Raw genomic sequence first — 509,263 nt, 5'->3', positions numbered from 1 at the left:
CAGTGATGAACCTACACTGACAGGTTAAATAACCCGGTGTAAGTGTAGGCTTATCTGTGTGTGTGTGTCCTGGGATGGAAACGCTTTCCGTCCAAGCTATCTCCCGCTGGGATAGATTCTGGCTTCCCCGCAATGCTGAACTGGATGAAATGGTTAGAAAATGGATGGACGGAACATAGTTAAGGAAAAATCCAGATAGTTTGAAATGACAGCAAAGATAAGGGAGTGGATTGGTAGTTAATGTGACTGTAGGAATTCAGATCACTTAACATCAGAACATGTACTACTAGATATGTATGCATTCGTTTGCCTCGCAAATGTATTCACCTCCTTCCAATTATGTCCCCCTTAACTAAATTATAAATAATGTACGTATAGTATAGACATCAAGTGAATAGGTTAATAAAAACTTGAATACTTATACTGAACCCCTTTATGGGTGGAAGAAGTTAAATGTCAGCGAAAACTATGAAGAAAAATCAAAAACTAAAATATGCTGATTGCATTAGCATTCACACCCTTGCTTTGAAAAACCTAAATTAGGTCAGGTGCTTTGACAAGTCATACACTTATTTCAATGGCCTCCGTGTGTGTGAAATAATACTGGCACCCGTCATTTCAGAAGAAAGACACCTGTCTCAGTTTTTTATTCTGCTCCAAGAAAGAATAGCAGCGACTCAACCATGAAGACCAGTGTGCTTTCAAACAACTCGGGGATAAAGTTGTCACACAGATCAGGAGGCGGCTAGAACTGTTCCTAGGGTTATTAAAAAGTTGGAAAACACAATATCTCTTCGAGCATAGTGATGATTATCATTAAAATAGCTACAGTATTACACCACCCAGACACTACCCAGGGACTGAGAAGCAGGGCAAGGTGGAAGCTGGCTAGGATTGCCCCAATCAGGCCTGGTGACTTGGAAAGAGCTACAGAAGTCAATGACTAAGAAGGAAGAACATGTCCATGGGTCAAAACTGACCTATACAGGAAAGTAGCCAGAAGAAAATCCTGATTAAAAAAGTCTTGTGGTCTACAGCATGGTTCAAAACTGTGTATCAACCAGAGCAAACAAAAACAGGAGTGTGAAGGAAAACGGCACATTTTTTGTGCACAGTTCTGGAAACCTTAATCAGGAAGAGCTTATTAGAATTCCAGATGATCATAGCTGAACAAGGGAGTTGTGTAGTTCGTAAGAAAAAGAAGTTGTCTCTTTCGGCCAGGTCCTGCTTATGGTAATACTGGTTTGGAACTGCGTGACTGAGAAATCAGGTAGATAATATAACTGAAAATCCCAAATATTCCCATTGCACAGCTCTTGTCAATTTATTTGTTGCCAGATATATCTGCACAGAGAGCAGTGACTGAACAACCTATTACTTAAGCTTGATTTACCAAACTGCAACTGGAAAGTTAGTGGAGAGCTAGGAGTTATTGAGATGATTCATGCAGACCGCTGTAATTCAGCAAGATTAAAGCTAAACCCACCATACCAACCCATAAATTGGAAAGACTGAAATCTTTATTTGATTAAAACACCACATAAGAGATTGATGAGGTTTTGGTGTGAGCCTCATGCTTCCTGATATTAAACATTCCCCTACAACTGAAGGAAAAGGGTTCCTTATGTTAAAATACGCTCCTACAACATATAGCACGTGCACATGAAATATTAAGCTTCTGTTTCCAGAGATCATAAAGATAAAAGAATTATTCCTTCTATGTATCTATAAGGAGACCAAACTTAGCTTCTCACAAAAGTTATTCAAGAGAAAATTCTTTTATCTTTTAACAAAGTTTTTTTCATGCGAGGCATTTACATACAGTAGAGACCCAGGGGCCAAGAGCATGCAAGAGTTTTCCCTCTGTAAATGCGCCACATTTTGTGACTCAATCATATCCTTATGTTTTAAATATCACAAAAACTTTGTGATTAGTGTGTCCTAAGAAGTGAAAAACATGCCATTTAGTATTATGCATATAATAATATTCTCTCAAGTCTTGTTTACAAGTCAGCTATGAGCAATAATGACATTATGTGCCAATGCTCCCCTTTCTGGGCTCTTGTTCCCTTGAGTTGTTTTTATTAAATGTCTATTTTTGCCTTTTCCAATTTGAACAATCTTTTCAAAGAAGAAAAGGCCTTCCAATGCATGCCTGAAAGGCTGGCCCTAAACCATAGAAAACACACATTTTAGTACTTGCATTTTTCATATTCATATCCTGACCAATTCCTATGCCACGTTTATATACAGGACTACTCCTCGAAGTACCAAATAATTGTGTTATCTTTTCAGACCTTTATGTATAACCCTGTAGGTTATATCCAAGGCCTGATCTGCAGTTTTTGGCTGTACTCCGTCATTTCTTAGTACACTAAACATTCAAGTAAAGGCAGCTGGTGTTTTATTTTGTGTTTTGTCGCAAAATACACAAATGCCAATTACTGCAATATGCAATGCCCCTTCTCCGTTTCCACGCACATTAATGTTTGTGTTGCTACCGAACCAGCAGGATAAAAAAAGAACACGCTGGAAAGAAAACCAGCCCACCCCCAACCCTCACTGAAAAAAAAACAAACTTACACCAGTCTCTTTGAAATCAATCTCAAGGACATCTTTGAGAAAACTCAAATGTATTGTTACCTTGTTCAAGGTTTCAGAGATGACAATTGGAAAGGCTTGAAAGAAGCACATAAAGAATTTTGAAATACACTGCTAGACAAGACAGCTCAGGAAGACAGTTTCTTCAGCATTGCTGACAGCAGCTCTTTATGAAATGTGCCACATACATTTAAACAAGTCAATATGAACTTTATCAAAAACAAACTCTAATTGTCTATTTAACTACTTTATCAAATCCAGAGAGCCTAGCAAGTACAAACTGAAATTCCTTATACAGCCCCTTGTAATGTGACAGCTGGGACATTTCTGTGTCTTCTTTTGTTTTTTGTTTTGTTTGTGCTTCACACACTCGGTAAGAATAACAATCTTCAGTGACTCCGTAAGAGTTTGTTAAAGCAAAGGGGCTGAAAAACACTGACAGTGTATATGAGTTCAGTTTCCTTCAAAATTTGTTTTAACCACTTCTTTACCCATTTTTTGATTCATTCAACAAGTGAATGAAGAACAATACAAGGAAAGAACATTTCTGATATTCATTAACAACAGTAACTACAGTCCTATTAATCAACAATCATACACAAACATAAATCTAGTTACAGCTCTGTTCAAGATTAAGAAGTTTCAAATCCTTTAGCTTGTCAGTGCAGGACATTGCCTTAAGTCCCAGAATGCATCTGGTTGCATTTCTCTGTATTCATTCCAGAACAGCAACATCTTTCATAACATTGTAATAAACTAGTACTCAGGGGGAGTGCTGATGATTTCCAGGCAGACTTTTGAATCCAGGTGCAGGCTGGTGCCCGGCGAGCTTCAGAGTACAAGGGGTGTCCAAACAACATGGGTTCAGACAGCCAGGGTTCGTTGCTCGGGGAATCTGAGAGGAGACATAGCCAGGGAGGATCTAGGATCGAGGTCGGGAGACAAGCAGGAGGTTGGTACACAGCAAAGCAGGCAAAGCAGGCAAAGCAAGCAAAGCTGTTAGGATTCTTCAGGGAGAAAACCCACAACGAGAGAGCACTAGAGCAGGAGTAGTCAGGACTACAGATATTAATAATGTAATGGCCCTTTAATTAGAGGCAGGGGGCACTGACAACTGCCCATGCCATGTGTGCACAGCTCCATTGGCTGTATCAGACCGCATGAAGACACAGGGTGAGAGCTGCCATTTGCACATATATTACAAACATCCTTTGATTTAAAGTATGTTTTTAAATATTTCACAATATTTTGTCTTCTAATTGTTTCCTCACATTGGCTAGAGCAGTGGTTCTCAAACTGTGGTACGGGTACCGGCAGTGGTACATGCAGTGCCGCCCGGTGGTACGCCAAATGACCCTGGAACTGTGTCGTGTGCGCTGAAAAATTGGGACAGGTTTTCATATTTTGTATTTTAATACGTGTCGAATACGCAGCCTACGTACTACGATACAGTGCGCGCTAATACTTCAGTGGACACAAGAGATACTCTGTAATTCTATACCACTCTATAGGAATGCATGCTACGGACACAAGTGACCAATTGTATTTAAAAAAAGCTACTGTAGGGAGGAAGGAGAATGTGCGTGATTTTGGAACAATGCCAACGTTGTAAACACAGGAATGCATAGAAATACGTGCTACGAACGCAGGTAATCTTGTGAGCACAGGAAAGCGTGATAGATAACAGAAAAAATATTCAAGAACTGTTCTAAGTTAATTTGAGAAAAATACACCGAGCGTCTCTGTGTTTCGCTCCCATGCGCATGAAATAAAAACGGAAACGCGGAAAAATGCAAGCTTGTGGATTGCTAAAGCAGGTAAGCCACACTGTTTTTGAAGAACCTTATTTACCGTTGGCAAAAGAGCTGACACGTATTATGTGTGGAGAAAAAGCTGCTAAACAGCTCGACCTGCTGCCCCCCGCCCTGAAAGACACAGTTACTCATAGAATTATTGAAATGAAGGATTATATCAAAAGTACACTGATAGAGCGCGTTAAGATAAGCAGATGTTTTTCACTGCAATTGGATGAGTCTGTAGTCGATTTGGCCAATTTGCTCGTTTACGTTAGATACGAGTTTGAGGGTACGTCCCATGAGGACTTTCTGTTCTGTAAACCGCTACCAACAGGAACTACAGGAGAGCACGTATTCCATCTTCTGAATGAAGTTATCGAAGAGAATGGCATCGACTGGATAAAATGTGTCGGAGTTTGTACAGACGGTGCTAGAGCAATGACAAGTCGGTGTAGTTGCACGAATTAGAGAGGTTGCTCCAGAAATTAATGGATGCATTGCAACATCCACCGCGAGACCTTTGCCATGAAGAAAATGCCTGACGATTTAAAATCTGTTAGACTCTGTCGTGAATTGTATCAAGGCTCGAAAAATGAATTCACATCTGCTTTGCTCGACTAAACAGGCTCACCCCTCTCACTGAAATGGTGCTTTTTTATTAGTTGTTGTTACTGTTTTTTTTTTTCTGTAAAACACTTTGAGAAGCCACCTTTAAAGGCGCTATATGAAATAAAGTTTATTAATATAATATTTATTATATGTATGTGTGAGTGTGTGTGCACGCGCGCTCATGTTGGTCATTGAGAATTTCTGGGGTTCCTATGAGATGATGACTTGTAGGTGGTACTTTGATGCTTTGGTTGGATTAGGGGTGGTACTTGGTCCAAAAAGTTTGAGAACCACTGGGCTAGAGGTTATAGATAGATACTTTATTGGACCCGTGAGGGAATTTGCAGAAAAACATAACTTCTTGAGTCTGGTGCCTTAGACCACTCAGCCACCCTGATGAACTACGTAGGTTGGTAAATGATGAATCAACATGAACATTGAAGTCTTTTTCATAAGTAGCTTATTCTAGCTCAGTGTAGTTTTTAACACCTGCAAAACCCTGCACTTGGAAACATTAAACACTATTAGCCAAGTGTAAATCCAATCTTGATTTTGATCTTTTTTATTTCATTTGCTGCTTCTATAGTGTGTGCTAAGCCTCCTAATTTGGTATCATCTATAACAGTGGCAAGTTTACCAACTATATCAGATTCTAGATCATTTCTATAACGTTTGAAGAGCAGGGTTGCTACTACAGACCCCTGTGGTACTCCACTAATTTTCTCACCCCATTATGCCATGACTTTGAAAAGCTGTTTCCATGAGGCTGGAATCCATGGAAAGCTTCCCACAATACAGTGTGTGACAGCCACCCGGAAGTTTTGTAACATGATCTTTATCAGGGGCCTCCAGGACAACACGCGCACATGTACACATCTGTAAGGATCAAAACAGCAGTGCAATTTTATTTACACTAGTGGGGGGGGGGGGGGAAGACAGCCTGAACCAAAATAAAAGCTTAAGCTCCGTTTTGAGATCCTGGCTGATCTTCTTCACAAGGTCTGTAACTATCATAGCCAGGCAGTTAAGCTACTTACCGGTTTCAAAACGACTCCTAATACTCAGTCTTCCCCGAAACTCTTTGAAACTTCCAAACTTTCTCAACTAACAGAATTAGCTTCACAAAACTTATAGATCTCTTGAATCCATGGTCACCCCTTCTTTGGGGAAAGGAGCACACAGGGGTCCTGCTTTCTGAAAGCAGCAGCTCATTCCCCCAAAGCTTTCTAAAGAATGTAGTTCAGAAAAGGCTGACATCTTGTCTGCTGTGCTGCTACACACACTTGATCACACCTCAAAGCAATTACGCATTTTTAACCAGTCAACAATTTGAATTGTTTTTCTCTACACGCAGTACAAAAAGATCAATGTTTTCTGATGCGATTCAAATGGAGTCAATAGAAATACTGAATATTACATTTTTTCCAGACTACAGATGTTCTCACCTTTATAACATTTTAGTTAAAAAAGCAGGGTCTATTACAGTGACATATAGCAACTTGGATTCTACGATATTACACACCATTTCAAAATATTGCGTGACCTTTAAAATGGGACCTATCAAATAGAAAAATACATAAATGGCTTTAGAAGTAGAACCATCTCATCTCACGTTCACCAACAGAGAGAAGCTACCGGGGCAAAGTGGGTGGAATTGAAAGCATTCAAGGCATTTATTTTCCATCTTAAAACAAGGCGCAATATCGTAAAATAGGAGAAATACTGCAGCATCGCTGACAGGATTCCAGGAGTGAAAATGATTTGGAAACAGATGGCCTTGGTCATGGTCACTGAAACTTTAAAATGTGGTTACGGACATTGTGAAGATGAACAAGTGAAGATATGCACTTCTCCTCCGCTGTGCGTCATCACTATTGCTTTGTTTCTGGATTATTTCTTCAGTCATAAGCAGCCCGGTCTCAACCCTGAGACCGCGAAGTCATTTGCATTCTGAGATGTGCACGTGCTGCAGCTCCAGCCACCAGCCCTGCCTGCAGCTCTGCAGAGAGCGAGGCTGGAGGGGTGAGTCACTGCGGAGGCTCCAGCCGAGCTGACAGAGATTGATAGCGCGGCCTGCGATAGTTCATTTCGCAATGACTTCTTCACGCCTAGATTACAGCAGGAAGGCGGGGGGCCACATTTAAACATTCTCAGGGTTTAAAAACAAACCCTGCTGTCCTCATAAAATTACAAGCTGTCGGGCACAGAATTCAGCATGTTATGAAGGACAGCTCTGTTCTGCTCCTCTCTGGACTCTGAACTTCTCGGGTGCACAGTGTCCATATTTTGACATTCACCCACTTTTCCCCAAAACCCCTATATGATCCCCCTTCTCTAAATTACAACCCTTCCTCTTCCAGAAGACAAACACACCACAAGTCCCTATGACTTAGAATCACATTGTTGATTTTTGGTTGTAAAGACAGTTCAACTTGTATCCAGTGACAATGTAGAACAGGGGGAGACTTTTGCAATTGCATAATTTCCTCAGCAGCAGATGTAGCAGCCAGAAATCAATAATGTTATTCAAACTGACCAGGGTTTAGAGAAGGAAGGAGGGAGTTTTGCAGGATGGGGAAGCAGGCAACATGAAGTCTTAGAAATGTAAGAAAGATGTCCTATATAGACACCATACTGGCGAAACGTCTCTCTCACACCAGCAAACATCTCCAGTAGTGGCACTGGAACCAAACAGAAAATGACACCTGCCTAACATGGATATATGATTATTTGTCCAAATAATTTAGTTATAATGCACCATGTTAAGTTGCGATGAGATCAAAAACAGGATAACATGCTATAAACTTTGAATCCTAACTGTACAAATTTAGAAAGTCGACTTGACATGCCTCCCATAACCTCCTTAAACGTGCTCCCAATAAAATGATTAATTAAATGAAAAATAAATAAAACCAATTGCGTTGACTTCTGTTTTGTTCTAAGCATCCTGAGAATGGTATTTGACTAAAATGTCCCCACCAGGAGTGTATTACAGAACAGATGAGTCTTGAATGAGGCTTGTGATAAACAAAATGACTCCTCAAAGTTTTTGTATTGCAAAGATGTCACAAGAACCCTTTGGCAAAGGGGGAAATGGATTGTTCAGTTTGATTCATATATGGAAGGTCAAACAGCCTGACCCTTACACCATTTTTATGCAGCTCAGAGTTTTATTCCTAGGGACCATGTATCCTGACACCTTCTGTATACCGTATGGTTTTTATACCAAGAACTCCCTCAATTTATTTCTCAGGCAGATATTCTGCTAAGATCAATACAGAAAACCTTTAGTGTTCATTGAAGTCATGCACTTCATGAAATGCACTTGTAAATGAATTTTCTAATAGTAAATTTGACATGAACATAATTCAATTTATCGTGAACAATTCCCTGTAGAAAGTTAAGAATGATTAAATGTGTAGTAGAGAAAACATATTTCTTATTAACAAGAAAATAATGTAGGAAAAATATTCATTCTTATCTTAGACTAGGTTCTAAGGATAGTAGAAATGTTGTACATAAAGTATAGCTGTTCTTTCTCTAAGCAACACAACTCCACAATTAAACTGACATAAATGTTGACAGGGATGTGTTTTCTGTCACATCAGACAGTTAACCATCAGGGCTAATTATATAGCTTTGCAAATTTATTTAAATAAGTTTAGAAGGCCATGGTGAAGCTCGAGTTGCCCTAATTCAAAAAACAGTTTTAATTAGCTCTTTTTTCTCTGCTTTGTTAATGGACAGACAATATTCATTTTCAAGGCAGTGACAAAACCTTGTATTTACCAGAGACAAAATAAAATCTGTTTCCCGGGAAAACAGAAAAGAGTGACTGAACTTGCCATGGGCCATTTAAAGTCGTTTGCCAAGGACAAAGACATTGAAGCACTTTTAAAATGATTTCCTCTTAAAATCCGTCACTGCCCGTATTTTTATTTGCTGCGCACTTGTGGTTGAGATATAAGTAAACAATTTGAATAACAATAATTCAAAACAGTGCTTATGTTTAAATACTTATGAAAATGGTTCTATACTCAGAATTAGAATAATTACAACTGTGGCAGATTGATTTTTAGGGGATGGATGAAGTGAAAAAGTATAAGGGAAAAGGTAGTATGAAATTTGACTTTTATGAATAAGGTCGTGTTTAAAGTATAAATTGGAACTTCAGAATCTTTCTTCTCTACACATGTTACTGATACAATATTGTTTACTCATTTATTTTTTCCCTACAATTTGAACAAAGGAAACAATAGCACCAGTAAAATAGAACCTTGGAATTATCTCTTGAGTTTATATGGATGGCTGGATGATTATGTTATGAGCAACATGGACTATGATGCATTATAAACCAGACCATCCTAGAACAACCAACCAACTCCCAGACTATATTATCACTTTACCCCATATTACACTGCACATAATGCTGGTCCATTTTACAGAACTCTGTGTTTGCCAGATGCCTCTGAAAGAGACTTAACTGTAAATCCAGACAATAATAATTGCAGAAGTTCCAGGATCACTTTGTGTAAGCTAAACCCATTTCTTCTTAAAGCACCATGCAATACATATTTAGGCAAATGCACAGCGAAAATCCTTATCTCCTGAAATACCTTAGAGCGAGCTGTGTATCATCTAGCTGATGCAACAGTCAGTTGGAGTTTTGTTTGGACTGCAGAGTTGATGTTTTTCTTTACAAGGACTTTGAGTAGAAACCAGACATTGTCTACATGATGCCAAAGCTGTCATATGAAAAAAAAACCCAATAAGAACAACACACAAAGTAAATTTGGCTATGCGCTACATGAATTGTCAGATTATTTTTCATTCACAAAGTATGATGGTCCCACTGTACTGGGCAAGTAAGTGAAAGTTAATGAGTTTCATGCTAATGAGAATATCCTATAGTAAGGTTATCAGAAGTCACAATTAATCATTCGGCTTTGTTGCAGTCGATGGGAAGTGTTGTTTACAAAGTATTTTGTATTCAATATCTTACACAAGCATGGGCATCTGCTCCCAATTCTATTTGCATTTTTGTGTTGATGTATTTGCACAAGCTACTGTTCTTACATACTGTACTTACCTACTGTATCATGACATAAAAAATAGAAAATATTAAGGCCAAACATATCCTTTTTATGAACACCATTCCGTCTTCGGAGCAAATCATAATAGTGTACAATGTACAGTATGTTATCATCTTACATTTCACCTTTCATTATCTATTTTTTCAGTGCTTTTATATAATACACACAAAACATAGGAATCTGGTCTTTTATTATCCTAAATAAATATATTTTAAACAAAGATATGAATGCATATGAATATGAATACATGAATCGCACATTTTAAAACTGAGGGAGTACTGAAAGAAAAAAAAAGGTATTTTTAATGGTAATGGTTATCAGTTTAATGGCAATTTTACTTCAGAAAATCATTGGTCTGCTTTTGTCTTACTCTATCTGGATTATTCTGTTGCGAAACACATTTTTTAGCAAATAAGCATGGCCTTAATTAATGTTAATGAGGATTTCACCTTTGCAGTACTGCTGAAAACTGGTACAACAGTAACAATGAATACAGGAGCAACTATTTCAGACCACAATAGGATGCAAATTAAAACATCCCAAAACAATTAAGAGCCAACTGGTCTTTGTTTCATTGATATAACCTAGAATTCTCTCGAAAACCTGATCAAGTTTGGGCTTTATTATTCAGCACTTACTGATATAAAAATTTACATGCAATCTGTGTTCTAAATCAGAGAGCTAATCACGACCTTTACAGAATTTTCCAGATGTCACGAAAGGTGCAACACGACATATGATCAAATAAGAAACACAGTAGGAGAACAACATAAAAGGTCTTTGAGAGTTCAATATCCTACACGTGGCACAAAATTTTCATTTTCTGAATGTAACAGCCGGAGGAGTTCTTTGAGAGCAATGCCAGCTTGCGAGCACCTTTAGAGCCAAACGTTTGATTTTGAGGAAATATCTGCTGGCCTGTGCAGCAGTAGAAATTTAAAAAGAATAGATATTAAGTTAATCAGTCCTTTTAAAGAAGTGGTGCTCATGTCAAGAGCAGAGGGAGGCTGCTATGTTCTTGCAGCTAGTAACTGTAAGAGAGAGCGCTCATACACAATCACTGCTCAAACCACGGGCATGTCCAGTTGATACCAGTACCTGATGGATACTGGTATCAACTGGATACCATAATTTATTCTGACGGATTGCAGAAAAAAAACAATCACATCGTACAACTTTCATGGCATTTTCTGACGCGTATGCATGTGTGTTTTGTATAGGACAATAACTACAGAAGATGTACTCTGAAAAAAATAACAATATTGCTGAAGTAGAAAAAGCTTGGCGAAATTAAAGGTGTCCAGAAAGAGACATAGCCTGAAAACATCTTTGATTATTTATAACATCACAATGAACTGGTGGCAGAGGGACAGAAATGCATTACAAAAAGGAAATACATTTTTAAGCCCATTTCAGATAAGACTGCTGAAGCAGTGAATGCCAGGGGCACTTTTTACACAGCAGTAGATAAAGAAGTAAAGCATATTAACTAAAGAATTAAATACAATACTGTACATATTATTTATACCTGCAGTACTGATACACTACTAAAACTGTTTAGTATTATCCATTAATTAAGCTTGGCGTTTTAGCCTGCACTGTTGCTGTGCTGCTGTGTTGTGGAACAGTGAAAGTAAAATGTATTGAACTGCACATAATAAAATGACTATTGCATTTCCAGCACATGACAGAAACAGTATCTCCACTTTGAGATTTGATCTCGTCAGATCTCAGAAGCTGATGGGAAACTGATGTGAATCTTTGATTGAGCCTAGACAGTTCCAGATGGAAGATCGCTAAGGGAAACCAGCTTGGTGGACCAGTTGGTGGTAGTCTTCCCTCTTGACCAGAATTTCCACAGCAACACACCAGAATAGGGATGTTTTCCCCGTTGTCCTGGCTAAATTCAACCTTGGACTTATTCAATGTGGTGTGCCTTAATTGTTCCCTTAATTCAAATGGTGAATCGATTTCTCACTTTTCCACCTGATATGCTGTGTTCCAGGGCTTCAGACAGGTGGGAGACTTCCTATAGTTTTGAATAAAGTGCAGCATGGTGGTGTAGAGGTTACCTTTGCTGCCTAGAGGCACTGGTTGCCAAGGTTTGATTCCTGGAGTTTGTATGTTGCCCTTGCGTTCACATGGGTTTTCTCTGGTTTCTCCAGTTATCTCGCACAGTCCAAAGACATACTCGTATTGTATGGGAAAACTGACCCTGGTGTGAGTGTGTGCATGTCTGTGTCTGTGCCTATGTGTGCCCTGCGATGGACTGGCGTCCCATCCAGGGTGTATCCTGCCTTGCACACATTGTTTGCTGGAGGAGAATCCATCATTGGATCAAGGGGATAGAAAATGAATGGGTGGTTAATGTGTGTACCCTCCTACATGTCAAGCTTTTTGTAATCCTTTTCGGCTGAACAGCAGTGTAGGAATTGTGATATTATGAACACTAGAGATGTCAGGGAGGAGCTGGAAGAGCTGGAGGAAAAGTACAACTCCCACAACTGTTTTCTTCCATGAGGGGCAAAGGTTAGTTAGGCATTATGGAAGAGCTATAACCCCTGTCTGAACCTTTGCCACTTTGTCATTAGGTTTGATGTCTTTTTAATTTACATATCTGCCAAGTGTCAAAGTGACAAGAGACCAATAACTTCACAGCTACAGCTTCTTAGAACAAACTACTGTGGCTAAAATTCCTGAGTACATTTGTTAAGCTTCCTTTTGAAAATAAAAACAGTACACTGCACTTTCCTTTCCAGCACCATCAAGCATTCTTAGGAAATCAAATCTTAATTGGCTCTTATGTGTAATATGGACAAACAACCTTTGAAAAGCATGAAGAGTTAATTTAATGTATTCATGTTTTGCACTGTGCAAGGACAGATAGAGCTATGCATGATGCAGTGTTCTGTTAAGGTTTTTTTTAAAAACTTCTTTACCTAATTATTTCGGTCTGACAAAACGTCTAAAGATAAAGTATACATACAACATTTACAAGGGTGGTATTCACCAGAGCAATTCCAGTGCCATCTCAAATCTTCCAAAGGCCTACTGCAAAACTGAACTCACAGCTAAGGCCAGTAAAGTTAAAAAGCAAAAAAATGTACAGTATAAAACCCCAATCTTTTATCAACCCCAAGCAGACATTCATTGATTTCAAGTCTATCAACAATGAAACTGCAGATTCAGCACAGAAAGCAAAGGGCAGACTTTCACTGTTGACTGCAGAACATTGTTCTGTTCTGATGTGGTTATCTGATGGATGTGTGAAAAAAGCATTCGTAGACTCTTCCGTCAATATGCAAAATACACATACTGTAGATCATAGGAAGTAATGGCTGCTCTCATCCTTACACCTTTATCTGAGGTGAATCCACCAATATGAAAGCATATAAATAATTTTACAATACCTCCATGAGAAAACACGTAGTGTTGCTAGAATAAGCCCCAGCTGAATTTGGGGATGCTAGAGCAATCGGACTCAGTGAAGTACATGAAAAATCAAGACAGTCTAAAAAACGAGCAAAAGCAGGTGTTCTGAATCTACTTCAGATCTTTTCTTACTGAGGTGAAACACACAGTAAAGAAATTTGATGGAGAGAATATAGGCCACGTAAAGCTCCTCAACATATTGATAGCCCTGCCAAAGTCTGCATGCAGGGGAGTTATGATCCCAACGGTGATGATCGACATCCTTACCATCTCCTGATCGGAAATCACATGGATCTCTGTCCTTGGTTGGGTTTACATTTTAATTCTGTGTCAGGTAGTTGAAGCTGTCGCTGGAGAGCATGAGTGTGCTGAAGGAGAGAAGCACTGACTTTATGGTACAACAAAGAGCTCCAGCTGTGCCTGTCAGTGCATGTCAAAACTTTGCAAATGATGGCAGCACTGTGTGCCGAAAAAGTGCTGAAAGCAAACAAAGGCATGCAGGAAATAATGGAATTAGCCCAACTGTTTGGATTTATTTCTTACATTACAGACAGAACTGTAAAGAGCACACTTAACTAAATGGGGTGAAACCTCTTAAACTACTGCTTTCTGGGCTGCCGTCAGTGCATCCTACGATGCAGGAAACACAAATCCATTTGCAGAACTTTGCTCCCTAGAAATAATAATGCCTTCACTTTTAGCCTTCCTGACTCTGTAGCAAAACACATAAGGAAAAATGCGCCACTTCTTCAGGGAGAAGAAACATTTCAGAGCAAAGAACAAAAGGAGCCCCGCAGCAGCAACCAAGATCCAGGCAGTGAGTGTGAAGAGCATGAGTGGCAGATAGACATGATGGGGACAGAGGTGTGTCAACATTGACTTGTTTACCTCACTCACAGCTTTGAGTTGTTTTGTAAAGCCGTGTGTTACGATATGTACTGTGCCTCTCGGTCAAATTATAAATGGATTGTATTTGGTCTATCGTTAGGGATCATTTTTAAATACTTTGACCATTGTCAAAACCTTGATGCATCACTCAAAAGAAGACTTAAATGCTGGCCAGTCCACCTGAGGTGTTGCTCCAGCGTACAGTACCAGTGGCTTGAAGGCATTGGTTCTTTGACAAGCCATTTTACCATTGACTGTTCCTTTCTGCGTTTTTATCAAGTTTAACATTCAACAGGTAAAATCACCTCATCACCAGTGCGGATTAAGTTCTTATTAATTGAATGATTATGCAGCATTCAGAGTTACTTGAGTGTATCATACCCAGTCATGTGCCTTCCAAATTCCATTACAAATATCCAAAATCCATCGCCACAAAAAACAGAAATGTACATTGAGTGCTTTCATTTGATGATCAGTATATACAGTACATTATAGATAGACTGCATATACTGTATTCATATTAATACTCTATATTAAATAGAAATTGTATAGATATTACATATTTTTTCTTATAAAGTACATGGATAGTAAGGAAATTTTAGAGGAATTTAGTTGACACAAATTTAGTAAAGGAATTGAGATGGAAACAAAACAAAATGGTGTTTGGCTTTAGGTTTTGTGGCACTTAAGTTTGGTTTGCATGCATTGGAATTTAAATGAACCCCCGCATTTTAAAGGCTTGTGTTTCTAAGTACCAGAATATGAAGGGGCAAGGGTCCGTGTTATGTTATGATAGCCTGACTCTCACCAGCACACCAAGGTGCCACAAAATCTAAGAAATGATCATTAGTTTCACCACCACAAAATATTTCACCTCTACCCTCCAACATGTTAAGATTGTGTGCGGCCAATACTACTCAGGATACTGTAGTTACTTTTCACCGAAGGCTCTCCGCCACTTCTGCCAGGGCACGTTTGAATCAAGCGGATCTATATAATAATCCCTTTCCTAAACAGTGACAAAATTAAATTCATGAATTATCGGAAGGCTCCATAGGCTTTGAGTTTACCAGAAAGTAATTTTGCCAACCTTATGGGTATTCTGTTTAGTTTCTAGCACACACATTTTATTTTATTATTGCCATAGGCTTTTTTTTCCATGAGCTGAGAGCTCTTGGTTTGGGATGTTTTTGTTTAAAAGAGAAACACTGGCTGGAAATGTGCTTTATAATTACAATGGAAGCCAGAGAGAAATCAACAAGTAAGCCTGGTAATTTAGCTTGTGGGATTATGTTTTCCTGTTGAGGAGCTGTAAATTTTTGAACAACTTTTCAAGAGTGTTTTCTTATTCTTTGTAAGCAAAGAACATTATTCAAAGGGTGAAAGTCAGTGAATTAAATTGACTGTCTGGAGAATATATTGGGGAAAAGCCTGTCGGCAATAATATACGCTGGAAGTAATAGCATAAACACAAGAGAATGATTCTGTTATATAATGAAGAAAGCATCCTATCCAATATTCTATTATTGACTGTTGAATCTGTGACAATGTACTTTTATAAGAAACCTGTGGGAGAGTTTCCTCAAATGGTTATAAATAACTGTTTAGACTGTTGCCGCCAATGTGACTGTCTGGGGATCAGTTCTGCTCTACGAGAGAAATTTAAGGTGGTAAGTAGGAAATGCACCTTGTTGCTTCTATTAATACTGTATGAGCTTCCCCTGAGGCTTGGATCTTCCCTTGTATCCTGTGCAACATGTGAGGCGTCCTGTAACATTTCAAACAGCCAAACTGTTTGATGTAAGATCAAATCGCAGGAACTGATGAGGTATCATGAAATCGAGGAACGGGCAGATCGCAAGTCTGCAGAGGTGTGCACTCCAAATGGTCAGAGCCACACCATGGAGAGGCGACAGTGTGTTGGAGTGGAGATGGTCTCATGCTGTCATCCTTTTCCAAAACCTTGTATGTAATAAAAGTAGGACTTGCATAAAGGCAAAGTCTATGCCAGATGCACACTAGCTCATCTTATCTAGGTTTCTTTAGCAATGAGTGGACATGAGATTAAATGACTCCCAGATCTCTGAATGGAATACCAGAAGTAGGACTTACTGCTTTATAATTACTTGGTTCAGTCTCCCGTCTTAATGGCTGGACACTACTATAGTGATTTACAATCAATGGGTATTACTGCTGAGAGACTGCTGGAAGAGTTTTGTTAATGCCTTATTAATATAATCTCTTGTTTCCTTTAACTATTAGTTTAATCCCATCAGGCCTAGGAGACTTGTTTATCTGTGGTCTCGAGTACTTGTAACACATCTGCCTCTTCTGTGTTGACATAATCTAATACAGAAGTTTATCTTTCCTCAGCCTGAAGCATGTTTATTCTTTCAAAAAAACAGACTACGGAGCAATGAGACATGGTTTAAGAAAAGTAGAATGGGATCAGATAGATATGGAGTCTGTAGAAAATGAATGGCAACAGTTTAAATACATTCTGCTTGCAGCATAGAACAGATTTATTCCAAACGTAAGCAAAACAGATCCAAGCTGCAGGTCTTCTTTAATCCTTGTCTGTTCTAGCCATATCTGCAGCCAATATCTATACCATTTCTGAGGTTGCCAAGCAGCAACTTCACTGGTTCTACTGTGCAAAGCTCATCCCCACTTTGTTTGCTACTGCCACTCTTTCCCAGTCCAGTCTGGCCCACATGCTCCTAAATCACGACTGGTTTATCTCTCCACCCCAACTGGTTTTCCTGAACTTGTTTCCGAATTACTCTGCCGCACTGATCCTATCTGCTGTCGCTTTCGACTGGATGGACCTTGGTTTGTTTTTCCAGCTGCTTTACTCACTCCTTCTTCAGATATTTAACCTGCCCCTTCAGACTTTGATGTCATAACAGTGGCATCAGAATTGGCCATTCTTCTCTTTTCTCTGCAGATCACATTAGCCCTGTTAGGATCGCATCTTCCAAATATTCTTTAAAGAAGAATTAATCTTCTGCTCTGAATATTAATGACCTGATTTCGTTTTGCTCTGCCTCCATGACCACCACCAGGGAATGTATCTTTTTTTTTCCCTGTAAACAGCTTTTTATCTTTTTAATTATAAAATGAGTACATAATGAGTGAATCCACTCTTATTTTAGGAAATCACAACAGTTGATCTCAGCAGACCAGAACACATCTCCACTCCCTCTTGGATGCCAAAGGACTATATCTGAAAAGTATATACAGTAGCTAATAGTAGAAGCGACTTTCCACAGGAGATACTTGCTTACTTGCCAACTTCATCCTTGAGACCTTCTTTAAATCCCACCACCTGTTTTAACCATTTTCTCAACAGGCAGAATTGCCTGTCAATGAGCAATAGGAGCAAAATCTCAGGCACTTTCCTTCCTGCTTGTCTGCAAGTATGTTTTTGACCAAAGCAGGATTGAATCTGACAGGATTTCTCTTATACATGAAAGTCCTAATGGCTTGCGTTCAGGTACTGTGGGTTGGACGCTCAACCAGAAGTGGACTGAAAAGGGGGAAAAGGAGGGAGAGGGTCGAGTGGGAATAGGAAAAGAGAGACCAGATTGCCGCAGATGGTTCCTGTAGGATTGATGACATCAGGGGAACTGAAAGAGAAGCACAGGCAGTATGGCAGAGCCCCTTGTTTTCGGCTGAGCATGGAGGTTGAAGAGGCAGGAAAGAGATTCCCGTCCTGGCTTGTGACAAACACTTGACAAACATGACAAAGCGAAGTTCTTTGTAACGCTGAATGTGACATGTCTGCCTCCAATGAAACCGAAACGCTGAGTGCTAGAAAAAATGCATGCAGCGCTGTGTGGACCTAGAGAAGACTTCTACACAGGGGGCTAGGAGTGTGACATTCGAATGTGAGCTCCTCCTGAACGTTTGTTAAATAAACACCATCAGCATAAGAAATAATCCCTATGAGCCAGGATTTTCTGTGACCAGGACTCCCCACATACTTCTAGGCGCCACCAGGGGAGTGTGGAAGGTCACTTGGCCAGAGATCCCTGTGACGTCTCAGGCCCCTCAGTCTTAAAGTAATTCCAACTGGGAGATGCAGCAACTCATCTGGTCAGCATGACTTCTCCCAAATGCTCTGTTGCCTATATGTTTTCTGTTCATGTTACGTTTCAACATGGAACTAACTTCTATTTGTTTGCAGCTCACACAATGAAGCAGCTCCCTACATTAACAACTTTACACAGGCCACACCTGTACGTGAATAAAGAAAGTAAAAAAACACCAACAGCTTATTTTTGTTTATCTTGTTCATATTCCATTATTATTCAGAGATGTTGGTCCCTTATGCTCCATCTTATCCTCTCAGATCCTCTGGGCAGTGTTTAACTGTACCATAAACTAAAGAAATTGTTCAAATAGTGTCTGGAATCTCAGGAAGTCACTGTCTTTTGACATCAGATGTGCTATTTCCCTCTTTAGATTACCTTACACTTCAAACACAAATACGTCCTATTGTATTTTACATTTTTTATTTTGTTACTGTGATGAAATAGCCGAAAACGTTTAAATGTATTTTCTGACTGCATTGTATGCTTCATTTTTAATGTGTTTCCCTTCTCACTTAAATGTTTAAGAATGTTAATGAACTTAACGTAATGAAATGTTTAATCTTGTATTTTGATAGAAATTGCTCCCTCAATATAAATAGATATTGGTGACACTAACAGACAATGAGTAAAAGTAAAAGAAGAAAATGAGTGAAAGGAAATATTTAATGTGAAATATGACTTCAAACCTTAAAATGTTAAAATGAAAACATTAAATACTTTCATTAAAATAGTATTGTATGATACTTACAGTATATGCGAGTACCTTATGTGTAAAAGAACAGATGCTCTATTAAAGTAAGGCGTTTTTTTTCTTGTTTTCACATTTTCTAACAAAGCAAGCAAATAAGCAAACAAACAATTAAAAATGAAATAAAAAAAATAAAAAAATCAATGTCTCCCTAATTAAGACAGTGCTTCTAGCAATCAAGGCTAGGTAACAGATGGAGCACGTTGAAGCTATGCCAGGTTGGACTTTAAAAAGCTGACATTCAACATCTTCCAGGATCCCAAACCAGCGCAGCATCAATCCTACAACTGAAATAAACCTTGAGGGACAAAATGCTTGAGGGAAACATTTCAATCCATCCTTCCATCTGAACATTAGTTCCATTAAAAATACCAGAAGCCCTAACCTACATAATATATTTTTCTTTTGTGCATTGCATATTATAAACAAATCAAATACCTGACTAGTTAGGAAGGACATGTTTGAACTGAGTTCCAAAGTCTTATAGTTAGCAAAATTCACTTTGAGTGTAAATCTTAACTCTAAACCTAGTGATGACTGCAGCCAGCAGGCAGACTAATGTTGGCTATTTTTAGAACATGTCCAGAGAAGAAATTCTTTCACTTCTTAGACTCAAAACCCTTATTTGAAGTGAACAAAGCTTTAGTATCTTTTTTAAAATAATGGAACTGAATGATGGAGCGGAATACAGATTTGAAATGTGTGAGGACATTCCTTCATCTCCTTAGAACAGAATAGATAAGAAAGTTAGAATATCCAACTTCTACTAATCTTTTCCAAACAAAAAATGGCAACCCTGTAAGTATTTCTTCCATTAAATGTAAGACATCGCTAAGCCATGGAGGGTTTAACATGATTATTCTGCTAACACTGTGCTTTAAAAACATTTCTATAGCTTTTGCCTGCATGATACAAAATTGAAAACATACAAAGTGCAAGTATCCTTAATCCATCCAACTGGTGTGTAGAATGGACACTATGAGATTATGACCCAGGGTTGATGAAATGTGAACTCAGTTAAAGTACAATTTCATTTTTTTTTTTGCTTTTTGATTTGAGTGTTTTTTCTGGGTTGCATTATGGACTATTTATCTGATGATCTGGAGACTGAGGTCCACTCAGCACAGAAAACAGCAATAACATTTTAAGAGTTGTTCTATATTAACCCACAGACAACACTGCTATTGTCCTGACAAGTATTACTGTATCTACCAAGGCCAAGTTACTTTTCTATTGTCTGGTTCTCAATAGGAGCAAGTTTCGCTGGAGAAATCTACAGGCTACCCTGCTCTACAGGATGCTCTAGTGAGAGCAGTCAGTTCCTAAGGCAGCTGACAAAGCAGTCTCACAGAGTCTCCTCAAAGCTTGCCTCTCTCTGCTGCTGATGATATACCGTATGACTAAAAGGCAACTAATTTCAAAGCCATAGATAAAAGAGCCACTCTAGACAATGTGAACCTCTGCCACCGCAGAAAACCTGATTTCACGATGTCTTTAGGATGAACAGCGAAAGATGAACCAGGGGACACGACTGAAAACCACTTGGAAGGGCCTTTAAAATTGAGAACAGGAGGAACGTTGTCCCATTGCATTTATGGGAGTATGGAGCAAGCTACCCTGGCATGGTGTTAAAGGTGATACCCTGACTTCTTCCAAAAAAGCTCTGGATGAGAACCTTGGAGCATTTACAGCATCTACTAACTACCTAACAGGCTAGAGGAACCCAACGGCCTCATCTCAAATCTAGCTTTTTTTAAATATTTTTTGATATTCTTATGTAAATCAATGTTGGAAGCCACTTCTTCCTGGCTTTTAAATGCCACCCAACCAATTGTAGCAGGTCATTCCACATTGTTCTGTGGGAAATTGTTACCGACAAGAACCTACTTCTTGATTACACCCACCTCCTTCTTACATCTTGCATCTATAAAGCAATCACAGAGCCTAAATATTCCATCTTAAGTGGTTTATAAATGGCAGTGCCTTTCAAAAAAGAAAGTCTTCTATTAGCGTGTTTTCCAAACTACACAGAATGTAGGGCCAATACCTGGGCTGCCCCTGTACTGAAACACCAGTGTATCATCAATCCATAAGGAGGGGAACTATTATCTTTAATGAGGTGGTAGGCAGGGTTAGTCTCTTGCAGAACAGAGTTCAACTTTGCCAATAGAAATGCTGCTTATTTGTTTACCTGCAGGAAGAATAAGGTACTTGGCGATGGTGTAAGGTTTCTCAATCCTGGTGATTAAAAGTGAAACGGCATAAGATGGCCTTAGAGTTTTTGTTGCCACAGGTACTGGTTTACACATATATTCAGGTTAATTTTCATTCAAAAAATGCCAGGCACGTGCTTAACATGTTTTGTTGTAAACTTACAGGGGGCCATTGTGTTTAAAGCTGTTATTGTCTCATCCTTAAGCACTGTTCGCTTCTGAGCTAGTGTAAAGAAAACCAAATGCTCAATTAGAACCGCAAAAAATTTAGTTTTTTTACTGTACTAACGGCTCCCAATTCTTGTTCTTCACCCTCTGTGTCAGTTTCAGCTCTTCCTCCTCTTGCCACAGCCACCTAGAACAAAATTATCAGAAAATAAATTGCTGTATTTATTTTTGTATTTTATTAGCCAATAAAACACTGCAGGAGAACGCAGGTCTTGAATGGGAGTGAATCAATGAAGTGTGGCAGGCATCATTTTCTAACTGTAAAGCGCTGCAATGAAATGCAAATTATTTAAATAATGTTTTTGTTATGATTTATGACCTTATTTAAGACCTTATACTACATCCTTGCAAACAAAGTGTGGGTATGGAGTCCCGATTTTGGAAAAAGCACCCTATCTGACCACTAGGTATAAAAGAAAAATAAGTGAATGTTCTGAATTTACCAAGGTTTGCCATGACATACAGTGACCAGTAGCAATTCACTGGGCCAAAATGTAATTTGCACTGTGTAAAGGAAATATCAGAGTAAATTAGGTCTTGTAGTCTATAAAGGGAAATCGTGCCATAAATCAGAACAATCAGAATCAAACCAAATCATCAAACAAAACTAGGCGCAACACAAATGACCAAAAATAAAACGTGAAGCCAAGACTTCCCATGGTGAAAAATCTGGGACTTGATAAGGCCCGTTTCCAAAGAAACATGTTGATAACAGAGTGCAATTTAGAACAGCACAAAGATGAAGGAAGGAGTGGAAGTACAGTAGTGAACTAAGAAATTTGAAATGAAGGAGCAGATTCATCCAAATGCCTGCAGGGAAGCAGGAAACTGCACCCATGTATTTAGATCGGTCTCAAGATGTCTAAATATTGTGTTAGAATTGGTTGACACCATCTTGTGTAGGATGACAAAATTTCAACACCAGGATATTTAAAATCATTGATTTAACCCATGTTAATATCAGAAAAGACTGCTTAAACTATTGAAAACATGAACAAGGAAAGTGACAGTAGTGTTACCTTAAAAAAATAGGAACTGTATCATCTGTATACAGTGAGATGCAGTTCACTTTGTTCATGGTAATGGGAACAAAGGTGTCATTCTGACTGTTGTTTGTCTGTGGGGCTCGAACTATATAGCAAATAGTATCAGGATAAGAAGGCAGCCCTGATGTGTACACCTAGGTACAGAAAGCCTTGGTGGCTCAACAACATAAATTATGGGTTTTATCGTCTTGGTCACTTCTGCCCCTAGACCCATAATGTCTAACACCCTTTTTGGAATCCAGAGAAGGGATTGCAGATAAAGATTTGGTATCAGAAGCACCATGAAGGGTATGAAGAGATGGAAATCATTATCTGTAGCCAGCTAGGTCTATCAAACCTCTTTTAATCAGGATGGATCATTTTGGTTGGGTTAATCTCAGCACTACATGTGAGCACTTTGGCATTAAGCTTAATGTCTGAGTTTATCAGGGACAGGGGACAATAGCTGGCACATTGAGATATGTCCTTTTCTATTTATCAGTAATAACAAAATAATAACTGCAATACGCTCACCAATAGAAGATCCTAACTGACCCCAAAGTCCAACATTGTATCTATCAAAGCCCAGAAAACTTGTCTTTATACGACAACACATCTCTTCAGATCAGAACAGTTGATTCGCATCCAGAAAGGCATGGCAGCTGAAGGCTTTTGAGAAAATATCTCCAGTTTCCAATATCATGTGAAATGTCCCAAAATAATAAATAAAGTATCACAATTCAGCACATATTAAAGTTGTGCTACAGACTATATAACCTATCGAAGGCATGATAAATGGGATTCTAGCAAAACCATAATTGTTGCAGAGCCACAGATCTAGAAACTTGGTTACTGCAGTGATAATAGTAATTCTGTGTATAAGGTTGTCTGAGCAAAAGATTAAGTTCTTTTCTTGTGATATCCAGTTCAAGATCAATTGTTTTGAAGAAAGAACTTCTCAACATATGCATGACGATAGCTAATCTATCTTCCAATTCTTTGCCTTAGTACAAACAGGATTTACGGAGATTAGAGGAAAATAATGTGGCGGAGCTCCTAATGAAGCTCTTAATAGTATCCCAAAGGATGTGAGATCACTGAGCTGCAGTTGAAAAAAAGAAATTTCTAAAGTATGGATTGAAAACTTAATCGGAATGACTCATTCTGCAGCGATGTTGAAATGCCTGTTTAGTGGCTTTATTACAAATGCAGGTCTGAGTTCATTGCTTTGTGATTTGAAATCTGAGATAGATAAATTAGATAAATTGAGAAAAAGGGGATTTCAATGTGAAAATGAAATTGGTCCTAGAGTATAGTTTGTGTTTGGTTGATGAAAACAGAATATCTTCATTGGATTGTTTAAAAAATTATTTTGACATCAAAACGGGCAAAGTTTGAGCACAGAGCAGCAAGTGAAGCATTTTGTAAGAGGTGTGCTTTCCACACAACTTAAAGTTCAAGTTAACTGTCATTATACTCATACACGGGTATATTGTATAGTGAAATGCTATTTATGGATGGAATATTGCATGCATGTCTGCAGCAATATTGGTAATGGTGAGGTGGAGCAGGAGCTAGGGTCATAAGAGGGTAACATTGAAGTTATGACCTACTACAAAAAGATTAAAGGGGTACTGGAAGACAAAAAGCAGGACTATGCCTGTGAGGGCATCTAAACACTGGCTTGAGAATGTCAGCGGTCAGGTCAAAGCAGCTACAAGACTACCAGATATAAACCCTTTCTCTACCTTAAGGAATATAGATTTAACACACATTTGAGTTAAACAAGCACCGAATATAAGTCACAGAAGGCTTGTATTCTGTAGTAATTGCACTGCTGAAGCTCCAATGTTTTATAAAACTGTCATGTTCAGAGGCAGTTTCTTGTGCAGTAATCTCATCAAGTAAATCCAGCTGAAAACCAAGCTGCAGTAAAAAAAAAAAAGGCTCCCACATTTTTGAGCCCTGATACTCATTTTCACCAATACACCAATTTTTGCTTCCGACGTTTTTCTGGAATAAGAATCCCGAAATCCATGTCAAAGGATGCAGACAGAAAGGTCAGTACAATCCTGACCAGAAGAAGCGAAATGAGAAACTATTGGCTTAGAGAGATCTATAATCTTCAATGCTCTGATGTGTTCAGTCAGCAGGTTTTTTTCCTATCATACCAGAGTAACGGCTGCGCATTTCCTTTATGAATTCAAGCACGGGATAAATCTTTTGTTTTTGGCTTGCATTATTGGAGGAACTGCAGATCACAACTACACTGTTCCCAAAAGTGCTGGAAAAATGTGTTTTCATACAATACATCATTAGAACGTTGACATTTGCACCTCAGGCTCAGGCAGAGCTAGGACATTTTCACAAGTTTGTTATAGCAGATTCAGTATAATTGTACTCGGGAGCCTTCAGTGATTGGTAGTTTGCTGTAACCGTACTACTTCAACTGAGTTTTCATTTTAGTAAGGTTGGGGCCTCCACATACGGTATGTATGCTGTATCTTAGTAACTGAGTATGTGGTTTAAGTATTTTTTTAAAGTCAATGTGAAAGCTGTAGAGAAGACATGGTACTTTCAGGAATTTCACAACTAACAACAATATTAAAGGTTTTCGTTGAGAGATCCTAACTGTTGGTGCATATATCTTATTGTGCATGGGGAAAAAGTAGTCAGATTTCAAATAGGTTCTGAATAGCATAATTTCATGTCAAAACATCTCCTTCGTGTTCTTCATGGTCTCTGCAAATCTATCTGGAACTTCCTTTAAGGAATAGCTAGTTACTGATTTATTATGGTGACTTCAGTAGGCTATCAGGGAGTCATTTTGATAGATTTTAGGAAATATTCAGAGGACCTTCAATTGTTTTTGAAAAGGCATAATAAAAGCAAATTGGTTCAATGTTTATATGTTGGAGTAGCTTCCTTGAACAAAATATTGCCCAAGTATTTGCTGTTTGCCTGTGAGGATACTGGATTCAGGGTTGATTTAATGAGACCACAGCTTTCCACTCTCTTTTCCTGTGATGGTTGCATTAAAAAAAAACTAGACTAATTTAACTAAGCTGTTACTTAGGTTCCAATAACAGCTAATGCAAACTTCACTTTTTTTAGTCAACAATTCAAGATAGTGAACCCTTTCTTTAAAAATAATTTGCATGTATTATATGCTCAAGCATGTCACCCGTTTAATAAACCTGTAATGTACTATGACATTGTTTTCTAATGCATATCCATTTATGTGAAGCCTGCTTTCTGTTTTGAATGAACAAAAACAGATAAAAAAGGGGAATGTTTCCCATATAGACAGGGATTGAAAAATAAGTGATAGGATATTATTCACATCTGTTGTGCCCAGACAGGTTATTTCTTAGCGTGATCGTCTGCTCTGACTTTTCAAAGTAATCATTTCCTCCCTGAGGCTGAAATATCTAAGACGAAATGAAAGCTAACTTGTGTTTTTTTTGTTTTCTAAATATGAATCCACTTTTTATTCACTGTAGGCAAAAGCAAAAATATTAAAACAACAATCTAAGTAAAAAAGAAGGCTTTTCTGTCAAATGGCATGAATACTGCAATTTATTTTACTTACGATCGAGGAAGGGTCGTGTTTATCAGGCTCAATAGTAAGCTTGCATGCCACTGAAATGAAGCTGCTTTTAGTTTGATAAACGTGAAGCTCATCTCATTTTACCTTTGTCTTACTTAATGTTTACTCCACAGAAGGCAGACAAGTTGACAAATGGTCTGTCGGTTTGGTAAATCACCGCCAGTGGAATGTAGAACTAATATCTTATCTAAGCATTAATATCTAAAAATCTTGCATCTAAACTCTGGAATCAACAGCCTTATCATTCTCTTTTTTATTCCAGGACACAGAGAGCATGTTAACAGAAACAAGGTGAGCCCCTTTACAGAAACACATGAATTAAATTAAATATTTTTGCTCTGTCTTGAATTAATTGTTCAGCTATTAGAATACTGTATATACAGTACAGTACTATCCTATACTGCATTTAAATATCATGGACCAAGCAATCACCAGCTACAGTATGAAGTAATCCCAGAAAGAACTGTACAAGTGGTTATATAATCTATATTTTTGTCAAGAGATACAGGATGCAAACGATCGTCTCGCCCAACTAGACACTTATTTGAAAATTCACAGGCAGAAATAAGAGGACATTCTTCAGAAGTCCACATCAGTTTGGTCACCTGTATATATGTCTGAAGTGTAAGGAGTGTCAATGTGGATGCCATTCAAAGGGAAATAAAGGGAAATAAAATCATTGATCACTATTGTGCAAGTAGCTGGAGACACTGCGGAGGTGTCGAGTATTCAGATATAGTAACTATCTCTAGCTGAGCTGCCCTTGCATTTTTTAACAAGTTGTGTTAATGCAAAAAAAAACAGAAATAAAAAGAAACAACCGAATTGGTCAATAACGCTGTAGACAGATTGCACTACAGGTTCCATATCTTTCATCAAAATCAGCCCCTTGGCTGGTTAAACTGACAGACAAAAGGGGACCATAAAAAGGATTAATGATTCTTTTTGTAATGCTCTCTTTGTACAATTTTAATATTAATAACTTTAAGAAATTATGCGACTGAAACCATGTTCTAGCTGTAGGCGTAGTTGATGAAGAGATTTTTTTTAGTTGTTCATTACCAGTACTGTTGCCTAGATGTCAGATGGAATACTGTCACAGTCTGAATTGCCTCGCTTTTGCCTCTAAAGAACAAATACATTGCAAAACAAAAGGCATTGGAAACAGAAATTTAGATGATCAATGTTATAATGAGTTCAGTTGCACGCCGAGGGCTGAAACTTTGCTTAAATGGCAAATAATGTATAAATGCTGAGCGAAATACAGGATGTCAGAATTTGTGGGATGAAAAGGCCTAGAAAATACTGTGATAAATATCCTGCTGCTTCATAGTAATAAAATGGACTGTGATGTCCAACAGGTGCTGTCAATTCTAAAATTTCACTTAATGATATTAGTATGTCAAGAGACACAAATGAAACAGTATGTTCAGGTATAGTAATTGAGAGGAAGATTTATTATAGAGTAAGCTATCTGTTTCTCCCACTGTATATTGAAAATATGGTTTGTGGGACATTATCTGGTCAAGAGGGATTTAGGGAACAACAAGTTATCTTGAAGAAATTCGTGGAAAAATCGAAGAAGCCCGAAGTAGAACCACTTGTTTGAAAAGCATTTTGCCGTTTGTTACAAGTTTATCCACACAATCATCTGTACCAAAAGTGACGTGGCAAAGACAACCATGTTCACTATGAATACATCACAACCACTGTATATACTGTATGTTTTTTCTTTGATTAAAATGGTGGATCAGGATATTATCCGTACTCCAAAGCTAGTATGAAGAGAATGTTTGGTATCTGAGATCATTGGTTGAGTCTATCATTTCTTGCCAGTCCAGTAATGTTAAATCAGGTTATGTCAGGTGATTATTGTGGGTTAGTAATCCCTCATACTAGAGCTGTGAATATCCCACTGAATAAACCTGTCTCGCTTTGACTTCCACAGTGTTTGGCGTCCACAGTTCAGATATGAAAGTCAAAATGAAACCCTGAAAAAGAAGCTGGCAATATGAAGAGCATGAAATTATGTATTTCAGATAATGTGGTACATAATGAAGAGAGAAAACCACAGGTGTCTTCGATATTCTTTGATCTTTCGGATATAACCAAGTCTGGGTTAGCCAAAGCATCTGCAGGCTGATGACAGAAAAATTATCTGAGCTGTCCAGGAAACCTTTAAACAATTGTCAGTGAAATAATCTTCAACCACCAGAGTGCAAGGGTGAAGTTTTCAAACTGTACAGTCCCCAGAAAACTCTGCCAGTGGAATTACAAAGCTTGTACTGCAGATTGTAAACCTTGAATAGGAACGTTTTATGGATAACTGAGACTAAGATACGCCTTAACCTTTCCTTCCCTTTGGTGAAAATGTGAACAAGGAAAGGATCTGTGGAGGCTCCATAGAACATCACCTCATCTGCGGAGCATTGTGCAGGTAATGCCATGGCCTGCAAGGCCACCTTCAGAACTGGCTCCTTCATCTTTACTGATGATTTAACTGTTGATGACATCCACTTAACAATTTCTGATGCTCACAGATACATTCTGGCTGATCTTGTAGAAGGAAATGCTCCCCCACGTTTTGCAACACACTAGGTACTTGGTCCTCCTCTCTTTAAAGGCTTTGTAAAGAACAATTTCTTAGCATGATGCTATCAGTGCAAATAAGGCTGGTGTCTGACATTTCTTAGGCAATGGTGTAAGCCATTTTATCTGAATTGGCAGAGACCGCCAAGGTGCCATGGCTCTTTGAGTCAGGATCAGCCTATATATGAGTAAAATGCAGTCTGTTAAGCTAAGGATTAGGACAGTGAAGCATTATGCACCTTTGTTACAGGGTATACTGCTTATACCAATATGGATTATGACATACTGTACCCATTTTAATGTTCTTCATGATTTAGCGAATACAGGGCAGTAAACAATAAAGACGCACTGATAATTTGCTCAGACCAGCTACTTAGTGGCTCCATTTTGTCTGGAAGGATGGTGGTGCAGTTTGCAGACCCTAAAGCTGGAAGAGATCTGAAGCAAATTTAGGGGGAGAGCGGCTGTTTTTTTATATTGGAGGGAAGATTTACATTTAGTAAAGCTCATGCAAGCAAATATCATATGGAGCAGTTATGGAGTGCACATATACTTTTTTATTTACAAAAACGATTCTGGCTGGGCACAGGAAAGGTGTGCAGGCAGCCGTGTGTGCACAGCCTCGGACTAACCTACAGTAGTGAATCAAATTTTACCTTCTGTATGAAGAGGTGAAATGTTTTTGAAGTGCTTATGATTTGTTGGGTTCTGCTCTTTTGGTATGAAGCACATGTGTTGTCATATGGGGTGTGTTTGGCAGGGAGGCGGAGCTCTCAACAGAGAACTACACATTACTATGTGACCACAGCTGAAGAGCATCTGGAAGCTCAGGAGATTCAGCTGGAGGCGTGATTATTAGATCAGGCTGAAAACGTCCCTGGGAGAGTTGAAGCAGGATGTCAGTCCTGAGTTAGTGGCAGTCCAGAGGAGAACAGGTCTCCTGTTAACATGCAGGCTGAGGCACAGCAGTGAGAGTCACCAGGTCAGAGCTGTGTCTAATAATAAGAGCTGGAAAGAACAGGTCTGCCGGATGTGAGAGCAGAGTAGTGGCTGCAGTTGAAGAAACCCTGATGAGGGGAGAGACATGAGAGCAACAGTGTCAGAGGAGACTGTGGAGAAGAACATCGAAGGGATGGAGTGAGAGCAGCTATCCTGGAGGGAATTGTCTGGTGTGAAAGATGAGATTATTTAGAGACAGAGCAGCCTGTTGAGTGTGAGAACAGGGCTGTGCAGTAAGTCCATGGTGAGTAACAGTGAGAGTAAAACCACAAATGAAGGGCTTGGCGACACGAGGAACTGAAGGCATGATCTCAGAGGAGATCAGAGAGCCCAGGAGCTGGGGGTCCAGACAGCCTGGCACAGCCGTGTGTGCTCCACATGTCCTGGTGATCGGGGGATCAGAGGAGAGTGCGTGGAAAGAATGAAAAAGAGGAAGAAAAGTTCCCCAGCAGGCTGTGAGGGGTGTCTGGAGAGTCAGTTCTGCCTGTTGGTGTCCATAGTGGCAGCTACTACCCCCATGGCTTCACACACCTCTTTGCAATCAGCCAGCTTTCCTTGACTGAATTCTTCCTCCCTGCTGCTTTCACCAGCTCCCAGAGTCTGCGCCTGAGCTCTCGCAGTACTTGGGAGTCTTTTACTGGACACCATTTGGCTCTGGTGCTGATCCTGCTCTAGACCTTCTTAGGAAATGGTTCATCTCCCACCAGGTAGGTTCTGACTCTTCAAAAGCACTGGTGGGGTTACTCTGAGGCTGAGAATTTTGAGTTTATTGGAATAAAACATGTACCTCAGTATAGTGCACTAGTGTTATGCTAATGAGTTAAGTAGTTGCTGCAGATAACCAGTTAAAACAATTGCAAGTAAAGCAGTATTTACAACTTTGACATGACCCAAGGGAAACGTGAAAGAACTTTACACAAAGAGTTGTGGGAGAATGGCACAGGCGATCCAACCATTTTTCTAAATCAACAGCCTGTTTTCTTTCGAGCAATGGCTGCATGAGATTATCCAATCAAACTGATATCAGTAACCGAAAGGGCTACATGGATCAAATACTGTCCTCTCTTTTGACCTTTCTCATGTTCTTGTAACTTATTACATGAACACATCAGCTGCATGACTAGTTAGAAGTAGAAAGGTGGTAAATTGAGTGCATGATAAACGTTCACACGTGAAAAATCTGACTTCTTGATGCAGAGTTAAGATGGATCAGGTTATAGAACAGTAAGTGTCCTGCAGAGAACTTTAGAGCCCACAGCTCGCCTGCATGTTTCTAAATCCTTTCATTCACATTCCTGTGGCTCTCAAACACTCATAAGGATTAAATGCACTAACTGTGATTACTCAGATGGCCATGGGAAAGGGGATTTTGAAACTTGTAACTCATGGGGGCTTCTGTAAACATGCTCGATATCTTTAACACGTTTTCACGTGGAGCCAAGAAAAAAAGCGACCTGCACCGTCAGACTGTGGCCACGCCCACTCGAGTGACATCTCTCGCAGGCCACGCCCCGCGCACCTGTGCGCCAGGTTCTGCTGGAGAGAGCGGAGCTGAGTGCGTTTGTTCCGCGTCTTTTATGGTTATTTTTTATTTTTCCTTTATTTGAATATAGATAAAATTTAACTCAAGTACTTATGTAGTCTAAACTTTATATGACAAAAGGGTTAAACACGTAATTTTGTTGGGAGCTAAGTAGCACTTTTAATGCGTCTTTGTTCGCAAAACTAAGCGTGTGCATTCATCCAAACCTACGTTTGGAAAGTACTTTAAAAAGTAGCTTTGTCACGTTTTTCGTTATTTTCCAGAGTTTGTTGTGTGATTATGCTCTTCTATTCGCTTGCAACTAATACATTTTAATGGGCTTTCAAAGGACAATATTCGCACTAAATAATGGGAGTTTAAAAGTAAGTACAAACATTTTTTTCATGTCTTTGCAAGTATCTCATTAAGAGATATTTTGCGCTGTCTGCCCTGGTGAAAACGCCGTTTGCTACTAAGAAACCTTGGTTTCAATTATCTTTAAATACTCGTCTAAAAACTTGTGTTCTTGTGTTTCCAGTTTGGTGTCTTCGGGCAGGACGGGCTTGGCTCAGCTGCTGAAATTATCTATGTAAGTATAAACCTTTTTATTCGTTCACACGTATCGCATTGAAGTACACTACAGTTTTTGGAAGAAGACTCAAACTAGGAGATACTAGATTTCTCCAGGGCACAAATGGTTTTGACCCGACAAAGCTGTTATGTATAGCAATCATTTTCTGCTAAAACTGCGATCAATGTCGCTTTTTTAATGCGCATAATACGGATTCATTAAAAGCCGTTTTAGCTTCCAAATTGCATCACAACAATTAAGACAACGGAACCTATAAAACTATGGATTGATTATTTGTGTGTTAAATAAGTTTGTGCTAGTCTCTAATCGATACACTCTAGATGTATTGTATCTTCGGTATTCACACTTGTAACCTTTAAATGTAACCGCTTCAATACCCTGTTAAGCAGGAACGTTTTCCGTTACACCAGGCTGAGCGCTTTGATCCAACTGGAAATCTTTTTCAACTGTATCGGTCAATACAGAAGCTCGATCTAACTGGGATCATTTCGAGATCCTGTTTGTAACCGAAAGTTAATACTGATTTCTGTTGTTTTACAGGAATTGCAACGAAGTTCCAGTCTTCATTCCGGTCGCTGCCTCGACAGAAGCCTCGGAGAAACAGTAACGTGCTGTGTGTTTCTGTTTTGACATGTAGTTGCTTGCAAATGTTTTCTTACTCTGTTGACTTGTAACAGTATTTAGCGTTAATGTAGCCGTGCTTTGACTCTTTGTAATTGAAATGCATGTTCATTTTCTCTTTGAAGCTTGTGCATCCGACGTATTGTAATGCTTTGTTTTGTATGCCATTTTCGCTCAATAAATTGTTGATTGAAACTTGATGTTGTTCTTTCATTTCTTGTGCAGAGTTCTGTACCCCCTTGGCCCTGAAAACCCCCGGTGTTGGTGAGTTTTTTGGCGGAGAGATTTTGCTTACAGTTTGTGGCCGCAAGGGGACCCCCTATCGCTTTTTGACTTGAAAAGGTCAAAGGCTACCCCCTTTTTAAGCGTGTCCAGATTTTCCCGCCAAAAAACTTAGTATCTGGGGTTTCTCTCGGGGTCTGGTAGCAATCAAGCCGAGCCTCGCCCACCCCCCCTCATTGGAGAGGGGTAGGCGGGGGCTGGCTGATTGACCGCAGCTCTAGCCAGGCCCACTCGCTCCCGGCAGGAGAGGATGGCAGGTTGGTGGTGGCTTTGGTCCCTGCAGAGAGGCAGGTCTCCTGGGGTGTGGACTTAGAAAGCTGTCAGTTGCAAGCTGTGACTGATGGGCTGAGTCCACCCTGGGTGCCTCCTCTCTCCCGGGCCGAGGCCATCTCCAGCCTGCCTTCCCCTCCTGCTGGGAGTGAGGGGGCTTGGCTAGAGCTATCCTCCCTTCTCCTCCCCCCAGGGCTAGACCCACGCTCCCTCCTAGGGACCCTATTCCCCCCCAGACTATCTAAAAAGGCGGGCGTCCTCGCACTTTTCCAGGTCAGTGCGATGGGTTGTCGCCTTGCGGTGCGTGGCGCACACTGCAAGACAACACTTCACACCTTCGAAAACACAGGACAATGCAGACAATGAAACGAGTTTTTATTGCAGAATTCACAGCAAATACAATAGCAGCAGTCAACAGAAAACATGCAGGTCAAGAAAAAAATACAGCACTGAATCGGGACATTACAGATCAAGCCACTGGTAACAAAAATCAAATGCAAGATAAAGCACACATTGTCGAGAAGAACCGTCGTGGAGCTGGAAAGGAGATCGTCGGAGCGCAGAGAACCAGGAGCCGCAGAACTGAAGGCAAAAGAAAAAGGAGCAAGTTAACGGGATATCGGACTTGTACAATCGATTCACTTGAAGTTCTGAAGTCTATTAACTTTTTTTAAAAACACTGCCCCAATAAAGAAACGTACAAACACGCTCAAATTCAACAAGCAAACAATAGGTAACATCATGAGAATTCCCAGATACACCCCGGTCCCAGTACTCCAATATTTAGAAAATAGGTTCAGCCTATTATGAATAAAAGAATCCATAAAAAACAACCACCGCTTTTGTGTTTCCTATTTGTATTCAACAAAAGCACAACTAAACGAAAAGAAGCGATAACGTTGGTAGAAAACCGTTCTGGTGTTCAAATGCTGTGAAATACGAGTCGTCTTTAATACACCAATTTTGCACAAATAAATAGTTTAGCGTAAGGTAGGAATAAAACTTACCGCGGAAAAAAACACTTTCATAACTGGAGGCCCGGTTTTGAAATCCCTTTGTCACCTGGAGAAACAAGAAAACATACGAATTAGTACATTTAATCTTTGCTAAAGTGTATCATTCGGGAACAGAAAGCGATATTATAGCCGATTCCGGAAGGCGGAGATACTAACAATTAGATACACAGTTATTAATTTTATACAGCAAATTATTTAAGATAAATTACAGCTTTTTTCGTTAGAGGAAACAGAGCTAGACATACCATGTCTTTAAAAACATACTTACATGAAAGGTAGTATAAGAACGCTGAAGGTAGACTTTTGAAACTTTGAGAGCACGCTCAAACAGACAGGACACTCATTTCGGCGTCCTAAAACACAAATTCAACAGAAACAAATGCAATTAACAAAAGTTGCAACAACAATACATTTTTGTCTAACTTTCCTCAAAGTAAAATTTTAGTTTTTGCATTTAAAAGAAGAAAATTAGAAATAAAACGCAAACGCACCTCACGCCGCAGAAACTCACCCCGCCGCCATCTTGCCGGGCGCACCTGTGGAACAGGTGGACGGGGCGTGTCCGCTGAGGAAGGTCACTCTGGGGGCGGGCTCGGCTCCTGAACGACAGCTGTGCGCTCGGTTACAAGGGCTCAGCACTGACGGTACTGAAGATAAATAAGTCAATTTGAACAAAGCATTTAATGGCTAAGGATTTTCCGACAACCTAATAGAACAAAATTCCCCTACGAAGCCATTCGCTGGATTGGTTTAGCTTGCGGCCAGCTGGTCGAATCAAGAGAAATGTGCTGGAGAGAGACCCCTGTCGCTCCTAGTTAGGACTGCACCTCTCTTTCACTGCTAGTGCCACACCTATCCTGCAGGTGTCACATTGGTAAAAGGGGCTGCTTTTTAGAATTGAATTCCGAACTACGCATTTATAAAGGACTTAAACCCCCCATTTGCCCTGTTTTGGAGGGCCCCGAAAATGGAGCCCCCCAAAACGGCCGGCGTGGTAGAGAACAGCCCCTTCTACAAACTCACCCCGACAGCATGAGAGCTATACCCGGGGTTTAGATCTCAAACTGACGGGAAGGCTCGGGGCTCAACTTCAACTCACAAGACTCTCCGGGAGTCGATCTGCTTTCTAAACTTTAGAAGTGTCCGATGGTTTAGCCCGCGGAGCCACCAGGCCGGCCATGCAGAATACTGGTCATGTACATCTCTTATTCAGACTTTATGTCATGTCAGTTTGAGTGGTTAACGTTGATTTTTTTTCTTTTAGACAAAATGTCTGAGATGATTCTAAAGACAACTTAAAAAATACACGAACGATTAAAATTACTCTAAATGTTTTATACCCCAGCTGGTGTCTGGGCAGAGTGTCCCTTTAGTTCCTTTATACTAGCAGGTGTCACGACATGATATGTTTCCAAGTTCCAGATATAAACATAATCCTTCTAATTAAAGATGTAAAAATTAAAAGCAATGCCTGTAAATATATGAATTGTTTATGCATAGAAAACAGAACAGTGATAAGGATGTTAACTACAAGTTTCTCAATCAATGGGGCATCACATCGCTCCTAATTATATTAGAGATGCTACTATTTAATATGCTATAAAATGTGAAAGTTACTATAGTCAAAACTAGTCAACTTACTAGTGGAAGCAGTGTGCCACAGGTATTCAGGAGTTTTGTATTACCTCATGTCATCTCTACGAGAGAGGTGCAAATTCATTTTGATTACTTTAAAAAGTTATCAAAATTCAATACGGTTTTATAGACTGTACACATAGGTTATACAGTAAAACGTCTTGGGGATCCACTGTTCGTGAGTGATGTACAGTACAGTAATCACAGGTGAGATTGCCCATCAAACACTAACAGTATAATTCTTATTACTTGATCCAAACTTAAAATATAGGAATTCTGAAACACTTTCTGGGGCAAGATTGACGCTAATATCTAATATTTTACAACTGATGATCTGTACCCCTAGGGATGAATCTAGTATGTTGAATTGAACTGAAGCAAATCGTAAATATTAAATTAAAGGTTCAATAAGGATATTTAATCAGAGGCTCGGTTAGAAGTATGAAGTGGAATTGTACTCCAAATTACTTGTGCCTGACCGACTGTTTTCAAAGCGGAGCCGGCCAACTCTAGGATCCAGTCCATGTTTTACACATTTCTAAGTAATTAAAAGTCCGAAGCCAGGTGTGATTAATCTTGTATCAGTTGGTCTCCTTGAAAAATCGTTCTGGCAGTCTTAGTGCATCTTTGCCTTTAAATAGCGGCTTTGCACCTACAGGAAACGAATACGCAACGTTTCGTTTAAGTTGGGTAGGAGAATGTTGACTAAAGTTTGTTCTTCTTTGGATGGGAACAGTTTAAAACGAAGGCATTAGAGCTTAAGAGTAATAAAGAAAGCGGCCACTAACTGGATCTTAGAAAATACTTTTTAACTTCATCAGAAGGCTTGAATCGAAACTAAACCACAACTTTCATACTTTTAAAAGGGGTTGAAATGGAACGTTTTAGTTGCTATTTGATGTTGCTACCTCTGTTAATGCTTGCTCAGGTCTGTTAGAGGTGTTCCAGCAGGTGTCTTATTCACTAATTTCTCCTCTCCAGCTCCCCGGCCTTCCTGTCCTCTACAACAGCCTGGATGCCGAAGCGCAGAGCTCCCGTGTGGCGTGAAACTGGACAGATGAGCGGTCAGTTCGAAGGTGAGAATCCAACCGGTCTGCACTTTGCTTGTAGAGCCTCTTGCTTTCGGGTTTAAATAACTTTGTGCTTTTGTTTGTAAAGCAAAATTATATTAAGAGCGCGTCCGCAGCTGCGTTCACTTAATCTGAGTTCGTGGAAACATTCCCACGGGGAAATTGAGCAAAGCCGTGTTTTACCCACTGCTGACCGCTTAACACGTCTTTATGAATAAACGTCTTGTTTGCCTTCCAAAAGTGGTGCTACTTTTGTAAAGGCTGAGGCGAGAGGCCAGAACTTGCGGCTAGATGTATTGGAAACGCTTTTTCTCCCCTGCTCAAGCAGCAGCCGGACTCACCTCGCGGTCCCAGGTGCCCACCGTCTCTCCGGCCGGCTTTCCCGACTGAAGCGTTTCCTCTTCCGGGGCTCCAGACGGCGAGCCGCCGGAGCTTTTGGATAGTGACGGCCGGCGGGTTTACGCCTGTACCTCTTCTTGTTAAATTTTTTGCAATAAACTAGTTTCCTCGGATTGTTTCTTACCGCAGTTTGGTTGGGGATGTTGGCGGGGTCACTTCATGCAGTAAGAGCAAGCCTCCACATACTTGTAAGATCATCCTCATGTTTCTTTAATAAGCCTACATGTACTCCTGCAGGCTGCTCAGAGTGTCGGTCATGAATTTAGGGTGCTTCATCTTCACCTACAGTAGTTGCTGCATGAGCTTCTTTCCTGGACTATAAAACTCCAGTTGTTGCTTTTATGGACACAAAGACATGCACGCAGTGGACAAGTAACTGCTTACTAACCCAATAAACTTACACAATTACCACGGGTAAAAGCACCCCTTTACACATGCTTGCAATTACTTAATATCACAGTCCCCTCTAAGCGAATATTGCTCTTGTCCAGACTAGGTCTGGCACTAATAAGGATCTGGAGGAGCAGCTCCAGTCTTGGCAGGTTCAGCGCAGGGTCTAGTTCTGCTTGCGGCTTGACTCCTGAGTCAATCAGAAAAAAAGTCACTATTTTATATTTGTTATATAGCTCTATGTAAATTATCTCACATAACTGATAAAACAAATTGCTAAACAAACCTAACCAAATTAAAGCTATCTAAACTAACAGTACAAGTGTCAGTGATGGGTTTCTGCTAGGACAAAGTGGCCCTAAAATCATATTTTTATTCATAAGTTTTTATCTCATCTATAGCTGCATTAGGTCAGGCTGGACTTGACATGCTTAGTATACTAGTAAGTCCAGGAGCATGTACAATTACCTGTTAGCAATACTGAGTCCCAGATTAAACAGTTTGAAATGCATTGCTCTTAGGTAATCGGTATTCCATGTAAACTAAATGAAAGTGTGATGCCGTGGGCGTTACAGTCATCTGTCGGGTCGATCAGTAGATGGAACCCAAGACTAGAACACACCTTAGGCAAATGACGGTTAAAAAAAAACAGGTTTACCCTGATAAAACAAAAAGAGAAACTGCTCTTGAAAACAAATGTTCTCATATGAAAAATATATTTCTTCTCAAAGTAAGATAAATCTTCCCATTTTCTCCCTCAAACTAGATCCAATCAGGTATAAAATAAAAAAAACTTCCTTGAATTGAAAAGTAAATGTGTGCTTCTTAAGTCCATTTTAACTTTAATACTTTTTTTCTCATTCATTTCAGATTTGAATGAATGAATTAACCTTTATTGCCTGTAAGGGAATATGTCTTGCACAGCAAGAGCTCATAAACATAAAATATATGACAATAATACAACACAGCAACAAAAGTTCAATACCATGACACAAAACATTTAACAACATTGCTCTGTCAAAACTCAATCCAGTACTGTAAGACTAAAAACAGACAATTAGTTAGTAAAGTCTAAAACAACAATAACAGTAATAAGATCCCTACCGCCAAACAATCTTTTTGTTGTTCAACAACTGAATGCCTCTAGGCGTAAATGAAGTAAATGCTCTCATAGGCTTTATTCAGAGGATCTGGTACCTCTCCCCAGAGTGGATGAGGAGGGTCATTGAAGATTTAATAATATGTTGTTCTATCAGACATGTTATTGAGTCCAAGGATGTCCTGGTAATCTTGCCATCAGTCCTGATCACTTTATTCAACTTGTTTTTGTTCTGCAAGGACAAGACACCTCCCCACCTCTGAATACAAAAGGGTAGCATGCTCTGAACAAAATTAATTAAAAAAGTGTCAACATTGTGCTTTCGACATTAAAACTCGACATTAACTTCCTTAAAAAAGACAACCTTTGGTGTACCTTCAAATACCTTGCCTCTGTATCGATGGTCCAAGTGAATTTACACTCAATATTAGTGCCAAGGCATTTATATTCGTTTACTCTTTCAATATCTTTTCCTTTCACCGTTAAAAAGTTGAAAAGAATAGAACATTTCTTTCTGAAATCAATCATTTCCTTTGTTTATAGTTTTAAAAACACTGAATTATCCTGACACCAATTATACCAAGGATTTATCTCTTGTCTGATATTCTATTCATCATCATTCAAATGTCCAATCATCCACAAAGTTGATAACCGAACAGTTGGAATAGTGGCCTTCTGTACATTTCTATTCATTAGTTTCTCCACCTTGGATTTATCATCTCTTTTAGCCTGTTTCAATTCTTCCTATATCTTCCTCTGAATCACTTTCCCCTCTCAATCTGTCATAGCTTTGAATTCCTGCTCTTTCTTTTTGGATTAGATCAGATCACCATGTTGGTGGTTCGATATGAACTTTACAGGCATTCTTAATGTTACCATAACAGGGATCTAACGTTCTAGAACCTCTTGTGTAGCCTTTTACATACTGATGATCATTAGGGAGAACTGACTTAAGCAAACAGCCATTGAAATCTCCCTAAATTAAGTTCTGAGGCAGTTTTGTAATTGGCATCAGCAGAAATATACAGAAGAGTTGGAAACGCCTGCCCAAACTCCCATGGCAGGTAGCGAGGTCATAAAGAAACAGACAGGAGTCCTCGATCTGGTGAGTTAAAGGATTGTAGATCTGTCTTAGTTCAATACAAAGTCTTTGTTTTTCTGTTGTCTTCCAACATGTTCCCTATGTCCTTTTCCAAATGGGAAATCATGTACTCACCATATCCAGTCAGCTGTAGTTTGTGTGCAGCTTGGCTTAGTTTCTACTCTGTCATCTCTTGGTTTGATTTATATGGCCTGTGGGTACGAGTGCTCCTCTGTTTCGTTCCACTTCTATCATCATTGCAGTACTTCAGTTCCACCATCTTAACGAGATTAAAAGTCTCAGTTTAGTCTTCTTAAAGTACCTCCCATTCAGTGCAGTGCCCGTGGTGGCATCACAAAAGTTATACAAACAGAAATTCATAGTTCAGAACAAAGTGATGTGAAATCAAACACCAAAAGTTTACTTTCCAAGAATAAACATTTGACAAAACCTGTTTTACAAGCTGGATTACATAAAGTGCTTTACATTTGACAGGGTGCTTTGTGCAAAAGAACCAGGACTGTAAAACACGGGATGTGTGCCAGCAGAGCAGAGATACTCCTACCTGCATCCTGGCAACTGTGCCCTCCAACGAACTCAGTGTGCAGGATCTCTCCTTCCCAGAAGAAGAAGCCCTCAGGTCTGAAATAATCCACAATGCACACACTCTCGACTAAAACTGGAGAGAGTCCTCTCATTAGCAAGTAAACACTAATGAGTTTCAGTTTCTCTCATTAGAAAGTGAACACTGTCACAGATATAGCTAATCTCATATGCATGCTCTTGGTGCAAATCGTGGAATTCTGCATGCATGTCCAGGTCAAGCTATGCTCAGACTTCCTGATATGGGGGAGTCTGGGTTTTCTTCATTTTGTGTCTTGTGTTTGAATGGTGGCTGTATCATCTGTACAGGACGTCTACTGGACTGTTCCAATTTTAACAATTCTGCATGAATGTCAAGGCCTCCTTCAAGTGTAGGTGTAATAGCTGACATTTATTTTTGTTGTAAATTACTAAGGGCACCAGGGTAAAATGCAATCAAATTAAAATCCTTTTAAACATTTCATAGCTTTTTAATGTACTTTTTACTTTGTTTTCACTGCATTTACTTCATGTATAATTATTAAAATCATCTCCTGTTTCAGTGACAGTAACAGACTAATTCCTACACCGTTAAAATGATACACTATGGTAGCTGCATCTCTGGGTCAACATATCACACTGCTTAACGAGCTCATGGCTCTTTAAGCAGTTAAACTGAAATCGATGAGTTGCACTAAAACCAACGTCCACAGCGGTCAGAATAAACATTATACAAGATACATACGAGAAACATATATACATCTACATGCCTACACACAATATTTGTTAAAAATAGATTCTGCTGTCAAACATGATAATTATAAGAACTCTGCTCCAACTCGTTTGTGGTCATTATAATGCTAAGAGTATTTATAAAGATGTAAAAATTATTCAGAAGTCAGAAGGTTGTCTTCTATTTAATTGAAACAAAATGCGTCTTTCTATATTCCTACCAGTTCTGTTCTTTTAGGAAATTCGCGTGTATGAAGATTGTCATCTAGCATTTTCACGGGCTACATAGAAAACGATATGATTGGCTGCTCAGCTCCTTACGTCTGGACAATAGGAATAAAAAAATTGAAAAGACACCTCCTGTTATTCACCACTTCGAACAGCTCCTCAGTATATGAACAACTGATCAATAGAAAATACAGGTACTCCAGCCCCCAGCTGAGAATAGAGCTTGTCTCTGGTTTCCGAGCTTGGTCCAATAAAAACACCTTACCTATTCAGCCAGGAAGCAAATCTGGAAAAAACAAGCAACAGTATTACTACCTTGTAGCACGATCTCATATTATGCACATTTGAGCCTACTCAGAACTGGTACTGAACCTGGAAATCCAGACTATGGTAAGTAGTTGGGTGGGAGAGAGCTGTAGGTGCTCTTCTACCTTGCCTCTTGCTGTAAGAGGTTCAGTCATTTGGATATGTATAAGCAAGGTCTAAAAAGATTAAAGTAGAGGGGTGCCAAACCCAGAGTCCCAGCTAAATTCCAGTCTAAACTAACAACCTGGACTTCTTTACGTTTCCCATTAATTTGTTTAATTTCTCTGTTGGTGCTTCTCACTAGGTTTTGTTGCATTTCCATGAGAAACTGAATCCCTGCCAATACATCAAGCATTATGTACATGAAAGGACAGCCTTGTGTTTCCATTTCGTGCAGTAATGAAATGCCTACAGTGGGATACAAGCCTCCTGCCATAAAGATATTAGGTCCTGTAATGTTAAGGTACAGCTCAGGTGTCACAGTCCAAGCATTTCCAAGAAAGGCCTGCAGATATGACAATGCAAGCTGTGTGAAATACACTGCATTCATGTTAAATTACATGCCTGCCCCCAACTTCCCACCACAATCCCAGATGTGAAGTAGTTATACAAAATAGCTAAAGGAAGACCAGCAACTGTGCCATGTCCCACACAGCAATTAAATATGAATAACTAAAATGTACTCCATCCCTGCACTTTAGCAAAACTGTATGTGCTCTAGATTAAGTCTTGGAGAGTCCGAGCTCAGCAGGTTCTAGATTTACTAGATGACCATTAAGGACCTGGACTAACCATCCAGGTGACATTTTGAAGGAGTTGCAACAAAACCCAGGAGCCCCTGCAACAATCTCCCCATCAGGAAGCAATTCCTCCAGTGCTCCTAGTTAGTGGTTGATTTGTATAACTGAGCTCTATTAGCAGTTCTCCAGATAAGGCCTGGAGATCCTGCTCTAGTACAGCCTGTTACAGAAAAGGCATCTTCAAGGGTTGGAGGTTCTTGGGCAGGCTTATAGCAGGGCACTTCCTGAATTCATGCCAGTTAAGTGACTCTGCCCCTTTGAAGGAAACCAGCCTGTAGAAGCTGCCACACCCGAGGTGGAACAGGCCCATTCCAGCCAGGAGACCCTGTCATCTCCCAGCTTGGCACCTTGGTCGCTGTGCTGTAGCAGCACTGACAAGCCTGTGCTCCCTTGGTCCTGTCAATACTAGTGTTCTTCTCCAGCTATTCAATCTGTGCACTAGATGTGTGACAACTGCAGAACTGAAGCTCATTTGTTAGTGCAAAGTGTGGTTTGTCTCAGAACAGTGCATCCCCACATTTGACATGTTAAGATCTAGCAATTGTTCTCCAGGTAATGCTGTTGGCCAAGGAAGAACTACCCCTGAAGGTACCATTACCAATAACTGCCCTCCCACTGATCTTCAGATCAATAAGTCATTAGAGATTATCAAGTAACAGCAGCAGACAGTGTTCAGTTAATAGCTGTACACAAGAGACTTCCAGCGACACCTTCACTTTATTGCACAGACAGGATAGAGATGTTACAAGAGCAGGCTCAAAGACATGACAGAAGATTAGAGGAGCCCCATACACACCACATCACAGGTGCAGTGCCGAGAATCTTCCCTTCCTGGTGGAGAGCTTCAGCTGCCAATCTCCATTCCTCCCATGCGATCAAGAGGGCTCCAGACATAACACCTCTCCTTTGTCTTTAGAAAGGAAAAGAGTTACACATCCTGCCGTGACACAAAACACTCCCACACTTGGGAGAATGCAAGCTCCTCAACCTTGCCCCCACCCCCAGACTTGACCAGGTAAGGCAGTGCCGTGAAGAAGCTCCCTTTAGCACAGAAGGACTGGGGTGTTGGACTGATGCCTGTATCCACAGTACCTTCAATCTCCACCCATTTCAACAGCCGAGTACAGCCGTGTCCTACCTGGTATCTCAGTGTAGGGATGTCTCCTCACTGGCTGTGCAGCAGGGTCAAGCTGGGTTTCTGTATCCCACAGACAGGAACACACTGGGCTCCAGCTGGTATACAGCTTTCCTCAGGAGCCTCCAAACCTAGAGCCACAGGGGCACCAAGACGTACTGGTGGCGTCGATGCAGAAGTATTGTAGATCCCCATGAAGCCTCTCATTTGCCGACTGTACTGTAGTCCTGTGCTTAAGGACAAACAGCATCCAGAGGCTCTACACAAGTCTTTAAAAATAGAGACATTAAGCAATGTAGAGGTTTATGGAGTCACAAAACACATTCACCATCACCGATTAGATGTGCAATGCCAATTTACTTCACAGCTTCAGCTCCTCAGCACGAGATACCAATGACCTAGTACACACATCTCCCCCTGCTGGACGGCATCACTTACTGCATCTCCAAGTCATAGCACAGCTTGTGAAGTCCCACAGACGATCAACCCACTTCAGTAATAGTGTCCTGGTTGCATTTTCCAAGCCACTGCCATCTTGCTCTTCTCACCAAACAGATCCCAGTATTCTAGAACCACAGGAACATTAGAAAACCCACACTGAATAATTCTCCTGTTCCTCTCCAATACAAAGCACAATATAAATTATTTCCTCCCAGACTTCACTTTTATAAGCCTCTTCATTAATTACAGGGGCTGGGCTAATTCCATGGGAACCTATCTCAAAGCTCTAAAATCCTCATGTGGAATGCCTAGGTGTGTCCAGCTCAATAACGCACACCTGCTTCCAGATCCCTGCCTGCTCAGAAGCCATCTTGGCTCAGAGAAACACCACAGCCTGGGCTTGAGCCAAAATGGAAGGATCCTACAGAAGCCTTCCAGGGACAATATGACTTTGCTTTAATAAATTTTCCTTCAACATTATTAGAAGTGTGTTCTTTCTAAACATATTCAGCATACCATACCTCAATCTATTTCGGAAATAGATTAAGAGAGAAAGATAATTATTTGATTATGGTTTATATTTATTCCTTATACAGATTTGTGACTTTAACTCTTAAATCACTTCAGCATCCAGAATTATTTTTCTTCATATATCAGAACACTTGTCAATGCCTGCTATGATTGGAATAGTGTTCTCAACTGATGTATCGCAAAGGAGAAACTCAGTGCTGCAGACTCATTATAAAAACATGCTTTGCTAATAGAGTCCTCTGTATTTAAAAAAATAATAGTGATTGATGAGAGTGTTGTCATTTTACTTAACTAAGGGGTTTGAGACAATACTTTGAGACAGAGAATTTGCTTTCCAGTATTTTTGATGCCCTGTATTGGGTGATGATGTTTTTAACTGTTTTTTTCCTATTGAACAGCTTCCTTCCATTTTCACTGAGAATTGGTCTAATGGTGTGATTCGTTTAAACTAGCAGGGTGACTTTTTTAAATAATCAGTAGAGTCTGAAATAATTCTTTATTTGTTTCTCTGTGTGGTTTTAGTTTTTCCTCATGTACTCAAACAACCCCATCACCTCTGAGTTTTCATTTTCATCCCTTGATTTCTGTAAATCCTTTCTCCCCTAAAAAACTGGCATCATCGTTTCCTCCTGGTCTCCCCTTCGTAGACACAACCCATTATTAATGAGTTGGTGTTACTGCTTTTACCATTTTGAAAAATCCAGGGATGTGAAGGACCATGGACATCTTCCTCCACAGTGGTCACATATCCCCTCTCAGAAAGACCAGAAACTTGCATGAGATGTATTGTTAATCTAATCCCTGCCAGAGGAGCATTTACAATAAACTAACACAGGGGTGTGCAGACATATAGCCCTATTTTTCTCTGAGATTCACTGGATTGTTTCTGGCATACAAGTTGTAACTCAGATCTGCTCACATCAGTTCAGGTCCATCTCCCAGCAGGTTGCTTTAGTTTGCCAAAGCTCATTCCTTGTAATCCAGATCCATTGGATCCTTTATTTACTTTCTTTCTAAGCTTGACCACTAACCTCTTTGATGCTTGTTTGACAACAAGCAGCCCCAGGCCTCTCCAAAGTTACTCTCCCACAAAAGCTCTACAGCCAGCCTCAGCCGGGAGACTCTATATTCTCCATTTCTCTGAAACTCAGGGATGAGGGACTGGCATTTCCTGAGCTTTCGATCATGTGCCTCTGTTCTCTTCCCCAGGGCACTGTCAATTCAATGAGGTCTCCCAAAAGGCAATGTCATGCTGACTATTGATGATGGTTAGACTTTGGTGTGCCCTGAGATGTTGCATTAAAAAAAGCAGTTTAAAAATAGATGTATGGCTGTCAATCATTGTCATATAAATGTAATTGTGAGTTAATTTTAATAGTTTTAACCACAGCCGTGACCATTTCTTCTGGATTTTGGATATGGATGTATTAAAGGTCACATTTTGGGTTCTGAAATTCAAAATTATTGATGCTACCGGGCTGTGGATTTCTCAGGGAGATCACCTCCATAACCATAGCCATATCTAACAGTGTTTCAGTCTTCATACCCATGACCCACAAATGATGTGAAAACATTACTGAAGTGTCTCAAGGAAAACAATGCCCATGTTATTTTTCCAATTCTGTTTGAGTTACTCAAAATCTATGCATCTCAGCCAGTGACAACTGGCACTGTGGGAAGGTCCTTTTCCAAACTGGTGTGTGTGAAGTCCAAGCAAAGACAGGCTGTCTGACCTCTTGCTGCTAGCCACAGAGAAAGATATCAGGACAGACAGTAATGAGGTCATTAATATATTTAAGAACATGGCTCACAGAAGGGTACTCTTTTAAAAATAAAAGTAGTTATGTGGTACAGTATGTACAGAATGTGTAAACACTATACAAATAATGAAATATAGGAAAACTTTATTTTATACTGCTAAATTGCTTTTCGTTGTGCTTATTGTTTATGTCTAGGTTTTTAATTGCATGTGTCCTTTTAAAATTGTGTGCTCATTTTCCATTTTTCCCTGGTAGAGGGTTCTGTGCATGACACTGAAGGCTGTTTCTGAGTCCTCTCTGGTACTGTGTATCTAGCAAGCAGGTTACATATTTGTCTGTTCTTATTTGGAATGACTGTAACCTACACAAAATGTGTGATTGTGCTTTTTGCATTTTCAGCTCCATGAATTATTTGTACTGGCTCCATGCATTTCTAAAAGCTAAGTTAGGCACAGTTGAATTTGTGTGCTTTCAGATGAATGCCTTTAAACCAGGTTTCATGAACTAGCAACCCAGAAGTGGTAACTGAAATGAGCACTGGTCTTAACTACGTATTTAAAATATACTCTCAAATTTCTTACTGATAAGGACAAGGGTCGGCGGAAAGAAAACTTGGTACTTGACATACTTCATTTTTACATTAGTCATTTCTGTTATCTGTATTTAGTAAAGCTGCGGGCAAATGTTATTCTTTTTCTGAATTATTTTACCATGTTCTTCTGTTTTTGCACTCCTGACTTTGTTCGTAAGTCATGGAAAATAATTTGTAATGCTTTTTATTTTACTTTGTGACAAATGTTAGCATTTTGGATGACACGTTTATGGTACATCATATTTACGTTATTTCTACACTTGCTATTTCGTTCAGGTGTTGTTCAAAATGTCCTGCACTGAGAAATGCCTAGGTGTTGGCCCTTTCATTTTTGTTACTAGCAAACCATTCCTGTTTTTCCACCATTATGGACTCTAGATTGTCATATTTACTGTATCGAAGAGCTCCAAACAAGCTTACCTCTTAAAGTAAAGGAACCTCAATCTCCAAGAATGACTGTCACCCGAGTCTTTGCAAATTGGTTCTGTATATCTAACAGAAATCCTTGCACAGCCTTCTAACATCTCAAAGATTGAAATATGCTTTTACCCTATCCTCTCTGGCATGTGCAATAAGTTTTATACAGATATCCCAGAGAGACAAGATGAAATAACATGACCCCGTGCAGCTCACATCACATCAACTACAGAGAGTCCACATGCGCCAGAAACTCCACCTGTTTCCGCCAGTCTCTTTTTAATCTTTTTCTTCTTTTATCAGATACAATGAAATCATTCACGGATATTTCTCTTTGTTTGCAATTCATCTGTTATGAATAAGATTGGACTAAGGGAAATGGGAGAATAGCTCTGTTCTTACAACAAAAATGCTCATGGTCATGAAGAGCATGAAAAGGTTCTAGGTTCAGGGTCATGTAGTCTAAAAAAAGGTTTTCAAAATGAGCTTGACAATGCAGTAGTATGTCTTTCTAATATACAGTAAGACACTAGGTGATTATGAAATTATGCTTAAAGTAACAGAGGGGTTTGACATTTTTATTTTTGGAGGGACTTTCTACCAAAATCAAGGAGACCTTGCAGTCCTATGGTTAGATCTAGATAATTCCAAAATGTAATCCTTACATTTTGGCTCAAGCCCAGGCTGTGGTGTTTCTCTGAGCCAAGATGGCTTCTGAGCAGGCAGGGATCTGGAAGCAGGTGTGCGTTATTGAGCTGGACACACCTGGCCGTTCAACATGAGGATTGTCGGGCTTTTGGGATAGGTTCCCATGGAATTAGCCAAGCCCCTGTAATTAACGAAGAGGCATATAAAAGTGAAGTTTGGGAGGAAAGCATTCATATTGTGCTTTGAATTGGAGAGGAACATGAGAAGTATTCAGTGTGGGTTTTCTAATGTTCCTGTGGCCCTGGAATAGTGGGATCTATTTGGTGAGAAGAGCAAGATGTCAATAGCTTTAAAAATTCAACCAGAACACTATTACTGAAGCCAGCTGATCTGTGGAATTTGACAAGCTGAGCTGTGGCTGGGAGATGCATTAAGCGATGCTGCCAGTACGGGGAGCTGGCTGTTCTTCTGTACAGCCTCTGGAGGTACTATGTTCCCTCTGCATAAAGGGGGGGGGCTTCATGGGCATGTATAATACCTTGCATTTATCCACAGTGTATGTCTTATCATGACATGGGAATCTAATCTTTGTCACAAGAACCTTATTTCAAGGGACTAGGTTTGGAGGCTCTTGAGTGAAGCTGTATACCAGGAAGAGCCCAGTGTGTTCCTGTCTGTGGGATACAGAAATCCAGCTTGACCCTGCTGCACAGCCAGTGAGGAGAGATCCCTACACTGAAATCCCAGGTAGGACACTGCTGTACTTGGCTCAGCTGTTGAAAGGGTTAGCAGCTTAAGGTACTCTGGATAAAAGCAACAGTCCAACACCCCAGTCCTTTTGTGCTAAAAGGAGCTTCCTCACAGCATCTCCACTGAAGAGGGTGTGGTGTGGAGATCCTTCAATGATGTGGGTAAGGTAGAGGAGCTCTCTATGCCTGAGAGTCCAGAGTGTGACTGGCCTGGGTAGGAATGTTGCTGGTATTGAACTGTCATTCTGAGACCATGCTACAAAGTCAGAACTTGGTCATGTAACCTCTCTCCTTGCCCCCTGCAAGAAAGTGCCCAGTAGATCACATTGGAAGAATGGAGACTGGCAACTGAAACTCCCCAACAGGAATGGGACATCCTCCACACTGCATCTGTGATGTGGTTTGTATGCTGATCCTCTGACCTTCTGTCAGATCCTTGACCCAGATCTTGTAGCAACTGTATTGTCTGTGCAATAAAGTGAAGGTGTCACTGGAAGTCTCTTGTGTACAGCCATTAACTTCTATGAACTGTCCTCTGGTGTTGTGGTAGCACTGTATATTCTCCAGTGCTTTATTGATCTGAAGATCAGTGGAAGGATAGTAAATTATAGTACCTTCAAGGGTAGCTTTTCTTAGGCAACAGTGTTACCTGGAGGAAAATGGCTATATCTTAATCTGTATATGGAGAAAGTTGGAGATGTCTCCTGTTTGGTCTTGGAGACAAATCTTGTACTAACAATTGAGCTTCAGTTATGCAGATGTCACACCTGTAATGCACAAATTTAACTAGCCTGAGCCTTGCAACTGCAGACGTCCACTAGTGTGGACAGGACATATTGAATAGCTTGAGAGGTGCAACTACAGAAGAACCCTGGTATGGACAGGACCAAGGGAGCACAGGCTTGTCAGTGCTGCTACAGCACAGCAACCAAGGTGCCAAGCTGGGAGATGACAGGGTCTCCTGGCTGGAATGGGCCTGTTCCACCTCAGGTCTGGCAGCTTCTGCAGGTTGGTTTCCTTCTTCAAAGGTGTGGAGTAGCTTAACTGCCATTAATTCTGAAAATGCCCTGCAATCCTACTATAAGCCTGCCCAGGCACCAAGGAGTTGGAGGTGCCTTTTCTGTAACAGGCTGTACTAGAGCAGGGATCTCCAGTCCTCATCCTGAAAACTGCTAATGGAGCTCAGTTATACAAATCAACCACTATCTAACTATGAGCACTGGAGGAAGATCTTATGCTGCTTTGTAAGTGCATCACTCACTGACGGGAGATCCTTGTAGGGTCTTCTGGGTTTTGTTGCAACTCTTTCAAATTTTTACACCACCTGGGTGGTTAGTCCAGGTCCTTAATGATCATTTAATAAATCTAGAACCTGCTGAGCTCAGACTCCCCAAAAGCAGGGGTGAGAGCGTTTCAGCTTCATCTAGAGCACATACAGTTTTGCTAAAGTGCAGGGATGGAGTACATTTATTTTAGTAATTTATATTTAATTCGAAATACTTAGACTGTGAGACCAGAGCTATACCCTAACATTTCAGGATCTAACAGTCTTATCTTCATGCTCAGAAGGGTTTTGACATATTGACATTTATCCTACTGCAGTCATTTCGCTACTGCACAAATCTGAAGTAGGCTGTGCTTTGCATATTCCAGCAGTATCTGGGGATATGAGAAATTATTTGAATGGGTTCCAGTTAGTCTAGACTGGAATTTAAAAGTAACAAGGTTAACATCCCTACACTTTAGGCTTCATGGACATCCCTTAAACATATCATCCAAATGACTGAACCTCTTACAGAGAGAGGTAAGATAGAAGAGCACCTACAGCTCTCTCCCACCCCACACACTACTTACCAGAACAGTCTTGTTTTTCAGGATCTGTACCAGTCCTGAGTAGACTCAAATGTGCATAATATGAGATCAAGCTACAAGGTTTTAATACTGTTGCTTGTTTTTTTTTCCAGATATGATTCCTGGCTGAAGAGGTGAGGAGGTTTTATTGGAGAAAGCTCAGAAACCAGAGACAAGCTCTGTCAGCTGGGGAGGCTGGAGTATTCCTATTGGTCAGTTGCTCATATACTGAGGAGCTGTTTGCATTGGTTAATAAGAGGCATATATTCAATTTCTATTGACCAGACGTAAAGATCTGAGCAGCCAATCAGATTGTTTTCTAGGTAGCTAGTGACTAGATGCTAGATGACAATCTTCATACACTCCAGGCAGGTGTGGCCGCCATAGTGCGTTCGTATAGTAGAGAGTTTTAAAAGTGTGGGACTCACAAGTCAGTGTTCTTGTGGTCAGTGAAGCAGAAGATTTTAATGACTAACTATAAATCAAGTAAATGCTGTAAAAACCAAGTCAAAAGTACATCATTGTCTAAAAGGAATTAAATTGCATGTTATCCTAGTGCCCTTACTAAATTACAAAAAATAGTTGTCAGCTGTTGCCTACACCTGAAGTGCTTTGACATTAATGCAGAATTGTTACAATTGCAACAGTCCAGTAGACGTCCTGTACAGATTATACAGCCACCATTCAAACACAAGACACAAAATGAAGAAAACCCAGACTTCCCCATATCAGGAAGTCTGAGCATAGCTTGACCTGGACATGCATGCAGAATTCCACGATTTGCACCAAGAGCGTGCATATGAGATTAGCTATATCTGTGAGTGTGTTCACTTTCTAATGAGAGAAACTAAAACTCATTAGTGTTCACTTGCTAATGAGAGGACTCTCCCCAGTTATAATCGAGAGTGTGTGCTTTGTGGATTATTTCAGACCTGAAGGCTTCTTCTTCTGGAAAGGAGAGATCCTGCACACTGAGCTCATTGGAGGACACAGCTGCTACAATGCAGGTAGGAGTATCTCTGCTCTGCCGGCACACAGCCTGTGTTTTACAGTCCAGGCTCTTTTGCATAAAGCACCCTGTCAAATGTAAAGTGCTTTGTAAAATACCAGCTCTTCCCTTATGTTTTCTTGTGTCTGTCAGTATCATATGTGCCACTGTTCTTCTCCAGCAGTGTCTGGACGTGAACTGGATTCTCTAGCTATCACTCTGTCCACCTGCCTCTCTGTGTGAATGTTCCTGGAAAAAGGTTTATTCGTAGGAGGTATATTTGGTGTTGGATTTCACATCACTTTGTTCTGAACTATAAATTTCTGTTTGTATAACTTTTGTGATGCCACCACGGGCACTGCACTGAATGGGAGGTACTTTAAGAAGACTAAACTGAGACTTTTAATCTCGTTAAGATGGTGGAACTGAAGTACTGCAACATAAAACACCGAAATGATAGAAGTGGAACGAAACAGAGGAGCACTCGTACCCACAGGCCATATAAATCAAACCCAGAGATGACAGAGAGTAGAAACTGAAGCCAAGCTGCACACAAACTACAGCTGACTGGATATGGTGAGTACATGATTTCCCATTTGGAAAAGGACATAGAGAACGTGTTGGAAGACAACAGGAAAACAAAAAGTTTGTATTAAATAAACCATAGCAAAACAAAGAAAGGGCAATGGAAGCAGAGTGAAGAAGAAAAAAGAAAAGGGTAAAGAAATAATCAAGAGCAGATAGTACAAGATAAAAGAAGTAAAAAACAGACAGATCTACAATCCTTTAACTCACCAGATCTGGAACTCCTGTCTGTTTCTTTATGACCTCGCTACCTGCCATGGGAGTTTGGGCAGGCGTTTGCAACTCCTCTGTATATTTCTCCTGATGCCGATTATAAAACTGCCTCAGAACTTAATTTTGGGAGATTTCAATGGCTGTTTGCTTAAGTCAGTTCTCCCTAATGATGATCAGTCTGTAAAAGGCTACACAAGAGGTTCTAGAACGTTAGATCCCTGTTATGGTTACATTAAGAATGTCTGTAAAGTTCATATCAAACCACCAACATGATGATTTGACTTAGTCCAAAAAGAAAGAGCAGGAATTCAAAGCTGTGATAGTTTGAGGGAGAAAGCGATTCAGAGGAAGATATAGGAAGAATTGAAACAGGCTGAAAGAGATGATAAATCCAAGGTGGAGAAACGAATGAATAGAAATAATGTACAGGAGGCGTGGCGTAGGATCTAAACCATGATTGGCCAGGTACCCCTTAGTAATGGGTGCTGGCTTGAGCACACACCCCACTATGTAAATGAACTGAAATGTACAAAGTGGGACATGTGGTTTTGCAAATAAATACTCTAAAATGTTTGGGCCTCAAAAATCAGGAAGGCAGAAATGTCATGAACAACTTAGTCCTGTTTTATGTAAACTTTTCCAGACATCAGTGGACATATTTAAAGTTCTGAGTTTGTAGAAGACATCTGCAATTATATCTAAACTATTATAAAAGATTGTATCTACCAATTATATCTTAAAAAAAACAAAAGCTGTTGAATTAAAAGATTTCCTTCCAGTAGCATTAGCTTCAGTCACAATTACATGTTTTGATCAAATAGTTTTGTTCCATCTTTATTCCGCAACCAGTGCACTCAGGGACCCCTGTCAGTTTGTGTTACAGAGCGAAACGAGGAGTGGAAGAAGAGTTTGTTGCTTTGTTAAATCAAGAGTACAAGCATTTAGATACTCTATCATCCTATGTGTGTGTACTTCTTGCTGACTTTTCATCTGCATTTAACAGTATTCAGGCAAATAGGTTGGTAGGGTAGATTTTGGATATAGGAGAACATCATACAATTACTCAGTGGATATACAATTTTCTTCCTGGTTTGTGACAGTATTCGCGAGTGAGCTTGGGGAAGTCTCCCACCATCAGCTCCAGCACAGTGGTACCCTAAGAACCAGTTAATTTTATACTGGTAAGAAGACATGATAGGACCTATTTTTGAGGGATAAAATGGAAAGGTTTAGTTTTCAAACTTTGAGAACTTTCTTATTTTGACAGCAAGTCTGGCCTCCCGGAGTCTCCTGTTGAATTCGCTCTCTGCCTGTTCTCACTCCTCCAGCTGGTCTGTGGAGAGCGAGCAGCTGCGACAGGTCACCCCTGAGGCTGGAGGAAGGGCTCTCCTGTGGGTGAAGTGTCCTGGGCTCCTGTGGGGTGAACAGTACTTCATCAGCACAGCTGATCTTAAGGTCTTCTGTAACTGAAGGGATTGATTTGTGTTTATTTTACTTTAGCGACTTCCTCAGATTTCAGGAAAAGGTGTGTTTTGTTGTTCACATGTTTTTAAACAGTGTACGAGTAGGTGCCACTGTTCCCTGTTGCCCATAATTTCCATACCAAAGCCCCAGTACAGAGACTTTAAATATCTTGGGTCCTACAGGGCTCAGAGAGGTCATTTAATCTCAGACTGGGACTCAGTATTGCTAACAGGTAATTTAACGTGCTCCTGGACTTACTACTGTACTAAGCATGTCATGTCCAGCCCTACCTGATGCAGCTATAGATGAGATAAAAACTTATGACTATAAATGGTATGATTTTAGGGTCACTTTGTCCTAGCAGAAACCCATCACTGATACTTATACTATTTTAGACAGCTTTAATTGGGTTAGGCTTGTCTGGCAATTTTTTATCCCAGTTATTTGAGATAATTTACATACAACTACATACTTTATCATATATAATGATTAAACAATAGACTTTGTAGTGATTGTATTCTTCTCTGGTCTTGAGCAACTGTCCCTCCAATTCTACAGAAAACCTGTCATGAGTTGTTTTGAACTGTAGGAATTATATTTGTATCTGCAGTTAAATGTGGGTGTCTGTATATATATACAGTATATATTAGTGCCCTGTATTGATTGATGGAATGATTGTATTTCTCAACTCTCAACAGTGCTGACAATCAGGCCTTTCCCCTGAGTCCCTGAGCTGGGGGGGATCATGAGGACCACCTGGACACTCAACACGGTCTGCAGCCTCACCAGCATGAGAGGTCATTCTGAACATCAGGTTCTTGTCATTAAGAGGAAGTTATGATGCAGGGTTTTCTCTTTCAGCAGAATAAAAAATATTTACATTCCTAATTTCTTAAATGTTTATATGAAAAGATTTGTTAGAAAAACAATTTTGATGTTTAACTCTCAGTAACATAGCTCTGCACCTGGAGAAACTTTGTATCTGTCTCTTGCATTTCAAAGAATCAGTTTGTTTTATTTAATAAAAAAAGGAAATGTAAACTAGTTTTGTAAGCAAATGAAGAATGGTTTTCCTTATGAAATGTTTTTTTCCCTCTGAGTAAACCTCCAGTTTCTTTGTCCATGCTGTAGGTACTATCCAGATATCTTGGAAAACTGGATAGACATGAAGGTTGATTTACAATTGATCTCTATTTGCCCCTGAAGTAGTGTTAAATGAATATTGTTGTGAAGACCTTTCGAGTTGGATTCTGCTGCATGCACGTTAAGTTTTTTAGCGTTAATGCTGTTCTACCAGATCCTTATTATTGCCAGAACCGCTCTGGGCAAGAGCAATATTCACTTAGAGGGGGCTGTGATATTAAGCAATTCAAGCACGGTTAAATGGGAGATTTTACCAAAGGTAATAGTGCAAGTTCATTGTGTTATCAAGCAATTGCGTGTCCACAGGCTGCATAGCTTTGAGTCTATTCAAGCAACAGGTGGAGTTTTACAGGCAAGGTTGAGAAAAAAAAGCCTTGTGCAACAACTACAGTGGATAAAGATGAAGCACCCTAAATTCATGACTGACAGGCACTCTGAGCAGCCTGCATGGGCAAAGGAAACGTTGACTCGTTCTTTCTACATGAAGCGACACCACTAAAATACCCGAACCCAACCCCGAAATTCGCAAATTGATTTAAGAAACAATCCAAGGACACTAGTTTATTGTAAAACGTGAACAAATACAAAACAGTACAGTCGTAACCCGGGCGGCTGTTATCCAGACGCTCCGGCGGCCCGCAGTCTGGAGCCCCGGGAGAGGAAACGCTCCAGTCAGGACAGCCGGCCGGAGAGACGGTGGGCACCTGGGATCGCGAGGTGAGACCGGCTGCTCTCCGGGAGCAACTGCTTCTTGAACAGGGGAGAAAATGCGTTTCTAATACATATACTGTAGTTGCAAGTTCTGGCCTCTTACCTTAGCCTATACAAAGGTAGCACCACTTTTGGAAAGCAAAAATAAGACGTTTATTCGTAGGGAGGTGTTGAGCGGTCAGCAGGAGGTAAAACACTGCTTCGCTCCATTTCCCCGTGGTCATTTTCCCCAAACTCGGATTAAGTGAACGCAGCTGTGGGAGCGCGCTCATTTATGATGCTGCTTTTCCATATTGAGAAAAGTACAAACAAAGCATATTCTTTAAACCCAAAAGCAAGAGGCTCTGCAAGCAGAGTGCAGACCGGCTGGATTCTCACCTTCGAACTGACCGCTCATCTGTCCAGTTTCACGCCACAAGGGAGCTCTGCGCTTCGGCGTCCAGGCTGTTGTAGAGGACAGGAAGGCCGGGGAGCTGGAGAGGAGGAACTAGGGAATAAGACACCTGCTGAAACACCACTAACAGACCTGAGCAAGCATTAAAAATACAGGTAGCCATTTATCGTAATAACAACGTTCCGTTCCATTTAGCCCCTTTTAAAAGGGGGCGAAAGTTGTTGGTTTAGTTTTAATTCGACGTCTCTTTAAAAACTAAAAAAAGGCTTCTCTAAAATCAAGTTACTGGCCACGACAAAGTTGCTTTCTTGATTACTCTGAAGCCTTCTGTAGATCCGTTTTGATCTGTTTCTATCCTAATATAAAGACATTTTGTCCGTAATTCTGCTAAGACGCAACACAGCTGCCAGAGGAATTTTTAAAGGAGGCCAATTGATGGCTCATACAAGATTAATCACACCTGGCATCGGACTTTTAATTACTTAGAAATGTGTAATTGATACATTTAATTGGAGACACAAGTAATATGAGTACAATCCCATTCCATACTTTTAACTGAGCCGGTGATTAAATAACCTTATGAAACTTCAGTTGAACATTTACGATTTGTTTTCAGTTCAACTCAAAATATGTTATTCATCCCTAGGGGTACAGATCATTAATTGCAAAAGGTTAGAAATTAGCGTCAATCTTGCGCCATAAACAGTGTTTCATAATTCCTGTATTTTAGCTTTGGGTCAAGCGGTAAGAATTATACTGTTAGTGTTTGACAGTCAGTCTCACCTGTGATTACTGTACTGTACGTCACTCATTGACCGTGGTTCCCTTTTCACTGTAGAACCTGTGTATACAGTGTATAATACGATATAGACTTTTAATGCCTTTTTATATGAATCAAAATGAATCTTAGAGATGACAATTATGAGTTAATATAAAACGCCTAAATACCTGTCGTAAGCTGCTTCCACTGACTACATTTTGACTAGAATAACTTCCATATTTATAGTATATTAAATAATAGCGTTGCTAATATTAATAATAAGCAGTGGTGTGATGCTGCATTGATTGCAAAACTAGTTATTAATCCTTGTCACTGTTCTGTTTTCTACCCGTACATCAGTTAACGTTCTATTTACAGGCATTGCTTTTAATTTTTAAATCCTTAATATGAAGGATTACATTTATATATGTTACCTTGTCAAACGCCCATGGTATATCATCATCATAAGTATATCATGTCGTGAAACCTACTAGTATAAAGGGGCTAAAGGTACAGCACACTCTGCCCAGACACCAGCTGGGGTATAAAACATTTAGAGGAATTTAACCATTCATGTAGTTTGTAGAGGTGTCATTAGAATCATTTCAGACATTTTGTTTAAAAATATAAAAAAGCATCAACATTTTAACCTCTCAGACTGATACATGGCATACAGGCTCCCATAACTGTACTGCAAATTTTAATACTTTATTTTTCTCTGTCATGGGAAAAAATAACAAGTCGTGCCCAGTTGCAAAGAGGCTAGAAAAGCGCATTACAAAGGCAGCTCCGTAGCCTTAACATTTGAAAAGAGAGCAAAGAGGAGGAACCGCCTGGTCTCGGAACTATGACTTTATTTTAGTCTGAATAAGAGATGTACATGGCTTGTATTCTGCATGGCCGGCCTGGTGGCTCCGCGGGCTAAACCATCGGACACGTCTAAAGTTCAGAGAGCAGCTCGACTCCCGGAGAGTCGTGTGAGTTGAAGTCGAGCCCCGAGCCTCCCCGTCAGTCTGAGACCTAATCCCCGGTCTGAGACCTAATCCCCGGGTGAAGCTCTCATGCTGTCGGGGTGAGTTTGTAGAAGGGGGTGTTCTCTACCACGCCGGCCGTTTTGGGGGGCTCCATTTTCGGGGCCTTCCAAAACAGGGCAAATGGGGGGTTTATAAATGCGTAGTTCGGAATTCAATTCTAAAAAGCAGCCCCTTATACCACTGTGACACCTGCAGGACAGGTGTGGCACTAGCAGTGAAAGAGAGGTGCAGTCCTAACTAGGAACGACAGGGGTCTCTCTCCAGCACATTTCTCTTGATTCGATCAACCAGCCGCAAGCTAAACCAGTCCAGCGAACGGCTGCCTTCTATTAGGTTGTCGGAAAATCCTTAGCCGTTAAATGCTTTGTTCAAATTGACTTATTTATCTTCAGTACCGTCAGTGCTGAGCCCATGTAACCGAGCGCACAGCTGTCATTCAGGAGCCGAGCCCGCCCCCAGAGTGACCTTCCTCAGCGGACACGCCCCGTCCACCTGTTCCACAGGTGCGCCCGGCAAGATGGCGGCGGGGTGAGTTTCTGCGGCGTGAGGTGCGTTTGCGTTTTATTTCTAATTTTCTTCTTTTAAATGCAAAAACTAAAATTTTACTTTGAGGAAAGTTAGACAAAAATGTATTGTTGTTGCAACTTTTGTTAATTGCATTTGTTTCTGTTGAATTTGTGTTTTAGGACGCCGAAATGAGTGTCCTGTCTGTTTGAGCGTGCTCTCAAAGTTTCAAAAGTCTGCCTTCAGCGTTCTTATACTACCTTTCATGTAAGTATGTTTTTAAAGATATGGTATGTCTAGCTCTGTTTCCTTTAACGAAAAAAGCTGTAATTTATCTTAAATAATTTGCTGTATAAAATTAATAACTGTGTATCTAATTGTTAGTATCTCCGCCTTCCGGAATCGGGCTATAATATCGCTTTCTGTTCCCGAATGATACACTTTAGCAAAGATTAAATGTACTAATTCGTATGTTTTCTTGTTTCTCCAGGTGACAAAGGGATTTCAAAAACGGGCCTCCAGTTATGAAAGTTTTTTTCCGCGGTAAGTTTTATTCCTACCTTACGCTCAACTATTTATTTGTGCAAAATTGGTGTATTAAAGACGACTCGTATTTCACAGCATTTGAACACCAGAACGGTTTTCTACAAACGTTATCGCTTCTTTTCGTTTAGTTGTGCTTTTGCTGAATACAAATAGGAAACACAAAAGCGGTGGTTGTTTTTTATGGATTCTTTTATTCAAAATAGGCTGAACCTATTTTCTAAATATTGGAGTACTGGGACCGGGGTGTATCTGGGAATTCTCATGATGTTACCTATTGTTTGCTTGTTGAATTTGAGCGTGTTTGTACGTTTCTTTATTGGGGCAGTGTTTTTAAAAAAAGTTAATAGACTTCAGAACTTCAAGTGAATCGATTGTACAAGTCCGATATCCCGTTAACTTGCTCCTTTTTCTTTTGCCTTCAGTTCTGCGGCTCCTGGTTCTCTGCGCTCCGACGATCTCCTTTCCAGCTCCACGACGGTTCTTCTCGACAATGTGTGCTTTATCTTGCATTTGATTTTTGTTACCAGTGGTTTGATCTGTAATGTCCCGATTCAGTGCTGTATTTTATTCTTGACCTGCATGTTTTCTGTTGACTGCTGCTATTGTATTTGCTGTGAATTCTGCAATAAAAACTCTCGTTTCATTGTCTGCATTGTCCTGTATTTTCGAAGGTGTGAAGTGTTGTCTTGCAGCGTGCGCCACGCACCGCAAGGCGACACCCCATCGCACTGACCTGGAAAAGTGCGAGGACGCCCGCCTTTTTAGATAGTCTGGGGGGAATAGGGTCCCTAGGAGGGAGCGTGGGTCTAGCCCTGGGGGGAGGAGAAGGGAGGATAGCTCTAGCCAAGCCCCCTCACTCCCAGCAGGAGGGGAAGGCAGGCTGGAGATGGCCTCGGCCCGAGAGAGAGGAGGCACCCAGGGCGGACTCAGCCCATCAGTCACAGCTTGCAACTGACAGCTTTCTAAGTCCACACCCCAGGAGACCTGCCTCTCTGCAGGGACCAAAGCCACCACCAACCTGCCATCCTCTCCTGCCGGGAGCGAGTGGGCCTGGCTAGAGCTGCGGTCAATCAGCCAGCCCCCGCCTACCCCTCTCCAATGAGGGGGGGTGGGCGAGGCTCGGCTTGATTGCTACCAGACCCCGAGAGAAACCCCAGATACTAAGTTTTTTGGCGGGAAAATCTGGACACGCTTAAAAAGGGGGTAGCCTTTGACCTTTTCAAGTCAAAAAGCGATAGGGGGTCCCCTTGCGGCCACAAACTGTAAGCAAAATCTCTCCGCCAAAAAACTCACCACCATCGGGATTTTTCAGGGCCAAGGGGGAACAAAACTCTGCACAAGAAATCAAAGAACAAAATCAAGGTTCAATCAACAATTTATTGAGCGAAAATGGCATACAAAACAAAGCATTACAATACGTCGGATGCACAAGCTTCAAAGTGTCAAAGCACGGCAACATTAACGCTAAATACTGTTACAAGTCAACAGAGTAAGAAAACATTTGCAAGCAACTACATGTCAAAACAGAAACACACAGCACGTTACTGTTTCTCCGAGGCTTCTGTCGAGGCAGCGACCGGAATGAAGACTGGAACTTCGTTGCAATTCCTGTAAAACAACAGAAATCAGTATTAACTTTCGGTTACAAACAGGATCTCGAAATGGTCCCAGTTAGATCGAGCTTCTGTATTGACCGAAACAGTTGAAAAATATTTCCAGTTGGAACAAAGCGCTCAGCCTGGTGTAACGGAAAACGTTCCTGCTTAACAGGGTATTGAAGCTGTCACATTTAAAGGTTACAAGTGTGAATACCGAAGACACAATACAACTAGAGTGTATCGATTAGAGACTAGCACAAACTTATTTAACACACAAATAGTCAATCCATAGTTTTATAGGTTCCGTTGTCTTTATTGTTGTGATGCAGTTTGGAAGCTAAAACGGCTTCTAATGAATCCGTATTATGCGCATTAAAAAAGCGACATTGATCGCAGTTTTAGCAGAAAATGATTGCTATAAATAACAGCGTTGTCGGTCAAAACCATTTGTGCCCTGGAGAAATCTAGTATCTCCTAGTTTGAGTCTTCTTCCAAAAACTGTAGTGTACTTCAATGCGATACGTGTGAACGAATAAAAAGGTTTATACTTACATAGATAATTTCAGCAGCTGAGCCAAGTCCGTCCTGCCCGAAGACACCAAACTGGAAACACAAGAACACAAGTTTTTAGACGAGAATTTAAAGATAATTGAAACCAAGGTTTCTTAGTGGCAAACGGCGTTTTCACCAGGGCAGACAGCGCAAAGTATCTCTTAATGAGATACTTGCAAAGACATGAAAAAAATGTTTGTACTTACGTTTAAACTCCCATTATTTAGTGCGAATCTTGTCCTTCCCGAAGACACTAAACTGAAAACACCAAAAAGTCGAATTTACAGTTGAAAGCCCCTTAAAATGTATTAGTTGCAAGCGAATAGAAGAGCATAATCACACAACAAACTCTGGAAAATAACGAAAAACTTGTCAAAGGTACTTTTTAAAGTACTTTCCAAACGTAGGTTTGGATGAATGCACACGCTTAGTTTTGCGAACAAAGACGCATTAAAAGTGCTACTTAGCTCCCAACAAAATTACGTGTTTAACCCTTTTGTCATATAAAGTTTAGACTACATAAGTACTTGAGTTAAATTTTATCTATATTCAAATAAAGGAAAAATAAAAAATAACCATAAAAGACGCGGAACAAACGCACTCAGCTCCGCTCTCTCCAGCAGAACCTGGCGCACAGGTGCGCGGGGCGTGGCCTGCGAGAGATGTCACTCGAGTGGGCGTGGCCACAGTCTGACGGTGCAGGACGCTTTTTTTCTTGGCTCCACGTGAAAACGTGTTAAAGATATCGAGCATGTTTACAGAAGCCCCCATGAGTTACAAGTTTCAAAATCCCCTTTCCCATGGCCATCTGAGTAATCACAGTTAGTGCATTTAATCCTTATGAGTGTTTGAGAGCCACAGGAATGTGAATGAAAGGATTTAGAAACATGCAGGCGAGCTGTGGGCTCTAAAGTTCTCTGCAGGACACTTACTGTTCTATAACCTGATCCATCTTAACTCTGCATCAAGAAGTCAGATTTTTCACGTGTGAACGTTTATCATGCACTCAATTTACCACCTTTCTACTTCTAACTAGTCATGCAGCTGATGTGTTCATGTAATAAGTTACAAGAACATGAGAAAGGTCAAAAGAGAGGACAGTATTTGATCCATGTAGCCCTTTCGGTTACTGATATCAGTTTGATTGGATAATCTCATGCAGCCATTGCTCGAAAGAAAACAGGCTGTTGATTTAGAAAAATGGTTGGATCGCCTGTGCCATTCTCCCACAACTCTTTGTGTAAAGTTCTTTCACGTTTCCCTTGGGTCATGTCAAAGTTGTAAATACTGCTTTACTTGCAATTGTTTTAACTGGTTATCTGCAGCAACTACTTAACTCATTAGCATATCACTAGTGCACTATACTGAGGTACATGTTTTATTCCAATAAACTCAAAATTCTCAGCCTCAGAGTAACCCCACCAGTGCTTTTGAAGAGTCGGAGCCTACCTGGTGGGAGATGAACCATTTCCTAAGCAGGTCTAGAGCAGGATCAGCGCCAGAGCCAAATGGTGTCCAGTAAAAGACTCCCAAGTACTGCGAGAGCTCAGGCGCAGACTCTGGGAGCTGGTGAAAGCAGCAGGGAGGAAGAATTCAGTCAAGGAAAGCTGGCTGATTGCAAAGAGGTGTGTGAGGCCATGAGGGTAGTGGCTGCCACTATGGACACCAACAGGGAGAACTGACTCTCCAGACACCCCTCACAGCCTGCTGGGGAACTTTTCTTCCTCTTTTTCATTCTTTCCACGCACTCTCCTCTGATCCCCCGATCACCAGGACATGTGGGGCACACACGGCTGTGCCAAGCTGTCAGGACCCCCAGCTCCTGGGCTCTCTGATCTCCTCTGAGATCATGCCTTCAGTTCCTCGTGTCGCCAAGCCCTTCATTTGTGGTTTTACTCTCACTGTTACTCACCATGGACTTACTGCACAGCCCTGTTCTCACACTCAACAGGCTGCTCTGTCTCTAAATAATCTCATCTTTCACACCAGACAATTCCCTCCAGGATAGCTGCTCTCATTCCATCCCTTCGATGTTCTTCTCCACAGTCTCCTCTGACACTGTTGCTCTCATATCTCTCCCCTCATCAGGGTTTCTTCAACTGCAGCCACTACTCTGCTCTCACATCCGGCAGACCTGTTCTTTCCAGCTCTTATTATTAGACACAGCTCTGACCTGGTGACTCTCACTGTTGTGCCTCAGCCTGCATGTTAACAGGAGACCTGTTCTCCTCTGGACTGCCACTAACTCAGGACTGACATCCTGTTTCAACTCTCCCAGGGACGTTTTCAGCCTGATCTAATAATCACGCCTCCAGCTGAATCTCCTGAGCTTCCAGATGCTCTTCAGCTGTGGTCACATAGTAATGTGTAGTTCTCTGTTGAGAGCTCCACCTGCCTGCCAAACACACCCCATATGACAACACATGTGCTTCATACCAAAAGAGCAGAACCCAACAAATCATAAGCACTTCAAAAACATTTCACCTCTTCATACAGAAGGTAAAATTTGATTCACTCGGTTAGTTGAACAACAATTCTATTGATAGATGTGTTCAAATGGGTGACGTTTCAGGAGTGTCTGACTGCCTGGAACATGCTAGCATCGTTTATAAAAGCAAGGAAGTGCAAAGCCAAGTCATGGAGACCTTGCATTCCTATGGTTAGATCTGGTCAGTGGTAGAAGAGTTCAAACTATCAACTAGTGATTAGAACTGGTTTCAAGAGTACAGCCAGTGTGCTACTGAAGGAGGTGGAGTAAAGGCTGCATCACAGTGATATAGTGGGGTCAGTGTGCCAGGGTAGGCTGGGCCAGCGGTGTATAACCCCTGACCCAAAAAACGACAGGTCATGGAGCAGAGGAAGGCGAGGAAGGATGAGGAGGGCCAGCAAGTTAGAGCAGTGAAAATGAAGAAGCAGGGCAACTGGATATGCAGGTAAGATATAAGGAAGCTATCACTGACCAGGCTCGACATCGGGAACATGGAAAAACAATGTTTTTTCTTCAAAGAAGAAATTTGATCAATTCATGAAGTTCTGCCCACAGTAACCAGCCTCCATACATAGGGGCTGGTAGAAAGTCCAAATTTCACACAGTGTGTAAGGCCAGCAAGTCTAGAGAATGAGCTCTCCTTCTGTCAAGCAGGTCTGTCAGATGGGAGATTTTGGTGGCAACATGAACAGATACTGACACAGCCGGGAGCTGAACTAGAGATGGCAAAGAGGAGATCAGATCAGCTTACCCAGGGCCCTTATTGTACCCACTGTCAGGTCAGGAGAGGGTGTGGTAAAGGCGGCAAAGGACAAAGGGATTTTCGCAATAACAAGCAACTGGGAAAAGCAAGCAGATCTAAAGAGGCAGCTCAAGTTTCCAGAAGAAATAATCAGCATGCGTCTTAGGCATGACAACATTTTTTGGGAGCTCTCATTGAATTGACAGTGCCCTGGGGAAGAGGTCAGAGGCACATGAGCGAAAAGAAATAACAGTCCCTCATCCTAGAGTGTCATCAAAATGGATGGAGAATAGGGAGTCTCCCAGTTGAAGCTGGCTGTAGGGGTTTTGTGAGACAGTCACTCTGGAGAGGCCTGGGGCTGCGTGGTGTCAAACGAACAGTAAAGAGAAAGTTAGTGGGCAAGGAAAGGCAGTATCTAGATGGACCTGGATCACAAGGAATGAGCTTTGGCAAACTAAAGCAAGCTGTAGGGACATGGAACTGAGCTGATGTGAGCAGATCTGAGTAACAACATGTGTGCCAGAAACAATCAAGTGAGGCTATACAGTATGTTTTCACACCCCTGTGCTGTTTAGTGTAAATGCTCCTCTGGCAGGGATTACAGTAAGATCACGTCTCCTTTTGAAAGGGGATACGCAAACATTCTGGTTCATGGTTCATTTCCCATCCCTGGATTTTTCAAAGTGGTAGAAGCAGCAAGAGCAGCTCATTAATAATGACTTGTGTTTAAGAAGAGAAGGCCAGGAGGAAACAATGATGACACCACATTTTAGGAGAAATGACTTACAGAAATCAAGGGATGAAAATAAAAACTCATAGCTGAAGTGTTTGTTTAAGTATATGAAGAAAAACCAAAACCATAAGCAAAAACAAATAAAATGTTATTTTGGACTGTAATGATGATAAACCGTCACCCTGCTAGTTTATTTATATGCCAGTTTACTAAACCACCAGACCAATTATTGGTGAAAACAGTTCAACAGGAAAACAAACTGATGAAAAATCATCAGCCAATACAGGGCATCAAAATGTTGGAAAGCAAATTCTGTGTCTCAATCTCCTTAGTTAACTAAAATACAACACTTTTAATCACTATTATTTTTTAAATAGAGGACTCTATTAGCAAAAAAAAAATTAATTGGTCTGCAGCACTGACTTTCTCCTTTGAAAACGTCAACATCATTCCAATCATAGCAGGCATTGACAAAAGTACTGGAAGAGAAATAATATCAGGTGCTGAAGCGATTTATGAGTCAAAATTACAAATCTGCATTTGTATGATGGAGTATATACTGTATAAAACATAATCAAATCATTATCTTTCTCTCTTAATCTATTTCTGAAATAGATCGCAGTATGCTGAAAAGTTTAGAAAGAACACATGGTAAAAACCTCACATTTTGGCTCAAGCCCAGGCTGTGGTGTTTCTCTGAGCCAAGATGGCTTCTGAGCAGGCAGGGATCTGGAAGCAGGTGTGCATTATTGAGCTGGACACACCTGGGAATTCCACATGAGGATTTTAGAGCTTTGGGATAGGTTCCCATGGAATTAGCCCAGCCCCCGTAATTAATGAAGAGGCTTATAAAAACTTCGGAGGAGAGCAGTTACATTTTGCTTTGAGTTGGAGGAGAATATGAAACTTTTTCCATTGTGAGCTGTATTTTTTTTTTGATGTTCCTGTGTTTCTAGAATAGTGGGACCTATTTGGAGAGAAGAGCATGATGTTAATGGGTTGTAAAATTCAACTGGAACACTGTTCCTGAAGCCAGTTGACCCTCTGTGGGACTAGACTAGCTGTTCTGTGGCCTGAAAATGCAGTAGGTGATCCTGTCCATGTGCTGAGATGTGTACACCAGCTCATGGGTAAGCTATGATGGTGAGTTGAGTAAATTGCCATTCCAAAGTTCCTAGTCAGTGATGCTGAATGTAGATGTTCAGGGAGCTGCATGCACATTACTAAGTGTCAGTATTTCAAAGAGCCCCTTTAGAGGGCTAGTTCTTCTGTATGGCCTCTTGAGGCAGTATGTCCTTAAGCACAGGTCTATGGAACAGTCTGCAAAATAGAGGCTTCATGGGGCTCCACAATACTTTGAATTAAGCCCTCCAGTATGTCTTGGCAGCAATCTATTCAAAGGGACTAGATTTGTAGGTGTTTGAGGAAAGCTGTTTACGATGAAAAGCCTAGTTTCTGTCTGTGGGATACAGAAACCCAGCTTGACCCTGCTGCACAGCCAGTGAGGAGACATCCCTACACTGAGATCCCAGGTGGGGCACTGCTGTGCTTAGCTGTTGAAATGGGTGGGAATTGAAGATACTATGGATAAAAACATCGGTGTAATACCCCAGTTTTTCTTTAAGTGTGCTTCCTTACAGCGGTACCTCCACTGGATAAGTCAGTGGCAAGGTGTGGAAGTCTTTCCAATACGGCTCATGATCTGGGTAAGGTTGAGCAGGTTGTGGTCTCCAAGCTTGGTGAATGTGACTGGTCTGGGTAGGAATGTTGAGACATGCTACAATGCTCAGTGTCAGGACTTGTAACCTCTTCTCTCCCTTCCCCCCCTGCTGCAGGAAAAAATCCCTATTGATTATTTGGGATGGATGGAGATGGGCAGAAAGCTCTCCAACAGGAATGGGACATCCTCAACATCTGACATCTGTAATAAGGAACCAAGATGTGGTTTGCATGGTGATCCTCTGACCTGCCATGATCTTGTAACTGTTGTCAATGCAATAAAATGAAAGTGGTGTTGGATGTTTCAGTACAGCCAGTAACTTCTATGAACTTGCTTCAGGTGTTGTGGTACCCCTAGATAATCCCTGATGCTGTATTGATCTGAAGATCAGTGGGAGGACAGTAACTGATTACATTAGTCCCATCAGGGGTAGGTTTTCTTAAGCAACTTATCTGGAGGAAAAGCACTGTATCATAACATGGATTATGAGCCAAAGGTAGGAATGTGTACTGTTAGGTCTATAATATAATGAGACTAAACTAAGAAGTACCGAAGTATTGAGAGAACCAAGGCTTGTTAGAGCTGCACAGCAACCAAGCTGGAAATTAACAAGGTTTCCTGGGTGGAACTGGCCTGTTCCACCTCAGCTGGGGCAGCTTGCTGCAGCTGCTGCAAGCCAGTTTTCTTCAGAGGTGCAGATTAGCTTAACTGGTATTTCTAAACTGGCCCCTTCAATCCTTTGAAGATGCCCTTTCTCCAAAAGGTCCCACTCGAGTCGGGTATTTCCACCTCTCATCCTGGAAACTGCCAGTTGAGTTCAGTTATTGGTTTTAAGGGCACTGGTGAATGGTCTTGTTCTGGTACCTGATTTGATCACTCACGGATAGGAGCTCCTTATGTTGAAGTATCTTCTGAGTTCTGTTACAAATCCTTAGAATTACACATCACCTGGATGGTTAGTCCAGGTCCCTAATGATCATTCAATAGTTTAGTATAGAACCTGCTGAGCTCAGGCCCCACAACGGCAGGGGGTGAGAGTCTTGGCTTCATCTGGAGTCTGCACCTTTTGCTACTAAAGTGCAGTAATAGAGTGCATTAATTTTAGCTATTTAGATTTTAATAGCTGTCTGGGACATGGCAGTTACCATTCTTGTTTTTATTTGCTCGTAACTAGTAGGGGCAGGCATGTAATCATATACAGGCTTTTCTAGGAAATGGGCTGCGAGACCCAAGCTGTACCTTAACATTTCAGGACCGAATAGTTTCATCTTCATGGTTGGAAGGGTTTAATGTCCACTATAATCATTTTGCTACTGCACAAAACTGAGGAACAAGGCTAAGTCCTATTTCTAGACATTGCTTGACATTGGCAGGGTTACCATTTTGAATGGAAATGCAGCAGTACCTGGTGAGAAAAAGGAAATGAATGGGGAAATGGTAAGGATCCCAGGTGTTAGTTTAGATGGAAACTTAGTAAGGACTGTAGGGGTCAACACTCCTACACTTTTAATCATTATGGACCATCCATACACTAAATGTAGTCAATCATATGAATGATTGAACACCTTACAGCACTGGTCTATGAAGTAGGATTTATCCATAGTTCCTGAAATGGAAGAACTGGTAGGATTATAGAGAAATTGTTTAATTTAAATAGAATGTAATCTAACAGCTGAATATTTTTATTTGACAGTCTTGGCATTATAATGACCCCAAATGAATTTATGCACTTTTTGTAGACAAAGTTCCAGTTCTGACCACTAACTTTTCACATGTTTGCAGTGCCACTAAATGCTTTGAAATTCTTTTTTTCAGATCCATATAGGCCAGCTTTGAGTGACTGGGATATAGCTGACTCATGGACTTTCTTTCCCATCTTGGTTATTAAACTCTGTAACCAGTTTCTTCATTTTTGGTTTGGAGGGATAGATGGATCTAGGCAGTGTCTGGATAGATTAATAATTTCTGTCTTTGAATTGAATAACCTTGTTGTGATCTGTGCCTTCCTATACCTTCTTAGCCGTGAGTTTTTCAGAAAGCTGCTTGTAATTGTTTTAAAATCCAAGATTACTGTGCAAACCCATGACATTCAAATATGTACAACTAGGCAAAGTACTTTTGTACACTTAAACAACTTTAGGTTTAATTTGTGCCGATAGCTTTTTTCACCCACTAAGGTGTTCAGTTCAAGCATTCAAACATTTTCAATAAAAATACTCATAATAAACATGTACACTTGTGACAGCACTAGAATGGGCAAATACTTTTGAAAGGCACTGGGCTTCATGGAGCACTGTCAAAACAAATGAGTCAGAGAATTCCCTCGTGAGGTTCTTATTGCTTTGGTTAAACATTTTGCTTTTTAATTTTTTAATGCATTTTCATGAGCCTTTCCCAGAAAAATGAAAGCAAAGGAAATGTAAACTCCATCTCTGGCTGATAGTTCATAGGAATGATGCATAGCCACTTAGAATAAGAGGTACATATAACTGCACTATAGATCATACATCCTCATTTTCATGATATTCAAGGATCTATTAAGACTTTATTGATATAAAGAAGTACACCATCTCTCCCTGCAGTCCTTGGCCCTTTCTGGAACCCCACGAACAAAACCGAGTTCTGCACTCGGGTCTCAGCCCCAGTGTAACACCGGTGTCGTAGATAAGTCATTTAAACTGAAATGAAATGTTGTGAGAACATAATAAATGTTGAAAGCACAACCAAACCCATAACCTAAAGATTTTAAACCTCCGTTTGCAGGGTGAATTCACTGGTTCAATTACCTGTGTTTTTCATTTTCCTTGATGGAAAACACATTAAATACAATGTGTTTCTTATTTATTAAAACACTGGGTGTATATACAGTATACTCCTCCTAGGTTTAGCGAGCACTGCTGCTCTAAAATGGCTCCAAAAAGGTCAAAAGATGCTATTTTCTTGTACCAGGTAATACTTCTGGTAATGGTACTTATAACTATTCCAAAACACTGCAAACAGCAAATTACCTGCTTATTTAAAACAACAGTGTTTGCAACTTAGTGCAAAGCACGTATAAAAATGAACAGCTTGAGTAACTTTAAGTAGTGACAATACACACCTGCAGCCTGCAGTATGTTGAAATAATGACCTTATTTTGTGCCTGTTCGAGATGTCAGCAGACTTGCTACAAAAATACATTGTGGATTCATTTCCAAGAAATAACTTGATATCTTCGTAGTAAGATTAAGATATTAGTTATAAGTGTTTCGTGTTATGCTCTGTATATTAAGCTATTACTCTGTGCATGATCCGCAATCTTTACGAAATATGTTAAAAGAGCAGTGTCTAATCTCTGAATTGTACATTATCCAATAGACAAATTATTATGCTAAGTCAGAAAAAATGAAAAATGTTTTGAAGTAGATAAAGAACATAACTTTAATAAAGTACAGTATTTCTTTGTGCTCTCTGAGCATTTAGAGTTTAAGCACATTAGAACCTAGTGTGTCCTAAATTAGGGAGTCTGCTGAGAGTGTACTGTGTGTGGGCTTTTGTTACAAGCACTACTTAACCATCCTGTCTTTATTAAAGAGGTCCGAGTAGGGAGCTCCATCACCTTTATACCTGAAGAAGGCTCAGCAGCAGAAACATTATTTTTCTTTCTACTTTACAGCACATAATGAACCTTTACTTCTTCCATGATGCCCTTAAGCTTGGTTAAGGCAATGAGATTTAATCAAATTTAATTGGAGACAAAAATATTAATTTTTAATATTAACATACTACAACTTAATAATTGGAGATTGATAACTACAATTAGTGAGATTGGAATGCAACACAATATCTAAATACTATACAGAACACCCCGAGAAAACAATGGAAAAGAGAGATATATTGTGTATCTGCATTATTTTCTAATATTTTTTGTAAACTTTTTTACCATTTTTTCTAAAAAACAAAACAAGGTAATAACACAACGTTTCACTATAGCAGAAGCCCCATACAGTAAAGAGTTGGCTGCATCAGCAAATGCACTCAAAGTCTTGCCTCACAGCATCGTATATCACAGTTTCATATTAATGATACAACAGGACGCCTGTAGTTAATGAAGCAAAGGGACAGAATGGAAATTCTCCCATGTAAAGCCAGCAAGGTTTTAACTGCAGTCGGACCAGTCAACCACATCTGTTTCTGTTGCTGCAAAAGATCCACATTCGTTATCATCCAAGAGAGAACTGGTAATATCACTACGTAGAATAATTACACTCTTTAATTGGAAAAAGAAGTGGAAAAAGAAGATGAGACCTGTTTCCAAGCCTAAACAACCACTAGGCACAGTGTGTTAAAGACATTGGGAGCTAATATCATACAGAAATGTGCAGGAGGAGTCTAATACAATCAGGGAATACAACTGAGATAGATAATTTGACAATTTAGATTTTTGGAGGCCGAATTTAATCAGGAAAATGCTTAATTTGTGATATTTAAGTCCCTGTTCCAAATGGTAATTAGTCATTTTATATACAATATAAAAGCTACAGTATATGAATATACATGATATACTGTATATATAGATTGTATATATACAGAAACAGAAAGTGTGTAAAGAATAACAAATTCATGTTAATTAAGACTAATGTTAATGAAACCCGAACCCAAACCTATATACCGTTAGCTAACAACAGGTGATCTAAAACTGTCCTGGCATATAATGGAAGAACAATATGAGGAGAGACAAAGTCTGTAGCAAAGTGTACAATGTGGAAGGAACAGTCGACTTTATCATATGCCTGACACCTTCTAATAAGGTCATATAGACCTCTGGCTGGCGTGAAAGCACCTTAGCATGCAGCTTGGAAGCCGAGCAAATCTGTAAAATGGGATGGTAGCTTTTTCAAAGTGTGAAATACACTTCCAATACATCTACAGCTGCAGGAGAAGGTTGAATGAGATCAGTAAAACCTCATACACTGATCACAATGAATATTTAGAATAAAATATGTGGAACATTGAATTTCTAGGTTTAATTTATCTGCAAAGTATTCATGACTATGAAGTCTCAAAGACAGTGAAGGTGTTGGTTGACTGCCATTAAAGTAGCAAATTTCTCTCGGCCTGTGTCATTCCACAGAATGTCTAAGTCTCACAGACCAGACAATCTTAAAGGTGCTATGACCTTTCTCCCTGCACAAGCTGTCACAATACAACACTAGAAGCAACAACACCAGACAGATAGATACAACCATTATGGTTCTTATTCTAATATGCTACTTGCAACCACAATAAGGTTATCGCTGTTAAAGAGAAACAAACAAATTCACAACCTAGTTCTAGTCAATCAGCAGAAAAACAACCCCAAGAAATACTCCAGAGGGGAAGTACAGTCCCATCCTCTCTCTCACATTCTGAACAAAAAAAGAAACTTCCAGCAACACCTTTTCTTGAATCAGCTCATCCAAACACCCAGACTCCCTCTGTCACACTGAAAAAGTAAAAAAAAAAATCAACGCAGCACTTCAGTTGTCTCTCTGATAAGTTCCTCCATCCTCACTGTCCAAATAATATGTTTTTGTTGCAGACAGCCCGGCAGGGGAGGTATAATGGAACATGTTGAAGAGGGCGCCCCAGGCCTCTGACCTCCAGTGGCTGAGGCTCATACATGCTCTAGTTGGCCAATCAATCCCTCTCCAGGTACTCCTGTAACAAGCTACAACTCCAGAGCTCAGAGGAGGGGCAAGAATGTCTAAGTGGTCACAGGAGGTAGGAAGACATAAACAACTGGGGGCCATTTGTGGAACTGAATGCATGCAGATGGCTAGGTGTCACGGCGTATTTTTCCTCCATCCTCTCCCTCCTGTCCTCCATCTCTGTACCCCCGGTCCAGCACCTCCACACTTCTGATATGTCGCCTCCAACTGTGTAGTAATTGACAGGTGTCTAGACAAACACTGTGCCACTCAATCTGGGATGATTATCGTCAGCTGTGCAGTTTGTGCGAGGGCTGCAGGAAGACCTTAAAAGGAGGGGGAAGGTGACCCAGGAGAGGGAAATAAATGCACCATACCCAGCGAAAAACACCAGCCATTAAACGCAGAACTCCCATAAACACAGCCCCCAAGCCACTGCCATGCTCTCAGACGTGTCACTCTGTGACACAAGAGTAACTGAAATTATTTTCAAATGGAACTGTTTTCCAATGCAGTAGCCTCCGAAAAGATGGTTTGCTAAAGCATGCTCCAGAAAAAGCAACTTGGTTCACAGAAGTCAGGATGATGAGATTTCTGGAGTTATGAGGCAAATGCAGTATAGTTTTACGGTAATTAAGCGTACACTCCTCCACTTTAGCTTAAAACTGTGACCACAATGTTACATTTTGAACTGTTGTGCTGCACCTAAGGGAGTACAAGAAGATTCAATATTGAGAAGAAATCTGTAGAAATGTGATGATGATCTGATGGCGATCTAGCCAATGAGACTTGCATAACATGTGAAAATGGATGGAAACTAAAACAAAAGCAATCATTTCACCTGAAAAAATCTTGGAAGATTTGAGAAGGAGACATGCCAGTCTCCCAAGTTCATTAACACCTAACCCCAACATAGATATTCCAAAACTAATCGAAACCTCCCTTGATCTGATCACTGCAGAAGAGCAGGCTACCACACAGTGACACTAGTAAATGTGTGAACATCTTGTTTCAAATGCAACTCTTTTCACGCTGAAGTTTCATGGTTAGGTACAGAGGAAATGTTTTTTCATTCATCAGACAGGATTATCACAGTTTGCTTCCCCTTATATGAACATTGTTCTGTCTTGAGCAACCTTCCAGTTCAAACTCCTTGCAATCTAGAAATTCCAGCTTTGTTGCATGAGTATTCAGTACCTCTTTTATATCTGCTGCTCAGGGTTAAGGGTAGGTTATTTCCAGTGTAACTGAACCTCTAAATTCTCAGCCATTGCAGCCATTGGATCTGTCTCAGTTCTCAAAAGACACGCATGCAGTGTGACCATCATAGAAGACTCTGCCAGACAGAAGGCATTTTCATCTCAATTTAGGACAATTGATAGATGAGTCGATATTCTCAAGTCCCCAATTCTTAGACACGAAGAGGCTCAAGCCATACAATCAGAAAAAAAGGGAGATGGTAGCTCCACATCTTACCTTAGTTACCACCCTGGCAAATTAGTCACATGATCTCTATCAGTAGGAAAATTGTGATGACGAGTGGTTTGGAATTGTTTATACTCACACTTGTTCATTTTCACGTACAAATAGACAAAACTCCTTAAAAATGACCCTACTGTGCAGTTGAATACAGTAGTGTTCTCCCAATATTAAGTCATCTCTAGCTATCTGAAGTCTAGTCATCTCTAGCTATCCATTCACTGTCAGAAAGCCTCCGAAAGCCTGTTGTTGAAAGAACCTGCAAAAGACAATCCTCTGCAAGGCAGGACTGAGAGCACATGACTGGACTGCTCTTTCCCGGAATGAGAAGCCAGTCCATCACAGGGCCAACGCAAAGCGAAAAATCAAAAAGAAGGGACCCCCAGCCAGAATCTCACTCAGCAACCAAGACATACGGCAAGAGCGCTGACTGCCATGTCTCTATGCTGTTCTGTGTGTTACCTCTACCAAAAGGTCTCTTTAAATAACCATTTTAAAGTTTTTAGACGTGAAAATACTAAACAAGTAACAGACAGGAAACCCCGACTTCTAATTAATTACAGTAAAGAACACTTAGCAATGCCTATGACGCCATTACTGGGGAACAGCCGGCAAAGACACCAAACGCTTCTTTCTCACTAGAACAATTCTGATCTAACGGGATTGTTGAACGACATTCAGATGCTGTTAAATGCAGAAAGTTCCTTTGATAGAGATGAGACCATTGAGATGAAAGCAGAACAGGGCCACTCCACGCTTGGCTGAAGGTTTGTTCTGAACACAGAAACTCTTTAACTCCATAACTGTCTGTAATCATTGAGTGAGGAATCTCTAATTAGGAGTTTGTGTCATCCACATTATTGAAGCAAAACATGAAAGCTTAGTGATTTAGAAAGGACTTGGATTCATCTCCATTCACTGTTGCTGCTTTTGGTTGCGGTGGTCTTTCATCACAAGCCCACAAACATCTGGATCAGCTTTGCAGGAAGTTGAAGGTATTTTATCCTTTTCTTCCCCAAGTATGCTTGCTGTGTTCATCTAAAACTTAAGAGGCTATATTGCTTCGATTCCGTCATTTTTGAGTTATCCTACCAACCGAACCAATTGTTTCTTACTCTGTGTATTTTGGGACATTTCTCAGCAACCATTAATGTTCATGAGCTCGTACTTCAAATGCCATCCAGATCAAAGACTGGTTTCCCCTTTGTTCCTGGAAATTATTAAAAGGTTAGATTGTGTAAACCGCTTCATCTGTGTGTGCTTTTAAGGAATTCTTTTCAGGGGGAAGAATGTGTTCATTAATTAAGAATTGCCGTCATTTTCACTAGTTGATATTCATTTGCCAAAATTACCGTATAATTGACAATATTTTCAATACAAAGAAACTTTAGGTCCTTATTTTATATACTGTAGCCCCGCTCTTTGCTATCTCAGTAAAATAAACTATCATTGTGAAGCTTAAGCTTTTAAATATCAAATGTTGCTCCAGAGAATGTCACTAGGACGAACAGCACTTTTGGATCCTTCTCCAAATAGTGTGATCTCGTGATAAAATACTTTTGAAGTCTATTTTAAGTTTAAAAAGATTAATAAATAACTTAAATTCTTTAAACCAAAGATGCATCGCCTAGTCTTAATAGGAAAGTTCAGAAGAGAGAAATGATGAGCAAAAGCTGTTCAGAAGTTAAATTGCAATTTAACAGTTTTTAAAGACAATAATTAGATTTTGCTTAAAAGCTGTTACAGGGAACTGAGTTTCATCATCTGCTGTTGTCTCTGAATGCATCACTACTCAGGTAAACAGAAGACTCAATTAAGAAAATAAATTAAGAAACCCTGCAGAAGAAGATTTTACAGAAGTAAACATGGACAAATCTTTGATAAATACACAGACAGACATTCATAGGTTGTCACAGCACTGAAAAAAGTGATGGCGAAAAAGACAAAAAAACAAGGAGAGGAGACCGTTTTCCATCAATTAAATTCAAGAACCATGTTTACTGCCTTTGTGAAAGGGAAGATGTAACCAATGCTCCACTCTCAAAGTTCAAAGGATTCAATTAAACTGATTTCTATAGAGACACGTAAATTTTATGCCAAAAGAAATATCCCTGTGAATGTAGTTTTATTTAAATGGCCATGAATTTGGAATACTGCTAACATATACTGGTGCAATTTTAATTAATTGATTATTCATGATTTTTCACAGCACACTGAACTATATGGTACCCAATTATCCTATAAGTGGAAAAAGGGAAAGGTCAGAGGAGATGAGGTAATATAACTTCTTGAATGTCAGGCTAGGTGATAATTCAAAAGAAAAAAAACAAGCAGAATAACAGCACCAGCTAATGAAGAGGACAATGTTTTTGCATCACTGGTATGGTATGGAAATCACACTTTGGGCAAATATGAGCAGTGGAGCCAAGTTCATTTTCAATTATTGTGTCAGACAGACAAATCAATGAAGAGGTTCAAGTGTGAATGTCTGGAATGGAGTGTCTATTTGCTGCAGAACTCCACTTGTAGTAAATGATGGCAACCTGATTGCATAGTGCTACCTTAATCAAGTCCTGGGGCTTCATTGGCTGCCCTTAATGTGGACTCATGCTGACATGACAACATTTCAGGAGGACAACATACATCTACAGTAGTAACTATGGCTTTCTTGCAAGATTACAAAAGTTATGCCATTGATGGTGAAGTCCCATTAAATGTAGATTCTAGAGATCAGAGACCATTGCACCTGTCTGTGTGACAGAATTTCACAAGACAGCACCTACATTCTAGTGCAAAGCACAGGCACCAATGTACTGTATATTTTAAGGAATTAAGGAATAGCAACTTTTAAAAGTAAGCTGTAATAGGAGAAAAGTTAATTGGAGGTATAGTGGCTGGATTATTTCTAAATGAGTGACAATTAAATTCGTCTTAAGAATTCTATAGGTACAGTAAAAATATTTTCTTGAATATATAGTCAAACTCATAAACAAATAAAAAGTGTGTCAGGGATAAACTGAAAACCTAGGAACAATAAAGCAACAATAAACCAAACCATTTTTGACAGGATTATTTTTTGTGATCCGGTTTCCGGGATAGGAAATCATTTAAAAAGCGACATAACACAGAAAAGCAATTCAACTTTGGCCCACATCCACGTGCTCAATGGATGCTCAAATGGCAGCTACCTGTACAAAGAAGACGCCAGGAGTCCAGGTCACACATCAGTATTTCGAGTTGCCCTCAAGAAGGCTTAATGTCCGTGACTTCTCTCCAGCCCCTTGAACTGTGGAGTAGAGCACCATATCTATGTACTGGGAGGATGGAACACGAAGTGGTGTTACTCTAAAATGACTAGATACAGTATACCCAGAAATAAAAGGTGGCATATTCCGTGCCTTTTCTTTATATTCATCCTTTCAGCTCAAAACTAAATTGCCCTTTTGACTTCACTGTATTTAAGGGTGTAGATAGGGTTATCCCAGATGACAATTTAACATTCAATAGTGCCACCAAATGGTACCTAAGGGAAGAAGGAAGAAAGCAACACTTCCGTTTCTGGGTATATGAATCAGGCTTCCCATCGAATAGGAATGGGCTCACTTGGACCAGGGCAAAATGCAAATGGCACCAGCACTAACTGACCATAATCTTCACAGTTACACCAACGAGAAACACTGGAGAACAAGAAATATTCTCTCCCAAAATAGTACAGACATTGAGGAGACTCTCTCTCAGAACACAGCCACATCCAAACACTTACAAATCACGTTAAACAAAAGAGCCCTTGGGCCCTGAAGAGCACAGAGCAAACTTGGGCGTGTTAGCGAGGCCCATTAGGAATCAATTTAGAGTCATCAAGTAAGTTCTTTGGATCAAATTGAAGTGATTTGACAAGAGTTGTGAAGTCCTTTCTGAGAGAGAGAAAGACTGTGCCTGTTTCTCAATCATTGTCACATTGATTGGGTCAGCCTTTGCTGTACTGTTCTGTACCCTCTTCCTAGTTATCCTACTGAGCCAGGAGCTGCAAAGACAAAGCAAATTACACGGGACAGCAAGTTTAAAAGTGGAACGGGGTGCAAGCTAGTCAGAAAAAGTGTGTCAAGTCTCTTGACTGACCAACAGTCTTCTTCTAAACATGCTTTTTAAGTAACTTTATTTCTCATGTTTTAGAAAATTCCAGCAAAGAGAAAGACATTCCTGATGTTAGGAGAATCAATGAAACTATTAAAAACAAACATCAATGCAGGAAAACATCACTTTACATACCACTTTAGAAAACTAGTATTCCTGTGTTTCATCTTAACTGCTGAGACATGATGTTCTTCACCAGCGGCCACATTAAAAGAATGTCTGAAGAAATAAATGATTTAATGGCAAAATCATAAGCAGATTAGAACAAACACATACTCAGTTGTAAAAAAACTTTTTTTGCTATACTATAAAATCCACCTATAACTTTGAAACAGACTGGCTCGAGGAAAAAAAACTCTATTGTACGGAAGTGCCAAATTATTAAAACACATTTACATCTTTTGCTGAATCAGGTGAATGAAGTCAGGCTACACAAAAAGCATCTTTATCCATGCCAGTCCTATGACACATTGTTTTCCACTAAGCTTTAATTCTTAAGTGTGACAGTTTGAAAAAAGGGATACATACTCTCTGGTACAGACCAAACCGATAAACCAGTTTGCCTGTCAGAAAAGATTTAAGGAAATGCTAAGGAACAGGATAATCCCTTGTTAGCCGACTCAGGGTAGAAATTATTTCGTGGTTTCAGATATTCAAGGGTATACTAATATACTAATTGCAAGACGAAATTCATCTGCATTCACTTGAACAGCCTGCTGACATCGCACATGGTTAACAAACAGTGATGCCTAGCCCTTCCTGTCGTTGATATCAGTTTATTTAATGACTGTTCAGATTGTATGTCAGAATGTGACCTAGGTAATCTGACTGTGTGGTCCTGCACTTATTCCTGATGGGAACAAGAGACTCCTGCACAGTTATTATCTATCATTATCAACACGCAATGTAGGTCAGACGATGCCTCAGTCTTGTTTTTTCTTTCATGCTTTGGCTCATCTTCTTTTTGAACTCTTCTAAATTCTCAAGGTCAGCCTACTGTTACTTGAAATAGACAAATCGAAATATTTCCAGACGTCAAATTATAATTAGACTGTTAGTTCATTTTTAAATAAACAGTGAAGAAAAAAGTCTTGCTTAAACCACATGCAGCTTTGAGAACTATATAAAAGAAAGATGAGCAGTACTAAATCCTTCTCTTTACCATAGTTAATGAGAGCATGTCTGATTTGCTTTAGAAATATATTTTAACACAAAAATCATTTAACTGAAATGCTTTGCAGCCACAGTGGACATAGTAACATAAAATGTGGGAGCGTGCTATGCACAGATGGTCAACCAGCAGTTACTTTTACAAGTTATTCCCAAATGTGAATTCGGAAGGAAGTGTCGTGTCTGCTGAAAGCTATGCCTTCTGACCGTGGGAAACAGATTTGATGGTTTATGATTCCCTTTTCCGCACAATTGCTGCCACAACATTATGTTTGAATAATTAATTGCATTTAACAAAACTGAAGATGTATTACTTGGAATTTAGAACATGTATATGAAAAAATAAAAGTAACACCTGGGAAGTATCACATTTTGCAGCAAAGTGAGAAAAATCACAGCTTTTCTAGAGTTTTTGCAACACAAAAATCCACACAAATTTCAAACTAATTTTCTATATAGTGCACACTGTATTTGCCTAACACCAACAGACTACACTCTAATCAGCAAAAGTGAGGTGCAATTCTGATGCAGTTATATGCACACAGATTTCACAGGCTCTCAGATATCACTGTGGAGAAGGCACAGGTGGCGAGGTCAGATGATAGTCTGGCGGCTGAAGAGTTCAAGGGTCACAGCACTGAGGAATGCTGGGATGCTCTTTTGATGAAAGAGGTGAAGCTCCACAAGGTCATGGAGAGTGCGGGAGAAATCTGTTTCCAGCAGTTGCATGTTCCCTCCTGTTGGCCCACTTGCCTATGAAAACATGAAAACAGTATTAATATTTTCGCATTTGTCACTATGAAAGCATTCTGCAATTTCCCTGGGTATATCTGAAGGGCACGAAAATGCTCAAACAGTGACAAAAGATTTCCATTTTATCTTCCTTGTCCTGGAGGACGTTTCAGCTGAAAGATGTGATGGATTTTTACAAAGTGTGATTGTGCAGTACATATCTCCTGTGGAACTACTAAAGAGAAGACCATAGGTACACAAAAATAATACTTCTGCCTTCATTATTAATGTATTTTCAACAAGGAAAAAAAATAATGGTAGTCTTTTGCATCACCGTCTAAAAATATAAGTATATATTCTTGGTTGGGAGGACAACTACAGAGATGATGTTTTTGCATTCTTGCTAAGGTAAAACTGATGATACATAAGAACCAAAGAAGGTTATATCAGAAAACTACAAGTGAAATCTATTACAGTTTACAGCAGTTGAACACAGCAGGTTTTCAACGCAATGTACCTAACTTTGCAACTGAAATTCTACTATATACGAAAAAGGCGAAAGCAGCTTCATGAAAAACAAGACAACAAAGAACAAAACTCACATGGTCTTTTAGCATGGATACATTGATATTGAAGCTGCCAGCCAAGAAAAACAATATTCTCAGGAACTATCATACTGCTTCTCAGGTAGAGTGATGACTTAACATCTTAACATCTAACATCAGCTGTGATACCTGCTCATCCCAGTCATGGGCTGGTTTCTTGCTCTCATTCTAGACTGTGTACCATGTTTCATTGGTTTTATATTGTAAAATGTTAGAAGTGCCTTTAAATTAGATAATTATAGCAATAGATGGTGGTATTTGAATTTCAGATGGAATTAGCTTGTCTCCCCTTCCAAGCTCGATTGACTTATTCTGAACACTTGAAACAACGGGCATTATCTGACTCTGGGTCTTTACTACCTCTTCCTGAGATCTTTGAGCCATGAGGCAAGTAAACAGGGAAGAAAAGAGGGATGACAAGCATGACTGAAGGGCATCCCTAATAAATTCAGGTTGAACTAAGTCACTATCAGATCATTAAATCAGCCACCTTAAAACAAAGATAATTAACAGTGATCAGAATGTTCCCTGAGGTGTTTAAGATATCCCCCAAGCTGGAATGGAGCAACACTGTAAATACAGGTACAAAGAAAGAAAAAAAGGTTAGGAAGCAAAAATGGATCATCACCATCACCATCACCTTCACCAGAAGAAGAGCCGTTGAAAGAGATTCATCTCCTTCCCAATCATTTCTGTCTGGGTAATCTTGAACTCTGAAAAAGTGTCAGTCTCTGAGCCTTGTTATATAAGACAGCCTGCAGTCTTATTTATTCATTCAGATTTGCTTTAATGTGGAACCTACAGGCTAAAACCATATCTCCAATGTTTTGTGAAATTGGTTCCCATTCATTTATCAGCATCTATTTAGAGCAGACAATTTAGTTCTGTTAGGGATCCATTTTGTATTTTAGGCTGCAGGTTCTCTTTCTTTGGCTTGCTAAGGAGGTTTGTGTATTGGGATTAAAGGGACAGAATTCTGAGATTTTATATAACTGAAGGGACTGGATCTCACAGACCAAACAGTGTATGTAAAACCAAACAGTAAAGAAACGTCATAACGTTTATTTACTACTAATAAATACTGACCTGTTTAAGTCTGATTACGACTGATTACACATGTAATACTTGGTAATCCCTGACTTTAGAGAGTGGAATAATTCATCTTTATTATTTGCTTGCTATACATGCTGACTTTTATATTGATTTCATAACAACACTAATTTTTGCAATGGAAACAGCCTCCCACAGGTTTGTTAAATTATATACACATATATACAAATATATTATATATATATACTATTAAAAAAAAGCAGAACCACTCATTTCCAAAAGTGTGCATTAAAAGTTCAGTCATCTAAATATCAAGATCTTGTACTGAATTATTGTCAAGGAATTCGAAGGAGTCCATCTCATGGGACTAATTAATAGGAAACCATGGATTTAGGCTATAGAGAATTTCTGCACCATTATTAAAACATTTCTAAGAGCACATCAAAGCTGTCAGATGCAAACGTGGCTTTTAAGTCTGTGTTGTAGATTTAGACATCAGGGGGTTATGTGGATCCTGACAACTCAGAACTGATGGCAGCTCTGGTGGAGAGCTTGAATGTGACAGTCAGTACCTGGCATCCTGAGTCCACAGCACTGTCATGAAAAGCTGACAGACAGTGTCAGACGGTTACTGTTGCATCATTGACGGGTTGCAATGTTTTTGTTTTGTTTTTTTAAAAACCATTCAACGCAAGTGGCCACTTCATTTTACACGATTCTGTTTTTGAAGTATATCATTAAAGCACAATGTTGAAATGAGAGAATTCCTTTTTCCTTTGATTGACAACTTTGATAGCTCATGCTGTATCTTATTGATCCAATAAAACTGACGATCTGTTTCTCGGAGGATTCCAGGGAATCTGCTGCAAGAGGATGGATATGTTCCATTCCTTTGCAATTCTGTCAATGAAGAAGTGCCTCCTGAATGAAGTCCTAGATTCACTGCCGCTGAATGACACGAGTCCTTTCAAAAGAAATGTTTTTAAAATAACGCTTTCTGCTCCACGTTTTATGTTTGTGTCTGCCACTAGTCATTTTGTATCTGAGAAAGATAAAGGAGTTGAATCTCTAGTCCTTCAGGTATTAGAATAATATACTGTATGTCAAATTAAAAAAAATGCTGATTAAAAGTATGAACATGCTGCTGTCCTGAGGGCATTCTTTCATGAACATATTTATTCCATCACTGATAATTAAATAAGGCCATTTGGTAAGTGCTCCATCAGTGTGCTTCCTAGAAGGAATCTTAGTTGCTGAAATTAAATTTTCAGGGGTATTATAATAAAGTGTATTTCAGATAGCATTTTGTTTTTTTTTAAAAAAAAACAATTTAACAAGAAGGAACAAAAACTGTTGTGGGCTTTGTAGGTATGACCTATTATTACAATATTTAAAGGATGAAGGAAACCCAACTTGCATTTTTTAAACGATGACATGAAAATGTGGCGAAGATTAATGGCCTATTAAAGGAAAACAGACATTTGGCATGAGGTAATTGAATTCCTGTTGTTATCAACTATTCAAGCAGGTTCAAAAGAATGTGCTCCAGTCCTGGTCAGCTGTCTATAAAGAAACACTCATACGGAAGTGCTGCCCAAAGAAGACCGATGAATGAAGAATATTCTTTGATGTCACACTCTATCACATCAAGGTGAGAATCTGAAAAGGATGACAGAAAGCACTTAGCCTGAGATCAAATTTAAATAAAACAATATTTTAGACCTTTCAAGTCCCAGTTTAAACTCATTTGTGTCTTACCAATTATAGGGAAGCATAATTCCCCATTATATCTCCTTGTAAACCACTTTGGAATAGTACATTAGATAAAAGTAAAGGTGTACAATTGTGTGTATGTTGGGGAGTGTTAATACTACTTCAAATGATACAGGTAACTGAAAATGTTGAGAGCTGATCAGTCCCACCTATCCCAATTAATTGGAATCTTTCTCCTTTATTAAAATGATTAAGATGAAAGTACTACAGTACTACCCCTGTGCTATGTAAATGTATGAAAAAAAGACTTGCAAGACTGAGACAAACAACACAGGGAAGTTCTCTGTGAACACGTCGACAGAGGAATGGAGAGAAGGTTTGCAGGGTGCAGAAATGGCAGCTCATTGTAAGAAAGTGGGTCGATAAGCGCAGAGTATAGACTAAGAGCATAATGGTATTCAATTTATCTTTCCTTTCAGGTGATCTACAATAAACACACTGTTTCCTTCTTGAACCCAAAATTGTGGTCAACATTTTCTGTACCACATTATTTGTAATCTATGTGACATCTTTTTGTCTATGAAGGTATATTTACTTAGAAAGCAAATAAAAAGCAAAACCAAAGATATCACCCTACTGGAGGACTGCGATAAGACTTCAAACTGAGAATGCTGTAGGGCTTAAGGAGAAAGAAGATAAACCAAGCCTCTTTTAAAATAGAGTGTTCAACAGCTACTGTACGTGCTGCCAAAGTCCTAGCTTGCCTTTGGTTTTCTAAAAAAAAAAATTAAAGCTGAAATGACAAAAATCATCCTGGGACCTCAGGGGGCTACTCTGTGTTTTCACTCATCCTTGGATGGTTTCTGCACAAAGATATCGCATAAAAGGAAGAAACACGACCAGTTTCCGTATACCATAATCCCAAATAAAAAACAAAACAAACCTGAAAGATGTTCATGAAAAAAGTCAACCCGGAGTTGTGATGTTGCCTTAGAAGTGCTGTAGCCTGAGCAGCTTGATGTGTGACTCATTTAGAAGAAACATTACTCAAACTTCCTAAACCTGACTCTAGCCACAGGCCAGTCTACAGCTGTGAATGTAATTCAGCAGTCAGGATCCCCTATCAGCCTGGAAGTTATCGGTGGCGCATTGTTAGAACAAAAAAGGCACTTAACACAAAAATATTTATATTCTGTGATTACTTTAACCCCTTCATTTCTAGCTAGAGAAAGTCTGCTTCTATTTTACTCACTTTGTCTTACCATTTGTCACCAAAGTCCTTGAAGATGGAATTTGGCTTGTGTTATATTGTCAGTTTACAGGGCTCTTAAAGCCATATGGGAGGACATGAATGATCTCTGGCTGGCTGTAGGCTTGCTTTGCTTCCTGAACTAGGTGGTGCCACAGTCAACAACCTAAATAATGTTTTGCCTTGTTCAGTCTGTACAAACAAATTGACTATTAAAAATAAATATTTATAGGGATTACAAATATACCAGGTATACTTGCCATGAGCCTTGCAAAAGTTTTTAGCCCTTAGCAGTAATGTCACATTTTGACTTACAAATTATGAGCACAGATGTTTTCAAACTGAAAGGTGGTGAAGGATGATTTATTTGACCGTGTCACATTTCTCCAGCACATGGTGGTCCACTGCACCACCGGACTTGGACACGTGCATCGCCAGATGTGATGAGAGGCTATTGCTCTGCGGCCCAACTATGGCAGCCTGCTCGGTGAAGTCCTTGGGGGATTGTTTCTGATGAAACTGGATGCTCATGCCCCAGTCTGGCATTTGCAGTCACTGGATCTGCAGGTTTTCACCTGTTCTGACTTACACTGTAAAATCATGCAGGACTATGTGATGACACCCACTGTTGCCCTGTGCTGATGATGTCTTTCCCTCGATGTTCCATCACCTGTGACACCACCGCTCACGACAAATCGGTAACTTGAGCCATTTATGTTACTGAGGCTCCTGCCAGAATCACAAAGGACTCCAAAGTTACAGGCAAATGGATATATCCAGCGTTCTGCACAAGAACTTAGGACTCTCTCTCAAATCGCAACAGGATCACTTTGCTTGTATCACACACACTTCACAAGGCACTTGTGTCACGCACACTTCACCCTGGACTTGTGTCACACACACTTCACAAGACACTGGTGTCACGCACACTTCACAAGGCACTTGTGTCACGCACACTTCACACTGGACTTGTGTCACGCACACCTCACAATGGACTTGTGTCACGCACACTTCACACTGCACTTCCCTTTATGTTTTCTCACTTTACCTCACCATCACATCCCCCAAACACTTCACTCTTGCTCACCATTCTTTGTAAAAGCATCACTCCCACGTGGCAGCTTCTTGCACTTCTCTCTCATGTCTGGTGTTGTTTGGATTGCATACTGTGTTGTTTTTGTTCCAGGCATTAGGCTTTGCATTTTGGACCAACATTTATTTTTGCCCTGGTCTGACACAAAAGCTTCCGCCACACGTCTTCAGTGTCATTTACATAATTTGTTACAAACTCTTCACGAGTGATGGCTTCATCATTCCTAATCCAACACAAACGCCAGCTTTGTTTAGGGTCTGGGACATTGTCAGTGTATGAACATGGCCTCCCACTGTTAGCATCACAGTGGTGTCTCTAACCAGCTTCCTGCTTGCCCAGCTGCTCAGTTTGGAAAGGGAGCCTGACGTGGTTTAGTACCACTTTATTCAGGTTTATTTAGTTGTGGCTTGAAATTCGGTATCTTACAGAGAGAAGTGAAACCATTTTGATTACACACTGACCATTCCACTAATTTATTAACCTTTTACATCAAATATCTTGCACAAGTAATTAATTTGTGTTTTCATAGCAAAAAGATTGACTATCTTTGCAAATCTTCTAATGGCCTTTGATCATATAACTTGTTTAGATGTTATCACCATTTTTGAACTTTTTTATTAGGTTGGAATGGATTCCCTGGATTTTAAATATAAAGTCCTGTGTGTCATGTTTGCAAACCTAGACAGGAACAAGATGTTGAAACCTTGCAGTGAGTTTCAGTTGTTGTATTAGTAGAATACTTCTTTAAGTCACTTTAGAAAAACATAAAAATTCACATATGCATGTACTGTACTACCACTATTAAGGAAATGTGTTATATATTGAAAACACTTTAGTTTTTTAGACTTTCTAAAAGAATATTCTACCTGGTATCGCAGGATGTGGGTGTCTTGGCAAGACGTTTTTGCAGTAGAAACTGTATGCAGATTATTTTGTAACACACAGTATTAACATTAAGACACAAAAGAGAATAGGTGCATATTACAGTAGGTAATTTAAGAAATGTCGCCCTTAACTGTTATTTGTTTGCATATTTATTCTGTAAAAAATGAATAGTGGGTTCTTTCCTTATTTATGTAAACTACATTATAATATAGTGCATGTAATGACAGAGGGTATTAGGATGCCATATTCTTTAAGGTCTTTTTGCTAGCGAATATAATGAATTAAGATACAGTATGTGGTACAGATTTGCACTTCTGATGTCCCTGGAATACATTTATAGTCCTAGTGGTTGATTAGCTTTCAAACACCAAGTCCAATTTACAACAGTTTCAGCACTGACACTTCTCTATCAATTTTCTTTTCCCCTTCAGAACACACACTGACAAGCACTGGAGCTTTCATACTGCAAATTGACATTCTAGAAATTGTAATTAGGTTTAAGTATAATAACTCTGTTTAATTTATTTATTTCTGGGTTTGAACATGTGCAAAAAGTGAAGCAGCCAAGGACAAAAAAAGAATATTTTCAAGGGATCTCAAGAAGCCTAGTCTTCTTTTATCTGTCTGCAAATAGTATAGTCCTTAATTTGAGTTGATCTGCATCAGTCTCTAATATTCAAAAGCATGATAAAAAAGACATCCAGCAGCTTGTATAATGTATTAAGCAAGCAAATGTCAATGAAAAAATATATTTTACATTAGTATAGTACTTACCTATTTAAAAACATGTATTTGCATTACAGAAGACGAGTCAATTACTTGTACAATTTGTAAAAATAGAAACTAAAAGATACATACATCACGTGCAAATCCTTGCAGTGCTCACTCAGAAATATAGAACATAAAAAGAGGTAAAGATATTTCAAATTTCAAACCTCATTGGTCAATTTTTGCAGACTGAGGTCCAAAACCAAATTGCTAGAATCAGCTTGATGAGGAAATAAGAATTCTAGCTAGGTGAACCATGCCTTTATTTAGCTGATCCCTGTCCACTGCATTATAAAGCCCAGTTAGGAGAGGCTCAGACTGAGAGATTCGGCAGTAAGGTTTGGTTTCATCACACTCAGAAGGTCCAGCTGAATGTTGTCAAGGTGTTGCCTTACAGTGTGGTGGCAGTGTCAGGGGCACTTTAGTTTTAATTAGGGTAAAGCTTATTGCAGGATGTAGGTGGTAATATTTCTCTAAAACCAATACTTGTTAGAAAATAATACAGTACCTTGCTAACGTTAATGTGTACTTAATTTTGTTCAAATTGCCGAACCCACAATAAACAATGACTGTACGTGACTTTTTTTCTTCCTATAACATTATTACAGGCAACCCAAAGGGCAGAACATGCCAATTCTCACAGGCCCATCGTTAAATGCTGAAGCAATCCAGCTCCCCTACAAATCCATTAGAGAACTAATCACACATCCTCACAGCAGGATTTCGGGAAAAAAAATACTACTCTACTCTGTTCTTGGACTTATACAACCTTGTACTTTACCAAAAGAAATGGCAAAACGTAAAATCATATTTTAATGGAAAACAAAGAAGAAAAGATGCAGACCTTATCTGATGCAACCTGGCAAAAAGGGGGATTTTCCCTACTGTGGTGCAAAAAGAAACGCCAGTTACGCAACAATATACACAAACCATTAAAGGGCAACTGCAGTCCCAATTTCTCAGACCAGTTATTAAATCTCGGTAGCCAAATAAATTCATTGACATTATTACAGTACTGTAAGTTGCCATTGCTATCACAAACTCCTGGTCTCGCCATGACGCAGCCCTTCCTGCTCACTAGTCCCACTGTAATGACTGATGTACTGTGATGTACTGTAGGAGCAAAAAAGTACAGGTTATGCAGCAGACATTTCACTGCACAAATGTTCCAGCATGATCTACAGGCAGAGTTAACAAGCAAGTTCCATTTATCAGCAAAACCATCTTGCAAAACCATCCAATATTTCTATTGGATTAAAAGCGATGTATTCACAAGCCTGTTTTTTACAATCTTATCGGGCTGCACACATCACCAGAAGTTTTTTGGCCTCATTCTGAATTGCAGAATATGAAGCCGCACATACCTGTAAATTTAATCTATTGTATGAGTTAAATTGGAGGTTTTATATGTTACTGTGTACATTTTACTTTTATCGTGATTTGAAATGCACTCATCGCTGATGATTCCTTCAAGCCCCGGGATATAAAAATAGCGTTGCAGTTCCCCTCTGTGCTTGTCTTTGTGCATAAAAACCTAAATATCTTGTGCAGACAAAAGGTTTAATACTCATGGCTGTGAAATTTAGGATTAAGTTAAAGTTGCATTAAATTTATAAGAAAAATACCTATTTAATTCTTAAACTTGTGTAATCAATATATGCCCGGAGATTGTTACTCTCAATGCCTGCCTCAAACTGCCTTTTTTAGCGAATCCATCCATTCATTTTCTATCCACTTTATCTAATACAGGGTCATGGCGAGTTGGAGCCTATCTCGGCACGCAATGGGCACAAGGCAGGATACATCCTGGATGGGATGCCAGCCCATCACAGAGCCCACACGGATACAAACACAGTCATGCACACACTCACACTAGGGCCCATCTTCAAAGAACTGTACATAGATTAAAATAGCAACAGAGATCTGGGCTCTAAGCACTGTTTAGGTACTGTCCTCAAAGGGTTCATTAAATCTCAGCAGTTTGCCAAGGGATGCCTAATTACCCTGCTGTGGTCATTACCTAAAAACAATGTCCTCACCTAAGGCTACAACGGCTTAATTAAAGTACTCAATATCCTTTAATTGAGATTTTGTTTCGTATTTATTTTACAAAGATTTTTCGAAGGGGTTACAATTAAATTCTTTTCTGTGGGGAGTGATAAAACTGTTTGTGGCATAATTAAAAAAAACAGTTTCGGTTTTAACTATCCTGCAGCAGTGATGGGTGGGATAACCTTGAAGGCCTTGTTGTGATCAGACTCCCAGTTTTAGAGGGCATAAAAGAGACTGTGTATTTAAGTGACTTTATAAGTTTATATTTGGCATATTTTGCCCTCAGATTTTTAAAAATAAAATCATAATGAAGTAACTCCCAAAATCTTAAATAATGTTTTACTGATCCAAGCTTTCAAAGTATGTATACTCAGATTCACCATTACGCTTTGCCCAAAGGATCAAACAGACTAACTACAGGTACTCCGAATAAGGAATATGACCGAACAAGGAATCTACATTCTTAGTTTTCTCTTGCAGCTCATGCTTTACTGTAAAAGCATAGAAGCAAACAGAACCGTGGTTGATCTTACATATCATCAAATTAATTTACTTCTTTCTTTAAGAAGTGTTTTCCCCATGTCCATAATGGTACAGACAATTCTTCTAAAACACATTTAGATAGTTAAGAATTGTATGAGCTTCCAGGAAGGCTATACTGGCTGCTTTTGATCCACCTTTGATTTTCTAATAAATAGACATACAATAATATTTGAAAAGGTCAAAAGCATTCTGTAAGAAAACATATTCAGAATATGACCTTATCAATATTTATGTGCACATTTCAGACCAAAAATGCATTATTAAAAATGCTTGACCTTTAGGAGATGACCTGTCACCTAAAAGTAAAACTCCTAACAACTCTGTAAGGTTGTGTCAACACCTCCAGCCAAGACAAAAAAGAGAAGAACATTCGGAGAGAGTAAACAATTTTCACCAAAGGCTGAGCATGGAGTGGAAAAAAAGTGATCAGTTTTCTTCTTGTCACTGAGCTGTCGTGTTTTATCAAAGCTGTTAAATTTAAGGCACAAAAGCACTCAAAAGTCATCTCGAACCTTTTAAGGGTGCCTGACAGGAACTTAAAGAAGTTCATTAAAGTGCCCTTCTCTGGCTGCTGACATCATTAGGGAAAGAAAATCTTCAGTTTAGCTCGGATGGCATACTGAGCATCAAAAGAAAAATAGCCTGATTAACTGATTTGACTTGTTGAGTGTAAAAGCTGGTGAAAATCAAGAAAAAAAATTCAATTTAAGCAATAGGCCACATGTATCAAGAGAGCAGTGTGCTTGTGCAATCGGTATGCTGTAGCCTGGACTAAGTCAATGCGCTGCCGTTTGCCAACTGGGTGTTCACCTGCAGCAGTTTCGAAACTGGAATGACACGCCCCAGTAATAATCCGCAGCCGATGGAGAGGTCCAGGTGTGACAGTTTGAAAAGAGTGGTTAGTTACTGCACAACTCCACTGGTAGTGATCGAAGGCAGCCTGACTCCACTGAGTTGCAGCAGCCTTCGATCAGGATAATGCACAGCATCTATATCACAGGATTAGACACTTGTTGTATATAAAGCACTGCATGATTTTCACACCACTAGCACGACCAGCAACCATGGAAAGCATTTTGACCACCCGGATATTAAAAGGCTATTGCCGCTCTAGAATCAGTCCAGAGAAGAGCGAAAGTAATGTCCTACTCTGAAGGGCTAAAAGAAGTCAATATTTTCAGATAGAAAATACACTCTCCAATAGAGAAGAGCATGAGGAGACGTGGTTAAAGTATTCAAAATCTTTTCGATGGCATTAAGAAATCCAACCCACTGGAAAGAATGAAAATACATGAAACTGCTTTAAAAACAGAGAACAGCAGGCGTGTTCTGCATAAAGGACTGTGGGCTAATGAGGCAAGCTTCTCAGCCGTGCTGCTGCTGAAGCTGGTACCCTGGCCTCTTCCAAGACCCTGCTGGACGAGATCCTCAGATCAATTAGCTCATATTACTCATACGTAAGAGAGTGGCGAGTAAAGACAGGAAATTCTCCAGAGAATGGGGAATGACCTCATATCCATTGACCAACTGGTGGAAACAACACTTAAAAACAAGGTTTCAAGCTGTCAAGCCTCCGTCAAGTGCCACAGCTGAGGAAGAAGGGAGCGAGGAAGTGACCCCAAGACAAGCTGGTGGAGCGTGAGCCGTTCTGGAATTTCTCTGAATTTTTAGAAGAGTTTGTAAGAAACTTGTGTTTAGATGCCAGCAAGCAGTCTAGCTGTCGGGCTTATGGCAGTGAAGGATTTAAAAAAAAAAAAAACGTTTAGCTACAGTTTAGAGTGTGAGAGGCCTTTGTTTTGTTTTTGTTTTTTTACATTTTCACCTTACAGCTGTGTTTTGTGTGTCTCCTAACCTGTGGGTAAGGAACAGTATAACTACAGCTGAATGACAATTTCTCTCAGCACTGGAGAATGCTGAAAAGTATGTTGGAAAGTATTGATTAAAGTATGAGTAGTATGTTGGAAAATATTTTACATTTCTAACAATGTTTTCACATATTTAACTCAGAGAAAGAGTTATATGCTTAAAATCTTCAGAGTTACAGGAATTCCTTGAATGACGTCAACAGAGTTATCTTACATGTGATATTTTTTACTCATTTTCAAAATACACAGATCACAGTTCACATATTATAGAACATGAGTCATATTCAATAATTTCTCATTGATATTCCTTGTTGCATTAAAAGATGATTTGCAAAGCTTGTATTGCAGAAATACTCTGCATGCTTACTGTATAAGCAATATACTAGTTTAGATTCCACAGGTTTTATTTTAAGGTCAATCCTTTGATTAAAAAACTGTACAAAATGTTATTTCCATGCAATACATTAATGAAAATGGCCTTTAATGTACCTGATGGAAAACAGTTCAACCTCTAATCACCAATGTAAACCTGACATTGCAAGGTCTAAACAGCAATTATTTTTTTGTCCTACAACATATGCATGTCCAAAGCTTGTTTATGTTTGACATTTAGGGACATAATGAAAAGGTAGGAAGGTAGTTATGTTCTGTACAGTAAAATAACTATTAAGATAACAGTTTTATACATGAATATAAGAAAAACATAGCTAATGTATGCATTCAATAAACCAATACATACAATTATATCTGTAATATATTGACATTTCGTGGAAATCACAAGGAACAATGACTTTAAAAACATACACATTATTGCCACAAGAAGTCAGTTGTGTTCCAGATTTTATACAAACCCAGACTCACTCAAAACAAGATGATAATAATAATAATAACAACAAAAACTTATTTCAACATTCTAGAAGACTGTTCACAAAAAGTATTATATTGCTAGGTGAGAGAGATGCGAGTCAAGCTGTAACACAGGATTAAAAAATGCAGAATGCCTTCATCCCACGCTAAGGAGATCCAATTAATGAAAATCAATTCTACCATGTCTGTATTACAGAGGTCCAGGTCACCTTAGAAGACATGCAAGTCTGAATGAAGTTTTACTTTTTGTATAGAGTCAGGATGATACTTAAAAAAATTAAAACACAAATACAAACAATGAAATAAAAGCTTTACAGCGGCTATTATTTGTGTTTTGTGCAGTCACACATCATTTTAACTCCAGGACTAGAATGGATTGTATTTTTATTAATCAACAATAAAAATATACTGTACTATGTATTACTGTAGAAGAGCATGAAAAACTGCAAGTGTAGATTCTTTGAGGCCTCATCAGATCATTCTAGTTTCAAGGAGCTATTGGCAAACTGCTTTCAATCATGCTATTCAGCTTTGAAGGCTTGCAAACCTGGATGTCCTTTGAAGAAACTCAATTGCTTTCTAAATTTGGTTTAATTAAGAGTTTAGCTCATATGGTAATTTAAATCAATCTAGACAACTTTTATGCTTTTATCAATGATCTTCAAAACCTCAAAAAGGCCAAATACAGCTCCTCACTTTCTCATGAACTTGAAATAGAAGTACAATATTTATGAACTTGCTATAAATCCACTGTACAGATTTGTTATTAAAGGCAGCAGATTGAATCACTACATAAAATTTCATGTAACATTTTGATTAACCGTACAGGTCAAAAAGCCTATTTTCATTTGAAGCACAATCTTTTTTTTAAAAAAAAGCAAATAAATAATATATACAACTATCATATTCAGCATTGTCTATATGCCTAAACAGTTCATTAGGCAAACATTAGTATTATGAAATACGTTTTAAAAAAGAATAGCACTTTTTTACAGTGAGATTAATCCCATAATGCATTAAAGCTAAGAACACATTTGTTAACAGATTCTAAATGTGTATTTTTGAGAAACAAATACAACAAAGGATATAAATTATATCACCTTCTAGGGTCTAGAATAGCTCACCATCCTAATCCCCAGCTTTTTATTAGCTCACATTGACAGGAATGCCAATACAACACTTTTACTTATAACAAATGTATTATATAGATTTATATAGATTTGCATTTCTATACGTTGCTCATGCTTGCTTTTTTCAACTTGGTTCCAGACAAAATGGACATGTGAAGTTGCAACTGAATATGAAACAAGCAGTAACAACCAGTGAGACCTCAACATCTTAATCTTTAACTGGTACTGCAAACTGTATTAAACATTTCCTCCATACTTGGTGCCTAAATATCAGTCACCAAATGCCAAGCTGTGAGACATACAACCATGCCAAATGTGCTATGAACTGCAACAAACAGGATCTATAAGGTTCATTTTCAAGATTAAGATTCTAATTCTTTAATTAAACAAAATGAGAATCTCCTTCTTATTGTAAGTTGGGAGACTTTAATGTCTGTGGAAGTATAGTACAGATAAATATAGTTCAGCTAAGGACCCTCTACAGTTATCTCCTAGAGCTTGCCAAAAAGATTAATTAACATTGAAAGTCTACCTGGACCAGGGAATAGGTTACAAATATTAGTAAGAAGGTAAAAAATATACAGCCCTTTCAAAGGACAGATTCAATACTATCCAGCCCTTACTTCTATGGAAGTAAGACTTCTTCTGTGAGACTTCAGAACTGTGTGTCTGAAAAGGTAGTGAGTAACACAGGGGCTCCTCAGGGGACAGTTCTTTCTCTGTTCCTCTTCACCCTCTATACTTCGGACTTTAAATACAACTCAAAGTCATGCCACCTGCAGAAGTTCTCAGACGACTCTGTTATTGTGGGATGTATCAAGGGTGGGCAGGAGGAGGAGTACAGAAGACTGGTCAGCAGCTTTGTGGAGTGGTGTGGGGAGAACCACCTGCAATTGAATGTAGCAAAGACGAAGGAACTGGTGATAGATTTCAGGAGGAAAAGGGTCAAACCTACTCCTGTCTACATCCATATGGAGTGGGGTAGAGATAGTGGACTCATACAAGTACCTGGGTGTGCACATCGACAATAGACTGGAATGGTCTAAGAACATCGAGGCCAATTACAAGAAGGGTCAGAGCCGACTTTACTTCTTGAGGAGGCTCAGGTCCTTCAATGTATGTAGTAAGATGCTACATTATGTTCTATCAGTCGGTTGTGGCGAGCGCCATTTTCTATGTGGTGGTATGCTGGGGACCTGGGATTGGAGCAGGGGATTCTAAAAGGCTGAACAAGCTCATCAGAAGAGCAAGCTCTGTCATTGGGTCTGACCTGGACCCCTTGGAGGTAGTGGCTGAGAGGAGAATGGTGTCCAAACTAGAGGCCATCATGGACAACGTCTCCCATCCCCTCTATGACATGCTTGTGAGAATGAAGAGCAGGTTCAGCAATAGGCTGATCCATCATTCTTGACTTCTGCCATAGGACTGTACAACACATCCACTTTGCGTCTGGGCAGAGACAACATTGACAGTGACCTGTTTCTGGACTGAACAGTAAACTGATGCATCTGTTCTTTTTCTTTTTCCCGTTTACAACCGTTTTTGTGCAATATATGCCAGGGACCTGTGCAATACATTTATATTTATATTGTGCAATACAACTTTTTGTGTACTGTTCTGTTCTGGTTTGTTCTTTGTGTGTTCTGGACTGTGAGTAACTCTTCTTAGTGCACTTCTCACTGTACTGATTGTATTGTATGTATTGTATTATTATTATATCATTCGTTACACTGTGCTGTGTTGTCTGTGTTAAGCTGCTGTTGCACTGCAATTTCCCTCACGGGATCAATAAAGTATCTATCTATTCTCCTCGATTAGATTCAATTCAAAACAGTGACAACAATAAATCAAACGTGTTCATGCCAAATCCTAAATGCATCCTAAATAAATAACACATGAATCCTACAGTACCTAACCTAACTTTGAATTTGGCAAATTGCTTACTGTTCAGACATCAGTGGCTCAACCCGAGGATAAAACATTAATTAATCAAGATTCTAACAGTTTCCTTTGGGACTGGATGGGCTTGGGATGACCAGGGTATCCTCAGTTTGCTGCACAGCACCATTGGAGTTGTCATTTGTCTGTGAGTTTGCAGTGTAGTTAGTGAAGGTCTCTCTGCTCTCCGGTGTTAACTCAGTTGCAAGGGCACAGCGGAGCTCACATTGTGTAAAATGACAAATGACTCTGACAGATCCTCATTCCCCCTTCAGCTTGCAGGGGTTGTATGTAAGCTTATTGTTGTTCACCATCATTGTGTCTGAATTTCAAGTAGATTCTACTGTATATGAATTAAAAGTTATGTTATCCTGTTATTGCATTATGGACCTAGACTAAATAAGACTTCATGAAACTGCACTTACATAATTAACCAAAAACAAAAGGCAATTCACATCAGTTAATACAGGATTTGCAATTGCATTCGGCATGAACACAACAAAAAAACTGTGTTTTCCCCATCTCACCACAAAACATTTACGCCTGGGGTAAATAGCTATCACATCAGCTAATTCTCATAAAACTGTCGAAACCGAGGCAAAGCTAAGTGAAATAAACTGAACCAATCTGGTTATACAAAGAAGACAATGAAAAGGTCACCACGCAGCAAAGGTAATTTTATAAACTCCCACTCTTTCAATGAATCTGCCGGCTTGTGTGATCAATTAGGCTCACATACCTTTTTGTAATATTTCTAAAGATCTCATTTTTTTGCCAATGAAGTGAAAAGCACACCGGGCTTGGCTAATGACTGTGGCTGTCACAGCGCAACACATCTGAGAGAGCACTGGATCACCACCGACTGTGAAATGGGCCTGGGCAGAGGTAAGGTCTGCCGCTCATTAAGAATCGGCTGTGATGAACGCAAACCACAGAAAAATTGGCCAAAAACGAAGTCAAGAGCAGGAAGGTCACCTTGCTGACCAGAAGACAGGAGGGAAAAAAAACAGCAGATAAATGCAAGCGGTTGCAGCTGGGTTAAACCCCACAGCTCATTAAGGAATAAAAGCTGAAGTATTTCAAAGCAGCGTGTTCAACAGATAGAAGAAAATAAGAGACTGTAGCCTACGCAGGTCACATGACTTTTGCTCCAGGAATGTTTGCCTCCGGCTATAATAAGAACCCTGTCCCCCTACTTTTCTTATTTTTTTTAGATTTTAAACAAAAAAGCTTTTGATCATAGATGAGCACAAAGGAATGATGGCTAAAATCAATAGGTGTATTCTCCAGAAAGATAAAAAGCTGTTATACTTCAATTATTTACTCCTTTGGCTTTATGAATTTGATTAGATCTCAACACAGAATACAGAAGAGAGAACTCCTATGCAAAGGAATAGACAGGAAACTTTGGTGAAGAATTTAAAAAAAACTCATCACGCTTATATGGATTAATGAATACCGACAATTGAGCTCATACAAGGGACGATGCTATTCATGAATATTTTGTATTGTCATCTTAACAATTCATCAAAAGCTAGCTATGCATCGGATAGATATAGTATATGCATTTTTAAAGTGTCCTTCAGATTATTTTAAGAAACTTTAGGATTGAACACTGTCTTGTTGCATGAGTCACCTTTGGCACAGCTTCAGCTGATGAAAGCGTGGTGTGACAATCTCCTCTAGAATTGGCAAATTCATTATTGTGTCAATAATGCAAACCTTGTAGGTCCACAGGCAGCAAAACAACCCCAAAACATCATACTCCCACTGTCAAACTCTACGGTCTGATGAGATAGGTGGATTTGGTAGGTAGTTTGATTCTCTCCACACAAAACCTTTCTTATTGTGGTAAAAAAAAAATCAATACTTGACTTGTCTGCCCAGAGAACATTCTTCCAGTAGTCTTGTCCAGGTCCTCTTTAGCAAATTAAGACGGACGGCAATGTTCTTTTTAGAGAGCTTCCTTCTGGCTAATTTTCCATTAAAACCATTCCTATTCAGTCTTTTCCTACGTTTTGAAGATTTTCTACTGTTCTATCTTCACAGTGGATAAACGGAGCTCTAAATGTTTAGAAATGGTTTTGTAAGCCTCTCCAAACTAATCTTTCTTGAGGACTTCTGAAATCTCTTCGGATTTTACCATGATATGTTTCCACTAACTTGTATACTAAAGGTCAAACTCACAAAGCTCCTGACCATTAGGAGGACAGGGCTGCCCAATCTTAGTTCTTCTTTATTATTTCACTCAGTTATTTAACCACTTGATTCTACCCCATCAACAGTCCTAGCAAACTAGGTGTTCACTTATTATTTCATATACACTGATTCTTATTCATTCTTTTTCTAATTCATACCCTACTGCATTTCAGGAGCACTGAATTGATGCATATAAACCCTTTTGGTATTAGAGAGAACAGTGCAGTATATTGGAGTTTCATATACAGTTCTCAGAAAAAAAGTTTAACAAAACTGTCCCAGCATTTCTTCCACTCAGAGAAATATAGAAGTACTTTCTTAATGCAGATATAAGCAAACAAAATGTTCCTGTAAGCTTCACAATTCATTCTGCTGCTGCCGTCATTAGTTACTTCAATAAAGATGAGTGATCTAGTTCTAGAGGCGGAAATGCATTTCCAAACCATGACATTATCTCCATCATGCTTCACAGATGACGTGGTTTTCTCTGCAGCACCCACAGTTCCTTTCTTTCTCCACACTTTAACCTCTCCATCACTACAGTAAAGATTTATCTTAGTCTCATCTGTCTATGAAGCATTGTTCCAAAACTCTCCCAGCTCATCTTTATAGCTCTGAGCAAATTCTAATCTGGCTTTTCTCTTCTTGGTATTGGTAAAGTTTTTTTTTTTTCATCTTGCTGTGCAGCCTCTATAATTCGGCTTTCTGACTTCTGTGAATTGTGGATTTTAATACTCTCATCTCTGTGCTGTGGAGGTGGTTGGTGATTCCACTGACGGTTGTTTTAGGCTTATTTTGTTAGTTCTAATCTTTCTGTTATGAACTGCAGATGTTTTGCTGGCTGATTGGTACCTGTGGTTCATTATGTCTGCAATATATTCCAAAATGTTGATTTTGGTACTGTATGCCTGATTTCTGTGCTATGGTTCAATTAGAATTTTTCCTTTAAAAGTGTTTTTTTTTTTCCTTTACAGAAAGTTCTTTGGTTTTCAATTTAGTTTTTGCCTACAGACTCCAAACACTAAAGTCAAAGTTGGACAGGTTGATATGATGTTCATGTCTTTCACAAGTTCTTAATTTCCCAATAACACACACACCAAACTAAAAAGAGATACTGTACCTGTCAGTCAACAGCTGTCGTAAAATGTTTACTTCTTCAGAATAAAGAGGTCCAAATCTCAATTTGTTCAAATGACCTAAAGGTGTAGAGCTGAAAAGACGTCCTTGGAAAGTATTTTTTCAATGACAAATCTAGTTTAGACTGCATTGTCCCAATACCTTTGCTGGGTAGTTCATATTGTCGCCAACGTACTCCCAAAGAACAGAATGTTGTTATTGATGTCTTTTTTTTAAAAAAAAGAATACGTAAGACATGGGAATAAATGAGATCTACATGATTTCTGGAATTCAATTATGACCAATGTAACTTTGCACTGCACAGTGTTACAACTCCCCACAACGTTTAAAAAAAAACAAAAACAAATTCCATTATGTGATCTGTTACACATTTTATGCCATGATTTATGATTCTTTTTTCATTGTGGTGTATAAACAAATGAAACAAGTGTATAAAGAGCACTGTTTATATACAGTAGATATTGACAGTCACTAAAAACAAATAATGTTTAATCTGATATTCCTTTTTTGCGTTATAAATAATTTACTATAAATACACAAGATAATACACAGCTTACAGTACATCTTATCTGAAATACCTAATGTGCAGGTAAGTGCACGTCTTTATATATATTTATGACTATCCAAACACAGTGTACACATATTTACAATACTTCTAATTATCTTAATTACATGCTTAATTAATTCTAGAACAAAGATAAACATTGTAAAGTGCAGTAGCTCTCTTAACAAGTGCTGTAATTTATAAAGGTTATAACAGGGAGTGGAGCGTCTATCAGGCTCGTCATTTACAGAAACACTTCCTTAGAGGCTGAAATAAACACAGTGGAGTTGTGTATTCCACATCATAAGCCATAGATCCACATACTGTAACTGATGCTTTAAAGATGTTGTCATAACTATTTTTCTTGGGTATATTAAGAAACATAAGAGTATTATTAGAGAAAGACCTGGACCACAAATTAAACTCAGATTAAAGAAAAATGACAGGGCAACTTGAAGCAGTGAGAGAGACACTGGACAGTGGTGACATTGACAACACCTCTTTTTCTGGGCTGAAATCCGCAGACGGAAGATGGACATAAACTTTAAAGTTTTAAAGAGACTGTGCATTTCCCTTATGTCATTCTGACTCTTGCTCTTTTCCCTGGTCGAGATAGCTTTAATAGTCATTTAATATGTGTTTGACTAAATTCATTTTATTGTATTAACAATTCTGGATGATTTCAAGTTCTGTACATCAGTGAACAGCTACATGGAAAACAGAAAACACAGTTATAGCTCGAAAAAGATCTATACCAGGCCCTCTAACTTGGAAGCCTGCAACTAACTGAAGCTTCAGTGAAACTCCAGGCATCAACGTAAAATCTTAACAGCTACCAGATCTTCTGGTCTACCGCCAAAGATAGAAGATAAATAAATCCATCAGAGACCAGAACAAAATAGGAGACAAGTCATCTGACCTTTAGAAGATCTTATGAACCCAGCCAAAGAGCTTGACTCTCACTTAACTGTTCCTAGAACAGTTGCAAATTCATTCTACAAGGGATAAATGTATTATTTTACCTAAAGAATGTTCTTTGGTATTTTGGTATTTTGCTATTAATGCAGTGCTTTGCAAAACTATTCTGTCCCTTGCACAGTTTTCATATTTTGCAGCAAAGCTTGCATATAAATGCTATATAGAAAACTTACTCCACACTATTAAACCCGCAACCAAAAAGACACAAGTACTGTAGATATTTTTTATAAAATAAAATGGAAATGTCATGATTATGTTAGTCTTCAAACCCTTGCCGTGGCAAACCTAAATGAATTTAGCAGCACAAACGTACCTTAATTGCGCCGCAATTTTCGTGTGGCCTCTGTCTGTGTGCAATAATAGTGGTTCTCATGATTTATGAATAAAAATACCTGTCACTGAGGTTCCTACAATTTACAATGACATGCAAATCAAAGAATCTAATTGAAAAGAAAATGGGTTTAAGTGCATGGCTTGTGGTCACTAATAATGTTTTACAAACAATAACAATCTTTAAAAGTAATGCACTTTATCCCACTATATGATCTGACTATCTCATTAAGACTGAAATCGACTATCTTAGAAATAAGCAGACAACACAGGAATTGTGAGGGATATGGAAATGTTCAATGTGTAGTTGTGGTCAAATATCAGATATTTTGATCCCACCTCTGATTTTTCCCAGAAGAATAGTGCTTCTGATTACTGGGGTGTTTTAATTCAGCCATTGTCTGTGATCTGCAAGCATGAAGCTTAGAGTCTGTTCTTCTGATCTTTCCCAAACAAAGCCTATGTTTCCTGCGCCCATTGAATGCCCCCTGGGGAGCAGCTTTGCGGTAGTGAAGAAAATGTTTCAAAAATCATACACAGACAGACCTAGCATTGCTCTCTTCATAAAAAAAACATAACCTCTTAATGTTACAAGATATTTGAAATCCACAAAAATTAATCAAAAATCACTTCAGCAAACACTGGTAATCAGTGCAATACAAACTTGAAACACTATTAGAAAAGATTTCATAAACCTACAGCTCACTTATACACTACAACAGATAAGCAGAAACGTGCATTTTTATATATGCTTCAGCAACTGCAATTTATTGTTTGAACAATCTGATGCAGGCTATCAAGAAAGCAGATCTAAACAATAAAAGAGAAGCAATTCCTTGAGTAGAACCAAGCTTTGCTCGAAGCTTACATTAGCTAGTGTCTTAGATATGAGATGTATTTCTTAATTCCCCTGGAAAACAATGTTTTTGTGGAGCGATTCCCATGCATTAAAGGAGAGAAAAGGGGAATCATGCAATTCCACTTCTGTACAGTAGAACAAAAAATGTACGCGTAACAGATCCATGAAAACAACTCTACTTCCACTACTGCAGTGCAGGTTTGATTCTTGTTCTCATGTAAACCATCTACCACATGCTTTCATACATGTGACAACAGTCTCTCAAAAAGCACAGGTCTTTGTGGCACAATGTAGAGTATATAAGGGGTTAGAAATAAGGGCTCATGACATGGGTTGTCCAAAACACTGGCTGGAAAGGAAGGACCAATTCACATTAAAAGAGAAAAGGAAAGAAAACTGCACCCCGATACTTTCCAGCTATCATACAGCAGTAGCCCTGAGTCGCCTTGCAATTCACACCGAGTCACAGCGCTCGGATTATACCTGTTACAGTCAACATATTCGTGGTCAGACAAAAGGTAAATGCACGAATGGTGAACCGCCAGAGACAAAATTCATTTTTGTACGAGTTTTAGTCAAATAATTATTTCGTCTCGGCTTCATTTACTCATGCCTTCGTCATCATCGTTGTTTCGTGAGCATCTCGGCGTTGTTGATTGAAATGGGAAAGCAGTTCACTGACTGTCATTTTCAGTAACAACATTAACACTGGGGAAAAGCTGTTGCAGAAATGTGCAGAGGGAGGGGAGCTTAACGAGTTGCAGAGAAAGTTTGTGGCAGAGTAGGTAATTTCCTAAGATTGTTTCAAAATGAGAGCACTTTAACAAAATGTTGCCCTGAACAAGAAAACATTTTCACACAGATGAGTGAGAAACCTTAAACTCAAGCAATCAATGTTTTCTCTGTAAATCTTAGATGAAGTTCTAGGTTATCAACAAGATCTGCACTCTATCTGCCAGCCTAACCAAACCTTTAAAACAAGAGCACCAATTTGAGAAAATGGCCCATTTTTCTTAACTAAAGAAACACTGGCCTCCTGTCAACTGCCTAGACAGTTTAAAAGTTAATCAAGAAACTATCTAGATTAGGCAGGGCAAAAATTGAAGTCAGATAGGAAAAGAGATTCAGTTTGAATATATTTTTTCTAAACCTAGTGTGTGCCATGCTGTTCCCTGGAATAAAAATGTGTAGTGTAACAGGAAAAGTGGAGCATTAAGCATTTTATCTTGGTTTATAGCTAAACAAAGCTTTATTTTTAATAAAACTTTACATTGTATTTATGATTGCAATACATTCTTGGTACTACAAAAATATATATATATATTTTTATGAAAAAGACTGTTCCTTAGAGTTATTGCCATTAAATCTAGTCTGTAACATTTCACATTATTTACTACGTTAATCTAAATGTCTGTATACTGATTGATGTGTGTGCATTTAATAAAAATATCATGTCAGGCTGAACTTTTGTCACTCAGTCGTAATCAATTTTAAGCAAAGCTATCAATTAGCATACTTGTGTGAAAACAGTGCTTGGTTTCACAAATTAAAGCATAATGATTAAGCACTGCAATGTTGGTATTTCACCACTGTAATCTTTCATAACCGTTTTAGAAAAGGAAAATATACTTCTAAATCTCTCTTTATTTTTAATAAAGATACCATTTATATATTTTATTTTGTACAATGTATAGATGATTAAAACATGAATCTAAGAATGAAGATACACATTTGACTACATTTATTCTTGGCTAAATTGAATGCATATTTAATAAGACATGCATCATTTATAACCTCAGATTTTATTCTTAAATAAGTACAAATAGAATGCTTTAAACCAACAGGAGCATAACCAAATCGGAATGAGCTAAAAATAAGCAGATTCATAATCTCCAGCAGCTTGCAAAAGTAAAAGTTAATGAAGATCCTGGAGTTTTGTTAGACAAGGCAAATTTAGCTTTAAAAGTCAACCCAAAATTTAAAAGCTAATAAAACACGACTTCAGTGGCCATTCTGCTAATCTCACTCTCCATCCACCACTGATACCAACATGGCCAGCAGCACTTTATTTTTCTCATCAGTCTATGATGCAACAGTGAAATAACCTACCGCGTCTGTGCACATTTAAAAAACCAGCAACAGGGTTTTGGGAAGAGCAAAATGCTTCCCTAGTGGCGTCTTATCAAGGTAAAAACAGTACACGAGGCTTCTAGTATTCTCTTTTTTTCTATTTAAGCAGTATATCTAAACAAAATTTGAAGTGAGTACAATAAATTAAGAATGCATAATCAGTGCTTCTTTTTTTTGTATTCTGTCACTATTGAAATTCCTGCTCATTCGATTCCAATTTCTACCGCCAAGTTTTCTGAGTGTTCTGATATATTCCTTCATAGGATGAGAGAGGACCCTGAATAAATATGCATCTCTAACTGTTCTTGAAACTGCCACACCATTCTGGTTTTGAACTGCATGGTGGTACTGTGATATTTTAATGTGAATCACAAAAAGGGTGCTCGTCTTAAAACAGGACAGAGAGCTTTTTCATGTCAACTGTTAAAGGCTTCAGAATAAAAGTTTGATGGATAAATTAAGATTTTAATTCAAAAGACAATACAAAAAATGGTGATAAAACAACTGAGCGCAGTTACTGGGACAAAAGCCAGTTTGGCCAAAAGGTGCTTCATAGGATAAATGCTTTAATGAAGTAATACTGATACCATATTAACTAGTTTCACTGCTGATATCCGATTTTAAATTGCCATGTTCTAGTGAACTACTGTAACTGAAACAGGCTTCCAGATTGAAGATTAAGACTATGCCCACAGTGAATTAAGTTTTTAATTCACTATCATCTTGCATATTAATACCGTAATTTTAAACCCCTCATTTTGTAATGCACTACTACTGCAAGTTGCTTTTGACATACAGTAGATGAATTCTGATTATCATGGTAGCAAACAGGACAATACTACCTATTTCAAGAAAATAAAACCTCAAGGAAAAGTAGTATGTTCTACAGAAAACTCATATATTGGCCATAAATTTGAAACGACTGTGACTTGAGGTGTCTGTGGAACATAATCTAGCAAACATTAAACATATTACTTTATTTGTCAGCCTATTTAACATTAGAAAATGCTCTCCTCAATGTTAAGTGATAGCTTGATATGATGCTTGAGTGACAGTTGTTTTTTTTAATAGGTCTGACGTGAAAACAACCTTCTTAAATTTAAGAGAAACATATGGTATAAGTAAAATAGCACATGAATATTTCTATGAAACTCATATACAAAAATGTGAAGTTTTCTACTTCTTGAGGATACAGCTGTTGTTCATCAGAGTAAGTCTGTAATGCATAAACATTTATGTATAAACGCAATGCAATATATAAAAAGCAATGCCTAAGGATGTGCATGTATATTCCCTTTCTTAGGTGTGAATCATCTTAACCAATTATTCAAGAAATAATATTAGTCATACACAGACACAGTAAAAAAAAGTGGGGTCATACAATCAAAATTTCCTGCTCAGAATCCGAAAAGGTCTTAATCACAAGGATTCGTTATAAAATTCTTTTATACAATATTATTGGTATAACCATGAAACAGTAAGGGGAAAAAAAATGTTTTTTTGAGCCAGGAAAAGGAAAAGTTTTAGTAATCAAAAAACATCAATCAGTTTGCTCCTTTTTCTCCAATGCAAATCCTTTTTCACAGGCACCATCTACCTGCAGTGATTACAAGCCTGTATATTTAAACCAATTTCACTCTCCTTTTCTATTGAAATGTCTCAAAGTCAAATTTCAGATATGCTATGAAAAAGCTATCTGACACAAGGAGCATACTGTGAGAATCGGGTACGATGTCCAGGATAAGAATAAACACACTCAGCCTGAGCTATGCAATCAAAGTGATTCTCACACATCCTCCAACATATTCTCAAAGGATTTTTGCGTACTGGACTCAACAACACAGCTTTGTCAATTGTTCCAAGTAGTGTGAAGAGGCAATCCTTTAAAAAAACAACTAAATCTGCTCCTCTCGAGCTTCTTTCTGAATCTGCCCATTCTTCTGGACAACGTGAGATATTAGCTAGGGCCCTGAAACAACACCGAAACAAAGTGTGGACACCACTACTGTAAACACGCAAACTATTTTATATGCCTTAGTCTACCTTGATATATATATATAAGTAAAAAAAAAGAATAACAGGTTTTCTTTTTGGATTCCTGAACTGCACTCTCAGCTTAATACCATAAAAAACTCAAGCCATGTGAATCTCTTAGGTTCATGAATATCTTTAATTTATCTAACCTCTGTTACATGAATGGCTGCTGGACTCAACGATTATTTGTTTTAATATAATGAAAACTTCAACCAACCACCACTAAGGGTGTAATCATTTAGCTCTTTATTATTTTACTATATTTTATATTGATAAAAAGTAAGAAAGTAAAATTCATCCCAGATCTTCATCTGAAAGAGCAGAATAGGCAAGAAAAACTGTGGTCAGTGAAAATGTACTGACTTCAGCAACACAAATAGTAAATCATTATTTCTCAGTAAAGGTTTAATTTGCAAACTGCATTCCAGTGCAAAATGCAATGCGGATTATTCATTTTTTTATTCACTCTTAACTACGCTTGTAGTTTGAAAACATTTTTTTTCTCCTAGTACAATTGGGACCACTAATTTTTGCAAATGTCTTAGACAGCTTCCCAAAACTCAGTAATAAACCACTAATGACTGCACGATGAAAACAAAAACAACACTTTAAATATTCAGAAACATATTAACCTTCATGTGCTGTATGGCCTAGGAAGGTACATATGGCAGCAAATTTCAGCAGAAAAAAAATAGTCCCAAGTACTTAACTCTTAATGATGACAATCCTCAATTCACTAAGCTACGATAATCAAAGTATTTTAACCTTTAGAGTAAATGAAAAACTGTTTTACACACGGAGTCCAGCCCTTTATTAAACTCTTGGGCTAAAGTTCCCCTGAGTAATCTCAGAACATGAATGCCATTTAAAGCTTGGGAGAGTCACAGAAATCAAAGATCTTTTCCAATCTTTTCAGAAAATGAGTTATTTATTGATACATTAGGGCAGGTACAGTAGATCTATTCAAACCACAACGGTTCAGTGAGCTAGAGCTAACTTAGTTAGCAAGGCATTAAGAGAACTTAGAGCACAAGACCCCCTGACTAGATGGAAAGCAGGTCCATTGCAGTGTCCATCCCCCAGCAATACTCGTCTCCAATCATACAGCTGGGTAGACTGGGGTAACTGGGATAAAGCCCCTGGCTCAAGATACAACAGCAGTGGCTACAGCAGAAACCAGAACCTACCAGTTATAAGTACAGTTATAAGACTCATCCACTATGATACACTGCCCCCACTGATGGACTAGGAAGAAAAATAAACCAACGATGAAACCTTTTCCAGATTCTAAATAACCAGAAAAGGTCTGATGTTTTTCACTAAATGTATAACTCGGAAAACAAATCCAGTTTTGAGGCAATCTAAAACGTGTTTCCTTGCTTTGCCCACAGAAACGATAATTGCATATTCAATTCTCCGTTGGGCTGCGTTGCAAAAAATAGAGCACGTCTAAACAAATATTGTATAAAATGCACAATCAGCATTCGCTGCATTCAGCCTGGCAATACAGATAAAATAATGGCACAGTGATGCAAGGTATTGTTTCAAACAAATCCTAACCTTAATATCCTGCTACATAAATTATTCTTCCAACAGCAACCCTTTTATTAGACTTAAACTTTCTATTGCAGAACGTCTCCCGAAGCACTAAGCTGTATCAAATAAAAGCTGTTAGCACTCTAAAATGAAAGAATAAATCGGATCCAACTTTAAGAAGCCTTACAAGAAAAGGGATTATTTCTCTGTAGATCTAACTTTCATTTTTTTGGTGTGTTTTCCTTTCTTTCTCGTCAGTGGAAAGATGCTGGAGTAATCAACTGGGTAGGAAACTCGTTTTCTTCCTCTGCACCCAAACGGAAATTTCTGGTCTCCTGCCAAGCTGTTACACAGCCTATAATAGTGATCAAACCCCGAAACAAACAGGTGAAGAATCTGGAAGGGAAAAACTTTTACATCCACGTTTCCTTAGTTTTAGTCAGGATTTAGTTTTACTTTTCGTTATTCAAAATATAGATCATGCGAAGCATGGCTCATTTGAGCTCAGCATTAAATTTTAAATGTTTGTTATACAGTAGATACACATAGAGATAAGCTTGACTCAAGTCAAGTCCTATATCATGGCACTCTGTCAGGCAAACAAACAAAAAGAAACAGTTGAACTGTCTGGACTTGAAAGAAGACTGTCGAGATGCTGATTAGATCAACTTTGCCACACTTTGTCACGGTCCAAGTTCTGTCTAAACACCTTTTCTACACGTTTTATATTTAAATAACACTCAAAATACTCGCCAGAACAAATAGAACAAGGAGGGAACAAGCGTGCTTTTTTTTCTGCAACAGCAGCGGCGACAATATCTAACATTTCACGTTTGTTTCAGTGGAGAATAGGAGCCCATCAATTCAAATGCCAATTTAAAAAAAAATACACTGCATTGTTCCAACTCATTTAGGACACATACAGCAATATTTGTAGGTAAATATGATCACAGTAGAATCCAAAATAAGCTAGCTCAAGGACTGGGGTTGTTTGTGGAGTTTTTTATGTGTATTTGAATCTGAATTGACTCAACATACAGTATATGTATAAAGGTCAAATGGACTGAATGACTAGGGCTACTCATGCCTCAGGACTGTAAGCACAAGCCCCCCAAGGAAGGGCAAAGTCTCTGGCTGGCACTGGTACACAGAGCACCCCTTGAAACACCAGGCTTACTCAACTGACAGGATGGCAAATTCCTCTGAAAAGAAGGAAGCGTTATTGACCAGGAGACGAGCCTGAAAAATAATTGGATAATCTGAAAAAATGTAAATTAAAACATTTCAATTTAAATGCAGATTTTGACATTTTGCTTAGGAATAAACCTTGGATGCACCAGGGGTAAAGTAAATCTTAATAATGTTGTTTGAAAAAACAAGACCTACCCACTGGAATTTCATTTAACTTTTCAGTTTGTTTTATTTATGTTTAGCTCCTTTCAGAGACTTATGATGTGTGAAATGCAGTCTCTCCCACGCACCAGGAATAATAAAAAAAAAATGACAAAAACACAAACTATGAAAAACAAACAAAAAAACAGAGATGAAAAAATCTTTTGAAATCTTATCAAAACAGATGGTATTATTTATTATCCCATACACCAATAAACAAAAATAAGAGACGTGACTGTAATGAAAGAAAGAAAAAGTGAAATATTCCGTTTTTCCGCAAATCCACTTCTGCATCATCACACACGTTAGTATTGACGCTTTCTCCTCTGTATTAAGCCTCAGGTGACCTCCTGTCCTGGAGGACCAGGGGAGTAAGAAATTATCAATGCTCCCAAAGGCTTCGTCCAGCTGATGATTAATATTTACAAACACCTCTTTTCCTCCACAAGCTTCTAAAACAGCGACTCTGATGTAGTCCAGTTGGGAGATTTCTTTAGGAATGCAATGCAATTCTGCCGGCTTCCATTATATGGATACAAATCCTATCTGTGCAACTGGCCTCATCTATTAAGATGTCAGAAGCTGCCCAAGGCTGGACCTGGTCAGTACTGGCACAGAAGACCCCCAAGGGGGAGGCCGGTGGACCAGGTGGATCTCTCCACTCTGGATCAGCAAACCGATCCCTAAGGATTAGGATTTGGGACACCGTAGTGCAGGAGGTGCTGTCTGTTGGATGAAACATCAGAGCAGGGTCTTCACTGCTTGGCCATTAACGATGAATGATCCCGCGCCCGTTTTTTGAAAGAGTAAGGGCGCTAAACCCAGTGTCCTCGCCAACGTCCACAGCGGGGCTTGTACAATACGACCTTCCTACTGTAATGCTCTCCCTTCATCCCGCTGGGGAAGCAATGCATCTCTTCTCCAGCGGATCTGCTGTGTATGGGGGTGGCTGGAGGACGATGTCCGCTACAGTAGGTATCAACCAGCTGGGTGCCACACTTCAGTGGGGTTCCTCTCCCCGATGTAAATGTCATTACAAGTGAAATGGATTAATATCTGCGACCTTATTAAAAAAATAATGTCTCCCTGACTCAGTGTAGCTCTATTTTGTTTTCTTATTTTGCTGTAAAAATGCGACATTGCTTTTATTTGAACAAAGCGGCAATCTCCTTGATCTTCATCCCTCAGACTTGGAAATAAAGACATTCAATACCTTGGGCACAGAAACATGTACAGATAAGCTGGGTGACAATGAAACACAATCTATAGTACACAGCCAGATGCCACCTATTGTAAAAGGCTGCTTTTCACACATATTTGGATTTAGAATTTGGATATTCAACATAACAGCTGCTCAGGCTTCAACACCCTGATTTGAAACTAAAAGCACTCAACCCTTTAGCTGAGGAGCTATGGTAATTATGAATAATGTAACAAGCATAACATTGCTTTGACCTCAGTAGGATATGAATCAGAATTTATTGTATCTCTTATGTGTTACTGTTCTTTCAGTATGAAGGTGAGCATTCCATTAAAACAACATGACATATGCTGCTTTGTAATCATATTAGAGCAAAATGATCATTTTATTTCTGTAACAGCACCAAGTAGTGGCTGTATAATGTTCTATAAAATCAGAAGGAGTGAACTTTAATAAATATCATTAAATTTAACACAAATCGAAATAAAAAACAAACAACCCACAATACATCATCTCGTGATTCATTTGTAAATTCATCTGCTGCTAGAGAAAATCAAATTACTTGCTAATCTCCAAATCACTACAAGCATTTTGATTCCTCAGATATTTCCTATGCACAAATAACACAACAGGACATATCTGTAGGTTCACGTATTAACAGATTCCATGAAAGTTGTAAATATCAACAATCTTTACTGATACATGTATCTTTTGGACAACATCCAAAAATTAAACTTCAACTGAAATCTACATCTGAGACACCAGTTCAGTAAATAGCTTATAGATATACAGTACAAAACATACCAGATTGTTTATAAAATCCTTGTTTTGTAATGGATTTGCAAGGAATTAAACACTATTTCCTCAAGATTTGCATTTTAGTGCTGCCTGCCAGACTGTCGAAAACATTATTCATACAATTGTATTATCTTTACAACTTAAATGTTTTACAGTGTTCCTGGATAATATTAGGTACTGAAGCGATGAAACAGCAACACATTCCTTGTCATAAACTTCAAACCTGCTTTGAAGTTAACTAGGAAGCCATATACTGGTCCCACTGTTTCTCTCCTTCAGACGCAGACTGACGCTAACTAACCCATCTGGCAGGAGTCCAGCTACCTATTGTTGACGTCTTGTCTCTCCTGGGTGCCTCTGGAGAGTTTCTCTTTTTAAAGGAAACTGCAAGGTCTTGTACACATACATTAACATGCTGGAACGTGCAATCCTGTCAAGGCTCATTAGCTGAAATAAAAGAGATTGAGATTGAGACGGCGCCACATTCCACACTGCTAACAAGGAAAAATAAAGATTCATTAATAAAAAAACTGTAGACAAGGCACTGCAGTTCTGGATTCTGATCTGTTTGGTTGCCAAACAGTCACTTGCATTTCTAATCAAACACTACAGAAAAGGATACAATTTTTAACAAGACTCAAATCATATATTTTTCCTGTGACACTGGCAATGTGGAGCTCACTGTTTGTTTGTGTTGAGCAATATAAATTGTGTTCATAGATTTGGTTCTGAATTGTTTATGCAGTGTCAAAAAACACCCATTCCTTTTGCACTAGCACAAATTCTTGCCTACTCTAGAGGACAAACCAGAAAAAGCCAAGCAGTGGTCACCAGCACCCAGTGTACAACGATATAGGTAAAAACATATTAAAGGACAAGAGATAAAAGGAAAAGGATATCCACATGGAGACTACAACAAGTCATACATTTCTTTGAGGACTACAGCAGCTAACAAACTGTTAAGCATGGAGTAAAACAGTAGATCCAGGACAATAATGGGAAACTTGCAAACAATGAAAGCAAAATGGCTGATGCACTAAATGAGTGTTTCACTCGGGAGTTCATTAAGGAAGAAGTCAACAACATGCCTCAGGCAGCATAAGGACAAAACTGTTTTAAATAGTATTAGCATATAAGAGGCAGAGGTGCTTTGGGTACTAGAAGCACTCAAAATAAATTCCCAGGGCTCAATTGTATCTTACAAATTGCTTTCAGGGAAACACGCAACATTATTCTGAAGCCATGGAGGCAACTCTTTCAGTAGCCAAGAAAGGGTCTACACAGGGACCGGAGGACTCCTAATGTAGTTAGAACTCCTCACTCGCATCCATGAGAAATGACACAACTGAACCAAGTAATTATAGACCAATCCGTTTTACTTCCATGACATGTAAGTTAATTGAACTTGTATGTGAAATGTTAGTCATTACAACTAAACTAGAGGATCACGTATATGGAAATCGGGAGTAGTCCACATGGATTTACGTACTAAAGGAAGATCTTGCACAAGCAACTTGTTAAAATAATTACAGGCAGTCTGCATTTAGGGGAATATGTATTTTTCAATTGTTAACTGGTTAACAGAAAAAAAAAATATGACAGATAAGGTAAGGACTGAATGCACAATCTGGCAAAATGTAATAATTGGAGTACCACAGGGAATTTTATACGAACAATCCAGATTCTTGTATAGTAAACTAGTCACGTTTGCAGATGATACCAAAATAACAAGATCAGCAAACATGGTAGAATCAACAAAGGGAATTAAAAAGATTTAGATAAAGCTTGGGCAAACACCTGGCAGATGATGTTTAATTTAGACAAGTGCAGAGCTTTGCAGGTGGTAAAAACATAAGCTATAAAAACTAAAAATGGGAAACACTGAGATAGAAGATGCTACTTATGACACAAATATTTATGTTGATATAATTTAAATCATAATATAAGGATATACAGTATAGTGAAAAATGCAGAATATAACTATCCAATAATGTAGTAGCCACAGGCGCAGATCCTTAGCCACAGTGCCACCACTCCGCTCCAGTGGACATGAGTCTCCACCTTCCATTATTCAAGACACAGCAACACACAGAGAAGTAACTTGCATCAGAAACACTAACCTACAAGACCTCCCAGCTTACTTCAGGGCACTGCAAAATCTCCTAAGGACATAAACTGAGCACCTCCAACCCCATAACACGAACAAATCCTGGAGGACTGCTCAGGCAGAAAACACTTTCCCAAGCAAACACACTGCTTCAAGCCCAACATCTCAACAACCTGGACATGACGTTCCTCAGAGCCTGTGGACTGGACACGACCAACGTGGCCAACTTACAGCATAATCAAACGGCACCTCACAAACCTCTCTTATCCCACCAAACCATGGAACACAATCACATTTCAACCCCAGAGTAAGTTTGAGGGTAGTATCCAGTAGTTACGCTTGCTCTCCAACAAAGCATTGAAATGACTGGAAAATTGAACACTAAAAGTACAGTATGATAATAGTTCCTGGCTCCAACACCATACATAAGAAGAGTCAATTAGGCTAAGGGATGACAATGTTTAAGGTTTATTCTAAATAGGCAACCTTGTTTCATTGATCAATATTAAACTGGTTTACTGTTCTTTTTAATATTGTTTTTCATGTCATTTTTTCTTTTTAGGACACTATTTAATGTGGCCAAATGTCAAATGTGATAAGAAGAAAATACAGGAAGGACAATGTAGCTTCAAAATTAATATAAAGGGGTCCCCCCCCCTCCCCTTATTTGTACAGGTTATGAAAATGATGTTTTCAAAAAATGCTACGGAACATTTTTAATCTAATTGCGTACTACATCGGTTTATAAAATACATATTTTTTAAATAATACAAAAGACATTTATATTGCTTTTGGAAAGCGCTTAGCTTGCACCGTGTCACCTCCAACTGTTAAGGAATAATACGTACCTCAAATGGAAAGATTTTAAGTGACACCCAGATAGAATGGAAAATAAACCTGGTGCCCTTTGAGGCCAAAACACAAAGACTGTCAGAACAGCTGCCAGTTGGAGGATAAGCTCTGACTCATATTGCATGCTTTACTCTTTCTGAGCTCAAATTAAAGTCAAGAACAATGTGCTGTAAATATTTAAAACAGTGCAGATAAAAACAACAACATTCATTGAATTCATTGCATAATGAGGATGTTTTTTTAAGTAACTACCTTACAAATAAAGTGTATGAAAGTGACTCTTGGCCTTATTTATTCACATACCTCATTTAAGAAAACTGAGAAGAGTCACGTGCTGACAGCTGTTTAAGAGGATCTTCTTTGCTGCTAACTCTCAGCTCTGTCAGTATTTATTTTCTCTTTAATGGTTCAAATTATTTTCTTTTTCCCCACTTTAAACTCGCTAAACGTCTGAACGAACCAGGCTCTACTTTTTCTTTACAAATGAAACAGAAGCAAAAATGAAAACAATTGCCGCGGTTACAGAAGTAGAACCCAACCCCAAGACGGTGCTGGAGAGAGTGAGTGTGACACAAAACATCAGAGCAACGAGGCATCGGGGCTTCCTCTGCATCGGGTAACAACTAAAACTAAAACATCCATATCTGACAAACGTAAAGATGAGGTTCGACTGCAGCGGACCCCTTCTTCTTTGAAAATAAAATCGTCCATGCTGAAAAGATAAGATAATAATCATGGTGGAGGACCTGTAAGTCCAGCGTTTAAGAGTGGAAGTGTTCTGGGCCTGAAAGAGGGATTGATAGTGTAGTAACTAATTCAGTTTTTGTGTATATGGGCTCTCAAATTTGATCGGATGGGAGAACAAACATAAGTCTATGAAAAAGACCAAACACACAGATTGCTGGCCCCACCACTGTGAGACGAGAGAACCCCATGCAGCAATTACAAACCTGCATAATGCTGTGGGTCTCGGATCCAAGATCCTCTTGGGGTCTCTGAAGGGAAAGTTTCATAACTTTCCCCACTATGGTACAACAGAAAGGGCGGAATGTCCTAGTGAGTCTACAGAGAGCTGAAAACCTTGAACGCTAGCTTCAAGTGGTTCTACGCTAAAGGCTGTCCATGAGAATAGCACTTGAACCCATCAAGTAGCTACCATTGCTGCTTCATAACGCTGGGGTTCTGGGTCCCGTTCTGGACCTGGGGTGCTATTCGTGTGGTCTCCTCTGGGTGCCTCCTACAGTCTAAAAGACATGGGGTACTAGTGAACTAATTGGTTTCTAGGAAGATGGTGTGAGTGTGTGCGTGTCTGTGTCTGCCCTGCGCTAGACTGGTGTCCGATCCAGGGTGTGTCCTGCCTTGAACCTGTTGCTTGCTGGGATAGGCTCCGGCTCTCCCTGCAACCTGCAGCCCTGAATTGGACGAAGTGGTTAGAAAATAGAAATTCATATTATCCATGCAGTGTTACTGCACTCCTTTGTTGGGGTGTCACAAACCCTATATTCCAAACTCAACTTTTCATTCAATATAGTGTTCAATGTGACTATCCTTAAATGAATGTTTGGAGAAGGTAAAGGAGAGAATGTGAGATTTGTGATACGAACATTATATTTAATTCAAAAATGCTGTGTGATTTTCCTTCATCAAGTACACTTTTTAAAGCACTATGTACTCTAATGCTGACTTTATTATGTATTTATTGCATGCTTTTTTATGAGTAAACCAGTTGCTTGGGGACAGAGAGTGTTCATGACATTTTGATCTGCAAACAATTTCATTATCATTGTATTATCAGATCAAATTGGTAAGAGAGCCACCATTTTTCTATTGGGAATTGTAGCACATTTCTTAAAACTTGTTAATGCTGCATTATGCCTTCTTATTATACCGTTTAATGCATATTGTCTGTGTGGATGTGTGTATGTACTTTTGTCTACAGTACATTTCACCTTGGATACTGCTGCAAGATGTGAGATAACCTCTAAAGTCTTTTGATGGAATATTAAGGGATCATGCTACCCAATCAAGCATTAAAAAATTCTTCCCATAATGAAAACTAAAAATGTTCAGATTGCATTTGCTTTTGCAAGAGACCCATTTAACTGATAAAGAATATGAGAAGCTGAAGAGGTGTATTACTCCTCTTATAACACTCATGGCAGAACAGAGGTGACTTCACTTCATAAAAGGTTGCCACTTACAGTTGAAAATATTATACCAAATTCTGATGACATTATATGCTCATCACGGGTTTCGTTCTTGGAGAACACATCCAACGTGGAAGTATCAGTGCAGACAATGCGTTTCCAGCCACCCCTCTGGAAGGATTCTCCATGTCTGCTGCCTGTGATGTTCTTTAAAGAGATTTAAAGTGACCACCAGCCCAACTACAAGCTTTAAGGAAAGCTAATCTTACCAAAGAGCTACTCAGGAATCTGAATGTGTCTGATACACGGAGAGTGACAAATCTTACTGATTACTCTTTTTTCCTTGTCCTCTCCATTCATCTTTTTAAAGATTTGACAACTAGAATGGTAATAGCAGGATAAATAATCTGCAATCGGTTTTTCTACTTTCTTGAAAAAACACCCCAGCAAGCATCGGTGATTCAGCCCCTGGCTGTGATCCTCCCTCTCAGCATTGGCTTTTAAGTACATCTTTGCTGAGCAGCTTTTCATTTATTGGATACCTAGAACACCAGTGGGGCCTTCAAACACATTTCAATAACAAGTCTGATGCTGACCCATATTCTGTATGTGAGGGAGGTTGCTGAGGCTTATATGAGGGGAGCTACTGTTTCTTTTTCCCTCCCAGACAGGGAAAAAAAACAACTGCAATTGAGCTGGAGCACAAGGATGCAAGGATTTAGAGATTAACTATTTGCTGCCTGTGTAATGTTAGGTAAACTTTTAAAAGGGAAAACCACAGTCACAGTTTTTTTAACAGAACACAGATTTGTGAGCTTGTAATGCACACTGCAGATTCAAATGCGATATCTTCCCTCAGTGATAATACATAAAATAATTACTGTGAGAAATTATACACCTCTGTATTAATTCAAGAGAGAAGCCATCTAATCTGTGACATTCCTATGGACCAGACTTTCCCATCCATGTTGACAAAACTACTCTCAAAGATTCTTGATTGAACGTGATTCAATCTTGCATTCCAAACACACCCTATGTCTCTCACCTATATGCCAAAAAAGACTTTCATGAATAAACATGCACCTACTCATTTGAGATTCTCAAGATATTTGGTTCGGGAGTGGGGTTTGTTAGAAGGGTTCAAGTATTGCACCACTCCCGTGGCTTGTGAACTTGTTAACAGAATATGATGCCCTATATTTCCTCATGGTAGAGAAGCAAGACAAAGGCATCCTTTGTCTCCTCACTTGGTTGCTCTGGCACTTGAACCTCTTGCTGAAGTTGTCAGGAATCATCCTGATATATGGGGTTCTGCAGCAGGAGGGTCGATACATAAAATTGCCTTGTATGCACACAATATTTTATCTCTAAAAGTGAGACTTCTTTTCCAGCAGTTCTCATTTGGCTCATTCTCAAGTTATAAAATTAATTATGATAAATCAGAGCCTATGTCACTGGGTGCTTTAGGTGTTCCTGTAGCTCTTGGTAATTTCTCATTTGAATGGTCTATTTCTGGATTTTCATACCAAGGTCGTGCCTAATTTAAAACATTTAAGTTGAAATTTGCTCCTGTTCTAAAGACTATGAAAGATGATCATGATAAATAGACTGCCTTGCAAAAGTATTCACCCCCTTCAAATGACAATCCATTTTGCCGAACCAAAAGTGAAGCATTTTTTATATACAGTATATATATTTCAAAATTTGAATGATTGAACTGAACACTCTTATGGTTAAAGAAGTTACATATCCACAATAACTCTAAAGAAAATCCCAAAGGATGGCAAACATCTATTAGTTCAGAGATATGAGAAGTCAGACAATTAACTGGATGACCTCTGTCTACTGTACAGTATGTGAACTAATAGTGGCTCATATGATTTCAGAATAACTACTGTACATCTGTCTCTGTAAGGACCATCAACTATATCTGGCCCTGTAAGGGGGTGGAGCTCGCCTGTGGCTGGAAGGTTGCCGGTTCAAATCCTGCAGTAGGCACAGGAATACTACTCCGTTGGACCCCTGAGCAAGGAAGGCCCTTAACCCCAAGTGCTCCATGGGCAATGTACAATGGCTGACCCTGCGCTCTGACCCCAAGGGTCTGTGTGTCTCATGGAGAGCAAACTGGGGTATGTGAAAAGACAAATTCCTAATGCAAGAGATTATGTATGGCTAATAAAGTGATCTCTATTTCTATCAGTCAGGTAGTGATTTTTAACAAAGATTCAACTGTAAAATCCAAGAGGACTTCTAAACAACGCAAGGAAAAGGTTGCAGAAAGTCACAGATCAGAAGAAGGGCATACAAAACCATTTCAAAGACACTGAATATGACTTTGAGCACAGTGACGTCTATCATTATTTGGAAGGTGCAGTATATTGAACCACCAAGACACTGTCTTGATCAGGTGCTCACTCCTATCTGAGCAGAAACTGGTTAGAGATGTCATGTGCAGCTGGATCTTCCAGTCTGGACAAGCAGAACAAATTAAAAATAAATACCATTAAATAAATTAAAAATAGCATTTTCCCAAGACTGGTATATGCTTTTTTATGATCCCACACCCAAAAGTATTTGAATTAAATAAATCACTTATCAGAAATAAAAAGGAATCCTTATGTTTTAAAGACAACTAGAGTTAAACCTTTGACCATGAGTCCTGATCATCAGATGCCACATCTGTTCCTGGTTTTCATTCCAGCTCAGACCTAAGTGAGCCAATTAAGTGAAATTCAGATCACCTTTCCCAGGCCTTAATGAGGTCCAACCAGAACATCGCCTGGAAAACCTGCTGAAACCTATCACCCCAACACCAGGTTATCCTACCTCCGCCTCACAGAAGCCCATATAGACAAGTATGATTACAATTCCACCCAAGGGAACTAGAACATAAACGTGCTGGACTGCAAGACACATCAGTTAGAACCTGTCCCTCAAGATCACTAAAGCCTGCGAGTCAAAAAAATAACAGGCAAAGTAGAAGTCCAATGTGTAATGTACCAGCATAAGGTCCCACGTTTTAATTTTATAAGTATTTTATATTTCGTGATCAGGGTAACCCATGGAATGGACCAACATGGTATTTTCACTATTCATATTTATCGGGACAAATGGATGATGAGCTCTCGTGAGGCTTTCTTCCCAGCACCCTAATGGGACAGCTGACATATGCTCAGCAGAAAGGCAACTGAAGAGCTGCATGAAAAACTGTCAGGAGACATTAGACTCAAAGCTGGTCTTGTTCCCCCAGACACGTACATATGACAGATTGGTAGGCATCATGTACGATACTGATGTAATGGCACTGCTATATTTTATGCAGAAAAAGCTTTATTGTTTTAAAGTGCCTACTTGCATGTATTAACCGGTCAAAAAAGATACACAACACTGTTTACAGGACAATGGAACAATTACTTATGTTACACATCCACATACCCATACTTAAGCTTCACAAGATTTCCTCCCTCAAACAAAATCTGTCAATGCTACCACACTCTCTATGTACAGAGTCAGTCCCTGACTAGGTGACTAGCACATATGGTATGGAAAGATGCAATACACAAAACAAAATTAGAGTCACTTATGTTGTAAGATACAGTTCTAAGATACACATCACAATCTGTGTGAGCCACACATTCACTTATAACTAAGTACTATCCTTCAAGTGGTCTTTTCAATAAACATTTGAGAACCTGCAAAAAAGATTAAAGCAGAGAGCTGTTTAAAAATGCTTTTTCGGTCAAAGAGCAAATTAGCGTCACATCTGAATGAGATGGGTGCCAATCTGCTCAGGGCGAGTATTTGCAGAGAACTGTAGAGCACCAGGTAACTTCATGCTAGGCACATTAGCAACGAAAAATACAAAGAACAGAGGCAAATATCTTTGCAGGCAATCAGGCAACAGGAATGAGTGGAATATGGCAAACAGATACTTCATGGTAATGAATACTTCATGGGTGTCTACATAGTGTTCCAAACAGACAGTATAGACAGAAGCAGTTCTGGTCTAGCAATATTCATCAAAAGAGCTTTCAGGCTCCTAATCTAAGAACCTGACCTGGGTGAATGTAGGGACTCAGAAACTATAAAGACATTCAAAGTCCATCAAAAAACAGATATTAATTACAGTGCATTCATATCTAATTAAATCAGGGATACTATATGTTTAAATGAAGAATAATTGATCATTTTACCACACAGACTTGGTAAAATCAGAAGATGAAATTACTTCCTTACTCAGTTTATTAGAACACCTACCCGAGGGGATCTCTTATTGAATGATAACATAAGATTTAGCAAACGTTAAGACATAATTCATAACATAAGACATAATTGTGATGCAGATACAGTAGGTCCTGAATTTGAACCAAACTTTAAATATATGCATTGGCAGAAAAAGCTGCAAACACGTATGTATGACAATATTAAAATTCGAACATTATCCCTGTAAGGTGCAGCTCCCTTCCAGCTAATGGAGGAATTGATGGCTAATTTGATTTAAAAAAAAGTGAATTAAAGACTCCTAGCAAAGGAGACAGGGAATCAATAACACAATTGGCAGGGAAATATGACTGTAATGATGTAAGATCTTTTGAATCAGTTGGTGGAGACACATTTTGTAAGTTGGCACAAGGCATTGTGACACTGGTGGTCGCTTGGGGACTGCTGATGCCACAGAACTGCTGACTGATCACAAACCTGCTGCTCTGATCCAACTACTGTTTCCATAAACCTGAAAACAATACAGGCATAGTGCAATTCCTGAACTCAAAGAAAGGGTGGGTTAAACAGGCCACAGAGCCATCACATTGGATATGTAGTCAAATGATCATCACAAAACCGGTTACCTTTGGGTGTTTTATTAGTGCCAAGTGAATTTTATAGAAAAGAGGTCTGTGTAGACCTGAATGGGACAGTTTGATAGGAAAGACTGCAGAGAGCATTAATTCCAGCTGCCACATACAGTAGCTAAGCTAGTTTATGTGACAGATTGTGGTGCTTAGACCACAGCTCTGCGGTTGGACTGCACTGCACACCTGATTAATACTGCAATACTGCAAAACACCTGGCTGAAACATGCCTGAGGAAAACATCTTCAGCCAGGAAAACTGCCAGCCTTCTTCACAGAAGGTGACTTTTTCAAACAATCCTACATACCAGAATCAGCTACAAGGGACACATTTGGAGCATTTGTTGAAGCTTGTTGGAACAGCCATTATGCTGCTGCTGGAGTCAAACTACTCCTCATGTGTTGATAGAGAGGGGAAAAGCAGCCCCTTTGTGATCTGAGTTTAGAGAGCTTTGTAAGTCTTGAGAGCTTTCTTTTCTCCAGTATTTCGCAGCAACAACAACAGTCAATATAGTTTTTGTGAGGGAAATAGGGTAGAAGCCCTGAGAGCTATAGTCTACAATGGAAGTAATGTTTCTTTTGCTGTATATGAAGGTTAATGCAACAGCAAAGCTGGGACGCACCCTGGAGCTTCTGTCTGACCGCCTGTAAGAAGAGTACTTCCATGCACTCATGTCCCTCACCTGGTCATCTTGGAGCACAAATCTCCCACACCACTTATTAGAAAGGTCTTAATGCAAGAAATTATGTATGGCTAATAAAGTGATCTCTATTTCTATCAGTCAGGTAGTGATTTTTAGCAAAGATTCAAAATCCAAGAGGACTTCTAAACAATGCAAGGAAAAGGTTGCAGAAAGTCACAGATCAGAAGAAGGGCATACAAAACCATTTCCCATGCAGAAAAAAAGCATAAAAAGACTCACCACGGTATATAACACCAGTAAAATTGCAGATAAATAAGTTTAACTTAGTTTAATTTAGAAATGCTACTGTATATCTTGTTTTAATATATCTTGTTTTCCCATAGGTCCTTAAATGGCAGCAATGGATATAATAAGAGTATATGACATGGTATATTTAGATTTTCAGAAGGCCTTTGATAATGTTACTCATAAAATAGTAAGTTTAAGTGTAAAGACCATTTGATATAATTAGTGGATTACCACAGGATTCTGTGTTATGATGTGAGGAAGAAATAAAAATGCCAAACAATACATAACATTACAACTCTAAAAACAATTTCAAATATGCAAGATGCCATACGTATTTATATAAAGGATAAAAAAGTACACCACTTTGCATATGTCTAAACTTCATTTGTTGTATATAAACATTTTGTGTGAGATGGTAGAGATATAGGAGTATATTCTGAATTGAAGGGTAAAGATCAGTTTATTCTCTTTACTGTATACTTTTTACTTCTACTAATTGCACTGTGCTGGACTTCAAGGCTGAGCTGAATTTTGTAATGAAATAACACTGGCTTCACTGGTTGGTTCTGCTGGCTCGCAAGAAAAACTGAGAAAACTCAGTGTACTTGTGTAACTGTTGAGGTAATCTACACATGTTGAATGTAAGCAATGGTAAAGGTACAGTACTGTATGTACAAGGCAGAGAGGATTAACTCGTTGTTTTGCACTGGAACACTGAGGAGATTGTCCAGCCTGGTTCTAGAGTGACGTTTACAAAGCTCCCGTTAAAGGATGTAAGCAGATTGAGAGAAAGCACCTTTGAAAACTGCTTTGGATGCATCCCAATACCATATCCTGTATGCAATTTCTAAAACAATGATTGGTGTTTGCTGTAGTCCATTACTATCCTCAGTTTTGGCAACGCCAGCATGATTCCTCACGAGCAGGAGGTTGGTGTTAGTAATGGGGTGGGGGGGATTCTGTGAGTTCTGTTAGAGTAAGAAATTTGCTCTTTTGTCTTTTTGCTAAAATCAGAATGGAATCTGGGTCTGGACCGCCCAGTGGTGGTGGGGTGTAGTCCTACAACAAAAGTCAGCCAAATGATAAGGTTAATGCTGCACAGAACACTCGAGAGAAAGAGATGGAGAACAAATCCAAGCAAACAGTCATGAAATTAAGAAACATAATTAGAAAAACAAGGACGAGGATTTAAAAAGACAAATATTCGACCCACTAGATAAGGGAATACACCAGGAAAGAACATACCCTAGAGAAAAACTGGAAACAGATAGGCATACTGTACCTATTTCTGCTAACCAGAGGACCAGAAGGCAGTCTTAGTCCTGACAGAAGGGGGGGGTGAGACTGGCAGCTGAAACTGTCCATGGCCTGTCAGAAGTCCACATTTACATGGTTATAAGAAAGCAGGAGAATCAGTCCTTAAGACGATAAAGAATGAGGAAGGGCAAGAGACAATAGTCACCCATAGACTACATGTACTTCCTGCCATAAACCATAGCGAATAAGAAGAATCGCACAGAAGCAGAAAGCTTTGCCATCGTTGCCCTCTGAAGTGGTACATTGGATCTCCATGCACCTACTTCATGGCTCCATCAGAAACCAGAAACTGAGAGAAACAGTGCAGAACATTTGACAGGTCTCCTAAAAAATCTGATTTAAGGTACCAGCCAAAGGTTATGGCCCACATGCAGCACTCCAAAAAAACCTTGGAATACATGCTGGAGAACTGTGGACCTGGTTTAAGGAATATTCCTGAGGAGGATTCAGAGAGGGATCATAAGATACACCTCCAGCTGTTGATAAATACTCTGATTGAACAGAAGATACTGATTTAAAAGCCCTGCGTGAGGAACTTAATCAAATCTCACAACGCCTTGATTCATTATTAGGGGCGTGAGACCTCTATAGGGAAAATAACACAAAGTGGCAGCAGATTGAAAATTAGTTAAGCTTGGAGGCTGGTTAGGTGAAATGCTCATTTATATCATGCATAAACATTCCCTCATCCTCAACAACTGAAAAAATGACTGACTGGAATGCAAAACATACAGCCCACATGACAGATACACAAATGCAACCTGTAGACATACAGTAGACCTGGGAACCAACACCATCATGGAGGCACTAAAGTATTTCTATCGAGAATAGTGAGGGGACTGTTATTTTGTTTGATAGTATTCAAAAGGTACACTTTCATGACACAGAGTCTGGAATGACATGTTAAAATATTAGTTGTGGGAGCTGAAAGGACCACAGCCAGGCCAAGCTAGTAAAAAGAAATTACAGTGATGTTCCTAAGTCTATAAATGACTTAACAGAAAAGAACAACGCAGTGCAGGCTGTTGATAAACAGGACTGTGGGAAGTTACAGAAGTGTGTGCTGATGGAACACTCCATCTCCTTCAGAAACAATACTACATACACCCTGAGGCAGAAAGAGCTGTACAAGAAAGAGTACAAACACTACAACAGAGGGAAACTGCTCGTACTTGTAACTCAATCTCTAATTCACCAGTATGGACGGTGCCAGATCCTGATGGATCTTGGCATCTTCGAGTCGAATATATATTACATTTGGTGATACCGCCAAAAAGAAAGAAAAAATCATGCAGAGAGGTTTTGTTTTTCCTTTGTGTCCAGTTTTGAGTAAATGGCGATGCTTTTTTGGTATGAATATTTTTGCTCTCGCCATGTGAAGACGGCTGTGTTGAGTGAAAACGCTCAACGCAGCCTGAGATTTGAGGTGAGATCTGGGGAAAGTCATTGTTGGATTCCCTTTTTGTTAAAATTGACTCCTGCAACACTCGTGTGTGAGCAGTTTTGTCTCAGGACATTGATTTCTCTGACACGGACGCTTTTAATTTTTTGTGGAATGTTGAATCTTTCTAAAGGAGATGCAGTACATGGGAAACAAGAAGTGGAAAATAAACATGTATATGGTGCTCACGCTCTCCTGACATTTATGAATCAAGCCCAACTTGATTTTATTCACATAGACCTGTTTATGGTTAGATGTATTCCTTATTTGTAATATAAATATTAAGTAACACCATAAAGTCACAATCTGTTTCACAATCTGTTTCAAAGGTGATAGATGTGGCGTAGTGTCATTATGAATCACAAGATTCATATTCTATTTAGGATGGTTGGTCTAACTCGCCAGCCTGCTTTCCTCAGAATCTTGAACTGTACTGTACGTCGCCACTCCTTATTCACTGGCTGGCCTGATCACTAAGCCCCGTGCCTTAGCGAAAATATGGGCGGAGCGGTGTCTCTGTGGCTAAGGATCTGCGCCTGTGGCTGGAAGGTTGCCGGTTCGTATCCTGTGTAACGGTTCTTGGGGTTTCCGCCCTTGCCTGGGCGTGAACCCAGGTTCCTGCGCTCTGACCCCAAGGTTCTCTCCCTGTCTGTGTGTCTGTCTCACGGAGAGCAAGCTGGGGTATGCGAAAACACAAATTCCTAATACAAGAAATTCTATATGGCCGATAAAGTGATCTTATCTGGTCTTATCTTACTAGCTACTGCTGAGCCAGTGTTCATTTTCTGCTTCATCTTACTACCAAAAAAATATTTTCTGAACTGTATGTCAGAAGTTTTTTTTTCTCTCACATGTCGAGCATGTTTTATAAAACAAAACAGTTTTATAAAAACAACAGTGCATCAACAGAGAGCAATTCCCACATTTCTAACTCTTTTTTTTCCACATTGGCTCCGGCTCAGCGAGCAGACAGTTGATTTGCTGTAGGCTTCCCAGTTTCGTACGCTAGCTACTGTTGGGAAGCCATCTGGGGAGCAGGTAGGGAGAAGTTCTGTAGCAGAGTAATTGCTCCAAAACACCCTCCTCCACCAGCAGAAAATTCACACCATCAGTGAGAAAAACTACCACCCCTGCTGAGGAAAATCAAGTTCCTGGAACTAGCTCTATACATCTTTCACACAAAAAGTTTAAATAGCATCTTTTCCCAGGTTCTGCTGAAAGTCACTGACTACTGAAAGTCAACCAACCACATGTCCTTGCAACGGATTAAAAACATAGTTTGCTACTATTTCTATTTCAAAGCCGATGTTGTTTTAGCAATTTAAATCATGATCAAACATCAGAAAGTGTTCAATTTACCTTTAATACAATGCCTCTTGAAATCAACCAAATTTAACAAGAATATATATGTTGGGAAAATAGACATAGAATAAAGAACATAATATACAGTAGAATATAAACCAGATATAGAATATATAGTTTATATAGGTATAGGTTTATATAGAATATAAGCCAGAATATATACTTTTGATGAAGAAAAGACCGTAAAGTCCTAAAATGTTAATAAGTTAACCTTCCTGTGCAAGGCATCAACTATATATCAGTAATTCACTATTAATAAGTACATACTTAAGGTAAATTAGTATGCATCCCAAATTACTTGGAGGATTTCAAAGAAGAAACAGTGTCTTGACAATAGTTTCTTGTCTTAGAATAACCCCCACAATACAAGTATATATGTATATAAAATGCCCCATGCTGCGAAAGCTTGATTGCTACATTTTGAGAACAAGCACAGGCATGCTGAGTTGAAAAAGACACAATTAAACTTCATATCTAACTTTTTGTATTTAGTTCTTTATATAAATCATACAAACATACAAAAACTGTTCTATCAGTTAACATACTAGTTTTTAATTGTTTTTAACCTGACGTTTAATCACATTTGAAAATGTTTTAGTAGCTGCTATATACTGTATAACAATCAGAACTTTAAAGCTGGGAAGTTGTCACTTGTGATCTCTTAACTCCAAAGCAGTAAATCTACATCATGGAAATGGAAGCATTCTGGACCAGGCCTGCATATTTACACATTTCAGAAAGGCTTACATTATTAAAAGGTGATTTTAACATTATAGGTCAACTGTTAAGCTTTATATTTATATATTAATTTACAGTTAAGACACACAGGGACTTGCAGATATTGCTTACTCTCATTCGATGGAAATACTTTATTAAAGTCTAAATGATGACAGTTGAAAAATAAAATAAACATAATTAAAATTAAGATGCAAAAGAGCAGCAAATATTTCACAAACAAAATGGACTGCAAAATTCTGCATACACAAGTGGCAGTGAAAGGCATTACCATATGTGTAAACTGCCAGATTTCTGAAGCATAGTAGCTCTTAGAACATGTTTTATTTCATCCCTGACAAAGAATTGATATGGCAAAGCTCCCACACAAAGCCTGTTATTCAAATCACACGAGCAGAACGATGCGATGAGATGGAACAGGGTGCTTTGTAGCCGGCACTGCACAACACCCTCAGCACAGAACATTACTGTACATATGTAATTTAAATGGAGAATGAGAAGATAGCTTTCATTTGGCATCATCCTTCTCTATCAAGACAATTGTAAAATACAGAATACCTACCCTGACAATGGATGTTAGGTATATTAGGATGTTGAAGAAAAACTCTGCAGTAGATATATAAAGGCACAGTTACAGTAGAGTGCACCAAACTAAACAGCTGCAACGTACTGTATACTTTAAGTCACTCATAGTTAACAAGAGAACAAGTTAGATATTTAAAAAAAACTCCTGATGAAGAGGTACACCATCAGTTTCCCAGTGATGTCGAGATATATTTAGAATTGGGCAGGAAAATGGAACATAAAGAATTCAATTTTTAAAAGAGAAATGGTTTAATAACCATATAATCAACTCTAAAAAATTCAATTAGAAATACATAACACCAAACCTCAAAAGATTTCAATAAGTGTCAAACACACAACAAAAATCCCAACCAAAAAACTGTTCACTATACAATAAAATGCACTAAAGAAAGACAAAAAAACCCTGACATATACAATACACAGGATCTCAAAAAGGACCACCGTTTTCCCAGATTATACATTAATAATCTAGATTTAGGAATTGTTTGTGATGATCATACTTCTTATTACTATTTCAAACTGATACTCTGGCTTTCAAAAAATGGCTGGATACATCTACTGGGAAGGAAATGGCCTGAATGATCTCTTGTTTGTACACTCACTGTGAAAGACAAAAATACTCACAATCTTATCCAATCAGTGTACGTGTGCACTGTACAGTATATTGCATATTGTCACAGGTCACCTTCATCCAGATGTTATTGGAGGATCTTCACACATTAAACACTCCAAACACTTTTAGAACTCAAGAATCAGATGCTGACAGGACAATGGCTGAAATACCAACACAAGGCATCACAGAGCACAACATAAGACCCAGCAGGTCGTTATGGAGCCTACCACCGTTTACATGCCCGTTTACCTGGTCGACTTGACCTTGGTCCCCATTTCACATATAACATACATGAACACATCAGCATTCAGGTATACCAAGGCATTGCATCAGCATTCTATCAAACCATTGGTGAACTATTTACACAGCGCTTGTAGCTACCTCAGAAAAGCACCCACTAGTGGCAGCCCCTTGTCACTGCACCCTTCCACTCTTCCAGGGCAACACAACACACATCTTCCACAGCAGCGTGGGGAGGCAGAGCCTTCCATGACACAAAGCCTAGATGGGCGCATTTTCCAATGAAAGGAGTGATACGCGGTCCCCTGTCCTTGCTGGTGTCCAAGATTAAACCCTCCAAACACCACACACAACTGGTGAGCTCTTTCCAAAGTCCTTGAGGCTATCAAAGAATACCCTAGTGGCTACTTCATGGTTACCTTGCTCCACCACAGTGGAGTGTATAAAGAGGAAAGGAAAACAGCAAGAACATATAAATGAATATCTAGTACTAGAAACACATAAAAGTAATGTAGTGAGCTAAGACGTTTGATTTTGCGCACTTATTGGGTTAAGAGGTTTAAGTCTTTTATGGAGGCAATCTGTGCTTTATGAAAAGTGAGAAAAGGCAGTCAATGCTGTAATTAAAACGATCGGAAATTCTGGAATTAGTGTCAGCAAGAAGATTTTTCCCATGACTACAAACGCAATTAACTGATGAGAGTTATTTATTAATCAGGCTGGGGTCTTCATATCCCTACACAAGCAGTGAGCAGACACCAAGCATGATTTCAAATTCTAGTCAAGGCAATATGCAAATGTAATATTCTTCCTGCCTGGCAATTATTCAAATTAAAGAAAATATCACTATTATTGGGCTGAGAGGCTAGTAATTTAAAGTTTGCTGCTCATTAAACTTACAGCAAGAGACAACAATCAGATAAAACTCAAAAAGTGAAAGAAACATGAACTCACAATTTAATTATCAACCAACAGCTAACAATCTCCATCAATCAGAATCCACACCGCTTGAAAATCAAAATTCTTTTAATTTTTCTTTAGTCTTTTCCTATGTTAAAAAGGATATATGGATATACTGTAAAATATAAACTCATAAATATCTCTTATCTAATCTTGAACTGACCCTGACCTGCTGGAGGCTTCAACACAGCCCTGAAGACAGATTAGCGTTAGCAATAAAATATCACCCATTATAGGATCTAATCTGTCTTTGTGGCTTAGCTTGTCCTACATGTGCCTGCAAAGATGAGGTGTTTTTTAAGGAATGAGCTAAACTCAAAAAATTGTAAAAAAAATAATGAAAAGGGCTATTAAGCTAAAGATGTTATTTCATTAGTGAAACTATAATACATGCGTACATAAATCATAAACTCAGAAGCACTGTTTTTAATTGTTATGGAAATAACCTACATTTGTTGTACATTCTGAAAGCAATTTTGAATTAAGTGCCACAATAAAAGGGAATATAAAATTGAATCAGCTAATTAATATTCTCAATTTATTAAGTTTAAGACTAAAAGGCAATTTCCTCGCTTGTTAGATTAGCATGAGGATTTGGGTGGTAAACTACAGAGGAAGAATGACAGCAACATACTCGTACTGCAGCAACACCTCCTGTTTGTAGACTTAAAAAGGCAAGAAGTATATTTAGGACTGAGAACATGAGGCATTTTTTATTTAACAGGGTACTGAGAGTCTTTGCCAAGCCACGTTGTCTAAACTGATCCCCCAGGAATCTTTAAAAAATAGCTGGATTAGATCTCCAGATCAATAAGCTACTAGCAACCAAATGAGCTTGACAGATCGAACGGCTTCCTCTCTTTTTAACCTTCACATGTTCGTATTTTTCCCATACTATCTCTGGGTCGGAAAATAAGCTACAGCTGATTTGCTGACCCCACCTTTGCCATTGCTGTGCGGTGTCATCAACCATAAACCTTCTAGCCAAAAAACAAATCACACTCAATAGTAGCTCCAAACTAGGAATGAAATGTATCAGGAACCAACTTTGAAATGGGCTTATAAATAAATTCCCCCTTTTACCTTTTCCAGGAACTGCAACCTAAAAACGATTTGCAGGGAAACAGAGTAATCCAAGTGAACTCATAAATTAGCCAGTGTGAAATTAAGCCTTTAAATCTCGTGTTGCTGTAAGCAGTTCATTTCAACTAAATGGCCACACCTTCTACAAAATTCATTTTTATTGCAGAAAACCATGACTGGGAATAAGTCTCTTTTAATATTAAATCCATGGGCCTGATCATAAACTTTGACACATAGAATGTAGATCTGTAGGCAGATTTACAGCTTTAAAGAGAAAAACTCTAAAGGAAAAGAAAAGTAAATCTGGAGCTGTGGAGAATATCTCAGATCTAGATATGAATCATTTCATGATTAATTAAAAGCTGCTCAAAATGTTTTTTTTTTGTTGTTGCCATCATATGATCTGAGTTAATGAAAATGTGGGTCAAGTTTATAAGAATATGCCATGTAATTAAAATAAATTAAAGTATATTGTAGTGTATGATCACGTACTGGTTATTTTAGCTGCAAGTTTTCCACAAATTAACCTTAAATAATACAGGGTATCATGAAATGTTTAAGCACATTTGAAGTCAATGTTAAAAACATGACCAGATTTGATTCAGACTACTACTAGTTGCTTGATCAAGACATACAATTCTGGGAGGATTGTTGCCATATTTAGAACATCCATCCACCTTCGAGCCACTATTCTGGGCAGCGGGAGACCTGGAGTCTATCCCAGCAGGCGAGGCAGGGCACGGCCTGGACAGGACGTGGCTCCAGCGCAGGCCACACACTTAACCAACACGCACACACTCACACCAGGGCCAGTTCTCCCAGAAGACAATCAGCCTACCAGTGTGTCTCTGTGCTGTAGGAACAAACCAGAGCTCCCGGAGATAACCCAAACGAACACAGGGGGAACATACAAACTCCACACAGACAGCAGCCCAGGAATTGAACCCCGGGCCAGTACAGTATGAGGCAGCAATGTTAACCACTACTCCTTACATTCAGCACATGTGACATGCAATTCCCACACAACCTCCAGAAAGCAGACAAACTTGTTCATAAAAGTGTTAAAACATTGTCCAAGCTGATAGCCTCCCATGAGGTTGTCCTACACATGCTGCTGATGAAGGAAATTTTAAACTGGACAAACACTATTAAAATAAAACCCCGCAGTGGAATGTGGCTGGAGGGATTCTGGAACGAAGCTGAAGAATTGATCCCTAACATAACAAGGATGACTAAATGATTACAGTGGATGCTTTAAGAAGTTTTTTTTTTCTGAAGGGCAGGTTTGCACACAGCAACATCAATCCATGGAAGAATGGTAAACAAACTGACAAAGCTTACATTTTGCAGCAAATCAAAACTTATATACGTAGTTTTCATATAGTTATGAAATTATAGTATAGTATAGTTATAGTATATGATTCTTTTGCTGAACTGTACAACTCTGTTCTCTTTGTAAACTGACCTTTGTTTTTTTTTTTAAACCGACACTGTTTTTGGCTGCCACAACATCATTGTTACTGCATTTATTTTCTGATTTTCAAATTTGTAACATGTTTAACCAAAGCAAAATTATCCCGTTCAAACTTTAGACAAGTATACTGGTTTCTGGTGATAACTTGAATTTCCCCATAGTCTGTGATATCACTGAATAAAATGGTTGCTTGATTATGTGCGCAAGTTGTAGCAATTAAATACTGCAATTAATTGAGATGCTGAAGGTACCAAAATGGGGTGGTTGTTACTGTACATACAGCAGGTGCCTTTAGAAGAGGATTCATGTGCAGTATATTGATCTCCTGGGCTAAGGCCTTAACCATGAGGTCTTGTTATACCAATGATGATTTTTCATTTTTTATGTACAGAACACAAAACGTAATCCGACAACACCTGCCCCCTAACCCAAGAGGCTGACTGCTTTCATGCTATAAATTCTCAGTAACAGGACACTGTATAGCAAAGTATGGAAGGAATCAACACAAAACAAACACGTAAGCTTTTGCTATCTTCTATTTGCAGAATGTTTGCCATGGACTTTGAGCACATATTGGCTTATTAGCATATATAGACATATATAATCCTAATACAGAGGGATTTCATGCAGAGGTTACACAGAATGAAGCAACTACTAATTGGCATTTGATATTTAAGTCCATGTACTGTCAAATGTTGGCATTGTTTCACATCTACTGGTTTTGTTTCATAGTAATTAAGATTTTTAATCAAAACCTTTGACTTATTGTTATATAGATCCATAATCTTTATGATATAAAGCTAACAAAAGATGCTGGCTATGTGGTGACCCTTGAGTAACATGATGACAGTGAAAGTTAAGAGTAACTTTATGCTGATAACCAATGGCTATGGTTACCTAGATAATCATTAGGTGAGAAAAGCACAAATGAAAACCACAAATGGCCTTTTCTGCATTTTTTTTCATTGACTACATTGTACAGATGAAACCTATATTGTAGGTTTCCGTCCATACTGCTCATAGATGGCTTTTCAAGAGAGGATGACAGGCTGTGCCGGAGCTGTCACTTCTCCAGAAGCCTTGCCCCAATTTGTTCTGCTATTTCTGATCCTTGACTATCTGTCGCTAGAGACAGCTGTTTGTCTAAATCTGTCAAGGCTCATCAGTCACTGCAGAAAACTGGCAGAGAGGGGATTTATCATGTAATCAACTATTAAAAGAGTTTAAACTATTGAAACAGCTAACAGCACTTCATCAAAGAGGTGAATCAATCAATTAATAATTATATTTGCATTCAGATGCATGCAGATGGTGTAATACAACAAAAAAAATGACTTTTCCTTGCAGAGCAAACAAGATGAAACAAAGAAAAAAAAAGCTTTTACTAGATTCACAGTACCCAATGGTTTGATTAACTTTGTCAACCATGAAACTGAAAAGTAAAATAAAATTTGGATTAAACTGAATTTCAGCGTAGTGTAAAGCATTCCTTTTATCATGTCAAACACAGATTCAAAATCTTTGAGAAGACAGTACTGGCCAGGTTAAGGTAGCATCATCATTCAGATAGACTTAGATTTTTATATTACAACAAATCCTGCTCACCAGAGTTCATACAATACATTGCAGCTCTGGAATCTCTGCTTTCTATTTTAGATTGTGACACTGTTTCTAACATCCACCTACAGTCTCGTGGAGGAAAGTAGGTGTTTTACCCAGTTTTGTCATGCAGCTACTAATGATGCCCCTTACTGAGTTCACCATTTCATTATGGTGGTTTAACTGACCCCCATGTCATCTATTGAGCGAAACATTCCTGGTAACATGGTAATCTACACAACTCTAATTGGGGAAATACTGTTTACCTGTCAAAATATCAGTTTTCATGATCACTCAATTTAAATCCATAATCTACATACAGTAAACTTGTTGTTTCCATGGTTTCTCCAGTCCTCAGTACACTCTTTTGTGGCAGTAAGAAAAACTGTTTATCTGTTAAACACTGATAACAATTATATCATTGAGGTCAGCATGAAGCTCTGGATTCGTAGATTATCAGCACACGTTTCCCTTAACGAGACATTTTGCAGTGCATAGTAAAATTATGTAAGATTCAAAATATTTATTAATAATTACAGCTACTGTTTTAAGGATTTACCCTAAAGCAAATCCTTAAATTAGTGTCCACTTTGTATTTCTGCATACCTAGTGATGAGTTTTTCGGTGGTAACTGATTCTTGTTCATTGCGCAAACATGCAATCAAATCCATGTGATACCGTCAATTGTTACGTACTGTAGGTGGACCAACGATAAAAAGCAAAGCCCAAACTTGTTTCTTCAATTCAGCAATAAAATAAACTATTCATTGGTACACAGTGCCCTAACTTTGACTTTTTACAATGTAAAAATGTCAATTACCTTTCCCTGAATTCACCTTCCTCTACAAAATTGAATATATGTCACTATATGTGACTATCCAATTACACAGCACTATAAAACATTGGTTTTGATATTTAACTGGCAGTTTGGGTCAATTTATAAACTTATTCAAGGCCTCAGTCACCAACATGTCAACACAGCGAGAAATAAAAGAGCATTCTACTATACTAATCTTAACCAATTCCACTTCAGGATTCATGACTTCTCATCATAAACTTTGACACAAGGAAGGCTTTTTCTAATCTCTGCACTGACCTTCTTTCTGTGTATAACAGAAACATTCATCTTAAAAGACTACTGCTCACTTCCTTCTGTTATCTCTTCCCCCATGTTTGTAAACTCTGAACTGGCCGATCAATTGAGATTTAATCATAATTAAAGCTACTTATTCAGTTTTGTTTTCATAGGAGGAAAACCCATGGGGTTTGCATCTAGTTGTGCTGCACTGATGAGTAACAGCATTAAGTCATTTCTTTCCTCTGTGCAAACCGGACCCTGTGAACAATTTGTGCTGGCCAGGGAATACGGTCATAGATATCAATGCTCTTATGTCTATAACTGTCATTCTTCCCTTGACGAGCAATTAAAAAGATAAAACAGAAAGATCAAAAGTCAGCAAGAGAAAGTAGGACATTAATTCACCAAGCTAACAAGTCCCAGAAGGAATTTCTAACACATTTGTGTCGAATGGATGGGTGGTCCTGTCTTGCAAGCACCACAAAAAAGAAGCAATCATATAATTTAATTATGCAAGCTATCCTAAATAATTCTCCCCATACATATGGTGATAACTGTACATACTGCACAGATCCTACCGTGACTTCTAAATTGGGTATTTGCCTCTATCTGTCATTTTTGTGTTGATATTACTTTGGCAGTGTAAGAGCTCTTATATCTTTCCAAGATATGTTTTTATATTCTTAATATTATTTTATATACAACAGTTGTTTAGCAATTCAGTTGGGCAGTTCTTGTTCTTCTCTGTGTCCAAATAAAGCAAGTTAATAACAACAGGGTCTGCAAAGAACCCAAAGTCATTTCTTTTTTCAGTTTCAGGCAATTGTCTGTAACCCATTTCTGAATGACATTAGTCTAAAGCCCCTAAATTTATGTTATTCAGTGTTTATGGAGAAACAGGTGGGGTTGGCAGTTATTCCTCTCAGAACAGTTCAAATGCAGTTTTAAAAATAAAAAAATATAATCCTCTAGAAAGATGACAATCTATGAAAAGCTTAGATTACATTCTTTAAAATATATGGCAAAACCTATTTGCTCCACACTTTGCAGAACACAAAGCCTTTTTTATGAAGGCAAGAGTGCATACAAAGTGCACACAACACACCTGTAACTCAATCAATACCAAGAAAAAAGTGTTCCAGCTGTTATGGATGAGATCAGATTTCAAAGGTCATTTAAAAATCGCACCATCAAATAAAACGTCTTCTCAAGTACAGTGAATCTTCCTATCTTTATTATTTCTTTAAACTCTGCTTGACAACCTATTGTTGACAACTATATTGTTGAAGACATTCCTTAACCCACCACTGTGCAGTACAATTCATGTTGACTACATATATTCCTTAACATAACATTCCTGCATCAGTGAGACATCAGTGTTCTTTATCCTAAAATGAATGGCAATGAGTGAAAAGGAAAGCTTATTAAGACTGTCACTTTTCCATACCTCTCTCCCATCAATGGATGGATGCTAAGGCTCTCGTTGTTTACTAGGGTCCCTTGATCATTTAGCATAATAACCCTGTCTAAAGGTCGCACGGGTTAACAGCTTCTTTTTAGCTGATAAGCACAGAGGGATGTTTATGCTGCTCAAAAACAAGCAGAACTACATCTTTTTGTCCGTCTCAGTGTAAAACCCACAGCCCATTCCACAGCGCTGCTTTGACAGGTGTCCTCTGAGAAGCATGAAAGCTGTCAACATATAAATCAGAGCACAGTCCACAGACTTACAATTAGCGCGCATATTTCAATGTTAACGTCTGTCTGTGGAGTCCCCAAACCACAGCTGGCTGTAGGGGAGAGAGGCACTCTAGCCTGCTCATTGGCAGGTAATGATCTGGGAAGCCTAGTCGTCTTCCTCAGAGGGCTAAACCCTAATGGGTTACAATTTGTAGCAGTTAACCGAACGAAAACGTGTATGTCTTGGGGTGTAGGGGAGAAAACTCAAGTATCACAAAGAAAAACAATGCGAATACACTGTAGATGTAATTAACATGCAGAGTTCAACCTTTATCGATTTCTATTTGTTTCTTTCTTATTAAATCCATATTTACATTTATTTTAAAAGAAATGCGTTTACCTGCATATAGTTGCAATCAGTGGCTCTTTAAATTAGACTTTCATACTCCAACAAATCCCTACAGTTGCATGCCCCTTCCAATATTAGTTTTGACAACAAAAGGAGATATAACTAAGATATAAAAGGAGATATAACTAAGATTAAGATGCAGAAAGGCTAATGCCGTGCTTTAAATGTTTGAAACCTTGAAGCCCTGCTATTTTTAAAAGAAAGATTGCAAATTTTAAAGCTCCTTGCTACAATGAAAAGGACAGATGAAAACACAGTAGAATCTAAAGTTTCCGGGCGCTTCCAAGATTTCAAAATGAAGCAGAAGTCAATTCTCAACGTCTAAACACAGACCATAATAGGACCTCTAGTTGAGAAGGGTATTCTGTCAAAGACAGCTTCCATTCTCTGGAGGCCTACAATCAAACCCAACTTGGACATGAAGAGAAAGTGCACAAAGCTCACTCTCTGCTGATAGTTATGACCAAAAAGGCCTTTTAATGAAATATAACTGGAGAAAACCTTCTGTATTCTGACAGTGATCTCTCTCATCAAATGAATTCATAAGTAGCCTTGAGCTTTAGAATACCCAAATCCGACTGAAGCACAGTAGTTTAGGTGGTTTCCCCATGGCAATCTTATCCCGGCCACATAAAAAACATCCCCTTCTGCCATCTAGGTAAAGAATAAGAATTAAGAAATGTAAATAACCGCATTTTAATACCTGTAATAATGTATATCAAAAACATGCCTGCACTCCAATCTAAGGAACACTTTTAGATATTAAAAAAATAAAATCCTTTCCTGATAACACAGTATGGTTCAATTGCCTAGTTTATCTTCTCATGCAAATCAGAGGGCAACTCAAATCCCACTGAGCCTCTAAATTAACCTTAAGCCATTGTCTTTACCCACCCTCTGTCATTAACCTCAGCTCTACACATTAGCCTTTGTCAGAAACATCAGTGTATCATCACCAAACACATTTAAAGATCTCCCTATGCAGCTCTAAGCACTACTGCCCTAGTAGTGAGTTATTCTTCCAGGTCAACGTACTCTCATAAACCCTAGTTTTGTGCACTGACCTTCCAAGCACTTGTAAAGCCCACACCGTGCAATAAAACCACCAGCGTAATTCATTTCAGATCTCAGCTGTAAACCCCCCAAACTGCGCACGTAACTTACCAGCAGTAACTGTATAAAAAACATGACCAAACTCATAAACCCTATCAGTGTGCAGTAACCTTAAAAACAAGCATAAAGCTTCTGACCGTGCCATAAACTGTGCAATTGAGTCACGATCTATATAGAGTGAGGAAACTTCCATGATCCGAAACTGAAGCAATGTACTGTACCAGCAGCACATACCCCATCCTGATCTTGATATACGTTAGATAACACCTGAAGCTGAAAACAGCACACAGAAACTCATAAATGCAGTTCATGCTTAATAGTGTTTCATTCACTCCTTGAGTGTCTGTGGGTCTGATAGGTGGTGCATGAATCGAACGTATTCCAAAAGCAATTTTACTCACTTTTGCTTTCCACCCACTTTTAACTCTGCTGCAGAGCTATTGTGTTTAGGTTCTCATTTCCGGTTCATCAGGCATGATGAAGGATCATGCACTTTACAGCATCTACACTCTAATGATTTCCTCATCAAATAGGAACTATTGACTCAAAACACACAGCTGTGAATTAAGTGAATAACAATAATTAACAGTTACACAAAGATTAATGCATTACTTGTTGAGCAACACTCAAAATACTGCACAAGTCTTTAAATTCTGACCATTATTAGTTGTAGTTGAACTTGAGAATGATAAATATAAAATGTAACTAAAATCCTGTAAGAAATTTCACATTGTTTTATATTGACTTTGAACTGTATGAATACCCAGCAAAATCACATTCTAATGCATCCCGCTGAAAGTATTTGTCAAAATAAAGTTTAGACATTTTCTCAGCAATCCACAGTATTATGGTCATCTTGGAGCCTGATCTGGTCAGAAACACAGAAGTTAAGCGATAAGGTGTCTGATTAGCAATACTGGACAGGAGCCATTTACATGGCTCACATTGTTTTCAAGATTGAAAACGTCCAAAGCTATGTGCCATCAAGGTGACTGTGGATGTCGCACTACAGGAGATCTAATGTAAATCCAAGGTCCCTACTACCCACAGTAATGAAAAATCCATGATCATGGTGGAAAATAGTAAGAACTAACCCTCACATCAGTTTCTTTCTTAATCCAGCCTAACTAAATCAGCCACTTTGATTTTACTGTCTCGGTGAGCTATCATTTTGTTTAGTTTGCAAGCAGCTACAGTATTTAGAAAAAGTGTCTGCTGCAATCTACCCTCAACAACTCAGTGGTGGATGATGTGAGCTTTTTGTACTTTAAGATCTTTTATCTATTCAGTATTATAATTTATTATAAACAAGTACAGCAGAGAAAATTTCGAGAGCAGTGTTTGTTTGAAAAGGTTGCCGTGTCTGTTGTGCATTTTATTCAACTTTGGAGTCCATGTGAACCGACCACGTTCTTAAGTCCAAAAAATCCCATCTAAAAAAAGGACAGAAGCAGAAAAAACAGTATGAAAACAGATGACATCTCACAAAACACTGTACACTGGAAGAATACATTACACAAATCACATTTTCCCGAATCAGAACTGTGATTGTGCCAAACAAGATTAAGTTTGCTGATTAAAATAATACTGATGTTTAAAGCTGAATACTTTAAAGTTTACCAGGTACAGGTTCCTCCGTTAAACTGTGTATAACTTCCAGTACAAGTATAATCAACATCCGTCAATCCAGGGAGAACGCCACATAAGAGTGATTACAAATACCACAAATGCTTGCATTCTGTCCTGACACTAGACTCTATCACACATATAGCACTCAGGCATCCATTTGCAGCAGAGCTCAGTGATGAACTGAGGTGGTGTGCAGCAGAGCTTGCTGATAGTCTGTTATAATCTCCTGTGATGTACAAAAACAGGTAATCAATCACAGCACCTGCATCCATTTGAGCATTTTAATTTTGCTTAAACACCCCCTTCATCAACAGTGGCAGGCCTTTTTAAATGGTAAATTGAGGACTGCGTATCTCCCTGCAGCAGCGCAAGAAACTTCACTGGATTTCAAAGATAACTAAGGGAGTGGGTAAAATCAGACGGCTTGTCATTATTGAGAAAACATTGCTTATTTACAAAGTTGGCTGACTTTTAAAACGACGCAGCTGTGAACAGTGTGTTACTAAAGACTGTTCATTTAGTCCATTCTGTTTATTTTACACCCTCACCCAAACAGACAACCTCTGTCAGTTTTCAAAGGTGCCACCATCAACTATCTTTTCTGAAAAGGCAGAAGAGTGTAGGTTCTGTATATTGTATACACACTCGAAACAGTGACATCTGAATAACCAGAAAATATCCCAGACTTAATACAAAGATAGATTTAGTTGCTGTTTGCTTCAACTGGACTCACGGAGGTGTCTGTATGAGGAATCTGGTATCCATATGTTAAATTAATGATCTACTGTAGGTTCTGATATTGTTAGGAAAATAGTCTAGTAATTGCAAATGATAATAAAACAGCTGATTAGCCAACAATTAAGAAGATTCAAAAGAAATCCAAAAACATCCTAGAGAAAACTGGAATCTGGGCAAACACCTGGATAGTAATGTAGACAGATGCAGAGAATTAAATGCAAAAACAAAGCTTAATTGTACTGTAAGATAGGAAACTAAGTAATTAAGAAAAAGTGGTTTATTTTGAAACACTGATTTATTATGATAACATGTTTATGTTGACCCTTATTTTCTAGACAATGTGGTGAAGCAATAAACATAGGGTATACAATAGTTAAAAGCGTAGACTTTAAATCAAGTGGTGTTATTCTAAAATTATACAATGCACTAGTAAGACCTTGTTAATTTAGAATATTGCGTGCAATTTTGGCCACCATGTTGCAGAAATGATTTTGCTTTTCTGGGATCCGTCTAGGCAAGTGCAATCAGATCCATCCCTGGTCTTAAAGAAGACATCCTCCTCTGAGTGGCTTTTATGAACTCTGATCTTTTTAGTCTTGAACAGTGGATGGGATTCAAATATTCACTAAGGCACTAAGGAATTCAGTCCCATCTGCACTTCTAGGCAAACACCAGGAAAACCTGAATCAGAGGACAAGTACTGTAGAAACTACAGAGGTATGAGTGGATGGCAGGCTATGAATGGAAACTATGGAATCATATCTGGATCTGAGACTAGGAGGCATTTAAAAAAAAAAGGTGCTGCAGGAATCTGGGATGAGCCATCCATCCGTGTTGTCGAAATTGACACCACGGCTTCTTTCCACCAGATGAATGAGATTCTGGGAACACTTATCTACTTGCAACCAAATGAGCAAGATGAGCCGAACGGCTGCCTCTTGTTTATCGCTGTGTGCAGAGTGTACCAGGTGGATTAGAGCCTGAATGGACGCCAGTCCATCACCGGGCACACACACAAAAGCACTAGAACACAGGGACAACTCAGAGACACCGGTATGTGATTGGAAGGCAGGAGGAAACCCAAGTCAACCTGCTGTCAGAAAAAACAGCATAAAGCAAAAACCCCACACCAACTTATACATGGTTCCTGGAAATGAACCCAGACCCCAAGAGCTGTGAGGCAAGCACTGCTATCTGCCTCCACACTGTGCCGCCCAATGAACAGACCTTTTGCATTTTAACCATCATTTACATTCTTTAAAGATACTGGTATCTCTCTCTTTATATGCTGTATTTCTGCTTTGTTCTTTCAGTCCTAATTAAGATGGGATTTTTTATTACAAACAACACAGAAGGCTCATATTCTTACTGGAAGTCACAGTTTCGGGTAGTATGAACGAATGCAAGCAAGGTCAGGACATGAAACATGGTAGAATGCAGAAGTGTTTGAGTCAAAGCCCAGGTCCAAGTTAAAGTAAATTTCTACATGTTAAATATGCAAAGATGGCTTTTTCGAGAAAGCAGGCCTAATGAAACGATTTTGTTGCTGAAATGCCGACAGACACTGCAGCAGAGAAAGATGACACTAGTGTTCAACAGCATGTTTCAACCTGGGATCCAGAGATAAGCCTTATATTATACAATGTTTATTAGTCAATTCAATAGGGAATGGGGTATCTGGAAAATACTACACAGCAACCTTAGAAGGACTTTAAAAGGATAACAGCACAGATCACTCGGTAACTACCTTCAAAAAACTGAAAAGCAATTAAACAATTTAGAAACAATGAAAGTAGTTACCTAGACACTTCTGCTTTGTTCCCTTCCAATTAATAACTTTACTGTACACAGTTTGCAGGCTTTGCCTATTGATTTTGAACTAAGCCTCTACCATTATTAAAATTCCCAGTGCCGAGTATCTTTTCTCAGTGTCCATGCTTTCAGACTGTTAAACAGAGTCCATGTTTCCTGCACCTCAGGAATGGGGCTCCCACTATCTCTATTGATTAGCTCTCTTTGATATTCGCTTCAACAGCCACCCACAAGGGTCCACATTGTCTGCTCTCACTTATCTCATCACTCACTTGCACTGACAATTAGACAGCCACCTGATTTGGTGGATAGTTCCTGAGCAAAACACAAAATACTTCAGCACCTTCCCACAAGTCTGGGAAGACTAGCAAACTGCATGATTTTCAGTTGCTGGGGATGCATGATGATAATAAAGCTAGACATAGAAAGCTAACCCAATCTTCTTAGCAATAACAGCCAATAAGAAGAAGGGACTATAAGCTGTTACAAAAAAGGTGGATCTGTTAACCCTTGAAACAGAGCTCCCAAGACACTATTTTACAAGAGTCACAGATTTCAAATGAGTGTTCCTAACGCTTGCTAGCTACAGTACATGTAACAACATCATCTGTTATTTTAAGTGAATGATATTGAACATTTTTAAACAACACGGAGACATTGTGAACTTAAAGAACCATCCCTGAAAGAGTGGAGGACTGTCTGAAGTCTGAACCACTGTGCATACATCTTAATTCTATCTTATCCAGTACATATAACTATAGATTTTCATTTCAAAAATTCAAAAAAGTGAAAAACGGGTGATATTGATATTAAAAGCTTTTTTGGCAAAATGTTTCAGACCAAGAACATAAATGAGTAAAAGAGCTGACTGCACACACTTCAACTGACACGGTCCTTAAACTAACAAGAGTGCTTTTAGCATATTCCTGTTTCCATTTTATATTCAGGTACAGGACATCTTTCTGATGACAGTGTAAAGAGTTCATATAACCAGAATTACTGTACCTTTTTGATATTGGCCAATTCACTCATCCTGCCTCTGTGACTGTGCAAAAGTTTTAATTTCTGTGCCAGAAGTGCTGGTCTGCGTTCCAAGGCAAGTCAATTTTCTCATAATTGATTTGGGAATAAATTACATCCTTCCTCTTCTATATTATAGCTTCTGTTCAGATTCATAACCCAGACAGCGAGATCGTTTTTTTTTCTCCCTTTGCTGTAAATATCAGTCATTGTGAAATGCAATTACAGACTACAGAGCAGGGTACAGAGTGCATTTATTCTGCAGATGAACCTGACAACTTCAGACTAAATCAGACATTAAGAAACAAGTAAGATTCTTTTCTGCAGTGAAGGTTTTTAATTCACTCAGTGGTAAGGCAGTCGAGTGAGGTCCTGGCTTGTATTCCAACGCTTGAGCAGGCACAATGTCAGCGTCTTGACGTCAAAACTGGCGGAAGGAACTGGGGCCGTGGTCCTGTCTATATGCAGTGTGGCCGGCCGCTGAATGAGATGGATTAGTGAAGATCTAAAACCTATTAGCCGCGATAGGAACGCTGCAGGCCACGTGAAAAGCAGCTCTATAAATTTTCAATAATTTTTCAGAATCACCTTCCCTAAGAAGGGCAAGAGCCTTAATTGAACTTCCTAGCCCTTATAATGTTGATCGCTTCAAGACATAAATCACATTTTATTTACCCTCAGATCGATGATTCTCTTCTTTACTTCTCTTTTGTGTCCTCGTAATGACCTATGTGCTCTTGGTAATGCTTTAGCTCAGATGCGAAGCCAGAGTAAGCTATTGTACACACTCGTTACTGTCACCTGAGTGCAACTGCAGACTTTCCACCACATCACAAACACATCCATTCAACTGAGCAGTGAGCAGACGGTAGTCATTTAATGAAATTACTGTGCGGCACCAGCATATGGCTTTCCTCTGTTGCCAGATTCAGTGAGTTGTTCTCTATGATCATTAATGCATTCCAAACAAAGAAGGAAAACAAGAACGCACACATAGTGGAATTTTACTACTGGAGAGCTTTCTTCATTGCAGCTGTGTTGAAACTGTTTCCATTTATAGTATGTCTCATCTAACGTGGACATTTTTTGTAACTATATAAAATTGTTACTATTGCTTTCTTAAGTTGTAAATTCTCTGCAAGCTAAGAAATGTATCCTGACACATAGCACATGCAATCATACAAAGTACAACATCTTGTCATATCCAGCTTAATACTGACGGCAGGGGTTTTGCACAAGAAATATGAACACTTTTGCTCCTGTTTATGAATATAGCCTCAATGGGGTACAATATTAAGCAAATGAAACCAACTATTTCCTTAAATCAATTAACCTACTGTAAATGCATATGAAATAATTTTACTTCTTTCACTTTAATACAGCTGTATACGTTATTCAATACTGTACTGATTTATATATTGCTCTCACAACAAACCTGATTTTTTCTGATGTACTATTAAATACAGCAAACATTTGATATACAACCATCATTTCAGTCTCATATACACTTAATATCATAAAACACAAATGATGCATTTCAATAAGAATGCACAGAAAAACAATCAGCACAGTAACGTTTTCTTCATATCTAATGGGCTAAGATGGTTTATTGACTTGCTAACTGGTCAACAACTGGAAAAGCCCCACATGATTAAAATGACAATTAGCAATAAAGACAAACCAAAATGCTTGAAAAAGGGACACCTTTTGCAGGAATCTCTTAAGTCACTTAATAAAGTGATTAATAAATCCCTTTGCTTTGCTTCCACATTTATCTTTAGTTTCTGTCTTGCTAACTTTGCTTAGCAAAGTTATGCATTTGTATTAGCAGAGTGTCTGTTACATGCAGCTCACCCACTTAACTAAGGAAGTGTGTCAGGGAGCCTGTCAGCCCCACTGATATTGCAGTACAGTATGTTAAAATGCCACAGAACGAAATTCCTGTGCAGCCTAGGATTATCAGCCCTATCCATGCAACATTTATGCAACCTTATACTGTAAATGTAGAGTATCACAATCTGTTACCACTTTCCCCTCTTTTCAGTCACACAGTAAGTATACAGTAATACAAAGTTAAAAATTAAATTGTGTGATTCTACACAACTGACAAGATGACATCTGGTGATAGAGTGGGAAATCTGCAGTAATACCATTCAGCTTAATACGCAGCTTGGGATATTACAGTGAGTGTAACAACTGACTGACACCTAAATAATGTCACAGGAGCCCTAGCTCTGTCATCGATTGATGGTTGTCCCTGGCTACTGATAGCATAGTTTTCTGTAAAGAGAGGATATGAGAGAGAAGGTTCACTAGAGAAATAACATGAAGCAATTATCTTTTAACCTCTCGCTTCCCTGCTGACCACTTAGCTGTGATTAGAATGCATGAGCTATAAAAAGGGGGTGATTCAAGTTTTATGTCTAAATGCCATCATATGGGATGCTCCAGATTTATCTGCCTTGCAGCTACTGTGTAGGTACTCTTACCAGTGGGCTGTTTATACTGCATATCCAGTATAAATCCTGCAAATTCATGTTCGCACCTCATTGTTTGCAAGGACTGAAGTACGGACAGATTATCCAAATTAATTTATGTTATGAATTTCACACATTACCTGCCCCATTCACAAGATGCCTTGCTTTGAGAAGGCTAGCTAAGAAAACACTCAAAATGATGCAGGCTTAAAAACCTGACTGAAACATCTAGGAAAGAAAAAAGAATAATGCAACTTTGAACACATGCTGTCTCTTCTCTGGCGTTAAATATAGCCTGCGAGGTCTAAATTATACCACAGTCAATCACAGGGAGAACTGTTGCAACCACAAATGGGAAGAGATGTCACTGACAGTGATTAGTTGAAAGACTTGTTTGTACAGGCCTTGCATCCCCTGTATCTTAAGACACGTCAATTTATTTTTCCCCAATTCAAATGTGCTGCTCTGTGATGCACAAAATGGTTCAAATGTACAAAAATGTAAAAAACGTATCTAGCATAAAATCTATTCTGCTTTATTAATTTTAACTTAATGCATGCATGTTACAACAGAAAAAGAAACAAGAAGGAAACGGCCTTAATGCTCTTTTAATCAAGGTGATATGTCATACTGTAGTTTAATTCCAAAAGCATGCTGAACTCTTTGAAAACCATCAGTCAATTTTGTGACAGCACTAAGGACTTGATTACAACATAGCTAATACATTATTCTTAATTTCTTTTTCAGAACTATACAGTATGAGCATTTATGAAGAAAGGAAAATATGTACATTTATATTATAAACATTAGCTACTTCATATGCAATCCACCAAAAAACCGCAGGCTTTTGCATATGTCTAAGGAATGATGAAAACTCTATTATATCACAATACGTTTGTACGCTGGCTTCAATAAATCAGCTTCACATTAGAGTTCATAGAAGTTTGATGCTTTTAACACTGAAGGAACTGATTAAATCTACCTAACCAATTATGCTAATGTCCATATACACAAGTAATTATCTACAAGTACATAAAGGAGACCCTCAGAGGCCAAAAGGGTCACAAGTTAATGGAAACTAATCAAACAAAATGGCCAAACCAAGTTGGTGTTATTTTAGGATCCTTATTGCTGAATAAGGAATATACAGACTGGATGAGCAAAGTAATTCAAACGAGCCTCCTGATGTTCCATCATTTTTATTGTATTAATTTATCCTGGTCTTAAACTAAACTTTACTTTATGGAAGTATACAGACTATAGTAAGGTTTAACTCAACAGAGTGGACTGAGTCACACTTTACTTACTGTAGCAAAAGCATTTAGACTTTTATCTTTTTAGTGTTTAATTTGCATTATTTTTGGAGGTGGCAACTCCTAGGAGCTCTGTTTTAGTGGTGCAATTGAAAAAGCATTTCTTTCAGAAATGAGTAGGAAGAGGGATGAAAATTACACACAATGATTTACAGTCTGTGATTCATGACTTTCAAATTGCAAATTTAAAAATTCAGGAAGCAGGGATGTCGAGAAACACTTCATAGCCAAATGTATTCTTTACCTTTGCTAGAAATGTGAGCACAGCCTTTTCTTTCATAGACTGGAATGTTTTACAAATTAATATCTCAAACGGAAAAGGACTGAAAGAGTCAAGAAACATTTAAGAAAAATGCAATTTCCATGTTTTTTTCTCAAAGTAATGCAACCCGGGAGTGTTTATGCACTCTTTGCATACTCATTTTTTATGTGATCTTAAAATTAATGAACTAGAATGGTGGCAATAATAATAATAATTAATTCAATTTATTATAATGCTTTTCATATCAAAGATTCCTAAAGTGCTTTAAATGCTTCATTAGCAGAGTAGCACGAGTCTTAGCCTGTCATGTGAGACACACATCAACCACCACTGAAGTGCTTCACCCACCTGGGTAGTAAACAGTTATGAACTGCCAGAAGCATTACAGCGCAGATCAGGAGGAGAGGCGAGATGTTTACCAGCTTCATTAGTGGGGACATTAGGAAGGCCAGACCGTGCCAGAGTGGAACTGAGCCAGGACAATGGATTTAACACCTCCTGGGCATCCATAAGTGCCACAGGAGCTCAAATGAGAAAGTAGTCAAGACATTGATTTAACATCTCATCCAAAGGAACAGGTAAAGGTTTATCCCATGCTGAAAGGAAAATACCATTTCTTACAGGTTCACTGTCCCCGCATTAAGGCACAGCCTTGTCATTAGTGGGAGATGCAGCTACAAGGTTGTAACACAGCCACCTCATTCTGCACATACTGTACATACAGTGTATTCTCTAATTCTCTATATTCTAAAAGAAAAACAAACACTTCTGGGAATAAGAAATCAATTATGATTCAACACCCAAAAAAGCTTAAAATAAGTGAGCAATTGATATAGGGGACACCTAAAATTAATTCAGACTTCAATAATTTTGCCCTAATGAATTCTTCATCACTGAAGTTCATCACATTCCACATTTCATTGCCATGCAATTTTCATCATGATGAGTGATTAAATGCCAAAGGAGATCATTAATCCTGTTTTTGAAATATATTCTTCTTTACCACCTGCAGCTCAAATGATTATGATTTGACTGAATTATAAAGTAGCACTTTAAAAGAGCTCTGACTTCTTTCGGTGTATGTTAGGACGTGATTGTACGTAATACATTAATACAGATCATTTGTCATGAAAGTTTATACTTCTGTCTGATGTATGTTTAATAACAGAATTGACATTCATTTTTACTTTTACATTTCACTGTAAATCAAGAAAATACTTATTCTAATCTAGACTCAAAATACTTTTGGCATGTTTGAATATCTTCTTTGAAGTTAGCTTCAGGTTCAGAATCAGAGTGCTCTTAAGAACTAGCCTAAATAAATATCAGTTATATGTTTAGGACATTTCTTTTTTCTATGCATTTAGCTTATAGTTTCTGACAAAACTATTTCAGCCTAAAATCTCTATAAATACACAAAGTTTTGTAACAGCATTACACTGTAACACGAGCACAGTTAAAATGCTTACCAATTGTCAAACGGCAAAACTGCAATGAAGAAAATTTGAGATTGGAACAGAACGTAAGGGGGCAGTCATCTGGAGCATTGAGACTCAAGATTTATGACATAAAAACACACATCCTTCTAGCACACATTTGAGGATGGCACACTGAAAACAGATTTACACACAAAGCGGAGTTGAACCTTGATCATTCTCTCTTTTCTACAGCTGATTGTCCTGTGAAATCATCCTGCCACCTTGAAGATTCTATTCTATATTCTTTCCCATTCCATGTCCTTTATTACTGTACATCTTCTTTTCTTCTGTTGGAAAGCTTGGAAAACAGGCATTTTAGCAGCTTTAAATCAGTTCATAATGGGGCTTTTCAGAGAAATGAAATGGCTGTAATTACGACCATGTGATCTCCTCAACTCTTCTTCTGATTACTGCAGCTGTATGGGTCTCCAGGAAGGTGCAGAGTTGACTGGTACAAGCAGGGTGGGTGGGTGGTACTGAGCAGCTTAGCCTGAGCTTGTTCCCTAATAGAAGAAACAATGAACTCCCGAATGTGCATAATTACAGTGGAGCTTCCATTTTCAGAATGATGCTATTGAAACAGAGAGAGGACTTGGATGAGAAAAAAGCCTTCAGGTTACATCGCCAGAACCTCATGAACACATACTGCTCTGTGAATTACACATGTGCCAGCTCGCACAGACTGTCATTATTTTGCAACGGATTGAGCCAAAGAAGAAAATCTAACCCATATTTTGTAATTGGGTGTGCTACACGATATTGCAGACATATCTGAAACTGACATTTTTGGATTTCCTGTATTTGTTTATTTACGACTATCTTCACAAGCCCATTTTAAACCACTGCTGAATGAAGGGGTCTGTTAACCTAGATGCTCCTGTCTTCGGCTTATTGTATACAATCCAATAATTATTAGATCCTAAAAACGTCTTAATTTCAGATCTTCATAAACAATAAAACCCTGAAAAAGCAAACCTTCAATATAGGTGGATGAAGAGCAGGGCCACCAGATAAGATTTTTTTTTTAAATATATATTAAATGAATTTTTCTAATACTGTACGTAAAAACTTTACATCTGGTGATAAAATCTCAGAATTCTCTGGAATGTTTACTCTAATTTCTTCCTATTAACAAAGCAGGTCTTAAGAGTGACACACACTCCTTCATCCTGCATAAAATCAAACTTAAATTCCTTCATAAAGGAATAGAACGTAGGAGGTTGTGTGATCTGGGAGAAATAAAGCTGTGTTGAATTTAGAGTCTGTGAAGTTTTATTTTTTAGAAAACATCATATTGAAGTCTCCACACGTACTGGAAGTTTCAGGACACTGTCAGATCCATTTTTTTTACATACCATGGACAAAAATAAAGAACGGTTCTAATAACACATTTAATTACCAGGATTGATTACCGATCTTGAGTGAATCTTGAATTCCTGTGGAGTTACACACGGCAGGGGAGCTGCTTGAAATGCATTATAATCAAAATCTCAAAAGTTAGATATTCAGAAAAAACAAACAAACATAAAAGCAATGAATACATAATGACAAATACAATTTTTGTTATTGAGAGACTTTATCAAGATATCTTTCATTTAAGATTTCCATGTTTAATTTCAAGTTAAGCAAGTAATGATAGCAAGCAATGATATTAAAAAAACTGCATCAACATTAAATCATTTATAGATATATCAATTTTGAATATGCAATGTCTGTTTGGAAGACTTCCAATGCATGAAAAGCATTGAAAAGATTTACATTGACCTAATCAGCACCGTTTACAAAAAGAACTATGAAAATGGGGGAGAGTCCACATGGTTATAAGAAAGCAAAACACCCAAGACCTCCTGTAGGTAACTATAACCTGAGAATCTTAATAAAGAATTAAAACGCAGTGACATCTGATAAGTTAATGCTACTAGGTTACCAGATCTTTGAGATAGCAAATCAGATGTTTTTATTACGTGACAAGATAAACTCATTCCTTTCGACCGCCAAGCAAATGTATTTGACTTTCAGTGACAAAGCTCTGAGCTTCCCACTGCATCTCTAATGTGGATCAGGACTGTTTGTCTTGACAACAGCCCAAGCCCGTGATGCTAACAAACAGTGTCTGTTGTGGGTTAAGCTCCTAGCATTTGGTATGCCATTGTACATCCCTTCCAAGAACAGTTTGACAACATTAAAATGTATAACTTGTAAACCATATCATCCAGTTAAAAAAATCTCTCCAAGGAAACTTTGAAAACAGAATAAATGGGAATTCAAATCACCATGTACCACACCACTCCGCTTCAGGTCTGGACATGCTTTTAATAATTCAGGGCTACTTACACGAATGGGCAAATTAAACACCACAGCCACCTTCGGATCAGTCTGATCTGGCTTCTGCAGTGACAGTGAAAATGCTGAGGAATGTGGAATGGCAGTTGTCTTTTCTGGCAAGCCCGTGCACCAGACTCTGGGTTTTACTGAATTGCGAATGTAATGTTTGGTTAATTCAGGTTCAGCACAAAAAAAGTTCAGAACTCACTTTTTTCGCATTTTGTTTTCTTTTTCTCCCTTCTCTGGGAAACAATACTGTTGCTTCGTTTTTTTTCAGGGGGTTAAAACAAATGACCTCCCGATGTTACAGTGTGTCAATAAGCATGCAGACTACCACATTCCACATGCAGTTTGAACCTGTCCAAGGCAGGTGGCAGACCATAAATATGTCCTGATTAATTAATCTCTAGGGAGAAGCCATCTGCCACTATGAAGGGCAAGTATGAATTTGCGCAAACATTTTGAGAAAGGTTGGACACCCCGCTCTGTACCTGTGCCAGGAGCCCCTTTAGGGTACCCACAGAAGAGTCTACCACTGCTTATTTTGGCAGCAAGCTAACAGGCTTGTCACCATCACAGCGCCATGCCAATCAAACTTTTATACTATAAAAATAAAAAAACGCACAAAGCAAAGATCCTTCTTCCAGGTCAATAAAGAAAGATTAAGCTTCCCTCAGTAACTTTCTACTTACAGACACAAAGTTGAAATGAAAGCAACAGATCACAAAATTGACAATAGCATTGTTAATCCCAACTGTAGGGAATAAACTTTAGCTTTCAAATCTGTTTTCTTAGGAAGAGCATCTGTCAGTACAAGCGCACACGTGCTCTTTTCATATATGAAGAGGAGTTAAGTGTGATTAAAATCTTAAAACGCAATGAAAAAGGATTAAAATCCTGAGACTCAACTAGAAAAAAAAATCCTACTTCAAATACAAAGTGTAACTAAATATATGTCGTTATATCAAGCCAATTAACTTACAATTGCCCTTCGGAAGTGCATCTAAATCTAAAAAACAGGAGGAATTTCTTTATGCAGCAGTATGGACCATGTTGTTGAATCAGACACCCTGGCACAATGAGATCCTTAGCTACTAGAGTCCTCTAGCTGGTAACCCTTGTCGTAGCTGTGCCATTTTGGACTCTGATGCCCTGTATCGGCTGCTATGTGGCATGATGAGCTCCCACTCTGTTGGTGATTGTGCTGTAAACGTTAGGTGAATGAGCACCGCAAGACATATGAATTTTATAGAATTTTTATATCTCTGAACTGGCTTCATCACTCTGCTCTCCTCCCCACTGATAGCTGATAGCTGGTGTGTGGAGAGTGTACAGGTGCACTATGGCTGCCATCGCATCATCCAGGTGGGGCTGCACACTGGTGGTGGTGGAGGGGAGTCCCCATTACTTGGAAAGCGCTTTGAGTGGAGTGTCCAGAAAAGCGCTATATAAGTGTAAGCAATTATTATTATTATTATTATTATTATTATTATTATTCAGACAATCCATATGGATATCTATACAGCATTGAAAGCATGAAATTCTACACATCTGCAAACATGGCTGATGGTCATAATTAAATCAGTTACATTTTTATTATTAAAAGGTGGGGTTTTGCTGGACTTTACTCATAGCATATGTATTTTCATTTACTCTTTTGTGAACCCCAGGTGGAGTTAAGGCTATGTCCTGGGTGAAGTCCATCCTCCTAAACACCAGGCACACTGATGCTGCCTGATGTTTCTGTTAAAAACAGACCATGGAAAACAGAAAAGAGGACAGACTGGGGCCTTAGACCAATCCTCTACACCTGTATTACAGTAGGTATCATCTTTTGGGGCTCAAGGTCTGAGGGTGGCGGCTATTCATTTATATATAAACGACTCTGTTTCTATAGCAGACAGTTGCCTTGGAGAGCCAGCGTATGAGCAGGGGATCCGATTTCATTCTTAAGCAATGGCCCACATCATGTTTTGTGTTAATGACTTTATGCAAAGAAGATTTAAATAGAAATAGCCACAATAGCACCACTTCCTATACTGTGTTCAATTCAGACTTTTTGCAGCACCCTGCAGGGGCAGTGTATTTTTTTACTGATTTTGGTGTGTTTGGTATAAAGTCTAAGCTTTCCACTGTTTATACACAACTGCCTATGTTGTTGCTCTTCTGTAGTTGGCTTAAAAAGGATGAAGCTCCTAGCCTCTGATGCAAGATGTCAATTTAAATTTAGTATTCAAATTCTAAAAGGTCACCCACCATTAGGTGACATCCTTTAAAAAAAAAATAAAAGCATCTTTTGATTCCTAAATCACCGGCTTCCCATCTAAATTACTATAATTAAATCATTTGAAGATCTGAGTCAATCAACAACAAAACTAGACTGTTTTACCTCCTGGTTTGGTACAAGGCTGCTTTTTGTTGCTTTAATTAATTCAGACTTTAATGAGCACTAATTCAGGTAAAATGCAGATTTCTGAAAACCCCTGCTTCCATCTGCTTTCCTTGTTGTCAAACAGTGAGTACTCCAATATTAGGGTGACAAGGAAGAAAAACATTTCAAAGCAAAAAAGAACATTTAAAATATTCGATTTTAGAAATATCTGTTATTACACTATCACATTACTCAGAAATTAAGTCAAATTAAGTTTTTAATGAAAGAGATATATGATAAAAAAAGACATTAGGTCCTATATTCAAAACACTTCAATGCTTAAAACCCCATCACATTTTCACAAGGATTTAAGTGCCTAAGAGTTTTGAATGAAGTGGCCAATTAAAGTCTGGAAAATGCAAACCCAAGACAAATATGCCAAATTTCAACCTAACTTTTTAAAGGACCTCCCTGCCTTCATTTAAGTAACCCTGAATAAGAGCATTTTTCTCCAGGGTGAAATACACTGACTGCAAGAGAGACACAGCTGACGTGCTTTTCAAGTTAACTGCTACGATCTCCTTTTCATTAAGGAATGCTTCTTTCGCCCACCACTTGCATGCAAATTGATGCAAAGACAGAAATAAAAAACATTCAGCTGCACGTCAGCTGTCCAAAAGGTATCCTTTGCTATGTCTTTGCTGAATCCTGCAGGAGAAAGTACACTGTGACATGGAACTGAAGACGTATTTGTGCCTATGAGCTAGAACATCAGGAGGTATACAAATGAGGAGGCTATTATTCCAAACTCACCTCTCCGGTAGGAAATTGATCCATAATCCATCCATCCTTTTATTGAAGGCAGCTAGAGTACTGACTTCAACAACATGGCCGAGCTGCTTGTTCCATTTTCCTACAAGCCTTTGGGTAAGGGAGTGCCCTCTGTTCCTGGATTTAAATTTCCTCGTAGCTTTCACAAGTGCCCTTTGGTTCTGGCTGGACTTTGTCTTTTGTCTTTGGGGATTCTGAATACCTGTATCAGTTCCTTCTGTAACTTCCTGTTCAAAAGGTTCACTTCCTTCAGCCTGTCACTGTAAGATACTTAAAATGTATAATGTGTTATGGATTTTAACATAACATGCCTTGATTTCAATTCTATGCTTTTTTTAATTAAATATCCTAGCATGATGTTCTCCCTCTGAACTTTTTCCTCTTTTATCCTCTTCTAGCTGAGCATTTTCCATTCTGTATCTAAAGCTTATATTCTACCACCTGTGTGCAAAATCCTGCACTTGTCTACATTAATCATCATCTGCCAGGTTTTTGCCCAATTTTATCTAAATCATTTTGAATTACATCTGAATTCCAACAGTGTTTGTTAATCCTCTGGATTTCATGCTTATTTATTATTTTGCTACCAACTACACTAGGAATTCAGATCATTTATATAAACAGATCGGTGGTCCGGAAGAGCTAAAGTGGTTTGAACTTTAAAGGAGCTACTTTAAACCACTGACACAGAGCCACTTGACTCCTTCTCATCCCACAGACGCTCGACTGGATCGAGATCTGGTGCTGGGCAGGCCCACTGCATTGAGCCGAATCCTCTGTCCTGTTCCCGGAGCCGGACCAGGACTTTCCCAGCCAACATGGCTCTGCTCAGATCAAGGCACCGGATGGGTGTCACGAAAACACACCCCCACACCCCCGCACTGCCGCCACCGGCCCGCCTTGTCGACACCCGACTTCTCCGTATCCTGGCCCTCCCGTCCGCGTGAAACAGCAGGAACTGCTCTTCACTGCCGTGCATGAAAACCACAGCAGGATACGTCTGGTGCCCACTGCTGCGGCCAAAGGCACTTAACTCGTTTGACTTGCCCTTTCTCCCTCTGAACTGCACATGATCGGGAGGTACCTGCTTTCGCACCGACTGCACACATGGTACCTCACTGATTGAGCAGTCCACTACATGGGAAGAGCAGGTGTACCTAATAAACTGGCCACACAGGGCATTATGTACCTTAACTTTTCTATTAGGATCCTCAAATGATCTCATTTGATTATCAAGTACAAAAAAGTGCATTCTGAAGGGCAATTATAAATGTTTTATATACATATTTAAATACAAAAAGCAAGAGATTTTGGAGACTGCAGATACCTGCTTTTCTTAATTGGATCTTTAAATAGGCATCCATTCAGCATGCAGTGAACATAAGCAAGAACTCTATATTCACCGCCATCTACTGCATATGTACAAATCTGGGCTCTTAGTAAAGTTTTCTTTACTAAGAAAACGGCATTTCGTTTTATCAATGGACTGTTCACATTGATGCAGCAAAGAAAATGCAGGTAAACATCCAGATTTTTCCAAATTAATCACCATTTTATAAAACGAAAGAAAATGAATATTGCAGTTTTTCATTGTATAAATAAGCATAACTAAAAAAGAACATATCACCAATTAGATAATGTTTCCTTTTATTTGTTCCCTGTAAATATGTTCAGTATAAATGCAGACAATTTAATCCTCGGATGCTTTTTAGCCATCTGGTAATTTCATGTCTGGAAGTCATCTTGACTGCCACTGGGTATTAAAAGGAGGCTGAACACAGAAGCAAAACACTCAGCACCACACTAATCGCAAACCGTAATAGATCGTAAATTGTAAAAGATGATGAACTCCAGCAATGGCTGGAAAAAAAATCCATGGCATCTCGGTTTTGGCTGTACTATCCACCATCAAGAACTTTAATGCAGATAGTCATGACCAGGAAAGGATTTACCTAAATGTGTGATTAGAAAAGTGGTGATAGGAAGTGATAAGAAAATGTGATGTCATCAGAACCATGTGAGGCTGACCTCATGAACCCAGTAAATGTGGCAGAATTTAAGAGCGCGACATGACACCTGAATTTGCCAAATATGGGACCAAACAATGTGAGTGCATGAAAACAAATGTTAGATTATGAACATGTATCTCACCAAAGCTCTAAGTAGCACAGAAAGCTAAAGCTCATAATGAAAAAAAGATAGTCATCCTTTGTGTGAAGAATAAAATGGTTCTGTCATGGTTCTGAGGGTATTTTGCCCCCACTGGTTCCTGCAGAATCAGAGAGAATTGAGAGATAGGTGGATTTCTAAGGTACATTTTAGCCAAAAAACAGTGGATTCGGTCACAAAACTCAAGCTTGGTCAAAACTGGGCTTTAAAATAGGATAACAGTACAAAGAAGGAATCAAGGTCAATGATTAGAGATCATACAAATAAGGGGTCTTCATCAGTTCTAACTGTTCCTAGTGTAATATTTAGTGTGGCCTCAGGAAAGCAAATCACAAACACTTATTGGAGTGGATCTCCAGCCGAAAAGTTGTTTCTTTTCTTCTCTTTTCAGCACAGAATAAACCTTTACTTGTTACTTTATATATAATTCATTAAGGGTATGAATTGCAGAATACTGTTATCTATCTTGCTTTTTTTTCCATTAATTTAAATTATGTTAGAGGTCCGAAATGTTTGTTTCTTGACTGTTGTGTTGCAGCAACTCAAGAACAGAGAGCCCCCTTCTGTAGTGCCTGCAGAGTATTACCATCTCAAATGGCACAGATGCTGGTTAATTCTACCCATGTGGAGAGGATTGTGACGAGGATGTTAATAATTAAAGTGGATCTGTTTCTGATTCTCCGTGTTTTCTGTCTTGATATCCTTAATTCCAATAATCAGGATCATCATCCTTACCCTGTGACCTTACGATAAACTCTGGGCTTATTCACATCTGCTGTGTACTGATACACGTCTGCTGTACTGCAAACCATCACAAAGTAGGTAAGTTGTAAAGCATTCTCCACAACGGGACAGGAAAAGAAAGCTCATTAAATTATTATATTAAAGAGGGCAGAAACCATAACTTTCTCTCAGGGTAACCTTCTGTTTTATCAGTGAGAGCTGGAATAATCAGTCCTGTTTGTTTTCCTGCTTTAGGGGATTAGAATAAAATCTGGAGCCAGACCTCACTCAGTGTTACATCACTGTAGCTGATGCCCACAGAAATATCAGAATGTCAGAAAATACAGTATCTCTCCACCCTTTTGGGATAAGAGTAGAATAATACTGAAAGCTAAGCTTTCATTTCTTCCATTTCCTTTCATACACAGCCCATTGTATCCTGTGCAGTGGCATAGTTTGACCACTCAAGCATTATAAACTGAGTAAATGGGTTTGTCATCAATCAGTAAAATGACACATCAAGACATCAAGTATTTTCTCAACAGCCAGTGAGATCACTTCAAGATGTGGAAGTAAAAACAATGTTAACCAACAACAGGGCACTTACAACAGAATTTCCTGACAGGTAAAAGGGAACACACTAAAATAAATTAGCCACTGTTGCCGGTGGCAGGCTGGGACATCTAGGTTAAGAAGACAAGTTTGAGTGCTGACATTTAGGAAATACTTTGTGTCTTGGGTAAAAAAAAAGAATTGTATATAGCCAAAGAAAAATTAAATGAAGTCTATAAGCTTAGCACAGCTTTCAGAAGGGTATGAACATCTGAAGGTACATGCTAAACCACTTTCTGTCTGCAGTCCCAGGGCTCAAAAGAACATGTTGCCAAAATAAGTTGTTGAATCCATAACAGGTTGGAAGGTCCCTGAAGGTCAGAGATTAGAGACAAGAGAACAGAAGGCTAAGCACCATGCTACCATGCTTACCCTGTGCCTTAAATGAAGACAGACACCCAAAGTAATCTGTTACAGAAGATTCATCTACATTTCTGAAAGCAGGGGATATCTGGAGATATAAATTGCTGGATTTACATTAAGAAGCTTCTCTTTTTGCTACTACGGGCTTATTTCTGTAAGGCTAATTTTGTCACACGAGATGTGAAACTAACAAAGCCCCATATTAAGGCTCTTAAATTGGATCACTTGTTTCATCATCTTTTGTTTTAAGAGATTAAGGCCTAAAGGAAGTCCAACCAGCTGGCCATTTGTAGTCACTTGGTTCAGTTAGCAACACATCCCTCGGCACAGACGAACACGGGGGAGAAGGAATATGCACAGTTTGCTCTCTCACTTTCCCTCCATCGATAAGCCTTAGGGATCTCCTTTACTGCTCTCAGCTTTTGGAATTATGTCCTCACAGCAGCTGGTCAGAGACTAACACAGATATTAAACGATCTCCTCTACACAACCACTGTTTTATCACATTCTCGTCAAAACAACAACAGCCAGGCAAACTCAAGGGAGTTTTCAGAACAAGGACATCACAAAGAGCTCATTTTATGTCTTTCATGTAACGCAGTTTCATATACTGGCTGAGATCTACAACTGAGTTTAAATTACCACCGAATAGCTACTTAAATATTTATAACTTTTAATAACATCGTTACTCTCGTTGACACTGTTGTGCTATTTAAATAAAGATATACTGTATGACGTTAGTTACAAGAAGCAGAGTGGATTACGTGCAGCCACTGCTCACAAACGGCAAACTGCTACTCATAAGCCTTTGTTTGAACAAAATAACAAAATTACAGCTACAAATATTCCAAAGATTACTGGCAGAGAGATTTTTTGGTACTTACAACTACGCAAAGAACTTAATCCTGAAAGGCAGCTGTCTAGTGTGTAAAGTCTCTGTAGTACTATAGTTTATAACATAAAGACAATAAATGACACTTACTAAATAGTCTTACAATGATTCAGCCATATACTGGATGTTACATTCAGGATGAGCTACCCCTAAATATTTAACCAGAGATTTCACAAAAAATTATTTAAAGGATAAGGGACTTTATGAAGTCCTAGTTTCACATTCTTTCTGTAAAATATAGATGTTTTACTGTATTTATACATACACAAACACTGTCTTTGAGTTTCCCTTATATAAAGATTAATAGCATTATTCTGCATGGCGCAATGTTGAAATGAGGCAGATCATGGGACAATTAGGCTTTAGCAATCAACTGATGGTGTCTAGGATTGTCATCCAGAGTATGAGAGATAGCGAAGACAAGGAAGAGAGAGCAGAATCAGAACGCCTACTCAGGTCAACTGGTCGCCAACTGCGAAAACGTACAGAACAGCAAGTTGAAAAAGGTGAGACAGGGAATTCTAGATCAAAGAGATCACAAAGACCTAGTTCAAGATACAGTATGTGTGAGACCAAAGCATTCCAGCAAAGCTAGAAAATCTTTAGCTCAATTGGAATGCTGTTAATCAATGTGGATTTGAAAATCACAGAGATATAATATTATATGGATATTATTAAATCTGAAACCTAGCAAAGATAGTGAATCTGAAAACTCACTTAAAATGGCATCATTATACTTGTGGAGGTCTGTAAACTGTAACAATGATTGTAGACTGGGGAATAGAGGCATTTAAAACAAGACACTTGAAAGAACAACAGAGGGATCCAGGAGCTGGACTTACACAGAAAAGTAAATTATTACTAACAATCAGGCCCCCACTACGGCCAGAGGGGCAAGACTGATCGAAGAAACCATAACCTGGAGGAATAATCTGGTTCAACAAGGGACCATCATTTTGTATGCACCAGGTTCCAATCAAGCAAAGAAAGTTTTTTTGTCAGTGATGTCATTCAGTTGTTTGCAGAACGGGTGTTGAATGGGGCTAGAAAATTTAGAATTATACACTGCTTTCCCTGAAGAAAACATACCATTGCTAGTTAACTGTTCCAACAGCCTCTGCATCCAGGATGTGTGCAATAAAAATGTACCCGTTTCAGATCTGTATAAATTTGTTTCAAATGCTTCATTGTGCAGAAATAATAACAGGTTGTATATTTTAGCTTATAAGCTGTTTTTCAAATATGGTGAAAATGCACACTAAACCAGATATTAATGTTATTTAACTTTAGTAAACCTTTGTGATTGTAAATATGTTATACTAATTATTTTTTATACAATCGTGCTACCTGCTGATTCTGTAGTGACAAGGATGCCCAAGGCAAACTGTAAATATTTCCACACAATCATTAGATTTCACCAGACAAGGCTTCAAAAATTACAGTCATGTTGATTTATTTAGACAACCAACAGCTCCAACTTTGGTGAAAATTTAATCACAACAGCATTGTACACAATTAAACTGGACACAGCAAGAAAATCTCAAGAAAAATGATCTGATCTAATGGATTCATGTTGAAAGCTTTTCTTTTCAGAGTAGACAACACATTTGCATTTTACATTAATGATAGCCCTGACAGGGACTAACTAAGAGGATGCCAGCTGTCCAGGAAATAGGGCTCAGCTCACACCCACATACTTTAATAAAACAATGAGTGTCAAGGACTGCCCAAAAGATGTGCAGTAGAAACTGAAAACCATCCCTTTGGGTTGAAAGCCTAGGTACTGCCTGTGTTGTTCCAGAACTGGAAGGAGAACATAAGCGCTCTTCAAGCTAATGGAGACCACACCGCTAGCCCGCTGGGCTTTCCCCACTCACAGGAAAGAGCAGAAGGGAGAGGAGCAACCAGTGAGCTTACAGAAGTTTGACTCGTGAGGGCGCAAGGGGACCGGAAGCTGGACTGGCAGTGGTGAGGGCCAATGTTGGCCGACGGCGCGAGGACTGGTGGACTGCGCTGAGGCCAAGATGGGATTGATAGACACAGTTCAGCAGGGCCCTGTAAAATGTAGTCCTCTAGGGAGGGGCTCTACCCGAAAGAAAGCCACCAGAGGAATCTCGGAATGACAAAATTCCCATGAAATAACTCTGACAAAACACGGTCAAGGAAGCTGAGCAAAAAAAACCTCAGAAGAGAGATGTTGGGCACGACTGCTAGGAACCAGGAGTTCTCCGAACCGCACAGCTGTAAAATGGGTACAAAGAACCTAGAAAGGGACCAGGCAGTGAGAGGGGTAAACTGAGCTCTCCATAGGCTGATAGTGAGATTGCAAGGAAAAAGATAAAAGAGGTACAGGATCCACAGAAGGTCACGCCTGCAATAACACTAAAAAAGCACAATGTAGTCCCTGGCATCCCAGATTCAGAAGCAGGAAATAAATCCCAGGAAGAGGAGGATGGCTTGGCCTCTATACTGCTACTCTGGCGAAACACACCCCCATTGGTGATGACTACATTCAGAACTGAAAGGAAACTCGCACATAAAACTAGTACATAAAACTGTTATTTACAAATGCCATTTCTCATATGGCTTTACACAATTCAATAAACCAACTATTGATTTTGCTTTCCTGCTGCTCAATCACTGAAATGAGAAGAAAAAAAAAACATTTTAAAATGACTCATAAGCAAAGCAAATGTGCATTACGAACATTTTATTTAAATGCAAACGCATTCTGTGACAAATACATTGGAAACTGTGGGACAGAATGAAGAGGGAGAAGCGGTTTGTAATAAAATGAAGGCTAGACAGAATGAGAATTCTCAAGCCAAGAGGTATACAACCTTAGGGCCAGTCTATGCAATCAATTTTACTTTAAAAAGAAAAGATGGAAATGGACAGACCTCATCAGCAGAAGGCAAAATGGAAAGTAAGGACTTAACAGCCCATTTATTTGCAAAAAAGAATAATAAGATTAAAGATTGAGCAGAGGAAAACCAGATTCGTATTTTAAGGTCAGCATTTGAAACCTAGTGTGATGAAAAATCAAGACAGCTGTGGTGGGTTATAGGGTTTGCTGCTGGTGGGACTGAGTCAAAGGCCCTTAATTTTGTTTCAGACATGACATGAAGAGCAGCAGTAGCAGGGGACTGTGGTAAAGCTGAAACGTGCCACGACACACAAGACTCTTCAGTAACAAGTAAAAAAACAGCCCCAGGCAGGAAAAATGTCCTTGTGCTATGGTAAAGTGAGAAACATGACTGATGTATTACAGTATATGACAGGCAATAAGAGATACTTTGCTTAAGTGAGAGAAAAGTATCATCATTAGCCTTCATGGAAAGCTAGGATATGCGTTGCTCTAATAAGAGCAAAATGCATGCTTTCTTTTACTTATTAGCACATTTACAGTTTATAACAATTCGCCATTCTCTTATTGTATATGTTTTTTGTTTACAACCTATCAGTTCTTCTGTTATCTTAATAAATTACCTAAAGAAACAAATGAAGAAACAGTGCTCTTGAAACATATAGGCCAATGATGAAGACACGATTTAAAATAAAACTAGATACAATTATACAATTCACTAATCAGGCCTCATGCAGAATATTGTGCACAATTTTGAACCTTAAACAATGACAACCACTCCAAAGAAGACCAAGAAGTTAAGTTGCGCTCAGGAATCTCTATTCTGATACACTAAAAGGACTGAATCTTTCTAGTCTAGAATAGAGAAGCCTACAGGAAGCTTCACAGGTACTAGTAAAACATCCCCAGTTAGGCTTAAACCTGTGAATGTAAAACACAATGAAAGGGAAAATCACAGTTAACAATGTATATTAACATTGGATGGATAAAGAACTAAATAAGATTAATAAAAGCACATAGAACACCACTCAACACAATAAATAAATAAAAAACAAAAATAAACACCATGTTTAGCTTCATGGTTGGCTGACAACTGTGGTAAGCCTTAGAAAGTCTCAGTAGGTCAAAATTACTTCAAATTTTCTTCTGAATACTTCCAGACACTAAGGTACTATTGAAGCTATTCAGTTAAAAGAACATTCAAAAATTCAGGTGTCAACTGGTTATTTTCCTGTCAAATATCTGTTTTCTAGCCTAGCCAATCCAGGAAAAGGTAGTGGGCTGGCATTTTTTTTTTTTAAAAGGAAACACTTGAAAACAATATATTGAGATCATTTTAAGATGTCCATCCAACCATTTCCTAAATGCTTTATCCACATCCAGGGTCGCGGGGGAACAAGAGCCTATCCTGGACACACCCTGGATGGGATGCCAGTCCATCGCAGGGCACGCACACACACACTCGCACCCGGGCCAATATTCCCAGACGCTCTGGTATGGGCCCTGGTATTTCTTTGGAAAGGAAAGAAATGGAACACCCAGAAGAAACCCCCACGTGCATACATACAGTCAATCAATACATACAACATACAATCAATCAATACATACAACATACAATCTCCACAAAGACAACGCCACAGGAACTGAACCCAGGGCCCCCGCGCTGAGAGCCCACAATGGTAGCCGTGAAGCTTGAAAAAACCGAACTGTGCAGGCTAAAGGGGTTTACTGTGGGGTTTACATCACTGAAACTGCAACCCCTTGCAAGGGATTTGCTTGCTTTTCTCTTGACGTTCAGCAGAAAAAGTGGACAAGCCTGAATAAGAGCAGCAGAGGAGTGGAGGATTTGTAAGAGATTGCACTGCACAACAGTAAAGAAAGAGAAACATCTGTAATGTGATTCAGCTTTCTCAAAATGCATGACTTGTCAGTGAAGGGCTATTTTCCCAATGTCACAGTGACCCCACACATTCAACCAGATTCAGTTGAAATTACCCTAAGAAGAAAAAAAAAAGCTTTGCAATTTTTTTTGCAAAAGATTTGATGTTTTGGCCTTCCTGGTATTCTCACTGTAATGTGCACCCATATAAATGAAAGTGAAAGGAGCAGTCTGAAGAAGGCAAATTAATGGGGACAAACTACATAAGAGTGCGGAGGAAATGAAAAAACACAGAGCTGTGTCGCAGGATTTGTAGAATGTGTGCAGAATTGTAAACAAGAGGTAATCATGAGATGTTTACATTAAAATATTGTGTTTACATTTCTTTTTAAATAACAAACACATGTCCATGCAAAGCCATAGTTTGGGTCTCTCATGTATTGGTGGTATTTCACTAAGATTGCCACAGTTGGCCCCCTAATTGTGACTCCCAGTTCAATTTCTACATAATGATGTAGAACCTGATTCATCTTAACCTTCAAATCATGGAAGACAGGCAGTGCAGTGACTTACAATTGACAGCAAGACTGATAAAGCAATGTGGATTTCCTAATTGTGCCTTGTTGCAATGGTAAGATGTCAAAAAGAATATTCCTTAAGCCGGAGAACCTTACACTGATGAGCTGCAGTGATATAAGATTTCCCCACAGCAGGATTCATGACTAAACAGTATTTAACATTTGGATGGCCTCAAAGAGATGTTTAAAAAATATCCATGGACACTGCCAAGAAATAGTCATGCTTGTTAAATTATAGGCATGAGTGGATGAAACATCTTTTGGGGATTCAATCAATTCTCAAATCTGCACACACCATCATATGGTACAGCACCTTTCTTCACCACACCAAGGAAAAAGGCTTTACAATTTATGACTGGAAAAGGTTAGAAATTGTACATATGGTCTCATCAAATAAACTGGCCTAAACACATTTGTCATGGAGTCCTGCAGGGGCTGTTGTCCTTGTCACACTTTACTCTCTCCACATACTGTAACAGAAGCCCTAAAGTCAAAAATGGCATCTTCAATAATGAGCCAACTATAGTACATTAACAAAGGACAAGCTATGGATATTGTGCCTTCAGTAAATGCAATTTACATGCACTGCACATCATACATCTCCTGAAGTTTGAATTTCAAATGCTTTTAAAAAGCGTTTTTAATATGTGTTATTAAAAACAACAACAACAACAACATGAGTGATGAATATTTTTGTATGTAAAATATGCCACTGTATCTGCAGTTAGACCTACTCTATGGTTGACGGTTTCATATAGGATTTTAAATTAAACGTTAAAACACTTTAAGTCAAAGAATAATTACTTTCAGAGAAACTCATCTAAAAGTCTGTAACATGTTGGGCGGAACAAACTCGTAAAGGCCCTGTGTTAATAAATATTGACAGTGAATTATCTATCCAGTGGGGTCGCAGGTGGACTCTGCAGGCCAGATTGGACACACTAGAGCTTCAGAACACACATTCCAGGCATGGTTGTGCTATTTAAAGAAGCCATTTGCAGATTCAATTCCAGACCAGCTCGGATATACCATAGATAAGGTAGGAGAAAACAAGAAATGGATGATTTTATTCCTCTTAACAAAAACATGTTCATAAGATTCTAGATGTGACTTAATTCAGACCGGTTTTAAAAATCAACTGCTGAAGTTGTATATTAAGACCAAGACTAATGTTATTAGTCTTTTGTGCACATTACGTTCCTGAAAAGCCCCACTGGTACTGTAAAAACTAGGGTGTTTGGGGAAAAGGGGGTGGGACAGTGTTAATCACTTGCTCATTTCTCCCTTAGAAATTACACATACTTGAATTACAATTACCTTAGATAAGCAATATAATAAACGAATATAGTTAATACATGAAAGCAATATGTAATGTAAAATGAATACATTTAAATATAATTAATATCAAAGTGGAATGTTATTGACCTTGAATCCTGAGACTTACAAATAGCAAAAAAAAAACTGCTCACGTGAGAAAGACACAGCTGAGAGACTCGCGGGGAGGCAAGACACGTTTCTGTGAGCATAGCTGGGTAGGATCAAGGGAAGACTGGTACTCAATATGATGATGATGATTATATTATTCTTATTATCATGGCTGTCATTATTATAATTAAAATAGAAACAAAATCACTTAATAAGCTGAGAGAAAGATTATCAGAGCTGTCAATGAAGACCCCCAGCAAGTAGAATCGCCAACAACCTACAGAGTGCAGAGGTGACTGCATCGGAATCCAGTTTGCATAAGACTGAGACAGCAGAATTAGAAAAGCTAAACAGCAAGATTAGTACCAAGACGGAAGAAGAGACAACTTCTTGATAAATACTGCAGCTCTGAAGTACAAAACATGAGCCAGAAGAAGAAAAAAAATCGGACAGATGAGACCAGAGAAATCTTTCCCAGAGAGATGGAAAGGTTAAAGTGTTGGACAAGAAAGAGCGCAGAGTGTCAACTCATCTGTGAAGCATCGTGCAGGTCATGTCATGGCCTGGGCCTGCAAGGCCGCCTTCAGGACTGGCTCTTTCATCTTTACTGATGATGTCACTGATGATGACATCCACATAACGAGTTCTGGTGCCCACAGAATCACTCTGGCTGCTCTGGTAGAAGGAACTGCTTCCATACTTACTGGGCAGTGGTACGTCGTGCAGCATGACAATGACCCAGATCATAAGAGCAATGGAAGCAAAGAGTTTATTGGGAGAATCAAGTGGGAAACCATATCCTGGTCAAGTCGATCTCCGGATTCAAACTCAAACGACCATGCAATGTGCAACAGAAAGAAAAAAAATAATTCGGAATACATGAATGGGCAAGAACTTAGAGTGGCTACCACAATGCTTCTGAAATGATTACACAGAGTATGGAGAGCTCAAAGGGCTGCAGACGTCACGCAGTTACTACCTCAATGGGAACTGCAACCAAATACCTAATTTTATACTCTACATGGTACATAATTATAAATGTGCTCCAATACTTATGGTCACTCAATGGGACACAAAGTGTGTTTTTATTTTTTAAATAAAACACACAGATTATAGTATTTAATGATTCCTATTAATCTCATGATCACAAATGCAAACTGCTTGACTGTAAAGAAAACAAATTACAGTTTTGACTTTGTTTTTCCAATGAGCTTGGAGTTTAATATTATGTGACTACTTTAACTTCATTAAAAGAACATTTCAGAATAAATTAAATGGGCTGATAAAGCCATAGACTAATAAATGAAAGGAAGCAGGCACTGTAGTCAGGAATTGACAGAGAAATGTGTATACACAGTCCATTTTGTTATAGAAACCATCATTTACAGGCAGCTGCACATATTTATTAAATGTTCTGGCATAAATGTTACTACTACACATTGCTAAAATAATTAGGTAGGCAAAAATATCGCTTGCTAACCACAAACAATGCTGTCTAAGGACGGTATTTTAAAAAGTAGAGGAATCATAGCTGTGTTAAAAATAAAAAAGGTAGTATAGTTAATACATAGGGCAATAAAAAAGTGATATAAGCCTTTTGACACCCTAAAGCTTTGCCTAAGGCTTTAGTTCAAAGAACCTGCCATATCTCTAAATTTTTCTGTGACATACTTGAGCAAAGAGATTCAAAGCAGAGGAGAGACATCATATACAGTACACAACCTCTCAGGACCTTTCCTCGCTAAGACTTTTCAGAAAAAAAAAGACTTAGCATGATGACTGCATGGCACAGTTTTCATCACTGTCAAAGACCACCTTCTTGCAGAATATCTTTATGGTCTGCTCATTAGCTCACTTGCTAAGCTAGAAAACTGTTGAAACAGTTATTTGAATGAAGGACAAAGCACTATTAAAACTGTCAACTAATCATTTGGCATATGACAATGATATTAAGAGAGGCAGCTCATGGTATCTGAAATAATAATAATACGGCACTGGTATTCATATTAGTGCTATACATTCAGATATACAGGAAAACAAGGGAGCTGATTTAGCAGATACTGTATTATACAGAGTGAAAAGTACTTATACATAATAATGTGGGTGTTTTATTTACATACATAAAAGAAAACCAGGGGACAGTTTGTGCACAGTATAACACATTGTTATGATTTGTAATGCAAATTACAATTTGATGCAAAAAAGACACAAGCACATTTTATCAATTTACATCTATGTTACTTACTCAGTTTTTTTTTTGCTATTCTGTTACAGTATGTTCCAGAATCTTCATCCTGATGCAGAAAAGCATTTGGAATTACAAGAGTGCCAACGGAAGTACTATTATGATATAATAATAATTAATACATTCCTTTTAGAATAAGTAAAATTCTAGTCGAAAATAAAACAAACAAAATAAACAAAATGCTGGACTGCCATCTCTTGAGCACTTCGCTTTGTATTGAAGAGTCTCGGTCACCAACACATTACTGGACACCTATTTATTCACCTTATTTTCCAGGACATAATTGAAAAAATTTGACAAGCCTTAATTCAATTGTGTTCTGCCCTCAGTAACAGCATTAATCTTATCACCGTTTGATGGCTAATTTAATTAAGCTGCCTGTATAATTGGCTAATAACCACAATTAGTACAGCCATCTAACAGCCGCTCTGTGAGGTGAAAGGGAAAGGGGTATTTGGACATAATTCGCAAATTACCCAGTAAATATTTATCAGAATGAACAGTTATCTAAAATTAGCTACTTTGCAAATACTGCAAAAACATTAGAAGAACATTTATGCCATTACGTTTGCCTAGTTAAATTGCGCAGGTTTTTGTTTAAACAAGCACCATGGTGGTTTTAATTCCAATCTGGTCAATTTAAAGCGCATCATGCTGGGAGGGCTTTCATGACTGAGTATGGAAAAGAGCTCTATTTAATCTTGGCTTAGATGGATGATCCTGCTGCATGCAAAGACCTGGCATGCTTGTGGTTCCCACTGTGAGTGTAATATTTGTCAGTATTTTGTCAATAATGTAAAGTAAATAGGGACCCGCAAGTTTGAGGTACAAAACCAGTAGTCAACTAATCATCGGTAGAACAAAGAAATGCTGTGATTCTTATCCAATCGCTCAGATTTCAGAACAAAACGTTTTGTCAGCCCAGTGGGAACCTAGAATTCTACAGCTTTGCAGAATCGACCGATACAAAAACATCTAAATATGGTTTACAAGAAGAGTAGTGGGCTGTTGGCGAAATTAATAAAATGCTCACTATTCATTCGGTTTCTCTTATTGGAAGCCAATGTCAGTCAGGCTGCGGATGAGCTAGTATTTAGATTAACTTCCTTTTCTTACGCAGGTGCCCTGGCAGTAGCCAGCAGACTGGCTGTGGAACTCTCACCTTGTCATTGTCATTAAAATGATCCTCATATGCAGGTTATCCAGGGCCTCGCTGTTGCCAGTATAGTACCTATTTAACGGCAAGACAGCGGTTTCAATTTCCTTTTCTTTTTTTATCCAGTACTCTTAGAAGCCCTAAATAATATCATTCAAATTACAATCCCAACAACAAAACAGATGCGATACGGTGGCAAATTTAAACAATAAGCCTTAATAGCTTGAGTAAAATGTGAATGAAAAACGGGAACAGACCACGATCTTTTCCTTTTTAATAGACTCTGAAACGCTCTGTTGTGAAAACCTACAGCTGACTGCACTTATTTACGGGAGCACTGAAGGTCCCATTTTTATGCAAAATATTGATTGCACTCATTAATTTTAAGAATTACACAAACACGATGGTGTTTTTCTAATTTATCACAGTTGACAAAAACGATGCAAAAAATGAGAGCGACGCTGTACCCACTTACCAAGGTCAGGAGATGAAAGTTGCACCACAGCACGTTCCTAGTGAATAAACGGCTTTAATGAATAAGGACAATCTGGACTATTGCTTTTATCGCTTAACAAACATCACACTGACCACTTCATTCAATACAGCTTGATCTAATTAATAAGGACTTCATCTGCAAAAAATACCATGCTTACATGTGCAGATTTTAAAGAAGGCACTAAGGGTTATGTTTGAGTATATACATCATGTTTTACAACAAAAATTCAAGTTAATTTCTCATTTACCCTTGCCGAATGAAATGAGCCCATCTTTTGGAAACACTTGCTCTGGACGGCCAGTTAAACTTTATATCATGTTTATCCCGGTGCTTACAAATGACAGAAAAAAAGAGCTCTGAAATAAATAGAAACTTTTACAAACTTTAAAAAAAATAACATTAAAATAAGGGCAAAAAAATAACTTAAGAAATCCAAAGACAGAACTTTTGAAATGTATTCTAATTTATATAAAAATAAAATTGAATTCTGACATTAGATTAATCTATTGCCCATCTTTCTAAAAAAAGCTAGCATGTCTTATCAAAACAACTTTCGATAATAAATATGAATCTTTTTTTATTGTAACCCATGCAACTTTATAATAAGAACATAAATACTTCCATTTATTCATCAATACAGTTGACCCTCAGATTAATTGACTTATTGGGGACGGTGTGTCCATTATTGCTGAATGTCCATTAAATCTCAAATGAGGATATTCAACCCCAAAACACACTATTACAGTATATGAGAAAAAAATGTTTAAATTGTGCTAATATGTTAATGTTTTCTCAAACATATATTTTCGGAAACGATATATTCAATAAAAATTGTTCCTGTGCCTTTTGTATCACAAATATTCAAATCCCTTTTTTAATGCCTCAGAAATACACTATAGAAAATTCCCTAAGCCTACGAAACATAAACAACACCCATCGTAAGAAACTGATCTACCTACAGTATGTATGTTGTAGTATGTATATAGTAGGTGCACTGTCGACATTCCTGAATTTTAAACTTGGGTAAGATTTATTTTTACCTTGTTTTATCATCTGTGCATTTGACATAGCTTTTATAAATACTGTTAGCACTTTAGCACATTTTTTAACATTTTGCTAAAGCACGTGAAACACATATCCATTGTACGCAACTCATTACTGTTGGGAAAGGCTGGTATTTCTGAATTTGCAGACTTTGTCCATAAAATCCAAAGCCCATTAAAATGATGGCTTACTGCAGCTACATATATATTTTTTAAATCTATTGAGTACATAGAAAGGCGGAAATATATCTTCCACAACAAAGACATGGATGAAAAAGCAGATCTGAGAACATGTGCTTTGTTAATTGCATCATGTCTTCAGACAGAAACTACGGAAAACCTATCTGAAGATCTGTTGATTGATTTCCTCTTAAAGCTAGTAACCCTCTGATGAGCCTAGACAAAAACAACTGTTTGTGATTCACCTGAGAAGAATCTGATGCTAAATGAAGAGAGACCAAGCTGTGCTACTGATGGGCTGGTTGTGAGCAATTTAACTGGAAACATATGGAATATTTACCTGTGCCGTCTCTGCGCATAATACAAAACAGCATCCGCTATGCAGTGTAAACACACAGCTGAAGTTCCTAATGCCCACTGTTAAATGTTTCAGCCTAAGTGAGACGTAACTGGTAAGGTACAGAAAATTAGAGAAAAAACGATTCTGTTAAATAAATCACAGTACAAGTTAAAATATTAATCATGTGCAAGAACACAATACTTGCATTTTGGTTAAATGTTTCATCAGGAGTCCAACGAAAGAAACTCAATGACAAAGTTCAAAGTGTACCACCGATGCAGAGAAATCATATCCCTCTATCTTGTCTTGTGGGATTTCCATCATCTCCTTTTATTCATCAGTTTTCATTAACCCATTTATCTAGTCCTTAAATCCTGAAACTCAGGGTCATGTCGCTGCTCCTTACACATTATGTAGACCCAGAGTGATTGAGATCCCATGAAGAAAGCACACGGCGGTGCTAAGCGTCTGAGCCCTGCTCAATGTTTAGTATGGCTGCTTCGCAAAACTTACTGGGTGCTATTGACATTTGTATGTTCTCCCCACGTTCGCGTGGGTTTCCTCCCACAGTCCAAAGACATACTGGTGGGTTAACTGGCTTCTGGGCAAACTGGCCCAGATTCGAGTGCGTTTCCTGCAATGGACTGACACCCCATCCAGGGTGTACACTGTCTTGTGCCCACTGCTTGCTGGGATAGACTCCAGCTTCCCAGAGACCCTGTACTAGACAAAGCAGTTAGAAAATGGGTGGATGAACTGTGTGCCGCTGCTTTAAGTCTCTGATTTCTAGCTGTCAGCTAACTTAAACAGTGACGAGAGCTCACTTATACCCTTCTTGTGAATGTTAGTCTTTGGCACTGCATTTCCTTTTATCATTGTCAGTGGTTGAGTTACATCTTTCATTTATATACAGAGTGCTTTGGAATCTCTTGGGATGAAAGGCGCTATATGAATGCAAAGGACTACGATTTTTATCATTATTATAATCAGTGCTTTAGTGTGTGTACAATTGACATGTGGGTTAATTAGGTTAATAAACATTTCTGAAACCCCAAAACATTCTAACTTTGAATTCCAATTATCTTAATAGAAATTAGTTGAACTATTATTTAATTACACACTTATATAGGATTTTTAAACTTTGCTCATAGCCCCAGGTATTTTTTTATTACTTTTACGATACCCTGTTATCAGGGCCTGATGATTTAAAAATTCATTAAACATATAATCATAATTCATACTGCTAAATGTCAGGTCCAGCTACCAATTCCCAGAGATACAAATGGATACCAGTGCTCTAAAAATAAAGAAAAAATAATTAATGTCATGAACTGAAAGGCAAGGAAAGGAAATGAGCAGTTAATTATTAAACTAGCAAAAGCTATCGTGTAAGAATACCAAATTAATGAAAGGTAATATTAGATAAAGACACACAAAAACCCCCTGCAAATTCTGTGCAGTTTTGGATAGCAGTTTTACGACTTGTGGCCTTAAAACACTTAAGCTTCTAACCATCTTCTCACTGAGGTCAAATTGCTACAAATCTAAGACACTATTTCATAGTGAATAGGAACATACACAGACATACACTGCTATCCACTGTATTAGTTTTCGTTCAATGAATTACTGTCCAGTGCTGTTAAAGTGCTTTTACATACAAGCAACTAAAAAATAAAACCTTAGTCATAGCCTTACTAGATGCCATGACTGGCTGGATCCTGAAATGTAAAAGCATTAAATAATGAAAGAACACTAGGGGGAAAAAATACAACATTGGCTGGAATGCAAAACAGAACAAAAGAAAACAAATCCTCTTTTCAAACTGCAGAAATTACAATGGACAAGTAAGAGATTTGATAAAAAAAAAAGCTCAAACCATGAATGACTGACGTTTGTAATTCTGTAATTACAAAACTAAGTTAGTGGACTAAATATCTCACCAACACGTATTACTCAGTTAAAGTCAAGCAAAAACCAACCTTAATAAGGCCTTAAATGTCACGGGTTGTTTTCCTACCAACTTACAACAGGAACACAGGCGTCTGAAAGAGGTTCCTTGGACCACAGGTAGCAGTGAAGTGCATTGCAAACTAATTGTACCACTTTGAAATGTAACCTCTTCTTTCATATTCGAGTAAAAAATGCAGGTAGGTCTGTCAAAATCATCCTTAATGTTTATTCAAGCCCTCAGCTCTATTTTTTATTTTACATTTAAAGGAATTTATAAGCCAGTAACCTTTTAATCTATCTTCACATCAATGGAAAGTGCTGCCAGGATCAGGAGCAACAAGATCGAAGAAAATCTGCGAACAGTCTTGGAACTGAAGCTTCCAGGCTGCTGTTTCATCTCTGACTGCATCACTGCTACGGACGCGGGGACACGGACAGCGAAATACTGGGCTTTAAAGGATTTTTATCAATGAAAGAGGCGAACACCAAGATGCTCAACCTTCTGAACCTCATAACCATTAAAATCGGTACCCGAAAAGTGGTTGATGTGACTACTGCACATTTGAAAAACAGACTGGTGACTAAATGCCAAGTCCACACTCAAGTCAAGTTAAACTGCAGAATCTGCAGAAACGTACAGGACCTTCATGGAATATGCAAAATATTATTCTGAACATTACTCACACTATAGCACATTTACTGCAACTTTGAGGTGCCCAGACATTAATATCTGGACTTATTAAAGTTAAAACATGTAATTTCTCCATCTAGGATTAACAAAGGCCCGGATTATACTGTGCCGTTTGTTTTAATTTTTATGCTCATCAATGCACATGTACTGAGGGTAAGTGAAAACACAGAACACAGACCCAAACTGGATTTGCGGCATATCAGCCACATGTACAGCAGTTTCCAAAACCATAAAAGATAGATCCAGACCTTTTTCTGCATAACATGAATAGCACCACAGGCTGAAGCTAAAACAATACTGGAAAATATGTTACCTGACATTTTATAATTTATTGGAACTTTTCCATAAAGGAAATCTTTCCTAATACAACTCTCTAATAGCAGGTGGATTCCTTATGTGTCTGGTCTACCGTCTTTCAAAAAAGACCAAACAAAACAAAGAAGAAGTCACATTCAAAGCTGTTATCGGACAGAATTCAATCAGAAATGTTCAAATAAACAATTTAACTGGCTGCTCAAGATGTACACCACTGCCACCATGATGCTGTGGACAGAAGGGGTGCTACACTTTTTCAGGAGAAAAAAAACTCCCTGAGAAAAGCTTAACTGCATCTCTTCCTCCACTTCATAGCTTTCTAAGCAGTGTCATCTAATTAATTAAGCAAGCTTACATACTTTGAACACACAGCGGGTCTACTGGCTACAATTCCAAGGCAAAGTAATGATCTCATCCCAATTTAATTGTAAATTCCATACTCCTGCACAAAGTCCATTGTCAGTCAGGGGAAAATAAATTGCTTGCAAGCTTCTTGTGTATTGATGATGGTTAGAGACAGGAAGTATGATTTGGACCTGCTTGTCTCAAACAGTGAGACTGGTGTGCTCCGGATCAGAACAAAGTGGCTCTGTGCTGTTACCTTTGGACAGAGGAATGGGAACTCACTCATTAAAAAGTTTGTCTAGGCTGGATTTCAAGTAGAAATCATGTATTGTCTTTTAACACCAGGGAAGCTCATTTGTGGAGTATAATTTCCTATGAGCCTGCTCCAATTAAATAACTGAAAATAATGTAAAAACCTCAAAAAAATTCTATGCAATGGCACCTAATGACAGTTTTTACAAACTGCATGCTGATCACTGCTACCGAAGACCTTTTCAACATGTAGCCCTGTACTTTATGGATGCCCTAGAAGTCAAGATAAAAACACATGAACACCAAAATCACATCTTATCCTTAATACACTGAAATATTTGGAAAATTGAATTGATGTGAATTGCAGAAAATTCTCTTTTGAAAAACCTAAACCATATATTCTGCAGCTTTTCAAAAGCTTTGGTTTGCAAAGTCATCTATTAATAAAGATAATTATTACTAACTTTCCAATAACCTTTCACTGAGGTGCTGACAGGCTACGCCTGATAAACCTGATTGAAACCAATGACTATTAGGATATCAGCCACTAATAACTGGGCCAGAAACTAATGGAACAAAAAGTGTTTTATTGGGCTGGATTAGAACTCAACAACACAAAAAGTCCAACAGTGAAGCCCACTTTAAGTCTATTCGTTCCGCTGCTTACAGCATAACTAATGGAAAAGAAAACCACATTATGCAGTTGACTACACCAAGAGACTGTGTATTAGGACCCACTTAACTGAACTGCCTTTCAAACATTTCAGTAAAAGGAACAGACACTTTAGCCAACAGTTTTTTTTTTTCATTTTAAAATTTCAAAAGCGGTAAAAATGTATTAATTGTATTAAAAGTTTTGTTTATGAGTAATGAGCAAAGTAAATCCTTCCATTCATTTTCCAACTGCTTCATCTAATACAGGGCTACACAGGAGCAAGCAATGGGCAGGGTACCCCTTGGATGGGACGTCAGTCAATTGCAGGGCACACACACAGAAATTACATATGGCAAAAATAAATCCCCAGGGTTATTGTACACATATTACTTGTCTAGCTCTGCACAGAAAACTACAGCTAGCTACAGAAAACAGCTCGGGGGTTAACTGAGATTTAAAGTTGGGGGGGGGGGGGACGGGACAAAAATGCTATAGAAAATGTGCGAAAATGAAAACAAAACCAACACTGAAGGCAATGAGTGTAAATGCACTGCAGGAAATAACAGTGCATTTCCTCCTTAGCCCAAAACTGAATACCGTACAAGCAACAGCACACAGACATAACCATCTGGTCATTCTCCATCCATAGAGACTCCGTGTCTTGGGCACACCAATCTCCAGCTGGGGAATTTCCGAAAGCAACAGATACTCTCTCCTCAACAGGCCGAGCCGAGCATTGCTCGCTTTGGTCAGTGGTGTGGGTTATCTCAACACGTGCCTTCACACCCAGGAGAACAACTCACACACTGGGCACCCCTGGGAAGGACACCACTACTACTGCTGCTGCTTTTACGGGTTTCCACCAGACTGCAACAGGTGAACCCTTGAAGACGAAATAATGAAATGCCCTTCTTTTCCTGTGACAGCAGAGCTGTTCCAGGCCTCACTGTAGAAAAAAAAAACTTCACATTTGTTAGATTTGCAGACATTTAAACATGACTGTGACCAAGGGGAGCATCTGAACTAATCATAAATCCTGCACAAATGATGTTGTTCTATTAATAGTGTTTTTTTATTCCAGTTAATTGCTTTTGGCTTGATCAGTCAGGAAAACGGAATGGCTGTTTTCAAATAAGTGGGCACCTTGTGCATCTCAACATGATCTTTGCCAGGTCAATAGCACATCAACACAGAAGTATCAAAACAGTCTCCAGAAGTTTCAACAGACATCCCACAACCTATTAGTTGCCAAATATTGGCATGACATTCTATAGCTTCTTCCCCTTTCTGTAATGATCCAGTGAGGCTCAGTGGTATTTTTGTCCATTTGGATATTGAGTCACTGTGTTCTGTTGATAAGTCACACAATTAGGACTTGTCTGGGTGTTGTGAGAGCAGGCAGGAGATGAGAATGAATTACACAAGGTACAGACGGACTGCTCAGCCAAAGTCAAACTGTGCCCCAGAGAGTCCAAAACACAGATTTATGGATTTTCAAAACCAGAAAAAAGTGGTTTCTGTTTAAGTGGATATAAAGTTTTGTGTGTATTCAAAGGGATCTGAGATAACACTCCTCTGAACTGCAGTCTGTTTATTCTGCTCCAATTCGTGAACAGAAAGCACAACCTCATACTAGATTGAATGAATTTAAAATAACAAAGAAGATTTACTGTTGAAAAGGTCACCGAATATTTTTCATCACCTCTCGATAGGAAATGCTTTAGCTATATATAAGGTACAGTATATAAGCTATGTAAGCACAGCATCATATTAAATAGTAAGATTGAATGAAAGGAGGAGCAAAAAACACAAAGCATTAACAATAAGGTATCAAAATATTTTTGTCTTAATGTACACTGCTGTAGCTAAGAGCTAAAGAACATTGTAAATACCACAGTGTCTATGTTAAGTGATTTTTTTAAAGTTTAAACTGCAGATATATTTAAGTCTTACACAGTTCACTGAAACACAGGTGTAATGTATCCCCTGCACTACCTGCAGGCAGACTGTCATTGGTTGTCTCACCACATGAAAACCACAAAGACACATGATAATTCATAATTATAATGATTGCTTACACTCATATAGCGCTTTTCTGGACACTCCATTCAAAGCGCTTTACAGGTAATGGGGACTCCCCTCCACCACCACCAATGTGTAGCCCCACCTGGATGATGCGACGGCAGCCATAGTGCTCCAGAACACTCACCACACACCAGCTCTCAGTGGGGAGCAGAGCAGAGCAATGAACCTTCTATGAGGAGCTAGATGGTTTGAAATATCTAAGTAAAAAAACATTTTTATTGCCAATTTCTCATCTCCTTGATTTTATTCATGTTTTTGTGAATGGGATTGTGTTGTATGTATTTTGCACAGCATTTGAGACAAGCTGCAATGCCACATTTTCTAATAACTCCATGCGCACTTTTCATTGGGCGAAGTGATCCATCACTGATATGAGCACTTTTGCCGCGATTAGTAATACAGAAGCTTTTAGAGCGAACACACTAAACATCAATGACACTTGACTCAACAGGCTGCTCTGTATAACACACAAAACGGTTTTCTGATTTAATGACAGGGAGGATAAGGGTCTTTTTCTGTTTGCTGAAGCAGCCTTGATTCAAGAACCCTGTGACCTTTTTACAGTTTCACAGTTTCTTCATAATGACTAATATAAATATAAAATACATTTATTATTTTGCTAGTTCTTATTAGTTTTAGCTTTTCCACAAACTGATTACAATTAAAATTGTAACTTAAAGGGGGGTAAAAGCTTCTTACCATTATACCTTTAATACAGAACAATAAAAAAATCACAGGATTAACATGGAATAGTCCAGCACATACTTTACAATATGTTCCAAGGTTCCCCTGGAATCTAGAGCACTGATAGGCAAGGGCTCCTTTGCAATGCCTTGTACTCTGTTAAAGACGCCTGAAATCAGGTGGGATGCGTACATACCTTTTGTCTACTGCAAAATGCAACAGCAGAACTGGCTATTTAGTCAATTCTGAGAGCTTTGTGAGTTTGCAGGGAGATGTGGACAACAGAATTATCAACAAGTAGCACAAATCAGGTCAAAAGTAGCTTCTGAGTTGCAACCTCAGCAGAGCTGCATGAATATTTGTATATTGCTTTGTATATTTGAATATTTGCTTTGTAACTAACGTTGCAAAGCAGATTATTAAGGGTGAACTCAAATATTTTGGTGGTGCCAAATATATCTACACCACTTGAAAACAAAGAAAAATGGCAACCAAACCTGGCAAAAGTTAATCAACTGTGAAAAACAGTAAAAAAAAAAATCAATATGATTTTTTAACTTCCTTATTTTTTATGCTCCTCATATAACTAAGATTAATTGCATGCAATGCTTTTAGGATTTTTACAGAATGTTCTATAGCAAGCACTGGATTTTTTTTCCTAGACAGGATTCAGCTCATGTGCAAGATCTGTTAGCTTTGCACTAGAGCTTAGAATCAGAGGCTACACTTCAAAAACTTCCAAATGAAAAAATACACTTCACAAAACACACTTCAAAACCCTCCATTTCCTCATTAAGAAGTCTTTCAACAAAGGCTACTAAGGCAACTAAAAGTAGTGGTGGATACATCTTTCTTTCCTTTAACATAATTTAAAAAACACAAAAAATAGTATGTTTTTATCCACACATCCATTTAGCTTTATAACTCAATTGAAGAATATAGCAGGGAGCAGGTGGAGGAGAGTGGTTGAAAAAGGTTTAAACAATTCTGACTAATGAGTACACAGACAGCACACACATATCATCTGAAGGGCAGTTCCTTGGTGCTTTGAATCTCATATTTTAACTTGATTTGTTCCACAATTGCTAGGCAAGGCAAAAGTTTCGGATTATGACTAAAGAAAGTTTTGGATATTGGCTCCACGTCCGATTTGTTTTAAATCTCTGTATGACTCACATTTTAATCTTAATGGATGACATTAGACTGACATCTTGGAAAACAATCTTCCTGTAATTGTAAAGGGCCCAAGCCTATTGCATTTTCATTAACACTACATGTTTGCTGAAATGCAAGCATTATTAAAATACATGACAAGATACGTACGACATCTGCTTCCCATGCAGGAAAGTTCTCTATTTCTCAGAACATTTAATGGAAATAGTTTGGTTTAAAATCACAATCTCAGACCTCCAGACTCAGCTACCTGAGGTTTTTCACATTTTGCTTTTGACCTTTAAGGTCAGGTACATGATGGTTTCTAGACAATTTACTGATCTTACTGCTGGCCTCCCTTAGAGACCTGCTTGTGAAGGAAGAGCACGGAAGAAACTTAACACAAGAACAAACACCACTTACATGCATGTCAAATAAAGCTTGACCAAAGGTGACAGCCTACTGTGCTATTGCAAAATGACATCAAAACAGAATGATTAAGAAAGTACCCCTGCCTAACACGGAAACTGATACTTTTATTACTGTGGTTATCCAGAGGAATTGTAACACGACACTTGGAAATCTTTTGACATATATTAGCAATGAGAATATTTTCTTTTATTGTAGAACAGGATGCCAATTAACACCAAAACATTCAGCAAAGTTGAATTCTGCAAAATATGTAAATACGGTTATCACCAAAAAATAATGTATAAATGCAGTAAATACACAGACACTTTTACATATCACAAGGATTTCACATTTAATCGGACACTTCAGCAAACACATTTTATTGGTATTTGTGTAACTAATGAATAAAGTTTTTTGACTTAAAATCCCAGTATCACAGTAAGTTATTCACTGAGTTTGGTAAATATCTGAAAATCCCATAACTCCACAAAAAATATACTTCTATAAGTATACTTCGACATTTTTCAAATTCTAAAATTAACAATTTGTTCCAGATCGCTTCAAGTTTATCAGGAAGTAATCTTTGTTTCTCAGTACACGTAAACAAAGATAACAATTAGAATTCAGCAACACACTCATCTACTACAGCTTAGATTAAAAATCAGAAATAAAATACTACTTAAAACTAAAACGTGGGGAACATTTCTGCCAATATTTGTTCACTGTAGAATATTTCACAATTATGTTGCCTAATTTTGTGCAACTGTGATGACTCTTTTCTAAAACAAGACTCTTTTTCTAGAACAAATCTGATTATCTCTCCTATACTGTATATTTTCTGGTATTAGAGACCAGTGATGATTAAGAAACAAGAGACCTGCCACGACTGGCTACTTTCCAGTAGGCTACCAAGATACCCAAAAGGAAATCTGAGGTGTGTATCTTGTAATCACTCTGGAAGTGTGTAGCAGGAGAATAATATGGTGATGCTCATTCAAATCAATATTACATGTTTAGAGGTGTTATCAATTGCAAAATCACACGTGCTGCATGGTTTCTCTTGGATTATCCACATGACTGTTTTGACATGGGTAAAATAATACAGAAGAGAACTGCTGAACATCGATATGCTATGCAGACAGGTAATGTGAACTATCCGCTGGCAAAACATTACAAACAGCCCCCTAAAGTAAACCTGACAGCCTCAGAGTGTTGGGCATGGAAACAAGAGAGAGAGGAGATGACAGACCTCTAGTGGACAGTGTGATAGCGTCTACTCGAAGGAAAGGTTTTAGGAAAGTTGCAGTTGAAGGCCTCGTTTTTCTTGGGTTAAAGTGTTGAATTAAATTTCACTCTATATTTGTATTAGACCTTTGGTAGGTATTTACAGGTGTGAGAGTTTAAGGAAATATTTAGATTTTTTTCTTTTTTTACACCACTACCTCACACTCTTTTTAGCTTATGACATCTTCCCATAAATTGTGGCCTTAAGAAAGTGTTTCAGAATTAAATAACTGTTCATTATTGGAGTAGCTTCACAGAAGTAATCAGAAGTAGCCACTGCTTTTTCCAGAGGTAAAATAATATCAGTAACACTACTATTTCCAAATAAATCATTTAAAATAAGCTTTTTATTTATACAGTAGGAGGTTCTTAAAATCAGTTGCTAAAAAATATTTTAGTATAAACAACTTGATGATACATATAAAAGTTACAAAAATAACTAACAAAATAATGATAGAACAGTTTCATCTAGTAACAAGAGAATAGTACTACATTGTAAACATGTGTTGACTCGGGAGTGTTATGCTGTTATTTTGTCTGAGGACACATACAGAAAGCATTACGGCTATTTTTTAATTTAAGATCGAGATTAAACGACACACCATGGGCTGTGACTGGAACTGATGAGATGGAGGGGAAAAGTAAACAAGCTACAAACCTGTTTATTAAAACACACATCTAGAGAACAACTAATTCACATTTTGGTGCCCTTATCGCATACTGAAAGCCTAACTCCAATAGTCAAAGATTATCGAACTTACAACACTTCCTCAGATGTCTTAATATTAAGATAAATATGAAAGAGTCCCACTAACTAAATCAAGTAGCATTTTATATGAATACAAAACTATTACAATGTCATATTTAAGTGATCCAAATAAGTGCCCTACTTACCATTTTATCACTTCAGTACTTGCATTACTAAGGACCAGGGTATGGTTACTGTAGCTGCAGCACTATTGATGTGCAGTAGGCAATGGGATGAGTCCAAAATCCACTGCGGTTGTCCACTGCCTCAAGGGTAGTTTTACTGTTATGTTATGAGATAACTTGTTTAGTGTATTCACAAATAGGTCAGCCATTTTGCTACCACAGTGATTAACTCTAGCGGATAATCGTGGATGCCAAAGTCCGAAAGATTTCCTTGTCATTCATGAATATGCAATAGCAAATTAAAAATATTTATATTTCGGTCACAGAAGCCATGTTAAATCCATTTTCCAATATTACATAATCACATTACTGATGGGAAATTCTGATTTCTGCCTTGAACATAGGTGTGAGAATACGATTGACAACCTAGCAGCTGTTTTTTTTTTAACCGAGGATGGTCTTCGTTTGTCTCAGGGCTTGCAATCCCAGTATGAGTTTCCTGGCTCCTCTTTCTGCTCTAACACAGCGTGAGACACCCCCGGGGGAACAAGGTTGTCTATATACCCAAGGCATTATCTTTTTAACCTCAGGCAAAACAAAGGGATTTGCTTCCTCAGTTCATGTTGTGTCATCGCTTTACCGCAGACTCCATATAAACGTCTAGGAGAGGTAAGCATTTGGAAAAGGGACTTCAGAAATGTCAGAAATGAAGCCAATTCCTAGGGCAGTAGGTGCGACCACATAAAGTCAGCCTCCAAAATCCCTAACTTTAGAAAGATAAAACCTAAATTGTCTTCAGAGATTCCTTCCAGACAATATGATACAATGTTATTCCTTGTTCTCACCCGGTATTCCTGCTAGATAACGGAATTAAAATGATCCTGGTGTGGCTAGCGACTCAATGTTCTCTGTCCCACCACTTCTGGATCCTAACCTGCCTTTATAACAATTAGAAAGAGTTCTCCACTGTCTTGGACTACCTACGTTCTTTGAGTGTGAGGGAGGAAAATAGTAAAATAAACATTCCCAAATCAAGCTAAACATTTCCAAAACTTCCCTTTTTCAAATGTAGAACGTATATTCAACTATAGAGGTAACAGTAATATTGTCAGTCAGGTAACTGACTTGTGCGAAAATTCATGAGAATTTCAGACACTGTAATCACACAGCAATGTAACCCAGTTAGAATAGACTTCGGAACAAATTCGAACATGTTATGTACCCTAACAGCATTCTAACCTAATTTCTACACGACTCACAGCCATCAGCAATACCAAAGCAGTTTCCTCCATCCATCCCTTTTCTAACCACTTTATCCAATACTGGGTCACAAGGGAGCTGAAGCCTACAGCACAGATCCGACAGCACGAAATTACTTTCATACTGTTCCTAAGGTCTCACAGGCCTCATCCAGGGATCTGGTTCATATTTTACCGTCCATGACATCAGACAACTCCTGCACGAGAGACAGAAATCATCCAACAAAACAAAACAAAACAAAAAAACTTTAAAGTTTCTGCACCCCGAGAGCCTAGTTAAGGATGAGGCAACTGCAACTACGATTCTTACCTTCTTCCAAATTCTACCCTCTTTTCATTGCTGAGACACCTAAAACCCCAGAATTTCTCTGCTCTGCTCTCTCACTCACATTCATGGCTGACCTGACTGCAGTGATCTCACTAACATCCACATATTCTCCTTTTGCTGGTGTCAGACCCACCATTGTACCGCTAGGCAGCTTTGCTGCTCTTCGCATACAGTACATTTGCCAATGCTAGGCCTCAGCCAGCCCCCAGCACTCTGATCTTATTAAATGAGAAACTCAGAACAACTGCTGGGACACCATTTTTTCCCTAAGTGAAGCATTCTTTCTGCTCAGCTTTTCTGAATATATCTTAATTGTTCTCATTGTCACTTTTGCTCTCTCATTGGAATGCCACACAATGTGCCTCCTGTGGATATTCCGAAGGAGGAGAAATTACAACACAAGTACATGACAAGACGATGTTAATATTAATACGCATGGCCTTAAACCAGAAATCTTTGGGAGCACTTCGGGAATGCTCAAAAGTCCTATTTCTGGAAAGTTAAAGGTACAGACTGGCATGCATGGTGTGCAGGAAACACTAAAGAAATAAAATGACTTAAATTTTAACAAAAGACCTTAGAAAATCACTGGTGTCCACTGTTTAAGAACAGTACTAATGCAGTCTGTATATTGTCCTGGTGACAATATGCACAGCTGAGTTTTAAATCTTCTGTTTTTAGGTCTGCATTTCTCAGCAGGTTAAAAAAACAAATATCTCGAAATACAACAGTCAGCAGAAGACAGAAATGGTGTGAAACAGAACCTATGGTGCCTTATCTCTTAAGCATTAGTATCTCTTAAGATATTAAAAGGGCAGGAAAGACTGAACTACAGAACTGCTGAACTGCTTCACCTTTACCCATCAGCTGCAGGAAAACAACCAACACAAAACATCCAGGGTCCTCATGCAGTTGAGCTTTAGGGGCCCAAGTGTTTCTTCTTCCTTAAGATCTTGTTTAAAATATCGTCAATATGTAAAATTGAATGTAAAACATTTAAATACAATTTTAAGTTTGTGGTTTCTAAAACCAATTGACTGCATTCAATCTATATTGTCTGTTGTCTATTTACTAGTCATTTAAATGGGCAGCCAGCACAGGGTGAAGCGATCACTATGCACATCTTAGACTGGCAGGATTTGAAGCTACTGAGCAGCAGTCTTTACTTCATACATCATGATATCAGTACATGCATTTACATTTTCTACAGTGAAAATCTAGGTATCTTGTAATTAAATAACTGTGCAGTACTGTCAAGAGAGAACGTTATCTATCACTGTGGCAAAGATATCCTTTAATTCAGAGGTCAGAGGCTCTTTATTCTGATAACTTCTCATTAAAAAAAAACTTTAAAAAGTGGTGATCCCACTGGAGATTTCTTGATATCACGTATGAGCAATATAAGCTGTGTTTATCTAGACTGGAACATTTATGTAGATATTAAATTTACACCTCAACCTTGAAACTTTATCTCTGATATTTCGCAGCCATTCATCAGTATCTCAAAACTTAAGAATTATCCATCTCAACCTTGTCTTCAGAACAATCAAGAAATCACGACTCAAAAATAAATACATCTTGCTGTATACTAAATATACAAATAATTACAACTGAGTCTTATTAAAAATAAAGCATATTACTGTACAGTATATGAGTGTTTGAAGCAGTTTTGAAACCACAAATTCTAAGAAAAATACCACGGCTTTTAATATTCTCTCATTTGTAGCGGTATAGTGTCATAGCATTTCATGTATCTCTCTGTGGCTTACAGCACAACTAGAGTCAAGAGGCAGGCTTAATGAGAAACACAAGAACCCAAACCTTAATCAGAGCCATAAACTACCGACCAGTTAAAACATTTATACCACTGAGTGGCGGGATATTTAATCTTCTATGGACACAATATTAGGTGAAAGTCAGATGATGGACACAGAGAAGCAATCAATCTCTCGCCTGTAACACGTGCAAGAGGAGGAGGTACATGTATTTTTTAAAAGGGGAGGTTACAGGAAACCATAACTATTACAAGAATAAAGGTACAAATTGATAAAGCTCTGTGTTTGACCAGAGGGAGGGTTGGTAATTGCTTAGCGCAATAGTGAGCTTGGTTTCTAACAGAAATGATGCATCTACGCCAAAGCTTCTTGACTTAAGAAAAGCTAATGAAATAGAAACCTTCCGGAACAGGAACAGCAGTGGCAGAATTAAAGCCTCAAGCTAAAACTGATAGTCAAACTTTGCGATACAAGAGTCTAGGCTGGTATCAAACAGTCTGAAATCACTCTTGTATGTTGCATAAGGCTAAGAATGTATGCCTGGCTGCTAAGCTTATCTGTTTTTTTTTTCCTAGCACGCTTTAGATTTTACGGTCATCTGAAATAATGGCTACATTTTCTTTTAGTGTTGCTACATGCATACATCTCATGGGGACAAGTCTATTGTTATTAGTTCGGTATTTCAGTGCTTTTTCGATATTCCTGACATTCATTCGTTCATTTTCTTTTTTTCACTGGCCAAAACGAAAGTGAAAAACCATTAAAAATAATAGATCACAGGAAAAGAAAACATTTTTATACATTCAGAACAGTGGCTACCAATAAACTTAGTAAATGTCTACATTTTGCATGTGTTATAATTATGGCATAAGTTTTGGAATACAGTACACATTAAGCTGTAGAAGATCACAAAGTGTTTACATGACACATGGTACAGCTGTAAGGTGGCACTGAATTCATGGCAGTATATTAAACTGCTGCAACACAGTGCCAACAATTTACATCCAGACATTCAGGGTGGGAGGACATTCTCAGAACTTTTCCCTTCCTGTTCAAGCCTCTCTTAGAGTCCTATGAAGAGATAAATAACACTTTCTGCAATACACTTTCCAGCCTTTCAGGTGAGAAGCTCAGCTGAATTTTCAGTGTCATGTTTTCTCAGTACTCTGAAGCACAAGAGCTAAAACTGAATGGGTTTTAATGAAATACAGCAGGAGCTGTTGTTAAGGCAGATTTCACACTATAATGTTCTACGAATTAGAAACATATTGATAGTTTTACAGTTACTGGAGAGTTTCAGACAGGCCAATAAACCTGAAGTGGAACACATGGACATCTAGAAACCAAAACTGCTTCAGATGGAATAAACAGATGGGTAATAGTGCCAATAACATTATTTAAATAGGTTTCTGAGTATTGTTTTACCAATATGGCGTCTTAATTCTCTAGTTCCTCATCCACTGTAAAGGAGTGCACCATTCACGTCACTTCTCCATATCATTAACTGACACTGATCAGCTCATGATAACGATGAGAAACATTAACTGTAAGTGAATCTGCTGCCAGAGGCATATTAATGGAGCTACTCATCTTTCTGTGTCTGTACAGAGTGACAATGACCAAAGTAAAATTCAAATGAAAAAGCATCAGTAAAAATGAAAGAATTATTTATAATCAATTTTCTTTCGGCCTGCCTAGAAACGATAAGTGATTTGAATATGTATGGGTGTCATAAGAAGGGAGGGAGAGGAGACTGTCCATTGCTAAATAAGAAGTGGCACACAAACAAAAACCAGCCCACTGATGACAAATGACTATTGCACATTTTATGAGGTATTAACCAGGGCCATGCTGCAGACATTAAAATCAAAAACATTCTAATTAGTGTCAAAAACGGTTCACGCACACTGACCTCACCCATCTAGTTAAAGACAACAGTTTAAGATTCTGGATGGGTTTAATAAGCCTCTGCAGTTAGCCTTAAATTGCTAACACTTCGTGTACAGTATCTCAAGTTTCAGATAGAACTTAATTTCCCACAAGCATGCTTTAGTTCAATATTACAGATCCAAGCAAATTGCTGTGTTTGTCTATCTAATATTGTGGAAATAAAACTGTGTTAGTTAAAAATGATTGTCTTTGTTGTTTGTTTGTTTGTTTTTCCCACTTTTTTCATATTAAAATGAAATGCGATTACAGGTAAACCAGGAAGGGAAATCTAATCACAGGGTTTCAGCATTTCAAAAAATAATAAAAAATTACACATGGAAATGGGGCTTAACAAGTACATCCTCACTGCCTAAGCCAGTTACAACACATCAGGATGTACTGTGTAGAATACGTCACATTTTGGACAATTTGTCACATAAATTATATCAATCGTGGTTAATGGCTCAGAGAATATTTTGCAAAAAGTAAACATTTCTTTCTTCAGATATTACATTTATATAAGATGGGATCCAAATTGTCTCATGCGACATGTATAACACACTAGTAACCTTCCACTGTTAAGCTAAGCAATGGTGCTCAAAAGATAAATAATCTTCCCTCATTACAGCATGGCCCTTGAGTTAAATGCATGATGAATTTTGAATTCTAACATGAGAAGAGTAAAAGAAATAATGAACCCTAGTAATTCTGGCCATTTAATTTCAAGACTGTTAATGTGAGCCTATACTGATATGATGCTACTGTATGCAAACATACAGTATGTAGGAGCCTCATTTGTTTCTCATTTTTGGGAATTTATTTCATAAACTGGTTTAGTACTAAAGAGGTAAAATTAGGGGTGTATTAGATGCAAACTATCAGTGCTCTACAACTGTTTGTTCACAAATCAACCGACTTTCATTTGCGATAAAGGACAGGAATACTACAATTTCTTCTACTATAAAATTGTTTAAAAACTTCACAAATCAACTGATGTTAGAAATAGATACAGTATCGATTCTGCACAGTCTTAAAAGCACTCCCATCTTGTCCTTGACAAAAGGATGTGCGTTGCAATAAGATTTAAAGGTAGTGCAGATCATTTTAAACATTTTATATCCCTTTACTTCAGACTCGAGCTGCTTGCCTTTAACTCTCAGCATAGTTTAGGAGCACAGGGTCGGAACCTCATTCTTTGCACAAATTAGCTTTGAGCTCTCTATTTCTCCGTTGCAATGGAGGTTACAGGTTAGAGCTCTAAGTAATAGCAAAGTTAGGGCTTATGAGTTAACACATTGTGCGGTATTGTGACTTACCTGACAAGGAAATGTTAAGTGCATATAAAGAAACATGCGGTTTTACTTTAAAAAAGAATTAAAAGTTAAAAAGAGAATCCATGTATCTGCACAGCTGAAGAGTAGTACAGTATATGGAATCATTTTTATTTGAAAGATAAATTTAATTCTAACAAGCACTGACATACCATTCTCTCAAATGTAAGAGCACACTTCATAATACTTTAACACATTATAAAAACCTAGAAGGACAGAATAATCAGTCTCTCTAAGACGTTCTCTCACTAGACCTCCTTTTCAGTGCGACTACTGCCTGGCTGATTAAGGATTTTTCATTTCACAGCTACTGCAATTACAAAAATTGATCTGATATCACATACAGTATTTGGATGTTCACATTAAAAGTTACATTGTTGGTCATCTGTAAGAGCCTAAGTTGCTAATTTAAAATCGTTCAAATTAAGTTTGTGAAAGACTGAAAACATTTACACTTTTGTCAAAATCATCAAAAGAAAAACCTTCCTTATATTACTTATGGACCCAAGCACTGTTGTTGTGACACAGGAATGCATAAGAATCTCAGTATCTGACGTGTGTAAACATAAAGATACCCAAGCAAATCTTCAAATATCCCATATCTGGAAGCAAACAAAAGGTTTCCAAGCAACAAACATTTTGCCAGTTTGTGGCCACTATGGATAGGTAGGTATTTAGCATTCACCCTTATCAGGGGCAAATTAGAAAATAGAAGATTCATATTAAGTTTAAGTACGAGGAGCAATTGTGAGGGCACAGAAAAGAGAAAAAAATGAATAACATGTCCATGAAGGTAGCTCAAACGAGATGGGTAATCCCAAGTGCCATGCAAATACAGTATAATAGTAGCAGCCAAGACAGTTTTCAGATAGTGTGGACACCGAACAGTAATATACTGTAAACACACTGCTGGAGAGAAGATCTTGTCCTTAGCGAGCTATATTACCAGTCTAAAACAAAAGCAGGTGAGCAAGGCTAAGAGTGTAGTGTAAGTGTTATTGAAGGTAGCAGCCAAGAGCCCCAAGATCACAGGTGCTGTACGAACATATAAGTCTGCAGAAAGTGCCAAAATGTGGTTTTGGAGGATGTCTGGGACAAAGGTGCAGAGCGTCACTCAAGCTGTGCTGTCCATCCCAGCACACAGCTGTGTTCTCTCATTCCTGTCGCTGCCTGTGGCCCAGTATGTTAAAGACAGAACTAATTTGAACTAATTTCTGAAGCACAATAACCCAAAAAAACAGAACTGAAGAGAGTGTAAAATGACAACTATCTGTGATTTGTCTTTTAACTTAAAGAAAATAACAGTTCAGTTTCTGCAATATACAGTGTGATTTATACTCTAAGCTGGAGATTTGATGATTCATCAAAGCAATAATTAATCCTGCGTGTGTGAGAATAAGCACATCAAGTATGTAAGGCAAGCATCCATTCCAACAGGAGGGATTTATTTTGTAGCAGGCTCATCTGTTGCTCTCCATTCATGTAAAAAAATACATCTCAGGGCAGGTCACTCTATTACAACATTCAAATCAGATAACTGATCCTTATTCTGTCGGGAGAGGAAGAAGCGCAGAAGAACGTCCAGCATTTAAACCCTCTTTAAGATCAGACTTTTGGTTTTTTAGTAGCAGAGGTAGCAATATTAACCACTTTTAAGATTAGTTTCTTCTGCGAAGACAGCAACTATCTCCTATACAAACACTGTGAATATCGCCTATGATATTGTGAAAGGACGGGACACTTGCTGCTAACTGGATATACAGCACTGCTTACTGCAAACAGCCGGCATTCATTATTTATATTCTATTCAGTGCAAATGAGGTATCGTAATGTGGGCAAAATCTTCCAGAATCTGGCACTGTCACTTCAGGAACACAATCATTTACATAAATGTCATGACTTTGTTCTTTTTTAACTTGGTGGAAATACTACATGTTTAACATTAACAACATTGTACAGCAATAATTAACTAATCTGGGGATGTCATTGAGGACACAATGAACATCCGTATAAAATGCCACAGAAAACAAATGAAGTTAATCCTGCAAGCAGTGGCAGAACTGCACTCATTAGCCGAAGCTTACATTTCCTGACTGAAAAAAGTCAAACCACAGAAACAAAAGTTTTTTTCCTCTGAATATTCTGAATAATAGTGTTCTCTCAAATTTAAAAGGCTGCTAATCAGTTTTGGTTTTTGGCCAAAGATAGTGAAGAGATGTGATTTCATAAGCATTATAAAAAATTGAAAACGTGAATGAACAGGAAATATACTGTAAAGGGTAACATTTGGTAACATTTAACTGTTAGAAAATAGCAAAAATAAGAATTCAGGTTGCTTTGTATGTAACATCAAAAAGAAATATACAGAGGATATCTGATTACATGTTCAACAGCTACAGTATTCACACTACAGCATTTTATTCATCCCATTTTTTAAACCTTGGGAGGTATATATTTGCTTTGAAAATTCCCAAAGAAGAGAAAAACACAATATTTGATTTTTGGGCAAAAAGCCCCATGATGCCTTCATCCTTCATTGCTGTACTTCAGCAGGGCTCAGAATATTAATGGAGAAAGATGGTACATACAGCATCGTAAAAAAATCATTCAATGATTAAATTTTAAGATGCTGAGAAGGAAGGTTGAGATTCCTATTGTTTAGACACTCTGGCTTTCAGTCAAATTTTCAGCTCTGTTCTCCAGGCTCATGGTTTAACTCAGATAAAAGCGAAGCAGCTCCTTCGGCTGGTTGCTGTGTCTGCAGCAGTGTTTAAAATATTGATGATTTACTTTCCGATTTTAAAGAACAGACTGCAATTTAATATGTAAATTGCTACTGTCTTAAGCTAAACCACTAATCCTTTTAGCATTAGTAAATCATTGTGCACCACAACTTCATATCTGCAAGAAAGCAATCGTTCTTTTTACCACAATCATCAGTGCTATCTTGCTGCTTCATCATGGTTTCCAGTGGCATGTCCTTGGCTAGCAGAAGATATAATTTTCTTATCAAGATGGGAAAACAAATGTTGTCCACATACAGACATTTTTATATGGTTTAGACTAATTTACATCATCCCCTTCCTTCCATATCCAACTCTGAAATCATACGCATACATAATACATATATGTAAAACTGTCCTTGAACATTAACATTAATTGGAATATGTATTTTTCTTTCGTGCATTAAAAATCCTCTAAATAAAAAAAGCCTCTACTCTTCCTTACACTTTAAAATGTTTGACAACAGGCCACTGTCTGTTGCTGATTTTATTGTAATGAAACATCTTATGTATTGCGTGAATTACATGCATCTGCACCTTTATAATTTTACTAAAAACACTTCAGGCATAACTTTAAACAGCACTGTAAAACGAGGACAGTCAAAAATAAGCGATCAAGGTTATTAAGTGAAATTCAGCAAACTCAACTTGTGCAATGTTTTCAGCATGAAAAAATGTATTAACAAAAAAAGTGTTTCGTGCTTTTAACAATGGTGCTATTCAGCACTTCACTGAAGAACCTGTAAGCATAAGCAGAACATTAAAGTCACCAAGTATGGAGGAAAGGAAATCACAAGATTTCAATAAAAACCTGGAAACTGACATAAATTACTCTGGATAGCAATAGTCTAGAGGCAGCCAGAAACCAGCATGGGTTGTTTTTAATGGATGAAGATGTAGAGTTTAGGTAACACAAAGGACCTACAATATTTTCTATAATAACAGGATAATTATTTCTGAATGACTTATGGGCTTCTTAATAATGAGATTTTAAACCTGTTTGCAAATTCTATAATATCTTCAATTTCACTGGGTAAAAATATGCTGTTAACTTTGAACTGTGAATTAGGACACCTTAAAATATGTAAAAAAACAGATGGATATTGCTCTCATTACTGCACACAATAAAAGTTAAATAATTTGCAGCTTTCCAATTTCCTTCCAAGACATGGCTCTGATAATCACTTTTTAATCAGTTTTGTAGAGCAGATAATCTTCAGAAACACAATAATAAAAGAAAATAATGCAGCAATCAGAATTCTCACTGGCACCATTCTAATTAACCAGCCAGGGGGGCTGGAAATAAAATTCAACAATTTTACACAAGTGTGTGGAGCAGTAATCCAATTAGGACATTTTGTGGGAAAAAAACAAAACAAATCTGAGAAAAACCATCGGGCCTGGTGGAGGTAGTAAGCTGGAAGTGGGCTGTGCTTTGTAGTCTCCACTCTTCGGGGTCATTAGCTTATTTTAAACAAGCTGAGCATTAGTCAAGCGCACATACAATTACACTCCAGTACAATTAAGGAATGTAAGAAGCCCTTTGCAGAATAACTCAGAAGGAACCCTTCAAAAGAACATATCCCCACCTCCTCGTCAGAGAGCTTTCTAATACTGTATACTGTATACAAGCTCACACGTCTCACCACTTAAAGTACATGCACAAATACAGTACATGCGCCTTAGAAATCTGTTAATCAAAATCCTGCTGCCTAATAATAGGAATCCGCAGGATGAAAATTACTCGTATGTATCCCTGACCCCACAAAAAAGGATAAAAGGGAACGAGTCACAAAAATACCCAATAATAAATTTCAATTTGCACGTGCATGGCATTTGTTTGACACACATTGTAGATATATATATTTCCCCTATCTAGGAACACAGCCGGTTTCTTCTCCCAAGTATGAGAAAATCTTCCTCAACTTCTATTTTATAACAAATGCAAATTAGTATTTAATCCACATCTCCTTTTATAGAAATATTTAGCAATCTCAAGCTGTCAAGCTTTATTGGCTTGGTAAATGTGCACTAATGCAAGAAAAATACCAAATTACTTCTGACTGCATAATGCGATAAAGAAGAGACTGTATTTTTAAAATTAATAAGCTAGCTCATCATATCCATGAACTTAATTATAAACAGGTTTGCATCATTCACGGCATTTTCATTCACAAGTTCTGTAGGTTTTTGTGATAAGTACGAAGCACCCAGCCTTCATACAGCAAGTCAGAATCAGAACACTTATTTTACAAAAAATCACATCTACCGCACCTGCGAAATCTCCTTCGCTGTTTCTATTACAGTATGCCAATTAAAGTTAGGAATTCCTGCCTTTTGTCTGATCTTTTTGACTGGTTGAACAAGATGTGCGATTGGGAAGCCAAATCTAATAAACTTTGTTTCCCTAGCTAATAGAGAAAAGTGAGAAGCCTTCCGGCTAATTCTAAAGGGCTCCACTGTTTTGTCTTTTTGATGATCTTGAAATCTTGAAATACAGTGGCATGTTTTTCTTGAGCAGTCTCAAATGTAAACTATATGGAGTTAGCGACACAAAAAAAAGAAATAAATCAAAATGAGATGACAGCATTAGGAAATCTCATTACTGTACCCGTTCGCAGGTCAAGCATTGCAAGACCTAGTTTCTTAAGAAAGGGAATGTATTCAGGAAGGAATTATGTCATAGATAACACATCTGAACCGTACCCACCAAAGGACAAAGGCTTTATGAGCTTCAGACAACTGGAAAAACAACTCTGTACGGACGTTTGATATTCATTATTTCATCACAGCCAACCTACCACTACTGACTGCATTTTTGGGTGAAACGATTCAATTAATAATGTACTCACATTCAGCACAGTCTTATTCTCTCCATAAAAGCAACATTCATAAAGCAGATGCCAAAAATTCAATATTCACTAAAGCTGTGCTTGTTTACCATATTATCATGTGTAATAATTGCTGAGACTGAATCTTCATCTTATCCCAAGGAAGACAAATGCAATTGCAGTCTTTATTGAAAATAAGAGCCCTTCATATAGTAAATGGAGATTCTTGATGGAAGGTAGCAAAACGGGGGTGCGGTTAATTTAAATAACACTTTTATAGGAGAGACCCAGTTTCAGTCAGAGAATGGAGGCACTCGAGAGTAATTTCTAAAGAAGAAAAAAAGATCTGGTCGTTGGGGAAGGAATCTCAGTTGGCAAAAACATTTTTTTTAAACTTCTTAATACTGGGATTTGACAATCACAAAGTTCCGTTAAAACTAGAAATTGAAATTACACATGCAATTGTATTACACATTTCTTGACTATATTAAGAATGAAAAACAGAAGAACTACTATTTCTAACACTTGAGCAAAAATACTTGCAATGCCGTTGCAGTTTTTGCCTTGCATATAAATATAATGCGCATCAGAATAAGCTAGGATGAGCGGCGTTGCCTTCAGAGGGGGCAGAAGCAATGTGACAGGCCTCCACTAACTTTACAATCACTCATCTCAACTGATCAAAGGAAATGAGCTCAGCTGTTCAAAGGGAAGACAGCAGCCCCCACAAAGGATGCCCGAGTCAATACTCGCCCTCAAATACTGCAAATCCATCAATCTCGAGCTGCCATCCACAGCTCTGGCTGTGAGCAACATGATTAGCATACAAGCAAACGAGTGCAAAATTGTCTCGGCCTGAGTGGGGAAAAAACACTGACGTCACCTTCCTTTGTAAGACTTGAAATTACCCACTAATATGGCTTCTGTCCGAACCACTCAGGTAAAAAAGTAGTCTCAGCTGCGGACATACATTGTTAAAAAATGGCTTAGTCAATGAACTCAAATAATCACAACCTCTAACTTGTACGGATTTCTCCAAGAATGTACCCAAGCAGTTGGTATAATTAAAGGCACATGAATTCTTTATTATCTGGCACAGTTTTGATGGAAAGAGCAATAATTCAGGCACACTTTTTAAACAAATATTAACAAACGACAATACACACACTATACTACACACCACATAAACATACAACACCTTATGTATGTTTATGTGGTGAATCTTATGTACCTTATAAGGCACTTTAGAGTCCTGACTACCAGGGAAAACCCTGACAGCTACCAAGTATTCGACTCTTAAATAATACCTACAGCTGTCCTTCTTCCTCAGCAAAAATAGCACAACTGACAATAGAAAATGAAAGAAAATAGGAGGCTTAAATGTTAATTGACAATTCTGACAATTTAAGTAAATTAATTGACAAAAAATAATTGTTAAAAATTGATAGTCTATAAATGTAAGCAAGACTAGCAGCCGTATCTTGAAAAAAGGAAATGGTCCGATGTTCTCTATTATTATGCAGATTTATCTACGTGAAGCTAGCAAAACCACGTTTACTGGCATCATCAGGATGTGCAGATTCCACTCTGGCAGAGCAGAGGATAAATAAAATGCCCTTTAGAGTGATTTGCAGTTGAAGGTACGAGGCTTCTCTCAAAGCAAAGGATCAATCTCACAACAGCCCTGGTCAGAAGGAGATGAAGCCTATATAACCATCAACAACCAAAAATCAATCCTAAATCAATAACATTAGCCTCAGGATACCACAGACCCATTCCCAATTCTAATATAGGGCTCTGAAGAAGAAATGTAGAGAAATATAGAACATAAAAAAGCTTGAACACTGTTAAATGCTCTGAAATAGTCATTCAGGCTATTGATTTGGAGGGAAAAATGTATTGGAGAGGTTTATGCTAACAAGATAAGGCAGATCTTTTAACTTCCTAAACAAGAAAAGGAAAAAAAAAGATCACTTCAACAGACACCCGAAAAACATAACAAAATTCATGCATATCAATCTGAAAGGATAGACTCAAATACAATCATATCACACATTTGCCCAGTATTAATAAGCTGGAAAAATGCATTTGATTTCTATTTAAAAATAAAATCTTATTTTATTATTACACTTCTTTGCGACGCTTATGGCAGTGCTTTGCCAAATTGCTCCTCGACAGGAGTGAAAAGCTCCCTGAGTGAATACCCACACCCCACGCTGTGTTCAGACACTGTTTGACAAACTGCAACGTACTTAAAATTGGATTAAAATATGGACTCCAGAGAGTCCATTGCAGCACCATCTCTCTTTTATTAATCAATATATTTTAACTTTAACTACAAGTGTGCTTAAGGCTTCTGTTTTGTTGAAACAAATGGAGATCACTGATGGCTTGCTTTCTGCCCAAGGAAGCACAAGTTTGATTAGGATTTGATTATACTCTTCAACATCTATCCTGACAGCTACAGCCTCAGAACCACTTCAAAATACCAAAAAAGAGCATTACAAAGCTACCTACCAGCATTAACGCCTATCTAGAAACACTTATCAGAAACAGCTTTTCCTGCTTGTTGCTCTCTAGGTCTGTCTTGAACATATCATGGGTTTGTTCACAATAAAGCTTTTCATGAAGTTCTTTTTAACAACCTATTGTTAGTGGCTGACAGCAAAAAATATTTTTATTTTAGTGTTGCAAAAGATATTTCAGTTCATATTAACATATATGCAGATATATCCAAACATTATTTTAAATGAGAATCAATGCAGAAACTAGACACCTAAAGAAGCACATTGGAAAAAAGGTCACAGCACGCGAAAACATTACTATTCCCTGTAGAGAGACTAAAATGTTTGCGACCTGGTGTACTCTCCTTAATGCAAAAGGATTGCTGGGACCATGAACGTACTATACTGGATCGTGAGAACCAAAATCAATCAAGCTGATCATCTCTGGCAAGACGTTAATAACGTTAATAATATGGCAACTGCAAGATGGTAAATAAGAATAATAACTTGTATGTATACAGCACCTATCCAAACCCATGGATGCTCTACATTGTAACAAAGAAAAAGTACAATAAAAAGCAAAAGAAAAATTAAACCAAAACATACGGGATGGAATGTACAGTAAGTCAACCAGACACCAGCCCTGGTAAAAAGGTGAGCTTACTGCTTAGATTTGAAGAGAGTCAAAGCCATTTTGTCTCTCAAAGAGTCAGAGGAAGGGCATTCGATAACAAAACGACAGAAGTAAGGTCAACAACTGTGAGATTTACTGTCGTCTCGGACACAGCGAGCAGAGGACCAGCCTCAACTGAACGGAGCCCAAGGGCGGGAAGTCAGCACTGTGGTGAGAGGCTGAAGAAGACCAGATACTGTATATCTGGATTACGGCAGGGACGGGTAGGACAGGCAAGGAAGGACAGACAGTATGACGAGACAAATGCGTCCACAGAACAGAGGGCTGAGAGGAGGCAGGAAGGAACAGGGCAGGACCCACAAAGCAGGGATCAAACACACGAACATACACAGGGCATTGCCATTTAAATGCTGCAATTGACAAACTGGCTAGTAAGTGATAAGAGACACTAGTTTTCCACTTAGTAAAAGTAAGAAGAATGGAAGGTATAGCACACTAGGGACACATCCTACAGATAGACAACAATATGCCTCCAGTAGTTTCTTCTCCAATGCAACCTATTTCTGGCTCCTGGGCCCTTCACCTGATATAACATCTCATAAAATCCAAGAGAACAATGGTTCCTGCAAAGATACTGACATTCGAGCTTTGTGAAATGACGACTCGCCTATACACCTACACCGCCGTGTCTCAAACTCACATGAAACAAAATTCTGAAAACTTTTGGATTTTTTTTTCAGCTGTGGAACTGAGATTAAAACCTCTTTGCTTTAGATGATTAAATCTAATGTTATACATGTAGCCCTAGATTTTTTAAGACTCAAAGACTTTATCTGCAAATAAAAGGCAGGCTGAAAGAGACCTTGAAAGGGTGAGAGGCTGCAGGCAGAAACGCTGCAGGTGGAATACATTCTCTTTTTTCACACAACAGGTATTAGAAACACATGCCCATTACGGAACTGTGTGCTTTTCATATTTGAACACCCTAGGGTAAGTCAGAATTAAAATTAGAGGCTGTTTCTTGACTAAGACAAAACTTTGGCATTTCTTCCAGATCTCAGTTCAGTGCAGGACAGCTTTTACTTCAACACAAGTATATCTCACAACTTATACTGTACTTGGGAAACAACATGCAATAATTTCTAAACATTGCACAACTCTAAAAATAGTGCAGTATTTTACATATGTTCAAATGATGCTTTTAACCAGCTGTCTTTGGAAGACCTCGTGGAATCATTCTTCAACCTACATACCATGTACCAGTCATAAAAAAAACAGGCCCCACTCTGGGGCCAGAAAGCACAATAGTCATTCAGGACTAAGTCTGGGCTCTAGAGTGGATGTTTCAACTGTTTAAGTGTTTAAGGTCACCAGTAAAGGAAGCCTGTGCAGCCCAGGCCTGAGAGATTGGCACACTGTTGTGCAGCACCAGAAAACTACATATCAGCTTTGTGTTCTGTGTGAAAGACTTTACACAGGTGGGCCAGGAAGTCAGCATGATATTGGCCACTGCTCATGCAGTAGTTTTAGGTGACATAATTGATTAGCAGTAACCCCTTCTGAATCTCTGAATTCTGTGGCCTTTGTCTTACAAGCTGACACTGCTGACACCAATCCTGGTCTCAGGTCAACCCTTATCTCATCAACAGCAACCAGATGAAATGCAGTGGGTCATGGGGAGAGATTTCTGGCAGATCCACGCCATGGATTCCACTTTCTTTGCTTCTTGTTTGAATGCATCCAATCAAAATACACAACAGAGACCTTTAGTTATTCCTGACTGATTTCCCACCGAGCCTCGTCAAAATTAAGAAAGACAGCTTCATTAACACAACATGGAGAAAAAAACACAACTTTCTTATTCATCCACAATGTGACACAAACATGAAGTATGAATTATGAATGAGCACAGGAGCATGCAGCAATGCATCTGAATATGAAAATAATGAGTCATTGTAACACATTTGACTTTTCCTTAATGCACAGTAACAGAAGAGTACAATTTTATTAATGAAGGCTTTTCAAAGAAGCAAATACAAAAGAACTACTGTGTCCCTTCAAAACATAATTGTGGTCTAAAGAATGACTAGATTAAAATTACAACATGCAATATTTAATACTAAGTATACTGCAACATTAAAAACTAATTCTGATACCAAAGATTGCTCTTTTTGGTGCACAGCAATCTGGGTGGGTCTAATGAAAAATTGAGCTCATCGGGGATAAGCTCAAGGGAGCAGTGACCTTTGCAGGGACTGTATTAGCCTGATACACTAATGATTTCTGTCCTTGAGGAATTAACTAACTTCTTTTTCAGCCTTTATGGCATAAAAAAAACAGTACAAATACAAACTCGTCTTCCTTAGTATTTATGTCAAACAATGTTGTGTTCATCATTGCGTGTGATAATGTTGTGCATTTTATATTGCTACTTAAGAATAATACCTAAGAACTTAACTTGTGTTAAAATATCTGTCAAAACATCTTGCCTATAAAACTGTGGCAGGCCACGGTAGAAGCAACTCAGCCCTGAACTAACGGACTCTGGTAAAGACCTTGCACTCTAATCATTGCTTCCAATCAAAATCCAAACTTTCCACAGTAGAGACAAGGACTGTTACATCTTACTTTTTATATAATAATAAACAACGGGATAGTCCACAAATAACATCCATATGCAGATGATATCAGACATCTTGGGAATAGGACTTCATTTTATGGTGAAAGTGTATGAAATTGACATACAGTACACAAACATGCAACAGAACCAATTAACCTCTTAGACAAACTCAATCCATCCAGAAGATGGATGAGTTGACAATAGACTGATTGATGTGGTAAACTATCAAGGTCTGATCTATTAAAAGAAATCTTCTAAACCAGGCTGCAAAAGGTCAAATTAAATTGAATTCTGTGACGATGTTTACAGATGAAACCAATTTAGCTGAACTTTCTAAGGGTTAGAGTCACAGGGAACAGAACACGTGAAAAAAAATAAATCGAGTGCAGAAAAACAGCTGTTCGTGGCTCATTTTATAGTTGACATTAAACTGTATACTATTATTCACAAATACTTCAAAAAGCAGGTTTCCAATGTGCAGGGAAATTCTGACCTGAAAAGATTTAATAGAATGAACAGTGTTTCAAATGGCTGCACCAAGGTTGGTAAAACATCAAATCCAAGAAAATAGAAAAAACTAAAACAAGTTCACATGAATCCTAAGTAGGCTTTTAAAACATCTACAGGGGTAAAAGGTAATTAAAACACTACCCAGTGTTATATTGTGCATTATCAATTCCTTTTGAACAGTGAAAGTTTCTTTCTTAACAGTATAAAATTACATATACCGTATCACGTCAAAATGCCACTGCCTTTACACATTTACACCATCAATAAAAAAACCTTCTGTAAGAAAAATACATTTTAACTGATTGGAACGCAAATGTCAAAATTTCACTCTCAACATGTGACTTGGGACTGTTTTGAGAAGGAACGGTGCTGCACATCATATACGTTCTGGTGTATCCTAATTATGAGAGGGAAAGCTCTGACTATACTAAAAAAAATTAACCATAAATATGATAAGTTCTTTTTCTTCCTAAAGATCAAATGCTTGAAATTCAAATTTATTCCATGCACACACACACAAATGAGAGAAAATATCAAAAAGGAAAATAAATAAATAATACTGAGTCCCTAGACAAGGACAACAATGTGCTGCTTAATGTTACATGAGCCTTCAGGTCTGATGAAACACGGTGTGGAACTACCAGGGGACCAGGAGAACAGCACTGGTTTTCAACTTAGTGTAATTAAAGATTTTTTTTTTGCACAATTATGTTTCAGTTTGAGTACAGGTGTGATTTTAATGCCTTTCCTGTTCTAGGTGAATTGGATCTCCATGGGGTACGCACAACAGGTGTCTGAAACAGGCTCAGCTCATTTAACTTTTTATAGACACATGCATTGGCTTGCTCTGTACTTTATGGTCACCAGTGACCACAACTCATAGGTCAAAGTTAATAACATTTAAGAACCATCTGCCATGGTCCATGCTTACAACTACATTTGGCAGAGAGGAATGGCAAGCCAAACCTACAGGGACACAAGACAAAGAAAACTGGCTAGCTCCATACAAAGATCCTTCTTGCAAAGATAAAAACCAGGTAGTGGTTGATCTAGGAGGTGGGAACAACTTGGGTTGGGTTGATAGATGTAATAAGGTCTGGAGTTGGTCTCTCAAAACTGAGTCTGGAAGGGAGGGCACAGGGCCAAGGCAAGAAAAGGCACATTTCTGCAGCAGCAGCCTTAAGTACCACTGGCAATGGTCATCATGATCTCACAGGGATTCAAGGCATATGACATTCCACAAGAGAGCAGTGGATGTGACCCAGTAGGTGAAGAGGAGTTCCTAGGGTGCCTGTGCATGTTTATTCCATGTGCATGTGGATGCTAGCTTTGAAGGCTACAGTCATGGAAGCAGGACTTGAGCCCAGAGATAACACTGTATAAGCTATGATTATTATACTGGCAAGACTGTAGATGTGTGGCTAGACTGTGGATGTAAGAATCAAGGAAAGCTGATGGGTACAGTAAATGTCAGTTCAATGAGGAACAGACATAGTTGTGAACTCCATCAAAAGCCTGTCTACATGGAGTGGTCATCGTTGTGTACCCCGGCTCGCAGTAAGGGCCGCTTGGGAAAACCCCGCACTGAACCAAGCACCGCTAATAAGTTCACTTTTCCAACCAGGGGAAATCCAGGATAAAGTTTACACTTTGCACAGCAGAGCAGGGAATGATCGACACGGATGTCGAGACTGCATTCAGGTGCACCGTAGATGTCTTACGCAAGCAGAAGTAAGAAAATGGGATGAAGAACAAGTTCATGTGGCACGTCTGCAACAGCTGGGGTTAGAGCTGTCAGTCACCTTGCTATGAAGGAAGCCAGCAAAACCACAAGCAGACAAAGCATTTGTGGGAAATATCAGACTTGCAGCTTGTGGTTCTGGTACAAAGGCGGTAATCAGGTCCAAGGCTGTTTGTCTAATGGGTCATAAGTCACCTGTTGAAAACTGTTTCAATCACCTTGCAGATGCTCTGAGATACTCTGGCAGTTGCCTTCGGGGGCCGCCTCAGTTTCTGCCCTTGTATACTCATGTATTACTCCCATGCTTCCCGAAACTGCAGCCTCCCGCTGGTCTGATGAACAAGCAGGAGAGGTGGGCGAAGGCTGAGGCTAATTCAATGCAGGGACACAAAGGACTCGTAGAGCAAAAACACAATCATTTGTAGTCTGCAGTCAAAACCTTAGGGAGCTGTTATGGTAAGGGAGCAGGTCTCGTGGTTTCTTCATAAATCTTCAAATTTACAGTCGAAACCAGAAACAGAGTAAAACCATCACTTCTTGAAGATACTAAAACCCTTTAACAGCCACAAATGTGCTACAGTTAACCATTTTCACTCACACCTACATCAGGTTTCTTACCTTAAAAAGCAGCGAGTCTTCCACTCGTTCTGTGTACACAGAGGTGAGGCGATACTGATTCTCTGTGGTGATGTCAATCTGGTAGCCTGTTAGCATGTAACACACTTTTCGGAATTCCTGGATCTTCTTCTGAAAGATCTCTTTCAGGCGCTGATTTTTCAGCTCTGCACTCTCCACTTGTTTGCGCAGATCTACAAAAAAAAATGAGTCATGTAAAGGCACATTTGGGAGATCCTGCATAACCACTGGATTTAATGGGACGTTCAGTTAAATTGCCAAAGCCGCAGCTTTTGTAGGGTTGGATTTTGTAATTACGGTTTGATTTCCCCTTTGTAAGCATCAGTTTAACATTTATAATTAATATCTATTTCAGTTCTGGCTGCTAGTTGAAAAACAAGGGAACATAAATGCATTATTTCAGGACTCTGCCAAGAAACAGAGAAAAAAGATGATCATAAAAGCGAAAACAGACACCAGCCTTTTGTGAATTCGAGATTGTAACCAATACCAATGACTGCATATCATCTTACAAATGTACTGAACATTTATTAAGAAAAATAAATAATGCCCCAGCTCACAAAAAACCTTTGCCGGATGTAGCAGCAATGAGAAACAACAGGATTGTGGAAATCATACTGAGAGGTGGAGAATAATCAGAAAACTCCTAGATACCTGTTTTCCGCCATGAACTGTTTGCTAAAGCCCTACTGCTGAGTCATATTTCCTACAGCATCTCGACAATCTTCTACCACAAAGCTTGAAAATATCCAGCTCTACATTCTCACCTCTGCAGGCCTCTACACCACTGTCTCCACATGTATGCCCAGCTCTGCTGATTTTCTCCTTTCTCATCTGATACGAACCGCCCTCCTGCATGTCTTAAAGAAATCGTGTCGCACATGAAACCCACCTTCTGCTTGTTGGCCCCCATTCCCATTGTTCTACTTTGCTGGGTTTATCTGCCCTCAGGCCCATGGTGATACAAATTAATGACTCCTTGAGCTCTGGAGTGCTGCTGGCGGCGTTCAGAACTGATGCAGTTAAAAATATTTCAAAAGCCTAAAATACTTTTATACGAATGATAATTCAAATTCAGCCCATATCTAACTTTCCCTGCCTTGCAAAGTAGTCATCACCAGTTAACCAGCCGGTATGGCTTTGGACTGTGGGAGGAAACTGGAGCAAACCGGAGGGAAACCCATGTGAACACGGGGAGAACATGCAGACTCCACACAGACAGCACCCCAAGAATTGAACAGGGGACAAGTGCTGTGAGGCAGCAACGCTCACCGCTGTGAACTGTGCCGCCCTCAACTCATCTGACCTTTCTTAAATACTTAACTAAATTAAGTGGGCTAATGATCGTAAACAAGGAACAGTGTTCTTATTTTGACAATTCTGTACTCTTAAGCTAACAGTGAGGAATACCAGGCTATTGTGTCGACCTAAGGAAGAAGTCAAAGCTTTCCCATGTGAATTAATGGGAATTTAATTTTTCATGACATGAAACTCGGCTTTATTAAAGGTTTGGGGGGACAAATTACCTTCACCATCCAAGGGGCAGGATTATCTGCATATCAATGGGTAAAGTGCAGCTCTGAAATACAAGATAGACGCTCAGGAGTCAGGAATCAGGATCAGCGTCATCTGTAAGGAGGGTGGGGGGTGAAGAAGACTAACACATCTCCTGGGATAAGTGAGAAGCAAACCACCCTGCTTTGTAATTATCAGAGCCTTCACTAGGAAACAGCATCAATCAAAATGAAGAATTCCATGGTCAAATCTGATCCTGGATCGACTCTTGTAAATTTAGAATCGCTGAGTACTTTTTAGTGTATCTATCCAAGTTTAGAATCGCTAACTGTGTGTTTTTCAAGTCTTGCCTCCCAGCACTAAACCCTGCAGGTACACACTGGGGAGACCGCCTCAGTGTAGGCAGACTCCTTCGACCCACATTTAAGCAGCTTGTCTTTGAAGGCATCACAGATAAAACAGCCCCACACCAGGAGTTCGGCACTGACTGCTGGAATTAAGTCAAAAATGACCCCATGAAATCAGGGACCCTGTCAAACTGAAGTGCTCTAGCCTCAAAACCTATAAGAGCATAATTATAAGTCTTACATAATGCTTCCTGGGATAGACTCTGGGCAACATTTGAAAGTGATGCAAAGTTTTCCAACAATTCTAAGATAATAACAGACATTTCCAAAAGGCACTGATGTTACTATTTTCTGTATTTATCTGCTTTATTTTTGATGTTGTAATGATTTCATTTTTACTTTAAAATCTTTTTATGAATTGTAACATACTTTGAGACAATGACTTTACAAACGAGGTAAATAAATTATAGTGTTACTGTATCGTTCCTTACAAAAGACGAATTTAAAATAACGCCAAAACAAACCATTGTTGTCTTTGATCACTGAAAGACAAAATTCAATAAAAACTCTACACAGAAGTTAATCGTGTGAGCCCAAAAAAGTACCCACAATAAAAGACACTGAGATTCTGAATTTAAGAGATAAAATCTTCTCCTACAGTTTCAACTAAATGCTGTTTTATAATGGAAGCTATTGAAACCCACGCCTACAAATCCTTATGAAAATCCACTCAAACATAAAACATACCAAGCCATAAGTTATAGAAATCCAATTTACCTCAAAACCGTTTAAGAGTGCTAATCAGAAGAGTGAAAGACAAAGCTTTCTCATGTTTAATTTATTATCACAATCTAATTTCCTGGAGGGTTGAGGATAACACCACTATATTTCTGCTTTTCCCAACTGAATTGCTTGCCTATTCTTCCATTTGCTTCTGAAATTTACTTCCAAAGGTTTCTTACTGATTTAAACTTACAAACAATATTATCTGGTGCTTTTATTTTCTCTTTTCAAAACCTCTTGTCCAATTATGAGTGGAACACAAATACCCCAAACCTAATAAAATCAGTTTGATGGATAATCTGTAATCCAGCTGAACTCCCATTAAACCAATGATGACACAAGACATACAGTATACAGTGATGCTGAAGAAGAAAGTACACCCACCTATGATTCTATGGTTTTACAGATATATCTGACCTTTCCCTAGTCCTCACCAAGTCCTAGCAGTATTGAGAAGCCTAGCGTGTTAAAATGTACAGTAAGTGCACCTCGTGATTCAGTTACACGTGGAACCCCCCATAGCAGCAATAACTTGAAATAATAGCTTCCTGTAAGTGTAGTGTTAAATGAGAACTAACTTTGCTGAATGCAGGCTGATTGTTTTAATAAACAATGCCAAAGTAAAATGTGCGTGTTATCTGCAGATAGATTCATAAGGGGGTGCACTTTCTTTTTCACATCACACATCACTTTCTGTCAAGGCACACAACTCACGTTTATTTTTTCCATTCCTTTAGGTGGGGCAAAAAGAAGCCATCCTGGGTTTTTATTTAAAAATTCAATCGAACAGTTTTGCCTAACAAGCATTCAGAATTTCCAGTTGCTGTACCTTTGATTGTGAAAAGATAGTTGGGATTTTAAATGTATTTTAATCACTGTGAATACTGAATAATTAACATAGCATTATACACATCAGCAAACCTACAAGATGGAATTAATACATTAATATAGCTTAATATGTTAACATAAAGTCCAGCTTAAACAAGGACCTGGTAGGGGGCCTTGGTTCAGCTGAAAACACATGACGTGCTATGCATAGTTAACAGAATCTGCATCATGCAGCTACTGTATATGTTTAAATAAAAAGGTGGGATGAATGTACAAAGACCAAATTAGAGCTTAGATACACTGTTCAGTTTAGACAGATGAGCCTCTGCTTTTACTGTTTAATACCAGATGGCAGAATTAAACAAATTCAAGGAGAAAGGAACGAGAAATTAGTTTAATTTGTCAGAAATCAATTTAGAATAATTACTCTCATTTAACGACTTCATTGGAAAAAAAAAACTCATGAATGCTATTAAATTGTAGAGAAGATGAAAAATTATTCCGAAAATAATTTCCTACAAATTCTAAACTGATTTGAAAAACACAACACACCGGAGGTACATAAAAATAACAGATGAATGTAATCACTAGACTAAAAAAAATGTTATGGAATATTTCACATCTGAAATCACATGTAGCAGGCGTCCGGGTTTTCTTGGGACTGTCCTGGAGGTCTCCCATGGCTCCATCAAAGGAAGAGCTACCCTGAGCATCCTCAGGGCCTCCAACAGGGGCGAGACCCATAAAGTAAACTGTGGACTGGCCACTAGTCCAAACTAGCCAAGGAGAAGCCAAACCCCCAGATGAAGAACGTCACAGCATCACTTTCCAACAGCCTCCCAGAAGAGACTACATATATTCTATCCTCACTATACTTTTACACCTCTTTCCTAACCTTTTATAGCCTAGACCACAACTACTTTAATAAATCTGTTTCGCGCCACAACAAACGCCTCTCCCCACATCACCTTTCCTCCCATGAATACGCCTGAGATCGCGCTTAAGTGTAGACCAACGAGGGATTTATTCCATTCCATGAGGCCAAATAAAAAGTCTTGCTAAGCCGACATACAGGAAGTTAAACCCCTATCTAACAATTTAAGATCATTGAAAACCAGAGGCGGCAGACTTTGAAACCAAAAGCTATTGTTTTTATTTTCAATATCTCACACAAGCCACAGCAGAATCCCTAGTTTCATTAACCATTACAGAGACGATCAACATGATTGCATCCAAATTCTGAATTTCTGCTGATGCAGGTCTGTTTTATACTCACTGAAATCAAGAGTTATTGCTAATTATTCTATATTTGTATGAAGGTAGAATCAGATCCATCTGTCATTCATTTTAAAAAGTAGTCACAATTGCAGAAGTACTGTAGAACTTGTGTATACTGTGCAACAGCATACAAAGGCTTACTTTAAAGGTGAATGCTGGATATGTCTTTGCCTTTCCATTTACACTGGAGAAAGAGGAAGAGTGTTCTCTGACTGTTTCAGGAAACATGTAAGAGCAGAGAGGATCAAAGACTTCCCCAAGCCAATACTTCTCCATTTTACCCCTACAGGCGATGATTAAACTGACCTTTCTGTCTGTGTACTTTCACGGTGATTCGAAGACTCCTACTCCAGAAAAACAGCAGACGCCAACCATGTCCTTAAACCAAGTTCATAATCCCCACACACACAGTCAATGATATCATTTGATTCACTACTAATTTTCTGCTTTCCACACTTCTTCTAAAATTCATCTCTCTGGACACCCTTTCTCAGCTCTCCTACCCATTTCACGCTCTCAGCCTTTTGTCTTCATATTCCAGCTCACTCCCTATTTTAAAAACATAGAATAATTAAACTAATGGTTCATTTACAGCTCACACTCCCATTCTAAATTAAAGACATTCGGTTTCATAAATCAGGTTTTTAAAAAATAAAACAGTTCCTATTTCTGCTTTGACTGAAATAATGTTTTGTGACTTTAAGGACCATTGGCAGCACCTTTGATGTTTGAAAATCCCTGTAAACTAAAAAACAATCAATGCAAATCTTAGATATGATGAACATGTCAGGAATTGACTTTGACTTTGACTCTTTCCTAAAATGGTATGTGAAAATTTGCACAAGATGAGTTTCATATTAAACAAATTAATATTTTATTCAAAACGGGAATACCTGAACTTCATCAGGCACAGATATTTAGGGTCTGTGAAATGTTTGAATACCCTTCTCCTGATCTGTTCCTTTATTAAACCTTAACCCTGAATTGTTTTGAAAACTGCTTGGTCTTTAAGGTTGAATTTTGCTTGAAATTCACTGCCTGACTGAGACGTGTATTTTGAAACAATGTGAACCACTTTAATTACTGACACAGGCCTCTCAACTAATTGTGTGGCTTAATTAAGGTTATTTTGTGCACCTAGCTTAATTTATGTTTACCAGACCATTCTTACTTTATTTTTTCACTGAATAGTTTAAGCGTATAATGAACAATAATTGGTAGTTCAAAGTGTCATGACTGCAGAATTTAAAGCAAGAAAACATGTTCGTGTTAAGGGTCTGAATACTTTTACAAAGTACTGTATGTAAACATCGCATTAATTTTATTGAAATCATATTTAACAATCCAAGGAAGAGTGAATAGTTAGTTCTACTACCTGCTTTCTTCCAAAATGTCTTTTTTGCAAAAACACTGGCAGATATGGGCTGCTGGGAATCAGGGTTTCAAATCCCTCAGCAAATTCTTTCATAAACTTCAGCTGGGGGCTATTTATTTATGGAATTTCCTCCAAAGCTGCCACAATCTGAGGCCCTGTATGTGGTGTTCTGATAACAAAGCAAAACATGAGAGCTGCTGTTCCCACAAATAGTGGGTAAAGAGAGAAATGAAATGATTCGCTATAATTAAAAACAAATGGAGCTCAGGCAGATGTTAAGACTGGTAACTCTGAACACAAATGAAAATGGTAGAGGTCTTTGGTACACACTTACAGTATGTCAGTTAATGACAGAAAACCAAACACTTGAAATAAAAAGAGCAAAAATGTGCTGAGATATTTTGAAAGATTGAATTCTGAAGGAGAAAATGTAACCTTTTATTGATTAACAGAAAGCAGAGAAGAAAGAATATGCTTTTGCAACTCCTCTCTTCAGACAACAACAATAATAATAATGCATCAGCTACTTACTGACTCATGTCAGCAGTAACATGCTCAGGCGTCTATGGGTTACCAATAACATCATGGTCCAAACTGACCAGAAGACTTCATGAGCTACTTACTTCATATTATACATATTATATCATTGCTTAAGATTACAAAATGCAGATCTGTGAGCAGCCCTGTGGCAAAGTCTTAAGTGTACTGCAACAAAACAACATTTTTCTCATGAGTTCACTGGGGGGTTTATCATAGAATCATAGAAGGGAGAAGCAAATGCTGCAAGTAAAAGTAAGTCTGAAAAACATACTGCTGTTTCTTAAAACATATTCCTTACACAGCTCGGATTTATTGACATTTGTAGTATTATTTCTCCGTCTTTTGATTTACAGAAATTTCTCGCAGAGCTGATGTTTAAAAAACATACCATTCACTAATTGGTCAATCAGTTAACCTCGGACATTAATTTTATTTTATACTTATTTGAGTGACTTCCTTACTGTAAAAGCACCATTGTAACCAAGCTGCATCTTCTGCAACTCTTTCTATATTTGCAGGTAATCAATTATTAAATATCCAGAAAATACAAACTTTTGACTCTTAAATTTTAAATATTTAGTATTTCAGAATAAAATATTAATGCACTTTTCTATTTAAATTGGAAATGGAAGCTTTCAAGAGATTAAATTAGTCTCTTTAATGTTTTGAATTAATGTCTACTTAACCCATATTTGCTACCCCTGATCAAAAGTATAATGCATGAATAACAATTCTGCATCTGAGTATCTGCACGAGACAAAACATTGCAATTTAATGACGTAAAAGAGCCCTTCTATAACCTAAATGATGCCCTTGAAAAGTGCTTGGCAAACAGTTATGTACACTGCAAGCAAAAATAATAGAAAGCAAAGCAAAATGAAATCTAAGAGTATTCTGTATTATGACTAAGATGAAAGCCAGAATATGAAATAGAAACCTTGGCTTTTAAAAAATGTTTTTGTGGTCATGATCCCCCCAACCAAGTATAGCATTTCCATACTATTGGAATAACACACTCTTGTGAGCTCAATCGCTTAAAAGATGAACATACTGTAAATGAAAAGACAACAGTATACAACATAAGGCAGTTTTAATCATTTGGCAAAACCTTTTAAGGTGGACAAATGCAATAGATCTATAGATCTAAATAGATTGTAATCAGTTCCAAACTTTACTTTGATTTTTTAAGTTTTGCATGTACTTGAGCACCTTTCAAGAAGCTTAGTGTCCCAATAAGTTTAAAGCTTGGATTCCTCTCCTTCAATTTTAGGGTGCACTCGATTAAAAAGATTATTATATTATATATATATATGTATTGTATTATATGTATTATATAGTAATATATTTTAGATTGGTAGGACTGTTTTACTCCTCTTTGGCTGTGAAGTATAAGAGGTAAGGTTAAGGCTTTTTAAAAGTAAATACATGTTTCAGCTCACATTCAGCACCATTTCATAACTTCAGATTCAAGACATAATATTGTCTTATTCTATTATTACTACAGATATCCCAGTGACTAAAATTGCACGGTTTATTCATAAACTGACAACCTCAACCTCAAATTAAATGCAAATTACCCCTCTTTTGTGTATATTACACTCCTAGGAAATCAATGTCATTGATAAACTGCAATGTGTAATTTCTACCAGGGATTCAAACAAGGGCTTGTGACATATTATTATTATATCACTCTCACATACAGCTCAGTTGGCTTTGTGGAAATTATTCAGAAAGACACCAACAATTATTTCCATAAGGCTTTCAAGACTGAAAGCCTGATGTGTGACAAAGAGGACATTAAACCTTAAACATATGTTAAGGAACAGAAAGTGCTTTAAAAAGCTTAAATATATGTAGAGTTATTGATATTCTTATTAAGGTTCTTTTCTCAGTACCTACATTCAAATAGTTCTCTTCTGGAACCAATAATAATGTGAACCTGAAATTGACCTGTGACTCTTAAGGCTAATCTAGACTAGCCTATTACAGACTGGCAGTGTCATTAACGTGTGTGAGGCTCTGTTTTTCTGAATTTTTATGCATTACTTGGAGCAGAAATTAGCCATATAAGGCTATGCAAGTATTTTTCATCACATCATCCCACCATGGTGTTCCAATAGCCCACCAGCCTACCAGAATTACAGCTCTCCAGCAGGGGTGCCGACCCCAGCCACCAGCTTTCCTTGCGCTGTCCTTCCAAATCCTGTGGCAGAAGAGGACACCCAGTCGATGAGGTCTTAGGTCAAATGAATCACTTTAAAGATGAAGAACCCAAAAATGGAGAAAAGCCTAGTTGGAGAGGTACTGTACAAGATAACATAAGATTACTTTATTGGCCATATTCAATTTCTTGTATTTCTTTTTGCATACCCCAACTTGGTCTCCATGAGACACACAGACAGGGAGAGAGAAGCTTGGGGTCAGAGTGCAGGGTCGGCCATATACGGCGCCTCTGGAGCACTTGGGGTTAAGGGCCTTGCTGAGGGGCCCAACGGCGTAGGATTCCTCTACGTAGGATTCCTCGGGATACGAACCGGCAACCTTCACAGTACACAGTGTAGTTATGTATTTACATATGTATATGTATATCCAGAAAGCATCCATCCCAGTCACAGCGGAGCCAGAGCTATATCCAGAATGACTACATACATAGTATACATGTTGTATGTACAGCCTATGTTTATTTTTTCATTAAAAAATTGGGGCAATCCACAGGAACACACAACCCTTCTCCCCCTTCAGTCCATTAAACCGAGAGATTTTCTAGACATGAATGGATTACACAAGGAAACATGAAGGTCTGAGAATGAATCTAAAGAACTAAAGTGATGGTTTAACACACTCGTCTGAAAGAACTGAAACAAATGTCACCGATGTAGACGAGGTTAAAAAAATTAAAACTATGGAATTACATCACAAATTCCAGATATGGAAACCAAGATGTACCAAATAATACAAAAAGAATAATACAAATGGAATAGTGACCTATGGAAGAAAATATTCTGTATATAATTGTTAAAGGGCTATCTTCAATTTCTGTTGTCCAAACATGTGGATGAGGAACATGGTCCATGAATTTAAAAATGATGCGAAACATACAGATAATTATGGAAACACGTTAGCTTGGATTAACAGGGGAAGATGGAAAGGAAATAAATGAGACCAAGAACATGGTGAGACTGTGAGAAGGAAAACTGAAAATGATGTTTTGCCAGAGGAGAAAGGACAAGACGCTGGTGAGCAAAGATTGCTGCTGACGATGAGACGGGACAGTTATAATTCCGGGTACGAGAGGTGAAAAGTTTGAAACCCTGGGATGGGGAAAACCCTATGAGTCCCCGTGTCGAGGGAAATATTTGACCGGGGTGGTCAAGAACGCAGGTGAGCTGAAGAGAGAACTGCTTACACCGATGGACACACTCATGAACACAGATGCAAATTTGAAATGCTATTCTTATGGTGAAGGTGAAAAGAAAGAGCCATTTCAAAATCTTGTAAGTGAAAAAGTAAGAGATCCTCCCATCTATGTCATATCTATCTGGTTCCTATTTTGCATATATAAAAAATTCTAAAGGCACACTCTTAACTAAATTCTCTGCATACATGCTTACTTCAAAACAGAAAAGAGGGTTTATCCCACTCTTTTGTGTTTGCTGTCAGGCCTTTTCAGTGTCTTCACTCACTTCTGGATTTTTTTTTTAATGCATTTTTAATGTATTTATTTCAGTGGTGTGAAAACATTAAAGCGTAATAAGGCATGCGCAGATTCCTGCAGTTCAAAATAAATGGATTTTTGCCATTAGCCAGACAAGCACAAAGCACTGCATCCAGACTAACAAAAAACAAAAGAAAGGCAATGAAGAAAAGATCACATAAAGCGATTCCAATCACCAACTTTCTAAAAAAAAGAAAACGGGAATATCTTAAAGTCCAGGAACAGGTCCATCCTCTCTGACAAACAAATAAAAAACGGACTTCTCATCTACAGATTTGTAGCCTTAATCTGTAAATGTTTCTGCTTTCCTTATGTTAAGGGTGACAAAGTAATAACTCCCTGTCTTTAAATCTTATTTAGATATCCCATCACCTCAGTTTGATTTCTTACTAAATTACCCAAAGCAGAAACACTCCCACATAATGCATTTTTGTCAACAAACTCAGTGACATAAATCACTTTCATACCAAACGCAATGACAACATTAGCAATGGAGGAGCACAGGCTTCTGTGACGGACAATTAAAAAGTGATATCAAACACACAAGGACTACTAAATTCCCAGCCACTTCTTAATTCCATCTTGAAAATCTAACTTATCTTTGAACTGGACTTAAAATTAAAAAAAAAAGAAAAGAAAAAAGAAAGATAACAGAATATTTAATGCTTCCAAAAACGATGTGCCTCAGATTATAACTCTAATCATAAACCAGAAGTATTAAACCACGATTTGGAACAACTTCATTCTATGCTGTATCTCTTAGGAACAGGTTTTACTCATATTTTTGTTTTTGAGCAGTCTAACCATGACTGGGCTGTACAACTGTAAAGAAACAAGATTTAATTCCACTTGACTACAATGCACTTTTTGTAACATTTAAGTTTGAATAAAGGAGGAAGTGTAAAGTAAATTATAAATAATAAAGGGTAAATCTTTAGTGACAAAGTCAGTCGTGGCAGCAGCCTGTCTAGAAAGCAAGTCAGCAATGTTTTCTGTTCATCCCTTACAGCTAGGGCATGTGGAAAAAGCTGACATTCTGTACTTTTGCCTAATATTTATCTTTTATTTAAAATACAAATTTCAAAAGTACACAGCCAAAATGACTAACTTTATTGTCCAAAGTCTTACATTTTCACTGTATATTAAATATACTTTAATATCCATATACGAAATACTGTATATGGTCAAACAGATAGATTTGAAAATATGAATGAATGCTTTTGAACAGAGTGCTTTTAAGTTTGATAAATATTATGCATGTTAAGTTGTGTAAAACATGTTAACATGTAACATGTAAAAATGGAATAATGTAGCACTCTCCTTCACAGACAACATAAGATTTTATGATAACCACGATTCAGTTTCAATACTGTACACCTGTCTCTGTAAGTCAAACTGTGATTCTCAAGCAAGTATTCAACCATGAAGAAAAAAAGGACTGAATGAACTCAAGCTCAAGTTGAAGAAAGGCACAGATGAGGAAAAAGTATTAAGGAATCAAAAAATGAATATCCCTTGGAGCACTGTAAGTTCAATCACTCAAAAGTGAGATGTGTATCATATAATCCAGACAGTGCGTAGATGTGGCTGTCCCTCCTAACTGAGCAGCTGGGCAAGGAGGAAACTAGTTATGGATGCAGCTGTGAGGCCAAAGGTGACTTTGACAGAGCTGGAGTTTAATGGCTGAGATGAGAGAAAATGTGCACGAGTCAACAATATCATAGTCACTCCACAAAACTGGTCTGTATGGAACTGAAAAAAAACAACAGCTAAAATCCTGCATGGGATTTGAAACAAAGCATTTAGGTGATGCTGCAAATATGTGACAAAACATATTGAGGTCAGAGAACGGAAAATTGGAACTCTTAGCCTAAATGTAAAGCATGACATCAGAAGCGAATCCAGCACAATGCATCAGTCAGTCAACACCATCTCGACAGTCAAGCCCGGTGATGGCAGCGTTATGTTATACAGTAGTTCTGCTTCTCATCATCAGGGACTGGGAAACTTGTCAAGACTGATGGAAACAAACATGAAGCAAAGTGCTGGCCATTCAGACGTAAAACTGGGACAAAACAAAAACACCATTCAGCAGGAAAAGGCTTTCCTTAAGAAAAAGAAAAGGATTGTTCCTGAATGGCCCAGTAATATCCTGACTTTTATCCAACTGAGAATGCAAAGAAAGATTTGAAAACTACGGTCCACAAGTGATCCCCAAGGAACTTGAGAGCAAAAACATGCTGGTAGAGATTTCCTCAAAAAAGACCTGAGGCTTTGATTGTTGTGAAAGGGGATTCCACCAAATATTGGGTTCATGGGTCTGAATACGTATGCAGTGAATATCTGATTTTTTTCCCTTTATTACTGAGACTTATTGTAACTTACTGTACCTTAGAACCTATTTCAGAAGTCATCGGTTTGAACGTTTAGCTTTTGAGAACAATATTGTTTTATAATAATATTATATAAAAAGATGTGTATGAATTCCACAAAATGGGACACCACAGGAAGGATCTAAATAATACAAGAACATCTAAATCTACTGGTTTCTTCATACCTCCAGTACTCATTAACTTTCTGTCTTTCGAGAAGTCCTGAAGAAGGCCTAGCCTGAGAAAAGACACTGTCCAGCCATGGCGATGCTCCGTTTGTCATTGGGGTTAGACAGCGCCATCCTGGACCCTCCATTCATCTCTTGGCAAATGATTTCATCACAACCGTAACAAGACAACTTCCGTGCACGTTAGTCCCGAATCAAGACGACATATTCTGATTCCAAACACCATCTACAGGCTTTTTGCAGAGTTTAATGCTTCACTCTAATTTTCTGTGAGATTTTCCTATAATTGTTCATTTAAGAAAAGGATGCGGTCTCCTAATATCATGGCTATAAATGCCATGCTGGCATGCTGTACTGTGTAAACAAGTGTAGAATGCAATAAAAAAATCATCACGGTCAGTGTGTGTCAGTTAGTGTCCCAGAACACTGTGCATCATACAAGGCTGAGCAGCTGCTAGTCACAGGATGACAAAGCATAATAAAAAAATGTGTTCAGATCATGAAAAAATGTTTCTTAACATCTCTTCACTGCAATTTGGAATAGATAGCTCTTATGTAAGCTGCCCCAGATGAACATTCATAACCAGTTGTATGATTATAGTCCGTAAAGAAAACTAATCTGCAGGCCTAAAAGCTACAATAATGATATTGAAAATCTCTAGAAATCCTCGTCTCTGAAGTAGGCTTGTGGAAATACATTTTCTGGAAGAACAAACAATATCTACAAAATATAATTACAAAAAGAACATCAGAAAATCTAAAGGCGTTTTTCATGACATCCCTCGATTGCTAAATGTCAGCTCTTCCTGCGCAGTTTTCTAAGGAACAGAAGTGTTCATTTTGGGAAGCAGCTGTGTGAGAAAACCCACCAAGGTGTCAATTTATATCAGAGTTATACACGAGTCTTTAAAAATGCTAAATCAAGTGTTCTCAAAGCCACCAGCCTCTGAAACCATTATTCTTAACCCTGGATAAACCTTTAAGTTAACACATATATTCAGTCCTAACCAGATGATTCTCAACAGACTCGCCAGTACAGTTCAATTTGACAGTTTAGCTCATTAAAACCGGGACTTTCTTTGGCCGATTATATTAATAAGACACTCTGCCTTCAAAAGGTGCACACACAGCGGTTACTACACTGAAGCTCAAAAAAGGAAAGCACATGAATAATTAAGTTCAAAAATAAATACTACAGGTAGTTAATGTACTGAATTATTTATCATTACATTCTATACACAAAATACAAATTCCTTCAGCTTCCCAGAACACAATTTCTACACGCCACATGATCAATTTTAATTTAAAAAAGCTATTCTCCCAAACAAATATTTTCAGCAAATAGTGAACAGTATGTAATGCCCCTGGATGTCGTTTTAATTTTGTATGTTTTGCTATATTCTTCCTAATGACTCCAGTCTTGTGAAAGTATGGTTTAGATGTTACCCAGCCTCAATTCATGTCATGTAACTTGCCAAACCGCTTTATACCACAGAGTATCGCGGTGAAGCCGGAGGCTACCCGGCAAGCAGCCAGCGCAAGGCAGTGTACACCCTGGACGGGGTGCCAGTCCACCGCAGGCCTCAGTTCATTTTCACAAAACATACTGTCGAAGGCTGAAATCCAGAACCCGCCATTGCATGGATGAGCAAGTTAAATACAGTAGGGTCTCTCTAAGGTTTAGTGCAGAGAACTATCACATTTTCACTATCACAATTTACATGTAACCATGTCTAGCCCTATGCTATCACATAATGTACTACAGTCTATAGTACTAAAGTTAGGTCACGTAAGTAACTCTCCCTTGTATGATATTTTAAGTACTAATGCATGGGGTTAAATTTAATTATGATAACTATGACAAACTAAAACAAACAACAGCAATCACAAACTCACAGTGATCAGCTAAAATAAACACAAATCCCTCTTCCCCAGCGTATTCCTACACCTGCTCCCTCAGCGGCCTCAGTGAAACTGTCAGTGAGCCTGTCAGTGAGCCCGTCAGGTCGTCTGCAGCCTGTCATCCCCCCCTCGGCTGACACAGAACCTGGAGCGTCCGTTACCAGAGGGAAACAAGAGCACGCCGAGATGCGGATGCTGGGTAGCGGGTACTCGTGCACTCACGAGCTAGAGCCGTCTCACGACTTGAAAGTTGCGGCTCACCTGAAAGCTGTGCTTAACAACCTTCGGCTTGGATTCATCCCGCTCTGCACAAGACCAGACGGTTCAGCAAAAAACAGCATTTAAAGATCAAATTTGCAAATGTTGAGACCCTGACTGCAACGCCAGCTTGACAGAACTAAAACAGAAGAGCAGCATGGCAATAAAAAAAAAAAACATGGTAAAAAAAAGCATAATAAAACACCTGAAAAATCAATATCAATATTGACTGGCTTACAACTCTGGCAATCATGCTTAGTGACTACAGTCCAGATTAAAACAAAGCTGGTCATGCCTGTGAACACAAAATTCAAACCCAGAATCTGGTGATAGGTTTTTCAATTGGAATAAGCAAGAAGGCTCTGATAAACAAAAAGTTGCCATAAGAATTTGCTTCTGGCCTGTGATAATAAGGAGTGGTGTAATTACGCCTGACTTGTGTGAAAGATGTTACACATACCTCAGTGACTGCTGTTCAGCTGCTCAGAAATCATTGCAGCGTACACATCTCCACATACTGAAGAAAATAAAATGTGACACTAACCTTTTGTCTTTTGTCAAACATTTCATTATGTGGGAGCCACACGACAAGAACAGCTAGCGTTTTGTGTAACTTCAGGTGAAGACACCTTGAAAGCTGAAAGACAGTTCTATCGGAATTCCACACGCAATTAGTTGGGATCACAACAATGCATGAACATGGCTCTACGTGTAAGCAACTGCGAATAAAGCAGCACTGGATGACAACCAAACTAACTTAAACTAATGCTTATAAACCTTAATATTGTTAACATTATTAATGTTGCAAATTATTAGTTTTACTGTCCAAACAAACACCATCAATGGCAAAAAAGGGTATCTCTCTCTTATTAGTTAAAAGGAACACAAATGTCAAAAAGGAACACCACAACTTAAAACAGAAAATCCATTAATAACTGAACCAACTGAGTTCAATTTAGGGTCTTAGCACCCCTCTTGCCCAGCATGAAAAGGAAATATTCACATTAGTTATTAGTCTGGTTATTTGACACAACTCCAAAACATGGATTTACAGTTCATGAACGTAAAAAAAAGCTAATTTACATTCTTTCTGTCCACACAAAGACTAAACAGCACTGATATTCTGCAAAATACATGTGAGAAGTTACCAGCTTCAACTGGAGAGAGTGCTGCCTCAATTCACATTCAATTCGGGTTCTCTCTTGAGCACTGACTGCCAAGGATGAAAAATTTGCTTCCTCATAGTATATTTTTCAAATGTACCCATGTATACATTTTATTAAGAAGTAGTTATCTGCCATGTGAGGGCAGCACCACCATCAGGACAGAAACATTTTTTTTACTAAGCCTCACTGCATTCTGTAAAGCCTGAAGTGCATCATGCTCACACACCGCTCCTAAGACAGATCTGTGGGATAACACTTTCCACATCCTTCCTCCCCAGAAGTCAGTAAACAAAGGTGCTAGGTCCAGCGATTGAGAACAGTTCATGTAAATCCCATAATGAAAAATATTTCAGTTGCGATCATTCTTTATAAAGAGGATCATACTGGCAGGGCTTGGGTCCCTGCTACTAAAGCAACTAAAGTAAAAAATAAGCAAGAAAAAAAAGGTGTTTCTGCCTCATGTCCTTTACACCTCTCTTTAGATGCCCAACGCACACACTGTTCCTGAGAAAAGTAAATTGTTGTATGACATACCAAACTACTAGGGAGAAACTGATGAAAAGCTGTGAATGAACTGGAATTTGAAGGCTGGGTGGCTCCAACCCACAAGAACAATTTAGGGTTTACAGGGACTTATACATTGGCAACTGATTAAGCTCTAAAAAAGACCAAAAAAGCGATTTGGCTCTGTGTTCAGATTTTGAGTAATTAAGATGAGAGGTGAAGAGAGAACCAGAAGACCTTCTGGTCCCCGAGGGCTGGAGCTGCCTGGTTTGTTATACAGTGCCTTGCTTTGTAAAACCACTCTGGGCTTCCTGAGACTGTCTCATTGTGTAACATTACAAGCTGATGCAAACCCATTTTTTTAATCTTCATATTTTACTCAAAGCCTGAATGTGCAAACTGAAGACAGTGAAGGGCAGCAAAAAATAAAATGAAAAAAAAAAACTGAAGTATGCTGACTGAATAAGTACTCAGACCTGTGAACTCTAGCTCTAACAACAATATTTGGTAGGAGGCACTGTTGGCAGCAATTACAGCAAAGTCTTTCTGGGTAAGTCTCCACCACCCTTGCATACCAACGTACAATATTTGCCCAATTTGCTGGGAAGATTTGCTCATGCTCTCTTAAGTTCACCGGGATCACTCCTGTACAATAGTTTTCAAGTCTTTCCACAGATTCTCAATAAGACTGAAGCCAGGACTTTGGGCTGCTCAAGGGCATTCGGTTTCTTATTCATAAGCCACTCCAGTGTAGCTTGCGACCTTGTGCTTTTGATTTATGCTTTGGATAACGCAGTAATGAATTATACTGGGTTTATGTAAGGTATAAAGCTTTGCATTTAGACAAACACTTCCAATTATGTCTTGTCTGAACATAAAATCCTTTGCCGTATGTTTGCAGTATCACATAGGTGCTTTTTTCACGAGCCAATTGTGGAATTTAAGATTCTTTTTTTTTCCAGTTCCATACACGTCTCTATGTGGAGTGACCAGAATACTGGCCCATGGACATCAGCCAGTGAACTCTGTAAGCTCTTACAAAGTCGCTGTCAGCCTCAAATTGGCATCTCTAACAGGTTTCCTCCTTGCCTGGCTGCTCAGTTTAGAGGAACAGTCTGATCTGGATGGCTCCTGGGTGCCTTCCACTTTTTAATTATTGCCTTTGCCATGCTCAACGAAGTATTAAGAGTCTCTGAAATGTTCCTGTATGCTTCTCCTGACCTGTGCCTTCATACCATCTCTGAGTTGGTCTGAAACTCGCTTAATCTTCATTTGTCTTTTCAATCTTTGCTTGAAATTCACTACCTGACTGAGGGACCTTAAAGAGGTAAGTATATTTACTCTGAAAGCATGCGAACCACTGGTACAGCACACGGACAGAGGCCACTAAGCCAATGACGTGCTCGTGAAGATACAGTCATTTTGTAAACATAGATTTACCACAGCAAAGGGTAAAGATACTTATGCAATCATGCCATTTCCTTTTTCTATCATATTCGTTATTATCACTGCTTTAAACGTGTGGCACAAGTTATGTAAATAACAAATACGAATTACTACTGCAAGATTTTAAGCAAAAAATGTGAAAACTGTGCAAGAGTCTGAATACTTTAACAAGGCACTGTATGTGCTCAGTAGGATTCTTATTAGCAGTGAATGTCAGTTTTTGTTATAAGGTTACCTCGGAACAGCAGCACAACAAAACAGCAACAGGAATTCTGAAACGTTGTACCTCCAGGATAAGGAAGCTAGCAGATGTCCTATGAACTAGCAGATGAAGGTGAACAGCTTTGTACTGCCAAAAGAGATGATGTCTTCAAACGCTGACTGAACCTCCTATGGAAGAAGCATTTCATAACAATGTCCAAGCTATGTTACAATGAGAAACAGATTTCAGCTTCAGAAATTCAATTAAAAATGGGACTTCAAACTTCGGCTCCATTTCAGAATTTAAGAACTGATTAAAAGTATCCAATGATTCATTAGTAATAAAATCCATACCAGCTGTAGTTAGATATAGCAAAAATGTTGTTCCATACCAACACCAAGATTTCATTTCTGCATCAGAAAATACCAAGCTTTAAATTAGTTGCTAAGGATTTCAGGGTCCATTTACCAGCCACTATTTAGTTAAAACAGTACTACCATTTGAAAGGAAGCACACATGGGCATCCACTGTATCTAATAATCAAGAAAAAACACATGAAGGAATGCACGGTGATAATCATGATGGCTAATATCATTGGTTATCATGAATGATCTATAAACTCAATTAATAGTAATAATTCCTTACACTTATATAACACTTTTCTGGACACAACACTCAAAGGTAATGGGGACTCTCCACCACCACCACCAGTGTGCAGCCTCACCTGGATGATGTGACGGCAGCCAGAGACGGGGATTATTAGGAGGCCATGATTGGTAAAGGCCAGGGGGAAATTTGGCCAGGACACCGGATTAACACCCTTACTCTTTTTGAGAAACGCGCTGGGATTTTAATCAGATAATTTACAAAAAAGTGGCCTCTATGTGATGTGAGTGCAATCTGAGAGTTCAGCTTTTTTTAAAGGCTGATAAAAACAGATGTTGAAACCCTTCACACTTTAACTATTGTTCATATACAGGTGCTTTTACTGTTACAGACCACATTACTCTCACAACATACAGTATATTTAAAAATACATAGAGGCTCTGGTGTTCAGAGGCATTTGTGGTATCATGTCCTAAGAGACCTAGAATCTCAGAGGAAAACAAATCGCCAATGTCTGACACATACCATCCCTTGATTTGTCATAGTATTTAACAGTTCTGACAAAGCTGTCAGCACATGACAAATGTCATAATGATAAAGTATCCCACTGTCATGAATAAGTCATCCCTAACGATTACTTGATGGCTTCAAGATTTCTTTTGGATCATCGAGGTCAAATGCATTCAAAAAATAAAAAAGCACTATTTTAGAGAAAATGACTTCCTTTGTATGGTAATAATCATACAAGTAATTTTAAGTTTATGGGTATATGGAATTATTTTACCATATTTAATATTAAGAACTTTATTAATGTTTTATGGTATTAATAAACCACAAACATTCAGGGCCTAGAAAATGTATTATCATTGTGCCATGAAAAATGTCTACTGAGATCCATTTGTATGATAAAAAACTATCTTAGATAAAATGATTATATACTGTAATAATGATATGACTTGTAATATTGACCAAATAAATACTAAAAGAGGAGGTTTCCAACATGTAAATTGGAAAGTTTCATACTAAGAAAACAGTCCCACACATTTCAATTAATCAAAGCCATCGCCTTCAGATAAGAACATCAGAAAGGTTACACGAGAAGGCCGTTCTGATCCATTTGGTAGTAAGCAGCTAATTGATCTTAAGATTGCATTTAGCCACTTCTTTGAAAAAGCCAGCGCACCACTGTTGACTTCCAACACTGCTGGGTAACTTGTTCTATACACCCAAGGAGGTGTCTCCTTTTCTAAATGCCCTCCCCCTTAGTTTACACTCGTACCCTCCGGTTCGGGTTTCACTCTTGGTAGTGAAGTAGTTCACTTGTCAGTGCATGACTAAAATGCTTTAGGTTTTTTAGCCTGTCAGTGCAGGACATTACTTTAAGCACCAGAATGCATCTGGTGGCTCTTCTCTGGACTGATTCCAGTGGAACAATACAGTTTGGTGACTGAAAACCGAACACAACATTTTAAATGCTTTACTAATGCCTTGTGCAATATTAACATAACATCCACTAATGTAAATTCTCTGTTTTAACAATATATCCTAAAGTTTTGCTGGACTTTTTATCAGCTTATTCAAATTGTCTAGAAGATGCAAATAATGCGTCAACATCAACAGTAAATGTTTACCTTCTTAAGTAGTCTCTTCAGGCTCAGAGTTTCCATATGGTATTTAGAGTTTGTTTTGGTACCTGTGTGTAATATTCTATACTTGTCTACATTAAACGACATCTGCCAGGTGTTTGCCCAGTTTTGATTTTCATCTAAATCTTTTTGAAATTTGTTTGCTGCTTCTACATTGTTTGCTGTTCCTGTTATTCTGGTTTCAGCTGCAGTGAGACGAAATTGTTGGATCCTTGGTGAAACTACTGCATTGCTATACTCATTGGCATCATTTAATAAAGAGCAAAATAGCTTGATTCTACTTTTGGATCTATACTAATATGGGTTTAATGGTCTCCTCTCATTTCACACCTCTACTTTCTTTGTTTAAACAAGCTAGAAGGCTATCTTGATAATAATCATTATAAAGAAGAGCTACTGTATAAATAAGGCATTGTCCCGCATCTCAGCTTCCCAATAAAAAAAAAAAGCTGTAGGAATGAATGACGTTTATTTATTGGAAAAAAAGCTCAGAAAATCTAAGAAAGTTCACCTTTAAAGTATACTTATTAGGTCATTAAAATCCTACTTTGCACTTTCATATAATCATCTGTTTTGCAGATCTGAGACCTTTTTTTCCATCCATTTGCTAAGTGACTTAATTGTAGGTTGGAACCTGAAGAGCAGATGAAAGCAGTTTCTAAAGTCTTGCAATTACTGTCAGTCATGGCCCTTTAAGAACCTCGACTTCTAATTCAAAGTCAATGCAGAAAAATAGGCATGAAATTGATTGAAAACCTGTTTCAAAGTTACTGCTGGTGGGAAAATGAAGACTGTAAACCTCTAAGACATTCTCTTCAATTCATTAGCAGGATACCCTAAATTAGTCAAGTGCTGTTGTATCAGCTTTTTTGAGATATGTCACCTCACAGTGTTCAACCACAGGAGTAGTTTAACAGGAATTTGCCTTTTCATAACCACAAATCCCATCAAAGAGGCAAAGATTACGTACACTAGGCCTTTGAATAAATAAACAGAAGAATATTCACAGAACTAAAAGGTATGTGGATGCTTTGGTGGTGCTGTACACATTCAGTGACTACACTCAAAAGATGAAAGGACTCCAACAGTGCTGAACATATTAATTAATTTACTGCAAATATCTTCATTGCCTGAACAGAAATAACTGAAAAACAAAGATAAAAGCTTAAAGGAATTAAAACCTGGTAGTCAGATGACCACAAATTAATCCTACACTGACAATAAAGTGACTAGTTAATTAGTCCTAAAAGCTCAGAAAGACCCCTAATTTAATTAGCTGTTAATGTCTTAGTAAAAACACAAAAAGCCTAACAAACAAGGAAAATTCATTCAATATAATTATCTCTGTCACAGCTTAAGGTATACTAAAAGGGCCACATTTCTGGATGTGTATGATGCCTGAACATGTGCACGACAGCCATCAAGTCATTAAAACACTATTAAAACAAACCCTGAAATTCACATACACACACATATATAGAAATATATATGTACACACACATACATATGGATTTGTGACAGTTCTAACTGCAAGAAAAAAAAAGATTGCCAATTACAAGTAAAAGGATTTGTTTGTTTATTCATGGCCCACTGCAGTTAATGAGACACCATCCTGCCTCTGCAAGTATGGTTGAATCTTCAGATGATAAATTGCCCCTGTAGAAATGTGTAACAACAACACCCTTGACTCCAATTAAATATTTAGTTTGCTGTCTTACTGCTGATATTAATTCTTCGTGTGTAAAATATGAGAGTGAAAAGCAGAGATGGTATTAAACAAGGGGAGAAAGAAACACTCTATACATACATATGCACAAGGACAAAGATGCCTTTTTCAAGTTGGATAACATGGTGAAATAAAGCCTATGATATAGAGAGTAATCACTCTTGTGATGCCACCTCAGAAGTGCAAACAATTTGACTCCTCTGCCTTTTCTGTAACAGAAAAGTCTTCTGAAGTCCAGATACCCGGAACGGCATTCTGTACAAACCGTTGAGTCACCACAGATCAACTGCTTCTGCCTGTCTTTTTGCATCAAAAACGTGGATTTTTCCAATAACTAAAAAAGCTGCTAGGAAATGATGTGAAATTTTTAATACATTAAATATTATAGCTGGTAGAAGTGACAAATTCCATCTTACTGGCTGGTTATGATCAGCAGATGAGAAATGCTGTAGCTCCCTTAAGAAGGCATGAAAAGTGATGTCTGAGCAGAGTGCAGTGATTAGACCTTTCACAACGAAAGGCAAGGAAAATTCATATTGAGAGGAAAAATGGGTAATTACTGTAGCGCAGGCCAGCGTGCATGAGTGGGCAAAACATCTGAAAAACAGCCTAATGGGTGCTACGGTAATACAAAGCTGCATGTCAAAATGACCAAAATAACCAGATCATCTATGCGGAAAAAGAAATGTTAGGTAAGTTACAAGCCCGTTCCACGCGGAAAAGGAAAACCTTTCGGCTGCGGAGCCTTCTTCAGGCGTGAGGGGAGAGAGGGGAAACGTGGGAGAACAGGAGACAGGGTGGCGGGAGCAGGGGAGGAGCATCAGCACTCTGGAAGAACCGGGGCGAGAGAGGAGGGAAGCCTACTGGAGACGAGGACCGGGAGGTACCTAGGACTTCCTGAGAGGGCGGCAGGCTCAAGGGCCCCTCCTCGGCCGCGACGGCGCCCCCTGCCTGCAGGAGCTGGATGTGCTCCTTGAGGCGCTGGAGCTCCTGGCGCAGCTGCTCGGCGTCCTGGGCGCGCTGCTGCCGCGCCTGGCTGGCCGGGTTCATCCTGAAATGGAGCACCTTCACCTTGGTCGGGTCATAGTCGCCCTGCGGGGGGGAAAAAACCAAAGGATTGGCAGGAACACCAGCTGGGAATTTTCACACGGATTAATAACCGCAAGTCAGCCACATGGTTATTCTGGATTGTGGATTTTGTACGCCCTGTTTTCTTCTCTCCCGTCAGCCTCACTCTGCAAGGTGCAGCTTCTGTGTTTTTACAATAAGACAGTGCCTTTATGACCCTGGCACATCCACACTCTTCCAAGGGATTAACACTGAAGCCAGAGCTATGCTGACAATTTTATATGAACTATAAAATAAGGGAAGCAATTGCAGTTTACAGCATTCGATGCTTGTAAACTACTGCATCTTTGAAAAATAAAACACTGCAACACATTATAAATGTTGTTTTTCTCCATCTCCATATCTATCTACAGCCAAAGATTTGGTTTTACATCACTTTAATGTTTTAGACGTTTTGGAAGCTGGCATCTTGATAATGAAATCGCAAACAGGGGAAACCATTTACACTGTAGTCTTGAACTTTTCTTAAATTCTTTTGGTACTATAACATCCACGAGCACATTGAAGAATGAGCACTAGAGAAGAAATGTTAAAATAAGTGGACCTAAAAGCAGGCCAGAGTTTTTGCTGGGTCACATTACCAGTGATTTGTGAATGGCTGAAGAGACAGAAAACTGTATAACTCCAACAAATTGACAACACAATTAAGAAAACGACAATCTTTATTGAAGCAGATGTAGCAGACATGGCAAACATAATATCATTTTGCTAATTGACACTTGTCATCAACAAGTTGGTCAAACTCTGAAAGCCGGAGGCTAACAGTACAGAACAGTTGAAAGCGATACACATCTGCAATGCATGCTCTGCATCAGGCTGTTATCACTACATCTTAGCCCCATAATGTTAAGGGGATCACGACTGGCGAGCTGGTACACATGTCATGCAGGAATGTTGCACCGTCAGGATGAGCACACAGGAGAGGCAGTAAATAAGGACCCAGGACTTGATCGATGTCTTCACTGACCATGCAGTCAGGTTGCTATCAATCACGATACATGGAGTTCTGCAGTGACAAGACACTCCTTCCCCGGCCATCGCTCTTTCCCCACAGATCTTGGTCAGGTGTCATGACTCGTGGCCTTCCAGATCTTCAGATCCCGCCCTGTCCATGACAAACCACTCGGCTGTAACGTCTTGACGGGGTAGGGTAGATGTGAAGACCACAGACAGCGATCGACAGCGTGTGAACATGCAGAGGGCAGGAAGGTTTTATTTGTTTCATAGGCAATATCGGTTCTTTTCTGTGTTTTTTTTTTCCATTTTTAGGCTTGGTATTTGACAGGTTAAAACATCTCATTACCTGCGCTCAATCAACTCTCTCACTAATAAAGGGATTCATTGCCTATGTATAAAAGCCATCAGAGTCTATCACAGTCATGAATGATCAATTTATCAAAATGTCACCAAAAACATGTATTAACCTTCAAAATCCACATATTTTTGGTAAAAAACACTCAGAATAAAGATCTACATCACAGTACGCAAATGTGCAATCATATTTTCAGTTAACAAATTGTAATTACATAACTATTTCAAATAAAATATGTAATTAGCATTCAGAATTGCATTTTATCATCCAAAACATTCATTTTCTTAGAGCATTTCACATAAAAACTACAATTTTTAGAGTGGGACAGGACAGACAAATACACAAAACACCCATAAGAGGATTCATGGGGCAGATTTGGTCATGATTGAATGTTCATTATTTGTTTTTTGATAAAATTATCATACTTTGCATGACGGGTAGAGCGTTAGTTTACCCTGAAATGACCAGTGAACTCTCGTCCAGAGTCCAGAGCTGCTACAGAAATGACAGATACTGCATATAATACCAATACACTCATAGCTTACCTTCCTCAGAAGTTAGCCTAATGCAACATTTAATCATCTGTTTTTCTAGGCATTTTCCTGGTATTTCTTATACAAAAGCACCTCCATTATGGACAAACATGAAGTAAAGCAGTTCTCAAAAACATACATACAGTTCACCATGATGTTATGTCTATAGCAGTTAAGAAACATAATGCTAATTGATTAATTATATACTGAAGTATTAATATTGACGTTTTTTTTACTTAATGTAGTTACTAATCACTATTCGTGTAACGTCATCAACACTGCAGCACTGAAGAATCTAACCAAGAGACCCGACTTTCACAAATGCCTTAGGGAAGAGAAGGAAAGTATTCAGACCTCTTGGGAGGACCTCAAAACAAATATCATCAATCTCGGCAAAGAGCAGCTTTGATTTTATTCTAGTGTAATGATCTCATGGATTGAAATTTACATCTTTTGAAATCGGATCAGTAAAATTGAGAGCGTACTTTCATGGTTACTAGGAAACAAGGAGAACAATTAGCTTAGTACACTACCAACTGGGGGAGAGATGCTCCCCTCACCAACAGCACTGCATCCCTGCAAGTGCTCAGGAAGACACAGGAGTCACTGTGTTACTTGTAAGCCAAAAGCACTCAGCCACTCGTGTTCGGTCTCTTGTGACATTGTCATTAAAGTCAGGTCATACAGTAGCTTCAACTCACGACACCTAGATCCCAGAGCACCTTCAGGGGCTGAACTACGTGGGAGGTCTGAAAAAAAGACTTTTAAATGGGGCTAAACAGCTTTCTTTAGCCCTTCAGCAACATAATCACTAACTTAAGTCTAAAAGCAAGACTAATCAGAACTCATAAAACCCACTCTATATATTACAAACTGTGTTGGACTCTCCTACAACAAGTAAACAGATACAGTATAATATAAGAGAAAAAAATGACTAGGCCATACAAAATATTTACCACAAAGATAAAATAATCACAAGTATCACATTCATTTGCTGCTCACTTACAGTTTAGGTATTTTATATGTTGACTGCTATGTTGCTATAATCTAATAGACTGGTGAGTGTGGAAAGATTGTAGATTTATAGGTAAAACAGGGGTTCTGCTATTCAAAAGTCTACAGGCTGCTGTCAGGCACAAATACTCCCACAAGTGCAGAAGAGTTGCTTTGGACTGGCCTTACCAAGATGACCTCAAGTCCAACTTTACTATTATTTTATCGGTAAGGTAAAAATTACTAAGGAAGGTTATAGATTTTCCTAAATTTCTCGGGTTCTTTATACTGGGTTGAGTCTTAGTCTCATCGCAATAACATTTTTATGAAATCCAACCGTTTAAAAAATGTCTTTAATATTGCAAAAACAGAAAAAGAGAGGAATGCAGCCACAATCTGAAGCACAGGAGCCTAAAGGTAATCAGATAACGACTTCACAAAATATAATTTTATCTTCTGCAGAGCAAGTGAATATGAAGATCTTTTCAAAAATTTGATTTCTTATAATGAATAGACAGAAAATGGTTTTCAAAGGTTACAATAGCCATCTCTGCTGCGGTCTAGGCTTCTTAAATGACCATCAGATGTAATTGTTATATTTATCATTGGAGTTTTAATAACTGCTTTGCATTTAAAAGATTAATAGACAGTTTATCACAATAATGCATTCAACTTTATTCCGTTCACCTTTCGGTATTGGACACCTTGCATTTAAAAAGCCACATTTGCTGGTTTCTAAAAACATGACACACATGGGCTAACTGTAAGGACAGGCCACAGCAAGGCAGGAAAATCACATTGCTGCTGGCAAAGGCGGAAAGTCAATAGATAAAACTCCTCCCACTGCAACAGGAATCCATTAACATGCCATAGCATTGTTGTAGGGGATGTTGTGCCCGCCTTCTTACCATGTGCTAAGCCAAAGTCTTGACACTTAAGATATCAGTCACTTTCCCTGGAAAATAGGAACAAGCATGAATTGAAAGAATTTTCACCACTGTGTAAATTTCAAAGATGATCGGACAAAGAAGGGAAAAGTCATAAGGAATGATGTCTGTGATATGCAAGTTTCACACACACACCCGAGTGCAAATGAAAACTCTACAGTATACAGATTATCACACTAAAGATGTTTCACTATGCAAAATGCCCACACAAACGCAATTACACTTTTTCCCTACCATTTCTCCCATAGTAAATGTTAATTCAGTACGCTAGCAAACATCACTTGCCATTACTAAACTGGTTTTACTGGAATTAAGCTTTATGTATGGACAAGGTTTTACAATATTACTTTTTCACTGGTAACAATGCAGTGACTGCTGAACAGGAACAGACCTATCTAAACAAAATCTTACTGCATAAGCTAGCTCATTTTCAAATACTTACACTTACTGGAGTACCTGGCAATCCATCTCAAGAGAGGCATGAAAATCCATATTTTTGCCTATGAGCACTAAGTAAAACCCTACTGAGTTAGCTCAAGGAAAAAGGAGCTCTGCCTGTGTGCTTTACAATGTGAAAGACATTGTTATTTCCCAGATCCTGTCTAAAAGCAGCACGTTGTCAATCACATTACTATTCTACCCTACATTTCACTGTAGGGAGAAAAAGTCTAAAAAAATGGAGAGCATAAATTGGACAACAACCTTTCACTCTCAACGTGCAAATACACCCTGCAGCATAAAATATAAAGAGACGTTTAATTTTCTCCCCAAGGAGTTCATGACTGGGCACTGCTTATAAGCTTGCGTTGATGAAGAGGTACAGAGTTTCCACTTGGTTGCGGATATTGGTTCCATACACTGATCATGAGCAGTTCTCTCCTTCCTAGCCCTATGAGCACAGTCCTCTCATAGCTACAAACATTCTCATATCCTCACACATCTCAGAAATAACACACAATCACAACATAAGGATGTTGGTTGTGAGCATCAACAAGTTATGTGAGGTCCGTACTGGTGTTCTGTACTATTATAACCCTTTTGATTGCTACTACTACAGCTTAGTTTGGACGAGAAAAAAAACTATGGAAGATACGGTATACAGTACATCAGGCACATCCTCACCTAAATATTCATGTTAAACCAGGGGACAAATCAAAAGTTCACTCATACATCTTTACACTGCAATTTGCTTTTCCCTGCTCCTGTTGCAGTTTTTTTGCGGCGTCATTTCCTCTTTCACTATTGGTTGTCCTCAGGAAAATGAAGGGTGAAACACTGAGAAACAGTCTGGCAGTTTGAAGCTAACAGAATTTTGATTTTGGGAAACATGGTTCAGATGTAAATCATAAAAGAACGAAGAATTTATCACCATATCAACTCAAAAAGAAAACTTAAAATCAAGGTTTTCAGTAAATTCTTTGCACTTGTTTAACAGATTTAGCTGGAAAACCAATCTTTAAACTAGTGGTGTGTGATACAGCTGTAAGTCAATAACTGTTAGAGCCTGACTCCATCAGTCAGGTTTAACAGCACCATATTTCAGGCATACTGGGAAATCTCGCACTTGTAAATTTCCCTGGAGAAAATTCTCTTACACTGCTGCTTTGCAATAATTAAAATACAACACTTAGCTGTAAAGTAAAACAGTTTTTTATAGTGATACTTTTTACTACATTTTTATTGCAATGTAGATCTAAAATAGCTGAAGCAGAGCACTCTGGGAAAGGAATTCATTGGCTGTTACCTCTAATTTACTCTTTGGTCTTGAAATATGAAGAACAACAAACTACATACTGTCATCTATCAGGGTATGAGTCTGATTCGACACATTTTTATAGTTCAATTAAAGTACTGACTAATTTAATGCTGAGAAGAGTCAAAGAAGATTTGCTATGAGACAGTATTAACTGCTGTTAAGCTTATAACATAAGCAACATAAAAGTTTAATATAGAAAGTTTTCTAGTAAGTAACTCTTAAAGTTTGTCTGTACTGGACCATTACTTATTCATAGAGGGTAGATCAAAAAACAAAACAACAGACTAAAAACATGGAATTTTAAGCAGAACTGGACATCACTTCATGCACTTCATCAAGATTGAATAAATGTCATGGAATTTTAAAAATGATTTTTTTAAGTTATCTAAATTTATACAGACACGAATACCAGACAATTACACAACAGGGAAACAACATAGACCGATAAATGCCAGTAACTATTGTGCTCTTATTTGCCAAATGATGATAATATTTCATATCTAGGCTAGCTCTGTACAATGCCAAGTGCTTACTGACTCCTGTTCCTGTGTATCACTCATGAAATCAGAACACCGTTAAGTTATACAAAACCAAACAGGAGCTGGAAGGAGAATAAAGATTTCACACCAGTATTTTATTGGCAATCTCTCAAATCATATGATAATCTATACTTATCTTTTCAGGCCTTCTTTAAAAGGTATTTGCTTGTAATACAACTTGTGGTGCACAAGTTGATATTAAGCATCTCAGCCGCACGTTACATCTGCTCTGCTGTGAAATGGGTTTTCTTCCCCTGACAGTTTGTCCGATACGACAGTCTGGGCGCAGAAGCTGGCTGCTCTAGCGTTTGCTCTCTCAGACAACAAAAAGGGGGAGAAGCACAGTCGTCTTTGCAAGTCATAGCTGCATGAGCACAAAAGACAACTGGAACTGTAGAGGACCACTGGGCCTCATCAAAGGAAGCAAAAGTCACAATTCATGGGATGATGAATGAAGCTGCAGCATCCTGGCAGCCTCAGCTATGACTATGGAGTACCTTTAAAAACAGACATATTTTTGTAGTTTATTACTTCCTAGACTAACCCCGGCTCTCATGTGATGTCTGTGGTCGTATTCTGGAAAAGACGTCTCCAAGACAAAATTGATAGATTTGATAGATTGTGTACATCAGTAAAAGTATGATTGAATAAAACCACACATACTTGGCACCTAATAGCAGATATTGAAGAATGAATCTGTTATTACCAGTGCATTTCTTAACACAATAAATTGCTGACTAACGTTTCAGAAACCAAGATAAGATTTTCATTTGATTTTACTTCTATTTCTTGCGCGTATGAAAAAAAAATAGATAGCTCTTATTTGTTCAAAGTACAAATGTGCACCCTCATCTTACAAACACATTACTGTTGCACGGGTACTTTTAAACCAGATACAATGAACCTCCATGAACTAACCCCAGCCACACAACTAAAAAGAGCTCTGGGCTGTTTCACTGATCAACAAAGAATGTTAAAATCTACTCGCAAGGCCAAAACAATGCAAAGAGAAAAGAAGGGCATTAAATGTTGAAAAACAATGCTTTTCGTACTCTATAAAATTTCTACAGATACTGCTGCTAAAACCATGTATGCTGTTCAGCAGGTATTAAACATGAAAATTAGAAGCGAAAGGTCACATTTGTCATTTGTTCCATGCAGCTAAAAGAGAAGGCCCTGTGTATTGCCAATGAGAAGGACTTTCAGCATGAATTTGAAAAGGGACAAAGCTGAAGTCACACAGATCAACTCATTTTCAGAAGCAGATTGAAGCAAAAAGCAATACCATACTAAGCAGAACTCATTCATCCTTGACCAGTGTCCTCTATTATAGCCTTATTCTTGCTCATGACACTAAACTGGATTATCAACATGCAGCACATTTTAATCCATTTTCTAAAAATGATATGACTACAATGTATTTCAATGTGCATTTTCTGTAATTTTATTTAGATCTTACAATACAAACTCAAATCTTTCTTTTAAAATGCATTGTTAACGGAAATGTCTGTGATCCCATAAGGTGTTTGTGAACCCAATTTTTTGCAATGTTTACCTTTTTTTGTTATCAATAGTCCTCTGTGTACTTTCCACCCTGCATTTAAGTTGCATTTAAGGTTGTGTTTCTGGAAAACTTACTATTTTTAAATAAAATGCTAGAGAGTGAGAGACTGATGAGAAGACCTGCTGAAATTGATCATTTACTTTATTTTTCAATGTAGATAATCAGGGTGCTTTCTAATTTTGGTAAAAGTCGTTCAAGATTTTTAGGATGTACAATACCATCAGTACTCCCATAAGACCACTGAATGCTCAATGTACAATGCTGTCCTTAAACCTCAAAACATTATACAAGGAACAAGTAATAGGTTTATTCCATGCTAAAAAGAGAAGAGAGAAAACACAACATTTCGGCTGAGAAGCCAACATTCCAATCGTTGCAAAGCTCTCAAACTTTTAAGAGCTTTCAGGCAGATCAGTTCACAGTGAACTGAGCTCTTCCTGTACCAGGAAGCTGAAAGACTTGCTACTCTTTTAAGTGGTCATTTAACCATGATCTTTGAATCATTACAATAAGAGAATACAATTTAATTTTAAAATATTTTTTAAAATGCAGAGACAATGGGAGAATACAGAACTAGTGACAAATGGCTTCGCTACTTTTTAAAATAAATGGGTCTAGTTAGTGAAGTAAACAGTGTGTATTGAGGGTGGGCACCCACACTAAAGACTTACATCAAGGATGTTTCCTGCTCCACCACTGATTTGTACAGACGTGCTACCTTATATTTGAATGACATGATGGATATGTTAAGTTTCCACAAATTCAAAATTCAAAAACATTCAAACTAGTGGTTGAATCCAACAAACAATGGCGATGAACATGTCCTGGAATCAAAAGCAGTACTCCAGAGAACGACAAATGATTGGATAATGAAATGCTCATGCCTCATAACTTGAAGTATCTGGAACAAAATGCAAATCATAAAAGCAAAGACATTAGCATGAGATTAAGATGTGATTGGAATCGCTGAAACATGGCTAACAGAATGCGATGGTGAAGAAAACAACATTAATGAGAACACAGGATTCCAAAGAGACAGGTAAGATGGATGAGGAGAAGAAGCATTACTGTCCATCAAGAAGAGCAGTCAGGCACAGGGAAGCAGCCGGCATGAATCAGAATGGTCTCAGCATCCACAAGGGTCAGGCTTGATCAAAACAAGTCTGAAGGAAATGGTGTAGGAGTATGCTACAGACCACCTAATTCAGATGTCAATTATAATGAAGTCTTACTTAAAGAAATCAGGGATGCGTGTGCAATTAGATGTGATATGAATTTTGCTCACATACATGGGAAAAATCCAGCAGGAATATCAGCAGGTGAAATTAAAATGATAGACCTGGCTAAGATTTCCTTTATTAAGCCGTGTCTCAGAAAACCTACTAGAGGGAATGTGTGTAGTGTCTTTTCAAACAACAGGGACAGTGAAGAAAACAGAGGTGAGAGAACCATCAGGGAATTATAATTAACATGCTGTAAGTTTTCAAGTACAGTAAACTAAGTAAACTTTATTATACTTATAACCTTATAAATTATAGGTTTATAATCTCAGGAAAGCAGGCTATTAAGAAATGAGGTAGTTTTAGATTCATCCCATGAGAAAGTAATTCAAAGTCAGGACAGAACTGGCACAAAATGATTAAATAAATCAATAAACATACAATTTAGATTTATCGAGAAACACACTATGGAAGTATATTATGAACTACAAGCCAGTTTAAAAAAGTACATCAAGAAAGGCAAGGGAGAGATACAAAAGAATCTAAGATAAAGTGTTCAATATTACATGAGCAAGCAGTGTCTCGAGTAGAGATTTAAAAACAGGACACTTTCAGATGATGAAAGGGAAGTCTCTGATGTATAAAATAAACAGATCACACCGGTGTTTAGCATGGAAAAGCAGACGGAATGCCTCAGGATAAGCCAATATAAAGTTCTACATTAAATAATATTATCGTACCAGAAGCACTCAATATAAACAAATCTCAAGGGCCCAGCAGTATCCTACCGCTACACTTAAAAAAACGACGTTAAAAAGGTAAAGCTTGAAGATTTCCTTGACTAATTTTGTCATTTGTATTTCAGCTCCTCAGTAGCAGGAATTGCATATAGTCTCTTTAAAAAACACATTTAACAGTGATATCATTGCAGTGCCTTAATCATCACAACTAGTAATTTAATCATTACATCTTAAGCACATAATCATGTACAGTATATTAATGGTGATGTACAGTATACAGCTTTTGACATCATATATTTCTGTTTCACTCTATCATATCACAGGCAGTGTGGCTATAAATCAAAATGATAATCAGGAATATCTATATAATCTGTCATCAGGACAGTTTTGCTTTGTGATAAGAGATGGAAAACACTAAAAACAGAAAACTAATGGATACTGAATGCAATTATGTATCAGAATACACAGAAATTACCACACCATTTACTGCACACATGCACATAGAGTTTGGACATACCTTGGGATGGTGCAGTTTTTCCAGTGGCATATTAATGAAGACCAATGCCCCTGTCAAATTAGGAATTACAGCATTCTGGTGTGGCATGTGTAATAAACTAAAAGCATAAACTGGGAAACACGTCTGTGTGAACAACTTTAATTTTCCAAATATTTTTCTCACGTGGAGAAGCAATAGCCAAAAGGAAAAGACTGCACGTACAGTTCAAGCCTTTAAATTAAGATATGGTAAAACTGTACAATGCAGCCATAAGATGTCATTTAGAATATCGTATACTGCGTTGGTAACAATATTACAAAAAATACATCACTGATCTGGAATCACTCCAGACAAGAGGGATCAGATACACTCCAAGGCTTAAATGAATATCCTTCACTGACAGACAAAATAGATGAGCCTTTTTAGTCTTGAAAAGAGAAGACTGTGAGGGGAACTGATTCAAGTACTAAAAATTCTCAAAGGCACTGACAAAGTCAATCCTGTGGGCCTCTTGAGAATCTGCTGTGCAGATTCTCATGCTAGAGCTACACACAAGCACTTTGTAAGACTTGTGCCCTCTTCCATTTACTGTTTCTCCTTTACACTGGGAGTGATTTTCTAAAGGCAGCAAACACATTTACATTCTCTAGCTTCTGCCAGAGCTAGGGAACAGTCTATATTTATACTCTACAGATTGTGTCTCTGTCAACGACTTGTTGCCTAAAGTCACCTTTCAGGATTCACACAAAGCCATGCTTATAATTTAGCTTATTTTGTGTTAAATTGAACTGGGGCACCCAGTTGTCTCAGCCAACAGATGTCTCAGAAGGCTATTCCTGAATCCATCTGACAGGTATCGGTATCTGAGCGTTCATCCGCAGATCAGATTAAGTTCAGCTTTATTGACTGACATAGTGATCCGGCTCTGATTTGGGCCAGTGTCTGTGCAAAGAAAATGCTATTCTAAATGGATGATTTGACCACCGTAGAAAATAAGAGAAAGTAATCATGGCACTGAAAATTCTGGCGGTTTTCCAAAATGTGTGCAAACTTAGTTCATCTATCTGAATAGCCAGTTCACCAACTCCCAAGAGCACCAGACTAACTCCATGCGTTAAGAAGCCGCATTCTATGGAAACTCCATACAGCTCCACAAACTAACTAGGGGAACAGCCTTACTTAATGGAAATATTTAATTATTTAATACATTTTTCTCTGAGACTGTTTTGTCTGTAGTAATACACAGAATTTGTTGATTTTGACAGCCATGGTTACATTCTCTTGTTCATCAAACATGCATGAACACAGCAAGCACGACATTAATATTAAGAAATGCAGTACATGAAAAGGTTAAATTCCCATTTTCCCTTCAGAGAACAATGGCAGCACTCAAATCAGAGAACAGGAACCACCTTTTAAGCAAAGGATTATGGGATTCTGAAAAGGCTGTGCTGCTGCAGCTGATGACCTGCCTTCTCAAAAGAACGACATGCGGAGAACCTTGAATCAATTAGCTACTAAAAACCAGAAGAGCTTCAGCAAATGAGCTTAATGGGCTCCTCTCAATAGCATCCATAACCTCCTTATGTTATTATATTCTTAGTAAGATGAGGTATTAAATCATTTTTCTTTAGCTGTATGGTAGTATTGCGTCCTTATCCATTGGTCATCACAGACGGAAAGCTCCCCGCCACCAAGACAGAACAAATTAAAACATCCTTTTACTAAAGCTCTCAAGGCTAAATCTCTAGAGGCTAGCATAGCGTATTAAATTGATCAATTTCACATTTTTGCAAAAACATGTGTTTTGGGTTTGGGGGCCTGAAAGGCTTTACATGTGGCAGAGTGTACATGTGGCAGTTTACCCAGTGGATGACGGCCCACACGATCACATACAGTAGGACACCTTCTCGGTCTGCAGCACACATATAAAAACAGTTCCACTACAGGCAAATGTTCCTGTAAATACCAAGGGGGAAATGTAGCACTCTCTTGAGCTTGATAGCTGTTCAGAAACCAGAATCATGCACTATTACTAGGCTGTACATGTCATATGTGCACCATACTATAATTTGTAACAAACTTCCTACAAGGAGTATGAAAGAGAGGTTAAAACAACTGCAACAACACACTTCCAAGGATGTCACAAGAGGCTTTAGACATGAGTTCTAATTCAGGGTACTACAGGGAACAATACCAAGGCCAGGAACTTCAGAAACAGTTGAATTATAGTGAATTGGGCTGTATTTTCACTCCGGAAAACCTTAATCACCTTTCATCCAGGAGCCCTGAAAATATTTTTTTTCCTCCCGTGTCGTAAAAACAGATTTGTCCATGCGATCATAACGTCACCCACGTCTTAGTACTCTGAAAACCACGTTATTGGATTCCACGTTTACAATGAGAGCAACAATCAGATTACAAGAACACAGCTATCAACTAATTAACTGTAGTTAAAAATGTTTTGAACACCTATTTAAAACAAGAAGTGGTAACCTGCCAAGAACCAATTCAAACCCAGCGACCGACCAAACGTAAAAGAACATTGCACTTGAATCAACGGCAGAGGAGCGAGGACATACATACCGGTAGCTCCATTAATGGAACTTCCAGGTGTCACTTTAATGAAGATTTATACTTTAACAGATAAAAGTTCATATAAACTTAACAGGAGTTTTAAACTTTGTAATGCGCAAGGCCAGCTCCTGACAGTGTCTTTCAATAATGGATAGCCAAGAGAGGAAGAGCTGGAGAGAGTCTCCTGGGGCCAGCTCTTCTGGCCTGTCTCGCCTCGCTGCTCTGCTGAAAGGATTAACAGAGGGCTCTGTGGTGGAGGTTCGCTCCTGGAGTCCCTGGAGGGATTCATTTAAGGAGGGCAGGCGGGAGAGAGAGCTCACCTTTCCAACAGACCCTGACTGAAGCTGTGGAACGGCCTTTCACGGCCGCTAAACACACAACCGCCTTTTTCAAGTCGAGTTTCTATTCCTTTCTGGGTAATCTGGGGACTTAAGTTTTCTCTTTTTTTTTTCCTCATTTGCTCCTCTCATTTTTGAACGTTTTTTTTTTTCCTTATTAATGATCTCAATTTCAGGGCGCTTGGATTTCACAGTCGGGAAAGTGAGTCCGTGACAAGACAACCGAAGGCATTTTTTTTTAAAGAATGTTCTTTAAAAACACTCACTAGAAACCCCCCCCCCCAGAGAATATTCTTTGTGAATGTGTCGGGTGTTTTTTGCAATTACAAATTGTAACAATAACCCCTTTGTATCTGCATTTCTTACAATTACAAATAACAAAATTTATTTTAATTATATTTTAAAATATTAGTATTTAAAAAAAATCTGATGTTGCAGGTTAGCTACATTTTTTCTTAACAGCTTGAGCTTTAGTGAGAATAAACTACAGGAGAAATGTGAATCATTACTCGTTTCAAAATAATTAGTGGCTTGTCAAGATAGTCCAGGTATTTTGTCTTCCCACTACAAAAGCAGAAACTTTCTAGGAATACTTCCACCTGCCAAAATGCTTTTATGGGACCATTACCAAGTGTCATCATTTTTGTTTTTAAAAAGAAAGTGACAGGTACGACTAAGAAGAATGCAAAAAAGAATCCTTTTCTTTTCAAGACAAATGAATGATGAATAGAAGAATTGTGTTGCAGAAAAACAGCTTTAGATTTCTCAGAAACAACTTCTGGCAGTAAATTATCTTTGAACTGAATTATAGAAACTGTTAAATGACCACAGTGGCAGAAACAGACATTTTAAGCACGAAACACTCTCACTTTCCTCCCTCAATCCAGGATACAGTACAGAAGACGAGGCTCAAAACAAAACATTTCACTGGTTACCGTGTACATCTATGCTTTCTTCAGGGTGAACAGACATTTGTGGATAGTGTGAATGCTTTTCCTGTGCTGGTTTGAAATATCAGCATCATGAATTAAATATATAGATGCGCTTACACACAAATGGTAGGTTTGAACCTTCTAAGACAAACAGAGGTGAGCACCAGAGATCAGCTCCTTTTGAGGGTGTTTAGTGAACTGAAATATATTCTTTATTCGTGATGTGTTTTGCAGGAAGACCTTCACGGAGTCAGAAATGCAGGATTTACATTGACATCAGGTTTTTTGACTGTAGTGAGAGCACCGAATCAGAGAAAATGTATAACCATGCACACACAATGTACTTTGGCTTAAAACACATACACTTCATGATATACTGTATGATACTTGAGAGCAGATGGGGCTCAAGCAAATAGAAATTTCACTTTCACATGATAACAAAATGCTTAATTTACTGTACAGTCTTGTCACAGATATAAATCTAAACAATAATGCGTAGAAAGCATAAGAATATCAAGGTTACGAATGAGAAGAGGCTATTTGTCCGATTTTGTAGTGTCTGTGAACAGCCTCTAACACGATGGATAGAAGTCAATGATGTGTAAATCACAGAAAAAGAAAGGTTATGAGTGGTAATAACTTCTATGTGAAACTGAAAGGTTCAAGCAGAAAGCGTTAAATTACAAGGAGCCGATTCTACTCCAAGAGCTCAGAGTTTTCCAGATATAGGTCTTCCCATTCTGTAAAGAAAATAGCTTAAAGGCATTTACAAGTCACCATTTTGCTGTCAGTTGAGACGGAAGACAAAATTGCAAAACTGAACTGATTCAGACAAACATTAATACAATAAACAAAGCTTATTTTACATCTACCTAAAGCCTTATGCATTTCTTTTAAAAAAGACGCAGAGTGAATGTCATTGCTTACATTAGAAGAAACATCTGCGGCACATACACAAGCATGCAACAGACGTCATCAGCTGCAGTCTTCCTGGGGGCAATTTGCACACAAGTACCAGGCAATTACCACCCGTCAGATCCTATAAACCCACTCAACTGCCAAAACTCAGAATTTCATCATTATGTGACAGTGTACTTAACTTCATAAGACTCAACATGCTTCCTTGAACTAATTAGAGTTATGCACACTTTGCATCAATGACACAATGTAATACATTTGACTCTTACTTGTAACTGGTTAATTCTCTTCCAGGCATTTGTGCAATTAAATCTGCCATAAACATGTTTGCCAATTGCTGACTAGATGAAGGAGCTTTGATTTCTCTGTGGTTTCTGTCTTTAGGTAGACTTCAATAATGGAAGGAAACGTTTTACGGTTAATAGTGTGATAGATTATTGTGCACTAACCAAAGGGTAATTCACCTTCTGTGTGGTACACAGCGGTCAAGTGTAAGTAGCCACAACACACGGCACCTCCGTTAGAAAAGTGTGAAATAGTTTCACCAGTTGAATTCAAAGATGAATCAGGTCAGTCGGAGGTCCAGAGACCTCCTGGCCAACACAGTCTTACTGTCTTGTGCTAAATTCTGATCATTTGTTTCTCCTCCAAATGGTTTAAAAGCCGGACTGTTGTTTTTTTTGTATGTGTTCACATTGTCACAACACCTAACTTGAAAGCTTAAGCGCCAATGCAACTTTTATTTCTAAGTCAAGCTCTTCGATCGATTCTTCACTAGACCTTGACATCTTTTATTCTTTCCAACTCAGCTGAGTCTTCAAGCATGTCCGAATATTCACTTCAGTAGGAATACAGAAAACAAGATCACTCTATTTCTCTCATTTTTCCTACCATGAAATGCCCGAGTGTTGTTCAATGGGGACTGCAGGTCCCTTTTCTCAAAACCTCTTAAACACATTTCTTAATCTACACAAAATGTTTTTTTTTATTCCAATAAACCATAAAATACTCAAGATTTCTCCTAATTGTGACAAAACCTCCTGCTTTTATTGCCATATTCGGTCTATACGGAACTTTCAAACAAGCTAGCAGAGCAGCAAGCATTTAGGACAAACCAGCCCCTCAAAATGAAGAAATTAAATTACAGTGATTATCTTTTCTCTGATCTGAGCACTATATGAAATGAATGGCATAATGATGAAAATGAACCGCGGAGACCTACTTTTATCATCTATAATACAGCAGCAAAGTAATCGGTTTTAAGATTGTAGAACTTTACTGTCTCAGTTGACAAGTCATATTTTTGATCACAAATGTCTACATGCAACCACACAGCCTCACTGGGGAATATGACCAGAAGATTTTGCAGTCGTATACAACCTCTGCCTTGCACACGTTGTATACAATGTTTACATTAGGGACCGCCAGAGCCGGAGTGATGAACAGTGGGGTGAGTGCACTGCCGTCACTATCATCACCACCCCTGGCTCAGATTCATACGCTGTCTTGCTTAATTCTCACACACAGGTGGCATTCTATTCTCCACCGTGAGTTTCTGCCGAAATTTGTGAATAACCCATACAGCAGACATCTTTGATTTGTGTTCAGTTATTGAACAGTACGGTGTCAGATGAATGTCTAATATTTACAGATGTGTTCAAATGTAATTCTCTCCAGCATGTCAGCATTTAATGGATATTTTAAATGTAAGCTGTGTTTGGTGTTTATTCTAATTACAAGGTTCTTTCCTTAAACAAAATTTGAAATGGATATCATTGGTGAGGGTAATTCTCCATACGTGCCCATGTGACAGGTAAGAAAGGCTCACTCTCTGAGGTGAAATCAGTTTTACGTAAACACACTATGTAATGAACAGAATATTGAAGTCGGGATGGGTGTTCATTTTTAAGGTATAAAAAAAACTCCAAAAGGAAAAGTTTAATTATAGTTGCATTGTATAAAAACAATAAAACAATCATTATATTTTCCTCATGCTAACAAACTCAATAATTAATATACTGAGAGCAAAAGAAAACTTTAAAATCTTAAAACTAAAATTTAGATGTAAATTAATTTCATTAGACATATGGGTTTCCACTGCTTCTGGGCAAACTTCAAAAACTAAAATCAAATGACTGAATTTGATTATCCATGCTGCTCATGTAAAGCTTATTCACATTCCTGGATCACAGGCCCAATTTCAAAGAAACATACAATCTGTGATGAGGTATTGGAGGTGACAGTCCTATCACTAGGAAAGCTGTTCTGAAACATTTTGTTCTTTGTCTTGCTTGCACAGATAAAAACATAAGAAAGTATCTATGATGTCATCATCTGCACTAAACACGAAATTATCACTCCAGCATCACCGCTAGAAATGATACGTGTTTTATCCAGAGCACATCTGCTCGTTCGGTGCCGGGACAAAGTGGGGAAAGTCACAGGAATTACAAGTATAAGCGGTTTTGTAATGCAAGACTGGAATTTGGTCAATACAAGCTCTTTTTACAAAGAGAATACAACAACTAAAGGAAAACTAACAACACAGAAAGCAAAATAAAGAAAAACAACAAACTTGCAGTCAGAAAAATGCATAATGCTTTCTTTCCTAATAAACTAATGAGACTGAGCGGGGGGGAATGTGAAGCCTCTATGCTAATTACTCTTCCGTTTCATCTAATTTTCACTTTCTTAACACAAAGCAGGAAAGAGGACTGCAATCAAAAGTGGCACAAATGTCAAGGCTGAGAGCGAACGCGAGCGCCTTCTGTCAGGGCACGGCTTCAGACTACCAGACTGAGCTGGCCTGAGCAGGCAGCCAGCACAGGTAGTGGTGCACAACAGCTACAGCTGGCCGACGTCTACACAAGTAGTGCAGAAGGCCAGTATAATCTTTGCCTATCATGACCACGCCTGGCACAGTGAATCTGAGCTTAATTAGACTACCTAGAAATAAGTGCAATTGAAATAAGTTATCCTTGATTCCAACGGCTTTAAACCTGCTTGATTTGGACAGCTGACTGTTGTTTTTAACTTTTTTTTTTCTTTCATCCTGCCTGGATCTGCATTTCACACAAACTGGTGAACTTCTTTGTTTTTTCTAAATTGTGAGAATCACTTAAAGCTGCAAACATGGTTTCATGTTGTGTTCAATGTATTATGTCTTCTACCTGCCTGTAAAGCAAATTTCCTATCCAGGGTGATAAAGTACAGTATGTAAGGCACAGAATCAGAATGGACGCAGGATGCAAGTTATATGACTCAACAAGTCATAAGCTGATTGATCTCTCGTAAGATAATTTTATAACAACCTCTTTGAGCACTGTTTCTCAGGGCATTCAACCTCTCTGAAACACAACCTCAGTGTTATAAGGAATATGCATGTATTTGAATCTAAATATTCTGAAAAAACCTGTTTAACAGGCTTCATTCCCTACTGCCCCTATCAACCAAAATGTATAGAATTACTCAGAGCAGTCCTGGGTGGGGGAATTGATAACATTAAAAATGAAAAGCACGGCTCTGACTTTGACCTGTGGTTAGGTATTACGCCAAACACATCATGTCATAGCAATGTTTTGAAACCAGGCAAAATTTGGTCAAACTAAATACCACTTCAATGCATAATTTAGTAAAGAAATCCAATTATTTTTTTCCTCAATTTGGTTAAATATATTAACATATGAAAAGTGAATTAGAGATGACTCAAACAGCAGTAATATTAGTTCAAAGGGAGACAAGAAATTCAACATCCTCTTAACCAATATAATTATTGATATGTGGTCATCCTTGGTTCATTTCATTTGAGAATTATGAAGCAGCAACACCAAGTAACTGAATATTAAATTGTTAACCCTTACACCACCTAATGTAAAGCTACTTATAAACCAACTTAAAAAGGGTAATTCTGTGATACTTTACATATGTAAATATAGGTATGAAGACCGTGAATGTTCCAGGGTAAACTGGACGTCACTAGATATACAGTACATTTCGCACAACTGCAATAATGTTCTGAATAATCCTTTACTTTTAGCAGTCATAAAGGGTTTATGTTTTTACAGAATTTTTACATCTTTTCCGATAATGATTCATCTGATAAAACCTCCAAGTCCATAAAAGACAGAAATAAAACTAAGCTTTGACAGTCGGAAATCCAGCTGCTTCGGTAATGCTGTCACAATAGGAACACAGCACTTCCAAAAGGTCAGCCACAGAAAACGGGTTTGCCTTTATTGCAAGACAGCTGGCTGAACCTGCCAGAGCACAGGGGTATTGCTCTTTTTTATGATAAGATCATGAAATCGAATTGTTAAACTTTCAAGACATTTGGGAAATGTTCTGAGTTCTTTGCTTCCTTCTCAAACAGCATGGTGTAGATAACCTGGGGCAGGACTGCAAAGGGCATTTTTTTATTCGTTTGTTGAATCTTTTAAAGTGTAGTTCTGCTGCAACCACAGTGGTCTAAAAAAAATCACTCACTCAATTTAACCGTTAAAAGCTAAGGGGCGGAGAGTAAATGATTAAAATGCCTCACAAACTTCATGATCTTGCAGGAATTCAAGTTTCGAAACGAAAGATGAAACAATAGGTGTCTAGGAGTTTGCTACTAGTTCTAAAAGTGTCGCATGTAATGCTATATGAATCCATACATATGTAAAAAAAACATAGTGTTGCACAATAGTCAGTTTACATATTTCATTTTTAGATTGAAATTGAAAAGAATAAAAATAAGGGTACTAACCTCACCACAAAGAAAAAGTTCAATTAAAAAACATCTGCCAGAGCATGAACAATATTCTAGCACAGTGTGAAACCTAAAATTGAAAATTACATACCCCAATCTCAATCTGCACTTGAGTAAATACAACCCATGTTTGTTTGATTTTTTTTTCAAATGAGCAAATTCATGCCAAATGTTCATGCAGTGTTATGTGTTCTGTTTTACATTTTTAATTTCACAACAATCCCCAGTGCCTCCATACTTCATTACATAAAATTGTTTGGGATATTACTAGCAATGTGTCTGTTTTAAAACCTGTAGCTATCCTCCTTATACCAAACTCTCAAGAGGAGCATTAAAAAACTACTGTGTTTATTGTGTTTTTCCACTTAATGAGGAAGACCATTAGCCACTTAGATGAAAGTTCCAGATAACGTTACCCCAAGCTCCCATTTTTCCACCACCCGGGCCCAATTAAAAGAGACTTGGTGACAGCTTTTGCAGCAAAGTGTGCCATAGAGGTGTTAAATGGCTCCTAAACTCTGTTTATCACAGTTGTCAATTTCTGCTTCTCGGACAAGACAGAACTGAAAATGGATTTGATGTGTTGTAAATAAGTGTCAAAACAAGATGAGCTGTTCGACCACTGCCAGTTCGATAAAGAGTAGACAAAGATAAGAATTTAGAGGGATGTAAGAAGTCAAACTCAAATATGGATCAGAAAAAAAAAGGATCTTATCTGTCACAGACTAGCATTTGGCTCGAAACACTGTTAACTTTGACAATTATACAGAACCATCTTGAGGACACGAGAACAGCTACAGGACATTCTCATTCGGCTTATTTAGCTCATTTGGTTGTTGGAAGCTAATGGATCTGAGAATCTCTTCCAGGTATTTCAACATGAGTTGGGTAGCTTGGTCCAGACCAAGCTGTGTGAAAAGTGCCACCTGTTCTCAGTTTTAAATTTGTTGATTTAGATTCTGTAGAGGTCTGCTTGTTTTACACTGGCAGTGACTTTGAGAATTGTAATGATTTAAAATTAAGTATTATTTATGTATTAAAACAGATTCAGTTCTGTGAACCAGCTAGTGTGGGCCTAACCTTAAGCTTGAAAATAACAGTAGAAGTAGTTTGCAATTATTACATTTCTGAGACAGGATACTCTTAGCACATCACTACCACAACTCCAAATGAAATATTATGTCACAGTACTGTATAACACTCATATAATTATTGTTTTTTTAATGAAATACAGTATTTGTTATACAGTATTATACAGAATTATTAGTAATTATGTATAAATATAATTATTTTAGATTGTGATCGAATATAAAAAAAACATATTATACATAGTGGCTTTAAAAATGTCATATTTTCTATAGTTCTAAAGCAAAACATAAAACATAAAAAGCAAGAGAGTGGAAAGCTAAATTAGAAGATTACCCATTAAGTCGATGAAGGAGAGAACAGATATCTGTTCTGTTAGGCCCGGGAACTAGGCCGACTTGCAAGTTTCTTCCACTCTCTCTTTTGAATCTTTCAAACTCTGACTGGGTTTAGGACTGCAGGCTGGCTGCCGATGTTGAACCACAACTGGCTACAGCTCATTCCTCCCCTGACTTCCTCCCTGCACTGCCAGAGCTTAGCCACAGCCCCTGCCCTCTGCACCCGACTGCTGTTATAGCCTAATCGCCGATCCTATTGTTCCATTATCAAAAGGACCAATCCATTGAGACCCATTTTCCACCTTTGGAATTTCTTCACAAAGGGTTTTAAACAGGCAATTCGGACAGGTGTCTCCAATTGAACTCTGGCAAGAGAAGGCTTCACTGAAGGCTAAGCTGCACAATCAAACATCTACTTACATTTTTTCCTCCCTTTTTCTGCTCACGGTGAATCTGCATGCATATAATTTATGTATACTCTGGATTGAACAGCACTACATAAAAATAAAAGTGATTGATTGATCCAAAACCAGTTCTCAATCCTTACACTTGCTTTCTCATGAAGTGCCTACTACTAGAATGCATGCTGTACAGCACCATTTCCTCTGTTCCTATCCACTACTGTTGTTTGTTTTTCAAAGAACTCGAATAAAGCTCAAATAAAACAACACCAACTGTTTCTAAAGTAAGACCTAGTGCTTCTAAATTCATGTTGACTCCACACCTTTAAAGCTACTTTCATTCAGATGATCCTCTTTTTTTTTACTGACATTTCACAGATGTGTGAGTTGTTAGATTATAATTTCTTGGTTGAGTCTTGTCATACTTTTTATGGATGGGCATTACATTTGTAATGTTCCTGTCAATGTGCATTGTGCTCATCTTAAGTGACTGTTTTAAGTGACAACTGATGGAATACCATCAAGTCCTTGAGATTCCTTTTAAATTATTCTAATATCTATAACATGTCTGCCTCTTCTTTGCTAAAACCTTAATTCAGAATGATGCAATTGCTCAGCATTAGGGATGTTGTGGACTTTATTCATTATAACTGACTTCCAAGCAATGACAGCAGACCTATTGGGAGAGCAAGGACTTTTTTATTAGTCTTAGTATTAGTATTACTGTTACGGAATGTAAAACTATGTCTTATCTTCCAATTTTTTCCAATGTGTAAAACGCTTCTGTTCAGCCTGGAAGCTAAATACTGGACATTTATACCGGAACAGACAAGTTCCTGATCCTTAAGCCCTTAAACAATATTCTTGTAAGCTTCTCTTCCTGTCTGTGTGTCTCATGGAGAGCAAGTTGGTGTATGTGAAAGAAGACAAATTCCTAATACTAAGAAATGACCTATAAAGTGATCTTATCTTCTCGTTTTCTCCAATGTTAATGTAACACTGTTTCCTGCTCTTCAAAAACTGTAAACATGAACAGCTCATTCTAGTGACCACGTCACTAACACAACACACAACACTGTCATTTCTGCACACTCCAAGATGGATATGCATCCGCCAGTTGGTTCTCACCTCAGACTGCCTACGTCTTGGTAAACACTGTGCTGCCTGAATATACATTTCATGACACTACAAAACTGGACGCTATGCTGTGATAATTGACCTAGCACCGCATGTCACCAATTGCATGGCAAAGGTGGTCTCGGACGCATACTGCTCCTGTTCAAGGACTGTTCGGCCAATTAGCTTCAAACCTCTTTGTTATAATGACAATACAACCAACATATGGCAAGACGGTTTTCTTGCATAGAGCACAATGGCTGCCTGACCACCATTTTGCTTACAAATCTTAACAACACCACTGCACTGGAAGCATTGCACAGATGGACTTGGAAGTTGTGAGGTTGAACTACACCATGACTGCACTGGTTCCCCCACAGTTAACGTGAGATTCACTCACACCTAAAATAGGTGGAAATGAAAGCCTTGTGGTTTTCTAGTGCAGATTTCAGCTAAGCATGCCTTAGCTGAATACAATACAATTTGTAGAGACTTCCTTTGTAGCTTAGAATAGTAATTATTGTATTACTGGTGCAATTAAGAAGGTGTATGACGCATGATTTCCTCCCAATTAAGAACATCACTAAGGATCCCAAAGCAATTCGAAACAACTCTGGAAAAAATGTGCTTCAGTAAAGGAGCCATCTCTAGGGAGGAACGCTTCAGGTGCTGTGTTATGTACCAGAATGCACACAGGGCAGCTCATCAAATCTTCAGAAAATTCAGTTTTTTTGGAGATCCTGGCCAAAGAAAAAACATTAATAAGGTCTTACATAATAATTAGCTTAAGTAAATACTTACTTTATAAGGCATAGCCAAATGTTAATAGGTGGAGTGGAACTTATAATCTGCTTTATGAAACCAAATTCATAAGAACAATGAGCTAGTTTGTGTCACAACTAATATTCACCTTCTACACTCTAGTCAGGCACTCTGGGTTTCTTTTTCAATTTTCACTCCATGTTAGCTGTGCTGTTTTTTTGTCACTAAATCTTAGCTGGTTAGAGGATGGAGATTTAAATTTAAAATAAAAGGTTTAGGAATTCAGAGCACAAATGAATGGTTCAGCAGTAGAAAAAAAACCAGTAAATTGCCTTCAATTCAGCAACATGTGATGCTTCCAGGAAAATGCAGCTACACAGTTAAACAGCATCAGTAAAAAATGGCACAAAATCCAGTGCCTTCTTGAAAAAAAATGATTTAAATGAAATTGAAGCTGTCACTGCAAGGCACATTGTTTCACTTAGAATTAAAAGTTCTTAAGATTTCTAATAATGTTTCTGTGCCTTGACCAAGCAGCCTGGGCCTCTGTGTAAATGCAGAGGAATGTGGCTAATAAAATGTAACATTCAGACTGTGCCCAGTGCTGAACCATCTAATAGTCCATAGTGTAGATGGGCTGCATTGAGTCGTTAGTCTTTTTCTCCCCAAGCCAATGGGTCAATGTCACTGTTCATCACCCAAAGTAAAATCCTCCAATGAGAGACCTGCAGAGTGGGTACTAGAACTATCCTTGATGACATCTTAAGCCAGTCATCATCTGTGAGGCTGTGCCTCAAAGGCCAGCACACAACTCATTTCCATGGGTTAACTCACTGGCTTCTCTTCTCTCTTCTACTAAACTGGCAAACTGACCTTTCCAACCACGTGACTACAAGTAGTCCGAGCCAGGGCTTTAACTTTTCTCCAAGACGCCAGGCTGAGGGAGTGAGTCCGTAAAGTGCAGAATGCTGCTTCAGATATTCTTTCTCCAAGAGAAGAAATCTTATGTCTGCGAACCCACTATTTTTCTCATTTTCAACTAATTCATTTACATTGCAATTTTCAAGAGTTGAACTTTTTTTCCCCAAACATATTTGAGAGTTTAGTTCACCACGCATATTTACTTGTATCTGACGACTGATGTAGTGAGACTGACAGAACCTACAAGATGGACCATAACACGTGATAGTCGTAACTCTGAAGTCATTATGATTGGGGGAAAGATCCCCTGAGGAATCCCAAAACATTTCAACCAGAATGGAGACAGTGAAAATACCCGGAACATATACAAAGGAGACGCACAGCTAATAGAATTAATAAAGGAAGGCAAGGGAATAAAAAAAAGTCAAAGGACCAGGTAATTAAATGTGTGCAGCTTAATTTAATTCTAGAAGTATCCACAACTAAAAGCAAGGAACAGAAGCATTTGCATTAGCATGTAATTATGATGTAATTGTAATCACTGAAACATGGCTAACGGAATTGTGGTGATGAAAAGAACATTAGTGGATACACAGCACTCTGGAGAGGAAGGACAGATGGAAAATGTGGCAGTGCTGCTCTAGACATCAAGAAGAACACTCAGGAAGCACAGGAACGGAGCACAGCTGAATCACAAGTCCCAGAATATATATACACAAGTCAGACGTATAAGAAACAAAGTGCATAGCAACAGACCTCCCAGTTCAGATACAAATTCGAAGTCTTTTATCAGGGAAGGAGGTGAAAAGAAAGAAATGATTTTCTTGGAAACTTTTAACTTTTTTTCACAGAGATTGAGAAAACCCAACAGGAATGTCAGCAGCTGAAAGTGAAAAGGTAGGCATTGCCAAAAATTGCTTCCTTACTCTGTTGTCGGAGCACCTACCAGAAGGAATGTCTGTATTGATCTGGTCTTTTCAAACAAGATAGAGTGAAGAAACCAGAGCTGAGAAAACCAACAGGGAATTGCGATTGTAATACAGAGTGCTGTAAAGCATACTTTGAAACCATATACAGTACGTAGAATCACAACCAAGCAGATGAAGGAATGAGACACTTTAAGGAAAGTAGGTAGGGATAAGTTAGATACGAAATCATTAGAAAATGGAAGGCAGTGATGTCAAGATATTCTACCTGAAGCACAGAACAGGCTCATCCCACGAACAAGCATATCTAAATCAGGCCAGCAGTAGCCCAGATAGTTAAATAATCAATTAAAAAGAATGCATGCAGAATCAAGCTCTGTTCAAAAAAGAATATGACCCAATTTAAGAAAAGGAGTATATAATAAGCTGTAATTACAGGCTAAAATGAATATGAGAGAGATCATGAGAAATGTTGAAAGAAATCGTGTAATTCTGTCTAAAATGAGTTTTGTTCAGTATTATTACAGCAAAATAACAGTAAAGGATGAAATGTCTCAGTGTTAAAAAACGAAAAATATTTACATAATGAAATGGAAAAGGCTGATGTGTTAAATGAATATTTCACAACCTTGGCATTTACCAAAGAAGAAAAAAAAACAACATGCCACAGGCAAAGCAAACATAAAGCTCTTAAAATTAAATAATATTAGCACAGAAGTGGCATAACTGTTACAGGTTCTAGAAGCGCATAATGATTCATCCCCAGGCCCTGATGGTATTTTACCAATTGTGCTTAAGAAAATTAACTCATGTTATCCATAGGTCTCAGACAAAGATAACACTCATTGTGTAGAGTGATAACCTAAGTGTTAACAAAGTGCCACCATCTGAACCAAGCAATTACAGACCAATGAGCCTTACTTCTACAACATGAAAGGCTGTGGAAAAAATATTTGGAACTAAAATAAGAAACAACTGCATAAGAAACTAGCTAGACTTCTTTAACAACGGCAGTAAGAGAAACAAACCTGATATAAGACTTTCATATTTAATTCTAAAATTGCAGGCAGCTGGCATTCATGGTAATGCATATAGTTGAATTACGAATCGGCTAGTGGACAGAAGGTACAAAAGGCATATTAGGATGATGTAATTTGTGTAGCACAATAGGGATCAGTAGGACCACTGCTCTACGTGAGTTCTAGCAATGACCTAGATTCTGCCACAGTGAGGGAAACTGGTCACATTCACACATGACCAAAATAGAAGGATTGCTAAACATTCTGGCACCTGTTAAAAAAACAAAACAAAAGACCATATTCAGGATTGGGAAATGTCTGGTAGATTAAATTTAAATGAATATCAGTGCAGATTTCTGTATTAAGACAGCAATTTAAACTAGTTATGAAAAACACAGGCAGGAGAGTAGTGCATTGCTGCCTCACAGCGCTGGGGCACTGGGTTCAATTCTGGACCTGGGGTGCTGTCTGTGTGGAGTTTGCATGTTCTCCCCAGGCGCACGGTGTTTCCTCCGGGTGCTCCAGTCTCCCCCAACAGCCCAAAGACATGCTGGTAGACTGACTGGCTTTTGGGGAAAACAGCTCTCGTGGGAGTTTGTGCGCGTGTGCGTGCCTGTGCCTGCGCTAAACCAGCGTCCCGTTCAGGCTGTACCCTAGCCTGCGCTCTCGTTTGCCAGGACAGATTCTTTCTCCTCCGCAGCCCCGCTTCGGATAATGCTGTTAGAAAATGAATGGATGGATAACAAACGCTTGGCTGTCTATACGGACACAACATTGTTATCTTCCAGACACTGCAGGAAAGAAAGAAAGGGAAACAAAGTATTGCGATATATCGTTAAACCTGCTGAATTTAAATCAAGGAGTATTATAAATGATCAGTTTGCTGGGAAGATCTACAGAACATTGTGCACAACTTTGGAAACCATATTACTGATATTTCTGCTCTGGAGACAGTCCATAGAAGAGTAATCAGATATATTTCTGTGCTCAAATCAATACCCTACACTGACAGTAACCTAGCGTTATTAGTCTAGAAAGAAGAATGCTGCAATGGGACCTGAATAAAGTATTCAGAATGCACAAAGGCAAGAGTGATGTCAACTCGACACATTTTTTCAGAATCATCCACAAAACATGACCCAGAGGAAACAAGTGAAAAGGATGGAGAGCTGTATTTAAAAGCGAGAAGAGGGAGTGCTTATACCAGTGCTGGTAACTGGTATAAAGTATCCAGCCATGTTGTTGTTTCAAGAAATGACTGAATGAGCTCCTTGGATCAATTAGAAACCAAGCAGCCAAAATGGCTCAAATGGCCAACTCCCGTTTGTAAACATTATTGTATTGTATTGTGTTTTGGATCTGGCAACTGTATTTTTAACAGAATAGAAACCTTTCAGCAAATCGATTTACTCACTTTGGATGGCAGAGTTCTTCTTAAGGATAAATGTTGCTAGATGCCATATCAAAACAACACGCTACAAACCAGACAGGAAAATAACAGGCTTCATGCCATCAGCTCTCGCTTTTACCTGGAGGTTATGCCTCTCCAGCCTCATCTCCAGCATATTATTCTGCTCTTCAAGGCGCCTGCGCTCTGCCTCCAACTCTTCAATCTTTTGTCTGCAAGAAAACCAAAAGAATGAATATCTGTTCCAAACATGTTATTTTTCATTGCCATTTGACATTTAAAACTGGCAGTTTCTATACATATTGTAAGTAGGACTAAGCTGGGTATGGAAGTGGTATATGAAAAGATCAACATTTCATTACATTTCACAAAGAACAGTCCTGGAATGAAACAACTAATGATTTTTTTTTGTTTTCTGATTTATTACAGTGTTATAGGCATGAAGCTGCTAACCAGCTTCATCCTTGGACGTGAGAAAAATGGTGCCTCGATTATAAACATAGCATAATGCACCAAAAGGAAGAGTGCTCACTTTTTAACACCAGCTGACTCCTTTCAACACAACCCTCACAGTTAGAACTCTGCAAGCTGCATTGCAAGGCCTCGTTAACAGGGGAAGAATAAGAGGAAAAAAGTTTGAAAGGCATATAACCCTATTAAATTACTAATGATGATAAATTGTGGTACTTTGTTAAGTGTGTTTCCAGGGAGCTTTCAAGTACTGTTAAAAATCTAATGGGATGCACAGCACATATACTAAGTTTGAATGGTTCAGCAGTGGAAAATAAAAATCAGGAATGTTATCGCAGATGTTGCATCCCTCTCGAGCACTTTTTGTTCTCTTTTGCAATTTTAAAGATAAAAGTTTTTCACTATTTAAGGTTGAAGCTGTTAACCTCTAGCCTCAGTCCCCGTGGTAAAAAAAAATACTGCACAAAATGCAATAAAGACGTTTGCAGAGTGCTGCTCCATCATAAGCCTTCCTCGTCTCCTTGACTGCAATAAACAAAGGGAGGTGTAAACAACAGTAATGAGCTACAAAGACTATTTCCCAAGACCCTGCCTAATCTAAGGCAAAACTTTAAAACACTCTGTGATGAATATTAATTTAAGTCCAGGGCAAAAAAATATACGTATAACAGACCCTGCTCTGGGGTAGCTTGACTAGTTGTAGGAACTCAAAGAGCTCAGGCAGGACCAAACCAGTGTTTCTTCCCAACTGCCCCTAAGATTTGGTCCTTATCCTCCACTTTTACTTCCTCCAAGCATTCTCTCTATTCTATCTAAATATTGGTGATTTGACGAGTGGATACTGTCTGGCCAGCGGTGGACAATCCAATACAATAACCGGTGATTTCCAGTTCTTTAAATCCCTTTTTGAGGTGCTAATCTCACTCTGAGCAGGGCTTAAACAACTGTAGCACCCACGATGTCACTGATCCACAACCCCCCCACCGCAGACACCCTCTGCATGCTCTTTCTCGTTCCTTACAGAGGCCGACACCTGCCCCCAGCAAGTGCCACTGATTTCTCAGTCCTCTCCGCTCGGAATGCGTATGGGAACTCTGGTCTCGTCGCTCCAGTCTCCTCTGCTTCGTCACAATACACATCAGCTTATATCATGCAAATGCCAGTTAAAAAGATTCTCTGAAAAGGTCTTGGGAAAGGCACCCAACATGAGGAGGCTTTTAGCCCACTCTACTTGGCTATTAGTAGTTCTTTGCAAGGACTGTGTATACATTTATAATATTGCATTCAATATTCTCGATCTCCTATTTTAAAGAAGAGGAAAAATCACCGTCTTTCTCCCTGTCAGTGTGTGGAATTCATTCAGAACTTGAAATTATCCTAGTTTACTCTCCTTGACAGGGAAGCAATATCCTCTCTCTGTAGCGTAGTGACCAAAAAGTACTATCAAGATAATCAGGAGAGAAAGCTACAATTTTACCAAACCTTTAACCAGGTAAATCATTTGAGAACAGATTCTTGCTTGCAATAACCACCTGATTGTGAAGCAAAGCTGGAGTAACTCAAGTGAAGTACCTTCCTCAATAACACAGCAGTAGCGTATCCACCCAGAATTTGAATCACCTCTGGACCAGAGCTCACACCATCACTTTTGTTTTTTTAACTGGAAACATTCCACATAAAGAGGGCAGAATTAATAATCACCTTCCACCAGGAATCAAAATGAAGCAAAAGGTAGTGGGTTTATTGAAAGATAAACCACCAAAAGGCCAGGAGCACTAATCACACGGTTAAAAAAAAAACATCAGAATGAACACTCCTTGTAATATACTGGCCTCATTATCTGCAGCATTGCTCTTGGAGCACTGGAGATGAACTGGCTCAAGAGTTCCGAAGGGGACAGAACTTAACCCCTGCACTTCACCCAACAGATGCTCCAACCAAATTTAAACCACACTATCTACACCTACAATATAGCGCTGAATATAAGCAAGACAAAGAGGAAAAAAATCACAATGAACACCTACTAATATCAAAACATGTTCAATATTTACAATATGGAGTTTCATGCTGGCAGTCCTTATTTTATTATTTTATGCAGCCATTTCCTCCAGTTCCTTGGGGCAAACCTGCCTTGTCACAGGCTGGTACTGAAGTAACCGGTTGGCACCATCAACTATATTCTGCACTATATCCACTATTTGTTATCAAAATACATGAAATAATAACAAGCCTAAGAAAAGCAAGCCTGATAGCCCTGTCAGTGACCTTCAAACACATACAGATTTATAGAATTCTACATTCTCTAGACTGAATGGCAATCAATTACAGAGGTAGACACATACAGAATAAGGATATCTGTCAAACTCATCATTGACAGCTGTACATACGCAGAGAAACAATCTGCTATTACTGCCAGGCCTCTAATTTTTTTTCTTATAAAGTGATTACATGAAGGAAAAATAGTTCTATCGACGCTAAGGCAATAACTCTTTTCACTCTTAAAAATGCGAGTCTTTGGGCACCATTTAAGCAAGGCGTGAGTTTTGCAAGGTCCCAGTTGTAAATGGGTTTCTTTTCTCCTCACAGGGACAAACCCAGTTACTTGAAGCTGGAACCACCTCTTGTGTCAAAAGCTGGATGTTTAAATTGTAGATAGCCAGGCTAGAGTTTTTGCCTTATTCGATAATATTCTTCCTGCTCCAGCAATTCTTTGTTTTAATGTTGCTGTATAATGACTTCTTAACTCCTTCACAATGTTTAGTATGACCCTAAAACGAATGTCATGCCCTCTTATGCACACATTATGGCATTCGTGCATGTTCTTAGAATGCATGATGAATGTAGGTGCACTTTAGTTCTGTAGCAGTTATGAAGTTATTATGAAGCACTAAGCAGCAACATTCATATAAAGTGTTATCCTTATTATCGCCCTTATTAGCTTTACCTGGCTGACCATATTCAGGAAAAAGGATAAGTTTACAAAATTACAACAACAAAACTTGGGGTTGGAAAATAAAAGTCAGTCTCCTCTTGCTTATCACTCTAATGTGTAGAAGCTCACAGACAGACTGCCATGATATATCATATAATTCGGTAGTGGGCACAAGTTTCACAATTTATCAGTGAGGAATTTTAGCATAACTATATCCTTCCACCTTAAATACAGGCATTTTGTTTCATTTTGTAGATACTTGAGAAGCTGATTATATTGTTTTGTAACAAGTTTAGAAAAGCTCTCTGCTGAAAATAAGTTGATAATTGCTTTGTTCCACGGGGGCATTGTGTAATATTTGGTCTTTCTTTTTTCACAACTTATGCCCTACAACAACAGCACTACAACACTTCTCAAGGGCTCCTCTGAATGTTCATAAACAGCATTACTGTGCCCTGCAAAAGTATTCAGACCCTTCCTATGGGCAAACGGATAAAATGATATACCAATGTATTTATATATCCTTCACATTGTTTTTAAACCTTAATGCTCAAACTTTGACGTGTAAGAAAAGTCACAGAAAATGTCAGCCAAAAGTAAAAGAAAACATTAAAATATGTTGATTGCATAAATGTTCATATTCAAAACTTGGTGAAAGCACCACTGGCAACTTCTTGTTTGCACAAATTGACACTAAAAAGCTCTGAAACAGTTCAGCACAAATTGGACAGCGATAGAACAGAATTCAACCTTTTGCTCAGGCGGCATGCAGAATTTCATATACACAGGGCTAGGCAGAATTGTTTTTTTTATGGCAGCAGATTAAACATCTTGTCATTCATTATAACTTCTAATCAATCTAGATCTTAAATTATACATATACATAGTTTTCACATACAGAATAGTGACTTACATAGCTAAATGCACTCAATGTGATCACAGGGGTTTTATGAGAAATGGACTGGCAGTAATGTTCACCATCTCCTTCATATCATTCCTGCTGTCATTTAGACAAAAGCTCTGTGTGCAACCCTTCCATTAGATGCAGGAACGGCCCTCAAACACGTGGATCAGGACCTAGTGCGGACTCGTTTTAGAACAAGTGGGTTTGGTGTTCATTAAAATAATTTTAGATGCTAACTCTGGCAATGCTGCTTTCAAACAGCAAGGGGTCTCACTGTCCTCTAACTCTAGGGGCATGTATCACAAGTGCCCTTTACCCACCACTATCAACTTAAAGCTGAAATCACACAAGCAACTCTGCCCATCGGACACTTCTGTCCCTATCAGCACTAAAAACACACCGCATCACATCTCATCTTGTGCTGATGATACTCTGTCATATTGTGAGGATATTGCACAATCCCTGCCACAGATCCTTGGGCTTTTCAACCATTTAGGGCTCTTTCGGGGTTTCAGAATTAACTGCTCTGAAAAGCTGCCTTTGAATACTGCACTGGCATTCTACCTATAAACATGTTTATGATTAATTTTTAATGATGAAATCGTTATATGTACTCAGAAAAATTTAGATAGATTTATATATCTATCTATATGGATGCAATTTTCTCATTCACTCCAGGTGCACATTTCCATAATAAAAACCATTGTACTCCCCTGCATCACTTTCTTCAGTTCAGCTCTTGCGTACTGGACTGAACTGCACTCAATAATCTATAAATAATGTATGTGCGCATGGGGAAGCAGCCACATCTAACAATCTCATACACCATGAGAAATCTTCAAGTACATTATCTTTGCCAAACTTCGAATTATTTTTGATCTTTGAAAATTGCACCCAGACAGCCTGGTTCGATGATGCCACACTACAACAAACAGAACAAAATTGAGATTCTCCTTATTGCTAACTAGATCTAGATTTCTCTTATTTACCTTACAAATTGTACAGGTAATAGATTAGTAAACACACCATGTATGGCCAGAACGTCCTGTATTCACTGCGGCATAGAGTCCACCAGTGTGTGGTGTGTACCAGTGTGTGTGTAGAGTCTAGCAGTGTGTGGCGTGTACCAGTGTGTGTGTGTAGAGTCTAGCAGTGTGTGGCGTGTACCAGTGTGTGTGTAGAGTCTAGCAGTGTGTGTCTAGAGTCTACCAGTGTGTGTGTAGAGTCTACCAGTGTGTGGTGTGTACCAGTGTGTGTGTAGAGTCTAGCAGTGTGTGTGTAGAGTCTACCAGTGTGTGGCATGTATCAGATCTGGCCATTGCTCGAGCTGTCTTTCCAGCAGAGGAAGAGGATGGCGGGGCCTTCAGTGACTGTTCCCGCCTACAGTAGGGAAGGCTGTGCGGACACCATCCTCTTCCTCTGCTGGACAGGCAACTCGAGCAGTGAAGGACTGATGGAGCTCTCCGTGGCACAAGATCGTAAGGATCACATAAAGACTAGAAAAAAAGGACACTTCTTTCTACCACATAGATTGTTTTGTCCCACTGGGGTACAGATCATGCCGAAATCCTGATGTGTTCATGAAGAATTAGGCCTAGTGATGTACAGTGTTAAATTACCTTAAAGAGGGGGAGAGCAGAATGCTGGTAATTGTATACAGCATTGTGCATACCATTATCTAAATACCATCAATGAAAAATGAATGCAATTATGTGAATATTAATGGACATGCTTTTGTGAATGTTACAGCACTTCATTCTAACCAATGAATCACACATTCAGAACAACCTTTCACATGCCTGCTGCTGTCTTTTGGTGGAAATTAAAACAGAGATGCTCCCCGTTGGAGTTCTTGCTGTATTAAATTATCCTTAATGCAATCTACATTTTTTTTAATCAAATTATACTAATCTATAATTCTACACCATACATTAAGTCATAAAGAGCAGCTTCTGAGATTTAACTCCTGGATGTAATTCTTCATGGATGATGAAAATCTTCTGTCAAGAGTGACTGAGAAATACACTTTTTTTTTAAATACAACATTATAAACCTTTTTTGTCATTCAGATTGCGTTAGCAAGCATTGGGTTTGAACTTTTTCCTAAAAACAGAGACATACCGTTTGTTGTCTGATTCACATGCAGTACTTCTGACACAAACAATCTAGTCTTGGATGATAACTGAGCGTTACTTAGAATACATTAGTTTCCACAAATGAAAAAAAATTGAATAAAAAATGGAAATGTCCAAAGTTAAAAGTTGGATGTAGTCATGAAGTGATAAGTGATAGTGCTAACTCCCAAAAAACGATAGAGGAAAAATGACACTTCAAGGATCGAACAGTCTAATGGAAACCAGGTGGCTGCTTGAAGAGATGTTGGTGAACCAGTACAGTAAATGACAATTCCGAATGGTCCAGAATTTCCCAACATCCAAATAGTTACCGCGGATTTGTGTTATATAAGGCACCTTTGGATACAACCTTTCGATGAAACATTAGCCATGGTCCTGACTATTCATAAAAGCAGAGGATATTAACCCAGGTGTCCTGTCTAAAATCTAGCTTGGGCTTGCACAAGTATATTTTTTTAAACTTCTCTCTTCAATCGGTGAAGCAGTTCTCTACATGATCTGCTGTGTAGAGAGAAGCTGTTTTCACACATCATCCAGGTGGGTGATACACAGTACTTCAGTGGTGGATGAAGTGTGTTCTTGCTGATATAAAACACTGTAAAGTGTTTCGAGACCTTTCGGGATGAAAACCATTATATAAGCAGTATAATAACATCATCCTGATCTTGAATACTCCATTTACCTAGGTTAGAAAGATAGTCAACTTCCAAATTGAACTCTGAGTACCACTAAAATCAGTTCAACAAAAAATGTCAGCAAAAAGGACAATTTCCTCTCTTTTCATTGAATACATTATTACATATCAAGTGGAGTGATAAATGTTATTACTGTAACACAAAGGATACTGACCTGAGGGAGTTAACTTCTTCAGTGCTAACAAAGGAACTGTTGTCTGCTGTAGCAGCTTGCTTCTTCAAAATATCAATCTCAGCTTCTGCCTGGAAAAAAAAAATATAAGCATTAATATGAATTCAAAAATAAATAACTGGTCATATTAAAAAAAAAAACTCAGATAAATTTACCGAAAATGTTGTGGAAAAAGCAAGTGTACAATGTAAGACATTAAACACTGATGATGGGAGATTTCATATCTCCCATAACCGTTTTATCACATTATGTTAAAACAAAAACTAAATATACTGCTTAGGGACCATTAAGCCTGCACTGAAATCCTACCACTCAAATATTATCACTTGAATCTCAAGATAAACGTATATTTTCTAATTTGCTCTGATGTCCAAGGGATCCTTATGTTCAGCTCCTCCAGTTTGGAAATCAGATGGCCAAAATGCTGACCTCCAGTATACAAACCTCAAATGTCCCCCCTCACAATCTAGCAATCAGCACGAAGCATATAGATCACTCTGTCGAGATCAGAAGCACTTATATTGTACATGAGTTATGTTGGATAATGAGTGTTTAACTCAATACTTACAGTACATGCAGAAGAAACAATGGGGACAAAGAGTAATGTTCTGAGGTACCTACTGGACTATGAAAGAAAGTGATATGAATTCCATTACCTCTCAAAAGTCAATCACCGAAGCAAAAATCAATTCTACATGAACTGTTTGGAAAGCATCCAGATTTTTCTTATACAGAATATAATAGGACATATAGAGTTTGTCAAATACTACCTGACAAGCGGCTTATCAACAGCATGTGAGAAATGCAGGTGTAATTGTCATCTCATTCTTTCCAGGCCATCGTTTTCCCAGACACAATGATACAGTGCATGGAAAGTGCCTTAGGCAGTAATTAAATTCCCCAATAAAGGAGGGTGAATTTCTATGTACATTTAAAAAATCACAGAAAATATTTACACAGATGTGGATACCCCTGTTATGAGAACACGATGGGAGAGGAGGAATACTGCAACAAACCAATAATTTGGCATACAGACTGTTGACCACACTGCTCACGAACAGTGAAAACAAGGTGCTCTATGGATTCCACAGCTGCTAATCAATCAACACAAACACGACAGACCTGACAGCTGCAATGAGCTGGTGCAATGTAATGAGGTGGAGAGGACTGCACAGCGGTCAAGAAACATGGATCCATCAGTTAGACCCTCACGCGCATCATAATTGTATACACAGCTGTCAGTCATCGCAAATCAAGACCCTGCCTGGGAATTCCACCTCTCCCTCTCCTACTCCCAACACACATCTCTGGATCTTCTGTTCTACACAACTCATAGCGTAGGCCCTGATGACTCTTCCACCTAAACTACTGGAACAACAAGGTCGTCCAACCACTCCACCGCACCCAGACTTTATCAGCCTGCCCTGACTTCCAGCACTTCCAGCCCCAGAACACAATCAAAAGGGACCTCTATCCACAAACACTTAAAAAACAAACCCACACACAAAATAGTCAGTAGTAATTTCAGTTTAAATTTCAGTTCTTCTTCTCACCACAAACACAGATATTAACATAGGTCTGAAATATTGTCTGTGCAAAATATCTTTTTATACCACAGTAGCACAGTCCATCTTGTTTGGTGGAGGAAATACGCTGAATGGGATGAGGAATACTGAATGGCTATATGACACGGAAGTTTGTAATCTCTCGCCTGTTGGACTGAAGATGTGCTGGAAATGGGGCGGACAGTGGGAATCCCAAGGGACTCAAGAAAGGGGGCTCAACAAGCACAAGTTGAGCCCTCTGATCCACACACTGTTTTTTCAAGCCAGTGTTGTGTTAACCATGTCAAATGACCAGGATTTCCTCTGCATTGTTTAAAGAAGGCTCCATCTCATCTTAAACTACTTATGCGGCTGTACCTGTAAGCTCAATGAGAGACACTGTTCCACTCTTCTCTTCTATAAGGCACAGTGGGGCTTTAGTATGCCAAAACATGTGAAAAATAGCCCTTCACTCATGCATTAATTCTTTAACAGGGAACATTTAACCGGGAAAAGAAGTCTAACACTGTAAGTATTCAATCAACCGAATGTTACTGTAGGACTTTTCACAAAATAAAAATAATTTTCTGTTAGAAATAAATTCTATCAGACCATCAAATGTGTTGAGACAAAAAAAAAAGAATTCAAAATTCAATTATTTAAGATAACATATTGTTTCACGCAAATGGCAAAGTGTCCCATTAACAATGAAATTGGTTTGAGACAGTCTGGAGAGCCTGAAGAATCCAAAGCAAAGAAAAGTAATTTAGCCCTCCCAGTTTATCAGAAAATATGTGCATGGGCATTATGGCTCATAACATTGGAGAGATGTCTGATATCTCATTCATCAAGGCCACTGCGGTTCTTGCTTTGAATAAAGACTTCTGGCTGCTCGATGACATGACAAGATGAATCGCTGAGAGCTAGGGGTCTCCGAAGACCACCTGTGTACCATCTGGGTTGCATATTTGTTTCTGTCTAGAAATGAAGATCTAGTGGGGAGATGCAGGGTGACGTGACAGATTAATAAGGTTTTTTTTTTCTAAAACTATAACCAACTCCCCACACACACAGGGCCCCTAGACATCCCAGCTCCAAAATTCACCACCAGTCCATATACCTTCATCTGTTGTACAAACACAGCTCTTAAACTGTCTAATGTTCTACACATCAAGTCCTCCCTTACTCTGTAACCACTTGATTTAAACAAATTCATTTTATTAAATGTGACGGGAACTGAAGTTGAAACTGATCATTTGTAAGAAATGTCTAATGCTTTGACTCGGATCACAAGGGCCATAGGAGCTTCTAAAATATATATTTTATATATAGTTTAATATAAATATTTTATATTATGTTTTAAATATATTTATATATTTGCTATAAAACATATTTTATAGCAAAAAAAAACTTTGATAAAGGAGATTACCCGTCAAGGAAACAGGGGAATTTCACAGGGTGTCACATTTCATCACAAGATCATTAAGGACAGGCCTGCAAGGCATGGTAATGAAACAAGCTGGAAGAATTTGAAACTGCGGAGTGTTAAATCACTTTGCGATCTAATGTGGGTCAGCTGCCTTTCAGCTTCACACCACTGCAGAACATCTTGCAGACAAAGACAAAGAGTGCGAGTATTTAGCAGTCACTCTGTCTATTAAGTTTGTCATAACACATTTATGCAAGACAGCAGTGAATATCCCAATGCAACAGAATGATTCTATTTAAAGCACAATATGTACTTGAGAAATCTCTGCAACTACACTGTGGTTTAGATTCAAAACCATTCTGAAGTGCAGAAGAGGAAGATACAACTGATGTAAACCAGATTCAAGTAGGTGAGTTTCACATCAGCTGCTGGATTCTGACTTTTTTTTTTAATCTGTATTCTTCAGACTTGTTTCCCCTTATGTATTTTTATCCTTGAAATGAAATATTTTACAAATCTTCCACAGCGAGAAAGGACAAAGTGCTTCATGTAATCTCTTCCACACTTGGACGTAATGCAGAGATTGATATGTGCGTCTCCTCTCTCTGGCTCCTAATTTAAGAGCCATAATTACACAGAGAACAACTTGAGAAAGGCTACAGTAGCCAGGAAACACAGTCTGTCATCATTTCTGGCCAGTCATACCCTCAAAGGACATGCTTGTTACAGTTAGAAGCTACCCATCCATTAGCAGTACAAGTTCTGTATTGCGGTGGTGACAGGTTTGGAGTCTTGAGTGCCCACAAAGGATATTAAATCAAAAAGTATGACATATTCCTATTCACTTTGGAATAAATGCAGACTTACATATATAATGTATATTAGAAGCATTAAAAAAAAGAAAAGCGTTGTCAACAATCCCAATTTACATGAATTTTAAAATTATGTTGATGAAGACACTAGTTTAAGAATAACTAATAGCACCACCCCCTGCCTTGTACTGTAGGTCTCTTACATACTGTATTGTGCTAAAAGGTTACAGTAAGTAGTGCTGGTCTGTGACTCTATAACCAATTCCTGATACAGCAGCTATTAGAAAACCCAGGGAAGTGCAACCCATTTGCAGAAAAAGACAGGCTGGATGTATTCACTGGGGCTGGGGGTGCTCTGAATGTCAGGTCATGGCCAAATTATAAAACCTCTGACTCTCCTGCCTTTCATGTGTCAGGCTGCGGTTTAAAAGACCCTTGGTGACAGGCATGCAATAACCAGTTAATTATACTGAGCAAACCCTTTACTACAGTACTGTAAAGGGTAAAGTGAAGTTTGCATTAATTTAATATCACATACATTTCACAAATCAACCGTATGAGGAAAGCACATGTTGTAGAAACAAATAAGAATAAAATCCTTAATATGTGGAGAGACATATCCTTTATATGTCGATAGAACTGTCATATGAGAGACAGGCATCGTCACGGGCAGTGAGATTCGTTACTGCTCTCACTACTGATTTGTTACCAGCATAAAGCTGACAAAAGGAGTTTTTCTGCTCCATGCCAGTCAGGCCACTTTCAAGTGTGAAAGTACTCATCTCGTGTAGAAGTTCAATCACTTGGTTGTCATTTCAACATATAGATTATTTCAGTTAAAAAGTCCTGTGAGTAATGGCACCCCATTATTTATCGACGCTGAATGTCAACGGAAAGTTTGAAATTATGTTTCTGCATGATTTTAGAACATTTAAATCTAGAAAGATTGGGGTATTGATTACATGTTTTAGCAATACTTTGTTTAACAGATAATTCAAGACCGAACATGACAAACCTGTGTGAATCTTACCTTACACCTTACACCATCTGATTAGTGAGAGAGGTGATTGGGCACAGGTGATGAGGTGATTAACTTGAGGATCACGCCTGGTGAAAGCAGTGCATCCAAGTGTTTATCTACAAGTAAAGTTTTGCTGCAAACTAACACATGAAAGAGTTACTATAATTTGCTGCAGAACGATGGCAATCTGACTGCACGGCCCTACGTTGCTTAAGTCATCAGGACCTCAGGCCCATCTTGACATGAAAACATTGCAGCAGGACCATTCATACCTGATGCTCTTAATGCAACAACAGCTTTCTTGCAAGATGTGAATGTAACCATTATGGCCAGATCAGTCTTGTGCCCAACTGAACACTTATGAGACAAGGCAGAATGATGCAACATCTAGGGCTCAGAGATGTCCAGGCTCTACGACGGAAATGGTCCAGAAAACTACAACACAGCATCTGCAGACTGATACATCGCAGATCTACAGCTTGTATTGTTTCCTACTGTGTCCAAGCATTACTACCCTATAACTTTCACAGAAGACAATCTGTTAATGAACCCTCTTGATGGCACGTGATAATCGGCTTAATGAATTTACCGATGTCACGCCTGCTCAAAAAAATGTCAGAGCACCTGCTACAAAAATCTGTCATGTTCCTCGTTGTAAGAGACAAGATTCTGTTGATATTCAGTATATACTGAAGTAAATGTGACACAGGCCTAGAATCTATGCAATATCAAACAGTTAGAAGACAACAGGACAGAGAAACAATTTAAAATATTGCCACTTAGTTGCACATTTCAATTTCTTCCAGCATAAAATTCAAAATGCAATAAATTCTATTTTTTTGTTTATGTTAGAGCACAGTGTTTGAACCTCCAAGGAACTATCAACACAGCGATTTCTTAACATCTCTGTATATGAGAAAGCGAAACATCAATTTACAATTTCTCAGTAATTTCACACACATTTACATGTAAAACCTTCAGACAAACCACAATGTGTGAATTCTGAGGAATGCTGATGTTTCGTATTACTGAATCAAACATGAATGAAGGAGGGTTTGAATTTAACCTAGGAAAATAAAATACATTAAAACATAAAAAGAGGGAAAATGCCATAACTACTTAGAACACACATGCATGGCCTTTTGTCTGAAGAAATCCCATATTTAAATGTGATTAAAATAATTTACTGTGATAATACATCTAACCTGTATCAGCAAAGTATATGTTTAATATCACTGCTGCATGTCCAATATCTAAACAGATTCACAGCTTTAAAAATAAATCCATATTCAATGTCAGTACTTAGTCCAATCTGAACAGTGTGCCCTTCTTAACTAATTCTCTATTCAGCATCTATCTCACTGGCCATGCACCAGATATTTGTCAATGCATTATCCTGCCAACACCAATAACGTGAAAGGTGTAAGTACTACGACAGGGCTAAATCCTGTGCCCTAGTTGTCAAGCTGCATTTGAAATACACACTTACTGAAATGTGATATATAAGAAAAGAATCAATTTACTCTCCTAAAATATTTATTTAATCATTTGTTGTGTTTTTGTTTGCGAGCAAAATATGTTTTTTCTCCACAGCAAAGAATGGAAAAACCAGGCCTGAAATTCTGCAAAGCTCAAGCAGACTTTATTTTTAGTTTTTACCTGTGTTACTATTTTGCACATTTTCAGTACTTAGCATAACACTAAATCTCAAAGCCACGACCCAGATTCCCATTACAAGAAAACATTCACAAAAACATCAACAGTTTATTAGTCTCATCAATTATCTTCTTAATGTATGTATTATTATATTTCATTGTCTCTGCTTCGGCATTGCCTACCACACCTGCAGTTATGGTTTTTGCTGCAATACTAACGATAATAGCGTTCTAAGATACGGATTTGCAGAGTTCTTAATAATTCAATTTCCACATTTACAAACAATAGTAGTGTGGTGTTCACTAATGAACCCCAGCACAAGAAAGAGTGGACAGTGCCATTTTTTATCTTAAAAAAAAATAATAATTCGAGGTTGATTTTGCAGAAAATGCAAAAACCTTTACCACAGTTTCCCAAAGGTCTCATATATTTTTGCTTTTCGGCACTGTACAATTAATAACTCTGGAATGTTTTGTCTCATGACAAAATCACACCAAGGAATTCTAAATGTCATCAGAATGTCTTCACCGATTTAAGAGTTTGGATCATAATAAGGAGGTGATATGATTTAACCCACATTCAAGATTTAAAATGTCTTATTTACAGATATCATCTAAAAAAAAGCAAAAAAAACCTAAATGACCACAAAAGTTTAATAATAGCACAATCCATTTATTTTATTTAATGTTTAATGAATGGGCTCGAAATCATGCTGTGACAGTCTTTAAGAGTTCATTTTCTCCAAAGTGTTGATTCAAGTGCCTGCAGACGCTATGCCTTAAGACATTTCAAAGCATGAGCTATGAAAAATAATGAAATAAAAAGCTATATTTTTACAAATATAGTACTGAGAAGAAACTTGGTGTTGCTGTTGCAACCCAAGAGTGATGAGTGTCAAAACCCACATCATTTTTTACACAGAAAATCTGACAGTGCCAACAGGACAGCATGAATGAGGGAAGTGATGCTCATTGAGAATTCTACATGTAAGTTCCCCAGCAAGTCATGGGGACCAGTTAGTTTGCTAAATAAAGCCCAGCGTTCTGAGTGGAACTTTGTCCCTTGTGATGTGTAGGAGAGGATCTCTATTGGATGTTAATCAACATTTTATTTCTGAGCCATTCAAGGACATTGACTCTATCCTGGTCAAACCGCATCACTGTGGTTTGGGCCTTGTGCTCAGTCCCTGCCTGTACTGCAGAGTAAACATTTTTAATCCAGTGAAATTTTAACCTGGATTATTCACTGATTCTAACAGGTTTTCCCACTAGGATTCACACATATTGTACTTTGCAACAGCCATTTCCCCCTCTGTACTGTTCCCCTGCTGATGAGAGCCATTTATTGACAGTGTATCCTTTGTCTCTAATGCCATGTGAGAGTTCTGCTGAGTCTTGTTCAGCAATGGCTTCTTTCTTACCACTCATTGGACAGTACCAGCCTTCATTTTGTTAGTTTGATAATGTCTCCGGATTTGTTGCATGTAACGTGTGATCTCCGCAGGTAGATCATGATCATAATCACGCCAGTTGTAACATTTCTTGTTCAACAGTGGTACGATCCTTTTGAAAAATAATAAACGGTATGCTATTTAACAGTTTGTTCTGCTGTCAAAACACACTACCCTTGGTTCAATTTTGAGTTCTGTTTCTTTTTAATGTATTTTTATACAAAGAAAAACATGTCCCCTGCAGTAAAAATAATGTGTTTTTGTCCTGTGCCCACCTGCTCTCTCCTTGAGGAGCTGTAATCCTCAAGAACACATTCACATGAACAGAGGATCGCTAAAAAAAGTACAGAAATGAGGCCGGGTGGCAGGAAAAAAACATACTGCTATTTAAAACGTTTAAAAGTTTGACCCACGCAATGTATATTACAGATGTAGATAACCCTGGAATAGTTTTAAGCATACAGTGTACAGCACACATCTCATGTACAGCATACTTCCCATTGGGATTCATATACTAAGTGTTTCTTTATGGTAGCACTCAAAACCTTTTCTACTTTCCTCTAATTATAATTATGAAGAAGTCTGTTAATGAGGTAGAAACTTTACTTTTTTAGTTGACTCACATTGGTGAGATATTAATTACATTTGGGAAGTGATTGAGGGCCACAGCAGAGAGACACACTGAACAGGACTAATTGCACTAATTAATACAGGAGAGTCAAACTGTAGTTGTCTCTTCTCCAGCAATTACCTAATGAGTTTTAACTCCTGTTGAAGACAATTAAGAAGCTTCAGCTACTCTCTAGCCTTAAAAACGGAAGATAATTGCATTAAGCTCAAATAAAAAAAAGTCTGTAGCACTTTGTATTGTTGCATTTTGTCACTGAGATATTTTTAAGAACTTATACATAATAATAATAAGATGTCAACTGGCCTCTTACAGGAAAAGTCTAGTAGATCAAATCTGTGACTAAACAGATTGAATCAGTGACTGAATTAACTGCATTCAATCACAGAATGTCAATGAGAAGATCCAAAAGAAATAACTTCACAATCATTTAACAAAGGTCAAAAAGGTGAATCTACTTGTTCTCGCTGATTTTACAAATATTATCCCTCATCTAATATCTAAAAATGTTTGGCTAGGTAAAGAAAGGGATGAAAGCCAGATAAAATAAGGTTTTGTTGTTTAAGTGGTTATCTGTATTCATATACTCCTCTACGAAGTCTCTTAGGGCCATTCAGTCTGCCAGATGGCAGAAATAGTGGCCAACTAATAGTGAATGTTAAAAATAACTAATGGACGCATGAATATCACGCTATACAGTGTTGAATTCTAATTTCCTTCATCCTTAATTATTCAAATTCAGGGGAAAATGCAAATCCGAGCAACAGCTTAAGGCCGTACAACTACAGGATTTATTCTGTTGAGTCTGTCTTGATGCTTGATGTATTGTATCCCAGTGTCAAACGATTTGTTAGGAGATCACAAATCAATGCTAAAAAATCTACGTATCATATAGATTTAAATGATTGTTTTGTTCAATATGTATTTTTTTTATTCATCCAAAGCTAAGAGATATTCAGATTTAAAAATTGTTTTTATTCTCAAGATGTAGTATTTTTTATATGAACTGTTGATACATTTAGAAGTTAATCAATATAACCACATTGAGCAAATATTATAAGCAGCCAGACAGAGTAGATACTGTACAGTACTTGTGATCTATACTTTCAAATAAATACCACATCAAAGACCAGAATAAACAATCCAAGAATCTCAAACATTCAAACATGAAAGCAATACATTAGGGTTTAAAGCTCAGGAATCGATAAAACCTTTCCTTATTTCCCTGTAAATGTGATTTTTATTGGCAGTAACTAGTGAGCTCTAAAGATTGGGTTCCTGCAGCTGTTTGCCTTACACAGAAAAGTAATTAACACAGCAAAAGAAACAGCAGAGCTATTAATATAAAATACTGAAAAAAAATCTTATGAGTTTATTTAGCCAGGAGACTTTTAGAAAACTAGGTACAGAGTTTAGAAATATTGAAGCTGCTATTTCAGTGCTCAATAAAACACACACAAATGCTACATATTTGTATAAAACATACTACTATAGTGTCATGAAAGTTATGTACATTCCCAAGGCTTTATAAGTCATAAAACGTGGCATTTCACAGATCATTTTTCACTGGTGAAAAGTTTTAAATGGAGTAATAAAACAAGAAAAGAAACTTTAGAATGAAATTAAAATTCATAAGCATGTTCAATAAAGCATGTATTAAAGTAAAAACTAAGACTAAAAGCAACTTAATTCTTTATACTTTTAGTAACAACGTCGTACTTATGACATTGTCAAGTCAGACTGAAGTATGGCCAAAGTAATAGATCATAGTACAGTGACATTTTCCAATCTATAATAAAACAAGTACAAGATACTTTGTTTCAAAATGTTTTGCACAGTTCAGATTGTGGACTTTTTCCCCCAATTTGCTTCAGTTATCCAAGTCACAAAAGAGACAACAAGTGTCTGAGAGGTTCCGCATTTTAAAAGCAATTACTTCATAAGAACTGAAATGGTAGCTGATTGCAAAAAAGACATGTTTCATATTCTTTTCTGGTAACATTAAAAAGCCACCAACATATGCCAAAGATTTATAATACAAAAAAATATAAAGCTGGGCTTTCTTAATATCATTGCAAGTCTTCTAAAACATGCGTCACAATGTCTTCTGTAAGTACAGAATATTCCACACTGCTGTGCTTCTAAAAGTCAGAATAGCTGAACAAATAATTTTGCTGAAATAAGACACAAGAACATCAGTTTTCTTTAATGTCAGTTTGAAAGGACATATTATCTGTACAGGTGGTAACAATCAAAACTCAACCACAAAAATGCAATTCTAACATTCTCTCTTGGCAGTCTTCTTTACAAAAGCATTTGTCTGTTCCCAGTCCAAGTACTTGTCTCTTGTAACAAAATATTTCCCATGATTGAAAAATACAGGGAAAGAAAAGATTCATAAACGCACGTACAGCAACTTATAAACAGAAAAGGAATCAAAGACAACAATTATAGTGGAAAAGGAGAAAAAATGAAAAAAATACAGAACAATATAATGATTCCACTAATCAGTCAACCAAGAATCCACATTATGATAAATATTGTGTTACTTAATTTACATTGTTTCTTAAAATATATACAGTATACTCAGCAATTTAATTAAACTTGGGTCACAACAGCAGCGCTGTTGTATGTGAGTTCACTAGATGTCTGCTTTACTAAATCTTTCAACAAAACAAAATGGTAATAATGCAGTTTACTCCAAGGACAGGGCTAAACTGTTGATAAATACCAATGCTGTTTTTTTAGTTTGTTCTAAAACAAGACCACAAAAACTGACTGAAAAGGTAAATTAAAACAGACACCACTACACAATACCCCTGAACTTACAAGGGTTCAGCTGCTTTGCTATTTTTGAAGTCATTTTTTGCAAAGAAATCTAATTTTGCTGAAAATCAAGCCTAACACACTATAGAATCTAAAAGACTATTTTTAGAAAGCTATAAGCAAATAGTTGTAAATACTGTACTTTGCAAATACTCATCTGCTTATTTTAAGGTCTCAGCATTTTTTGAAAATGATTAAAAAGGCACACTGCAAGCACTTTTTGATGATTGGGCTACACAAAGAACATCAAGCACTAATGCGACTGTGGCATGTGTGTTAATTACTCCTAAACAAAAGGAGTTTAGAAAAGTACGTTTTAAAACAAAATGCTCACAAAAGGACACATCTCGGAAGTGTTAAGTACAAGTAATTAGCCACTGTTCAATCCATTTGGCTTTTGCTTTAAAGTTAAGTTAAAAAAAAAATTGCTTTAAAGTTAAGAATGAAAAAATGCTCAATTTAAATTAAATTAAATCTTCAAAAAGAAATAACTGATCCAAAATGCAGTTCTTATACCCAGGAACTGCAGACGTGAGTGAGGGGGTTTTGGTACTTACTACTTGAGCCTGGAGTTTGTAAGCACCAGCTTCTTCCTGTGCCTTGGAAAGTTGGGCCTAAAAGAAAGTTTTAAAAAAAGGCAAAAATTGGTTAAAAAAAGAATGCTGAAAATCAGGAGAACAGTCCAATTAGGTAGCAGTGCCTCTGTGGTACAATAAAGCAAAGCATGATGTTTTCTAACTGTGAGTGACTGATCCTTTCGAAAGACTCACTGTTCTCTTCTTACTAGACAAGTCTCCAGCTGCTGATCAAGCTAAAAAGTTCAAGTGACCCTCAAAGATAAGGCTGATAGGCAGGAAATGGCAAGACTGGCGAGCCATTACACAGTACCAACCTACAGTAAGGCAAGCAACCAAGACTAAGATACATTTTACACGAATCATAAAATATTTAAAACAAGGAGCTGCATTATCATCATGTTCAATGAATTGCACTATGACACAGCCTGTAAATTTCCCATTTTAATTAAAAAACAAGCACTTCTGGAGAAAAAAAAACGTAAAAACGGGCAGGTGCATTCCGAAAATGGTTTTAACATGGGATATAAACAGTATTCACTTCTACCATCAGCAACATTTCTAAAACAGCATTAGCATCTTACAGTACGACTTGAACTCTCTTAAACAAAAACAGAAACAGAAAGAGGAAACATATGGAGTTAGAACTTGACCTGCTTTGAAATGTTTAATTAGCCATAACAAATAAGAAAACTGATTTAAAGAGCCCAGTAGATGTATTGGGGAAAAAAAACAGCTTAAACTAAGGTGCATCCATATGGTATAAAAATATAGAAATTAAGGGAAATAACAGATGCAGAATCTGCTGAACATTATCACATCTTAAAGCAGCATTTACCTTTTAAGAGTAGATGCTTACAATATTATTAGGCAATTACCAAGATGCAAAATATCTACACCTAGTATAAAACACTAAAGTATCTAGTTCAGAAATGCAGCTCTAAAAGACACAGAGCAAAAAATGTCTCTCAAGCACTTAAACAGAATATCGGAGAGGTTGCAAAGTGCAAACTGTTTATTCACCATGCTCATGATAAAAGATAAGTCGCTCACTTTTAAATTCTCTCCGAAAATGTTAGCATGTTATGATATACATGCAAATACACACATCTACATGGAAAGTGAGCATCTGAACAGTCTATGAGACTAGACTTCCTCAAATCATCCTCAGACAAAATATTAAAACACTCGATCCTTGTTATGGTGTTAAACTGCTTTATAACCAATTATATTATGTCATTTTATAACGTTATCAAGTAGGCAATTGTCATAGAAGCAAATCATATTTCAGTAAGAGCCCTGAAAGCTTTTTTAATCTCCCCTACCACACTGCAGTTCAAGAGATAAACACGCATGTGAAAACGCAGCAGTACAAAATGTAGTCTGATTGACACTAATAGCTTGCAAAAGAAAAAAGCAACTTATTACACACATAAAATATAAATGTGGTGTATTAAATATTTAATAGTGTTTAAAATGTAAATATTTACTTCCCTAGAGCATATTTTATAATCCAAAGAAATAACCAACTGGAATGCGTCTTGATGTGACAAGAATATTTTCATTACACAAAGTTATATTTTGAGTTTTATTAAATTCCTACCCCTTTCAGAGCTCTTTTTATCCCCAAACTCTTATTTATAAAAATGACCATTAGTGAAATTGCTTTCAATCTCTTTTTATAACAAATTGCCATATAAAAAGGTAGGACTGAAAGGAATGAATGTTTATTCAGGACTGGATATCTCAGGTTCTTGTATAATTACAATGAGGAGTGAAAACACTGCTGTAAAGGTTTAGCAAAATGGTCTATGGTAAAAAAAACTCAGAAACAACAAATTAAAAAAAAAGCTTTGTATTAAATTTAGCATCACATAAAGACAGTTAACTTTTAAGCCTTACTTTGGATTAAGAAATTAAACTTTCATTCAAAGTTGGCTTTCAGGAGACTTATCTTTAAAATAAGAGGGATGCAGGACTGCAAAGCTAGCCAGTCATACTGAAAGACAGATTCACTGGTTTTTAAATTCAGTTAGCATAGTGTACCATATCCAAATAATGAATGTTCACTGGAAAATGTATGCATGAATGATAATTTGCTGTGAACATCAAAAACACAATATTCCAGCGAAATCATTCGAAGCAATGTAGTACTTAGTGTATTCTCAACAGGTTAACTTACAACTAGTCAATCATGCGGAAACTCCCGACTCTCCATGTTCCGAGCCATCAGAAAACACAGCTTGATCGAGGTCTTTTAATGTCCACTTTCATTTCTGTATTTTAAGTTATCAACACAAAGAATGCACCCTGACATCTGATTAAAAAAATGTCTACATTTATTTAGAGATTTCTGGGACAGGTACGGCAGGAGCTTCAGTGACCAAGACAGCTCAAAGTGCTGAGGATTCGTGAGCTACAGTGTCTAAGGTGGATTCAGCAGGAGGAGGGTAAGACACCATCTGCAGAGGGCAATCGAGAGTGAGTGAAAGCGTCTTCTCAGGCAACAGGAAATCCAAGCATTCATTCAAACTGTGAGGCAAAACAGGTGAACAACTGTGAATCAACCATCTTCTAATTGCTTTATCCAATACAAGGTCACGGGGGAGCCGAACGGGCACAAAGCAGGATATACCCTGACTGGGATGGCAGTCCGTTGCACAGACGCACTCTGTCACCAGGGTCAGTTTTCTCAGAAGCACATTGACATACAGTACTAGTGTGTCTTTGGACTGTGGGTGGAAGAAGCGAGGAAATCGCAACCGAGCGGGAACAGACAGATTAAGCAAAAACAGCACGTTGTCGATGCCACAGCGCAGGGCTGCAGTGCACATGCAGCCCTGAGAAGGCAAGGCCAGCATTCATTGCAACTTAACGATGTGGAGCGACTGTCTTCACTCCTTGTTGCAGCAGCGTTCTCCTGCCAGGAGGGGTGTCCTCCAAGATGTGTGGTCGCCCAACAGTGTGATGGGCACGACGCCGATGTTACCACGACTGGTAACATCGTGGTTTTGATGTGCTAGATGCTAATTGCGCCTCTCCTTTATCCACGTGCCCTGAATGCCGACAAAGATCCATGTGACAACGAGGTGGGCCGTGTTCGTTGTTTGTAATGTCCCATGATTGTCTCAGTGACTGTCATCACAATGTCTGATCTCTGTAAGTGATTTTCTGTATGCTTTCCTTGCTTAAAACAAACTAGTACATTATCATTTACCTCTTCTAAATCCATTATAACCGCTCCTAAATGCAGGTTTAATTTACATGTTCTTCTAATCTTTCTCATATGATTTATAGTTATTAAAGTTCACATTAAAATTAAAATCTCTGAATTTAATGTAAGTTTTTTTTTTCAAGAAAATCGCTCATCTCCAGGATTAAACTACCTTGTCTTGGAGGTAAATTTTATCTACTTTCACAGAATGCTGGTTAACCATCAGCACGTACATATACTGTACATGTACACACACAGTGCATCAAATGAACTTTTGTAGAATAAAATAAACTTTCAAAGACGGGTAATCAGGTGGGATTAAGGTGACAAATGCTGTCACTATGACCTACTGCATGTTTACAGTGCTCTTAAAACAATATATTAAAAGAAAAGGCTCTTTATTTGATGGCCTAGTAGCTCTTATTAATCATACCCACAACTCTGCAAGAACAAAATCAGGTCATTAAGTCCTCTCCTTGAAAGAGGACAGGTCTTCTGATTGTGACAGTGGGAGACCAAACCACATTTTCTTTATTACCACAGACACCATGCCCAGTCATGCGAAAGCAACCTCATTCCTACAGAGAGCACATTTATGGACTACCTTTTAGGTCAGGCTACTCAACAAATGTCTGCTTTTCGGAGTTGTTTTCTCAAACCAACAAAATATTTAGCTCGTCCCATTACAACATTTATTGTTACAGGTTCGGTCTGTTTTTAATGCATTTGGCACTTACTTTAACCCTGGCACCTCAACATCAGAACTTTTATTTAAAAAGTCCAAAATAACTGTCCTCCATGCATCATGTAAGTTGATATACTTAAGATGTGATGTGAATACCAGTAAAGACACGAAGACTAGCAATGAAATAATTTAGGTTCTTGAAATAAAACCGGTCAGCATTCCAACATTACCTCCATCTCCGAGTTGTGAGTTTGGACTTTCTGGAGCATCTCTTCGGCCTCCTTCACACGTTGGCTCAGCTGGGGGGAGTACTCGCTGGCCGTCAGCTCATTGTCATAGGACTCTAGGATAGCTCTTACCCCGTCTCGCTCCTGGACACATGAAAGGAGCAGCGTCAGGGAAAGAACCAGACAAAGGAAAACAGCCATCTTCCCTCAGGGCAGCGCAGTGCCCAACATCTCCCATCCCTGGGACTGATGACTGATGTTTCCCCATACACTGAGGGATTTCGTTGTCAGTTAGGACAAAAAATCATACAACCCTTGCAATGCAAAACTACAAACATGTTAACCCACAAACTTAAACGTATAGGAAGAGCCAGATGTTTTCTGCAAAGGCATCTGATAAGAGCGTAACAAATGGTGTGCCTGCATCAGATATATGCTGTTTTTCCGAAGCATTATTCTCAATACTGGACAGATTTCTTTAAGATGGGACTCTCTGAAAAACTTCGAATCACCCGACAGCTAAATATGTTTTAATTTAAAAAAAAATTTAAACTCGTGTATGAGGTACAGTGTTTGATTCATTTATAAAACTAATATTTCTAAAAAACACAAGTAAAAGACTGATCAATGGGCATGCGGAAACAAGAGGAATTGTGTCTCTGAGAGAGAACGGGGAGCAGGCAGTATCCTAACACGAAAAGAGCCCTTGGACTGAGTAAGTACAGCAATGCATCAACGACACTTGATAACTTCGTTTTGTAGAAAAAGCCCCTCTTTATGAACAGCAGAATGGGCCAGTTATCTGATGAGACTGTTTTTGTTGTGCAGACTGACTTCAAAATCTGTATGAAATGTTGTTAGTTTCATATGTCCTACAACATTATAAATTACCCTTAGAGAGGAAGGGAAGCTAACTCTGTCGTTTGTCTGTTATACAGTAATCTGGTTTCAAAACACTGCTCGTGTTTGGTAGGTGTTGTGGGATAAAGTGAAAGTTACTTACTGCAGGTTAAAGGTTATCCTTTAATATTCTGTCCCTGAACCACTGGAACTAGGTGATCAAGTTTTCACTATAGTTATAACAGCTACATTAAGACTGGTTTCCAGTTGGATATACCTCAGCATGAGAAACCACAGGATGTGATTATGAGGCCTAGTGCATCATACTGTACCTAAGAGTAGGTATGAAGCAACAATTAGAATAAGCTCACTGGGGATCAGGAAGAGTCATGGTCATGTCTCAGGCAAAGAGAATATCTGCAATGATAATAAACAGTGCATATGTGCTCACACTAAATATCAATTTGGCATTTCAAATCAAGTAGTCAAATCGATTGAGGGAGTACGCCTCTCCAGAGATAATCTATTAACGTGATCCACAAGAAATGAATCATCTGTCTTTCAATCCTTTGTTAGCTGAGACTTCCTTCAAGTATCACTCAGAGCTGAGCTGAGCTTCAGGATTAAATACAGATAACATTATAATCAAATATGGTGACACATTTGTGATACAAGAAATGTGTATGTGTTGATTCTGTGTGTTGACACAGGATGCTTTGCATGCAAAATACTACAAATTCAATTAACCTTTTAACTGAAAGGTTAGATTTAAGCCCATAGGAAAGCATGACTTTCAGTTAAATTACCAAATTTTGATTGATACATATTGTTTTCCCAATGGGATAATGTTTGAAAGAAACAGCAATCCTAAACTAACTGACTTCTCAGATAATAAAACCAGGCACTGATTAATGCTCTACAGGTGTTTGGATCAATTAACACACTTGTATCAAATTAAATATCTGAAGCTTTAAATAACATACAGTGGATAACTTTGGCAAGTACTTTAATTTGACTAGACTGGTAGCTGAACAATTGCTTCTAAATAATTACTGACAGATCCATCTTATGAATTAGGGTGATTCAAGAGATGCTGCATAAAATTATTTCTCTCATGCATCTTTTACGGAAGCAATCTGAGCTGTCCGACTGCATTCAGGGAGCCTCATTCCAGACAGCTTTTTGCAAAATGAGAATTTAAAGGCTCAGACTGACATTTAATTAATTCTAATTAACAGTTGAGGATACAATTGGAATACCTGTGCTGTTTCCAAGCAGTCTAGAACATGCTGTAGGTGATCTGTGTTCTTCCCTCAGATTAACTGTGTTACACTGTAATTCTGGCAACACTTACAAATTGTAATCATTAGTCTTTATATTTCTTCAACAGGGGATTTGATCAGTCTCCTATTTACACAGACTTTCACCTTTTTTATATTCTACAACAGAGCAGAGCATTATCACACATATCAGCTATTGTACATTCACTGAACACACTAATTATGAAAACAGACTACAATATAAGTCTACTGCAACACGAGTGATTAATATGACATGATGTGCCCAGGCCACCCTAGAATTATTCTCCCTACTTTGCCAGAATCACTTCTATGAAAACAGCAACTACTATCCTGCATGAACAAATTCAGAAAACGCAACAATAAGGTGTTCTTGATACACTTGATACACTTATGTAATGTCAAAATGTAAGTGTGAAGAGATGAGGATGAATACATTTAAAAAGAGCAGTCATTCCCATGGCAAAAGAAAATGCATGTGATGTTCAGCTTCACAGCTCTTCTTGCATGCAAAATGATACAAAAAGATGAGCAAAACGCTTCAGCTCATGTTTGAACATTTTCTTTGATATTTTATTCTGACAGTATACAAAAATAGTATATCTAAGTAAATGTCTAATTTTAAGTCAATTAAACAAAAAAACTTATCACCTTTCAGTCTTAAACAGAGAAGATCAATACAGCTTGCAGGATCATTATCTTACCAACACAGAAACAAAAGATAGAAATCAGTTACTGATTGAAGTTTAATGATCCATGGGAACAATTTTCTAAGCCTTAATTCCTAACCACTGCACAATTTGTGAAATCAATTTTTAATCAATTGTGTTTGATAATTATTCTGAAATCCATGCTCCTGGAAGAGATACAGATTAAGATATCTGAATTTATAGTCATCCCTACTTTCATTTGAGATAAAACTGCCTTCGACATTACACAGGCAATTAAAAAAGGATTAGAAACCAACAAGTACATTAACATTCAGTTTATTTTCTGTGTGTTCAATAGTATTTAAATATGGATTAGAGCTTTGCTCTAATTTACTCTCTTTGGGGGAGGGTAAAAATAAGTAAAGCACATATATAGTACCGGTATTTAATTTTGCACTGGTATTTTAAATCTTCCTGACATTTACATTGTGCAGTTATCACACCAGACGTAAAGGTTTTAACACTATAAAGACCAAAATTATAATAAAAAGACTAGGATTTTCAATATGCTGCTGGTGATGAAAAAAAAAACAGGAGACAGAAGAAATACTAACACGAAACTGGCACATTGCAAAGCGCTTCTTTTGAATTAAGAACACACAGGATCATCACATTCCAAGTCCTTTCTTTCAAAAGATGTAACAGGTACATCGATTTTCGCAATAACCCCAACCCTATTTCTAACCCTACTCCTAACATTGCCCTAATCCTATCCAAGGCTATGAACCTAAAGCACACTAAAAGGTTCACTTTGAAAATCGTTGTGAAAGCTTTGTCATTTTACTCACTCACAAACTGTTGCTATTCACTCTACATAGATTCCAAATCTTACTTCTCAGAATTTCTTCAATGTCTGATTTCCTGAAAATAAACTTTTGATGTTTGGTTTTAAACTGTATAGTTTTAATCTAAACAGCAAAGGAAACCATATTATGAGTAACCCCACAGTTTCCTTATGATATATATATATATTTATCATGCATAAAGATCTAGTTATTACACAGGTGAAATTTTGAAATCCCATACTGACTATCAAACCAGCTTGCTCAAAGTTGTGGAGATAAGGATGAACCCATTTTTACTGTCATCCTTTACTTTGTTAGTGCTTAAAATTTGGCTATGTTGTCTCCAGCCAAAATCTACTTCTGTTTAGAAATTCGAGACCAGGGACAGTATTATCAGAACAGCACTAAATGCCCCAATAAATTTAGTAAAGTGGTTGCACCGAAGCTAGTAATAAATTAAAGAAATCCAATATGTGTTAAGTAATACAAACTTTTCAGTCTGTGTGCAACTATAAGCTGTCACTTTTCTGCCTCTGCGTGCTTTATGATGCTTGCATAATGCACCACAGTACTTCAACATTGTTTAAAGCTGAAAGCTTTCATGATCAAAAGAATTTTACAATATAAAGTCTAGCACAATCTAATCAACACATTACATAGTTATCTAAGAAGCTACTTAAAAGCACCATGACACTTTTATCACTTTAATTTTTTTGCTGTTGTTTTAACAGTTGTCAGTTATACTATATTTGGAACCAGAGCTGGGAAAACAACATCCCAACACAGTTTTAATAGAGATTGTTTTTTATCACATTAAAGATCCAATCATTTCATAGATTCGGGCAAAATGCTGCACTGCTTTATTGAATGTTAAACCTGCTTGGCTTATCACAATGCAGACAACTGAGGATTAAAATGCCAAAATGCACTTTCTGAGCATGTGTATTGCACATATTGCAAAATACCTATGGAGAATATTTTCATTAATTAATTTAATGAGCCATTTGATTCCTCACCTTGGACAGAAGGCGTTAACTTTGTTAATATGAATTTGCAATGAGTTAAACTGTAACTTTTGTAGAAATATTGCTGAAAAGAATATGCTACTGTAATGTTGCTGTGATTTTACACTACTGCAGTAATTTCATTGGTAAACCCAAAGCACACAATTTGCAGCTTAGTTTTTTTGGGGGAAAAAAAAGCTTAACAAATGCTAAAGGCTAATTGCACTCTGAAAAAAAGAATAAAATAACAGTTCAGCTGAAGAATCCTCCAGCCAAAACATTGTTTTACTCTTTTTACCTTGGAATTAACCTCTGCTTGCTCATATCCAGCCTGCTATGCAGAGTGCTAAGACACATGAAAGACTGTCTAATTGAAAATGTTTTTCCACTGTTTCTCACAGTGTAAGTGTGGAAACAAATGTGACTTTCACCTTCAAAGATTACAACTGTCATACTCAAGAAAAAATGAAAGAGACAAATGCTAACTATTTTATCAAAATCAAATATTTCTCATGGGGCATCCATGCCACATAAGAGAACTTTTGTGTCCATACCTTCCAGGAATACTTTTGAGCTTTGTTTTTTTTTATTTAAAATCCAAAACACTGAATGCAAATACTTGAAATTAATAATTACGGGACTGAAAAGTGTGCAAAGAAAGCAGAACCTTTTTAGCCCGGTGTCACATGGTTCCATATTTTCATATTTCCAACCCTGCCATGTGCTTGAAGCCAGACGTAGAGACAAAAAAACTCTATGGAGAACAGAAGTCTTTAAAAACAGATATATAAATTATGATATTAATTTATAGCATCAAAAACTAATATTCAAACGAAGTATCTTGTTTCTTACTTTTGTTTTAATTATGCTTGGTGCCACAAATTTACATTTCAATAGACCTAGAGGACAATCACTGTGCTTCATGACTTTCTATTGATAAAAATCATTCACCTCCAAACACTATTTTGCTTCAAACTCAACCAGCTTACAGGAAACAAAAGAAATATATTATCCAACGTTACCAAAGAACCTTTAACAGAGAAAGGTTTTGCACAGGAAATCCAAATATTATTCCAATAATTAAAATTAATAAAATCCTGTGGTCTATCCATTTAATAGCTGTGTACCTGGTGCAAAAAAACTGCAGTGATCACAGCAGAATAATTTACATACAGTAATTAACTCAGTGCTCCTATTAAATAGAAAATAACTATATTGTGGATTCATTAAAATATTGACCATGTTTGCTTCTACTGAGGAAATTGCCAAGTAAGATAAGATCACTTTATTGGCCGTATACAATTTCTTGCAGTAGGAATTTGTCTTTTCGCATACCCCAGCTTGCTGTGCAGGAGACACGCAGGCGGAGAGAAGCTGGGGGTCAGAGCGCAGGGTCAGACATTTATACGGCGCCCCTGGAAGAGCTGGGGTTAAGAGCCTCGCCCGGGGGCCCAACGGAGTAGGATTCCTCTGCCGGCTGCGGGATTCGAACCGGCAACCTTCCAGCCATCAGCCTGAAGCCAGAAGTAGGACCAAAAAAACTCTATGGAGAAACTCTCCATAAAAACTGTAAGTAGCTCCCTAAGTAGTTAAGTAAGTCAGAGGAATGTTCTAGGAAGACTTCATTGATCTTACTGACATGGGTAGTTTTGCTTAATAATGTAGGTTTTACAGTATGAAGGTTTATTACAAGACTAATGATAATTTCATAGGAAATTTATCTGGATGTTTAGAGGTCTGGCAAACAACGGAATTTACTATTATGATCAACATATTAATTCAGATGTATATTTTATGAATCATGGATACAGTATTTGTTATTAACTGTATTGAAATACTAATGTGTTGAAGAAAAGGTCTAGAAGCCAGTTTCTCAATGATTCCCTGCTCAGTATCACCTAAGTGGCTGCATGATTCAAAGTTAAATTAGTTGTAATGCCTAGCAAAAGTATTTACCCACAGCAAAAAATCTTGTTTATGAATTGCAGGCATTTTCTGGATTATTCAAAACTGCAATTATGAATCTGAACACTATGATATATGCTCACCACTGAATGTCACATTAACTGGTAAAGAAGATATATAAAATTAAATTTTCTGATTTGTGTATTGGTCTTTATCAGCTGTGCAAATGGAATAATATCCCTTCTTGAAAAATTGCTCCAACTTTGCCTTGTTTGTTGATGATAGTTGATAGACCACAATCATAATGCCTCACCATAAACTGTCTACTCGATTTAGATCAGAACATCGATTGAGCCATTCAAGGATATTTACTCTCCATTTCTGGCAATGTGGCTTTGGTGCTATAGAAATATGAATTTTCTTACTCCATTTATTTATTTCTCAATCGTGACGTTCTACCTCCATCTTGCTTGACAGTAACTTGATGCAACACTACATTTACACTGAAATTCTGTTTTTGTCTTATCTAACTGAAAAAAAAATTCAGCTCATTGCATGGAAATGTTTTTAATAAAGGCTTCCTTCTTGTCAAGCCAGCACTTTGCACAGGCTGGGATAATTTTGATTTATGAGCTTATAACTCCCATAAAACTATTCTGTTTGCTTCACGGTGGTATCCCTAAGTAGTTACCTGCTTGCCTCATTCCTCAGTTTGGAAGTTTCTGGGTGGGATGAGGCACATTCCATTTCTAAAAGCTAGATTTCACTTTACTCAAAGGGGTAAGTAACCTTCAAATGAACTCTACCACTTTATCCCCGATTTGTTTTGACAGCTGGCTGGTAGTCACGGTCAGCTGGTAATATGATATACTAAGAAGTCATCACTTTTACCATCTCAGTATTGAATAAAAAAAGATTAAAAATCGTTTGCAAGGCACTGTACATACTACCAGCAATTGTAGTGGCCTAGATTGTGCTAAAATGATAAAGTCCTATTTGAAAGTGTTATGACTGTAAACTAAGACAGCAATAAAATGTATATCTTTGCAGGGGCAGGAGTATTCATACAAATCACTCTACCTAAGTTCAATTCTTCCAAACTGTGAACCAATATTGTAAAGAATATATTAAGTCAATGCTCTGCACCTGCCTAAGTATATTCTGGAAAATGTCATTTTTGGTGAAAAACCGGTATCAGATAAGTCATCAAGCACATACCATATTCATTTGTACTCTAGGATGAACGACCTCTGTTTCTTTGTATACACAGTATTTGTTCATTTCTTTAAATTAACGTCACTGCACGCAGGGATGATGGCTTCTGTGACTGCAATATTTCCACACAAATCCCCTGTGGGTGCAAGATCGGTCTAGCATCAGCACAGCTTGATTTCTCCTAAAAGATTTCTTCGATTCCATTCCCCTTTGGAACGGTTAAGGCAAACATTTGCATATTCTATTTGCATGCCAGAATTAGTCAATTAGCCTCTTTTTATTTTCAGTGTCCCTGACGCTACGCTAAGATGAATCACAATGCACTATAAACACTCTGAAAAAGACTGGGTATGTGACTGTTGTGGCATTAGCGTTCTGGAACTGCAAGGAGAGAAATGGATCAACGTTTTTTTTTTAGAAAGCCAACTGGACTTTCACTGTCGAGTTGAATAGCTTGGAATTAAATCCGTATCTTGGGAACAGACTCTGATGAACTATGAAATTAAAACTGTGCAGTTGGGAGGAAGATTTATTTTGTGTTGCTGACAACTACATAGCGTAAACTATAAATCCCGTCACAATTTAGTGCTATAATGTTAAAAGGGTAATTTGCTGTGGAGAAATGTCTGCTGTATATTGTTGATTTTTTTTTTTCCCCAACTCAAATGGTAGACTTTAGCTGGTAAAGCTATAAAGTTTTATCTGGTACAGACAAGGTTCTCACCTAATCAAAAACTGCCTAGAACTCTACATGGGGAAAATAAATCAGCCCACACGGATACCTCTAGTATGACAGATTAACCAAAAAAGTGTCAAAATAAATGGGAATTAAAAATAAATTAAGAAATTGGACTAGATGCACTAGAGGCTAAAAAAGTTATTTTAAATTAGTTTAAAAAAGGGCCGCATGGTGGAACAGAGGTTAACACTGCTTGAAGAGCCGTTTTGTGTTTTCCTCCCACAGCTCAAAGACATGTAGGTTGGCCTTAGTGTGTGTGAGTGTGTGTGTGTGTGTGTGTGAGTGTGTGTGTGTGCCCTGCGGTCCAGGGTGTGCCCTTCCTTGCGCCTGTTGCTTGCCGGGTTAGGCTCCAGCTTATGGGTAAAGTCGTTCCAAAAAAAAGATGGACAGATTATTAAACAAGCAACTATGAACTATAAGAAAAATCTGTTTTTGAGTGCAGATCATAATGACTGCCACATCTCAAAAACCTTCAACTGCAGCTTCCATCAGACACACAAAAAGTAATTCTGAATAAACACTAACTTTGGCTTTCCAGAAAAAACTACACATTTTAGGAAACTAAAGTCATCTCCGTCCCTCAGGGTTCAGACCTTACCTTTTCATTTGTGCTGACATTAGGCAAGGTTATCAAAACAATATGGTGCCTACTTATGCCGATAATACTCAGATCTACCTGCATACATCACCGAGTCCTTACATTGCTCCTTGAACACTGATCGAATATCTTCAAGACATACAGTGGTGGATGCCACAAATTATCTCTAAACAAGGATAAGGCCAAGATGATTTGGTTCTCAACATCAAGGTTCAAAACTAGACTGTCTAAAATTTCAGGGAAACGGTCCCTCACTCTTCTTCAAAAAACGTAGGGATGATTTTTTACTCTTCCCTATCTTTTGAATCAAATGTCAACGAAGCCTTCTTCCATTTACGAAATATATCCTGTTTGAGACCAATTCTTTCTCTTGATGCCAAGAAATGAGTTGTTGCTTTCGTCTCCCCAGGGTAGACTACCACAATGCTCTGTCATATGGACCATCCAAGGCGTGACTTCAGAAACTATAGCTTGTCCAGATTAGAATTGTGACTAAATCTAAAAAATCCAAACCTATTTCTCCTCTGCTGACAAAGCTGCAATGGCTACTAGTTGTTTACAGGTCTGACTGTCTCTCAATGACCTACCAGACACTGCATGCCCAGTTATGTACTTTCAAGAGTCCCACAAGTCCCAGTTGGCTCACTATGCTCTTCTTGGGCTAATGTAGGATACCCAATGTTCCAAGGATCCCATCATACTTTAGGGTGACTGGGCCTCATCACTGGTAGCCCCTCATCTTTGGAATACTCTTCCTTATCATATTTAAAATGCACCCTCTCCTGATGTTTTTACATCTCGCCTCCAATGTTAGTTGTTTTCAGTGGCCTTCAAATCTTACCCTCTTTCTTTTAATATCATACTCACACAACATTTCTGTATTTTATTATTTTCTTTTCTCCCTGTTTACTGTACATTTTTTTATGTTCAATGTGCCTTGAAAATGTTCTGGATTGAAAGGTGCTATATAAGAAAATTGCTGATGGATTGAACTACACATTCCAACACACTGGATGTGCAAGACATTTCCAGGTTAGATTTCCAATTTCTCTAGGCAAACTAAAATTAGTCATGTTTTGCTTGAGTGTAGAACTTTTCACACATTTCCATGAACAAGACTTCAAGAGTGGGAAACAAAAGCATGTGACTGTGCTGTCCCTGAATGGAAAATGGTTCGGTCATGGAGTTTTCTTCCACTGCACTCCCAGCATGAAAAGCCATTTAAAAACGGTCAGTGAGGTCCACACTTTGTTTGTCTGAAGACCTTATCAACCACTAAACATATGCGGAGCACGCTGCTGCAAATTTTCAATTTAAGTTACATGTGTAAACTGCTTATGCTTTCGCATTATACAAGGTTTTCTAATAACCTGCAGTAAGCTGAAATGCATTTCATTTTATCACGCAGATGGAAAAAAAAGCCCTAGAAAGGAATATTGCACATGTTCATTTTGACACACTTTAAATTGCTCATCCTATTATGCTTTACAATTCCCTATTATTATCATACACCCGAGCTGTCACCCTTCCCGTCTTCTTTAACACCGCTTCTACATTAGCATGTAAATAGCAAGTGGATCCCGGGGTCTGACAGGGAGGAACATCCCTTTAATTAACTCTAATCCGCTTTAAACCTGCAATGCAATCTGTTTCGACAGTCTGCTACATGCAGCTCCACAGCCACCCCCCATCTCAAACCAGACGGAAAAAATTCACAAGTTGAAAACTGACCACTTAAGCGGGAGTGCCGCAGAAGTCGGGGTCACAGCCGGGGTTCCCCCAGTCCTCGCAATACATGCCTCTATTTAGCTTGGGTCTGTGTTGCTGAGCAGGCCGTCTGATATTCCGTTAGGCTGCACGCACGAGTGAGGTGTAAGGTGGAAACTAAAATAGCCGCACACAGGGAGTCTGCAGAACAATGGCCAGTTTCAGTGTAGTCAAAGTGACGGTTCGTCGAGGACAAAAAATTCACATCATTCACTAAAAAATATGTCTGCTGTAGATTCTATACGCCTGCATACACTCTTTGGAACTCCCTTACAAGGTATTCCCTAGTGGGGGATAACTGTCTTGCACTTGAAGAGTCCAGTGTAGGATCCACATGTATACGTGCAGGTCCAGCGGTTTCCAACAAGAATGGGCGGCTCTGAGTTTTTCTGAAGTTTCTGCTGCTCCCGCCATTCCACGTCCTGATGTTATACATGTTCAAAGTGCTGACATCCTTGCAGAAAGGTCTTCTTTCCCTCTGGACTGGGCCAAGGCAATAATACTGGTGTTGACGCTGTGCTTCTTCATGTAAGCATTAAGGACAACCTTGAAGAGCTTCTGAAGCTCTTCTCTTGGGTGCACTCAACGACTGAGCCGGAACAAAAAGACCAAGAATCTGGAGGTAGGTATCCACATGACACTGCCAACCCAATGAAGGTGACTGGACAAATGGATGCAAAGGCTGATGCATCTGTCTCAAGTTGAAAGCGAGTCATGACAAACTTCAACAAGTCATTGGTTCTATAACTTCCCCTCTTTAGCCTGGAATAGTAAAGATTACCTGATGACCTGACCTGACCTGACCTGAAATCCTGAAACGGACTGACAAAGTCCACACAGGAGACTCCTTCTCACTAAAAACAGAAAACTGGACATTTCTGTGGACAGAGGTTTGTAGGTCCAACTACTAGGATATATAGTTGAAGCTCACTCAGTGGAATCATTTAAGAATGGAAAAGAAAGAATTCTTAGAACATTAAGTTACTTCATCCCATATGAGCAACATGAAGTGAAAGGCTGCCCCCTGTTTGTAAACTTTAATTTTTTATGTATTCAAAGGATCTTCTGCAGGCAGTATTGAGAGCACATCTCCGGCATCTTGAAGTGTCTTATGTAGCGGGAAGGATCATAATTACTTGCTAAACCACATGCATGGTTTTGGATCAGCAATCACCCTGCTTCCTCATGCAACTAAAGGCTGCACATATCTTTGTTGACAACCGACTGTGAAAGATCGTCTCTGAGGCAAGGAAAATGCTCAACAGCCAACATTAGCCCTGCAGAACTCCAGTACTTGGCCTGTTAATCATCAGTGCTAACTTATGCTTTTCATCTGTTCACTTGTTTAGATTTTATCGGTTTCTGTATCCAGTCCTTTCAAAAATATCCTACTTCGGGCATACCATTCCAAACAAATCAGCACTCATCTATGCTAATATGTTGGTCAGTTGACATTCTCACTTGACGTTTTTAACAGGTGATCAAATGATGAAGAGAAGACATTTTCCTTCTGCAAAGGTTTAATTGGGTACATTCCACAGCTAAACAGCTGAACGACAGGAGCTCTGATGCACAGAAATTGGTAGGGAGCTATTGAATTCCATTCAATGGTTTGAGAGCTGAAAGCAAATTTAAAAGTGCACATCAAATACAAGATTTTGATAAATCGCCTTGTGATTAAGAAAAAAAAACACAGGGTAGGAAACCACTGCCTCAGAGCCATCCTTCTCAAGAGCCAGAGATCCTAGAGAGCTTGATAAGCAGGTGTTAACACCTGTCCAGGTTTCGTCTATGACTTGGCAAAGGTGTCAGCTTCAAAAGTGAATGTATCAGGGTACAGTACGTGCACGTTACAAAAAACTCAAACAATGCCACTCTATTTAATAATGACAGCTGCACGTACTCCAGATATTCTGTCACACACACAGCGACAAGTGTTTCGCTGTCCAAACCGCCACCATGGGCATCCTTCTCAGTGTCCCGTCAAGTTCATCCTATGCCAAATCATCTCGGAGACGTGAAGTTAAAGGTTCAAGCAAGGGGATGTAGCAGCACTTCTGTTTCATAACCCTTTCTTCTGCTTTAAATAATTTAGGTTCTGTCTGGCTCTGTATTTATGGTCATTACCCCAGAAAAACAAAACTCTTAGCCCCCCCTGAGGATACTGACTGATGCCGGAGAGAGGAACACCATTATTCATTTAAAAATGTATCATCAATTTTAATGGCTCTTACGGGCATCAGCAAATCAACACCAGCATGTTTACACATTATTTAATATTGTAGCATTATCCACAGGATTGCAGACACAAGATCAGAATTTATTATTATTTGGCCTCTCGGATGCATCAGTTCTATAAGGCATTAATATAAAGAGGTATTTAAAATGACTTTCATTGAGTGCAACAAGCAAAGAACTGCCTAAGCATCTCCATTCACTAATCAAAATATGGCCTCTCCTCAGTGATATTAAAGGCACCCAAAAGTGTCATTGTTTTTGCTTGCGAAGCTCATTTCATCCAAAGGTCACTGAGGTTTGTTTTTCAAAACTGCTGCCTTAAGCTATTTAGGAGCAATTTTTGCCTTCCTGTGAAAGAAATTCATTCGAAGTTTATCTTAATAAAAATCTTGGAATTTAAGTAAGATAAAAGTCTCATTTGGCTTCCATTATTTTTGAACAAAATTGCTTTTAGGTCAATTCCACAAGTCCTTCAGAAGATAATATAATGGTGTTTCTGTAAGGTCTTGCTCCCAACGCCATTAAAATATAATTCTGATTATTTGAAATGAAAGGAGTCTATTACTACTAACTAAATCACTGTTAAACCCACTGAGACACTGTTTATGGAGCTTTTCATTTTACAAAGTTAAGTCATTTGTACTTCTACAGTTTTTAGTACTTAACACAGCAGTTAACACAGAAAAGCTTCATTTAAGTCTAGGACACACTTTATACATAAAAATGCATCTTCTATTTTAATGGCTAAGAGTTTTCCTGTATCGGTACAAATCCCATTAATATTTGTAGATAAAAAAGAAATAAAAAGTAACCGAACACACATTCCTCCACTGCATCAGCAGTAGGGCACATAGCACTTGGATACTGTATAAATGGATGCAAAGTTTTATTACCTGTACAAAAAAAACAACAACAACAGGATATCCTTACACTAAAGGCAAGTAAATCTGAAAAAATGGAACTAACCAAGTGGCTTCAAGGTCATCACACATATTAGAAGCATAATCTAAGAAAAGGCCCTATGCCAAACTTTTTTCAGAGTATGCATTAATGTTACACATCCTCTCCTTCACAAAAAGACTCAAATAAAAGGCAATATCCATCACACAGAAGATCGTGGCCATTAACTTCTGGAGCAGCGGTTCTATAGTATGATGAAAAGGAAAAATCAGTCCTAAAGAAGAACTCTTTCTCATCTGCCAGATTTATCATGCGTTCATAATGTGTACTGATGGCTGAGGATAAACTTTCAGAGTGTCTGCAAACACTCCCCGTCATATTTTCAAGTGGATAGCAAAACAAATCACTTTCAGCCTAAAGTAAATCACACCATATTCTTGACTCCAGAGTCCGATTCTCCTTCATGTGTTTTACACATCACACGATAACATCAGTGCTTCCATTTGGGCACAATAAAACAATTGATGCACAGCTGCATAGCTGCACAAGGCCATACATTAACTGGAAAGCAAATTGTGATTATTAAGTTTTTAACGTAACATGCTCTCTAGATGCACCAGTTACAAATCGAACAATGTATCTCGCTAAAACAATTCTAGAAAAGTTATGATGTAATCATATTAGCATGACAGATTAAAATCATTGCAATCACGTAAATAAAAGCATAAAGAAAGGACGATACACCTTCTACGGAACCAAGGCATGAGCCCAGACCAAATCAAACAGAAATCAATTAGATCTGAAAGCTAATATGGCCTTATAATAAATACGCTCAATTGAAAACTGGCTAGATTGAAAATGTCATGTCTGATGGTCATAAAGCAACTTTCAGGTGACAGGGAGATGACAGCACCGAATTTCAAAGAAAGTGGAGGTCTGAAAAGGCTAAAAGTATTTTTTATCGTGAAAGCTGTTCCAGTGGCACTTTAATTGAGAATCTGAGATCCAGTGGCTGTAAAACAAAGTTTTCTATTTTCACACACATGCAGTATACAGAGAGATATTCAGTACTGGCACCATCCTGCCAACTGAAATGCAAGCATCTCCGGAACTTCATGCTGCACTACCACATACATATCTTTTATTTAAAAGAACGGGTGAGCAAAACCTAACAAAGGAAATGACTGACGTTAAGGGGTATAATTTAAGCCACAGCTAATTTAAATCAAAATGCAGTTTAGTACAATAACAAACTCCCAAAGTTAAAACATTCCCTTGGACCATGACTAACAAAACTCACAGTGAATCAGCAAATACATCAATCAAGGAATAATCAAAGGGGTCTACGAAAGACAATAGGTTTGAGGACGGAACAAGATAGATACAATATAAGACGAAACAGCACATGAGACAACACACCGCATGTGCACTTCATAAACTGAAACATTCTTCAATACTATTTCAGGGATGATTCTGAAAGATTGGTCACGGACACATTCAAGGACAACTGCAATCGTTTACAAGAAATTTAAGAGCTTGTGATAATTCTCCAAGTCAAAAGTTGGTCAACAACAACCAGCAGTACAAAAAACCCTAGAATTTACCTTATTTAAGGTAAATAAGGTAAATATTTACCTTATTTACCTTATTTCAACAGCATGTGACTTCTAATCTATGCATTAAATTATCTATAAGTAAAAAACAAAATACCAATGTATTTCCTTTTTTATGTGGATGAATGGGCAACTGGATTCTTAGTCACCCCTGCTGAGTCTGTTCAGATTGAGTCTCTTAACTCTTTTCACAAAGTGGGTTGTACAAGGTTCTCAAAAAGAGCTAGACTATATTCATATTCCTATAGTCTCACAAATAAGAGACCACTGGAACACTAAACACAGTTTTGTTTGCAAATCAGCAATGCAAACCTTAGCTTAAGAAACACTGAATTAAACAATGCCCCAGCACTTAAAATCACATTAAACTGCCGTTACCCGAACTCTGTATTCGCACACTGGAACAGAATGACAATATCACAGAATCGACACCGCATTATAACTCTCACCGTTGCTTTATTAGAATGTGAGCACTATTTTACTATTTAAATATGTATGCATATGTTATTAGCAACTGGAATGGCATTCAAATTCAGGTAATGAAAAACAATTACATTTAGCAGTCTGAAGGTTAAAAACTGAATGCAGTAACTCTTTCAAAATCACCTCACGGTGGTATCCCTAACCTGTTTCCTTCTTGCCTGATTGCTTTATGGGATTGCCTAATTTAGGCTTCAAATGCTGGGTGCCTTCCATTTCTTAATGATGGACATCACCATGCTCAAAAAGATATGAAGCATGATGGTATAAAAATGAAGTATACCCTTCTCCTGATCTGTCTCTAAACAAGCTAATCCCAGAGTTGCTCTGACAGTCCCCTGGTTTTCATGGATGGATCTTTGCTTGAAATTCACTACCTAACTGAGAGACCTTGTTGAGACACGTATACTTGTTCAGCAATCACCTGAACTACTAATATTCCACACAGAGGTCAACTAATAGCTTATTTAGGTCATTTTCACCACTGAATTCATTTAAACCTAAAATAATTCCGCCACAGCAAAAGGTTTAAATACTTCTGCAATCATGATTTTTACTTTATTGTTTTTTTTTTATTTTCGGCTTTGAAGTTTGTGCACATAATAAATATTAACCAAGACTTCCAAGCATCCAGACTGGAAGCTTTAGAACCACAAAATGAAAGTGCAGGTGTCTGCTTACGTGCAAGGCACTACATTTCAAGACACTTTAATCATTGGACTTTTAAGGAAATGTGATATTAGCAGAAATTGCCAAACTTTTCTTGTTTTACAGCGAGAATATGTTTGAATTTTCCACTGTTAAAGCCGATGCTTCTGAAGGTTTACAAGTACAAAGTATTTTTTAAACCCGTACTTTGCTTTTGACTGCTTGTCACACGAAACAGGAGACTGCACAGCGAACTGAAGTCTTGTTTTTCAAGCCACTCAGCAGGTAGAGCATAAGCTACTCAGTAATGCTTCCTGTGTTACATGGTCTGTGGCTTAACCCTGCCTGTGCCACCATTTACAGCCAGCAGGTAGCTGGGCTCCCACTGCCATCAGTTCTTCGCCTCTCTGCTTGAAATTATCTCCCGTGATTGTTACGTCTTGTATGTCATGATAGTCTCGGTGTGGGTTAGAGTTCCAACAGCAATAGTCCTTTCATTTTTGATCAAGAAAATATGAACTGAGGTTCTGACCAGCAGAGGTTAGTGTGATTAAGTGACATAGAGCCGAACCTTCCTGGGATGTTTCGTCTCAGAAATACGCATATGCTTAATTAGGAAAGAGTGAGTGCAAGATGAAAGTCAGAGGGTAAAGATGTGTAATTGTTTTTGTTTTGTGTATAATTAGACCCTTTGACAACTTTACAGCTACTTGCTCACTGCAAGAGGAGTTAATTGTGCATAATAATAAGCACACTGCTATTGCAATCAAGACTTTTTCAGCAAGGGGTACAAATAATGGCACTGCTCATTGGGGGGTTCAAACATAAACGCATAAAGCAAAATAAGCCGCCGCAGCATTACTGATCGGAAAATGCACAGGCCAAGTGTTAAACTAAGTTTCATATGAATTATCAGTTTGGAAAACAAAAGTTTTTGCTTCCTGCAGATTTCCCTTTTGAATATGTTGCTTAATGTGGCGAAGGATCTACGCACGTGGCTGGAAGGTTACCGATTCGTATCTCGTGGCCGGCAGAGGAATCCTACTCCGTTGGGCCCCTGAGCAAGCAAACCCCAACTGCTCCAGGGGCGCCGTATAGATGCCTGACCCTGCGCTCTGGCCCAGAGCTTCTCTCCCTGGCTGTGTGCCTGCGTGTCTCATGGAGAGCAAGCTGGGGAATGTGAAAACACAAATTCCTAATACAAGAAATTGAATATGGACAATAAAGTGGTCTCTCTCTTATTAAAAAAATACTGCATGCAATAGTTAAAATTACTGAAAGGTGATGCAAGGCCATGTCTTTTCCAGCTCACTGTACTCTTTGTCACAGAGATGCCCCAAAAATCTTTCTGGCCCACAGCTGTCAAGTTTGAGGGTACTGAATAAACTGAAAGAGAAAAATTTCATTTAAGATATGACCCTTCACACAAAACCTCTGAAATTACAAAAATCGTAAGACCTACAGCACGAAACAAATCATCATGTCTGCTGTTTGGATGTGATGGTACAACAGTTACAGCCTTCCTTTTGGGTCTTGTTTCGACAAATGGACTCCAGAAATTTGACTGGTACAGCTGCATCTTCAGACAATCCAGATCCCCACTGTAACATGTGTTTCACAGTGAAGAGATCAGGTGATTTGGATGAATCCTGTACATTTCTGGAAGCCAGTGTACCAAAGAAGGGACAAACAAGCACAAAGCAACCAACAAACAACACAGTGCTTGATTTACAGAAGCCTTAAGAAAAAGTCAGTGAAACTGAAACATACTTTAAGCTTTCAAAATCACATCTTTGCAAAAACTTAAACTGAAGTTACAATCTGTATATTTGTTATTTTTCCAATAATACAAATTGCTTCATTTAGCTAATTTGTGCTTTACACTGCTATAAACCTATATAAACCTTGTACTTTACAATTAAAACTGAACAGACAGTTGCAAACCCTTACTTTATGTCTGAAAGAAGTATTCGGGCAGCCAAATCTGAAATTATATCTTCACATAGAATCCAACCCTAATTTAAGTGATGATAGTACTATAGAGCCAGGTTTCCATGACAACCATGAGACTTTTCAGGCTCATCTCACTTCTTCTCCAAAAAATTCTGAATGTACGGTATTATGCAATGTGTGCTTGAAGGTTTATTTTATCAACTATTCAAAAAATCATGAATACCATATTGAACCGGCATTGAACTGAGATTAAAAGGAAGCTGAGGGTGCGTATGGCAACGCTTGCTCAAAACGTTTCAACAGGATCTGTCTCAACAAAAACATCAAAATCCTCTCCAACAGAGTAGATTGTCTTTCCAATCGTTGTGACGTTCTTGGTGTTAAAAATTCGGTTTAGGAGAAAAGATCTATTCATTTAATTCTTTTATAGCAGCCTTGCAAAGAAAAACCTTGGGAGATGATCAGACTGCGGTGATTTATGGCAACACGTTGGAGACTCCTCATAGTTCCCATGAGAAGCTGCATCACTCTTCTAAATCGAACAACCTCGGAGATGAGCTGCACTTGTGATATGATATGGCATCTCATCTGGCACTATTAATCCATCCTCTGTCCCTCTGTCCCCTCAGACGAACTTCTCTTTATACAAATGTGCCAGGAGTGACCTCTGCCTTGTGACCTGATCTCACTGCTCAAATCTACATATTAGAAGGTCTGATCTAGAGTAAAGAATGGGCACGATGCATATCTGTCGCACCATTAAAGAAGCTGTTTTTAGGACTTGGGCAAGGAATTAATTACTTGAATATCTCCAACAGCACATATAGTACTGAAAATGTTCAAGTACGGAGCTGCGTCAGCATGTGTAGGCTGCAAAGGAACAGGTAAAGGTTGATTCCATGCTGATAAGAAAAGAAAAGAGACACGGAGTTTCGGCCGTGGAGCCTTCTTCAAATTACACTTCTATTTTGTCAGTGTCTTTGAGGATCCCTACTGCTTAAACTAGCCCCTCTCGTAGACAGGTTAGGTCTCCACAACTGAAGAAGGCTCCACAGCCGAAATGTTGTCTCTTTTCTTTTCAGCGTGGGACAAACCTGGAGCTAAGGCTGTTTAAGGGCCAGCTCGGGCCTCTCCTGTACCTTGGTGAGTAGTAAGACGCGCTTCTGGAGTCGCCGAACCAGCGAGTCCTGCTGCTCACGTCTCTTCTGCTCTTCCAGGAGCTTGGTCCGCAGCTGCAACAGCTCGTTCTGGAGCTCCAGACGGACCTTCTCCAGAGCCCGAGCACTGCAACAACAACAGCAACCCATGCTTACTGTCCAGCAAAGAACATGCCACCTCCAGATACTGAGATCAAAGGTTCAAATATAGATGCAAACAACGTATTCCAGTTTTCTTCCTCTAATTTATTGCACATAAGTACTCTATCTACCTTACCTCTAGAAGCCTTCAATTTGAGCATTCAGGTTTTACATTAAAACAAAGTTTAAAAATTCCACAAAACGGGACACCATAGGGTCTGAATCATTTACTGGGCACCATGTGGGTAATCCTTTCAAGTTGCTTTGATGTGATAAGCACTATGTAATTGCAAGGACTTATCAAAAAATAAAGCGAAACATTTTCAACTCTTATTTAAATAAAAACAGACAAATAACAAAGATGAAAAAATGTGACCGTTACCAATTTTGAAACAAATATCACCAGAGTGTGTATGAAAATGTTAGATTCACAGAGAGGATCATCATATAAAAACCGTCATTACTTCTGCCTTTACAAATATTCTAACATGTACATAACTCAAGGCAAAGGAATTGAATACGTACACACTTTTTAAATGATACTTGGAATTCCAGTTTGAAAAATAAGCTGTAAATGTATTTTGAAAGAGAACGAAAAGATTTAAAAAGACAAAATGACTGAAAGCTTCAACTGCATTTTATCAATAGTATAAATGGGTGGCCTTTACATAAGGCCAGTATAAGAATGTGTCAGTCTGTTTGTGATGCTATTACGTTTCTGTAACAACCATTACAAGATTTTTTTCCCCACTATAGATTAAGCACACAATAAAAGAATGACATTTCAATTCAACGAAAATAACAATGCCCACTGAACCTTGAGTTTGTTAGTTTGCCACAGTTTTAGCTGCGGTTATTTTACATGTGAAAACCACAAGCAGGGAACTGTTCTAGACATTTCTACTGCAGACATACACCTTCACACAAACAAATGTATAAATAAGTACATTTATAATTACATACTTATGCACATAATAAGTGCATTCTCCCCTGCAGTTTCTATTTCTATCATCTAGTCAGTCTCTTTGAGGATTCTGAATGCATGAACAAGGTCCTCTCATAGTCTTCTCTAATCAAGAATTTAAAAAACATGTCAGGAATGTAAGCAATTTATAGGAACAATGAAGAAAAGTGTCACTAATACAGATTCTTGTAGCACTCCTCTAGGTATACCATTACAGTTGGAACATCCATCCCTTACCTATACCTTAATTTTTATTCAACAACCATTTCTTAATACAAATGTATGTTTCCTTGAATATCTAGCATTTTCAATTTGAGCATTAATCTTCCTCAAAGCCTTCCGAAAATCTAAATACCCGAACCTTATGGGAAAAATAGGGTTAGGAGAACTGAAGTCACAATTATTATTATTTTTTTACCTTTAATAAAGAAAAACTATAACATCAGAGTAAAGAAAACAACAACATAGCTTGGGAATAATATTGTAAAGATAGCAAGGCGTGTCTGGCACGATTCTTAACTTTATGGCTGTAGTGATGCGCGTGTAGATAGGGTCAGAGGTACAAGAACGTAAGCCACAGATACAACAAATACTCAAATTCCAAAGAATTAAAGGAAATAGGTTAATTCACCAAACTGCAGTATCGATACCAGTTTACTCTCTTCTTGTCTGACACGATTTTCTTCTTCCACCAATGCAAATCAGCCTATTTTATCAGCATTTGGAGATAAATAGGCACCGACTTGGGAGACTTTTCTCCAACTTCTCACTTGACCTTGAGCAGTGAGAATGAAATGAGTTGCAGAGGGAGTTCAATTCTATCAAACTCTCTGAGGTGGGAAGGGGGGGTGAATAATAATAAGATCTCTGCAATATTCATTTACCCTTTCATCAGCCTTCTTAAAGATCAGAACCGAAGGGAAAGAGGTGTTTCCCTGCTGGTCCACAAACCGCCCAAACCCCACTGTGGTAGCCATTGCCAACCGCCACAAACGTCCAAAGTGAAGCAGAGCGAAAATAAATTATCTGAACTCAATTAACTCTGAAAATGCATCAACGCACACTTTAAGCACAAATGCCACACACGGGCCGAACGCCCGACGCACTTGTCCAAAGGTAACGTAGATTTTGCTCAAGTCCCAAGACATGAACTGTAATGAGTCAAAATAACTTTACAAGCAGGACAACAGGTACACTGAAAATGCAGCCTCGAGAAAGAAAATGTAATTCAAGGACACAAAGCTTGAAAAATAAAATGTGTTATTAACTGCAACACGAGAAATTGTCTTTTGGTTTGAAGTGATTAGCTCAAGTGATTAGATGATTTCATTTTTACTGAAGAAACCCATTTAATAAAGAAACGTAATTTGTTTGTATTTCCCCTGCCTATTTTCTCTTGTCAGTCAGAAGATTGGTTCTTTATTATTTCTGACTCTGCTTCCACCACCTGAGTTAAAATACAGACCAAGCTCATTTCTGTACTGTTAGCAGCCTGTCTCCAATAAGTTTCTTGATTTTCTGCATAGAATGCTTGCAATTGTAATACATATTAAAGAGGACAGTATGCTGATGATATTTGCTGGACTGTGTTAAGGAAAATCGTGCAACCAAGTACAGCTACAGCATCTTCAAGCAAAAACAAAAAATACAAATGTCGGCAAATATATAAAATATACAAATGATCATCAACCCAAAAACTTTACTGCACCATCTTATCAGTTCTTTTGTTTATCACTCAATATTCACATAGATATATGATCATGAAAACATGCTGCATAGGAAAGATGTTGCTTAAATCACTTTTACTCTAATACTGAGATGACACTGATTAGACCTGACACTTCATTCCCTGCTATACCATATTTAGATGACATTCATAAATGACATTCTAGCTAAACTAATGCACAAAAATGCAAAAACAATTCTAATCAACACAGTTCTTTCCAAAGTACACAGCCCATTTTTAAAAACACTAAAGTTTGAGTCACTTCTAAATTGTGCAGTCAATTATATTTAAAGGAACTGGTGATGGGTTTATTCCCTGCTGAAAAGAAAAGAAAGGAAACACAAATATTATAAATTAAATATACAATTGTATTTAATATACATACAGTGAAAAGTTTGCTAAAAAATGACTTTATATAAAGGAAGTATCACATCAAACATACAAAACAACTTACAAACTCAGTCTTAAGGCACACTTTTATTTTATTACCGCTACTATTTTCTCAAAATAAGTGGAAAACTAATCTTAACATCTCAGTACCACGTTGCACCTGATTATGAAAATGAATAATTTGTTGACAAACTCCCCTTCAAAAGATAATTAACCATAAAATAACCTCAAAGTACTGACTGTGTTGGTTGAACCCATATGAAGTTGGGTTTCAGTATGTTTTATTTCTCCTAAAAAGGAAGATAAGAATAAATCATGTACAATACAACTCTTCATTCTCACTCTCTAGACAAGATGAAGACTACAAACAACAGAACATTTAAAATATCACAAACCTCAGCACACTTTCCCATAAAATTTCTAGATTATCTCAAATTAGATCCTACACAACCTAATCTATCACTGGTTAAAATAGTGACAGTCTTTCACTGTAATTATCTAGCTTTACTGAAAATTAAGGTACATAAATCAAAACTGTTAACCATTACAGGACAGATTGGTGCATTGTGTACATGAACATGAGTCACTGAAGGATTCATTTTTATTTTTGTTGGAAGAAAATCAGTATGCATATGCATAGAAAATTCAAAAACATACACTACAAAAACTATTTAAGTAAGAAGAATTTTTTAAAACAAAGTACATTCCAAGCTGACTTCGTCGGCAAAAGCAAAGGAAAAGAACAAAACAAAAGACAATTTAAGTTTTTTTTAAATACGCGCAAGACTGGAACATTTGGATAAAAAATAAAAGAAAAAATACAAAAAGCTCCATCATCCATCCTTTTTGGTTTTAATGAGAAATTCAAACTTAGAAGCATTAATGGAATCTACTCCCTATCTCAAATGCTTAGAGAGACATGTTGCGAATTTGAAAAACTTTTTTTTTTCCTATTTCTAAGGCAATTAATTTCAAACCGTGGGAATTTATAATGACAGCCCACATAACATTATGCCGTGAAAACTTTTATTTATGCACACTTGCCTTAATAAAATTTGGGAAGCAGCAGGTAAAGCAAACATCTGCTACCCCTGACTTACGATTAAAAAATATATTTTTAAAAGCCTCACGCATGTCTACATACGAGAAATAAGGAACGAAAAAATTTGGTCCCTGAACTGCTCATTATACAGCCTGTGCACAGTGGAACCACACTGAATTCAAAATTCAACAAAGTATAAGAAGCCAAATGTATATGGGATTCCCCAATCAGTGGCTCACAAACGACTGACCTCCTCTGAGGCAGGGTGGAGAAAATTCAATTCAATTTATTTTTATATAGCGCCTTTCACAACAGGTGTCCCCAAGGTGCTTAACAATGCAAGTAACCATACATTGTGTGAATACAGAACAGAAGACCAGAAGACAACAGAGGAGAGGAACCAAAAGCTCCTTAATAAGGAGAAAAAAAAACCTCTAGGGGTCCAAAAACAACTGGCCGCCCAACCCCTTTGGGCATGCTAACATTATATAATTAAAAAAAGGAAATAAATGAATGAGGGTATTAATCCATCCATCCATCATGTCTTCTGTATGTCAGTACTCCATGCAGAATCCAGTCCTCTCAGTCTGGCAGTTCCAAACTTAGAGAATAACGATTCATTCTAAAAATCAGAACAGAAATGACTCAAGGTGGGAGGCCTCACGGGTTCGATGCTGTCTGCATGGAGTTTGTATGTTCTCCCCTCGTTTGTGTGGGTTTCTTCTGGGTGCCCTGGCATCCTCCCACAGTCTAAACCCATACTGGGAAGTTAACTGGGTTCTGGGAAAACGGGCCGTGGTGTGAGTGTGTGTGTGTCTGTCTGCTCTGTGATGGACTGGTGTCCCATCCAGGGTGTATCCTGCCTTTCTCCTGTTGCTTGCTAGGATAGGCTCTCACTTTCCACACATTCCTACACTGGATAAAGCAGTTTACAAAATGGGTTGATGTATAAAAGGTAGGGGTTGTGGATGAAAGTACTTTATTTAATGTCCAAAAAAAGTCTCAATCAGTTTCCCATTAACAACAGTAGACGCAAAAGGAAGTCTGCAAAATTAAATGTATATGGAGGAATATTCTTTCACCTTATTACAAGAGAAATGCTATATCATCGTGATACTCACGTATGACTATGTTTTGTTAAGAATGTGTGATGACATTCACTTAATCTAAATTGCTGAACATTGATTTTTTTTTCATTTCTAGAATGAAGGAAGTACAAGGTCAGATGTACACTAAAACTACAACAAAGGTTTATTTATTACCATGAAATGCATCTCCTGGGTTAAATTCTTTATATTGGATTTTCGTTAATGAAATGTACCCACTATAACACCCAGGAACACAAAATTCCTCAGCTATAAAAAAACAAACTTATCTGTTGAAATTATCTGCACCACCACTCCACACACATAATTTATAAGTATAATTTACATTTATCAGTGCAGGTGTTAAAACAGATAAAGTGAAAACTGCAACTTATAATTCACAGCAGCTTTAAAATATTGGTATTTTGCTCACAGTGCAAGTTAAGATTTTTAATTGTGCTTGCCGTAACAGAAAAGAAAACTGTTGTGACAAAAAGCTCTTAATCTAGACTGACATGGATTTGCTGTGAGTTGCTGGCTGTGATAAGCTCTTTGGTTATCATCTCGAAGAAGCATGGTATTGTATCTTGCCGGTTTTACCTGGTTTAGACATTCTTCTCATTTAGCATCTAGTCCAGATCAAGTGATTTTCTCCCCTCGTTTTTATTTGTGGTACTTAAAACACATTCATTTAAAAACAAAACAATAGCAAAACAAGCAAAGTTGTTAATTATTCTGTTGAAACTGCTCATGCAGATTACATTGGCTTATGCTGTTAAAATTAATGTATATATTATGCATCACCAAGGTTTGAAAGTAATCAACACGACACATGCTGAATAGACATGACCAGAAAAATTATTAAAGCGCTGTGTAACTGTGCTCGTCCAGGGGTAGTAAAACAATGAATCTATGGGCCTTGTTTACTTAAGGATGGCACATTTCCATAATTAAGGCAGAATGCAGAACAGCAACTAGACAGAAAATAAGACAGAAAATAAAACAAAATATTCCATCTGATAGTTCTGTTTGGACTGTTAGCTTTTTGTAAAATAATTGAATAAATCAAATAAGCACCATGAGTGCAGCCTTCAGACATAAACATACCAAACATGAACTGATGCAAAAAGACCAAGACTTGCCCAGTTAGAGCAGGTTCCAGGTGCAGCCATGCTACAAAATCCCTGCAAGCTATGTTTTAAGGAAATGTTTATTCCTTTATTAACTGAGTTATAGCACATGCAAAAAGCAAGCATTCATGAAAAAAAAAAATTCAGTCCAGAACAGCGACAGTTAATGTAATTGCGATGTGGATATTTAAGATTGAATTACGTGCAGGATTTGTGTACCTGACAGTTTTAGGACTTAACAGTTTATTTTCTTGCATACAGGTTAGTGGCACCCTGTAATAACAAACAATATACTTTTTTTTCTCCATTGCACTACAATCCTTTCTAAAGCATAAAAAAAACTTAATACTTCCTGCGTGCAACTAATTAATCATTATCAGGAAAAAAATCCCTTTTTTTTTGTGAAGTCCACTGACATTTCACCGAATAGGTATGACAGTATTTACAGGGTTAAGCCACAAAGGTTTACTATGAATCCAAATGCTCTCTTGTGGGAATCTTTCCCATCCCTGTAGAACAGCCCAACTCATCCCAAACATTTGAATGTCTGCAAGACAGGGCACACATGTTACAAATGTCTCCCTCTCAGTTCACAAAGTAGATGTTTTACACAAGCAGCATGATGACGTGCATTAACCGTCCTGCTGAAAGAGAAACGAGTCCGCAGGAAAGGAGGCAAGGGAGGTCCCAGGACCTGTTCAGTGTAATCACATCTTCATTAATCACGAAAGAGGACTTGGCTCGACTGCTAGGTTATTCCATCCTGTGACATATCCATGGCACAGTAGCACTCTACTCTTGATATGCAGGGCAATTTGATTACTTCCTGTATTTTCTTCACTTCCACCAGGCTTGTCATTTAACAAATAAAAATAACCTCAACTCCGGGGCCCAATACATCACCGAACGATCCACAAATTTTCTACAAAGAGTATATTCGACCTCATAGAGGAAACTTCATAAAGTCAGCTTTTGTGGAGGCCCTGCGCAGTGAGAGCTGTGTACAGCTTTCAACACAACAGCGCGTGGGAGTGGACACGATTAAGTTATCAGATAGGTTCCCACTATCCCAAATAAATATCCGCTCTCTCTAAATGATGACTCTCGCCTCGGTCTCCCGCAGCTGCAGAAACAGACTTGGTCAGCTGGTCCCACCACAGCTAAAAGGATGCTGCTTTTTAAGGCATCATAGTCCTTGTCCTGACATTTATTTGGAACTTTCTGGGGAGTTCCCCTGCTGATGCAAGAACAGGAAGGATCTCATCTCATCATTCTGATTCTTGTTGAGATGATGTTCTTACCATAGATGGGGGCAGTGAAGGGAGGTGAATAGTGATCTATTATTTTATTATACTGATTATTCTCTGTTCTTGAACATTGAACACTTGAACACTAAAGATGGATATGGAATTTCCAAACAAAGGTTTCCAAATACAGTATGTATTCAGTGCAGTATTCATACCAGAAACACAGAAGAGACATTGATGACAAATGTCTGAACATGTTTTCTGCCATTTCACGCACACAGTAATTACGATTTTAGACATCAAACGTTAAGAAAACAAAGCAAAAGCAGATATGTTTGTTAATATACAGTATATCAAAAGACTGCAGGGATGATATTGAGCTGAACACAGAGCCTCATAGAAATCTCCTGGAATTAACAATATAGTTTAAGAAAACCCTCAACTGTGTCAAACCAGCAAAACAATAGCCGACAGGTCAGCTAGATGAAAGGCTTCAACTTTTAATAAACCTGGGTTTTAATTACCGAGACATGAGTTCTTAAACACCCATTGGCCCAACATGCAAACAAAAAGAAAGAAAAACATTTAAAAAACTAAATCAACACAAACACCAGGCATGTAAAACACTGACAGAAAAATGAACCATTAACAAGTATTCCATAAGCAAAAGAATAATCTGTTTGATTCGGCTAGGACAGGAGAAACGAGAGCAGACAGTGTTAGTTAGTACTGATGGTTTTCTACCCTGCTTGTGTTTCGCAAGGAAATTGGTTATCTCCACCTGCTCCCAGCAGCTCTGCAATCTGAAATTTGCACTAATTGAGATGAATGTTTAGAGCCTGCTGTCACTACCAGATGCCTAACACTGACCACTATTTGGAAATATAGTACTGTACAGTGCTCTAGCTGTTTAACCCCTTAAGAGTAAAATGATTGATAACGACTCAAATTACCTATCCATTCTGTTTCAGATATCATTAGCCTTTAATTAATAGAGCACAGTGATCTTGTAGAGGCAGGTTGCATAGAAAAGCTCTTGGCTATGATGAATCTCTTTGTCACCTTGGTATAATAAGCAAGCAGAATGTGAATCATTTCTATCCTGACCTTCTTCATACGCATAAAGCTATCCATCTCTATTGAAATCTAAATCTAGAACAAAATTGATGTGTAGACACACACAGGTGTGTAAATATCCAGTTTTTGTAAGTCCATTAGTGTTATTTTTGTCTCAGCAGCTAAAATGTTTTGATATTGTGCCCACTTTACCAGAAAAGTTCACATATATCCCCTACGTGAAACTGCAAATAGGTCATTTCTATAGCACTGTGATCACTAGTCTTACAATAGTTCAGAAAATCCAAAAAATTGTGCAGCACAGCACTATCTCCATCAACCTTGTATCCTGTGTATTATCTTTCATTTATTTTAACACATTTAAAGATGCAAAAAAATCCATTAAGAATGAAACTCTTGATATCACTGGTGACAAAAAGCATTTCATAAGCAACAAGGTTACAAGATTAAAACAGACATTCAGAAAGCTTCTGATGAGGTCCCTCGTCAAAAAAAAAAGTTGATTCTCAAATTAGAAATACAAGGAAACCAAGATTAGATTGATTGAGAACTTATCTAACTTGAAAGAAGACAAGTGTTAAACTCAGGGGCACGCCTTTTAATTGGGCACATGTAAGCAGTGGTATGCTGAAAGTATCCATGTTAAGCTGTAATTCATATCCTGGATTCTAATATAACTGATATTAACTAGTTACATTTGTAGATAATACAAGGGAGAGTGGTCAAAGAAAATCATCAGGAAGGGAATTCAAAACTGACTGGACACACTCATGGCAAATGTTTAATATGTGCAAAGAGGTGCACTCGTACAGAACAGTACAGACATACACTACACATATTACATGGGAATCGGAGCCACCATACGAGGCTACTCAGAATGCTTAGGCATACAGTAAAAAATGTGGAATTTAAATCCAGGAACGTAGTGCTCAAGCCATACTACAAAAATGATATTATAGCCCTAGGAAGATGACAAGAATGATTCCTTGTCTCATGGGAGTGTTGCAAACAGACAAGTTAGGATCACAATAACATCAGTCTAGAACAGTGGTTCTGAACTAAGGTCCTGGAGGAACATCGTGTTTGCTTTTTCATTCCAGCTGAGTACGAAATCTCCAGGGATAACTGACGACTTAATCGGTTTTCATTTTTAGGCTTATATCTTTTTTTATTCGGTTAGTCCTGTCAAAAATACCCTACTTTAAGGGTAACATTGCCAACAATAGCATGCAGAACTCTGTGCAGCCTCTTCTCAACTTGCTTTTGAACTAAACAGCTCTTGCCAGTGGATTAATTGAGGATGAAGAGATGGAAATTACATTATGTCAGAAGCCCCTACATTGTGCGTTTTTTTCATTCTGCGGAAGCCGAACTCACTACATGTTGGGCAACACACCTGAATGAGAATAGTTCTGAAAAACTCTTAATTGTTACCGCATTGATACTGCTCACAGATCACATTTGACTTTGATTTCAGTTAGCTACAGTATTTGCTGTCTGAGTTTGATTTCTGCTTTTTCAATCACCCTGTGATTTGTTCATCTGGAACAACAAACAGAAGAGACGGTGTTCCTCCAGGACTAGGGATAGGAACCACTGATCTAAAACAAGCGGAGATTTACAGGAGTTTTACAGAGGCTGCAGAGTGGACAATCAAAGGGTACAGGCAGGGTTAGCTGGACGGGCTATTTCACACTCAACACTAAATCAAGGACAAGTGGTCACAACTGAATAGTACAAGGGAATTAATTTAGGACAGAGAAAACACATCCCAAAACAGGCTTCCCAGATTGGTACTGTAGTTAAATCTAGTTAAGTCTCTGGACAATTTTATGAAACATCTGGACAAGACTTTACTTTCACTTAGCTATTAAATTACACAACATCAAGATGGTCTGGATGGTCTGCAATCATCTACAATATTTTATGTTTTAATGATTTTTTTATATGTTCTTAAGAATCTGTAATCAATAGCTACACTGAACTGTAAATATAAGACTGTTTTCCAGTCCCATTGCTTGATAAACCAGATAATTTCCAAATTGACAAACATTTGTATGGTATGCCACAGTTCCCCGTCATTGGAATTCAGATTCAGTCCTTCAGTCTTATCCTATTAAAAATGGATCAATTCCACTGCAACCAAATTGCCAAACAATGAATAAGCAGTTAGAAGGGCCAAAAGTTTCAGCCAGGCATTAAGCTTCAATCAGTTTGATGTCATAGCAGGGCACTTTCGAGAAATAAGATAATAAGATCCCACTTTTGACTATTCATTAAAACCAAATTATCACAGTGATGGTTGGAAGACAAGCTAAATTTGTTCTCTAAGCTTAAAAATGATAAAACCAGTATCTTGCTGGATCTTCAGTTGAATAAAAGACAAATTATAACAAAAGCAATGGCTTCTTTCGACCTCTCTCTTAATTTTTGGGACAATCACTTCAAAGCTGAATCAGATGCTTTAACTTGCAGGATTAGTTTATAGACAGCTGGTGGTGGTCATTTTTTTTTTTCCATTCTTAACATGGGTAATTTTGCCTTTTGCACCTAAAACAATAAAACAACCATTCTTGAATGCTTTCCAAAGAATATTTTAGCTATGTGTCCATAAATTCACCTCTACACCACTACCTCTATTTTAACTATACAGAACAACCTTGATGCTTACTAATCATAAGAGACATCTATATAGAATAACTGTTTATTGCAAGGAAAAAAGTATGAGGTCAGAACTGAATTACAAAAAAACACACTACAAATTCTGTGAATGTTTTGGCATCCATATCTGTCTGTGTCCCTTAGAAATCCACTAAAGCAGGAGGCTGGAACAACAAGAGAGAAAGTTGCAGGTTTCAATTGGCCTTACAACTCTGCAGGTCAGAGACACCTGAAATTTCATTTATTTTCAATACCACCAGCTGAGCTTAAAAAATAAAAGAAAGAAAAACTCAATATGGAATATAATTTCAAAACAAATATTGCCAGCATGTCTTTCTACTGCCTAGCTTTTTTTATCTCCTCATTTTTGAGGCCTAAATTGTCTACCGATTTCGTATACAGTACCAGTGACGAGAATGATCATCTGAACCTCAAAACGCTGAGTCTTTATTTTACCATCTAGAAATTAATAAAACCAAATTCAATCTTCAGAAAAAAAAAAAGATCTCTGCGGCTCTGCGAGCACCCAAGATGAGAAAAAAAAAGGTGACACTATCTACGAGGCTGAGCACCTGGTTCCTTTTAAATTGAGAGGGAACCAAGTTTGAGTTGTAATTGAGTGTAACGGAAGATGTGAGTAAATCACACAGACCGCAAATCTACTGCGAACTGATTTAACCAGGTTTCATAAAGAAACATTCTGGAGGAGTTTCACTGCTGGCTTCCCTCCCGTTGAAGAACTGCACACACAGGGCTACAAAGGCAAACGTTTGGTAAAAATCTTTAATACAACTTAAATGATCCATAGAAAAAAAAAGGTACTTGATTTCACGAGAACAGGAGTAGCTTCCAGGAGATAATCTGGTAAAGGTCTTTGCCAGGAGAGTGGTAAGATGGCAGGGTACCAGTCCGGATGGAGGTTTGGAGCTGTAAGGCAGGCGAAGAAGAGGGAGGAGCTGGGACAGGTTTGACCCTTCCGACAGCAGACAGGTTGCCGGGCAGAGCAACCTCAAGAAAAGCAGAGGTTATCTTCCATCTTCCATGCGACGCCCAGAGCAAAAAAACATTAACTAGCATGACAGCATATAAGAAAGCTTGCAAGTGAGACCAGGCCTTTCAGCCCATCGCGCCCAATTTGTAGTCAAGTAACTGATGGATCCAAGGATCCAGATCTCTGGATCTTCGCCCTTGCTAAAGTATTACATCAAATGAATTCAATAATCAATCAAATAAAGCAGCTGCGCACAAAGTAGTTTACATTTTAAGCTGGGAGGGGGGTTGTGTTGTATTTACACTATTGGACATCAGGAGTTCTGGTGCTGATTAAATTCAGACCACTGTTTCACTCAGGGTTCAGTCACTTGGTTTTCTTGTGTCCCCTTGGAGGATGTGAGAGGCTATTTGCCATCAGGTCTTTCTGTGCTTCTGCAGCCCATGATGCTGCTGTCCGGGACCCAGGTTCGAGCCTGGCCTCGCCTTAACTGCCTGCCAGACTGTGTGAGCCAGGAAACACCCAGCAGCCACTGCAGGGTCACACCCCTTTACAGGAGAAGGCAACCATGTTGGGCTATCATGCATGAAACTTAACGTGAACTTTCAGTCGAAGCAAATATTTTATTTTACCAACGCTAACTTAATTGATAGTTAAACTGCACATCATATTCAAGTTCACTTCATCCTAAAAAACAAAGTTTTGGAAGTTCTTTAAGGCATGGTCAGCTGACTCCTATGTAAAAGTCTGTTCTCATTTGAACCCAATCCTGAGTCATTTGTATTAAAGCAAAAATGATAAAAAGAAAAGAACTCTCTAAACAAAAACAAAGACAAAATAATAATTAACTTTGCTTGAAAAATGCCTTATCACAATTGGTTATTGGTAACGTTGTTTTACTAAAATCACTTTCATTTATTTTTCGTTTATGTTCCTTGGACATTTTGCACGCTGGTGCTGGCAAACCTTACTACCACACTTCAGAGAAAAGAAAATCCTTTGGGATCAGAAACTATTCACATTCATTCCAATTCGCAGACTAAAACTGCAAAAACCTGAATGTCCCTTTCTGAATGCATATTGCACCACACCAGAATAAAATCCCCAAATCATAATGACTCAACCTTTCAACTATCAGAATGTTTTAGAATGATTTAATTGACTGTCACAAAACAATTAGAGATTTTCCCAGAAAGCAATGAAAAAAGGCAACAAAATTCCTGGTGCATCACACAGCAGAGGTTTGATTAATTAGGGTTGACTTGATAATTTACAGAATTTTGATCAAGTAGAACACTAATTATAAAAACACCCTGAAGCACAAAACTAGAGAAATAAAATGTTATGAATCTGTCTGCTAACATACTGCTGGTAGACAAGCTGATATTTCAGCCTCAGTACCTTCAATATTTTTGCAGCAGTGTGATACAAATAGCTTAAGTATCTGAATTTTAAATTCCTTATTTGAAAAACCAAAGCCACCAATAAAAATGCCTTGAAGACACATCACTTTTGCTTCATACAACATTTCACCATAAATTACTGTTTAAAGGGAACAGGAAAAGAAAGATCATAAATACATCTAAAAACCGTGAAGTTTTTTGGCAAGTTTGCTCTTGGAAAAAGTATTTTATATGCAAAATACCAAGCATTAATTAATTACTCCACATAAGTTAAGACACTCATAAGTTTCACTATTATGTTTGGTATGCAATTCTGTAAAAGAATGTTTCAAAATCACTGAACAGAAACAACAATCTCTCATCATTTAATGAGCTTAATGCTACAACGGAGCAGAAATTCTAGAAGCAGCATCTCAGTCAATTTTATTACACATTATAGATTTTCACGTTAAATTTCCATTTACCGTTTTGTTTTACAGACTATGCTTAATACCTCACTTCTTTATATAGTTTTGCAGCAGTTAAAATTTTAATTAAAACGCTCTGTTAAATGTTGCAATTCAGAATATTAGCTACAGGTAAACTAATCTACTGCCATTTCCCACAAATTTAACAAACAGTAGTGAAGTCATGAAGTCATGAAGAAAATGGCGACTCCACGTTACTTCTGAAACAGTCTTTGACTATTATTTGAAGTGGCAAAGTGCTGGCAATCTTTATAATTATATTATAACTCTGCCCCCCACATCCCCTTTAAAAAGTGGAAGCTGTGTCAGAGGTATAAAAGATTTGTGACAAGAATAAAATGTGTAACATATGCACCTTACTTTGTTAATGGCAGTAAGGCTTATCAGTCTGGGACTGTCAATGAATTCCATCATCAGGAAAATAGAATCATTTGCTTGGACAAGCCACGTCAATCCGTTTCAATTTTACTGCCCCTGGGGGCTCTGCAGAAGGCAGTCGCATACTGTTATACAACATGGGAAATAGCACGAAGACATTTTTACAACCATTCACTTATCTGTGCTGCCAAGATGACATTCCTCTGGCATAACTATTGTCTGATAACATAGGTTTTTAATACAGCTCAGTTTTACAGTAAAAAGCACTTTACATGTTAAAGCCAACTCTTGACTATGAAACCTGTCCTTATCTAACAAGAGACAAGAGCATCCCAGGGGCCAACTCAATAGTTGATCCACCTGCAAAGACAAAATACTTTTTACCCTGTCAGAGTGTCAAATTCCCCACTAATTTTCAAAAGTGTTCTTCTCCTGCCTACTATACAGGTAGACAAAGGGAGAAAAGTTCCTAAAAGTCCCTGTTTCGGGGCATATCGATGAGAGTGAGACACCATTGATCACACAGTTTTTGAAATCGTACAGGACATCCGTGCGATTCAAACATCCAATGTTTTCCAAGGCAGAGTTTCCAAAGCCAATCTTCCCTGGCAATCTCTTTTGTTTGTTTTTTTCAATTTTACGACATTTCAAGGTTTTTTCTGTACCACTTGCAAACAAAAATGTCTCAATGAAACTAAAGGCTTAACACCTAAGTAAAAAGGTAGTGTACTTCCTTCATTCCCCAAAGCCACACATATTGGAAGCGACAGTAGTAACCCCTGTTTGGACCTTTCACACATTTAGACCTTTTGGAAATTTCTAAAATCAGCAGTTTGGAGTTCCCTCTCAAAGTATTAACAGAATCAGTCCACTTCAGTGATCAAACTGCCACTTTTACATTTTTCTCCATTTTCTATTGATTCCCCCTACCCTTTGGTGTCCAAGTACATTTGCAAATTTGTAAATCTAGCTTTAACCATAGTATTAGCTGAAGCAAAAAATGGAATTCACACGTGGCTGCACTTTACGCTGGTAGAGAAATGTCATGTAAAATGAAAGTAGGACAGCGTGTAAAAAAGGAAGGGAAAAGAGATTACAAAACCGGCAAAGGTGTCAAACCTGTGATCCTGGCTTTCTTCCCCAGAGCACTTAAATGCATTTTTAATTTAGACACAAGTACAATAAATGTACGAGTAAACAGAAGTCTGGTGGTGGTATACTTCTTTATTCTGTCTTGGGACTGAAATGCTATAGATCATCATGCCACCAGGATGACTGCATCAAATCATCAGAGCTTCAAAGACTGAGAATACTTCATAACATTCTAATTTACAAAAGACATGATAGTTGATAGAAATCAAGTACATTAACTTACAACCGTCAAGACATGGAAAGATCATGAATATGAGGGGAAAAAAGGTGACTGTAGATGGTTATACACAGAAAAAAATACACTTAAAATATCAGTGCCAAGTGAAAAGCTGATTTCCTAAGTAATAAGAGGTCTCCTTACACTATTACATTACCACCTATCTTCTGCATTATACTTTGAAACAAAAGCCAACCATTTATCGAAGATCACAGATTACAGACCTTTCAGGCCTCTGCCTATGTGCCTGTTCACTTACTGTACCTCCAACGCTCTCCTGTATGAAGCAGAGCATAGCTCACTATATGGCTCTGATTCGTGCTTTTTGCAGAAAAAAAGTGTCCTTTCTCTAAAAGTCAATACCTAGAATGTGGTGATATGCATTCCAGAAAAAGAAAACCTTCAACATGAGCACGTTATTACCTTCAGTCGTGTCTGCCCTGACGCAGACTCACGAGAAGGGAGCACAAAGGATTGTAGGCACCAGTGTGGAACAGGAATTAGAAACGGGGCCCCCTAGGCCCGTACAGACCTCACAGGAAACACACGAGACCACAAGTGTGGATATTGGGACACGGCCTGTGATGGCAAACGTGTACATCTCTTGCCCAGAGGAGCTCATGTCAACAAGCAGCACAGTTGAAGAATCCCTCCCCATGACACAGGGCATTACAATCGACTCCACTTTCAGCCGGTGAACATGCAGAGGAAAGCGCATGGCCTTGAGTGATCAAAAGAGCAAATGAAATGATTAGAGCACAGCAATTTGATGACTGTCTTTCGACCTCAGATAAACCTCCCACCAAAAAGCATGCCACTTCTTTGACTGGGTGGAAGGCTACACTTCTGCTGAACTGAAACTCACTGATGTGACCAAGTACACGATTTTCATAACTGAAACCCCAAACCTAAACTGCACTCGTCTGGCCTCCAAGATCATATCCACAGGAGCACTCGGTATCCACGCACACGTTTTGAATAAGAGGTGTACAAGCCTGTAAAATGTGTTTCTAGTCAAGGAAACGTGAAGTAAGTTAAATGAAAGATTTACCAAGATTGAAAGATGTTTTTTTTTTAGTTTACAGGCTTTTACGCAACACATTGGCATGAAGACTTTTTCCGAGAGCTGTAATGGACCGTTAAAACTGTGGATGTTTAAAAGTGCATTAGCTTATTAAAATGTTACATAGTGCTTAATTAGCAGTTTCATGTACTATTTGGTAAAACATGCCTGCAGTTTTAGAATCGCAAATATGAAATCCTACATTATCAGCTGAGTGAAGGTGGGGGGAGGGGGTATTGAGAGACATGAAATAAAACTGTGAGGAGCAAGTGGGCTTGTTCAAACATTAGGGGGTACCAGTCAGAGATGTTCCAGGTGGGACTGAAATAGGGACATGTTCCCACACAGGAAAATGTGTAAAACACTAAATCAAATACCATCGAATACCAGCAGCACACTATAAAGCAAATCATTTTCAATGCAAGATCTTACTGATGTATGGAAGATAGCTATGTTTCATCAACTCACCAACAACTGGGCTGAACCGAATTCCAGGCCCGTCAATGACTGCTCACTTCTTATTTTCAGGGCATCTCCCCACACAGAGCAGATCACTTCTTCAGAAGCCTGAACCAGCTTTCATTTGCGTAGGCCAGCGGGAAGGCGACTGCTTCACTTTACTTGATCAAGTATCGCCAAGCCTAGGATGTCAAGCAGCTGCAGCTCGCATAATATCAACAGGGCTGCGACGCCATTTAGGAGATTCTAAGACTTCAGCATCCTTCACCCCTTTCTAATATCTAAATCACTAGGTGTTAATATTATAAAAAGCTTACTGCAAACGATCATTCTTGCCACTTAAAGACAACGGCGCTATATTCTAGCCCTGTGGCATGACTCGGTCATGGCGGTGGCGAAACAACTAATCTTTAATTCCTTTTCACATTCCTCCTGCATGAAACGTTGTGTACAAGGAACAAGCAATCCTATGTAAAGATATGGTGCTTCAACGTTACGCATTTTGGTTGAGTGGATACTGAGTATACATTATAGCAATGGTCGGCAAACGTGGGCACGCACACATTTCTGTAACATGCCAATCTCTTTTTAAAGTCATCCAGATTCTAATAGACAACAAACATAAAAGGGCCAGTCAGATGTAGACAATACCCTGATTAAACAGTGTATGTCAAGAGCAAAAACACAGAGCTCCCAGCAGATGAACAATATCCTCATTCAAATTTGCAGACATTCTGAGTTCAGTACTTAATTATAGATGGTAATTTCAAAAAGATTCAAGAGAATTGTGTGGTTTCAATTTGCATGCGAGAGACTAAGTGTTAGATACTTGTATTATGTCAAGTGCTAATCTGTTTCCATTGCAGTAATCTAGTATTTAAGGAAATTCATCTTTAAAATGTTACATAAAGTAACATTTCCACTGGCCATCTGGGGGTTGGAAATTAGCCACTGAGAAACTCAAGTTTTAGAAAATTAAGTTTCTAATACCTGCTGTGTATTCCCTAAAATGCTCCCTATAGCCTATAGAGGGCTTTTAAAAAATATACTTAATTTAAATTAGGTTGAAGGCAAAACTGAACAACATAAGAACATGAGACAACAACAGAATTGCCTGATAAGGAAATATACCCTATAGAAACTCCTGTTTGCCAGATGAGCCCAGGGTCCAACTGCAAATTGCTGCATAGAAAGAAAATTGATGTAAACTGCTATGACTACCCATAAATATATCTCCCCAGTGGACTTTTAATAGTATGTACTGCATTTGTCAAAAAAGTCCCTGAACAAGCAATGCTATTTTTGAACACCTTTAAAGCTTAATGGGAGACTTGTCAAATCCTGAAGAGTTACCTTTTTTATAAATTAGAGTTTGTGGGGAGTGATCAAAATAGTTTCTTTCCAGACTGAAAGCCAAGCCTCATCTTTAAAATAAACGTTACAAAAACTTGAAATCATCACATTTGCTTATTACAAAAATACCACATTAAAAGCATCCCAAATGTCTGTTCAGATCAATTACTCTGACAGTTTAAAATTAAACTGCGTAATAGGTCTCTCCTGAAGGGGGCTTGATCCCTTTTTAATCTTCGCACAGTATAAGACATGGTGTTTGACTGTGCATTTTTAATCTTTAAGCTTTGCAGAGTTACATGTGGAATCGTATTCCCAGTCTAATTACCTTTCTACTCAAGCAGACTACCTGATCCCAATTTATACTTCATGTGCTGGTCAACTGCATACCTCCTAATAAACCTAATACACATAAGGTTCACAAAAAAAGGCATTAAGACAACTGCTACAAGCCAATCTATTAGGCTCATTAGCTCAAGCAGGTAGCTGCGTCAGCATGCGTAGATTGCAAAGGAACAAGTAAAGGTTTATTCCATTGTTGAAAAGAGAAGAAGGGAAACACCACGTTTCGGTTGTGGAGCCTTCTTCAGGTGTAACATCCTCGAATACTTTTAGAGTTATCTACATGCATTGGTTTTCCAAAAATAAATAAATGCATCCTAAACCTGTTTATCATTTAACCTGTTAATTACCATCATACCAAACTTACATTAAACACCTAGTCCTCAATACGTACTGGGGCTCCAGACAAATGCTATTCATAGATTAACTGCAGTTTACATGTTCTTTATCACTTTTTCTTCCAGCCTGTGCGCTAGACATAGTACTACTACCACTACCAGCCAATTTAGACTCATCCAGGTTTATATGTAAGAAATGCGATTAGAGAGTGCATCAGCACAGAAATTATCATTCAGACCATGATCAGCAGGGCCCAGCATCATGCCTTGGAGAACGCCCGACTTAACACGCCAGCTTCAGAACCTAACACCCACCAAGAGAGAGACAGTGTTGGCGATCAGTAAGATAAGAGTTGAACCATTTAAGAGCAATGTCAGAAACTCCGATAACTCAGAAACAGTCTCAAGACAGGAGAGTACAATGTAGTGATTAATGGTGTCAAAAGCGGCACTGAGGTCTAGGAGAACTGGAATAGAGAACTGGAGTCAGCTGCCATGAGAAATTCTTTAGTACTTTTAACAAGGGCAGTTTCTGTGCTGTGTAACTGTCCAAAACCATACTGGAAGGGTTCGAAAAGGTTATGTGCAATGAGGTGAATGTTAAATTGTATTGCAACAGCACGTTCTAAAAACTTCACACAAAAGGCACGATAAGGTTGTCCAGAACCACGTTGTCTTTTGGGGGGTACAGGCGTAACTGCAGCTGTTTCAAAGGCCTACGGTACCACTCCAGAGCTTAAGGAGTCATTATGTCGAGGACAGCAGGGCACAGGGCTGGGAAACAGGCCTGAAATAAAACAGAAGGAATCTAGGGATCTAGCAGACAGGTGACAGGGTCAAACTGAGAGAAACAAGAAAGCGGAGAACCAGTAAAAACAGGCATGCAGAAAGAAGGTGTAGTAGTGACAAGCATGCCAAAAATTGTCAATCTTGGAGGCAAAAAACTCTAAATATGTCTTACGGATGATTTACTGGTGAGTACATTTGAATACTGAAAACCCAGAACACACAACCAGTCCAACTATCATTATGGTTGAATAACACTGACAGTGACACTGCTAATTAACCAGCATATACTGTAATAAACTTGACAAATATTATTGTTTTATAACATAAAATAGTTGCTATTAATTTTATAAAACATACTCATGTATATGTATTCAAAGGTTAATCCTTAGGATGCATATGAAAAGCTGTATCATTAAAATAGGCATTAATTTTGAAGTGAACAGTCAAAATGATGTCAGCCTGATCAGTCACAATATTTTATTTTTCTGCAGGAAATAAAACAAATACTAGATTACTCAATGAATCAACATTAGCAACCATATTCCTGTTCAAGTTAATACTCAAACAGCACATCCCCTGCTGGACACCTTGCTTTGTAGAAAGAAATCTGATGAAGTATGAAAACAACTCTACCAAACATCCAGCAAAACCCCCCCAAAATGACAGGATTTATTTCTAACAGTCAGTCATCTCTGTCTCTGTGGAACAAAAAGAATTAAAAGTGAATCGTATTATGTAGTTCAAGGTCTCTTAGAAGACAAAGAAATGCTGTCAAAATCTGATTAGGTTTTATAAGATGGTCCTATTCATTCCCTAATATAAGAACAAATAATCTATTTTAAAGATATCTTGTAGTTAATGTGTTTTGCAACATTGGGGATATAATTTCAGTTTCAGCAGCACATCTTTAATTTCTCTATCATCGACTGGTAGCATTTCCTTATGCAGATCCTTATAATGGCCGTTTCCAATGTTGATAACTGATCGTGTTAGTTAGGTTTCCTGCTGATACCTCTTTCTAGCCAAGTTATAATAGTGCTAATGAGAATAAACAACCGTGGTGATTAAATCTATTTGAGTCCATCTTGATGAAGGTTTTCACGGTTCACTTCCTTCAAATAAGGCATATCAACCAAAATTACAAACACATAACATTTCAGCCCAGAGCAATTTTTACTTTAAAACAACTCTTTCCTTTAACCCTCCATCTGCTCAAATGTTTTCTGGCAGCCTTTTCAACTCTTTGGGGTTACCATATGAAGCAACATCAACCTGACTTTTATTTGCAGAATTTCTAATGAGCAATGACAAAAAGGCCACCGTTCTGATTTTTGCTTAGGCTCAGATACCAAAACGTGACATTCCTAAACATAGCCTGGACCACAGCCTAATGTTTCTCATACATCTAGGTCAAGATCTCCTACGTGGGTTTAAACAGGTGTGGCCTTCCTCGTCCCCCCCCACCCCAAGAGAAATCTTTGCTTGTGCTCAGCTGGTATCTTTACCTCCTACATAATCTTCTCTCTGAGGCTCAGGTGTCACATCCAACAGCCTGAAGACACTATAACCAGGACCTCACTGGTTGTTACCATTATATCTAATGAGTGCTATGGGGGGCTAAGGGCACTCTTGATTTCTCACAGAGGCCCCATGTCTACAGGCAACAGGAGAATCCATCACTGGCAGAGAGAAGCTGCGAGATTGGGAGGGGATGGCACATTCATCAACAGAATACATCTTTTTTTCTTTAACTCACTCGTCTGGAAATGTTATCTCAGATACAGCAGGCACAGTGAGAGAAGAGGAATTGCATGCCTACGGCAAAAAAAAAAAATCTGCTCCCTTTTTCTTTCCTATCCTTTTTTTAAAAAAAATAATTATCCTCTGCGTTGGCACAGAGCACTCTGTTGCTTGCTCAACTTCCCAGAAGAATGTAACTACGCCCACAGACCTACCTTTGGAAAATGGTCATGAAAAAGAGCATAATGCTCGCATGCATACACAAAAGCTGCCAGGCCAAATCTATGTGGACATCTAATGATTTAAAGAAACACAGCAGAGAAGAAAGCCAGTATGTTAAGGAAAACTATTTTAAGACATTACTATATAAATATCAAGACAAACTACTTAATATAGTTAAAAGGAAATTGACAAAACATCTCATGTTCTTAACAAGCTCATAAATAAAACTTTATATTACACTTTCTTGGGTTGTGTGGAGAATATTCTACATTTTTCATATCCACCACTCCGACTATTGTGAATACATTGCTACTGCATTAGAACTAATGAACAGTTTTGTTTTATGATAACTGAACTGTCATGATTAATAACAGTGCTGGGAAAAATACTTCCAAGAGTGCCATTACCCTCAAAGACTCTGACATCAGATAACCTTGGTAGACAAAATAAATAAAGGACTAGAATGAAACCACAAACAAAACAAATTGAGTGCTCATTTCATACTTGGGAGAGATTTTATTTGAGATAAATAATGTTAACAGAAGGAATCAAAAGGACAAAAATGCTAATTTGTACCACAATTGTTTGAGTGTAAAGATCTTTGCGATGTGGACACCATGCTTAGTGACAGTCCCACCCATCATCAACATCTGCGGTGAGTACTAAAACCTCCCATTTGGTCTGTTTACAGTCTCATATTCAAGGAAAAGACAATCCCAATCTAAAGATCACATTTAGAGATACGGAAAGATATGACTCATTAGGCTTTCTTCAGCTCTGGTGCAGAAACAACACAGAATATTATTTCTGGACTTTGCAGGTTCATTAACTGCAGATCAACAGTGGTTCAGATAAAGTGTATATTTTCCATTTCCCGATTTGTGTTTGTTTCCTCCCGAGAATATATATTTTCCTGAATGCTATGCAAATTGTGGAGAAGCAGGAGGTGCCAATCCATGTATTTAAATTAGTTGTGTGCACACTCGATTCTGGTACTGTTAACCATGAATGTCCCCAGAATTAATAATAAATAACCATAAATAACCCATCAGACATCAGACTTCCACAACCCACTGCCACCATGCTCTTGATCTCCACCAGTTTCAATCTCATTTTTTGCTTTGGCATTTGCAAATTTTCAGCCACTTTTCCTACATTTCAGTTATGTCCTAAAACTAACAAGAGCCTGGGTTTTGTGGGACAGCCAACCCTAACCCAAGCTCAGGCACATTAAGGCCCTTTAGGAAACTGTGTATAATCCTGCCATTCATTTGAAAATGTGCTTCAGTGAACTGGAAACTGATCTGCAGTGATAATGTTCCTGTTTTAAACAAGTTTTCATTTATTTGAAATATGCTTTTTTAATGGTCTTCTGGGTGCGTGTGGTTTTCAGGGTGGGCAAGGGTAAGTGTTAAAAAGTAATGTTAGTAACTTCATTTAATCAATGCAATGGTAACTACCATCTTCATGAAAAAAATTCTATGACTTGGTTGTGAAAGTTTATTTAGTTGTTGAATTCTTTGGCCCACAATAGCATATGCCTTTCCATGTGATATTTATTGTTGATTTTGTGGACACACAAACACCTAGTTCATGTTAAATCTGTTTTTACATGGGCTTTACTTTCACTTCAGCTTCCCAGAATCCTGTGTGAAATTGTCAATTTAAATGCTGAAGGTTTAAATTGATTGTAAGGATTTTCCATTAGCTTTTGCTTCACTTTAGGTGTAATGGAGATTCATGTAAAAAAAGCCCTCATGTAAACTGGCCCAAATTAGTGTTTAAAAAAAACCATAACATAAGTCAACACAAGCAAGATTTGACAAAAATATCAATGGCTTACAAATGACTACTACAATTTTAGGATATAGTTACATTTTTTGCAAACTGCTACTAGGAACATAGAAAAAAATTATTGGAAAGCAATAAAAAGACTAAAAAGTGAAAAAAATGAAGTAGCTGCAGACCACAGTTGAACGTGAACCATTATGTTAATAATATCATGTTAATAAATCAAAATTTACTTTGCTCATTTAGTGTAAAAATAAGGGTAGCTATAATTGTACGTAAAAAAATGACAAGTACTACACGTAAAGCATCCCCTTTATCAAAAGAAGTCTCTTAGAAGACAACTCTCTGGCTGAATAACACTACAGTAATTGTGGCTCAGAAAACAAAGACAAAGAAAAAAAGAACTATATGGCTTGTACGTCACATACTGTATATATATCTGCTCTCTTAGCATTCACTATGGGTGGCAATTAAAATAGCATCTTAATGAACAAAGAGAAAAAAGAAACTGGGATTTAAAGTAATATCTTAATAAAACTGAACAGCATTTTAGGTTAGGTGTACACTGTATGTGCATTAAATGCTTATCTGGTTAAACATCATTAATATAAAATGCTGTGTTATCCTTTTCAGAATAGCACGGATGGCTTCTAACGCTATAAAGACAACACCCCCCAATTTTAACACAGTGAGGAAAAAGAACAACTAACAAAAATATGAATGAATGCTCAAAACAAAATCCCTTGCAATTTTGCTCTCCACATACCTGTAGGGTACATGCCTAAATTCACCAGGAAATGATCTTGCAGATGTTTGAGAAAACTTTGTTAAACTGGATGCGTGCAGTAGCTGCAGATCCAGACCCCATTTCCCCATTTCTCCTTACAGCCACAGAATCTAAACAGATTACAAAATTAATACAACTTGAGAACTTTGTACAGTACCTTACCGATGTGTCATGATTCAACATGCATGCCATTTTGTGTGTTTTTAGCCCACTGAGGTCTCACTATCCACTTCTGAGCCATTAATCATTTCTGCAGAAGAAATCTGATTCTGCAGATGAAGTTTTCACAGAGTGGCTCAGCAGCTCCCAGCATAGTTGGGTTTGCTGAGAAAACCTGTTCTTTACCCTCATCACTTAAGTTGGTAACGATTTTTAAACGTGATACCATTTGTTGTCAGATTAACTGTATGTATGCACCCATATGGCCCATGAACACCTGGCCCTCAAGTGAGTGCACTGCATACAATACACATTATATAACTCTGCTCTGTCTCGAGATACTGACAAGCGGTTTAGTACTTTAGTGCCATGCGGGTCTCCGAGCCTGCTGCTCCCAAGGCAAGCAACATCAGACAGGTTTGTGTGAGGTATAACTATCGAGCAGGGCCTCCATCACAAGTCAACGTTTCATTTCACTGGTCTGGTATTTTATGAATATTATGGACAACGCTTATCCAAACGAAAATGAATTGGAATTCTATTTGCCGTTTTAAAAAAGTCATTACTAAAAAACTCAATCCTGATATTCATGACTCATCATGCATAAGCTGATTATCTCATTGAAGCAAAGTATTAAGGAATTTTCAGCCAGCAACGGCATTTAGAATATCGAGAAATTAACATGCGGGAAAAGAATCAAGGACCTTGTGAAGAATAGCTATAAAAGAATCGTTTTAGAGCTGGCAATCAAGTGACCTACAGGTATCTAACGTCAGCTACTGCCCTTCAAAACCATTTCCCCCAAAATCATACATGACATCATTACTTTCTTATAAAATGCCACCTCTATTTGCAGACCCAGTAAACTCTAATTGATAGGACTAGACAATTCACCCTACACCTGCATACAGTACTGATGCTAACAATCCCCAGCACCAAGCTGTAGAAAAAGCAGCAATATGAATTCTTACTCACACAAAAAATGAATCCTTTGAACATAAAAACCATAAAGCCCATTAAAGAATATGACCTCAGATCATTTTTATAGCGATCATCTACAAAATTAATTTGACGACTGTGTGTACAATGTGCTGGAATGAAAACTATGCAGTGGCTTGTAAAAATGTTCGAGCCCCTTCCAATGATGTCCCTTTGTGCTGACCTACAAATGAGTCCCGTTTTTATTCAAAACTTGAATGTCGCAACCGAATGCTTGCATGTGAAATTAAGTTACATGGTAGCAACAACTAAAAACAAAAAGGTCTTCTCCCAAGCCTAATGAACAAGAGCAGCCCTCGATTCTGAACTGGGGGGCTTGTGTGTTTGCCCCATGTTCGCATAGGATCCTGACATTACAATGTTTATACTTCAACAAATCAAGATTTTTAATTGTTCTATTATGGTGTCCTAGGAACCCACATGTACAAATTAATGCCTATTCTATACTAATGATTCACTAATAAATTGGTAATCATGCTCATCTGATTTCCACTGTTTCCTATACAAATGGCCTGTTAATTAAAATCAAAGTCCCTGGAAATGTATTTCCATTTTTCTATTGATTTTACATCTATGTACACAAATATGACACGTGCTTATTAGAGTCTGAAATCTCAATCACTTAAGCGGTTAACGGTTAAGCATTTAGCTCTATCAGGGAAAATAGCAGTCAGATTTCAATAACAAATTTGCCTTTGTGCAAAAGAAAATAAAAAGCAAATTTGTACGTATTGTGAAAAGGAAAATAATTATAATTGAAGGATATTACTGTATGTCAAACACGTACCAAGCACAGCGAAACTAGAAAAAGGTGTACAATTCTGGTCATCACATTACAAAAACATATTGCTGCTCCTAAATCTGTCTAGGGAGGAATACAATTTGTTACATATATTTCCATGAAGAAATACCCTATGATGATGAAGGATTCTTTTTGGATATCTTTTATACAACACCACGATTATCTCAAAAACATATAATCTTATACCTGCACTTTCTGTGTAACCTAGTTATGATTCAAAGCACCCATGACCTCACATCTATAAAAAGATGATTGTTTAAAACATTTCTTTTGTTAACAGTATGTCCTTGTAGCTCTAAAATAACACATAGACTGCAGGCAACCACAAATTATTGAAGACAACAACAACACGTTTTTAAAATGGCAAACAAGGAAAGTCATGCAGTTGCTGGATGAGGGGGGCTGAGAGAATTGTAACTTTTGTTATCCGGCTTTAAAGAGAGCTCTGCCAGAGGGAAACGGGCAAAGAAAGAAAAAGGAGAGAGAAGCTTTTTCATCCTCTCATGCGCTTGTGCCTTCACCTCAGCTGAAATAAAGGCCCGATGAACACTTCACCTCTGTAGCCTGGAGTCTGATTCTTTACCCAGTCTCTTAACGGACTACTGCAGAACCAACAGTGAAACGTGAACAAGAGGAGACAAGTGAGAACTATTTGGAAGTTAGAAGTTTTAACCGAGCAAGTTAGAAGTTTTAAAGTGCATTTAAAACTGGTAGCAGGAGACAATTTACACAAAGACTTGTGAGAATCTGGAACACGCTACCCACACAGAGTCATCCTTTTGCACCCTTTCATCTGTTCTGTCATATTTCGGGGGGGGTAAATTTTAAGTAAATTCACTATAAAATGAATTAAATTCCATTTATGAAGAAAACAAAATGCAAAAAAGAAAGGAGCATTCAGAAAGACAAACACAAGCTAGTAGCACATTCTTAGCAAACTGAAATCAAAGCCAAAGACAGAACTACTAGTGAGCTCCTATGATCTGTGAATCTGGGCAAAACGAGACCGGACCATGAGGAAGGTATCTTTACCCCATGAAAATGTACATGTACAACAGTACGGTTTATCAGCTCCACTGGAGTGAAAGGAGAGACAAGAGTGTATACCCTTACATTAGCAAGTTTAAGTTTAATTGGTATATTTTGGCATGGGCTGAATCTTATTCTTCGAACATATCTATAAATATGTTAGTACTGTCATAAATAATTGAAATTATTTTTAAAAACCACACAGGTTAAAAATAAGCTCACTAAATCACTACATGTCGCGGTCACTTAGGAAAAGAGGACATTAATAAAACATGAGGGTTTTCCAAAGGAAAGATGAAAGTGGGCTCTTGACAGCAAAAGGAAAAAAAATCACTCCTTCAAACCAACCACAAAAAATGTCTTAAGAGTGGAGTGGCCTGCACTGAATTGAAGTCTATCACAAAGTAATAGTGCTTTTGGTTACTCAGGTTTAAACTAAATCTTCAAGCTATCTAGTCAACTCAAAAAGAAAAAGGCACAAGAAGCTGCTACATGACCAGAAAATATCAAATTCGTAACGTACACTAGACAAGGGAACCTGAATTATAGACTTTGAAAGTAGTATTGTGGCTTTTCAGATTTCAACATCAAATATCTGAAGCATGATAAAGCCTGCATCATGGGAAAATAAGTACAGGGAATAAACACATGCAGTTACAGATTAAGTAAAAGCAGCTATATACCATCACTAAATTAAAAATTACTTAGATCAGTCCTCTCAGTTCACAAAATGAATCAAATCTAAAGGTTCATTATTTAAAAATGAGATTACGAACTGATGACAAGTTTTGAAACATCTCTAAACACGAACACCCAGAAACAAATAAAAATGTCATAAATTAAACGAAGAAAGGAAAAAAAATCAGTAAATTAAACTTTACTAGCTGTAATTAATAACTCAAAAACAAATTCAAAACGCCAAGATCTTTAATAGTACATAGGTTGACTCATTTTTAATTTGAGCTTAGCACTGCAATGCTTCAGCTTCATGGGAGTGTTCAGTTAATTTGTTGCGCTCCAATCAACAGGTGTGACTGATTGCTTGCAATTTTACAGCTCTGAGATTCTAGTTATTAAAAGCCAGCCTGTATTTCAAACAGAGGTAATGTGCATTAACAGAGAGAGTCAGGATCATACGTAATTATTTTGTGTCAGTAAAATATATGAAGTGTGGAAAAAAGAGCAATAAAACCAGATAATTTTCACCAGATCACATTAAGGAGGTAGGCAAAGTCATGTCTACTGCTAATTTTTAACATCCGGCTGATTGATCTATGAAGCATAAACCTCACTGACATGTCCCTCAAAGTTCTCCCAAGTTTTACAGGCTTTGCAAAGAAGACACCAAACATTTCAACTTCCTGAATGAATTTATAGCATCTCCTCTACTTTTTGTCACCATGTGTCATTGAAACAGGAACGAAAAGGTTAAAACCTTTATGTGTCCCAACCTCCCAAGGAAAGAAAAAATGAAAAATTAAATAGAAAAAACTCAGATCCTTTCCCTATCAGAACCTGAGCGCATGTCCTGTTTAGACCTCTGGATCACTAAAAGTCAACAAACCGCCAACATCTGTCATCTTGCATCTAATTTCTCCTGATAAGCAACACAATCAGAAGCCTTATAACACCCTCAGCTTTCTCAGATGTGAAAGCATCAATGCAGATATGCTGGTCTGACAACAACCATTTAAAACAAACAGCTAGCGCAATAACTAGCACTCTCTGGTTTTGAGACCCAATGGCTTAGACATCATCACTTCGTCAACCCTAGAGCACTGCAGAGTCTAAATGTTCTGGGGGACCTCTGATGCCCCTGTAAGACTGAATATCTAAGATTTCATGCCCTTGAACAGGCTAAAACGACAACAGTGGTGGCTAAGTACATTCTAGGCAAGCAGCACTTCTCAGTTCCTCTCAGGAGAAATGCTCTTTTACAGTACGTACGTAACTCAAATATCACAAATTAAAAACTTGAATCATTTAAATCCCAAATACACTGACTCTCCCAAACTCAAATCTGTTCAAAATTTCAATAAGGAACATTCCGTTCGATTCCTGCTTACAAGAAGGATTGCTTACTTAGTCAGGCGAACTCACAAATTAGGCTCTTGTCCGTTTTAGCATTTTAAAAGTGCACTGTACAAATTTGAATCAAAAGGAATGGCAAAAATCGTTACAGCATTTAAAACACAGCTTGACTAAATATTAACTTTTCTCCCCAGAGATCAACATTACCAGTGCGCAAAAGCTTTGTCACACAGCAGCTGTGCTCAAACTAAACAGCAGGGATTCTCAAATCTTTATTTCATTGAGTATTCTTTCAGGATACAAACAAATAAAACAGACATAAGAAGGCTTTTTGAGGGCTTTTTTTTGTGCGTGCACATTTTCTGTTCGCCAAGAATGTCATATCTAAAAGGTATGACAAATATAGTTGTGTTCTACAGTTCTAATGAAACATACAAAGGAGTCACTATACGCAGTCAATACAGGCAAAGTAAGAACTTTATTACATTTTTTCCTTTAAAAAAAAAAATTAAACCAAGGGAATGCGGGTGAGAAAAGTAGCAGACAGGAAAACAATTAGAATTTGGTAACTACCTTCCAAAGATTAAATATTAACAATATCTGGATCTACTTTTTTACCTAGATTGTTTCAAAATGTAAGAGCCTCATGAGGATGAAAAAGTTACTTGCAAAAAAACAACTCTGCACTTGGGAGCATTTATCACCCAACTCATCCAAAGTTACATTCATGCTCTGTTTGTGAAAGGGAAAACGACTGCATTTTTACACACTGCGGCAGCGAATAAAATGTCACTGCTTTCAGAGGGAAATGAACTTGATTCATGGGATATGAACATTATGAAAAAACTGATGAATGCAAAAAAGGTCTGGGTGCTGTAAGGGAAAAAATAAATGCTTTATTTAATTCCTACTAACCATCATAGCTAATTTCATATCTTTAAATAATGTTTTGCATTGTATTCAAAATGGAAATCATTTCATTTTAAATCAGAGCATTTCATTTTGCATCTCTTCCACCAACTCTCATTGAGCTGCAAATAAGACTCAGTAGCTTTTGACTGAAGTTCAAAAGTTAGTGTTCACTGCAGATCAGCAGCCCATTAAAATGTTCCAAGTTAGCCAACACAATGCTAGGATATATAGTTAAGAGTGTAGATTTTAAATCCAAGAAAGTTCTTTTATGTTAAAACTGTATAACACTTGAATATAACTCCATTCAGAAAAGCTATTGCTGCTCTGGAATCAGTCCAGGAGGAGCAACCAAATGCAATCTAAGGCAAAATGGTCTTAGGTTTAGTTTCTTCAGCTTATCAGCATATTTGGTAAACAGGTATTATTATTTCAACCCAAGAGCAGGAGGTACTTCCCTTCCCTAAGGCCTGTGAAAGTGTGGAATATCCATCAGGGGGAAAAAAAAACATTATGCTATGTGACACTAAAAACAGCTGAACGAGATCCTTGAATCAAATAGCAAGTAACTCGCAACCGAATAAGTCGTGTTTCCTTCCGAAAATTCCCCTACAGCATGGCTTATTTAGATTTTTTTATCATGTTCCTCCTGTATACCATTTCCAGGTATAAATTGTTTGAAGATGCTTGAGCGAATCTCCATGTCAGCAGAAACTCACACAACAAAGACTGTATCCTGCACAAATTATTTTAACATACTTGTTTTATTTAATTAAGTGCTGTCATCGCTGATCCAAATAAACGTCATGCCTTAAGGAGTGCAGTCTAATAACATTTAATGGTGGAAAATAAAAAAATGTGCTGCAGATCAATAAAGCTTACCCTCCTCTTTTAACGTTATGAGACATTACTAAACTGCCTATTAAACTTCCAAGCCATTATTTTTACGTACATCCACAGTCGGCTAGCTTGTGATGCTTAAGTCATGCATTTCTCTGCATTAAACACAGCCTGCAATAAAACCCTCGAAACAGTATGAAATGCCTTCCACTTTCGATTAACTGTACTTTACACTACATTAGAAGGAAATGCAAAAATGTTTCCTTTGACACTGTTAATATGTTTAATCGCCTTAAAAATAACAAGCCTACCTCCCAGGTTATAGCTTAGAAATGCATTGTATGAAAATTAAATTATACCAGATGTATTCAGAGTATGAAATACAAGTCATATAAAATGAAATTGTTCCACGCTCTCTCATTTTTCTGTGCATTTTTTTACTAGAAACACTGACCAGGCATTCTAATGTGGACTGTAAAAATGTTACACATTCCTGAAATATATATTTTAGATGATACAAACAAAACACTTAAAGATAAGAATTAAGCAAATTAGTCAGTTGAAAAGCCTCAATTTAACTGCACTGCACTCAATTTAACGTGCCAGACGTTGACACCTACTGCAGTTAAAGTCATACATCCAAACATGTTTATGTTATGATTCAGTGTTTAAGCAATTTTTACTAGATTTGAAGGACAGTAATAAATTAAACACAGTTTAATTCTGCATTACTGAAGTGAAAAAAATCCAAGTTTAATTAAAAGATATGCACTTCACCAGAAAAAAATAAACAAACTCAGCAGTATTCATGCAAAATCTTTGAAGTGGTACAATTTTTCCACTCAATAAATTATAGAATTTAAAAGTGCAATTCAAAGCCATTATATTTTGCATTTTATCAGTCTCTTTCATACCGGGCTAATAACTAACCACCAAGAGCAATTAAAGACTCTGTATACTGCCAAACTACAGATCTCAAGTGGGCCAATTAAAGCTGACACCTCACTTTCACTAAGGTCCCTACATACATGCAGACTTCATACCTCACATACAATTAAGACATCTTGATTTTCTTTTTTTAGAAATCAAAAGAATCTTTTATACATGGACAAGCATTCCCATCATCTTATGGAGACAATTAAAACCTCCATAAGGAAGGTATGTCTTAGGAGAAGCAGTCTACCAACTCCTCAAAGAGCAAACAAGGGTTTAGAAAATGCCATTTTGCAATATACAGTACAAGTATAAAACCTAAGAACCCTAGCAATGTTATACCTCCTATGAAAAATGTTTCCCATGAAAATATGCAAACATTTAGACAAATGACTTAATAAAAAGGAACATGGTGCAAATAAAAAAAAAAATCTTATTCTCACCAATGAATCAAGCTTACAAGTAAACACAGAGTTTGGGCTATATAACATATAATATTCCTGCTGTTTTGTTCATGATTTTGCAAGGCTGATATGAGAAAACCGATTGTTACTTTGTAAATCATTAGAGAAGTGCATTATCCAAGATTCGGGTCTTCGCAGTGCTTAAATCTGGAGGCTGAAGTTAACAGTAGATTAAAATGATCTGTTGGTTTAATTCTCCTGCAGCCTGTTATTTGCCAACTTGGGCAACACAAAAGGACTTCTGACAGAGTTAAGTAAAGAAACCAAGCAGAAAATAGGAATAGCAATCAATATGGAATCCTGTCGAGAGCACTAAAACTCCCCTAATGATTATCATTTGAACACAAACCAAGAGCTGGTGCGAAGTACACTTTACTAGAGTATTTACCCCGCTGTGCACGGCCGCTGCAAGGGAGCTGTTCAGTGCTTTTTTGAAGGAAGACATTAACGGTGGCAGAGCTATCCTGCGCATCTGTGGAAAGGTCTACGGCCATCGATCTACAAAGCCAGGACGCAGTAATGTCAGCCCAGCAGGTTCGAGCTCACAGCGCTGCATCTTTACCACATGTATTTCAGGAAATCAACAGGTTTAGAAAGACAGGACCTTCTGAGCACATTAAAAATAAATCAATACCCATAAATGAATGAAAACGATCGATTAAAAATCTGATGCGGGTTCTCACAAAAAAAAATTATTGGCTGTCGTTTAACTTCCTACAATTTAGCTCTGCTTTATTAAACATAACCCTTCACGTTTGGATCTCAGACGTTTAGCACACACATTAACAGAGCGGGGCTTTCAAAGAACAATTCTTACATATGGCATCCATGTTTTCCTCAAAGGTTAGTTTGTAGTCGACAATAGTGCCAAGACGTTTGTAACTGCTGACAATGTCTGTCCTTGCTCCTCACTGACTGCTGGATTAGGAGCTGGAGGATGCTTACTATAATTCATGATCTCATTTTTGGTTTTTGAGACACTAAGTTGAGGGAGTTGTAACAAATCTGAAAAATTAAAAGACTATTCATCCAACTGGTAACTTTGATGATCCTCAAGAAAATTGAAGATTTAACGTAGGGCAACATGACCAAATCTATTAAATTTGCTGTAATCATGTTGTATCATCCAGGCCCAGTTTTGTGCAAAAATGAAGCAGAAATAACAAAGAAATGTTTTTTAAGACTTATTAGATATAAAGAACATAATTTAACTTCCCTCATTAAAAGCAGACTTTTCAACCACACTAACAGTACGAGCGCTGTCCTTGCAGGCAGCCTGTGAAACACTGAAGCCAGTGACGTACTGTTTTCCCAAATCCTTGCACACGTTTTCTTGAAGGGCCCACTTTGAGAGCAAGAAACCACTTCACCCTCTGCACTGCGGCCTCTTGTTTCAAGACTGCTTAAAGTGTATTGTCTAGCTGGGCGAAAATGATTTTAATTCAGCACATTGTTTCACACTGAAAACATACCACGAGGAAAACCATCAGCAAAATCTCATCCGACTGCTCTGTTCTGTGATTTACAAAACATCCATACCTGCTGGTGACAGAGTAGTTCTGCTGCTTCAAGGTGATCTCTCTCTGCTGAAACTGAATGATCTCTCCGGACAGGTCCTCAGGCCTCCTGAAAAAGATAAATACGCACACAATAAAGTCAGGTAGGCCAGGACACACAAAATAAAGCAGAAAAGCAGGCATTAACATATCCTATTTTTTTGTCTGATGTATTTCATGGCTGTGAAGCACAAGGTGTGCACCAAAGCTTAATAATAATAATAAAGCTTGTGTACAGTCTGACAAGGTGCAGCAGAAGTTGCTGAAAAACTCTCAAGAAGTTCAAATCTATAACTAAAAGATTTGTTCAAACTATCCTTGGCAAATCAAGTTTGTGAAAATCTATTTAAAAACTAGTCCTTAAAAAATGTTACAAACGCTCCCTTGGCATGTACTGAAAAAAGGAGACCTGTAATCTTACTGCTAGTTATAGAAAAGAAACAATCACACTTGTTATCCTCAAGTGAATTGCTCATTAACCAATAAGGACAGAAATCAAAGATTCCTTATGAACCGAAACTACAGCTGTCTTTTGAGACAAGGGAGTTTCTTCCACCCAGATGTGCACACCCATTCTAACATCCTAGAATTAATGATATTCTTGTGACATCCGAGTTTTAAAAAAATTATCTTAAAAATAATGGGCCCCTTTTCAAAAAGACAACATGGATAAACCTCAAAACAAAAACGATATGTGCTCTCAGGATTCCCAGGAGTTTCTACTGAACAGCATCCTTCTTGTCCAAAAACATCTTAGTTTAAGGTATTTTTTTAGTGCACTCAGAAGCACACTGCATTTCCATCATTTCTCTTAAAACACAAAAAGCTTTTCCAGCGCATAACTGTTCTTATATATTAGCTGAGCAGTCTATAGAGTAGCATACGGAAAAACAAACCAAGATAGCATCTTTAAAAAGTGTATATTTATATGTATTAAACATATTTATATTTTTAAATATTCAGTTACTGAATCTAAGGGTTCACACACCTACTCACAAAAGGATATTTAAAGTTGGATCATTTTATAAATGAAATAAAACAAATATTTGTTATGTCTTCGTAATGTGCATTTAATAAGGCTATCGTCATCTGTTATTAAGGCTTTCATGAAAATCTACTAGGTCCACAATGTGAAATACATACTAACCTACGAGTTTACAAACTTTTGTTTGGCACTGTAAAAACACACCACATAAAAACATAAGAACAAAAACCATTTGTGATATTAATGCAACATTTTGTTTCAAACCCTTCACTTACAGGATGAATTTCAGAAAAAAGTGGACATAATACAAAATGAAAGCTGATTTAACGTGGAAAGCCCATACAGCTGAAAACTTTCTAGGACAATGCTACCAAATAATGCATTAAGAAAAATTAATTTTGATTATCTAGATCAATGTGCCAGATAAATGTACAGTACCTCTGCATAGGAAACTGTTCCAGAAAACAATAAAATTAATTTCTGAATTCAAAGGCATATCATACACTTATGGGTAAGAGAGCAGAATGTCTCTGATGGGCTAAAAGTGCTGAATCTCTCCTAGCCAGATGAAGCATTCAGGATAGAAAATAATTAAAGATGAAACGTGTCTGAAAGAAAATCTAACCATATAGCCGAAGTGAACTTTTGTATTCTGTATTTTCAAACTTTTTTGTATACTAACACTGTATATTTAATTCCTTTTTTAACTTCAAACTCAATTAAATTGATTTATATTTTCATTTTATTGACAAGTGGAAATTAAAAATATGCATCTTCATGTTTTTATTGTTTTGATGTCAGATTCTCTAACACAAAGCAAATTTGCAAAGGCAATAAAGTATCGAAAAAAAACCTCAACTCTCAAAAAAAATCAACTTGGATGTGATTCTTGCATCAATTAGCAACTAAACGAGCTCGACAAGCGACTTGAAAGAATCATCTGTCATGATTAAAAATGTTAGCTATGATTTCAAGTACTCCGGATACACAGATTTCTAACTGCGCAGATTTCAAGATTCTACAGAAAAATTCTATAAGTATTCAGGTGTCTATCAGCACATATGTAAATGAGATTTTGAAGTGAAAAAAATACTAACTGGGTAAAAGATCTGCATCCTCTGTTGTGTCAGTATAAATCAGGTGTTCTTTGAGAATCGTTACATTCAGAAACTAACAACACATTTGTGATTCATTACACCATTAGTTTTTCCCCGATTACAACACTAACTTCACCACAAATAACCAAGCCTGTTATTTCACAGTACACATATTCTGAAACAAGGCATTCTGATATTATGCTTTTTCCACTGTCAGTCTAGTTTCAAGCATTGGTCCTGGACCAATGAGCACCCAGTGAGCAATGTTCAAACAGACTGCTACCACCCTCTTCATAAAAAACTAACCCAAACAGTAGGTACTCAGAATTAACAAACTTGGTCACATGAACTGCAATAATTTACACTCCATATAAAGGATACAGTTAATAAAGCCATTCAAAAGAGTAACATAGTAAAAACCTAAACGACATCAATACAGTTACATTCAGTTACATCTAAAAAAAAAACAGAATGGGGAAAAAGGACCAATTTTCAAAAGACACAGGAAAGGTCAGTGGCCTGAATAAAATTACACTTCTCAGTCAAGTTTTGTTGTAATATTTCAAGGTTTTAACTTAACCTGAAGTTTTCTTAAGTTTTTTTAAATGATGAATGCATAAAAAAAATCAAGTAAAAAATGAGGTCGTTTCAAGAACCTCAAGAATCCAAGAACAGTCTCAAGACACTTGTGAAGTACTGGCACAAATGCACTTTTTGACCCTGTTTGAGGAGAACACTGAAATATAGTCACTCCACTGCATTTTCCACAGGCAGCTCGCTTGCCAAGCACCTAGCTATCTAGGGAGTCAAAACAGAAGCAGTGCAAGTGATCTAGTCTACAGCAGTTCAAGCCTCTAGAAACTATGTACCAATTTCACAGAAAAAAAAAAGATTTTCTTTAGCCTACTAGACTTCACTGTGAGGCATTTTACAGGAGGTCAAGGGCTTCAGAGGGGATGACAGCACATCTGATCAGTCTTGTTTGATAGATGAGACCTCACTCTATTAAACCTAACTCTGCTATCCTTTGCTTCTGTATCGTTTCTGCTTAGGAGAGAGAGGGACTGTAAATCTCTCCATCAAAATGCTTTGGCCGGGAACCTAAAGGGCTAAAATTAAAGACTGCAAAAATAATAGCAGTTGTATGGGGGTGTGGTTTTCCACACCATGACAGAAACTCATTGAAGAAACAGGCTAGCAGAAAAAACAAACATTCTCGACTTCCAGTGCTGTACACAGCCATCCCAAATACCTCAAGGATAAAACTGATACCTGTCTCTGGCCAGCTCTCTGCTCATGTAGCCCACTGTCAGGACCCCCAGCACTAAAGCAAGGTGTAAATCCTGACTAAAGCACCCAGCACTTCAAATGAGCGAAATGTTTAAGAAACATATTAGACAGTATGTACATTCCATACATAAAAATATAAATTCACACAAAAATATCGGTCACAATATTATAACAAACATTAAACAAACAACTTGAGTATAGATTAAGAAGCAGATTTAAGACAGTGATAGGACTTGTAAACATTTTAAAAGTTGCCAATAGATTTTGTATGATACTTCCATCTCAACAACAGGAGTAATGATCTGTATAAGCGTACAGTAAAAGGATCACCTGATAAACTGGACGTGCAATACAGTAAAACAACTGCCTACCAGAAGTCCAGATTGCAGGCTGTCCCTTTTCTTTACAATTTGCAGAGTAGAAGTCTATTTTTTTCTGAAAAGCAATACCTGAAAGATAGCTCACTCCACAGATGTTGTCTGTCAACTTGGCAAACAACAATCGATTCATTACGCAAACCATGTTAATGAAGCTGACCCCAGCCTCGTTCAGTCTGTTCATGAAACTCAATGCCTGAGGATGGAAAATAATTATACCAGGGGAATAAAAGATCCAGCTGTACTAGGTCTTGTTCATATCTCATGCTTCAGACTCCTTCTGTATAAGCGTTCCATAATATTTTCAACAAGGATGACTCTCTTTTCAACAAAAAAGCATTTTCCTTCCTAGATTATATGAGTCTCCCTTAAAAAATCTTTTATTTTGGTCTCGCCCAAGAAGAGATAAGCAACAAAACACTACACCAATGGAAAAGTCAAGATAAGCTTTTCAGGAGAATATACCATTTCTTGAGAGAAAAGAGCATTAATTAACTTGTTCTTATTGTGAAACAGACAGCACATTTAATTTAATCTTCTCAGCGGGGACTGACTGTCATATTGCACTGAGTCTCACACACTTAGTGTGGGATACAAACCTACACAATACTGCAACAACAACTTCGATGGTCTAAAAGAGTGGCTCTAAGAGAGATAATACAACTTTGGCCAGTTTTTTTATATGCATATACACCTATACACATGCATAACTTTCTTTTCACACAAATTGGTAAATAATAACTTTTCAGCTTAGAGGAAGAATGTGCTCTTTAAGGAGGCCCTATATGCTTTGGCTGTACCAGCAAACATTTGTCTTCCCATCTCACGCCCTCTTCAGCACAGAGCCATGTGTTGCAGGTACAGGTTAACATTGCTAACCTCTGCAAGTTGCAGGCCGGATTCCTTAACGAAAACCACCAATTTTCTCCTGCTCTTCAGTGAGCAGAATGACCTCCAAATAAACAGCTGCATGCTGGGCTCAGACAGAGACCAATCAAGTAGGTGATCATTCTATCATTCACTTTCACTTCTGGTAACTTTGAAAACTCCTAGAAGACTTACCCTAAACTAAGAGTGGCTGTGATGCCTTTCAGTTGAAACAAGCTTCTCAAGATGGGCATTTCACCTCTGCTGATATTTACAGAGCCCCCTCCTCCCCCCCTCACGGGTCACAAGTCATTTCCCCTGTCTGACAGGTGCTGGATTTAATAAAGCAAGAGATCTCTCAGAATTAGCTCCTGTGCCATCTGTCTGTGGCCTTCCATTCCATCATGGCACAACTTCTCATTCATCTGCCCCCAAGGCTCCTTCCAGCCTAATAACCCCAGGAAACATATTACACGCCTGTCCCCGGACACATGTAAATAAAATGAAGAAATCTCGAGTTCCCCCGGCCGCACCTCAGCCGCCTCTCTCTCCCTGCACTGAAAGGATTAAGAGGACTTCAAAGAGGCTGGGGCTCCAATTAAAGCAAAAACAAGCTCTTGGAGCAGCAAAACACCCTCCTGATTAGAGGAAAAGAAACAGGATTTATCAACCACACAGCCAAATGAGAAGAATATAACTGAGAATATATTATAAAGACTGTTTTGTTCTGTTGTTTTTTTCTGGTAATTTCCGTGGTTTACAAAAACGAACGGCAGTCGAAGATCCAATAACCAGGCACTCCCTGTTTTCTTTTACACCACACTGCGATTGAAGTTTGAAGTGAACACAGAGTACAAAATTACTCCACTACAATCATTCTGGAAAGCAGATCCTTCTGAAACCTGTGAGCCATTTACATACCGATTAAACTTTCATCTGAACTTCACTGCAGTCCTGCCGGAAGTGCTTCAGTTTGAGTTTCTGAATCTTGCTTATCAGGTACATGTTTCCCAATGAATAATGCATAATTAGAGCTCTTCCCTTTTCATCATTTTTTTGAATTATTTTTATCACAGTTTTTTTTTTGAAGATTTCAAAGCTTAAACACACTGGAATATCTTCCTCAGATAGGAGACAGCTTGTCAGATATATTTTGAGAATATGGAATTTGCATTCAAAGGTTTCTCATGCAAATGCCAGTACTTCATTTTTCACTGATATCACTGCAATAACACAAGGAAAAGTCTGTACTATTGAGCACTGTATATATTCTTTGGAACAAGTTTGAGCTCTACAAAAATGCCAACTAAGGAGTAATATGAATTCTGAACTCTAATTATAATTTCTTTAGAGTACCCTTCACAGAAATTAAATATTATGTATTAAGTACTGATTTATTATGTGCACTTATTCAGTTGTCTGTGTAAGTATCCACACTCAGGCCTTATGAAGTTAACAGAAAAAAAATTACAACTTGAAGAGTCAGTACTATTGCAGTTATAGTAATAATGATGCTCTATGACAGTTTACAGTAAAGAGGAGGCTAGTGAGCCCATTATCTGGATGTAAATATCTTAACTACTTAATGGACATTTAAACCCATCATGGCTACCTTTAACTCATCACCCCCACGATTGTCTTCCTCTAGTCTGTCCTACTGCAGCACAAAAGGACTGTGCTTGTCCACTTAGAATGAGAAGTCCTGCAACGTCTCCAAAATTGTCTACAGTTACTCTTCAAACGTTTTAACTTGTTGTGCACGATTAGGGATAACACGGTATTTCATCGTGTCCCTTTCTGAAGGGCTTTAAGCATCCAGATATTTTAGGGAGAGAATATGCACTAAAAAGATGAAGAATGGCAGTTCTAATTTGATATGACAGAAGCTTCATGAAGAGAGTCCACTCCCCAGTTAATTCGCTAATCAGATTCGGTTTCACTCACCTTAAATCTACTGCAAGGATTATACAAATACATAACTAAGCATCTGGTGTTTGAAGTTGCTGCACTTGCCTTATGGGAAAAGACCTTCTATGCACGGTTCACATCTAACGCTTTTAAATTGGCGTAGAGTGAATAGAATAACCTCTTTCTGACAGTGGAATTTAAAGTCATAAAATTTTAAATTGAGCCATTTTTAAGGATTTGTTTACCTAGACATAAAGCGGTGCATGTTTCAAGCACATCACTGTCAATCACCCATTTCAAATGTCAAAGTTGATGAATTGAACTTTCACGACATCAAAACCGTGTCTCTCATTGTGCTCCCAATGGGCAAAACAGAAACAGGCCTGAATTATAAACTGAGGGCCCTGAGCAACTGCTTTCTGTCGGTGCCAGCAGATGTCATTACAAGACATATCATTGGGAACAGACAGCACTGGACATTCAAACAAGAAGAGATTAGGAACCACCCCAAAGAAATTATCTAGGTGTGTATTAAGGAAAGACCGCTTAAAACGCACTTTTAGGAGAAAGTGTCTACTGTGATAATTAAGTATTTTAGTGTAGAATGACCTACACTATGTACATCTCCAAATTGCTACAGGAATCAAAATGGGAAGAACATACAGATAATTAAAATGCTTAAGAGTCAAAGAACATTCAGATAATTAAAAATGCTTAAAAAAAGAAGAACATACAGATAACTAAAATCCTTCAGAGTCAAAAAAAGATTAAAACAAGAAGACGTATTAGAAACGCTGACTAATATCTCAATGTTTGAGGCATGATTTTACTTTTATTATTGTGCTTTAAATAATTTAGGAATGGGTCAGTATCTGGTCATGCTCACTGGTATTTTGAACTAATACCTGATAACTAATAACTGATGTGACAACGCTGGGGGATAGGGCAATAAGCTCTAATTCCACAAGTGACACCACGGAGAGCTATTGCTCCCAATTGGGTCACTTAAAAAAAAAAACATCCCAGTTCTCTGCTGAAATGAGAAAGAAACTAGCATCTTGATACAGGACGTTCTCAAACAACAGATTAAGCATTTCAAAGAAAAACAAGCAAACAAATGCAAATCACTGATCACAAAAGAAAAGACCTTTAAAGAATAATGCAATACGATGGGGGGGGGGAATGTCTCCTATCTTTGCAGACCCTTAAGTGACCATAAATAATTTCGAATGGAACAAATATGACTGATTCAGACCTAAATCTTCAGCCCCTTTTCTAATTTAGCAAGGTGTGCAAGAGGACTCCCTCAGGAAGAGTACGTATGACTGAGTCTCGGAAGAAGGCCAGTGGCAGGGGGCCAGGAAAACAGACTGCCCTTTTCGGCAATGCTCGACAGGAAGGAAGTGTTGCCATAAGAAGTAGAAAGGTGATGGTGGCTAATCTGTGTGGTTTACTATGCATTTGCTCAGTATAATAAATAAATCAAGGCTCCAACTGGTGTCACAAAAAACCCGACCTCTAAATACAGAAACCAGTGGTGTGCTGTGCACACAATTGGACCACAACCGTTGCAAACTTCTTAACTGTCATAATTGAGCTAACATGCTAGAAGATATTCAGATCCCACCACAGGACAATGGATTTTATGTGTGCTTCTCTTGACTCTTACTTCAACAACTCAATAGAGATCTGTACAAGACAATTACAATACGCATATCAAAGTGTGAGATATTCACTGCTACAATCACAACAAACACATTCTGATTTCTCAACAATAAACATGTTTTTGGCGACTTAAAAAAAACAACGTAATCTTACAGTACTTTTTTGCCATCCAATATCAAAGGTGTAATTCTGTCCACAAACCAGATGAATTAAATTTTCACCTTGCATAGCATGCTAGCATAAACAGATTACTTTACCAATACATCTAATGACCGATAAAATGAAAACAAGACATAACATGATCACCGAGATTGCTTTTCCACGCTTGAATATTAGAAACCAGATAAGTACATGTTTAAGTACAGAAATCCCTGGACACTGTTACAACACAATTCGAGAAACTCCTGATGAGGTGTCCAATAATTTGCAAGGCCATGGTAAGCTATATGATTGTTTCATCCTTGCAACATCACAGCTGAATTGGTGTAAATTCTGCTACAGACGAAGGCCAGAAACCCATTGAGCTGCATCAATTCACTTGGCATCATTTTTCCACAGTCCCAGACATACTGGAGCATCACGGAGCTCTGTATCTAGGAGTTTTCTCCTAGAGAGATGTTTAAAGCAGACAGACACCCCATCCTTTGACCAACTTTTTTTCTCGCCAACTTCCACAAATAAGGCATAAGAGTGCTCCTTTCCTTGAAGTGCACAATAGTTCAGTCTTCTTTTTCTTCTCTGTTACAAGCTACCGTAGAATTACATTCTCCTTCTTCCTCAGTTGAAATCACAGTTCAAGGTTATGCATAAAACACAGCAATATTTTTCATTTGTTACATAGAATGACGTGTTCTTCTCATGAAATGGAGCAAGTGCTTGGGTTTTGACGTGTTGATATAACACTCTACCATGTACCCAAACAAGAACACACTTGCTCTTTCCAGGAATTAGACTATCTCCCACACTAGAACATTTCAGTGCGACGTTAACCGACCCCAGTCACCATGCATTAATGCTACAGTGAAACAACAATCTATGCAAAATTAAAATTGTGACTCTTTGTTATACCTGTTTATCTGCCTGAATAAAGTGTTTTTTATTATTTCCTTCCCAATTGTAACACCTCACGATGACATTTTTTCAGTTAAAACTCTCTACTCCAGACAGTCCATTTCAAAACTGGTATTAATGTTTGTCAAGGATGGTTGCCTTACAGTAAGCACCTCAACTATCCCATAAGACAGCCAACAAACCATTTGAACAGTCCACAATATCATTAGAAATAGTTTTTTATTCATTTAATTTTATTCACTAATTTCTTCATCCTTCACTACATACTATACATATAGGAATACAATTTCACATCTATTACTTCGAACAACTGGAAATCCTCTTTGGTATAACCAATCAACAAGCGTGCACAGAGTACGCCTTTACATAAGCATTAATTTCAGTGAGCTATTTGAATATAACATAAATATACAGTACCTAACACATTTACTGCTTCCATTGGAGACACACTGAAACAATTCATAACTAAACTGTAAATGTATAATAGCCATATAAACAAGAGGAAGCTGGAGTAACTGGGCATCTTGCAGAGTCTATGTATCATTCTCAAGGTGCGTTATGAATAGTTACTATGAGCCGCTTGAATTGAGATTTGAGAGTAATCACGAGTAAAGCATTCATCGATTCTATTTTAAGCATTCAAGGTTCTAAGCAACAAATAACTTCTGTCATTTCCATTTAAAATCAAATCAAAGGTCAATTCATGAAAGCTCACGGTAAAAAATGCTTTCTGATAAACCCAGTGAGCAAGGATATAATATAAAAAGGACTAGATCAAAACATAGGGCTAATTCAAAAAATGAAGCCTTTAAATGTAAAAGTGAAAATCACACAGTGTGAAATTTACCCAAGACAGAACTTACATCCAGGTAATCATTTCTTTTTTTTTACTAGGCATAAATCCTTTAAATATCTGTCAATTTAGAGAACAGAGCACATCACTCTGCATTAAGCCCTATTCAAACGAAAGCCTGACTAAACTACTAGAAAAGCTTTATGATCTCAAGCTTTCAGGCATTTACCACAAGGGCCTAAGATTAACCTGCTCTCTTCAGAGTTCACTGAATGAGTTAATGATAATCCATCACTTAAGACAAATCATAGCTGGTGAAAAAATCTAATAACTCAATCAACACTGAGCAACCTTACGACATCATCAAAGTATCTTACTGGAGAACATAAAATATGTTCCTAAATATGTCACTGCTCAACTTCAATGGTAATAAACCAAAATAGCTTCCTCTCATTCACTATTCAGATACTCAAGACCAACTCTGCAAGAAAGTTTGTCAGATCAGAGACATATTAAATTACATATGCTTTCAACAACCAGCATTAATAAACAACACAGCTATCCTAATAAAGGATGATGAAAAAGATGTTACATCCTAGAGACCTATTCATGAAGCTCAGTAAATTAATATGGGGTTGTTGTTTTTTGCCCTACAATCAACATAAAAGGAAGCAGCAAGAAAATTACATGACTTCATCTAAATATTTATCAGCAGTTTAGTGTACTGGGAATCATATTAAAAAGTGATGTAAATATCAAAGACTTGGATGCTGATCAAGTCACAATAAGAAAAAAAAAACAGGTCAATTCCACTCAAACCAATTTTCTCAATATCTTGTTTTGAAGAAGGAAGCAATCAAAGACCTCTGACAATAAGAGCTTCTAACTTGGTAATAATCCAAGAACGAAGAAAAGTATTTCTATTTGTTCTTTTTGTAAAAAAAAAATACATGGGCAGAAAAACCATATACTGTACAAACTTTCATGTAATTTACATAATTTTGAGAATTATATAGAATCACTCTTAAAATAGACCAAAACCCAAAGAAAACGGAGTAAGTGGATTTCATTAATAAATTTATTTGATTTTTTTCCAATGGTTACATAAATGTATGCAAATCCACCCATAATTAGGTTTAAAAATTCCATTTCATGGGATAATCAGACTTCAAAAAACACAATTTTAGTTTTTAATCAGATTTTAACAAGGATATTAATGCAGCCGTGTGTTGAAGGGCATATTTAACACAAAGCATATTCAGGCTAAGCCTTAGGAGATAATTAATTAAATAAAACTAAACCGATGAAACCTTGTATTCAAAGAAGCACTCCCAACACAACCAGATACAGTAAAAACAATAGTACTTTATTATTAAACATGTGTACTAATTTTATCAACACTAAGACTACTGAAATGAAGGGGGAAAAAAACTCACAGATCTAAGTTCATATTTCACAGCTCGAGCATGGGAAAACAAAAACATTAAGGAGGCTATAAACTACAGATAAATCTTGCAATCTTAATGAACTAATATTCTCCACTTCCATTAAAAGCGTTTATCCCTTTAAAGATTTTTTTACAGATAGAACGGCGCTATCTTATTCATTAAAGAGCACTGCAAGATAACTTTTGCATCAAATTTAAAACTAATAGTGTAGTTTAGGCTGAGAAAAGGGTCAGGAGAAAACCCTGCCCTTCCATTACCGTGAGCCCAAGAGGGATTCAAGTTTCCCCTGCCGATGTACTGGTGGTAAGAATGGGATCTGGTTAAAGCCATTTACAAGAAAGGTCTCCCTGCTGCTTCTTAGTTTGTTCTTCTTTATTAATAATAACCGCTGCCCGGCGCCGACAGTGGTCAGACTTTAATAGTGACAAACTGAATGTGGTCAAGGGGAAAAACTTGAGCTCCCAACACCCAACTCAATTTCAGTGTGGCAATGCACAAATCAACGGGAGAATTTCATTTTAATGACGCACATTCTTTATAACGTGCTGTTGTAGGAACGTGGCCAAAATTCTTACTGCTCATTCATTTCATGGCTGAACTATAAAATCCATTTTTCTTTCATATACCTTTAATGAAATAATGATTGCTTATTTCCACATGGACAGCCAAGATCACAGATATACTCGAAACACTGCACCATCTCAAGCTGCATCACACAGAAAATAAAATGTTTAAAAGCATTTGGCTTTATATGTTAACTCTAGGTCAACAAAGAACATCCAATGGCAAAATAAAAATAAAGAGATTGTTCGAAAGATTAAAAACATAAAAATCATACCTAAAAATGCAGGTATACTGACAAGGAATAATAAAAAATAAAAGGAAAGAATAATGGTTTTCTCAGAAAATCAAAGCTAAACTGTATGAAAACAACTCACAGCTCAAGTGCTCTATCTAGTGGAAGTTCATAAGAAATGGTCAAGCATGCTTCAGCAGTATCACTAAGACAAAAACATTTTAAAAAAACATCCAAGTGTGGAAAAATCAAAAATGAAATTTGTTTTCAAACAAAAAAGCATTGGGATGAATGCCAGATGCATTCACAGAAATAAACACTGTAGATGCCAAAGAAAATATATGACAACTTGATGTTGCAGAATACAAGCTAGAAATTGTGCACACTTCAGATGTTTTTGTTACTATTTTATTCTCATGTTTATCCCAAAGATAAATAGGGAAACCAAACATTTTCTATTGTTTTCAAATAACACCTCCACCATCAAAACACAATGTCCACATTCAAATTGTATATACACAAAGTACAACTGCAAGGTCATGGGTACAAAACCACTTCATAGTGTGGGCATAAATAGGAAAGATGAAATGTTATATTTTAGAAAAAAATTGAGTAATTGTGGGAATAAAATGGCCTTTACATATCATGGAATAAAAACACGTTCTGACTGTCTATAAACCTGTTCAATGCACCACGTTTTTTTGTGAACGGTAAAGGGGCACTAATGCATTATACATGACAGCAATTGCTTTTAATTAACTTAAGCTCATTATAAAAATGACAGAAAAGTTGTTGATTAAGAGGGACTCATGTATCTGGGGGATAATCTTGAAAGTACGCTATTTTTTTAAAATCGGGCCAGGGTGTGATGCATGCAAGATGCACTTCACCAATCTGACCAGTGTCGTAATGCATACTGCAGGAAGGGCTGTCCAGACCTAGTCCTGGAGAGGTACACGGCCTGATTGTTTTCAGGTATGGGGTGGATGACTGCAAGGCCTCTCTAAAAACCCGCAGAACTGTGATGCTCTCATAACCTGAGATAGCTTGTTCTATAAGCTTAACTCCATCTGTGATTAGATTAACCCTTGGCAACCTCTGTCCAGAACCCAAGAACCTACACTACACAGACCACCACAAGGCAGAGGCTTTTACAAACAAGGATGATAATGTCATTTTGCATTCAACGGATTATTGTATATTCTGAAGAAGACCTGAAAACATTCTACCAATGCAGATCAGCTGATTGAAAACAGTATGCCTACCTACAATTAATCATTAAATTATGATCAAGTGCATTCAAATCACCCAGTTTTAATTTTGTGAAAGAGAAGAAAATTGAAGACTGTATTGCAGCCATAAGTCCACGCTTTTTCCTGTGAATTCTGTATTTTTTAATTTTTCAGAACTCAAACTTACTGTCACATATTCTTACCTGATGTTAAGACCAGTCATCTGCTCTAAATTCTGCCAAGCTTGTAGTTTCAGAGAAAGTTTCTGTAAGATGGAGAAATGGAAGAATTGTAATTAAAATAGATATGTAACACTTGTCAAGTGTGATGCATTTACACTTTTGCAAGCTGAAGATGGCTATATATTAGGTCTTCAGTAATATCCATTAATGCAATATGGACCAAATTAATTGAAACTTTAATGTAACATAATTATATAGAAAAAGTTCTTCCCCTGTATCCACGTATATCCCTATGCTTTGTTCTCTTGGCTCAAGGCGCTGTGAAACTTGTAAATTGTAATTGTAAATTAGTACCCACATACAGTGCCATCTGCCATTAGAGCTCAGAGTTTCAATGCAGCTGCAGATGACGGCTGGGGTGGCTCTTGTCTTAAAGATGCAGATGGGGGCTGACTACAGACTGGGATAGACATTTGCAAAACCCCAAATCCTTTAAATGACAGAACTAAGTGTGTAATTCAAAGCATGTGATAAAGTGAACATCTCACAATTTCATTCCAACCTGTTGTGCACAACCGATTGGTCTTTTCTTTTTAAGTCAAGGAATTTCCAGAAACAAATGTACATCTTTCATCCTGCTGTTCAACTTTTTTTGTATATCTCACAGTAGGTACAGCTCATATATGATGAATTAAGCTGTACGATAAAGTTGTACTTCTAGAAAAGTGAAAAAAATCTCTTTCAAAGTCATTTCAAAGGAGACAAAGTGTGGGTAACTACTACATAATTTACTCAGAAAACATCTTATTCCATAATATTGAGCTGTTATACTATGCAAGCTTACAACCCATACTAACAGTGAGGAAAGAGGAGATGCTGCCAAAAGCTCCACTCTGCAGGGGAAATGGACATGACATGATTCTTCTAAGCAACACAAAACAATTATACTCTACATTCAGACATTTGCAGTGCCCGACACAAAAACACCACTATATAGTTAAGGGCTTTGTGTTCTGCTTTTGCTTCTTGCCTTTATACCCATCATCCAAGTCATCTAACATCTAAAACGCTTACCTAGTACAGGGATGTAGTAAAAAAACCATAGTACCTACAAAAGGCAATGTTTTCAAGCTCTGTAAAGACAATATTTTACTTGTCAAGTACTAACAAAACATAATGAGTAAAACACGAAGGTCAACACCTGAAGATGACTCCAGTTCATCCCGGCATTAACATCTGCCAAATGATTAGCCATTCCACGGAGCAAAATCTGTTCCACTACCGAAAACTGAACCCGTTACGTTCTAAGAAAACAATCTAATTGTCAGATCCAATTTAATTAAAAGGGGAGCATAGTCAACAAGAAGCAGAAATCCGCCTAACACCAGAATATGAGGTTAATAATGGGTGGGGGAAAGTAATAGGAAGACACTTTAGCATTATTAAATAATACCATGTATTTGCTTGTTTGGGCCCCTGAGCAAGGCCCTTATGCCCATCTGCTCCAGGGGTGCTGTACAATGGCTGACCCTGTGCTCTGACCCCAAGCCTCTCTCCCTGTCTGTGTCTCATGGAGAGCAAGCTGGGGTACGCGAAAAGACAAATTCCTAATGCAAGAAATTGTACATGGCCAATAAAGTGATCTTATCTTATTTATTCTACTGTATTTCAATGTTTTCATCAAAAGAGTCTTCTCTCATGATGAGTCGTGATTTTCTGCTAAACCAATGATGACACGATGGACACAGCCAAGTGTGGCACAGAGGTACAGAATGAAGAGATGACTGCTGTGCACAACAGACCGATCAATGGGGACACCCAAGCATGATGATCCAGGCAGGAGTGTCTAGTCTCTACAGAGATCCACTTGTGGTGATTGATTGCACAGCGCTTCACTAATGAAACCCTGATGCTTTCTTGTGAGATCAGAATGGAACAGTTATGCTGCAGGAGGCCCTCCTTGCCAGAGCAGAGTTGTACTAAGAATCTGTGGGATAAGATGGGACAAAGTGTGGCAGCAGACACCAGTGAACAGACTCTTGCTTGTCCAGGCTCCACAGAAGGAATAGAACACAGTCTGGTACAAACCATGCTTCCTGGATGTATAGACTGTCTTGCACCTCTCAGTGGGAACTCTCTTGAGCTGCTTGTGACTTTCAAAGTACACCACCTATTAATCAACACGGGTGATGGCAAGATATAATCAGCATGATGAACGTTTTTGTAGTGCCTGCTGCAAAAAAAGAAAGTAAATTCCTAAAAACCTTATGAATTAAGCGGCAGGTATAAACAAACTTATGAACCTCAAAAAGGTTAAAGCCTCACATCTTAATTCCAAACTGTGCTGCACCTATTTAATTTTGATAGGACTAGACTGGAACTCACCACCAAACTGATTTGAACAATTTTAGTGAGGACACTCCTGCTGGGTTAATGTTATTTTTGTACTCTACATGAAGAATAAAAAACCACGTATGCAGTTCAGTGAAATTTAATTTTGTAGCTCGAAATGTAATTTCTCAAAACGTGTCTTTCAGAGAGCCATCAATCCAAATTAAATCCATTTCATACACATTAAGCAGACAAGAAAGTGGTTCCCAAAATTAAGACTTTAAAGTCATGAATTATGTCAGCGGACCATTCACAAACTGGGTTCTTACATAATTTACTTTGTAGATGACATGTTCAATAATATAAGTTTTATACAGGACTAGTCGACACTAACATAACCTTTCTTAAGACATGAATTATGAATGGAGTCTGTCAAAACCTAGGAACCCTCTTTTAGGAGAACAACCTACAAAAAAACAGCAGTAAGGTGAAATAAAATGTTTTAAAAAGCCTTCCTGGGACCTCCTGGCCCTGGAGAAGGACACTGAATGAATGAAATTATTGATTTTGATTATTATCAAAGAATGGATATAATAATATTCTTTTTTTATTTCTTACTTCTGCTGATTAAAGGAAATGCATTGAATGAAATTAATCTTCATTCACTGATTACATGGTTAGTGCATCTTAATATGTCTGGTGTTATTATGTCCATCAATTAATAACAGAAAACAGTACTGTTGCTGTTGGCACCTCAATTAAAGGTGCACCTTTAAACCTCCACCTTTACTTACTAGAAACTGACTTTCAAAATCCAACGATCGGTAAGAAAAAAAAACATTTTTTGTGAAAAAACTACTTCACCTACTTAATCAATTTCTCGTCATTTTAGCGCAAGAATAATCACTCACCGTTAAGGAATAAATACTCTCTGTGAAATTATATTTGCACATTAAAATGAGCTCTCATTAAAATGTATTGCATTTATGATTGCCCAGATCATTAAATTTTTCCCTAATTAGCTCATTTTGCTGGCTTATGTTCTTAGCCTTGTACAGGAATCCAAGCTGATTAAAAACCCTAAGAGATTAACACAGACCTGCCTCTTTTTCTGAAGCTCTGAAACACACTTGCTGAGGAAGAATTCTATCAGTGCTCCCAGAGACCTGTTAACAGCCAGGCATGATGAAGTGCACAGACCCTTCAGAACTGCGAGAATGCTTCAGCATTAGAATTAGAAGCAACAACCGGTCTCTGGCAGTACTGCCTGACATCAGATCAGAAAGCACAGACCCTCACATTTGCTACAGAACCATTATTGTCATGAGATAATTGTGAGGGTGAACAGAGGCATTTCACAAATGCTTTCCATGAGGTGTAGAAAGACCTTCTTATATGCCAACTATGCTATTAAACATTTAACCCCACATACACGAAGAAGTTAACATGTTTCATATTGACTCGGAGATTACAATGTACCGAAAAGGTAAGTCAGCATTAACAAATGAGCCTGTATTGATTTGCTGCTGCTTTTCTCACAGGAAGATGGAACATGAAAGCGCAAACTCTTCTAAATGTTTGTTTTAATGATGGACCAACAGCAGTTCTGAAAAGATTTTTTTTTTCCCCACACAAGCCTTACTTCTTTCTCCAATTCAAGCTTAACAAGGTCTTCTTTCATCTTTTCCACACGCTCCAGTTTCTTCCGCATCCCCTCTGCCTCTTCTTTCAGTAAATTATTGTTCTCCTTGGTCTCTCTACAAAAACAGGAACACGAGATAACATTGAAACAAGCACAGTGGGCCAATGGACTTCCTCTGATTTGTAATTTACGTCTTATGGTCACACATTAATAACCATCTTCACCCTCATCTGTCCAGTGTAATCCGTTTAATAAATGGAACCCCACATTTAACTAAAAACAATGTCTGACTGATGATATGAAAGCTCAAGAACGCCTGATCCTGATGTTTTCAGAGCCCTGGATGCATTAAAACCCAATAACGAGTTTTAATCATCTCAACCTTTTGTTAGACTGTCAACTGACAGAGGTGGCTTCAGAAGGCTTAAGTTGTTAAAAAGTCTGTGGGTTTAACAAAGACATTTCAATGAAATTACACAGAATATCCCTCAAATTGAAAGGATTACACCTTGAGCACGACAGCTTTCAAGGAATATCTCAGATACAGGAACCAAGTGAAACTCCATGTTTTTTCATCAGGAAGTCTGTAGTGTTATTTACTCAAACCTCTTAATATTGCTACCGAGGGTTTCAAACATCACCTTAATTACATTCAAATACTGCCATCTAATTTGTTAACGTCTGCGTGACACATTAGGTTTAAGTTAAGGTTCAAAAGCTATTAGAGAATATTCTACCACATGCCTAAATCTTTGAGATAACAGACCCACATAAATGGTTCCAACACCACATCAGCTTGACAGCTCACGAGATTTAGAAGGCTGATGTTAAGCACGAGCACAACAAGCCATGCCTGTACCTCAGGTAGGTGTTCTCCTCTCTGAGCTGTTGGAGCTCCTTCTCCATGTCTGGGATTCGCCCGAGCTCAGACTTCATGTTCCTCACGATCACGGAATCCTGCTCCTGCAACGCCAGCCTCCTCTCCAGCTCCTGCCGTAGAGGACAGAAGACAGGGAAAGGCTGGATCAAAGGCAGCACATGTAAGGAACCATTCGACATCATACCGATAGCAGGCTGTGGTCCTTTCATAACTACATAAAATGACATTTTTCGTTCGATATTTATTTTGGGGGAAAAAAATTCCAAAGCCACACATTTCAACATCTGGTTAAAAACTGTATTGAGTGTAGATTATCTTGGCAGGACAAAAGAAAGTGTGGTGCCAAGATATGAGTGACTACAAACATCATTATAGGTCAGCTGAGAGTTTTCACCATTAAAACACACAAGAGCTAGCAAGGGCCCTAAACCACCAATGTCTTACTGTTTAAAATGTCATACTCATCAGCTTCTTCAACAAAATGAAAGTCATATAACCCATAACAATGTCCATCATTCTATAAAGTACGAACACTTCTTAGCTTTATTTTGCCAAAAAATACTTAAAATAACTTGATGGAAGAGATACTAAGAATAAAAGCAGAAGATACGGTCTAGTACTAGAAGTACTTTGCACGATAAATTAACAGGAACTCATAATATATTCAGTTACATTTTTCATTCTCGAATACATAAACTGATATCCCTCTAACACATTACTATAAACATACACTGTAGTTCTCAAGTGCAGTGGCACAAATGCATACCTTAATCTTCAGCTCATTTTCTGAGTTCAGTGAAGGATACATCTGGAGTGCTTGGATTTTCTGAGTTGCTTCCTGGCATTTCCTTTTTAGAGACATTTTTGAAAAAAAAAAAACAGGAAAGTGAAGTATTTGATACTGTGCAGGCTTCTGCTAGCAGGTGTTCTCTAAAAAGGTGCCGCAATTCTGGAAGTGGCTCTGAACTTCACTCCTGGTGCTGAATAGACTGTATGTAATTTACGTTTTCAAACACACAATTACACAGCTTTTAACTCATAATTTCCATCTCATGTCTAAGATTTCTGAACTATGTTATAAGGCAGATACCTTTACTCATGTAAATCTCTTTCCATTGTTAGCCTAGCCTACTTACTGTCACTTTGATCTCGTGTCTCCTATCTGTGTGGATCACTTACCAATGTTAAACTTTGAGTGCCTGCCAAACGAATGGCTATCTTTATGCAATTGTCTTGTGTTTGCCTCTCCACCTGTTTTTTCTTTAACTTTCACACTGTATCAGACCCCCCCAGTCAATGAAATAAGATAGGTAGAAGAGCAAAGGGTCCCAGTCAGAGGTTGTGCCCCTTATTGTGATTTGCTCTCTCTCCTGGTAATCAGTTTTCAATCCATGTGCATACACATTATATTGGATTCTTCTGGCCTTTGAGATTCATGTCTTTGGACTGTGGGCGGAAACTCAAGCCCCCTGAGGAAACCCATGTGAACACAAGGGGGGAGAACGCGTAAACTCCACGCGGACAGCATCCTGAACTTGAACCCAAGGCCCCAGTACTGCACCGCCTATCTAAGTTGCCTGCAATTCCTGTTTCGGGCTCAATGAAAAAGAAAATTCAATGACACCTCCCCTCTCTAAATCAAAGCTGGCCGTGCCTTAAGTAGCCACTGTTTGGAAGTATGCTTCTATTTCAGCTCTAACTGTCGTTTCCCTGTCTTCGCCAGTAACAAGACGTGGGGCTGGTTAATCTGCAGTTTTCTGGTTTCGTTCTGTGAAGGACTGGGCTGCATTTGCAGTTGTCCAATCTGTGGGTACCACTGTCTTTCTATGTGAAGGGTGAAATGTCCTATCTAGGAGTCTATGAAGAACAGCACCCCTCGTTCCGTTAAGTATAATGGGGAAAAATATGATCAGGCCCCAGAAACTTATCAATTTTTAATAGTCCTTCCCTTTTAACAGAATTTCAACACTGGTTATGCAAATCACCAAATCAATACTGCTGGAATCCATTCTATAACTCGGCATCTTGACATCACTTGTAAAAATCTATGTTCAATATATAGCTAACATGTTTAGGTATTCTTTATGGACTTGTATCAATCTTCACCTATTATTACGTGACCTATACACATAGAAAAAATGCTATGTGTTATTTTTTTGTTTCTGCTGCAATATTCCGTTCTGTCTTCCTCTGGGCAATTCTAGGAAAATTCTAATGTCTTTTTCCAGCTGTGCATATATGGTTTTTCTATCTTTGAATCTTGTGCCCTTTTATACAATTTGTAGAGCACTCTCATTCATCTGATATTTTCTTAATTTTTCTATCTATGCCTGTTTCCTGGACTCGGAACATTTGTTACAAGAATGAATTCGCTTGGAGCCTCTAGCACTGTTTGTGATGTACCGTATAATCATCTTTGTATAATACCCTGCAACAACAGTTAAGGTTTACTTCTGACTGCCAGCCTGCTTTTGTGCTAATATTGGTGCACCTAAGGAAACAAGAAAACAAAAATAGAAATCCCTCCTCAGGCTCAACAGGCAGCCAGAAACAAGTCTCGGGAGCAAAGCCAATTTAAGTTTAACTTAAAATTGAGAAAATCACATGGGTTTAAACAATGATTAACAATTGCCTCTCCCCTCCACCACTTGCTTCCTCTTTGTCCTACACCAGTGTGTCACAACTAATTAAATGAAACCGCAACTTTATTTTAAAATGAGATTTTCAGAAGAGAAGGGAAAAAAAAACATACTTGTGCAATAGTTCCAGCTGCTCCTGTAACCCCTGATTCTCAGTGGTCTGTGTGGTAAGCTGGATCTCCTGGTTTTTTATCTTATGATGGAGCTCTCGGATCTCATCCCGCAGGGCTCGGCTCGTCTTCATGGAAAAGGGAAAGACAACAGACAATATGGCAATGAACAACTGGAGAGCGTTCAGAGGGAGAACTCCGTCTGTGACAGACACTGTGTGAGACACAAGCGAATCCCTGTGCTTTCAGTGGCAGTGGTTGATGGCTCGTTACAGATCAGTCACTCAGTCAGGTATAAAGGATTACATATGGCAGGTTTAAGACGTCCTTTTAGACTTTTGCCTGTCACAGCCAGATATTCTTTAATTAGCACCGTCTCTGCACCCTCTCTAATTTAAATAGCATGCTGCATTTGATCAAGCAGCTGAAGGTTTGATTATGTTGGAGATAGTAACAATATCAATTATGATTCATTAAGCAGTAGTAATGGGATTTATGTACTGCATATCTCTCCATCCATTTTCAAAACCACATTTTCCATAAAGGTTCGAGGATAATCCAGAGTCCTAGTCCGTGGGGTGTCATGGGCACAAGGCAGGGTTACAGAATACTGTACATATCTTTAGATAAACACTCAAATTGTGCAAGGAAAGAACAAACAGATGTCCATTAGAGATTACAGCATTTAATAATAATAATAATAATAATAATTGCTTACACTTATATAGCGCTTTTCTGGACACTCCACTCAAAGCGCTTTACAGGTAATGGGGACTCCCCTCCACCACCACCAATGTGCAGCATCCACCTGGATGATGCGACGGCAGCCATAGTGCGCCAGAACGCTCACCACACATCAGCTATCAGTGGGGAGGAGAGCAGAGTAATGTAGCCAATTCATAGAGGGGGATTATTTGGAGGCCATGATTAGTAAGGGCCAATTGGAAATTTGGCCAGGACACCGGGGTTACACCCCTACTCTTTTCGAGAAGCGCCCTGGGATTTTTAATGACCACAGAGAGTCAGGACCTCGGTTTTACGTCTCATCCGAAGGACGGCGCCTGTTTACAGTATAGTGTCCCCGTCACTATACTGGGGCATTAGGACCCACATGGACCGCAGGGTGAGCGCCCCCTGCTGGCCCCACTAACACCTCTTCCAGCAGCAACCTTAGTTTTTCCCAGGAGGTCTCCCATCCAGGTACTGACCAGGCTCACACCTGCTTAGCTTCAGTGGGTTGCCAGTTGTGAGTTGCAGGGTGATATGGCTGCTCATTTAGAAGATGAAGTGTCAAGAATCTTTCGTCCTGTTGCAAAAATATTCTCAAACCAACCGGTTTAAGGCCACAGAGCAGGGCCTTCGGGCACTCATTTTTAGTACCTCATTGGCTTCTGCTAGCTTGGAGTCCTTCTCCTCCAGTTTCTTGTTCTGCCCCTCGATGGTCTTCTTCAGGGATCTGCTGATCTCAGTTTGCTCCTTCAGGGCCTTTCCTGCTTCCGACTCTTTCTCCTCCAGCTTCCTGATGCGCGTGAGCAGGTCTTGGTTACGGTCCACTTCGCGCTGGACAGAGCCACAGGCAGATTAACAGAACAGCCCAGGTGAGGCACTCGACACACCTCCACATACAGCACAGGCCAGCCTGACCGCTGCTCTCACACAAACACACAACTGCAAAGCAAGAAACCAACGACTTCATTCAGATTATCTGAAGGTCTCATATACCTTTTTTCCGCTTTGCAATGTAACATTAGTTCTTAATTTATTCTTTTTTACTTTTCATTTCCTGAATGTCACCTAACAAAGTTAAGAAACCAACGCCTGCTCATGAGAAGTGTTACTATATAGAATTGACAGGGTACATCATTATATGGGCATGGATTTAAATTTCAGACTCCTCACATACACTTACCTTTAAAAGTATACATTCACAGTCTAGCTCAGCACGTTTTTACAGATGTGTCTGGTCCCCGCACACTGATGCTCAGCCTGCGAAGTCTGCACTCCATTCAGGATCTTTGAAATAAGCCACCGGGGCAGAATCATGATCCGAGGGGAGCCCCACTCGCAGATCAAGCACCCTTCTTAACAGAGACCCAGAGGAGAGCCGGGAAACTACAGAACGCAGTGGGACGTAGCACTTTGAACCCACTCTGTTGCAGAAAAGCCAGTGGCCCGGTTTTTAGGTAGGTAAAATGGACAACAGAGAGTAAAGCAGTTCAAACTGGGACTTCTCCATGTGCTTCTCCATGTATCGGGATGAAACAACATTTGGTACCACCTGTTCTATTCCTGCACTCCTCCTAATTTTACCAGCCATCACTGGCCTTGTTCCATTTGTGCTGAAGGTTACCCCCATCAGCGTATCCCACAAAATGCCACTCATTCCTACAGCACTTCAAACACTGCTTCTCCTCATGTCTGGTGGCACTGCAAGACAACAGAAAATCTCTTTCTTTCCCAAATGTAACAGATTCATCGCAGTTCAACCCGGTTTCCAGTGTCTTTAGTTTCATTTACCCGAAATGCAGATGCTGTTGCAATCTTTCAAACATTTGTGCCTCAAGTTCCCATTTATCCTTCCAGAAAGGGTATTGTCTGAAACAATGGTATCTTTTAACTTTTCTAGTTGCTCATTACCAACATGGTTTAATGGTGATAATTAATTAGTTTTTCCAATTTTATGTGCTTTCTTACAATTTTCCAATTGGCTTTTTAAAGTCATTTCAAAATACTGTACAATAGATTTATGAAATTATAAAATGTACAATTATACATCCATCCATTTTCTACAGTGCCCTGTTCAGTACTGAGTCTATCCCGGCAAGCAAGCAGGTGCACCTAAGGCAGGATACACCCTGGACTGGACACGTGTCCATCACAGGGCACACACAGACTCACTCGCTCACACCAGGCCCAGTTCTCCAAGAGGCCAGTTAACCTACTGTACCAGCATGTCTTTGGACTGTGGGACACGAACACAGGGACAACATGCAAACTCCACACAGACAGCACCCCAGGTACGGAACTGAACCCGGGGCCCGAGTGCTGAGAGGCAGCAATGTTAACCACTGCGCCACTAGACGGCCCATAATCACATGTCTTCCATGAAAATGAAACAAAACCAGACAATCCTGATGATGTGCGTATTTTTGTACCTTTGCTCTGCCTGCCCCCTAAGCTCCTTTGAAGTAACGCTAAGGGGCACGCATACAAATATCCACCGTTGAAAACCATCTATATGAAGTGATGGCACAAAATTGATCAAAATTATGAATTAAGCCCACAAAAAAATCTGTGAATTAAAAAGGAAAGCCACATATAATGGGAACTACTAAAATACGTGATGCAGGCAGGCCGATAATAGCAGAAACTGTTTGACATTTCAAATGTATTGAATTGTAACAAACTGGGCTATTTGTGAAGGAAGAAATAATAATTCAGATGCACCTACAACACTCGTCTCTTTTTTGAAAAAAACTATAAATATTGTTCTCTGCAATTTCCTACTCAGGGTTCAGGGTTTTTAAAGTAATTATCTCCTCAGGTGGGGGCTCTGATATACCAAACAATCTCAAACGCTCTATTCTTCAAAGTGCAGCAAGGCCTGCATGGCAGAACGATTATATACATTTAGATAGCAAACACAATACTCTGTATTCCCCATCTCCAGTTCTTTGCATGGCTTGTTTCTGAACAATTTTTCATGTCATGGAGTCAGAGAAAAAGAAAACACAGCATGAAAGATAGACAACCTTTCTGTGAATTTCTACTTTCATTCTATTCAGACTCAGGTCCTACTGCCTGTCTTCACGTAATTATCTTAAATATACAGCAGATTTTTGTTTTACAGGTGATTACACAGAGCAGTCCTTTTCTTAAAAGTAGAATTGGCAATAAAACAACTTGGACCCGAGTGTGAAATGTCAGTATCTGAGACCACAGAACAAAAACCAGAAGATACAAAGCTGAACTTTGAGAGCGACCACCATGCAGAATTGTGTTTAAGACCCCCCTGGCGGAATGAAACACAATGATCAGAACCGCATTTTCAGGGCTCACCTCCAAGTCCCTGGCACTGGTGTGGGCTGCTTTTTCCAGCTCAATGCGGGCACGTTTGTGACTGAACTCCATCTGCGACTTCTCTTGGGCCATTTGTAAAAGATGGGTCTTGGAGAAGATTTTCTGAGCTTCCTCTTCCACCTAGAAATACATCGATAGTCACACAGCTGTTACAAGCTGTTAATATAACTGTGTGCACTGCTGTATCAGGTGATGGTGTTAGTGCCCACATCCCCAACACTGAGCCCTACAGCACAGGCCATGTGCTAGTTTTCTTGGATGCACTGTGCAACAGTCTTATACCTGGTCATCGGAGAGAGGTGGTGATGGCTGATGTGCCAAACTGAGTAGTGGTGTGGGATAAAGTCAGCTTTCTCCACCCTGCTTCATTCAGCGAATGGCTCGCTACCTGCCAGCGCACGGCCATGGAATTTCCACCCTGTTCCCCCTGCCTCAACCCCAGAGAGGAGCTGTTGTCTGTGTGGAGGTGAAAGGTTCATGATCACGGGCCACGTGATCAGATGTCTCTGCTGCACGCGTGAACGCCGGTTGTGGGGACATAACTGCTGTAGCTTGCAGGGGACGACAGTGTCGTGCCAGACTGTTGTTCTCTCGCTGTGGCCTGACTGGGAGTCGAGACCGGCCAACCAGTGAGATGTGTCCAGTTCAACGTTTGTGTTTATATTTTCGATAAGTTTTCATTTGGTTGGACTCCTTGTCTTTGTGGATCTACTTGATTCAATCACGGAAACACTGTTTCCAATGTTACACTGTTTTCACTTTCTGTATGTGCATTAGTTTCATTTTACTTGAATGAAAACTTCTACCTTCCATGATACAAAGAAAATGCAAAACCCCGAGCCAGGGATTCTCCGGGACATTGGTTGACTTGACGCCGAATGAGCGGTTATAGTTTAATTAATGTCTCGATTAAGATTGAGACTGATCTGCTACTGAACTGGCTTATACTATATAGTACATTCACAAAAATACAGTTTTATTAACTGCTTTTCGCAGTAACATACAGATTGCTCTTAATAGTGAGGCTGAAAATGTGGATTTTAAACGGCGCTCAAGAGAATCCAAACAGCTCTCTTTACACCATACACCAATTTGAAACTGGTATGAAGAACCTTCATACCAAATCTACATGAAATAATTTCCCCATGGCAAAGTAAGATAAATTAATTCCATTACTTACAATGCAGGAGGTCTTTACTGATGTAAAAATCAGTCATGTTTTTTTAAAACCAATCAATGTAACATACTGTACAAAGGCGTGTTGATTTAACTTTGTTACTAAAAAAAACATTTCAGACCAAATAGTTAAAAAATATTTGATTTCTTGAGAATCGTGCACAATCTAATAACCACACTGTATGCATCTTGCATGGCTGAGCTCAAATGCTTATCTAGAGAACTGTACTCACCTTAAACTGGTAGTTGTACTGGAATTGCAGGTCACTTTTACTCGCGCTGGTTTCAGGCTGGCTCGTTGAAGCGTCATGTTGCGAGAGGAAACTCTCAAATGACTTTAAAGTGTTGAAGACGGTGGTATTGTCCTGCATGTTGTCCATTTTGAACTGGTTTTACTTTTTTCTTTAGAAAAAATCTGGAAGGCAAAGAAATGCACCTGAAAAGTGTCCGCCAAGCTCTCACCGCTACCGCTTGCAAAGCAAACAACCCTCAACAAAGTTTCAAAATGTTGTTTATGTTTATTAAATCGTGTTATGACTGCTCCATTATGCTCAGTATCCTGTTTTTAATAAAAGCAGGAACAGATTTCCAAGCAGTGTTTTCGTAGTATTGTTGAAGGTCATCATTAAGCTTTCCAAATGACTTCACTCGTGCAATAAAGTGGATTTTAACGGTTTAATATCTCAATGTTTGCGATAAAGGCAAGTGAAAAGCAAGCTGAAGTTTGCATTTGCTTGGCCAGTGTGTTGCACACGAGTACTGTACACAAGAAAACTTAAACTATATATGCACAACTGTTTGGGTCAACCAAATTTCCGAAACATGCATCCATGTAATAAACCACAATTGCAGCTGTCTAAGCACAACTCACATTACTTTACAAAAAAACACGACCATGTCAAAAACATGTAAAATTTTAGAGAACACGCAATTTTCGATGATACCTTATTCCTTACTGCTTGGATCTCCCTCCTCCAACCCAGAACAGATCTACCTTCTCGCGAGAGTTCCTAGATGCTTGAGCGTAACGAATGTAATAGCGGTTGCTTAAAGGATATGATCGTTTACCGTAATACCTAGTCACCCTCACCTTTTTTTATAGGATTTCTGAAATTTGCAGTGGTTCAAATGTAATAAATGCTGCCCAGACCCTAAAACATGTATTTATTACTATTACTGGATGGCAGTACTCGGTTTATTTCTTCTTAGTTGGGGAAACATTATATATTAAAACAACAAAATACAAATGGGGAGTTTATACTGTAGCATGGATCTCCTTTTAGTCCACATCATTCTCCATTCTCCAACTGCACAAATCTAATCCTTGTTTTATTTTTGAAATGTATAAAACTCTGCTCTTCACACACACACAAAAGAACACCATAAATCACAGGCCTGCAATACGTTACAGAAAGAAGTACGTACTGTAGTTTAATACAAAGGTCATGATGTCAAGTCCAGTGAAACCGAACACGTTTTTGTCACTTCAAATAAAATTACATTGCGTTAACAACAGGTTCATCATCTGTTTATAAAATAAAGCCCAAGAAACCAAGGTTTAAGGCCTTACAGTGTCTCGTGTTTAGGGCCTTACAGTGTGTCTGCAGCAATTAAATGTTAAAACTCATGTTTGTTTGTTTTTCATTCTCAATTTTGGCAACGTCTCTTGCTGACCTTGGGATAAAGTGCACATCATTTTGAAGTTTTTTTCCCAATAGTAATCTCACAAAACTCCAAAAACTGGAGGAAAATGGTAACAATCATTTGTCCTTGTAACTCTTGGCCAGGAAAAACAGCTCGGCGGACTCCTTCCTGCTGGCTTTAGGCTTTATGGTCCTGACTTCCTTGAAGGCCTGCGCCAGCTTCTTGTGGAGCTGATGGGCCAGTCCTCCGTCCCAGACTTTACACAGCAGAGTGCCTCCCGGACGCAGGACCCCCTCGGCCATGTCCGCCAGGGACAGACACATGCCGACCAGCCTCTCGTGGTCCAGCTCCCTGAAGCCGCTGGCGTTGGGCGCCATGTCGCTCAGGATGACGTCGGCCACGGAGGCCGGGAGAAGCTCCTGCAGGCGGGCAGGAGTGGCCGCGTCCGTCACGTCGCACGGGGAGAGGAAGTGCGCTCCGTCCAGGGGCGCGAGCCGCAGGAGGTCGACTCCGACGACAAAGCCCGCCGGCAATCCGGGATCTGAAACAAGGGAGAAGGCAGCACTACAAGCTGAACCGGTCTCATCCGTGTTCATGTACACAGAGCTTCTAATGTGGGGGTGGGCAACTCTAGTCCTGGGGGGCCGGTGTGTCTGGGTGCTTTCATTCCAAGTCAGCGCCTCACGAGCTAAACCAGGCGGTGACTAGCTACCTGCCTACACTGGGCCAACCTAACAGTTTCTCCCAGCTCGTCAGCTGCTGCGTCTTTGAAGAGCCCCACAAAACCTGCAACGCCAGGGCGGTCCAGTTTGGTGCTGACGTAACCGAGGTGCATGCTGGCTTCAAGGCCATCTTAAGTGCTAAACTCCCATCTGCCCTGATCCTTATGGAAGCTGCCAAGCCCTAACCCCATCTCGTCCAGTTCACCGAATCTACACAGGGTGTGCGCTTAATGTAATGTAAGAAGATGTTGTGTTGGGCTGCAGTCAGACCCCAATTTTAAACACGCCAAACATGCGCTCACCTGCCCCCGACGAGTTCACCCTCTCGACGGCGACCTGGCTCCACGCCCCCGGCGCTGCGCCGCAGTCTATGACGCGGAGCCCCGGCCTGAGGATGCGGTGCTGGTCGTCGATCTCCAGCAGCTTGAAGGCGCTCCGGCAGCGGTAGCTCTCCCTGCGGGCGGCCTTCACATACGGGTCGTTGATCTGCCTGGCGATCCATCGCTGCTCCGGAGCGCTCTTGCCTTTCGTGTTGTGTGGGCTCTTCTTCCAGCACCGAGCCGAGGCGTGCAGAGCCCTGCGCAGCATCCCTGGGAGAGGAAACACATCGCAACAAGTCCAAAACGCGCAGGGTCGCTGATCAAACTTTATACCTATAGAGTATATACAATGCCGTGACTGTACGGTAAAGTTTCATACCACTGAGCTACACATCAACTCAAAGCAGGGTTGATTTCAGCCTTTTTTTCTATTGATCTACTTGATCAAAACAAATGGTTTTAATCCAAAAATCTGAGGTCCATTCCTAATACGAACCTCAGCTTCATTTCTGCAAGACCCACTGAACCGACCTGTCATGTCAAACGAGTCCTAATTTGTCATTGATCCGCTTAAGTTTTTGAGGCTAGGACTAGCAGACCTTAGACACTTTAATTTTGAGGGGAAAATGCAATCACTTAATCTGAGATGCTAGTGGGTTACTAATTATTGGTTGCAAATTATATTACACTACAACCAATTCAGGAATAGCATCGGGTTGCATTGAGATTTTTCAATCCGCACATGTACAAAAGCGTTAAAACGAAGTTATGAATAACATCGATAATTAAAACTACATGAAGCCTTTACGTTAAAAGTTGCAAAATGTCACCTTTTCTCTGAAAGCACGTTTAAAAAGGGACCTTGATAGTACTCGTAAACATTAAGGATGAACACGCTTCCGTCACATATTACCTCCCGCACGTCCTCCCCGTGTTTCCAGTCGGACAGTTTCCAGGGTGGCACGCCTACAGTGAGCTGAGGAGTCATAGGCAGCTGTTGCAGAGTTACTGAATGTGCATCTGCTGCTATTGTTCACACTTACTTTAGATGGTATCGTTCTGGGGTATGAGACTTGTTCTGTTTAATCGATTCACTTTTTTTTAGCCTTTAGGTCACTTTCAGATTGCTCATGCATGTCCATAGAAAATTATCTGACTATATGCAAGGATGCACTTGTATTATCCGGAGCTGGTGACGTCTATAGTAGTTAGGAAGGCAATTACTGTGACAAAAGAAGTTAACTGTATTGAGATGTGAATGAAGCGATGTCGAGAAATGTACAGAGCAGGCTCTGCAAATACAGCACAGTGACATTGTTCTTGTTACACTAAGACTTAATTAACGTTTTTCTGGGAATTTGTACGTTGTCTGGCCAATCTGTTTTCAGAGCAATTGTCCCGGCAATGATCACGGCACCTTACCGCACAAACTGTGAAAAAGAATCAGTTTTGAGGCATAAAGTAGTGTGCTAAATAATATCACGCAATGCAGTATCTCACTGTTCAGAATCAAGTACATTCTATAGAAGTCATTGGAAAATGTCATATATACTGTATGGACATATATAATTTAGAGTAGTCTGAACTGTAGTGTTCAAATAAATTTTGAAGAATAAATGTGATAATATTGTATGCAAGTGTTAACTGTTGTTTTTAAAACAATTGTTTCAGGATTTCAGACCACAGACCTGCAGCCGTCATAAAGCAATGGAACCAGCAGAGCTGGTGTCTTTCTGAACAGCTGAAGGGCTTCTGTCCGAGGGCTTGTGCCCTGAAACAAATGACTTTTTTAAGAACTTAAAGTTTGTGTCCGTGTGCACGAGCGCTTCCAAAATGAAGTCCCCAATTTGTCCATCTGCACACTGCGCAACGTCTGGGGGTCAGCTGCGTTCATATCAGTGATCTTTCCACAGGTGTTTAGTCAGGTGCTTGACGTGAGAGTGTGATCCTGGTCACCGTCTCTCCCGTGACATTAGAGCGCGGAGAGGGATTCAGTCGTGTGTGTGTCCTTCCCTGCAGCAGCGCAATGATCACTACCAAGCTGTTGACCCTGGTCATGGTGGTACAGCCTCAGCGGGTTCTCCTGGGCATGAAGAAGCGTGGTTTTGGCGCAGGGAAATGGAACGGCTTTGGGGGCAAAGTTCAGCCGGGAGAGACAATCGAGCAAGCAGCGAAGCGGTGAGTCCAGTCACGAGGAAGCCTCATACCCCACAGAAGGTATTCAAATAAGTGAAACCCCAGATATGGTAAAACCACAAACATTTCGGTTTAAGCTTAAGTTTATTAAAAAAAATATGAACTATTTGAAATACAACAAAAGGTACATATGTTTTAGAAGTTTTTTTGGGGGGGGCGTAGGAATAAAACAGTGATCCCTCAGTGCAGAACTTATAGTTGAGCCACTAAATATTACATACACTTCATTGCTTCGCACTTTCCTGGAACTAATTTCAGAAATACACAAGGTTCATTTGAATTCACGATTGGTAAAGCATCAGTAAACATTCATGATCTTAAATTTACCTTAAAATGTCTAATGAAATAATGCCCCACTAAAGTGCCAGCAGAAGCCTGAATCAGATGGGTCGTGCTTGGTAGTGATAAAAACTGAAGACCTATCTTCCGATAGTGTACCTACCGTATCAGCACAATTGATTTCCAGATGTGTGTACAACCACATACAGTACCTCTGCACTTGAGCTGTCCAGTTTTGGTTATGGAGGGCTGGCGTGTCAGCTGGTTTTCAAGTTTCTTTAGTGCAGCTGCATCTGAAGAGCTGGAAGACGCTGTTAAATCAGTTCAGTTAAACCAGTAACCAGCTGGTTTAGCTCATTAAGAACTGAGCCAGAATAAAAATACACAGACACACTGACCTTTCAGGACCAGGGCTGGACATCCGCAGTGTAAGCTTGACATCATTAACCTACATTATTAAACTGCATTAACTTAGATCTTGTGCTGAATGCAAGATAATGTCGGCTGCTAAAAATTGGTTTCCCATTGCTGGAAAGAGAATTTTGTTTAAACATTTAAATTGAGAAGTGAGACACATTTCAATTCTAGTGGCTCTGCAGTGACAACAAGCATTATTTTTTTTCCCTGCACTGGAGCATAATGGACGGTATTGCTTTGTCAGGGAGCTGCTGGAGGAGAGCAGCCTAACAGCTGACACCCTCGAGAAGATTGGAGAAATCAAATTCGAGTTTGTCGGAGAAACGGAACTGCTGGATGTTCATATTTTCAGGGCTGACAGCTTCCACGGAGAGCCAGCCGAATCGGATGGTGAGATTTTATTATCGGACGCATTTGTCTGCAGTCTAAAGCCCTGTATCTGAATTTGCCTTTTTTTTCCATTAAAAACATAAAGAATTGTAATCTGGACTGTTCTTTCTGGTATGGCAATGTGATCAAATTCAATCATCGTCGCCATGCACTGTAAGTCAAGTCCAGGAGAGATTCTGTAAGTAAAATGACTTTGATGTAAAATTCCTTTAGATATCTGCTTCCTTTCAAAGTTATGTTTGTTGGCATTACGAACGATGTTGATAGGTTGAGAAAAGTCAGTGAAACTCTACTGTGCATAGGTTTTGAACACATTACTATTTCTAAATCTTGATCAGGAGGCAGCTTTTTTAAAAGAAAACCCTAGTGCAGGGATATAATGTTCATGTTGATAATACAATACCAAATAATACTAAGATTAGTATTAAGTACTAAGATTAATACAAACTGTCACTAAGCTTTGTTTTTAGCTTTTCGGCCCTGCCTATGCAGAAACGCTGATTATGTGTTATCTTATTCACTAATTGTTCAAGTTTTAAAGTGTTATTGTATGTGTTTGTGCATTGTTTGTGTTTTAGAAATGCGACCACAGTGGTTTGACCGGGACAGAATCCCCTTTGATCAGATGTGGCCAGATGACATTTTGTGGTTCCCTCTGATGCTGCAAAAGAAGAAGTTTTTGGGCTATTTTAAGTTTCAAGGACATGACATAATTCTCGAGCACAAATTGGAAGAAGTGCAAAGCTTGTAAAATAATCTGGATAATGGGACCATGGGACCTTAAAGGACTTGGATACCTTCTGGTAGATGGTTCTCTTGTCAAGATATAAAATCTCCTTATGTATACCATAACGGTTGATAAGACATTAAGGTTAAATATACTTTTGGGTTTTAGTCTTGCGTCCAGTAACTGGCATACTGTAGATTCAGGGTTAAACAGCTGATCTGTCCTTTCTTGGTTGTTGCATTCCAGGCCTCTTCACAAAGTTTAATTCTGTGTTTGAAGTCACAAACTTTTTCCAAGCAGTTTCATGAAGTTTCCTGAACTGCCAAGAAACCAGCTGGAATAAGGTGCTGTGTTTTTGAAAGCTTACAAATGTTGACTTGAAAGATGTGGGTAATTTCGCCACGCTGAACAGCCATTATGAAATTGCAAAAAAAAACCAAATCGGATTATTCCCCCCTAAACACATAATTTGGTAACATATGAAGATATGTAGCTAATGTATGTTATTTGTAGCGTACAACACAATAATAATTGTTGTAATGTGGTAAAACTACATTCTAGGCTGAAGAGGACAAGGTAAATCGTACTCTTTTTACTTTGGTACACTTAACAAAAGTAAAGCATACAATACTTTTTACCAATATGACACTGCAGGGAATATTGTCCTCAGTTGGGAACGGTATCATTTTGGAGTCAATTACTGAGCTCATAAAAACCTATAGCAGACACTTTTCTTGCTTTATATGTGTATAAAATATCTCTTTGGCAGCCCTACACATTCATGAAACCCACACATGAAACAATTACTGAGATGGCATCTTTTGAAGTTGGTCATCAGAAAATTAGGGAACTGTGTTTTGTTTTCCTTTACGCAATGTGTTGACATTGAATTTCAGGTAACATTGTCCTTTCGTTGCAGAAATGTGGGAATCCCTTCACATCTTTCTTGTTTGTTAAAAAGTAATAAAAACATTTTATTTTTTTTTATCGGTCATCCACGTGTGTTTTTTTTTTCCCAGTTATTTCTTTGTTTGCAAAGATGAATGTAAAAGGGCCCAAGCAAGATGTTGTCTCCCTTTTCACAAATTCCTTGTCTTATTAAATTCTGGCAGGGGCCCTGGGGACTGGGACTGAGCTCATCAGCAGCCTTTGTAAATGAAGGACAGAACTGGTAGCTCATTTTAAATCCCAGCTATTTGATCATTCTGTGTGACACCTCGACTCAAGATGGTTATGTGAACTTAGCTAGAATCTTGCAATTCTCTCCCAGCTAGCTTGATAGATATTTTAAGTTTCAGTCGTGGCAGAGCAATTTAGTGTTGGATTTGTATTCAGATGTTATACCTTCAAGCCTGATTGAATGCCCTGGAGCATGATTGCTGTCATTTTCAATCTGCAAGTGAACAGTGTAAGAGATCACCATTATTAACCTACACCGCCTCTGTAAAAAATAATGGTTTAGACAGAATATTAGTGTTCAGTAGAAAGTCCGAATCTGGAGCAGCCCTTACAAGTTTGTTTTTCATTTCAAGATAGTTTATCCCGTTTGTTAATTAACTTCTCTCCATGTTGCCTTATAGTGTGGTAAATTCTTGACGGTGGACTTCAGGTGTAATACAGAAAAACCAAAACATCACTAACTTTTAAACCTTATATTACTCTCGGATCTCCTTGGAGTCCTTTCCAGGAACACCTGCCAGGCTGCCTACTGAAGTGCACTGGGATTTGCTTGTAAACAGCTGAGTAAAGAGACACATCACTGGCTTTTCTATCAGAAAATTAAACAGAAAAGCAGCAAACCAAACAAGCTGGAAGTCTGGGATACACTTAAGAGGGTCAGAACAGAGAGAGCTGTTAATCTGGACACATCTGCACCAAAAACTCCACTCCTTTGAGCGTGCTTTTTTGTATTCCCTGAACTCTTTTGTGTTCTACTCTTAAGAAAGAATTGATTTTCTATAAACGTTTTGTGGAGAATTTTCATGCTCTGAAGAAAGTGTTCCTGGGGAATCTATCAAAATGCAGTTATACATTTTCTGACAGTATATGGAGTTAGAACCGTCCTTTATGTAGAAGGATTTCATAGCCCATGTTGGCAAGATGCTTTTGTATCTGTCACTTTGTAAACAGAGCAAACAACAAAAGCGGGAATTGACCATTTTTTTTTTCACTTTAAAGATATTAAATTATGCAATCTACATTTGGACTAGGAAGCTTTTACAAGTCTATTTCAGATTGACACCATTGAGCCTTTTCTATGTATGTACGGTAGTGTGATTGAAAAGGATTTGGAGCCAGACATATCAATTGCAGTACAGCCAGACATGTGTAATTGATCTACGTTCTTTTAAGAAGCCTGCAATCATAATTCTTATTTTTCCCCTCTGTATTACAAATGCATACTGAGGGCGGAAAGGAACTTTTAACTGCAGCAAATTCATAAAGCTAATATCAGGAAAATTGGAATCTTGTTTGTAGCAGGTGCACTGACATTTTATTGAAACGACATGACACACTGTAGGTACATTTATTGTGCTGCTTTGTCCAAAACAACCTGTATTTCCCTGGACGTCTCCCACCCCAGTACTGACCAAGCCCAGCCGTCTGACCAGATACTGCTCCATGGTGGTAGCAATATCCAAAATTCAAGCCTAATTTTCTAAAATCATATATGCAGAAGTGCAGAGCTTTTATGTGTAGTCTATGTTTTGGGGATCATCTATAGTTTTGCCATCAGCTCAGAGAAGATGACCTTTTTAATCATCTAATTAGCATGAAAATCCATCCATTTTCTGAACAAACAGTGTAGTCATGCCCCCCCGCAGAATGAAGCACTTATTGGAAAATGTGCATTTACATGCTGGTAGCTGACATGATCTCATCACAAAGATATTTCCCCAGGCACAGGGCCCTGTGTTGACCCTCAGTTGGTCTGATGCATTAAGAGACCGCAAACATTCTTGAACATCATCCACCAGGTTGGCCAAACACACCTGTGGAGGCGACAGCCGAAATCTCGTGATGCATTTCAGCACCGCCTTGTGTCTCTTATTTTTCTCCAGATACATACACACATACACACCCTCTACCGTGTGCTCCCAGTGATTGTCACATACACTGGAGGCAGGGTGAAATTGATACTGTTTTCAGAGGTAATTGCCAGACTTTATAAGTACCCTGACCTTTTTGCACACCTGCTGTGCTTTTGTAAAATCAAAATGCTTTCAAACTTAAAAATACAGTTTGTAAGTTCTCATTTGTCTTCTCTTTACATCTGCGGCATCTCGGTGTTATGCGACGAGTGAAGAGGGAATCAAGCAGAATGAATAACCTGCTATTCCCGAGAACCGGTACAAAAGGTGCCACGTGTCCGTTAGCAGACGGGCAGCTGAAATAAAATTATCTGGCCTGTGAAGTGCAGCTCATTCATGCAGTAAAATGTCAGTGTCTTGAAAAGTCATCCCCTGGCAGATTCAATTGGTGTTACTAATACATGTTCTGAAGAAGTGGGTCTCATAAATCATATATTTATGTCATAAATTAAGTTATTCTTCTCATAAAATTAGAGGTGCCTTTCGAGATATTTGTGGTGAACAATAATTTAAAGGAGTCCACACAAGGAAAAAGTAACCAAAGATGTAGTTTATTGTAAATTTAAAGACAAAAATATATTGATAAAATTCTGCAATACAGCTGAGTAACAAACGAAGCAAGATAATTGAAATGCTACCTTTTAAAAAAATGTGACATATAGTATATTTTACAGATTTATTCATATCAATACTTGATCTAATTTTCAAAATTGCACATGTATGTAAGATATGAAAATACACTGTGAAGTTCAGAAGACACAAATTCTCAATTCATCTTTCACACCATGGATAATGCTGATCAGATAAGTGTGTGGTTAGCTGTCTTTGGAGTGTGCTTGGGCTTTGAAGCTGGGAGTCGATTTTTAGCTTCATTGCCATTAATCCACATAAAAAGCAGCATTAATCAACAACACCAGCAGTCCTCTTTTCCTACACAAAGTGACTTCAGCTGAAACATACATTTACATGAAGAAGAGTGGAAGGGCTTAGAGGACATTTAAGAAAGTCTAAACTGTCCCTAAAGTATGCTGAGCACTGGACAAAAGCAGCAATTCCAAAAAGCAGATAATTATTCTTGCTTTGAAATCATGACAAAAAAAACAAAGTGATGCTTCATCTACATCTAAGTAATTTTGCCATTTCACTCCTGTATAATAAGGAACAGCTAGATAAAACTATACACAATATGAGCTACACTCAAAAATTGATTATAAACTCATCAGCCAATAAATTTCTAATACTTCCAGTTACATCAACGGTGTGATGAGGCAAAATATACATGTAGTAGAATAATGACAGACAAGGATTTATGGCTTTTAAGGCACAACATATATTGTAAACAGCAGTATAAAAAGTTCAAACAGATCTTTTAAGCACTTAATCTCAGAGTTGTTGATTTCAATAATTTGCAGGTAAGGTAGCCTTTGCAAATACCAGTTATACAGAACATGCTATTCGCATGGAGTGTATCCTAATAAACCTTACATACTGTACATAATACATTTAGCCTTTTGCAAGCAAAAAAGGCATCTCATTGGCCTTTGAAAAAGCTTAATTTGATATATTATTTATATCATATAAATTACAATTCAGCAACTGTCCCTGCATATCTATCTACTTATATCTGTAGAGGTGAGTGCAAATGTGTTAGGTTTCTTTGGTGTTTCATAGCCGATGTTGTAGACAATCAAATGTAAACAGGATTATTAAAATTCATAGCTTTTCTTCAACATGGAATGTTTAGATGTGCAATCCTTTTAGATACATATATACTAATTATATATTACAAAAGCCTTCTACGCGATATTTTGTACTACACAATAAAATATAAAACTCCTGGCTCAAGGGTTGCTCTTGAACTAGCTTTTCACAGTTTTAAAAGTCCTAAAGAGAACACTACTTCAAAATGACAGAAGCTAAAGAAATAGTCACTATTAGTAGTGTCTAATGAGTTTCTGCTAGAATCATCAAATACAGATTTTGGAATTCTCATCGACAAAAATGACTCAGTTTTGTACTGAGTCACATATGAATGTATGTTTTGCATTCACACGGAGGACAAAATACATATAACGTAGACAATCTTGTGAAACAAATGGATTTAAAAGTACTGCTTAACACTTTGCAGTGTGACCAGATGCACACTCATTAAATTGGAGACTTGATATAAAAAAATACTAATTCTGCACAGTATTGAAAACAGTCTTAAAACATTTCTGCATTCAACACGTGTTGCAGACAGTAATCTAGAATTCAAGGGAAAACTAGAGTGAAAGGTTAATTGTTTAATATAAAACAATCTCTACTCTTTTTATTATCATTTACTTCATTATATCTATCCTGCAGATTTACACATACCCTCCCCTAACCCCCTTGGGTTCACCCCCCACTCAGGGAAGATTCGGGGTCACCTTACTCATTGCTGCCCATGATGCCTTGTTTAGTGCTCCTATCCTTTCAACCAAAAGATAGGATTTGGGAATAAAGAGGCTTAATGAGCTTTTTCACTACAACATGCTGCCATCTTCTGCCTAAAAACAGTACAACACACTAGAAGTTTTATCAAAGTATCTGTGGTCCAGGGCAGCTTCAGCTGTGTTTTGGCTAATAAAAAAGATTTTTCAAAAATATTTTCCTAGAAAATCACAATTAAATCAAAAGTTATTACCTAAATAATATTTACAATTTGTGAACTATACTGAAGTACAAATTTAATTACACTATTTAAAAAAAAATGTACACAACTTTGAATTATACTTGGATTTTTTTTTCTTTGCAGATTTAGAAAGCCACCTCACTTCTACAAGCTGTGAGCAGCACCTTAAATTTTATGAATGTATTCTTTTTCATTTCAGAAGCAAAGCAGGTAATCTTTTGGATATCAGTTTGTATATTTTAGGCTGGCATTCAAATATCAAATTACCCCATTATCATGAAAATGATGTAGAAATTCCCAAAGAACTATACAACTGACCCTTTTTAAATACAGAGGCTAGTTCTTCTGTACAAATCCATACTTTTATTTGCTTAGAGAAAACATGCAGCTTTATTGCTGCACTTCATGCTTTACGTCTCAAATTGTATTCAGCTTATTCTCTGACCTGGTGAGAAATTTAACATATTGAGTCATGAATACTGTGTGCTTTCAGGAGAAATGTGCTATTTTTTAATAAGTGTACAAAATGGGGGGAAAATCATTATACTGTTCTTTTTATCATTAGTGTCTTTGGTCAAACATTATTTTCTCCCATGCTTGGCTGTGCACATCCAACAGTCTCCTCCAGACAAGCTTTACAGTGGACAGCCAGGCTGACTCGTGCAGCTTCTTTGTTATTCTTGCTCAGCTAATTAGTGCAGAAGGCAGTGGGTACCTTCCAGTCTCCTCGGTGAGGTGTCAAAGGGGGAGATGGTGCACCATTGGATCCCCCAAACAGACAATTCAGCTTGGGCTGGAGGTCATTCCAGATCTCACTCATCTGTGGAGGAAAAAAAAGTTTAGGTTTTAAGAAAATAAGTTACTTTTAGCTTCTGGTCTTGAGAAGAATTATAACAAGCATGTCACTCAGTGAGAGAAAGAGGCGAGGAAACTGCCTTACACACTATTAGTGAATTTCACACAATGGCTGCTGACTCCAATGGTAAAATCCCAAGCTGGAGAATTAAAAGAAGTCTGGATTGTGGAGAAAATTTCTATTGCCTAAGGACACTGTGACGCAATGTAACCCATACAGCATAACTATACTTTTAAATTCAGGCTGGCCTGGATGTGTTTTTTGTTGCCGTCTTCTATGTTAATAAAAATCGAGGGCTTGAAAAGGCAGAGTCAGTCTTTGCAGGAACTACTGCCAAAGGGAAAATGATGCTCAACAGCCGAAGGAAACCCACGTGAACATGAGGAGAAGACACAAGCTCCACACGGGAATGACACCCAGGGCCTCAGCGCCATGTGGCATCAATGCACCGCCATGCTGCCCCAGACAGTACACTGGCCTTCAGAACGTCACATAAGACCCCTTCCTGGTGGTTCTGAAATACATACCTCCCTGTGCCCCTGGATCTGGGAGCTGACGAATGCTGCCAGGATACTGGACGTGATGGGAAGGTAGGTGTAAATCAGTTGCGTCTCTTGGTGAAGGCAAAATAAGGAGAAATAGTTCCGGAGCTCCATAGTCAGAATGGCGTTCTCTTGCTAGAGAGAATCGACACGCGCATTAGAGCATGTGGAAAGAAAGGAGTTGCCTCTGTGGTCAATTTTAGATTGCAGATGCACTAGAAGAAAAAAAACGTTTGTCTGAACTATTTTTCATAAGCCATTCAACCGTGCAACACATCCCTTGAACGTGCTTTAACACACTGCACCATGAATACATCTCCCTTTGAAACATCCGTTACGGGAGGTTGTTGAATTCCAGTTACCTGGAATCTGGAATCCAGTTACCTGGAATCTTGAGTAGTAAAGCACAGCAGAGACATCAAAACCTCAGGGAACCAATGCAAAACTCTAGTTAATTTGTGGTAAATGTCACTTTGGTATACTGTATGTTCATGTTTTTCGCTTGCCACTGAGGATTAAGAGACCTACAGTTATGATTTCAGAAAATAAATTCCTTAAATTGAACAATAATGCATTTTTTTCTTAAAAAAAGATTGCCTCTATTTTAATTACACTGAATACAAATACAGGAGGACTGTGGTCCTTTTTTTGTATTGAAAGTTACCACCTACAAATGATAACCATTATCCCGGGCCTATAAAAAATAAATGGTGAAGTGCTTAAGTGTAAAGTGATTTAAGTGATTATAAAGATCTGCTAAGTCCTATTTCTGAAGTGATAATTGCAATTATCACATTTAACACATTTGTTTTGAGGGTGGGCTGGGAAAAAAACAACCGTTTCCTTTCTTATGCGATACAAAACATGGGCATGTCAACCTGTGGTATGAATATGTTACAACATTCTCTATTAATGCACACAGCATTTCGCATGTGGGTGTGTTGTGATCCGTTCTGTAAAAAAGGGAAGTGTCTTTTTCAGTATCTGCTCAGGGGGAGTGTTAATGAACAGCTGATGCAGGTTCATTGTTGTTTTATTTCAGTCTACAATTCTGACAACTAACTATGATTGCCAGTAATAACATACAGCAAGGAATTAGCAGAGATCCTACAGAATATCTTAGCATGTGAGGGAATGATTCAGTATATATGTAACATAAACAGGAACATGTTTTCATTTATACTGCTGTCAAAAACTAATTTGATAAGACATACTTGGCCAACATTTTGGTCACATTTTTCACTTTTCACATTCCAGTGAAAGACAATTTAAACTTCACATTCAAACTTTTATCCACTATCTAGCTGCAAGAAAAAAAAAACTCATTAATGCAATACTATACACATATGCAACTTAAGTGCTTGTATTGCATATGGCCCTTGATTATGAGGAGACTCTCTTCTTGGAATGAGAAATAACAGTGTGAAAAGTAATCTACAACAATTACTAAGCTCAATTAAAAACAGAGGGGGACAGACTGAGGCAGATACAGGGATCACAAGCCTGTTTGTAAGCTTTCAAGACGGCAAACTGAATCATGTGTGTGATGGCCGAACCCCTCACTTGGCATGACAGGTGCGCTCAGTTTTTAACTGCAGGAAGCTGCAGTTCTGGGTACAGGAGACCGGTGGGTGGGACAGTTCTCCAGGGACAGGGAGTGACATTAGCATCCGGCCAGCGCCTCACCTGCACGATGCGGGACTCCAGCTGCTCCACAGACACCTGCTCTTTGGTCTGCACCGTGGCGGTCATCATCTGCCTCTTCATCACGCTGTATTTCTGCAGCGCCCGGTGGTGGTCGTGCAAAACTCCCTTCTCGTGCCTCTCACACAGGTCCTGCGGGCAAGAGCCGGAAGCAAACCACCTCAGAGTTTCACTGTTGAAAAACAGACTGCCCACCGGCACCCCTTTCTGCCAAGCAACACCCCTCCGGGCAGTTAAGTTACAGACAGGCTAAAGCAGGGGCAGGTCTTTGCTCTAACAAAGGGAGGCACTATCTTTAAGACCTGTTCACAGTGTAGCAGTGAAGCATTCTGGACAGGGGCCTTCTTCACTTTCTGTTTTCCTGCATTTTATTGTTTTTAAGATTATTTTTTTTTACAAAAAGTTCTTTTGGAGTTGTTGTACAAAATATATTTTCTTGCTCCAAGTGCTGACTTCTCCACTCCATGCTCTCAGAAACACAAGGTTTTGGCACCAGTAGAGAATAACGCTTTTCACACTCTGTGTTGCTATATAAAGACTCACTTTGTATGACTGCAGTAGATCCAAGAACAGATTCAGTTTTTCCACCACATCATCTTCTTCTCTTTTCCCCTGGAAAAGGTAAATAGTCTTTACAGAATATATTCTTGTTCAGCAGATTCTACTTAATTTTAAAGCAAAATATAAAGACTATACATATGATTTTATATACATACGAGAACCTTATGCCACAAAACCAATTCAGCTATTGTGTTTTCATCACTACATCTCTCACATTGTCTTGCACAATTATGCAAGACGACAAAAATTGACACTTTTATTTACTAGTAAGACTAGTAGAATTAACAGTCTGGAAATTAAATTAAAAATTACATCTATAAACGTTAAGTGCATGCAGCTGAAATCAACAATCAACGGCATCGGAAATGATTTCTGTTTCTGATGTGTGTGATTTTACAGACTGCAAGAAATTGAATTGATGTCTGTTGGGGGAAAAAATTCAGAATATAATACTGCAGGTCCAAGCCAGGAGCACAGTACAGCTCCGCTCCTCTTCCTACCTGTTGCGCTGCTTTGTCAGCAAGCACAGCAAATTCCACAGACAGCCCTTTCAGGGACTGACGCAGGGCTCCCCAAGTGTTGCTGGCTGAGCCAAGCTTTGGGACTGGCGCGGAATCCGAGCCCAGCGCACTGCAATACAAGACACACGAAAATCTTTAAAGATCTTTCCAGCTGTGGCTCAGGATGGGAACAACTGGATCATGGCTCTTTCATTTTTAATACTGACTACTCAGTCTGAACAAAAAAAACAAGGAAACCTTTCCTGCCAAAAAGAGCAACACCATCCCAAAAAAAAAAACAACAAAGCGAAATAGCAAACCTGCTACTTGAAGCCCTGGAAATAATGAGCTCTGTCTAATTAAGAACAAAATTGTAAACTGGATGTCACAAGTATTTGGCTTCCGCGTCTTGTAGTGAGTTCTAGCTGGCACGCAACAACTAATAACCGACAATTGTGTGAAATTTCACAGTTATCTGATAAAACATAATTCTGTTTTTTGTGTGATTAGATAACGCCTTATACAAACCATTTTCAAATAAAAGCAAGTCCCTGATTAGGAAAGGAAAAGCATACTCAGGTTCAGGGAACCCAAAAACAATTAAATCTCTCTTTTCATTCACGTTAACATCTTTTAAAAGGCATGCATCTCAGTTCTTTAATTTGAAACTTCAAATTCCAATAGTTCTGGTGTTGTGAAGAAAAATAAAAACACAGGGCCACCGAGCCCAGCAGCTGTACGGCCTCATTCATTTGTGAGGAACAGTTTCGCTAGTTTTCTACTGCTGTGAAATTTTGTAAGACACCAGTTTATTGTACACAAAACATTAATATACAACACCTGAACAGCTGATACAACAGCTGTTCAACATCAGTTGTGCAACACCTGAAATTTGATTGACTTACTGTATAGTAGCCATAGATTTGTCACTGTCGCACCAACCTGCCACTTTTTATTTGGAAACGCCCACACCAGGGGTGACTGACTTGGGGGTTGGATAATTGGTACAGGGTTTGGAATTTCATACACACTGAAGATTGAGATTTAAAGGGTGTGCACGACATTAGGAGCTTTTCCTATGCTTTTAGACCTACAAATGAAGCTTGCACGGTACTGTCGACGTATTTGTGAAGTGTGAGCGCAAGAGTTAAGACAGATTTTTGATTTTTGGTCTTTGGTAGTAGAAGGAAAGAAAAAAAAGCTTTCCAAAAGCAATCAGCTTATAGCCATTCTGGCTTAGAAGACTAAAAATAAACTTGAAAATTACTACATACTACGCTTCTAAACAGCTGAAAAGGCCGAGTTTGCAGAGGATTCCAAAATAGGAGGATTAGCAAATACTGTAGAAGCAGCCAATGATTTTCAGAAAAATGTAAATAAAATTCAAGACTAGGCAATGCACTTGATGCAGGCTTGCATGGAGTTAGTAAAATAAACTATAACATTTAATTATGTTGATACAGTATTAACATGTTCAAGATAATGGGGGAAATTGATCAAAAGGAAATCAAATATATTCCGGTGCTTAAAGAAATGTCCTACACCGACAGACTGAAGCAAATTAGCCTTTTTATCCTTAGAGGTGACGAAGGAGGGACCTGATACAAGTATGCAAAAAGGCACCGACAAGGTAAACACAAGAAGTGGAGTTCTTCAGAATGAACACGAATCATGAACCAGAGGACACAAGTAAAGCGCATTTAAAACATTTAAAAGAGGAGGCACGTGTTTACCAAGAGAGTTGTGGGAGTATGGAACAAAGTGCCCAACCAAACTACCAGGAAGGTTGCGGTCTTAAGGAGTCGACACGTCCTATTGGTCCTCCATTACCGATATCCCCCCCTTAAACCAAGACAAAACGAGCGCAATGCTGGAAAAACCTCACAGAGCACACATGGTACTACATGCCTCAGGTCCCTGCCAAACATGAGCAGGTCGGTGGCGTTTTCGATGGAGCGCACAGCCATCCTCTCCGCCCGGTCGCGCAGCCTCTGGAAACTGCTCGAAATATTCCGGATCAGCTCCCTGCTGACTGCAAACTGAGCCTGGATGTCGGCTGGCAGGTGCTCCTGGAAAAACGGCGATTGAGAATCACACTCTCACACACTTCATGACTGGAGATCAATCCCTTGCTCTCCAGCTCAAAGGAGGCCCAGAGTGCTTCACGTCAAACAAATGGAAAGGGAAGACTAGGTTACGAAAGCCCGAAGTGGAAGTCAGGCAGTCACATCCCTACTCTTACGAAGAGCACCATGGCATCTTTAACGATCAAGCTGGCGGGCTAGAAGGTGGCACATCACTGTCGGACTGGTTTTCTCTAGAGGTCTGGCACAGCAGTACTGACCAGGCCCGACCTGATCCGATATGATGAGAGCTGGCTACCAGGAAGAATCTCTGCTTTAGAATCACAAATACACAAATACCGACGTTCCCAGCCTGCTTTATTTAAAATGGAAAATACATCAATCAAAACATAAGCAAAGCACTAAAGGGTATAATAAAATGAATTCTATAGTAAACATCACTTTTTTTAAAATTGTTTAATATAGAAGTAAAGCAGTAAACTGAGATGTAACTAGCAGTGGTGGGATGGAGGGTAATATTAGTGTTATAATGTTTTGGTCCTTGTTCCATTGTGGAAAATACAGAACTTTAAAAAGTGTTCACGCAAAAGATACATTCTCTAAACCATGCTACGGGTCTGAGAACCACCAGTTTTAGTTCTTATTAAAACAAATAACTAACCTTGGCCTGTGTGGCTATTTTACAAGTCATGAATTCATCCCCCCTTTTCTTAAACGACTCTCGCAGTTTGTTTTGCACATCCTAAAGGGAAACAGCAGAAAAAAAAAAGACATAATCTCATGTCGAGTAAATCATGACCCTGCAGAGGGCTTTCACACAAATCGCCAAAGGAAGAAGTACAAACATCCCTCACAGAAGTACCTTTTAACTGCCATAAAAGCCTATTTTTTTTTCTTTTGAACACTTTAAGTTAATGAAATCGCAAGGGAAATTACCCAAGAACAAGTTTAGAAGAGACTGCAAAGCAATGTTATAGAATGACTATAGTATTAACGATTATTAAATTTACTCTTGTGAAACTTACTGAAAATGTAACTATAGGGACAGTGATTCTTGAGCTACCAGCAGTGCTCTGTGCTTCAGTTCCAATCTTACCTAAGTAGGCAAAAACATGGGATGTGATGACAGCACCAGCAGAGTTGATCTGACCTCATTAACACTGCCTGTGCTATTCATTTATCTACCTGGCACAGATCACCTTCTGCTGCATTGTTTCAGTGGCTGTGCATACTTTCTTTGGGTAATTCCCACTATAATGCATTAATGACCTATCCACAGTTTAATGAAGTCGTCAGCAAAAAAACTGAATTATCTCCCAGAGCAGCCTGGCAGCAAAAGACCCTTACTGAATGCCGCAGGGCTTGTGCCATGGTCAAATAGCTGCCAGAGCTCTTAAGGCAGGGTGTCAATTCCTTAACAGAGCCCATGCACAGACAAACGGTTCTAGGAAAAATGTTGAAAAGAACAGAGCTACACCATCGCAGCTCTTAGCTGTGTGTAAGCAAAATTATTTTAGATTAAGGCCAAAAAGAGTCATACCAGAGCATGCCCATCGTGTTTTTTTGTGCCAGGAAATTCAGAATATACCAAATAAATGCTTAGGAACATGTTTACTTCTTCATATTTGTAAACCATTAAGCAATGCATTACTGTCATGATAAGCAATTAATGAGAGTGATCACTTATTTGACTCCATGTTCATTTTAGAATGGTCTTTAAAATGAAAGACATCAATTTGTAAATTAATTAAGACTTGGAGAACTGATAGGTGGCTTACTAACATGAATATTGCTTTTGAACAAATCACTAACAACAACTAACAGATGTTTGATCGCGCTATGCTAACCATTCTTTGTCAGAAATAGTGAACAGTTTCTTAGTACTACATGTTCAGTGTACAGAAAGACAAATTAATATTTTTGAGTTCAAAGGCAGTTTTAAAATCATGTCTTGCCTCAGTGCCCTAGTAAACACAGAGTAAAATGATTAGCCTAATTAGTACGGGCAAGTAAACATACAGCAGACACCACAGGACAAACTTAAGGGGCCTCTTATAGGATTTTATAATTGTCCATAAGTACTATATAACTACATTTTTTATGTAAACTGGACAAAACCGAAAGGAGTACGTTAAACAGTGGGATCGCTGGCAGGATTCTTACAGAGATCTGCCAGAAATAAAAACTTGACTTTGGATGCTGCTGTCCTGCTTTAACTGACTTTTAAAACTGTTCATAAAACAGCAACCAAATCTCAGGAAGGAAAGTTAGAAAAAGAGCGGAGATTTCTCTCGGCTCTGACAGCTCTGACACGGAGATTAACTCTGCAGACTGGAGTTCAACTCACTCTGCCGCTCCTGGTCTTTAATTGGACAAGACACTTACCGAACCACTGAAAGTCAGGAAGGTCTTTACGAGATCATCCTCAGAGAAGAAAGGGTGCCTCGCCACCAAGTTAATGAACCTCCGGAGAGCACGGCGCCTGCCCTCAATAAATTCTCGCTCAGAGGTAGACGTCAAGACTGTAAACGTAATTGAAAAAGAAAAAAAAACTTTTACCAGTAACCTACGGAAAGATCAGGCATCTGGATTCAGATAATTTTCCATACCTTACAATTTCAAAATATAATAATGTAAAAAAAAAAAATCAACAAAGACGTATGAATCCAGGTACTTGTTTACTGTGGTGATGTGGGAGAACACGTCATCCTATTTTTATCGCAGGGCTCTCACTTCTCCTTTAACAGCCCCGTTCTTTTCAAGAATAAAAAAAAATGACTGTTTGGGAAATTCCCTGGGAGTATAATGACAGACGCACTTTGTTAAAATGTTCGGAAGAAAAAACTTCCCAAGACAATCGATGCTAAGTAACTGAACAAAATCACCAACTCTCTCATGACAGCTTGTGGAACCCAGAATGAGCAAAGGTTCTTTCTGGAAGAATTCCCCCTCGAACCCCAGTTCCAATAGAATAATTTAGTACAGATGAGAAATCGGTGCGTTAGCGTGGGTCTGTATCCACTTGGGGAGTTTTGAGAGAACAGAAGAACTGAATCATATTTTCTGCTTCTGAAGCTTCACCGTTTCCAATATAGAATATTTTTATGTCCATACCCACAGACCTCCACCACAATAGCACTTTCAAACGGCCTTATTGTAAGGATGCCAGACATCCTTATTTATTAGTGTCTAAATTTCCTCCTTTACTTCTGTGAAACTGTTAATAAGAACAACGAAAAATTGCATTCGTAAAAAAAACCACATCTGTATTTTTTAAAATCTGTAAACCTAAACAGAACTTCAAGGAACACAGCTTGACATGTATTGAAGTTCCGTGGGACTCTTTTACAACTATCTGAAACTGAATTCCAGCTGAACATGTATTTGCAAAAACTATTCTAAAAAACCACGTCACTTTGTTTTTCAACAAAGATCTAATCCAAGATCCCCGCAGTGTGCGTAGGTGGCGATGATTCGACGGCTGAACAGAAGATCTGCGAGAGGCTCTTCTGGCCAGAATATGATACATATGGTACGTTCTAGGAGCAGCCCCTGGGCAGATTAGATCAGCCTACAGTATGTAGGCCACTGAGCAAAGGTACTTTGGTGTCCTTGACATTAGATCACATGTGAAATGTCAACTAAAAGGTTTTTTGTATAAATTGCAAATCACAAGGTTAATCCTGCGTGACTCAAGGACTGAAAGCGCTCCTCTGGAACAGAGGCTGAAACCTGCAGTCTAAGGTGAAGAGTGCCAGCAGGGGTGGGTGGGTATGAGCTGGCCAGGGTTTCCGTGGTGGAAACACCTGTGATGAGCCTGCGAGCTGCACCATTCCTCCAAGCCACAGTCGGGGAGTAGTGATTACAGTGGAGCTCGCCGTGTGAGAAATGGCAGATCGCACCAACAGCCAGGTGTTTCTAGTGTCAGCGCGGGTACATGTTTTATCGGCGAGACTGTTTCTTTAATGGATAGTTATTCCAGATTCAGAGGGTACGAATGAGAGGAGAAAAATAATTAACAATTTCATAAAAAGTGAATAAGATCACTACCACTTTTTAAGTACCCTCAAAGTTCTAGCAGTGAAACTCCTGTGATGCACATCAATCTTTACCTCCTTTTAGCATCCTTTTAGGTGGGAGAGCTGGCACCATCCTGTAGGCAAACCTCTGCAGCAGAAGTTCATGGAAAACATCGAAATCGCTGTATCTCCGATAGACAGATGTGTGGAATCGCTGCAGGAGGACAGGAAACACTACATTAGTGATGACCTGCAAATCATGCTTCATGCACCAAAGCTCACACGAGTGTGGCAATTCAACTTAACAGAGCACAAACCTGAAACTAGGAAAATAAGACAAAAAGGTACAACTTTGGGCTCCTTCTATTCGAAAAGTTCAATATTAAAGAAAGTAGTGTTTTATAAAAAGTTCAATTAGCAATTCGTAATTGGCGACCGTTTTATTAAAGACAAGCAGATGTGTTCCTGCATTTTCCAACACATTCTTTTCTCTTGAGATTGTGGCTTCTCAAAACGAAGAGCGGAGATGAACGGCGTTTACCCGTCTTACCTGACTGGTCACCTCATACTCAACGTGCTTGAGGAACAGGCCCTTCTTCTCGGGGATGAGCTCCACCTGCACTACGTCCCGGCCCAGCAGCTGGGTCAAGCTGAGCGAGAGGACCAGGGGGTTTTCCGTGCTGGACTGCATCCTGAGCACCTGCAGCTCCTTCAGGTCGCCCAGCTCAGGCTTGGGAAAATCTAGGAAACAACCCGACAATGAGGGCTCTCTGCACACTGCAGTGCGGCCAGTGTTTTCTAAAACAACATTGGAAACATTCACGCTCACTTGGAAACAGAAGTCTTCAGGGAATGGATTAGGATTTTTATATTCGGTTGCCTTCACTATTAATAGTATGGATCGACAGACAAAGATAAGTACTAGAAAAAGAGCTAGGTCCATTATTAAACACAATAATGTAATATATTTTGAATTCTGGGAGACTCAATAATCTTGAACAATTCAGGTAAAAAAACCAAATCAACCTTCGAGGAATATGCATGTTTAGAGGTGGCGTTTTATCTCCACTTGGTTTGTCAAACTTTTGTAAAGAAAATAACGGTTCACTGCATTTTCAACAATGTCGCCTTAAAGCAAAATTAAAACACAAATCAGAGCTTCACCCCCAGTCACAAAGCACTACAAATATACAGATGTTTACTTTAGTAAAGCCAGAGATCAGAACAAATCTAAAAACAGGCAGTTATAGGGGAATCAAACTAATTTTCCACTTCCCCAGCCAACATAAGAAAAAGCCAAAAAAAGAAACTCCTGGTTATCCATGTAGCAATCTAAATGTAGTATACCGGCATAAATATTAATCTAAAAAATTAAGTTCCTTCGACAAAGTAGAGACGATTCATGACTAAATCAGACCAGATCATAGCATCAGACCAGATGCAGCACAGGGAAACTGTAGAACTAGTCATCTACAAAGAGGAAGGAAGGTGAATGAATTCAGTTCCATCATGGAAGCACAGCCTGCACAGTAACAGTGCATTTAAATGAGTCTAACTGTGTAGCTGTGTGCCCTGGATTTACCTGAATAGGTGTGGCGACAATCTGACAACCACAAGAGTCCCCCAAAATGGCACCTTAATAAACAGTAAGCGGCTCTTCGCTGACTGACAGATTGGATTCTTGCTCATGTTTGTATTGCGAGCTGTTTGTATAAAAAGGTGCTCGTCTCGCTTGCGGAGTAAGTGCCAGGGAAATTGCAGTGGAGCCAGGTGTCTCCTGCCCTGGACCTTGCACCCACTTCTTTCTCAAAAACTGAAAACACTCAAGGGCTGAAGCCGTTTCTCTCAAACGAGCTGTAAATTCCAAGTACAAATTCACGCCTGGTTTAACACAGCAGTATCTGAGCTTCATTATTGGTTGAATAATGCTAAACTTATTTAAGATAAATTATAAACTTCATAACCCCCATTTCAAGAAAAAACAAAATGCCACTTCTCTAGATACAAAAAAGTTAACTCCTTCAACCAGCAATTACGCCTCAACGCCAAATTAAATCACAATTTTGAGCCACACCCCATTCATGACATTTATACAGTACCAAGTATCGGATGGTGTGTTATGAACTGCTAGACATGACAAGCACCTCGCAAACAGCAAGTCACCTGTAAGAATGCATTAGTAATTTGTAGCTGGAGTTTGGGTCAAAGTTTTAATTTAATCAGTGTCTCTATAAAACTGCTTCTTAAGTCACATGAGAGTGTGTAACAAAAACAGAGAGTGTGAGTCTAAAGCAGGTTGTAATTTGGAATTTGGAATTTTGTGTAACTGACAGGAAGTTATACTCAGCCAGAAACCTGGAGAAAAATGGCACTCTGGGGAGAATTTCTAAACCATGCTGTGGCATACTGTGAGCACCTGTGAAAACACTGAATTCTTGAAAAGGAATATGAACTGAAAGCTGTCTTAAACGTGTTACAATCCAAGACTGGAAACGCAAGATGCATAGAAAGAACCATACACAGAAAGTGTCCTCTGACAAGTCTTGTTCTGGGCATTATTTTAGATTTGCCATAAAAAACAAATACCAAACAACAGTAAGATCTGAAAACAGCCCAGAGAAAAGCGATGAGATACATACCAGGGCATAAAGGAATATCCTACTCTGAAGGGAATGAAAAAAGGAAATAAACTTGTTATTCTTGAACAGAGAAACTACATGAGGCACTGATTCATGTATTCAATATCCTCAGAGGTACAGACATAGTCAATTCAACTGGCTTCTTCAGAATCAACAATGAAACTCAAATCACAGGGCAGACTACAGAGAACGCCAACTGAGAACAGGAGACACTTTTTTTAAACAAATGGCTGTGGAAGTCTGGAACAAGTTACACCCGGCTATACGGCAAAACCTAATCCTGTAAAAACTCACTTCCTTCAAGGAATAGCAGAGATCCTTGGATCACTTAGCTGATAGCAATGTCGCCTCCGGGTCCTCTTACTTTAACCTTTCTCATGTTCTTATGCAAGCAGCTCATCAAAATTCCCCAACAGAAAGGAACTTGGTGTCAGATCCCAAAATAAAATATTCAGAAAATGTGCTGACCAGCTTCTTCTTTTGATTGTGAGGACAATACAGATGCCGGACGCAGTGAGGAGTGGATGCTAGCCAACATAGACAGAGAAACCGCACAGCATGAATGCCAATATCTGGACTACAATCACAACAATATTTAAAAGAAAATGTTTTTATATATAGACTACATATCCTGAATATAATAAAAAGAAACTTTTTATCTATACATGGAAAGTTTGAGGAAATAAAGCACATATATTTTGGATGCTGATTACATATTTGTGGCATTGATTAATTGATCATTTGTTACAGACCAACACACACTCAGGACTGGGCTGTTACATTAAATCACCTCATTTTTTGAGAGCTGACCGGACACGAGGGAGGACATGACACAATGACACTGTTGAAGGTCAAACCTACCAAAAACAAAATCAAGAAAAAAAAAAACAGAATGGAACCTGTATGATCCACTCATCAAGATATGTTTTTGTTCCCCATGACCAACATATGTTGGAGGCTGGACTAAGACAACACAGTCACGTCTGTGGCACGATGTTACAGACATTCCTAGTCCATCAAGGGTAGGTCAGGATATGGGACACCGTAAGTCACAATACCTCGCTGAGATTGACACATCATGCTCAATCACTGTAACCACTTGTACAATGCCAGTCCCATTGCATCAAAAATACCACATTACAAAAACCCAAGCATCAGCACTTCAGCTATGAGGAGGAGGCTATAAATCATCATTTGCAAGCTAGACAGCCAAACCACGTAGCAATGTTCACCAACACAATGCCATCAGGTAGTGCAACATCTCAGGTTGACTGGCCATCGCTGATCTGTAGTGATATCAAGGCTTGGAATAGACCATCTGAATGAACATTTGGAAGGGTGGTGCTCTCATGCAGAATAACTAGATAATTGTAATATACAACAGACCGATCACTGCTGAGGTCCAAGTATGATGGTCTGAGTGTCCAGCTAGTACAGTAAGCAGATTCTGAGAAATTTTACGTCACAGTCTAACTGACAGGAAGTTGTATACTGCCATATACATGGTTATACACAATCAGAATAACCAACTTGATCATGCTTCTTCAGGGAGAAAGAAAAAGTCTTCTGAATTTCACCTGGATAAAATTCAGAGCTGCTTCTTAAATTCACACTGAAAGTTTTTTCTGTAAGACTACCACACAACAAATGACCTCAACAGCTTTCTGATTCCCTATCACAAAATTCGCCTCTGGGAATCCTTAAAAAAAAGAACCTACCACTATCTCTCTCCAGAACAGCTAAACTGTATATTCACATCCACCACATTTCCATTTGTAAGTGCAGCTGCAAATTTCTTATATACAGTACTTATATTTCTTATATTTATATTCTTTCAGTGCCTGAGTAAGAATAAAGATCATTTCAACACCAGTTCCTAAGAACCGTTTCTGCCTTAATTAGAAAAATGGATCCCTTTTACAAGCTCTGGGCTGTGGTACCTTGAATGTAGTTCTCCAGTAGTTTTGGGCTGGGCTGCTTTCCTTGCTGAGCCAGTGCAATCAGAGCAAGCGCTTTATAAAGGGACACCTTTGACAGGAACCCATCCTTAAATTCCACGTGTTCAGCAACCTGGGGAAGATGAAAATGCCCTCAGTTCCAGCTGGGAAAGCAAGATGTTATCCTCTCTCAATCCCAAATGAGAAGCTCTAGATTCACAATAGAAGCCGTTCTATTAATTATATTATTAAAGACAAAAAAAGAAAGAACAGGAGGGGAAGAAATTTCTAAACATATGACTATAAGCGGGGTGCAGAGGTCAGCATCGCTGTCTCGCAGTGCCGGGGCCCTGGCTGCACGGAGTCCGTATGTTCTCCCTGTGTTTCTGTGGGTTTGCTCTGGGCTCTCCCATTCCCTCCCACAGTCTAAAGACATGCTGGTGGGTTAATTGGCTTCTGGGGAAACTGCCCCTGGTGTGTGTGTGTGCGTGTCTGTACACCCGTCCAGGGTGTCTCCTGTCTTGTGCCCACTGCTTGCTGGGAGAGGCTCAGGCTTCCCTGTACTGGATGAAGAGGTCAGGAAATGGATGGATGGATTACTAGAAATAAGCAATATTACTGTAATACACAACTAACCACAAACGTACCCTCAAGATTACTAAAATAGGGCACACTAAGAAATGTTTTTATTGAAAAAAGCATAGTGAATGGGAGCCCATTACACCCATGTTACTCTTGTAATGAAGGTGTCCTAAGGCTTTCCAATTTCCAAGATAATTGAGTTTTCTATCTTATGTTTTTTTATTGTTTTATATTAACATACAAAGGTAATCAGAGTTGCCAGGCATCTTAATACCTCAAGTATTGCACATATGAATGAGTATAAAGTCTGTTATGCATCATTCTTTGTGTCTTTACAGAGGGTATAATGTGTGAAGCCATTCTCATTAGGTTTTAGACCAAGATAATTTTGACATCACACTGTAAAGGTTCAGCTTCTCTTACGTTTAAGCACTAAGTGTCGTGTGTATTTAATATATTTAACTTATGCTATCCCCCATCCCTAAAAGATAGAAATGACATGACACATCTGAAGAAGGCTCAACAGCTGAAATGTTGTGTGCACACTTTACTCTGCCTATCCAATTATTTTACTAAGACTCCCAGTTAGTTTTCCTCAAAGATAAGACTAGTCTTCGATTTAGAGCAGTTATGTATACTGTAAAATAGAAGCCATTTTTTAAAAATATTTTCTTTTAAGTTCCTAAACACTACAGCAATGTTTGTTTAGGTTGAGATGTTTGTTGTGGAGATGTATACATCTTATTTAAAAACAGGCTTTCCTGTGCTATAATCCAGATCTTTGCTATCTAAGCAATACCTCAGCAGAAATAAAGGTCAGAGAAACTGGAGTGAAGCAAAACTCACAGAACAGATTGTTTTTTTACCCACCGTGGGAGGAGCTGACGACAAAGTGTACCAATGACGAATCAAAAAAAAACAATTACAGTCTCCGATGCACAAGCAAAGACAGTCTCCTCAATAAGATCTCAAATTCCTACTGCATTCTTATCCAGTCATGGGGCAACAAAAACAAAGTCCTTTGTGGCATTCTTCAAAATGCATGTTTTACTTATTAATGCTACAATCAGCATGTGTTCCAGTACATTTCCCGCACTGAACATTTTTGGGACTTACCATTGTGAATCCCTTTTCCCTAGTTTCTACCACCACACGTGTGCAGAGACTAAGCACCGTGTCATGCAAGACAACTTTCTATCAGTTAGAGTGTGGCCCACTGATACCTCAATAGAAAGCTCCTTTACTTCAACCACTCTCTCGCATCTATAGCTCTGTAACAGGCGCATTCTCCTTACCTGGTTCTGTACAGCACAGGGAAGATCTGTCTTGCTCAACAGCCTTTGAAAAACATCTCCTTGCACTCGTTCATCTTTCTTACTGCATAGTGCTTCATAAACTTCTCTGTAATACGGGGGAACTGAACCTGGATAATCAAAACGAACAGGTCGTTTTGTTAAAAAAAAAGATACTGTAATTTATAACTAGAGCACGGTTATGACTGTGAACTTCTCTTTATTTTGACAATAAATCTCACAGTTGATTATTATACAAAACATGAGGTTAAGATGGCCAATTCTGAGACTCACTGAGCCACAGAATTACATACATATTTGAGAAATACAAGGGATTACTTTCCCTGCCCTAACCAAGTTTGAATATGCCTAAACGTATACCTAAATAGACACATGCAAAGTATTGTGCACAGAGGATAACAAATATTAAAAATTACAGGAGGAGTTTGCAGACAGTCAGCATGTTATACAGTATGTGCCTTCAGAGGGAAATTCCAGCTGACAGTGACTTTTCTTTGGGGCTTTTGATTCAGCTCCTGGTATAGTTTGTAACACTTCCCCACACGTGTGAAAGCCTATAACAGAACAGTAAACTGCTCCAACAGGAACTTAAATCATCCGTGAAAGGAAAACACTGTATAAAGTTCAAATTACCAATAACTGCACCAAATTTGGATCTGTGTCACAATTCCTGTTTTTTCCCCCCACAATCAGATCATCACACAAATCAGGAGAGAAAAGCTAAATTGAGCTCCTTATTCAGAGACATTGCGTTTTTGTGAATGATAATTTATTTTATTAAAACGGCTTATTTATCCAAAAAGCATTAAGCAAGCACAATGCAAACAAAGGACTACAAGCAGTAAGAGATATACTGTAGCTTTATGGTTCCATACATGTTATCTCTCCATGATAGACTCAGACAACATCAGCATGACACCCTCATTCACTTTTAGTTGCTCACTATTAGCAAAATAGTTTGTTTTGCTTTATCATCACTTTAAATCAAGCATTTTGCATGAAATGGAAAATGTGATATGCATTGCTGTGACACTGTAATGAAGACATCCAGCTAGTTAGCTGCACAAACACAATAGCGTTACTTACGGCTATCCTCACAAGTTAAAGGAAAGGCCAGCTGTACACTAGATCACTATGGAAACCCCAGTGTCAGTTTGTCTAGTCACCTCTTAACAGAGCTGCAGAATTACTCAACTTGACTCTTTAACAGAACTAGGCTGCTACAAAACACTTTCCAAGCAATTTAAAAGGCAATATCCTCTTTATAACAATTGCCCCTAGATTACCTGACAATGTGTCTATCTTGTGATGCCAAAAAATGAAACGCAAACATTACAACTTGAAAAGACTGAAATGAAAGTTAATGATTTTTAGTCAAGACAAGATAAAGTCTTGCCTAACCATGCTACTCATTCATCAAGCACAATAAACAAAGAATTTAACAACAGAAGACTTTGGCATGTTTGCAGTCCTATCACAAACGTCAAAGTACAATAATAAAGAAACCAGATGCTTTCATTATATATGAACTTTTACAGGACAAAGGCTAACCTATGATTGTTTCAGTTCAAATAAACTGTGATTTTGTGCATCTCACTCTCGTTTTAACCAGATGAACCAAAAAAAGATAAACATGAGGCCACTGTAGCTTATCTTCAGAAGTTAACTTTTAGTGCTGTAACTGCGAAGGTGTCTCTCCCGTCAGACAATCGTTGGTTCACTACATACTGTAGCTACACATCCATGGAAAATTCCACCCAAAATTGCTCCCAGCTTGTATCAACTACTATAGTGCAAAGGCAATGTGATTAAATATAACTTTAACCTATCTTTAAAAAATAAGTCACTAAGATATTATTGACTAGCTTTAAAATAATAAAAAGGTCAAGGGACTGCAAGCATAACACTAGAAGAGCCACAAAAATGCCCTTTTCAGAGGCTGTCAGGAAAGACAGAGCACACAAATGGTTTGCACGCTGATGAAGAAACATTAACCACACTTCATGTGGAGCTTGGTCTAAAGTATAACAGTACATACAGTGCCCCCCAGGTTTTTTCAAACCCCCAGTGAATTACAAATAAAAAACGTCACTTTCGTATCACAGAAACATTTCCAGAAATTATGCATCTTGCTTTAAAGAGATCTACAAGCTGCGATCTTAATAGCTGTGCACTGAGAAAAATTTTATCTGTCACAATTAAAGTCCAGAAACCGCTAGGGTCATATTTATTCACACCCCTAGAGTAAGTATTAATTACTATTGAGCATTCAGTGTAAATTCTCCTCTGGCACAGACTACACTAAAAAGACGCCTTCGGTATTGTGCCACGAGTAACTGGCTCAGTATCTGCTGAGGGCGGATATCTGACTGATCCTTCACAGCCTTTGGTTTCAGTTTATGAACTTTTTGCATTTTAACAATAGATGTGCAATTGGACATCTACATAAGGACACGAGGATGGAGCTATCGTTGACTTAACACAAGCTGTCACGGCCACGGAACGCAAACAAGATCGGCACATCCTCAACAGGTGAAATCCGTCCAGCAGGCAACAAAACAAGACACCATCACTTTTACTGACATGATCTGCATACTCCAATACTATCAGCCTCACCTCGAATGAGATGCAAGCGTTTGGACAAAAAAAAGGCTTTCTTTGTGCCTGGCACATTATCTAGACAAAACTTAAGAATCATAAAATTGCTCTACTTTCAGGTTTGTTTTAAACAACACACCGCCACTACATTATAAAATCCCCGAGAGAAAACTGTTGGTCATCTCCCTTACTGATGTCCTCTCGGCCTCGCAATCAATTTCTCTCTTTGTCGTATAAGACACCTAATGGAAAACATCAAATCCGCCTGCCAAAAATCACAAGAAAACTAGTAACAGCAGCAAGCCAAACTGCAAGGAAGTACACTGACGATTTTACAATAACACATTTCAATGACTTGCTTCGCATTGAGTACGTGTATAGCGCAACACGTACTGTATAATGAATAAAAAGTTGACTTTTTGCTGAGGCATGAAGAGTTTTTTTGGTTACCTTCACTGATGTCGCCTTCCATAGTTCTGACAGTCATGTGAGCTTCAGCTCCTCTCCATGTGATTTCCTGAAGAAAAAAAATGAATTTATTATTTAACTTTAAGGAGTGGCCAACTAGAACTTACCCTTAGTGAAAAATACCCGTAAGGAAATTCCCTCATAGAGTTGGGAAGAAACTTTGTCGTATTTGATGTCCTAGAACACCAAAAGAGCTAAAGATCCTATTACATTCTTTTGTGAATTGCACATATATTTTGCATGTGTATTTATTATTTTTGGATTGTATGTGTATACCGCATTTTATTAACCTCATGTGTGAAGGCAAGACAGAATTCGAAGTTTATAGGAGAGCATACAAGCAATGAACCTTACTTTCAAATGTAAAGAGTTATTCTATTTCGCAGTGTCTCACCCTTTTGTCTTAAAATGTAGTATTCAGTAAAAACAAAGATTAAATTAATTAAATGTTGTTGAAATGTGTTATCTGAGATCAGAAACAATACGAGTAAGTTTCTGGTAGTCCCACAGAGCATAATGTGTTTTTGGTTGCCATAGACGACTCTAATGATGCCCAAACCAGACAAAGGGAACAACTGAAGTTATCAGCAAAGAATAAATACCGTATAATAACGAATTCCAGTTGATTTGCAATTTGATACTTTATGTCTGGAAATATGAAAATATTCGACTTAGATCTTTAGCTTGTTGTTGGGGGAAAACCGAAATACTTTAATTAAAAAAAACAAGCTTTCTCAAAATTAGTTGTAGTACATATCAATAAGTCTATTAAAATGTATGCAATTAAGTAAAAACGGGGAGACCAGATAATGCATTATTGTCTTAAGAATTCAGAAGTAACTTTTCAGATTGATACAGAGGAATAACTGTTAATGTTGTAGAGTTACAATGATGATTATCTGTATTGTAAAGTCTAGTTTTGAGGACTGGGTTCGGTGAATGCCACATTAAGAGTAACTATACGGAAGAAATTGTATTTTAAAACGTGGGATAGTATTTTGCACATAACTTACAATCGATGAGTAACAATAGATTTGATCGTTTTGATATTTTGAACATCGCATAGGTTTTAAGATACATTTACAGTACAGTACATTTACAGTACAGTACAAGTATTCAGGAATGAAATTGAGAAACTAAGAATAAGAAAAATGTCAGTCGAAGCTAGTGCATTTTTGACTGATGAGGAGTTGGAAGATCTGGTAAGGAGAATAATATTGTTCTGTTACAAGCATGCTTTATGTTACGATTAAACAATTTCTTTTTCAAATAAAGTAGTTTTACCGATACTGCATATTAAAAGCATTAGCAGGGTGGCGAGCAAATCGATTTCGTTGTTCACGTGTAACACTTAAACACTGTCACTTAAACTATTAACGTGTAGTTGAGTCAGCACTGTCCTGACATTGGTTGTATTACTAGCTGACGTTTTCTTGTGCTTTTTGACAGGGGGAAGATGGAATTTCCATCGCTACCTACGCCTCTGGTTCAGAAAAGGTATTTCTTACTGATGCATATCTGTAAAACAGAAATAGCCCTTGACGAGCTTTCACGTTATTAACATTTTGTCTAAAGGAAATAAATGCATTAAATATTTTATTCACATCTGAGGGCTTCATTCTTTATACATGAATGTTTTTTTTTTCTGGAATGTGATATTAATGTATTTTTTTTGGACGGACTTTTACTTTTTTACTGACAACCTTGTCTCATGTAATTCGTGTGTCTTTATTCAGAGAACAATGAAAAAGAAGACATCGAGTAAGCCACCTCCATCTCCCAGTAAGAGACATGTATTTCAGATGTTATTAGTAGAAAACGGTCAGTTATCACCTGAAATGTTTTGTTTTTTACATTCCTCACATTTAAGATATGTATGTGCCTTAAAACTGCTTGAAAATATGTAATTATAATTTAATTAAAGTTAAAGAAAAGGCCATCTGCATTAACAACAATTTAAAAAATCTGCTTGGATTTTACTAATCTGTAAACTGTTAAAGGAAGATTTCCAATTGCAGATGTGAAAACAGCTGAATTTTTTTTTAAATAATTTCACAAGGTATGTTGGATGCAATTCAAGTTGTAAATTCTGATTTTTATATCACTTTTTTATTTTTAGAATCGCCATACTTCTCCAGCACCAGCCTGCGCCCCAAAAAAGCAGCAGTTTGGCGGTCATTGAAAGGGACGGGTACCATGCACCTTGAAAACCCTTCAGCTCGAGTACCCAGGGAGTTTTGGCTGGCATCCGTTAAGACTGGTGTGTATGAAAAGATTTTAAGGTACAATTGTAATCTAAGTGAATTTGCAGTCTGAAAATAAAACAGTATTATTTTATCATGGAATCTGAATTATCTAGGTAATTCTTAGTGTATATTTGACAATTTGACCTTGATTGCTCTCCTTCTTTGATGGTGATGTGGCCAGTCTGCTTGTTTTGTTCTGTTGTTCCGGTACTGGCAGCAGCTACACGAGATAAGTGTATGCGATAGAATAGGTCCCTCGGTTACTGTTCTGTTGTAAAATGTCCGAGGTGTTTTTGTTCTATAATGTCACCGGTATTTGTAGAGAATGTGGCTAGTATGTGTGATCGTGGACTGCTCCCAGCAGGTCTGTCACAGCCCCTAAAAGGAGACTTCGATGCAACACTCACAAGGCAGTCTTCCTCCTCAAACACCCCAGAGTACCTGAAAGAAGCTCTCGGCATGAGGAAGCCGAAGCACGCACGCTCTTCCACCAACGGTAAACAGCCACCTTTCATAACATCTTCAGGTCAACTGAAATGGAAATGGTTGACTTTCTTTATTTCTCATTTGACCTTAGTCTGACATTCAGGGATGCAGCTGGAAACTTTCACTTCTGTTTTCAGGATATGTTCCAGGGACCCCAGACTTCAGAGAGAAAGAAGATATGTATGATGAGATCATTGAACTTAAAAAGGTAAGCACTCAGATGAACGTGGTTAGTTGTGGAGTATCATCTTTAAAGGCAACGTCAGTGACAGGGTGAATATGTTTTGGAATCAAATGTGTTTTTTAATGATCTCATAAAGGATGAGGTTGTTGAAGATAACTTTTTATTTGTTGAATTGCTTTCTATGCTGTCTTTGATAACATTAATAAGACTGTCAGTGTCAATATTAGTGTAATAATTGTCACCGTATAATAGATACAGTGAAAAACATTTTTCTTACTTGGCTTAACATGCATGCGAATTCATTGCCAGAAAACTTACATTCTATACCTTTTCCTCATATTAATCTTCCTTTCTGTAATTCAAATTTAATCAGTACACAGAAAAAAATGACAAATTTCAATGCATTGAGATAATGCTCACACTTTTCATAATATATCACACTAACACTCATTTCACTCAAAACAATAACAAAAACAACAAATTCTGTGAATCATCTGTGACTGCACTTTTTATTTTTATTCTGTATTAAAATTAATTTCTTGAAGTAGTACAGTACTGTAAAAGTAGTTCTCCGTTGGTATCTTGCATTAATTGCAGATTTGTGTTGCAAAGATTAAACACTACAGAATCACTTGTGCAGTTATTGTTATGTTCATGCGCAAACAAAAAAAATATTTGTTTAAACAGATTGCTAGGTTTAAAGTGGACCTTTCAGACTCATAAAAACGCTACACCCAGTTCATCCCATCCATATCCTAATACATATAAAAACATATAAAACAAATCTTTATATCTCCTTTTCACTAGATGTTACAGGCTCAGAAGTCCGAGACTGATATAATGAAAACGAAATTGCGCAGATTAGAGGAAGAAAACGGCAAAAAGGAAAAGCAGATCGAGCAACTCCTTGACCCCACCAAGGTAAAATAAGAGCAGTGTGCTGTACTAATAATGTCAGTAGTGGAGTCAAAATTGTAGAGCCACTGTCTCTTAATAAATCATGCATTTAGAAAGTGTTGGACCTTTCTTGTGTAACCCATGAGGACGAACTGTGAATGATGAAAAGTTAGTATATATTTCATAAATCAACTGCAGTGGCCTGGGCTCCTATCTCGCCTCGCGCCCCTTCCTTGCTGTGTCCGGCTCCCCCCACGACCCTGTACTGGATGACGTGGTTAGGAAATGGATTGATGGATGGGATAAATGAATCAGCGTGTTAAAGTAATTCATTATAAATGTGTTGTTGTTTTTTATGATGTTACCAAATTCATTTGTTTCTCATTTGCAGGGGTCTGAATATACCAGGCTTCTGGTTGACAAAAAGAATGACGCAAGTGCAGTAAGTGACTTGTTTCTTGGCTGCAGCGAGACTGTTAAATTAATCACAGTTTTTCTGCTAACGACAGACTTTTCTGGTGACGCTTAACTTCACTCAGTGCTCCATTAATTTGCTGTTATCCAAAGTTCATCTTGCGGCGTCCAGCCACAGCGCTCGCGGTTAAGGAAGAACTGGATTAATCAATGTGGGTTTTTCAGTATGCATTGTGCTGTTTTATTTAGATTTTGAAGGATTAAAAAAAGGTTAGGAAAGGGCATTTAAAGAAGAAAGCTAATTATTTAATGAGCTAATCTAGGCAAGAACCTGGAATAAACTTTGCATGGTGGTTTAGATTACTTTTCTCCCTCAGATAATGAATGGACTAAAACAGAAAATTCTTAAACTGGAACAGCAGTGCAGAGAGAAGGATAATGCCTTAAAGTATGTATCTTTTTTTTAAAATGTTTTTGTGCATATTGTAAATAGTGTGGCAGGCACCAGGTTATTTTCCATAATATTTTCAGTAGAAATGATAAACTGGAGATATTACCTACAGTACATAAATGTACATTAAACTCTTATTTAGCCAAATTGTTTTGAATTGACCACATTTTGCCACATCAGTTCCATTAAGCTCAATTCACTGCAAAGTATAGTCTACATTATAATGTTCTAAAAATAACATTTTTGTTTTTATTCTAATATAGTAAACTTCAAAACGATTTAAAGACAACAAATATTGAAGAAATGAAGATAGCAATGGAGACATACTATGAGGAGGTGCGTTTTTAAAGCATAAGTAATCACTTTCTGAAGCAGAAGCTATGTTTTTAAAAAAATTAAATAACCCTGTCAATGGTTTGTGCACGCAATTCTAAATTTATAAATTCCAGTTGAAACCGCAGATATTTTCATGCGGTCTGGTGATACCCCAATGTTATGTATTGGATGTGATCTCGAGTAAGGGGTTGAAGTAATAAACACAACTGATATTTATTTTTAAATTGTAACAATCCGTTATTTTTTCTTCAGGTACAGAGATTAAGGATTTTACTAGCCAATACAGAAGCTGCAGAGAGCAGGTATTAATTAATTATTTCCCATTTCGTACACCCATTCGTTAAAGCAGACTCCTGCCTTACCAGTATATCTGGCTTTATAACAGGGCTGAGAGAAAAGAATCCCAGAAACAACAGAAGGCACTTAATTCAACCATCCTGAGACTGTCGAAGAACATCAAACAGCTTCAAGAAGAGAATAAATCTCTGAAGCAGGATCTCGAAAGAGCTATGGACAACCCCTCTGTTTCTAGTACTGCCAGAGGTATGTTTGAATGACAAAATTAAGAGTGTTTACCCATTAAAACAGGTTTTCTTAAAACTCTTCACCTGACTCAGTTTTGGCATCCAGTTACAGAGTGTTGCAATTTAGAATACAAGCAGCCCAAAGTCTCTCTGAATATTAAAAATGCAGATAGGATCAAATTATCAATTCTCCTAAAGCTGCGTTGGGACCCAAAATCCAGCAGTGAATGTAAGAAATGTATATATAGAACAGTAAAGCTAACCCTAACCCTAGCTGGGGTTTCAACAGAGCATTTCTGCAATCTGTCTCTGAAGCCCTCCAGTCATCTGATTTACTACAAATTGCAGATAGAAGTAGATCATCATTTGCCCTAAAGCTGCCTTTGGTCCCAGAATCCAGCAGTGAATGTAAAAAATGTGTACGTAGTAGTGTAATGCTAACCCTAACCCTAGCTGGGGTTTCAGGTGAGCATTTCTGCTATCTGTCTCTGAAACCCTCCAGTCATCTGATTTACTAAAAATTGCAGATAGGATCAAATTATCACTTGTCCTAAAGCTGCCTTTGGCCCCAGAATCCAGCAGTGAATGTAAGAAATGTATACGTAGTACTCTAATGCTAACCCTAACCCTAGCTGGGGTTTCAACGGAGCATTTCTGCTATCTGTCTCTGAAGCCCTCCAGTCATCTGATCTACTTAAAATTGCAGGTACGATCAAATTATCACTTGTCCTAAAACTGCTTTGGGCCCCAGAATCCAGCAGTGAATGTAAGAAATGTATATGTAGTACGGTAAAGCTAACCCTAACCCTAGCTGGGGTTTCAGCTGAGCATTTCTGCTATCTGTCTCTGAAGCCCTCCAGTCATCTGATTTACTAAAAATTGCAGATAGGATCAAATTATCTCTTGTCCTAAAGCTGCTTTAGGACCCAGAATCCAGCAGCGAATGTAAAAAATGTATACGTAGTACTCTAATGCTAACCCTAACCCTAGCTGGGGTTTCAACAGAGCATTTCTGCTATCTGTCTCTGAAGCCCTCCAGTCATCTGATCTACTTAAAATTGCAGGTAGGATCAAATTATCACTTGTCCTAAAGCTGCTGTGGGACCCAGAATCCAGCAGTGAATGTAAGAAATGTATATGTAGTACGGTAAAGCTAACCCTAACCCTAGCTGGGGTTTCAGCTGAGCATTTCTGCTATCTGTCTCTGAAGCCCTCCAGTCATCTGATTTACTAAAAATTGCAGATAGGATCAAATTATCACTTGTCCTAAAACTGCTTTGGGCCCCAGAATCCAGCAGTGAATGTAAGAAATGTATATGTAGTACGGTAAAGCTAACCCTAACCCTAGCTGGGGTTTCAGCTGAGCATTTCTGCTATCTGTCTCTGAAGCCCTCCAGTCATCTGATCTACTTAAAATTGCAGGTAGGATCAAATTATCACTTGTCCTAAAACTGCTTTGGGACCCAGAATCCAGCAGTGAATGTAAGAAATGTATACGTAGTACTGTAAAGCTAACCCTAACCCTAGCTGGGGTTTCAACAGAGCATTTCTGCTATCTGTCTCTGAAACCCTCCAGTCATCTGATTTTCTAAAAATTGCAGGTAGGATCAAATTATCACTTGTACTAAAACTGCTTTGGGACCCAGAATCCAGCAGTGAATGTAAGAAATGTATATGTAGTACGGTAAAGCTAACCCTAACCCTAGCTGGGGTTTCAGCTGAGCATTTCTGCTATCTGTCTCTGAAGCCCTCCAGTCATCTGATTTACTAAAAATTGCAGATAGGATCAAATTATCACTTGTCCTAAAGCTGCTTTAGGACCCAGAATCCAGCAGCGAATGTAAAAAATGTATACGTAGTACTCTAATGCTAACCCTAACCCTAGCTGGGGTTTCAACAGAGCATTTCTGCTATCTGTCTCTGAAGCCCTCCAGTCATCTGATTTTCTAAAAATTGCAGGTAGGATCAAATTATCACTTGTACTAAAACTGCTTTGGGACCCAGAATCCAGCAGTGAATGTAAGAAATGTATATGTAGTACGGTAAAGCTAACCCTAACCCTAGCTGGGGTTTCAACAGAGCATTTCTGCTATCTGTCTCTGAAGCCCTCCAGTCATCTGATCTATTTAAAATTGCAGGTAGGATCAAATTATCACTTGTCCTAAAACTGCTTTGGGACCCAGAATCCAGCAGTGAATGTAAGAAATGTATATGTAGTACGGTAAAGCTAACCCTAACCCTAGCTGGGGTTTCAAATGAGCATTTCTGCTATCTGTCTCTGAAGCCCTCCAGTCATCTGATTTACTAAAAATTGCAGATAGAAGTAGATTATCATTTGCCCTAAAGCTGCTTTAGGACCCAGAATCCAGCAGCGAATGTAAAAAATGTATACGTAGTACTGTAATGCTAACCCTAACCCTAGCTGGGGTTTCAAATGAGCATTTCTGCTATCTGTCTCTGAAGCCCTCCAGTCATCTGATCTACTTAAAATTGCAGAAAGAAGTAGATTATCATTTGCCCTAAAGCTGCCTTTGGTCCCAGAATCCAGCAGTGAATGTAAAAAATGTGTACGTAGTAGTGTAATGCTAACCCTAACCCTAGCTGGGGTTTCAGGTGAGCATTTCTGCTATCTGTCTCTGAAACCCTCCAGTCATCTGATTTACTAAAAATTGCAGATAGGATCAAATTATCACTTGTCCTAAAGCTGCCTTTGGCCCCAGAATCCAGCAGTGAATGTAAGAAATGTATACGTAGTACTCTAATGCTAACCCTAACCCTAGCTGGAGTTTCAACGGAGCATTTCTGCTATCTGTCTCTGAAGCCCTCCAGTCATCTGATCTACTTAAAATTGCAGGTACGATCAAATTATCACTTGTCCTAAAACTGCTTTGGGCCCCAGAATCCAGCAGTGAATGTAAGAAATGTATATGTAGTACGGTAAAGCTAACCCTAACCCTAGCTGGGGTTTCAGCTGAGCATTTCTGCTATCTGTCTCTGAAGCCCTCCAGTCATCTGATTTACTAAAAATTGCAGATAGGATCAAATTATCACTTGTCCTAAAGCTGCCTTTGGCCCCAGAATCCAGCAGTGAATGTAAGAAATGTATACGTAGTACTCTAATGCTAACCCTAACCCTAGCTGGGGTTTCAACAGAGCATTTCTGCTATCTGTCTCTGAAGCCCTCCAGTCATCTGATTTTCTAAAAATTGCAGGTAGGATCAAATTATCACTTGTACTAAAACTGCTTTAGGACCCAGAATCCAGCAGTGAATGTAAGAAATGTATATGTAGTACGGTAAAGCTAACCCTAACCCTAGCTGGGGTTTCAGCTGAGCATTTCTGCTATCTGTCTCTGAAGCCCTCCAGTCATCTGATTTACTAAAAATTGCAGATAGGATCAAATTATCACTTGTCCTAAAGCTGCTTTAGGACCCAGAATCCAGCAGCGAATGTAAAAAATGTATACGTAGTACTCTAATGCTAACCCTAACCCTAGCTGGGGTTTCAACAGAGCATTTCTGCTATCTGTCTCTGAAGCCCTCCAGTCATCTGATTTTCTAAAAATTGCAGATAGGATCAAATTATCACTTGTCCTAAAACTGCTTTGGGACCCAGAATCCAGCAGTGAATGTAAGAAATGTATACGTAGTACGGTAAAGCTAACCCTAACCCTAGCTGGGGTTTCAGCTGAGCATTTCTGCAATCTGTCTCTGAAGCCCTCCAGTCATCTGATTTACTAAAAATTGCAGGTAGGATCAAATTATCACTTGTCCTAAAACTGCTTTGGGCCCCAGAATACAGCAGTGAATGTAAAAAATGTATATGTAGTACGGTAAAGCTAACCCTAACCCTAGCTGGGGTTTCAGTTGAGCATTTCTGCTATCTGTCTCTGAAGCCCTCCAGTCATCTGATCTACTTAAAATTGCAGATAGAAGTAGATTATCATTTGCCCTAAAGCTACCTTTGGCCCCAGAATCCAGCAGTGAATGTAAGAAATGTATACGTAGTAGTGTAATGCTAACCCTAACCCTAGCTGGGGTTTCAGCTGAGCATTTCTGCTATCTGTCTCTGAAACCCTCCAGTCATCTGATTTAATAAAAATTGCAGGTAGGATCAAATTATCACTTGTCCTAAAACTGCTTTGGGACCCAGAATCCAGCAGTGAATGTAAGAAATGTATATGTCGTACGGTAAAGCTAACCCTAACCCTAGCTGGGGTTTCAAATGAGCATTTCTGCTATCTGTCTCTGAAGCCCTCCAGTCATCTGATTTACTAAAAATTGCAGATAGGATCAAATTATCACTTGTCCTAAAGCTGCTTTAGGACCCAGAATCCAGCAGCGAATGTAAAAAATGTATACGTAGTACTGTAATGCTAACCCTAACCCTAGCTGGGGTTTCAAATGAGCATTTCTGCTATCTGTCTCTGAAGCCTTCCAGTCATCTGATCTACTTAAAATTGCAGATAGAAGTAGATTATCATTTGCCCTAAAGCTGCTTTAGGACCCAGAATCCAGCAGCGAATGTAAAAAATGTATACGTAGTACTCTAATGCTAACCCTAACCCTAGCTGGGGTTTCAACAGAGCATTTCTGCTATCTGTCTCTGAAGCCCTCCAGTCATCTGATTTTCTAAAAATTGCAGGTAGGATCAAATTATCACTTGTACTAAAACTGCTTTGGGACCCAGAATCCAGCAGTGAATGTAAGAAATGTATATGTAGTACGGTAAAGCTAACCCTAACCCTAGCTGGGGTTTCAAATGAGCATTTCTGCAATCTGTCTCTGAAGCCCTCCATTCATCTGATCTACTTAAAATTGCAGATAGAAGTAGATTATCTTTTTCCCTAAAGCTGCCTTGCGCCCCAGAATCCAGCAGTAAATGTAAGAAATGTATATGTAGTACGGTAAAGCTAACCCTAACCCTAGCTGGGGTTTCAGCTGAGCATTTTTTGCTATCTGTCTCTGAAGCCCTCCATTCATCTAATTTACTAAAAATTGCAGATAGGATCAAATTATCACTTGTCCTAAAGCTGCTTTAGGACCCAGAATCCAGCAGCGAATGTAAAAAATGTATACGTAGTACTCTAATGCTAACCCTAACCCTAGCTGGGGTTTCAACAGAGCATTTCTGCTATCTGTCTCTGAAGCCCTCCAGTCATCTGATCTACTTAAAATTGCAGGTAGGATCAAATTATCACTTGTCCTAAAACTGCTTTGGGACCCAGAATCCAGCAGTGAATGTAAGAAATGTATACGTAGTACGGTAAAGCTAACCCTAACCCTAGCTGGGGTTTCAGCTGAGCATTTCTGCAATCTGTCTCTGAAGCCCTCCAGTCATCTGATTTACTAAAAATTGCAGGTAGGATCAAATTATCACTTGTCCTAAAACTGCTTTGGGCCCCAGAATACAGCAGTGAATGTAAAAAATGTATATGTAGTACGGTAAAGCTAACCCTAACCCTAGCTGGGGTTTCAGTTGAGCATTTCTGCTATCTGTCTCTGAAGCCCTCCAGTCATCTGATCTACTTAAAATTGCAGATAGAAGTAGATTATCATTTGCCCTAAAGCTACCTTTGGCCCCAGAATCCAGCAGTGAATGTAAGAAATGTATACGTAGTAGTGTAATGCTAACCCTAACCCTAGCTGGGGTTTCAGCTGAGCATTTCTGCTATCTGTCTCTGAAACCCTCCAGTCATCTGATTTAATAAAAATTGCAGGTAGGATCAAATTATCACTTGTCCTAAAACTGCTTTGGGACCCAGAATCCAGCAGTGAATGTAAGAAATGTATATGTAGTACGGTAAAGCTAACCCTAACCCTAGCTGGGGTTTCAAATGAGCATTTCTGCTATCTGTCTCTGAAGCCCTCCAGTCATCTGATTTACTAAAAATTGCAGATAGGATCAAATTATCACTTGTCCTAAAGCTGCTTTAGGACCCAGAATCCAGCAGCGAATGTAAAAAATGTATACGTAGTACTGTAATGCTAACCCTAACCCTAGCTGGGGTTTCAAATGAGCATTTCTGCTATCTGTCTCTGAAGCCCTCCAGTCATCTGATCTACTTAAAATTGCAGATAGAAGTAGATTATCATTTGCCCTAAAGCTGCCTTTGGTCCCAGAATCCAGCAGTGAATGTAAAAAATGTGTACGTAGTAGTGTAATGCTAACCCTAACCCTAGCTGGGGTTTCAGTTGAGCATTTCTGCTATCTGTCTCTGAAGCCCTCCAGTCATCTGATTTACTAAAAATTGCAGATAGGATCAAATTATCACTTGTCCTAAAGCTGCTTTAGGACCCAGAATCCAGCAGCGAATGTAAAAAATGTATACGTAGTACTCTAATGCTAACCCTAACCCTAGCTGGGGTTTCAGTTGAGCATTTCTGCTATCTGTCTCTGAAGCCCTCCAGTCATCTGATTTTCTAAAAATTGCAGATAGGATCAAATTATCACTTGTCCTAAAACTGCTTTGGGTCCCAGAATCCAGCAGTGAATGTAAGAAATATATATGTAGTACGGTAAAGCTAACCCTAACCCTAGCTGGGGTTTCAAATGAGCATTTCTGCAATCTGTCTCTGAAGCCCTCCATTCATCTGATTTTCTAAAAATTGCAGGTAGGATCAAATTATCACTTGTCCTAAAACTGCTTTGGGACTCAGAATCCAGCAGTGAATGTAAGAAATGTATATGTTGTACCGTAAAGCTAACTATAACCCTAGCTGGGGTTTCAGCTGAGCATTTCTGCAATCTGTCTCTGAAGCCCTCCAGTCATCTGATTTACTTAAAATTGCAGATAGGAGTAGATTATCACTTGTCCTAAAGTTGCCTTGGGCCCCAGAATCCAGCACTGAATGTAAAAAATGTATCTGCAATCTGTCTCTAAAGCCCTCCAGCCATCAGATTTGAAATGTTCCTCAATCCAAGAAATATGTGTCTTAAACAATCAAAAATGTTGAGAAAACCTCTTGGAAATTCATCTTCTTCAATAATCTGCCTTCTTTAGGCAATCGTTGAAACAGGTGAATGATGCTAAAAAGATGGATTTTAATCAGGGTGCATTTTAGGCCAGTGTAGGGTTAATTTGCTTTTTATTTCTTCTTCTATAGTGGTTTCATAAACCACCCTTCCTCAGTTCTTTTAAGGTTTTTTTGGTTGATGACCTGTTTAAGCTGAACGATTTAAGGAAATACATTTACACACCTTTCACATGTACATTATAACCTTTTATAACATTTCTTTTAATGTAAGGTCACAATTTTGTCAGTGGGTCTTATCAGTATCATATCTGACTTTAATTAACTAAAATTAGTTAGCATTATAAATAAAGTCCAGTTATTAAATCATATTTGATATTTTCTCTACTCAGTTTTTTTAACGTTTGACCTTAATGTGTGACTGAAAAATTCCTTTCAGGTTACAGTGACTGGAGCAAACAGAGGCTCAGAAGACGCATGTCTGAGCTCGAAAAGGTGAGTGTTCCCTTGAGTAATAGAGAAATGAACTTTAAAAGCTGAAAAATATAGCTGAGACACAGTAGTGTGACTATTAATAGTCACTAACTTTACATTCAATTTTTCCATTAATGTTTTTAAGAAAGCTGAAGAATCAGGATCAAATACTCCCCAAGTGGAAGTGGACAGCGCAAGGGCCACTCATGTTAGCACAGTGGCAACCAGTTCTGATATAGCCACTCAAAGTGTTACCGAGACTCCCAAAGGATCAGATTTCCAGCAGGAATGTATTCGTCTCCGTGGGCTGGTCAAGAAAATGAGGGAGGAGCGTGCTGATCTACAAGAGCAGCTAACTGAGAAGATGTAAGCCATTTATTAAAGATTCAGGTCTTGATTAAACTTAGCAAACCGGGAGGCCCCAAATTGTCAGTGAATCCACTGTGTTGTGGAGATTGCTGGTTGAAGTCTGAGCTGTGTGATGACTGTGACAGTTGGTGGCCACAGTTTGCACAGTTGAGCTCAGTGGATTCACAGTTTACTAGTGTCTTTCATTAGTGAGCCAATGAGCCGGGATTAGTTTCTAACCTGACACCTGAGCTCTTCTGTCTATGTTGTGGGTCTAACAGTGTGAAAAAAAGGGAATTCACATTTCAGATGATGGTACGAGAGGTGTGGTGGTCAGTTGCATTATCCAGAAGTTGTATATTTAAAATTGAGGGACATTCAAATGTACTTGGTGATTCCAAATAAAAAAAAACACTTAACCCAGCTATTTCACTAGCAGTTTTTTGTACTGGGTGCTGAATTTCTTTGAGGCACATGCGTATGATAGCGTCTTCTTTGTAAACAGAAAAGATTTGAAAGCTTCTTACCTGTAATGATGGTACAGAAATATGCCAGTTTAAAAGCCTGTTATTAGCACACAATCTCTCTCAAGAGGATTACTAAAGTGAAACAATGGAAGTAGAAGTCCACTGCCTTAGAATGTTGATTTAATCATCTCAGGTTTAGTTTTTTATTTATTGAAGTTGCATAAACAGTATTAAATAGAAATTTATGAATACATCTGGTGTCTATTGCAAAACCTTATAAGTCATCTATACAATTTATAAATAAGAATTGTTGAGGGACTGCATATAGTATGACCTCCCAATAAAATATAGCTAATTATTTTCTAAAAGTATTTTAGCAAGCTGGAACATAACATAAAAGCACAGGGCACAAGATGTGGTGCCATTTTTAAAACAAAGTCTTTATTTAACCAGTTAAATCACTTCAAAGTAAGTTCTAATTTCCAGGGACATCTTGGGCATATCCAGTGACACAGTAAAGCATTTACATCAGTAGTTTGAGTGAAGTCCCATGTCGAGGGGTTTGAACTCACAAATTCTCAGGGTAATCACTGTGTTGTGCCACGATGCTTTCATAAATATTTTCTAATTTCAGTGCTAAGATAAAGCTTCTGGAAAGTGAGAAGCTGGATGTGATAAAGGATGCTGAGAGGCTGAAGGCAGTTGAAAAGGAGAATGCATGTCAAGAACTCAAGTACTTTCTTGTTTCTTCATTCACATGCTTTGAACAATGAATATTTATTTCCATTTAACATTCTAAATAACGTTATTTATAAATAACTTTGTTAATATAATAACTCTGTTATTTATAAAACAGCAGTTACCTTTTTTCCATGTCTTGTATTATTAAACTTGCACAAAACGAGTATACATGGTAGGATGTTTTCCAACAAATATTGTATATATTTATATTTATATAATTAAATAGATGATTGAGGTTTTTTTTAATAATCAACTCTAACACCTTCCTTTACCTCAGAGAACAGATGGAAAGACTCAAAGAAAAAATAAAAAAGTTGGAATCAGAACTAGAGGATGAGAGACATTTTAAAGAAGAGTCTGTAAAATCAACTAAACAGGTAAAATGAAAAATATTTATTTTTTTTTAGTTTGGGAGAATCCTGACAAATTAAATGCATGAAAAAGGTTAAAATTATGTTATATCGTACTCTTCTGGTTTTCAACGTGAGCGCAGGATGGATTTCCTATTGTCAGCTTTTGGATTTTATGTAGCTGATATCGGTCATCTATAAAAAGTAAACAGTGCAAATAAATGTTTACGTGATACGAGCATGATCGGTTAGTGCAGTGTTACACTGTTATATAAAACATGAGTTTTCAACCCTGGTCCTGGAGGGGACAACTTCTGTTAGTCCTGAAGTACACTACCTGTTTTCTAAAGAGTATGAATACTTTGATCACTAAGAAGGTGATTCTTCAGTTAACATAAGCATGAATGCAAGCAGGTTCTTCCATTCATGCATATTCTGTTCTGTTCCAAATGATCTTTAAATTACTTAATTTAACAAATCACCTGTTTAACAGGGTTGAGGCTCCTCAGAAGCAGGGTTGGAGAACCCTGATATATTATTTTATGCAACATTTTCAGAAAAACTGAGAAATAGTGTTATAGGTTATAGAGGCAGTACAGTTATTTCTTTTTTTATTCTGTTTGCTTTTTCTTTTTTCACAGAAATGCATTGGGGGTATAGATGTTAGATGGGTCATTATTTTTCAACTAAAGCAATGTCCTAGGAATCATAGTTGTCATTGTTGTATTGTTTAAATGGTTATTATTCAGTCTTTTGGCAGCTTTCCAGGTAGTTTTCTACCCAGAACTATTTGATAACAGGCTGTGACAAAAGCTGTTTAGCTCGGCTTCAAGCTTTTTGCTGATGATATTTATCTGCTTATATTGAAAAGCATATTGACTCAACTATGTTCTTTTTTAAACTTTTAGGAATTATTTCAGAGCACCATATTATAGTGTATAATATTAACTTCATCATTACAACCCTTGTAATTAGTGTATAATATGAAGTTACATCATTTGTATGTATTAAACCATCAATAGTTTCTACAGATTCTGTGATTTAATTAGTCTGACAGGTACTATTTTTTCTGTTAGTTCCTTTCTTCAGTACGTTTTTACTTTTCTGTATTTTAACTCTCAGCTTTTATAAATGTGTGAATTAGTACAATTTTCTAAATATATAACTACATTGTTACTAGATTTGTAGGAAGACATTCATATGTATTTTATATTTTTACGCCAGTATGGGCTTTATTTCCATTACACTGTGTCTGGCTTGAACATTGATCTTATCTAAAAAATGTTTTTGGCTTAGACCAGAGTTGGAAAGCAAATGAAAAGGTTTTCATTGTGATAGTCACAACTATCTACCATAAAGAGGCTGGCCACAATCCACTGTTCTACTCATCGTGCTTTGAAAGTATCCCTTTGAATCCCTTGAATCCTCAGTACTTCTAAACTGTAACACAATGGTTAACTGGCTCTGCCTTTTTCCAGGGTCAGAGAAGGGAGCCCTTCAACAAGGAATTTGGAAGTCAGTCCCGTGTCAACCCTGAAAAGGATCCAGAAAACACTTTGTTCCTCTCTCCATCCAACCAAGTGCATCGACATCAAAAAAGAGATGAAAAACAGGAAGAGGCAGCGAGAACCATTCAGAAACATTGGCACAGTTATAAAAATAGGGTAAAGTTTATTCCATTTCCAAAAACAAGCAAGGATTTAGCTGCTGATGTGTAGAACATACAGTATTTGTGATAATTTTGGCATACCCCAAAGGTTATAAAGTGAACAGTTTCATGTACTGTAAGTAGACAACCGTGGCAGATGAACTCTTAGAGCAACTTTGTATGCAAATATTAACTTTTTTGCTTCATAAGATAGTAAGAAGTATTGGGTATTGGAGTAATTGGATATTTCCCAAACAGTTTTTTTGTTCTGGCAGTTTCTTGAAAATTAAACAGTGTTAACTTGCCTGAACAGTTCCTCACTACAGCAGCACTTTGTTTAAAGCAGTGACATCTGTTTCCAATCCTGAATGAATTTCATCAGATTTCTTATGAGTGACAATGTGAATATTTTTAGGAGGCGGAATTTTAACACTTTATTGACTTTTTCCATGCATTTGATCATTTTGAAAACTAAGATGAAATCCTGTAGTCTCTGTTGTTGGAAGTTAGTAATATCAGTTATTTTACACCGTGTGTACGTTACATTCACAACTCTTCTTTTTTTGGCAGAATGGAAGCAAAAGTGAAGATGCAAGCAAAGATAATATTTCAGATCAGGTAAGTATTTTCCTACATGTAATATTTTTGTTATATATAGATATGTAGATATATTTACAATATGTCAGACTCACAGAAGTAAATGTTATTGATATTATGCAAGCAATTGCTAGCAAAATTGCTCAATCATACTTTGCTTTAAAGATGATGAATCGAATACCTGGCTGGTGCTTTTACCAGGGTTTAAAAAGATTAAGTTGTGTCATGGTGCTTTTTTAGCACTGCTATCATATTTTAGTGCTTCACATGAAAGCTAGACCTTAGAGATGGATTCTTTCAGAATCTATGAGATAGCAGAGTTTATTTTACTACTATTTTTTTTGTAGCAGTATTTCAGATTTTAACTTATCAGATTTAATTGTAGGCTGCAATTTTGATTCAGTCAGTGCTAAGAGGACACCTGAACAGGGAAAAACAATTAGCGGATCTGAAAGCTGCACAGATCAACAAACCGCTCAGCTTTGAAAACAAGGTAATATACAAAATGTGTTATTCAAGCTTTTCAGTTTTTGACTTTGGATTTCAGATATTTCCAGTTCCAATGACATACATATTACTTACTGTTTTAAATTACAATTCTTTAGCCATTTCTGTTGTCCTTCTAATTATAAAGTACAGTAAAACCGACCTGCCACTAGATGGCTAATGAGTCCAATTCAGATTTTTTAATTAAACCAGCTATCATAAATAGAAGACCACATGTTCCAGAGCATCATAGCTTTAAATCCCATTAAGATGTTGATCATTTTGGATCATTGTGTTTAGCAAGAGGATGTTGCCAAACAGTTGTGGCTGTGGTTTATGCTATGCAAGATGCTCTGGCAGTTAAGTATGTTATCGTGGTTTTACGTTCTTTCAGAGCCCACATGTGAGCAAGAAAATGAGCTCTCACAGCCTGGATAATGGTGATGAGCAGGCCGTGATATTACTGCAGTCAGCCTTCAGAGGTCACCTGGCACGCCGTGGACAACTCGACAGCAGGTGACTGACTAGAATTCACATCATTTTATTGCTGCACAGAATTAACACTCAGCAACCCTTGTAATTAGTGTGTCCACATTTAATTGTTTTATTACATAAAGAAATGTGCATTCATTTCACCTACTGCTTAAATGCAGTGAAAGGTTAATATGCTACCTCTATGAGTAATCATTGTGTGAAATTATTCACTGTCATATAAATAATTAGTTTATGTAATCCTTCGGGGTACAGATTTGTGTTTTTTTAGCCACTACATAAATCAGCTGTTGGTTTGGTTTTACCCACAGCAGCCTGTGTTTTATTATTATTAGTTTCATGACTGTAGGTTTTTATGTTTTTCTGTAGTTTGCTTTCTGAGAGAGGGACACTGAGTTCGACTCCTAGAAGCACAGGACCCGTTCCAGCACCGAGGAGGAAACCCTTTGTCCTTAAAAACCTGGCAGCTCAGGGTAATCTTCTTTTGGAGTCTCGTTTTAATTCCTGTATATTTGCAGTGCAGTGTATGTACATTGTGGTGAAACGTCAGTAGGATTGTGTGTTTTAACTTAGACATGACATCATCCTAATGGTAGGCAAAACGAATTAACACACAAAAACTCTACTTTGTCATTATTGGAATACAATTCAGCCAGCGTTCAATGTTTGTGTGAAAAAGTAAGTTGTTGAGTAGCTAGACACCCTCTTTAGCAACAATTACTTGACTTAAACTGTAGAAGCTCTCTAATTATTTTTCATAATTTTAATTATTAGAAAAGACAAAAGCACAATGGATTATTTTTATTCTGTGTAATAAATACTCCTAGGTGGAAATTCAATTCCATTATAATACAGCAACTGATGTTACTCTTTTAGGGCTTCTTCTGTTGTTTTTTATTTCACCCTGAAAGCAACAGCTTGAGAGGGAGATTGGTGCAGAACTACCTAAAAATGCAGATCTGAGAGGTGAGGGGAGGAAACTGACTGCTTCTCGTTGTGTGCCAGGTTTGGAACCTGCCGCATGCAGTGATGATGAAGAGGCGAAGGAAGGCCTTGGAGAAGTCAATGGAGAAGGCCGTGGTGAAAGATGGAAAGCCAAAGAGTCAGAGGAGCCTAGCCCTCCTATTAAAAGACTCTCCTTAGGTAAGAACTGTAATTACAGAGAGTTAGATTCTTACATTCTTTGAGGTCTTGCGTCCATAAATATATATTACACAGTACAAATGTAATCTATGTAACGTATTATTTATTTATATCTGTCAGGGAACTCTTCTTGCTAGTTCCCTGACAAACCCCTTAGTTCAAAAATACTAGTCAAAACATTTCCAGTTCTTTCCTCCAGAAACATACAGAAACATACAGTAAAACAAGTCTGTAGGACGTACTTAGCAGTTTAAAATGTACAAGAAAAATATCACATCATCGCATCACTTTCTCAGTAACTGCTTACCATATTCAGTACTCACTCATTAATTTACATTTAATATATATTGTCTACTAAACTGTTCCTATTTAGTTACAGCATATTTCTAAAAGTGCTTTACTCTAATTCATCTTAACATGCTGAGCTGAGCTTGCCACTACTATAATTTGTAAGAAGTAAAGAAGAATTAAATGCACCATGAATAAAGAATGTTTTTATTATCAAAGAAGGTACAGTAGTTTAAAACAGTTGTATTTTTTATCTAGCAGGAAAATTAAATCAACATCTGACTGCTGCTGCTCCTGCACAGACTTCAAAGGGTGGCGATTCAGATGACTCTGATGACATCATTGTTTCCCCATCACGGCCAATGAGATGATGAAGCTCCTGCTTTATAGATGTGATTCAGTCATATGGTTCAGTGAACTGAGTGCAATATGTATTTGCAAACTGCAAGCATCCTGGTTACAAAATCTTTTTTCACATCTCTCCCTTTTCTCCATTAAGAAAAACAAATCTGATAAGATTACAGAGATAGGAAAACCCTTTATTAATTGATAAAATATGATAAATGACATTTTCCAAATAGTGGTGTTAGGTTTGTATTAAATATTAATGCTATAAATCTGTAAATGTAAGCATTAGTATATCATTAGTATATGTATTACTGTATGTCCTTTTGAGCTAAGACAGCCTAGTTTGTGAGTCATACAGTCATCTCCTGTCTTTAATCTTAATGAATAGACAGTTTTTGTTTTCAAAAAAGCTTGTTCTGACCAAAATCAAGTGCCTGAACTCATTTGACAACTTTATAGATGAAACTTTATATAAAAAAAACTCATTTTACATTTTTTTATAATGTGTGAAAAGTGTATCCTGTACTATACACTGTATATATATATATTACTTCAGAAGTCACCCTTGTGGCCATGGTTAACCTTTTTGATATACAATTACTCAAATGTGAAAACATTTATTATTGTTTGTGGGAATTTTGTAGTATGCACTTGTACTCACTCATAGCACAATAAATTAAACTACATGGTGTCAGAGAGAGTTCTATTATTATCTAAAATTATGTTTCTCAGCAGACACACAAAATTGTGACCCATAAGCTTTACGCTTACATTTGTCTTTGATGTGATAATGAAACTAAATTGATCATTGAATTTGATGTTAATCGTCCATAAGTTGTTCAAAGGCATTTTATTTTAAAAAAAGAATATAAGAAAAATCACAGTGTCGCCAGGAATATCTATAAGGCCGATGTCCCTAAGACAAATCTTAATTGTTTCAATCAGTAATTGTGTACATCTGATCTGCAATATGCTTTGTGCCTTAAAGTGTATTTAAGAAAGAAAATTGTATTTTAGTATGGTGATATTTTAAAGATTTATTTTTGTTTGTTATTAAACATAAATTGAATGACTCTGTGTTTTTGCTTATTTTAATATAATGCATTCAACATTGATTTTGGATCAACAGAAAATGATGGTGGGCAGGCTGTGGCAGAAAGGGTCCCGCGGCTCGTGGTAGGCGGGGGGCTGCCAGCCCAGTGCTGACTTGTCGGGGTGCTTGTACAGGTCCTCTGCATTGTCTCTGTCCTCTGAGGGAGGAGAGTGATGTGGGGTTCGATCTCCGGGGTGCTGGGCGAGAGGGTCCCTCTTGTGAAGGCCCCCTTCAGCGTGCCAGTCCAACAGTGCCCACAGCCACTCACTCCAGCTCAAACACCACCATGAAGCACCATTTGAGCGGCCCAAGCACATTTTTTTTTATTCTAGAATTAAAATGGTTTCATTTAATTACTACATTGTTTTAATCATCTCCAGTTTTCCCGTCTGTGAGAGGAAAGGTGAATTTGCAGAGGGTTTTCGCTTTGTCCTAAGGTGCTAAGAATTAGCACTGGTTTGCATTGCCTGTTTAGAAATATCATGGCACTTAACACATCTGGATTATGCACAACCGCCGCATGACTAGTGACGAGATGAAGATTAGGCACATACAGTACAGAATGATGCAAGTCTTTGAAAATGTGTCATTTAAAAAAAAAAATTATAGAGCACGAATTCTTATGTATCTGTTTGGTGCAAATATACAGTATCAATTATTTATATGTGTATACATTGGATTTTACGTATGAAATGCATATTTTACTTCAAGGTGTTTTTCGAGTTTACCGCATTCAGCTACCGCACAGCAAGCCCCCCGAGCGACAGCGGGTGCACTGCGCGCCGGAGGCCCCCAGGGGTCACTCGACACCAACTCGTTGGCCTCCAGCCCGGCTCTCGCCTGTGACTGCAGCAGGCTGGTGGGGGCTGAACAATGGTGTCCCTCTAGCCGCCTCCACCTCCCCACACAACCCAACCCGGATCGGGAGCAACCGAGTCGGGCGGAAAAGCAGAAAGGCAGCGCCGCCACACCGGACCGGACCGGACCGCACCGCAGGCGCTCCTGGGCCGCCGGAGGAGGATCCGACAAGCGGAGGACGGGGAGGAGGGCAGGACCGACGCACACGGGGGGCTGGCTGCGTTCACCGGAGCATCAAAACGTTGAGAATATCGAGCAAATGGTTTTCTCACAGCCATTAAGGCTGTAGTCGACGCGGGTAGTATTGTCTTCTTGTTGTTGTTGTTATTATTATTATTATTCTGCGCGGAAACATCCAGTTTAAAGGGCAGGAGGAAAGTATTTCAACCCAAGCAGCGACGGAAAGCCCTGCTTTGTTTTGAACTGAATGGCTGAATGAAAGTGAAGTGAATTGATCCGATTTCTAATCACCGTGCGTTTCAACAGCTCCGCTGCCCTACAGATTGCTTGTCCCCTTTTTTATTTAGGAAGTTGTGGTTGTTTGTTCGGTCGGTATGGGGACAACGTAAACATGGAATGGGTTTTCAAAGCGGGGACGCCGCCATAATATTTATCTTTTGCCGGAATCCGGGGAAGCGAAAATCGACACAATGTTTCTGGGGCAGCCCGGGCAGAGATTGAAGGACTCCGGCCCCAGGTCCTAAGGGCGATCCGACAGCCAGGAGTGGGGGGGGAAACAAAATGAAACTAAATTAAAGGCGGAGTAGAAACAGAAATCGGAGGAACTGCTGTCTTACTCGTCGAGATTATTTCGGATGAAACATTAAAAGCGGCACGATTCCTCCCCCCAGGTGGTCGGGGTGCTCCATGTGTGCTGCAAGACAGGCTGGCTTTCATCGCTTCTTGCGTTCGGCAGAAAAAAAGAGACAGAGGGAGCAACTGGATTTTCACGTTTTAATGTGATCTTTTTTTGGTGGGGGGAGAAAATCACTTTCATTACTGGAGTTACCACGTCGTGTGCATTGTCTGTCCCTGGAAGACATTCGTGAATTGCGGACGGTGTTGGAGTACATGTACTTGGGAACTTCCTGGAGCGCTTAGACCGTCGCAGTTAACAGCGCATTTCGTTTTACTCTGAAGTACCAGGGTATCCGTCGCCTTCTGTCATGGCCGCGGTGGTCAACTACTCACCTGCCTGGTGGGTCAACCTGCTGCACCGATTACCTCACTTCAGCCTCCAGTTTGAACAAATAAGCAGCGATTTTCGGCCAGAAGACTCTCAATACCAACAGGTAAGAGCAGTGCGAGCAGCCGTTGTGCATGAAGGACATCATCTCTCCCAGGGACCTCATTAGATCCTTTAAATTAATGTCCTGCCTATAATGTGCGTCAAACCTGACAATTCTCAGGGTCAAAAAAGGCTTCCTTTTTCATTTTGCTGCCTGAAATTTCCTTTGTTTCTTATATGAGGAATAGGAGTCCTCAGCAAGGACATACGAATTTCAAAATGGTTGTTCATTTTCTATAGAAAGGAAATATGACATCATGCTGGATGACCCGTATAAAATCCAGCCTCTTTTTGTGATAATATTTTGTGATAAATGTACAATGGCACCGCAGCGCTCATTTTCCTTAATATGTGGCGTTTTATCTTAATAAGACGGGTATTTTGAAGTCACACAGTGGGCAATTTTTCCTATTTCATGAGGGGCTATAAATCACCCACCGGTTCAAACCGACAGTGTTAACAGTGAAGCATCTTCCAGGATTTAACCAAAATTCAATCTGTTTAATTCTGAGGCAGTGCTTAGAAACATAGCATTATAGATCTGTGGACAAGGCTGGCGATAGCCATGCTGCCATTATTGTAAAAGAGCCTTGCAGGACAGATATTGGCAATTGCTACCTTTGTTGACTTTTTTTCTGGTAAGCCTTTTTTTATAAGTCAACACTTCTCCGAACGGTTTTCTTCTGATGCTGCCGTTGATACCAGTCTTTTGGAATGGCACAAATTTAGCATGTTGCCTACCTAACCTTACAATCCATCTGTGCACGTTGCTTTTTTAATAGGCAGCTATAGTGTGCAGCCCACTCCTTCAACAGACGCATTCCAGTGGTCCGGTTTTTATCATGTATTTATTTACCTTTCCTCTGATGGACTGGGGCTGTGAGTTGGTATGAGTGTCAAACCTTTAAAGCTACCGTGTGCTCCTCGGTATCCTCTTATCATGAGCTTATTTAAGGCGATACATGATACATAGCCAGCACCCTGGGTATAGTTCCAGACCTGGGGTGCTGTCTGGGTGGAGTTTGTATGTTCTCCCTGTGTGCGCTTGGGTTTCCTCCCACTGTCTAATTATATACTGGTAAGTTAACTGGCTTCTGGGGGAAAAACTGGCCCTGGTGTGTGTGCCCTGGGGTAGACAGGCATGCTATCCAGGGTGTATCCTGCCTTGCTTGTCAGGATAAGCTCTGGCTCCACTGTGATCTAGATCAAGTGGTTAGATGGTTGGATGGATAGTCAGCAGGATCACAGGAGTGAATACAGTAAAGAAGTGACTTTAGAATTGACTAAATCCTAGTAATGGTGACTGCATTTAATCTTAATATGGACATTGTTTTCCTTACTCGAGGAACACCATTCAAACTGAGCATGCTTACATAACCCAAAGGAGCTTGAGGTCCAAGAGGCTGGTGAATCAGAGTTTAGCAGGGCTGAGTTTATTGTGTGTAGGCGGAACAGATCATTTTGAAAGCTGACAGGGTAGTGGTTAAAGTGAGCCGAGATATACAGTACGTTTTGCATAAGCAGCTGCATTAGTGTGTAATTCTTTCTTCTGAGCAGTGACTCATACTGTAAAGACACTCTTGGAGCTTGGAATCCTCAAGGAAATATTAACACCTTTAACATCTCGGGAATTCACCTGAATGGTAGATGAAAATATCTGAAGCGCTGAAACACATTAAAACAAAATTTCATACTGTATTTTATAAAGTCTTCCTCTTATTGTCACAAGAGACAGTAGTGCCTTGCAAAAGTATTCAGACCCTTTCTGTTTCCCATTTTGCAAAATTACAGTCTGATGCAAGCACATTTTTTTTAAACTAAGTATTTTGTTCAAAACCTCAATGCTGAAGCTAAAGGTTCCTAAGGGTAAGGTACAGTAAAAGGCAGCAAAAACTAAAGAGAAAATGTTTTTTTGATTGATTCCTCTCATGTTGAGGCCCATGCATCTTTGGCCGCAGTTCTTTCTATAGTCTCTGCAAGCTAGGCACAGTGCTTGGGGATTTGGTCCCAATTTTGGGTCTGAACTCGTTTTCCTCGAAGATTTGCTGGTATTTTGCTCCATCTTAAGTTCCATCAGCCTTGACAAGATTCCCAGCTCCTGCTGATGAAAAGTAGACACCAGGGATGGTGTTGACCGTGTGATGCACTGTGTCAGATGTAACACCACTTTGCATTTAAACCAGAAGTAAAAAAAAGTGCCATGTCTTTGCCGTCTCACTTAGGTTCTTTGTTTTGAACTCCTTTTGGGATTTGAGGCACATTTTTCAGTTTCATTCAACTGGATTGACTGGGCTGTGATTGACCCAGGGGCAACTTCTCCCATCGCAGTCACTGAACGCTGGTTAGGGATGCCACCTTGTGCCCAAAGGCAAATGTGAAGGTGTCACAGTTTCCTCTTTGCTCTGTTAGTGGGGACAACGTGCTCTAGGCAGTGTCTGGGTGTCTTCCTCTTCTTAAAGATTGACTTCATCATGCCCACCATGGCCACAGAGATTACTTCTTTGTAATGTTTTTATAAAGTACCCTTCTCTTCATCCGTCTTTATACAACTTAATTCCTGAGCTGTTCAGAAAACTTCTTGGTCTTCATGGTCTGAATACTTTTACAAGTCACTTCATTTGTCACTTTCAGGCTGTAGTTTCATTCTAAGTTCTCTTTTCTTTTACTGTAAACATGACATTGTACATTATGTCTTTGACAAGACTGGACAGGATAGGGTTCCTGGGATTATCAGAAGAAAGCTTTTTAATGTTTTAACGAAAAAATGGAACTGGTATCTTCATTTATATATTATATTTGTGGAATGAACTTGTAATGACCTGTCTGGAGCAAAGAAACCGCTTTCAATAGGAAGACATTTTATTTGGAGCCTTATTGACATTCAAGTATTGGATCATTGTTAGGCTGAACAGATTCAAATGTTGTATGATTTGTTACTTGAATAGAAGAGTTATCTCAACAGGAAGGTGTTATTTGTCATCTGAATGGCATACAGTATTTAAGGGATTAAAATGTCAACTAACGTTAGATTTAGATAACATCTTATAGTGTAGGTACAGTGAAATGTTTGATTTGTTTTTAGTCCTTTGAGAAGGAGAGAGGTGAGTGGTCTTGTTCCTACTTATTTTGTTTGGGTTACAGGTGCTCAATATAGGTCATTTTGAGTTCTAGGTCAAAAAAGTATTTTTTTTCAACGCAACAATATTCCATGGTATAAAGCAACATATATGTTTCTTATTCATCCCTGGAATGACAGAAAATGGCTAAAGCATTCAACTTGCCCCTTTCTCAGGCCAGCAACGTAAGAATAACCGAGTGTGAATTATACAAGGAATACCAATTGCGCAGCCAGGTGGAAGTTTTAAAAAGGAAAGCAGCCGTTAGTGATGCTGTGTAGACGTGAATGAAATAGTAAGTTTGCAGTCGGAAGGCAACAATAGAAAGAGTAATGGAGAGACAGCAGGTATCTATGAGGTCCAGAAGTGTATTTATTGTTGAGAGTTTTTTATGGGGGTTAGCCGTCTCCCGTGAGAGAAAACAAAGAAGTCGGACTCCATATGTAGGATTTCACTGTTGTGTTTCCTGGAGTGGGTGACAGGGTTGCTGTTTGTCAGCGACACTTGGAAGCTCTCCTGCCAGTGCAGGGAGCACGCAGAGCTCTATATGGGTAATGCCCTCCCCTGCTGCTGCTTAGTCGAGAGCTCTTGTCTTGGCAGGAATGCGGTTTGTAAGATGGGGAAGGTGGGGGCAGGGCAGGGCTGCCTCTTACTCAACATTTTGGTTTCAGATTGGCCTTTTTTGGTCATCAGGATCTGTGTCCAGTGGTGGGCAGTTTCTCTAGCCTTTGTTTTACATGTTGTTTGGTGTTTTTTTATTCCAACAGAAGTATTGGGAGGGGGACAAAATTCAGTACAGAAACTTGGGGCTTGTAAATGATTTCTGCAGCTCAGCTTCTCCCAGCGCTCTGACTGTCAGTGGAGCTTTGGATCTTCGGAAGTTTAATTTCTTGCTTGGATCTAAGTAGTCGTCCTGCGTTGTTGCCCCCAGGCATCTCATGTGACCTTGTAATGCAGTTACACGACCTTGATTTTGTCGGGCGTAGTTTTAGGTATGTGTGGCAAACAAAACTGTTGTGTTGTCATAAATACAGCTTAATAGAGGATCCTGTATCCATCTGTTTGTCTGTTGCCTTTTATTCCTAGGCATCAGTTTCTGCAGTTTTCTATTATCGATTATAGGTTGTCTCAAATGTTTTCTCTTGACTAGTGAAACAGGTTCATTCTTGTTTACTGCACCTGCATTAGTATAGAGATTAAACATGAAAATCATTGTGATCGTTGGGATTAAACTAATCTAGTCACTGTGAAAAATCTTTGGTGGATTTAATACTCGGGACTTACTCTTAATGATGGTTTTTCATGTTTATGGATGACGTGAGTAGGTTCCTGCAACATTAAATTCCTCAACTCCATTTTGAGACAATCGTCTTTGCGGACCTTATATTCTGCTCACCTCCTCTTGACTGAGCTTTAAACGGGAGCATGTAGTTGCCTCTGTGACAAGTGATCCAAAAAATTCCGAAGAGTTTTGGTGAGAAGTTGAATGATGTCACCGGTGTTCTTTCAACTCGCTTATGTACTGTAGCCCATTGAGCAGGGGGAGACAATGTGAAGCCGCCATCTTCGAAATGAATAAACACTTCTGAAACCTAAAAGGATTTAGTAGAATAAGTCGGGTGAAGTGATGTAAAGCTCCGTATCTGATCTTGCTGCCAACCGGTTGCCGCTTTAAAAAGCAAGCGAAAGGACACGAACAAAACAGCCCTAAAAACACCTGTTTTGTGTGCAGGTTGCTTGGCAGTTTTTCAAGTGATATTTGCCGACAAAGGCCACACTTAAGCCTTAAGCCCGGCTGTGCCTCGGCAGAGGAGCTGTGAACAGTTTGAGCCGTCCATTTGAAAGAAAGATGTGGGACGCGGACAAGGATGAGAAGAGAACAGAAGTGTACTGGTGTTTTTTGTCCTCTAGTGGAAAAACGTACTTGAAAGTATTTTTTTCCCCTCATGGTTTCTTTCAATGGGTAGCATGGTAGCCGAAGCACCGCTGCCTCACAGCTCTTGTGTTCTGGGTTCAGCGCTGTGCTGGGAAACCTTCTGTGTGCAGTGTGCATGTTACAGGACCTCGCTTGATTGCTCTGATTGTTCCCTTCTCTGTGGCCCTGTGAAGGCCTGGTATCCCATCCGGGTCAAGAGCAGCCGTGGGCTGTCAGTCCTGCCTTGAACCTGAAGTTTCCGGGGATGGGCTCCGGTGTTATCATGACCCTCACCGAGATAACGGATGAATGGTTTCTTTTTTAACCTTCCCTGATTTAATTTTCTGTGCTGTTGGGTCTGAAATCTTTGTCTTTTTTCAAGATCAGCATGGTTTTGACTTTTCATTTCTCATTAAAGTTGTGGTTCACTGATGTAATTTTTGCTGCACTGTAATTAAAGAAAGCGTCTTAGCTGTTTTAATTGCTGTTCTTTCCTGAAAAAAAAAAATGCTACAGAGCGTTTTTTAAGACTAGCTAGTGCTTGGCCTGAACTAAGAGCCTGCTTTTTTCTCAAGGCATTATTGCCTGTTAGCTTATATGAAATGTACATTTCCCTTCAGACTTCTGTGTGACATCATTCCTCAAGAACAGATGTTGGTAGAAACGAACTGCTTCAAAATAAAAAATTCTATATCGGGTACTCCTTAACAAGAGGCTTCTTTTAGAGTAACATAAGAAGAAATAGAAACAAGAAGAGCACGTTCAGCATGTCTAGCCAGTTCCCAAGTAAGTAACCAAGGTGTCATCTTCAACATCATGGCTCTGTAATTTGTTCCAAAGTCCCACTCTGCCGTCCTTTGCCTAAAAAAATGCCCGCTTGTGTCCTGAGGTTTGTGGCTCTCTGTTCTTTCTGAATACATCCATGAAGTTGACTTGTTCAAGTCCTTTGCGGATTCTGAATGCTTGGATGAGGTCCCTTCAGTTTGTCAGTCTTACGTTCTGTAAGTCCCAGACTTGATTGAGTTGCTCTTCTCTGGAGGGATCCCAGAGCAGGAATATTTTACTCGTAGGATAACTAGCATTTGAAATGAGGCTGTACTGGTGTGTTACACAATTTTAACATAACTTACCCTGATGTAAACTCGACCTTTTTTAACTCGGCTCATTTTGTATTTATAGTTTTGTACTTGCATGTAAAACTCTGCAGTTGACTAAAGTGCACATCATCTGTTAGGGTTTTTTACAGTTCAGACATTTGTTTAAATTTCCTGCAATTTTTGTTTGTTACTGTGCACTCCTTTTGTGGTATGATCTGCAGACTTGAATAGTTTACTAACTGCAATATGCTAGAATCTAGACCATTGATATAAATGAGGAACACAAGTGGTGTTGATACATGTCATTGAGCTACTCCACTAACTACACCACTACAATTTGAGCATTCACCTCTTATCTATACTATGTTTTCTATTTTTAAACAGTTCTCAGTCCAGGTACTCCCATTCCTATGAATGCGTACTGCCTATTATTTTTAGGATGAATCTTCGGTGAGGAAGTTTATTAAAAGACTCCTGAAAATTCACAATTCACAAATTGGGTCAGCAAAACCAGCCATCATCAAACCTAGGTTGACTTTTTCCTAGGATCCTATTTCCATATTTGTAAATCCTCTAATTTAGGACTAATAATTGTTGACTAATAATTTCCATGTAATTGCAGTCAGACTCATTGGTCTCTCTCTGTGCTGTATGTACCTTTTTATAGCAGGGAACTAGAATTGAGTGATGTTTGCATCAGTGGCTTATGTATCACATGTCTTTTTCCTTAAAGACATTTGGTAGAGTACCATCAGTCTCTGGGGGTTGATCTTGAGTGCTTTAAGTACCTGCAAGCTAAAACTATTGTATTTAATACAGAATGCGGTCCTTCTACTGCCTGAGGTATGTTTTGAATATCAGAGTGTTTTGTTGTGTTGTTGAACGTCTGACCAGCATGGATTTGTAATCATGTTGGCATTAGATGTGAAGCAGACAGTCGATAAACATCAATGGCTTCTTCAGTTTACAGTATCTTCAGCTCTTATGGTTCCCAGTATTTCCCGGAGTGCACACTGGGATTTGTTTGCCTCTTAAAGGCTGTATATTCAGAATCACTTGTATTAAAGTTTTTTTGTGCCTGCCCTTCAGAAAAATAATTAATTTAATTAAAATATATTATTCCATCATCACATTTTCTTGTCAACATTCTACTTATTAAGCCTTTAGACATTGCAGTGAGCTGAAACTATTGCAAAGACCACCTTTACTTACAAAGACAAGGTTGTTGGTTTCATTTGATGTTTTCTGTGATTCCCTTTTCTATTTCTTAATATTGTGCCTTTGGTCTCTTCTGCTTGTCTCACTGCGCAGTGGTGTGCTAGCCCTCGTTAACATTACCTCTGCTGTTTCTGGGCCACAGCTTATGCCTGCAGGAGAATTGCTCACAGTAATAGTTTCCAGCCATTGTCTCTCCAGGATCACTGTACATCAGCAGGCAGCTTGTAGGTCACTCCAGTTACAGACACAGCCTAGTATTTACGGCCTCTGCTGTAGGTTTTGCTTTGCAAGCTATCTGTACTCTTTATGATTTGTGAGGCTTATATTTCTGTAATTCTATTGATCAATGTGAGAATCGTTTTGTCGGGATCTGTTGAATTACTGTATATTTTATAGAGGGTGTGAAAACTATATGACTGTACCTATGTTCTCAGGTGCTGCTTTGGCATATTCTGTCTCTGGATCAGAGTGCTGTACAGACAATGATTGTTCGCTGTAAGCTGGGGCCTCTAACATACTAATGACCATGGTTGCTGAACTTAGTTTTGTAATTATGCTACTGCATATATGAACAACAACGTTTTTAGTAATTGCGGTAATTAGCTTCTAAGGATTGAACAAATTGTTAATACATTATTTAAGCATTCTGTAATTGTAAGTCAGAGAGACTGACTGTTTTAAATGCATACTTAACATTTATGGTACATTACATTCTAATTTCACTAGATTAAGTTTTGAAGCTAGCTTGCACTGATCAGACCTTCCATGCATTATATGAGATACTATATGCAGTGACGCCTGTCTATTTCCATTGCAAATTTTCCTCATACTGTGATCTCACCTGTAGTCTCTCACTTCACAGTTTGAATACATTTGGATGCATATTAATCAGATTTATGTGGATTTCAGGTTGCGCAGAAAGTATGACTTAATTTGGTTTCATTGTCTGAATCTTAGCTGCTACAATTTTATAAATGTGACTAATTTAATATCTTTAAGTCCTGTATGCATATTGTCCCATTAGAAGCCTGTATAAAAATAATGCTTACACTAAAATCCCTAGACACTATATATGGGACTGTGTAATAATGAAATGTATAATCAGGTTGTACTAAAACATATTTCACTTACCAAATGTCATTTTTTCCATGAGAAAAACATGGAAAATGGGCACTGGCAGGATTTCATACAGATCATCGTAAGATGGTTGCTGGCGACAGATCTGAAGCCCCAATCGAAAATAAAAACGTGAGCCCAGAAAGCTTTTGATCTCAGTCTGCACTTAACCGATTCAGACGTTCAGGTCGGTTCCAAGTGATACCTGTCGGCATCAAACGTTGTAAAAGAGAAGTTTGAAAATAACCCTGAAAAAAAGGTTAAAACGGATAGTGGCGAGCAAAATGCTGGTTACAACTTCAAGTCCTGTCAAAGCGAAGGCTTTGTCTGGTTTGGAGTAGGAAGAATCCTAAGGAAAGGACATGTGTCGTCCTGTATATTGCATAGTTCTAACAGTGGTAAAAGGAAGGGTTTTGCTCTCACCTCTTAACCTCATCACCAGTCCACACTTCCATGTTTCCAATTGAAATTGAGGCCAACTGAAACTCAGTATGCTAGGCTGCCTTTGCTCTCTAGCGTAAGGGGGGTGGGACCGCAATGGCCAAACACTTCTCTTGGGCCAGTGGCGGGGCTGTAGCTGCTAAGAGAGACCTGGGGGTTGTTCATCAGTTAGTTTTCTAACTGCTTCATCCAGTTCTGGGTCACGGGGGAGCTGGAGCGTATCCCCGCAGGCATAGCGGACGCAAGGCAGGACACACCCTGGGTGGGACACCAGTCCATCACAGGGCAGACAGACACAAACACGCACACAACGGGGACAGTTTTCCCAGAAGCCAGTTAACCCACCAGTATGTCTTTCGACGGTGGGAGGAAACTTGAACCCCCTGAGTTAACTCATGCGAACATGAGGAGAACATGCAAACTCAACACAGACAGCACCAGAGGCCCAGGGAATTGATCCCAGGAGGTGCCTCCCTGCCGCCCACCTGGGTGTCATGATTAATACAATTTTATCACAAACGGTGAGTTCTGTAAGATAACGACATCATTAAAGGATGAAGGCAAACCAGCAAAGCCCAGCTTCTTAAGGATAAAATTTCCTTGGAATTTTAGTGACTCAAGTATATTCCTTAGTCATCTTTCTATCACAGTGCTTTTAATTGTTTCAAGGCCTTTTACTAAAGTAAAAAAAGCAAATGTCACGTGTTCCAAAGATGCTTGAAGAAAGGGATTTTGAACTACTTTATTACCACAGACGGCAGGAAGTCCATTGAGCTTCCTTTGCAGGAGTGAACAGTTCCAGATTTAAATAGAAGTACCAGTCTCCCAGCATTGTTTGGGGTTTCCCTTCAACTTCTGTTAAACCTACAAAGCTAAGGAAAAGTTGTAAGTAGTTGTGCCAGGATGATTACATTATAGTTGTGAGTCTTTCAGCTCTACCAGGAAAGTACAAAAGTCTGGTGTGTCTGACCTCCTGTTTTTTTAATAAGACACTGATAAGCTAAAATCAGTGTAAAATATGCCCTATTAGTTCTTTATACAAGTGAGGTGATTACTGTGCTCATTTTAGCCTCACTTTCCTTATACAAGATTAGAAGGTGACTGATAGGCAAAGGTTTATCTCTTGCAATCAAGATGGGAGATTTAACAGGACAAGCATAAAAATATAATAGTCTTATCTCAGACTCACTCTTTCTTTGAGTGTCTAATTCTCGGAACTGAAGTAGCACTCTGTGCAAAGTACGAACATGACAGTTCAGATTCTGATGGACTTTGCTCCACTTTATTTCTTGTTTGCGGATGTAAACCTTTCTTAAGCCAGACTTAATGTGCGACTGTAAAAGATTACAAAGCTTACAAAACCAGAATGGGTTTCAATGTATTTGGGTTCTGTACACTTAACGAAGAGGCATGTTTTCATCCACAATGCTGCTTTGAAGAACATTTTTGATTGTCTATTTTTCAAGTACATGGTGATGGTCACTCTGGGTTTCTTGGAGTGTTCTGGATGAGCCCAGGATGTGTATTTTTGCGCTATTGGCTGGGCAGAACTTTGTGGGATTTTGGGAAGTGCTCCTGAGTTCTCATGTTTCGATGATCAGTTTTTTGGGGTTAAAATGTGAAAGCAGCTCAAGATGGAGTCTGTTGGCAGTGAGTTTAGGGGGAGCCTTGTGGTGTTGAGTGTTTTCAAAGGGAGGGAAATGAAACTGCATTCGCAAAGAGACAGTGCTCTGTTACAAATAACAGGGCCACTACTGTAGATCAGAGAGATGTCTGTTCATCTGTGGTGCTGAAGGCATGACTTTGAAATACTTCTCTTAATCTGCATCAGAGATGTGGTTCATTTCTTAATTGAGGGCAGCAAACTCTTCTCATTCACTTTCTCCAGCACTGGAAAACTGAGGCAGTGCCTTCTCCCATTGAAGGGTGAAATTTGTGCTCTGAAAATTTTTGACATTTTTGTGGGAATTTTCATGGCTTTGAAGACTCCGACGTCCCTCTTTGAAATTGGTTCCCATGGTGAGAAACCATTTGGAGCTGAATAGCACGCCACTTTATTTGGTGTCTGAAGTTTCCCAGCATCGTCTTCAGCAGCTCTTGTGGGTCGTATCTGAGCACAAAGAGGCTGGACTTCTGTGCCTGGGGTCAGTCTTGAAGTGAATCAGTGAAGGGGTGAAGGCTCTGTTACCTCCTCTTTTATCATTAGAACAGTCTGCTTCTCAATCCACCAATCACAAGCTATTGTGTGATTGCTGCAGGGCAGACGTGTCAGAAAGAGTTTTCTTCTCAAGCACTGGTTGTCATGTACTGTCGTTTTCAAGTAGAAATGCAGTAGTCACCCCCCGTCCCTCACATACACACACAGAAAGAACTGACTGTTCTTCTTTACAAAATTATTACATTCTAAAAAAAAAAGTATTTCCTTATCGTTCTCTCCCGGGAGTCCGTAATGTATTCTAAGTCCTTTTCATTAGCAAAAATTGCCCCATCAAAATGGTAGTAGCTTATGATCGCAATTCTATTTTGAGACACATTTGCCAATTTTGTAATCTGTAATTTATTTTAAAACAAGGCTCATATTATCCAGTATATAAAAAGGGGGTTGATTCCTCTGGACTGCACCTTTAGTTAGAACGGTGATATTTTAATTGCTTTCAGGGTAGAAATTGTCATAAAAACCTTTTCCTATTGACACAAATAATAATTTGCAGTATTCAAATCCTTATTAAGAGGGCACTTCTTGAATGATTAGAAGTGTGCATAATTAGTGATTATTTGTAGATCCGATGAACTGACTGTTTTACCAGACATTTTAGTATAATCTGCTTTAGATCTGGAATTGAAAGGACTCCTTTTGGCTGCAGCAACCGGTGTATATCAGGGAATAATTAGAAACATATTGAGAGAAAAAAACAGCTGGCTAGCTTTTGTGTTTTCTGGAGCCATTTCACTTTGGAAGATTTTATTTTTTTTACAGCATGTCATTTGAGATTTGGCAGGAAAATTCACTCCAGGTTTCTGTAATCGAGTCACAATTTTTCTTGTATTCAAAAAAGTGACCAGCTCACTGGTGAAAAGTGGAGTTTCTCAGAATGACACTAGAGTAAAGCCTCTGGACAAGGGTGCAAGAGGAGAGATCAGAATGCAGATGGAAACATGCATTGAAATCAGAACGAGTTTGAGAAAGACTTTGCGTTTTATGTTATAAGGGGTGTCCATTACTGCATACTGGAGCTCTCCAGTCTGAAGAAATTTACTTTTAGATCGGAAACCTGGAACTGTCAAGAAAATCCTTTCGGCGCATTTTTGTGTAGCCTTGCGTTTACAAAAATTATACTGCTGCAGTTTTATTATAGCGTACTAAACAAATCTCTGCTAAATCAGGATGGTGTGTGAGACTGCACTGTAATTTTTGATCTCCGTTTTGAAAACGGCGTGGGCCCAAGTCGCACCTTTCTTCCTGGCTTGTCCTGGCCTCCCTGACAGGGCCTGTCTAAACACTTCCTCTCCGGAAGCTGCCGTTCCTGCTTTTCCCATCTTCTGCCCAGCTGGGAAATGCCCTGGGGTGTGTTCTGTCAGAGTGCATGAGCCCTGTACGGCGGCTCTTCTGCCATCTTGCCTGCATTTCATTCCTGGCTACGGAGCTGTAGCTGCTCATTCTGTTATTCCATTTTGTTTTTGATACTCCCTTTCTGCACACAAAGGGTGTCTGCAGTGGATTCTGCAGGCTAGCCTCTTGCGTTATTCATGAATTATCATTGCCGTCCATGTGCATCAGGATCCTGGGCCTACGGAGCGGTCAGCAGACTGAAGGGTTGGGGCTTGGAGTGATTATAATGGCAGGTTGAACTTCAGATGGAGGAGTGGGTACTGTATGGAAACAGGAAAAAGCAGAAGCCTGTGTACTGACAGGATGATGGCCGGAAATAATCAGCGTTGCCAGCTTTTCATCAGGGCAGTGCTGCCACGTCTCTGTGGGGGCCAAATCTTTCCTCTCCACAGACACGAAGGGGGGGATCTCTGTCCGCGATTCTCTTCAAAACAAAACCTGCGCTTCCTGTGATTGTGCTCGGCTGGTTGACGCAGTTCTCTTGAGTTGGACGTAACGAAGGGATTCAAAAAAAGAAGGAATTGGTATGACTGTAGTATGCAAGCATAGTTAGTGTTCATTTTCTTCTATCCGTTTGTCTGAATAAGGCATTGGTTCACTCCTCTGTGAGTGTGATATCAAACATATCTCTGGCGTAGCCTGTTTATTATAGTGAGTAATTACATTCATATACAGCTCATCTTCCCAAAGGATATGAAAGCGCTTTTTAATAGAGGACGGAACTTACACATAGGAGGTAAGGTAGGAACGGCTTCTTCTCTATTCTATCCAGCAGTTTTCTTGCCTTAAGACAAGGAGACCACAAAGATGGCTGGCAAGGGCACAGCTGCTCAGCAGAGCAGGGGGAGAGACCATGAGCTGCCTGCCTTCAGAGCCATGTGGTGTGGAGCTCTGAGGAGGTTCGAGGTTGGACTGTGCTCAGTGCAGTGCCTGAGGAACATGCAAGCTGTTAGGCAGAGGAGTTTGTATTCATCGATGAAGAGCATGGCCAGATAAGGCGGAGAGCAAAGCACCGCGTTTCTGAAAGGTTCTTGACCGTAAGGAAAAGTCTAGAGTGCAACAGCTGAACTAATTAAAAAAAAATAAGTAGCTGATTAAATGCAAAATGCAAAATTAAGGCTAGATCTGCAGCTGTTTAGGAATACACAATTGACTCTATGCACACAAACAATATAAGCAATTTGACCATCATTACATAATAATCAACATCTGTAAGGGTCCTTACCATGAAGTCTTTAAATTACCTGTCTAGTTAAATCCATCCACTTCTAACTGCTTCATACATTTCAGTGTTGCAGAGGAGCAACGGGCACAAGGAAGTATAAATCCTGGACAGAACAGTCTATTGCAGGGCACACGTTCAAAGACACACACACACTCAGACCAGGGCCACTTTTCCCTGAAGCCAATTAGCCTACCACTATGTCTTTGGACTGTGGGAAGTTAGTGGTGTGAACATGGGGCGAACATGCAGACTCCACACAGACAGCGCCCCAGATCCAGAACTGAACCCAGGGCCCCAGCACTGCCAGGCAACAGTTCTGCCCACTGAGCCACAGTACCACCCCCCAGTTAAGTAAATATATATTTTTTTTAATGTCAGCTGAAGTAAAACTTGTTTTTAGTGTTTTTTTCACATATTAACTCATTTGGTCTTTGTCTTCTGGAGAATAAATATCCCTTTCTATAATCTACTTCTGTTTATTTGACCATCTTTGTGATGGCATGCAAATAAAAATCTTATTGATCTTATTATAACATCAGGGCACATCAAAAAATGCTTGTTGTGCTGTGAAAGCTAATACCTTTCATCGGTTTAATTTTGACTGTAGTTACAGATGGTTCCTGCTAACCACCACATCCTGTGATAGTCGAAAGAAAAAGATAATGAAGTTTGCAGAAAGGGGCCCCTTGTGCTTTAAAATGCATTTTATTTGTTAAATTCAAACCAGTGTTCTAATAGGAAAACTATGGGTGTATAACTATGGGACTTTCCCATAGTTTCCCATAGGGAAAAGGGGTCTCTCCTAATTAGTTAGCAACTTGCGTCATTTTAGAATCAATATACTGTACTTCATGAAGGAAACCTTTGGAAAGAAATGCATTTCAGCATCAGGAGGCCATTAACCTATTCTAATTGTACTTAACACATGAAAGACATTAGCATGTAATTAGTCGTGCATCCAGACTGTAGATTGTGACCTTGGGGACAATTCAATTGTCAGTGAACTTGTGGAACTCCATGTAGTCATTCTGAAGCTGTTTCAGACACAAGACTCCCTTTTATGTTTTACAGTGTTACAGATTTTTGCAAGTGGTTCTGCAAGACTTTTATTGACATGATCTAAGTAATCCCCTTGTTACAAATCCTGGAGTGTTCAAATGACAAGTCAGTTATCAAATCAGTATAAAATCCGGACCGGATATCAAACCATATCTATTAAGCATCACATGGCATATATACCCTTTATTCTCTGGCACAGATTGATAATAGAGAATCAGACACAAACCTGGCAAACAGATATTTCTTAATAAATAACACTAACACACAACACTTATATTATAAACCTATATATAGATCTGTGAGTACCAGTGCCCTGTTTTTTTACAGCCCCTATTATCTTAAACTGAATACAAACAACACCTTAACAGGTTCATTAAGAGAATGAACTGTGTTCTGATACACAAAATGGATCCTAACCGGGACTAATCTGCCTCTCTAAACAAAGCTTGTAGCTGAATGGGAACTGATTTCCCTTTTCTAACCGTACATCACTAATAATAGGGGCGACGCTTTTAGCCTGCAGATTCTACAATAAAGTTAATTGGCATGTCAGTAAAAATAAGACGCCAAGCTCTTTCGTAATAGGGCCGACACTATTTCAAGGTTTAAAATGAGGCGGATCTTAGTTTCACGTCTGATTGGAAAGAGGCAACCTCTCACAGCATCACGAGCTTCTGATAAAGATGAGCATGGTTAATTCTCCCCTGTGTTGATATTAGTGCATCCCTATGGATTAATGTGTATTTATTAGGGCTCCTTTTGATCATCTGTGTCTTCATCTTGTTTACTTGCGTCATGGCCCAGGGACAGCGAGGTACATACAACAGAACAACAGCCATTGTCACAGTCCTCCAGAATAAGGCAATCAAACTGTTCAGTGCAAACAAATCACAGCTGACCTTATTTACTGCATATTACATACACCCACTGCCTGTTATGTAAGGGTGTGGTTCCTAGAAGTCTTGACGGTAATCCAAATTTCAGATTGGACGCAACCTTTTTTTTAGCCTGTGAACAACTGTAGAGAATTGCAGTTCATCATATTGCAGTGATCTTTCATTTGTCCTGGCTTTATGTGTGTGTCAGGGAGGAGAGGAGAGGAGAACTGCAGGCTCACCAGGGATTATTGTTCTTTAATGGTTAACAGGTGAGTGTGCTGGTCACAGTGTGGGGTAGAGTGCTTTGTGACACACAAGCACAACACAAATTTAATGCTACAGGGCCCTAAAAAGACAATACACACTAGCTGAGCCTGGCCAAAGAGACTTGCCAGCACAGGCAGACTCGGTTACCCAGAGTGGACAGGCTCAAGTGACCACAGCCTGGGCACAGAAACTGGACATGGGCAGACCTAGCAGCCCAGAGAGGACAGGCTGTGCTCCTACTGCCAGCGGGGAGAAGGAGACAGAAATATGTTTTCTGCTACGATGTGAGAAACACTCTGGTTTTAGACCATCATTCGTCTCTAAAATAAGAAGTATGATCTCGGAATTCTAACATCTACCAGAATCAGAACAGCTTCCAAACTTTTATGTGACGTACTATATGCAAATTTCCAATGTTATGTTTGTACTGTAAATGTTGTGTTAAATGTATCTGCTTTGGTAACACTGTAATTCATCTGTTATGCTGATAAAGCTCTTTGAATTTGAACTGATTGTACTGTAACAAGTTGTGATGATGGAGAACTGATTGTAACGTTTAGCATGGGTCCTGTCCAGCTTACTGGAGGAGGAGACTTCTATGGTACATTATTTTCTATAGGCCGGTGCTTTTACATCCAGCCAAACTGGTGAGCTAAAGATGGCATAAAGAATGGAAAAGGCCCTGAAGGTATTCAGTTAATTAAAAAGACAGGCTTTTGCTAAATGTAGCTCAGGAATGGAAAGGCATGCGTGTAAGAGCATGCCTTGCAAGTTTAAAAGCATAGAGCTCATTAGTTAGCGTCTGTGTCAAGTGGGTTTGTGCGGTTTCTGTCATATTTCAAGATAAATGCTTTTGAAATAATCTCTTTACCGCAACTGTCCTTTTTTAGCTCCTGACTGTAATGTATTGCGAGCAATCAATGTGAAATATGAACTGCAACTAAGCGTCCAGTCAGTGCTCAACCTCTTGCACAGAGCCGTGTTGTCAGGGATGTGTTAAGAGAAGGTGGGCACGTCAGAGGAATCGGCCTAAATGTCCTCGTTCTTAGGTGTTGTTTGGGTGCCATAGACACACGAGTTATGAAGTCAATTTTGAATGACACTTTTTGACACATTGTATCCTAGAGATCCCAGCGTTATTTAGAAGATTCCCAGTTGTTTCCCTTGGGAGTGACAGCATTTTGGAATAAAACTTTCTTCTTGCTGGGAGGGCAGCAACCATCCCATAAGGCTGATGCTGCTTAACATTGAACACCTCAATCAAAACTGAAAGGTCCTGTTAGTTTTACTGTACCCATCACTAGTGCTGTGAAGCTCTGTAGTCTTTGACGGTCGATCTTCAGACAGTTCTCCGACTTTGCCTGTGATGACCTAGTAATGAGTATTCTCTTTCTATGTTCACACTTTTACAGGTGTGAAGTGAGACAACACTAAAATGTTGTTGATGTAAGGATTCACTTTCCTGAGTAAATACTTGCTGGAAGCACCAGCTAGTTACACTTTTTTGGAAAAGGCTCTATTAACCTTGCACACTAATATAGTGCAATTTTCACCCATAGAAGTGTTCAGTTTCGATGTTCACATTTTGATTAAAAATATTCACTTGAAGTGTCTACATCATTGGTAAATTGGCGGTGTGGGAAGGGGGTGGGAATATCGGAAGGGGGTGTATGCACTTATCAGGCACTGTATCTGAAAAGGGTATTTTGAGCAGGCTAGGGTGTTTTTTTAGAAAAAGGAACTCAAAACCAAAAGTAGAAACCTAGAAAACCGCTTTTGTCTCACAAAATAAAAAACAGTTTTGAAGTTTTCGAAGCAAGTCCTTATCCGCTTACTTTAATAGTGCAAATGAACTATAAGCCACCGAAGGTTCATTGGCCAAACCTGGTTTTTGAAGAATGGGTATGTTTTGGCCAAGCAGTTTGCATTTTCAATACAATTCAAGTTTTATTATACGTTAGAGCCCAGAATAGCAGTGCAACAAAAGCAGATGAACATCACCAACAAAGAATGGTGAAAGTATACAGTACAGCAGTGAAACATCGGCAGCAAAGAATTGGTACAAAAATATAGAATAATTTGTGGTGTCTTGATTTCTCCTCCTTTCATGTTTGGTGCGCCATTGCCTTTCATGCGCGTTCAGCAATGCGTGCCGAGTGCTTTCCGTAGGTGGGATCTGAGTAGTGTGAGAAGAACGGACGGGGCTTGCATGTGTCAGACTCCAAACATGTCTCCCTGGTGGCAGCAAAACCCACTGGCCTCCTGTAGAAATCTCTCACTGTGCCTAGTTGGTTTTGCAGTTCATTTAGTTCACCAGTCCATGCTGGAAATCACTGAAACATCCACGCAAGACCCCCGATTGTTTCTAATTAAATTGTTGCATAGTGGTCTTATATCTTCCAGATATACTCCTGTAAAAACGAGCCAGTTGTTGTAATGCAGCTGTTCCCCACAAAACACCTGCCCGCAGCACGTCTTTTTGCAGTAAATCAATTTATTTTTTCGAGGAACATTTTTCACATTAAGCACCCTGTCCTCGCAATAACGTAGAGGAGTACATTATCGCCATCCTTTCCTGCGTTTTGTTTTCCGTCAAGTCAGACGGTTGCCAGCTTCTGTGGCCTGATTATCTCTCCAGCTCTGTGCAGTACATTATTCTCCTTAATTAATCGTTCCATGGGTAGCAAGCGTGTTGAAGGCGATAACAATGCTTCTGCGAATAAAAGGCTAAGAAAAAAGCCATCACATCAGGAAAGGAATGTGAAATAATAAAGCATGTTTAATATAGAGTGAGGTCTTATGTAGATCGAGATTTTTGTCCAATATTATATATATATATCCATCTCTAGAAGAATCCGCCATCTTAAAACATTTCTACACGTGCAAACACATGTTGGATTTGATAAGCACAATAACAATGAAAGTGTGAAATAACAGCTATGAAAACAGCCCTTGTCATTTCCAATGTTTTCAATGGGAAAATTGTTTCCGTGTTAAACCTTTTTGCATAAAACGCATGTTTTCAGGAATGCTGCTGTGGTTTTATATGAGAAATTACTGTACTGGTTGTTCTCCTGAATCCCCTTCAAAACATGACTAATGAAGGTGGTTTATAATGTGAAGTACTGCAGTTTCTAACGTGAACTCTTTCTGACTCGTTAACAGGGTTTTCACAGTCTTTCAGCCGAGTGTTGTTTGACGAGTGCCTGAAATAAACACTTCAGGTGTTGTGTGGCTGATTCTCTCCACCTTGCCTGCTCTTCTGGAGGCACTGAGAAACAGCGGTTTCAAAGCCGCAGAGGAGCGAAGCAGTCACGTGTGGAGCTGCCTTCCGTGAGATCACGCTGGCTGCCAGAAAAACACAGTACTGTCCCTCGTGGTTTAACTGTGACGCTGTCCTCCTCGTAACTGAAGCCTTGCACAGACGAAACCATCTCGCTAATCCGAGCTGTCAGCCTGTCTGCCAGCCTTAGCAATGTGTGAGGGAGACTGTAAATGACTTTACATCTAGGCAAGGATGGTGTTTAATTTTATTTTTTAGAACACTAAAAACATTTCTGTTTAACCCATGGGAAGTCCACTATGGTGATAACTTGAGGATCAAATGGGCAAACCCTTTTGTCTGTTTCTAAAAGAATCTGTGGTATGCTGGGTTGTGGTATGATGGATCAAGTGTGAAGGAGAAATTCATTTTTAAAAGATCACAGGTTTCTGACTGCATTTTTAGGTCTAGATTTTTATATTTTAATTATTATAGGCCAAAATATTTTTACTGGAATATGTGATAACATATTTGCTTACTGTATGCCGCCACTGTAAATCATATAGTAGTGAAGGGCACGCTTTGTGCAGTTGGTATTTTAGTCTGTGACCCTTGTGTTGGCAGGATTGCAGAGGAGTACATTTATGAAAAGAAGCACGAAACCAGGAAATTATGCAAGACAGAAATTCTGATGACCATCACATATTATACCACAGTATTGTGCATCGTGGTTCAGAGAGAGCTTCAGTGAATAATACAATTTAATGGTAAAGGTAGCATGATTGTACAATTTGTTTACATTTTTTGTAACTTGAAGTAAGGGATATTTACATTGGTTTGCAAATGCTGGTTTTTAATGGAGGCGTATAAATTAAAGTTTGATTGAATCATGTGCAGTTTCCCCAGCAGCAGATGGTGAATTTTACATTATTCACCAACAAAGTACACATTCGATAGACCATGTTACATAAACATTGTTAATTGCTGCCTTGGGCCATTTTCCTAGAAGAAAACACGTTACAGTGTGCTCAACATATAAATCCCCATTGCTTGTTAAAAAGTGGTACTTTATTGCTTCTGCAGATTTGCTGTAGATGTGAACTGATTTTAAATCAAGATGGGTGTGCGTGTCCTACTCTCATTAAACAAGGCAATTCGCACTCGTTAGCTTCTTAGAGCACCTAATGCTGAATAGATAATTATAACAGAAATAATTCTCAGGAAAAAGGTCTGTTTGCTGTAGTCCGCAATTGTACTTTGAGCGTTGGTTTACTTTATATCAATTTGTAGAGATTTAAAATGAAGTTCAGCCTGCTGGGTTTCTTGCATTTAAAAATACTGAATTAGCACGTACAGTAGTAAATGAGTTGTGTTGCGTGTATGTCTAGACTCAGGACTCTCCCAGACCAATGCCCAAGATCTGAAGAGTAGAGCTGAGATCTTCATCTGTTCTTTGCATCGGTGACCTTCAGGGACTACAGCACAGGGGAGTAGTGGTTAGGGACTCCAGTCTCCAGATCCCAGGTGCAATGCTGGTGTTGCTTTTATGTGCAAGCTACTTCACTATATGCTCCAGTCAAATGTCTTGCTTTATAAATGGACGGCTCTGCAGGTCATCGTTTTAAATGACAAGTAGTTGACAGCTGAAAAGAAGGCTTGGACATTCTGCTGTCTTAGTTATAAAGTACTGGTTTCTCAGTTCCACTTATCCATTATGATGTACACTGTCTTGTCTCTTTATTACCCACAAAGCTGGCTGTACCTCGTATTCCTAGTATTTTGTGTTTGGTGTTTTAGATTTTGAAGTGCTTTGTGTACGCTGTGCAAGAAATTATGTGGCTTCCAAATTAAGAACTGTGCCTGGTCTAGGCAATTGCATCTAAATAAAGGCTAATCACATTAGAGGTTAGGACTTTTTAATTATTTTTCTTTTCTATGTTGTTAGTTTTAGACTCTGTGTGCTGCATCACATTATTCTGTATAGTTTATAACTTGTGGTTTAAGAACATCGGTAACTCTTAGTCTCAGGAATTTACCTGCTGGTCATGCACAATAATTCCACTTGTAATGTATGGTGCAGTTTTTGCACAGTACTGTGGAATTGATTTTAGCAGTCAGCGTAACCTGGGTCACATCGCCTAATCTCTTCTTTCAAATGTGAAGTGAATAACTGCTCAAAATGCATTGCTTCTGGTAAAAAGAGTTTGTTCTATGTAGTTTCATGAGTGGTGTATGGATTTCTTTAAAATCCACAATTTACTGCTGAGTGTTACTTCTTAGAATTTGCAAACACTCTGAAGCACCTTAGGTTCTAGCAGTGGCATCTCAGACTACCAGACCCTTATATTCCTTGAGTTTATTTGAGTATTTCTGAACTATCTCATATTTCCAGAATTCTTTTGGGTATTCATTTATCTTTAATGTACATTATTAATAGTACGTAGTCTGGCACAGTGATGTTATTTCCATCTCCTGTGCTGTGAACTAATTAGACATGTCAGAAATGCTGTAAAAAGGGTTCCTTATGAAATCTGCATTTCAGCTCATCCTTCCCAAGTTGGACGGTCATTTGAAAAGCGAACTTCTCAAGCCTGACCCCGAGGGCATGTGAAGATGCATACTGGCATGTCACAATGTGGGTCATCTAAAAGTAATGAGTAATAGGTTTATTCCATGCTGAAAAGAGAAGAAAGAATACACTCGAAAAAGGCTCCACAGCCGAAACGTTGTGTTTTCGTTCTTCTCTTTTCAGCAGGGAATAAACCTGTTACCTGTTCCTTTGCAGCCCGTGCATGCTGACGCAGCTCCCCACCTGAACTATGTTTAGAAATCAGATGTGGCTGGTTAGGACGTTTCCTACTCCCACACTCCTTTGCATAAAGAAGCACGCCCTGTTGTCAGTTTCAAATGCTCTTCCACTTTATTTGCATTTGTTTCACAGATTTTGTTTTTATATTTTCAGAATCTGTATACTGCAAGGATATTTTCACCAGTCAGCTTTAGTGATGGACACAAGTGGGAACTATGTGGTAGTTCATTTAAAACTTAAAAAGAATGGCATTTCATTATGTAAAAAGGGTTGTGGGAATAGGGGCCAGGGTACTCAGTTATGATGTTGATCCTGATACATCAGCTTCATTGAAGAAAGAGCTGGATGAGATCCTTGGTTGATACCTTCGAAGAGTGGAATGGCCTTATTCTCATCCTGGCACAGTAAGCCGAGGCCTGTGGCCTTGCATAAAAAAAACTATTCCTTAGAGATGAGAAACAGTGGGCAGTTTTTTTGATTCCATCTCTTTCCCTGTCAAGCCCTCCCTCTCTCACAGTAAACCCAGGGAAGCTGTTCTGAAAGCTTTGTCTTTTTTATGTGTTCTCTGCTTTGCTGCCCACTTGTTGCTGGTTCTCCTCACGATTTAAAGCCCACGTGCATGCTGAGTTTTTTCTGATTTCACCAGGCAACAGAAACATTCATTTCAAATGAGCCTGGCAAATGTACAGAAAGACTGTTGACCTCTGCGAATCTGAGCAGGGGCAGAACACATGTGATCACGATAATCATGATGGGGATGGTTGATTCATTCAGCTGTGTATTAATTTAACAGCGAATCTGAAAATGAGAGGCATCAGGCAGACCTGCTTATTTTGATCCGTGTGATGCCTGTTGGTTTTGTGCTTTTTTTGTTCTTTCTTCTGGTTATTCTATTTTGAGGAGCAGAGAAATCACGAGCCAGTTCTCAAAGTAAAGCAAAGCATTAGTGCTGTGCATGTCATAAATTCCTCACCTGACAACCTTCTGTATTGCTTAGAAAACTGGCAACAGGGTCTCTGGTCATTTGATTAATGGGTTTTCGAGCATCACACCAGGGTGACTTAAGAATGGAAACCATTTTTCTTACAGAGGAACTTGCCTTTCAATGGCTGTGAAATGTGAATGTGAAATATATCAGAGATCACCAAGAAGTAATGGTGTGTACAGTTGTAATACTGTGGTTGGCATACTGAGCTCTGTTTGAGTTTCCCATGAAACAAAGGTTTATTTAATATAGTAATTGAACTTGCCCATCTGTTACTGGAGAATGCACGATAAGATCTCTTTTAGATCTTGACTTCCAAAAGTTAGGAAAAAGAAGGTTTTGCTTTATTGCCCAGGTCAGACAAGGTCATTGATGCTGATGAGTAGAGCAGATGAAAAATAAAAGGTTTTTCCTAGAAATCAGTGGGCCTTTTTTCTATTTTTTTTGCTTATTGTGTTGCAGTTAATATTCAAGGCTTGAAGATTAACTTGGAAAATTTGTCACTGGGGGAAAAAATAAATATAGATGCACAAACATGTTAAGAAAAGGGGGAATGACTTTAATTGGGCTCACATCTCTTTTCCTGGAAACGAAAAGTGATCTTGAACAAACATTCATTTGCATGCGAGGGAATTTATCCAGTATATCGCCAAAGGGGAAGGAAGGCCTGTTATGATAATCTTTCTGAGATTTTTGTAGTCCTAGCCCTTTCCTGTTTAAACAAAACTAAACACCAGACCGCTCTTGAGATCTCTGGAGAACGAGAAAGAGGCGCAGTCAAACTGTCTGGACTGAAATCTGTTTAATTACTGTACGCCGAATCCTCCCCAAATCTCAAGACTGAAGAGGTGGAGGAGGGGTTTTATCAGGTGACCTACATTTGGAGTGCACTTAGCAATATGAAAAACTATGTTTTGCTGCAAAGTTATAGGCCAGTGCTTCAGTTGTGGTACAACAAGCTATGCATTCCCATTCTCTTTGAGTCATGATCGCGTTACATTATGCCTCTAGTTATTGGTCCTGTGTACCGTCATTGAGTTTGCAACGTAACACATTTTGTATCATGTGAGGAGGTGGACAGAACAGCAGAGTGGTGAATGTGAGAGGCTTTTCACAGCATCTTGTATTTAAATGGACATTAGGGATACTTTTACAGCCGAGTTGTATTTTGTTTTAGATTTGCCATCCATTGAAATTCATCTGAATAGACCAGTGCTAGCCTGATGCTTTCTAACAGAAAATAACAAGACTGTAGCACTTCAGGGTTTGCAAAAGACACTTCATAAATATATAACAAGCTGTTAACACTAAATTGTGAATAAAACATTTATTTTCTGGGAGCAATGAGTTTTGTTATTAAACATTATTAATCACAAGTAGCCATCGGTCACTACTAGATAAGTTATTATTGCACTCTTAAAATGTTGTTAATCTATTATAGGCTATAAAGAATTTATTAAATGGAATTTGCAACTTCTAATTGACGTTTTTACAAATAAAACCGTAAAAATGTATTGTAAATGGAAACTGGGAGCTTTCCCAGCTTAGCTGTAAACCGGATTTTAGCGGCTTACTTTGGAATACTTGCGCAGAAACATCAAAGCCTCTTCCTTCTGGGTTCTGTATGGTCCAGTAGGTCTGGGCTGTGCCCCTGTCTCCAAGATCGCTCCATTTCCACTCCCCCGATGCCTACACAGTGTGAATGAGTTTCAGGAATGCCCCATCTGCTAAAGTGTTACGATGGAGGAAGTGCTTGTCAAATTGAGGTCACAGTGTCCTCTGAATAGCCAAAGCTTCCGGTCCGAAGAGTGGGAGCAGTAGGAGGCAGTGGGAATGCTCCGTTGCATTAACAGAGCAGCAGTTTAACAGAATAAAGGTTTAGCTGGCATGATACAAAGCATTCAGAACTCAGCCGTTTTTTATATACCATATATACAGCTGCTTTGATATTTGCACGATTGTCTTAAAGGTCATTCAGAAAGAGTTGTTGGTTTCGCTTTTCCTCTCTTCATAATATAAGCTGCCACAGATGGAATACTTTCTGAGGCATGAATGTGGATCACTGGCTATGCAGAATGCTGTGTGAGTTGTTTTCTCTACTCCTTATCTGGCAGTATTAAGAGTATTTGTCTTCATGTTGAAGACCTTTTAGCTTTTTTTTTTCCCCAGGAAATACTGAGGTTTTCTCTCTGCACTCTAACGATGACTTGTTTCAGTCCAAATCTGTTTTCAACTTATCGATGATAAACTCTCACTGCAGAGATCCCTGAAAGGCATGTGCTGTGTGCCCAGTGATGTGATGTTGTGCTGTATTGCCGGTGAAAGTAGGACAATAATTCAGGCCAGGTGTCTTTCAGTTGGGATCTAGAAGACATGGGATTGAAGGCAGACAGAGAAGAATCCAAGGTGTTTTAGTCAGTCACAGGCCCTCCTGTTTGCTGAATCCCTTTCCAGTGGGCCTGCTGTATTACTGCCGGTGTGCACTGAGCTTTTACACGTATATGCTGAAATAATCGAGTAAGGTGTTACATTTTTGTATCATTCACTCAGTTCCATTTCAGACTGGATCGGTTTCATTGTGGTAGTCACAGATGTTGTAGAGACTGCATTTTTATGAGTCCACAAAGTTAAGTATTGGAAGAAAACTACATACAGTGTGACCCCCTGCAAATCATTCAGGTTAGGTTCATTTCCCAATTGGAGATTGGAAGATTTGATTGATTTGAAAAGGCATTGTTTTCAGAATTTAGGTCCAAAATCTGATTTTTCAGTCCTGAGAGGTAGATAGACAAGTCTAATCCTTCTGCAATGTTATTTAAGTCACAGACTTGCCCAGTACCTACACTCAGTATGCTCCATCTTTTCTTCTCCTTAGGTATTATTCTTTGCAAAAAGGTGTTAAAAAATAACATTTTTTTGCATAGCAGTTTTACTTAAAATACATACACTCATCATGTCAGTATTGAGCTGTTTATCTGTGACAAGAGAGAGAGACTTTAGGGATAGACACACGCACTTTTAATAAATAGGTTAGAATTTCAGTGCAGATCCCTACATTTATATTTTAAAATTTCCCAAGTATATTCTTCAGTCATCCTTTCCTTTCTTTTTTTCAGTGTTAAGAGAGAAAGGAACAACAAATTATGTAGATGAAATCCACCAGCCACGTAATTGTTTATTTAGGCATATGGTAAATGAATAATTTAAAATACTCAGTAAGTAGAACTGAAACCTGGTGCTACCGTCTTGTAATCTACATTCATATGACATGCAAAATGAGATGGGTGCAGAAATGACAGTGGGGGATTTTGAGTCAAGCTGCTAGTTATCCTCTCTCTTATTCACCTATCAATCAGAAGTTTGTTTACTGTCACAAAGTGACAGTGTTCAGACCATCAGATGTGTTTATCAACAGATCTGTTATTAGCAGATAATCTGCACTGTACCTTCTTCTTAATTATTCACAGGAAATGGACATTTCTGCCTCCTGCGAATATGTTGTTGATGCACTCTGATTCTGAGAACCGTTGAACAGATGCCAGGTTTATATGATTACAGCAGCATTCGTAAAAGTATTGCATTTCTGTGCCTCATTGAAACCTGTCCTACCATGATTTCTAAAACTTAAAGTGTACAGAATAACACACTGCATGTAAGACTATGTAAGGATTCAGAAAAATCTCTGTTCATTGCAGGAATATTCTTAATCTAGGGTGTGCCACCATTAAAATAAGCCTAGGTACCATCAGGGCAGGACAAGACCTCTTAACAAGTCTGTTTGTGCTGATGAACTAGTTATAATTGTAATATGAAATTAAATTTAATTGCAGTTTTGCTTATCAATTTTTATTAATGGTTACTAATGGCAGTAATTAAGAAGATGTTCATCAGGATTTTAAAGATCTTGGTATCCTAGATGTCAATAGCACAGGCTTGGATGAAGAATCCTGTCGTGTGCAGTCAAGGACAGAGATTACACCATTTAAAGAAACTGTCAAATTGAAAAAGAAAAAACAAAAGAGGGGTTTTTCCATATTTTTGAGTGGATGGATGGATAAATACAGAAATGCAGAAGCCCGAGTGGGACTTTCATTTTCACTGCAGTTCTTTCAGCTCTTACGTGTACATGTAACATATTGCTGTCATTTAATGTTGTTCTCTTGTTCAGTGGTAATATAAATTTCTTCTGTAGTGAAAGACGTAGGCATTTTTGCTAACTGTCCTGGGCCTTTTCTGATCTTACGGGAGCCCTTAATTATGTCTGCTCTTGCACAAATCAGCATTAGAGCATTAAATCATGATTATCAGGGCTCCTAAAAGCCGTCTTATGTTGTTATTATTTGGCTCACCGCTGTTTATGGTTAGATGGTGTCTGTTTTTATTTATTGGCAGGATTTTATTTTGTGCAGCCCGGCCAGGGCGCCTTCCACATGAAGAAGCTATATTTAAGGCTGTGATCAAGTTGAAGCTGAATAATTCTGCGGCTCAGCACGTCCTTCGTCACGTGTCAGAAAGTCTTCTGTTTGGTTTTTGACTAGGACGGCGTGTTTTGGGAACACAGTCGTGGGAGAAACAATGGAGTTTAGAGAAGAAGGTGTTTTTTCAGACGAAAGAATGGCCCAGGAGTCCGGGCTCCTCAGTTCGGTCTCTGGTGCTGCGGGGGGGCTGCTGCTCATCGACACCTTGTTCTGTCTCTTCCAGTCGGTGCTGCTGCTGGGGAGCCTGGCGCTGGCCTGCCTGGCGCTGGACCTGCTCTTCCTGCTCTTCTATTCCTTCTGGCTGTGCTGCCGCCGCCGGAAGAGCGACGAGCAGGCCAACAACGCCGACTGCTGCTGCACGGCCTGGTGCGTCATCATCGCCACCCTCGTCTGCAGGTGAGCCTTCCTCCCCTCCGGGTTTGGTTTTGGTCGTGTCACCGCTCTGCCCGGCTGACGGTCACGGGGGAAGCTGGAGCCTATCCCAGCAAGCAGTGGGTGCTAGGCAGGACACACCCAGGACAGGAGAGATGCCAGGCCCTTGCAGAGCAGACGCAGAGACACACACGTGCACCAATCCAGTTGTCCCAGAAAACAGTTAACCTACTAGTATGGCTTTGGACTGTGGGAGGAAACTGGCGCACCTGGAGGAAACCCACGCAAAAAGTGGGTTAGAACATATAAGCTCCACACAGACAGCACCCCTAGGTCCAGAACTGAACCCAGGGCCCCAGCTGCGAGATGGCCTTGATGACCACTGTGCCTATGTGCCACCCTGTATCCAAAAATGTCATTTTTTTTTCTTCTGACCATAAGGCAGTATGTGGTTCCAGCTGTCATTCAGACATACAGTGGGCTGGCAACTTCAAGTCTCCTCTTCTTGCGGTTCACCTTCTGGAAAATGGTGTTTTTCCTTGCAGCCTGGCCGTGCACAGCAGAAGGTTCCAAATCTAGCTTAGTTGGGTAGCTGGGTAGGTTGGCCGGATAGCCAATTTCACACCCCCACAATTCTCTCCGTAAAGAAATACGGTTTTGTCTGGGTTGTAATTTCACTTCCACATAATGTCTGCTGGTGTCTTCTGGTTTGTGTTCTACTCTTCATTCTGAAGATGTCCACTGGATTGACTTTGTGCCTTTAGGTATTTTGAATACTTGGCCCCTGCTCCCTGCCCCTCATAGTCTTCTCTGCTTAAGACGAACAAGGTTTGCTTCAATCTGGGACTTTCCCTTAAGCCCTGGAATGCTTTTCTCCAGACTGATTTTACAGCAGAAATATGTTTTTTATAAAAAGGTGGCTAAACTTGTACACAATATATTAAATGATGTATTACTAGTGATTTGCACAATTTTAATATCGCATCCCGTGATTTAATTTCTGTATTTATAGGTGTATATACTAACATTTTTTTTGTATTTTTTATTGCTTTCCTGCATTGTCTAGAAAATGGGAACTTGAACACCCGAGTCAAAAACTTTCATACATAGCTTCTTCAGGCTCTGCCATCTCCGGGTGTTTTGCCAGTCTTAAATTTTATCTGAATCGTTTTGAATTTCGATTGCTGCTTCTGTAGTGTTTGGTAGAGTTTGTAATCTCTGTTTCATTGTCTGCCACCGTGACTATTTCAGTACAGCAGAATCTAGATCATTGATATAAATTCAGTAGAGCAGTGGTCCTAGTACAGATTCCTGTGGTACACCACCAAATACCACATCCATGTGGGTGATGTTGAATGGTAGTTTGTAACCTGAAGATGCTAGTTTGTGGGGTTGAAAATCTCTAACAGTTAACAGTTTTACTGTCTTTACAGTTGCCTCCCAGACTACTTGTCTCAGAGTCTGTGGTGGCAAGATATGCTTGCCTCCCCTTGCTGACAGGATAAACCAGTAGCTTTAAATTTCTCAACAATGGGCTGTATAGCGGAAAGAGAGAGATTCAGCTTGTTGCAAACGGGTTTAAAGCCATCCCCCAGCTCATGGAGGTTGATGACCATTTGCCTGTAGTCTTCAAAGAGCTCTTGGACCTAACATAAAATGGATTAGGCAAAAGTAAAAACAAATTTGATTACTACACCTTTTGCGGACTGAACAAGAATAGCTGCATTGTTGTAGTCCTAAAAATGTACAGGTTTCTATAAGGCACATAAGCATGTTGTGCTGGTGGGACTTCTGCTGCCAGGGAATTATGTAATGTTTTCCTTCTTGTAAAATCAAGGATGCCTTTTGATTTCATTCTTTTCCTCCTGTGCTATGGATTACAACTGGAGCATGCAGCAGCTAATTATAGGAGGTTCAGTGCTTCAGACAGCGTCTGCTGAACCTGATGTGTCAGTCAATCAACTGGATGTCCCACTGCAAACGAAGGTTGGTCCCATCATGCACGGATGACCTGCTTTTAATGTCTCAATTTGTGTCAAGCAGTAGGTGGAGCACTAGAACATATTGAATACTGCCTCAAATAGCTACAGCTTTATTTCTGATGTATCTTATCATTTTGAATTCTTCCCTGAGGAATATTTAACTGCAGTTATCAATCCTTTCAGCAGGCAGTTCTTCTGCCACCAATAGACCAGTTTCCATCAAGAGATTGTCACTTGCAGTCTAATGTGTCAATGTATCGTGAGTGTGTTACCTAGTAAAAGGAGGTAATCCTTTTTGCCAAGAGTAAAAAGCACTAGTTCTGAATGTAATCGGATATTGTGAATTTGAAAGGGAAGGAAATTATTCTATTATGTGACAGCCAGTGACTCACAGATGTCATCCTCCATGTTGAGATCTGACTGTTGCTTGTTGGGCATGTTAGAGCAGCTCAATGGAAGGTAGTTTAAGAAATAATCGTCCCTTCTACTAAATTTGAACTGTTGAACGGGTGGCACAACAATTTATTGTTTTAACTTGTTCTTGGCATAGCATTCTGGGCCCTAAATAACAATCTTGTCTTCTTTCAGTGTGTTAAAACTCACAATGTATGAGGCATATTCTTTTGTCAGCCTGTGGAACAGACGTTAAATCACAGTACAGTACCGTCTGTACTGTAGCACTTCAAGCGTTTCCTGCTATAGAAGAGTAATTTGAAGCTTCAATGGATTATCGTCTTCCTACATGACAGCATCGTATTGAATTGAACAAAAAAAAGTTTAAAAACCTCCCCAAGTTCCTTTCCTTTTACGAGGTGGGGAGCATGTGAATCCCTGACAGTGAGTCATTTTAGAGATTGTTTTTTTTTGTATAGGTCTATAGGGCTGCTAATCAAGTATTGTTATGCAGTAACTGCTTGTTCCAAGAGAATAGAGAGCTACAAGTCTAAGAGTTGATAGTTGTGCTTTATTTTGTTGTAAACGTAGTATCCAGAAAAGCGCTATATAAGTGTAAGCAATTATTATTATTATTATTATTATTATTATTATTATTTCTAGAATAACAAAGATATTGTTATTCTAGATTCTCTTGACTGTGTTGGTGGGCTTTGATGACTGGACTGCAACGAGTTTTGTGCTTAAGTGAAATGGGACAGGATACAGGACCAAAAAGGAGCATTTTGTCCTTCACGTTAGTAAGCCTAAAGAGTTCCCCCAGGAGATTATTCTGGTGCAGCAGTGGGATCATCATGTTAGAAGAATGTTTGAAAATGTGGCAGTCATTTTTTGGAGGGATTTCAAGATCTGGTAAATGAAAACAGGCTTTTCTGCCTGCGTTGGTTTGTTTGTGCTGAAATGAATTAGGTGCATTACAATAAAATATCTGCTAAATAATATCATCCCATGCCCCAAAGGAAGATGTGGTCAAAGTTTGATTTCCAAATGGGTCTGCAGTACTTGACATCATTAAATAGAACTGGGAACAAAACACAAGGACGGAATTGTAAATAATGGAAGCTGCACCAGATGGCTTTAGGAAACCCGGGGCATTTATTTAATTGTGGTGTTTGGATAAAGCCTTCTGCTGTTGCATGAGGTTCGAGATTGAATTACAGCTTTTTTGTTGGTTGATGACCACCCATTTCTGGATGCAGAAATCAGTCATCTGGGTCACCGTTCCCCTATTTAAAATCATATCTCTTATTGATCCAAACTTCAGAATGGAAAAAAATAATACAAAAATAAGGAAATTTAAATGTGGAATCGGTGTTCTGTGTTTCTTATAGCTTTACTTTGTTGAAAAGCGCTTATGCATAATGCATTGTATTACAATGCTTCTTTTATGGAGTTTAATATAGTGTCAGGTAAATATTTTGTTAAGAAATAAGATGTTTAATTCTGCATCTTAAAGTAATTTGTGGTTACACTAGCAAGCAGGAAAATCCTTTTGACATTTATAGCAGGAGTGGAGCTGATGTTTCTGATATAAGGTCCTCCAGCTGTCCCAAAGATCCTTCAAGTGAACGAGACAAATCATGCATTGGCGAGTGAAGATTCTGGGATTGCTAAACCGATCATATGGGATGTATCAAGAACAGTTTTGGCTTTATACACAGTTTGCACACAGTTATTGCATTAAGCTGGCTCATTCAATGTGAAGAAAGTAAGTCGTTTTGAGTCTTAATTCAGAGCAAGTGAACATAGTTTGTCAATAAAACACTGTAGTTAGTGAAGAAAATATATTTTAATATTGTAGTTGCTGCACGTGTAACCCCATGTACGAATACTTTGTGTAGAATTGCCTGTGAAAAGTATCTAGATGAGATCATGAGTGTAAGTTGCTGTCATGGGTGCATTTCTGCTTCTGGAGGTAATTCAGGGAGCAATTGATTCAAAATGCTGTTCCTAGCCAGGAGAGTTTGGGATTTTCTGCTGCCTGTTTGTAACAGTTTTTGTGGGACTGTTGAATGAATAATGTCGAACGTTAAAGAGCAGCTGCACAGTGGAAGATTAACCTTCATCCTTTAAATGAACCCGAGACAAGGAAGCATAATTTCCCTCCAGGAGTGCTTCCAGAGGAACATCTGTAGGTACATGCTTTACAAATGTGGATAATGAATTAAAAAACATTGTTATAAGGGCTGCTGGCTGCAGTCCCACATCATTTCCTGCCTTTTCCTGTCCTCCCACGGTACTGTAACGTGAGTCTGGGTTAAAAAAAAAAGCCATTTCTTGATCGCATTTGTAAGGGTCAGAGATTAAGTATCCTGGACGTTTGTCCTGGTATGTCAGAGGTGCTGTCTTTTACAGTGTAACACAGTCAAACGGCACAGTCTCTGGTTTCTTTAACCTTCTTTATTTAGGAAATCCTTTAAGAAATGTTGTCTTAAAGTGTTGATGACAGAAGGCGTCATGGCGAGTGGTGGAGCAGGTGATAGTATCAATCTGTAAGAATCCATTATCCAATCCAAGCTTTTTTGCCTTTTCTCAAACTGCCCTTTTTTAACATTGTACTGAAATTGAATGGTTGCAAGATGGAGCACATTAAAAATCTGCTTTCAGCCACTGTGGTGAATCTTCTCGATTGTGCTAGACGAGCTACGTTTTGCCCGTTTGTGGGAATTAGATTCATGTGACTCCGTGAAAGTTCCTAGGAACTGCGCTCATCACGGCAGTGTGGAGCAATTGGAATGCTGGCTGCACCATTTTTAGTTTTTCTCAGGAATATTAATGGCTGTAATATGGAATGCACCTCTTAAATGACAGGAAACAAATTCTAAAAATTGCATTTTGCTCAAAAAAATCTCCCAAGTTATTGCAGATTGTTCACGGCAAAAACAGACCTCGTATCTTTGTCCAGTTCTGTCAGAACACATTTCCCTTACAAGCTCTTTGTTCAGAATATCAGTAGAATACTTGAAGAAATTTTCTTTTTATTTCCATTTTCCTGAAAGCCAAATTAGATACTGTGCCATGTACAAACAACCCTCTGGGCTGATGCTAGAATTTTATAACATCGTTTATATAGATTAAAAAAAGACTGAATGCAAAATGGCTTCTTTACCAGTTTCTTTAGCTACAAAATTCTTTTTCTCTTGGTTAGTTTTATGTTATCACTGTTGTCTGTTAGCCTACATGACACAGAGGGTGAGAATGACACCAGAGACATGTCTTTTAGATAACAAGCTAAGGGCTTCATTCACAAAAAAGGACTTATGTGCTGAGTGCCTTTTGTGAAAGAGTTTTGTGTGGGTGACTGCAGAGAAGAGGATTGTTTTGGGACATTTTCTGTGATGCGTTTTAAATAATTACTTTCATTTGCATTTTGAACAGTGTTTTTGTTTTCAAGGAGGTTCCAAAGCACTTTGCACCCATAAGGAGAGAGATCCACTTCGCCCTCCTGTGAACCGCAGCACCCATCTGGGTGACACACGGCAGCCATTGCAAACTGCTGTGGTCTACTTGAAAATTGCTTCACCATTGAAATTCAACAGGAGACTTGAGAAGGTCATATTGCACAAAATAGCTGTCCAAAGCAGAATTTACAGTATTCTTCAGTAAAATTTATTTGGAAGACTAAGGCTAACACTGCCATTGGCAACAGATAGTGCCTCCTACAGCACAGTATTCACTATACTGGGGAAGTAGTTTGTCCAGAGTTAAGAGTGCCACCTACTGGTCCACCAACACCACTTACAGCATCAAACTGGTTTCCTTAGAGGTTTTTTATTTCGATAGTGACCAGGCTAGGCTTGTTTAACTTCTGATATCTGACCGGATTGGGCTGCAAAGTGGTAATACTGCTGTCCAAAAATGGCTGAGAGCCTTTTTAAAAGTCTTCAGAGATTTTCCTCTAAATATAGAGCTTCTTCCACCAGCAAACATTTTAATCTCATCATGTCATTTCCTTCATGTGAACTCCTGGGGGGTTCTTCAGTATTTATCTACAAAAGCACAGTCAAGAATTCAGCTCGGGAGACTTTTCTTCGGCAGCCTTCACCATAATACTGTTGTGCACATGTGTCTTTGTATATTTAGAGGTGATCAGCTTTCTGTTGTTGTGTGTTCTGATGTTTTTGAATCTTTAGTATGATACAGACAAACCTCAGCAATTAATTTGTTCTGCTCATCCATTATTTAAATGCTTCTTCCAATTCTGAGTTGCGGGGAAGCTGGAGTCTATTTCGGCAAGCAGTAGGGCCAAGGCAGGGTGCGCCGAGGACAGGACGCCAGTCCGTCACAAGGCAGACACACACTCACACCAAGGCCAGTCTTGTCAGAAGCCAAATAACCTATCCATATGTTTTTGGACTGTGGGAGGAAAGCAGAGCCCCTGGAGGAAAGGACACTGAGAGACCACACAGACTCCACACAAACAGTAGCTCAGCCGCGGATTTGAACCCAGGGCCCCAGCGCTGTGAGACAACAGTGCTACCCATGCCACCCAGTTCATTTTTTCCCATCCTTGCTAAATGCCTGATCTATAACGCACCCTTGCCCAAACCTTGCCGAAAGAACAGAGATGGAACCCAAAAAGGAGATGAAAGAGTTCATTGTTCCCGTGTATCCATGAAGAAAGCTTTTAAAAGGAGAGACGTGGGAGGGGAAAAAAGGTTTTCCTCACTATTAGAATCATTCATTTTCTTTTTGAATTTTCCTGCTAGTGGTGAATGCACTACAGCTTTGCAGGTTGTGGTTTACTGTCTCTTTTGGATTCAGGCCCAGAAAAGCAGGCCAAGGTTGGGATTCTACCACAGCTGCAAGTCTGTCGGCAGTGTGTCACTTCCGCACTGATTTGATATGGGCACTTAAGTATTACTGTAGTCCTGTGCATGGTCTGGGGGGGAAAAAAAGAAAACTAGCAAGGAAGCTAGTTACTCAAAAGCCATGGTTTATAGTGTAGAGTGCTTGTTTGAACACCAGCAGCTCAGGCATCTGCGATTGCCTGCAACATTTCCAGCATTTTCATGGATATGGCATATTTAATTCAGTAGTGCATTTCACCAATATACAGCCTTTAATGCGTCTACAAATAAAACCCAAAGAAAGACCCTAAATGAGGGCATCTTGTGCGTTAATAGCAAACTCACAGCCTCGGCAGTTTGAATATTGGAACAAGTATCTGTTTTAGGCGTGCCTAGAAACTGCTGTTAGAAGAAGTGGTATAAGGAGACCTATGGAATTTCATTTTGTGTCAGTCCTTCTCTTCCATGTGCAGCAAGGGGGCAACTCTCCGAGTACGGCCTGCAGAAAGGCCTGACGAGTGTTGTCGAGGGTTTCTGGCGGTGGCAGCCGCTGCAGGGGAGGCAGGAGCAAAGCCGAGTGCTAACAGAATGGAGGGGGAGGAGGGACTCTAGTGGGAGATGCAGCTCACTGGAATGGATCCAAAATGTGCCTCGGAGGAGGTCGGAGTGGGGTGAGAGCAGTCGTGAGGCTCGGGAAAGTCGGCGTGGAGAGCGAGCTGCACTGGGGGTGGGAGGAGAGAGGTGAAACGCTCTGCGTACGCCTACAAAGCATCTGCAGCAGCAGCAGCAGCATTAAAAGGCTTTGCGTGACTTTGTGCTGCAGGCTGGTGGAGCATCTGGGGAGGGCACTGCCAGTGTGTTGCTCACTCACTCACTTCTCCATCAATTATTCAGTGAAAAAATGCCAAACCCAACTGTCATTTGTGGTGCGGTGTATTCAGAAGTCTTAAACACTCGCATGCTTTTCTCCTCAACTAAGAGCAAGATACAGTGCTCGTCCTAAAGCATGCACTATATTTTAGTGAAAACGTAGCACTATTTTACAAATGCATTAACTCATTTTACACAACAGCCTTCTTATGTCCAAAACACTTAATGCAGTGAACTGAGCTAATGATAATTGTCAAAATAAGAAAGCATTTTTAAACACTTTCAAAGAGGCACGTCTGACACAGAATGGTAGACTTCAAAATGCCGAATACAGTACGTGAGTCTTGTTTTCCTGCAGAAGAGTCCGAGGACTCACATATTACAATTACTGCATAAACTGTCTTACCTGCAATGTCCTACCTGCTATATCTATTCTGGTTGGATATAACTGTTTACATCTGACAAGATATATTTATCACCAGTTTATCATGACTGGCTCTCTTTCTCAAGTCTGCAAATGTGTGTCGGTCACAGTTTGTTTACTTTATCTTTATAAGATTTGTGTGTGAGTTAGAAAAGTAATGCAAGTAATTATTGTAACGCAGTGCTTTCTGGTGTATTCAAACAAGCTGCTGCATGTTTGGAACTCTGCTCCTTGGATGTTATCCAAAACTAAAATGCATGAGACATATCACCTTTTTAAGTTTCCTTGCACTAGCTAGACAAAACCTGCACATCAAACAGAAAGCAGGACTTTCTGTTACAATAGTAGTGGCAGCCTTTCGGCTCTGATTATCATTCTAATTTATGGGATCAAGGTAAAGGGGTCAGGTGGGTCATCTTAATTAGTGATTTTACTCCTGCACGCACATTCAGGAGGCATGAAGTTGATCGTTTAAGCTGACTGATAGGGAGTCTTTCTTTCCTTTGAAGCTCTTGATGTAGGTTTGCATCCCTTTTCAAAGAGCATCTAGCCTTTAAAACGATGGCTCGAGCGAGCAGAGCTGACTCACACATGCGTGATTAATTCTTGCACCGCTAATGTGATGCCTGGCTGCTCAGTTTAATGTAGACTTTAACTGTTTTAGAACAGAATGAGCTTCTGGCCAATGCATGATGTCTGTGGAGTTAGCACACGTCTTCCCTTTACAGTGATTGCTCTTTATAACTGCGCGTCGACTTGTAATAACATTACAGTAGCATTAGTGGTAGACAGTTTCAGGGAAACTTCAGTCTGAGTCACCTCTTTAATCCTTTCAGTCTTCAGTATCGGATTGTCTTCTTCACTAAAGTGAAGGTACGATCCCAAGAGGTGAAGGGATGGATTTTACTTTATTAGCTTTGCATTGCGCTGTAATGGTTGGTTGGTATGTTGGTAGATTAAATCCTCATTAACTTAATCATCTCTTGAGTTGTGTATAAGGGGGAAGGGACTTGGGCAAAGGAACCAGTCTTTTGAGAAAATAAATCTTCCGGTAAGAAAAGTTCAGGTCTAACCCTGACGGCCTAGAGCAGGAGAGGACAGAGAGAGCACTGGATATTGCAGTCTGCTCAAGATGCTGGACACCCATCCCAGCTGTCTCTGCGCGGGTGGTTGACCCCTCCTGTTGGCAGCTGAGTGGTGGGTGAAGATTTTGGCAAGCTGAGCCGAAAATGAGTAACAGGAGGCGATGACTGAAGTGGGAATACTGGAGCAGCTTTTCACAGTCTTGACTAAGTGCCTGTTGAATTCGTCATGATTGTGAAAGATCTTGGTCAGGATACTTTGAAGCAGAAATCTTCAAAGTTGCCAAGCACTGGTTTGAAACTATAGTTGCCACAGTGTCATCCTTGGGTTGTAGCATTTTGTTTGAGTAACCGAGCACAGCTCTAAGTGTCCTTCTGTTGTGTGTGTGTGGGGTCCTTATATGTTCTTACCAGTTTCACACCTGGCAGAAGTTCATGCGTCTTGCGCATTCAATTTATATGGAAATTCAGCTCTGGACTTCATAGGAGAAAAATGCTAAACTTGGGAAACAATAAGCGATAAGACTTTGTGCTACATGTAATAGAAAATTACTGTTTTAATATGTGTATGTTATAGTATTATAAAATCAGAAAATCCAGGTTTTATTTTTTTAGCTTGTATTAGATGGTGGGTGCACATAAAAACCAATGACAGGTGAGATGAGTGTAGGAAATCTGTAAGAGTTACAGCTTGGAAGCCCCTGGACAAGAGTCACAGGCTGACGAAGTCTGGACGAAGTGGCGCAGTGCTGATGCCTCAGGAACAGCTCCACTTCCCCCACGTCGCTGCGTTTCATCTGTATTCCTTCAAAAACACATTTTCCCGAAAGGAGACGAGATGCGTCACTGAAGTCAATATCGGAGGCCCGTGCTGTTTCCTTTTGCACTCATGTCCCTGACCTCTGTCTAAAACACTTGATAATGCGTGAACCCTTGTATTCCACAAATAGTCTTTGTGCCATATGGTTTGTAATAGGCTTACTAAGCCAGTTTGAGCTGATTGTAATAGTTTTTCCCCCCAGTAAAACATTGATTACATATGTGGAAATATTATGAACACTATATTGTATATATTGTACTGTACAGAAGAGTATATTTTGTGATATACTCGGCCATATTCTACGGCACCAAGTCTCTGAGATTTTCTTTTTCGTGCTGTCTCAACTTTGGCCTAGAAAGGTTGCCATGGACACCAGATCAGATTTAATGCAGAAGAAAGGATGAGAAATGCAAGCATTGGAGGTGCTTAAAACTTTTACATATTGCTCTGAAAATGTCTGTCTTCTGGGTTTTAGTCTTCCACTCGTAGACAAGAGTCTTTGTATTACTCATGTCAGTTGATCTGCGACAGCATTAGTAGGGTTTGTTGTAGTATCAATTATTTAGTAGTACTATTTAAAATGTGCTTTTTGATGATGAATCTGTCATGTGCTGCCACCAAAAATATTTCAATATAAAATATATATATAAATATATTTTATATTCATATTATATACATATTAAAAATTTTGATAAACATTTTACATTATGTTCTGTTACAAAAGTAAAGTTTAGATAGACTCTATGACAATGACCTGAAAAACAATGAATGTACAGTAAATCAGTTTCCTCCTGACAGGAGCAAGAAAACAAAACGTTAGTTAAAACATAATTGACGTGATCCTTCAGTGTAGATTTTCATCAACATCCCTATTCACGCTCCCCTGATCTTCCACTTGACAGTGTGGAGAAGAATCCCACCTATGTGCATTAAATGTATGTGGCATTTTAAAAACAAATACCCCTGAATTCAGAGAAACCAAAGCTTCTTTCTACTGGCTGAGCTTGGATTAATGTTAAACTAAGATGAGTGTGTTTTACTGTCTGCCTGCAGCCAGATTAACAGATTAAGGAGATTTCTACTCCTGACCTTTAAAGCAAGTAGCCTTGCTTGCCTTCTGCCAATTCATAGCATACTTGCTTTTTTACTCAAGAACTTACAACGGTTACAGTAATCAGCATTTTTGCAGAAGTGTGTAATCTTTCCCCTTGCAAATCGCTGATTTATCTTTTTATTTTTGCTATGCATGGATAACGCATTTGACTTTGATCATTTGATATCCTTGAACACGTTTGTCTTCTTTTTATTTGGGTCGTTCTGTTTTGGCAGCTATTGGCTGACCCGTTCTAGCTTCTCAGACAAGTAGTTAGGGAAGCCCACACACACACTCCTGGTTCTAAGTGCCAATCAGCGTGTTCAGATTCAATGTAGGCTTTTGAAAGGATTTTTCGCCTGTTGCAATGTTTTTTCGCAGCTTGTCGGGAAGACAGCTTGTATTCCAAGTGCAAAAAGCACAAGACAAAGTTCCTACCGTGCAGACATTGAAGACCCATGTCTCGCTTGAAATGATTGATGGAGAATCGGTCTTAACCTCAGCTGGTCCTGGTCTGCTGCAGCATCTTCTAAGCTGCCCGGGTGCTCAGGATCTTAAATCTTCCTGCAGCAGCAGGGAAGTACTGTAGAGTAGTGCAACAAGCTCCCCCAGGGAGCCAACTTACAGATCGTGGGAGTGAAACCATTGTTCTATTTTTTTTTTACATTAAAAAAAATATGATTTCTCTCTCTTATCATATCAGCCGTAGGGTTTGGATTATTTTATCTTCTCATTAAGTGTGGGTTGTCATTTTGGATGGGGAGGGGATCTGGGGGAAGGTGGTGGCGTTCTTTTCTGTTTGTGGCCTGCTGTCCTTTCAGTGTTTAGTGTTCAAAAGACTGACTAATAAACATGGGGGAAAAAAACCTCTCCTCTTACTATTACAAAGTTTAAATATATAATAGAGAAACGGGCGGCTTTCATCGCCTTCAAGCGTGGGGACTTATCGTCGGTGTTGTTATATGATAGGAAAGAAATCTTTGAAGATTTTGAGAGTTCTAGGGGTCCGTGAACCTCCATGCTTTTGTAGAGGGGCAAAGATTGCTGCATAGCAACCACTTTGTGAGCTTAAGCATGAGTCCAGTTGCATGTTTTATTTATTTCCCACTGTGTCATTGTGAGGCCATCTAACGTTAAATTGGTGGTATTCTCTAAGGAGACAGTTATATGAAGATTCACCACTACCAAAGCACTTCGACTCTCGCTCGCTCATTAAAAGTCCATTCGTGATAAAACAGAAAAAGACCCACGAGAACCATTTGCTTCCAGTCTCAAGAGCCCTCTTGTCTCCTTTCAATTTGGCATCAAATATTGAAGGATCACCTGGTTCTCAAGATCTGCTGTTACGTGCTCTCTGGTGTCAGGACTCAGATGAGCTACATGACAAGTTGAACTAGGAGTTTCTTTTCTGAGCTGCTTTTGAATGGTGCGTTCAAAGGACAGGAACAGCAGGACAACAGGTGGTTGTGAGGCTGTATTTATTACTCAATTATCCATAAACTGTACAGATCACTCGTGACTGCTGACTTAGTGGGCTGGCAGAAGGAGTTCTGATTTCTCGTTTGTTTTAGAAAGTTTGATTCTGTAAGTCATTTGCAAAACAAAATCACATATGTTCACATTTAAATATATACAAAATCTAAATAGTCACAAGTTTTAACTAAACATTTAAGTGAATTATTATCCACTTAAGGACTTTTACTTAATAAACTGTCCAAAGTATTTAACACTTTTTGTTTCTGAACTGTGAAAAATGTTGTGCTCTTATAAAAATACACAGATTTGTCTGACATTCATTAGCTTTATATGCATCCATTTATCCATTTTCCAACCACTTCTTCCACTTGAGGGGTGCAGGGGAGCCATAGTCTATCCCATCAAGCAAAGGAAGATGATTTCAGGGCACACAGGAACACGCACACACTCACAGCAGGACCACTTTCCGCAGAAGACCGTTAACCTGCTAGTATGTAATTGGACTGTGGGTGGAAACTGGAGCATCTAGAGGAAACCCACTTGAACACAGTGGATAACATACAAACTCCATGCACACAGCATCCCAGGTCCAGGATGCAACCCAGATCCCCAGCTCTGCGCTGCAGAAATCCTAATTACTGCACCTCTGTGCCGCCTGGTCAAATATCCTTACAGTCCTAAATGTGTAGAATTAGAAGGAGCTTTGGGTGTCGTTGAGCCCAACAAATACCAATTTCAGGATAAAATGGTGGTCAGTCCCAGTGACATCTGTCGATTGTAGGCACTGGAGACTCAGTGTGAGGATGAGTCAGTGACGTGTCATTGCAGTGATTTCAGTCTTTCCGTCGTTGTTAATGTTGCGCTGTGTTTGCAAGTTTCTAGCTGACCATCAGGCACGTGGAAGGGATTCCTGGCATATGCTAAAAAAAAGCTTAGGGATGAGGACTTGCTCCGTCAGGTTCCTGTGTTTCTGGTTGTAGTTCACAGCAGTACGATTTACTAGTGGAAGCTGTGCCTGTGTCTATCTGCTGGGTCTCTTGGGGAAAAAGACTTGTTTGTTTTGCATTTTGTTCTTTTAAGACATCTGCATGCGTTTAAAAAATACTTTTCCCTATTTTTTTTTCCTTTTTATAAAATGTTCCTGTTTTTTTTCTGCACTTGAATAATTAGAATTGTTTTCACCAAAAAATGATAATCTAATTAAAATAATTTTTGCTGACTCTATAATATACAGTAATAATCTATTGTTTGATATCCTTTTAGATGGAACACGGCCAAGCTGAAAGCGAATAAAAACAGGAGTTGAGAAAGTAATGTGAGGAACAAAATAATAGGATAGACAGAATTTAGATGACTTAGTTTCTCATTAGTTTTTAACATCTTTTTAATGAATGTCTCCAACCCACAGTTCTTTGATGTCTTTTCACACTTTTGAGGGGAACGATTCCAACATGCCACTTTCTTACAATATGTTTTCATTGATATGCAGGCCATGCTTAATTTAGCAGGAAACTACAATGTATGTCCACTCTTCCAGCAGTAATTTGAATATATTAATATTTGAGCATGTTTACCTCAATGAGTCATTAACTTTTGAGCACACAGATGTTGCAGCAGGACACAGACTGGCAGACCAAACCACTAGAGCTTTGTGCTCAATACCAGCGTTTCTAATAAAATGAAACAGCATCTGCATTGATGAGATGGCTTTCCCATAATCTGAAGTGCCTTTGACTGGCTGTTCTGGGACATCAGTTCCCCTGCTGTCCCGTCGATCTTTCTGTTGGATTCATTGAACTGCAGTAGCATTGCTAACCCCGTGCTTGGAGTTGCCCGGGCTTTGTGGCCTGACTTTCTGGAGGAATTCAATTCCTGCCCTCTCTGTCTGAACGGCCTGGCTTCCTTTATGAAGCAGGCAGAGAGAACACCAGACTGCTGGGTTCACACGGCTGGGTCAGGTTTCCCCCCCCGCTGACCCCTTCTCCCCCCGTCCTCCACCCCACCCCCCTCAAGTTTTCTGCCTCTTTGTTTCCTTTCAGTGCCGGCATTGCTGTGGGTTTCTATGGGAACGGCGAGACCAGCGATGGAATTCACCGGCTCACATACTCTCTCCGGCACGCTAACCGAACTGTGGCGGGAGTGGAGAGATTGGTGAGTACATTCACGTCTGGGCTCGGCACCCCCCACAGGAGCCCCAAACAGACGGGGTTTGTTTATCTCTGCCTTACTGAAGGATGCACATGCTGCGAAATGGGTTCTCTAAAGGAATACAGAATTGGAGCTTCTCAGAATTGGTTAGTTAAAGCGCAGATAATAGGCCCAATCTCCAAGCACGCCCCTTCACCCTCTCTGTGCTAAATCCCAGTTCCACCTGCTGATGTGGTGTGACAAATAGAGTGCCGTTATTAGCTGAGCTCTGCTCAGCTTGAAGCGTTTATTTCGTTTCATAAGGATGAATATTAAATGAGTGTTTCATTTTTTCCTTTTTCCAGGCCGCATACTGTAGCATTATTGACGATAGCATCATGAAGCTTCCTTTAATTAAAAAAAAAGATCTTAAAAATGATCTGGCTCTTAATTTTGGGTCTGTCTTATTGTATTGTTCTTGTGCAACGACAATAGAAAAGGCTTTGGAGTCAGGGATTGACCTATTCAGCTTGGGAGAGCCGCTTGATCATGTTGATATGATACCGAGTTCCTGGACATCTAAACCAACATGCAGCCACCTTAAAGGGGTCTCAGCGGGAGCAGGCAGATTGAAAATGCATCTACTTGATTCCAGCAGAAGCGAAAACTGCTGAACAATAATTTCATTGTTCCGCGTTGCACTGCCGAAATGAGTCAGACTTTCGGGGTAGAAAGTGCCTTATTATGAAATGCGCAGCTTCTGAATATTTCAGCTGATGGTATTTATCAGTGAAAGGAGTATTTATTCTTTACTTGATGGTTTTTTTTCTGTAAATGCCAATTTAAAAAAAAAAGTTTTAAAATGATATTTAACCTACCGCTTGAAGTACTAATGGCAAAGTATAGGCTATACCCTTTTTATTGTAACACTGAGCTTTTGTCTCTGTGTCCCATGGAAAAATGTTCTTAGAAAATTGATGATTTAATTATTTTTTCAGTCCCTGATGTCTTACTTTTGTCCAAGCTATCCAACCATGACAAACCTGTCTTAGCAGCAGCAGCCATGACAAGACCTTCGTTGGGTTGTGTGAGCGACACAGGAGGGCCAGCATGTGTGTGCCTGGATGCCCTGGTGATATAAACCTTCGCTTTCTGCCCGGGCGTTTGAGGTCTCGCTGAAGCCCTCTTACCTGTCGCCCCACGCAGGTGTCGGACAGCACCACCGCCCTGAACCAGACGGTGGAGGAGGGCCTGCAGGAGCTGGAGAAGCAGTACGCCAAGCACACTGACTACCAGTCCATTGTGCAGAAGCTGCAGGGCCAGCTGGATGAGCTGGTGCGACAGATGGTGGAGATCCCCTTCTGGGGGAACAGCGACGTCTCCCTGGAGGAGCTCTCCGTGAGAACGGAGCTCTACGACTGGTACAGGTAAAAACTTGTGGAAGTCGCGTTTCCTTCCATTCACGTCATACTATACTATCGTAAGATACGAGCCACTCACACTGACAGAATAACATCCCTTGATTCTTAATGTTTTGCCAGTTTGTCCCTTTGTTGGCCTTTATCAGCCCTTGCTGCACTTAATACACTTATATAAAACCTTATACAGAAGTCCTTTAGGACTACATTTGGAAAGCTTTGTGTAGTGCCAACCTGACTATACTGCTTAGGTCTTAGACATGTTTCCTTGCATCGCATGGTTAAAAATATTGAGAACCATATTTATTTTCCTCATGCTGATTTCCGCTCGTCTACCATGGCTAGATTCATTTGGTGGTATGTAGTCGGTAATTTGTTTCCACATTCATTGTTCAGTCCTTCACCAAGGAGATAACATGGCTGTATGTTTCTTGAGCTCTTTTGCTTGTTTTTTTTGTTTTCTCTTTGTCCTGAAACACCGAGTTTAGATGATGTTGAGCCCAGGATTCTGAATTTTTTTTCAGTGGAAACACTAATTTTCGAATGAACCAACACCCTGGTATTGCACGTGCGATGACCCTCAGGGGAAAACAATGTTAAATTGCAGCAGAAATGAGAAAAGTATGAATATGTGTATAATTGAATGTGGTGTGATTTCTCAAGTACTGCGGCTTCCAGTATCAAATATCTACATAGTGTGGCTGCTGGATACTGATAGAATTGTTGTGTTACTGTATTGTGAGTTTTAAAGGTTGAAAGTCAAAAATATATTTGTTGGCTCATTCGGTTCTGAAAGGAGATCTTTAGTATATTTTTTTATTGTTAGCTCAAGGTTACAGTGTGTTGAGCTTTCATTTAAAAAATGATTCAAGGTATTTAAGATTTTTGCATTTTTTGTGAAAGATTCATTAAGCTTTTACTTTTCACAAACAAGGAAATTGAGTTAAGTTTTTCTTAATTGTTATTAGCAGTTGCATTTTCTAAACCACACTATAGATGCTAGAGTGAAAATATGCAACAACAGCTTTAGTCAACTAAATTAATACGTGGTTAATTAAATTAACATGCAGTTAATTTACCTCTGCTGTCACAATGGCTCTGTTTTGTTTATGGTTTGTCAGGCTCTGTATAACTGCATATCTAGATTTAAAATACACAACAGATTTAATGAGTTGTTTTTAGGTTAGTCTCATCAACGTTAATGTGTTGATATCAAATGAAATGAGGTGATGTGTTTCCCCTTATAAGATAAAGATTTATATCTGTATGGTACTTATTTGATTGGTCAAGGAGTAAATGCTTTTTCTAGCGGAAATCTAGGATTCTGAATTGGTACAAATTTCTAGGTGACTGACTTCCCAGGCAATCATCTCACTTCTGTGAGTGCACATAAACACACAAACTCCATGATCTGTGGATCTTGTACTGCAAAGGTGCTCTGCTGGTGCCTCTTTGTTATTAGAAAGCTTTGATGTCGTGAGTTGAGTTGAACTTGAAGTATTTGTATTCCACTCCACATATCATCTGCTTGCAGTCTCAGCCTGTAGACAAACAGAACACAAAGGCACCATGCTTTGGTCAAAAACCTGAAAAGTTATCGCTTCTGCGAGACCACTGCCACTCCTGTATATATAAAATGACTACAAAAAATGTAGTCATTTGCAGATCTTAGTCCGTATCAATGATATCACAAAGTTATGATTACTTCTTGCATCTGATATTTTTTATTTACCTAATTGAATCTGTTTATCCATCTCATCCATTTTCCAGCCACTTCATCCATTATTTACTGCTATTGCCTCATCTAACGTGCTTTCCAAGTCTTCTACCCCTAAAATATCTGTAACACAAAGCTGTGTTCGTGTCTTGTCGCCATACTTTGAGTACAGGCTAGTGTAGTGTTCAACTTTGTTTTTAACTTGACAGGATGAAGCAGTTATAAATTGAAGCAATGTGAACCAAACCAGTAAATACAAGGAAGCAGTTGTTAATCTTGTAAATTGTATCTTTTTTCCTCAGATGGCTCGGTTATTTGGGACTACTTCTTTTCGATGTGCTCATCTGTCTGCTCGTGCTGTTTGGCCTTATTCGAAACTCAAAGGGTACTCTTATTGGGTGAGTCTTGTGTTGCGATTTGCATTCTGGCAGATCCGTGACAAAGCCAAAAAACTGAAGTATTATGATAGATATCAAAGTTTTAACTATTTTGGTAAATCGCCCATATACATGTAATTCTAATGTGCAGTTAGTATAAGTTATTAGATACCTTAGAGTTTGGAGCCAAAGACTTTCATTTATGGAAATTGGTAGCTGGTTTTACTATAATAATGGATGAAATTTATAGGACGTTCATTGCTACATAATGTCACTTTTATGCAATTTCAGGCAGAGTTGTTTATAGCACATGCATGTATATATATTTGTGTTATGCTGTTCTATAGCACGTTCAAAAGAAATCAGGCAGGAATTAGCTGGGAGAGGTGCAGAAATGTTTGGTAGTCACTAATCAAATCTCCAGTACAAATAGAGAATCTTTTGTTTAATGTATAGGACTGAAAAGCTCTGGAGAAATGCATAATCATGGATTGGGCTGAGTATTTGAAACAAATAACACATTTCGTTTTGGTTAAATGCAACACACACAGTATTAACAGATGAAAATGTGGCCTGTCTATATATGCAGACAGAGAAGGAAATGAAATTATAGATACTGTTTAAATTTGGTTTCATCTTACGGATAAAATAATTGTCCACGCTGGTTAAGTGACTCACCCTTCTGTTTCGGCAGCTTAATTTTAAACGCGAATGTGAAAAACCTGCCCTTGCTGTTTTCACTGCTCAGCCTGCACGTGGGTGGGAATGTGAGCTGAACGTTTAATTACAAGTTGCGTCGTGAATGCAGACGAGATTTCAGATTGGGGGGGAAAGCTCTTCTTTTCGCCTGCAATGTGGAAAAGAAATAACTACTCCACTTGATGTGCTGTGAGGGTTTGTACAGTCCCACAACAGCAGTAAGATACAGGGGAACTGCTTCATGGACACTCTGCTGAAAATGCTTTCTGCAAAAAGGAATTCTGACAGGTATCCCGACGGCCTAGTCCCCAGACAGCGCCTAGTCCCCAGACAGCATAGCCAGGGCACTTCCTTCAAGTATCTGAGAAGTAATTTCTCTGCCTGCTACTGAAAAGCCAGTCGGAGCCTGTGCTGGTCTAGTCCATCTCACAGCTCATCTGTACGCTTACTTTATGCATGGGCCAATTGTATAAGTAGAGTTTAAGTGTTAGAGAACCCTAAACTGCCACTTGTGCCCCATGTCTTTTATGTCATATCAGGTTTCTGGTTTATAATAATCTAATTTAACATTGGACTTTAACATTTATCAGTGTTGTTTCTTTTCTTGGTGAAATACTTTGTAACAGGGTGGTCTGTTGGCTTAATTGTTGGTCATGTGTCGAGCAGGCTACGTTATTACCCCCTTTGTCAGACTCATTAACACTAATGTACTTAGTCTTGCTACTGATCCTTGGGAAGACAGATAACTTAGCAGTACACAGAGACAGATGGAAGATTTGGCTATGGTGAGTTCCTGATCTTATTATCCTAAATTCTGATTACTTTAGGAAAGGAAGACAGCATGACCTCAGCCCCCTTGTTGCCTAGAGATCATGTCAAAGGCAGGTGGGGGGAATTGAAATGAATAGTATTCAGGCTCAGGCTTGAATCATTGCTGTCTTGTCATAAAGCCTGAGAAGTTACTGCTGACCGTGGCCAGACAGCTGTTAACACTGAGCTGCAAATGGACAGTGGTCAGTTCTCACAATGGAAGTTGAAGAGCTTTGGGCTTCTTAAATCTTTAAATTTAAACATAGTTAATACTAGGTTAATAAGCTACAAACCCTTATTCTCAATGTTGTAAGGTGTCTAGTTTTAAAGTATATTTTGACATGGTTTCAGCTTACAGTGCTTTCAGAAAGTAGTCATCACACTTTTTCAAACCCTTGTTGCAAACTTAAATGAAAATAGATTTATATGGGATTTTTTTGTCACAGTGCAAAAAGTTAAAACAAAGTTAATAAGCCACAAACCCATATTCCTGTTGTTATAAGATGTCTAGTTTAAAAGCATATTTTGACCTGGTATCAGCTTACAGTGCCTTCAGAAAGTATTTATTAGCCTTTTTTACAGTTTATTTTGCTGAATTTAAATAAAAATACATTTATATGGGAATTTTTATGTCACAGGCATATGCACATTATTCTATAATGTCAAATTAGAACCACTAATCACAAGGGAGTGACTAGGCGGAAGTTAACAGCACACCTGCAGATTGTGAGAAGGCATGTGGGCGACCCCGAGACCATGTGACAAAAGATCCTCTGGTCAGATGAAGTAAAAATTAAACCCACAAAAAAACTGATGAAAACAGCTCATCTTCCCTGCATTGAAGCATGATGGAGGCAGTATCATCTAAACCAACATGCTAAGATTGTAATTTTGATTTCTTCACATGAATGCAGATTCTCTTCATCTCTGTCTCCCCAGCGTCTGTTTGCTAGGTGTGCTGTCGCTCATTATCAGCTGGGGATCCCTGGGCGTGGAGCTTGCGGTTTCTGTGGTGGGTATCTCCATCGGAACACCTCACTGCCAGAGAGCACTCTCACACCATGTGAACTCAGGACGTTGCTTGACCGCTACTGAAGGCTTTTGATGTTTTTAGTTATGTGCAGCTGCTGTTGACTTTTACTTCCACTAAATTGGGGCTGAATGGCTGATGCTGTCCGTGTGTTCTTTAGGAAGTGAAACGTAGATGATTCCCTGTGCTGTACGAGTGAACGTCCCATTACTACATGTACTTCACATAAGAATAATAAAAATAAAATGCTCGCCGTGCCCAATTCGGGGGTGGGAGGAGGGAATGTGAGGTGTGTGGAGGAGGATATACATTATTTTTCCCTCATTTACTGTTTCGTGAGTATCTGCCTACGTTCGGTTATCAGTTGGGCAGCACTGGCGTCTCGGAGGTGACGCATTCGGTGCTCTGCTCGGCAGTGAAGACAATCGGGCCAAGGTGAAACCGGTTGTTTGTGTGTGAGAATGCATTTTATGGTCCTGGAGAGTATTAAATGAATCCTTGGTCACAGTCCAGGCGGCTCATTGAATGTGCCAGGTAAATAATAATCAAATCTAATTTCAGTGAAGCACAGCATCCCAGTGGCTGTTGTCATAGTCCTCTTGCCCTTTGATTTATAAAAGACTCTGGGCTGCTCAGTTCATTTCGTGAAGCATACGGCCAGTCAGCTGTGCTCTCCTCTGCGTGAGGTCACTGAATTGTGGAGTGAAGAGGGTGCCAGACAGGTTTAGTTATTTGCCATTAAATGCCATCTGTGTTTTTATGAAATGTAAGCTTGTGAAATTAATAACAGTGCCCATCTCACATGCGATATTACAAAGGCTGTCTTTGCTGAATACACTTCGTAATATATTGACGTCAACGACACTAATGAATCACAAGAGACTTAGTTCCTTAATTTATCCATTGAAATTCCGAGTGGCGGCTTCTCTCGCGATGACAAGCGAGTGGGTCATTAAGAGTCGTGGACAAGCCTGATAAGAATATTTTTAATTTTGTTGCAGAGAAAGCTGGCAGTTGCATGAAGGAAAAGATCATCATAATCTTTAGATTATATTCAAACTAATTCCAGACTCTTAGGATGTTCTGTTTTCCTAATGAGAACATTATATATTGAGTTGCAGATTTATGATATGATTTTGGAATTGAATGTTGTCAAACCTGTTGAAATAAATTAGCTGAGTACATTTACACTGTCACTTGCACTCCTCCCTTAAAATATATTCTATACAGCTGTGTACTTTACATGCATAAATATTCTTTGCAGCTACTGTGCTTTATTTTCATATCTTCTTATGCTGAATTCTTTAAAGAGCTACATGACCCACTTCCTAATCCAGCAGTGTTTGAATTTCTTTTTATTTTAAAACAGAACTAACAACCTGGGACAAGTTTGATCTTAAGATCCAGTTGTTAAAATAAGAAAATGTTGACTGAGAGTAGGTTAACCTTTGTTAGTTCCCAAGACACTGACTTAAAAACTTAAAAATGCTAAATGGAAAACGTTTCTAGTTCTGTGGTTAGTCCTCTTTCTTTGACCTCTTTTGGCTGGGTTCAGGTTTTTGTCCTCCAGTTTAATTATCTCACTGGGCCGAAGTTGTAGTTAGGGTTAACATTGTCTGACACCTTCTGCTGTTTCTCCCATATTCTAAGAGAAACAGACAGGAAATAAAGCAGGCCCATTTGCATTATTTTATTATAACAAGAAATTATAAAATGTTTCACCAGGTCCTGTAAGCACTTAGCAAATTAGAGGCCTTCTGGTTGGATAGGAGGTACCAGCGATGGCAAGCTGTGGTTTTGATTCGATTTTTTTTCCCATGGGCCTTTTCCAAGAGTACAACCACTGCCAGCTCGCAGGTGGACTAGACAGCACACATTTTTTTTACAGCATTCATAATTCAGATGTATTTTTATCACGTACATTTTGTTTTACAGTCATAACAGGAGAGAATGGATTCCTTTCACATCTTTAGAAGAGAGAGGTTTTCCTGACAACCAGGATTTGGCCATTTTCTTTTTCTTTACTTGATTAATGTAAATCCTTCGCCTACTCTCTCTCAAAACTGATTATTCACCCACTGCATTTGAATTTCAAATGGTGACCTCTCCCTGCCATTTCTCTCCTTCATAACCATCTGCTTTACATAAGTTATTTAACCTAAAGATCTGAAGCTTTAGCTGTTGTGTTGTTTTTAGAGATCAGCACTTCTTAATTTAGCTTGTTCTTCCTCCAATTTGCGAAACGTACTTGGCTTCAAGAATTTTAAACATGCTCTGCTTTGTCTGTTTTTGATCTTTCTAGAGTTCAAGTGATTTCTGCGTATCTCCAGACATGTACATCTCCAAAGTGACTGAAGAGAATCAAGTGGTCAACAAAGGTACACAGATTGTTTCTGTTTCTAATGCAAGTGTTTGTTGACTGACACAAGACTTTGCTAAATCACTGTACAGAGGCAAGCTGCGCAAATGGGCTAACACAAGCCTTACGATTCTTGGGTAAGAAGTCATTTTAAAGCATAAACAAAGCATTAACACAAGTAGGACAGACTCATACATCAGTACTTTGCCAATCACCAAATCTTTTAAATAAATATTTTCATGTTGTGTTATTACCTCCAGTTATTCATTTAATCTGCTGATTTAAACAGGTGCAAAGTTTCTATACCTACTGTAACCTAATGTCACCCCTCATTGCTGTGCTTCAAAGATCACAGAGATCGTGATATTTTGTCTTTGTGTTTACTTTATCAGAGTACTCTACAAAACTAGAGATGAGAAGATGCATCTTCATGCGCGTCTTTTCTTGTATGGTTTAATAATGTCAACTCGACAGTCAGCAGGGGAACAGAGCATACATCTTTGTATTGTTAGAGGTTCAAATCCGCATTTTCCTTTTCCCTTCTGCGTCCTTTATATGCTAATGTCTTCAAAAGCAAATGGAGTCTGTTGACATTTGGAGACCCAGATTTCACAGTACAGAACATGTCAGGTTACAGCAGGTTTTGTTTCCCTTTTTCTATAGTGTCTTATAAACAGAGGAAGTGTCTTAAGTTACCTAGTAATGATGTCTCAAAATGACAGCAGTTTTGTTTCCCTTTTTTTCTAAGCACATTAAAACAATATACAGAATACTTTTGTGTTCATATTTTGCTTTGTGAAAGCTTGTTCCCTCTACCAGTAATTTTGATGAAGTAGAAATAATGTATTCAGATTTTTTCAGGTGAACTTATTTCAACGTATTATATATTCAGAACTGTAACAACTGTCCAACTGAATACTATACTACCATGTGAAGGAAGCTGGATGTCACCACCAATAAGAAAATCATAAAAATTAAAGTGTACTGATTGCACAGGTATTCAGTCCCTTAAAGTCAGTGCTTGGTTCAAGCACTTTGGCAACAATTCCGGATGTGAATATGTTTGCCCATTCTTGCTGCTCCAGTTCTGCATGCTCATTCCACTTATTAAAAGCTGATCGGCAACTTTGAACTGATCTTGCAACCTAAACTGTGGTTATCTATCGTACCACTTCATCCGCAACTTGTTTTGAAAGCTCCTCAGTCTTCACGGCTGGTTTATTGTATCACTATATGGGCTGTGCCTTCCAATATCTAACTGAAATAGCAGACACAAATGCCATTACTTTCAAGTAAAACTTCTTTGGTTGCTCACTCAGACCGTGTCTCTAATATTATGACCTTTCAAGCAGATCTTTAAGGTTTTGTAGTTGCTTTGTAGAACTGATGTCGAATACTTACACAATCCAGAATATTCTAAATGAGAAGTTGTATAGTTAAATATCTGAAAATCTGACTTGTTTACGTAATACTGTCATCATTTTTAAGATGAACGGTTTGGAGCTGATTGCGTTGATTTCTTAATATTTCTCATAATAAATAGTTCAAACTGTCATTTTCAAAGTTTAAAAGGGTCAGGATTTCATTCTCAGACAACGTCAAAATGTAATAACTTTGCAGGGGGTGCTGACTTGATCAAAGCGCTGTATTAATTGCGCTACTTGACTCAAAAAGTAAAAATAAAGTGTTCTGCTTTATGTGCATTTTTTTGGGCCTTAGAAAAAATCGGACTGTTCAGTTGATGACAATATGTATAAAGAGCAGATTTGGCAATCGCATTGCCCCAGGAAACAACTCCTTTGTATTGTGGGAACATTCCATGATACGAGGGAATGAACTTGACCTGTCTGGGGGAAATGCAGTACTTTAGGGACTGGGCTGCAAAAAAATGAGAGTCCATTTTTTTATATTGGCAAGAGAAACAATGTGCGTGGTCTGAAAGGAGCGCATCTCATCCCATAAATCAGTACACAAAAAAGCTTTAAAATTAACAGATTTGAGAATGGACTTGAATCTGCTGCATTTTAACTGTTATATTTTAGCTTCTTAGCTAGGGCGTGTTACTTATTACCTGGGCGTCAGGGTAACACAGTGGTTACCAGTGCTGCCTCACAGCAGTGGGGCCTCAGGTTCTGTTCCAGACCTGGGGTGCTATCTGTGTGGAGTTTGTATGTTCTCCCTGCATTGGTGTGGATTTCCTCTGGGTGATCTGGTTTCCTCGTACAGTCCAAAAACAGAATAAGTGGCTTCTGGGGAAACGGGGCCTGGTGTGAGTGTGTTTGTGTCTGTGTGCTCTGTGATGGAGTGCAGTCCCGTCCTTGTGCTTGCTGGGATAGGCTCCAGCTCTCCCATGACCCTGAACTGGGAGGTGGCTATAAAATGGATGGATGTCGCTTATAACCATCTTTGAGTCCAGAGTTTGCGTGCTCTTTGTTTATCAGCTCAGCACCAGAATGTGTCAGAACTACCTTTTGAGAATACTTTATCTTGTACTGTTGTAAAAACCTCTAAAAGTTTAGTCTTTTGATGGTTTTCGAGAAATTATTACTCGATATTTACGGAGGGGAGATTTTAGAATGTTTTTTTTTTTTTTTGGCTCATGTGCAAAAGGGAGACCATTTGTTCTTCAATCCTGGACTGAGAAGTACTGCATCTACAGAAACTGCCTATTAAAATGAGACAGAAAGTTAGACTATTACATCGAAACATTTCCTCTTCTTTTAGTGTAAAATAAATCATTTTCCCCTCCCACTGGAGCCAGCGAAACATAGTACTGTTATTCTTGGGATGCTAAAATTATGTTGCCTTTATTGTGCAATGCCAGGTCTGTGTTATGCTCTAAACGTGACTATAAATGGCCTATTCAAGCTACAGCAAGGCAGAAATGTGGATGTTGCCTTGCATTTTAAGTGTCGCTGTAGTTCCTCCTACTTTTCCTTGGGGGTAATTGAACTATCTGCTTCTCTTATGAGCTGTAAAATTGGCAAAGGCAGAACCCAGGGGGGGAAAAACGCATAATAGAAATGCAGCAAAATGAAGGAGAGATGGAAGGAGGTGGGGAGGATCATGCCTGATCCTTCGTGTGAGTCACCTTCTGACCTTCAGTCTGCCAGGCCTTTCAGTAAATACACAGACTTTCCTTTCTCTTCTTAGCTCTCGTTTTTTCTGGCCTTCGTTTTCTCTGGGCAGCAGGTTTAAACCTGTTTCAGCTCGTCTCTCCTGTTTGTCATTTCCCTGAGGTTTTACACCATTGTTACCTGATGTTCGAGTAACGATGATGAAAAAGCAGCAACAGCCTCTTCATTTTCCTCAGACAGCCTTAAGTTATTTTCTTGAAAATAGGAATTTGAGGCACGTTTAAGGTTAAACTACCAATGACCAGTTTGACCAATATGTACAGTAGGTGATCTTTTTATTTAATATCCATTCCTGGATCATTGAAATACTGATGGTACAGATTTATAGCCTATTTTGTGAGACTCAACCACTCCACTGAGTGCTGACTTTGAATTGAATTCTTAAAATGCAGGAAAATGTTTGTCACTGAAGAATATAAGTATTCAGATTTAGTTTCTTCTTTTGTTAGTCTTTGCTCTGTTTTTTTTTAGCAGTGGGGAGTGAGCTTGTAAGTGGGGAAAAAAACACTCTTTTTTAAAAACTGCCATAAACATACAATTATATCATGTGTTGCTTCAGACGATAATAGATTGCAAAGGGAAAAAAAGTCCTCCACCCTTATTTAAAATAGATAAGCTCATGTTGTTTCGGGTTTTTTTTTACATCTCTGGAAGTGTGTTTTAATAATCAGGAAGGGAGGAAAATGGTAACACATTCAAGGCCAGAGTTTTGAAAAATGTCTTTGTTTCTGTGTCTGTATGTGGCACAGATAAGTGATTCTTTTTCTGTTTACATATCCTTAGGCTATAAATCCTTTACTAACTCTTCTCTCTCCTTAATTAGGTCATTTCATTTTGGGGATTTTTGTCAGCTCCCTTTATTTTCATTCAGATTATAGCAATTTGCCCTTGAAGTGCTTCCTAACTCACTGGAATGAGTATCCGGGGAGAAAAATTTAAACAAGGTGAAGCCTGGCCTTCTGCTCTACTCCATAGCTTGTCTCTTCTCCCGGAACAGTTTTGGAATCACAGCAGCCTTATAAATCTAATTTGCTTGCAGTCTGATCAAATTTGCAGTTGTTCTCCAGGGAACGAACTAGACATATCATTACTGTAAAAGCCTAACAGCTGAAGTAATCATTGTGCCTGTCATTTTATTAGTTGACCTGTTTTTTTCCCCTGTTTGCTTCTCATCAGGTATCTTAATGACGGGATTATTAGCATTACTATGCTACACATGGAAGATGATTATTCGATTACTATTAATACAGTCATCCTTAAGGCATTTCATTATGTTCTAAAAGGACAGACCATTGAATTTAGAACATATAATCTGTAAACGATATCAGAAATGTTTACAGAAAAATCAAGATCTTGTTTTTCCTTATCCCACCAAGTAATTGCAAACTTTACAAAGCAAATGTTTTAAGAAGGAGTGAGCAATATTGTGAATGGGTGATACAACTATCCAATTCCCTGAGATGAGTGATGTCCCCAGGGGCTGGAGATGTGAGATTGTTGATAGATTCCGGTAAGACAGTTCTTGTCCCCACAAGGCTCCATTCATCCATTTTGCAGTTGGGCTGTTATTAGATATTTATTCTAATTTTACAGTGGGTTGATTGATTTTTTAATTGATTTCTGTAAAGATTAGATTTGGCTGTAGCACAGCTACAAGAAGATGGATTGGTTTCCTCCTGCAGAATTTGCTCTGTGAACTATTTGTTTTGCGTGGACACTGTAATGTGCATGGGAAGTGTTGCACCCCCACCTGCTACTTTCGTTCGGTTAATTGTGATGGTCTTTGTAGTGCCCTAAAAAAATCTAATGCTGAGAGAATTTGACATTGCAGTACAGTACAAGTTTCAAGGTCTAATGGGTTGTCAGATTGTTCTGTCCCAGATGAACGATGAGAGTGTCATTTCAAGCAGCATAGCGTTCTTTTATTTTGATATTTTTTAAGATGGAATGTGCCTCTCAAATCCAAAATTAAATATTTGTAAGTGGCTGGGATGGTGTTTAGACCTTTGAAGAAATTGCACTTCAAATATCTTTTTTTTATGGCGGCACAGTGGTGAGCATTCCTGCCTTACAGCATTTGGACCATGTGTTCAATTCTGCACCTGGGGTGCTGTCTGTGTGGAGTTTCTATGTTCTCCCCATCTTTGCATGGGATTCCTCTGGGTGCTCCGGTTCCCAGAGAAATACTGGGAGGTTCATTGGCTTCTGAATAAACTGGCCCTGGTGTGAGTGTGTGCGTGTCTGTGTCTGTATGTGGCCTGCGATAGCCTCTGACCTTCCTTGCGCAGAGGAGACGATGCCTGCTGGGATAGGCTTCGTCTCCTCTGCGACCCTGAACTGGCAGAAGTGGTTAGAAAATGGATGGATTAAATATCTAATTCTCATAGGTTCTCATAATTCTCAAGGTGCCCGTTGTTGCACTCTTGGGTTCATGTTGAGACCCCTTTCCGAGTTCCCTTTGTTTCATATTTTTAAATGTCAGCTTTGGAAAGGTCATCTCATTTATTAGACTTGTCCGTCCTCTCTCTATACTGTCCTCAGACCTGCCCGTCTATGACGAATGCAGATCTGTCATTTGATAGGCATACTGTACGATCAGGCAGAAAGACCTTCAATTTACCTTTTAGAAAAATACCAGTATTTTATTTTGTGGGCTTTTTGCATTCATTCCCTTTTTTCAGGTCGTCGAAACTTCAGTTTATTTGGGGTTTTTGAAATGGTGGTCCTGGTTTCAGGGTCTGAGAAGTGAAAAAAGGAAGAATTCCTCTGAATTCAGATGTTATAATATCCAAATGGGGATTAAATGATCTTGCTTACTGTTATTAGTCTAATTATTTAGAGATACATGGTTAATACCTGACGAGGCTTCTCCTTCTTGATGAGTCTGTAAAGTTTACAGTTGAAGATGTGTATACTCTTGACCTGAGCAGATTATTCTGTCATCCACAGGTCTGGCTTCAGTTTCATTATACTTCATAAAATGATAATATCTGTGGTCAGAAAAGAGATTACTTCTGTCTTCCAATTACTGGAATCTTATGACTGTAACAGGTGTGCACTGAATCCTCAACTCTAATATGAATGTAGTTTTTAATGAGACTTTTTTATTTTATTCAGCATGCATTTCTATGTTTATGACAGTACTAAGAGTGAAAATACTATTTCAGTCTTCTAAGCCTACAAAAGGGAAGTCAGTGAGGTACCAAGCTAAGCACATATTTCTAAGCAAGGCTACATTATTTAAAAGTGATTAAAAATTCAGATATCACATCACACACCATAAATATACCCATAGAAATGGAAGAAATAAAGCATTAGTATTACAATTACTGCCCTTGTGTCATTGAAAAGGACTTTTTCATATCTATTTTCTGAAGTCCAACAGATGGTGATTTAAATGTAACATTTAGTGATTTTTGTTTAAGTTGGGTGATGCTGTAAGTATCTCTTTGGGTACAAAGGGAGTTATTATTCTTGAAAAACTTCTTGTGCTGAGAAAGTGTTTTTTCTGGCAGTTTTTCACCTCTTATCAGACAATACCCTTCTTGTGCGGTTGCACTATAATTTTTTCTTATCGGTGCTTTAATTTTTTTTGTATGGCTGTGCTGCCTCTTATTTTAGATCCCACAAGAAATGATAAATGCATCATTTGAAGTTATTACATATTAAGTAGTAATAAAACCTATAAACTGAGAAGCCCATTCAGATTGTTCTGTATGACTATCCATGGATATAAATTAATAGCCACTTTATTTTAGTTGTCAGTGGCATGATGACATTGTTTATTATGCAGACAAGATGTAAAATAGCTCAGCTATAACTGGGCTGGAATACAGAGCTCCTTCTAATAAATCTCTTTAATGCTTTTCTGTTGCTGTAACCAGCTCACAGCTAGAGGTGTGCATGCATAAGAATCAATCCCTGGATCAATCTTGATTCCTATGTGTAGTTACACAATTTAAACAGAATCCACATAGCCACTAAGGCATGTTTTGATCTACCCCACATTTGACTAATAATGGGCTGAATATTTAAAATTGTGCATTTAAATGTATAATTGCAAATGTATAAATGCAACTTTTTTTCAGGCAGAAAGTAATTAAAAAGGGTTAATCAGAGTGCAATTGAGTGTTCAGTTAAATAACCGAGAAACCATCTGGTGTGCAAACCATTGGACACTGGGGTGTTGAGGACAAGGATTAGAAAACCTCATATGATCTCTCATCTGCAGAGGTGAGAGGATTCTCTGTAGCACAGGATGTAGGATCTCCGGCCTTGGTCCTGGAGGGCCAGTGTCTCTGCAGGTTTTCGGCTCTAGTATAGCGTTTGATGCTTCTCTGTTGGGTTCAGTAAAACTATTTTACTCATATCACCACAATCTGGATTATTAATAGAAATTTGGAACAACATTGGTCCTAATACAGATATCTGGGGTACACCGCTAATTTTCTCCAATCTGATGCCCCATTATGTGTACTTGTGCGTTTTCTATTATTTAATTTGTTTTTGGTCTACAACAAGCGTGGCTTTGTTTGCCATTCGAGAATTAATATTTGAGGAGTGTCATCGAAAGCATTTTGTAAATCTAAATATATGATATCACTGTAAAATATATAATCACAATTGAACTCGAGTTTTTTTTCCTGCTTTAAAGGTTAAATGTGGACACACATGGAAAACAGGTTAATTGTGGAAATGCTATTAATTTAAGGCTAACCATGGAGAATACAGTATCTGAATGAAGCTGCCTTTGTTTTACATTTAATTCAAGAGTTGATTTGTTCATTTTCTTATGTTTCCAATTAATGCAGCTACAGTAGAATGTTCTGGTCTTTTTATTCAGCAGAAGTGGCATGCGGTAGTTTATTTCATGGAGTAAACAATGCCTTTTGTATGCTGTGATCTTGTGTTATTGTATTTATCTGATTTAGTACTCTTGCATCTTGTACATAATAATTTTCTGCATATTATTGATTCTGTCTTCTACTGACTGTAAAGAGTGTGGGTTTGTTATAGATTGTGAATTATGCATCTTCTTGTTTAATTTTATGGGTGACCCTCCTTGCTCTTATGCTGCAGATTTAAAAAATATATGTTTTTATAACTCGTGTCCCTTTGTTGTAGAATGTTTTACTCTTGTACAGTAGGTATCATAACTGGTATAGCATCTTAACATTCTGGGTAGAGGCCTTCAGTTCTGTGTTACCTTCAGTAAATGAAGCATTGATTGTACTGTAATCGATTTAAATATAATTGACTAAGCAGAGAACAGTACAATAGTCAATAAAAGCTTAAAATGACCTATTCAAACTCTAACCTCACGTTGAGCGGTAGTTACTTGTTTGTGAATGTTCTTCAGTTTACACCAACAAACGCTACAAAAATTATTTAGTTTTTGTTGTCTTTATTTCTTAATGAACTGTAAAGATGTAGTGAGATCAGTCTGAAATATTTAAGCTCTTTTTGTTACAGAAATATGTGATGAGACAGTTGTAGCAAAAACTGTACTTTAAGGTGATCTTGGTATTGGCTTAATGGGCTAACCCTTTAATCCTCTTCATTACTTTTAAGTGCTTTACAGCAGATGGGTTCTGTTTTGTCAAGGAAGTGCAGTTCAGATGTGATCTTTCAGCATGATCAGAACAGAGTACCCTAGCCTTTTCTTTTGTAATGTTGCCACTCCCTTTGTTTAGTTTGTGTATTTATTTTGTGGGCAGTCAGACTCATTTAATTATTAAATAATTTACAGAGGAGTATCTTAAGTCTTATTGCTACTCCAAACCATAAACCAGTTGAACTTTTACCTTTGCAGCATAGTGTGATATACTTCATGAGTCATACCCTGTGTGTGATGTTTGTGGAGATACGAAGTGATTTCGAAGAACAGCCTTGTGAATAGGCTTTTTTGTTTAACTTTGTGTGTTAGTCTGTCGTGAATGCATGGTTTTATTTCAGATCTTTCGAAAGCCGATTTCTCATCCAGGACCTTCATGGATAAAAACGATTTTAAAACAGAGCACACTAAAATACATTGTAATTAATAGTAAGTAATAGTCAAAATGGTTTGTGCTTTTGTGCAGTTACCTTCACACCTGGAAACAGCAAAGCCTGAAAAGAAACAGAGCCAGTTGTATTTAAATGGGGTATTTTGTTCTTCAACTCGATATGCTTTCGGGCTTCAGGTCTCATTCCAGCTGCTCACTTTACATCATAATAGAACTCAGGGTTTTGAATTCTGTGCTAAGGTATACAAGAGACAAATGATAACAGAAGCCCAAGATCCATTATTTACAATTCTAGTAGGACATCTCTGGAAGTAATGTCTTATGTTTTAAAGGCAGAACATCCTTAATTTTATATAACAAATTAATGGTTCTATGACTAGGTAGCAGTGTCTTACTCTCCACTGAACTTATTTTCCCCCTTTTGTAAGTTAAAGTATTATATATAGCACATTTTTTTTGTCAGATTTCCCAGGGAGACAATGATTATGCGCTTGTAGTTCTGTAGGAAATGAGTTTCTGTCACAGATGTGAAAAGAATGCGTTACCATTTCTGGCAGGAAGCTTTAATTATTGCTTACAAAGCACAGGGTTTTCATCTGAAAACTCTTAAAATCTCCAGTTCACTCTCTATTTTGTTTCTGTAAAAAAATACAGCTAAGATGATCTGGTATGAGTGTTTATTAGTATAAATTAAGTCATCTGAAACCAGGAAGAGACTGTCTTTGCCTGGCTGCCCTTATGAATATATAATGAAGTAGGCAATTTGGCAGGTATGGCGAATCACATCCAATTTGAGCAAATTACATTTTTATTTAAATGTGCTACAGTAACTAAGGGAGTAGGGCATGTCGGAGAGTGAAAGGCAACAGGCCTTCTTGTCCTCAGTGGATTGATGTGAGCAATGTTGCACATCATTTTTATGGATCTCTAGGCAGCTTTTTCCCAGGTTGTTTTTCTAGGGAGCTGTCTAATACAAGGACATAAAGGAAATAAGAATTTATCGGAACACCCTCAGTCATGGCATAGTGCCATTTTTTTCCCACTGGATACTGCCCCTACAGTTCATCTTTTGCTCAGAAATGGTCCTTGCAGGTTTCTTCTGGAAAGTAGTAAATGGAACCTGGGGGAGAAACTGAGAAAAATTGGGCTGTGGTGGTAAGGAAGTGAGAGACAAGTTTATGCATCATCTGATCTAGTGGGAGAAGCTACCAGGTACCAGGCAATTTGCAGTAAAGGCAGAAAATGAAGCTCATTAGTTTGCATGAGGGTAACGGCTGTATGTTACATCATTGTAAAAACTTGTAGTTGCTGCTTCAGGCTTGGTGAGAAACGTGTTCTTTCCAGTAATTAATGTAAATGTTTGTAAACTTTATCTTGTGTCCATTATAGACATGTACAGAACTTGTTGTTGTAAACCAATGCTTGAAACCTGTGTTGCAAACTGTAGAGTTTGTGTTCTGGAGACTTTTATATGAAAGTTTACTTTCATGCATATATTTATGTACCTTATCCCCCGCACTTCTGTTTCCTGAAGAAATCAACACACAATTAAGCATAACAAACATGCCTCATAGAACGTGAACCAATTATCTGTACACCATTAAAATCATTTCTTAAGTTCAGTTACCCCTCTGTACGTGTGTGAAAGGTAACGCAGGACACAATCTAAGAGTTGAATTCGAACTCTTTCATAGCATGTGAAACTGTATTAATTGACTTTTCAGTACAGCTGCCTCAGAAGTCAGGAATAACAATGAGCACCCATGCTTACGTTCTGCTTTTAATGTCTTTCAGACATTCTGGAGTATTACCTGAAATGCAGCTTGGGCCTGCCAAACCCTTTTCAGCAGGTAAGTCTGCTCAGTTCTTGGTAGTTCCATTCTTCCATCTTTCCATCATTCATTTTCGAACCACTTTTTCCAATTCGGGGTCACGGTGGGGCTGTAGCCTGTCCCAACAAGCAACAGGCACCCGGCCGGGTACACCTTGGACACCAGGGTCCACCAGTCCATCGCAGGGACAGACACACACACGGATACAGTACAAACCAATTACACATGCCAGCATGTCCTTGGACTGCGAGAGGAAAGCCCCCTAAAGGAAACTCACTCAGACACAGGGAGAACGTACGAACTCCACACTGACAGCAACCCAGGTCCAGAACTGAACCCAGGTCGCTGTGAGGCCGCAGTGCTACCCACTTCATCACTGTGCCACCCCAGCTACATATTTAAGACGCCTAATTGACTTGACCTGGTAGTGCCTACAACAAAAATTTGCAGTGCAAGAAATAATTACATGGTAGTTAATTACCTTTTGGAGCGCTCACTTTCAATTACCATTTCATCAATAGCAAGCTAAAGATGTGTTTGCCAGATTTATCAGATAATTGGCAGTCATCCATGTAATACATGCACATTCCATCAAAGAGGCCCACTGGTCTCCTTAAGTCTAACAAATCCTTGGTAATGATCTCATAATTTAGGATGAGTGATGCATTATAAATTAAATGTAACTGCAGTTGTCAGATTTTAGTGCCCACTCGTTCATTTAATTGAACCTGTTGCAGGTCAAAGTAGGATCCACTAAACCTTGTTACAAGGAATCACTGAAAAAAAGAGTTCAAAGCCAAAGAAAATGCATAAGTAATAAATGAAGGTATGAGGGGATGTTCACTGAGGACTGGTTAAATTGTCATACGTCATCTGTCAGTTTATATAAAAAGGTGACAGTACTGTTGGAGGTACAAATTGAGTACCAATTAAATACATTATTGTCAGATGCACAGAAATACGTTTTTCTTATTTTTCTTGTTTTTTGATTGATTTAGGACTAATTAAAGGGGATCTGCAACGCTGTTTTTGTAGTTTAGGGTCAGAAATAATCAGCATAGCTTAGTGCATTTCAGACCACAGTGAAAGTAAAATGTAACGTGTTAAACCTCCAATTTACATCACAAAATAGCTGCCATTTCCAGGTATGAGCAGTGCCATGGTTTGCGATTCAGAATGAGGCAACAAAACATCTGGTGATGTGAAGAGGCCCTAGGACACTGTAAACATGCAGGCTTGTGAATACAGCTCTAGAAATATGGCTCTCAACTTCGAGCCCTGTAAAGTTAGGAGTAACTGAAATCAGACATGTATTTAAAAAAGCCAAATAGTTTCGATTATTTTTTTGCACACAACATATCAGCTATCAGTGGGGAGGAGAGCAGATTAATGCAGCCAATATATAGATGGGGATTATGAGGAGGCCATGATTGGTAAAGGACAGGAGACATTTGGCCAGAACACCAGGGTAACACCCCTACTCTTTTCAAGAAACGCCCTGGGATTTTAATGACCAAGGAGACTCATCTGAAGGATAGTGCTTTTTTTACAGCTGTCCCCATCACTGTACTGGGACATTAGGACCCACACAGACTGTGGGGTGAGCGCCCCCTATTGGTCCCACTAACACCTCTTCCAGCAGCAGCCTCAGCTTTACCAGGAGTCTCCCATCCAGGTACTGGCCAGGCTCACACCTGCTGGGCTGCCAGTGGTGAACTGCAGGGTGTTCTAGCTGCTGACAAAGCAGTGGACTCACTGCAAACTATAACATTCCCTGAAAAATGTTATTTCAGCACTACAATTGAATGCAAAACTAGGATCCAATTGTTATGCCTCCTTTCTATCAAGATGATTCAGAGTTCTGCTGGCAGAGTGAAGCGAATATTGTATTGGTTATATACTTCAGGAGACAGTGATGTTTGAATGCACAGATTTTCTCAAATATTAATGCATTTTAAAAGCTGGGAGAGCATATCTGCAGCTTGCTTTTAACGGATTGGAGACTTTTCATTCTTCATAAGCATGGCTGTGTTTGTTTCAGGTTTGTGCGCACACACACTGTTTGCTGTCTTTCCTCCTACATAAATAATGCAGAATAAACCTTCACTCACCAGAAGCTAATGTATTAACACATTCTGAGGTGCAAAAAGGATGTCTTATAGAGCTCACGAATTATTGTAGCATGCTTCACTTGCAGTATCTTTGGTATTCAGCTTGTTTACTTTGGCAAAAGGCATTTGCAAAGTTTTTGTTTTTATAATTACTGCTGAGAGACTTCAATGTTGTTTTTTTCTCCTGTACCCAAACTGCATCGTCAGCTGCTAGAGTTCCATTATTCAATTTTCCAGTGAGGAATGCTCACATTCCATATTTCCTGCATTCCGGTGGATAGTGATGGATGGCTTGTCTTTGAACCTATTGCAGAAGCTGTCAGGAAGTCACAAAGCCTTGGTCGAGATGCAGGACGATGTGGCAGAGCTGCTTCGCTCAGCAGCTCGTGAATATCCACAGACCAAGGTGTGTATCGACTACAGCACTGCGCTCTAATGCTGGTGACTAAGGGCCTCCATCTCAAAGGCCACTGAGAGCTTCCACACTTGAGAAGGTGCAGCTTTTCAGTTTCCATCAGGATTGATAAACACCAACCTTTTCTGGGTGTTTGAGTAATTGCTGGGTCTTGAAATAATTCTTAATTGATGTTTTTCTTCCTAACATGTTGGAAATGCAAACCATGGTAAAAAAAAATAGTATTTAACCCTCTGTAAGAGATGGATATTAAGGGGAAATAGTTATTAGGAACATATTGTATTGGGAATATTTTCTATATTTCTATTTTAGATCTTTCAACAAGTGTTTTGAGTTCATACTGCATTTAGTGTTTTCTTTTAGTGTTTTAGTGTTCCAGAAACTAAATTGTACATAAAAAACAGAAACCAAAACATTTTGGCAATGGCATCTGAAACCTAAATATTACTTTAGTAATAGTGCATTTGCGAAAGGAATACCCTTATGCTGTAAATTATACTAAGAAGGCAGTCTTTATCTGCTGTGCTTTTAAAACTAAACCAGTTAAAGATAGATTGCTTTGATTTTCACTTCTGTGCAATCCCTTGAGAGCAAATGTTCAGAGAAATATGTTTACAGTGCTGTTTTTTCATTATCCAAAACAAGAAACATTGTGATTTTACATTAAGTATATTACTTAGTGAATATGATGTATAGAATATAGAAGGTAATATATCAGTAGCAATTTATGGGAAAATGCAGCTCAGTAACAAAGGAAGAACACAGAAAAATTATCCTTTTTAATAATTGATGGAATTAAGAGATCCAGTGTCATTGTTTTTCATGACATTCAAATAACAATAAAACAGCTGAAATTATAAGAGCTATACTGTAGAATTATTTTGCATGACCAAAAGGGTTTATCCATAATGCTTTCATAGAAAATAAAATGATCTTGACAAGTTTAGCTTTGAAAAAATAACATCTGCCTGGGGTTTTTTTTTCAGATTGTAGTCGCTTGAAAGTTAAAAATGTCCTGAACAGTATTTCTGCACTTGAGAATACCTCCACAAATTGGGGAAAAAAGCCACATTTTACTGCTCTGAGTTACAATTAGACGGCAGTCAACTGGTGGTTTGTCTTCTTCCCGTTTGGCATTTGTCTCTCTTTATTTTAGATACACATCAACACCCAACATGTGTGGTGTAATTATGACATTACAGGAAAGTGGGGGGTAGCTTGTTTTACAGGAGTTTTTTTACAATGAATTTATTTTCCAAAAGATGGATCATTATCAGGTTATGTAGGTGGGTTGGAAGGGTGATAAATGGAATTGTTTTTCTGTGTTATTTTGTAGAGACAGTGTTACACAAAGCTATTACACACATGTAAGAATGTTAACCTTACTGACCTCACAGCGATTTCTGCCCATACAGCTACGTTCAGTTTCTTTTTGTACCTTTTTTTTGTTTCTGTAGGGCTGTCTCCTTCTCTCTCAGCGAATAGTGTTTTTGTTCTCTGCTGATCTCTTAACTCTCCATACTGTTTAAACAAAAAGTGCTGCCTGACACTTTTTGGACTCGCGGAAAAGAAAGAAAGGAATCCATTTCACTGGAATACATTTGTGGACAGTGCTGAGTTTACTAAAAGGGAGACCTGTTTACCACAGGTTTCAGGGAACTTGTCAGTTTTGAGTTCTGAAGTTTTTTTTCCCCCCTAAGTTCTGCTCTTGTGAAAGTCATAAGCTGCCTCATTTTTCTAAAAAAAAAAAAGAAGTCGTGTGGTGCTGTGACCCAGGCCCCTTGTATACAGTTCTTCCAGGTTTTCATTGCGGTTTGGTACTTTTCTGTACTGTTTATAAAGTGTATTTCTGAATCATGGTGTTACTGAGAAATGAAAAAAAAAACATTAAGAATCTTCATCTGAGGTGTTACTCTGGGAGGAAATGCTTGCCAGAGAGGTGAACTGGTGTGCCTCTGAGGGTTTGAAGGAGACTTTTTCCATGTACCGATGGTTTGTCCACAAGGCACTTGTACTAAAATTCATTTCTCGATTTGTTTGGATTTGTCACGCCTTTAAATCTGTGCCGCAAAGAGAGAAATGCTCCTGGTGGTGCTTTCGTTCACTTCTTGTTGCCCATGACAGCTTTGCTCCCGTGCTTTCAGAGAAATTTGGAACAAATCCAAGGGGTGTTGAACTCGACTGAGATTGGCCTGCACCAGCTTACTGCCCTTGTGGACTGTCGCAGCTTGCACATGGTGAGTGACTCTTGCATTATGTCTGCTCAGCGGAGCTCACTTTTTAATGAACTATTCAGGAGCAAGCACAATAAAAAGACTTTTGGATCCTTTTTTTTTACCTGTTCTGTTCAGGGCCATAGTCCCAAGTAAACCAAAAGCTTCATTGAAGTCTGCCCGCAAATCATTTTAAGAGACATTGCCCAGTCAACTGCTGTATTGTACCTGTAGCGTTCATACAGATGTATGATTGACAGATGTACATATCCCAAGTGTAAATATCCCTAAAGATCACTCTTTTGCTTCTCCTAAAGGAAATGTACTGAATATTAAAAAGCCTTTTGTAAACTTCACCAGCAAGGACATTTCCAAATTCAGGGGAGAGCTCTCTCTTCCTTCTGTGAAGTGAGCAGATTAACGAGGCAAATCATTCGAGATGCAGCTATAGGCCAGTCATCTCGTTAATTAGGACCCATTAATTTCAGTTAATCATCTGTGTGACTGTTGAAATGAAGCAAACCTGTTGTTCAGTTACCTTCATGGTTTGATAGACAGAGCCTTCCTGGTGAGATCTTTGCATATATGGCTGTGTTCCCTGGTAAGAGTGCTGACTGCCTTGGGCTTGACTGTTTCTCATTGTCTGCACTGGGGCAGTTCTTCTGCATTGAGCTCAAGTAGGCCGGGATCCATCAACACCAGTGGGATTCACGTTAGTACACCATCCTCACTTCTTTAGATAAAGGTCAATGAAAAATCACAGAGGAGCAAAGGTTTCTAAAAAAAAAACTATATACATGGATATGTCACGTATGTATTTTATAAAGCCCTCACACCTTTCCGGTTGGTCAGCTTCGTTCTTCCTCATAGGGTTCTGGTTGTCTTTACATTTCTGCCACATTAGTCAAGTCATCCCGGTAGCTCACACACCTAATAGATTTCTGCAACAACCTTTCCTGCCACCAGCAGGGAAACCTGAAATGGAGGAGTCGTGAAAACCAAACTGAGCGCAGGGGGCTTGTTCTTACACAAAGGGCTGTGGGGGTCTGGAACAAACTGTGTTTTGTCAAAGCCGAAACCCAGGCTTATTTAAATGGACAGCAACATGGGATCTTCATATCAGTGAGCTACTTGTACCAGACGAGCCGCATGTTTTTTAACCTTCCTCATGTCCTTGTGTTGTTCTTGTGTAGGACTATGTGCAGGCTCTCACGGGCCTGTGCTACGACGGGGTGGAGGGCCTGATTTACTTGGTGCTGTTCTCCTTTGTCACCGCGCTGATGTTCAGCTCCATAGTCTGCAGTGTCCCTCACACCTGGCAGCACAAGAGGTAAGACTCGCGAGTTACTCAGGTACCACCTCTCACACTGATCAGTCTTTGTGTGCAGCAGGACAGCAGGTGTTGGCTTGGTTTTGTGTTGGGAGTAACTCGCCAAGCACCCTGGAATACTGTATGTACCTGCCTGAGCACTTGAATTTCCAGCAATTTGGCTTCACAGCTGGGACCACCAGATTAGAGACAATGCATACAGTATGATGAGGTGGTGGGGATTTCTTACTGCTTGGTCATAGAAACACAAAGCTTTAGCTCAGAATCAGTTTTGCAGAACATGCATTAATCTGGCAGAAGCTAGAGGTAGACCAATGGGAAAGTAAGGTCTTCAGTTCCTGCTTTTGTGCAGTGCATGTTTAAAGAACGTTTTTGTTCCATGACTATCTTGAATAAATAGATTTGAAGTGATGCTTTCCATTTACTTCTTGTGAAAAGCCGACAGGGTGAGCTCTATAAGGGTGGTAGCTGAATAGGTCACCTTCAGAACGGATACACATGTGGCACTAGGTGCAATAAATGTTGTAATCCTTGCGTGACAGCGTGGGTTAAGTCTGTGCTCTCATGTTTCATGCTACAGTGATCTCCTGCTGAACTAAAATGGATGGTGTAGCTAGTATGTGACACAGGAGAAAATCACATTTTTAAAGCATCTTGTGGGAGTTGCATATTAATGTCTTTTCAGAGAGGGAGAAACACTGTGTTGTTTTTGGAGCAGTCATACAAATCATTAGAATTTTTTGTCTTTTCTTTAATGCTTGCATTTTAACTCTGTGTACACAATAAGGTAGCTGGCTTGAAAATTAGCCCATCAGTAAATATTTCCTCTAGCGGATGGTGTTGAACATTAATTGATGGACAGGGACAATATCAACCTCCCAGGATAGTCCACTGTTCAGTATTTCGGAAGATGGTACTTTGTATTTGCACACAGTAAACCACAACCTGACCTTAAAGGTATGTACAGTAGGTAACTTTCCAGGGTAGGAGGAAAAGGGAATGCTGAGGTGTGTATGTATGAAGATGTTGAAATTGTAAAATTTTAATTTGATGTGACATATTTATAGAATGTGCAGGAAGTCATTGTTGGTAAAAAGAAAAATACCCAGCGTCTTTATTTGCTGCTCTACACTTGATTGCATTTTAGCACGCTGATGTGTACACCACTGTGATCTGTAACTGAAGGAAAATGGATTTCTGGATCTCTGTGTTGTTTGTTTGCTTTAATGGCAATTTTAATATTTTCATTGTGGATTCTTTTGACTCGCATAAATTAAAAACAGAAAAATGAAGACCAACAATAATTTTAAGTGTTGTACTTAAGAAACTTCCTTGATGGCAAATACTTGTTTTTAAATCTAATATCTTTAACCTTAGAACAATAAAAATAAATTAGACCATGTCCTTCTGCATAGGTGAAGTAGAGATGGATAGAAAATTGCTGGTGTTATGAAGTGAAGGAATGGTTTTCTTTTTCAGACACCACACCACGTTGCCAGTACAGGGGGTATATAATTTATATTATTATGAAGGGGGACTGGGAGACCGCTTCAAGGAACATGTCAGGGCTGTGAGGATCAAAGATCTCTCCACGCCCATAGTTTCTCATTTCACTTCTAATGGCCACGATCATACTGATCTCTCCATCTGCGTTATCAAAGAGAGGTTCCTCAATTTCTATTGCAGAAAGACATCCGAAACCAAAATTATCCTGGAACTAGGATCACACCTTCCCCCTTCTCTCAAGGACAGACCCGTTTCCTTCTAATCCTCTCTATTCATTTGCAGGTTTTGACTTCACACCTCTCTCGGCTTCACAACACCTGCCCACTCTGCCTCTCTCCACTCCCGGCTCCCCTGTCCTCCCCTGCTTTATCAGCTGCTGACTTTCCTCTCTTTCTCAGACCCAAAGAAGGCTCCACAGCCGAAACATTGTGTTTCTTTTGCTCTCTTTTCAGTATGGCATAAACCTTTCTAATTTCTAAACAAGTCCACTAGATGGAGACAGATGCGGTCAACTTCAGTTCTCTAGCTCCTGCGCTTGTATTCTTCCTGACACTTCGCCTTCGTTGTTTTTCAGTTTTAAGAATGCCATTTCTACATATGGAGTAGCCATTTGATTTTGCCCTTCAGAGAGTTTCACAAGTTCGTTTTCACACTCCTTTCATCCTCTGCTGGGTGCTTTAAGATCATTAATGAAACTAACGCTTCTTAAGTAATGCTTCAGAAATGTTTAGGTATTGAAGCTCAACAAAGTTTATTGAGCACTCCAGGGTGCTCTCTGCTCTTTAAGACCTCTTAAGCTCTGCTTCACGCCTCCAGGCGCGTGATTCAGCCCCGCTCGGAAATCGCTGTCTCTTTGCCCGGGAGTTTGCAGGGCCGTCTGTGAATGGAGCCGTCCGTGTGCCCAGGGGGAGAAGGGCAGGGGTCCCCGGCCTTGTGTTTCACTGTGCTGTTTTCTTGGTTCCGAAGGAACGAGGAGGATGGCGAGGAGGAGTCCGTGGCACACGGGAACCGACAGACTCATGATAACCTGTACCGTGTACACATGCCTAGTCTGTACAGCTGCGGGAGCAGCTATGGTAGTGAGACCAGCATTCCTGCTGCTGCACACACTGTCAGCAATGCACCCGTCACAGAGTACATGTGAGTTAGCGACACGGAGTCTTCTTTTTTCATATTGAACTTTGCATGCATTTATATCAGCACACTTATGCAAACACTTAAAATAAGAGCAAGTGAGCTGCTATCATTTCAAGTGACTGTACAGTATGCCATGAAGTAAGTCATAATAAATTCAGGTTATTCCTCTGCCTCCTCTGTCTTTGTTAGAATTACATGTCTTATTATATATAAAACTCCATTTAAGCTATGTAGTCACTGTAGATATGTGCACAATCTTTTAAATAAAATTTTAAGCAACTTTACAAATTTTGCATATGGGACTTATAAATGCATCGGTGCATGTTGCTAGCTGTTCATTACTTTTGGGATTCTAAGAGTAAAGAAGCTGCTGGTTCTTGCTTATTTTAGCATATTGTCTAGTGCACAACCTGAATCTCTGTGTACGAGTTTAGGACCTTGTGGTATAAAGTTAAGTTGAGACAGGACAGCGTGTGCCACACTGGGCTGTACAGTGCACGACGCGGAAGGGAACACAAGTTCTTTTTGCGAAGCATGAATTCCTGTTTAGGGAATTGAGGAAGACACGGAGATATTTTAGTTCTCACTGTTGCAGTGGAAAGATGATTTTTCCTCTTTAAAGGCCCGCTGTAGCACTCAATGCGTCTGGCAGGCAGTTTGAAACGTTTTGCAGACGTACCGAGCTGGGGGAGGAAACCACATGAGCACAGCCTGGAGAGGCTGTCACTCCTTTTGTGACGGGCCTCCATAACTTGAAAAAAGTGAAGTGCCAGCCGGAGCTCAGAAGCTCTTTGTATCAGTTACCTCTGAACCGGGCAGCTGAGTTAAAAAAAAATACTAGCGCTCAAAACTTGTTCATTCAGCTATACTGAAGGATCCAAGTTTTATTTTTTAGGCTTTTGTGAGTATATACTGATCATGGGGCTTGGGGGTGGCATTTTTTTTCTTCTTTCTGGCAGCCCCAAGCAGGACTGGTGTAACAGAATGTTTCATTTCTTATATTGTGACACAGGAGCCAGAATGCAAACTTTCAGAACCCTCGGTGTGAGAACACCCCACTGATTGGCAGGGAGTCCCCTCCACCTTCTGTAAGTGTCCAGTTTGTTGGCTTTGATACTGCTCGGAAAGAGTGTCATTTTGGCAGCCTTGATTTTTTTGTTTTTGTTTTTTTTTTCCTTCTCCTTTTTTGTGTTTTTTTTTTGGTTTTGGTTTTTGCAAATCACCTTTCTGCAGTCTCTGTATGCCCAGGCATTCCCAAGTGGCAAATAAGGGTATAGCAAAAGCGTGACAACAATGACGAGCATTCGTTTGGTCTTCCTGCAGACTTACTATGTCGGAAAAGACTCCTATTGCTTTCTGTAATTAATTTATCTGGCTTGTTCACCGGTTTGAACTCCACTGCAGCACCTGTTCTGAAAACAGTCCTTGTTTCCTGGCATACCTTTGGATTTCTCAGAGATAATGCAAGATAATCACACTGTACTTCAAGTATTAGACTATTTTAACAGCATATGCAGTACAGTGCCGTGAAAAAATATTTTTCCCCTTTCAGATTTTCTGAAATTCCTAAAGGGGGCAAATACTTGTTCACAGAGCTTAAGTCAAGCAATAAGGCGTCGAAGGGGAGAAAATGGTTTCAATTTTTATTCAGATCTTTCAAAACATACATTTGACAGATGACATCCATGCATTTATTTTGACTTCTTTTACGATGGCATCTTCACGCCCTGTGTATCATTGTTTCCTGTAGCTTGCAGGGGAGTGTGGGTAGCATGTTGTAAGGGGCAAAGGGCAGTCGTCTGCTTCTTTGTTCTGTTTGGTTCTTAAAACAATGTGTCACTTTTAGTAGAATTCTAATTGTACGGAGCATCAGAAGAAACTAATCACTGTTCATGCATGTATGGTTTTCGAGCAATAGAGTATACAGGTGATGGGTATTCATAAATGTTGGTGAAATTTTAATCAGTTGATCATTCTTGATCGATTGTGACGCACTTGAGTGACTTTGGCTGTTGCTTTAGCACTGCCCTCATTAGCGGGGTGAGAGAAATTCTGAAAGGAAGTGACACTTCTCAAGAGAGGGGAGCGCCTTTGTGCCAACAGTACGCTGGAGCAACACCCCGGGCGGAGAGCAGGCGTGGAGGGTGGCAAGGGAACTGTGTACGACAGACCAACCGAGGGAGAGGTCCGAGGGGTTTGTCTGGAAGGGGTGTGTAGTTAGTACAGAGCTCCACTTGTAGTGATGGATGGTAGGCTGACCACACGGTGATCGCGTCCTGGGACCACCCCTGGTGTCCCACCTGCAGCTGCGCCCTGATCTGACGGCCCTCCAGCTCGTCGGTGCGTGCACATGCTTATTCTGCACCTCGATGAGTTTTCACCGCAAGGCGCGAATGTGACAGACGCCGGGCTACAGGCACATATGTGTTCGTTCAGGCTTTATAAGAGGAATGGGAGAGTATCCCACAAGACAGCACCTGCAGCCTGCATCACAGAGGTACCGTGCGTGTTGCTTCCTGCGGTGGCCACACACTGCACACACTGTCACCCTCACAGGAAACTTCATTCTGCCCAGCCCTGTTGATGACACATCTTAATCCGCACAGCAATGTCTGTTCGATAAAATTTCAGTGCACCTCTCACAAAAAAGATGGTCATTTTCTTGCTAGGTTTGTGAGTCTGTTGCACTTATTATTGATGTTTCTGCTGATGCTCAGTATTTGGCTTGCAGATTAATTGAACGTATGATGTACTGCAGGCATTATTCAGTCTTCTTATTGCAGTCATTGTGAACCTGAGTAATCTGTAAATGTAATCTTAAAATTATGTGGATACAAGTAACTTCCATTAGCTCCTCTCCAAAAAGACACCTTCAGTTGATTAAAGTGCTTCCCCAGCAATGTTGTTATTGTTTCCAAACCCATGAGCAACCGGAAACAAATGACAGAGCATGCTAAAGCTTTTCTTGTTTGAGAAGTTGGCCACATGGCATATAGTATGCGTCTTAAATATCTTGTCTGAATTTGCCTTTTGTTTTGCGGTCCAAGCAGAAACATCATTTAGAAGCTGGGGATTTCTGTTGTGTAGGGCGTTTGGCTATGATACACACTCCCCCCTATTTGTAAATGGAACCATCCTCGACGTCACTTGTCAGAGCACTGCAAGATTAAAGCCTCAAGGACCAGTGTAGTCAAGCAAAGCGAACAAAGAAGAGATTTTTTCCTTTGTCTTTCACTCTTCCCGTTCCTCTGCCTCTCCCTGCCCATGGACTCAGACAGCTGCTAATGCAAAGGGACAGCGAGGTCTCTCCCTCCGGTCGCTGGCTTGCACTGTGTGTGTGTATCTTGTTCTTGCACGTAGAGGCTGCACTGTGTGTTTTCTCTCTTTTCTTTTCTGCAAACCGAAACAGTTGTATTTGACTGCCACGGACAGTAACAGCCACCACAGCTGGCAGTTAAAGCCCTCGGACAGTGCAAGATCCTTTTGGTAACAACGTCTGCTATTCTAACAGGTACTGCAAACAAGCCCCGCACACCGCCTTCCCAAATTCACCCAAAGCCACCACCTCCCTGCCTCATCAGCCCCCCCTGCAACCAGTGTCCCACCTCTCTCTGTCCCTCTGCGCTCATTCCTCTTCACCCGAGGAAGCGGAGCTGCGGGCAGCATGCCTTCCTCTCCCAGCGCTTGTTCTGAAGAGCTTCAGCCTGCTTGCTGTGTCTTCCGTCTCTGTTGTGCACCTCCCAGCACGTTTTGTTGCTGTCCCTTTGGGAAGATAATCCAGCCCTCTGTGGAGTTAAAGACTCGTTTCACTGCGGGAGGAGATCCCCTCTTTTAGTTTGCTTCTAGGCTTCGGATGTAGCGATTGCTCTGAAAAAAAAAAGATCTTTCTGTCCTTCTCGAGCGTTTGTAGGAGTGAGAGCCGTCTGACATTTGATTACGTTGTGACTGCCTCCCCAGTGAAGGTGATGTTTATGAGACAGAGAACGCAAGTGGAAAGAACATGGAAATGAGCTCAAAACCAAGAACCAGAAGCACTTCTGTACAGGTTGTGGGAGTCTGGACTAAGCTACCCAGTTACGTTGTTGAAGCAAGTAACCTGGCTTCTTTAAAAAAAAACAGCTGGATGAGGTCTTTGGATCAATTACATGCTCACTACCGAAGAGGTTAGCTCAAACCCAAACAGGATTGTATAACCTCCTCTCATTTTGTTTTGTGTAATTTTCATCCAAATGGACTGGTCCATTTGACTTTTTTTTTTCCTGATTCAGCAGTTAAAAAGCAAGCTATGTGTTTTACCAAACACTGTCTCTGTGCCTCACACTAGATAAACCTGGTGCTTCAAAGACATTTTTATATGTGTAATTGTGTCACCAATGCATATGTGTATTGTTAGAATGAAGAAGGTTTTTTTTTTCTGACTGAATAGCATGTCTTTATTATTAGTCCAAAATGGCTTATTAATTAACTCAATGCCCACAGAGACTGGTTTTCTTCAGTGTCAAATAGTAGCTGCGAATTTTGCTGAACATTTTGGCGTAGCATTCAAAGTGGCCCATCAAACGCGATCAGTATGGAGATCAGAAAGATGGATCTGTGGATTCTAGTTGCATCAGATTTTGAAGAATTTAAATTGACTGCTGTTTTGTATATGTTAACAGAGCAGTACTGTCATGTACTTTTTAGCTTAGGTTATAGTAATTTTTCCCTGTTATGTCTTCCCTGTTATGTTATTACTACACATGGCCCTTGTTGTCGGGGAAGTAGTGTGTGAGCCAGCTGTTGGGATCTGTTCTGCCCCGATTATCACCTAGAACGTATTTGTGCTGGTTCAAGTTTTCTCATTTAAATCTCCTGTCACATCATATCCTTCTGCAATTCGCTGGGTTTTACTGTATCTGACAGCAACATAACCCCAAACTTTTGTTTTTGCTTTGATAATCTTTTTGTTCTCTTCTCAATAGCTGTTTCACCCTTGGAGATTATAAATGGCATGCCTTTAAATCTCTATTCCCGTTTGATTTCAGTTCCCTCTTTGTTCATCATCCATCGTGATGTTTTGGTGTTGCCGTCTCGTAGGAGCCTCTGCTTTTCACACGCGTCTCTGCCCAGCTGGTGCACATGACTTTTAGCGGTCTTTGATCAGGAGACCCAATGTACCATTGAGATCAGCAGCAAGATGAATGCTAATTAAAATAATTAGGTTTCTTTTACTTGTGATCCTCCTCGTGTCTGACGTTTCTCATTTTACAGTTACTGTCTATTCTGGATCTGCTGCTGATGGTTTCCACTCCATAATGTGAATATCTTTTTGGGGAGAGAAAGGCGATTAAGAAAACTTGATATTATGTCTTTCCTTGGAACCAAGGCAAAGTACACGACACTTGACATTTTTCTCCAGACTGTTCAAGGCTTCTGTTCAAACAAAGCAGTAGCTGTTTGCCTCACCTGTCAGCTTCTGTCTTGACCCAGGTTTTCGTATTTCACTTGTCTCAGGCTAGAATCCAAGTTTCTCACTAAGGGGAGTGGTCAATCCATTAAGAGGGACTGTACTTTTTCTTCATTATTGAAGAGATGGAAAGACAGTAAAACATATCCACCGCGAAAACATTTCTGTGGGGCGATACTTTTTCCATTAGCCGGTGATTCACGTGTAGTTTCAGCAGAATTTCAGTGACATTTGCAAGTACTCTGTGAATTTGACCACCAGTAGAGATATAAAGACCAGCCTTAAATTGTACGGACATACAATCTTTGTTTTGCATCTTTTTGCGACTGTGAATTACGCAAGGTTGCAGCTGTTGACTGAAGAAGATCATTGGAGACTCAGATTATTTACAGCTGGTGCAAGTATACTGTTAAAAAGCAACTTTATGCCAGGGTTTAACAAAATGTGCAAGACTGTATGTGTTGTGTTCCTGTGTTATTATATTCCTGTTTGCTCTCTTGTTGTTTTCTGTATATGTAGCTTAATTATTGTCTCATTGGAAAGTTGAATCAGTTATGATGAAATGCTGTTTTGGCCTTTGTTTAAGCCTTGGTGGAGAACATTCTAACAGAATCTATGTAGATAAGAATGGCCATATAATTTTTTTAAGGCTGAAGAAGAAAACATTTTTTTACAAGGAACGCCAGAAAGCAGTTCTCCTCTGCATGTGTTTTACAGGTAAAATTTGTATCTTAACACAAAGCAATGTTTAAATTTAAATTAGTTTAATGTTTCAGTTAAGTAGCATTCTCGCTTATTAAATGTACACTCTTTTATCTTTTTAACTTAAGTATTAAAATTGGCCTTCTTTTTGGTCTTTTTTAGGAAATTGCTCTTGAAACGACTGTAGGTTCACATTTATCTAATGAATGCCAGTGCAGAGTGACGTTTCTTTCTGAGCAAATGGAAATGGCTGTAATACTTTTCTGTTGTAGTTTTACCTTATTAAAACAAATTTATATCATGACTAAATTCATATCAACTACATGCTGCTCACGGTTTGAAGTTGCATTAGGTTTTTACCTAAAAATAAAGTGGAGATTAATAAATACATTTTTAATCATTTACATGTAATTACTTCTGTGCTAAGGGACTGTCAGTCCATGGTAGTGGATTATTCAATCTACTAATCAGGTTGCTACATGGGTGGTATCAACAAGCCACATTGTAATTCATTCAGGTCAAATAATTTTGAGTTGAAGCTATTGTGCCACATACATTTGCATATTCGTTTTCTTTGATGTTGATGTCTTAACAGTCTTCAAACATTTTTAAGGCTTTGTTGTGGATTCTCTCGTTTCTTTACAGGCTGTCAAAATGACACTTACGAAATAACAGCATTATTACTTTGTGTTTTATTAGTACTTAAATGTGTCTTTGTTGCCATTTGTGAACTTGTTTTACTTGTTAACTGATCAGAAGCTCTCTGAACTCTCTGTTCTATTTTTTAAATGAATCACACACTGTGGTTGACTACAAAGCATTTGACTATATTTAATAATAATGCTTGAAGCCTAGAACCTCATTATAAAGTGATCTACCTTTTGTTTCTTTAAAAAAAGCACAACACCTTGCATGCTGATGAAAAGGGTGGCTTTTATATGTTATTGATTCCCTGCATTTTATAATGCCTTGCATCTGCCTTCAAATGAATAATAAAAAATGCCTGCTCATACTGCATAAGTTGCATCTCAGGAGGGGTAGTACAGCCTATGATTAAGAAAATACAGTAAAAAGTAACCAAATATGCTAGGCACAATAAATTAATTAAACGTATTACTACAAGCAGAACAAGCCTGTTTCAACAGCTTCCAAAGTGTATCAGCCATCAGCGCTGTGACCTTTAACCTGTAATATTAATAGCTGCTGTGGTGGATTTAATATAAATCCAAGATCACCCACCATGTGAGTGAATCACGGAGACAGAGGCTCTCCCGTCAGATAGGATCGCCTGCAAACTGCAGATCTAATTCTCTGTCTGCCGCTTTCAGAGTTGTTTGTCTCACTTGCAGGCTTGTTCTATGACGTGTGAGCAAATGTCTATACTGTTCTTTTTCTTTCTTTCCCCTTGCAGTACACCTCAAGCATGAGGGCCAAATACCTCGCTACCAACCGACCAGACCCGAACAACACTGTACACTAAAGGCCCACTCGCTCACAGACCATCCTGAAACCCTACAGCTTCTGGACTCTTCCACTAGATCCATCACCACGTCGTCACCCAACCCCCCCACCCCCACCCCTCCGCCAGCACCCCCGCCACCTCCAGGCAAAGATCTGCTTTTGTTTCCTCTTCACCCAGACCGGACATTCAAGCAGTTTCAGTCAAGCTAATGAGCCATTTACTACTTGGATGTGCACTTAAAATGGAAAGTATTGTGTGCGTGAGTGTGTGAATAATACAATAATACACCTGGGTCAGATTTTTCCTTTTGTTTTTAAAACCTCGATGCTGTTGCCCCTGCATCCCTATGCCAGAATCGGACAGGGCAGCCAGCAAAACGAGTTCGGTTTCGCTCGCCTGCAGGAAGGCCAAAGCACACTCCGCTCCACCTGGCCTCCAATCACGGAAATCATTCCCGATGCGTTCTGCCCCGGATGTTCACAAGGTATCGGGATGTTCGAATTGCCAGGACTTTACTGATGCGGCTTTTTCCCCAGACGAGAGCTGTTCTGTCTCACTGGATCTTCAGCCCCTGCTCGCTCTGTTCCTTCTGCATTGAGCCACCCAACTGCTTGTAATTATGCAAGTCGTGCGTGCTGAAAAACAGGCCTCGCCCCCTTTTTTAAAAAGCAGCGTTTTAATCGCGGCCCGCTGCTCCCTGATCACATTATCCCGATCTGCAGATCGAGTCGAGTGTAAATAAATCTTTGAAGAAGACCCACGCATGCGTGGCGGCTGTGTGGCCATATTCCAGTCAGAGTGCGAAAGCTGCGTTTCAGTACTGTGCCATGTGTCGGAGAGCAAACAGTATTTTGTATTTCTGAGTCCTCAGCGGCCTCTGGATGCACACCTTTACAGATCTGTAGCTGGTGGAGGCACCGTCTGTGTATGCAACATTAATTGGCTGCAATAATGTAATTTAGGTTTGTGGCTGAGCAATAGTCAAATAGGTTCTTCTTAACTTTTTAAAACATGATGATTTTAAATTTCGTATCAAGATAGGTCATTCGTAAAACTTGATTTTCAGAAAACCGCCCTTTTTTGTGGTGGATTTCACTGCTTTGAAGAAACGATTAGCAAAAGGCTCGTTTTTAAGATTTTGTTTGTGCATAATTTAAACCTGATTTACTGTACATTTCTGAAGAATATGCAGAACATTTTGTATGTTATCTCTGTTGATTTATTTGGTTGGTTCATTAAGAGCAAACTGATACTGGAAATAAGTGACTGGTCACACTGATCGGAAAATGGAGCTGTAGTACCGCAAACATGGTAGATTTCGGGGCAAATTGAATTTTGCACCGTTGAAGGAGGAGGGAAAGAGCAGTGTCGCAGAATAAAGGGCAGTAGGATTCCTACTGCTTAGGGCATGCTCAGGAAGTGATTCTACATTTTTGGTTTTATTTCTACACACAAAGACAAGGGAGGTAAACTGTTTTTATTAGAAGGGGCAGGGTAAAGTATGCGGATTCCCTTAAAACTGCCATGAATTCTGTGGGACCGCTTCTAACAAGGGGTTCAGAGGGGGTTGTCTTGACCCCTATTGTGAAAGCTAACTGGCTGCGCATTATATAGGCCATATAACACCCCACAGGGGGGCGCTATTGTACAGAGATGGGTGAAGGCTTGGCTATGGCGTTTTTTGCAAGGTGCTGTGGAATAAGGAACTGTGATTAAAGGTGTCCTACACGCATTCTTTCATTCCTTCTACAATACTGGCATTATTTCTCTTAAATAGCAAATGAAAAAGGGACCGGATTTTTTCCAGAACTGGTGATAAGGTTTTCACATTGTAATCCTGGCAGAGAAACACATGATTACTGTGCACTGGAAATCTGCTTGAGCGATAGCCACAAAACAGAACATTCCTTGTCTTCAGAAGATCACAGGTGCAAACTAACTGAGGGCCATTGACATTGTTCATTTTTTTTTGTCAAAGTACCTGTCTTACTTTGTGGAAAAAGAAAGCAAGAAAAATGTTCTGCTTTTCCACGCATTTCTGACTTATCATTGCATGGACATAACACCCTGCTCAGATTACTGTAAATTACGAGCTGGATTTCAGTAGGCTGCACGCATACTAAAGAAAAAACATGGGACCAGTGGCCTACCATTGTTAATTATAATGACTTGTTAAAACAAAAGTGTGACTTTGTTCTTTCCCAGGTTTTGCAAACAGAGTGATACAAGGTCCAGGAGCCGGAGGGAGGAATTTGTCTTGTAGTTCACTGACGTTGTGAGCATTTGTGTGCATGTTAAATGTGAAACGGACGTCGCTTACAGCAAAATTGAGTAAGGCATTATGGTCAGTGCCAAATGTGTGAACAAGGAAAGGACTTTCTGACCTTAATCGTTAACTGCGAAAGGGGAGCGATGCAGAATGGAATTGGGAAAAGTCAGAGGTGTCTGATGGATCCTTGCAGTCTCTGCTTTTTAAGGCTCTTTTTCAAGTACTGTATTACAAGATCTACACGAGATGTCTTTCTAGACGCTTTTGTTTAAAGTGTGAAAAGCGTTGTGAATGCACCTGAAATGAACGCGTTGGTGCTTTTTCTTCATATACAATGTGACTTAACAAATACTAGGGGTTTTTGTTTTTATTTCTTCTTCCCCCCCACCCATCGTGGTCTGAATGTGTTTTGGGGTTCTGGAATCAAGGGGCAGTGGAGCTGAGGACTGCCGCGGACAGCGGCCACCGCACACGGTCTTTTCTGGAAAGCACAAGCCCTGGACTTATTTATACCGTGGTAAGAAAAGCACACCTGCCAAGGAGCCGAGAACTGTGCAGTGTGAATCTGATCGGGTGGAAGGACGGCTCCCCGCTTCACCTTGAAAGACTTTGATTAAAACTGTAAGATATTTTGCTGTGAATCTCTCAGACTTCCAGTTTTCTAGTGCTAGTGTAATTCCTGTGTGTGAAGTGGTCAGTGCGTCTGCTTGCCAATGAAAAAGGGCTCAAACTCTCACGCTGACTCACCCGTTTCCCTTTCCCCTGTCAAATCCCACACAAGAAACTGTATTTAAACAGTGATAATGCCATGAGAAGAGACCCTCATAGAGTAGTGGTGCTTGTCTATATAGCATTTCAGTGTTTAAAAAATATCTGATGGTGAAATTATCAGGCTTATAAAAGAGCACTCCCTTTTAAGGTAAAGAAAAAAACAAGAACTAAAATCATAGGACTCTTTCAGCTTCCAACCGAGAAAAAAACATGTCGGTTGATATCCGAACACTTTTAATACTCTGAGGACCTGGTTTTGAGGAAATGTCTGAAAGAAAAGTTTAGTTTTGGGATTGCGTAACCCTGGAAATGTAAAACACAGTATTGAACTACTAATGTGACCATAGGGGTTGCTCAGTTTTTATCACGGAAGCCTGTTTTCTTTTTGGTACCTTTTGTTCAAACAACATTTTTAATGCCCGAGAAAAACGGTTGTACACAAAAAGTTGTGTTCTGTAAATTTTGCAACCACCAAAAATATATCTCTCTTATTTGCCCTTTTTTGTTGTTTTACATCACTGTCCTTTTTGTAAATTTACATTTTTTAGTAAGCCCAACGAACCAAAAAACACACCTCAGTGATATTTGAGCCCTAACTTTCTAAAAGAGAACAAATATGTAGTTTTTTTTCTTATTCTGTGAGAAAAGACAGTTTTATGTAATAGTGAGACAATCTATTGTTTTTAAGTAGCAACTTTCTCTTTATTAATAATTGCTAGAACAATGTATCTAAAAAGTAATGTTTGCACGAAGAAGAGAAAATTCTGGTAAAATACAATTTGCCTTTGTAAACGTTTTTAAACCATTACTTTTTTTCTTTGTCATTACCACTTTTTTATGAAATAGCTTTGATTTTCTCAGTGTATTGGTGTTACTAGCGTACACGGCATTTTTTTCTTTCTCAATTGTCAATAAATTTTGGTCTTGCATTACTGTTTTTAATACTTACTTTTTTCTTTTTGTTACTTTATAATATTGTTTTGCAATTACTAAACTGTTGTACATGTTAAACCTGTGGTTTTATTGAGCTTGACTTCAGTGTTTTAAAATCCAATTAAAGTTACCTTAACCGATGAATACTGGATTTATTTTTTTCCAAACGCCTACGCAACTTGTATGATTTATTTGCCCCACTTTGCAACACATTTAAAATCTTTTTCAACAATGTAATTCCCTATTGCTACCAGTAGAGGGATGCCTCACTTGCTTTATTCCTTTGCTTGTCACAGTTCCATCCATGTAGTCTTCTGTTTTGCTATCTCTCATTAAAGTTGGACCATTACCATTTGAAAAACATAGTTAAAAAGTGCTGACTACTAGGCGCAAAAGTAAGGTACAACAGCAGAGACTTGAACCCACAGCCTGCCATTGTGAGACTGCCCTCAAGTATAATATCTGTTTAATTTCTGTGTGCTTCCATGCCTATATTTGATCATATTGTGAACAAATACAATGATTTCAGGTCAGTATAAGTATGGGGACATATTCGCTATAAGTTTCAAAGTGGAAAAATTGAGATGCTTTGCCCAGCCCTGGTTGGAGGCACTATGAGTTCTTGCCTTTTCTTGAGATGTTCTGGCTTCAGTTGTTTCCTTCTCAATGTAAAATGCACGCTCAGTTGGATATGGATCTGAGAGTAGGACTGTTTTCTCCTGATGGACAGCTTGGTTGCGCTGGCTTTCATCGTCACCACACTGCAGGATGAGGAACTGCCCAATCTACACGTAAGCTTTTTCTCATACACAAGTAAACAACGTGATGCTGTAAAGTCTGTCCAGTTCTGCTGCTGTCACCATTAGTTACGTGAGCGTTGTGGAAAGGGCAGTGCAGGCCCAGGCCGAAACGTTTCCTCCACCTTCACAATTGTGGTGGTGGCCTTGGGAACATCTGCAGTTCCTTTCTATTACTATTGGTAACATTTCCAGAACTCTTCTGGCTCATGTTTGTTCTTCAGAGATAATTCTAGTCTGGCTTTTCTGTTCTTGATGCGGAAGTAGGGTTTACATTTTGCAATGTCGCCTTTTCCTGTCAATATTTTTGATTCCTTGTTCTCTGCACTCTGGGAGTTATTGGTAGTTTCACTGACAGTGGCTTTAGGGTTTTCTTTCGTGGCACTGATAGTCTTTGCCCAATATCTGTGGCATGGTTCTGTGGGAGTTTCTTTCCTTTTAGCTTCAAACCTGGAGCTTTCAGCCTTTCATTTGAGTTTTGACTAAAGACACCAAATACTGAAGTGAGACATGTTGATGTCCACCCTTTGCTTGTACCAATACTTTTTCTTCCTCAAAATTGGCTCAACACTATCAGTTTATTTAATTGATCCATGAGTTCATAGTGAAAATAGTCTTCTCTGTCTCAGTGTGTTTGGAGGGCACTGTATTCGTAACGGAACAAAACAACTATCAGGCCGGGGTACCTCAGCTCCTGTCTTCCTAGGGCCACAGTAAGTATCTTCAACTTTTAGTTTTCTTTCTGTCTGAGTTGTTAAGTCGGTGCTTAAACTAAGGGATCCTTTTCCAAGACAATGCTTCTTTCCCCACAAGAGAAATGACTTAAAGTAGAAATTAAAGTTGGAAATAAAGGAGAAATTACTATAAAGTAGAAATGCAATATACGATATCCCAGTCAAGCTGAGGATGAAGCAGACAAACTGGTACAATCTGTTGGCACATTCCGGAAGTATTCAGCCTCCTACTGCTAGGTTAAAAGTATCTGATGAATATTTGTGCAAGGTTTTCCACAGATAGACATGGCTAGCATGAACACAATGGTGTGATGAATGTTCAGGCCAGTAGAGGGATGTCGAGTGCTGGGTGTAACCAGCAGCAATGGGCTCAGCTCCATGTGAAACAATGAGAGAACACATACCAGAAAGATAAAATCCGAAAGAACATAAACAGTGATGAAGCACATGTAAATAAAGTGTAAAATGGGTAGTCTAAATGTATGTATATGCACTTAAAAATGAGAAACTATAGAAGGCTTATATATGAAAATGGCTAATTGAAATAAAAGAATGATCCCATGTACATGAAGCACAAAATCCTTTCACAGCTTTATGAATACCAGTTCATTAAGATCCTTTAAGACGGTGTGATGAAACCCATAGACTCAGACATTCTTAATATACTGTTGATTCAGATTAGGATCTAAAGAAAGAAGACAAATTGATTTTTCGTGTTCTTCCGTACTTCTTACAATATACCTTATTCAGGATGTTTTACACCTGTAATATCATGCACATTTGTTTTTAAATGCTTCTCTAAATATCTCAGAGATATACAAGAACTTACTGAATTTATTCAGATTTATCTCTGTTACTAGATACAAATGCCAGATTTCTTTAAAGAAATGCACAAAACCCTCCACTGCATGGCTGCATAAAAACCTCCACAATGATCTTCTTTAAAAGCAGATTAATACCATTATGAATTATCACAAACGGAGCAATTGGATTGGTTTGGCACAGTCTGTACCAAAGCATGAAATATTCATAAATGATTTCCAGTAAGGTCTCACAGTATACGCCAACAAGAAAGCTGGCAGTAAGTCAGTCCAGATACAAGGAAAGTACAGCCGCTGGCACTGAGTAAAAAGGTAACACACTCACGCCTCTTGCAAAACAATAATTACATTTCAAAGATCTTTGTTTATAAGACCCACCTTTCTTGTATAAATCTGCATCCAGCAAAGCAAGGAATTACACGGAGGGCTTAGTCTTTGAACATCTGAGTTCTGTATGAAAAAGAACCGTAGCTTGATGGCCAGAAACCAAGGAACAATTAAAACTGAAAGGACAAGTGGAATACTTTTAATTGCGCTACCATTTCATATGCTGCATCAGGAAACCAAACAGATCAACACTGTTTAATCACTTCTTTGATCACATAATAAGTAGTGTTGCCATCATTGTTAAATCATATAATAAGCAGTGTTGTCATTCTTGTCTTTAACATTTAATTACATGACTTCAAAGCAAGAGCAAAACTGTAGATGCTGTGGTAAGTTACTGTAAATGTCATTATGGCTGACAGTGATGTCCTACTTCTATACAGTCATGGCCTTTCCCAAAGTTTTAACAACTTTGTCCCTGTCCACACATTAAAAGGCAGTTGTTTGGGGTGATAAAAAAAGACACAAATATTTTCTGTTTGGTGACTTACAGAAGTCAAACTGGTCAATCTCGGCACATTGCACATTTTGTCTTTCCATATCAGTTTTACAAATTATTTTTCAAATTGGTAATCCTTTGCTAATGTCCGAGTTGTGTTCTGTTACTGAATTGTAATCAAGATGAACAGCCACAATTAATTAATTAATTAATTAATTAATTAAAAAACCCATCAAAGGAATAGCAGTTTGATTTTCCTAATTGTTTGCAGTTTTCCTTACATGCCTTTAATGCTGTTTTTTTTACAGTAGGAGTAACACCAAAATTGCAGAAAATAGAATCCAACCAGCTTTTACATGTACACACATTTATTGCTCGGGAATTTCCTCTTTAAATTATTCTGTGTGTGGGCAGATACTATCATTTGACATTTTTAGGAGTCAGTAAACATCCAATGTGTCTAAGAAAAACACCCAGGAGTTATTCAATTATTCGTTGTGTTTGTTATTCGTCTGGAGAGAAAGGGCTTATGTGCAGCTCTAGTATTTTACTGACTGGCCTTTGTGTACAGCTGAAAGATTCCTAAAGTGAATGACACTCACTGCTCTTGTACATCTGAAGCAACGGGCCCTCCAGTTTGGTCCTACTGACATACGTATATACACACACATTGGTTTCTTTGGTTAAAACAAGGAAGGGAGTGAATGTGGGCAGCTTCTCTGACAGACAGCTAAGACAGAGGAAGACCAGCATGATACAGTACATGTATTAGTGTAGCTTAATGACTAATAATTCCTCAAGTCTTCAGCACATAAAATCATCAGTTTCTATTTACCAAACCTTTGCCGTACGTATAAACTAAAGGAGTAAGTTACTACATTAGGAGGAACACCATTCCAGGTTAAGTTGTGTATTAAGAATCTTCTAATATGTATATGTCTATACCACTGTTTGAAGTTAACTGAACCACACTAATGAGATGATACTGATAATGAATGAAACAGCTGCCCCTGACTTTGTCTTTAAAAAGGCAGAATAAGAAATCATAAGAGTTGCATTATCTGTACCGTTGTGATTGGGTGAAACCTAATTATCTGCAAACTGACTGCATTACCTGTAAAATAATGCAACCTACCATGCGATGGAGAGACCAAAGGACAATTAGCGGTCCACTTTGTGGAATGAATACCTAACATTCAAGTTAACACCATAGCATTTCCAGCTGTCCAACAATTCAATAGTGCTAGGTCAGTGTTGAAGAAACAAATATTAACAAGCAAAAAATGTGAGAACTTTAACAGGACAAAACTAAACCCTCTGGAAATAAACATTCTGTTCTCAAAGCCATTGTGGCGACATTTCTGAATGGTTTTTACAACATAAAAATTATCAGTATAAATGTGTTTACATGTCACTTACTGTATACTCCATATGTTAATTTATTTAGATTCATTATCAGTAACATAAAAATCACTAATCTGAATAGAAAGGAACAGCTGAACATTACAAATGACTGAATTTATCTTCTAATTTTTAGAAGCATGGAGAATGTCATGATCATTTAACAGAACACAAATTTCATTTCCAACAGAAAAGGTTACCCTGCACACACTGACAGTATCTTCCAAATCTCTTCAATTTTTTTGTTAAAAAGTCCCGCTGAAGAGCATTTTCTGCCTTAAATGAAAAAAAAAGAATAGGAAACTCACACAGTGATAATCGCTCACACTTCTCAGGAGCTTGCAGCCCTTAAAAGGTATGTGAACTAGACAAAGGAGATGATTCATGGTTGGAAATAGAAACAGCACCTTAAAAAGGGCAGGGACACACAGACGACTGCACCACCTAGCACCATTTTAAACACTGACCCATAATAGTGGGGAGATGGGCCTGAAAGCATAAATCTAAAAAAATGACAGAATTTATTCCTTGCTATACAGTCCATTCATTTAGATGTCAGATATGTGGACGCTTACCACTCTATAAATGTGTTCCCCCGCGTGTCTGATAATGAACGTGTTATTAATATGTCATAACTGAGAAACACAGCTCAGTTTCTTTAATTTTAGTTTGCCAGACAGGCAACCTTTTTAAATATTTGTCCACTGAAGCCCATGTTGCCTCTAAGGAAGCTATGATATATACACCAGAGATGCCAGTATCCTCACAGGATGGGAAAAGGATGAGGCTGACATCGATAACTGATCCAATCCCTACATAAATATGGAGAGGTCTTTTCCAAATGTTGTCATTCCCTGCTAATGGGGGAATTACAAGTGCCAAAGGCAATTAGATACAGTATCTTAGTTTCAAGGAAGAGTTGGCGATGCTGCTGATCCTGTCAGACAAAATAGGCTTAGTCAGTGGAGTCGATATCAAGTGGGTGGCTTTGAATCAACAGCTTACAGAGGAAATGAAATATCAGGCTGCTGTTGGAATGCTATCGCCTTCAGTGGCCAAATCTGTACCCAGTCAAGACCAGACGTTTACCACCACGAATAACTGTTTCATTTCAAACAGGAGCGGATCTTACTGCCACCTGGCCAAGTACTGGTAGACTAGAAGCAAAGTAGCAGACTTTCTGAAACTGAGGTCTTTAACACCCGTAATACGATTCTGGAGAGTTTTTGTTTTCTCACTTTCAAGGAAGTACTAACCAGGAGAAAGAACTTAAATGACTTAATTTGATAGTTTTGCCTTGAAAGGACAGAATTTAAAATTTGTATGGTACATGTGTGGAGGCCTGTGTATACGGTATATGTCCATAAATCATTTAATCTTTCTATCTCAATTCAGTCACAGATCCTAAACACCTCTTGTGCAGGCTCCTGTAAATGTCACACTCTGTCCCTATGGTTTCTTACACACTGATGCATGTCAGAGAACCCCAGCAATGAAACTGAAATATTGGAGCTTTGTTTTCCTACCTGTCTGGCCTGGATCGGATTCGGGGGGGAAAGAGCTTTTATTCTCACACTGATTATCTAAGAAATCTAACACACAAACGTCCCTGATATTCTGCAGCAGGGAGTTAGGCAGTAACGTTGGACCAGTGGCCATGTGAAGCTGTCTGCCAAGGGAAGATGTCAGCAGCTGGTGTTAAGACGTAACACCTGCTGGTTAAACACTGGGAGGTAATGTTTATCTAATAAATCCCAGGGTTTCCTCTTAAAGCCTGCACTTAGATAGTAACTCAAGAGACTGTTGTGGTTAAGAGAATTCCACAAAACACACTGCAATTACTTAGGGTGCTTACTAATTGAACTCGCAGCATAATCGTGAGCTGAAACAAAGACCTTTCCCCTGGGTGTTATCTAAACTTTCCTCTAGAGTTCAGCTTAAAGCCAGAAATATTTAAATGTTCAAATGTTTAGAAATCTTTAAACCCTTTCTTAGACAATATTGCGCCACCATAGCACTCCTGTGGAGGTTTATTCGTGCTGCTGCTGGGCCAGTTACTTGCTCTCTCTCCCGATAATGGATTATCTCCGGATTTTGGCCATTTGACCTGGGTATTACCATATTACTTAATGCATTTGAGATGCCCTTTTACATGACTATTGCAAGAAAAATGTGGAGGACAAAAATGCTCAGAACAGATGCAAAAATAATGTTTTCAAATAGAAGACTATCATTGTTGGTTTGTAATTCCACATAACGTTTCTGCAAAAGAAAAGAATCATGTGAAACTCCAGGTAAAATGCCATAAATCCAAATACATTCAACTGGAAACTGGTGCTTATAACACTGTAGAAAACTCACTATAGAAAACAGTTGTATTGTTATGAGAAATTAAATGATTTAGCAAAAAATAATAAACTACTAATTTGTATATTTTCTTTATAACGCTTTATGATGGCTAATGTTTCATTACTCATTATGAGCTCTGAATGATGTCTTACACTGATCTTTTTGAGCTCTTTCATTGTGTGTTTAATTTTCAGCGGTGGACTGAATCGTTCCTTGTCAAGTCTATGATGCCTTCCAAGACATGACCAGTCTCCCCACCACTCTGCCTCACTTGTAATTACTCGTTGGACTAAATTATGGCACTAAAACTAAATGATTGATTGCGTTGAACAACCTTATAGTCTGTCTGTCAGTTATATTTCTACACCCGAGTTTTCATTATTTGAGAGTTTCGTTTTAAAAATATCTGCTTCCCCCTTCCAGTGGTTATTAGTCTGTCGGTCTGCTAAAGCTAAATGTTTGTTATTTTCGGTGAATTTGCTGATTTGCCATCCTGGTTGCATTAAAATTTTAATTCTGGGTGATTTTATTATCTGTATTGATTCTCAGCATTTAAAGCAGGCAGGGGAAATCGTACCCAGTCCAACCTACAATTAAGGGAACATCTTGGATTTAATCATGATTAAAGGTCTTTAGACTCCAATCTGACTAGTCTTAATTTTAGTTTTTCTGATCACATGGCAATCCTTTTTGACCTGGAATGTTTCTGTCTTTTAATTTACATTTACTGTACCTTCCTGGTCCTCAGTGTCCCGTAATTGATCAGTTGACCACGTTAGGTTTTCTGTTTCATCTCTTTCTTCCCTGTCTTGCTTTTCTGTCTCCAGCGCTTTGGAAGATAAAGTGCAGCTGTCCCTAAATCATACACTTGATACCCTGACCTCCATGAACACAGTGTGTCTCCTGTACTTGCTGTGCTCCGCAATGTTCTGACCAGCTGTGGTCAATGAAGGCAGTTTTTTTTCATAAACTGGAGCACAGCAGACAAGCTTCTCCAGATTGTGGCTGAAAATGGATGATATGGTAACCGCTAGATACAGCAATTATTCTTAAACTATTGAGCATCATCCACATAAAACAATACTTTTTTTTCTGGAGCATTTATTCAATTAAAATATCCAATGTTTCATTTCTGAGCATTGGTTAATTCATTGGCCTATTCATCTTTATTTTTTTAAATAAAATTAGTAGTCTAAAACAGGCTGTATTACACAGTAATACTGTTTAAACACTAGGAATTAAGTATGGTAGTCTAAGTAAAAACAACATATTTGATATTTGCTATGAGTTTGTTGTCATTATTATTAAACACAGTCAATAACTATTTCAAACACATCAGGTGATAGGCTTCTGCATTCACCGTGACGGTGTCCTAATTTATGTGTGTTTCTTAATAATATCACATAACTATTGCTATATATATTCTGTATTTCATCGTGCGTGCACAACTTGAGCCCATGTCTGCATTAGGTGGTATACTTCCATGCATACGAGCGTGATAATACGTCCTGGGTTTGACAGGGCACCCTCTGTGGTGTTCATATCCTCCCTGTGTCTGCGGTAATCTGGCTTCCTGCACCCCTCCTAAAAGCACACTGGGAGGTGGGGTGACTGTACTAAATTCCCATTCCTTAAGGAGCAGGAGTTGGGCTCCCTCCTCATTCATCCCCCCTGTGTGGAATAGCGCTGCTTCAGTCCTAACCCCAAAGTCAAACTGGGATAAAACTCAAGTGAAGAAGATGTATGGAACGTTTTTCTGGTCTATAGATTCTCAGCCTTGTTTTCATAGGTCCTTTGCACACCATCCACCAAACTGGAAACTACAGTATATACAGTACATGCCTGTGTCATGTTTCATTTGTTGCTTCTAAACCACTGTGTATGTAATGGCACAGGACATTGGTTTTCAATTAAGATCTATATGTCAAAAAAACATTTTAATTTGCAATAAATGTCATAGTTATTAAATATTGAGAGACTAAATTGGGATCCTGTTGGTGTAACAGCAGTATATCGCAATTATCCAGGTTTTCAAAGACACCAGAGAGGCGGAATTGTGAACTTTGCTTAATTGTTTATGATTGCAGCACAAATTGTTCTTCATTTCAAAGATTAAACTTCTTCCCAGGTCATGAATGAAGGACTATATAAAGTATATTTATCTTTAGAACTATAAAATTGTGAGTTTGAGAACAATTTCACATTGGGTGGCATTGTTATTACTGCTACCAAGACAAGAAAGTGCCTGCTTGTGATGCTGAACAAATAAGAAATTGTCACATACTGTACAGTGTAGGCACATGATCTGGAAATTCCTTTTTCAAATCAAACCAAATTGTTCTGTTTGTTCATTCTTCGTGCTTAAAGATAAATTGAGCACACCTCTCCTCAGAATAAAATACCCATAAAGAAATTAAATATTCTTTAATGTGCTGTGTGTACTACCTTCTGGAGAGGGTACTGAATTAAGAATATGTGAGTCCCTTTGATGTTTCTATAATCCCTCAAGTAAGCACTTGTAGAAGATCCTAAACATGCCATCCTCAGACTCTGAAAAAAAAAAGCAAATCATGGTTTGTAACATTAGAACGTCCCACATGTCCAAGACGCTTCAAAGGCAAAGTATCTCATTTTGTCAAGAGCTGCTTAACCTTCACATTTGCAGATTCCCTCTTCACAGTGATGCGTTTAATCAGTTTCTTAATCATTGTTCGCCTAACTGAAATAATGTCAGAAATGACTTCTCTTCAGCTCCTTTTACTGCCCGGGTGTCTGTAAAAGCTTAGCTTTAGAACATCCCATAGATCTTGGAGCTGGTCTTTGGTCTCAGTCTTAAATGAAAGAAGGTCTATTTTTTATTCTATTTGTTTTTTTTATTCATTTTACCTCCTGCATATATTATTTAAGTCAACCTTCAGAAGGTAGAAGATGGCTATGAACTAAACCCAACTGCAAGATAACAGCAAAAGACAATCCATCAAAATGTTAAAAGAATTTTGAAAGCCAATCTTTTATTAACCCAATGTCTTGAAGTTTAGGCTATGTTTCATCCAGTAATTAGATTTCTATACTATACACATCTACTACGTTGAATAGACTTCATAGGGATGGTGAAGATCTGGGCCTGCTGAAGACAATTCCACAAAAATGTGTCCACTAAGGCTTTGAAATAGATTACACCAACAAGCCAGGGCTGACATTGTGGTTAGCATTTGGAGTTGTAATTTCATATCTTAATAATAGACCCTGGAGGTGAGGGAAATAAGGTGAATGTTGAATGGATTTTCTTTGTAGATGACTGGGTCTCTGAAAATGAAAGCCTTCCCTGTCAGTAATCCCTGCTTCCTTACAGGCTAGCCTGAGTGATGGATTTATTAAGTGACTCTGAGGCCAAAGAGCCTGGAAAGAAGCTAACAGGTTGATCTGAGACTGTCAGTGAAACATTCTTTGGGCCATTTTCCTGTTTGCTACCTGTCAGAGTGCAGGAGTCTGGGGGAAAAATACCTCAGAGGGGATTATGAGCATTTGGGAGCCAAGCAGAGATATGATTGCAACGTTGAGCCGGAGGCCTATATGTCACTGATTGTTACTACTTTTGTCCTTCAGACTCTGTTTTACCATTATCTTTTGGAAATGATGAATGAAAAGGTAGACTTAAATGGCTTTTACAATGTCTGAATTATAGCTTGAAGAAATGAAGAAAAAAAAACAGAAATGTTAGAGATCTAGCATAAATTAAAATATCATGCACATTTTTTGCATCTGTATATAACATCTTAAGTGCACAGTGATTCAATATTCAGAGCAGGAAGCATATTTCATACATTTTTAGGAAATGGCATTAAAACATTTACTGCAAAAAATTCTTCCTGTTCCGCTGTTGATCTAAACAGAATACACATTAAAGAATACCATTTCTTACTGGCTTCAGAAAAGTAAATATTAAAATGTGTACTTAATAACATTGGTACGATCATAGAAGTTTATCAAAACATCTCTTTCAGCAAGCAAAATGTATTAATTTATTTTATGCTTAGTTCTTACCTCAAAACATGAAACTGAAAAGAAAATATTTTTTAAATGCTGATATAACTTCACCTGGACATGATTTGTAGAAGAAAATAAACATAAAATACGGACCTGAGCATTATTTTAAAAAACACATTTAGTCTCCAAAATTAAAAAGAACCACTGTCCAGCCTTCCTTTTCCCACCATTTAATTTAAAGCTTTTTCCAGTTCTCGCTTAATGTTTTAGGAAAAGTTAAAAGAACTATACTATGAGACGTGGTCCTTGCAGAAAACCAACACTCAAATCAAGCAACTATGGAGTTTTGGTTTCCAAAAGGGCATTGTCTGGTTTCAGTCAGGATATAAAAATGAAATGAGTAAAAAAAGCAAGAGCCTTTAATTTTGAAGCAGACTGCTCCTTAGCAAAGCACCAGTGCTGTAGGAAGAATTATAATAGCAACAGCATTTCACTATTTAAGGATGCATGTCCAAAAATATTTAATTACAAATGTCTCCAAATAAAAATCAGATACAAGGGTGTTGTACTAAATTCTAATTGGAAAAAAATATAAATAGAATCTCAGAATAATAACTTGTCAAAACTTCTTGTGGAGGAGAAATAAGATTAACAAGTAACAAGACTTAACAAGTCTAATTGTAGTTTCTAATAACTATTACACCTAATATTTAATAAATATTGATCCTTGACCATCACTGAACACCAGCAGGAAAGCATACCGAAAGAAGGGGGAGTAGAAAGATTTTGCTTTGCTGTTTTCATTTATGAAGAGAGATATGATATGGATCGGAAATTAGCAGAAGGCTGAATGCTGATGAGGAAACAAATTACACAGAACATACAGTACAATCATTTTTTTCCCCTTACAGCTCCTGTCTCTTCTGTTAATTTGCACAGCTACCAGTGTTCTGTATCTGTTGTTTATAACATGTGGCACGGGGGTGAAGTGTTTAGCATCGATGTCTCGCAGTGCCGGGGCCCTGAAGTCAATTCCAGGGGTGCTGTCTGTGTGGAGTTTGTATGTTCCGCTTGTGTTCTTGAGGGTTTCCTCCTGGTGCTCTGGCTTCCTCCCACAGTCCAAACACCTGCTGGTAGGCAAACTGGCTTTTGAGAAAATTGGCCCTGGTGTGAGTGAGTGTCCCATCCAGGGTGTACCCTGCCTTTTGCCCATTGCTTGCTGGGATAGGCTCTGGCTCCCCTGCGACCCTGGATAAAGCAGTTAGGAACGGGATGGATGAATGTTATTTATGGTGTACTTACTCATAGCCAACCTGTGCGCTGCTGTTACAATGTACCCTTCTGAAAGGGTAGTCATGGAACACAAAGTCATGTTTCATTTCCATGCTCTATGGTCGAGACATCGCCAATTTGAGTTTTGGCCATATCATCAGCATCTGTTACTTGAATCACTTGAACGGAACTGTGCTACTGTCAATGAACAAAATAGTGCTGCTGCATAGAGTCTAAGTCCTTGAACTAAAGTGGTGCTAGGAAGTATCATATTCAGAGCCATATTTAATGAGGTATACTTGTTACAAAGCAAAATGGAATATAAGAAGAAAAAGTATAAAATTGATACTCTGGGTACTGTAGGTTTTCCTTCTTCCACATGGAGAGATGTAGTTTTAAATGATATTTTTGTGAAAATTCTACAGGATATATAAGTATTAATGGACAACTAATTAAAACATTTTTTCAGAATGTTTTTTCATTTATATGTAAAGGTAATGGAAACTACATTTATGTATCTACTCTACTGCATATTTGCATTTATTGCTGAATTCTTATTGTACATCGATTGCAACTTTAAAACATAGAAACATAGAAATATTTCTATGCATTCCTCTTAAAGTAGGTGTCCATTGTCTAGTATTGATATTATTATTTGATTTGATCTGAGGCTTTTTAGAAGCTGAATTAATATCTGAATGAAACAGAAAAATATATTCATTACTCATCACCGATAAAGGGGCCATGTCTGTTTTTATGGTTTTTGACAATTAGTTTATTGTATCCCCTTCAACTTGAGTTTCCAAGATTCTCCTTTCATTTCTTGAGCTCTGAGTTTAGATCTAAGTTATTTCCTGTGTTGACTCAGTTGACTCAATGCTCAATTCATCTTTCTGAGACGAGTGATTTATGTGAATCAAATTAATGAATCATCCAGGGGAAAGTCCATCGACTAATTTGATTCACTGAAATGATTGGTACAGATTGAACAAACCCTTTGTGAATGGTCAGCTCCTATACTTTAGATTTCTTTCAGGCTGTTTTATCACATGGCTTTATACTCACTTCTGATTTTTAACACTTACAAATGAGGGAATAACCATTTGTCCAGATACATACTGTCAGAGAATATTTACATAAGGTGTATTGCATTTTAAA

General features: G+C 38.7%; 6 protein-coding genes and 6 long non-coding RNA genes across 30 annotated transcripts; 6 read left to right on the top strand and 6 right to left on the bottom strand.

The window, feature by feature from the left end:
• The first annotated feature begins 29,600 nt into the window (after positions 1–29,600).
• LOC148645329 (uncharacterized) lies at positions 29,601–32,858 on the top strand. The gene is made up of 3 exons (XR_015928454.1): positions 29,601–31,833; positions 31,989–32,039; positions 32,583–32,858. It is a non-coding gene; the product is annotated as an uncharacterized LOC148645329 (long non-coding RNA).
• A 715-nt stretch (positions 32,859–33,573) lies between these two features.
• LOC148645328 (uncharacterized) lies at positions 33,574–37,378 on the bottom strand. 2 transcript variants are annotated; one of them, XR_015928433.1, is made up of 6 exons: positions 37,278–37,378; positions 35,873–36,985; positions 34,723–34,878; positions 34,500–34,584; positions 34,223–34,277; positions 33,574–33,797 (listed from the first exon to the last, which is right to left on the bottom strand). It is a non-coding gene; the product is annotated as an uncharacterized LOC148645328 (long non-coding RNA). The 2 variants fall into 2 exon arrangements; XR_015928432.1 differs by having other exon boundaries at positions 34,723–36,985.
• LOC148645327 (uncharacterized) lies at positions 36,450–37,448 on the top strand. Of its 2 annotated transcripts, none has more exons than XR_015928434.1 (3): positions 36,450–36,556; positions 36,848–36,942; positions 37,265–37,448. It is a non-coding gene; the product is annotated as an uncharacterized LOC148645327 (long non-coding RNA). The 2 variants fall into 2 exon arrangements; XR_015928435.1 differs by having other exon boundaries at positions 37,262–37,448.
• A 14,439-nt stretch (positions 37,449–51,887) lies between these two features.
• On the top strand, positions 51,888–59,667 carry LOC148645326 (uncharacterized). 2 transcript variants are annotated; one of them, XR_015928496.1, is made up of 5 exons: positions 51,888–52,241; positions 58,362–58,517; positions 58,656–58,740; positions 58,964–59,020; positions 59,442–59,667. It is a non-coding gene; the product is annotated as an uncharacterized LOC148645326 (long non-coding RNA). The 2 variants fall into 2 exon arrangements; XR_015928495.1 differs by lacking the exon at positions 51,888–52,241 and adding an exon at positions 55,781–56,330.
• A 709-nt stretch (positions 59,668–60,376) lies between these two features.
• On the bottom strand, positions 60,377–64,923 carry LOC148645325 (uncharacterized). Of its 3 annotated transcripts, XR_015928475.1 has the most exons (4): positions 61,455–64,923; positions 61,376–61,409; positions 61,170–61,220; positions 60,377–60,627 (listed from the first exon to the last, which is right to left on the bottom strand). It is a non-coding gene; the product is annotated as an uncharacterized LOC148645325 (long non-coding RNA). The 3 variants fall into 3 exon arrangements; XR_015928474.1 differs by having other exon boundaries at positions 61,376–64,923; XR_015928473.1 differs by lacking the exon at positions 61,376–61,409 and having other exon boundaries at positions 61,771–64,923.
• Positions 64,924–78,139: 13,216 nt separating this feature from the next.
• mad1l1 (mitotic arrest deficient 1 like 1) lies at positions 78,140–359,165 on the bottom strand. 3 transcript variants are annotated; one of them, XM_088613218.1, is made up of 18 exons: positions 358,840–359,165; positions 358,129–358,310; positions 356,699–356,839; positions 354,020–354,199; positions 352,643–352,767; positions 350,657–350,738; positions 349,870–350,000; positions 349,011–349,125; positions 345,059–345,120; positions 331,310–331,396; positions 296,632–296,776; positions 276,803–276,943; positions 272,656–272,712; positions 260,715–260,803; positions 253,545–253,635; positions 225,594–225,798; positions 202,292–202,482; positions 78,140–80,057 (listed from the first exon to the last, which is right to left on the bottom strand). In XM_088613218.1, the coding sequence occupies exons 2-18, from the start codon at positions 358,273–358,275 to the stop codon at positions 79,899–79,901; spliced, it is 2,148 nt and encodes a 715-aa protein (XP_088469344.1). In that variant the 5' UTR covers positions 358,276–358,310; positions 358,840–359,165; the 3' UTR covers positions 78,140–79,898. The 3 variants fall into 3 exon arrangements, with proteins under 3 accessions (XP_088469344.1, XP_088469345.1, XP_088469347.1); XM_088613219.1 differs by lacking the exon at positions 276,803–276,943; XM_088613221.1 differs by lacking the exons at positions 78,140–80,057; positions 202,292–202,482; positions 225,594–225,798 and adding an exon at positions 250,511–252,806.
• Positions 359,166–359,300: 135 nt separating this feature from the next.
• mrm2 (mitochondrial rRNA methyltransferase 2) lies at positions 359,301–361,527 on the bottom strand. 2 transcript variants are annotated; one of them, XM_088613223.1, is made up of 3 exons: positions 361,495–361,527; positions 360,564–360,851; positions 359,301–360,080 (listed from the first exon to the last, which is right to left on the bottom strand). In XM_088613223.1, exons 2-3 carry the CDS (start codon positions 360,847–360,849, stop codon positions 359,656–359,658), a joined length of 711 nt encoding a protein of 236 aa, XP_088469349.1. In that variant the 5' UTR covers positions 360,850–360,851; positions 361,495–361,527; the 3' UTR covers positions 359,301–359,655. The 2 variants fall into 2 exon arrangements, with proteins under 2 accessions (XP_088469349.1, XP_088469348.1); XM_088613222.1 differs by having other exon boundaries at positions 361,412–361,526.
• Positions 361,508–365,575, top strand: nudt1 (nudix (nucleoside diphosphate linked moiety X)-type motif 1). Of its 2 annotated transcripts, none has more exons than XM_088613224.1 (4): positions 361,508–361,645; positions 362,601–362,759; positions 363,718–363,863; positions 364,442–365,575. In XM_088613224.1, exons 2-4 carry the CDS (start codon positions 362,608–362,610, stop codon positions 364,612–364,614), a joined length of 471 nt encoding a protein of 156 aa, XP_088469350.1. In that variant the 5' UTR covers positions 361,508–361,645; positions 362,601–362,607; the 3' UTR covers positions 364,615–365,575. The 2 variants fall into 2 exon arrangements, with proteins under 2 accessions (XP_088469350.1, XP_088469351.1); XM_088613225.1 differs by having other exon boundaries at positions 361,548–361,645; positions 362,604–362,759.
• A 2,639-nt stretch (positions 365,576–368,214) lies between these two features.
• snx8a (sorting nexin 8a) lies at positions 368,215–390,197 on the bottom strand. 2 transcript variants are annotated; one of them, XM_088612856.1, is made up of 13 exons: positions 390,124–390,197; positions 387,058–387,185; positions 385,184–385,313; positions 381,155–381,345; positions 380,698–380,818; positions 378,971–379,107; positions 377,247–377,327; positions 376,410–376,570; positions 374,502–374,631; positions 373,984–374,052; positions 373,423–373,572; positions 371,722–371,871; positions 368,215–371,158 (listed from the first exon to the last, which is right to left on the bottom strand). In XM_088612856.1, the coding sequence occupies exons 1-13, from the start codon at positions 390,158–390,160 to the stop codon at positions 371,027–371,029; spliced, it is 1,617 nt and encodes a 538-aa protein (XP_088468982.1). In that variant the 5' UTR covers positions 390,161–390,197; the 3' UTR covers positions 368,215–371,026. The 2 variants fall into 2 exon arrangements, with proteins under 2 accessions (XP_088468982.1, XP_088468983.1); XM_088612857.1 differs by lacking the exons at positions 385,184–385,313; positions 387,058–387,185 and having other exon boundaries at positions 390,124–390,187.
• Positions 389,533–411,107, top strand: iqce (IQ motif containing E). Of its 7 annotated transcripts, none has more exons than XM_088612854.1 (23): positions 389,533–389,607; positions 391,591–391,638; positions 391,878–391,962; positions 392,261–392,401; positions 392,749–392,883; positions 393,011–393,081; positions 393,865–393,978; positions 394,346–394,396; positions 394,746–394,816; positions 395,083–395,155; positions 395,408–395,457; positions 395,541–395,698; positions 403,093–403,148; positions 403,273–403,493; positions 404,577–404,675; positions 404,961–405,060; positions 406,512–406,697; positions 407,252–407,299; positions 407,664–407,771; positions 408,159–408,280; positions 408,626–408,729; positions 409,262–409,399; positions 409,946–411,107. In XM_088612854.1, the coding sequence occupies exons 3-23, from the start codon at positions 391,884–391,886 to the stop codon at positions 410,056–410,058; spliced, it is 2,238 nt and encodes a 745-aa protein (XP_088468980.1). In that variant the 5' UTR covers positions 389,533–389,607; positions 391,591–391,638; positions 391,878–391,883; the 3' UTR covers positions 410,059–411,107. The 7 variants fall into 7 exon arrangements, with proteins under 7 accessions (XP_088468980.1, XP_088468981.1, XP_088468979.1 ...); XM_088612855.1 differs by having other exon boundaries at positions 389,534–389,607; positions 391,878–391,923; XM_088612853.1 differs by lacking the exon at positions 389,533–389,607 and adding an exon at positions 390,686–391,343 and having other exon boundaries at positions 391,878–391,923.
• Positions 411,108–411,960: 853 nt separating this feature from the next.
• Positions 411,961–496,062, top strand: ttyh3a (tweety family member 3a). Of its 3 annotated transcripts, none has more exons than XM_088612859.1 (14): positions 411,961–413,278; positions 440,974–441,146; positions 456,152–456,263; positions 457,446–457,666; positions 459,677–459,772; positions 462,200–462,272; positions 464,593–464,668; positions 475,586–475,641; positions 478,048–478,140; positions 480,294–480,386; positions 481,556–481,692; positions 484,165–484,338; positions 485,348–485,423; positions 491,895–496,062. In XM_088612859.1, the coding sequence occupies exons 1-14, from the start codon at positions 413,153–413,155 to the stop codon at positions 491,961–491,963; spliced, it is 1,575 nt and encodes a 524-aa protein (XP_088468985.1). In that variant the 5' UTR covers positions 411,961–413,152; the 3' UTR covers positions 491,964–496,062. The 3 variants fall into 3 exon arrangements, with proteins under 3 accessions (XP_088468985.1, XP_088468987.1, XP_088468986.1); XM_088612861.1 differs by lacking the exon at positions 491,895–496,062 and adding an exon at positions 487,745–487,840; XM_088612860.1 differs by lacking the exons at positions 484,165–484,338; positions 485,348–485,423.
• On the bottom strand, positions 431,693–438,237 carry LOC148645319 (uncharacterized). Its single transcript, XR_015928451.1, has 2 exons — positions 437,847–438,237; positions 431,693–431,929 (listed from the first exon to the last, which is right to left on the bottom strand). It is a non-coding gene; the product is annotated as an uncharacterized LOC148645319 (long non-coding RNA).
• Positions 496,063–509,263: the final 13,201 nt, after the last annotated feature.

The sequence above is a fragment of the Lepisosteus platostomus genome, chromosome 19 (genome assembly GCF_059453375.1).
Source record: "Lepisosteus platostomus isolate fLepPlt1 chromosome 19, fLepPlt1.hap1, whole genome shotgun sequence".
In the NCBI taxonomy this organism is placed as follows: domain Eukaryota; kingdom Metazoa; phylum Chordata; class Actinopteri; order Semionotiformes; family Lepisosteidae; genus Lepisosteus; species Lepisosteus platostomus.
The sequence above is the reverse complement of the archived record's forward strand: the minus strand, read 5'-3'. Positions and strand labels throughout refer to the sequence as shown.

Excerpts from the sequence above, each read along its gene's own strand:
- mrm2 (XM_088613223.1), bottom strand. The coding sequence starts at position 360,849 with ATGCTGCGCAGGGCTCTGCACGCCTCGGCTCGGTGCTGGAAGAAGAGC. Across the intron at positions 360,081-360,563 it reads GGTGAACTCGTCGGGGGCAG|ATCCCGGATTGCCGGCGGGC; the intron begins GTGAGCGCATGT and ends CCCTTGTTTCAG.
- nudt1 (XM_088613224.1), top strand. The coding sequence starts at position 362,608 with ATGATCACTACCAAGCTGTTGACCCTGGTCATGGTGGTACAGCCTCAG. Across the intron at positions 362,760-363,717 it reads ATCGAGCAAGCAGCGAAGCG|GGAGCTGCTGGAGGAGAGCA; the intron begins GTGAGTCCAGTC and ends TTGCTTTGTCAG. Across the intron at positions 363,864-364,441 it reads AGAGCCAGCCGAATCGGATG|AAATGCGACCACAGTGGTTT; the intron begins GTGAGATTTTAT and ends TTTGTGTTTTAG.
- mad1l1 (XM_088613218.1), bottom strand. The coding sequence starts at position 358,275 with ATGGACAACATGCAGGACAATACCACCGTCTTCAACACTTTAAAGTCA. Across the intron at positions 352,768-354,019 it reads AGCTAGCAGAAGCCAATGAG|ACGAGCCGAGCCCTGCGGGA; the intron begins GTACTAAAAATG and ends TTTTCCATGAAG. Across the intron at positions 80,058-202,291 it reads AAGACTCGCTGCTTTTTAAG|GCAAGTGGGCCAACAGGAGG; the intron begins GTAAGAAACCTG and ends ATGTTTTCATAG.
- ttyh3a (XM_088612861.1), top strand. The coding sequence starts at position 413,153 with ATGGCCGCGGTGGTCAACTACTCACCTGCCTGGTGGGTCAACCTGCTG. Across the intron at positions 475,642-478,047 it reads TGCCAAACCCTTTTCAGCAG|AAGCTGTCAGGAAGTCACAA; the intron begins GTAAGTCTGCTC and ends AACCTATTGCAG. Across the intron at positions 481,693-484,164 it reads CACACCTGGCAGCACAAGAG|GAACGAGGAGGATGGCGAGG; the intron begins GTAAGACTCGCG and ends TTGGTTCCGAAG.
- snx8a (XM_088612856.1), bottom strand. The coding sequence starts at position 390,160 with ATGACTGTCAGAACTATGGAAGGCGACATCAGTGAAG. Across the intron at positions 380,819-381,154 it reads AGTATGAGGTGACCAGTCAG|CGATTCCACACATCTGTCTA; the intron begins GTAAGACGGGTA and ends GTCCTCCTGCAG. Across the intron at positions 371,159-371,721 it reads AGATCCAGGGGCACAGGGAG|ATGAGTGAGATCTGGAATGA; the intron begins GTATGTATTTCA and ends TTTCCTCCACAG.
- iqce (XM_088612849.1), top strand. The coding sequence starts at position 391,293 with ATGTCAGTCGAAGCTAGTGCATTTTTGACTGATGAGGAGTTGGAAGAT. Across the intron at positions 403,149-403,272 it reads GCATGTCTGAGCTCGAAAAG|AAAGCTGAAGAATCAGGATC; the intron begins GTGAGTGTTCCC and ends AATGTTTTTAAG. Across the intron at positions 405,061-406,511 it reads CTGTAAAATCAACTAAACAG|GGTCAGAGAAGGGAGCCCTT; the intron begins GTAAAATGAAAA and ends GCCTTTTTCCAG.